The sequence below is a fragment of the Hemiscyllium ocellatum genome, chromosome 13, assembly GCF_020745735.1.
Source record: "Hemiscyllium ocellatum isolate sHemOce1 chromosome 13, sHemOce1.pat.X.cur, whole genome shotgun sequence".
NCBI classification, from domain to species: Eukaryota; Metazoa; Chordata; class Chondrichthyes; order Orectolobiformes; family Hemiscylliidae; genus Hemiscyllium; species Hemiscyllium ocellatum.
Window position 1 is genome coordinate 16,151,946 of NC_083413.1, and position 576,716 is coordinate 16,728,661.

Here is a 576,716-nt window from a genome sequence, read left to right on the forward strand (position 1 = left end):
TCAATTGAAATGCCTACAGTGCTGTCATGGATTGATAAGGTTGGCATCTTATTTTCATGTATACATGATGTTTCCCCTGTCATGGTCGAGTACAGTCCTCCTTTAACCAGGTTTGGCCCCAGACATGATGATAAAGGCAGAGTGGAGGACTTGCTGGGCTAGGAGGTTATGGTCTTTGGTAGATTTCAATTCTGCTGAGCAGGCTGACTACATCCCATGAAAGTCAAGATTCCTGATGAAAGGCTTATGCCTGAAATGCGATTCTCCTGCTCCTCGGATGCTGCCTGATCTGCTGTGCTTTTCCAGCACCACACTCGATTCTGATCTCCAGCATCTGCAGTCCTCACTTTCTCCTATGCATCCCAAGAAAGCCTAGATTTGAGCTGATAGATCTGTTCTGAATTTATTCCTGTTGTCACAGTTAGCACCACTCAACATAGTGGAGGGTAATGTCTGTATGTTAGGTGAAATATTTCAGTCTTGCTGGTGGTGAGCATGTTGGTGGGGACAGTCTCTAATTGGTGTTGAACCTGAATCCTTCATATTTTCCAATCTTCACTGGAATTAAGTTCTAGATGGGAAAGCTCATGATTGTTACCACTAGCTACCTGATGAAGGAGCAGTGCTCTGAAAGCTTGTACTTCCAAATAAATCTTTTGGACTATAACCTGTTGTGCGATTTTTAACTTTGACCTCCCCAGTCCTATACTGGCACTTCCACATCATGATTCGCTGTTGTCAATTAAGTGCTACTCATTCCTCATCATTGGGACAATTGCAACCTGCAAGCAATCTTGTCACCATGCACATCGAATTATGTAGGCATTATTTCAATTGGAATACAGGGTGTCTATCATAAAAGACAATCGTTGCTTGATTGAGGAAGTGCTCCCCAATGAGACCCACCCCACCACCCTCGCTGTTGGTACTCTTGTGACCATAATGCCCTATAACACTCCCACCCTCAAATTTCATCCCCCATCAGATTACTTCCATTAGACCTGGATTATCCATGACCCTGAGATGCTAACGTTCTTCCAGCACCAACCATCCCCTCAGCACAGTTACTGAAGGCTGGAACTGTTGGCCTCTGATTGTCTTGATCCTCTCATGAGGCAGAATGTCTTGGGTCTTGATTCTAACCATGCCATTTCAGAGGGTCATTAGGAACTAACCATACTGCAGTGATCTACAGTCACATGCAGATCAGACCCAGTAAGTTTGACAGATTTCCTTCCCTAAAGGTTAGATCTCATGGAATACAGGGAGAACTAGCCATTTGGATACAGACTTGGCTCAAAGGTCAAAGACAGAGGATGGTGGTGGAGGATTGTTTTTAAGATTGGAGGCCTGTGACCAGTGGAGTGCCACAAGGATTGGTGCTGGGTCCACCACTTTGTGTCATTTATATAAATGATTTGGACGTGAGCTTAAGAGGTATAGTTAGCATCCGGAGAAAACCAACCCAGACATGAAAGGGTTCAGAAACGATTTACAAGGATGTTGCCAGGGTTGGAGGATTTGAGCTATAGGGAGAGGCTGAATAAGCTGGGCTGTTTTCCCTGGAGTGTCGGAGGCTGAGGGGTGACCTTATAGAGGTTTATAAACTCTTGAGGGGCATGGATAGTGTTAATAAACAAGGTATTTTCCCTGGTGTGGGGGAGTCCAGAATTAGAGAGCATAGGATTAGGCTGAGAGGGGAAAGATATAATGGAGACCTAAGGGGCAATGTTTTTATGCAGAGGATGGTGCGTGTGTGGAATGGGCTGCCAGAGGAAGTGATGGAGGCTGGTACATTGAAAAGGCATTTGGATGGGTATATGAATAGGAAAGGTTTGGAGGGATATGGGCTGAGTGCTGGCAGGTGGGACTACATTAGATTGGGATATCTGGTCGGCATGGACAAGTTGAACCAAAGGGTCTATTTCAATGCTGTACATCTCTATGACTCTATGACTCTGAGGGCATAATGAGGCAGATGGACTTTTCAGCAATCCACAGTCTCCATTAAAATCAATTGTTTTTCCTTTCAGATCTGTCCATGCCTAGATACTCCAGATTACTGTTGTAGTGTGATTTGAACACATGGAATGAATTTTCCAGGTATGATGGTGAAGGTGTCTTTGCGGAGTTGCATTCCAAGAAAACAAAGGAACGGCAACTAGCTGCGTCTCCACCAGCAACAACTTCCCTGGGTTGGGAAATTACCGGAACAGATGACTTCCTTGAAGTCAACTGGAGAGCCATCAGACCTGGAGGCTCCATGCAGTTATGGAATTATGGTCAATGTGAATCCCAATAAAGTGCTTTCCCCGTCTCAGTTGCCTGAATCCAGGGTTTTCTTATACTCTGTAAGCCAGCAAGAATATTACATCCACGATGAGGCACCGTTGCAGTCTCTCCCACTCCACCCCACCTCACCCAGCTCTCTCAGCCATGACCTCAGTGATGCCCACCTCACCCAGCACTACCTCAGGTCTAGGGTTGGCAGGCCTTTGATTGGGCTGGCATCACTGGGAGGGCAACTCTTTCTTTAATAGGACAATGAGTCACATATTTAGAAAGTCTTCTGGAGAAGGATTGTCCAGCTAGTCCCATTCCCTACTCAGGCAGGCTTGGTCTCAACATTGACATCCAGCTGAAATTCACCCATCCTCTGGAACACCCATAAGATAAGCAATCCACCCCTCCCCCGACATTGCTCCCCTGACATGGATAGGTTAAATACACAAGGTCTTTTCCCTGGGGTGATGGAGTCCAGAAGTAGAGAGCATAGGTTTTGGGTGAGAGGAAAAAGATTTAAGAGGGACCTAAGGACTCCCCCACACCAGGGAAAATACCTTGTTTATTAACACTATCCATGCCCCTCAAGAGGTTATAAACCTCTATAAGGTCACCCCTCAGCCTCCGAGAGTGGTGCGTGTATGGAATGGGCTGCCAGAGGAAATGATGGAGGCTGGTACAATTACAGCATTTAAAAGGCATGTGGATGGGTATATGAATAGGAAGGGTTTAGTGGGATGTAGTCCAAGTGCTGGCAAATGGGACTAGTCTAATTTACAATATTTGGTCAGCATGGACAAGGTGGACTAAAGGATCTGTTTCTATGCTGTACAACTCTGACTCTATGCTCATTGAGGAACTGAATGAAAGATAATTGGTCTGGTTTTGCAATTTTATCACAAAGTTTAAACTTGCTGCATAACTTTCTTTCATTCATTCACAGGATTTGGTTGCCACTGGTCACGCCAGTGTTTGTTACCCATCCTTCATTGCCCAGAGAGCATTTAGAGTCAACCATATTGCTGTGGATCTGGAGTTACATTTAGGAATCAGATGGGGTTTTCCTAACAATTGTTTCATGGTTACTATTTGATTCTTGCTTCTACATTTTTATTTGGATTTAAATTCCACCATTTGCCCTGGAAAGATTCAAACCCAGGTGCCCACTGGGTCTCTGCATTAATACCACTAGGCCATCACCTCTGCTCACTATCAACAGCACATCTGTAAGTACCTCACACACAGACTATCAATAAGAAATGGAGGAGAGAAGTAAAGTGAGCAGTTTATCAACTAGTTTTGTTTGAGGGAAGAATGCTGCCAGGGAATTATTCAGTGCCTTGGTTTTAATAGCACAAAAAATGTGTCTGCCTCATCCAGCAGAATAGGTTCTGGGTACTCCAACTGTGTAGCTTTTCCTCATTAATTCACTCAGAGCCCTTGAGTTTTGTGGTATAGTCTGAACTCATAATCTTTTATCTCAGCGATCAGTGTGATACTCACTGAGGTAAACTACAACAACACTTAGTCACTCCACTCCAGATATTTGTGATCTTTGGTGGAATGTGGACATTGCTGGCTGACCAGCATTAATTATCTATCTCTGATTGCCCCTTGAGAAGATGATGGCAAGATGTTTGAACTGCTGTAGTTCTTGGGGTATAAGAACACTTCGTGTTACTAGCGAGGGAGTTGCAGGATATTTTTCATGGTTACAGTGCACAAATGGTGATATGCTTCCACAGCACAATTGTGAGTGATAGTTTTAGCCTTTATACTCTAGTAGTGATCCCAATTCTACTGAATTCTTGGAGGGAGAACAGAGGTAACATCTGAGGAAGGGTCACTAGACCTGAAACATTAACTCCGATTTCTCTCCAGACACGCTGCCAAACCTGCTGAGCTTTTCCAGCAATTTCTGATTTACAACATCCACAGATCTTTCAGTTTTTATCTACTGTATCCTTGTCTAATCCACCATGACTGCAGTCATATTATAGCTATTTATTTAAGACAGAAAGCTGTGAGGGGCTAACAGATCTAAATTATAGTGCTAGCTCTGTGTTAATCCCTGGCCAATGGACTAGAGTTCTGTTACTTTTGTGAAAAAATCCAGCTTACTGACATTTGAACCTTGGTTAAGTCTTGATGCCAACAGAAATCTAGAAGGTCAGGAAAAAGCACACCGAAAAGGTTAGGAATAAAATGCAGGAAGTTTCCAAGTGGTCCACAGGACTTTCCAAATCTTTGCTTTGCTCTGGTTGAAGCTGATGTGAAGCTGAAATAGTGTTAGATTACCTCCTGGAGGTCACTTGGGCAGCTTTGCACTTGAATCATACAACACAGCTTTCAGAATTGTTTAGCTCTGATCTAAACTGTGTAAGATCATGGTGTTTTCATTAAATACAGAAAACTATGAGGGGTTAACAGATCTAAATTATGGTGCTGGTTCTATGTTAATCCCTGGCGAATGGACTAGAGTTCTATTACTTTGTGAAAAAAATCCAGCTCACTGATATTTTAACCTTGGATATCAATGCTAATATCCAAGGCACTGGATAGTCATGCTATGCTTGTCCTCAGAGGTGGTAGAAATCATGTATTTGAGGTGAAGGAGGTAGCAGTCAAGGAGAGGTGATGGTCTTGTGGTATTATCATTAGACTATATACCCATGTCATGTTCTCAGGATCTGGGTTCAAATGCTCCCATGGCAGATTTGCCTCCGTTAAGAAATCCAGTATTAACATCAAATGATGACCATGGAATAATTATTGGGAAAAACCCCACCTGGATGATTAATGTCCTTTTAGGAAGGGGACTGCTGGCCTATATGTGACTCCAATCTCTCTGGGCAATTAGAAATGGACAATCAACACTGGTCAAAGCAATGATGTCTACATTTGTGAATGTGTAAAAAAAATGCTGTTAAAAGAGCCTTGGTGAGTTGTTGCTGTGCGTTCTGTAAATGGTACACATTATAGCCACTGTTTATTGGCAGTGGAGCGAGTACGTATTGCCCAACCTCCTGAATTGACTGAGTTGTGGAGTGGATGAGATAAATGATTAAGTAATCCATTCTGAGGTGGAATTGGTTCAGGAAGGTATCGGGATGCAGTAAGAGTGGGATCCTTCACTTCCAACTGCACAGACAGCCAGCATTTCACATTTATTGCCTCATCTGAAAGGCAGCTGAAAGAAGATTATCTCAGAGTGCAACTGGACCTTGATCAGATGGGCCGATGGACTGAGGAGTGGCAGGTGGAGCTCTGATGAAGGGTCATCTAGACTCAAAACAGTAGCTTGTTCTCTCCCTATGGATGCTGCCTGATCCACTGTAATTTCCAGCATTTTTTTGTTTTCAGAGTGGCAGATGGAGTTTAATTTGAATAAATGTGAGATGTTGCATTTTGGGAAGGTAAATCAGGGCAAGTCTTGTACACTTAATGGTAAAGTCCTGTGGAATGTTGCTGAACAAAGAGACGTTTGGGTGAAGGTTAACAATTCCTTGAATGTGGAGTCGCAGGTAGATAAGGTGGTGAAGAAGGTGTTAGAATGCTTGCCTTTATTGCTCAGAGCAGTGAGTTTAGGAGTTGGAAAGTCATGGTGCAGCTGTACAGGAAATTGGTTTGGCCAATTTTGGAATATTGCAGTCAATTCTGGTCTCTCTCCTCAAGGAAAGATGTCGTTAAACTTGAAAGGGTTCAGAAAAGATTTAAAGGGATGTTGCCAGGATTGTTAGGTTTGAGCTATAGAGAGAGGCTGAATAGGCTGGGGCTGTTTTCCCAGGAGCATTGGAGGCTGAGAGGTGACCTGATAGAGGTTTGTGAAAAATCCCATGATACTACTTAAAGAAGACCAGGGAATTTCTCCTGGTCTCTGAATCAATGTTTCCAATGCTTGGTCATTTCTTTCATTGTTATTAGTGGGTCCATACTGTGCACCAATTGATTGCTGAATTCCCACAGGTTATAACAGTAATGCCACCTCAAATGTAATTTACTGGCTAATATAATGTTTAATTGTTCAAAATTTGATGGTGTGTCTGTCGACCACTGATGCACATTGGGTTTGATCAGTTCTGACTGGATTTGGATTCCAAGAAAAGTAAATGAATTTATATAAATGGATATGATTGAATCATCATTACAGAAACCTGGCCGGATGATGAGAACATGGATATTTGACATTCAGGAAAGATAGACGAGAAGGGAAAAGAAGCAGTGATGCATTGATTTAAAAAATCGAGAAGGAAGAATATCTGATCAGAAGAACAACGAGTGGAATATGTTTAGGTGTGGCCAAGAAACAGCAAGCATTGGTTGGATTTATTTATAGACCACTAAATAGCAGGGGTTGAGTGGAGAATGGTGTTAAACAGGAATTGAGAGGAGTATGATTCATGAGGAATAAAATTATCACAGGTGATATCAGCCTGCATATAGACTGGGCAATCCAACTGAGCACTAAAGCTGTGGAGGATGAGTTTCTGGGGTGTCATCAGGATGATCATGTTGCGTACTATGTTGATGTGCTGACTGGAGAAAGTGCTATTTTACATATACCATCATGCAATTTTTTAAAAAAGGGCTAATTAATAATCCAGGTGTAATAGAAGCTTGAGAGATGAGTGACCACAATGTCATAAAATTTAACCTTTTGTTTGAAAGTGAGGTAGTTCAATCTGAACATTATCCCAGTCCCAAGGCTCCAACTCGGCACTGCCCTCCTGACCTGTCCATCACCTTTCCCATCTATCTGCTCCACCCTCCTCTCCGACCTATCACCTTCTCCCTCACCTTCATCTACCCATGGCATTCTCAGCCTCATTCCTGATGAAGGGCTTATGCCTGAAACATCGATTCTCCTGCTCCTCGAATGCTGGCTGACCTGCTGTGCTTTTCCAGCACCACAAATCTCAACTAGTTCAATCTGAAGCAAGAATGTTAAATTTGAATTGGGAAATTATGAACAGATGAGACTCAGGTTGACTGAGGGAAAATACAGTAATAAGGAGTGACTGTGCATAAGCAACAGATAGTCTTCAAATAAGTATTACCTGACTCACAGAAGCCATACATTCATTTGAGATGCAAAAACTCAAAAAAATGTCATTTAATGCGAGCTGACAAAGGAGGTTAATGATTCATAGAATTACACAACACAGAGTAGGCCTCTCACCCCATGCAACAACAGAAAGGATATCATAAGATGATTAGGAAATGCTTATAGTTTTGGCAGAAATGGTAAATCTGAGGATTGGGATGTTTTTTAGAATATGACAAAGGAATACCATGAAAGTGATAAGGAAAGGGAGAATGGAATATGAATGCAATCCAGCAGAAGAACGTAAAAATGGGCGTCATAAGCTTCCGCAATTATGTGCAAAGGAAACGTTTGTCGAAGACAGATGTGCACCCATGGCAGGAGAGTGAGGAGAGTTTATAATGGAGAATAGAGAAATGGCACAGAACCTAAATGATAACTTTGCACCTGTTTTCACCAAGGAAGATACAAGAAATCTGCCAGAGTTAGCGACCCAAGTGACAAGAGAGAATGAACAGTTGAAGGAAAATAATGCATATAAGAAACTCAGCAGGTCTGGCAGCACTTGTGGAAAGAAAACAGAGTTAACGTTTTGAGTCTGTTTCTGATAAAGAGTCACTAGACCCAAAACATTAATTCTGCCTTCTTCCCAGGAATGATGCTAGATCTGCTAGATTTCGACACCAATTTCTGCCTTTGTTTCATATTTCCAGAATCCACAGTTCTTTATTTTGTAATGCAAGTATGAAGATTTATTGCAAAATCAATGGAGCTTAAAGTTGTTAAGTTCCCAGGACCTGATTACCTACAGGTAGATATGGTGACATAGTGGTTAACACTGCTGCCTCACAGACCCACAAACCTGCCTTTGATTCCAGTCATGGGCGATTGTCTGTGTGGAGTTTGCAGGTTCTTCCTGTGTCAACGTGGGTTCCCTTCCACAATCCAAAGATGTGCAAGTTGGGTGGATTGGCTATGCTAAAAGTTGCTCCACAGAGTCCAGGATAGGTGGGTTGGCCATGTTAAAATCTCCATGTAAGGGGGTTAATCTGTTAGGGATTGCTCTTTGGACAGTCAGTATAGACTTGATGGGACAAATGGCCTCTTTCTACACTGTAGGGATTTGATTATCCCAGAGTGTTGAAGAAGGTGATTTTAGGATTAGTTGAGGCTTTGGTAATCATCTTCCAAAATTCCATTGATTCTGGAATGAATCCTGCAGATTGGAAACTATCAAATGCCTCCCCATTATTTTCAACGAGAGTGAGAGAGAAAACAGGGAACTGCAATCTGACCACAGTGGTCAGGAAAATGCTTGAATCTTTTGAAAGGATGTGAAAAAGGAACACCTGGATAAAAATGATCTGATTGGGTATAGTCAGCATGGACGTCTTGGAGTTTTATTTTGAATGCTACAAACAAAATTGATAAAGGGGAAGTGATGGATGTGGTATATTTAGATTTTCAGAAATTCTTTTGATAAGGTCTCTGACAGATTAATGCAAGGCCAATAGACAGGAAACAGAGATTAGGAATAAATAGGTCATTCTTATGGTAAGTGGAGTACTGTAAGGATCAGTTCTTGGGCCCTTGCTGTTCACAATATATACCAGTGATTTACAGTTGGGGACCAAGAGTAATATTTCTAATTCTGTCGATGATACAGTGCTAAGTGGGAATGTGTTTTGTGAGAAAGATACAGAGTTGCTTCAGGAGGATTGAGATACACTTAGTGAATGGGCATCATTTTTGCAAATGGTATACAATGTGGAAAAATGTGAGGTTATCCATTTTGGTAAGATGTGCAAAATATTTCTTAAATGATAAGAAAACGCTAAGATTTTGGAAAGTGTGGATACACAAAGAGACGTAAGTATCCTTGTCAGTAAGTCACTGAAGGCGAACATGACGGGAAGGCGAGTCGAATGTTACACTTTATGGCAAAAGAATTTGAATACAGAAGGTTCATAGTTCTTTGAAAGTGGAGTCGCAGGTAGATAAGATAGTGAAGAAGGCATTTGGTACACTACCTTTATTGATCACTGCATTGAGTATAAGAGTTGGGATGTCATGTTGCAGCTGTACAGGAGATTGGTGGGGTTACTATTGGAATACTGCATGCAATTCTGGTCTCCCTGCCACAGAAACTTGAAAGGGTTCAGGAGCGATTTGCAAGGATGTTGCCAGGGTTGGAGTGTTTGAGCTACAGGGAGAGACTGAACAGACTCTAGAGTATCAAAGGCTGAGGGGTGATCTTATTGAGGTGTATAAATCACGAGGGGCATGGATAAGGTAAATAGATAAGGTCTTTTCTCTGGGGAGGGAGAGTCCAAAACTAGAGGGCATAGGTTTAAGCTGAGTGCAGAAAGATTTAAAAGAGATCTAAAGGACAACCTTTCCATGCATGTATGGAATGAGCTGCCAGAAGAAAGAGGCTGCTACAATTATAACATTTAAAAGACATCTGGACGGGTATATAAGTAGGAATGGTTTAGAGGGATATGGGCCAAATGCTTGCAAATAGGACTAGATTTATTCAGGATATTTGATCGTCATGGACAAGTTGGACCGAAGGATCTGTTTCTATGCTGTACATCTCCATGACTTTATGAGTAATGGAGACTTGCTTCAATTATACGGGCTTTGGTGTTGGAGTCTGGAGTACTATTGCAGGTTTTGATCTCCTTACCTCAAGAAAAATATTATTTCCACAGAGGCAGTGCGAAGAGGATTGTTCAGACTTGGTCCCAGGATGGCAAGAGAGATTGAGCAAACTGGGCTTCTATTCTCTCAAGTTTCAAAAGATAAGAGGTGATCTAGCTGAAACCTACAAAATTCTTAAAGAGGTAGACTGGTTCGATGCAAATAAGATATTTCCTCTGTGGGGGAATTTAAAACTGCTGCACACAATTTAAAAAATAAAGGGGAATTCCATTTAGAGCCAAGAGGAGGAGAGTTTTCTTTAGATTGTGAATCTTTGACATTTTCTACCTCAGAGGGCATTCAATCTTGTGGTATGGTTAAAGTAGAGATTGTTAAATTTCTGATTACTAGTGGTGTAAAAGATTATGGAGGTAGCATGGGTAAAAGACAGTGTATTGTTCAATCAATTATGGTATTGGAGCAGACTCATTGGGTTGAATGGCCTTGCGTTGTTACTCTGTTCTTAAATTGTACGTGTTACTTAAAGTTTGAACTGATGAATGGGTAGGCATATACTGTGAGTCATTTCTGTTACACACACAAAGACTAGTGTCATCTCCGTATAGTTCTGAAATATAAAATATACAACAGCTGAAAATATATGTCTTTAAATTGTAAAAGGTATTGCAAAAATTACGTTTTTTCCTTGTTTTTATTTTCTTGTCTTTTCGGTTTCTTAACATTCTCCTTATGGGATGTGTAATTTGTAAACTATTAAACTGCACTTTTGGAATTCCTCTCTGTTTTATTATTTTGGCTGTTGGTCATGAGTCAGTGATAGAATTCTTTGCCCTGTGCCAGATGGTTGTGGTTCAATACCCTGTCTGGTGACTTGAGCACACAATGTAGGTTCATGCTTCACTGCAGTATTGATCAAGTACTAACACTGTGGGCTGCACTGTGGCTCAGTGGTTAATACTACTGCCTCACAGCACCAGGGTCCCAGGTTTGATACCTGCCTTGGGCTACTGTCTGTGTGGAGTTTGCACATTCTCTCTGTGTCTGTGTGGGTTTCCTCCCGGTGCTCCGGTTTCCTCCCACAATCCAAAGATGTGCAGGCCAGGTGAATTGGCCATGCTAAATTGCCCATAGTGTTAGGTGCATTAGTCAGGGGTAAATGTAGGGGAATGGGTCTGGGTGGGTTACTCTTTGGAGGGTCAGTCTGAACTTGTTGGGCAGATGGGGTAAAAACAATGACTGCAGATGTTGGAAACCAGATTTTGGATTAGTGGTGCTGGAAGAGCAGAGTAGTTCAGGTAGCATCCGAGGAGCAGTACAATCGACGTTGCGGGCAAAAGCCCTTCATCAGGAAATTGTTGGGCAGACGGGCCTATTTCCATACTGTAGGGAATCTAATCATTCTACTGTCAGAGACGCTGGTGTTCGAATCAGGGTAGGGCCCTGTCTGACCTCACACGTGAAGAAAAAAGGACCCCATTGGCACTATTGAAAGAACAGCAAGGGGAGCTGTTTGCAACCCTGGGCCAATATTTATGCTTTAACCAACACAACTGAAGTTGTCCTTATCTTCTTTCTTTTGTGGCGTCGAATATGTTTGCTATTTGACAACATTTAGATAATGACTACTCTCCTAAGTTACTTAATCAGCAATAAAGGGTTTGAGATGCCTTGCAGTTGTGAAAGGTGCTATATAAATTTGGGGGGAGGCAATGGCCTAGTGGTATTATTGCTGCACTGCTAATCCAGAGATCAAGGAGGCCTGGGGACCTGGATTCAAATCCGGCAGTGGCAGATGGTGTAATTTGAATTCAATAAGAATCTCGAATGAAGAGTCTAACGAAGACCATAAATCCATTGTTGATTGTCAGAAAATACCCATCTGGTTCATGAATGTCCTTGAGGGACGGAAACTGCCATCCCTTCCTGGTCTGGCCTACATGTGACTCCAGAGTTGAAAAGAGTGATGCTGGAATGATGAAGTGCTTATTCCCAAAACGTTGACTCTGCTGTTCCTTAGATGCTGCCTGACTTGCTGTGCTTTTCCAGTGCCACCCTTTTCGACTCTGACCTCCAGCATCTGCAGTCCTCACTTTCTCCTAATACATGACTCCAGACCCACAGCAATGTGGTTGAGTCTTAACTTAGAGATTGGCAATAAGTACTGGCCTAACTAGCAACACCTGTCAATGAATTCAAATAAATACAAGAGTTATTTATTTTCTTCAAGTGAAAAGAATAACGGGAAAGCTGTGATATTGACAGTGTCTTTGTTTTTCAGTACAGAACCAAACTGTGCTTGATGAGATTAGGTTCCCTACAATATGGAGACATGCCCTTTTGTCCAACAAGTCCACACCAACCTCCTGAAGAGCAACCCACCCAGACCCATTCCCCATATTTACCCTGAACTAATGCTCCTAACACCATGGGCAATTTAGCATGGCCAATTCACCTGACCTGCACATTTTTGGATTGTGGGAGGAAACCAGAGCAAACCCACACAAACACGGGGAGAATGTGTAAACTCCACACAGACAGTTGCCCGAGGCTGAAATCAAACCCGGGTCCCTGGCGCTGTGATACAGCAGTGCTAACCACTGAGCCACCATGCTGCCCAAATACGTAGACCAACGTTAACTACAAGCAAATTATATCTACTTTAAAATCTCCTTATCTGCCATCAGTCTCTCAGAAACTTGCCATCAGTTAATGTTTCTGAGGGTTGCTCAGCTGATCACACAGAGGACACTCTAAAATAGCCGTACCAACCAGTACCCTTCCTCTGACACCCTCCTTCGACTGACTGAACTGGTCCTCACCCTGAACAACTTCTCTTTCCAGTCCTCCCACTTCCTCCAAACCAAAGGAGTAACCATGGGCACCCGCATGGGCCCCAGCAATGCCTGCCTCTTCATAGGATATGTGGAACAGTCCATCTTCCACAACTACACTGGCACCACCCCCCACCTTTTCCTCCGCTACATCGATGACTGTATCGGCGCTGCCTCGTGCTCCCACGAGGAGGTTGAACAGTTCATCCACTTAACCAACACATTCCACCCCGACCTCAAATTTACCTGGACTGTCTCAGACTCCTCCCTCCCCTTCCTAGATCTTTCCATTTCTATCTCTGGTGACCGAATCAACAAGGACATTCACTATAAACTGATCGACTCCCACAGCTATCTAGACTACACCTCCTCCCACTCTGCCCCCTGTAAAAATGCCATCCCATATTCCCAATTCCTTCATCTCCGCTGCATCTGCTCCCAGGAGGACCAGTTTCAATACCGTACAACCCAGATGGCCTCCTTCTTCAAAGACCGCAATTTCCCCCCAGATGTGATCGACGATGCCCTCCACCGCATCTCCTCCACTTCCCACTCCTCTGCCCTTGAGCCCCGCCCCTCCAATCGCCACCAGGACAGAACCCCACTGGTCCTCACTTACCACCCCACCAACCTCCATATACATCGTATCATCCGTCGTCATTTCCGCCAACTCCAAACGGACCGCACCACCAGAGATATATTTCCCTCCCCTCCCCTGTCAGCATTCTGAAAAGACCACTCTCTCCATGACTTCCTCGTCAGGTCCACACCCCCCACCAACCCAACCTCCACTCCCGGCACCTTCCCCTGCAACCACAAGAAATGCAAAACTTGCACCCCCTTACTTCCCTCCAAGGCCCCAAGGGATCCTTCCATATCCACCACAAGTTCATCTGCACATCCACACGCATCATTTACTGCATCCACAGCACCCAATGTGGCCTCCTCTATATTGGGGAAACAGGCCGCCTACTTGCAGAACGTTTCAGAGAACACCTCTGGGACACCCGGACCAACCAACCCAACCACCCCGTGGCTCAACACTTCAACCCCCCTCCCACTCCACCAAGGACATGTAGATCTTTGGACTCCTCCATCGCCAGACCATAGCAACATGACGGTTGGAGGAAGAGCGCCTCATCTTCCGCCTAGGAATCCTCCAACCACAAGGGATGAACTCAGATTTCTCCAGTTTCCTCATTTCCCCTTCCCCCCACCTTGTCTCAGTCAAATCCCTCTAACTCAGCACCGCCCTCCTAACCTGCAATCTTCTTCCTGACCTCTCCGCCCCCACCCCCACTCCGGCCTATCACCCTCACCTTGACCTTCTTCCACCTATCGCATTTCCAACGCCCCTCACCCATGTCCCTCCTCCCTACCTTTTATCTTAGCCTGCTGGACACACTTCCCTCATTCCTGAAGAAGGGCTCATGCCCGAAACATCGATTCTCCTGCTCCTTGGATGCTGCCTGACCTGCTGCACTTTTCCAGCAACACATTTTCAGCTCTGATCTCCAGCATCTGCAGTTCTCACTTTCTATTCTAAAATAGCAGGCAGCTCTTCACTGACCTACAGTGTATTCTGAGCAGCCTGTTCCTTTCAGTATTTCTTGCAAAGGAGCTAATGTGTGCGTGCAGTTCTTCAGCAAAGTTGAATTTCTTTTGAAAGTAAAGTTTTTCTAGAGCCAGGGAAGGATGTAGAGATAAATAGCACCTGCTCAGAATGTTGGACAGTATATTGAAGGTGAGTGGGTTGAAAGCTGCACTTAAGTCATTAGGTGTCAAGGAACATAAGGCACTTTGAGAAATATGAAAAACCATTAGTCCCAGCAGACTGGCTCCTTCCCACCATTTTGTTCAAGATTCTTTCTCCAGGAATACATCTAATCCCTGGTGAAATCTCTTTCCCTAGCAGCTCATTCCATGATTACAAAAGCATTTGGCTGGAATTGTTTGCTGTCATTTCCTATTTGCTAATTTAAGTGTGCATTTTGTTTTATATGCTGCTTATCATCTACTTTATAAGACGACCACAATGAATGGCTAGAAGTGTCTTTCATTCAATGTAGGACTGCAGAAGGACCTTACATTTGCACAGTATCTTCCACGACCTCAGTCTAACTCAAAGCACTTGACAATCAACTTGTTACATCTTTAGGAAGTGTCATCACTCTTTTAATATGGGCAACATGGCAGCCCAATTATGCACAGCAAGATCCCACAAATAGCAATCGGTATTGAACGGAGAACCTGTTCAAAGTGAACCTGACAAAGAAGCAGTGCTGCAAAAGCTTGTGATTTTAAAAAAAACTTGTTGGACTATAATCTGGGCGACTTCTGGCTTTGACTAAAATAAGTCTCGATTGCTTCCATTGGCTTTGCAATGTAACATTCAGCAACCCTAGTGCGGGGATTTACTCAAATGATGCACAAATGAGAGATGGGGTTGAAGTGGTCAGACTGCAACTTTCAATGTTCTGTTGTGGCACCTCACAGCACACTCCAGTGTGTCGTGTCATGGAGAGTCTTGTTCAGTGAATCGTAAACTCATACAGACCATGGCACAGCAATAAAGAAAGGAGAACTGGGCTTCTCAAAAGGAGTGACATGTTGAAGAAAGTTTGCAGATGCCATCCTGTAAATCTCTCATCAACCAGCTCTGTCCATCCACCTGACCACTAGCTTGCCTATAAATGTGTTATCTTAAAGTTTAAAGAAAGGAGATTCAGTCAAAGCACTTAAAATAAATCTTAAATATTTCATAACAAATAATTCAGGTTCCATGGAATTTTGAGCAATTTATTTAATAATTGCTTCTGGCAACTTCTGCGACAAAACTATTTTGGATTCAGAAATGTAATTTTGCATCTGACTTTGAAAATTTCACTGTATTGTTCACATTTTAGCTCAAATTAACCTGTGGCTGAGATTTAGAAATTTGAAGGAACAATGAATTCAAATGTACAGGAGCATATGGTGAAGATTAAGCTGGAACTAAATACAAATGATGTTTACTTTTAACTACCAATGGTGTTAAAGCATTTCATAGAATCACTACTGTGTGGAAACAAGCCCACACTAGCCCTCTGGAGAGTGTCCAGCCCAAATCCACACCCCTCACCCTATCCCATGGTTAATCCACCTAGCCTGCACATCCCTGGATACTATGGAAAATCTAGCATGGCCAATCCATCTAAGTTACACGTCTTCAGACTGTGGAGGAAACTGGAGCACCTGGAAGAAACCCACGCAGACCCGGAGTGAATGTAGAAACTGCACATTGACAGTCGCTTGAGGGTGGAATTGAACCCAGTTCTTTGGCGCAAGATAACACATTTAACCACTGAGCCACCATGCTGCCCTATTTAGTCCATTTCTTCACCGTTAATAATATAGAATCACTTGGACAACTTTTGGTCATTTATATCTTCCTCAAGCTGCTTCATGGGTTCTCCATCTAAATCATAGTTTACAGAGAAAAACAAACACAAAATAAGAGATTGTTGGTAAAAAGTAGAGAGACAACATTGTGGAGTGTTTTGATCCTCCATATTACCCTGAAACACATTTGAATAAATAAACACAGTGTAGGAAAAGTTGAATGGGAATTCACAGTGAACCATTTGTTCAAGGTGTTCCTATCATTGTTTTGTGTAAGGTACGGTATCACTGAATGCGTTGAAGGATGTTAATTGTCTTCTTATTCCAAAGGTGTACAAAGCACTGCTGTTTTCATGGCGATGCTGTTTAGCTTATACTCAATACACATTTCAACAATGAAAGACGTTCGAACCAGGATTTTTATTTCAAACAATTTTCAAAATAGATAGAAGTCTAAACTGCCTTGATCTGTGTCTGTCAGACATGACAAATTCTGCACTGACATAGAGTCACAGACCCATAGAGATCTACAGAATGGAAACAGGTCCTTCAGCCCAAGTTGCCATGCTACCCAGTTTTCACAATTTAAACTATTCCCATTTGCCTGCAGTTTGGTCTTTTTCCCTCCATACCTATCCCATTCATGTACCTGTCTAAATGCTTCTTAAATGGTGAAACAGCACTCACCACCACCTCTATCTCTGGCAGCCTGTTCCAGACATTGGCCATTCCCTCTACGTAGAAAAGATTGGCCCTCTGGAGTCTTTTATATCTTTCCCCTCTCACCCTAAACCGATGCCCTCTAGTTCTGCCCCCCACCCCAGGGAAAGGACTTTGTCTATTTATCCTATCCATGCCCCTCATGATTTTATAAACTCTATAAAGTCAACCCTCAACCTCTGACGATCCAGGGAAACAGCCCCAGCCTATTCAACCTCTCCCTATAGCTCAAATCCTCCAACACTGGCACAATTCTCGTAAATCTTTTCTGAAACCTTTCAAGTTTCACAACACCTTTCTGATAGAAAGGAGACCAGAACTGCACTTTGAAGTCTAGCTATTTGAGCTATATGCTCAAAGCAAGAAATTTGAGCCACCAGAAGTTAACACTCGAAATTTGGACATGAAGATGAGTTAGCAATAGTATGCCCATATTTCCAATGCATGCTTTTGGAGGACAGTTTAAAGACAGAAATTTGCACTTAAGCAGCTTTGAAACAATTTAGTCACAAAGTTTTGATCATTAATACTGGTGTTGACCCTTCGAAACCAGTATTCAGCCTCATCGTATAGAGAGAACTGGGTGTAAGCTTTTCATGATATTTCATTATGCAATTCGAGAAAATGCTTTGTGCTTCCACATTATTCTCCCATCCTTTATTTGGAGAATTACCTGCCCTGAAGCCAAGGCAGAATATTGCTGCAGACACTGAAATAAAAAGGACATTTGCTTCTCAGTGAGGAACTTCTGCAAAGAGTTACGAGATGGCTTCCTATCTAATCACAACTTAAAATGTGGGTAATCAAAGCATCAAATTTCAGATGTCTTACTTCTTGATGGACTGAACTGAACTTTACACAATGTATAAGGGGAATTTCTACTTGATGTCGCAAGGAATTAAGGGCTACGGGGAGAATGCAGATAAGTGGAGTTGAAATGCCCATCAGGCATGATTGAATGGCGGAGTGGAGTCGATGGGCCAAATGGCCTTACTTCTCATCCTATGTCTTATGGTCTTATGGTAATTAGATCTGGTCATGGTACAATCTTAAAAATTCTTTCATAGTTATGTAGTCCTTGGCAAGGCCACCCATTTGTTCTCCATCCTGAAATACACTTGAACTGAATGGCTTCCTGGGCCATTTCAGAATGTAATCATGAATCAACTGCGTTGTTGTAAATCTGACATTATGTGTAACCTATAGCCAGTAAGTATGGCAAATTTCCTTCCCAAAAGTACTTTGGTGAACCAAATGAGTTTTTAATGACAATTGGTCCACAATCATCATTAGACATGCCTTTAATTCCAGGTTGCATCAACTGAATTCAAATTTCACCACCTTCCGTCATGGGATTTGAATATGTATTAACTAGTGACAACACCACTGCATGACCACCTTCCCTTCTATGACCAAGTTAGAATACCGCACAGTCAATCCCTGCACAAGCCTGCAATCCAAGCTGACGGTTCAATGCCATACCCCAGAAATACTGCATTGTGAAAGGTGCTGACTTTCAGATGAGGTGTTAAAGCAAGTCCTGTCTTCCCATTTTGCCATATATACAGGATTCTATGACGTTAGTTTGACATAGAACAGGGACAATTTCCCTGGTGCCATGTCTGTTATTGATCCATCAATCACTATCGGTAATATCGATTTTCTGCTTATTTATTCCATTGCTATTTGGTTGGCTGTTGGTTTTCTACATTTGACACTTCAATAGACTTTCAATTGGCTGAAATGTGTTTGGTGATATCCCGGAATTAGATTAGATTAGATTACTTACAGTGTGGAAACAGGCCCTTCGGCCCAACAAGTCCACACCGACCCGCCGAAGCGCAACCCACCCATACCCCTACATATACCCCTTACCTAACACTATGGGCAATTTAGCATGGCCAATTCCCTGACCCGCACATCTTTGGACTGTGGGAGGAAACCGGAGCACCCGGAGGAAACCCACGCAGACACGGGGAGAACGTGCAAACTCCACACAGTCTTGTGAGAGGTCTTTCATAATTCTCTACTCCTTCTATCGCACACAGCACATAGCTGAACAGGTTAGTCTAAATCATTCCATCATCCCTCAAAAAATGTTTGCAGTGAACTGCGTACTGCGGAAGCCCAGAGTTGCTTACTAGGAAATGAGAATGCTCAGAGCTACGGTTGACTGGAACAGAACAGCAACTGTTATTTCCTCTAACTTCAAGAAACAATGACACATTTCAGGACACACAAAATAAACTGTTAATTATTACCAGCACAAGATGCCGCACATGGAATTTAATTTGCCGTACTTGGCTTGCTTCCATGTTATCGTTGTGTTTGATTCATGTCATCTGCTAGATAAGATAAATATTTATCATGCATTTGTGTTCTCAAATGCTTGAGCAGAGCTTCCTGAGTGCACCTGGTAATCGTGGGGCAAAATCTTACGTTTCACTTGCTAGGGTTGAGTTGCATCAAGTTTGTTTTAAAAAAGATTTTTTTCAATGCAAGGCCTAACAGAGTGCCAGGCTGGATCATACCAAACTCTCCGCAATAACTGTCTCCTCTCTCCCCCACAACTCTGTCTGATTGCAGCACCATCTGACCATTCCCTGAACAACTCGCTGCCGCCGCAATATGCCAGAACTCATTGGCATTTCCTCAGTTTTGAAAGTCTGTTTGGCAGTCAGACGGGTCTTGCCAGTTTGCAACAGCCCTGCACAGTTCCTCACCTTTTCCCTGGACATGACAGAGAGGGGGCAAATGATGCCTCGCTTCGCAGGCTGGGACCTGAAGGAACCTGAAGGCTGGGTGAAGGTGGATATTGTCCCTCTATCCCAGCAGTCGTGGCATCGGTATGAGACATGCAATCCAGTCTGAGGCTGCCCCTTGGGTCAGTGTAGTCTCAGCCACCTGCAGGACTGCCCAGCTCTACAGTAAGAAGGTCACTGACCTCCTCCACCACCTCCTCTCTGCACCCACCTCCTACCAAGGCTTATGCTCTATCACTCTCATTATTAACTGTAACATCTTCCCTCACCCGCTCTCACCCATCCCAAAACCCTCTGCAGTGCTGCCTATTCACTTAACTGGACAAACCTCCCAACCTGTGCCCAAACGTCCATCTCTCTCTCTCTCTCTCTCTCTCTCTCTCTGTCTAGCAGGAAAATAGGGCAGAAAGAGTCAAGATGGGTGGTGGGCTTCCTTATGTAGGGAGCATCTTGACTTTGCCCCAAATGGCTGGATGACTGTGTCCAAGCCCTTGGACTGGGGTCAGAGAGTACCCTTGATTATTCTTCTGGGAGCCCGTGAGCAAAGACTATCCCTGTCCCTGACTTGATGGGGTCCAGTTACATCCATGACAATCTGACTGGCTTTTTGTCTGCACTACACATTACATTCAGACTGAAGTGAGATGAGTCTGGTATCTCAAAAAAGCGTGGAAAGACAGGGATGCTAAGAGCATCCAGGTAAGTTCAGAGTGAGTGAGAGCTATGAGAATAAGTGAAAAAAGCCTGGAGGTGTAGCCTGGAGAAAGTGAGGACTGCAGATGTGGAGCTCTGAGTCGAAACTGTGCCCACACCTAACCCCCTCACCTCCATTCTCTGCAGACTCTTTTTCCCAACCAGCAGAGACTTTCCTTCACAACCAAACTCCTTATCGACTGTGTCTGTTGCTCTCGATGTGGTCTCCTCTACATTGGGGAGACAGGACGCCAACTCGTGGAATGTTTCAGGGAACATCTCTGGGACGCAGATTTTAAACAACCTCACTGCCCTGTGGCCAACCACTTTAGCTCCCCCTCCCACTCCACCAAGGGCATGCAAGTCCTGGGCATCCTCCAACACCATATCAAAGCCACCAGACTACTGGAGGAAGAACGTCTCATCTCCTGCCTTTGGACCCTTCAATCATATGACATCAATGTTGACCACTAGTTTCCAAATCTCCCCTCCCCTCATCTCATTCCCGATCCAACTCTCCAACTCAGCACTATCCTGTTGATATGCCCTACCTGTCCATTTTCCTTTCCATCTATCCACTTCACTCTCTCCTCTGATCAATCACCATTATGCCCCACCTCTATCTTCCTATCGCCTTCCCAGCTACCTTACCCCAGCCCCATCCCTCGTCTATCTCTCAGCCCCATTCTCCCCACCATCATCTCCCCCCACCACCAACCTTCCTGATGAAGGCTTATGCCCAAAACGTCGATTCTCCTGTTCTTCGGATGCTGCCTAACCTGCTGTGCTTTTCCAGCACAACACTTTTCGAGTCTGTCCATAGCACCCAGTGTCCTTGCCACTGCATTGCTGTTATAGTTATCAGAAACATCATGTAAGTGAATCAGAGATGTGTCATGAGGGTTCCTGGAGGCTGACATGTTATAAACCAGTGGTCATTGACTGGTGCCCATGGAGCATGCTCTGAGATGTTGCTGCCCAGTGTCCAACATTGGGAGGACCTTTGGAGCAAGTTGTAGAGTCCTGCAGCACAGAGACAGGCCCTATGGCCAAAACAGGTCCGTGCTGACCAAAACATCCATCCACTCTAACCCCATTTCCCTACACTTGGCCCATGTCTTTCTAAACCTTTCCTATTCATGTATTTGTCCAAATGCTTTTTAAATGTCGTTAGTATACCAGCCTCAACCACTTTCACTGGCAGCTTATTCCATACACATACCACCCTCTGCATAAGAGAGTTCCCCTCAGGTTCCTATTTATTCTTTCCCCTCTAAACTTAAGCTGATGCACTCTAGTCCTTGATTCCCAACCCTGGGAAAAGACTGAGTGTGTTCACCGTATCCATGCCTCTCAAAATCTTTTATACTTCTATAACGTCCCCCCTTAGTCTCCTCCACTCTAAAGAAAACTCCTAGTTTGTCCAATCTCTCCCTGTAACTCAGACGCTTGAGTTCTGGTAACGTCCTTGTCAGTGGTGAGCTGAATTGCCAGGTACCGATTCTGATTTTCGACAAGATGATTGTTACTGTCCCCACATCTGCGTGGGTTTCCTCCGGATGCTCTGGTTTCCTCCCACAGTTCAAAAATGTGCAGGTTAGGCGAATTGGCAATGCTAAATTGCCCGTAATTCCTGGCAATTTAGTTGAAGGGGTAAATGTAGGGTAATGGGTCTGGGTGGGTTGCTCTTCGGAGGGTTGGTGTGAACTTGTTGGGCCGAAGGGCCTGTTTCCACTAATCTAATCTAATCAATGAGAAGCTGAATACTGGAGAGATGAGTTTGGTCATCAACAAGGGAGTTTCAGAGGAAATAACCACCTTAAATGACAGCTTGCTGCTACTAGTGAGAAATTTGCCATGCTGCTTATCAAAAACAGAAAAGATACAACGATACCTTCCTGGCATGGAGATTTGTGTGTCCCGAGCTTGCACATGATTCTGATAGAAGTCACCCATGGCCCATGTCACTCAAAGCCATTAAGATTCCACCCATTGTCACTTAATGGTGGTATCGGGCAACAGGGCTGACACCTCAATCAAATGATTTTATCTCAATGTCAAGCTTAGAGGAACAACATAATAAAATATGCTTTCCTGGACACAGATCTTATCTAGTATCACTGCTATAATTGAACAAAAAATCATGAACAACCTCCCCAGAATCCTCCATTCCCTCATCAATATGGTTTCGTACATAGAACATAGAAGTGCAAACACAGGAACAGACCCTTTGACCCATGATGTTGTGCCGAACATGATGTCAAATTAAACTAATCCCTTCTGCCTGCCCATGGTCCACTTCCCTCCATTCCTTGCTTATTCATGTGCTTATCTAAAAGTCCATTAAACAGTTCTCAGTATGCATTGGTCAGTTGTGACATGCTGTGATATTCACATGTAAGCTTTATCTTACACGAAGCCTAGAAGGTCATGTTGATTATTATTTATTCTTGAGATGTGGACGTCGCTCATTGGGCCAACATTTATTGCCCGCCACTAACTGCCCTTGAGGTGATGAGCCGCCTTCTTGAATTACTTACATCTGCTGGTGTAGGTACAAGTTTGGCATTTATTTCTGGATTGGATTTGTGCAGCAAAATGACTTGCTCGGCCATTTCAGAGAGCAATTAAGAGCCAGCCACATTGCCAGGAATTCGGAGTCACATATAAGAGAAACTGAGTAAGGACTATAGTGTCCCTTCTCAGCACGGTGGCTCAGTGGTTAGCACTACTGCCTCATAGCACCAGGAACCCAGGTTCAATTCCTGCCTTGGTTGACTGCCTGTGTGGAGTTTGCATATTCTCCCTGTGTCAGTGTGAGTTTGCTTTGGTTTCCTCCCATAGTCCAAAGACCTACACGCTAGGTGAATTGGCCCAGGGTGTGCAGATTAGGTGTGTTAGTCCTGGGAAGTGTAGAGTAATAGGGTAGGGGAATCGGTTACTCTTCAGAGGGTCAGTGTGAACTTGTTGGGCAAAATGGCATGTTTCCACACTGTATGGATTCTATAGTTCTCACTTAAAGGACAATTTGATAGCTTTACAAGAATGGATGGGATTAGATTTAATTCTAGACTTATCAACTAATTGTGTTTATAGTCTTCCAACTAACTGGGATTTGCATGCAGGTTTCTAGACCAATCGTTTGAACATCCTGAGTACTAGCTCAGTAACACTGCCTTTATACCCACAACAATAGATTAGGTTACTTACAGCGTGGAAATAGGCCCTTCGGCCCAACAAGTCCACACCGACCCGCCAAAGCGCAACCCACCCATTCCCCTACGTTTACCCATTTACCTAACACTACGGGCAATTTAGCATGGCCAATTCACCTGACCCGCATATCTTTGGACTGTGGGAGGAAACCGGAGCAAACCCACGCAGACACGGGGAGAATGTGCAAACTCCACACAGTCAGTCGCCTGAGTCGGGAATTGAGCCCTGGTCTCTGGCGCTGTGAGGCAGCAGTGCTAACCACTGTGCCACCGTGCCACCCACAAATAATTAAATAATTTGCATTTAAAAGCAAAAATGGGCTCACAAGAGAGTTAACAGATTAAATTTGATACATTGACACATAAACAGAGGGCAGGTGACTTAAAGCTTGATAACCGGTATAGGGTATCAGGAGTTAGATAGAGAGAGGTTTAGGGATGAAATTCCTGAACTTTGAACATAAAAATTGAAATCATGGCCACCAATGTCGATGTGATCAAATCAGGAATCTGCAGAGCCTAGAACTGGAAGAGCATAAATGTCTCAAAAGGTTGATAGCTGGAAAAGGCTGCAGAGCTGGGGAGGAGCAAAGTCCCGGGGGGATTTGAAAGCATGAATTTTGACATTGCGGTTTTGCAGGAACCAGGAGATAGTCCGGATCAGTCAGCACAGCAGGGATAGCTGAACAGGATGTTGTGGCAGTGAGAGAACAGACAGCCAAGTAGAGTGAACATGACAACTTCGGTAAGGTGCGAGTGGGCTGCTGGTGTGAGGTGAACTGCACTTCAGCAAAAATCCACATACCGAAGAACCCGGGGAATGAAAGGCTTGAAGAGTTGGGTGGGGGAGGGAGTTTTGTCAGATAAATGGGTGGCGGAAAATCCCGAGGAGTTGATATGTAACATGACACCTAATAGCCATCAGTAAACTCACTAAACGATATGACTTAGATGTTTGCTGAATGTACTGTCAAGTATAAAGTGAACGATCTCTTCCTCTGTAAGTTATGCTGATCTAAAATCTCTATTTGCTTGAGATAAGGAATGACTAGGAAGCTTCAATATATTCCATACTAATGTAGCATTGGTACCTTTTCTTCCTTTTTTATTCAGTAATGGGAAGTAGGTATCTCTCGAAGGACCAGCATTTATTGCCTGTCCTAATTGTCCTTTAATCTAAATGGTTTGTGAGGGCCATTAAGGATGTAATAGCACAAGAGCCGGTACAGAGGATGTTTGCCAGGATGTTCCCTAGGATGGGGATTTTGAGCTGTCAGGAGGGACTAGCTCGGCTTGGATTGTTTTCTTTAGAGCAGAGAAGATTAAAGGGGAAAATGTTTGAGGTGTATAAGATGATGAGGGATATGGACAGGGTGAACAGAGAGCTGTTGCTCCCCTTGGATATGGGACAAGTGCAGGAAATCAGGTTTTGTGCATTTTTAGTGGTAGTTATGTTCCTGCAGGTTTGATGGGCCAAAGGGCCTTTTCTGCATTGCATGAATCCATGAATCGTAGAATCCCATTAGGGTGGAAGCAGTCCAATCAGCCCAACAAGCCCACACCGATGCTCTGAAGATCCATTCCCCTACCACTCTACATTTACCAGTAGAAAGTGAGGACTGCAGATGCTGGAGTCAGAGTCGAGAGTGTGGTGCTGGAAAAGCACAACAGATCAGGCAGCATCTGAGGAGCAAGACAATCGACGTTTCGGGCATAAGACTTTGGCTTGAAGGGCTTATACCTGAAATGGCGATTCTCCTGCTTCTCGGATGCAGCCTGCCCTGCTGTGCTTTTCCAGCGCCACACTCTCCACTCCACATTTACCCCTGACTAATGCATCTAATCTACACATCCCTGAACTCTATGAGCAATTTAGCTTAGCTATTTCACCTAACCTGCAGTGTTGATCTACTAAGAGTATTCACATTGCTGTGGGTCCGGAGTCACACATAGATCAGACCAAGTAAGGATGACAAATTTCCCTTCCAAAAGGAAATTACTGAATTGGATTTTTTTTAACAAAAGCAAGTTGTCACCATTTCACTTTAACTTTATATTTTTATTGAATTCAAATTTGCATGTCACCAAAGACTCTTACAAGGTTTTATTGTTACACCATAGAAAACATCCTGTCCAGGTGCATCATTGCTTTGTCATAAAATCATAGACTCATAGAGATGTACAGCATGGAAACAGACCCTTCAGTCCAACCCGTCCATGCTGACCAGATATCCCAACCCAATCTAGTCCCACCTGCCAGCATCTGGCCCATATCCCTCCAAACCCTTCCTATTCATATACCCATCCAAATGCCTCTTAGATGTTGCAATTGTACCACATCCTCTGGCAGCTCATTCCATACATGTACCACCCTCTGCATGAAAAAGTTGCCCCTTAGGCCTCTTTTATATCTTTCCCCTCTCACCCTAAACCTATGCCCTCTAGTTCTGGACTCTCCGACCCCAGGGAAAAGATTTTGTCTATTTATCCTATTCAAGCCCCTCATAATTTTGTAAACCTCTATAAGGTCACCCCACAGCCTCTGACACTCCAGGGAAAACAACTGCTCTGCCCAAGACCACATGATAATTAAGAGAATTGTAAATGCAGCCCAGTCCATCACACAAACCAGCCGTCCATCCATTGACTCCGTCTACACTTACCACTGCCTCGGGAAAGCAACAACATAGTCAAAGACCTCTCCCACCCTAGTTGTACTCTCTTCCAACCTCTTCCATTGGGCAGCAGATACAAAAGTTTGAAAACATCTATTAATAGTTTAAGAACAGCTTCTTCCCCACTGTTTACAGCTTAATCAACAGACCTCTCATATATTAGAGTTGAACATTCTCTGCGCCTTCTCTATAGCCGTAACACTATGTCTTACATTCTCTTCTATTACATTGATGTTCTTATGTAAGGTATGGTTTGCCTGGTTGGCATGCAAAACAATACTTCTCACTGTACCTTGGTATATGTGACAATAACAAATTAAATCACACGTCTGGCATGGTGGGAGTTGAAACTACGCTCCAGGGCCACAATCTAGAGATTCTGGATTACTTATCCAGGGACAATACCACCACACCACTGAATACGGTCATAGCTGTATTCTGAAATGGAGTTGCCATCTTCTTAAAAGGAGCCCTCCACCTATAGTCACCAGGTTCATAGAATCCCTACAGTGTGGAAGCAGGCCCTTAGGCCTAAAAGTCCACAGTGACCCTCTGAAGAGTAACCCACCCAGATCCATTCTCCTACATTTACCCCTGACTAATGCACCCCCCCGAGCACTCTGGGCAATTCCACTTAATCTTCACATCTTTGGGGGGGAACCGGAGCAAACTCATGGATAATGTGCAAACTCCATACAGTCGGCCAAGGCTGGAATTGAACCCAAGTCCCTCGTGCTGTGAAGCAGCAGTGCTAGCCACTGAGCCACCCACTAAGTTCTGGATATTCGCTGCTTGAATCCTAGCAACGGTTTGGTAGAGCAAAACAATGACTAACAATGCTGAGTTTATGGAAATGCACCCTATGTCCATTTGGCCCATCACTAAGTGGCAGCTCTGAGAAAATCAATTCAGCAAACAGTATCTCACAGGAACAAACCAATTGCTTACCACCTCATGGTACTGTGTTACCAACATGTCGATGTCTCTGCACCACCTACATTCACAGAGTTTTGACGACTACACAAACTCATTAATGATTTGGATGAGGGGATTGAAGGATGGGTCATCAAGTTTGTAGATGGCACAAAGATTGGAGGTGTCTTTGACAGTATAGAGGGCTGTTATAGGCTGCAGAGGGACATTGACAGGATGCAGAGATGGGCTGAGAGGTGGCAGATGGAGTTCAACCTGGATAAATGCGAGGTGATGCATTTTGGAAGGTTGAATTTGAAAGCTGAGTACAGGATTAAGGATAGGATTCTTGGCACTGTGGAGGAACAGAGGGATCTTGGTGTGCAGATACACAGATCCCTTAAAATGGCCACCCAAGTGGACAGGGTTGTTAAGAAAGCATATGGTGTTTTGGCTTTCATTAACAGGGGGATTGAGTTTAAGAATCGTGAGATCTTGTTGCAGCTCTATAAAACTTTGCTCTTGGAATACTGCATCCAGTTCTGGTCGCCCTATTATAGAAAAGATGTGGATGCTTTGGAGAGGGTTCAGAGGAGGTTTACCAGGCTGCTGCCTGGACTGGAGGGCTTACCTTATGAAGAGAGGTTGACTGAGCTCGGACTTTTTTTCATTGGAGAAAAGGAGGTGTACGAGATAATGAGAGGCATAGAAAGAGTCGATAGCCAGTGACTACTTCCCAGGACATAAATGGCTAACACGAGGGGTCATAGTTTTAAGTTGGTTGGAGGAAAGTATAGAGGGGATGTCAGAGGTGGATTCTTTACACAGAGAGTCGTGGGAGCATGGAATGCGTTGCCAGCAGCAGTTGTGGAAGCGAGGTCATTGGGGACATTTAAGAGACTGCTGGACATGCATATGGGCACAGAAATCTGAGGGTGCATACATGAGGATCAATGGTCGGCACAACATCGTGGGCTGAAGGGCCTGTTCTGTGCTGTACTGTTCTGTGTTCTATGTTTATTTTATTTTAGTTTTATCAGAATACATAACAGTTACTAAATATTTAGTTTCCATTTACTTGAGTAAAAATTTGATGATGAACATTCCATACACCAAAAGTTAAATCACATCACGTCAAGTATTGTCCCATGGGATTATAAGCTTCTGGGGTGGCACAGTGGTTCAGTGGTTAGCACTGCTACCTCACAGCACCAGGGACCTGGGCTTTAATTCTCACCCTTGGGCAACTGTCTATGTGGTGTTTGTACATTCTCCCCGTGTCTGCATGGGTTTCTTCTGGGTGCTCTGGTTTCCTCCCACAGTCCAAAGATGTGCATGTGAGGATGGATTAGTCATGAGAAATGCAGAGATAAGATAGGGAGTATGAATCTGGGTGTGATGCTCTTTGGAGGCTCAGTGTGGACTCAATGGGCTGAGTGGCCTGCTTCCACACTGTAAGGATTCTGTGATTCTGGGCCTGGAGGCAGTAATTCAATTTGATTAATTGAGATCATAGGAGAGTTCTGAATGGGAAGGCCCAAACTCTACCTTTTCATCCTGATGTGCATTGAGGTGCCTAGGTGAACCTTAATGGCCACTGTAAGACCAATCCTAAAATTACTTCAGCTCGAAGAGGGAGGAGAAAGGGGTGGCTTACCAACTGTTTCACCAGGCTGTGTGTTTATGGGGTCAGTAGGATCCCTGAATGGATGTAAGTTTGCTTGCTGAACTAGAAGGTTCATTTTCAGACGTTTCATCATCACACTAGGTTACATCATCAGTGAGCTCCCGGTGAAGTACTAGTGGAAGTAACCCACTTTCTGTTTATGTGTTTAGGTTTTCTTGAGCTGGTGGTGTCATTTCCTGTGGTGATGTCATTTCCTGTTCTTTTTCTCAGAGGATCCTGTAATCTTCACTAACTTGTGGGCAACTTAAGGACTGGACTGAGCTGGACTGCTGAGAGCTGTCTCCCTGCTCTCATCTCAGATCCATCCACAATCACCTCAGTCTCTCCACACTGCACAGCCCAGAAGTTGCCTTAAACAGCATTGACCTTGCATGTGAGTGGTCTTCTGTCTCCAGGGTCTGGGTCTGTTTTCAAGGCAACAGCCTGCGTTGGGGGTGCTAAATATCAGAGGCAGGTTTTATCACTTTTGTAGGTCATGTGTTTCCCATTCTCTCATGATGGGAAAATCAGAATGCTAGAGTTAGTGGAATATCAAAGAGAAGACAACCTTGACATAATAGGTAGACAGTCACCAAATCAAAAGTGAAATGGGAATGGTGGATAATTAGCTTCTTAATCACTAAAGGAATTGTAAAGTGTCAGACTGTCAGGGAAATCATGGGCAAATAGTTACCGGACTCTCACATAGTGGATGTATAGCCAGAAAAAGAGGTCACCGCATTCCATTAGACTTCTGCAGAAATCAGTCTTCACAGAAGTACAATTACTAAATTGCCCAAAAGAGTGGATGCCACAGACAAATAGGCCAAAGGGAATTTGCTTCTGGATTACTGAGGAATTCAGGATAAGAGATGATGAGAGAATCTGTACGTAATGACCAGATAACAGCTAAGCTGACTGGACATATTGGTCAGATATTTACTGGGCTTTCAGGAAAGTATACTAAGGAAATTAGCTGATTTTTACTGTCCATCAGACACAATCCCATTTTGTTGCCAACATTGACCCTGGGCACTTACTGTCCTCTTTCTTATGTGAACCAATTAGATCCACCTTTTACTTGTATTAAATGAAGGTTCCTTCTGCCTGGATTAGTAGCTCATTGAGAAATTGAAAACTGCACAGGAATATTTGCAAGAAGGAGAAGGATTTTGGCCAAAGTTTGAGACAAATGTTCTCTTTCAGTGAACTTTAAAACTCTGTTAACAAATCATTCATCACACACATCGACAACATTTCAAAGTAAACTGTTGCATTGAGAGAATAAGGTGCAATATTTTACTCTGCTAACTTCAAATGACATATTACGGAGTATTTTAAGCACAGAAATGTACTAAGCTGACCAATCATTCCATGCCTTTATATAGGCTTAAAGAACCTCCTCCTCAATCCATTTTTATCTAACCCTATCACTTTCATTCTTCTCTCACGTATATATATATTTGATTCCCCTTAAATGTATATGGTAATAAAGCTGTTCCACTATAAACACAGCAATTGTTGGAAAAGCTCAGCAAGTCTGGCAGCAACTGTGGAGAGAAATCAGTTAACGCTTTGGGTTAAGTGACCCTTATCAGAAATTCTGCTGAGAAAGGGTCACTCGAGCCGAAATGTTAACTCTGATTTCTCTCCACAGCTGCCACCAGACCTGCTGTGCTTTTCCAACAATTTCTGGTCTTGTTTTCTGATTTACAGCATCCGCAGTTCTTTTGTTTTTTTTTCCAAATTTAGTATTGCTCAACGACTCCTTGAGTTAGTAAGTTACACATTCTGACTAAAGGATTTACTCCCTGTTTCACTGTGGGATTGTTAGTGAGTATCAAATACTCATGAATTTCATCCGGTTTCAACAACAATAGGGCAGGAGTTAGTGAAGGTGATGCAGGTTCGGGTTATTGATGGGAGAATGGGTTGGGCTGGGGGAAAATCCATTACCACCCTCACAGGAACACCTGAATCAACCAGGCGCTGAAGTGGGCAGTGTCAGGTCTCCAACTGAATATAAACATACAAACAAGGAATGGGAGTAGGCCATTCAGCCCTTCAAGCCCACTTTGCCATCCATTAAGACCATGGCTGATCTGATTTGGACCTCAGTTCTGCAGTCCCGCATACCCTTGATAGTTTTTGGTCATCAAGAATCCGCTTAACTCTGCCTGAAAACTGCCTTTTGAGGAAAGGAATTCCAAAGACTCGCAAAGCTCTGAAATTTAAGGTCTTTCCTTACCTCTGTCTAAAATGGGCGACCTCTTATTTTTAAACTTTGACAAAAACACGGCAGACGTTTTGAGGCTCAAGTAAGGTAGTATAGGCAGCTGCCAGCAAATCTGAATCAGAAGGGATCAGCACCAGAAAAACTGTACATCCAATTGCATTCCTGGACGCAAGGTGGGCTGTGGGTTGTGGGAAGGGGTTCACTGGCAAGGGATGGATAGAAGCTTGGCTTTCACATTATTGGGCCACAGAGAAAAGCCCTTTAGCCCATCAAGTCTGCCTAACAACCAACTAACTGTTCTAATCCCATTTTCCAGATATATGCCAGGCATGGTGGCTCTGTGGTTAGCACTGTGGCCTTACAGCATCAGAGACCCAGGTTCGATTCCAGCCTCGGGCAACTGTCTATGTGGAGTTTGCACATTCTCCCTGTGTCTGTGAGGGTTCCCTCTGGGTGCTCCACTTTCATCCTACTGTTGAAAGATGTGCAGGTCAGGTGAATTGGCCTTGATAAATTACCCATAGTGTTAGGTACATTAGTCGGGGGAAATGAGTCTGGGTGGGTTACTCTTCGGAGGGTCGAGGTTGACTTGTTGGGCCGAAGGGACTGTTTCTACACTGTAGGTAATCTAATCACAAGTGCACATCCAGACACTGTGCCACCTCACAAGTTATTGTGAGAAATAAAACCTCATGCTATAGTGGGTAGCATAAAGAATGTTGCCATTGGAAGATTTGGCTGGTTAATCTGATGAAGGGCTTATGCCCGAAACGTCGATTCTCCTGCTCCTTGGATGCTGCCTGACCTGCTGTGCTTTTCCAGCACCATGCTCGTGACTCTAAATGAAGCTGCACTAGAGTCAATAACTGTTCATGTGTGAATAAGAAGTGACAGACACCAGCCTCTGCAGCATTATTTCAGGGAGGTTATGCTTCAAATGTACAGAGCATTGGTGAGACTCTGTCTGGAGTACTGTGCACCATATTATTGAAGGAAGGATGTAAATGTATTAGAAGAAGCTCAGAAAGTGTCGACCAGATTAATACCTAGAATATAGTGAGCTATTAGGAAAATAGATGGCCTTCATTGCAAAAGGATTTGAGTTCACAAGTAGGGTGCTCCAGCCCGAAACGTCGATTTTCCTGCTCCTCGGATGCTCCCTGGCCTGCTATGCTTTTCCAGTGCCACACTTTCAACTTCACAAGTAGGGATGTCTTACAACAGTTTTCAGGGCCATGGTGAGACCACTCTTGAAGAATTGCTCTCCCTACCTAAGAAAGGATATACTTTCTGAGGGAGTGTAGTGGGGATTCAAATGGCTGATAGCAGGGATGGCACGACTGTCTTATGAGGAGAGATGGGTCAACTGGCCTTGTTCATTTGACTTAAGAAGGATGAGAGGAGACCTGACTGAAACATTTATAGGTAAAAACAATGACTGCAGATGCTGGAAACCAGATTCTGGATCAGTGGTGCTGGTAGAGCACAGCAGTTCAGGCAGCATCCAACGAGCAGCGAAATCAACATTTCGGGCAAAAGAATTAAGGTGAACAAAAGATTTAGGATCAGGATTAATACCAGGGTTAATATTAAGGTTAGGATCAGGGTTAGAGTTATGGTAATCAGAGTTAGGATCAGGATTAATATCAGGGTCAAGGTGAGGGTTAGGGTCAGGGTTAGAGTCAGGATTAAGGCCAGGGTCAGGATCAGGATTAAAGTCAGGATCAAGGTTAAGGTCAGGGTTAAGGTTACACTTCGGATTAGGGTCAGGGTATTGGTGAAGGTCAGGGTCAAGTTTAGGGTCAGGTTCAGTGTTAGGGTCTGGTTAGGGGTCAGGATCAGGGTTATGGTTAAGGTCAGGGTCAGGGCAATGTAAGAACAAAGAAAATTACAGCTCAGGAACAGGCCCTTCTTCCCCTCAAGCATACACCAATCCAAATGCTCTACCTAAACCTGTCACTTATTTTCTAAGGATCGGTAGCCCTCTGCTTCCTGGCCATTAATGTAGCTGTCTAGATACGTCATAAATAATACTATCGTGCCCAGCTCTACCACCTCCATTAGCCACATATTCCAGGCATCCAGCAGCCTCTGCATAAAGAACGTTACACACATAACTCCCCTAAACTTTTCCCCACTCAGTTTGAATTTTTGACCCCTAATAATTGAGTCCCCCACTCTGGGAAAAAGCTTCTTGCTATCCACCTTATCTTACCACTCGCGATTTTGTAGACCTCAGTCAGGTTCCCCAACAACCTCCATCTTTCTAAGGAAATTAATCCTAATCTACTCACTCCTCTTCATAGCTAGCACCCTCCATACCAGACAGCATCCTGGTGAACCTCCCTTGCACCTTCTCCAAAGCATCCACATCCTTTTGGTAATGTGGCGAACAGAGGTGTACTCAGAATTCCAAATGTGGCCAAACCAAAGTCCTATACAACTGTAACATAACCTGCCAACTCTTGTACTCAACGCCCTGTCCGATGAAGGAAAGCAAGCTGTATTGACCACTCTATTGACCTGTGTTGCCACCTTCTGGGTACTATGGATCTGAACACCCAGATCTCTCTGTACATTAATTTTCCCCAGAGCTTTTCCATTTACTGTATAGTTTGCTCCTGAATTGGATCATTTCGCATGTCGCATTTACCCAGATTGAATTCCATCTGCCATTTCTCTGCCCAACTCTCCAATTTATCCATATTCTGCTGCAGTCTCTGACAGTCCCCTTCACTATCTGCTACTCCACCAATCTTATGTCATCTGCAAATTTGCTATCCAGACCACCTATACCTCCCTCCAGGTCATTCATGTATATCACAAACAACAGTGGTCCCAGCACACTCCCTGTGGAACACCACTGTTCACAGCTTTCCATTTTGAGAAACTCCCTTCCACTACTACTCTCTGTCTCCCAGCCAGTTTTTGATCCATCTAGCTAGTACATCCTGGATCCTATGTGACTTCATGTTCTCCATCAGCCTACCATGGATAACCTTATCAAACACCTTACTAAAGTTCATTTACATCCCTTTCCTCATCAATCAACTTTGTCATTTCCTCAAAAAATTCTATTAAGTTGGTAAGGCATGACCTTCCCTGCACAAGCCATGTTGCCTATCACTGATAAGCCCATTTTCTTCCAAATATAAATAAATCCTATCCCTCAGAATCTTCTCCAGCAGCTTCCCTACCACTGACGTCAGGCTCACCGGTCTGTAATTACCTGGATCATCCCTGCATCCTTTCTTTAACAAGGGGTCAACATTAGCAATTCCCTAAACCTCCAGGACCTCGCCTGTATTCAAGGATGCTGCAAAAATCTCTGTTAAGGCCCCAGCTATTTCCTCTCCCTCAGTAACCTGGAATAGATCCCATTTGGACCTGGCACTTTTCCACCATGATACTTTTTAGAATACCCAACACTTCCTTCCTCCTTATACTGACTTGAGCTAAAGTAATGAAACACCTATCCCTACCCTTAATATCCGTCATGTCCCTCTTCTCGTTGAATACTGATGCAAAATACTCATTAAGAATCTCACCCATTTTCTCTGACTCCATGCATAACATCCCTCCTTTGTCCTTGAGTGGGCCAACACTTTCTCTAGTTATCTTCTTGCTCATTATATACGATGTAAAAGATTTGGGATTTTCCTTAACCCTGTTTGCTGAAGATATTTTATGTCCCCTTTTAACCCTCTTAATTCCTCATTTCAGATTGGAGCTACTTTCTTGATATTCTTCCAAAGCTTCATCTGTTTTCAGTTGCCTAGACCTCATATATGCTTCCTTTTTTCTCTTAGCTAGTCTCACATTTTCACTTCTCATCCATGGTTCCCTAATGTTGGCATTTCTATCCCTCATTGTCACAGGGACACATCTGTCCTACACTCTAATCAACCTCTCTTTAAAATCCTCCCACATATCAAATGTGGATTCACCTTCAATCAGCTGCTCCCACTCCACATTCTCCAGCTCCTGCCAAATTTTGCTATCGTTGCCCGATATTTATCACTTTTCCTTTAGGACCACAGACAACTTTGTCCATGAGTATTCTAAAAATTAGATTAGATTAGATTAGATTACTTACAGTGTGGAAACAGGCCCTTCAAGCCAACAAGTCCACACCGACCCGCCGAAGCGCAACCCACCCATACCCCTACATTTACCCCTTACCTAACACTATGGGCAATTTAGCATGGCCAATTCACCTGACCCGCACATCTTTGGACTGTGGGAGGAAACCGGAGCACCCGGAGAAAACCCACGCAGACACGGGGAGAACGTGCAAACTCCACACAGTCAGTCGCCTGAGGTGGGAATTGAACCCGGGTCTCAGGTGTTGTGAGGCAGCAGTGCTAACCACTGATCTCTATTCCCAAAGTAATTCCCGACCGAAACTTCAACCACCTTGCTGGGCTCATTCCCGAACACCAGGTCCAGTGTGGCGCCTTCCTGAGTTGGACTGTTTACATACTGCTCTACAAAACCCTCCTGGATGCTCCTTACAAATTCTGTTCTATCCAGACCACTAATACAAAGTGAATCCCAATCAATGTTTGGAAAATTAAAATCTCCCATCATCACCACCTGTTGCTCCGACACCTTTCTATATTCAGTTTCCATATTTGTCCCTCTATCTCATGCTCACTGTTGAGAGGCCTGTGGTACAGCCCCAACATTGTTATCACACCCTTCCTATTTCTGAGTTCTGTTGCCACACTGCTCCAGTCCTCCATAGTGCCCTCCTTCAGCACAGCTGTGATACCTTCTCTGATCAGTAATGCAATTCCTCCACCCCTTTTGCCTCCCTCTATATCCTGTCTGGAACATCTATATCCTGAGATACTTAGTTGCCAATCATGCCTGTCTCTCAACCAAGTCTCAGTAACATCAATAACATCATACTCCCAGGTGCTAATCCAAGCTCTACGTTCATGTGCCTTACCTACTACACTTTTCGCATTAAAACAAATGCACCTCAGACCACTAGTCCCTTTGCGTTCATCCTCTGCTCCCTGCCCACTCTTCCCCTTAGTCTCGCTGACTTCATTATCGAGTTCCTTACAAGTTTAAGTTACTACTTCCTTCCTGTCCACCAATCTCTTCATTTAGTTCCCACCCCCCTGCCGCATTGGTTTAAACCCTCCCCAACAGCATTAGCAAAAGCAACCCCAAGACATTGGTTCCAGTCCTGTCCAGGTGTAGACCATCCAATCTGTAATAGTCCCACCTCCCCCCAGAACCGGTCCAAATATCCCAAAAATCTGAACCCCTCCCACCTGCACAATCTCTCAAGCCACACATTCATCCTACCTATTCTTTCATTTCTACTCTGGTATTGGTGGCACGTGGCACTGGTAGCAATCCTGAGATTACTACCTCTAAGGACCTACTTTTGAACTTGGCTCCTTACTCCCTAAATTCTTCTTGTAGGACCTCATCCCACTTTTTACCTATATCATTAGTACCTACATGTAGCACGAGGACAGCTGGCCGGATTAGGATTTGGGTCAGGGTTGGGATTAAGATCAGTGTCAGGGTCAGAGTCAGAGTTAAGATTAAGGTGAGGATCAGGGTTAGAGTCAGAGGAAGGATCAGGCTTAGGGTCAAGGTCAGGGTTGAGGTTTACAAAAGGAGTGAAAGCATTAGAAAGATGACAGGAAAATTCACAAGAATGATTCCAGGGATGACGGACCTGAGTTATGTGAGTAGACTGGAGAAGTCAGCAACATTGTTCTTGGAGAATGAATGTTTGAGATGAAATTTGATAAAGGTTTTCAAATTTGTGTGAGGCTCAGACAGACTAGATAGGGAAGAACTATTCCTACTGATGGCAGAATGAAGCACAAGAGGGCACATTTTAAAGGCAAAAGAAAAGATGACGAGGGAGAGATGGAGTGTCTGAAAAGAATGAATGTATGAAGCTGTGAGGAGAAAGTAGGGAATAGTCCAAGCTGAAAATATTCCATTTCATCCAGGTCTCGGGTGAAAATGCAGATTGATCCCAATGTCATAACTTAAAGACACTGCCTTCCTGTAGGTAGGTGGGTGATTCCCAAACTCTGACCTGCTGTTGTCACCAATGTTTATATGGCTAGTTCAGCTTCTGGTCAATAGGACCCCCCCCCCCCAATTCCTATCCTGTTGAGAACTGCAGGTTAAGACCAGGATGAGGTTATATACGGGCAGCAATCACAGGTGGATAGAATGAGGAATGGTCTCAATTAACAACTCCTCACCCAGTTTCTGCCAGGAAGCAGCAGTTAAAATTGATGACATCATGGGATGAGTATTAACCCCAAAATTTGCAGGTTAAGTTCAGTGGAGAGGGTAAAAGTCCCTAACCTCAATTCTCAAGCCATACTGATGATGAATTGATCAGGTCAGATTTGGTGGAGCCCAGCAACTAGGAGGTGGATTGAATTATAGAACCCCCACAGGATGGAAGCAGGCCATTCGGCCCATTAAGTCCACACTAACCCTCCTAAAAGCATCCCACCCAGACCTAACCCCTATGCAATCTTTCTATCACCCCATGGCCAATCCACCGAGCCTACACATCTTTGAACTGTGGGAGGAAACCCTCACAGCCAAAATGGAGAACATGCTAACTCCACACAGGCAGTTGGCCAAGGCAGGAATCAAACCCAGGTCCCTGGTACCGTGAGCCACCATGCAACTTGAATATTTTAATAAGGCTGCTAAGCATTGATCTAACTAGATTTGCATATTCAAACCAAGTTAGCTGGGTTTTCCATGCCTCAAGAAATCTGACAACTGAAGGGAAGTGAAGGGGTTGCACATTTAAGACAGAGATGAGGAGAGATTTCTTCACTGAGAGGGTAATGAATTTGTAGAATTCTTTACTGTAGAGGCCTGTCCAGGCTGGGTCATTAAGTCCATTCAAGGCTGAGGCAGTCAGATATTCAATCAGGAAGAGAATGAAGGGTTGTGGGGAAGAGGCAGGAAAGTGGAGTTGAAGAATATTAGAAATTGCAAGAGAAATGTTTTGGTGTTCCGAAGGAGAGTCAGATTCAACTCCAAAAATTAACTCGGTTTCTTTCTCCATTGAGCCTGCCAGACTGGCAGAGTTTCTCTAGCACTTCCTGTTTTGATTCTAGATTTCCAGCATCAGCAGTGCATTGCTTTCATCCGGTGTCATGGCAACTGTATTGTTGTCTTCCTACATAAAATTTGGAGATTTGTAATGTAACTTTCAGACAATGGGCATTTGAATACATTGAGCATTTTGCAAAAAACAAGTCTGTAAATCATTGATGAAGAACTCTGTTTGGGAGTTATTTTATGATAAATTGAGTGCCAGCAAGTCATTATCCTAATTTAATCCCAACCTTTCATCTGCTACCATTTTACACCGTGGCACAAAGTCTAAAAGCCCTTCTCCCTCCTTGTGTCTCACTTGTTGCTTTGTGAGTCTCCATGAGACAGTGAGTCTGACATATCTCAGGAAGATTTACACCACTTATATATCTTAGAGATGAAGGGACTCGATATCTTGTGAATGAGACCCAAATCAACTGCTTCCATCTCCAGTAGCTAATCTTAAATATTTCCATGTGTGGGTTTCTATTTCTTGTGTTTAAGAGCAAAGTGATTTTGATTCCCAGCTAATTTGAAATTAGCTATTTGCAGTAATGAATCTACAGCTTTGTTCACTTGACAATCTTGTTAATCTCTTCATGTCTCTCTGTCTGTCTCTGTCCCTCACAATCTCTAAGAGCTCCACATCTGATAGTAAGATAACTGCATGGCACAAACACAGTTACTGACAAGTGAGAATTACCTTTAAAGTAGTGGTTGATTTATCAGACCCATACTGTGCATGGCTTTCTACAACATGTAAACTAGATGGTTATCAAGAGCTCTGTTTATACATTTAAGATGCACTGAACCGCTTGTGCTTTATATTATTTCAAAGAGGAGGCTAACAGACTGATGACCTGTAATCACAATGTGGTGCAGCAGTTAGCAGGTAGAGGTGATTTAGGAGTGTTGCACACTATGAACCTGAACCAAAAACTAGCACTCATGTCTGATCATATAGGATCTGTACAGCACGAATACCGACAAAGTTAAGTGGTGTCTTACTTTGAAACCAATGTGAAGGCAAAAGTTACCTGCTGAATGTTTCTGGCATTTTCTGTTTTTATTCGGGGTGGAAGAGTGAGCCATCAACATGCCTTATTGTGAAGGTAGACATAAGTCACAAAAATGAAAATAAAAAAACAAACTGTGGATGCTGGAAATCTGAAACAATAACAGAAAGTGCTGGAGAGACTCAGCTGGTCTGGCAGCATCTGAGAACAGAGTTAACATTCGAGTAAGGTATCCCATTCTGATTTTGTTTCAGATGTAGGCCGTAGCTTGAATCTGCGGTTCCTGAGATCCTCCTTTCACTTGTGGTTTCAGTATTACCTACAAAAAGGAATACATCCCAAAAAAAGGAAAGGGAGATTTTGCTTCCTCATTTTTGGACAAGTTCAGTTCAAAAGCCTGATAAGGAGTGCACAAAGATTTTGTTGTATTCACGTGTGGCTCATAGGCAATGTTGGCTGGGCCAGCACGTATTGCCTGTCCCTAGTGGCCCTTAAGAAGCTGGTGGCAAGCTGCCTTGTTGACCCCGCTGCAGTCCATGTGCTGTAGGATGACCCACAATGCTGTGGGGGGAGAATTCCAGAAATTTTGACCCGAGGCCAAAGAAGTCATGGCAAAATATTCGTAAGACAGGATGGCAAGTGACTTGGGTGTGAACTTGGAGATGGTGCTGTTCCCATGTATCTGTTACACTTGTTCTTCTAGATGGAAATATTGAAGGGTTTGGAAGGTGCTGTAAAATTGTGTTTGGTGAATTTCTGCAGTGCATCTTGTAAATGGTACTAACGTTGCTACGGAGCATTGGTGGCAGAGGGAGTGGATGCTTGTGGATGTGGTGCCAATCAAGTGGGCTGCTTTTTGTGGATGGTGTCAAGTTTCTTGAGTGTTATTGGAGCTTCATCTATCCAGGCAAGTGGGAAATATATCGTCACACTCCTGACCAGTGCCTTATAGGTGGTGGACAGGCTTTGGTTGGGAGGGGGGGCGTTGGTCAAGAGATGAGTTACTCATTGCAGCATTCTTAGCCTGTGACCTGTTCTTGTCATTGTGTTTATGTGGCAACAAGAGTTTGAGTTTTTGGTGGATGGTAACACCTGTGATGTTGATAGTGGGGGATTCAATGATGGTAACACCATTGAATGTCAAGGGGTGGGGGTTGGATTGTCTCTTATTGGAAATGGTCATATGTTACTTGCCACTTGTCAGCCCAAGCCTGGATATTGTCCAGGTCATATTGCATTTGAACATTTTCTTTTTAAATTCACCCATGGCACATGCTCATTGCTGGCTGGCCAGCATTTCATTGCCTGTCCCAAGTTTAGATTAGATTCCCTACAGTATGGAAACAGGCCCTTCAGCCCAAAATGTCCACACTGACGCTCTGAAGAGTAACCCACCTGGACCCATTCCCCTAGCCTATATTTACCCCTGACTAATGCACCTATCACTACAGGCAATTTAGCATGGCCAATTCACCTGACCTACACATCTTTGGATTGTGGGAGGAAACTGGACCACCCAGTGGAAACCCACACAAACATGGGGAGAATGTGCAAACATAACACAGACAGTCGCCCGAGGTGGGAATCAAACCCGGGTCCCTGGCACTGTGAGGCAGCAGTGCTAGCCACTGATCCACCGTGCCACCCCAAGTTGCTCCTTGAGAAGGTGGTGGTGAGCTGCCTTCTTGAACTGCTGCAGTCCTCCTGCTGTGGGTTGACCCATAATGTTCTTGGGGAGGGAATTCCAGGATTTTGACCGAGTGACACTAAAGTTACGGTGATGTATTTCCAAGTCAGGATGGTGAGTGGCTTGGAAAGGAAATTGCAAGTGCTGGTGTTCCCCTCTATCTGCTGCTCTTGTCTTTCGGGATGAAAGTGGTTAAGGGTTTGGAAGATGCTATTTAAGATCTTTAGTGAATTTCTGCAGTGCATCATGTAGATAGTACACACTGATGCTACCGAGCATCTGAGGTGGAGGGAGCAGATGCTTGTACATATGGTGCCATCAAGTGGGCTGCTTTGTCCTGCATGGTGTTGAAATGTTTAAGTGTTGTTGGAGCTTCACCCATCCAGGCAAGTGGGGAGTATTCCATCACATTCAAGACATCTGTCTACTAGATGGTGGACAGGCTTTTAGAGAGGTCAGGATGTTGCAGTAGCCACTGTAATTGTATAGCAAGTCCAGTTGAATTTCTGTTCAATTGTAACCTCCAAAATGTGGATAGTGGGGGTATTCGGTGATGGTAACACCACTGAATGTCAAGGTGCAGTGGTTAGATAGTTTTTTTATTGTTGATGGTCATAGCCTGGCATTTGTGTGGCACAGTGTTACTTGCCACTTTTCAGTCCAAGCCTGGATATTGTCCAGATCTTGTTGCATTTGAACATGGATTGCTCCAGTATCTGAGGAGTCGCGAATGGTGTTGAACATTGTGTAATCATCGGCGAACATCCCTACTTCTGACCTTATGATGGAGAGAAAGTGGAGAAAGGCACAGTAAAAAGCAGCAGAGGAGGTACAACCCTAAATAAAGGGTGAAAACTCGTCAGTGCTAAAGCCAGGGCAGGATGTTTTTTTGAGGATTAGGAAGTCAGAAGGGTATGTCATCTCTAAACACATAAACCATGATCTTAAATTGCCAGAATGCCTGAAGATATGTTCAGGAGGAATAGGAAGACATTGATTTACTTGAGCCAAGAAGTGAGACTCAGTATGATTCTGACAGTACTTGGGACAGCCATAAGTCTACACAATTAGACAGGGTCCAGACGGCTACAATTATTTAAGATATAGCACAACAGCGACACCCTAACATTGCCTTCAAGTGAACAAGATTGAGATATCCACTCAGAGGTGCAGATCATCTCAACATGTGAGATTTGGAATTTTGGCAGGGGTGCTGTTGGAAGATGGTGATAACTGTGATGATGGAAGCAGAGGTAGTCTCGATTGCAAATCATGGGGTCAAGCGGACCAGATTATTTGAAGTACATGTTCCAATAAGTAAATGTTTAGATTATGTTCTCAGAACAACAAACAAATACAGAATACAAGCACAAAGTGAATATTTAATACTGAAACAGACTGAAAAATAAGCAAAAAGAAAATCTCTTCATGTTTCTTGACTCATATACGGATTGTTTATCTGGAGGTGGGAGGCTGTGGATCATCAATTGGAACATCTACAACTCTACTTTTGAAAGTGGAGGATAATCAAATTTCTCTTCCACTCTTTGGTGCTGAAGGGTTAAGTATCCTTGAGGATTGTTTTAAAAATCAAACCAGGTCTGCTTTGAAACAGGCAATGGCCTTAATGAGTTGAATAAACAGGAGTTTGCCAAGAGGGTTGAATTTTGCCCTGTTAATTCCTCCGTACTGCTGGAGGTTGGGTAAGACCATAGCGAGAGAGGTGCAGGCTATTGGAATCTTGGGTGGTAAAGTAAAAACCATGTTTTGGTGAAGCCACAGTAAGTGCACATTGCTGCCATTACTAGCTATAATGATCCTCATACTGACATTAATGATACAAACACCTCATAAGTAAATCAAAGTAAAAAATTTGAAATAATGTAGACCAAGTAGAAAGAGTCTTTGGGAGAGATGTGGGATAATCAGATTTATAGAAGGTAGAATATAGAACACTACAGCGCAATACAGGCCCTTCGGCCCTTAATATTGCGCCGACCTGTGAAACCAATCTGAAACCCACCTAACCTACACTATTCAATTTTCATTCATATGTCCTTCCAATGACCATTTAAATGCTCTTGAAGTTGCCGAGTCAACTACTGTTGCAGGCAGGATGGTCCACACCCCTACTACTTTCTGAGTAAAGAAACTACCTCTGATATCTGTCCTATATCTATCACCCCTCAATTTAAAGCAGTGCCAACTCATGCTAGCCATCACCATCAGAGGAAAAAGGCTCTCACTGTCCACCCTATCTAACCCTCTGATTATCTTACATGTCTCAATTGAGTCACCTCTCAAGCTTCTTCTCTTCAACGAAAACAGCCTCAAGTCCCTCAGCATTTCCTCATAAGAGATTCCCTCCATACCAGGCAACATCCAAAGTAAATCTCCTCTGAACCCTTTCCAAAGCTTCCACATCCTTCCTATAGTGCGGTGACCAGAACTGTATGCAATACTCCAACTGCAGCCGCACTAGAGTTTTGTACAGCTGCAGCATGACTTCATGCCTCTGAAACCCAATCCCTCCACTAATAAAAACCAACACACCGTACGCCTTCTTAACAACTCTATCAACCTGGGTCACAACTTTCAGGGATCTATGTACATGGACACCAAGATCTCTCTGCTCATCTATCCTACCAAGAATCTTACCATTAGCCCAGTACTCTGTATTCCTGTTTCCCTTCCAAAGTGAATCACCTCACACTTTCCACACTAAACTCTGTTTGCCACCTCTCAGCCCAGCTTTGCAGCTTATCTATGTCCCTCTGTAACCTACAACATCCTTCTGCAATATCCACAACTCCACTGACCTTAGTGTCATCCACAAATTTATTAACCCATCCTTCTACTCCCTCATTCAGGTCATTTATAAAGAGTTATGTAAATCATAATGATGTAACTGATCACACTACTGTGATATCAGTAATAAATGTGGAGGAGCTGGTGTTGGACTGACATGGACAAAGTTAGGCTGAGAAGTGGCAGATGGAGTTTAATTTAGATAAAAGTGAGGCTGCATTTTGAGAAAGCAAATCTTAGCAGGACTTATACACTTAATGGTAAGGTCCTAGGGAGTGTTGCTGAACAAAGAGACCTTGGAGTGCAGGTTCATAGCTCCTCGAAAGTAGAGTCACAGGTAGATAGGATAGTGAAGGAGGCGTTTGGTATGCCTTCCTTTATTGGTCAGAATATTGTGTACAGGTGTTGGGAGGTCATGTTGCAGCTGTACAGGACATTGGTTAGGCCACTATTGGAATATTGTGTGCAATTATGGTCTCCTTCCCATCGGAAAGATGTTGTGAAACTTGAAAGGGTTCAGAAAAGATTTACAAGGATATTGCCAAGGTTGGAGGATCTGAGCTATAGGGAGAGGCTGAACAGGCTGGGGCTGTTTTCCCTGGAACATCAGAGGCTGAGGAGTGACCTTATAGACGTCTATGAAATCGTGAGGGGCATGGATAGGATAAATAAACAAAGTCTCTTCCCTGGGGCGGGGGAGTCCAGAACTAGAGGGCATAGGTTTAGGGTGAGAGGGGAAAGATATAAAAGAGACCTAAGGGGCAACATTCTCATGCAGAGGGTGGTACGTGTATCAAATGAGCTGCTAGAGGAAGTGGTGGAAGCTAGTACAATTACAACATTTAAAAGGCATTTGGATGGGTATATGAATAGGAAGGGTTTGGGGGGATATGGAGCAAATGCTGGCAGGTAGGATGAGATTGTGTTGGGATATTTAGTCGGCACGGACAAGTTGGAACGAAGGGTCTGTTTCCATGCTCTACATCTCTATGACTCTATGACCAAGTGATAGTCCAGCAGGTTTATTTGGAAGCACTAGCGTTTTGAGCGCTGCAACTACTGGATGAAGGAGCAGCACTCTGAAAGCTAATGCTTCCAAATGAAGGTGTTGGACTATAACCTGGTGTTGTGTGATTTTTTAAAATCAGTAACAGAGATAGTAACAGTGCAGAATGAGCATGTGGACAGAGCAAGGTCTGAGACAAGATGTTAGAGAGCTGTATTTGATAAGCTGCTGGGAACAGATGTAAAGAAAGAATGTTGCAGTACATGGGCTGAAGAGTGTTACTTTGTGATAAGGAGCATGTAGCGTCAGGGGCAGTATACGTGCAGCTACCTACTGCCCCGGTTACTCAAGACTGATAGCTTCATGTGTAGGCAGCAGTACTGGCTTAAAACACAAGATAAAGTTCACAGAGGGTAGGCAGGAAGGTAGAGTTGATGCTACCAGAAGACCAGCCCCTGTCAAATGGCAGAACAGACTTAAGCGACAATATGGCCTTTTCCTGCTCCTATTTTGTATGTTCATATCGCGACTGAGGAAGGAAATTCTGGTTGATTTTTCTTGCCATTTGTTCCAGAATGGGGGGCCAATGGCAGCTCTTCGAGGGAAACCAAACTGAGGTCACGTAAATACTAAAGTCCAAAATCTGAAATTGATGTTGATGTCTCAATAACATGCTTGACAGTTCCCTTACGTAGAGCTACAGTATGGGAAGTCTATGAAATAAAAAACAAGTTGATTTTCCACATCTGATTTTGAAAGCACCTTTTAATTGACTGTAAGACAAGGAAAGCCTGAAATGCCAAGTTAAAATTTGTAACAGTTGAAGACATTATTAACTGAAACCAATTGTGAAAGGTCATTGATCAGAAACATTCACTCCATTCCCCTTTCCACAGACAATAGCTGACCTGCTGTGTATTTTTGGCATTTATATTTTGATTTCAGGTCTGAAAGCTCCAGAGTATTTCTCTCTTGTCCAGGTTATTCCTGTTTGTGAATAGTTGGAGCAGGAATGATCCTCTCCTCACTTCACATCGCACAGTGTTTGTTTCCCAGTTGAGAAAGGAAACATAAGACAAAACTATTTCCAATGCCAGGAAAGTCAGTAACTCAAGGTTACAGATATATGGTCACTATCTGAACAACCAGAAGCAATGGTAGGAATTTGCACAGTGTAGGTAGTTATGATCTGGATTTAGTTCATAGAATCCCTACAGTGTGGAGACAGGCCCTTCAGCCCAACAAGTCCACACTAACCCTCCAAAGAGTATCACACCCAAACCCCTTACCATAAGACCATAACACATAGGAGTGGAAGTAAGGCCATTCGGTCCATTGAGTCCACTCCGCCATTCAATCTTGGCTGATGGGCATTTCAACTCCACTTACCTGCATTGTCCCCATAGCCCTTAATTCCTTGCGACATCAAGAATTTATCAATCTCTGCCTTGAAGACATTTAGCGTCCCGGCCTCCACTGCACTCTGCGGCAATGAATTCCACAGGCCCACCACTCTCTGGCTGAAGAAATGTCTCCGCATTTCTGTTCTGAATTTACCCCCTCTAATTCTAAGGCTGTATCCACGGGTCCTAGTCTCCTCACCTAACGGAAACAATTTCCTAGCGTCCACCCTTTCCAAGCCATGTATTATCTTGTAAGTTTCTATTAGATCTCCCCTTAATCTTCTAAACTCCAATGAATACAATCCCAGGATCCTCAGCTGTTCCTCGTATGTTAGACCTACCATTCCAGGGATCATCCATGTGAATCTCCAAATGGGGCCTAACTAGAGATTTATAAAGTCTCAGTAGCACAACGGTGCTTTTATATTCCAACTCTCTTGAGATAAATGACAACATTGCATTCGCTTTCTTAATCACGGACTCAACCTGCATGTTTACCTTTAGAGAATCCTCGACTCGCACTCCCAGATCCCTTTGTACTTTGGCTTTATGAATTTTCTCACCGTTTAGAAAGTAGTCTATGCTTGTATTCTTTTTTCCAAAGTGCAAGACCTCGCATTTGCTCACATTACCCTACCCTATTACTCCACACTTACCCCTGACCTACACATGCCTGAATGTAAAATGAGCAATTTAGCATGGCCAATTCACCTAACCTGCACATCTTTGGATTGTTGGAGGAAACCCGCGCAGACGTAGGGAGAATGTGCAAACTCCACACAGACAGTCACCTGAGGCTGGAATCAAACATGGGTCTCTGGTGCCGTGAGGTAACAGTGCTAACTACTGGGCCTGAAACGATGAAGTAAACAGATTCAAAAGTGGTATTCAACTGAGAATTTGATAAATACTTGAATGAACAATCATTTGCAAAGCAATGGATAATGAAAAGGGGGAATGAATAGCTCTAATAAACACCCAACATTGGGCTGATGGACCAAATGGCCTCCTGTATGCTGTATCATTCTGATTCTATGATTACTGGATAGCAGTCAGGAGCAGGAATCCACTACAGCATCAAACTGTTGCTCCAACTGAGATCCATTACCCCAACTCTAACTGAGAGGGCCAGCTGATGGAGGCTCCACACTGAATGAAGACATTGACCATAAAGTCTTTAGAAAAGCTAGGCCTAGCCTCAATTTTCCAGACTGCTTCTTGCAGCATCATTGTACTCAAGAGGGAATTGAGTTTGATACCTCATCAACAAATAATGTCCTCAACAATACAGCCAGCATTGTGGCTCAGTTCTGAGGAAGGGTCACTGGACCGGAAACATTAACTCTTCTCTCCACAGATGCTGCCAGACCCGCTGAGCTTTTCCAGCAATTCCTGCTTGAGACCGACTGTTTCAGAGAAGTAATCCAGAATTCAGTTCCTTTGCAGAGTTTACTGGATTGTATTGGATGGTGGTGGACGTTTTAAGAATTATCCAACTTGTATGTCTTTTTATTTTGAGGCTCACACCTACCTGGGTTCCACTGAGTCTGTTGCAACATTGAATGATACAATAGCATAGAAAGAGGCCATTCAGCTCATTGAATCTGTGCTGACTACCTCGAAAGTGACATCAAATTCATTTCGCTCCATAAATTCTCCATAAATGCATTTTCCTTTCTTGGTCTTTTCCCAATAACCTTTCATCTGTGACCTTTCTATACTCCTTGATAGTGACCAGTGTGTGATGGATCTTGGGATTTAATGTCAACCCAATGCCCCAAAATGCACGAATGCACCAATAGTTAGACTGTCTAGCAAGAGGGCCAACTCTCTTTTATGAGGGAGTGTGTTCTTCTGCCTGTAAAGTTTATCCCTGGTTCCAATGAATCAAAAAATGTGTTACATTTATTTTATGAGGTCCAGTATTTATTAAGACATTGAGGGGAACTTATGGAAATGTAAAACATGTAACAACAAAACCACACAACACACACAAAGGCAAAGAACGCCTTGCGATAATAATAGAGGCAGGTGATTTATTTTACAAGCAGATGGTCGGAAAGTATTCTGGAATTTCCATGTAATGATGCAAAACTTCAATCTTAAACTCTCAGTTTACATAAAACAAACCATGGGATACCATGCAGATGCTGATTGAAGTGCAGCATGACATGGAAATATATTCAATCTGTAATAAGACATATAAATTAAACAACAAACATAGAGTTTCTATAAATGATGGTCACAGTGCAAAGGGGGAATCCAAGACTAAAGTTAATCCCAATGTGTTCTTAAAAATTCTGGAGCTAATGATAGTTGATCTCTTTAAAGTTAGTTGACTATCTAGTAAGTTTTCTGAATGGTTTGGACAATTCAAGACCTGTGTTCTGTTACAGAAAAGCTCAATATCCCCACTCCAATTTTCTGATTATATTCTAGGATTTTCATGTGATGACTGGCCTTTGGCTAGATTTTACCTGGAGTCAGTGGTACTGCCAACTGGCTGGAAAGTGGGAATGAAAGGCAGCATCGGGTTATCTGTGCTACAGACTTCCTGGAAGCTGTCTGCAATGGCCCAGAAATCATAGAATTTCTACAGTGTGGAAACAGGCCTTTTGGCTCAACAAGTCCACACTGACTACACCGAAGAGTAATCCACCCAGACCCATTCCCCTACCCTATTAGTCTACATTTTCCCCTGACTAATGCACCTAACCTACACATCCTTGAACACAATGGGCAATTTAGCATGGCCAACTCACCTAACGTGCACATTTTTGGACTGTGGGAGGAAACCGGAGCGCCCGGAGGAAACCCACGCAGACACGGGGAGAACGTGCAAACTTCACACAGACTGAGGCTGGAATCAAACCTAGTCCCTGTCGCTGTGAGGCAGCAGTGCTAACCACTGAGCCACTGTGCCACCCTAAATTTTCAGACAATTGCTGGAGGTCATGACATTAACCATATGGTAGAATATCTGAGCTCCAGTGCTGCCATTCCCTGGAATGGCCGGTGAGCACTGCAGTTCCCCTGGAAGCAATGGTGACTGCCGGGACTGCAGCATTCCCCAGCCAGGCTGGAGTGGATTAGCCTTTTAAGGGTGGCTTTCTTTTTAACTCTGAGACCCTTTTGTTGGACACAACCTTCCTAAAAATGAAGGATAGCTCCTCCAAACTCCCACCACTCAAGGTTTCCAAAGTGGTTTAGCTGGTAGCTGTGGTGTGCAATGTGAGTTGTCTGCTCCAGGAATAAATGGTGGGTTACCCTCACTCCTGTGATTCCGCTTAAATTAAACAAAGAACTGGCGAGGCCAGAGGTCAGAAACAAAATGAACGTTGTTGGGAAATCTCAGCAGGTCTGGCACTATCTGTGGGGAGAAAACAGAGTTAATGTTTTGAGTCTGGTGTCTCAAAAGCAGCCAGGAAAAAGTGGGATTTATGCAGAAGACAAATTTGGGGGAGGGAGGTTTTGGGGGGCGGTGGGGGAAGAGGTGAGCAGATAAGTGAAGGTGAAGCCCAGAGAGAGAGAGAGATACGAAAAGGGGTAAGTAAACAAGGAGATTATGAATAGGAAGCCAGGACAGAAGGAAAACTGATTAAGAGATAATAAGAGTTAAGTGTTGGAGAGAATGGGGAGCTGTACTGAATGTCATTCTGTGAGAATGGCCCTAGGAGTAAGTGTGAATGGGGGCCTGTGCTCAAAGCAGCCCATGTCATAACTGGGTGTGGGGTGGGTCAAAAATGTGGAAGGATGGAGACAGGCTCAAAAGTTGTCGAATTCAATGTTGAATCCTAGAGGCTGCAGGGTCCCCACACGGAAAACAAGATATTGTTCTTTGAGCTTGTGCTGAGGCTCCCTGGAGCACTGCAGCACGCCCGAGAGAGAAATGCTGGTGTGGGAACACTGTGGGCTGTTGAAGGGCAGGTAACTGGAGGTTTAGGGTCATTTTTGAGGACAGAATATCGGTGTTCTGCAAAGCAGTTCTCCAGTCTGCAATTTATCTCCCCAGTGAAGAGTCCACATTATGAGCAGCGAATACAGCAGACTAGATTGAAGTACAAGTAAATCACCACTTCACCTGGAAGGCGTGTCTGGGACCCTGGATGGTGAGGAGGGAGGAGGGAGAAGGTAAACAGCAGTGGTTACACCTTCTGTGATTGCATAAGATGGTGCCTTGAGGGTGTGAGGAGATGTGGGCCAGTGTGCCCCAGAGAGAACAGTCCCTGCAGAATGCTGACAAGGGAAGTGTGGGAATATTGTAGAATCATAGAATCCCTACTGTGTGGAACAGGCCATTCAGCCCAACAAATCCACACCAGCTCTCTTAAGAGCATCCCACTGAGACTCACCCTCCCTCGCCCTATCCTTGTAACCCTGCATTTCACCATGGCCAACCCTAACCTGCACATCTTTTGGACTGTGGGAGAAATCCGCAACACTCAGAGGAAACCCACGCAGACACGGGAAGAATGTGCAAACTCCACACAGACAGTCACCTGAGGCTAGAATTGAACCCAGGGCCCTGGCGTTGTGAGGCAGCAGTGCTAACCACTGAACTGCCATATGAATCCAGTCATCTCACCCTGATGGAGATGCAGGAAGTGGCAGCTCACAATCCTTTGGTATGGAGGCTGGTGGGGTGTTACGTAAGGCCCAGGGGATCCTATCATTGCTGCAGGAAGGAGTGAGGGCAGAAATGCAATCTCGGCCAGTTTTATTCTCCAACCTCAAATGTTAGCTCATACATGGAGGGGAATAGTGTACTGGGAAGTCCCACCTTAGCTTTTAGTATTGCTGAAATAAGACTCATTTTGTCCAAACATTTTTTGGTGTTTTGCACTCATCAGGATGTTTTGCAAGAATACCAACCAACATTTGCATTGCATGAGGAGATAATACTGATTGGTGCATTCTCCATGGCAACAGAAGGTGGGGAAAGCTGATTCCTTGAATATTTTAGAAAGAAGGTATAAGAATATACTGAGTTTACAGGTTTACAGACAATAACAAAAAAGATGAAGCATGATTGCTCCTACAAGACACCAAAACAGGCACAAAAGGCCAAATGTTATTTTTCTGTGATGTCAGACTCTGAGAATTCTGATTGGATTTTATTGGGGAACTATATTTATGCTCATGAGCTTTGTTGAGATGCTGCCCTTTAATCATTCCCATGTACCCAGTATTGTACAAGAACTAGTTCTCTTGTGATATTATTCAGAGCAAATTGGCTGAAACATCAAAGAATGAGCAAAAACACTGTGTTACGTGATGCACAATATTTTGTACTGGCACTGTATGAAATTTGTCTAGTTATTTTAAGTCAAAGACGTCCAATTGTTCTAAACAGTCAGCAACTGAGACATAATGGTAACATTACTGGACTAGCAATCCGGAACTCCAGATTAATGCTCTGAATATATCAGACAACTAATCAAGCTCAAATATAAAGTTGATCTCATTAATAGCAACCATGAAACTTCCTTCAATTTTTGAAAAAAGTCGATCTGGTTCACAATTCTGCATTGGGGGAAAAATAACCATACCAGTGACCTCTGATACATGGAAAGGCAAGGGCAGCAGATGGTTGGCAGCATCACCAACTGTGTGTGCCACTGGCAAAGTTTTTGTCTATTGCCAATCCATAATTTGTTTTGAGAAAGTGGTAGTGATTCTGTTCACCGAGCTGGGAATTTGTGTTGCAGACGTTTCGTCCCCTGTCTAGGTGACATCCTCAGTGCTTGGGAGCCTCCCATGAAGCGCTTCTGTGATCTTTCCTCCGACATTTGGAGTGGTTTGAATCTGCCGTTTCCAACTGGCCACGAAACGACATGACCAGCTATCCTTAGTAGCCACACACGCAGATGACAAGCAACACCAATTCGACTGGGACAACACTGCTATTATAGGACAAGCCAAACAGAGAACAGCCAGGGAATTCCTAGAGGCATGGCACTCATCCACAGATTCAATCAATAAGCACATCGACCTGGACCCAATATACTGACCACTGCAGCGGACAGCTGGAACTGACAACCGGAAGCGGCAGATTCAAACCACTACAAATGCCAGAGGAAAGATCACTGAAGCGCTTCACAGGAGGCTCCCAAGCACTGAGGGTGTCACCTAGACAGGGGACGAAACGTCTGCAACACAAATTCCCAGCTCGGCGAACAGAACCACAACAATGAGCACCCGAGCTACAAATCTTCTCACAGACTTTAAAGTGGTGGTGAGCTGCCTTCTTGGACTGCTGCAGTCTGTGAGTCTAGGTAAGCCTAAAGTGCTATTACAAAAGGCGGCCCAGAGATTTGACCCAGGCAATACCATTCCAAATTTGGATAGTTGGCAATTAAGTTTGAGGAGGTGATGTTCCAATATTGCGGCTCCCTTATTCTTCTGGCTGATAATGATCATGGGTTTGGAAGGTGCTGTTGTTCGATAAGTGACACTCTACTCTTACAAATGATGCTCCCTACTTCCACAGAAATCAATGGTGGATTGAGTGAATGTTCCAGTTTGTAAATGGGCTGCCAATCAAGCAGGTGTCTTTATTCTTGGCTGGTGTTAAGCTTCTTGAGAGTTCTTCAGTCCACACTCATCCATGTTAGCAGCAAATAATCCATCACTGATGGTCAGTTTGTCATAAGAAGAGAGGCTGGTCAAGTAGTGCCGTATTCACTGGAGTTTAGAAAAATGAGGGGGGTCACTTGGAAACATATAAAATTCTGGCACATCTAGACAGACTGGATGCAGGAATGATGATCCCTTGCCTGGAGGACTCTGGAAGAAGAGGACATGGTCTCAGGTTATAAGGTTGACCATTTCAGACTGACATGATGAGAAATCTCTTCATTCAGTGATTGGTCTACCTGTGGCATTCTCTACCACAAGGGATCCAGGTGAGTGCAGGTGTAAGGTGTTGAGAGAGAGGATCAACTATAATCATATTGAATTATGAGCAGGTCTGGTGGTCCAAATAATCTCTTCCTGCTCCTATTCTCTGTGTTTTCAGGTTTCTTTCAGGCTCCTGACTTATGCCATGAGGGCGCTGGACAGTCAGTAGGTGAATTACTCACCATCGTATTTCCCAGTCTCTGACCTGCTCTTGTAGCCACAGTGTTTATATGGTTAGTCCAGTTTAGTGTCTGATCAATGATAATCCATAGGATATTGATAGTGTGGGGATACAATGGCAATTCCATTAATGTCAAGGGGAGATGTTTAGAGTCTCTGTTATTGGAGATTCCTTTAGCTGACATTTGTGAGACTTGAGCCATACTTGCCACTTTCACCAGCCCAAGCCAGAACACTACTCAGGTCTTGCTGCAAGCAGGTAGCTTTCATATGTGAGGACAAAAGCAAATTACTGCGGATGCTGGAATCTGAAACCAAAAGAGAAAATGCTGGAAAATCTCAGCAGGTCTGGCAGCATCTGTAAGGAGAGAAGAGAGCTAACATTTCGAGTCCAACTGGCCCTTTGTCAAAGCTAAAAAAAGGGGAGAAGTGGGGAGGTATTTATATTAGGCTGAGAGAAGGTGAGTCATGGCTCCAGAAGCAAAGGTAGCAATAAAGAGATGATAATGACAGTGCATAGAGAGATTACAGGGAGATTAGGAGCTGTGAATGACCAAGGCTGAAGCCAGTGCTATGTGACAAAATATGTGGGGGATGGGGGGGGGAAGGGTGAAGCAGGGGCAAAATGGAAAACAGGGGAGAAGGGTAGCAAAGGGGGAAGAGGAGAGGGAAAAGGTGATGAGAGAGTGGGGAGCGAGAGAAAGAGAGACAATCAAGAAATAAAAGGTACAGAACAGTGAAGAAAATATTTTTAAAAAGTAAATACAATAAATGGAATAAAATTACGGAGCAGAATGAAAACAGAAGGGTCGAGATGGGATAATCATCTGAAGTTGTTGATTTCTCAACAGGAGTGAGAGAGGAAGGGAAGACCTACTGTGATTTTCCAGCATTTTCTTCATATGTGAGGAATTGTGAATGGTTCTGAACATTGTGTAATCCCCAATTCTGACCTTGTGATGGGGGAAGGTCAGCTGATGAAGCAACTGAAGATCGTTGGGCCCATGACACGACCCTGAGGAACTCCTGCAGAGATATCCTGGAGCTGAGGAGACTGACCTTCACCAGCCAGAACCATCTTCCTCTATATAAGGTACGAATCACCAGTAGACGAACTCCTCACTCATTATTTATCTCAAGAGGGTTGGAATATAAAAGCACCGCTGTGCTGCTGAGACTTTATAAAGCTCTGGTTAGGCCCCTTTTGAAGTACTGTGTCCAGTTTTGGTCCCCACACCTCAGGAAGAACATACTGCATTGGAGCTTGTCCAGTGGAGATTCACACGGATGATCCCTGGAATGGTTAGTCGAGCATACGAGGAACAGCTGAGGATCCTGGGATTGTATTCATTGGAGTTTAGAAGATTACGGGGAGATTTAATAGAAACTTACAAGATAATACATGGCTTGGAAAGGGTGGACACTAGGAAATTGTTTCTGTTAGGCGAGGAGACCAGGACCCGTGGACTAGGACACAGCCTTAGAATTAGAGGGGATCAATTCAGAACATAAATGCAGAGACATTTCTTCAGCCAGAGAGTGGTGGGCCTGTGGAATTCATTGCCGCGGAGTGCAGTGGAGGCCGGGAGGCTAAATGTCTTCAAGGCAGAGATTGATAACTTCTTGATGTCACAAGGAATTAAGGGCTATGGGGAGAATGCGAATAAGTGGAGTTGAAATGCCCATCAGCCATGATTGAATAGTGGAGTGGACTCGATGGGTCGAATGGCCTTACTTCCACTCCTATGTTTAATGGTATTATGGCTCATTGCGTGCCTCATTTGATCAAAAGGTGCATTGATGTCAAGGGTTCTCACTCTCCTCTCAAGTTCAGAATTCCAGTTCATATTTGGATTAAAGTAATAATAAGTTTAGGTGTCAAGCGGCCCTGCCGGAACCCAAACATAGTACTGAGGGCAGGTTATTCCTCTGTAAGGACTGCTTGATAGTGCTGTTAACAGTATCTTCTGTCTATTTGCTGATAATTGTGTGTAACTTGATAGGGCGATAGTTGCTGAAAATGTGTTGCTGGTTAAAGCACAGCAGGTTAGGCAGCATCCAAGGAACAGGAAATTCGACGTTTCGGGCCAGAGCCCTTCATCAGGAAACTGATGATAGTTGGTCTGGTTTGATTTGTCCTGGTTTCTTTGAACAGGATGTACCCAGGCAATTTTTTACTTTGTCAGATAGGTACTGGTATTGTGCTGTACTGAAACCCTTATCCACCTTGCCACCAATTCTCATCCTTTTTTTATTTACTGTTTTGATCAATCTCTTCATCATTCGATCATTGCATCTTGTAACACAGATGCAAGTCGCTCAGCCTATCATGCCCGAGCTGGCTTTTTGAAAGCGACATCCCATTTTGTCCCACAATCTGTGGTTGTAACCTGATGCTCCAAATGTTTGTTTTCCAAGTATATGTCCAATTTGCCATTGAAAGTTCCCAATGGAATCTGACTCCACCAGCATCTCAGACAGGACATTCAAGATCTTTACAACATTGTATTGAAAGAAAATGTTCTCATTGCCCCACCTAGTTCTTTTGCCAGTTATTTTCTGGCTGTGATATTGGGGACATATTTTCTACCATAATGGCGAGTGTCAATATTGTGGTGAAAATGCCAGAAGAATTCAAGACGCAAACTTGGCTCTCCTCTTTTTCAATGAAGTGTATTATACTTAATGCATCCTTAATGTTTTTTAATTAATAATTTAATTATTTTATTCCATTATTTATTTTCTCTTCCTGCATATTTTGTTAACCCAAAGAGTAATTCCCTTACTATAAACTTACAGAATAGACCTTAACCACTTAACAGGTGCTCACCAGACAACTAACTCCTTCCAATCTAGTAGAGTAGGAACCAATTCTCAGAAGGTAACAAGTTTAGGAAAAGCAAAGGAGCACGCTCATGTATTTTTTTAATCAACCTCCCAGTACATCGTTCAAAATCAAACTCAGTGTGAATTCTGAGTGGTTAGCACTGCTGCATCACAGTGCCAGGGATTAGGGTTCGATCCCAGCCTCCGGCAACTGTCTATGTGGAGTTTGCACATTCTCCCCTTGTCTGCGTGGGTTTCCTCCAGACGCTCCGATCTCCTCCCACAATCCAAAGATATGCAGGTTCGGCGAATTGGCCATGCTAAATTGCCCATAATGTTCAGGGATGTGTAGGTATTGTGCATTAGTCAGGGGTAAATGTAGAGTAATAGGGTAGCAGGAATGGGTCTGGATGGGTTACTTTTCAGAGTGTCCGTGTGGACTTGTTGGGCTGAATGATCTGTTTCCATACTGTAGGCATTCTATGATTCTATGAAGTTGCACTGGAATGTTTGTATTTACATGCTCTGGGTGAGGCAAACTGCAACTACAAAATAAACTCGCTTCTTTAGCAACTGAGTTGGGCTGCCTTCCACTGGAATTTCTGAGCTTATCTTTTAACAATGGTGTCACATTTGCAATTTTCCTGTTCTCTTCAGTACTCTCTGCTTGCCTGATGAGTGCAGTTCTATTGTGTCGTGTCTCACAGCAGATATGCAATACAGTATAGAAGTAGGCCATTCAACCCATTGCGCCCACATTGATCCTCCAAAGAACATCACATCCAGACCCATCCCCCTACCCTATCTCTGTAATGCTACATTTCCCATGCCTCAAACACCTAACCTACACGTCCCTAAATTTAGCACAGCCAACTGATCTAACCTGCAGATCTCTGGACTGTGGGAGGAAACCGGAGCACCCGGCAGAAATCCATGCAGACATGGGGAGAACGTGCAAACTCCATGCAGTCACCCTGGGGTGGAATTGAACCCGTTTCCCTGGTGCTGTGAGGCAACAGTGCTAACCACTGAGCCACAATCAAAAGGAATTGTAGAGTGGTACGGTATAGAAGAGATCCTTCAGTCCATCAACACTGTAATGCCAAAGCTGCATTGCTCCCACTTCCCAGCATTAGGCCCATAGCCTTGAAAGTTATGACAATGTTATGATTCTTCTTATCATTTTCCAGACTTCATCTGGGTTCAAAACCTTCCTTCCATTCACAATCTCTTTATCTTCACAACCATTCAATATTCCCATCTTGCCATGTTCAAGGAAGGTGGTAAAGCTAGCATTGTTGATCTAACAGATTTACCTACCTCAGAGATAGATCGTTTATAGATCATTATAGATCATTTAGTGATCTATCTATTAGCAAGTGCTAAAAGGCTCACTAATTTGATAAAATGGATTCCTATTTGCTGAAGTTTGCAGGTGTAGCAGATGACTTTAAAGATTTATTCAAATCATTCTCTGTAACACAGTGCCAAACACTTCTTCAGAATCAGTAAGTTGCCACAGTCACAGGTTCCAATCCTAGCCTTTCTGACTACAATGATCCAACCCAGATGACAACAACTTTTACTGATATTTATCACACAGAGCGCACCATAAACTCTCCCTGATCCAATCTAAGAAAAAAAAACCCCAAAATTTGTGGATACTGGAAATCTGAACTAAAAACAGAAAAATGGACCAAGACTATTTCCAAGTGAACTATTATTTGTTAGTTAGCTCAGTTGGCTGGATGACTGGTTTGTGCTGTAGAGCATGTGAACTGTCTGGGTTGAATTCCCACACTGGCTATTGTTACTATGAAGGACTGTCCTTCTCAACATCTCCGTTTGCCTGAGGCGTGGTGACCCTGAGGTTTAATCCCCCACCAGTTGTCTCCTTAATGAGAGCAGCCCTGTGACCTGGTAGAACTGTGGTGACTTTACGTGTTATCTGTACAACTGATTATGTTGCCTGCTCAATAACTACATTTGTATTCAGCTGCTAGTAGAGTCATACAGTATGGAATCAGACCCTTTGGTCCTACCAGTCCGTGCTGACGATAATTACTAAACCAGTAATTTTGTTTTCTCCCCATTATTCATTCACGGATGAGGGGTCACTGGTTAGGCAGCATTTATTGACCATCTCTAATAGTCCAGAGGGCAGTTAACAGTCAACCACATTGCTGTAGGCCTGGAGTCACATGTAGACCAGGTCAGGATGACAGACTTCCTTCAATGACATTAGTGAACCAGGTGAGTTTTTCTAACAATCGACAATGGGTTTATAGTCGTCATTAGATGCTTAATTCCAGATGGTTGTTGAATTCAAATTTCATCATCTGCTATCTCAGGATTCAAACCTGAGTACCTGGAATATTACCTGGATCTCTGGATTAACAGTCTCGCGATAATACCACTAGGCCACTGACTCCCCTTAATGTGATGATATTCTCTGCATGTGCTATTTGGAAATTCCATCTCTCAGTACGCATTGGAAAGCTCTGCCAGTGTTTTTTTGTGTTAAGCTCTGGATGTTTTGTCAGTGCAGTGAGCCCACACCCAACCTGCACCCTTGATTAATTCATTCCTTGCCCTCCCCAAACTCCTTGCCCATCTGTATCTACCTCTCTCATTGTCATATACCGTGCAATGTATGGTCAGGTCACTGCTGACCATGCACAGCATTGTTGGGGAGGTTAGATGTTATCTGTGGGCCATTAGGTAGCTGCCTTCTCTGAGTTAGAAGGCTATAGCTATAGGATCAATTCTCACACCAAAGATTTGTGTACAAAGTGTATCCTAACTCTCTATGCAGTACTGAGGGATTGCTGCATTGTTGGAGATGCTGCGGTTAATATATATTGAAACAAAGCCTCATCTGCTCCCTCAGGTGAATATTATTAAAGACGAGCAAAAGGCCTTTCTGGGTGTTCTGGTCAAGATCTATTCCGCAGCCATTAAGAAAAAAACACACTATCGTTGGGAATGGTTGAAAGAAATTGTACAGTTGCATTCGAGAGGAAGTGTGGCAAGTATTTGTGAGAGCCTTGATTAGATGGCTGAAAGGATAGATTTCAGTGAAAAAATGTGGGAGGAAACTCGGGTGGAGCATGAACGCTGGCATGGGCAGGATGAGTCGAATGGCCTGTTATTGGCCATATGTCATATGTATCCCGATGGGATAGAAAGGAAAGTTCTTCCTTCGTGTAAGAACTTCAGACACAACTGCCAGAAACCCATCCAATAGTTTTATGCCCAACCCTATCGTGGATGGTTGTATCATGTGCCCCCTTCTCCTGAATTCCTTCAATATATTCTTCAGTCTCCAAGGGTATGGATGAGATTCGCATGCCCTTTGACGCTACTAATGACTTGGGTTTGCAGCCCTACCTGAGCTGAGCCCCAGGCCCCAGTTATTGGGCCCTGATGTAACCCCCTCGCTCAGTCACCAATTCATCAAAGGTTCAGGGCCAGGCAAGTCAACATGTACTAGCTGCTCTTCGACGAGAACAAGAGAGGAGAGAAAGATTGCCTCCGAGACAATGGAATTCATATTGCTCTTATCTCTCTGACTCCAGCTACTTGGAAGCTGACAACAGCAACCACCACAATACTTTTTCTCACATGTCTCTTGGAAAATGGATTTACATGGTTTGAGTTTAGAAAGAAGACATTGAGAAATGGAGTAATCCTTGATGACATGAGGTGACCATTAGTGTTCAGGCTGATGAATTTAGAATGGCTGCAAATTTAGATGCCTGCATAATTATTTCACTAGCTGCATCAATATATCAGTGGCAGTGAATAATATTTTCAGTCTGCTGGGGTTTTGATTTGTTGCAGGTGAGTGTAAGATAGAGTACAGAGCACTGTTTTAATAAATCATTTCAGGTTTGGCTTTAAAGCAGACTTGATGATGCACCATATTAGGTATGACAGGGGGCGACATGAGCTTGGCCTGACATTTTCTGAAGGCTGCACGTCTACACTTTCTTGCCTGGTCTGGCCTACAAGTGACTCCAGGCCCACAGCAATGTGGTTAGCTCTGAAATGGCTAAAAGAGAAACTCAGTTCAAGAGCAATTAGAATGGGAAACAAATCAGGCCTTGCCAGGGACTCTCACATCCTATTTAATTCAAAAATTCGACAAGTGGCTATTTGAGGTGGTTCAACATTTGTTGAGGGGGAAATAATAGCTTTCCTGAAGATGAGGTTCTGATGCTTGGATTGGTCTGTGGAGGCAAATGCCAGAAAGCATCATCCTGACATGTTGAGCTTGGCACATTTGGAGCAGGTAAAGATGGAATGGAAGCTTGAGAAAAGCAGTGGTCTCTCTTTGGTCTCAACTTTTATTTTGAAGGCACTAATGGCCATTGCATTTGAACTATATCATACTCTGCTTTAGTTCAGTTGAAATAGAATAATACCTGCATATACCCTAATAACGTTTTGTAAATGTAAAACCTTACCTCCCGTGTTACCTCCCATGAGCGAGCCAAGATCTATCTAGATTGCTAAGTTGACTACACTGGTCAAAGGTTAGAGAGGATAATGTGTCACAAGGCATAATCTGATGCCTCATGTGATGGTGCCAAAAGCTCGAGTTATGGTCTCATCACTTTATGACTGAACCTGATCCCTATCAATGGGCAGAGCATGAGAAATCTCTGCCAACTAACATGCTGCTTTCTATTTGTACTGCTCTGAAAACCCCGGAGAAACCAAGTATTCAGATCATCATAACATCCAGTGAAATTGCCTTCACATGATTGAAAGACATTGTTGATTTAGAGCAATATATTTTCTTGATTTGGAGTTTTAATTTTATGCCATAACATATTACAAGTGCAGTGGCTCAAAGCTGATAGTCTCGGGATAGAGTCCGTCCTGGATTTTGGATCTTTCTCAGATTTTGGACTGGGCTGTGGAGGGTTTTGGCCTGGCCGGATTAGTTAGGGTCAGGGACAGCTCAGAGCATGAGAATTGACCAACCAATCCAGCACCAGTCTGTGTTAGTGCAATGTCTGGCTGGATCAGCCAGCTGAGTTATTTGTACGAGATCATTTAACTTAACAAATGGTATAGTATACTCCAAACTTGTTCAGCTTTTGGACAATTCTGAATTTTGCACAGCCAGATTCGAGACTTTACCTGTTTATAATCCTTGACTGTGCTTGAGAAGGGGTGTCAATCATGCAGGTTTGAGCAATAACATTTTTAACCCCTTTGAGGTCAATACTGGAGGCAGATATGATGCCAGCTGTGTCGGGATGTATCCCGATGACTGATGAACCTTAGCAAACTACAGATCTCTTCTGCTGTCCGTCACGAGCAGAGTACTGACTGTACTCCACAAGAACATTCTTGCACAACTTAGAGCATAGGGCTATCTCTAACTGGCAATCGGCTAGTTGTCAATTGTGGCGTGTTTAATGGAGAGTGTTTCTCTCTGTGATCTCTGTGACACTCCTCACGTTATTCGCTGTAACCCGCCTCAAAAGCTGTGCACCACACGTCAATGACTCCCCACTCATCGTGCGTTCCATCTCAACAGAGGCAGGATTACTCGTCACTCCTGGCACCTCCCAGGATGCCTAGCACCAATGCCATAATTAAAGCCAAGTTGTACACCAGATCAAATGTTGCCAGCAAGGAGTTTCCCTTAAATGTGGGAAGAGAACAAAAAAGAAAAGGGCACATGTGCAGCACAAATGAATCTTTCATTGTAAATGCAGGTACGCAGTCATATTTTGCTATTTAAGAACCAAGCTACACAGGTTACTTGTTACTGGAGTACTCTGTCATGCAGAAGGTGATATATCACTTGCTTAATCTTCCTCTTCAGAAGACCACTGCTTCTCTCAAGCTTCCAGACCACCTGCTCCAAATGTGCAGAGCTCGACATGTTGGGATGATGCTTTCTGACATTAACCTCCCCCCACCCCCTGCAGACCAAGCCAAGCATCAGAACCTCATCTTCAGGAAATCTGCATTATCGAACCCCTAGAGTACGGAAAGAGGCCATTTGGCCAATTAAGTCTGCAATGATCTTCTGAAGGGCATCCCACACAAACCCAGACATTTCCTGATAAAGGGCTTATGCCCGAAACGTCGAATTTCCTGCTCCTTGGATGCTGCCTGACCTGCTGCACTTTTCCAGCAACACATTTTCAGCCCAGACTCCATCTTATCCCTGTACTCCTGCATTTCCCATGCTTGTCCACCTAACCTGCTCATCTTCGGAAAGTGGGAGGAAACCGGAACACCTGGAGAAAACCCACACAGACACATGTATACTTCACACAGAAAATCATCTGAAGCTGGAATCAGACCAGAGTCCTTGGTGCTGTGAGGCAGCAGTGCCAACCAATGAGCCACCGTGCTGCCCATAATAAGAATTGACTTCATTGTAGGTGGTATATGTGCTGAAAACAGAGGGTGGAAGGGGAAAGGAACACATAATTGGTGAAGATGGAGCCCAGAGAGAGAGAGCAGAAGTTGGGAAAACAAAGGGATGAATAGTGGTGAACCAGTCGGAAAGAAAAGAGGATAAAATAGTGGCTATCAGTGAATGAAAATGGGTTGGCTGTGATGAGAGCGGGTCATGTCATAACAGGGAGAAAGTGAGGACTGCAGATGCTGGAGATTAGAGTCGAGAGTGTGGTGCTGGAAAAGCACAACAGATCAGGCAGCATCCGAGGAGCAGGAGAATCGCATTTCGGGCATAAGTCCTTCATCAGGAATGAGACTTGTGGGTCTGGGCTGAGAGATAAGTGGGAGTTTTTGGGGGAAGGTGGCTGGGAAAGCGATAGGTAAATGAAGGTGAGGGAGAAGGTGTTAGGTCAGAGAGGGGGAGTGATGGACAGGTCCAGAAGGCGGTGCCAAGTTGGAGGCTTGGGACTGGGATAATGTGAGAGGAGGGGAAATAAGGAAGCTGAAACTAAAGATGTTGCTATTTGGACCACATCTGGAATACAGTAATGGTTTTGGTCACCTAATCAAAGGAGGAATATGTTGGTATTTGAGGTAATCCATTGACGGTTTACAAGGTTGATTCTAGGTATGGGGGCCGGGGTGGAGGGGGGCGGTACATTTCATGAGAAGCTGAGTAGGTTGGGCCTGTAATCATTGGAGTGTAAAAGAATGAAAGGTGACCTGATTGAAACATACACGATCCTTAGAGGACTTGACAGGATAGCTGCAGCAAAGTTGAATCTAGGACTAGAGGACATAAACTTAGAATAAGGGATCACCAATTTAAAACAGAGATAAGGAATTTTATTTTCTCTCTGGAGGTATGGAATCTATGGAATCCTTTACCAAAGAGAGCTGTTGATGCCAGGCCATTAATACATTCAAAGCTGAAATAGACACAACTTTATTCAGTAAAATAACAAAGGATTATGAGGAATGGGGTCATGTGAAATTGAGGATTATCAGATTGGCCATGATTTCATTGAATGATGGTGTAAACTTGATCGGCTAAATGATGGTGTAAACTTGATCGGCTAAATGGCCTACTTCTGCTCCTGCATCTTATGGACTTGTCATCTCATGATATCCAGTCCTTGAAATGATGCAGGATCATGAGACTTCTCAAGGATATATGTCTTGTGGTAGCTTACCGGATTTCTGGCACAGAATTGTAAGATATGATACTGATGCTAATAGGTCCATTTTTGATTAAATGGAATCATACAAACACAAAATCATAGAACTTTACAGTACAGGAGGTGACCATTCAGCCCATTGTCTCTGCACAAGCTCCTGCAAGAGCTAACCAGCTAGTCCCACACTCAGACCCTATCTCTGTGACCCACTAAATTCATCCCTTCCAAGTATATATCTAGCTCTCTTTTGTAAACTCCTTTAGAATCCAGCTTCACCACTTTTCCAGGCAATCCTAATAACTCTCTGTTTCAGCAACTTTCTCCTCATCTCATTCCTACCTTTCTTGCTGATAATCTTGAAATTGTGACCCTCTAGTTTCTGACATACTAACTGCTGCAAACGGAACATACTTCTTTACTGTGTCCAAATTGTTCATAACCTTGAACACTTCAATAAGGGCAGCTCTTAATCTGCTCTGCTCCAAGGAGAATAAGCCCAGTCACCTCAATCTTTCCTTTTATCTAAAATCCCTCAATTCTGGTATCATTTCAAAAAATCTCCTTTGCACTCTCTCCAGGGCTTTAACATGCTTTCTTAAATGAGATCTCCAGATATGAACACAATACTCCAAATGTGGACTGACCATTGATTTGGAGAGATGTGGCATCACTTCCTTGCTTTTATACTCTATGCCTTGATTTATAAACCCAAGGATATTATAAGTCTTCTGAACAACTCTTTCAAACCACTTTCAGAGAGTTAAGCACTTGAACCCCAAAGTCCACTGTTCCTGTATTCTCTTCAAATTTTGACGATTGAGCTTAGATTGTCTCTCCATACATCTGTTAGTTATCTGCCCATTTGGCTAACTTATCAATGTCACTCTGAAAGTTGCACAGCTCCAGCATCACAATTCGATATACTCCTTCACTTGATAAAATCTGCAAATTGAGAGACTTTGCCCTCAACACCCATCTCCACATCACTAGATATATAAGATATATGAATATATAAATAACATAGCAGAAAAAGCAAGGGTCCCAACAGCGATCCCTGGGAACATACTTTCAATTCGTCTCCAATCTGACAAATGGCCATCTGTACTTACCCTCTATTTCCCATCTTTTAGCCAATTTCTAATCCAGGATGACAAGGTCCCATCAATCCCAAATATTTCTAATTTGCTGACCAAACTGCCATGTGGCATCATATCAAATTCTTTCTGCAAGTCCAAATAAACAACGTCTATAGCACTACCCTCATCCATTGCCTTTGTCACCTCATCAGAGGACTCAATTAAATTTGAAAGACATGACCTTGACAAAATCGTGTTGAATATCTATTATTGACTTGTTTACTTTTGGTGTATACTTACCGTATTCCATGTTATGGTCTCTATGAGTCTTCCCACTATTGATGTTGAGCTGGCAGGATTATCCTTTGCTCCTTTCTGAAGCAACGACATCACGTTTGCAATCATTGAGACTAATCCCATGTTCGGCGAGGTCTGGAACATTCCTGTCAATGGTCTTGCGATGTGCTCCTTTATCTCTCTCAGCAAGTGATGATCCATCCCATTCAGGCCTGGCTCCCTTTCTCCATGGAGTTCTGTCAACCTTTTTAGCATGGCTTCTTTATCTATCACTATACTGTTCATTTGCTTAACATCCACATTTTCAACTGGGCCATAGTCATTATTTTCTAACTTAGCAAAGACAAAAATAATGTATTTGTTTAGTAGCTCTAACGTACCCTGTGCTTCACTGAGCAACCTGCCCTGCTTGATTTTTATATACCCAACCTTCACCAATCTTCATTGTTAATATGTGTGAAGAAAATCTTACCATTTGTTTTTTAGATCAGATTCTCTACAGTGTGGAAACAGGTCCTTCGGACCAACCAGTCCACACCAACCCTCCGAAGAGAAACCCACTTCCCTCTGACTTATACCCCTAACAATATGGACAATTTAGCATGGCCAATTCACCTGACCTGCACACCTTTGGACTGTGGAAGGAAACGAGAGCACCCCCACACAGACACGGGGAGAATGTGTAAACTCCACACAGTTGCCCAAGGCTGGAATCGAACCCAGGTCCCTAGCGCTGGGAGACAGCAGTGCTAACCACTGAGCCAACGTGTTATCTTTTCCTTATTCCAACTTTAACCTCTCTCCTGCATTTGAAATACTCCAGATTTCTATTGCAATTGTTATTGCAGTGGGCATCATCTGTCTCCTTTTCTTCCTTATTTTCTCATCAGTGTTCTAAGTCATTCAGCCTACTCTAGCTTTGGTCACCCTGTATTTATTTCTCACAAGTACGTACCTGGCTTGCACCCTATTCTCTTTTCATTTGAAAGTCTCCCATTTCTTATCTACTGCTTTATCTGCCAAAATGTGTTTCCAATCAACCTGATCCAGTTCAACTTTTAGTACCTTAAAATCTGACTTTTTCCAGTCTTGCATCTTAATTCGCTTCCAAGTTAACATTCAACCTTATATTGTGAATATTATTTCCCAATGCTCCACCTCTCTGACATTTTCCCCTTGACCTACCCAATTTTCCATGAATAGGTACAGCACAGCTTCCTCCCTGGTAGGACTGGAAATGTAGCATTCCAGATAGTTCTCCTGCACACATTGTAGGAATTTCTTCCCTTCTGTGCCTTTCACTCTACCTAACTGAAATTTATAACTATCAAAACTCCACCTGTCCTACAGGTTTCCATTAACTGCAAAAAACAAAGAACACAGAAAATTACAGTACAGGAGCAGGCCCTTTGGCCCTCCAAGCCTGCAATGATCTAGATTTAGATAGATGATCCTTCATTTTCTAAGGGTCTGTATCCCTCTGCTCCCTGCCTATTCATGTGTCTGTCTAGATGCATCTTAAATGATGCTTTAGTGCCTGACCCTACCACTACCACTGGCAACGCATTCCAGGCACCCACCACCCTCTGTGTAAAGAACTTTCCTTGCATATCTCCCCTAAACCTTTCCCCTCTCACCTTGAACCTGTGATCCCTAGTAATTGAGTCCCCCATTCTGGGAAATAGCTTCTTGCTATCCACCCTGTCTATACCTCTCATGATTTTGTAGACGTCAATCAGGTTCCCCCCTCAACCTCTGTCTTTCTAATGAAAACATTCCTAATCTACTCAAGCTCTCTTCATAGCTAGCGCCCTCCATACCAGGCAACATCCTGGTAAATCTCCTCTCCACCCTCTCCAAAGATTCCACATCCCTTTGGTAATGTGATGACCAGAACTGCATGCAGTATTCCAAATGTGGCTGAACCAAAGTCTTATACAACTATAACATGACCTGCCAACTCTTGTACTCAATACCCCATCCGATGAAGGAAAGGATGCCGTATTCTTTCCTGACCACTCTATTGATCTACATTGCCACCTTCAGGGAGCAATGGACCGGAACGTCCAGATCTCTCTGTATATCAATTTTCCCCAGGACTTTTGCAATTCCTGTATAGTTCGCTCTGGAATTGGATCTTCCAAAATGCATCACCTTGCATTTCCTTGGATTGAACTCCATCTGTCATTTCTCTGCCCAACTCCCCAAACTATCTGTATTCTACTGTATTCTCTTCTTAGCGTCATCTGCCTAAGCGTTGTCATCTGTGTCCTCTACTACTCGTGGGTCGATAATAAATACACAACAGCGTTATAATATCCTTCCAGTTTTTCACCTCCAACCATCTTGATTCTAATTCAGGAATTACATCTTGTTCAAGAACTATGGTGCTGTATTTGACCTCTTGCATCTTTTACCCATCCTGTTTCAATAAAAACCTTATAAGCCAGGATGTTGAGTACGAGAAAGTGAGGACTGCAGATGCTGGAGATCAGAGTCGAGATTGTAGTGCTGGAAGAGCACAGCAGGTCAGGCAGCATCCGAGGAGCAGGAGAATCGACATTTCAGGCAGAAGCCCTTCATCAGGCTGTTGAGTACCCAGTCCTGTTCTGGCTCAAGCCACACTTCCATCAATATTTCTTTTCTAGTGATGGAGTCAGCCACATTACGATATAACCCTCTCAATTCATTGTGTTTGCAATCTACCATAATGTCCAATTGGCTGGATCCAACCATGTTGATGAAACCTATAGTCGGGGTTGCGGCCCTGACCCCCTCCCCCCCACCAACTCCCCACACCTCTCCACTCAACCATCCCCCCCGACCTCATCAGGAACTGATGTGAACTGACAAAATTTATATCAGTGACAGACTTAATAATTTTGTGGATTGGGTGATAAGTGATCCTACACAGATTCTCAGTCTGTCCTTGCAAGCTGCACAAAAATTTCAAACAATAGTCACCATCAGGACAGGATAGCCACTCACCCTGACTGGTCCTTTCCTAACACTTAGTGTCACTGTGTAATGTATGCTGGGACATCTTCAGTCTGGACAGTCAATGCACCTTGCACATCTGGAGGGAATGGCATCCAGGAAAACTGGCTCAGGGCCTTCTCGAACCCCGCCAGTTGTGAGTTCTTCTGGTTGATGCTGGAATTGCTGCTGTCACAGACTTGCTGTCATGGACATCTGCCCTCCTCAATTTCCCTGCGCATTCATTGTGTTGCAATAAAAGCGATGATAACCCTTGCTGTAGCTGGATCCATTGAATGTAATTCCAATGGACCACTGTGGGAAATATCAGAATCAGAACAGCTCTTTAGCAACGTGAGCATTGTGAAAACCATGTCTTGTTATTCATGTGCATTTTAAAACTGAAATGAGATAGCTAGGGATTTACAAAGATAGCTGTGTGAATTGAAAGCAAGGAATGTGATACCTTTTGCAAACCCTGTTTGCCTAGATGTCATTTCCAACAATGTACAGATGAACTAAAGTTGAAGGGTTGTTTACAAGTGAAACTGATTGGCTTGTGGACGAGGGACTGATGTCAAAGGTTCTTCTGCCCACAAACAATGAGGTGATTTGTTGTCAGGCAGCTGAGCAGCTCGTCAGACCAGATGAGAAACTAGCAGCCACAAAGAAAAATTCTGTCTCTCAGTCCTCTGCACTCTGCCACTTTATATCAGAAGAAAACCAGCTTATCCTTCCTTCAATAGCTACAGCGAGTTGTGACTTTGGGTTAGATAAATCGTAGAACTTTCTGAGTGAAACAGCCACCCTTTGCATTTTGCCAATCAGGAGAAGCACTCAGAACAAATGAAGGTCAAAAAGAAACCTTTTCATCAGCAAAGACCAATCCAACAGATCCTTTGCATAAAGGTTACAGACCGTTTTCTAATTTTCCATCTGCATGCACTTTTTTTTCTTATTTATGTTTATCTGGGTGTCTATCTGTGTGAGGGGTGGAGGAGATGTTTATTAAGTGTTTAGAGACCAATTAACTAGATCACAACAACTCCACTACACTTGACTGTTTCTCTGATATCCCTAAATGCTTGTCTTAACACCATTACAATTTCAGCTTTTTTATTATCCCTAGTTAAACCCAATTTTAGCCTGTTTCCTAATTCTACAAGTGTCACCTTTTTTCTGTCTTTCTAAACTTTCTTGACAAATTTGGGAAGCATCTTCAAATCCCCCAGCGATGTTAAGAGCCGTATCCCCACTTTTGATTTTACCAACAACAAGCAATCGAAATGAAACAGATTCTCCACTTCTCACTTAAGTTTTATTTAAAGATCTAGGACATATTAGTCCTCAAGTCTGTTTAAGTCTGCTGGGACCTTTCGTATCCGAAATCTGTTCAAATCTGTTGTGGTTCTGTTCGCCGAGCTGGAAGTTTTTGCTGCAAACGTTTCGTTCCCTGGCTAGGGAACATCATCAGTGCTATTGGAGCCTCCTGTGAAGCGCTGCTTTGATGTTTCTTCCGGTATTTATAGTGGTTTGTTCTTGTCGCTTTGCAGCAAAAACTTCCAGCTCGGCGAACAGAACCACAACAACGGACACCCGAGCTACAAATCTTCAACCAGACTCTGTTCAAATCTGTCCAAATTCGCCCAAAGACTGACAAGAGCTCCCAATCTGTTATAAAGTGGAGGTTGACCCCACTTTGTGAACTAAGACTAAAATACCCACAGAGGGGCACCTTGCCTTTAATCTGTAAAAGAAGTGGGAAAAGTAGTGTAACCTGCTTTTCAACAACTTCTAATGGTTAAATAAAACATATCCCTGACACTCACTTTAAAACCAACAAGTAACAATTTCATTTATCTAACTCTAACAATGAACCAACTAGCTGAACTATTAACAAACGAAATAAATCCCTTCTAACTTTTAACTATTCCTGAATAAAGCAAGATTGTAATGGTGTGCTGTTCCAATAAATACAAATCCCACACATCTTAAAAAAATATAATTTAGAACTACAGACCAGGGAGCCTAATGTCAGTGGTGGGCAAGTTGTTGGAGAGAATCCTGAGGGACAGGATGTACATGTATTTGGAAAGGCAAGGACTGATTAGGGATAGTCAACATGGTTTTGTGCGTGGAAAATCATGTCTCACAAACTTGATTGAGTTTTTTGAAGAAGTAATAAAGAGGATTGATGAGGGCAGAGCGGTAGATGTGATCTATATGGACTTCAGTAAGGTGTTCAACAAGGTTCTCCGTGGGAGACTGATTAGCAAGGTTAGATCTCATGGAATACAGGGAGAACTAGCCATTTGGATACAGAACTGGCTCAAAGGTAGAAGACAGAGGGTGCTGGTGGAGGGTTGTTTTTCAGATTGGAGGCGTGTGACCAGTGGAGTGCCACAAGGATCAGTGCTGGGTCCTCTACTTTTTGTCATTTACATAAATGATTTGGATGCGAGTATAAGAGGTACAGTTAGGAAGTTTGCAGATGACACCAAAATTGGAGGTGTAGTGGACAGCGAAGAGGGATACTTCAGATTACAACAGGATCTTGACCAAATGGGCCAATGGGCTGAGAAGTGGCAGATGGAGTTTAATTCAGATAAATATGAGGTGCTGCATTTTGGGAAAGCAAATCTTAGCAGGACTTACACACTTAATGGTAAAGTCTTGGGGAGTGTTGCTGAACAAAGAGACCTTGGAGTGCAGATTCATAGCTCCTTGAAAGTGGTGTCGCAGGTAGATAAGATAGTGAAGAAGGCAGTCGGTATGCTTTTCTTTATCAGTCAGAGTATTGAGTACAGGAGTTGGGAGGTCATGTTGCGGCTGTACAGGACATTGGTTAGGCCACTGTTGGAATACTGCGTGCAATTCTAGTCTCCTTCCTATCGGAAAGATGTTGTGAAACTTGAAAGGGTTCAGAAAGGATTTACAAGGATGTTGCCAGGATTGGAGGATTTGACCTATTGGGAGACATTGAACAGGCTGGGGCTGTTTTCCCTAGATCGTCAGAAGCTGAGGGGTGACTTTATAGAGGTTTACAAAATTATGAGGGGCATGGATAGGGTAAATAAACAAAATCTTTTCCCTGGGGTCGTGGAGTCCAGAACTAGAGGACATAGGTTTAGGGTGAGGGGGAAAGATATAAAAGAGACCTAAGGGGCAACGTTTTCACACAGAGGGTGGTACGTGTATGGAATGAGCTGCCAGAGGATGTGGTGGAGGCTGGTAAATTTGCAACATTTACGAGCCATTTGGATGGGTATATCAATAGGAAGGGTTTGGAGGGATATGGGCTGGGTGCTAACACATTTTTAAGCTCTGATCCCCAGCATCTGCAGTCCTCACTTTCTCCTTGCTAGCAGGTGAGATTAGATTGGGTTGGGTTATCTGATTGGCATGGATGGGTTGGACCAAAGAGTCTGTTTCCATGCTGTACATCTCTCTGACTCTATGACTCTAGTCTCTGAAAATTACAGCTCGGTCACATGTCTTCTGGAATGTTTCGTGCCTTCTCTTCTGTCAGGAATATTAATGCCTTGTGCTGTTGGTACCATTGCTATTTAGGTGGTGCTTTCTCTAAGGCATAAAAGAGGCTGTAAGAGCCAATATTTCTCTCTTGAGAGCTGAGGGCCGTTACCTCTGGTGGATGTCAGCTTGCTCTGGTGCCTTTGTTCGACCGCCCCCTTCCTTTTCTGCCAGTGAGGACATATCAATATTTCCTACAGTAGGATTGGTGCTACATTGTCAAAACAATCAGATTTAAATTTAATGGGTTTTTGGCATCCAAGTGCCTGATTCAAATTGATTGGCTCAGTTCAAAAGTCTGTTGTCTGGGTAGAAACTGCAGCTTGGTCTGTTAACTGTACAACCTTTTGAAATAAATGTTTCAGTTCGGGTTCTCTGTGTACTTGCAAACTTTCAAACTGTTGCTCACAGACATCCATTTCAAATCTCTAGGCACAGAAAAAGCACATAATCTGTTAAAAGGACCACACAGTGCGTCCCCCCCAGCACTTCACAAACACCAAATTCTAACCTCCTACTTCTCAAACTGCAAATACTCTCTGCAAACTCACAACATTATACTTTTTTAAAAAAATGAACTTTACCTTCTGTGATAATTCTGAAAATAGAGGATGCTTAAACTAGCACAAAGCTAATTGTGACATAGGTTAACATTCTCACCAGTCAGATATGATGGATTTAGCAGAATTTTCCAAACAGTGGGACATGGAAGGTTCTGGTAAGCAGGGCCATGAAAGCTCTCTACCTGGACCATTAATATGGGGACCAAATTGCCATAAATTCAGTGCAGGCCATGTCATGTACATTTTGTAGAAAATTGTAAGGGCAGGAGGATTACTGATTCCTTCCTCCCACTTCCTCCAGACCAAAGGGGTAGCCATGGGCACCCGTATGGGCCCCAGCTATGCCTGTCTCTTTGTTGGCTACGTAAAACAGTCAATCTTCCGTAATTACACCGGCACCACTCCCCACCTCTTCCTCCGCTACATTGATGACTGCATTGGCGCCACCTCGTGCTCCCACAAGGAGGTTGAGCAATTCATCAACTTCACCAACACATTCCACCCTGATGTTAAATTTACCTGGACCATCTCTGACACCTCCCTCCCCTTCCTGGACCTCTCCATCTCCATTAATGATGACCGACTTGACACTGATATTTTTTACAAACCCACCGACTCCCACAGCTACCTGGATTACACCGCTTCCGACCCTACCTCTTGCAAAAATACCATCCCGTATTCCCAATTCCTCCGCCTCCGCCATATCTGCTCCCAGGAGGACCAGCTCCACCACAGAACACACCAGATGGCCTCCTTCTTTAGAGACCGCAATTTTCCCTCCCCACATGGTTAAAGATACCCTCCAACGCATCTCGTCCACATCCCTCACCTCTGCCCTCAGACCCCACCCCTCCAACCATAACAAGGACAGAATGCCCCTGGTGCTCACCTTCCACCCTACCAACCTTTGCATAAACCAAATCATCTGCCGACATTTCCGCCACCTCCAAACAGACCCCACCACCAGTGATATATTTCCCTCCCCACCCCTTTCCGCCTTCCACAAAGACCCTTCCCTCCGTGACTACCTTGTCAGGTCCACGCCCCCCTACAACCCACCCTCCCATCTTGGCACCTTCCCCTGCCACCGTTGGAATTGCAAAACCTGCACCCACACCTCCTCCCTCACCTCCATCCAAGGCCCTAAAGGAGCCTTCCACATCCATCAAAGTTCTACCTGCACATCCACCAATATTATTTATTGTATCCGTTGCTCCCGACGCGGTCTCCTCTACATTGGGGAGACTGGACGCCTCCTAGCAGAGCACTTTAGGGAACATCTCCGGAACACCCGCACCAATCAACCACACCGCCCTGTGGCCCAACACTTCAACTCTCCCTCCCACTCTGCCGAGGACATGGAGGTCCTGGGCCTCCTTCACTGCCGCTCCCTCACCACCAGGTGCCTGGAGGAAGAACGCCTCATCTTCCGCCTCGGAACACTTCAACCCCAGGGCATCAATGTGGACTTCAACAGTTTCCTCATTTCTCCTTCCCCCACCTCACCCCAGTTCCAAACTTCCAGCTCAGCACTGTCCCCATGACTTGTCCTACCTGCCTATCTTCTTTTCCACCTATCCACTCCACCCTCCTCCCGACCTATCACCTTCATCCCCTCCCCCACTCACCTATTGTACTCTATGCTACTTTCTCCCCACCCTCACCCTCCTCTAGCTTATCTCTCCACCCTTCAGGCTCTCTGCCTGTATTCCTGATGAAGGGCTTTTGCCCGAAACGTCGATTTTACTGCTCTTCAGATGCTGCCTGAACTGCTGTGCTCTTCCAGCACCACTAATCCAGAATCTGGTTTCGAGCACTTGCAGTCATTGTTTTTACCTTACTGATTCCTTGTCTCCCCAGTATCACATCGCCCATGAAAGGCAGCATTGCATTTGGAGCATGTTGATAAATGCTTACAGTTCAAGGTGAATGAAAATCAGCTCCATGCCCTTGTGCAGCCTATGAGATCTTGGATTGTTTTTGTAAATTGGGGTGAGTAGGTTATATTTTTAAGGTTGCCTGTGATTACTTCTGTTTCAGAGCGATTAGATTAGATTACTTACAGTGTGGAAACTGTCTTCAATCTGTAATGACTTGTAATCTGTAAAATGGTCAAGACTGCTTGTGACTAGGATTTGGGTAGTGCACAGTTGGACACTGTATGCACCTCACGTGCAGGGTTCTGTGACTGCAACCTGTATTGTCTAAGTGCCTGATTAATGTCATTGCCCCTTAAAGCTCTCACTGTGCTCAGAGGCCACAGGTTCAGTTAGAAAAAAATCTCTGCCCACAATGACTGTGGTTGTAGCATTTTCCACTTCCAGTGGGCGTTTATTGTACTCTTGAGGACAAAAGGCACCGTAGGTCACAGCTGGCCTAGAGTGTCAGGCTCAGCCTCGTTTCAAAGTGCTCCCCTGAACTTTGAGATCCTTTCTTCTAATCACTCCCGGTCAAACCAATTGAGACTGAGCTTTCACATTTTGCCACCCAATTGGCTTATTTCCAACTTCATCTCTCAAGAAGTTGTTGTTGAAAAGAGCAAATGTTGAAGGTGGTGGATGGAATTACCGAGCATTACAGCCTGGCCTGCAGGGACCGACTAGACCTCCCAGTCACCGCACATTCCAATTCCCCTAACCACTCCCTTTCCAACATGGCCATCCTCGGCCTCCTCCATTGCCACAATGGACCACACCGCAAATTGGAGGAACAACACCTCATCTTCCACCTGGTCAGCCAAAGGATTCAGCACTGAATTCACCTATCTTCACCTATCTCCACTTCACCACCTTTCCCTTGCCCCCTCTTTTATCTGCAGCTCCCCACACACCCACCTCCAATCCTGAAGAAGGGTTACACCCAAAACATCGACTTCTCTACCTCCTGATGATGCCTGGCTTGCTGTGTTCTTCCAGCCTCCTGCCTGTCTAATTTGGATTCCAGCATCTGCAGTTTCTCTTTTGACTCTAATCAAGTAGGCTGCTTCATCCTGGATGGTCACAAGCTTCTTGATGCTGCATTCATCAAAGAAGCTGAACACATCAAAGCAAGTTGCGAATATTTCATCATATTCATGACTTCTACCACTCAGGTTGTGAACAGGAGGTATATTACTCACTCAGAGTTCTCAGGCTCCGACCTGTTTTTGTAGCCACAATATTAACATGGCTACAACGTGACCTTGATATCAAGGGTAGTTGCTTCTGGAGTTCAGCTCGTTTGTCCAGTTCATTTTCTGGTCAATAATAATGCCCAGGATGTTTTCAGAATTTGGTGATAGTAATGTCAAGTGTGATGGTTCGACCCTCTTTTGAAGGAAATGGTCTTTAACTGGCACTTGTGCGACGCAAAATGCTACAAACCACTTATCGTCCCAAGCCTGGATGTTGTTTCAGTCTTGCTGCATGTGAACACAATCTGAGAAGTCACAAATTACACTGAACATTAATCATCCCCAAATCTGACCTTATGATCAAGGGAAGGTCATTGATGAAGCAGCTGCAGATATGCTTAGGACACATGCCTGAGGAATTACTGCAGTGATGGCCTGAGCTGAGATAGTGTCATGGAGTCGTAGAGATGTACAACACGGAAACGAATCCTTCAGTCCAATTTACCCATGCCAGTCAGATATCCTAACCTAATCTAGTCCCATTTGCCAGCCCTTGGCGCATATCCCTCTAAACCCTTCCTATTCATATACCCATCCAGATGCCTTTTAATTGCTGTAATTGTACCAGCCTCTACCACTTCTTCTGGCTCATTCCATTTACACACCATCCTCTGTGTAATGTTGCCCGTTAGGTCTCTTTTAAATCTTTCCCCTCTCACCCTAAACCTATGTCCTATAGTTCGGGACTCTCCCACCCCAGAGAAAATACCTTATCTATTTACCCTATCCATGCACCCTCATGATTTTATAAACCTCAATAAGGCCACCCCTCAGCTTCCAAAGCTCCTGGGAAAACAGCCCTAGTCTATTCAACCTCTCCCTGTAGCTCAAATCCTCCAACCCGGGCAACATCCTTGTAAATCTTTTCTGAACTCTTTCAAGTTTCACAAGATTCTTCTGATAGGAAGGGGACCAGAATTGCACGCAATATTCCAAAAGTGGCCGAATCAATATCTTGTACAGCTGCAACATGACCTCCCAACTCTTATACTCAATGCTCTGACCATGAAAGGATAACTGACCTTCAAAAACCACAGCCATCTTCTTTTGTGATGCATATGAGTTATTTTTAATTGGTACACTGTAGAAAGGCACCCCGGCTAAGTAAGTATTTATTGACCATTCCTAATTGCCCAGAGGGCAGTTAAAAGTCAACCATATTTTTGTGAATATGGAGTTACATCAAATCCTTACGGTGTGGAAACAGGCCATTAGGCCCAACAAGTCCACACCGACCATCTGAACAGTAACCTACTCAGACCCATTCCCCTACTTTATTACTCTACATCTACCCCTGACTAATGCACCTAATTCACACATCCCTGAACACAATGGGTAATTTAGCATAGTCAGTTCACCAAACCTGCACACCTTTGGACTGTGGGAGGAAGCCAGAGCACCCGGAGGAAACTCATACTTTGACTCCGTCTCCTTGATCTCACACTCCAGCAAATGTGGCCTCAATATCAAGTGCTTTCCTTATCACGTCTGTCTGAAGTTCAACCGTTATGGAACCATGGTTGTAATGACGTTAGATGCGGGGTTGACCTGGCAGAATCCAAACTGAGCATCAGTGAGGAGGTTATTCTTTTGCAAGTGCTACTTGATAACACGGTAGATAACGCCCTCACTTTGATAAACAGTCCTGACTGTATGCAAAGAGTTACACTAACAAACAATTTAAGGTTCTCAGTTGGGGTCACACGTGATTTGTGTGCACATGCCAGAGGTTTCCAATATTCCCAGGTAGGCCCTGTCCTTTGCAAACAGAAAACGCGTGCATGTGCATTGCAGCTTTTCAACTAAGCAAAAGCTTGGGTGTAGTTTGTTGTGATCTACCTGCACTGGACGTAAAACAAAGCTTTTCACTATACTTAGGTACCTGTGAGAATAACAAATCAAATCTCAATCATTCCCTGGTGCAAGTCTTTCACCACTGCGAGTCAACCTGCCTGGTTTAAATTTAAACAAAATCTTGGCAGTTAACTATTTTCCCATCCATTCTCAATGGTAATCGATTCACCTGTCAAAATCTACTTGCAAATCAACTCTTTTCATGCAATGTAACATACGTCATTCCTCTGAGATTTAATATTCATGCAATTATGCCCTGATGACTGTGAAATGCGAAATTTTGACAGCATGTCACTTTTTTCCGTTATACTAAAGATTAAGTCCCACATGATTACTGTATTATTCTGTTTAAAGTATAAATATTTAAAGTTATATTCTGGAGTATTAGTCAAATATTTTGTGATGTATTGTAAATCAATATACTAATTGCTGCTGTCTGTAAAATTTTATCTATGCTTAATATTGACCGATCTGATCTGAGTAAAACATGACAGCATGAACTATATTCAACCAATAAGAAGAATACTGAACAAACTTTATCATTAATCTCTAAACTAGGGATCTCTGCCAGGGCAGATTATTGCTGAAATAATCTTATTAAACTACAGAAATTGAGGCTTAGTGGGTAGCCCTCTTGTATACAGCTTATAAAGGCTGTGAGTTCAAGTTTCATTCAGGTGTTCATGTGAAGGGATTTTTTTCTGCCTTTCAGATGGAGGTTTATGGCTCTATTTATCCATTCAGCTATAGCAGTGGCTTAGTGGCAATGTAATTCATGAACCTGAGTCAGATTTTCTGCAGACACATGTTTGAATCCCGTTGTGGTAAATGGTGACATTGGAACTCAAGGAATTAAAAAGCTCATCTAATGGTGACGCAGTTGTTGTAAAAATCCATCTGGTTCATTAATGTCATTTAAGGGGGGAAATCTGCCATCCTTATCTGGTCTGACCTACATACAACTTCCAATCCATAACAATGTGCTTGACTTTTAACTACAAGCCACTCAGTTCAAAGGCCAAATGGGAATGGGCAGCAAATGCTGCCCAGACAGTGATGCTAATATCTTATGAATGAATGAACAACTTTGTGCAGAGTAACTCCCTGGTGGGTTAACCCAATATTTGTCCTGCAATTAACATCACTAAAGCATATTACCTGACTTTTATTCAGTCACGGGATGAGGACATCACTAGCTAGTAAAAAGTGAGGTCTGCAGATGCTGGAGATCAGAGCTGAAAATGTGTTGCTGGTTAAAGCACAGCAGGTCAGGCCGCATCCAAGGAACAGGAAATTTGACGTTTCGGGCCAGATTCCTGATGAAGGGCTCTGGCCCGAAACATCACTAGCTAGACCAGCATTTACTACCCATCCTTAACTGTTCAGGGTCAACCACGTTGCTGTGGGTCTGGAGTCATATGCAGGCCAGAACAGAGAAGGACAGCAGTTTCCTTCCCTAAAGGGCATTAGTAAACCAGATGAGTTTTTTCCCCAACAATCCACAAAGGATTCATGATAACATTAGATTCATAATTTCAAATTACACAATCTGCCATGGGGGGGTGGGGGGGTGGGATGGTGGTGGTTCCAACCAGGGTCCTCAGAACATTACCTGAGTCTCTGGGTTAATAATATAGCGATGATGCCATTAGGCCTCATCTCTCCTTCTCACATAAATGCCAAATTCCCCATCATTACAAGTATGACCACAATTTAATAAGTACTTCCTTGACTCTGAAACAGTTTGGACACTTCTAGAGGCTAGCAAAGGTGCTAAATAAATGGAACAATTGATAGAAAAGATATTGGCCCAGAATTTTATATAATTCTTTGCAAGAACCTTTCAGTGTTTGCTGCTATTAGCTGTCAGCAACTAGTTATGTCTTTACGAGATAACCCAAGATCAGATTAATGTGAGTATCCTGAAATAGCCAGCCCTCATTCAATACCCAATAAAAGATTGCACAGTGAATCCCTGGCAAAACCCATGTAGCGCCGATCAGTGAAATCAACTGACCATATGAGATGCTCTTTCCTGAGGCTTTGAGTACTTTGAAAACAGCGATTATTATCCACTCAGGATCAAATTGCTGATTGCTGGATATTTCAGTATACAATGGGGTGGAACGGTGGCTCATCGCACCAGGGGCCCGGGTTCGATTCCTGCCTCGGGTGACTGTTTATGTGGAACTCGCACATTTTACCCATGTCTGCGTGGTTTCCTCCAACAGTCCAACAATGTGCTGGTCAGGTGAATTGGCCATGATAAGTTGCCCATAGTGTTAAGTGCATTAGTCAGTTTTAAATATAGGGTGCAGGAATGGGTCTGGGAGGGTCAGTTTGGACATGCTGGGCCGAAGGGCCTGTTTCCATACTGTAGGGAATCTAATCTATATACAACATGGCTCCTGTGATTCCCATATTGTGCTGACTTCACTTCAGAGATACTTCATTCGCTTTGAGACTCTCTGTAGTCACAATGTGGGCTGAATAAATGGAAGCCTTCTTTGAGGTTGGCAACGTGCTCTTGTTCTACTACTGACTGACATCTGGGCCATAAATCAACAAACTAGTGCTGCTGGAGTTGGATGGTCGGGTGAGTCAGAGTGAAGATGAGAAAACCATAACTTCTGCTCCCGGTCCAACGAGATTCCATTCCAGAAGCACGGTCATGAAACTTGCTTTGTAGGAAAAAGAAACAGATGGTGTGAGCAAAGTATTTATTATCAGCATCATGACAACATACTCATTTGACCAGGGTGTTTTGGAAAACAATGTATTTTTCCCAAACTGCCGAACACACATTTTTCTCAACGAGCTGAACGTGGAGACTGAAATGGACTGAAGTTGATTCAGTAACAAATTCAGCCCTTTCTCCATTGTCAAGTTGAATTTTAAACTCAGCAGTGCATTTGCCAACTGACTCATTGAAGGAAACTTGGAATGACTATTTAGCACATGCTTACAGGAACTGTTATAAAACCCACGGTCAATTACTCTATTTTAACATGACCTTTTGCATCAGCTGTGTGAAAGTTAGGCTAATTCTGCCTCCTTAATAGGATTCCTATGTAAGGGAGCTCCATGGAATCCCAGCTTGGCTCAAGTTACATGACTGGACAGGCTAGGATAGGAGCTCAGGGTAGTCATCTCCGGGTTTGATATATTTTTGGAGGTGTGGTGACTTAACCCTCCCACTACCGTTAACCTATCCAGAGCTCAGTTTCCGAGTGAACACCCACATAAGTATCTTTAACATACTGGCGCTCTCTCTGGCTGAGGTTAGTGTAATTTGGGCTTTGGATTGAAGGCAGATTGATTGAACACTTTCCTAGCTACTCTGTATGTTATCTCCCTTCTCTTGGGTAATGTTTTGGAGGTGAGGTGTATATTGCAATGAGGGAAATGGCAATCAGATGGTGTAGTGACATAACCTATTGTGCGTGAATATGGGAATACTAAATGTAAGGAAAGTTTTACTAATATTTTTAAGCAAACAAGTATCAGTTGCATGGGTGTGATTGATTTGCACTGCACAACATGTCGTAGAGTGATAGAATCATGGAGTCATACAGCATGGAAACAGATCCTTCGGTCCAAACCGGTCCATGCCGCCCATGTTCCCAAACTAAACTAGTCCCACCTGCTTACTTGGCCCATATCCCACCAAACACTTTTTTTTTATTCATGGACTTATCTAAATGTCTTTGAAATGATGTAACTAGGTAAAAACAATGATGCAGATGCTGGAAACCAGATTCTGGATTAATGGTGCTGGAAGAGCACATTGGGGAGACTGGGCGCCTCCTAGCAGAGCGCTTTAGGGAACATCTCCAGGACACCGGCACCAATCAACCACACTGCCCCGTGGCCCAACATTTCAACTCCCCCTCCCACTCTGCTGAGGATATGGAGGTCCTGGGCCTCCTTCACCGCCGCTCCCTCACCATCAGATGCCTGGAAGAAGAACGTTTCATCTTCCGCCTTGGAATACTTCAACCCTAGGGCATCAATGTGGACTTCAACAGTTTCCTCGTTTCTCCTTCCCCCACCTCATCCTAGTTCCTAACTTCCAGCTCAGCACTGTCCCCATGACTTGTCCGGACTTGCCCTACCTGCCTGTCTCCTTTTCCACCTATCCACTCCACCCTCTCCTCCCTGACCTATCACCTTCATCCCCTCCCCCACTCACCCATTGTACTCTATGCTACTTTCTCCCCACCCCCACCCTTCTCTAGCTTATCTCTCCATGCTTCAGTACACTGCCTTTATTCCTGAGGAAGGGCTTTTGCCCGAAACGTCAATTTCGCTGCACTGTGGATGCTGCCTGAACAGCTGTGCTCTTCCAGCACCACTAATCCAGAATGATGTAACTATATCTACCACTTCCACTGGTAGCTCATTCCACACACGAACGACTCTTTGTGTAGAGAAGTTACCCCTCATGTCCTTTTTAACTCTTTCCCCTCTTAAAATTGTGCCTCCTGGTCTTGAAATCCCCTACCTTAGGAAAAAGACACATTTTCACCTTTCAGCTTTTCACCTTTCAGCCATTCGCCTTTTCTATACCACTTGTGATTTTATGGTCACGTGGATATTTTAAAAACTCTCTTGAACAAGGTTGAACGTTCCTGATATCCACTTTGTTACCTATAGGTCTATCTTGTAATCCTGTGTACATCTCTGTCAATGTTCCTCTTTTCAGTGTGACAGCCAGCCAACTCTGCTCCACACACGTGATGACCAAACAACATTCCAACCCCCGGCTCACATGGAATCTGTCATTCATTCATTTGCTGTTCAAATATTTCATTGAAAATCCCTTACTCCCCCTGCAACCCAAGAAATTTCAATCTTCCTCAGCTTGAGAATCACCGATCTAGGAGACGGTTAGGTTTTTCCTTCTCAGGTCTCGAGGACAGTAGGAGAAAGAGAGCACTGCAGATGCTGGAGATCAGAGTCGAAGAGTGTGGTGCTGGAAAAGCACAGCAGGGCAGGCAGCATCCGAGGAGCAGGAGAATTGATGTTTCGGGCATAAGCCCTTCATCAGGAATTCTCTAGGATAATACTGTTTTGTTTGTAACTGAGACCAAGATGAGGTGACTTTTGGAGGAACACTGATAATAAATAATTGTAACCTCTCATACTTTTAGAGGACAATGATTAGATTACCTACAGTGTGGAAACAGGCCCTTTGGCCCAACAGATCCACACTTACCCTCCAAAGAGCAACCCACCCCCTTCTGACTAATGTATCTAACACTATGGACAATTTAACATGGCCAATTCACCTGGCCTGCACATCTTTGTGACTGTGGGAGGAAACTGGAGCACCCAGAGGGTGGATGCACATGCAGAAATGGGGCAAATGTGCAAACTCCACACAGACAGTCGCCCGAGGCTGGAATCGAACCTGGGACCCGTGAGACAGCAGTGCTAACCACTGTGCGACCATGCCACCCTTAATAGGCAAGATTATTGACTTTACTTCTGAAGACTGCTCGCTTTTGTTTTTGCATGGAATGTGAGCATCACAGTCAAAGCCAAAATTTGATGCCCATCATCATCTTTCATTCATTCACAGAACATGGGCATCACTCTCTGGCCAGCATTCATAAGCCCAGAGGGCAGGTCAGATTGCTGTGGGTCTGGAGTCGTGTGCAGACCAAGTGAAGATAGCAGTTTCCCTCCCAAAAAGATATGAGTGAACTGGATGGGTTTTCCCAGTCCACAAATAGCACCATCTGCCAGGGTACAATTCAAATCCTGGTCCCCTGAACATTACCTGATAATGTCACTGGGCCAGCACTCCTGAGCCAAATGGCTTGCTTGGTCAATTAAAAGGCAACCCCATTGCAGTAGATGTGCAGCCAGATTAGGTAAGGATGGTGGATTTCCTTCTTTAAAAGATATTGGCAAAGCAGATATGTTTTTAGACCAATAAATGATTGCTCATGGTCACTGTCAATGACACCAGCTTTACAGGCTATAATCTGGCAGAATGGTGGTTCAGTGGCTAGCACGATAGCCTCACAGTACCAGAGTCCTGGGTTTGATTCCACCTTTAGGCGACTGTCTGTGTGGAGTCACATTCTCCCCATGTCTGCGCAGGTCCTTTCCAGGTGCTCTGGTTTCCTCCCACCGTCCAAAGATGTGCAGGTGACGTGGATTAGCCATGGGAAATGCACGGTTACAGAAATCGAGTAGGCAGTGGGTTTGGGTGGGATGGTCTTCAGAGGGTCAGTGTGCATTTGATGGGCCGAATGGCCTGCTTCCACGATGTAGGGATTCTGTGATTTCAATCAACTCGAACAAAAATGGTATTACACATCTCTGGAGCAGGTGGAACTTGAACCCATGTCTCCACTGGCTCAGAGACAGGGACACTACCGTTATGCCACAGGAGGCATGAGACTGGCTTTGCATTCCAGAGTTCTTAATTGAATACAAGTTGAAATTCCACCTACTGTTTGGGCCTCTGGATTACTGCTCTGTGGCATTCCCACGAAACTACCTTTTCTTCATTACCGGAGATGATAAAGTAACACCGATGTGGTGCAATATTAGATCAAAGCTTGGTTATAGGTGTAATGGGAGGAAACAGGTCTAAAAGTGATTGGCGTGGCAAGGAAAGAAGGATTTAAGTTAATCTGGCGTTGTAGAACCAATGAGGTTTCTATTGTGTATAACCAGCGTTGCAATATGGGAAACATAATGACCAATTTTCACACATCAAGATCATCTTCACAGGGGAAGAGCTTTCATGCTTTTCTATTGAGTTCATGGTTTGAAAGGAATGAGTTGACAACATTGAAGATACCACAGTAATAATCTTGCAGGATTCTCTTAATTCAAGAAATGTCCACTCGATTAGAAAATTGTGTATGTCACTGTCCCGTTTAAAAGTTGAAGATGGCAAACCATGGCATTGAGGGGCAGATTGCCTCAGAGCTGGAAATGATGAGAATCCACTGTTAAAAATACTTTGGAAATCTTCAACTGATTGGAGACATTCAGTGTGGTTTTGCACAGGGTAGGTAGGTCACGCTGAACAAACTTGAATACTTTTGGAATGGCTGACTAAATGAGTGGACAGGGGAATATCTGTGGGATTCCACAGGGCTATTGACTTCCACAAGGCATTTGATGAAATTCCATACAAGAGACTGTCAACTGAAATTGAAGTGAATACAATTGAAGGCAAATTGGAGGATTGGAAGGAGACAGAGAGCAGATATGTTGGGCATGCAATTTGCAGAAAGGAACTTGTGATTCATCACAAGACTGTACTTTGGGGCCTTAACTTCCCATTGCATTTATTAATGACCTATTTGGAAAACATGTCCAAATTATCAAGACATAATGATATGCAACATGTAAGAGGAGTGAATGGAGACACAATTTTAATAGAGATATTGGCAAATTCTAATCTAGGGAAATGGGAGGCCGTTCACTTTGAACTAAACAAAGAATAAGGCAGGGTAGCTACTCAATAGTGTGAAAACTAGGAACAGTGTCATCTGAAAGGAGTTGTGGACCCAGCTACATAGTGTTGTGAACAGGTATTGAAAATAATCAAATACATTAATGAAATTCCAGTCTCTGTATCCAAAGGACCAAAATACAAGAGGTTTGAAATCAGTTAAGCCACACGGCACCCCAGTTAAATCACATCTCAAAGTCTGGGCACAACACATCATGAAGGCTATCAGGACGTTGGAGGGCGTGCAATGTATTTATTCCTAAGCGACCTGCTTGGACATAGCTGGGTAGCTGGGATTTTAATCTGTACCTTCTAGCTCAAAGGTAGTAACACTACCATTGTGCCACAAGACACTTAATGCATGCTTGCATGAATTATACCAGGGCTTCAAGGGTTAAATCCTGACGATCAGTTGTATAAAATTCGGATTGTTTCCCTTGGAATTTGGAAGAGTTGTAAGATGGTGGGTATGGGATGAGGGGGGAGGGGAGAGAGGTTTGGGTGTTGAATTTGATGAATGTTTTCAAGTTATTCAGGATAGATACATTTAAACTAATGTTGCTTTATGGGAAACCTGGGGATAAGTGACTTAGGAAACACCTCTACATTAAAGCTTGGAACTTTCTTCCACAAACAGATATTGAAGCTACAATTGCTAATGGGATGATGGCTTATCATTTATCAAAGGTATTAAGGGACACACAGCAAAAACAGACATAAGTGAACTGACAGAACAGTCATAATCTCAGTAACTGGCAGAAGGGAGTCAGAGATGTAAATGGTCTATTCCTATCCCATAATGCCCTGGAATCTTTCACATTCATGCAAGAGGAGAGGTAGGGCCTTGCTTTGATGCCTCAACCAAAAGATAGCACCACCTACAGTTCATTACACTCGTGTGTAGTGACTGGAATGAGGGCCCGTTGAATCTCATTAACTATGAGATCCTTGATCTGACAGATATCAACAGAAGAGTCAGAAGGTCTCTTTAGTTCAGGGACTGGCTTTCAACTGATTGCTTAGAGACGGTGTACAGTGCACATGTAAATAAAGGGTGACTTGGTAACAGCCTGTGAGCAGTTATTTCATCCCACCTTACTACAGTACAGGAAGTGTAACACGACATACTTCTGCTCATGAGACTGCAGTGTGGAACATTCAATCTACAAATGTCTGACTCAGTCGAGAGTGCTAACCATTGAGCCAGGCTACAAGGTGACACGACAGCATTGGAATACTGTGTGGTTCAGAAGCTCTAAAAACAGATCATTTCTTTGTGATCAATGCGTACAATCATACATGTGTAAGAGAGAGAGAGAGATTAACTCTCAATATTACTTCCACACATTAACAGTAGTGTGTTAGTATATCTGCACCTGTTCTGTAGGGTGTATGCATTGTGTGTGCATGAAGAGATAGGAGGCAGATAAGGACTGTGTCCGTTCCTTTTTTGCACAACCTTATCTCACAGTAACATACTGAGCAACTCGAAGAAGGAAACAGCTTGGGAGACTGTGGGTAAAAACCGCTGCCCATATTCCAGGAAGAAGTGTCAGGTTTATTTTTCTCTTGCAAGACCAGATGCAGCAATCAGATTAGCAATAAGGTCACACGCAATGTGCTACTTCATTGGTTAAATTGGTGTGGTATGTTCAGCTTGGTTTAGAAAAGAAGTTGCAGTAAAAATCCACTGGTGTTTTAGGTTTCGAACCTTCTCTATGCCTCATATCCATTGGCGCTGCTAAGTGGTTTGCACATTTTATGATCTCCTACAAATGCATAGGTTGCCCAAGTGTAACAGGCTGTAAAATATTTTAAAATACATTTGAAATGGCAGGGTTGTCACAGCAATCAATAAGAAGTTTTCTGAATGGCTAATTTGTTGATTGTAAACCCACAGGGTTGGAAAAACGATTAACTCACATTTAGCACTTTCTCCTTTTCTAGCTTCACCACTCTTCTCCTTAGACTCCAAAGGAAGTTATTACTCCAGTGAGCAGGCGACTATCACAGAACTGAAAGGCTTCAGGGCCATTCAATGTTATTCAGCTAAGAAACATTCACATCACAAAAAAGACAAAATAGGTAAGAGTTAAGTTACATTAGCCTGCCTTGCTTGCAAAGTTTTGTAACATGGCAGTATATATTTTTCATTTTAATTGAAGCAACACTGATTGATGTACCTGCACTAACACCAGTTGTCGCATTAATAATTCAAAGCAAGCTTTTGTTATGGGCTCAGTCTCCCAGTCGTTGGAAAGGTTAACCACTACCTGTGTTGATTAACTTGCGCTGTCCTCTAATTACTCGAGTCTGCTGCAGATTGATCAGAGGGAGGGTTGTTTACTCTCTGCTCAATCTTCCTATCCAGGGTTAAAGGATCAATATTGTCTGCTTCTGTTCAAGGTCATGTGACCGAGCTTAGTTTGGAGTGAACGCCTTCACACAAAGCATAGTTGGTGAATTTATTGTGGCGTGTCGGTGCTTTAGTGAGGTGAATGGTAATTGACACCTAACTCTTCGGGGTGACACTGGCCCATTCAAAGATGGCCATGATCCTGTATAAAGAAAGAACCAACCTTTTGCAAGGTCAGGAAGAGCCAGTCATCTGAAAACGGTACAACTATCAACCACTGTCACCTTTTGAGATACTGAATGTTACACTGAACATTCAAGTCACCGCATTTTATGTTAGTGATGCTCATGAGATGTTTCTGACTAATCAGGAAGCCTTTTCAGCAGGGCTTGTGGGTGGAACTGCTAGCCGCACTCAGGGTGTGGGTACTGGTGAGTTGCGAGCAATGTGGCACTGAGGTGGCACCATTAGCAGGGTGGGAGCAAGGCAACATTAGGACACTGACATCATTACCACCTACCAGCCAAATAGTGACTCTTCTGCCATTCTTTATTTTACTTTGAACTTTCACTGCATCTGCTGCAAGAAAAGAGAATGTCATAGATACTCCGAGTTACCTCAAAAAAAAATTTCAGTAGAAATGCTGTTTCCGCTTTTCTAGTTCCCTATTGCTGGCTTCTGTCATTTTACAAAAATATTCTCTGAAAAAGACCCTGCAATTCATCGACACCACTGGTGGTGCAGCGAAACCCCAACTCAGTGACAACGTGATTGCTTCATCTGTGCCAGAAGTGGGATTAGGTAATCACTTACCAAACAAAAAAAAGAAATAAAAATAGTCTTCTTCTAGTAAGGAGGTTTGCAATATTTAAATTAACTTCATTGAGAGACCACTTGACCTGAATATGCTGCACTCCGCACAGGGGTTTTTGGGAGGCGGGTGGGGGTGAAACCTATGATAGAAATGCCCAGTTAGCTCCACAACACGTTCCTGCCTCTGTCCACTCTTCCCACAGTCTGTGGTGATATCCCCAGTTGCCAAGTTGATGTCTTCGGGAGGGCCAGCAAGGCAAAGGAGACAGCTTCACAGTGGGGAGGGCAATTGGAGGTAATTTACAGCATCTCCCAAAGAGCAAGGTATGCCATTGGACCCTTTTCAGGGTGCATGATGCCTCTGCTAATGCAGCCTTGCTGCCATCCTGCTGAGGGTACCTCTCCTCAGTGCCATGTTGATGCCAACTCACCAGCACCCACATTGTCAGTGAAGCCAGTAGTCAACTCACAAGCCACACTGAAAATATCTCCTGTGTTGGTACTTGGCTGCTGTCCTTTTATAATTGGCCACTTTCAGGAAGGTACTGACGAAGATGGTCATAATGCCATCTGGTCAATGAACAGACAGGTGGCTCAGTGGTTAGCACTGCTACCTTACAGTGCTGAGGATGTCCATTCGATTCCAGTCTTGGGGCACTGTCTGTGTGCTGATTTCACATTCTCCCCGCATCTGCGTGGGTTTCCCCTGGGTTCACACCAAAGATGCACATTTTAGATGGATAGGCCATGATAAATGTCAGTTTATGGGGATAATATGTGAATGGAATGCTCTTTGGAGGATTTGACCAGATGTGATGGGCCAAATGGCCTCTTTCTGCACTGGAGGGAATCCATGATTCAGTTCAGCTAAGGTTCTGAGTTCAAAACCCACTGGTGGGATTTCAATTGCATTAATTGGGTACAACTGAAAGCTTCTCTCAGTATTAGTAGTCATGACAACCATAATGAAGCATTGACTATTGTCAAAGTCCTCAGATTCATTAATGTGAGAGAAGGACATCATCTGTCCTTACCTGGTCTGGCCTATAAGTGACTCCAGATCCACAGTGATTGACTCTTAACTGCCCACTGAAACAGTTTAGAAGATATTCAATTCGTTAGCAATTAACAGATGGTGGGCATCTCAGAACAAGGGTGAACTAACCAGCCACAACCTGGCAGTAAGATATACATCAGGATTGAAACATTTCAGTCCTTTATCCCTGCGGTTTACTCTTTGAATATTGCTATGCTACATGTTAACAGACAATAGACAATAGGTGCAGAAGTAGGCCATTCTGCCCTTCGAGCCTGCACCACCATTCATTATGATCACGGTTGATCATCCTCAATCAGTTATTTTGCAAGTGCGCATCTGTTGGAATTCATGACTATGAAATGCTGATTTGACATCAATGTTGACATTTTGGAGTTCAACCTTTCAGGTAATATCTTTTTGAACATCTAAAAGCTGAACATGCTCCTTAATATCAAACACAGACCTTGTAGCTGCTTTAACTGCATCTGATGTTATGTCTGGATAAGTTAGATCCCAGAATTAAATCTGGCTTGATAGATCATTTTTTAAAAAAATGAATGTGGTGACCTTTCACAGAAGCACAAGCACATCAGGTTGCAGATTTGATTTTATTACTAAAGCAGACATTCAATATGTAAAATAAAAATAAAACAAACCAAGTTATCAACATATAATGATTTCAAACACATAGCAAAACAAAATCCCATCTATTAGATTAGATTAGACTTACAGTGTGGAAACAGGCCCTTCGGCCCAACAAGTCCACACCGACCCGCCGAAGCGCAACCCACCCATACCCCTACATTTACCCCTTACCTAACACTACGGGCAATTTAGCTTGGCCAATTCACCTGACCCGCACATCTTTGGACTGTGGGAGGAAACCGGAGCACCCGGAGGAAACCCACGCAGACACGGGGAGAACGTGCAAACTCCACACAGTCAGTCGCCTGAGTCGGGAATTGAACCCGGGTCTACAGGCGCTGTGAGGCAGCAGTGCTAACCACTGTGCCACCGTGCCGCCCACAAAGCCATCCAAACCCATTCTCCAAATGGGTTTCTCCAAACCCATCCCTTTAGAATGAGTAAAAATTCAGAGAATTGTTTCTTCCATATCCAATCTGTGGGTTGACTTCTTTGTTTTTGTTTTCAGTTTTGTTCTTCTGAGCAGCTTTTTATTTCACTCCCACAACTGTAGCATAGACATTCTCAGCTTCGAAATCTCCTGGGTTTGGGTTCATAAAATGAAATCCTTAGACTGAGGTAGCTTATTCCATCAATGGCTGTGAGCAAACTCCTTTGTTTAAAGAGACTATTCTTCCACCTGAATTCATTCAAGTCTCTTTCAACAATTTTTAGCAATTTGCCCCTCCTACTCTTCCAGTAGTGGGAATTCTTTTTATTATCTTTTTGATTTGGGGTTACAGGGTGTGGCATGGAGGCAAGGAAAGGAATGTGGCTCCGAGGTGACACACCTTTGCTTTTCCTCCATACCCCTGATTGGGGCAATTAGACATCCTCCTAATTGGGCCCAGCAGGCAAATGGGTCTGGTTTCCCAAGTGAGAGGAGTTGCTATACTTCTGTCCTGCCAGGAAGGTAAATAGTCACAATGAGGCAAGTAGGAGATTGTAGGTAAAAACAATGACTGCAGATGCTGGAAACCAGATTCTGGATTAGTGGTGCTGGAAAAGCACAGCAGTTCAGGCAGCATCCGAGGAGCAGTAAAATCGATGTTTCGGAGATTGTATGTGCCCATCAGTTTAAGCATTGAGGGATTTTACTTGGTGGCACATCCAGATGGTAGTCTCACTCAGAACCTAATTAGTGCCATAGTGAGAAGATGGTGAGTTTCTCCCCAGGGCCCACTCACCCCATTATTTCCCCCAATGCCATCTCCAAGGGAGAGAGAACTCACACCCTACTTCCATCATCCTGTGCCCTTCTCCTGCCAACTAGGTGCTACTACCCTCCTGTTGTGTGCCAGCAAGAAACAGAGCAGCTAATGCAAGCTGGTGAGATGTGGTTGTGAGGCTTGGAGCAGAGCTTACTGTGTGAGATGGAGGTAAAACACATTCACACAAGCACTGTAGGTGAGTCGTGATTGATAAAGGTCAACTGAAGAGGTTTCGTGCATGAAGTAGCTTGTGAGGCTGCTGGTGAAACAGCCTCAGGATATGAGAAGGTTCATTCACTGACCCTGACCATTCATGGGAGGTCATTGAACCTCTTGAGACCCAGCTTCCAAATCCTTGGAGCTGGATTTCTGGTGTTGATTGCCAGACTGTCCTACCACAATCTGACTGAAAATGCATTGTGGCATTTTGTGGATGCAGGAGATTACGCTTCCTGCCCACCTCCTGCACTCCTACATCCAGCTGTTTCTCCTGCTGTGCCATTATTCAATCTTCTTGCATTATGCTGCCATCAGTTTCACCAATATCTCCAGCTAGAACAGAACCTATATTTAATAGGTGAACTGGCGCAATTTACACAAACACAAAGTGAGGTCTGCTGAAGCTTGCAGTGCAATTGGGTGAGACCAGATTGCGTGTAGCTTTTATGCAACTTAGCACATAGCACCATGTTTTCCACCTTGCCTACACAACAAAAGGGAGGTTCACATTGTGATACCCACACCCTGACCAATTGTGTGTCGATAGAACTCCATGTTGTCCTGTTGGACATGAATAATCCTTTACCGCATTAAGATGTGTCAGAGCACTTTACAGTGAAGGAAATTGTGTCCAAGTGTTAGAAAGTCGGAAACAACCAAATTGTCCGCAGCTAGTTCCTGTGAATGGGGATGTTAGAAATATCTGACATTTTTTCCAAATAAATGTAGGTGTAGGTGTACGTTCCTGCTCTTTTTGAAATGGTACCTTTCACTGAGAGAATCTTTCATCCCAACACATGGAAGTAGTTGACAGTGAATGTGTGTGCAGAGAGTGAAGATCGATTGATCGATGATCCTACAATCAGAATTGGAAGATTTTGAGATGAACAGACTTTAAGAAAGTCCTGATGAAGGGCTTTTGCCCGAAACGTCGATTTTCCTGCTCCTTGGATGATGCAGCACCACTCTAATCTAGACTCTGATTTCCAGCATCTGCAGTCCTCCCTTTTGCCTAGACTTTAAGAAATTGCCCATTGTCCAACCAACTCACATGAACATCCCCCTGGCCTGATACCCAATTTGTCTTGACTCTACCTTACTGAAAAGCTGTTATCTTTGATGACAGCTTCAGGACAAGCCAGTGCCTGAGCGTAACCAATCTCCTGCACTGGGGCCTCAGCACAAACACTTTATTCACATGTGGAGAGACACTGATAATGTCGCTCATTGCTCTACAGGCAGAGGGTTGTTTAAATTTAGCAAACAAAGATACATTGCTTCCCATTCACTAAATAAAATAAAATCTCTTAATGCTTTCCAGTACTGAAAGCTTGTCATTTCCCTCTCCACAGTTGCTGCCATGACCCACTGAGATTTCCCAGCTTTCTTTATTTTTGCTTCTTCAAATTCAGCTTTTGTAGAATTGCACTTTTAACTTGGGAATAAATATGTTTGTCCCTTTTCTTAAACTGCTTGTATTTGAGAAGAGGCTGATCAATTTAAAAGTGCTCAGTTAAACAGAGAACACAAGAAATTTAATTTACGTTCCAATCAACAGAACTCTGACAAGAAACAAAATTAGAAACAACACTGGTTTAGTGCTTTGTTAGGCTTTATCTTGCCTTTGGTTTTGTCAAGTACAAGTATAGGGGAACACACTTGTATAGGCCATCAATACAGAGCGCCATATCCTCAGGAAGTTGGTGATTAAACTTGCCAGAAATAATTATGTATGTATGAAAAGAACTGCTTGTGACATACAGAGGGTACAATAACTGGGGGAAACTGCTTTAATGCAAGGAGTAGGAGGTTTAAAGGGTATTTGAGGAACCAAATTTTCACCCAGAGTGTGGAATTCACTACCTAAAAGGGTGCTAGAGGCAGGAAACCTCGAGATGTGTAAGAACTATTTAGATGGGCACTTGAAATGCTACAGCATGCAAGACAGTGGGCCAAGTACGGGAAAATGGAATTAGAATTGATCAGTGCTTGATGACTGGTGTGGACATAATGGGGGAAAGGCCTTTACTATATTGTAAAAACTCTGTGACTCTCTCGTTTAAGTTCAAATCAAACTTATCCAATTTTAGTTGGCACTCTGACTTAAGTTTCATTTTTACCAGTTTAAATCGGATTGAAATAATTTTAATCATAAAACTTTCACTTACATTGTTGTTTAATTTGCTTGCTGATTTATGGGGACACATAGCTGTGAAGTTTTACAAAGCGAATAGAGGCTCTTCAGCCCATCATCAAACACCTACATACTCAGAACCATCACTTCTGAAGAAGGGTCACTGGACCCAAAATGTTACTCTGCTTTCTCTCCACAGATGCTGCGTTTTTCCAGCGATTGTTGTTTTTGGCAACTATCTACTCTCGTTTCATTTTCCAGCGAGTGGCTCATATTAATATTTGTTTCAAATATATCTGAAGAATTTTAAATACTTAATTTCCTTAAGATAATATTTTTAAGAAAACTCCCCAGTGTTTCAGGTCTTTAGGTTGTGACAGCCCCTAGTCATAGAATCATAGGAACATGACAGTGTTCAAGCAGGCCATTCAGTCCATTGAGTCCACACCAACCCTCCAAAGATCCTCCCACTCAGACCTAACCCCTACCCTTTCCCTGCATTTCCCAGCCAACCTGACCCATTTTATTTCAGACTAGCCAATGACGTTAGAGTTGTCAAGTCCGGTTTGGTGTGTGCCTGGATGTTTAACCACATGGCGTACTGCTTTGCATGACTCCCCATCCCCCACAACCTGTAATGTTTATTTGACACATCCGTCTTCACAGGTTTTGCTTCACTAATCAGATGGTGGACAGATTATCTAACTGGCTGATGTTTCACTCTCAATCCACCTTCTATTTCTGCGCTTGGACAATACACCAAGGTGAAATTTATCTGCCTGGTTGACCCTCAGAATGAGGGTGACATTTAGTCACGGCGAGAATACGCAAGTAGAGACTTTTTAACATAGGGAGGCTGTTGCACCACCCAGTTCGGACTGGCCAGGAAGCTTTCCATCTTTTACCACTCACATAGGTGGATTAGAACGATTGACAGAATGGTAATCAACTTATTTTCCCACAACGTGGCACTTTCTGTTGCTGACAGCTCCTGGCGTGAAACCTGAACCTGAAGCTCTTGTCCCATTCTAGTGTTGCTATCTCTCTGTCACCGAATATTCTTGAGGTGGAGGCAACAGCTTTTGAGTGTGGTGGACAAGGTCAGATGTCACATGACTCCAAGTTATAGTCCAACAGGTTTATTTGAAATCACAAGCTTTTGGAGCGCTGCTCCTTTGTCAGGTGCAGTGAGGGAGAAGAGGCACAGAGTTTATATGATTTGGAGATACCGGTGTTGGACTGGGGTGTACAAAGTTAAAGGATCACTTGAACATACTTAATTTCCCTTAAGATAATATTTTCAAGAAAACTCTGGTGCTTCATGTCTTTGGGTTGTTAGAGCCCATAGTCTTAGAATCATTGAAACCCTACAGTGTGTAAGCAGGCCATTTGCCCATTGAGTCCACACCAACCCTCCAAAGATTCTCCCACTCAGACCCAACCTCTACCCTTGACTCACTTTAATCACTTTACTCACACCGCCTAATTCTCTTGGTCACCTGCAAAGACTTATTATCTGATACTTCACTCACAGCAGTTGGCTGATCTTTTGATCTCTCTGCCTTTGAATTCTCTGTCTGTGTGCTTCTCTCTCACTTCACCTGATGAAGGGGCAGCACTCTGAAAGCTTGTGGCTTCAAATAAACCTGTTGGACTATAATCTGGTGTCATGTGATTTCTGACCAAATATCCTCTCCATCGAGAGAAGAGGGTTGGCCGTACTCATGGTGTCATAGAGTCAGAGAGTCATAGAGATATACAGCACAGAAACAGACCCTTCGATCCAACCTGTCCATACCAACCAGATATCCTAACCCAATCTAGTCCCACCTGCCAGCACCCGGCCCATATCCCTCCAAACCCTTTCTATTCATATACCCATCCAAATGCCTTTTAAATGTTGCAATTGTACCAGCCTCCACCACTTCCTCTGGCAGCACATTCCATACACCTACAATACCCTGCATGAAAAAGTTGCCCCTTAGGTCTCTTTTATATCTTTCCCCTCTCACTCTGAACCTATGTCCTCTAGTTCTGGACTCCCCCACCCCAGGGAAGAGACTTTGTCTATTTTTCCTATCCATGTCCCTCATATTTGTTGACCTCTATAATATTCCAAGACTCTGTTTCCATCACCTTTTCAGAAAGAGCACGCCAAAGACACAGAGAATAAAGAAGGATCACCAGACCCAACACAATATCTCTGTCTCTCCACAGATGCTGCCAGACCTGCTGAGTTTCTCCAGCACTTTCCATTTTTGTTTGACAGAAAGAATAGAAGCCAAAAACGCCAGGCTTGATCCTCAGCTGTGTTGAGATAATGTCTGCATTTCCACAATTGGAGAAACAGAATTTTTTTCTCTCTTCACACACTGGAGGTCATCATTGCTGGTGAGGCCAACATTTATTGCCCAAGGGGTAGTTAGGAACTAAACACATTGTTATGGGTCTGGTGACGCCAGTAGGTAGGGCAAGGTAAGGACAAAGATTTTCTTCAGTAAATGCCATGAATGAAACAGATGGGTCTTTCCCAACCAACAACTGAGGCTTAATGGTCATCATTAAACTCTTAATTCCAAATATTTATTGGACTGAAATTTAACCTGCTGTCATTTGGAGTTGGGTGCGGTGAATTTGAACCCAGGTCCCCAGAATATTGCTGCGTCTCTGAATTAATGTGCAATGATTTGGGCAACATGGTGGCTCAATGGCTAGCACTGCTGCCTCAGGAACCCGGGTTCAATTCCAGTCTCAGGCGACTGTCTGTATGAAGTTTGAATGTTCTCCCTGAATCTGTGTAAGTTTCCTCTGGGTGCTCCTGTTACCTCCCACAGTCCAAATGCGTGAAGACTAGGTGGGAATGCAGGGTTACAAGGATGGGGTAGGGGGTCTGGGTATAGGTGGGTGCTCTTCAGAGCGTCCATATTGTCTTGATGGGCTGAATGGCCAGCTTCCACAAAGAAGGGATGCTATGGTTCTATGATAATACCACTAGACCAATATTTTGGACATTATTCAATGGTGCTTCTGAAAAAATTGTGTGTATTCACATTGACTAGTTCCTGCCCATAATATGAGCACAGGATCAGGCAGAGGTTGCAATTTTCTCTGGAGTCAGTAACATTCTAAAATAGGCCTTATCTTCCCTTCGCAAGAAATTATGTGTCCTCCATGAATTTGAAAATATGAGACTGAGAATGAAGGCCCTTGTTAGAGATAATATGGGGTCAGTCTGAAACTCAGGTGGTCTTGTTGGGGTGGCAAGTTGGACCAGGTGACCCAAGAAGAGACTTACTGGTGGTCAGTCTCTGAGGTGGACTGAGGGAGAGCCTGTTTCAGGGTTCTGGCTCTTGGGTTGAAGTGTAACAATAAAAATAAAAATTGTTAAAGACCTCTTCTGCTCATTCCTTCACACACTCCCCTTGGTCCATGCATGCTACCTCTGCCCCAGTTCCCATCCCATTGGCTGCTTATCCTGCCTATGCCACTCTATTCCCATGACCCTTTACAGACTCTGTCACTCAATGCCCATCACCAATGGCCCTTCAAGCCCTATGCTACCTTATTTTAATCTATCCAGCTCCCATAGCCCCTTCATAGTCACCCTGTGTTCTCAAGGATCACCATAGCCCCCTGGAACATCAAGTGAACATGCCAACTCACAACCCTCTCCATTTCCCTTCTGTCTCCGTACTAACTCATCTGGGACTCACCGATGGGTACGTTTCAGGAGGCATGCTATCAGTGTCCATTGACCATGACAATGATGACAAAAAACACTCATTGGTACCAGTAACTTACCTGCACCAAAGGGTCCCTGATCTCTTTCAAAGGGTCCTTTAATTCTATCAAAAGCATCCTTGAACCAAATGCAAAGGACTATCTCACCTCTCCAAAAGATGGAAAAATATACAACGTTCCTCATGATTTTACCCATCACTGCCCCTTGTTCTCACATGCTCCCCAATTCCCACCCTTACAAACCCCTGCAACCTAATGCTCTCTCCAATTGTCCCTATGCCAACATAATGCCTACTTCCACCACCACCATGTCCTCCTTAATCCACCATGACAACTCATTAAATATTCACAAGTACAATGCACAGAGAATAAAAAGGAACAGTTTTCCAAATGACCATTTAAGAGTGCAGAATTTTTGTATGGCAAAATAAGACCATGGCAAAAACTGCAGCAGCTTCTCTTGATGCAGGCAAGATGATTTCTCCAACAAGGTGCAAAGGGTGGAGGATAGTTACATTACGCAGCCCTTTATGCAGCCCTGACATGAGGCATGTTGAATATATTTTCTTCTGAACTTCTGTGTTATATTGATTGAAACATGCAAACTTCCACATCAGTACACACTGAAAAGAACCCAGTCACTGGGGAATGACAGTGGTTTTGTATGAACACCATTGGTTAGTAAACTAGAGTATCTGGCTACTGCGCTGAGACGTATCAGTTCAAATCTCACCGGAGGAGCTATAATATAAAGCTATTCTTGACCATTATAACTACCATCAGTTGTTGTTCAAAACCTGTCAATGTGCTTGACTCTTAACTGACTGCTGCAATGACGATAAAGCACAGGGTTGAAGGGTCAATGGGGATGACACAATTGTTGGCTTTGTCAGCAATGACCATATAATATTTTTTTAAAAATACATCACCATCAGACCATACATAAGAGGCACAGCTAGAGGTTGAACCAGTCCATTGAGCTTGTGCATTCAGAAACCAAGAAAAACAATACAGCACAAGACCAGGGCCTTCAGTCTACCAAGACTGTGCCCACACATGATGTCTTTCTAAACTAAAGATCTCTATGCAATCCATATCCTTCTATTCCCTGAATATCCACATATCTGTCAAAATGACTCTTAAGTATTGATATGATATTCGCCTCCACCACTTCCTCTGACAGAGCATTCCAGACGCTACCATCCTCTGTGTAAAGAACATGCTTCTCACATCTCTTTTTAACTTACTTTCTTTACCCTCCTTAAACCTCTGCTTCAAGTAATTGAAATTTCTACCCTGGGATAATGACTATCCATTCTATCCATGGTTAAGAATCACACAACACCAGGTTATAGTCCAACTGGTTTAATTGGAAGTACACTAGCTTTCGGAGCGACGCTCCTTCATCGCTCCGAAAGCTAGTGTCCTTCCAGTTAAACCTGTTGGACTATAACCTGGTGTTGTGTGATTTTTAACTTTGTACACCCCAGTCCAACACCAGCATCTCCAAATCATGACATTCTATCCATGCTCTTCATAATTTTGTGAAGTTCAATCAGGTCTCCCCTCATCCTTCGACACGCAAGTGAAAACAATCCATGTTCATCTGATCTCTCCTCATTGCTAATATCCTCCAAAGCAGGTAACATTCTGGAAAACTGAAGGAACTGCAGATGCTGTAAATCAGAAACAAAAGCAGAAATTGCTGGAAAAGCTCAGCAGGTTTTGCAGCACTTGTGGCGAGAAATCAGAGCTAACGTTTCAGGTCCAGTGACAGGTTGAAACAGTCAACCTGAAATGTTAACTCTGATTTCTCTCCACAGATGCTGCCAGACCAGTTGAGCTTTCCCAGCAACTTTTGCTTTTTTAACATTCTGGAAAACTATTTCTGTACCGTCTCCAAAATCTCACGTCCTTCTGGTAGTGTGGCAACCAGAACTGTACGCTTTCCTGATGAAGGGCTTTTGCCTGAAACGTCGACTTTCCAGCTCCTTGGATGCTGTCTGACCTGCTGTGCTTTTCCAGCACCACACTGATCTAAACTGTACACAATTCTCCAAGTGTGGCCAAACTAAAGTTCTACATTGCTACACATAACTTGCAAATTTTTATAGCCTATGTCCCAATCGTTGAAGGCAAGCATACCATATGTCTTCTTGACCACCCTATCCACACGTTGTTGCTACTTTTGAGGAACTATGGACCTAAATTCAACTGTTTATACATTAGAAAATCATTAGCTTTTTCAAGTACCTCACACCTTCAATTACAGCTTAATAACATTGCAAGTGACATCTGATATTTGTTTTTTTATAGAATCATGTCATCATACAGTTCAGATAGATGCCTTTTAGCCCATCACCCTGTGCTAGCCCATTGAGTAAAATATCTAATTGGCCCCACTTCTTTCTTCTGCAAATGTTTCCCTTATTTGTTAAGGCACTTTTTGATTTTGCTTTCAAAAATTCTTTCCACTAATAGCTACAATGATAGCAAAAGAGAAACATAAAAAGAAACAAGAATTGAGGCAATTCATTTAAAATGTTCTTGGCAACGAAGGGCAAAATTGTTGGTGGTTCAGAATAAGGTCATTTCCAGATTCTTTCGAGAGGATTTAATTAGGTTTTGTGCGTACGTCTCTTCTGGGACAAGAATCCATTAATGGAAATGTTGAACATGTTTTAAAGAATGTAGCAGTTTCCACATGTCATGAGTATCCTGACCTTACTCGAAGTGGCACATGTGCAGTGACAGGCTTCGTATGAAGTGATTGTTGTGTAGGCCACATCTCTGTTGTCGATCTTCAGAGCACAAACATGATAAATGAGTCAAGTTCTTGGCAGTGCGTTTACCAAAAGTGTGCTTTCAATCATATCCAAAGCATCCTTTTCTGGGCATCCCACTTTAGAAAGACAGCCAAGATCTTGCAGAAGGTGCTGTAGAATTGTACAAAGAATAAAGGACTTCAAGTTATGTGAAGTGGCTGCAGACTCTTGGATTGTTCTCCTTCAAATACGGAAGGCTAACAGGAGATTTCATTGAGATAGTTCGAAATTATGAGGCACTTCGGTAGAATGGATAGGATGGACGAAGGGTCACAGAGATCCGAAATGTTAACTTTGCATTTTTTAATATAATTTGTGATGTGTGAGTGATGCAGGAAGACCAATGTTTGTTTCCCTTCCCTAATTGCCTTTGGACTGAAAGACTCACCCAGCCATTTCAAAGAGTCGCTGAAAGTCAGCCAGATTGCTGTCAGTTCGGAGCAACATTTCAGCCAGATCCCATAAGGACAACAGATATCTGTCCCTAATGAACATAAGTGAATAATTATGACAGCTGTATTAGTCACTATAACTGAGACTACTTTGCACCCCATGTTTGTTTGATGAATTTAAATTCTACCTATTACTATTGATGATTTAGGAACCCCTGTCCCAAAGCATCAAGCAAGCCTATTGATTACTAGCCCAGTGACACTACAACAACGTCATTTCTCTCCACTGGGGTTTCTTGACTTCCTGAGTGTTTCTAGTTTTTTATGTTAAAAATCACACAACACCAGGTTACGGTCCAACAGGTTCATTTGGAGGCACTAGCTTTTAAAGCACTGTTTCATCAGGTGGTTATGGAGCAGAATTCTGCTTCACAGCCATCTGATGAAGAAGGAGGGCTTTGAAAGCTAGTACCTCCAATTGAATCTGTTGGATGTAGGTTTGCTCACTGAGCTGGAAGGTTAATTTTCAGACGTTTCATCACCGTATTAGGCAACATCTTCCGTGACCCTCCAGACAAAGCTCTGCTGTTGTTTCCTGCTTTCTATTTATATGTTTGGGTTTCCTTGGGTTTCTAGAAAGTGGGGAACACCAGCAGTGCTTCGTCTGGAGGCTCACTGAAGATGTTACCTAGTATGGTGACGAAACGTCTGAAAATGAACCATCCAGCTCAGTGAAGAAACCTACATTTAGAACCTCAACCTGAGCTACAAATCTTCTCAAAACTCGCTAAAACCTGTTGGACTTTTTCTTTATGATATTTGACTTTGTCCACCACAGTCCAACACTAGCACCTCTAAATCATAGCTTTTTATGTCTTCCTTTCAGATAGGAAGAAACAACAGTTGTTTACCAGAGAACTTGGCATCTAGGAAAGTATGAATTGTAGGATGCAAGTAAGAATAAAGAGCATGTTGGTTGTCAAGTTGAGAATTCACAAGAAACAAGTGAAAAAGATTTAGCATTGAGAGCAGTCATCAATTGATGATAATTGTTTGATAAAAATGTAATAACCAGGAGAAAGACTAACCAATTCATGCCTTGAGCCTGCTCAGCCATTTAATACAATCATGGCTGATCTCATCTCAGCCTCAATTCTATTTTCATAGAACATAGAACATAGAAAAATACAGCGCAGTACAGGCCCTTCGGCCCTCGATGTTGTGCCAACCAAAGTCTACCTAACCTACACTAGCCCAATGACCTCCATATGCTTATCCAATGCCCGCTTAAATGACCATAAAGAGGGAGAGTTCACCACTGCTGCTGGCAGGGCATTCCATGAACTCACAACCCGCTGAGTAAAGAATCTACCCCTAACATCTGTCCTATACCTACCACCCCATAATTTAAAGCTGTGTCCCCTAGTAACAGCTGACTCCATTAACAGAAAAAGGTTCTCAGTGTCTACCCTATCTAAACCCCTAATCATCTTGTACACCTCTATCAAATCTCCCCTAAACCTTCTTTTCTCCAATGAGAACAGCCCCAAGTGCCTCAGCCTTTCCTCATACGATCTTCCTACCATGCCAGGCAACATCCTGGTAAACCTCTTCTGCACTCGTTCCAATGCCTCCACATCCTTTCTATAGTATGGCGACCAAAACTGCACACAATACTCCAGATGAGGCTGCACCAGAGTCTTATACAACTGCAACATGACCTCAGGACTCTGGAACTCAATTCCTCTACCAATAAAGCCCAGTACACCATATGCCTTCTTCACAGCTCTATTTACCTGGGTGGCAACTTTCAGAGATAAACTTTCCTGCACACTTCCTACGACTCTCCAACCCTTTACTAATTAAAAACCTATTTATTTCCTTCTTTAATGTAGTCAGTGTCCTGACATTCTCTGAAGCTTGGGGTAGTGAATTCCATGGATTCACGACACTTTGATGACTGGCACTGGAATTTCAAAGCTAAAACAAGGCGTGAGGTGGGAACAAATGCCTGAGAAGAGATAGGGAAGTAAATGAGCATGAGAAACTGGGGCATGCGTTCAACAAATGCCGTACAGATGAATAGCACATCCATCCATATTAATCATTTTATCAGTCAATTGGGATCATGCATCTGTCCTATATACAGCATGATGCTTATTCAAAATACATGAGAAAACCTGCCTCAGAATCAATGTTTATAGGTGCCCATAAGGGCCAGAAGAATAGCTGTCATGATGTATCAGCGTGATTGTGTTTGATAAGCATATCCTGCGATGTGCATTGAATTAGAGATATCTACAGTTGTGTCTCTTTAGAGCTGTAGAAAGTGGATCACATTTGCAAACACTCCACCGTTTTGATTGGTCTTGTTCCACTTAAGTGTCATACGTACTCAGTGTTTAACATGAAGCATTTTGAACATAAATTTAAGTTTGTGTCAGCTAGCTTGTTGCCAGGTGCTGAAGGCATAACTGTAGATGAATGGCTAAGTTTTGCAATTCCGCTGAGTGACAATGAGAAGCTAAATTTCCACAGTCCGCTGTTATGTCACAATCTCTCTGTTTCTGGCCAGAATGAGGCATCCACATATGCAACATATGCGATAAAGGACTTCAAGCTAGTTCATCATTTAACTTTGTGGTTGACCTTATCTCTCTGCCCCCAAGCTCAATGTGATCCACATTTGACTGTCAAGAGGATACTAATTATTCAAATCTCCCTGTCCCTGAAGATGTTGTAATGGGTGCAACAAAGAGCATTAGGAATGGTTAACACAAAGTTAACATTTCGTTTGAAACACAGGCTAAAGTCTCAGTCAAATCTGCATCATGAATTTGTCGCTGAGTCTCCAAATCTCTCAGCATCAGGATATTGTGCAACAAATCTGTTGGGATACAACATTGTTGTCAGACCATTCCAGATAGTGAGCCACATTTCAATCCTTCTCTCACTCAGTGGGTCGAGTGAGAAAATTTCAGAAAGGTAAAGTTTGCCACGGCACTAAACATGAACTTCAGAAAACAACTCCAAGTAATAAATTATGTTAACAAGTGTGGTGATGGAGAAGCACAGTCGATCAGGCAGCATCCAAGGAGCAGGAGAGTCAACGTTTCGAGCATTATGCTCCTCAGATGCTGCCTGACCGGCTGTGCTTTTCCAACACCACACTTTTTGACTCTGATCTCCAGCATCTACACTCCTCACTTACTCCTGACTAATAAAAATGAAAAATAAAACCTTCATTTTCAGTTAAGAAATAAATCTCCAAGATCCTGTTCACCAGGGAAGGAGGTAGGGAACCGGGGCCAAGCTAAGGATTAGATTTAATGAACACTGACCTTGTTCCACCTCTTGTAGGCATGATCTGAGCTAGCTTCAACAGAATTCACCTGACATTGGAGGTTAGTGGTGCTTGCTTTTCAGCCTAGCTTTTCTCCTGTCTCAGACTGCTTTCTATGTCGTGTTGTCTTCACAGGAGAGAAGGAGGATGAAAATAAGTGGGTGACTACAAGGCTCATTCTCACTCACTTACTCGCCAGTTCGTGAGTCACTTATCCACCACCAGCTCCCCCTTCTCGCTCCCTCCTCAAACGTCCACATACCTATCCAAAACCCATGCTGGTCCTCACACATTCACTCACATGACAGGATTGTTCTGAAAGGTACCAACATGTGCTACCTCCCACCCAGTTTAACGCCTCACCTTTCCTTGGTGGTGCTGTTGTTGATCCTTTGCCTCCTCATGAGTGCTCTGTCTCCCCTTCCCCCCTCCTCCAAAGGCCAGAGTCTCATCACCATGAATAGGAAGGGGTTAGAGGGATATGATGAAGGGCTTTTGCCCAAAACGTCAATTTTCCTGCTCCTAGGATGCTGCCTGATTGGCTGTGCTTTTCCAACACTATTCTAATTCAGAGGGATATGGGCCAAATGCTGGCAAATGGGACTAGATTAATTTAGGATATCTAGTCAGAAGGGACAAGTTGGAGCAAAGGGTCTGTTCTTGTGCTGTACATCTCTATGTCTCAATGGCAGTCCCCCCCCCCGATCAATGTCCGTATTCTCACTATCTCGTCTTCTCCCTTTCCCCAATGGCCAGTATCTGACCACTTCCTTCACACTATCTCCATGTCCTCTCAGTCTCCCTGCTGTCACTTCCCCCTGTCCCCAAGTTAGTATCTATCCGATGGCCTCCCAGTCCCCATCCTGTTGACTCTCCCCTCCCCATTGGCTCCAGACCTCAGGCTGAGCAAAATTACTCACATCGTTCTGCGTAAAACTTCCCCAGTTCCAGACTGCTTCTCTCTCGCTATTGAGCCTCACACAACAAAAGGCAGGAGGGAAACAGCCTCTGAACAGAGGAGCAGTTCCTTGCAAAGTCTTGCAGTTTTTCACGGCTGCATTTTATAGAGTCATAGAGATGTGCAGCATGGAAACAGACCCTTCGGTCCAACCCGTCCATGCCGACCAGATATCCCAACCCCAATCTAGTCCCACCTGCCAGCACCCGGACCATATCCCTCCAAACCCTTCCTATTCATATACCCATCCAAATGCCTCTTAAATGTTGCAATTATGCCAGCCTCCACCACATTCTCTGGCAGCTCATTCCATACATGTACTACCCTCTGCATGAAAAAGTTGTCCCTTAGGTCACTTTTATATCTTTTCCCTCTCACCCTAAACCTATATCTTCTAGTTCTGGACTCCCCGACCTCAGGGAAAAGACTTCGCCTATTTATCCTATCCATGCCCCTCATAATTTTGTAAACCTCTATAAGGTCAGCCCTCAGCCTCCGATGCTTCAGGGAAAACAGCCCCAGCCTGTTCAGCCTCTCCCTGTAGCTCAGATCCTCCAACCCTGGCAACATCCTTGTAAATCTTTTCTGAACCCTTTCAAGTTTCACAACATCTTTCCGATAGGAAGGAGACCAGAATTGCACGCAATATTCCAACAGTGGCCTAACCAATGTCCTGTACAGCCGCAACATGACTCCCAACTCCTGTATTCAATACTCTGACCAATAAAGGAAAGCATACCAAACGCCTTTTTCACTATCCTATCTACCTGCGACTCCATTTTCAAGGAGCTATGAACCTGCACTCCAAGGTCTCTTTGTTCAGCAACACTCCCCAGGACCTTACCATTAAGTGTACAAGTCCTGCTAAGATTTGCTTTCCCAAAATGCAGCACCTCACTTTTATCTGAATTAAACTCCAACTGCCACTTCTCAGCCCATTGGCCCATCTGGTCCAGATCCTGTTGTAATCTGAGGTAACCTTCTTCGCTGTCCACTACACCTCCAATTTTGGTGTCATCTGCAAACTTACTAACTGTGCCTCTTATGCTCGCATCCAAATCATTTATGTAAATGACAAAAAGTAGAGGGTCCAGCACCGATTCTTGTGGCACTCCACTGGTCACAGGCCTCCAGTCTGAAAAACAACCCTCCACCACCACCCTCTGTCTTCTACCTTTGAGCCAATTCTGTAGGCATCACAGTAACCTCGGACCCCTGTGCTTTTGGACAGGCCTGCAGTTTGCCTGGATTTCAGTTAGTAGTGGTGTACCACAGGATCTGTTTTGGGGCCACTGCTGTTTGTCATTTTCATAAATGACCTGGAAGAGGGTGTAGAAGGATGGATTAGGAAATTTGCGGATGACACTAACGTTGGTGTGGACAGTGCAGAAGGATGTTGCAGGTTACAGAGGGACATAGATAAGCTGCTGAGTTGGACTAAGATGTGGCAAATGGAGTTTAATGCGGAAAAGTGTGAGGTGATTCACTTTGGAAGGAGTAACAGAAATACAGAGTACTGGGCTAATGGTAAAATTCTTGGTAGTGTGGATGAGCAGAGAAATCTCGGTGTCCAAGTGCATGGATCCCTCAAATTTGCCACCTATGTTGATAGGGTTGTTAAGAAGGTGTACGGTATGTTAGCTTTTATCTGTAGAGGGATTGAGTTTTGGAGCCATGAGATCTTGTCGCAGCTGTACAGAACTCTGATGCTGCCACACTTGGAGTATTGTGTACAGTTCTGGTCACCACATTATAGAAAGGATGTGGAAGTACCGGAAAAGCTGCAGAGGAGATTTTCCAGGGTGTTGCCTGGTATGGAGGGAACGTCTTGTGAGGAAAGGCTGAGGGACTTGAGGCTGTTTTCATTAGGGAGAAGAGGTTAAGAGATGACTTATTAGAGGCGTACAAGATGATCAGAGGATTTGATTGGGTGGACAGTGAGAGCCTTTTTCCTTGGATGGTGATGGCTAGCATGAGGGGACAATAGCTTTAAATTGAAGGGTGATAGATATAGGACAGATGGCAGAGGTGGGTTCTTTACTCAGAGAGTAATAGGGGTGTGGAATGCCCCGCCTGCAACAGTAGTGGACTTGCCAATGTTAAGGGCATTTAAATGGTCATTGGATACACAAATAGATGATAATGGAATAGTGTAGGATAGATATGCTTCAGATTGGTTTCACAGCTCAGCGCATCATCAATGGCCAAAGGGCCTGTCTTGCGCTGTAATGTCCTATAATGTTCTATAATCTTGTGACTTGTCCAGTAGAACCAGACCACTTGGAGCTGAGTGTGGATAAGTGGTGTTTGTTAGTGGATTAACACTTGCCAGCAAAACAGGAAAACAGCACCCAATGGATCATAATGTTTGATTTGACAACTCAGAAATAGATCAGTCCACAAAAGCCTCCTTCTATCAATCTTCATCTACACCAGCTCATGTACCCTGTAACTTCCTCCTTCATGTGTTTAGCTAGCTTTCCCTTAATCTATGCTCTTTGCCTCATGTTGTCCCAGTCCTCCCTAATTCAGCTATTGAAGTTTTCACCCATGCCGCTGTTAACTCTAGCTTAAACTATAACAGCACAATGTGTGTAATGGAATACTCCCCACGTGCCTGATGGTTGCATCTCCAACAACACGCAAGCAGCCTGGCACCATCCGGAACAAAGCAGCTTCATTGACTGGGACCACAACAGCTCACTCTCTCCACCACCAATACTCAGTCACAGCAGTGTATACTATCTACAAGATGTCTTGCAGAATTTCAATAAAGGACCCTACACAGCACCTTCCAAACCAACAACCATGACTATCTAGAAGGACAAGGGCAGCAGGGACATGGAAACACTACCAAGCCACTCACCGTCTTGAAATAATCTGGTGTCCCTTCCATGCCACTGAGTCAAAATCCTGGAATTCCCTCCCAAAGGACATTGTGGGTCAGTCCACCAACTACAGTGGTTCAAGAAGGCAGCTCAGTAACATCTTCTCAAGGGCAACTATGGGTAGACAATGAATTCTGCCTTAATCAGCAATGCTGAAATCCTAGGAGTGAATAAAGAAATCTATTGGCAAGCCATCAACTTCCACCCTCACTAAACCAAAACTTACCCATGTCTCTGCTGCCTTATCCATAACTCTTAATGGTAGAGTTTAGTGTTACTGAAACGGGTGAATCACTGATACAGAAACCGCATTGTTCCTTTTAACCACCATCACCTCCAAATCACAAACCATCCTGATTTAGAAATATAAAGCCTATTGTTTTATTGTTAGAGACAAAAAAACTGCAAATGCTGGAATCCAGAATAGACAGGCAGGAGGCTGGAAGAACACAGCAAGCCGGGCAACATCAGGAGGTAGAGAAGTCGACATTGCGGGTCTAACCCTTCTTCAGGACTGAATAGTATGGTTTCTCTATTGGACTGAAAAAGGGTTGTACCTACAATGTTGACTTCTCCACCTCCTGATACTGCCTGGCCTGCTGTGTTCTTCCAGCCTCCTGCTTGTCTACCTTGTGTTATTGTTGCCAGGCTAAAATCCTGGAATCTCTCCTTAACAGCAGTCTAGGTGTATTCTGTCAGCAATAATTCCCCACTGTAGCTTTCCACCACTTTCTCAAGGACAGTTAGGCTTTGCCAAAGATGTTTACATTCTGTGAATTCATTACTTTTTTTACACTTTTTAAGAAAGCTGAATCACTGAGTCCGAGTGCAGACTGACAATGAATGGCAGGTAACCTAGTGACTGGCAGCAATGATTAGATTCCCTACAGTGTGGAAACAGGCCCTTCAGCCCAACCAGTCCACACCAACCCTCTGAAGAGTAACCCACCCAGACCCATTGCCCTCTGACTAATGCACCTAACACTATGGACAATTTAGCATGGCCAATTCACCTGAACTGCACATCTTTGGACTGTGGGAGGAAACCCAAGCACCCAGAGGAAACCCACACAGACAAAGGGAGAATGTACAAACTCCACACAGACAGTTGCCCGAGGCTGGAATCGAACCTGGGAGGCTGGTGCCATGAGGTAACAGTGCTAACCACTGAGCCACCATGCCGCCCTCTTTCAAAACTACCAGTGAAATTGGGTCAAACAGAAAGATACTAACTTGCTTCCAATTGTGAGGGAAGACCAAAACTCGGAGACATATTGTAAGTTACCTTCCAAGAACTATCATGTTAAATTTAAAAGAAACCTCTTTCCTGAGAAATGGGAAGAACGTGAAATTTGCTAAAATTATCAGAATGATTGAATTATTGCACAACAGAAGAAGGTCATTCGGCCCATCGAGTCTGTATTGTCTATTAGAATAGAAACTTTGACACAGCCATTCCCATGCTCTTTCTCCACAACTCCTCTCACTTATCTCTCCACCCTTCGGGCTCTCTGCCTGTATTCCTGATGAAGGGCTTTTGCCCGAAACATCGATTTTACTGCTCTTTGGATGCTGCCTGAACTGCTGTGCTTTTCCAGCACCTCTCTAATCTGGACATTGGAAAGAAACTGCCAGACAAAAAGCATTTATTAAGCTTTTGGTCCAGAAGAGACCTTTTCACATTCAGCTTTTAGAATCCACAAACAGCCATACATTTGGCAATGATAATTAAGTTAATTGGTTCAATAGTTGTCCATGATAAATCTTCAAGCAACCAATTGTCTCTTTCTGATTTTTCACCAAAGGTCACTGTCATAGATCAATGAAGCCCATTTAAGTGTATCATTGTGTCAGTTACAAGATAATAATTGTTAATATTAATGATCGGAATACAAGAGCTAGCTTATCTTTATTTACTCCGTATTTTCAGAAGGAAAGTCTACAATGAAAACATCTTTGCATTATACATGACCATTTTCCTGTACAATTTAAGAACATTGAGGTTAGACTTGTATCACTCATCTTGCTTTTAGCATTTGCAGCTAATTTCCGTTCCTATCAATGCTCCGGCATGGCTTTATCTCCCAGGGGTATCCTTCACTTCCAAAGCTGATTAGGAAGTGTGGGAATAGAGATAGACAATTCCAGTTCAGTGGAAGAGCGAAACTAGAGGTCATCAATTTAAAATAGTTGTCAAGACATCAAGTAAGGAATGCAGGACAAACCTCTTTGTCCACAGAGTGGTGTGAGTATGGGCTTCACCCCCTAGGAATAGTGAAAAAGTGAATAGTATAGTGGCATTCAAGGGGAAATTATATCAGCATATTCGGGATACATTCTGATCGACTCAGATGAGGAAGGGTGAAGTAGTTGGAACTGACTGGGCCTAATGGCCTTACGTTGAGCAGTGTACTTCAGAGAGAAATTGGGTTGTACGGAGACATTACTCAACATGCCTTCACTCTGAGGTCTGAGTTCAACTCCAGAATCAGACTGAATGTTTGCCTATGATACACAAAATGCTCAGGCAGCTGTCACTTGAAATTGGGCCAAGGCTATCCAAGCTTGGCTTTCATTGGCACTTCATTTGATTGATGCCACAAAGGTATCTTACAGAAAATGTTCACCTACCTTGGAGAAGCTTTATCTTGCATCTAACCAGAATTCTAGCTAACATTCAGAGTTGTAGATCCCTGATAGACATTACTGACACATTGATAGTTGTGCCTTCAGCTGTTCTGGAACTCCCTCCCACATGTAAAGCAATTTGAGATGGTTAGCCATGCGAAAGGTGCGATATAAAATGAGGCCAGATACTGAAAGCAGAAAAATATTCTGTTTACTGACATTATCAACACTTTGTTCATGAACAGAAGAATCACTAAAATTGTCACTAATGCGTACCATTCTTGCTCATGAGTTTGTGCGCTGAAGAGTAATCATGTTGCCCTTCCAGGTAATTTTCACGGAAAATGTCCTATCTCTTATCGAAGAGGTATTGTTGCTTTTCCATGATTGTGGTTATTTTCATATTGTCTAACAAAAATATCCTACAATTAATTTGGAGCGTTATCCACCTCTGCCCATCAAGCAGAAATATGACAGCTGGTGTTGGGTTTGATTAAAATTTGGAAACATTCTTGGCTGGGCAGATGCATTAGCACACACTACCTCATTAAATTTATTTTTGGAGTCTGGGAGACGGTAACAAAACAGCACTTATTGCCTATCCTTGTCTCCCTGAGGGCATTGAAAGGCAAACACAGAGATCAAGGCATGATTACCAGTTGGGATTTTATAGCAACCAGCATTTCAAATTTAGTATTCCTGGCATCTGCCCACAAGTTATCAGATTTGTCGAACTAAACTACATTAATTGCCAATGTGGGACTGGAACATCAAGTCTCTGGTGGTGTAATTCTGTCTCCATACCTGTTAGGTATTGCAACCTCTGGAGCTGGGCTATTAATCCAAACTGAAATGGTGAGAAAGAGTCCTGCTTCGTTGCATTGTAATACTCCCCCGACCAGGGAAAACTGTATGTGCAGAGGCAATGGTGCATTGGTAATGTCAGTGCACTAGCAATCCAGAGTCTCAGACTAATGGTTTGTTTGAATCCTGCTACACCGGATGGTGAAATTTAAATTCTGTAAAAATCAGGAGCTGTAAAAACCAGGCTAATAGCAGCGGCCGATGTCAAACCCCATCTTATTTGCTCTTGGCCTTTTGGGAAGACAATCTGTCAGCATTACCTGGTCTAAACCACAGGTGGGTCCAGACCCATGGCAATACAGTTGTCTCCTAACCACCCTCTGAACTGGCCATGCAAGGTATTCAGTTCCAGGGCATTTAGGAATGAATGATGAATGTTGGTTCAGTCACTGATACCTATATCTAATGAATGCGTTAGAACTCCATTTTGGCTCAGTGGTTAGCACTGCTACCTCACAGCACCAGGGACCCAATTTCAGCCTCAGGCGACTGTTTGTGTGGAGTTTGCACATTCTCCCTGTGACAGCGGGGGTCTCCTCCACGTGCTCCAGTTTCCTCCCACAATCCAAAGCTATGCAGGTTAGGTGGATTGGCCATGCTACATCACCCATAGAGCTCAGGGATGTGTAGGTTAGGTGCATCAGTCAGGGGTAAATATAGAGAAGGGGAATAGGTCCGGGTGGGTTACTCTTTGGCGGGTTGGTGTGGACTTGTTGGGCTGAAGGGCCTGTTTCCACATTGTAGGGATTCTATGATTCTACGAACAAAGCAGTCCTTCTGACTGGGCCTGCAAGTGCGATGACTATTATCCTCATCCTATTTCTGTTCTTTCACACAAAGAGATAAGACGTTCGCTCCTGAACTTCGTGCCGCTAGTCACCTGCAGTGACATTCTGCCCAGTCTGTACTGAAGTAATTAAATCTTATTTCATTCTTTCCTTCAGGTTTCAGTGCTGAAATCGTAATTCAGGGATTTATAGTTGTGTAAAGCGAGCTCTATCTATCAATAATCGCCTTGAAATCTTAACCATTTTAATAAACGCTTCCCCTCAGCTACCTTTGATCCACTGTGGACATAATTGGCTTCCTTAAATGCTCCTTGTTCCCAACCTCCAACATAAGCTCTGCTGTTCTTTTCTGTACAGCTTCAGCAGCCACGATGGAGTCACTATCTCGACACAAAGGTTTGGTTGCTGCGTCATTGGGTCTTTTTAGCTTCCTCGAAATTATTCCTTGTTTTTTGTTTTGCCCCCACTTAAGTTCTCACCTTCCCAACTGGTTAATCACAAGAGGACACAGTTTTTAGGTAATTGACTGACAAAAGGACTATAAGTGACTTGGGAAGAATCTATTTTTACTGCAGCAAGAAGTTGTGAAATTCAATAGCAATGTTCAAAAGGAAATTGAATAAATATTTAAAAGGAGAAAATGTGAATGGCTATGGGGAAGGGCAGTGAAGTGGGACTAATTGGGCAGTTAATTACAAGAGCTGACACGGACACAATGGCCTTTTATGCTGAATAATTCTATAGTTCTGTCTCTCCTTTTCCTTTCCTGAAGGTTTTGACATTATTGCCATCAGGTGCTCCTGGGGCCATTTGTCCTTTATTTCTCTCAGATACCTTAACAAATGTACAGTTTTGAAGATCAATTTTCTCCAGTTTTACTTCACGTTGAATGCCATTGAATCACAGATCAATACCATATGGAGGGAGGCCGTTGGGCCCTACATGCCTCTGTTATCTCCTTGACAGAGTTAAAAATCACACAACACCAGGTTATAGTCCAACAGGTTTAATTGGAACCTGTCGGACTATAACCTGGTGTTGTGTGATTTTTAACTTTGTACACCCCAGTTCAACACTGGCATCTTCAAATCATGACTCCTTGACAGGGTTATCAATTTCGTCTCACTCCCCAACACTTTCCTCCAATTTTATCCCCTTGGAGTAAAGATGAAATTCCTTTTGACAGTGATTATTGATTCCACTTCCTCTGCCCTTTCAGGCAGTGCATTCCACTTAGAACTTGTTGTGTGATGCATAATAACATCTCCTCATCTTTTACCTGTTTATTTTTCCAAATATCTGAAATCCATGCCCTTTAGTTTCCCATTATCTCATTAGTGGAAACCACTTTTCCTTACTCACATTAGGAAAGGGCCCTTGATGATTTTAAACACCTCTAATCTTTGACACGAATCTGTTCCCTCGGTCTTCTTGCTGCTGTCGTCCATTTTGAATACATGACCAGTTTGGGAGAAAGGAAGTGTATAAATGTTTGGCTCAAGACCAATGCCATACACTGAAAGCTTTACTGTCAGCAAAGATTTGAAGATACACACAGCTTTGTCACGAGTGTCCAAACGTTTGGTCGGGTTAGGGTTCGGGGAGGGAGATATTGATAGTTAAATCTATCTTGTTGGCAGGCTCTCAATGCGTAGAGTGCCGTAGACCAAGCAAGTTCAGCTCTGAAACTGCTAATATGGAGATTAGTAAGGGTGAGCAGTATAACTAATGCAAGATGAAAGCTTAACCAACACTCAAGGAAGGCAACAGTAAGGACTGATGGATTGATGGGTTTCAATGAAGAGGGACAATTGGAGGCTTTATGCAGCACAGGATTTAGCATCAACTATCAAGTTGAATGGCCAGTTTGTGTACTGTACCTTCCCTATATTTGAATGTTGCACTAAGGGCAAATAAGTTCTCCAGCATTGCTTTTGACAAATAGAAGATAGCAGCTTTCAAAGTTATTATAGTCTCTGAGGTGAAGTCATAAATGAAGTAATAACAGGAACCAGTTGGAGAAGTGTGTTCTACATAGAGGCTTGGCATTGGGAATTTCCCTTCAAGTATCTGGAGACATTTTGAGACTCCATGTATAAAAATGAAACTTTGTAAATAAAATAGAAGACATTTAACTATTAGAGATTCCCAGAAATTGAACCTTCAGGTCTCAGTGACTGGGAACTTGTAGCATGTTTATCAGCTTCTGAAAGTGAATAAAAGATTGACATACACAAGGGTCGTCTCATCCCATTCTCCAAGACTTGCCTCTTAACAACTTCCTATTTGATATCCACCTGGACAGCTAGATGAGACTTGGATCAAGCTCCTCATAGGAAGACTGACACTTCTGACAATGCATCATTGCCTCAGAAATGGAATGTTAGCCTTGACAGCAATATCAAGGCTTCAGCTAGCTCCTAACTCCGAGATAAGAATGCTACAAACCCAGTTAAGTTGACACCACCGGTGTCCCAGCTGGAAATGAAATGTTGATAGCATTTCTTCTCCCTGTCAGTTATCATACCTTCCCAGCATTCACTGTTCAAATGCCAATTATTTGCTCTTTCTGTCTTTCGGTGCATCTTAAGTTTTAATTCTGGAGCCTGGTGAGAGACATCAAGAGGATGTACTGCCCTGCCACCGAGCAGTTGTTGCATTTTGAGATTGTGTTAGCTGCCTTACTTTTATCATTGATTGAAAAGAGCTCAACGTCAATGTGTAGGCGGATGGTTGGTGTTTAAATATCAGACAGCACACAAGCTCGAGTGTGTAACAGGGTAGCAGCATACTGAGGGGAATCAAGGCAATGCATTTCAAATTACTTGCCTCTTATAGACCTCAAAGCATCTCTCACCAGACTTCAATATGTTTTATCTTCACCTTGACTTACTGTATTTTTAAATTACTGTATCTATTATCCATTTCTCTCTATTTAACTGTCCTCTCTGTCTATCAAATGCACTGACCATACAAAGTCCTTCATGCATTTTGAGTCTCCTGGCCCTTGTTCTCAGCTATTGCGTTGTTGTCTCATTCTATTTTGTGCACTGCTCCCTGTAATAATCTTGTTCCCACAAAGAGAAGCCTTTCAAGAAATGTTTGTGGCTGGGAGATTTAACTGAAAATATATTTCACATGTAAGGATTTGATTAAGTTCAGAAACTGAGGAGAGGAATTTTGATCTTTTGAAAGAAACAGGGGTGTATGTCAAGTGGAGGAATTAAACCTGAGATCTCCATTTTCCCTCCCAGCGATATTGCCATATCTGACTTCAACTGAGGTCAGAAAGTGAGAGGCTGCCCCATCGTTAACAATGAGTATATTCAATTCCCTACAGTGTGGAAACAGGCCCTTCTGCCCACACTGACCCTCTGAAGAGTAACCCACCCAGACTGTTTCTCACTGACTCATGCACATAACACTGTGGCCAATTTTGCACATCTTTGGATTGTGGGAGGAAACCGGAGCACCTGGAGGAAACCCATGCAGACACAGGGAGAACATGCAAACTCCACACAGACAGTTGCCTGAGGCTGGAATCGAACCCAGGTCCCTGGCGCTGTGAGGCAGTAGTGCTAACCACTGAGCCACCGTGTCACCCCTAAGTAGGGGCTTTAAATCTGATCACATCACTGCCAGCCTCTCTGAAGCTGTTTAAGAGAAGTGAACCCGACGCGGCAAGATGACTTGATGTTGAGATGGGGCCTGTTGAACATGGTGTCCAAATCTCCAGCTTATCTAGCTCTGAGTGATGTGGGTTATGGCAAGATAAGCTGGAGATTTGGACACCATGTTCAACAAGCCCCATCTCAACATCAAGTCATCTTGCCGCGTCGGGTTCACTTCTCTTAAACAGCTTCAGAGCATCACACGGCATGGAAACATTGCTTTGGTCCAATCAGTCCACACTGACCATCTTCCCAAACTAAACTGGTCCCACCTGCCTGTGCTTGGCCCATATCCCTCCAAACCTTTCCTGTTCACAAACTTATTCAAAAGTCTTTTAAACATTGTAACCGTACCTGCACCCACCACTTTCTGTGACAGCTGATTCCACACACGAACCACTCTCTGTGTAAAAAGGTTGCCTCTCATGTCCATTTTAAAGTTTTTCTTTCCTCACTGCTCGCTAGTTTTTAACTCCCCAATCTAGAGAAAAGACTCCTGCCATTCCTATCCATGCCCCTCATGACTTTTTAAAACTCACTAAGGTCACCCTTCAACCTCCTACACTCCAGTGAAAGAGATCCCAATCTTTCCAATCTAGTTTTATATCTCAAACCCTTCATTCCCAGCAACATGTAGGTAAACCTTTCTGAATCCTCTCCAGTTAATAATATCCTTCCTATAACAGGGTGACCAGAATTGCACGCAGGATTCCAGAGGAGGCCTCACTAACATCCTGTACAACCTCAACTTGCTATACCAACTCCTATACTCAATGGTCTGAACAATGAAGTGTGGGGAGATGTCACCAGGCTGTGTGTTCCCAAGTGACACTCATTGTTGTTAAAAAGCCTTGTTAATCCCCAACTCCCCAATGGGTTGCGATCTTAGCAAACCCTGCCACGCAAACTAGCCATTGGGAAAACGAGACAGGAAAACCAAAGTGGCATCATGGGTCACTGCAATCTTTCCACAGAGGCTGCCAGGCATGCTGACTTTCTCTCTGTTTCTGTTTCAGGTTCTTGGTAGGTTCCACTCACTGCTTGCTCCAAAAGACCTTCACCTGGACACTGGGCACCAACATCTCAGGGCACACTCCAAGGACAACAGCCATGCACACCCGACAGCCACACACATTGGCATTGGACATGCTCCAGCCTCTCAGAACCCTCATGGCACATCTTGGAACCCCTTACCGGATTCTCTCACACTTCAGTATTGCAGCAGTAACTCTGATCATAATGCTGCAGCAAAGATACTGTGCACCCAGGGACAATGCAGTAAGCTCATGCACTGGGCCAGGCTGCATCTCGGGGCTCCTCATTTTCTATCGTAGCACTAACTCACTCACTCACTCTGAGCTTCCCTGGATGCTCAAAGTATTCCTACCTTGCCTATCCCTTTTTGCACAATGCCTCCTCAACCAGAGATACCAGGCTCATATTACAGCTGCCTTGCTGTGGCATTTAGCTCAGACACATAGCTAGGAAGTTTGCCACAGTTGTCAGCAAGCCTCAGTCCAGGCAAGTGGGATAATCTTCACTCAGGCATTGCCAACACCATGAGACAAGGGCACCCTCCAATACCAGCCCAGCCCTAGCTCAGAGTAGTCAGAGTCAGGGTCCTCTCCTCATAAAGGGTGAAAAACCGAATAATGGGCAGAACACCATCTTTCCAGATACTCTGCACCAATCTGGGCTATTTTGCTCATGGCATAGGAGAGGAGCAAGAATTAGGGTGAAGAAAGTGGCTGGCACAGCTATTACCATTAGTGCGGGTGGCTCCACTGAGTGAGTGGGCATTGCAGAGGGCATGAAGGTTTAATGTTGCCCGGTCAGGGTGGGTGAGGGCGAGTGGGAGAACATGTTGCATGTGTCAGCAAGTTCGGTAGAACATGATCCTTGGTGAGTGGTGGGTACTTTGCTGGGCATTCCTCCGGGCAACTGAGCCTGCTCCAATCTGCTTGGCAACCTCAGAGGAGGCTGGCATGGTCTCATATCATGGCCTCCGCTACTGGTCATGGGGGAAGAGGAGGTCCTGCCTGGGCACCACCCCCATCCAACAGCAACTCTAGAACCATGCCTATACAGTAGGGCATCAATTTCCCCGACAGACCAGCATCCAGCTGCAGTCTTTTGGTAACATATTTGCCACAAACTCAGATGTTTCTGGGTCGAAATCCCATTCCAGGACTATCGCACAAAAACCAAGGCTGGCACTCCAGTGGGTTGGAGGGTGCTGCACTTCTGGGGATGGTGTCTTTTGGATAAAATGTTAAGCTGAGCCCTCTGTCTGCCCTCTAAGATAGATGGTAAAGGTCCTGTGGCACTATGTCAAACAAGACCAAGGGTGATATCGTTTATGTAATGGCCAACCCTTCAATTAAGTTCATGCAAGCAGGATTATCACATTGCTCTTTGTGAAATCCTACATTTAACTGATGTGTTCCCTACATTTGTAGCAGTGACAACACTTGAAAAGGATTTCATCGGCTGCTTTTGAGATGACTAGTGCTCATGGATGCTTCTTGAATGAACGTTTTTAATACAACCACTCATTTTCTTGAAAATGTGGATTGCAAAGAAGTGACTAGCAACCGACTAACATTCTCTGTGCTCTTTTTTATCTCATCAAAATGTGGTTTGAATTTTCTGATGAATGGCCCATTTTCACTTTCAGAATTAAGCGAAAGTCAGTTTGGGTCAATTGTCGCACAGTTTGCTGGAGACCGAAATCCCCTTTGTCCCAAACCTTCAAGTCACAACGTCAACATTTCCAGTAGAATACTTTCCTGTTCTTACAGACTCTCACAGGGAGTGATGTTTGGTCTTTGGTGACACCAAGTTTGCAAAGCCACGGCACAAATTCATTTCACATCCTGCACAGTAATGACCATTTTGGGTTTTTCTGCAAATGCGTTAAATTTGCACTGCTTCAAATTCAGGCCACTTTTGTGCTCTAGGATCAGCCTGTGACTGAGAACAATTGCAAGCATTGAATCGTGGAACAGGAGGACATTTAACCAGTTATGTCTGTGTTACCTGATAAGTAACTCTCTGCTGAGTGCCACTTTCCAGCTCTTGTTTTCTCAGTTATGGTATGTCCGATGCATATGCAAATAACATTGTGAATGTCATGAGGCTTTGTCTTGACCAGCCTTTCAGACAGTGAGCTCAAAATCCCCACCACCCTCTGTGTGAACAAACCTCCTACCCTCAATCTACGTCTCCTGATTATGAATCCCTCAAACAAGGGGAACTTCATTTTATATATTGTACTTAGATCTCCCTCAGCATCCTGAGTTCCAAAGAGAAAAGCCTAGTCCATTCAAGCATCCCTTGTGATTAAATTTCTCCAGTCCAGTCAAGATCCTTGCAGGCATTCTCTGTACCTTCTCAAATGTAATCACTTTCTTCCTGTTTTGCTGCGATCAAAATCTGTGTTGCAAAGGTCAAAAGGCTAACAGAGTCCATCATAGGTTCTCCTTCACAAACTGACCAGTATCGAGTGGGTGGAGGCAGGAATCTCTGGGCCGGGGTGGCAAACCTCAGGGTGACATGGTGGCGTGACCTCTTCCTAACTTCCTGTTCAGAGGTAAGTAAAGTGCAAATGTTTCTGATGCACATGTTATCTTGCGCTGGTTTTCCTGAGTGCAATCAGTGGCAAAGGTTATTTCAAGTCAAACCAACATCACTGCAAGGAACTCAAGTAGGCCTTAAGCCTCTTACTTGCATGTGTAAAGGCCTTAATGCCTGCTACAAACCTGGCTGCATGATGACAATTTGCTCTCACCCAATATGGCAGACAGGGAACCTCCAATCAAAAAGAAACAAGTACTTCCTGTCCTTTGGCAACAGCTGAAAAACTGAGCACGTGGCCCACTTCCTAGGCCTGTGTTCCATGATTCCCTTCCAGTTTCATTCCTTGACCAGTTTTAAAATGAGATCGCAATGATTCAAGATCTCTTTCACAGTCATGAGCTGAATGAGTCCCAGTGCTGAAAAAACACAACAGACACACGGTGGAAGGTAAGTGTTCCACATTTTCCCCTCTTTAGCTGCCCAGAGAAGGGAAACCACCATGCCCTGGTGGTGATGACCCTCCTACAGTGCTATTCGGCAATGCTTGAAGATTGTTCCACACATGATTAAAGGTAGCACATGGCTTAGTGAGACCTCTGCTTGGGTATGGAAAGCTTTTGTGGGATTGAGGTTTTCAGTTGATGCTGAGCACACTCTCACACCCTTCAGATGCAAATGTCTTATTAAAATTGTGTGGTTTCCTGTGCTGGCTTTGCTATTCTTAAAATTACTCAAGAGTGTGAATTTCCGTTGATTGAGTATGTCGAAGCAGAGGCAAGTTTTAGTCAATGTGTTTCTTATTGAAGCCCGGACTGAAATAATCGGAACATTTTTAAAGTAAAACACCAGTCATTTGGAGGTTTTATGCATGCACTCTATTATCTTGCTCGTTTTAACATAGCTTCGGACAGTGCGGTACAGCAACATATCAAGCTTTTTTGAGAAAGCACAGTTGCAGAACAATGTGGAAAATTGCTTAAACGTGCAGCATAAAAATAGGCCTTTCAGCCCAACTGCACTGTGCCTGTACTGCTTTCCAAATGGGCCTGTGCAAGGAATCCCATCAGCCCTAGCTTCTCTGTCTCAAATGTGTATCGGGCTTCCCCTTATCTACTTGACTCAGCTGCTCAATTTGTTCATAAGTTCCACATTCTAACAAGTCACTGGGTGAAAAAGTTTCTGCTGAATTCTTTACTGAATTTTAATCCCAATTTGCAAAGATGCAATTTATGTGTCTTCTTTAAAACTAAAGCTGGTGGTCAATACCCCATACATCAAAAGGTAAACATGACACTCTGCATGTCGCATTAAAGGAAGGAAGCAGAATTTACACAGTGCCTTATCACATCTTCACACAGAATTAATTACTTTGAAATAGGGAGATAGTTGTCATATTGGCAAACACCCAGTAATACCATGCTAACAGCATGCAAATGAATGATCAGCTAATTTTACTGTTGATCCTGTTGGTTACTCAAGAAGCTGTGGAGAGCCACATTCTGTTTTTTTTAACCTGCCCTGAGGTCTTTAATGGGGGAATTGTAGCTTCATGTCTTAACTGAGACGCGGCACTTTGACGTTGCAGTACGCCCTCAGTACTGAGGGACTGCTGCACTGGAGTGTCTTTTTAGATTCAGGTGTAGTGTGAACCCATACACCTCTGACTCAGAGGCAAGCTATCTGCCAACGGCATTAAGTCGATGCTAGCTGAGTAGAACGTACTTGCTCCTGTTAACCAAAGTAGATTTTTTAATCTGTTTCCAAAATGAGCAAGATCAAATTTTCCCCTCTTTAGTTGCCCAGAGAAGGGAAACCACCATGCCCCAGTGGTGATGACCCTCCTGCAGTGCTATTCAGCAATGCTTGAATATTGACCCATACGTGATTAAAGAACATGTTATGCATCTCGGTGAGGATGCTGTATGTGCCCTGAAAGGGCATTTCAAGGTACGCTGGCTACAAACGCAAGTCAGTAGCTAAAAATGCGGAAGTAACTCACTGCAGACTCCTCAAAGCCTGTCCACCATCTCCAAGGTGCAAGTCAGGAGTGTGATGGAATATGCTCCATGTGCCTGGATGAGTGCAATTCCAATAATACTCAAGAACCATCCAGGACAGAGCAGCTCATTTGATTGGTAGTTTGTCCACAAACATCCACTCCCTCCACCCATGATGCTCGGTAGCAGTAGTGTGTACCATTAACAAGGTACACAAAGATCCTTAGTCAGAACTTTCCAAACCCACGATCACTACCATCTAAAAGGAAAAGGCAGTCAATACAAGGGAACATGAAAATCTGCAAGTTCCCCTCCAAGCCAATGATTATTCTGACTTGTAAATATATCACAGTTCATTCAGTGTCTTTGAGTCAAAATTCTGGCATTCCCTTCATAATTGGCATTTTGGATCTACCTATTCACCTACTATTTACTCCTCCCCCCTCCCCTCACCCCATCTTTAGTGTATACACCCACCTTTTCCAAGCTACCTTCAGTTCTGAAGAAGGGACACTTGACCCGAAATGTTAACTCTGCTTTCTCTCCACAGATGCTGCAAGACTTGCTGAGGCTTTTCCAGCAACTTCTGTTATTTTTTTTTACTCGTTTTATGTTTTCCTGTCTTTAAACCTTAACTAAAAAACGAAACTTCAAAAAAAAAGTTTCATTTCACATTTCTGTCTTTGCCCTGAGCGCTTGCATTTAACAATGTTCTGGAGATTAATCTTCAATTCCTGGAGTCGTGGGGCAACAAAGGACTAGTTCCTTCAGTTAGGAGTGTTTCAGAAGCATGGGAGCAGGAACCATCAAGGGTTCTTTTTGTTAGCCAAAGATAATGTCAGTGGGAGAGTCACAAAATCTCTGGAAATCCCAAGCAAACGCTGTAAATTTGTTGACACCAGTTCTCTGGGATTTTTTAAGATTTAACTTGGAAGCTGCAGTCTTAAGAAAAATCACTCTGCAGATATTAAATCTGCCATCCTTATATGGCAGCTCCTGTCAACTTCTGGACAATGGTGTTTCCCAAGCTATTCATTGACTCCCCACAGCATGGAAACAGGCCCTTTAGCCCAACAAGAACACACCGACCCTCTGAAGAGTGACCCACCCAGACCCATTCCCCTTACCCTATATTTACCCCTGACTAATGCACCTAACCTACACATCCCTGAACACTATGGGCAATTTATTAAGGCACCTAACCTGCACATCTTTGGATGATGGGAAGAAACCCACACAGACATGGGGAGAATGTCTCCACAGAGACAGTCACCTGAGGCTGGAATCGAGCCCGGTGCTGTGAGGCAGCAGTGCGAAACACTGGATTCTGGATTAGTGGTGCTGGAAGAGCACAGCAGTTCAGGCAGCATCCAAGGTGCAGTGAAATCGATGTTTCGGGCAAAAGCCAAAAGCCCGAAACGTCGATTTCGCTGCACCTTGGATGCTGCCTGAACTGCTGTGCTCTTCCAGCACCACTGATCCAGAATCTGGCTTCCAGCATCTGCAGTCATTGCTTTTACCTCTGTGCTAACCACTGAGCCACTGTGCCGCCGTTCCTGTTGAGGGAATGTCAGTAGCACTGCAATTGGAGATCAAGGGGGAAAGGATTCACTTTATTGACATCAATAACTCTTGAATATTAATCTGTTTTTATTTGAAAAGGACTAATGAATGCAGCACTTACAACAGAGTTATGGCCACTCCTTGTGTTATATGCCTCAACCTTCTTTTTATCACGGTGTTGTACAGACTATCTCTGCAGGGTGGCATAATGGTTAGCGCAGATGCCTCACAGCACCAGGAATTTAATTGCAGCCTTGGGTGGCTGTCTGTGTGGAATTTGCACTTTCTCTGTGTAGGTTTCTGCCAGGTGCTCCAGTTTCCTCCCACAGTCCAAAGATGTGCGGGTGAGGCGGATTGGCCATGCTAAAATGTCCTGTGGTGTGGAGGAATGTGCAGTCTAGGTGGGCTAGCCATGGTATATGTGGGGTTATGTGGATGGATGGGATGCTGTTTGGAGGGTCGGTGCAGACTTGATGGGCCAAATGGCCTCTTTCTGCACTTTAGGGATTCAATGATTCAATCCACCCAGATTCTGAGCATTTCTTCCTCTCTTGAAATGACTGCTTTATTGAGAACTTTGGAACAGAAGGTTAACATTTTCAGACATTCTGACAGGCCACATTGATATTGCTTACAAGTGGCAAGTAACATTCGCACCACACACATGCCAAGCAATGGCCACCTCCAACAAGAGAGAATCTGCCCACCTCCCCTTAACAGTCAATCGTGTTCCCATTACTCTAATACCAACATGCTGAGCGTTATCATTGACTAGGAAGCTGAACTAGACCAGTCTTATACAAATACTGTGGTGATAGGAACAAATCAAAAGCTGGGAATTCTGTAGTGACAAAAGCCTTGGCTCCCAAAGCCTGCCCACCACCTGCCAGTCACAATTTAAGAGTAGGATGGAGCATTCTCCCTTTGACTGGACAAATGCAACTCTAGAAACTCTTAAGATTCTTGATGCCTTCCAGGATGGATTTCCTCGATTATCCCAGAATCTCCAACTGGCCTCTGGAGCCACTCAGATGCCATTACCCATGCAGGGCTCCAGCTACCACCACTGCAGCAAACGATGGCGTCACTTCTGCCCCCGCCGGCCCACAGACTGCAGCCACCACTGACTGTACCACCTCCGCAATTGCCGCAAGAATCACTACCGCTGAAACCACTGTGGAGTCTACCTGGCACATCGCCCCCCGTAGTTGCCGTTGCCTCAGCGACTTCCACCCCCACCAATGTCACTCACTGAAACACCACCGACAAGCATATAGCTACCGCCTCTTCAAAGGATGGATTGTCCACTTCCTCAACAAATCTCCACCAATCACTTCCTCCATCACTCGGTCACAGCAGTGTGTACTGTATCCAAGATGCATTACAATTGTTCACAAAGACTCCTTCAATAGAGCTTTTCAAACTCCTCCTGGAAAACCAGGGGCTGCAGCTGCATGGGAACACCATCGTATGCAAATTTCTCCTCATACTGCACACTAAACTGCCTTGGAGCTGTATCATTGCCCCTTCATTCTCACTGAGTCAAACCCTAGAACTCCCTTTCCATCAGTGCTGTGCGACTACTTCCACCACTTGGACTAGAGCTCACACCTCCTGCTCAGTGCCAATTAGGGATGAGCCTGATAGTTTGGGTTCCTCGCCAACAATGACTGTGTCTCATGAGCAAATGATTAAACTAGTCAGGGTGTTGTTGGTAACTGGTCCAGAGTTTACCTAAAGGATGAAAGAGTCCTCCAAGTTCCATGCCAACCAAACTGGGGCAGCCATGTTGTTCCTTGGAGATAGTGAGGACTGCAGATGCTGGAATGTCAGAGTTGATAAAATGTGGAGCTGGAAATAGCACAACAGGTCAGGCAGCATCAGAGGTGCAGGAGAGTCGGGCAAGAGCCTTTAGCAGGACTGATAAATTCGGCTTTTATCCGAATTGATAAAGGGTTCTGCCCGAAGCATCAACTCTTCTGATGCTGCTTGACCTGCTGTGCTTTTTCCAGCTTCGCATTTTATCAGCCAGATTATTTCAACTTTCTCAGCTCCATATTAAAGAAGTATCTTTTAGTCTGGAACTATGCAGTCACCTCATCTTCCGTTACTTGAGTAGAAATGGAAAGTATAGAATGGTAAAAGTGCTTTTGGGATGGTGAGATTGGGGGAGCGCAGGGTGGAGTGGGATGTGTTGTTGGGATGTGGGGGGATGGCATTGATGAGGTGAGGGTGTACGAGTATTTGCTGAGAAGCATTTATTTTAACAGTATGAGTTGCTAATGGCCTGAGAAGATTGTGGAATCAAGTTTGGTTACAACATTTGGAAGGGAACTGGATAAAAGAATTGTAAAAGGAAATGGTTTACTACACGTTGAGAAAAGATCAGTTTAATGGGACTAATTAGATTGCTCTTTCAAAAAGCTTACATGGACTGAATTATCTCCTCCTGTAAGATTCAAAAATGTTACCTTGACAGGGTCTACTGTGTATCTGCTGTGGAATATTTCTGTCTGTCAGCCGACTAGTTATGACTAGTTCTCAAAGTTTTGAGGGTGTTTTGGATAACATATTTATGAAGTAGCCTGGTCCTGCATATGTTTCCAGCAAAGCTTCGATTTACATTAAAAACGATCATTGATGACCTGTCTCAGTCCTGAAGACGTGATGGACCTGAAACGTCAACTTCTTCACCTCCTGGTGCTGCCTGGTGGCTTGCTGTGTTCTTCTAGACTCCTGCCTGTGTTTTTCTGTCTAAGTAACCAACACTCTGAACCACTTTCAAATGCCACAGCTTATCAAACCCATTAAGGGTGGCACATTGGTTAGCACTGCTGCCTCACAGCACCAGAGCCCCAGATTCAATTCCAGCCTCAGGCGACAGTCTGTGTGGAGTTTGCACATTCTCCCCGTGTCTGCGTGGTTTCTTCTGGGTGCTCTGGTTTTCTCCCAAGTCAAAAGATGTGCAGGTTAGGTGAATTGGCCATGTTAAATTGTCTTTAGTGTTAGGTGCATTAGTCAGAGGGAAATGGGTGTCGGTGGATTACTCTTCAGAGGGTCGGTGTGGACTGGTTGGACCAAAAGGCCTGTTTCCACACTGTAGAAAATATAATCTAAACTGCTTCTTTGTAAAAGTTGTGGCAAATTAAGCTTTTATCCCTCATCTGTGTCCTGACCTGACCTGACCTAATAGAAAGGGACTTTCCTGACTTCATATTTTCTGACGAATGGTTGCACATTGAGTGTTAATCCACCTTTTGCTGAAATGTTATGCATTTCTAGAGTTGGGTGAATAAATTTCAGATGAGCAGCATTTGTAGCTTTTCTTAAAAACAAAATTCCCTTGATTTTTCAGTGAACTATAACCTTTAGTTTATGTTGTGGTGTGTTCTGTCCTTTGTCTGTGTGCTTAAAGAAATACATGCAGCAGGACCTTGCTCAGCTGGGGAAGTGGATCAAGAAATGGCAAATGGAGTTTAATATTGATAAGTGTGAGGTCTTGCATTTTGGAAAGTCAAACCAATTTAGGAGTTTCATGGTGAACAGTAGACCCTGGAGTATAGTGGAACAGAAGAACCTTGGAATCCAGGTGCACAGTTCTCTGAAAGGTAGACAGGGCAGTAAAGAAGGCTTTTGGTGCACTGGCCTTTATCAGTCAGGGCATTATGTAGAGAAATTGACATGTTATATTGCAGTTGTATAGGATGTTGGTGAGGCAGCATTTAGAGTATTGTGTTCAGTTTTGGTCACCTTGCTATGAGAAGGATAGTATTTAACTAAGAAGAGAGAAGAAATTTGAAAGGATGTTGCCAGGTCTCAAGGGTCTAAGTTACTGGGAGAGATTGAACAAGCTAGGACTTCTTTCTTTAGAGCATAGGAGACTGAGGGGGATCTTATAGAATTATATAAGATCATGAGAGGCATGGATAGGGTGAATGCACTCAGTCTTTTTCCCAGGGTGGGGATTCGAGGACTACAGGGCATCAATTTAAGGTTACAGGGGAAAGAATAAAATGGAACCTGAGGGGCAATATTTTTACACAGAGGGTGATACACATATGGAATGAGCTGCCAGTGGAAGTGGTTGAGGTGAGTACGTTAACAACATTGAAAAGACATTGGGACAAATACGTCGATAGGAGAGGTTTAGAAGGATATGGGCCAAGTGCAGGGAAATAGTTAGAATGGGTGGACATTTTGGTCAGCACAGACCAGTTTGGGCCAAAGGGCCTGTCTTTGTGCTGTCGGACTCTATGACTCTAAATCGAGAGTGTGGTACTGGAAAAGCGCAGGAGGTCAAGCAACATCCAAGAAGCAGGAGTATTGACGTTTCGGGCATAAGCCCTTCATCAGGCTTTCCTTGGATGCAGCCTGACCTGCTGTACTTTTCCAGCACCACATTCTCGACTCTGATCTCCAGCATCTGCAGTCCCCACTTTCTCCTCTATGACTCTAAGTCTTGACTTCAAGAATCATTAAAGCCACTCTGGCAGCTTAATTCTAAGGTTATTGACCAACATCTTTATTGTTTCATCCAACACCTGAGATAAGGGATTGTCACAGATGTGCTGAATAGTTCATGAGTTTGAAGTGAAGAAAGCTTCATCTCTTCACATGATGACACAGCAATTTCCTGAAGGGAAAACCTTATTGGAAGCGATGAGGCTGGTCTATTAGTCAATAGGTGAATCTCAAACTTCATTGTGCTCAAACCATCATTCAGTTCTAAAGTATCTTAATAGAGTCTGAAATCTTGAAAGGTGCAATCTCTGAGTAAAGAACCTATCTCAGATGTCTGTCCTATATCTATTACTCATCAGTTTGAAGCTATGCCCCCTTGTGCTAGCCATCACCATCTGAGGAAAAAGGCTCTCCCTGTCCACCCTGTCTAACCCTCTGATTATCTTATATGTCTCAATTAAGTCACTTCTCAACCTTCTTCTCTCTAACAAAAACAACTTCAAGTCCCTCAACATTTCTTCATCAGACCTTCCCTCCATGCCACGCAACATCCTAGTCAATCTCCTCTGAACGCTTTCCAAAGCTTCCACATCCTTCCTATAATGCGGTAACCAGGACTATACACAATACTTCAAGTACGGTTGCACCAGAGGTTTGTACAACTGCAGTATGACCTAATGGCTCCAAAACTCAAACCCTGTACTAATAAAAGCTAACACACAATGTGCCTTCTTAACAGTCCTATCAAACTGTGTGGTAACTTTGAGGAATCTATATATATGGACACCTTGATCTCTCTGCTCATCTATACCACCAAGAATCTTACCATTAGCCCAGTACTCTGCATTCCTGTTGCTCCTTCCAAAGTGAATCACCTCTCACTTTTCTGCATTAAACTCCATTTGCCACCTCTCAGCCCAGCTCTGCAGCTTATCTATGTCCCTCTGTTATAACCTACAGCATCCTTCAACACTATCCGCAACTGTACTGACTTTAGTGTCATCCACAAATTTACTAACCCATCCTCCAATGCCCTCATCCAGGTCATTTATAAAAATGACAAATAGCAGTGAACCCAAACAGATTCTTGTGGTACACCACTCCAGGATGAATATTTCCCATCAACCACCATCCTCTGTCTTCTTTCAGCGAGCCAATTTCTGATCCAAACCGCTAAATCGCCCTCAATCCTATGCCTCCATATTTTGTATAGTAGCCTACCATGGGGAACCTCATCAGAGGCCTTACTGAAATCCATATATACCACATCAACCACTTTACCCTCATCTTGTTGTATGTTCAAAACTGTGAGATCTTGTGACTTCATTCACTTGTTAAGTCCACCATGTCTTACTTTGTGTTGACTGTAGAAACAAAGGGGTAACCAAACTGTAACATAATTTGGTGGTCTGTTCTGGGATCATAACAGGTTTTGTACACTTGAATCACATCACCCCACTAACCTGCAATATTCAAAAGAATAACGCAAACCATCCCTACACTGTAACTCTCTGGGCTCCGCTGATAAACAATAATGGAGTTGGGGGATGTGTAAAATAGAAACAGATTTTCAACTTGTTCAGAAATTTCTGAAAAGAAACATTGCATGTTCTTATAACAGGTGACCTATCTATAATGTCAGTTTTATGTCCAGGGAAATGTTGCAAATCTTAATGTTTGTTCATTTGTATAACAATAAGCTATGTTAGGGAATTGGTAGCAAAAGTTATTGTTTTAAATAGCTGAAACAACAGTCTTATTTGCTTCTTTACAAGCTGACTGCCATCTGTGCTCTCAGACCTGTTGTCATCATCCTGTCTCATCAATTAACAAACAACTCTTTATAATGGGGATAAAAACAGAAATTGCTAGAGAAACTCAGCAGGTCTGGCATCATCTGTCAGAAAAAAACGAGTAAACATTTGAAATCCTGTGACTCTTCATCTGAATTGGACATGAAATGTTAACTGTTTTCTTCCCAAGATGCTGCCACATGTGCTGATTAGATTAGGTTCCCTACAGTGCAGAAACAGGCCCAATAAATCCACACTGACCCTCCGAAGAGTAACCCACCCAGACCCATTTCCCTCTGACTAATGCACCTGACACTACGGGCAATTTAGCACGGCAATTTGACCTGCACATCTTTGGACTGTGGGAGGAAACCGAAGTACCCGGAGGAAACCCGCACAGAGAGTCACCCAAGGCTGGAATCAAACCTGGGCCCCTGGTGCTGTGAGGCAGCAGTGCTAACCACTGAGCCACCATGCCACCCACAAATTTGCTGAGTTTCTCCAGCATTTTCTGCTTTTGTTTCAGATCTCTGACATCCACATTTCTTTGTTTAATCTTCAAAATTGGGCTTTGATCCAGATCAAAACAGGATTGATTTATATTGTCTCATTTAATGAATATAAAATTATAATCATGTTTTCCAAAGAGATTGGATTGAATCAAGTGTACACGCTACACAAGAAAACCATTCCGTCCACTGTGATTCTGTTGGCCTATTGCGATACCTATCAAATAAACTCCAGGCCTCTGTTTTTATCTTATAATCCCACTCACCTGTTTTTGTCTTATAACCTTGGAAGTAATTGTGCATTGTACATGCTGATTTCATTCAGTAACCAGATGGCAGAACAACAGTTGGGATACCAATCGTACCAATGATCATATCAGTGGATGAGCCTGATGTATGTGGTATTTGTTCAGGCCTTCCTTAGACCCAAGCTGCTTATGATGAAAAATGTGGCGCTGGAAAAACACAGCAGGCCAGGTAGCATCCGAGGAGCAGGAGAATTGACGTTTTAGGCATAAGCCCTTCTTCAGCTGCTTATGCCCATTTATGCCAAATTATGTTAGGGCACATTCTCATGAGGCTGGAAGGATGCTTGGAGATAATTTGGCATTGGCAACCATTTCTGGAATGAGCACAAGAAGAATGTCTGTAAGTGCAGAAAGTTTAGGGACAGGACTTATTCACATTTGGAAAAGTATGGGCTTATTTGTGACAGGCCACATGTCTTTGTGTGGGAGCGGTCATGTCTCACAAACTTGATTGAGTTTTTTTAAGGAAGTGACAATGGTGGTAGATGTTCTCTATACAGACTTTCACAAGCCGTTTGACAAAGTCCCTCATGGCAGACTAACACAAAAGGTAAAGTCACATGGAATCTGTGGTGAGCTGGTAAGATGGATACAGAACTGGTTTGGTCATGGAAGACAGGGAGTAGAGGTGGAACAGTGTTTTTCTGACTGGAAATCTGTGACCAGTGGTGTTTCACAGGGATCAGTGCTGGGACCTCTGTTGTTTGTAATATTCAGAGGAGAATGTAAGTGGCCTGACTTGTAAGCTTGTGGATGACACTAAGATTGGGGGAAGTGCGGATAGTGAAGAAGATTACCAGAGGATACAGCAGGTTATAGATAGGCTGCAGACTTGGGTAGAGAAATGGCAGATGGCAATTAATCCAGACAAATGTGAGGTGATGCATTTTGGAAGGTCTAATGCAGGAAGGAAGTGGACTAGTAAATGGCAGAACCCTTAGTAGCATCAAGATATAGAGGGATCAAAGTGTACATGTCCATAGTTCCCTGAAAGTGGCAATCCATGTGGATAAAGTGGTCAAGGATGCATATGGCATGCTTGCTTTCATTGGTTAGGGCAGAGTATTAAAAATTAGCAAGCTTTGTTGCAGCTGTATGGAACTACAGTTAGGCCATGTTTGGAATATTGTGGAAAATTCTTAGCACAACAGCTGGATGTGAAGGTTTTGGAAAGGGTACAGAAATGGTTTACCAGGATGTTGCCTGGTTTGGAGGGTATTAGCTATGACGCAAGATCGGACAAACTTGGTTTGTTTTCACTTGAACAATGGAAGCTTGGGGTTATATGATAGAAGTTTACAAAACTATGAAAGGCGTGGATAGAATGGATAGTCAGAGTCTTTTTCCCAGAGTAGAAATGTCAGTTACTAGAAACATGGGTTTAAGGTAAAAGGGGGTAAATTTAAAGGAGATGTGAGAGGCACGCTTTTTACACAGAGGGTGGTAAATGCGCTGTCAGGGGAGGTGGTGGAGGCCGATAAAATAGCACCGTTTAAGAGGCACCTTGACAGATACATGATTAGAGTTGAAAGTGTGTGTGAAAGAGGGAACGGTCTTTATGAAAAGTAGATAGGGGTGGGGAGGGAAATGTATCTCTGGTGGTGGGGTCCATTTGTAGGTGGTGGAATGGCGGAGAATGATACGATGTATATGGAGGTTGGTGGGGTGGAAGATGTGGACCAGAGGTGTTCTGTCCTTGTTGTATTTAGAGGGATAGGGTTCGAGGGGAAAGGTGGGGGAAGTGGATGAGATGTGCTGGAAGGCATCATCAACCACATGGGAGGGGAAATTGCAGTCTTTAAAGAAGGAGGCCAACTGGTGTGTTCTGTGGTGGGACTGGTCCTCTTGGGAGCAGATGCGGCAGAGGGGGAGGAATTGGGAGTAAGGGATAGCATTTTTACAGGAGGCAGGGTGGGAGGTGGTGTAATCCAGGTCACTGTGGGAATCGGTGGGTTTGTAAAAAATGTCAGTGTTGAGTCGATCACCGTTGATGGAAATGGAGAGATCCAGGAAGGGGAGGGAGGTGTCAGAGATGGTCCAGGTGAACTTAAGGTTGGGGTGGAATGTGTTGGCAAAGTTGACGAACTGTTCAACCCTCTCCTGGGAGCACAGTGTTACAAGTCCTTATTTATCAGGATGATGTTTGACTCAGAGAAGCAATCGGACCAAGCAGTTGTTTCCACAATATAGCTGCTCTTGTTTTTCTTAGTAGTGAAATTTGCAGTGGACCAGGAAACCATTAAAGTTAATTTAGTGAGATATAACTATTGCACCTTGTTTGTTTTGCTGCCACAATATTTCGGTGGTGAAGAGATCAGATACTGATCCAGTGGCAGGGACAGAATGGCAGGATGTTTCCACTAGTAGATGAGACAAGGACCCAAGGGCGCACCATCAGAGTGAAGGGACGACCCTTTAGAACTGCGATGAGGAGGAATTTCTTCAGCCAGAAGGTGGTGAAGCTGTGGAACTCACTGCCACAGAAGGCTGCAGAGGTCAAGTCATTGAGTGTCTTTAAGACAGAGATAAATATATTCTTGATTAATAACGAGATCAGGGGTTGCAGGGATAGGGCTAGAGAATGGGGTTGAGAAACATGAGCCATGAACAATAGTAGAGTAAGCATGATTGGACGAATGGCCTAATTGTGCTCCTATGTTTTGCGATCTTATGGATAGGATGTTGTTCAGATTTGTGAGTGTTGTTGTGGCTCCACTTGTCCAGGGAAGTAATGATCACAAATAATCACATTCCTAGCAAAGTTTGCACATGTTGGAAAGCTTCTGAGTTACAACATTCACATGCTGTACACTGTCCTAATACTGGTGTGAATGAAGATTTTAAAAATTCATTTTGTGGACCTGGGCATCGCTGGCTGGCTGGCATTTGTTGTCCGTCCCTGTCCGCCCTTCAGAAGGCAGCAGTGAGCAATTCACCTGCTGCGGTTGACTCGCGGTGCCATTGGGCGGGGAGTTCCCGGATTTTAATCCAGTGACAGTGAAGGAATGGCGATATGTTTACAGGTCGGGATGTTGGGTGGCTTGTGGGGGGAGCTCGGGGGTGGTGGTGTTCCCAATTATCTGCTGCCCTTGTCCTTCTAGTCGGAGGTGGTCGTGGGTTGGAGGGGTGCAATCTGAGGATCTTTGCTGAATTTCTGCAGTAAACCTTGTAAATAATACACACTGCTGCTACTGAGCGTTGATGGTGGATGGAATGAATGCTTATGGATGTGGTGCTAATCAAGTGGGTTGCTTTGTCCTGGATGGGGTCAAGCTTCTTGTGTGTTGTTGGGGTTGCACTTATCCGGGCAAGTGGGGAGTATAATACATTGAAAAAAATTCTTGAACTAAATGGCAAAGAAGAGGCGGCACGGTGGCACAGTGGTTGGCACTGCTGTCTCACAGCGCCAGAGTCCCGGGTTCGATTCCCGTCTCAGGCTACTGACTGTGTGGAGTTTGCACATTCTCCTCGGGTCTGCATGGGTTTCCTGCAGGTGCTCCAATTTCCTCTCACAGTCCAAAAATGTGCAGGTTAGGTGAATTGGCCGTGCTAAATTGCCCAGAGTGTTAGCTGTAGGGGAATGGGTCTGGGTGGGTTGCGCTTCAGCGGGTCGGTGTGGACTTGTTGGGCTGAAGGGCCTGTTTCCACACTGTAAGTAATCTAATCTAAGTAATCTAATCACGAGGTGGTGCCGATGCAGTCATCAATGTAGTGGAGGAAGAGGTGGGGAGTGGTGCCGGTGTAACTGCGGAAGATAGACTGTTCCATGTACCCGACAAAGAGATAGGCAAAGCTAGGGCCCATACGGGTTCCCATGGCTACCCCTTTGGTCTGGAGGAAGTGGGAGAATTCAAAGGAGAAAGTATTGAAGGTGAGGACCAGTTCAGCCAAACGAATGAGAGTATCAGTGGAAGGGTACTGTTGGGTATGTCAGGAGAGGAAGAAACGGAGGGCTTGAAGGCCCTGGTCATGGTGGATGAAGGTGTATTGAGACTGGATGTCCATGGTGAAGATGAGGTGTTCGGGTCCAGGGAAACAAAAGTCTTGGAGGAAGTGGAGGGCGTGGGTGATGTCTTGAACGTATGTGGTGAGTTCCTGGACCCACATTTGCTTAGATACATGAATAGGCAGAATACAGAGGGATAGAGACCACACAGAAGGAAAAGATTTTGAGTTTGGAAAAGCATCATGTATCATGCAGTCTTGGAGGGCCAAAGGGACTGTTCTTGTGTTGCACTGTTCTTTGATCTTTTGAGGTTAACCCACTAAAGCCAAATCTTCCTTTACTTTTGTCGCACTTCTAAGAAGGAACCAGGCATTAATATCACACACATGCTTGATCCAGTTTTCACCCAGGGAGGGAAATATGAGTTCTCAGGAGAAAGTGCATTTTGAACATTGGCATTCCCACTGGATATCTACGGTATAATGTCTCGAGGCTGATATGCTTGCAGTCTATATTTTAGTGAGTTCTATCCTCTCGCGGCATGACTTACTGAGGGAAGTGGAATAGTTAAGCAGGGAGATTGTTTCCACTGGCGGGTGAAATGAGAACAAGGGGGCATTGCCTCAAAATAAGGGTGAACAGATTCTGAATTATGTTAAGGAGGAACTTCTTCACCCAGAGGCTTCTCAATCTGAGGAAATTTCCTGCCCAGTAAAGCAGTTGAGGCTACTTTGTTGAATGTTTTCCAGCAAAAAGCATAGATTTTGGAAGTAAAGGAATTAAGGGTTATCATGAGCGGGCAGGTTAGTGGAGATGAATTAACAAAAAGATCAGCCATGATCTTATTGGATGGTGGAGAAGGCTCAAGGAACCAGGTGGCTTACTCTTGCTCCTAGCCCTTATGTTGTTATGTTCTTAAATGTGTGCATTATAGCACATCTGAATTACTTAACTTGAGCTTGGACGAATTGAAAAAGAAATAATGAACTTTTAATATCACCCATGTCTGGGCTCAGTCTAAGCAATTCGAGATGCACTGCAGCATATCTCCCATAGCAGGTCATTAGAGCTCAGTAAGATGAAGCATGTGAGCTTTATGCCATTAGGTCACATACCACGATACAGTGATGAAAACCATCACCGTGTTCTCTAAAAGGTTTGTCCATATCTCGTAAAGACATGACACAACACATCTGGGGAAGTTCTGAGGAACGGTCACCGGACCCGAAACATTAACTCTGATTTCTCTGCACAGATGCTGCCAGACTTGTTGAGCTTTTTCAGCAACTTCTGTTAATATCTAGGAAAGGTTTTTCCACACCATTCGCTGATAGGCTCCCAGGAGAATCAATCACCAGAAGGAGGGGCACTGAAGGACCGAAGGATATCTGTCAGTGAAGGGAGGGGTACTGGATTGGAATGTGGCGACATGTCTCAGTGTAACTATGCTGCTGCCAGATGAAATGCCTCTATTTACCAAGCATGCTCTTAGTACAGCTCAAAGCTTGAAGCCCTCTATAACTCACTGACATCGATACTAATTATCCAAAGAGACCTTGGAAAATTTCACATTTCTTCATCTTTCTCAGATACTTCGAAACATTTTCTGGTTGAGTCAAAAGATATTTGCTGAAAGAAGAATTTTAGAATTGCATTATGAACAACGGGGTTTCTTGTGCCATAGCAAAACGTCATGTGCAATTCATATAAAAGTTCGTTGCTGCATGTGGTTGGTCATTTTACTTCAGCAAAAGGTACATTTGCAACCTCATCTCAGTGTGTCCCTGGGACATACTGTTTTCCTTATGATAAAATGCTGCTTCCTTTATCTGCAACACTACACATTCTTGTAACACTAACATTTACCAAGAGGAACGGTAATGTGTGGGCCGAATTCTGCAGTCACATCCCTCTCTAAAAGGGAAGACAGAATTACAAAATTTTAACCATAGTCCTGTCCTCTCATTGACTGCAGCAGTGGTCAGTTCACTAAACTTCCCAAATTGTCCACATTTCTGAAGAACAGACCACAGTGCTTAGGTAGCTGTCATTGGGTTCAATCAGAGGTGGGTTTCCAATCTCCCCTTTAGAGATTTGAGGAGAAAATCTAGACTTCAGTACAGTGAAACTTCACTAGTTACATAAACACGGACTTCCCTTACCTGCATGATTGCCAATTTTGAAAAGGTGGAGTGCTAAATTAATGATATTATAGTTTTCATATGAGGCAGTAAACATTGGACATAGAACAGCACAGTACAGAAAGGGGCCCTTCAGCCCATGATGTTGTGCTGAATGTGACGCTGAATTGAACTAATCCCTTCTGCCTGCCCTTGGTCCATATCCCTCCATTCATTGCTTATTCATATGCTTACCTAAATGTCCCTTAAATATCCCTATTCTATCTACCTCCACCACCACCCCTGGCATCACATTCCAGACTCTTAGCCCTCTCCGTGTAAAATACCTGCCCCTCACATCTCCTTTGAACTTCCCCCCCCCCCTCACCTTAAATGCATAACCCCAGCAGTAGACATTTCAACTCTGGGAAAAAGATTCTGACTGTCAACTCTATCTGTGCATCTCATAATCTTATAGACTTTTGTCAAGTCTTCTCCATCATTCCAGAGAAAACAACCCGAGTTTTTCGAGCCTCTCCTTATAGCTCATACCCTCTAATCCAGGCAATATCCTGGTAGACCTCTTCTACATCCTCTCCAAAGCCTCCACATCCTTCCTGTAATATGACAACCAGAATTGAATGCAATACTCTAAGTGTGGCTTAACCAAACTTTTGTAAAGCTACAACATGATATTCTGACTCTTGTACTCAATTCCTTGACCAATAGAGGCAAGCATGGCATATGCTTTCTTTACCACTCTATCTATTTATGTGGCTACTTTCAGGGAGCTACAGACTTGAATCCCAATATCCCTCTGTCCATTAATGCTGTTCAGCGTCCTGCTGCTGTAAACCGCATACTTTTCCTGAACATTTGATCTTCCAAAGTGCAGCACCTCATACTTAGGTGGATTAAACTCCATCTGCCATTTCTCTGCCCTTATCTTCAAGTGACCTATATCTCGCTATATTTTTTGACAACCTTCTGCACTATGCACAGCTCCATTGATCTTTGTATCGTCTGCAAACTTATTAAATGATCCATCTACGTTTTCATCCAAGTCATTTACATATGTCACAAACAGCAGAGGTCCCATTTCGGATCCCTGTGGAACACCACTAGCCATGGACATCCAGCCTGAAAAACACCCTTCCACCACTACCCTCTGCCTTTTATGAGCAAGCCAATTCTAAATCCCCCAACAGGTCATCATAGATTCCCTGCATCTTAATCTTCTGAATGAGCATACCATAAGGACCTTGTCAACAGCCTTTCTAAAATCCATGTTAACAATATCCATTAAGATTAAGATCCAGATTAAGATGCAGGGGATCTACGGTGACGTGCTCTATCCTCTGGATGTAAGATTGCTCGCTGAGCTGGAAGGTTTATTTCCAGATGTTTCGTCACCCTACTAGGTAACATTTTCAGTGGGCCTCAGGTGAAGCACTGTTGATAATTCCTGCTTTCTATTTATATGTTTGGGTTTCTTTGGGTTGGTGATGCCATTTCCTGTGGTGACATCATTTTCTGTGGTGAGGTAATTTAATGTTCTTTTTCTCAGGGGGTGGAACATGGGGTCTAACTTGATGTGTTTGTTGATAGAGTTCCAGTTGGAATGTCATAGTCCTAGGAGTTCTCGTGCATGTCTCTGTTTGGCTTGTCCTAGGATGGATGTGTTGTCCCAATCAAGTGGTGTCCTTCCTTACCTGTATGTAAGGATACTAGTGAGAGAGGGTCATGTCATCTTGTGGCTCATTGATATTCATGTATCCTAGTGGCTAGTTTTCTGCCTGTTTATCCAATGTAGTGTTTGTTACAGTCCTTGCACAGTATTTTGTAAATGACATTAGTTTTGCTTGTTGTCTGTATAGGGTCTTTCAAGTTCATTAGCTGCTGTTTTAGTGTGTTGGTGGGTTTGTGGGCCACCATGATGGCAAGGGGTCTGAGTAGTCTGGCAGTCATTTCCGAGATGTCTTCGATGAAGGGGAGAGTGGCTAGGGTTTCTGGACATGCATCCACAACGTCAACCTGAGCTACAAATCTTCTCAAAACTTGCTATGCTCTACCCTCATTGATCACCTTTGTACCCTCATTGAAACCTCTCAAGTGAATGTGCATATTTTTATTTAATTCATTCCATGAGATTCCGGGCATTTCTGGAAAGGCTAGTGGCTATTGCCCTTCCCTAATTGCTATTGAGAAGATATTGGAAGGCTGTTTTCGTGTCATCTGTATGGCAATCTTATTCCTGTGATGCTGTTGGGTCAAGAATTTCATAATTACTAACCTAGTGATGGTGAATGAGTCATGCTGGTATGCAATTTGAAGAGAAACGTGCAGAGGGTGTTCTTCCCACTTGTTGTTCTAAGTGGTTGACATTGTGTATTTGCAAGGAGCCTTGGTGTGTAGCTGCAGTGCATCTTTAATTTGGGACACGATACTGCGATGGTGGTAGAGAAAGTGGATATAGGTGAGATATCAATCAAGTGGGCTGCTTTGTCCTGAATGGTGTCATCCTTTGAGCACTGGTTGAGTTGCACTCATTGAGGCAAATGGAGAGTATTCAATCACAAGTTTTGAGAAAATTTGTAGCTCAGGTTGAGATTCTGGATGTAGGTTTGCTCACTGAGCTGGAAGGTTCATTTCCAGATGTTTCATCACCATACTCGGTAACATCTTCAGTGGGCCTCTGGGCGAAGCACTGCTGATAATTCCTGCTTTCTGTTTATGTTTGGGTTTCTTTGGGTTGGTGATGACATCACTCACCTCAGAATTCCCAGTCCCTCACCTGGTCATGTAGCTGCAGTATTTACACAGCTGCTCCAGTTTATTTCCTTCTCAATGGTAACCCTGGATATTGTTTTTCTTGTGGACGTACCTGAGTAATTTTCTATACTCTCAATTTTGCAGCTGTATGTATTGGAATAACTTGGCTGGAGATATAGCTATTTATGAAGCATACGTATTCAAACTACTGCCAGATTTTTGTCAGCATCCATTGTATTCAGGGCCTTCAACCATGTCTTGATATCATGTCATGTGAACCAAAGTTGCTGAAACTATTATCTGTAATGCTGAGGACCTAGAGGGAACATACAGTTGGATTACCCACTTTGTGCTTCTGGCTGAAGATGGTTGTAAGTATTTAGTCTTGTCTTTGGTGTTGGCTTTCTGGATGATCCCTTACTGAAGATGGGAATGCTCATGGAATCTTATCATCAGTTGTATTATTCCGCATCACTTTTCATGACTGGATGTGGTCAGACCACAAAACATTGAGGTGATACATTAGTTGTGGGGTCATTTAGCTCTGTCTATCAGATACTGCTGCCTTTATTTAGAATACATGGACTCCTGTGTTGTAGTTTCAACATGTAATGCATTTTTAGTAACGCCTAGTGCTGCTCCTGGCATGCTCTCCTATACTTCTTGTGCAACCAGGATTCATTCCTTGCTTAATGGCAATGGTAGGGTGAGGTCAGGCAGGATTTTTGACTGAACCTCTCAGTACGTGCCGCAGGAATGTTTAGCAGTTATGTCCGCTGGGACTTAACCCTCTCAGTCGAGCCTGAACTGCTATTGATGATGGACCTTTACGTTCCCATGCGCAGAATATATTTCTTGCCATTATTATCCTGAGTTCTTCCACCGAATGGTGTTCAACATGCAGAGGAAATGAATCATTAGCTGAGGGAGGGCAATTGGTAACAATCAGCAGAAGGTTTCTTTCTCCATGCTTGAACTGATGCCATGAGAAATCAACAGTTCAACAATCAATGCTGAGGAACCTAAGGCATGTGCTGTCATGTCAGATGGAGCTGGATATACTCAGGATAATGATATCTGGGATATTACCTGGAAGATATTATTTAATTTAGACCATAAGACCATAAGACATAGGAGTGGAAGTAAGGCCATTCGGCCCATCGAATCCACTCCGCCATTCAATCATGGCTGATGAGCATTTCAACTTCACTTACCAGCGTTCTCCCTGTAGCCCTTAATTCCTCAAGACAATTTGAATGAATATCCCCACTTTTACCTTGAAACGATTGGCTTGCAAGGCCATTATAGACAGCAGTTGAGAATCAAATGCACATTGCTGTGGGGCTGGAGTCATATGCATGCTAGACCAGCTTCTTCTTCCCTCAAGGGCATTTGTGAAGCAGATGAGTGTTTACCAACAATTGCCAATGGATTAACATTTAATTCCAAATTTTTATGGAATTCAAATTTCACCATTTACAAATATTCTCCCAGACCATTAGCCTGAGCTTTTGAATTGCCACTCCAATGACATTATCAGTGACACCACTGTATTCCCAATTTTGTCAAAATTCCCCAGATAATGGTAAAGAGGAATTCAAAGGGTTGGCAGAATGTGAATGCCTTTCTCATGTCATTGTCCAGCATTTACTTTCATTCCGTGCCAACTGCATGATTTTCTTCTCATTCTAGTTTTTATGATGTTTTGGCATAGCTGAAGGCAATTTAAAGTCAACCACAGTTCTAGGACAGATTTATTTCTTTAAAGGAAATCAGTGACAATCCAATGGTATCATGGTCACCATTTACTGTACCTCATGAGTTCTTCCAATACATTTAATTCACTAAATTTCTCAAAGTGCCCATGGTGGGATTGGAACTTGGATCTCCAGATCATTGGTTGGATCTGTGATTTCCTCACCTAATAAGAGAAGCACTATGTAACTGTAGATATTTTCTAATCAACCTGAACAAGGATGTTATTACAATCTTCTGGAGCATTACCACTGCACTTCAAGTGCTCCTTTAGTGGCATTTCTGTCCATTTTGCGTAATATTTAGATATCTTTCTAATCAATCTGTTTAGAGATGCTATTACAAACACCTGGAGCAAGTGAAGCTTGAATCCAAGCCTCCAAGTTGAGAAGTACAGATACGACTACAGTGGTCCAAGAACCCAGCTCACTATGTGCCTTAGTGATTAACAACTTTTAGTTAGACATTCATTTCATTGACAGGATCATAAGCTAACCTGATACAACCAAATGGGTATTGAGCCAGTTTACCATCCTCATTATGATCTTTCATCTGAGATGCTGAGGCAAGTCCCTGTTCTCCCACCCTACTGAGCATTAAGGAATGTTCTCAGATGACCTGTTCCGGTGATAATGGATGTTCCCGATGAGTCCAGAACCAGGGGGCAAGGATGGTGTCGGAGGATATGTGGTAGTTCGTGTAGGATTGAGATGCGGGGAAATTTCTTCACATTGACAGTGCCGAGCCTGTACAATTCTCTAACATAAAAAGCAGTTGAAGCCAAAGTATTTAATGTTTTCAAGAACATATTATATATAGTTCTTTGGGTAAAGGAATCAAAGGGTATGGGGAGAAGGTAAGAACAGGGTACTGAGTTGGATGATCATCTGTCGTCATATTGAATGGCAACAGTTCAAAGGGCTTAATGGCTCACTCTTGCTCATATTTTGTATGTTTCTGTCTGCTGTAAGCATGTTGAGAGGATTTAGAATCATAGAATCCCTACAGTGTGGAAGCAGGCCATTCAGCCATTGAGTCCACACAGACCCTCCCAAAGCATCCCACCCCATTCTATCCCTGTAACCCTGCATTTCCCACAGCTAATTCACCTAATCTACATGCCCCTGGACACATGGGCTATTGAGCATGGCCAATCCATCTAACCTGCACATCTTTGGACTGTAGGAGGAAACCGAATCACCTGGAGGAAACACGAGGAGAATGCGCAAACTCCGCACGGACAGTCACCCAAGGGTGGAATCAAACCCGGGTCCCTGCCGTGTGAGGCGGTGGTGCTGACCGCTGAGCCACCATGCCACCCCATGGGTTTGCGGGTTGGTAACCAGTGTTTTTGCCCTTGTTATAAATGTGCTTTCATTCGCCATGAAGTCTTGGTATGCAATGGGCCTTCTGGTTCGAAGGCAGGAACACTACCTACAGGGCTCATAAAACGTCATGGCACATTGCGAAAGAGGAGCAGGGCAGCAATGGTAATCCTGCAATCATCACCAATAAAAGCCAAGTTTCTAGGCAAAGTTTCCTTGCACTCCGTGGAATCTGATTGGCTTCAATATATCCAACATTACAACAGTGAAATAGTTTGGATTTAAAATGTTTTTGTACATCCGAATCCTCTGAACCATGCTACAGAACGTCAAGGTCTTCCTTTCCTTTCCTTTTACAGTGAAAATATCTCCATGCTATTTTTTTATATATTGCATTGCCTCCTGAAGCAATGCTCTCCTGAGTCATGTCGATGTGTCAGGTGCTGGAATCTGTGCTGAATTCGCTCTTGGCAGCCACAGCAAGGGTGTTGCAATTGACAGTAACATTCTTGTCTCAGGAGGGCAGGAAAACCAGCTTCATTCGATTCACTTTCTGTCAAGCCCTGCAAGACGGAACTATAAAATTTGTTTTTGAATTCTCATCTCTTAAGTTCAAGTCCCTTGAGAGCCTCAACCCTCCACGGCCTCAATCTTCCCCTATTGTTGAGTTCTGCGATCTTCTGAGATCGACACACACATCCAAACCTCCTTCGCATCCTTAATTTTAATCCTCCCCTTGTTGTTGGTCATATCTTCAGCTGTTTTGGTCCTCTTTGGGAGCCATTCAACTTTTCTAATTTCCTCTGCTTTAAGAACTTGCACTTTTGCTTTTCAGACCAAGCTCATGGCAGCAATCCTCATTTCTGGTCATGCGGTTCGGTGTCAATTTTTATGGGAAAGGAAACGCTTTTTGCTTGTTCGGTGGAGGTGCTATATAAATGCACGTAGCGCAGGTGTTCTTCCAGCAGGCTGAAATCAGTCCCCAATTAGATTGGGCTAAGAGCTGAAGGAGCATTGACCTTGCTGTACCCACCCCCATTATGGACCAGATTGTCTTCATGATAGCCACACTGCGGACTCGTCACATCATGTAGTGGCCAACCATTGCAATTTATAGAGGGTATTCTGGATGTTGTTAGAGAACACCTGCCTCTCTCCACAGAGAATGGGCCATTACCCTGTAGTCTCGATGAGACTGATTCTGACTCCAATCAGAATTCTTTTTAGGGATTCCCAGCATCATGTAGCTACTGACATTATCTATCACGAGCAAACATTGCAAAGGCTAATCAGAAGTGACGCTTACTTCATTACAGGATTTACAATAAGTGGAATAAATAAACTGTTTGAGACAGGGGGACAACACAAAACCTTCAGGGTCCCAAGACAAATTCCAACCCCATTTGCCATGTTTCTCCAGAGCTGGCCAATACATTATTATCTTCCTGTTGTTTGCAGCCTTCGTCCTCACTGTCAGACACACAGAGAATGTTTTGTTGCATCAACAGATTTCTTAACCAGGTCCCCAAGATTTAAGCACAATGGGAACCCCCAGAGGAAACAACAGAAAACCATCATTCTTCCCCTTTTTAGATACAAATGCCCACATTAGAATCTCTACAGTGCAGAAAGAACCCATTGGTTCCGCACCAACCCTCCCAAACGCATCCCATCCCGCAATGCTGTCCCTAATCCTGCATTTCCCATGGCTAATCCACCCAACTTGAATATTTGTGGACATGATGGGCAATTTCACATTGCCAATCCACCTAACCTGCACATCCTTGGACTATGGGAGGAAACCGACACACACTGGGAGAATATGATTTTCCTGCTCCTTGGATGCTGCCTGACCTGCTGTGTTTTTCCAGCAACACATTCATCTCAACTCTGATCTCCAGACAGTCATCCAACAGTGGAATTGATCCTGGGACCCTGGTACTGCGGGGCAGTAATGCTGACCACTGAGCCACCATCCCTCCCTGCTGCATTGGAACCCACAGGTTTTTACTCTCCTGAACAGCAAGCCATGTGGGACCTTGCTGATATTAATGCTGATTCGATATTACTGCTGTCCTCACCAGCCCTCCTTGCCACCTGCTCAAACAATGCAATCAAAGCTGGTAAAATAAGCCGTTACCTGAACAAATCTGCACTGACTGTCTTTCACCAATCCCTACATTCCTGAATGACAAGACATCCAGTGTCTCAGAATTTTTTCCAGTAATCAGCCCACCACTGAGCTTAGTCTGGACATATCCTGTAATTATGTGGATGTTCCTTGCTTCCTTTTTTAAACAATGGTACAATACTCTAGTTCTCTAAAACCATGTGTGTAGCCAGGGAGGACTGGAAATCCTAGCCAGAGCTCCTGCTCTTCATTCCACTGCTTCTTGTAGCCACCTGGGATACATTTCAGCAAGGCTTGGCAATGATTGACGATTTGACTATTTTACAAGTTCAATCTTGTTCTAGTTAGCAAAGAGCAGATGACTGAAAACAGTCCTGGATTAGGAATCCAAAAGCCTGGGCTGATGACCCAGGATGGCTTGATTTCAAATCCTGCCATGGAGATTTCAGAATTTGAATTTAGTTTGAAATATTCCAGATTGTAAAAAAAGTCATGACACCAATAAAGTAAGACCATGAAGCTGTCAAACTATTGTGAAAAAGCAATTAGTTTACCAATGTACCTTTTGGGGAGGGAATCTGCCATCATTATCTGTCTGGCCTACATGCGACTCCTCAATCACTGCAATGCAGGTCACTCTGAACATCCCTCCAGATTACGGAGTCTCTCAGTTGAATCAAAACAGTTTAAATTATGTTGCACCAATTAAAAACATTCAGGAAGAAAGTTCCACTTTCCAAAAACAATTGAAAGTACAAACAAGGCTCATTTTGCCAGTGATTCCCCACTGAGAGAACAAACAATAGCAAAGATGGATATTACAGCAGAGCTTGTAATGTTGTGTTCTGAGGAAGGGCCACTGGTCCCGAATCATTAACTCCGACTTCTCTCCATAGATACTGCCAGACCTGCTGAGTGTTTCCAGCAATTTCTGTTTTTGTTTGTGAGCTTAGTTTAAAGTTGATTCTCAATCACATCACTCCATTCACTTGCACTGACAACTTGTGAGCGTGAATGATGGAGATATTTGCCTCCATGAAGCCTGTCTCTTTCTTCTTAAAGGCTCAGCTAATACTTTGCTGCATGTGGCAAAGAATTCCATTTGGGAATAAATCCTTGTAATCGCCTTGCCTTTCAAATACAGGAGTGGGTTGGACAGTCCTGTTTATTTTTTACTACTGACCAGTGTGTGGCTCATATTCCTGCATAGATGTGGTACCTGTTTCAAAGAACACAGCCTTATGACAGGCTGGATCAAACCTTTTAGTATTCTTGTCTAAACTGTGCTGAATTAATCATGAATCTTTTATTGATTGATGGATTTATCATAGAATCCTGACAGTATGGAGGCAGGCCATTTGGTCCATTGAGTCCACACTGGCCCTCCAAACAGCATCCCACCCAGACCTATACCCTATCCTTGTAACCCTGCATTTCCTATGGATAATCCACCTAACCTACCTAGCCCTGGGCACTGTGGGCAATTTTTGCATGACCAATCCACCTCACCTGCACATCTTTGGACAGTGAGAGGAAGCCAGACCACCCAGAGGAAACCCACGCAGACACGGGGAGAATGTGCAAACTCCACACAGACAGTCACCCGAGTTGAATCTGGGTCGCTGGTGCAGGACAGCAGTCGTGCTAGCCACTGAGCTGCTCTGTTGCTTATTGTTGTCATGCACTGGGATACAGTGAAAAGTGTTGTTTTGTGTGCTATAGAGTCAGATTGTATCACACAAAGCACATCAGGATAGCAGAACAAAGTGCAGAATACAGTGTTACAGCCGCAGAGAAGGTGTAAAGAGAGAGACCAGAATTAACATTCGAAACGTCTGTTCAAAAGTCTGAGAACAGTGGGAAGAAGCTGTTCTTGAATCTGTTTGTATGTGTTTTCAAAATTTTATATCTTCTGCTTGATGGGAGAGGGTGGAAGAGAATATAACCGGGGTGGGAGAAGTCTTTGATTATGTTGGTTGTTTTCCTGAGGCTGCAGGAAATATAGATAGAGTCAATGGGGAATTGTTATGAAGAATATTCTGTGATAGCTTTAATGCTTGTGCTTTAAAAAAAACCTATCTCTGTTTTGCTATAATAATAAATTAAAACAGCCCTTGGGGCGAGGGTTATTTTTCAGCCTTTGGCCTTTTCTTTCCTCACCTTGGTGTTGTCTTTAACTCCCTCAATGGAGGAGGGGGAGGGTTTGAGGGGGCAGGGCAGGAGGGAAGGGTGCGATGGTGATGGACCGGTGGCATTATTGGACTACTAATCCAGAAATTTCGGTAATATTCTGGGAGACTGGGGAGGGGTGGGGAAGAGGATGGCTGGCGGAGAGACCATGTAGGGGGACCTGACTTTGCGACCTATCATAGCAGATGGTGGAATTCACTCTGAATAAACAATTCTGGAATGAAAAGTCTGTTGCCAACCATGAATGCATTGTCAATGATTGGAAAAGGAATCCCAGCTGGTTTACTAATGTCCTTTGTGGAAGGAAATCTGATATCCTGACATGGTCCGGCCTACTTGTTACTCTGACACAAAGCATTGTGGGTGACCCCAAACCACACCCCCAAGGCCATCTAGGGATGGAAAGCAAAGGCGGATCTTGCTGGTGATGCTACATTACCTAATGAATACAACTTTTAAAATTTGTGCCTCAGGGAACATTCAACATTAAGAGACCCTTTAGGGTGGCACAATGGCTCAGTGGTTAGCACTGCTGCCTCACTGCGCCAGGGACCTGGGTTCATTCCTAGCCTTGGGCGACTGTCTGTGTGGGTTTCCTCCCACAACCCAAAGATGTGCTGGTTAGATGAATTTGCCATGCTAAATTGCCCATAGAGTAGGTTATTAGTCAGGGGTAAATGCAGGGGAATGGGTCTGGGTGGGTTATCCTCTGGAGAGCTGTTGTGGACTTGTTGGGCCAGAGGGCCTGTTTCCACACTGTCAGAATTCTAATTTTTTTCCTCACATTACAGCAGTGACCACTGTTCAGGTGATGTCTTCCATTAACAGTACTGCAAGAAATGATCAAGACGAGGTCAAGAAGGGATGAAGAAAATTTATAGACCACATGAGTGGGCAGGGAGTAGTGGAGATGGACGATTTTGGGTGAGGTTTTTGTCTGAATCCCTATATGTGCAACTGGTGTATCCTTGCGTACCAGGCCAAGTGTTAACATGTTGGTCTCCTCTTCAGCATGAATGCTATTTGTCCTGAGAGGCGTTAGTAACACCAGTAATGGTACCATTAAATTAATTGCCCATTGACCTTCTGTGTTTTCAGAGACAAAACGTGTGTGACACTGGAAAAGCACAGCCGGTCAGGCAGCTTCCGAGGAGCAGGAGAGTCCCATTCCTGGTGAAGAGCTTATGTTCGAAACATCAACTCTCCTGCTCTATGGATGCTGCCTGACCAGCTGTGTTTTTCTAGCGCCACACTTTTCAACTCTGATCTCCGTATCTGCAGTCTCCACTTTCTCTTTCTGTGTTTTCACCAAGGATGGTACAACATTTGATGATTGCTACAGAGGAAATATTCAGTGGTTGATCCAACATTAGTGTCATTTGACGCCGATCGGAAAACTTCAGTGATTGTGGCCAGTTCAGGACTTGTGAGATTTGGTTTCTTGATTGTTGCCCTTTCTGTACAGCACAGCTCCCAACACTCTCTGTGGTGAACACAACCTGTGGTGCTTTGTCCAGCTGAATACTAACAACAAGAAACAGGAAGTTTTGGATCCTTTTTTTGAGACAGAAAGCAGCATTGAAAACCTGTTCCAGTACTGTCAATGAGGGAACCAGGCTATGATGCTTCCTCCTGAGCTGTGATTCTTGGTCATTGCACCTTCAAATGCATTGGAAAATTGCAACTAATGTGGACATGATTTTCTGATGCTCACTAGCATTAACCAAAATAAATAGCATTCATGCTGAAGAGGAGACCAACACATTAACACTTGGCCTGGAACGCAAGGCTCAGCCTCAAGGTCAGGCTCATGCCCAGGCCCAGGCTTAGGCTCAGGCTCAGTCTCAGGCTCAGGCCCAGGCCCAGGCTCAGGCTCAGGCTCAGGCTCAGGTCCAGTCTCAGGCTCAGGTTCAGGCTCAGGCCCAGGCTCAGGCTCAGGCCCAGGCTCAGGTCCAGGCTCAGGCTCAGGCCCAGGCTCAGGTCCAGGCTCAGGCTCAGGCCCAGGCTCAGGCCCAGGCTCATGCCAGTGCCCAGGCTTAGGCTCAGGCTCAGGCTCAGGCTCAGGCTCAGGCTCAGGCCCAGGCTCAGGCTCAGGTCCAGGCTCAGGCTCAGGCTCAGGCCCAGGCTCAGGCTCAGGCCCAGGCTCAGGCTCAGGTCCAGACTCAGGCTCATGCCCAGGCCCAGGCTGAGGCTCAGGCCCAGGCTCAGGCTCAGGCTCAGGCTCAGGCTGTGGGTAAGTTTCAGGCTCGTGCCCAGGCTCATGGCCAGGCTCAGGCTCAGGCCCAGGCTCAGGCTCAGGTCCAAGCTCAGGCTCAGGCTAAGGCCCAGGCTCAGGTTCAGGCTCAGGCTCAGGCCCAGGCTCAGGTTCAGGCTCAGGCCCAGGCTCAGGCTCAGGCTCAGGCTCAGACTCAGGCTGTGGGTAAGTTTCAGGCTTGTGCCCAGGCTCATGTTCAGGCTCAGGCCCTGCCCAGGCTCAGGCCTGGGCTCAGGCTCAGGCTCAGGCTCAGGCCCAGGCCCAGCCCAGGCTCAGGCCCGGGCTCAGGCTCAGGCACATGTTCAGGCTCAGGCTCATGCCCAGGACTGGCTTTCGTTCATCCCAGGCTTAACCTCATGCCCAGGTTCAGGCCCAGGCTCATGCCCAGGTCCAGGCACAGGCTCATGCCCAAGTCCAGGCCCAGGCTCATGCCCAGGTCCAGGCACAGGCTCATGCCCAGGTCCAGGCCCAGGCTCATGCCCAGGTTCAGGCCCAGGCTCATGCCCAGGTCCAGGCTCAGGCTCATGCCCAGGTCCAGGTCCAGGCTCTTGCCCAGGCTCAGGCTCAGGCTCAGTCTCATAGCCAGGTCTATGGAGTTCAATGCAGCTAAATGTGAGGTGATGCAATTTGAGAAGAATAAGAGGAAGGCAGAATACTGGGTCAATGGAAAGATTCTTGGTAGTGTGGAGGGAGTTGGGAGTCTATGTACATGGATCCCTGAAAGTTGCCACCCAAGTAGATAATACTGTTAAGAAGGCATACGGTGTGTTAGGTTTCATTGGTAGAGGGACTGAGTTCAGGAGCCACAATATCATGCAAAAACTATATAAAACGCTGGTGCGGCCACAGTTGGAATATTGTGTACAGTTCTGGTCACCATATTTCGGGAAGGATGTGGAAGCATTGGAAAAGGTGCAGAGGAGATTTACTAGGATGTTGCCTGGTCTGGAGGGAAGGTCTTCTGAGGAAAGGCTGAGAGACTTGGACCTGTTATCATTGGAAAGAAGAAGGCTAAGAGGGGATTTGGTGGAGACATACAAGATGATCAGAGGATTAGATAGGGTAGACAGTGAAAGTCTTTTTTCCTGGGATGATGACATCAGTGTGTACAAGAAGGCGTAACTACAAATTGAGGGGTGATAGATTTAAGACAGATGTCAGAGACAGGTTCTTTATTCAGAGAGTGGTAAGGGCGTGGAATGCCCTACCAGCCAATGCAGTTAATGCAGCCATATTAGGGAGGTTTAAACAATCCTTGGATAAGCACATGGATGACTTTGCGATAGTGTAGGGGGACAAGCTGAGAATAGTTCACAGGTCGGTGCAACATCGAGGGCCAAAGGGCCTGTTCCGCGCTGGATTGTTCTATGTTCTATGTTCTATCTTCAGGCTCAGGCTCAGCTCAAGCCCAGGTACAGGTTCAAGCTCAGGCTCAGGCTCATGCCCAGGCCCAGGCTCAGGCTCAGGCTTAGGTCCAGGGCCAGGATAAGGCTCAGACTCAGGCCTAGGTTCAGGCACAGGTCCAGGTCTAAGCTCAGGTTCAGGCTTAGGTTCAGGGCCTGGCACAAGTCAAGGCTCATGTTTAGGCTCATGCTCAAGCCAAGGCTGAGGCCCAGGTCCAGGCTGAAGCTTAGGCTCAGGCCCAGGCTCAGGCTCAGGACCAGGCTTAAGCTTAGGCCAAGACTCAGATTCATGCTCATGCTCAGGCACAGGCTTAGGCCCAGGCTCAAGCTTAGGCTCAGGCTCAGGACCAGGCTTCAGCTTAGGCCAAGACTCAGATTCATGCTCAGGCCCAGGCTCAGGCCCAGGCTTAGGCTCAGGCTCAGGCCCAGGCTCAGGCTCAGGCTCAGGTCCAGGCTCAGGTTCAGGCCCAGGTTCAGGCTCAGGCTTAGGTTCAGGCTTAGGTTCAGGCCCAGGCTCAGGCTCAGGACCAGGCTTCAGCTTAGGCCAAGACTCAGATTGATGCTCAGGCCCGGGCTCAGGTCCGGGCCCAGGCTCAGGCCCAGGCTCAGGCTTAGGCCCAGGCACAGGCCCAGGCACAGGCCCAGGCTCAGGCCCAGGCTCAGGCCCAGGCCCAGGTATATGCATCGGCTGAATAGTCAAGGTATTTTCCCCAGGGTTTGGGAGTCCAAAACTTGTGGGTGTAGGTTTAAGGTGAGAGGGGAAAGATTTAAAAGGGATCTGAGGGTCAACCTTTTCACAGAGGGGTTGTGGTAAATGGAATAACAGCCAGAGGCAGTAGTGGAGTCTGGTACAATAACAATATTTAAAAGGCATCTGGGTGGGTATATGAATAGGAAGGGTTTAGAGGGATATGGACCAAATGCTGGAAAATGAGACTAAGTCAGTTTAGGATAAATGGTTGGCATAGACAAGTTGGACTGAAAGGTCTGTTTCCGTGCTGTACAACTGTATGACTCTATGCTTAGTTTGGGGATGAGGAGTATTATATCTCTAGGTGTAATATGAGATGGCTTCAAACTAAAGGCCGGTCTAATCGGTGGAGTGATTGTGTTGGGGAGATTTGAAAACTAGGTAGTGGAGCAGGGTAATTGTGAGCAATGTGTGACAGGACGGAACAGTACTGCACTAACACATAAGCTAATGCTTGCAAAAAATGTTAAAAATACAGAGTTAAAGGCTCTGTATCTGCACATTCACAGCATTCCCAACAAAGTAGATAAATTGTTAGCACAGATTGAAATAAAGATGTCTAAAATAAATATGATTTGGAGGTGCCGGTGTTGGCATGGGGTCTACGAAGCTAAAAGTCACACAACACCAGGTTATATTCCGACATGTTTATGTGGAAGTGCTAGTTTTCAGAGCACTGCTCCTTCATCAGGTGGTGAAGGAGCAGCGCTCCGAAACTTAATGCTTCCAAATCAACCTGTTGGACTACAACTTGATGTTGTGTGATTTCTAACTGAAATAAATATGATAGCAATAGCTGATACACAGGATCTGAATATTGAAGGTTATTTGACACTTCAAAAATATGGATGTTATGGCTGATTGATATTATTACTGGACTATTAATCCAGAGAAGGTAAAAATTTGGGGACCTGGGTTGAAATCCCTCTATGATAGATGTTGGAATATACATTCATTTCTTAAAAATCTTGAATTGTGAGTCTAATGATGACCATGCTGATTGCTAGGGAAAACCCATCTAGTTCACTACTGCCCTTGAGGGGTATAAACTGCTGTCCTTCGCCAGTCGGGCCTACATGTGGCTCCAGGCCCACAACAATGTGGTTAACTTTTAACTGGCCTCCAGGTGAGTAAGGGTAGGCAGTGCTGGGATAGCCAGTGCCACCCACATCCAGTGAACGAAAGAGAAAAGGAAGCTAGGAAAGGATGGTGGTATAGCTCTGTTAATTAAGGATGTCTGTCATGTAGAAGTGAGAAATATCTTGAGCTCAAAAGAGCAAGATGTAGAAGCAGCAGGGTTGAGATACAAAGCCGGAAAGATTAGTTTTGTCAGTAGTTTATAGGTCGATTAACAGTAATGACACTGCAGGATAGAGTGCACACAGAGAAATAAATGGGCTGTGTAGGTAAGGTACCCTAATAATCATAGATGGCATTAATCAACATGTAGATAAGCAGGATATCCCAGACTGGCAATAACTGAGAATATGAGTTCAAAAATACTATTTGGGATAATTACTGAGAGCAGTGTGTTCTAGCATCAACCAGGGAGAAGTCTGTTCTGGCTTTTGTAATGCATTCTGTGACAGCAAAGATCAATAAACTCATTGTGAAGGAGCCTCAAGGTGACAGTGATTTTAACATGATGTGTGCTATATCGAGTTTTATTATGAAAATTGCAGGTGTTATAAATCAAAAAAAGTAAGGCTGTGAAGGCAATATTGGCTAAAATGAACTGGGAAAGGAGGTTGAAAAGAAAGGCAGTAGATATTCAGCAGCAGACTATTAAGAAGATATTTAATAATTTTTAGAAAAATATTTAGTTCGGGGTAAATGCAGGGCAATGGGTCTGGGTGGGTTACTCTTCGGAGGTTCAGTGTGGACCTGTTGGGCCAAGCGACCTGTTTCCACACTGTAAGGCTTATAATCTAATCTATTTATTCTAATGAGAAAGAATCTTTGAGCAAGGAAAATTAAAACATAGCTTCAAATTGAAATAAACATTATATAATTTCGCAAATGTTAGTGGCAGGTCTCAACATTGGACAGATTTTAAGAACTAGCAAAAATAAGTTAAAAAAAGGAAGAGCTTAGAGTATGAGAGAAAGCTAGCTAGAAAGGAAATAGGGAAGAGTTTCTCCACATATCTAAAAAAGGAGAGTAAAATAAGAACATAAGAACTAGCTAAGAAAGTAAATTATCAAGTGGAGTTGGGAAATTTAGAAAGGAATCCAGACAGATTAAGTATTGGGGCAAATATTTGGCAGATAGAGTTTAATAAGAGTTAGTGTGAACTTGTCCACTTTAGTAGGAAGAATAGAAAAGGGGAATATTGTTAAAGTGAAGGAGAGATGGCAGAATGTGTTGGTACAGAGGGTGTCCCAGGATGTGAATCATGCAAAGTCAATGGTGGCATGGTGGCTCAGTGGTTAGCAGCACCAGGGTCCCAGGTTCAATTCCAGCCTCGGGTGACTGTCTGTGTGGAGTTGCACATTCTCCCCGTGTCTGTGTGGGTTTCCTCCCACAGTCACAAAAATGTGCAGGTCAGGTGAACTGGCCATGCTAAATTGCCCGTAGTGTTAGGTGCATTGGTCAGAGGGAAATGGATCTGGGTGGTTTACTCTTTGGAGGGTCGGTGTGGACTGGTTGGGCCGAAGGGCCTGTTTCCACACTGTAGGGAATCTAACCTAATATGTAGGTAATGCGAGTGATGAGGAAGACATGTGGAATACTAGCCTTTATTGAGAGATGGAAGACTATAAAAATAGAGACATTTTGCTGCAGGTATTGGTAAGACCACCTCAGGAGCATTGTATACAATTTAAGTTCCTTACTTGAAAGAAAAGGATGTAATTGGAGAAGATTCATTTAATTCACTTCTGGGATGAAGGGTTGATCAGGTTGAGTCTTTACCCATTGGAATTGAGAAGGATGACAGGGAATCACCCTAAAATATATAAGATACAGAGGGAACTTGAGAAGATGCTTCCTTCTGTGGGACAGATGGGACCTGAGGGACAAAGTTTAAAAATAAGAAATCTTCTTTTTAAGACGGAGATGAAGATTTTTTTTTCTGAAAGGATTATTAAGCTGTGGGATTATCTTCCCCAGAAAACAATGGAGGCCTGCTTATTGAATTTCTTCAAGACTGAGTTAGAATTTCAGTAGACAAGGGAGTCATGGGTTATTGGAGTGGGGGAGGCAGTGTGGGTGGGCTGTCATAGACGGGAAAGTGGAGACAAGATCACTCCAACCACATCAACCATGAACGTATTGAAAGTTGTTCTGGATATAATCAAATTCTCAAAAAGCGCTCCAGAGTCAGGAAAGCTCTGGCAGTCAAGAAGCTCAACAGGGGAGAACTAGAGGGCACAGGTTTAGGGTGAGAGGGGTAGGATATGAAAGAGACCTAAGGGGCAACCTTTTCACTCAGAGGGTGATACATGTATGGAGTGAGATGCCAGAGGAAGTGGTGGAGGAGGCTGGTACAATTGCAACACTTAAAAGGCATCTGGATGGGTATATGAATAGGAAGGGTTTGGAGAGATATGGGCCAGGTGCTGGCAGGTGGGACTAGATTGGATTGGGATATCTGGTCGGAATGGACGGGTTAGACTGAAAGGTCCATTTCCGTGCTGTATATAGCTATGACTCTATGTCTAGAACAAAGTAATTCACTTGAAAGGCGTCCGATCCATATCCTTAAACATTCAGTTCTCCCACCACCAACACCACAGTAGCCATAAAGTGCACTGTTAATGTCTGGCCAATCACTTTGTTAAACTTATTAATATATTTAATTAAGGTTAACAAGAAACAGATTGGGGCTGTTAATTTTTTGAGCATAAATATATGGATGGAGCATCTGTAACATCAGGTCTCAAATAAAAGGATTAAGCCTGTGGAAGTCATTAAACTCTCTCCGCAGAAGAAAATATATACACATTTTAACTTCAATTTCTTGAGCTCACTTGTCATCTATTATCATCTACAACATGCACTGCAGCAACCCACCAAGTCTCCTTCTCTTGAGCCTCCAAATGCATGACCTCTACCAGCCAAAAGAACAAGCGTGGGAAACAGCTGAAAGTTCCCCTCCGAGACATGCAGCAGCCTACATGTGAAACCACATCACCATATCTTTACGGTCACTGGAATTTCCTCTTCTAACATTATTCTGATATCCCTCCTATAGGAAGGATGTTGTGAAACTTGAAAGGGTTCAGCAAAGATTTAAAAGGATGTTGTCAGGGTTAGAGGGTATGAGCTAAAGGGAGAGACTGAATACATTGGGGTTGTTTTCTCTGGAGCATCAGAAGCTGAGGGGTGACCTTATGGAGGTTTATAAAATGATGAGGGGCATGGATAGGGTAAATGGACAAGGTCTTTTCCCTAGGGTAGGGGAATCCAGAACAAGAGGGCATATGTTTAGGATGAGAGGGGAAACATTCAAAAGGTATCTAAGAGGCAACTTTTTCATGTAAAGGGTGGTGCGTGTATGGCATAAGCTGCCAAAGGAAGTGGTGGAGGCTGGTACAATTGCAACATTTAAAAGGCATCAGGATAGGTATATGAATAGGAAGGGTTTGGAGGGATATGGGCCAAGTGCTGGCAAATGGGACTAGACTAATTTAAGATATGTGGTCAGCATGGACTAGTTGGACCGATGGGTCTGTTTCTGTGCTGTACATCTCTATGACTCTATTGTATATCTACCTACTATCCCCTGAAACTGAATGGTTCAAGTTGGCAGCTCACCACCACCTCCTCATCATTAATCAGGAAGGGGCAAACACAGCTGGCCTTTGCCAATGACGCCCACTTCCCATGTGGAGAACAATTTTAAAATACACCTCTTCATAGAACCTTTCCCAGCAGTTTCCACACCAACAATCTGAAAAGGGGTGGCCCAGCTCCTGGAGAATCGACATTGGTTCTGTTCCAAAGGTTGTCCTCTTATGTATTTTCAAAGTGAAAAGCGACTGCCTTTGATGCAGTAAAACCAACAGTCAACAGAGTAAAAGAAGATTGTATAGTTCTATAGCTCTCTATTACTTTATTAAACCAACTTAAAACCCTTTACACCAATAGATTACTGTTAAAGAAGAGTCAATATTGTTCGTCAGGCAATTATTTTTATGTACAGCAAGATTCCTCTAATCACAAAATCACTTAACAGTCAGGTAACACTCGACTTGGTTGAGGGAGGTGTGAGGGAGGGATTCTTGCAGAGTCCTTTGCTTGTTTATAATCAAGTGGATCATCAACATCCACCTAAATCGCCAAAATGGAGAAAGCTAACCTGTGTGACAATGTTGCTCCTTTAAAAAAAGTGATGTTGTCCTTCATTTAATTTTTCAGAGGGGTCTTAAAAGGCCAACACTCCAAAAAGTCTAAGTTGAAGAGTTTTAAGGCCAGTTTGATTATAGCTAACAGATACTGCCTCAGGCAAAAAGCTTTTCAGTTTAAATAAAACACTTGTACAATGAAAGGAGAGTAGCCAGCCCCCTCAGTTCAGCTTTTCTCTGGTTTGGTTTGGTTTTAGCAGTTGAAAAAGCTGCTGGATCCTAAAGAAGCAGTTCCAGGCTGATATTCCTCCTCTCTCTTTGGCTTCTCCCCTGTAAGACCCTGGGTTTGATTTTCCCTTTCGGGCCAAGGGGTGTTTATGGGGATTGTTGCAAGTATTGGGAGCAGCATCGTTAAGTTGGAAAAGTCTGATGGGTTTTCGGATAGGTTGTTATTCGGTATCTTGTTCTCTTTTGTTCCTGTTTCATTCCATGATCTTGTAAATAAATTGTTCTGTTTAAAACCAAGTGATTTGACCAGCTGCGTCTCCCCTGGAACAACCACTGTACGCCTCTTAAAACAACTTGCAAAGTTAGGGTCTGGGCTACTATCTTGAAATGGTTTGTCGGGAGGTGCTTTGGATGGGTGTGAAACAGGTGTTATTTCTGGTTCACAACGCCTGTTTCACACCCATCCAAAGCACCTCCCGACACAATTGCACTGCGAGGTTCAGCCCTGAAGGGGGCTTACATACTTTCTGGTGATTATGTTCTTCACCCAGCCACGTGTAATCAAACCTGTTACAATAGCTGGATGTTACACACTGCATGGCACAGGCAATCTTTGGCTGCTTTGAATTTGGATGGAAAGATTTTAATACATTGCCAATTTGCTCAATCATGTCTTATGTGACTATTACTATTCAGGCTAGTGTCTGATTTTCAAAGTAATGTAATCCAGATATGCATCCCCTCAACTCCTGAGATTCTTCTGAAGTGTGATGATGTGAGGGAATGCACAATGCTGCACTATTGCAGAATTTTTATCTGTTCTGATGTTTTGCCTTCAATTCATTTCAACTGTTTTGGTTGACCTAATGAAATTAGGTCATTAACCTAATGACCTAATCCAGAGAGCCAGGTAATGTTCCTAGGACCTGGGGTCAAATCCGGCCAAAGATGGTGGAATTTGAATTTGACATAATCTGGAATTAAGAGTTTAATGATGACCATAAAACATCGGTATATTGGATTGTCAATTCACTAGATGTCCTTGAGGGAAGGAAGCTGTCATCCTTACCTGGTCTGGCCTACATGTAACTCCAGACTCACAGTAATATGTTGACTCTTAACTGCCGTCTAGGTGATTAGGGATGGGCAATATATGTTGACCGAGCCAGTGATACCTACATCCCATGAGTGAATCATTAATGAAAAGCGACTGTGTATTGGTTACAATGAAAAAAGGTAAAGAGTTTCTGTTACATTATTTTCAATGTCTGGATGCTTTTTGGAACTTGTACCTTTAAAAATGCAGCCATAACGTGAAGGTGCCAGTGTTGGACTGGGATGGACAAAGTCAGAAGTCACATGACACCAAGTTATAGTCCGACAGGTTTACTTGAAATTACAAGCTTTTGGAGTTTGTCACTTTACCTGACAAAGCTTATGATTTCAAATTAACCTGTTGGACTATAACCTGGTGTCATGTGATTTCTGACCTTAAGAGTGTCGTCACTGCTGTTGTGGAAGATACAACAGCATATTTGTCTGTAACAAATAGCAATGCAATCTATCAAATAATCTCTTTTTGTTTTGTGGTGTTGATTATGGGATAAAGTATGATGAAAACCCTGGAGATAACTCCCTCTGCTCATCTTTGAAATATATTCACAGTGGCTTTGTGTTGACCTAAAGGCTTGAAGTGAGGACTGCAGATGCTGGAGATCAGAGTCAAGATTAGAGTGGTGCTGGAATTCCTGATGAAGTGCTTTTGCCTGAAACATCGATTTTCCTGCTCCTTGGATGCTGCCTGACCTGCTGTGTTTTTCCAGCACCACTGTAATCTTGACAGGTGATTTAGCATCTCATCTGTGAAATGGCACCTACAGTAGTCTTACATTCCCTTTGTACTGCATTGGAATGGCACCCCAAATTTTTGGGCACAGTCTCTCTTGAACATGGACCCACAACTGTTTGAGTCAGAGACAACTATGTTACACATGTATCCATGAGATAAGAGCCTAACTATTTTTTAGGGAAATTGCTTGAGGGATATTGTTTAGTCTAGACTCTAGTCAAAGTGTATTTCTGAAATCTTGATTCTGTGAATTTTTCCCTTCCTCAATGTGTATTTAAGGCATGAAACAGCAAGGTTAGAGACTGAATGATGATCCTTCATCAGAGATCTGACAATGTATCACAGCCACATGGGATCAAACTCTGAAAGGTTCCACCATATTGTCCTGCTGAGGCACTTTCCATTACATTCCCCATGATTGTGACCTCTCTGAATGAAAGTTCATAATTCAGCACTAATTAATGTCAAATTAGTGGTGGATTTTCTGCAGTGGGCGTCTGCACTCTAGGAACTGCCCAAGTGAATTCCAATTAGACTCCACGGAGTTTGAAGACAGAAGAGATATTCAAATATCCTTTGGAGCTGAGTTCAAATCTAAGTTTCAGAGGTGAAAGGGTCAGCCGTTATGTGGGAACTCAAACCACATGAAAGATGAAATCGACACTGATGTAAGGCCTTGTTGAACTAATGGTTTATCTTTAACACCCCTTCCTAATTCTTCCTTTGTGTTAGTCTTGTTTAGAATTTTTTTTATAGACAAGCGTTCCAAAACTGTGCAATTGTTCTGAAAGTAAGTATTTTTTCAAATTTCGTTTGGGTTTATTCACAAATACATGAGACCAAAGAAAATTAGGTTTAAATTTAGCTTTACGTTTGTTGTCACCTGCATCTAAAAATACAGCGAAAAGTGTCTTCTCGCGTGTTATATACAAATTGTTGCCATGCTCCAGCACCATCTTGAAACATTGAATAGATGCACGAATTTACTGCAATAGAGTTCATCTTTCTCTCTTCTTCTGGTTCCTTCTCTGTTGCTCCTCCAGTGGCCGCTTTCATCAGCTGGGGTCTCTGTTACAGGCTCTGAGTCTCTGTTACAGGCTCTGAGTCTCTGTTACGGGCTCTAGGTCTCTGTTACAGGCCCTGGCGGTGTCTGTTACAGGCTGTGAGTCTCTGTTTCAGGTTCTGGGTCTCGGTTACAAGTTCTGGGGTCTCTGTAACAGGCTCTGGCGGTGCCTGTTACAGGCTCTGGGGTGCCTGTTACAGGCTCTGGCAATATCTGTTACAGGCTCTGAGTCTCTGGTACAGATTGTGGGTCTCGGTTACAAGTTCTGGGGTCTCTGTTACAGGCTCTGGCTGTGTCTGTTACAGGCTGTGAGCCTCTGTTACAGGTTCTGGGTCTCGGTTACAAGTTCTGGGGTCTCTGTTACAGGCTCTGGCGGTGCCTGTTACAGGCTCTGGGGTGCCTGTTACAGGCTCTGGCAATATCTGTTACAGGCTCTGAGTCTCTGGTACAGATTGTGGGTCTCGGTTACAAGTTCTGGGGTCTCTGTTACAGGCTCTGGCTGTGTCTGTTACAGGCTGTGAGCCTCTGTTACAGGTTCTGGGTCTCGGTTACAAGTTCTGGGGTCTCTGTTACAGGCTCTGGCGGTATTTGTTACAGGCTCTGGGGGTGCCTGTTACAGGCTCTGGGTCTCTGTTACAGGCTCCGGGGTCTCTGTTACAGGCTCTTGCAGTATCTGTTACAGGCTCTGGGGTCTCTGTTACAGGCTCTGGGGTTTCTGTTACAGGCTCTGTGGTCTCTGTTACAGGCTCTGGGTCTCTATTACAGGCTCTGGGGTTTCTGTTACAGGCTCTGGCGGCGTTTGTTACAAGCTCTGGGGTGTCTGTTACTGGCTCTGGGTCTCAGTTACAGTGTCTGGGGTCTCTGTAACAGGCTCTGGGTTTCTGTTACAGGCTCTGGCTCTCTATTAAAGGCTCTGGGATCTCTGTAACAGGCTCTGGGTCTCGGTTACAGTCTCTGGGGTCTGTGTTACAAGTTCCGGGGTCCCTGTAACAGGCTCTAGGTCTCTGTTACAGGCTCTGGGTTTCTGTTACAAGTTCCAGGGTCTCTGTTATGGGCTCTGGGTCTCAGTTACAGTCTCTGTGGTCTCTGTTACAGACTCTGGGGTCTCTGTAACAGCCCCAGAGCTGCTCCTCGCTCACTTAGAGACCCTGGGCTGGGGTGGAACCATGTCCAGCTCATCCTGGTGTTGCAGCCTCTGGAGGCAAAAAGCAGTGGAACAAGATCACGGCAGTGTAGAGTGAGGTCATTGGGCCCATTGTTGTCTGCACCATCTTGTTAAATGAGCATCATTACCTCATGTCAATCTCCTGCTTTTGCGCCATTTCCTTACACATTGCTGTTGAATGCTTGAATTGAACCTGCCTCCACTACACTTCCATATCCTATCAACGCACTGAATGAAAAGGGTTTTCTTCAAATTAGCCTTGCTTCTTTTGCAGAGCATTTTAAAGTTATGCCCTTTCATTCCTGGTCCTTTTAAGAGTTCTGACTCAATCTGCTCTATCTAGCCTGCTCATGATTTTGGAAACCACCACCAGATCTCCTCTTAGCCTTCTCTATCCAAAGAGAACCGTCTCAACTTCTTCCACCTCTCCCCCTAACTGATCCCTGCAGCTATTCTTGTAAACCGCTTCTGCAGTATCTCCGGTATGTTCACATCCTTTTTATAATGTGGTGCCCAGCAATTGTATACAATACTCCAGTCGAGGTCTAACAGGCATCATACACGTGTTCAAAATCACCCTCTTGTAAGAGAGACACAGAACAACATAATTTCAATGATGCAAGATATTAACTCCTCTATTTAATTAAAATAGCATTGGACTTCTTGTGTTAAACATAAGGCTCTGCTTTCCCACTCAGATGAATATAAAAGATCCCTGATATTATGTTAAAGATGAGTAGGGGAAACCCCTAACTTTATGGACAATGTTCACCACTTAACCAACATCATTAACATAGATCATCTCGCTATCATATAGCCATTATCACATTGCATTTATGTATCTTGCTGTGTGCTAATTAATGCTTCTTACACTACAACAATGACAGTGTTTCTCAATTTATTCACTCAAAGGGACTTTGGGACATTCAGAGGACACGACGGGTGTCCACTGATCCAGCCCACATTGCCATCAGCACTATAGAGCAAAGCTTGATGCCAAGATGAGCAGGATCAGTCACCACATCAGCATTGATAGCACAAGTCGAACTGGGCATATATTCTGTCATCGGATGAAACCAGCACTCCTTCCTTGAGTTTTGATGACTTGCCAATACTCACCAGCTTACATTTTCCTTCCACCTACAGACTGTAACAAATCATGATTTGAATAACACAGGGATCCAGGGTACTAATGGTGTTGTAGTGATGCCACAGGACTGGTAATTCAGACGCGCAGACCAATACCCTGAGGACTTGGATTCAAATCCCACCACAGCATCTAGTGAGATTTGAATTCAGTGAACGAGATCTGGAACAGCAAAGCTTGTCTTAGTGATGGTGTCCATGACAACAAGCATTCATTGTTGTAAAATAAATGTCTGGTTCACTAATGTCCTTCAGAGAAGAAACCTACCAGCCTGATTGTGACTGTGGACTCACAGAAGTGTGTTTGACTCTTAACTATCTGCTGAAATGGTCTGGAAAAACACTTCATTCAAGCACCAATAGAGATGGGGAATAAATGCCGGACTTACCAGAGATGCTGACATCACATGAAAGGATAAACAGGTCTCCTCTGCATTGGGGAAACAACATGTAGACTGGGTGACTGCTTCACAGAGCACTTACATTCTGCCCATAACAAAGACCCTGAGCTTCCAGTTGCCTGCCACTTTAACACAGCACCTTGGTCCCTGGCCAACATCTCTGTCTCAGGCTTGCCGTAGTGCTCCAGCGCAGCTCACCTCAAGCCGGAAGAACAGCACCTCATTTTCCGCTTGGGGATCTGCGGCCTTCTGGACTCAGCATCGTGTTCAAAAACTTTAGGGTATGAGCTCTCCCATGTCCTTATCCCAATCTCCAAACACCAGGCCTTGTTATCACATAGGCTGCTCTTACGTACGACTCATTGTTAGCCACTAACAGTTTCCATCATAGCTATCCACCCTCCTCACCAAGTGGTTATCCACTCTTTATTTGTCTAACTGTTCTTCTCTGTCCCCACCTTTCGTTTACTCCTTCGCCCCTCCCTATCTTCTGCATTTAAACTGACATTTTCCGAGCTATCATCAGTTCTGAGGAAGGGTCACGGGACCCGAAATGTTAAATATGATTTCTTTCCACAGATGGTGCTGGACACCCTGTGCTTTTCTAGCAATTTCTGCTTTTGTTATTGTTAAGAAAAAACGGAGGTTGGCTATTCAGACTTGAACTCTGTGTTAACGTTGCAGTTGACTCTCGTAATTCTATCACTCTTAGTCCCAATACATCAACTCTATTAATATCCTTACTTCCTCAATATGTACTTCCCTTTAATATATCTCAGTTGACTATGCAGCAACAACATTCCATTATCTCACACAACCGTCTGCATAACATAACTTTTTTTCTGGATTTGCTTTTAATTACTTGCTTTTCATATAGATTCCTTTTCAGTGAGTCACTGACAGTCAAATCTTGTTCACTCCATTCATTATGTCCAGGCACTTCAATTGGATTGTCTCTTTACCTCCTCATCTCCTGGGAAGGTTTGCTCAGCCCTTTATCTTTCAGTAAATCCTACTTCTTAAACTTCTAAACTTTGAAGCATATCCTTAAAAGAAAAAAAATGAAAGAACTGCAAACACAGAGCCGACAATGGAAATTGCTGGAAAAGCTCAGCAGGTCTGGCAGCATCTGTGGACACAGTTCTGAGGAAGGGTGACTCTACTTCAAACATTAAATTTGATTTCTCTCCATAGATGCTGCCAGACTGGCTGAACTTTTCCAGCAATTTCTACGTCCTTCAAAGAGTATGTTTTCCCCAAATTGATTGTGATGCTGCAACTGAGGACTTGACCTCTAACTACAGGATCACTTCTCTTTTCATAGAATTATAGAATCCCTGCAGTGTGAAAGCAGGCCGTTAGGCCCACCGAGTTCACACCGACCCTCCAAAGTGCATCCTACCCAGAACCACCCTATCCTGTATCCCTATTATTCCCATAGTTAATCCGTCTAACCTGCAATTCCCTGCATGCTATGGAAAGTTTTGCATGGTCAATCCACCTATCCTGCACATCTTTGGACTGTAGGGAGGAAACTGGAGTACCCACGCAGACACGGGGAAAACATGCAAACTCCACACAGACAGTTGCCTGAGGCTGGAATCAAACCCGGGGCCCTGGCGCTGTGAGGTAGCAGTGCTAACCACTGAGCCACTGTGTCCCCCAACTATTCTAATATTTTACATTCCAAGTCTGTAGTAAAAACAGTTTAGCAGTTAATTTTTTTTTTGTACTTGCAAACTAGTTTATAGCTACCAGGAATCCGAGATCCCTTTATTTCTGCGCCTACCCAATACCATTCTCATGTAGATTATATTCCAACTCAGTATGCTTCTGATCAAGTTGTACACCATAACCCTTACATCTTCTATCCCTCACACATCACAACTTCATTGTTGCAGTTAGTGTGAGAACAAAGCATAAAGCCCATTGTGATTCCCTGGAGAGAATTATTATTTCAAATTTGTTCTTTCATGGCATGTTGCCATCACTGGCAAGGCCAAGATTTATGGTCCATTCCTCATTGTCTTTTGGACTTCATGGCTTTCAAGGCCATTTCACCACGAGAGTACGGCATGAAGTCACACGTAGGCCAAATCAGCTAAGGATGACAGGTTTCCTTCTCGACAGGACATGTGTGAGCCAGATGGGTTTTTACAACCATCAATTATAGTTGACATTCGTTTCAACATTAGTTCCTCCCACAATCCAAAGATGTGCAAGTTAGGTGAATTCTCCATGCTGAATTGTCCCATAGTGTTCAGGGATGTGTAGGTTAGGTGCTTTAAGTCAGGGGTAAATGTGGAGTAAGAGGATAGAGGAATCCATCTGGGTTGACTACTCTTCAGAGGGTCAGTGTGGACTTGTTGGGCTGAAGGGCCAGCTTCTTCAATATAGGGATTCTATGGAAAGATAGGGAAGGAGGCCATTTAGCCAAATACGACTGTACTAGCCCCTTAAATGTTACCAGGTACCAATTTTTCCCCAATGCAAATAATCATCCAATGTCTTCTTGAATACCACAATTAATGAATGAGCAGTTATGGTTTAGATTTCAGATTTATTAATTAGGTAGCTACTGTGGTGGGATTTGAACTCATGTTTCCAATGGTAGTAATCTGGATGCCTGGATTATGAGACCAGTGGCATTGCCGTTACCCAAACATTTCCTCCGCATGATGTTTTGGAATCTGTTTTACTTATTTCTGTTCTGGGTTCAAGCCCCATTCCTAAGTCATATAGTCATAGAAATGTACAGTACAGAAACAGACCCTTCAGTCCAACCTGTCCATGCTGACCAGGTATCGTAAATTAATCTTGTCCCATTTGCAAGCATTTAGCCCATAATCCCTCTAACCCCTTCCATCCAGATACCTTTTAAATGTTTTAATTGTACCAGCCTCCACACTTCTTCTGGCAGCTCATTTCATTCACGCACTACCCTCTGCATGAAAAAGTTCCCCCTGAGGTCCTTCTAATATCTTTCCCCTCTCACCTAAAACCTATGCCCTCTAGTTTTGGACTCCCCTACCCTGAAGCTTGATTACAAAAACTTAAGGTGAGGTGACACTCCGGGACAGAGAGCAGCACTCTTGAAGATGTTGCCTTTCAAATTAGACATTAAACTGAGGCCACTTCTGTTGAATGGATGCAAGTAGCAATGTTTCAAATAAGGGTAGGGGGTTATTCCATCTTGAGCTGGTCAATGAACCCACAATGAACATCAATAGAACAGAATATCCGGTCATAAATCCATTGCTGCTTGTGGGAGCTTACTGTGTGTAAATTGGCTGCTAAATTTCCTCCATTCCGAAAGTACATTTGAAAAGTAGTGAATTGGTTGTTATAAAATGCAAGTCCTCTTTCATCCAAGCATGCAACAGCACCATTGGCACATCGAGACAAGAGAATGCTTGTTCAAAATGGCCAAAACAAGAACGTGATAATGACCAATCAGTCTTAATGACGTTGATTGACAGATAAATATTGGCCAGTCACCCAACTCCTTGTTTTTTTCTTCAAAATGTTACCATGGAATATCCTTCCTAAAAAAGTGTCATTTGGGTCAAAGGTTTTGCTGTTTTTCTGTTTTTCTTTCTCTCCCCAGATGCTTGACCTGCCGAGTATTTCCAGCACGGTTTTAATTTCAGATTATCAGTATTTTGCTTAATGATTTAAGCAGTGGTGGAGTTGAGTAAAGGGGTTTGAATAACCTACTTCTATACCTAAAGCTCCCAGGTAAAAAAAAAATATAATCCTTCAGTTGTCCAAGAAACAACATGGGGGATGTGGAAGATGGGTACCGTTGTCCCAGATGGATTGAGTGACCTTTTTTGTCTTGTGGAGTCGAAAATTCATTTGGACATTTTACGCTGAATGTTAGAGTTTGGAAACCGAGTGACAACTCAATGTTGCAGTGCCTTAACTGTGCAACACTCAGATATTATATAGGATTTTGGTAACGTCATCCGATTTGAAGTCAAATCTAATTCAAAACAACACAGTTGTTGAGGTTTACAACTCTAAACAGTTGAGGAATGCTAATACGGTCATTGATTGAAAAGTGTAAGTCACAGCTGTAAACCTGTCATTACTAATGATTGGGCTGTCTTGTAACGATAAGCAGTTCTTTTGAGGTTGATCTGTCAAGATGAAAAAAAAACCATCACTGCATGAATTCATAAGGAAAGTAAAGCCTCTTATTTATCCTTAAAGGGCTTTTATTTTTATTCCTGAACTCATTTGTTCAGGTCAAAGGGTAGTTTGAAGGGGGGCGCGGGGGTGGGGAGGATCTGTTTGGGGGTCAGGAATGAACATGACAGTTTCCCACCAGATCCTTGTCAGCAGCCTGTTGTTTATCAGAACGTAATGGTAAATAATGATAGCTTGTCGTCTGGCATTTTTTTTCCCTCTCTTTCTCACAGAGTTGAACTCCACTGACACACACATGCTGTCACTTTTTCAGACCAAGCCTGTACTTGTCAATACCTGAAGCTAAGTCAAGGCTGTAGCAACTACATTGCAGGTTTCTTCCACAGCTAAGGGTCCAGCGAGGGTGACAGGGCGCTGAACAAAAGCTCCAATGATGCAGACACATTGTTGCATAATGCCCTTCATGAAAGCAGCTACAATTCCAAACTGTGCCTGGTGTGTCAGCCTTAATAGGAGTAGACCAGAGAGAGACAGAGGAATGTACGTAGCAAACGCTTTGGTGCATGTTCCGAATAGCTGGGGTGAAGGGCCAAGACTCAAAGGGCCAGGATTGAGAAGGGCAGACCATCCATCAAAGATCAAAGTCCAGCAAGAAAAGTGGGGTTCAAAAGGTCATGAACAATAGGAGCAAAAGTGTTAATGGAGCTGTTCTAGATCATGAAGGATTTTGGTAAAATAAATTTAAATGAACTTCCAATGGAAGGATAGCCAGTATTCAATGGATACAGATCTCAGCTGATTATTAAAGAGCCAGGAAGAAGATGAGAATGTTTTACACAGCAAGTAGTTATAATCTGGAGTGCGTTTCTTTCTTAATTCTTTCCTGTAGGGTGGCACGGTGGCACAGTGGTTAGCACTGCTGCCTCACAGCGCCAGAGACCTGGGTTCAATTCCCGCCTCAGGTGACTGACTGTGTGGAGTTTGCACATTCTCCCCGTGTCTGCGTGGGTTTCCTCCGGGTGCTCTGGTTTCCTCCCACAGTCCAAAATGTGCAGGTCAGGTGAATTGGCCAGGCTAAATTGCCCATAGTGTTAGGTAAGGGGCAGATGCAAGGGTAGGGGTATGGGTGGGTTTCGCTTCGGCGGGTCGGTGTGGACTTGTTGGGCCGAAGGGCCTGTTTCCACACTGTAAGCAATCTAATCTGTAATGTGGGAATTCCTGGCAAAGCCAGCATTTAAAAGATTCATGCACAGAATGTGGGTGTCACTGGCTAGATCAATAGTTTTTGCACATTCATAATATTTCTTGAGGAATGGCTGGAGAGTCAACTTATTGCACCCGGGGAAAAAGTCTATGACTGTCTACATTATGTATTCCCCTGATCAACTTACAAAACCTCTATCAAGTCACCCCTCATCCTTCGCCGTTCCAATGAGAAAAGGCCTAGCACTCTCAACCTATCCTCGTACGACCTATTCTCCATTCCAGGCAACATCCTGGTAAATCTCCTCTGCACCCTCTCCAAAGCTTCCACATCTTTCCTAAAATGAGGCGATCAGAACTGCACACAGTACTCCAAATGTGGGCTTACCAAGGTCCTATACAGCAGCAACATTACCTCACGACTCTTGAATTCAATCCCTCTGCTAATGAAAGCTAATACACCATAGGCCTTCTTACAAGCTCTATCCACCTGAGTGGCAACTTTCAAAGATCTATGAACATAGACCCCAAGATCCCTCTGCTCCTCCACCTTACTAAGAACCCTACCGTTAACCCTGTATTCCGCATTCTTATTTGTCCTTCTAAAATGGACAACCTCATACTTGGCAGGGTTGAACTCCATCTGCCACTCCTCAGCCCAGCTCTGCATCATATCTAAGTCCCTTTGCAGCCGACAACAGCCCTCCTCACTATCCACAACTCCACCAATCTTCGTATCATCTGCAAATTTACTGACCCACCCTTCGACTCCCTCTTCCAAGTCATTAATAAAAATTACAAACAGCAGAGGAACCAGAACTGGTCCCTGCGAAACTCCACTTGTAACTAAGCTCCAGGCTGAATGTTTGTCATCTACCACCACTCTCTGACTTCGACCAGTTAGCCAGTTCTCTATCCAACTGGCCAAATTTCCCACTTTTCCATGCCTCCTGACTTTCCACATAAGCCTACCATGGGGAACCTTATCAAATGTCTTACTAAAATCCATGTACACTACATCCACTGCTCTACCCTCATCCACAAGCTTGGTCACCTCCTCAAAGAATTCAATAAGACTTGTAAGGCAAGACTTACCCCTTACAAATCCATGCTGGCTGTCCCTAATCAAGCAGTGTCTTTCCAGATACTCGTAAATCCTATCCCTCGGCCTGTAATTCCCGGGGTTATCTCTATTCCCTTTTTTGAACAGGGGCACAACATTCGCCACTCTCCAGTCCCCTGGTACCACCCCCGTTGACAGTGAAGATGAAAAGATCATTGCCAACAGCTCTGCAATTTCCTCTCTTGCTTCCCACATAATCCTAGGATATATCCCGTCAGGCCTGGGTGACTTGTCTGTCCTCAAGTTTTTCAAAATTCCCAATACATCCTCTTCACTAACAAGTATCTCCTGTAGCTTACCAGTCCGTTTCATACTCTCCTCTTCAACAATACAGTCCCTCTCATTTGTCAATACTCATTCAAGACCTTTCCTATCTCTTCCGGCTCAATACACAATCTTCCACTACTGTCCTTGATCGGACCTACCCTCGTTCTGGTCATTCTCATGTTTCTCACATACGCATAAAAAGCCTTGGGGTTATCCTTGATCCTACCCGCCAAAGATTTTTCATGCCCTCTCTTAGCTCTCCTAATCCTTTCCTTCAGCTCCCTCCTGGCTATCCTGTATCCCTCCAATGATCTGTCTGAACCTTGTTTCCTCAACCTTATGTAAACCTCCTTCTTCCTCCTTACAAGACATTCAACCTCACTCATCAACCAAGGTTCCCTCACATGACCATCTCTTTCCTGCCTGACAGGTACATACATATCAAGGACACGTCATATCTGTTCCTTGAAAAAGTTCCACATTTCAACGACATCCTTCCCTGACAGCCTGTGCTCCCAATTTATGCTCCTCAGATCCTATCTTGCAGCATCATATTTACCCTTCCCCCAATTGTAAAACCTGCCCTGTTGCATGCACCTATCTCTCTCCATAACCAAGGTGACAGTCACAGAATTGTGGTCACCATCACCAAAATGCTCACCCACTAACAAGCCCATCACTTGTCCCGGTTCGTTACCAAGTACCAAATCCAATATGGCCTCCCCTCTGGTCGGACAATCTACATACTGACTTAGAAAAGCTTCCTGGACACACTGCACAAACACCGCCCCGTCCAATCTACTTGATCTAAAGAGCTTCCAATTAATATTTGGGAAGTTGAAATCGCCCATGACTACTACCCTGTGGCTTCTGCACCTTTCCAAAATCTGTTTCCCAATCTGTTTCTCCACATCTCTGCTGCTATTGGGGGGCCGAGAGTAAACACCCAACTAGGTGACTGCTCCTTTCCTATTTCTGACTTCAGCCCATACTACCTCCAAAGGCAGATCCCCCTCGAACTGCCTTTCTGCAGCCGTTATATACCATTTCTAATTAGCAACGCCACCCCCCCTCCTTTTTTACCACCCCCCCCTAATCTTACTGAAACATCTGTAATCAGGAACCTCCAACAACCATTCCTGTCCCTCATCTATCCACAACATCGTAGTCCCAAGTACCGATCCACGCCTTAAGTTCACCTACCTTATTTCTGATAGTACTTGCGTTGAAGTATACACATTTGAGCCCATCTCTGTGTCTGCAAGTTTTCCCTGTCAGTGCTACCTTCTCCACAGCCTCCTTACATTCTTGGACATCCTGAAAAACAGCTAACCTACTTGCTGGACTACAAATCCAGATTTAAACCCCCCCAAAGAGTGCTAGCAAACCTACCTCCCAGGATATTGGTGCCCTTCAGGTTCAGGTGCAACCCGTCCTGCTTGTACAGGTCCCACCTTCCCCAGAATGCAGTCCAATTGTCCAAATACCTGAAGCCCTCCCTCCTACACCATCCTTGCAGCCACGTGTTCAACTGCACTCTCTCCCTATTCCTTGCCTCACTGTCACATGACACTGGCAACAACCCAGAGATGACGACTCTGTCCGTCCTAGCTTTTAGCTTCCAGCCTAACTCCCTGAACTCCTGAATGACCTCCCCACCCCTCTTCCTACCTATGTCGTTGGTGCCAATGTGCACACCCTCCCCCTTAAGGATTCTGAAGACACGGTCCGAGACGTCTCGGACCCTGGCACCCGGGAGGCAACAAACCATCCAAGAGTTTTGCCCATGTCTACAGAACCGCCTGTCTGTCCCTCTAACTATAGAGTCTCCTATAATTAGCGCTCTCCACCTCTCCCCCTTTCCCTTCTGGGCCTCAGAGCCAGACCCCGTGCCAGAGACCTGCAGCTTAGGCTGTCCCCCCCAACAGTATCCAAAGAGGTATATTATTGTTGAGGGGAACGACCACAGGGGATCCCTGCACTGCCTGCTTCCTCCCCTTCCCACCTCTAACTGTTACCCAGCTACCTCTGTTCTCTGGCGTAACTATATCCCTGTAGCTTCTATCTATCACCCTCTCAGCCTCTCGAATAATCCTCAGTTCATCCAACTCCAGCTCCAGTTCCCTAACGCGGTCTGTGAGGAGCTGGAGCTGGCTGCACTTCCTGCAGGTGAAGTCGGCAGGAGCATCAGTGGTCTCCCCTACCTCAAACATCCTGCAGGAGGAACATTCCACTGCCTGCACTGCCATAACTCTACACTTAGTCTCCAAAACAAGAACACTAAGTAGCTTACCTGTTCAGCCGACTGAGTCCTTTTTTTTAGGTTAGAGGGGGAGGGAGGGTGGGAGACACTACACGTGTAGTGTCTCGGGTTCCGTCTCCACTCAAAGTTTGAGTAAGGTGTGGCAAGTTCTGGAGCACATGTCTTCAGCACATTGCCAGAATGTTGTCAGGCCCACAATCCAATGCCTTCAAACTTTTCTTGACATTACAGGAATCATATTGGCTGAAGATTGGGATCTGTGATGCTGTTGACCTCAGGTGAAGTCTGAGATCAATCATTCCCTTGACAATTCTGGTTGAAAATTGTTGCAAGTGCTTCAACCTGATCTTTTCCGTTGATGTGCTGGGCTCTCCCATCATTGAGGATCGCCACATTTGTGGACCCTCTACCTCCAACTAGTTGTCCAATTGTCTACCACTATTCATGACTCGATGTGGCATGACTGTTGAGCTTGCAGCTGATTCATTGGTTGGGAGATAGCCTTACTCTGTCTATCTCTTGCAGCTTATGCTGTTTGACTCTAAAGTAATCCTGGTTTGTTGCTTCACCTCATTTATAGGGATGCCTGATGCTGCTCCTGGCATTTCCTCCTGTATACTTCATTCAACCAGCATTGATCTGGTAATGACAGAGTGGGCAATGTGCCAGGCCCTGAAGATTGTGACTAAATACAATTATGCTCGTGTAGTCATCCACTGGACCTCTTGGATATCCAATCTTGTGTTGCTAGATCTGTTTGACATCTATCTCATTTAACATGATTATAGTGCCACACAACACAATGAAGGGTCTAGTCAATGTGAAGGCAGGATTTCATCTCCATAATGATTGTGCAGTGGTTGCTTAGAGTCATACAGTCACAGCACGGAAAGAGATCCTTCGGTCCAACTTGTCCATGCCGACCAGATAGCCACAATTAATCTATTCCCATTTGACAGCATTTGGCCCATATCCCTCTAAACCCTTCCAATTCATATACCCATCCAGATGCCTTTTAAATACTATAATTGTACCAGTCTCCACCATTTCCTCTGGCAGCTCATTCCGTACATGCACCACCCTTTGCATGAAAATATTGCCCCTTAGGTCCCTTTTAAATCTCTCCTCTTTCACCTTAAACCTGTACTCTCTAGTTTTGGACTCCGTTATCCTGGAGAAAAGACCTTGGCTCTTCACCCTAACCATGCCCTTCATGTCTACTCATGTTATCGTGGACAGTTGCACCATTGGGGAGGACAAGCTCAGGTATAATTTTCCCTCTTGTTGATTCCCTCACCTCATGCTGGACATCCACAGTAGCAACCATATACTTCAAGACACAGCCAGCTCAGTCTATAATGGTATCACTGAGTAAGTCTTGCTGACAGACAATGAAGTCCTCTATCCAGAGTAAACCTGCACCCCTGTTGCCCTCAGTGATCCAGCTTGGAATAGTTGTGTGTTCAACTTGGAGAGGTTACAAGTTCATCAGCTGGGATGGGGAGCCAGGCAGGGGTGGCAGGGAAATTGATGTGGGCAGTGACAGTGCAGTAGGTAATAAACATCAGGAAGTTTTCTTACTCATATTTGACTTGATGCCATGACACTTCATAGAATCATTATTGAGGATTCCTAGAGCAAAACCTTCCAAACTTTAAGGCAGTGTGACACCATGTTTGAGATGGTGATGGTGATGTGAAGCATGATTCCATAAGTATGACTACATTGACTAGTTTGTGGGAGAGCTCTCCTAATATTTGCCCAAGATCCCAGATATTTGTAGTGAGGACTTTGCAGGATTTAGAAACAGTTTTGTTTCCAGTGTCGTGGCTGATATTGGGTCATTTGTCCTGTTTCTTACATGCAGTTGGTTGTAACTGAGTGCTTTTTTTGGTCACTTCAGAGGCCATTTAAGAATTAGCCACATTGGTTTTTGGAGTCAAATGTAGGCTAGACCGGGTAAGATCAGCATTTTCTTTCTTCCCTAAGGGACATTAGTGAGCAAAGTGAGTATTTTTCATACCTTATGACAATGGTTTCATCATTGTCTATCATTTAATTCCAAGTTTATGCCATTGTGAGATTTGAACCATATCCTCTGAGTATCGGCTTGGATTAGCATTTGACATGACAATACCAAGTGACAATACCACTATGCCACCAGTTCCAGCACTTATGTTCCCCATCTCTCATTGTCCTTGAAACTGATTGGCCTTCTCGTCCATTCTAGGGGACAGTTAAGAGTCAAATATGTTGGGTCTGGGAGTCACATGTTGGCAAGACTGTGTAAGAATGGCAGATTGCCTTCCTGAAAGGACACTGATGAACCAGATGGGGTTTTACAACATTCGTTTGGAGTTCTTATTTACCGTAAATGAGACTAGCCTTATTCTACAGTTATTTTAATTACATTTCAATTCCACCAGCCACCATGGAGGAATTTATGGTTGAAAGAACTGAAAGAGTAGTACAAGTAGAAGGAAATTAAAAAGGGTAATGAGATAGATACAATGGGAAAGTAACGTGTGGGCTTCTGGGAAATGATTTTCCCTCTAATTTCTTCTGGTGCCACGCTGACCTATGAGGTCCATAGCAATAGCTGGAGAAATCGGAAGTGAAAGAGTCTCCATGCATGGATCTTCGAAGTGGTGAATGCACAGCTTGGAAGGAATGTTGTTGGGGAAGGATTCATTGGGCAGTTCTTCCAAACAGTGAACATTGCTATGATGGGCAGAATTGCCTCTTGCCATTCTGTTGCATTCTATGCTTGTATGTTTCTGCAATTCTACGAAAAGAGACTGTGTGAATTAAGAAAGTCTATAATATCAAGGCCAGGGGAAGAATGGATTGGGGAGGAGACAAGGCTATGGGTCCTTACCTTTGGCAGAGTGAGGGTGCAATAGGAGTTGGGGGTTGCATATGCCAATGCACATTGTGTGGGAACAGCATGAAAGTAGAGTTCACGGGAGCAGTGACCAGAAAAGGTTACTGACAAAATATAAAGTGAAGGAGAAAGTGAGGTCTGCAGATGCTGGAGATCAGAGCTGAAAATGTGTTGCTGGAAAAGCGCAGCAAAATATAAAGCGAGCCAAGAAAAACGGAAACAGAAAATGAGGGAAGATCTTCCGTAATAGTATATTGCAATCACTTAGAAAATATTACATGTGCTACAGTAAAAGATATGCAAAGAGGAAAGAAGAAATAATGTTCAGCAAAAAGACTTTGGGGGAACAGACCCAGGGCAATGGGCCAAAGGTGTCATTCAGTGCTGTATCATTCTCTAATGCTACGAAGTCAGAAATGACCAGGGCTGAAAGTTATATTTCTGTTTACTCAGGAACTGTGGTGTGTGTCCTCTCTGAGGCTCCACCCTTGTATGCTGGCTCGGTTTGCTTTACACGACTTGGAGCATTAGAGAATGTCATGAACTCTATTTTCACAATTTATTTTTATCTCTGGCTAGAGCATTGTGCTAAGGATCTCACTAACAGCTGCACCAGGAACCCTTGGCCGTAGATGTCACAGACCCTAAGATATGTGAGTGGACCCTACAAGAATAGAATAGAGAGAATATTCACACTTGGAGCCAATTCCTCAGATCACTAGAAGCTAGAAAATAATATGACATGAAACTGTGGACAGATTTTTATCAGATGTGCGGACTGAGTTGCAAAAATCTGAAGTTCTATTTTTCTGAGGTACAAAGAACTTGACTATGCCTTCCCGTTGCCACACTATTAACCTTTCACAGCTTGGACAGACAGAGGTGCAAATCCATATGTATCTCTTCCAGAATTGGTGCCCCCCTTTTGGGAATTGCACATAAAAATTTGCCTCTTCACACGATGTTTGCTTGCTGGTGTGAGTGTTGTGGAGCCCCTAAAAATATTCTTTCTTGGAGAACTTGCGACCTCTGAAAACAAAGCCAACTGAAACGTCGCCAACATTTAGAAAGGTCAGTGTAAAATATTTTGACATGTTAAAATGTCTGTATTAGAAGCTGCATTGTATTGTAGATGTGGCCCTACAACAGTAAATTGATATTTACAGTGCCCAGCATTGTGTAAATGTTGTCATGCATTACAGTGCTTTTTCCACTGGAGGAAGTGCCATGATGCATTTACAAATGTAAATGAATGTCCCACCAGTCTCTCTTGTCATGTTTTATGTTGTGATCTAAATTGATAGCTCTGATCTGAAAGCATGAAACTGTGCTTTTGGAGATTGAAGACGTCTTTGCATATATGGCCCTGTAATTAATTAGCACAGGCTATAAATTGGTAGACATTCTGTTTTGAAATGGAAATAGAACACCATTCCATGCTGTCAGTTTTGGGAAGTGTAACTGAAAGACTTTGCTATAACACTGAAGTCATTATCAATGCATGGCTGAGCTTCAAAAGCTAATATTGGCTTCAACTCAGCTGGTGGTCTGTTGTTCCAATAATTAGTGGAATTTTTATAAGACCTTAATAACAGAGTATGCCTTTAATGTGGTTCATTGCTTTTCTTTAACAAAATGAAGAAGCACTTAGATTAAATTCCCTACACTGTGGAAACAGGCCCTTCAGCCCAACAAGTCCACACTGATCCTCCAAAGAGCAACCCACCCAGCCCCATTCCCCTACATTTACGCCTGACTAGTGTACCTAACACTATGGGCAATTTAGCATGACCAATTCACTTGACCCCACATCTTTGGACTGTGGGAGGAAGCCAGAGCATCCGGAGGAAACCTACACAGACACAGGGAGAATGTGCAAACTCCACACAGACAGTCACCCGAGGCTGGAAATTGATCCCTGTAGCTGTGAGGCAGCAGTGCTAACCACTGAGCCACGGTGCAGCCCCAAAATGCATGGGTGAACCAGATGTGTTTTCCCACAAACAATTGGCAGCAAATTTATGGTTATTATTATATTTTTAATTCCAGATTTTCATTGAATTCAAATCCTGCCATCTGCTGTGGTGGGATTTGAACCTGGGTCCCCAGGACATTACTTGGGTCTCAGGGTTAACAGTCCAACGATTTATACCACTCGGCCACTCCCTCCATGACAATAGTACTTAACGTATTATGACTTATTTTGCACAGGAGAAAGTTTTGTTTTTGGATATCAAGTGCAGCAGGTTGCATTTAAGGCTTCATTCAGTAGTATGAGATTTTGCTTTATCCCCATGATTTTAAACCTATTCCCCTTTCCATTGCCTGGCTCCTGAACACTGAACATAGTACACACTGGGTGAGTAATTCTTCACAACTGCCATTGGACAGAACTTAATTCCACTGATCAACACAGGGAGCATGGTGGCCAGACCCATTTACCCACAGGGTAGATGGCACTCAAGGGTAGAATATCCATCTGCTCAGCACACCACAAACCTACCTTTGTCCTGAGTTTCAAATCCTTGAGAAGGACCAATGCAGGAGTCTGACAGAAACTCAACTTGGTCATGCCTAACCCATGAAAGTAATAGAGTTCGCACTGGATCTCTAACGAGTAGGCGACACGGTGGCTCAGTGGTTAGCACTGCTGCCTCACAGTACCTGGGTTCGATTCCTGCCTGTCTGTGTGGAGTTTGTACATTCTCCCTGTCGTCTGCATGGGTTTTCTCCCACAATCCAAAGATGTGCATGTCAGGTGAATTGGCCATGCTAAATTGCCCACAGTGTTAGGTACGTTAGTCAGAGGTAAATATAGGGAATGGGTTTCTCTTCGGAGGGACAGTGTGGCCTTGTTGGGCCAAAGGGCCTGTTTCCACACTGTAGAGAATCTAATCCAGTGGCCAAGTGCCCTGGCACTCACATTAAATCCCAGCAAATTCTTATTGCTCAACATATCTATTACCAGTTAGTATTGGTGGTATTTGTCTTGACCAGGACACGAGGAGATCTTCCTGCTTTTCCTCATCTAATGTCGTGGGACATCTTAACATCCACTTGCCAAGTCAGGCGGGGTCTTGACATAACCAAAGGTCCAGCAATCTCCAACTGAAGTCTCAGTCTAGTTACTATCCTCAGCACAGTCCTGATGAAGGGCTTTTGCCCAAAACATCGATTTTCCTGCTCCTCGGATGCTGCCTGACCTGCTGTGCTTTTCCAGCACCACTCTAACCTAGTCAACGCTCAGCTTCTGGCATGGAGTACGATTGACCACACAGGTGGTCGAAAGGTGACTGGGTTAGACTGGAGCTGACTCTGAATCTGGCTCTGATACAGGCCCTCTGGGACCCCTTCACACCGACAATGGGTGCCCACATGGGAACAGTCTCATTTGGTAATACTCAGCATTCCCACTGCTTCAGAATTAACCTTGGAATCTCCAAGAATGAACCATTAATCGCCATAATACGGCATTGAGAAAAATCAATGGGTGGCTGCTGTTTTGGTTTTCATTGAAACACAATCACTGTTCGTTGAGAGAAAAATATCTATGTGTCTGATATTGAAAGATTGTTGGGTAATTGGGAGCTTGTTTGCTCTGTAATTGGCAGGACATTGTGGAGGTGGATGTACTGGAGTGAACACATGCATTGGTAGTCATAGGAAGGAGGTTATGCAATGAAGGAGGTTGCAACCTTACCTGGTAATAACATCCCTCAATGTGATCAGCACAAAATAAATCAAGAACGATCAGTTTGTACTGTATGGTTTGAGGGTCAAAATTGCAATTAATTAATTATGCATTTAGTTAGTGCCTGTAACTCCTCAAAGCCAAGCAATAACCTCCCAAATTGCTGAATTTAAGTTCCATTACTCAGTCTGCAGAGGGAACTCTCCTCGATAATATGCAGCATAGTTTGTACCTTTCCACAAGCAGAGAAGGGGTTTGTATTGAGGCTGCAGCAGTAGGGTTTGTGTAGTGCGGGGTCAAGATTAGAGTGATGCTGGAAAAGCACATCAGGTCAGGCAGTATCCGAGGAGCAGGAAAATCGACGTTTCAGGCAAAAGCACTTCATCAAGAACCTCACCATTCCTGATGAAGGGCTTTTGCACAAAACGTTGATTTTCCTGCTGCTCGGATGCTGCCTGACCTGCTGTGCTTTTCCAGCACCACTCTAATCTTGATTCTAATCTCCAGCATCTGCAGTACCCACTTCTGACTTGTGTATTGCAGGGGTCTGATTTGTTCCAAATCTGTTCAGTGAGGACCACATGCATTGCTGTAGATCTCAAGCTTCCCATTCGACGGATGGTGTTTAACACAATAGACTTGATTGTGTTCTCATGTTTCCATTCTCATGTTTCCATTCTCATATTTGTTAGGGGACATTGCTCAGGGGTTGCTCCTTGTAGAGCACCGAGATGGAAAGTGGGATGTCGGTGGATTGCACAGGTCGTTATGGGGTTTGACAGTAGGTACAGTGCAGATGATTTCAATCAGCTCATGGTTTTTAATTAGTCAGTGGAAATGTGGGGGAGTGAGGTTTGTGAAGAGAGGAAGCCAGGGGGACGGTGTATTGAGCAGAAAGTTGCACATTGTTCCATTTAATTAGGTCATAGAGTCATAGATGTCTCCAGCTCAAAAAAAGGGCCCTTCAGCCCATCACATCTGGTCAAAACCAACCACCCACTCCCATTTTCCAGCACTTGACCACTTGTATGCTTTGGCATCGCAAATGCACTTCTAAGTATTTCTTCAATGTTAGGAGGGCTTCTGCCTCCAACACCCTTACGGGCAATGAATTCCTGATTTTCACCACTTTCTGGGTGAAAACAAGCTTTCCTTTCATTGCCTCTCAACCTCGTGCCACTTCCCTTCAATCTATGCCAAATGATCCCTCCACCAAAAGGAAATATTTCTTCTTGTCTATGCTCCTCATCATTTTACACACCTCAATCATGTCCCCCCTCAGTGTCCTCTGCTCGAAGGAAAACAACCCTAGTCTGTCCCATCTCCTGTTAGAACTAAACTCTCCATCCCAGGCAATATCCTGGTAAATCTCCTTTGTACCCTCTCCAGTGCAATCATATCCCTCCTGTAATGTGGATTCCAGAACTGCACACAATACTCTCGCTGTAGCCTAAGCAACTTTTCCTAGAGTTCCAGCATCATCTCCCTGCCCTTAACCTCTATGCTCTGGTTATTGAGGTGCACTGAAAAGATTTGAATCAATATGTTAGAAGACGTAATATAAAATCTTTTGCATTGACTGTCATGTGTGCACTTTGTACCTTGGATATGCACAGACATGCTGGGGCTCCCAATAATTGGTCATATTGTGGCTGTATGTCAATCCTTCAGGTGTGCTCTGCAACTGGCATGTTTAGACCAGTCAAAGCACTTGAACAGAGCACACCTATTTCAAATTTCTGCTTAAATAATTCAAACCAAGCCAACTTTCCCTGTCATCGCCCTTTCATTGATAGTTGGAGATAATATGAGTCAACTCTTTGTTAATTGAATGTTCTGAGTCGAGTGGGTACTATCTAAATACCTGATAATCAATGGTAGCTTCAGAGGGAGAGCAAGAAGATTTACTGCTCTGTAACTCTTGTGTATGCCTCAAGTTGACACAGCATTTATTTATAATTTTTCTTTGAAGTATGATGCGTATGGAATGCATTGGACAATGTTTTATGCAAACGTGGGCAGTGGCACAGTGGTTAGCACCGTTGCCTCACAGCGCCAGAGACCCGGGTTCAATTCCTGCCTCAGGCAACTATTTGTGTGGAGTTTGCACATTCTCCCCGTGTCTGTATGCGTTTCCTCCCCCAGTCCAAAAATGTGCAGGTTAGGTGAATTGGCCGTGCTAAATTGCCTGTAGTGTTAGGTGTAGGGGAATGGGACGGGTGGGTTGCTCTTCAGAGGGTTGATGTGGACTTGTTGGGTCGAAGGGCCTGTTTCCACACTGTAAGTAATCTAATCTAATCAAAAGACGATTAGCAAAAAGAAGGGCACATGTAATTGGAGGTAACCCTGGCACATGGGTTAGAAATTATTGAGGGGTCATTGAAAATTAAGTGCAGGCATGAAGGGGGTGAAATTTGACATAATGCATTTTCCATCAATGATACAGAGCAGAAGGACATTATGTTGTGCAATGGTTAGTATCCCAGGGTCAAGTCCTTCTCAAGGTCTTGTTGGCCAAGGAACATGCTTTTCTTCAGCCTAACAGGTTAGGCATCATCATGTAAATCCAACCAACACTTGCTAATGACAATCAGGAAAATCAGAAGACATTCCTGCTCATCATAGATTAGAGTGGTGCTGGAAAACCACAGCAGGTCAGGCAGCATCCGAGGAGCAGGAAAATCGACGTTTCGGGCAAAAGCCCTTCATTAGGAATGGAGGCAGGAAGCCTCCGGGGGGAGAGATAAATGGGGTGTGTGGGGTTGCTGGGGAGAAGGCAGCAACGAGTAGAATAGGTGAATGGGGGTGGGGATGGAGGTGATAGGTCAGAGGGGAGGGTGGGGGAAGACAGAAAAGAGTACAATAGGTGGATGGAGGTGGGACTGGAGGTGATAGGTCAGAGGGGAGGGTGGAATGGATAGGTGAGGAGGGAGATTGGGAGGTAGGACAGGTCATGGGGACAGTGCTGAGCTGGAAGTTAGGAACTGGGGTAAGGTGGGGGAAGGGGAAAATGAGAAAACTGGTGAAATCTACATTGATGCCCTTTTTTTGAATCAGTAGTCTGTACTGGTTCTCCTGTTCGGTTCTAAACTGTGCTGGTTTAAAAGTAGTCCGGAGTCCATGTGGGATCCTGTTCAGCCACATGATTCAAGTAAACTGCAGCCTTGAGCATTAGTGTGTAGCTATAATTCTAGATACAATGGCTCAAGGCTCCAATTTACTTGAATGTAAATGCAATGTTGGTTGGTATCAACAGTGTAGGTCTTGATGCTCTGATTTGGGTGCTTTTGGGACCTGCTTTCTAGCTCTATTCATGGTGCATGACATGGAGCTGTGGGTGGAACCTACCTTTGAACAGACAACTCAAGATGAAGTTTGATGTCTTGGATGAAGGAAAAGAGAGCTATATATCTCAGTTCTGCTTCTCCTTCAATTGTGTTCACATCAAAGAATAGTAACCATATTCCACCAAAGTTTATAGGTACAGTGTATTTGTTGATGGCCGAAGAGCAGGTACAATGGTATTATGATAGCCTCAGTGAAAATGAGGACTGCAGATGCTGGAGATCAAAGTGGAGAGTGTGGCGCTGGAAAAGCACAGCAGGTCAGGCAGCATCCGAAGAGCAGGAGAATCAACATTTCGGGCATATGAGCTCCCATGATGAAACGTCTGCCTGAAACGTCAACTGTCCTGTTCCTCGGATGCTGCCTGACCTGCTGTGCTTTTCCAGCGCCACACTCTCCACTCTGATCTCCAGCATCTGCAGTCCTCACTTTCTCCCATTTATGCAGAGATGCCTGGCAGGTCAGAGGATTGTTCAGAATATAAAGGATGGCAGAGAATGACGAAAACTTTAATGAGGAGAAAGAGTTTGGAATATGAGAGGAAGCTAACTAGAAGCATAAAAGGATTGTGAGAGTTTCTCCAGGTATCTAAAAAGGAGAAAAAGACGGAAACTGAGTATTGTTCCTCTACAGGATTAGAATTGGAAATTAAGAGTAAATAATAAGAATATGAGGTAGCAGATGTACTGGGAGGAGATTCAAAGAAGTTGTACAATACCAGAAATTGGTTTTGTTTGATTAAATGAGGAGAGACTGCTTCCATTGGCAGAAGAGTCAGCAACCACAGGACCCAGGTTTAAGGCAAATGGCAAAAGAATCAGAGATAAGCTGAAGAGACAATTTTTCGGGCAATACATGACCAATATTAGAACTATTTAATGGATAATGGAAGCAGATTCCCTCATTTATGAATGGGAGGTCAATCCATTTTTCAGGGCAGAGAATTTGCTGTCTTAATGGGATTCGGATTAATTGATTAATTTTTCCAAAGAATTGGCCTGGATGCCATGGCTGAATGGCCTCCTCCTAGATTTTCTATACTCATTCTACAAGTTATAAAATGTAATAGAAAGGCAAATGGAGTAGTGGTTCTTATTTCAAGGGAACTGGATTCTAAAGGGAACGAGTAACGCTTCAGTCGTGGAGAGTCAGACTGTATTACAGCAGGCAGATAATTGGGTAATTTTATAGGCTGATCTTCATAGGTGTATGTTTTCTGACTTGTGACTCTAAAGGTCTAGGTAGCTGTGGGGAAACAGAGACTTCAATATTTTTAAAAACAATTCTCAATGGGAGATAGGTGTCAAGAGTAAGACCAACATTCATTTCCCTTCCCTGATAGCAATTCAGAGCCAATTACATTGCTGTGTGTCTGGAGTAAAATGTAAGCCAAATCAACTGAAGATGGTAGATTTCCTTTCCTAAAGGGCATTAGGGAGCTAGGTTGGTTTGTTACAACAATCAGTGAGAGTTATCAGTGTCACCATCACTGAGACTGGCTTTCAACTCCAGATTTTATTAATTGAATTTAAATTCCACCAGCTGCCATGTCCCCTGAGCATTACTCTGGGCCTCTGGATTCCTGCTCACAATGTCATTAACTCATCACTGCCCTCTGCTATGGCCTAGCCTACAATTCAATTCATAAGCAACTAGAGATGGGCTACACAATGGCCTCACTTGTGATTGTCCACCTGAAAGAATAAGTAAAGAGAAAAGAGTGCATCAGTTCCAGATTCACATCCCCTATTTCAAAAGGCAGAAACCTGGTGGCAGAGTAGTGAGAAATTAATATTGACTGCTGCACTGACTAAACTAAATTCTCTCAGTTTTTCATCTATTCTGAAAAACAGTCATACCGGCCTCAAAATGTTAAGTCTGTTTCTCTCTTCCTACAGATGCTGCCAGACCCGTTGGGTTTTTCCAGGATGCTGTTTTAACTCCCGTGGAAAGATAGAAAGAAATTGCATTCATATAGTACCTTTAATATTGCCAAGATGTCCCAAAGTCAGTCACAGCCAATGAATGGCTTTCAAAATGTGGGCATAGTTGCTTTGCAGACAAACTGTGCAATCCTAAGATAAAAATCTGCAATGTCATCATCAAATCGTATATTTAAAATAGCAAATTCTGTATGAGATGAGATGAGGAAGATTTCTTAAATTCTGCATGTTCTTTACTATGTTTTCTTTCAACTGATCACCTCCCCTTTTGATGTTTGGGTGACACCTCACCCAATCCATTATCCTTCCTGCTTTTCTTGTTAGGAAAGATAGAGTCATAGAGATGTACAGCATGGAAACAGACCCTTCGGTCCAACCCATCCTTGCCAACCAGATATCCCAACCCAATCTGGTCCCACCTGCCAGCACCCGGCCCATATCCCTCCAAACCCTTCCTATTCATATACCCATCCAAATGCCTCTTAAATGTTGCAATTGTACCAGCCTCCACCACTTCCGCTGGCAGCTCATTCCATACACATACCACCCTCTGAGTGAAAAAGTTGCCCCTTAGGTCTCTTTTATATCTTTCCCCACTCACCCTAAACCTATGCCCTCCCCCTTCCCAGGGAAAAGACTTTGCCTATTTATCCTATCCATGCCCCTCTATAAGGTCACCCCTCAGCCTCCGATGCTCCAGGGAAAACAGCCCCAGCCTGTTCAGCCTCTCCCGAAAGCTCAAATCCTCCAACCCTGGCAACATCCTTGTAAATCTGTTCTGAACCCTTTCAAGTTTCACAACACCTTTCTGATAGGAAGGAGACCAGAATTGTACGCAATGTACCAACAGTGGCCTAACTGCTGCCTCACAGCACCAGAGATCCGGGTTCAATTCCCGCCTCAAGCGACTGACTGTGTGGAGTTTGCACATTCTCCCCATGTCTGCGTGGGTTTCCTCCGGGTGCTCCGGTTTCCTCCCACAGTCCAAAGATGTGCAGGTTAGGTAAATTGGCCATGCTGAATTGCCCGTAGTGTTAGGTGAAGGGGTAAATGTAGGGGAATGGGTCTGGGTGGTTGCGCTTCGGCGGGTCAGTGTGGATTTGTTGAGCCGAAGGGCCTGTTTCTACGATGCAACTAATCTAAACTAATCTAACCAATGTCCTGTACAGCCGCAACATGACCTCCCAACTCCTGTACTCAATACTCTGACCGATAAAGGACAGCATAGCAAACGCCTTCTTCACTATCCTATCTATCTGCGACTCCACTTTCAAGGAGCTATGAACCTGCACTTCAAGATCTCCTTGTTCAGCAACATTCCCCAGGACCTTACCATTTAGTGTATAAGTCCTGCTGGGATTTTCTTTCCCAAAAATGTTTTGAAACTTCAAGATTTACATGAATGTTGACAGTTCGAGGCTTTGAGCTAATGGGAGAGGCTAAATAGGCTGGGGCTATTTTCCCTGGAATGTTGGAGGCTGAGGGAAGACCTTTTAGAAGTTTATAAAATCATATGGATAGGGTGAATAGCCAAGGTTTTTTTTCCCCAGGGTAGCAGAGTCCAAAACTTGAGGACATAAGTTTAAGATGAGTGGGGAATAATTTAAAAGGCCAGAGCCCTTCATCATTTCCTGATGAAGGGCTCTGGCCCGAAACGTCGAATTTCCTGTTCCTTGGATGCTGCCTGACCTGCTGTGCTTTGACCAGCAACACATTTTCAGCAATAATTTAAAAGGGCCAACTTTTTCATGCAGAGAGTGGTGTGTGTATGGAATGAGCTGCCAAAAGAGGGGTGGAGGCTGGTACAATTACAACATTTAAAAGGCATCTCGATGGGCATATGAATAGGAAGGATTGAGAGGGATATGGGCCAAGCATTGACAAATGGGACTATGTTAATTCAGGAAATCTGGTCAGCATGGATGAGTTGGCCCGAAGGGTCTGTTTCCGTGTTGTACAGTTTGAGGATAAAGAGTGATTTTCTTTTAGCTGCAGTATTAAACTCTCAAGCAGGCAATATCAAAATCAAATGTTGTACTGCTCACTATATTCATCCATGCACATCATATCTAATCAGATCATTGCATAGTGATCGGGGGTAAAAGAAACTGACTCATTCCCTCTTTTAAGCCTTTAATGTTAAATTAGAACTTCACATTGCTATCTCAGGAGATGATCGATAACAGGGTTGGGATAAAGGGGCATGTACAGGATGGCAATCTATAACTATTGGAGTACCCACAGAGATTAGTGCTGAGGACAGAACTGTTTATAATACTTATGAATGACTTGGATGACAGAAGACAATGTATTATTGCCAAGTTAGTGGATGACACAAAAATGGGTGGGAAGGCAAGTGGTGAGGATTACACAGGGGGTCCACAGAAGGATATAGACAGGTTAAATGAGTGTGTTAAATATTTTACAGATGAAAATAATGTGGGAGAATATGTATTTTGTCAGGAAAATTAGAAGAGTTAAATTTTATTTATTTGGCAGTACAGATCAGGTAAGCTGAAAGGCCTCTTCTATACTGTATGATTCTTTTTAAATGGAAAAAGACTACAGAAGCTGTAGGACCAGAATAGGGCAACTGAAAGAGCCCCCTATGCCCATCCCAACTTCTGAAGAAGGGTTACACTTGAAACGTTGACTTGTCCACCTCCTGACGCTGTCTGGCGTGCTGTGTTCCCTCCAGGCCTGCCTGTCTACTTTGGATTCCAGCATCTGCAGTTTCTTTTTGTCTCTATGCCAGACGGGTTACCCTGATCTCCACGTTAGGAAACTCACCACTTTCTTGCCACTGGGCAGGCAGGTAATCAGGGAGATGGTGAAGGTTGAGGACCAAAGTGGCCACCAGTTGATCCGAACTCAGAAGAAGGGTCACTGGACCTGAAATGTTTACTCTGCTCTCACTCCACAGATACCTGCTGAGTTTCTCCAGCAACTTCTGTTCTTGTTTCACCCAATTGCTTCCCTTTCCTGCCACCTCCATGGAAATGGTATTGGTTCCCTTAAAGTTTTGTTGTCTGACTTGCAAACCCTAGTTTGGCAGGGTCAAAGGCATTACACGGCCTCCTTCACATGTAGCCCTCAGTAGATTTTGCCTCCTGAGTCCAGGTGTCCAGTCATGCTTCCCCGAACTTTGGGTCGGGGGGAAAACTGGGAATTCTCTCTGTTTTTCTTACTTTTCCTTATACCCAGAAGGGAGGGCTATTAAGGAAAAGGACAATTCAATCTTCAAAGAACCCAATTAATGGAGAGAATAATTATTAAAAGAGAATTATTCAGTAGGGTTTACTGGTCCTGCAGTGATTCCCCACTCTTCCTGTGAGAGACCTTTGGCCTCCATGTAAAGAGGAGAAAGTGAGGTCTGCAGATGCTGGAGATCAGAGCTGAAAATGTGTTGCTGGAAAAGTGCAGCAGGTCAGGCAGCATCCAAGGAACAGGAAATTCGCCGTTTCGGGCATAAGTTTATGCCGAAACGTCGAATTTCCTGTTCCTTGGATGCTGCCTGACCTGCTGCGCTTTTTCAGTAACACATTTTCACCTCTATGTAAAGAACATAGTTTTGTGATTGAATTCAGGGGTTACCTGTGGAGGGAATTACTAAAATAGCAATAATTGCTTGCATTTATATCACACACTTAATAAAATGTTTCAAGTTCCTTTACAAGAACACACTCAAAAAGAAATTGTCCACGAGTCACATAAAGAGATCTTAGAATGAAGATAGACTGGGTGGTTAAAAAAGCATTTGGCACATTTGCCCAGTCCTTTGAGTATAGGAGTTGGGACATTTTAAGGTTGTCCAGGATATTGATGAGGCCTCTTCTGGAATACAATGTCCAATTCTGGTCATCCAGTAATAGGAAGGATATTACTAAACTGGAGAGGGTTCAGAAGGGATTTACCAGGATGTTGCTGGTATGGAAGGAATGAGTTAGAAACAAGGGCTGGATAGGCTGGGACTTTTTTCACTGGAGTGTCGGAGTTTGAGAGGTGATCTGATAGAAGTTCATCAAATAATGAGGAGTACACATAGTGTTAATGATAGTTGCCTTTTCCCTACAATGCGGGTTTTCAAGACAATGGAGCACATTTTTAAGGTGAGGGCAAAAAGATTTAAAAAAATACGAGTGGCAATTTTTTTACACAGAGGGTGGTTTGCATGTGGAATGAACTTCCTGAGGAAGTGGTGAATGTGTGTACAATTACAATGTTTAAAAGACATTTGAAAAGTACATAACTAGGAAAGTTAAAAATCACACAACACCAGGTTATAGTCCAGCAGGTTTATTTGGAAGCACTAGCTTCCAGAGCACTGCTCCTTCATTGGGTGGTAGGAGCATGCTCAAAAGGCTAGTGCTTCCAGTTAAACCTGTTGGACTATAACCTGGTGTTGTGTGATTTTTAACTTTGTCCACCCCAGTTCAACATCGGCACCTCCAAATCATGACTAGGAAAGGTTTGGAGGGATATGGGCCAGGAGTAGGCGAGTGGGACTAGTTTACTTTGGGATGGTGTTCGGCATGGACTGGTTGGACCAAAGGGTCTGTTTCCATGCTGTATGACCCTGTGACTGTAAAGATTTTTTGGAGTACGTTAGAACAGGAGAGGTAAAGAGACAGGGAGACAATTCTGGGCCTAACAAAACACAACTTGTAAAGGAGACGGGGGCTGCTGAAGAAACTAGAATTAGAGAAATAGAGATCTCAAAGGCTTAGAGAAATGCAGGAGCTTACAAGTAGGAGGAGGGGTGAGGTCACAGAAGGATTTGAGTACTGGTGGTTAGCAACAATCCTTGACATTTACCCTTCAACAAGATTAAGTTTGGAGATGTGGTTCTAGGCAGAGGGTTACTAAATTAGCCCTGATCTTACAGAATGAGTCGAAATGGGCTGCCAATCAACCATGTGACTGAGCAGCCTATTGCCTTCAGGACCAGTACACTTGCTGTTTCGTTGTCCCTTCTGCCTCTCTGGGTAGGCTTGATATGTATCTTCAGGTAAAAAATGAGGTCTGCAGATGCTGGAGATCACAGTTGAACATGTGTTGCTGGTTAAAGCACAGCAGGTCAGGCAGCATCCAAGGAATAGGAAATTCGACGTTTCGGGCATAAGCCCTTCATCAGGAACCGTATCTTTCTCAGTGAAAGAGAAACTCACTCAACCAAATCCTCAGGCTCATAATTCCCTGTGACTCACCAGCGTCAGGACTGGAGCAGACTTGCTGGTGGGCATGCTCCCATCAAATAGGTTGCCAGGGAAATAGGGTCAGAGGGTATGGTGTAGGAGCACTCCGTCATAGCTTACCGTGCTGACTTAGATCTAAGCTGGTAGGTGTGTTATATATGGTTAGGCATATGGTTATATACCATTATATACCATTATATATGGTTGGATACTTGGGATTTTTCTTCAGTGAGATAGATTGAGCAGTGTGAACTGAGCAAATATCCCCTTGCCTATGTTCTAAAATCATTTGGGATAAAATTGCAATATGACAGATTATATTGTTAATGTCTGAATCCTGTCATAAGAATTTCCTTGTTATCAGTTAAATAGATAAGTAAAATAAACCGATGGTTGGTAAAAATATAAATTTTAACCCTTTGAGTACTGAAGTATCTTACTGCAGTTTTTGGAATTCAGTTTATTTGTTGAGCTTGTCATTTGTTTCAGTATTGGGATATCTTCCACTGGATTAATTGTCTCAACATTGAGCATTATCTCTGATCTACCATCATTAATAATCATATTCTCAGGCCCAACTGGACATCACCAAAAACATTGCATAGATTTCATGCTAAATAGTATCACCCTGAAGCTTGTTTCTCTGTACTCTGAAAATAAACTCTCATTCTCCATTTACACAAAGTCCACAACAGAGGAGCGATGAGTCTGGCCTGGATGTTAAAAGCAAAATGTAGACAACACAGAGAGCTTCAAGAAATGAAGACCAACAGAATGAATGAATGAAGGGTCTAGTAGGTGTCTAGAACTCACCTGTTCATTGGAGAGCTTGCTTTTTTAGTCTTTAATTGTCTGCTACAATTTGACAATCTATGAAGTAGCAGGAAATATTATATGTAATTTAGTAAATGTGCACATTTCTTTTTGTATGTGTACATATATTTTATAAAACAGAGAAATAAACTAAACAAATTGGAAAGGTCATTTAGTTCCAGAAGACCAAGGATTCAGACTCATCCTTCCATTCTGTATATTACTGTGTGCCAGAGTGATCTATAGCTGGTGTGTGGTACATCCTGAGTGTTGTGTACACTGAGTACTGTATAACCTGAATGCTGTGTACACAGAATATGGTATACACTGAATGCTGTGTGCCCACATTGTGCCCAGAGTATAGAGTCTGCTGTGCATAGTTATCATACATACAATGTCCCTGAGTACAGTGTATCCTGAGTACAGTATATCCTGAGTAGTGTTTTCTCACTACAGTGTCCCTTGATTTCAGTGTATCCTGAGTACAGTGTCCACTGGTTACAGTGTATCCCTAGAACAATGTATCCTCAGTACATTGTCCCCTGAGTGCAGTGCATCCTGAGTACAATGTATCCTCAATACGGTGTATCCTCAGTACAATGTCCCTGAGGGCAATGTATCCTCAGTACAATGTCCCTGTGTACAACATATCCTCAGTACAGTGTATCCTCAGTACAATGTCCCTGTGTACAATGTATCCTCAGTATAGTGTATCCTCAGTACAATGTGCCTGTGTACAATGTATCCTCAGTACAGTGTATCCTCATTACAATGTCCCTGAGGGCAATGTATCCTCAGTACAATGTCCCTGAGTATAATGTATCCTCAGTACAGCGTATCCTCAGTACAATGTCCCTGAGTACAATGTATACTCAGTACAGTGTATCCTCAGTACAATGACCCTGAGTACAATGTATCCTCAGTACAGTGTATCTTCAGTACAATGTCCCTGAGTACAATGTATACTCAGTACAGTGTATCCTCAGTACAATGTCCCTGAGTATAGCACATCCTGAGTACAATGTATCCTCAATAAAGTATTCCCCTGAGTACAGTGTACCCTGAGTACAGCGACCCTGAGTACAGTATATCCTGAGTACAATGTATAATCAGTACAGTGTCTCGGGTCTCTGGCACTGTGAGGCAGCAGTGCTAACCACTGTGCCACCGTGCTGCCTACAATTATCTGTACCCTCAATGCTGTGTCCCCAGTATAGTTCACCCACAGTGCTGTGTCCACAGTAAAGTATACCCTCAGCGCTGTGTCCACAGTACAGTTTACACCGAGTGTTGTGTCTCCAGTAGAGTGTACCGTCAGTGCTGTGTCCCCAGTAGCGTAGCCTCAGTGCTGTGTCTGAAGTACAGAGTAACCTCAGTGCTGTGTCCCCCGTAGAGTGTACCATCAGTGCTGTGTCTGCAGTACAGAATACCCTCAGTACTGTGTCGCCATAGAGTCTACCATCAGTGCAATGTCTCCAACACAGTGTGCCCTCAGTGATGTGTCCCCAGTACAGTCTACCCACAGTACAGGGTCTCCAGTATGGTGTACCCTCAGTGTTGTGTCCCCAGTATAGTGAACCCTGATTGCTATGTCCAGAGTACAGTGTACCCTCAGTGTTGAGTCTGCAGTACAGTGTTCCCTCAGTGCTGTGTCCGCAGTATAGTGTATCCTCAGTGTTGTGACCCCCTACAGTGTACCCTCTATGCTGTGTCTAAGTACAGTGTAGCATCAGTGCTGTGTCCCCGGTAGAGTGCACTGTCAGTGCTGTGTCCCCGGTAGAGTGTACTGTCAGTGCTGTGTCCCCAGTACAGTGTACCGTCAGTGCTGTGTCCCCAGTACAGTGAACCTTCAGTGCTGTGTCCCCAGTACAGTGTACCGTCAGTGCTGTGTCCCCAGTACAGTGAACCTTCAGTGCTGTGTCCCCAGTAGACTGTACCGTCAGAGCTGAGTCCCCAATAGAGTGTACCCACAATGCTGTGTACCCACAGTGCTGTGTCTGCAGTTCAGAGTCTCCTCAGTGCTGTGTCCCCAGTACAGTCTACCCTCAGTGCTGTGTCCCCAGAAGAGTGTAAACTTAGTAGTGTGTCTGTAGTACAGTGTACCCTCAGTACTGTGTCTCCAGTAGAGTGTACGTTCAGTGCTGTGTCCCCAGTACAGTGTTTCCTCAGTGCTGTGTCCCCAGTGGCGTGTACCCTCAATGCTGTGCCACCAGTACAGTCTACCCTCAGTGCAGTGTCTCCAGCACAGTGTGCCCTCTGTGCTATGTCTCCAGTACAGTGTACCCTCAGTTCTGTGTCCCCAGTATAGTGTATGCTCAATGCTGTGTCCCCAGTACATTGTACCCTCAGTGCTGTGTCCACAGTACAGTGTACCCTCAGTGCAGTGTCCCCAGCACAGTGTGCACTCAGTGCTGTGTCCCCAATACAGTCTAACCTCAGTGCTGTGTCCCCAGTAGAGTGTACTCTCAGTGCTTTGTCTGCAGTACAGTGCACCCTGAGTACTGTGTCACCAATATACTGTATGCTCAGTGCAGTGTCCCCAGTAGAGTGTGCCCTCAGTGCTGTGTCTGCAGTACAGTGTACACTCAGTGCTGTGTCCCCAATACAGTGTACACTCAGTCCTGTGTCTTCAGTGTAGTGCACCCACAGTGCTGTGTCCCCAATACAGTGTACCCACAGTGCTGTGTCTACAGTACAGTGTATCCTCAGTGCTGTGTCCCCAGTACAATGTATCCTCAGTGCTGTGTCCCCAGTACAGAGGTCACTCAGTGCTGTGTCCCCAATACAGTGTACACTCAGTGCTGTGTCCCCAGTATAATGCACCCACAGTGCTGTGTCACTAGTACAGAGGTCACTCAGTGCTGTGTCCCCAATACAGTGTACACTCAGTGCTGTGTCCCCAGTATAATGCACCCACAGTGCTGTGTCACTAGTACAATGTACCCACAGTACAGTGTCTCCAGTATAGTGTACCCTCAGTGCTGTGTCTCCAGTACAGTTGACATTCAGTGCTGTGTCCCCAGTATAGTGTACCCTCAATGAGTGTACTCTCAGTGCTGTGTCTGCAGTACAGTGTACCCTCAGTACTGTGTCATCAGTATAGTGTATACTCAGTGCTGTGTCCCCAGTAGAGTGTAGGCTCTGTGCTATGTCCCCAATACAGTGTACCCACAGTACTGTGTCTCCTGTATAGTGTACCGTCAGTGCTGTGTCCTCAGTATAGTGTACCCTCAGTGCGGTGACTCCAGTACAGTGAAGCCTCAGTGCTGTTTCCACAGTATAGTGTACCCTGAATGCTGTGTCCAGAGTACAGTGTACGTGCAGTGCTGTGTCTGCAGTACAGTGTACCATCAGTGCTGTGTTCCTGGTTGAGTGTACCGGCAGTGCTGTGTCCCCAGTACAGTGTACCCTCAGTGCTGTATCTGTAGTATAGAGTACCCTCAGTGTTGTATTCCCAATACAGAGGACACTCAGTGCTGTGTCCCCAGTACAGTCTCCCGTCAGTGCTGTGTCCCCAGTAGAGTGTAAACTTAGTACTGTGTCTGCAGGACAGTGTATCCTCAGTACTGTGTCCCCAGTACAGTTTACACTCAGTATTGTGTCTCCAGTAGAGTGTACGCTCAGTGCTGTGTCCGCAGTACAGTGTACCTTTAGTGCTGTGTCTGCCGTACAGTGTACCCTCAGTACTGTGTCTCCAGTACAGTGTGCGCTCAGTGCTGTGTCACCAGTAGAGTGTACCCACAGTACAGTGTACCCACAGTACTGTGTCGCCAGTTATAGTGTACCGTCAGTAGTGTGTCCCCAGTACAGTGTTCCCTCAGTTCTGTATATTCAGTACAGTGTACCCTCAGTGCTGTGTCCCCAGTATAGTGTACCCTGAATGCTGTGTACAGAGTACAGAGTATCCTCAGTGCTGTGTCTGCAGTACAGTGTATCCTCAGTGCTGTGTCCCCCTACAGTGTATGGTCAGTGCTGTGTCCCCAGTACAGTGTACCCTCAGTGCTGTGTCCCCAGTATAGTGAACCTTCAGTGCTGTGTCCCCAGTCGAGTATACCGTCAGTGCTATGTCTGCAGTACAGTGTTCCCTCAGTGCTGTGTCTGCAGTACAGTGTATCCTCAGTGCTGTGTCTGCCATACATTGTAACCCTCAGTACTGTGTCTCCCGTGGAGTGTACGCTCAGTGCTGTGTCCCCAGTACAGTGTACCCTCACTGCTGTGTCTGCAGTACAGTGTACCTTTAGTGCTGTGTCTGCCGTACATTGTAACCCTCAGTACTGTGTCTCCAGTGGAGTGTAACCTCAGTGCTGTGTCCCAGTACAGTGTACCCACAGTACTGTGTCTCCAGTATAGTATACCGTCAGTGCTGTGCCCCCAGTCCAATGTACCCTCAGTGCTGTGTCCCCAGTATAGTGTATCCTGAATGCTGTGTACAGAGTACAGGGTACCCTCAGTGCAGTGTCTGCAGTACAGTGTACCCTCAGTGCTGTGTCCCCAGTAGAGGTTACCCTCAGTGCTGTGTCTGCAGTACAGAATACCCTCAGTGCTGTGTCTGCAGTACAGTGTACCCTCAGTGCTGTGTCTGCAGTATAGAGTATCCTCAGCGCTGTGTCTCCAGTACAGTGGACACTCACTGCTTTGTGGAGAAAGTGAGGACTGCAGATGCTGGAGATCAGAGCTGAAAATGTGTTGCAGGAAAAGCGCAGCAGGTCAGGCAGCATCCAAGGAGCAGGAGAATCGACGTTTCGGGCATGAGCCCGAAAGAAGAAGGGCTGAAGAAGGGCTCATGACCGAAATGCCGATTCTCCTGCCCCTTGGATGCTGACTGATGTGTTGCGCTTTTCCAGCAACACATTTTCACCTCAGTGCTTTGTCCCCAGTACAGTCTACCCTCAGTGCTGTAAACTCAGTCCAGTCTACCCTCAGTGCTGTGTCTCCAGTAGAATGTACACTCAGTGCTGTGTCCCCAGTAGAGTGTACCCTCAATGCTGTGACCCCCTACAATATACCCTCAGTGCAGTGTCTGCAGTACAGTGTACCCTCAGTGCTGTGTCCCCAGTAGAGGTTACCCTCAGTGCTGTGTCTGCAGTACAGAATACCCTCAGTGCTGTGTCTGCAGTACAGTGTACCCTTAGTGCTGTATCTCTGGTAGAGTGTACGCTCAGTACTGTGTCCTCAGTACAGTGTACCCTCCGTACTATGTCTGCAGTACAGTGTACCCCCAGTGCTGTGTCCATGGTGGAGTGTAGCCTCAGTGCTGTGTCCCCAGTACAGTGTACCGTCAGTACAGGGTCTCCAGTACAGTGTACCCTCAGTGCAGTGTGACAGGAAATTTGGAACTAGGGTGAGGTGGGGGAAGAGGAAATGAGGAAATGAAGTCCACATTGATGCCGTGTGGTTGAAGTGTTCCGAGGTGGAAGATGAGGCGTTCTTCCTCCAGGCGTCTGGTGGTGAGGGAGCGGTGGTGAAGGAGGCCCAGGACCTCCATATCCTCGGCAGAGTGGGAGGGGGATTTGAAATGTTGGGCCACAGTGCGGTGGGGTTGATTGGTGCGGGTGTCCCGGAGATGTTCCCTAAAGCGCTTTGCTAGGAGGCGTCCAGTCTCCCCAATGTAGAGGAGACCGCATCGGGGACAACGGATACAATAAATGATATTAGTGGATGGGCAGGTAAAACTTTGATGGATGTGGAAGGCTCCTTTAGGGCCTTGGATAGAGGTGAGGGAGGAGGTGTGGGCGCAGGTTTTACAGTTCCTGCGGTGGCAGGGGAAAGTGCTATACTATACTGGGGACACAGCATGGAGGGTACACTGTACTGGGGACACAGCACTGAGGGTAGACTGCATTGGGGACACAGCGCTGAGTGTACACTGCATTGGGGACACAGCACTGTGGGTGCACTATACTGGGACACAGCACTGACTGTACACTGTATTGGGGACACAGCACTGAGTGTACACTGTACTGTGGACACAGTACTGAGGGTACCCTGTACTGGGGACACTGCACTGAGGGCACTCTGTACTGCAGACTCAGCACTGAGGGTACACTGTACTGGGGACACAGCACTGAAGGCACACTATACTGGAGACACTGTACTGTGGCTACACTGTATGGGGGACACACGCACTGAGGGTACACTATACTGTGGACACAGTACTGAGGGTACCCTGTACTGGGGACACTGCATTGAGGGCACTCTGTACTGCAGACTCAGCACTGAGGGTACACTGTACTGGGGACACAGCACTGAAGGCACACTATACTGGAGACACTGTACTGTGGCTACACTGTATGGGGGACACACGCACTGAGGGTACACTGTACTGGAGAAACAGCACTGAGGGTACACTGTACTGGGGACACAGCACTGAGGGCACACTATACTGGGGACACAGCATTGAGCGCACACTACACTGGGGACACAGCACTAAGAGTACACTGTACTGGAGACATAGCACAGAGGATACACTGTACTGGGGGCACAGCACTGAGGGCACACTATACTGGAGACACTGTAATGTGGCTACACTGTAAGGGGCACACAACACTGAGGGTATACTGTGCTGGAGACATTGCACTGTGGGTACAATGTACTGAGGCTACAGCACTGAGGGAACACTGTACTGGGAACACAGCATTGAGGGGACACTATACTAGAGACACAGCACTGAGGGTGCACATTCTGGGGACACAGCACTGAGGGTATGCTCTGCTGGGGACACAGCACTGAGTGTGCACTGTACTGGGGACACATCACTGAGGGTAGGTTGACATATTTCCCTCCCCTCCCCTATCAGCGTTCCGAAAAGGCCACTCCCTCCGTGGCTCCCTTGTGAGGTCCACACCCCCCACCAACCCAACCTCCGCTCCCGGCACCTTCCCCTGCAACCGCAGGAAATGCAAAACTTGCGGCCACACCTCGTCCCTTTCCTCTCTCCAAGGCCCCAAGGGATCCTTCCATATACGCCACAAATTCACCTGCACCTCCACACACATCATCTATTGCATCCGCTGCACCCAATGTGGCCTCCTCTATTTTGGGGAGACGGGCCGCCTACTTGCGGAACGCTTCAGGGAACACCTCTGGGACGCCCGGACCAACCAACCCAGCCACCCCGTGGGTCAACACTTTAACTCCCCCTCCCACTCCACCGAGGACATGCAGGTCCTTGGACTCCTCCATCGCCAGAACATAACAACACGACGGTTGGAGGAAGAGCGCCTCATCTGCCGCCTGTGAACCCTCCAACCACAAGGGATGAACTCAGATTTCTCCAGTTTCCTCATTTCCCCTCCCCCCACCTTGTCTCAGTCAATTCCCTCGAACTCAGCACCGCCCTCCTAACCTGCAATCTTCTTCCTGACCTCTCCGCCCCCACCCCACTCCAGCCTATCACCCTCACCTTGACCTCCTTCCACTTATCACATCTCCATCGCCCCTCCCCCAAGTCCCTCCTCCCTACCTTTTATCTTAGCCTGCTGGACCCACTTTCCTCATTCCTGATGAAGGGCATATGCCCTAAACGTCGAATTTCCTGTTCCTTGGATGCTGCCTGACCTGCTGTGCTTTAACCAGCAACACATTTTCAGCTCTGATCTCCGGCATCTGCAGACCTCACTTTTTACCCTCAGTGCTGTGTCCCCAGTATGGTGTACCCTCAGTGATGTGTGCTGAAAATGTGTTGCTGGTTAAAGCGCAGCAGGTCAGGCAGCATCCAAGGAACAGGAAATTCGACGTTTCGGGCATATGCCCTTCATCAGGAATGAGGAAAGTGGGTCCAGCAGGCTAAGATAAAAGGTAGGGAGGAGGGACTTGGGGGAGGGGCGATGGAGATGTGATAAGTGGAAGGAGGTCAAGGTGTGGGTGATAGGCTGGAGTGGGGTGGGGGCGGAGAGGTCAGGAAGAAGATTGCAGGTTAGGAGGGCGGTGCTGAGTTCGAGGGAATTGACTGAGACAAGGTGGGGGGAGGGGAAATGAGGAAACTGGAGAAATCTGAGTTCATCCCTTGTGGTTGGAGGGTTCACAGGCGGCAGATGAGGCGCTCTTCCTCCAACCGTCGTGTTGTTATGTTCTGGCGATGGAGGAGTCCAAGGACCTGCATGTCCTCGGTGGAGTGGGAGGGGGAGTTAAAGTGTTGACCCACGGGGTGTCTGGGTTGGTTGGTCCGGGCGTCCCAGAGGTGTTCCCTGAAGCGTTCCGCAAGTAGGCGGCCCGTCTCCCCAAAATAGAGGAGGCCACATTGGGTGCAGCGGATGCAATAGATGATGTGTGTGGAGGTGCAGGTGAATTTGTGGCGTATATGGAAGGATCCCTTGGGGCCTTGGAGAGAGGAAAGGGACGAGGTGTGGCCGCAAGTTTTGCATTTCCTGCGGTTGCAGGGGAAGGTGCCGGGAGCGGAGGTTGGGTTGGTGGGGGGTGTGGACCTCACAAGGGAGCCACGGAGGGAGTGGCCTTTTCGGAACGCTGATAGGGGAGGGGAGGGAAATATGTCAACCTACCCTCAGTGATGTGTCCCCAGTACAGTGCACACTCAGTGCTGTGTCCCCAGAATGTGCACCCTCAGTGCTGTGTCTCTAGTATAGTGTCCCCTCAATGCTGTGTCCCCAGTACAGTGTTCCCTCAGTGCTGTAGCATCAGTACATTGTACCCACAGTGCAATGTCTCCAGCACAGTATACCCTCAGTGTTGTGTGCCCCGTACAGTGTAGCCACATTACAGTGTCTCCAGTATAGTGTGCCCTCAGTGCTGTGCCCCCAGTACAGTGTATCCTCTGTGCTATGTCTCCAGTACAGTGTACTCTTAGTGCTGTGTCCCCAGTGTAGTGTGCGCTCAATGCTGTGTCCCCAGTATAGTGTGCCCTCAGTGCTGTGTCCCCAGTACAGTGTGCCCTCGGTGCTAAGTCTGCAGTACAGAGTACCCTCTGTGCTATGTCCCCAGTATAGGGCACCCACAGTGCGGTGTCCACAGTACAGTGTACCCTCAGTGCTGTTTCTTCAGTACAGTGTACCCTCAGTGCGTGTGTCCCCCATACAGTGTAGCCACAGTACAGTGTCTCCAGTATAGTGTGCCTTCAGTGCTGTGTCCCCAGTACAGTGTACCCTCAGTGCTGAGTTTGCAGTACAGAGTGCCCTCAGTGCAGTGTCCCCAGTACAGGGTACCCTCAGTACTGTGTCCACAGTACAGTGTACACTCAGTGCTGTGTCCCCAATACAGTGTACACTCAGCGCTGTGTCCCCAATGCAGTCTACCCTCAGTGCTGTGTCCCCAGTATAGTATACTCTCACTGCTGTGTCCTCAGTACAGTCTACCCTCAGTGCTATGTCCCCAGTAGAGTGTAAACTTAGTACTGTGTCTGCAGTGCAGTGTACCCTTAGTACTGCGTCTCCAGTATAGTGTACCCGCAGGACTGTGTCCCTTGTACAGTGTACCTTCAGTGCTGTGTCCCCAGTACAGTGTACCCTCCGTGCTAAGTCCCCAGTATAGTTTATCTTCAGTGCTGAGTCCCTACAGTGTAGCCTAAGTGCTGTGACTGCAGTACAGTGTACCCTCAGTGTTGTGTCCCCAGTAGAGTGTAGCCTCAGTGCTGTGTCCCTGGTACAGTCTACCCTCAGTGCTGTGTCCCCAGTAGAGTGTAAACTTAGAACTATGTCTGCAGTACAGTGTACCCTCAGCACTGTGTCTCTGGTAGAGTGTACACTTAATGCTGTGTCCCGAGTACAGTGTACCCTTAGTGCTGTGTCTGCCGTACAGTGTACCCTCAGTACTGTGTCTCCAGTACAGTGTATCCTCAGTACTTTGTCCCCAGGATAGTGTACCCTCAGTGCTGCGTCCCCAGTAGAGTGTATCATCAGTGCTGAGTCTGCAGTACAGAGTACCCTTAGTGCTGTGTACCCAGTATAGTGTACCCACAGTGCTGTGTCCCCATAGAGTGTACCCTCAGTACTGTGTCTCCAGTACAGTGTACCTTCAGTGCTTTGCCTGCAGTATAGTGTACCCTCGGTGCTGTGTCCCCAGTGTAGTGTACCCTCAGTGCTGTGGCCCAAACAGTGTACCCTCAGTACTGTGTCTCCAGTACAGTGTACGCTTAGTGCAGTGTCACCAGTACAGTGTACCCTCAGTGCTGTGTCTGCAGTACAGTGTACCCTCAGTGCTGTGTCCCCAGTATAGTGTATCCTCAGGGCTGTGTCCCCATACAGTGTACCCTCAGTACTGTGTCTGCAGTACAGTGTACGTTCAGTGCAGTGTCCCCAGTGAGGTAAAAACAATGACTGCAGATGCTGGTAACCAGATTCTGGATTAGTGGTGCTGGAAGAGCACAGCAGATCAAGCAGCATACAAAGTGCAGCGAAATCAATGTTTTGGGCAAAAGCCCTTCATCAGGAAAGTGTCCCCAGTACAGTGTCCCTAGTACAGTGTACCCTCCGTACTGTGTCTCTAGTATAGTGTACCCTCAGTGCTGTGTCCCCAGAATAGTGTACCCTCATTGCGGTGTCCCTAGTACAGTGTACTCTCAGTGCTGCGTCCCCAGTATACTGTGCCCTCAGTGCTGTGTCCTGAATATAGTATACCCTCAGTGCTGTGTCTCCAGTATAGTGTACACTCAGTGCGGTGTCCCCAGTGGAGTATACCCTCTGTGCTGTGTCTCCAGTACAGTTTACCCTTAGTGCTGTGTCCCTGGTAGAGTGTACCCTCAGTTCTGTGTCTCCAGTACAGTGTACTCTCAGTGCTGTGTCCCCAGTATAGTGTGCCCTCAGTGCTGTGTCCCCAGTACCAGTGCACACTCAGTGCTGTGCCTGCACTACAGTGTAACCTCTGTGCTGTTTCCCCAGTACAGTGTACCCTCAGTGCTGAGTCCCCGTAGAGCATACCGTCAGTGCTGTGTCCCCAGAATATGCACCCTCAGTGCTGTGTCCCCATAGAGCGTACCCTCAGTGCTGTTTCCCCAGAATATGCATCCACAGTGCTGTGTCACCAGTATAGTGTCCCCTCAATGCTGTGTTCCCTCAGTGCTGTGGCCTCAGTACATTGTACCCGCAGTGCTATGTCTCCAGCACAGTATACCCTCAGTGCTGTGTCTCCAGCACAGTGTACCCACAGTGCTGTGTCCGCCGTACAGTGTAGCCACAGTACAGTGTCTCCAGTATAGTGTGCCCTCAGTGCTGTGTCTCCAGTACAGTGTACCCTCTGTGCTGTGTCTGCAGTACAGTGTACTCTTAGTGTTGTGTCCCCAGTACAGTGTATGCTCAATTCTGTGTCCCCAGTATAGTGTACCCTCAGTGCTGTGTCCCCAGTAGAGTGTACCCTCAGTGCTGAGTCTGCAGTGCTCTTAGTGCTGTGTCCTCAGTATAGTGTACTCTCTGTGCTATGTCCCCAGTATAGTGCACCCACAGTGCTGTGTCCACAGTATACTGTACCCTCAGTGCTGTGCCCCCAATACAGTGTACACTCAGTGCTGTGTCTCCAATACAGTCTACACTCAGTGCTGTGTCCCCAGTACAGTGTACCCTTCATGCTGTGTCTGCAGTACAGTGTATACTCAGTACTGCGTCTCCAGAACAGTGTACCCTCAGTGTGGTGTCTCCAGCACAGTGTAGCCTCAGTGCTGTGTCCCCAGTATAGTGTATCCTCAGTGCTGTGTCTGCAGTGCAGTTTACACTCAGTGCAGTGTCCCCATACAGTGTACCCTCAGTACGGTATCTGCAGTACAGTGTACGCTCAGTGCAGTGTCCCCAGTACAGTGTACCCTCCATATTGTGTCTCTAGTACAGTGTACCCTCAGTGCTGTTTCCCCAGTATAGTGTACCCTCATTGCAGTGTCCCCAGTACAGTGTACCCTCCGTATTGTGTCCCCAGTACAGTATACCCTCAGTGCTGTGTCTCCAGTATAGAGTGCCCTCAGTGCGGTGTCCTGAGTACAGGTTACCCTCAGTACTGTGTCTCCAGTACAGTGTACCCTCAGTGCTGTGTCTCCAGTACAGTGTGCCCTCAGTGCGGTGTCCCCAGTACTGTGTACCCTCAGTGCTGTGTCTCCAGTATAGAGTGCCCTCAGTGCGGTGTCCCCAGTACAGGTTACCCTCAGTACTATGTCTCCAGTACAGTGTACTCTCAGTGCTGTGTTCCCAGTACAGTGTACTCTCAGTGCTGTGTCCCTAATATAGTGTACCCTCAGTGCTGTGTCCCCAGTACAATGTACCCTTAGTATTGCGAACCCAGTATAGTGCACCCTATGTGCTGTGTCCCCAGTATAGTGTACCCTCAGTGCTTTGTCCCCAGTATAGTGTACCCTCAGTGATGCATCCCCAGTACAGTGTACCCTCTGTGCTATGTCCCCAATATAGCGTACCCTCAGTGCTGTGTCTGCAGTATAGTGTACCCTCAGTGATGTGTCCCCAGTACAGTGCACAGTCAGTGCTGTGTCTGCAGTACAGTGTAACCTCAGTGCTGTTTCCCCAGTAGAGCGTACCCTCAGTACTGTGTCCCCAGAATGTACACCCTCAGTGCTGTGTCTCCAGTATGGTGTCCCCTCAATCCTGTGTTCCCAGTACAGTGTTCCCTCAGTGCTGTGTTCCCAGTACAGTGTACCCTCAGTGCTGTGTCCCCAATATAGTGTACCCTCAGTGCTGTTTCTCCAGTACATTGTACCCTCAGTGCTGTGCCCCCTGTACAGTGTACCCTCAGTACTGTGTGTGTAGTACAGTGTACCCTCAGTACTGTGCCTCCAGTTCAGTGTACCCTTAATGGTGTGTGTGCAGTGTATTGTACTGTCACTGCTGTTTGTCCAGTACAGTGTACCCTCAGTGCTATGTATGTCATATAGTGTACCCTGAGTGCTGGGTTTGCAGTACAGTGTTCCCTCAGTGCTGTATCCCCAGTGGAGCGTATCCTCAGTGCTGTATCTGCAGTATAGTTTACCCTCAGTGCTGTATCCCCAGTACTGTGTACCCTCAGTCCTGCATCCCCAGCATAGTGTATCCTCAGTGCTGTGTCCCCAGTGTAACGTACCCTCAGTGCTGTGTCTGCAGTATCGTGCACCCTCAGTGTGTATCCCCATAACAGTGTGTTCCCAGTATAGAGTACCCGACTCCAGTTTCCCTTGAGTACATTGTCTCCTGAGTAGTGTGTGATGTGTTCCCTTGCGCTGTTTAACTGTTTACCCAAAGTGCTGAGCATGCTTTCTTTTATTTATGTTTGTGAGGGCTTGCTCTGCAATTCACTGGTATGTTTCTCACAATTTGAGAAAGCACTTTCATCTTCTGGGTCAGCCTGTGTTTGGGAAAAGGCTCTACACAAATGTAAGCTGTTTCTGTGTTCATGCCGTGTAGAGCACAGTGTTCATTCAACAGCCTTCCTCATGTCTTTACCTTTGGGAATTCTGTTGTATATTGATATGCTCAGAAGCCGTATTGGTTGTATTAGCGGACCAAGGATGTCTCTCGCTCTTGCTATTCAGCATTGCTGCATTGATAGCTTGATAAGAAGGCTGGTAGATAATTATATCAATCAATAAATCCCAAAGTGGGACTTCAAACTGGAACTTCTAGCTCAGGACAGATGTAACTCCCACTGTGCCATTACACCTCTTTTATAAACAAAAACAGAAATTGCTGGTCAAACTCAGCAGGTGGGGAGAGAAATCAAAGATAACATTCCAGGTCCTATGATCCTTCCTCAGAACACATTGAACCTCTTGCTTGCTTTACACCCAATTCTATAGTTACTGAGTGTATTCAACCAATTCATTTTAGTTTGTGGAGCAGATCAATAGCTCTGATTCTGGATCTGTGGTGCTGGAAGACCACAGCAGTTCAGGCAGCATCCAACGAGCAGCAAAATCGACGTTTCGGGCAAAAGCCCTTCATCAGGATCCCAGTGGTACCATTCTGACCATGACATTGCACACAGTCAGTGAAAGCTTCATAGTTAGTTGTGTTGTTCCAATGCTCTTCAGGTGGTGAAGAGTTAACTTGGAAATTTGCTAAAGGCCTGAATTTTGCAAGCAAGCCTCCCGGACTTCCCCGACTGGTGAGCAACATTGGTAAAGACTATTAAAAACATGCACATAAATCCATCTCTTCTCAGTAACCTCACTCCCCCTTTGACTCTCCCAAATCTAGCCCCTGACAACAGCTTGCTTATATCTCACTTGTGGCTCTGTAGTTCAGAGGTTATTATATGCTTTACATATCAGATGGAAGCTACCAATTACAGCACTTTGTAAGGGGGAACGAGGAGGCTGTTCCTGTCTACTGACAACTTCCTCTGTACTTAGTTCTGATTTAAGTCTGTCTCTTCCCCCTTTCAGTAAAGAGGCCCTTATGTCTAAGATCCCAGACTTTTTCAGCTCTCCTGTGTGCAGTATGTGTGTGTATATAAGCGAGACTGCTACATTTTAGAAAGAGAGCAGGGATAGAAACATCTAGAAGACACCTAAGTGCTTTTTTTTCACTCCATGCTGGAGAATTTAGCAGGTACAACCCAGTGCTTCCTGATCGAGTTTGTGCAGCCTCTGGGAGGAGAGGGGTGGTGAGTTGGAGGAGGGGCATTGCGGGCAGATAGCACCACACGGACTGAGCAGAGCGCAAGGTTCCACCCAGTTTCACTCCACAGCCCTGTTTGTAAGCTGCGGCTCTAAGTTCAGCCAGCCGTCATGCTGCTCTGACAAGCGGGAGGGGAGCTGGCCCAACTGCCTAAGTTAACACATCTTTGGAATAGAGAGGGAGAGAGACAGTGAAAAAAATATTAAGATGAATCCCACAGTGCCTTGAACATTTTGTCCTCTGTTCCAGTGCATTGGGGACAAAAAATGTGAGGTAAGGTTCTTGAGTGTGTGTATGTATGTGCATGTATATACATATGTGTGTATATAGACATTTGTCTGTATATGCCTATACATGTACGTGTATATATGTATATACGGATTTGTGTATGTAGGTATATACAGGTGTGCGTATATACGCTTATGTATGCATACATGTATCTATAGACGTGTGCGTATGTAGATATTCATATGTATACAGTATGTGTGTTTGTTGCGATTTGGTCACAGTGGGAGTTAGGTGGGAACGACTGGACTATCAACGGGTGAACAGAATTGGAGAAGGAGGGAGGGAAGGGTGGAGGGCGGAGGGGTGTTCTTGTAGCCGCGGTCTACGGTTTCATATCACACATCATCTTCGTCTGGGAGTCGAAGTCAGAAGGTCGCAGCTGCAGGCAGAGCAGATCGGAGCCCCGCCACAGAGCAGCTTCTTCCTGTCTGCAAGGACAGCGTCACACTCTCCCTCTCATACAGCAGCGACAGCAAGGCAAGGAGAAACGTCTACCCTCTCTCTGTCTGTCTCTCTGTCTGTCCAACACATCAGCAAAGGCAAGGAAAAACAGGTGGATCCCAGCAACTGCCCGCTCCTTCAATTGCCTCAGTTTCCAGGGAATGATTAATAAGTGTCAATTGCCACCAACCGTTTGACATGTGCAGGTAGCTGTTTACTGTCGTGCTCTCTGGTTGGGGAGGGTCTGTAAGGAGTTATTCATTTATTTTTTTAAAAAAAGGAAAGGGGGTCTGTTAGCATGTACTGCATGTGGTCCTGGTGTGTGCAGCGAAAGGTTAACTCTCTGCCTACTGTCTATAAATTATGCGTGATATGTTTAGCCGTGCTTCCTTATATGGCCAGTGCTGTATTTCAGTACAGTATGAGGCCTGCCAAGTTTAACTGGGTGGAAGACGGCCCTACATGAGTGGGTTTTCTCTCCCCCCCCCCCCCCCCCCCGCTCCACTATTTGCTGTGCGTCACCCACTAACTGTTGGAAAAGTAAGTGCACGCAGTGTTACCGATTGCCTTGTGTTCGTTTCAAGCAGTCCCTTCTCGCTAAGGTAGTAATTCTAAAATGCAGGAGCCATGATTGTGGATTGTAACGTGCGCTTAACACACACACACAAAAAGAATCGCTTGAGGGATCGAAGCCTTACCCCCCCCCCCCCCCCATGTGTGTTTGTTTATTTTCTGATTTCATTTCTCGAATTTTGAAGCAGCGAAGGGATTTGTCAAGGTGAGTCTTCAAAAGGCATCATTCGTAAATGTTACTGTGTTGAACTTTCTGGTAACAGACGTGGGCCATTTGATTAGGTTGCTGTGTGCCTGCGACTGGGCCACTCCCCTGGACCCACCTTTAGGGTCTCACCCCTTGCTCTGTCTCACCAATTCTCTGGCTCCATTGTCGACCTCTTATTTTTTTTCTTCTTCTGTCTTGGCTCAGAAACGTACCCAGGGTTGAAAGCGGGTGGCGATAGGGTAGACCTTGGTGGGAGAGGGGTGACAAAGCCACCCCCCACCCCCACCCCCACACACCCAACACCAGCTTTTGTTTTGCCCACTGGTGGGATTGTGGGACTATTGAAAGGGGGAAATGAAAATGAATGAGTTAGACAGAGTGGGGTGGGGTGGTGGTGGGAAGACTGGGGATGGGGGGGATGAATCTAAAATCATCCAGATGTTTGAATGTTTTCCAATGGCATCGATTCAGTGGATCAGTTACCACAGATTGTATGTGTGTGTGTGTGAGAGAGAGTGAGCAAGGGAGGGACAGAGATATGGAATAGACAGAGTTAAGGAAGGCCTGCACTGAAAATCAGAAAGACTTCAACTCTCTTGCTGCCACTTGTGCATCCCGCGTTCGGTCTGAGCTGCGCCCACTGTTCTGTATCACAGAAGGTTCAGTGTTGGTGGATTCTGTCTGCTTTAAAATGGCTACCTTTGCAACATGGGGTTAATCAGGATTGAATGTTGGCGCCTTGGTCGTTGCCTCCCCTCCTTTCTTTGCTCTCCCATCAGGAAAACAGAACCTCGTGCCGATTAGTAGACATGCTTGTGATTCCTGAATAATCTGTTTATCCCCCTCCCTGCTTCCCTCTCATTACTGATATTCAAAATTATAACAAAATCAATGATTTATCGATGCAAATTCAGCATTGGGTCACTAGACAAGCAACGTTCGGGGCCTATTAAAAATGGAATATGGCACAGTCCAAATGTTGTGGAAGAGAGGGAGGCCTACTTTAGCTTTTAGAATTCCCACTAGCAGTTTTTATCGGTGGACTGAGAGAGTTAGCATCATGTGGCTTACCAATCCAAGTAATGCACAGACAGTGCTCGTGAAAGGGGCATAATGTTTCTTTTAATTCCAAGCAAACAAATAGAAGAGCCTTCGCCAAATAATTTTGAATTCATAGCGTCATAGCTACGATCGAATTTTACAGTCCAAAAGGAGGCCATTTTACCCATTGTGTCTGTACTGGCTCCTGAAAGAGCTACCTAGCTCGTCCCATTCTCCAGCCTTAGCTCGGTAGCCCTCAATAAGTTCATCACTTTTAAATATATATCCAACTGGTAACCAGTTCAAAACACCAGAAGTCCTCCTCGATTAATTTGCTGATAATATTGATTGTATAACCATTGGATGTAGCTTTGACATGAAATTGCTTTTGCTGAAAAGTCATCAAAGTTGAGTCCTTTGCCTGCAATTTGACAAACTCAAAAATGCTCACTGTATTCAACTTTTTTTGCAGGATCATTTTTAAAAAGTGTCTGTTTGTTATCACTAAGACTCAGATTGACCTTTTTTTTAAAACAACAATCACTGTCACTTAGGCGAATGCATGATTTGTATAGCATTGCTATCTTGTGATGTTGTGATAAGTTCAGCACTGGTAATCCTAGTGCTTGAGACTTGTCCCCAGTGTGTCAGATTCCCGAGATCATAAGCGACCAGATTCATTCTTGCCCACATTCCCTGCTTAAGTGACAACAAAAATAAATGCAACTGGGACATGCACGTGCAGTGGATGCCTAGATGTCCCTATGCAGATACAGAGACCATGTGCAGTCAATCCAGAAAGGAGATTGACATATTTCCCATTCGAACCTTTGTTGCAACCAGACACTTTTATCTTATTCTGGGTGTAGTGTTGGTAATGAACTGAGAGCCTGGGTTTCAGCCCCCCATTCTGGGAATAATAGTGTGATCCAGCTTGCATGTTTCAGGTTGTGCCATTGAGCAAGGGTGAGGCATCAAACAGAGACCTCCCGTGTCTTTTCCATTAGCACAGGTGTCAAGGAACCTGGGACGTAGTGTAAGGAGGAGTAGGGACATCTCTTAATGTGCTATGGCCCATTAATATTCCTCAATCAGTTTACCTGGTTGTTTATTTTCACTGGTGTAAGTAGAAGCTTACTAAATAGCTATCCCTGCATTGCAGGGATATGCAGGGACATTGATAATGTCACTGTTCAAAAACGAGAGGGTCATCCATTTAGTACACAGATGAAGCAAAGTCTTTTAACACAGAGGATTGTGAGTTTAGAAGAAAGAGAGAATAAAATTCATACGGGGTGGACGGACTGGATGCAGGCAGAGGATAGTCGAAATAAGTGATCACCGTCTCGTTCTACACACTAAGCCATTTTGGATTAAGATAAGGAGAACTGTCTTCCCTCCAAAAGTGGCAAACCCATGGAATTTATGTTGAAGAAGGAAACAGCTTTCTAGAGGCAGAAGGCAATGTGGGGAGAAAAACACACACATCCTTCTTATTCATTCACAGGATGAGGGCATCGCTGGCTAGGCCAGCATTTATTGCCCATCCCTAATTGCCCAAAGGCAGCTAAGAATCAACCACATTGCTGTGGATGTGGAGTCACATGTAAACGTATATGTTGTTGAGGCTAAACATTAGAAAATGGCTTGCAATTGCAGTTGCAATTTCTTTCCTGAAAGGGCACGAGTGAACCAGACGGGTTTTGCCCCCAACAATTGGCAGCAGATTTATGGTCATCATTATGTTTTTAATTCCAGATTTTCATTGAATTCAGATTACACCATCTGCTGTGGTGGGATTTGAACCTGGGTCCCCAGAACATTACTTAGGTCTCAGGATTAACAGTCCAGCGATTTACACCACTCGGCCCTCCCTCCATGTCCATTGAGATAGAGGTTGACCATAATAGTTTTGAAGAGAAAGTGAGGTCTGCAGATGCTGGAGATCAGAGCTGAAAATGTGTTGCTGGAAAAGCGCAGCAGGTCAGGCAGCATCCAAGGAACAGGAAATGAGGAAAGTGTGTCCAGCAGGCTAGGATAAAAGGGAGGAGGGACTTGGGGGAGGGGCGATGGAGATGTGATAGGTGGAAGGAGGTCAAGGTGAGGGTGATAGGCCGGAGTGGGGTGGGGGCGGAGAGGTCAGGAAGAAGATTGCAGGTTAGGAAGGCGGTGCTGAGTTCGAGGGATTCGACTGAGACAAGGTGGGGGGAGGGGAATTGAGGAAACTGGAGAAATCTGAGTTCATCCCTTGTGGTTGGAGGGTTCCCAGGCGGAAGATGAGGCGCTCTTCCTCCAACCGTCGTGTTGTTATGTTCTGGCGATGGAGGAGTCCAAGGACCTGCATGTTTGGGCTAAGTGGCCTCTTGCTGCTCCTATTCTTCCTATCAAACAAAAACTGAAAGTGCTGGAGAAACCCAGCAGGTCTGGCAGCATCTGTGGGGAGACCGAGATAATGTTTTGGGTCTGGTGACTCTTCTTTATTCTGTGCCTTTGGCGCGCTCTTTCTGAAAAGGCAGTGGAAAGAGTCTTGGAATATTTTAAATTTAGAGGTAGCTAGGTTCTTGATGAGAAAGGGGAGGAGGTTAAAAGGTTATCAGGGGAAGGCAGGAATCCAGAGGAATCAGATCAGCCATGGTCTTATGGAATGGCAGAGCAGGCTCCAGGGGTTGAGTGCCCTACTTCTGCTTCTCATTCACATGATCTTAGGTCTACACAGAATTTGCAAAACAGAACCAGGTCATTTAGACCATTAGTCTCTGATGGTGTATACACACTATTCAAGCCATTTTCTAATGTTTAGCCTCAACAACATATACTTTTATTTGTCAATCTCTAATTTTTTGATCTAACTTTCACTTAAGTACCTGTATAATATTCACTGCAACTGCCCTTTATGATAGCAAATCTTGCATTCCAACCACACTCTGGATGAAGATATTTCTCCTAAATTCTTTATTGGTTTTTTAGGTAGCTGTCTTATATTGGAGTTGTCTAGTTGCTAGGCATTGGCAAATGGGACGAGATTACGTTAGGGTGTCTGGTTGGCATGGACGAGTTAGACCAAAGGGTCTGTTTCCATGCTGTACATCTCTATGACTCTGACTCTAGTTTATGGTTCTCCTTTAAAGGTTAAACATCCCTTTCAAAACTCTTCTTTCATGTTAAAGATCTTCATTAATCAGGTTGCTCTTTACTCTGTCTATGAAAAGCTACTCCTTTTATAGTTATGCACACACACAGACATATGTGGATGCTAATTGGATTGCCAATAAAATGTTCACAGACTTAGCAATATTAGCTAAAGTCTTCTATGCATTTGCTGAAAAGGCAATAATAGGCCAATAAACTATTAGCCATACTACTCAGTAACAGTGGGATTCACGTTAATTCTGTGGGTGTGGCTTCACACTGCCCTTGCATCCTTCCTTCCCATTTCTATGCCTCTTGAACAAGCACCAGGATAGCATCCAGTGAGATGTGTCCCTGTCCACCATCTATCCTTATTGCCCTTGTACTGGAGCATCCAAGATCAATTATCCTCTCACTATTGCTTTAGTTCAACTGATGGGAGTCGGTGGCTCAAGCCATTCATCTCAGCAGTTTACCATGAAACAGAGAAGAAGACTCGTGTTTCCCTTATGGCTAAGATAATGGGTGAATGTTATGGGAAGTGCATGTAGACCCATAGAATCATAGAATTCTACAGTACAGAAGGAGGCCATTTGGCCCATAGTGACTAGTTCCTGAAAGAGCTACTCCGTTCCAATCCTCCAACCTTATGTCTGTAACCATCTAAATTCATCACTTTCAAGTATACCTCCAGCCCTCTTTTGTAACATCCAATGGAATCTGCCTCCACCACTCTCCCAGGTAGCGTGTTCAAAATCCTAACAGCAGTGTAAAGAAGGTTCTCCTCATCTCACTCCCAACTCTCTTACAGTCTTGAAATTGTGACCCCTAGTTACTGACGTATGATCCTGCTTTGCCGTAAAAGTTTCGCCTAACCCTTTTGCGGGATTGATCCATCGCATGCTGCAGTTATCTGAAGTCAGGAAATATTTTGTCACATTAGAGGGTAGTTGTGATCTGAAACTCTTCACAAACTTCTAAAACGGTTCTGGATGCTCGGGGGCAGATGGAGCTTTTAGGATTGAGATCAGTAGGTTTTTTGCTCCGGTAGGGGATGTGGAGCAAAGGAGCATAAATCGAGTTGATGGGCAGGTCATTCATGATGAAACTGGATGGTGGACCATGCCATAGACTCTGAATGGTTGCCTGTAAGGAACAACCTTTGAATTCACTGGCACTCATCGTGTCTTATCTATCATTGCCACAGGACGCCAACATTGTTACAAATAGGCCTTCTTATCATGTTTCTCCTGAGGAAGTTAAAAAGGTGGAAGTGCTTCTTTTCTATTTCATTCACAGGATGTGGTGTCACTGGTTAGGCCAGCAATGTATTGTCCTTCCCTAATTGCTCAGGGGATAGTTAAGAGTCAGCTGCATTACTGTGGCTCTAGAGACAAATGGAGTCCAGACCAGGTTAGGATGACAAAGTTCTTTTCAGTAGGACGTTGGTGAACCTGTTGTTTATCATTATGCCTGCCTTGTATTCCAGATTTTTACTGAAATCCAATTTCACCCTCTAGCATGGTGGAGATGCAAAGCCACGTCCCCAGAACATTATCGTGGGATCCTGGATTCTGATTCCAGCAATATTACTCTATGCCATCTATCAATCTTTGTGGACAGACTTACTTTGTATTTGTCACCATTACCAATGTAGAAAGTTTCACATTTCTGCAGAGAATCAGGGTAGGGGCTTACCGGAAGGGAGTGTGACTATTCAGAAAGAACTCTGTCTTTGACTTGTGATCGTGAAAGTGAAACAGATTGGTTGGCACGTAAGGTATTAGAATGTTGGTAGCTTGCTGTTACAATTTAATGAAAGGTAGCAGTATTAGAAGAGAACCCAGTAATTAAGGGATGTTATTTGCATTCTTTATTGCTAAAATTGCCCTTGATTGTTAGTTTGAAGTGCACAAGAAAACCATCAGCAGTTGCTTGATGGATCGGTCAGGGCTTTGTAGACTGTAGCCAACAGTACTGTCTGTTAACAAGAGTAAGGTTTTTGTATATTTTACATTTAAGAAATATAATTTTTTTTTCACCCCCATCCCTTTTGGTCAGTGGGGTTCTTAAACTGTTCAGAGGTTTATGTTTTGTGCATGTTTACATTCCTGGATCTTTTTGGACAGGTTGGAGGAAAATTTATTGAATGGCCCTTAACTCCAACTGCCACCTCTCTCTTTCTCCGAGTCTCTCTTGAAATCATCTTTGTCTTCCAAACTGAAATCTACTAGAATTATGTTAGTAATTTGCTCTGCTATTGGAACTCTGACAGTGGGCAGGATAGAAATGGTTGCTGGGAAAAAGTAGTTTTCCTCAGTTGTTAAAGGTCCCAACCGTGACGCATCCAAAACTAGGGTGATTTTTATTAGAATTTTGAATGCTATCTAGCCCCATGGACTGCAGAGTTTCATTAAGGCAGCCCAGTACCATCTGTGGAGTGATAGATCTAGAGTTATATGTTGGCCAGACTGGGTAAAGATGGTAGATTTTCTTGCTTAAAGGATGTAAGTGAGCCATTTGTTGGTTTTTTTTTAATAACACTCAGTGATAGTTGGTGTGGCTGCCTTTATGGAGATTAGCTTTATATTTCAAGTTTTTTAATTGAATTTAAATTCTGAGTTGGAATTTCAACTCATGTCCCCAGAACATTAGTCTGGGCCTCTATTATAAGCCCAGTCATATTGTGACTACTCAGATGGTAATATTTCAAAAAAAGGATTTGTGATGGCCAGTGCATAATAATCTAATTTTCATGTGAGGATATCATTTTTGGGAAATAGACATGAATCATTCAAATATCTGTGAGGTTCTTTATCACAAAGGGTAGTTGAGGCTGGGTCACAAGTACATAAGACCAAGAAAGACAGATTTTTAACTAGTAAATGAATCAAGAGTCACAGGGAAAAGGCAGGAAAGTGGAGTTGAGGATTATCAGATCAACCATGATTTCATTGAATGGCGGAGCAGACTCGCTGGGCTGAATGGTTGGTTGTATTTTATGTTCTTATGAAGCATTATCCCACAAATTGAAGTTAATATTGAACTCTCAGAAAGACTTTCTGATATATTCCCATAAACCTGAGGTCATTCAAAATTCTGCCGCCCCTTTCCTCAGTTGCATCAAGTTAGGCTCACCATTGAGAGAGAGCTGGATTCTGATGGGTTTTGATGTAGTGATTTCTCTATTTTAAAGTTCGCTTCACTGATTTCAAATGTCTGCTCCAGCCCTGCAATTCTCCAAGGTCTATGCATCCCTTCAATTCTGGTAACAAATGTATTGTTAGCTTTGCCAATGGCGGTCATGCCTTCAACTGCTTCCGTACTAATATTTGTGTTTGGTACCTGAAACTCATACTACATAGCCTTTATTTCCTGCTTTATGAAGCTCCATAAAGTTTAACTCTTCAATCGAGCTTTTGGTCAACTTCCTTGATGTCGTCTTATGTTGCTTGGTTTGTTGGGTGACGGTTCTGTTAAATCCCCTGGGCCTTCTCGATCTTTCAAAGGTGTTACATTGTAATGTATGTTGTTGTTGCTGATCTTGACCTATTCATCATAGTACCTTGGGCGAATAAAATCACACTAAAATGCTAAGTTTCTTTTTGGTGTGTTGAATACAAATGCTGCATTGGAAAAATAATTAGTTCTCTTCGTTATGCCATCTGTTCCTCATGGACAGATCTATCGAAGTATTAAAGAGTAGGTCTTAAAATGCCATGGTCAAGAAAAGGCAGCGATTTGACTGAGGCAGGAAGGACTGAGGGCTTAGACCTCCAGGTGTTGACCATTTTGGGCAAGTGGGTTATGCAGAGTGAAGGAAAAATTCTGAGGGGAAAGTGTTGATAATCTCGCGAAGGAAGAGCAAGGTTATGTTGAATTAAAAGGTTGCAAGCTGGAGGATTGAAAAGGATAGAGAGCTTTTAGCAACATCCATTTTTCTCATCAGTTCCGCAAGTTAGTGCCAGAAGGATATCAATCAGAACAGGATAAGGACCGGGGAAAAGGGCTGCAGTTTGCTCCTTTTGTCCATTCGTGAATGACCAGACTGTCTCCCACATTAGGTTTATGGAGCTGTACTTTTATACAGGGCCTTTCATAATCTCAGGACTTCCCAAACCATTTCCTAGCTAACGAAGCAGGTTTGAAGAGTTGTAACAAGCACAGCAGCTTTGGGGAGGTGGTGGTGTAGAGGTAGTTTGGTTTGATTTATTGTCATCACATGTACCGAGGTACAGTGAAAAGCTTTGTTTTGTAAGCAGTACTGCAGATCATAGCAAACAAGGACATACAGGTCATCGGGTGCTTAGACAGAGTGAGGCGGAAAGGTTTCACTACACAAGTGGTGTGCAAAGCAAAATCAGTATTATTTGAAGTCAGAGGTCCATTCTGCAGTCTCTTAATGGCCAGGAAGAACCTTTTCCTTGACCCTGTTGATGCGTCTGTCCAAGCTTATTGGAGCTATTACCTAGACCCATGTTCTTAAGGAATGGGTCTAAATCATACCATGACAGATGGTGAGATTTTGAATCAATTAAAAGCTGGATCAATGGTGTCTATTAACTGTTGATTGTTGTTGGAAAAAATCCCACCTGGTTCGCTGATGTGCTTTTAGGAAATTTGCTAGCCCTCCTGGCCTGGCCTACGTTTGACTACAGACTCACCGCAGCGTAACTGACTTTTATCGGTAATAAGTGCAGGCCCAGCTAGCGATTAATGACTTGCATAAAATCTTATTTTCACACAGCAAGATCACACAAACAGTGTGATAATGAACAGCTGGTCTGTTTTCAGTGATACTGGTTGAGGAACAAATATTAGTTAGGAGCTCCCTGCTCAATTGCCATTATCTTTTATGTCTTGTTGAGAAGGCAGAGACAGCCTCAGTTTAAATTCTACCCTCAGTGGAGTGCTCCCTTCAATACTGCTATCATGTGGATTATCATTTTATGCTTGACTCTCAGGAGTGTGCATTTGAACCCACAATATTCTGATCTGAGGCAAGTTGCTCCCCACTAAGATGTAGTGAGGAACATTGAAAATATAAGCAGAAAACTGTTGATGTTGTTTTCAACAAAGTAATATGCTGTTGTATAACTAAGTCTGACCATAAATAATTTCACGTGGTTTTCTTATTCATAGACCTCCTGTGAAAGCAGGCATTGACAGAGCTATACTGATATCAGCAGTGCAGCCTTGATATGGATTTTGCATGGATACGGATGTAGAAGTAATGTTTTACTAGCAGAGTTCCTTGAGCAAAATAAAAGTGCACAAATCTACTAATCTTGACTAATGCAATTGTGAGCATGAGGTGTGCACAAAGTTAAGAATGAAATAGGGTGTAGGACTAACTTTCTTAACTCCTAGCAGTTGCTGACTGGGACAGAAGGTGAGGACATCTTGAGAAAGAAGGGTCATGGGTTGTATTTGATGGAGGTTAATGCTGTATCAATGTATGATCCCTCCCAAAAACATCAATGATACATTTGGTTACATTTTCCCACTTATTGCCAGGGAATGATCTTACGAAGGACATTGATGACGTTTGGACAAGTAGCAGGCAATGATTGTAATTTGTATTCTAGGACAGAAGACAGCCTCTTAACTTTGGAAACATTCTTATATCATTTTGGGTGTGACGCAAATTGTCACGAGGCTATTGTCCTTCATGAATACCCTACACAACAGAGCTTTTACATTGCATGTTTCATATGACAGAATATCTCCAGGAACTTTTGAGGCGAGATCAGAGAATCCCTACAGTATGGAAACAACAGGCAGTTCGGCCCAACAAGTTGGCAGTGGCTGTCTGCAGAGAATCCCACCTAGACTCATCCCCACCCTATCCCTGTAACCCTGCATTTCCCATGGCTAATCCACTTAATGTATACATCCTTGGACACTATGGGCTATTTAGCATGGCCAGTCCATGCACAACTTTGGATCATAGGAGGAAATCAGAGCACCTGCAGGAAAACCACAAGACTTCAGGAAGAATGTCCACATAGACAATTGGCCCAAGGCTGCAATTGAAACCAGGTCTGAGATGCTAAGAGGCCTTAGGACTAACCACTGAGCCACCAAGCAGGGAGTAGCAAAGCAAAAAGAAGAGCTCTTGGGAAGCATGATTTCGTTTTCAGCAAGTTTTTCTTTGGTGGAATGGCGAACGGTAAACAGGGTGGAAAGTGGCTTCCGAGTCACTTAGACAAGTGAAGTGTCACAATGGTTGAGCCAACAATTGTATATAACATACGTTAATGACTTGGATGAGGAAAGTGAATACAGATTTGTGGATGACACAAAATTAGGTGGAAAGGCAAGTGGTGAGGATGACAGAGTCCTTGGGGGCATCTGGACAGGTTCAGTGAGTTGACAGAAACTTGACAGCTGGAATATAATGTGGGAAAATGTGAGGTTATGTATGTGAACATGAAAAATAGAGGAACTAAATATTTTTTTAAATAGAAAGGACTGCAGAAAGCTACAGAACACCAGGTGTTTGGGGGTCTCATAAAATTCCAGCATCTAAGCTTAATGGATAATAGGGAAAGGAAATGAAACGTCGGCCTATATTTCAAAGGCACTGGTATATAAACGTAGGGAAGCCTTGCTAAAACTATATAAGGCGCTAAGCAAAAGTGAGGACTGCAGATGCTGGAAATCAGAGTGCAGATTAGACAGCTGCTGGGAAAGCACAGCAGGTCAGGCAGCATCCGAGGAGCAGGAAAATCGATGCTTCGGGCAATATAAGATGCTGTATAAGGATCCCATCACAATACGCAGACTATATAAAGGTGCTATTTAGACCACCACTGGACATCTGTGAATATTTTTGCTCCCTTATCTAAAACGATGTATTGGCACTGGATGCAGTCCAGAGAAGGTTCACTAAGCTAACACTGAGTATGGAGGGATTGACTTATCAGGAGATTTGATACAATGACAGGTGGCCTTATTGAAATATGAGATTCTGAGGGGGCTTGACAGAATTGATGTGGAGACATTGTTTCCCCTTATTGGAGAATCCAGGATCAGAGGCCCTGATCTCCAATAAAAGGGGTGACCCATTTAAGATAGAGATAAGGAAGAATCTCTTCTCTAAGGGTAGTGATTCTATGGAATTTTTGAGGACTCCTTCAGTATGGGAATTGTCGCATCAGAATGTGGAGCACATTCAGTGGACTGAATGGTCTCCTTTTTTTTTCTTATGATCTCATGGCAGATTAAGTATCATGTGGATAAGTGGGTGGTTGACCACTTGGTAGGATAAGCAGAATGGCAGAACATTACTTAACTAGTATAAGCCAGGAAATACCGATAGAAAGTGGGAGCTTGCTGTTCTTGTACATCGATCACTAAAGCAAGCCTGTCAGTGTAGTAAGTGAGGATCGTACATTAAAGTGGTCGTATCATTATCTCTTGAGCCAGAGATAATGGTCCAAGACTCAACGGCCCTGAAGATATGTCGTATCATGATGAAGAAGTTGATTAAAAATAACTGCAAGTGCAGCAAGCAGTTAGGGATGCAAAAAGCTACCTTGGTCTTTATGGAGAGAGTATTTGAGTTCAGAAGCAATGAAGTCTTAATGCAGCTATACAGGACCTTGGTGAGATCATACCTGGAGTGCTGTGTGTAAGTTTGGTCTCCTTCCTGAGAAAAGATTACTTGTTGTAAGGGGAGCACTGTAATGTTTTACCAGACTGAGATTCCCGAGATCACCGGTTCATCTGAGCGATGTTGGGTTGACTGGCCCAGTATTGACTAGTGTTCAGAAGAATGGGAGGGGATCTGATTCAAACTTATGACACGCTGACAGAGCTGGACAGATTGGAGGCAAGAATGATGTTTCCCCAGGACAAGGTTGGGGGTGGAGTGTCCAGAACAAGGAGCCATCATTTCAGGAAATGTGGTAGTCCATTTTGAACTTAGACATGGAGAAATTTCTTTACTTAGAGCTCAGTGTTGTTGTGGATCTCTTATGGAGGTCAAGTCATTGAATATATTTAAGAAAAAAAAATAGGTTTATAAAGGCCACAGGGGGTAAACTGTATTGGGCTAGTGAGAGAATATGGCATTGAGAGACAATTTAGCCATAATCCTGTTGACTGGCTAAGTGGGTTCAATGCTGAATGGCTTATTGTTGCTCCTGTTCTCAAAGTTTGAAATTAGGATCAAAATGCTGAAATTTCAAAAGAGAATCCGAGAGAACTGTTCCCTGGCAGCTGAAGACTTTGTGTGAAGAATTATAATGTTTGGCAAAATCTCCTCCTTTTAATATTCTTCTGTGCTGCCCAAGGGTACCTTTCACAACCAGTGTCCGACAGTTTTTTCCAAACATTGGAATACGTATTAAGTGAGTCATTGTTGTCATGACTGTGTGTAATTGGACACAGCTAACCCCTACAGCCAGGAATGAGAATAGTCATCACATAATCGAACTTAATGATGTTGATTGAAGGATGAATGTTCGTCAGAACGCCAGAGAGAATGTTAGGTGTTTTTTCTCAGCCAGAGCCAGATGATCCTTTAATTCCACCTGGTGTGGCAGGCAGGGCCTCTGGAATCATTAGCTTAGCTGGAATCAGTACCTCTGATAGAGCAGCACTCCCTCAGTACGAACCGGTGCACACCTTTTGCGTTTGAGTCTTTGACGTGGTCATCTGACTTAGAGACTCAGAGCTTTGGTTGTTGATATAGGATATCACAACTTCAAGCAGATTGATAATCAGTAAGACTGTCCACTAACATCTGCCCCTTTCTCCCACTACATCCCATCAACTTATTCACCACAAATCAACAAGGAATTAATGTCAAAATTGAGTGACTACTGCCAGGTATCACTAAATGTGGCAATGACTTTTTTCCCATTGCTTTGCATTGCTGTTATTGAAGAAGAGTTGATGATTTGTGTTTTATATTCCTCTCATGCTATTTTTAATTTCCAAAGTATAGTGAGTCTGTGCTACATGTCTTGTGCTGATTGTCAAAATAGGTGTAAGTGAATTGGAAGAAATAGCTTTTACCCCTGCCTCATTAGGTGAGCTATTTTTCAAATGATGAAAATGGCTGATAACTGACTGTACAACTCTCAAAACTGTTTTGTGTCTCTGTCTCAGGAGTTTGAAACTTCTGTAAACATGACCGCTTGAAAGTGCCTGGATAGTTTAGCTCCAATTACACACCTGCATCACATGCCTTTCTTTGAGTATAAAATTTCAAATGAATGGTGCTGAATCACCCCAAAGTAGCCTTAATTCTTCTTCTCTGCCTACAGATCGCTAAATGTTAAGTAAATTAAAGAGACTGTTGTTGACTTGGAAAGTTTGGCACATGCAGACAAGTCTTCCCATGTGATGCTGGCGCATTCGCTGCTAATCTTGGGCTCAAGCAGCAATATGCTGTTTCGCTTTGAAACGCTATATTCCAGATGCCTGAATTCGCCACTGTTTGTTTTCAGTTTACAGCAATACGTTAGATAGTGGAGAAGGTGGTCATTGTAGCCATTTTAATCAGCCTGTTATGGTGGGGCAAGAAACCAGACCTCCTGGCCCAAAGGTACAGTCACTGCCACTGCACCAAAAGAGCTCTGAATTTCGTTTGTTGCAAAGTTACAAAGATTTCATGGTCACATTTTATCACCTTTCCAAAAAGTTCAGAACAAATCTCTTGTGAATTTTTCTTTCCTAACCCAGGTGCATGGATTGCATGATATAGCGCAGAATCTACAAACTAGGTGTATGCCATTCAGCTCAGTGGATCTGTGCAAGCGGTTAGGCTTCACATTATCCTTCTGTAAACTCTGCTTCATCGAATTCCATCAGCATTTTCTATATTGATCCTATCCTCCCACTGGCACATTCTTAAGCTGTCTGTTTCTGTTTTGAAACTTGATCCAAAATCCATTTGGAACTGAAGCTCAGTGATAAACTCTTCCTCTCTGCACTGGGTGCACACTGAGAATGGGGATAATGTTAGATTTGGCAGAAAAGGGGTCCTTCATCCTGGAGAACAGCCTCAGCCCACACCGTAAAATGCAGCCTCAGAACTACACCTTCGAGCCACTTCATTGTTTTTAAAACTTTTCATCTGTTCCCCTCTCAGTTGAGAAAGAGCTCCAGAATTAGAACTGAATTTGAATCCCCAAAGTGTGGAAACAGGCCCTTCAGCCAAACACATTCACACCAACTCTCCAAAGAGTAACCCACCCAGACCTGTTCCCTTATCTTATATTTACGACTGACTAATGCATCTAGCCTACACATCACTGAACGTTTATCAGCAATTTGAGCATGGCCAATTCACCGAACCTGCACATCTTTGGATTGTGGAAGGAAACTGGAGCACCTGGAGGAAACCCATACAGACCCAAGGAGAATGTGCAAACTCCACATAGACAGTTGTCCTAGGCTGGAATTGAACCCAGGTCCCTGGCGCTGTGAGGAAGCAGTGCTAACCACTGAACCACTGTGCTGCCCTCCAATTTGTTGAATCTCCCATGACTGTTGCACCTTCTCCGTTCAAGTCATATCATTTCTTGCACTCTGGACTTTTCAGACAGGAGTACACAGCACACAGTAACATCCCACAGCAGCTTGTGTTTGTGTAGTGCCCTTTAAAACCATATGAGCCAAAACCATAAACATGAGAGTGTGAAAGAGCAATGCTTGACCCACATTTAGGAGCGATAAACCAAGCCTGAGTCAGTGTGGTAGGTTTTAAGGAGCATTGTAGAAAAAGAGAAACATGGTACAGTTTCGGGAAAGAATTTGAGTTTCAGTCCAAGGCAATGTCAGGCGCAGGTGCCAATGACGGAATGCTTAAAAGCTGTGATCAGAATGAGGGAGGAACGCAAGTGTCTTGGAGGACAAAAGGGTTAAAGAAAGCTTACAAAAATAGGGAGGGATTAGGCCATGACAGGGCTTGAAAGTGAGAATGAGGATTTTATAATGAGAGTAACATAAACACAGAGAAAATAAGAACAAGAGTAGACCATTTGGCTCTTTTGAGTCTACTCTGGCACTCCTGATGATCATTGATCATCCAACTCAATAGTTTGTTCCCACTTTTCTTCATACTCTATGATCCCTTTAGCCACAAGTTTATTTGCAACTCCTCCTTGAAATCCTACAATCTTACAATCAATGGGTGGCTGAACCAGGACTTTGTATACCTCAGAGTACAGGAGGCGAGAGGTGAATAGAATTCATTGCGAGGTAGCACACAGTGTCTTGGAACGATCCCAAGTTTACGGAGAGTAGGATGTATGAGATTGACCCAGGGGTAGGTTGGAAGAGTGCATAGCTGAGGGTATATGTCATGATAAGCTGATTCAGGAGTGAAGCCAAACAATGTTATGGACGTGAAGATAGTGACGGCGCACATTTCTGGCTAGAAGTCCATCTCTGGTTCAATTATGACACCAAGGTGATAACTCAAAACCTTCTGAAACAAAGAAAATTCTCCTTGTTAATGCGTTGCTGCTATGATCGAAGACCAATTTCACCCCTGTGTTTTCACAAATAGTGGGGACTGGAAAGCAAATGCACACCCTCTTCTCGAGTACCCCAATAATAACCCACTTTATGCTGTATCTCCTAGCCAGTTTACTGTCTTTTAAGTTAGAAAGTGCCAGTCTCCATCTATTGCAGCTCAGGGATAGAGCTCAGATCTGTTTCCTATTAAGGTGTTTCTTCAGTGAAGTATAACAGCTGCAGTTAATAAATCACAGATTTAAGGTGATTGGCGAAAAGAACCAGATGAGGTATGAGAAAAACATTTTTGCGCAGTGAATTGTTAAACTGGAAAACACTTCCTACACGAGAGGGAAGCAGTGACATTCAAAATGGAATTGGACAGCACTTGAAAGTTAGTTTGTGGCTAATCAGTGAATGGCTAAAAGACCACCTTCCTCACTGTCACTTTCGGAATTGTTCATATATAAGATTACGGAAATGTGCACCTCTCTTCCTTTTGAGAATGAGGCTCAATTGAAAATTCCAGTGGTAGGAAAGTTGTATTTTTGATGGGCGAGGTTATTTAGGTGTGTGAAACCAAGACCATTAATTAAGCCCCTCGTCCACTGGATATTAGAAGCATGAGAGGTGATTGTATTGAAGTAGGTAAGATTCTGAGGGGTGGAGACCAAAAGCATGTTTCCTTTGTGAGAAATGCAGTCTAAGGGACACTGCTTAAGGATAAGCAGGTCCCATTTAAAATTAAATTTAGAAGAATGTCTGTCCCTGAGTGCATCATTATATATTTCTAATGGAGAGAGAGATTCTGGGCCCACTGGGGAGTCCGAGGGTATTAGAGGTAGACAAGAAAGTGGGGTTGAGGACACAGGTGGTTTAGATTTGATCCTATCAGATGACCGGGTTGGATAGCTCTGCCCATGCACCTAATTTATACAGTTCACTCCTGGTTTATTACATTTTGCTCACAAGTTTTCCATTTCAGAGTGAAATCCTAGTGTCAACGTTGCAAAACAAGTCCTTCAACACAATTTCCATGACCTCTAGTATGAAGCCTGAGTGAGATTTTCCAATCAACTTTGTTTATATGTATTGTTCCACATTTCTGGCACTGGTGGCACTCTAGCCTGAGCTCCCCTGTCTCAGAGCTAGGGAAACTACTGCTGCACCACAAGGACCCTTCTGGGAACTGACTGACTACCATGTTAGAGCGGTCATTATGAGTACAACTTGTTATTCCCTCAAGTAGTGTGTGTGCACTTGGGCATCATGGATGGACAATGGGTCACTTTAAACTCCAAACTAACAGCGGAAAGGGAAGTTTTCTTCAGAGAGGATTCTTTTACGGCAACATAATTTGCACAAAAAGTCCTCTGTCTACAGTCTGCCTTTTGATTTTGTTTGGCTTTATATTTTGGTTTGTTTCACTTTTGTTGCTAAGTGTTTTGAACTCAGTAGTTCACCAGGAGACAGCACCTTGCATCAGTATTGCACCTTTAATGTAGTCAACTGACCCAAGAGGGGTGTCTGACTAAATTTGACACTGAACTGTATGGAGAGGACCTTAACCAAAAACTTTGAGAGGCTAGTTTCCAGGAGCTTCTTAAAAGTGGATAAAGAGATCAAGAATTTGAAGGAGGCAGTTCCAGAAGTTAGCTTAAAGCAATGGCCACTAGAGGTGGAGGGCTGAAAACTGAATGTAGCTAGAATCCCAGTAAGCGGTAAAGTTCGGAGGGTTTTCGATTTGAAGAAGTCTTATTGAAGATATTTCTATGTTTCAGTTGTGACTCTGCTTTCTGGAATGGATCTGACCCACAGAAGACAGGCTAGTTCCAGGGTGGATTGATCTAGGCACCTCCAGAATCTAAAATTGCCCTCAGGCCTCATGTTCAGGCAGAGTGAGATTCAACCAGTGGCTTTGTGTGTGACTATGAGAAAAGACCACTTGTGTATGGTTCTGGGGGAGGGTCAAGGACTGTACAAGTATATATGGGAACATGATTAGCTGATTAGGGGAGGTGTTTGAAATGTCATACTAGTTTACTAATCCAGAGACCTGATGTTCTGCCCACCAGGGTTTATATCCTACTTTGGCAGATGGTAGGGTCTGAATTCCGGTAAACTCGGAATTGAAAGTCTAATAATGACCATGAAATAGTTATTGCGTAAAAGTCATCAGCTTTAGTCATGAAACTGTTCACCTGCATGTGACTCCAGGTCCACAAGCCATCTATGTGATTGGTTCTTAACTCCCCTCTGACAGGACCGAGCAAGTCATTCAGCTCTATCCATCACTGAGGCCTCAAAAGAAAACAAAACTGGACGGAGTAAAACTGTACAGAACAACTGGTGTCAACATAGCCTTGCTGAGTCATTGTCACATCTGGGGTTCATAACAAAATTGGGAGAGCTGTCTCACAGACTAGTCGAGCAATAGGCTGATGTAGTCATACTTATGGAATCATACCTTCCAGACTTAGATTACTTACTTAGATTACTTAGTGTGGAAACAGGCCCTTCGGCCCAACAAGTCCACACCGACCCGCCAAAGCGCAACCCACCCATACCCCTACATATACCCCTTACCTAACACTACGGGCAATTTAGCATGGCCAATTCACCTCACCCGCACATCTTTGGACTGTGGGAGGAAACCGGAGCACCCGGAGGAAACCCACGCAGACACGGGGAGAACGTGCAACCTCCACACAGTCAGTCGCCTGAGTTGGGAATTGAACCCAGGTCCCTGGCGCTGTGAGGCAGCAGTGCTAACCACTGTGCCACCCAACAATGTCCTAGAGAGCACCATCACCAGGTGCTGAGGTGGCATCGCAAAAGGATATAGCTGGGAGGAAGCTACCCTGTGTATCCTCAATTTCCCAACCAGTGAGATATTTTCTCTTGACCACATCAGTCTCTTGAAAACTTCAATTCAGTTTGTTTGAATATAATCATAAAATGCTGAGTGCACTGAAGAGTAGGGAGGGTGGGGGAAGAATGTTTGCTTTAATTCTTTTTAACAATTATATCATCTCATTTTTAAAAATTTGCTCTTTTTGCTATCCAGTCGAGTCATCAATGGGTCAGAATACTTTAAGCTCTGCCAGTTATTACTTTTATTGTACGTACATTCCAATTATGTTAATAAAATAATGCGTCAAATTTTCACCTTCATCGCCAGAATTCACATGTCCTTGGTGGTTTCCCATAGCAACCAATTTTTTTGTGAATGGCATTAGGTGAGTACAGTTGCTTAGGAGACTGTGTGATAATGCTGAGGCCCAATGATTATTTACAAATGTTTTCTTTCTCCTTTTTGTTTACATGTGAGAAAATAAACAAGATGCTTTTGTTGGTGAAGGCTAGGTCAACTATGTAGTCAAGCAGGAGTTGACTCATTCTACACCGGGAAAGCAAGCTAAGTTAATGGGTCTTGTTAGTTAGTAATTGTTAGTTAAGTGATGCCTTTGCGTCAGCATTTACAGTATTTTTTAACTTCCTAGATGAAGGGGATAAATTACACCTTGATAAGGAGTGGAAGTATAGTTTGGGGAGGCATTGGGGTCCATTCCAACTCCTGGACAATGGATTCACAGTAATGGGAGAGGTCTGTTCTAGTCGTGTGTGTGTGTGTGTGTGTGTGTGTGTGTGTGTTAGCAAGTAGGATCAGTTGAAGTAGAGGTTAGCCACAATCTGGTTTACCAAGGAGGCACTGGCTTTATGGTATTATTGCTGGACTATTAATCCAGGCTTCTAGGTTGGATTCCCATCACGGCACATGATGGAATTTGAATTGAATATCCAAAAAAAAATCCAGGAATTCAGAGTCTAATGATGACCATGAATCGATTTTTGGAAAATCCCTTCTGGTTCACTAATGTGCTCAGAGAAGGGAGTCTACAATCCTGACCTGGTCCACGTGTGACTCCAGACACACAGCAATGTGATTGACTTTTAACTACCCCTCCGGGCAATTAGGGATGGACTATAAATGATGCCTAGCCAGTGATACACTCATCCTGTGAATGAATAAGTAAAAAAAATTAAAAAGCAGCAGAATGGTTTGAGTAATGTGTGGCCTGCACTGCTTTAGTGTCTCCTAGAATCCCGACAGTGTGGAAGCAGGCCATTTGGCCCATTAAGTCCACATCGACACTCTGAAGTGCATCACACCCAAATCCATCCCCACCCCCACCCCCACCTTATCCTATCCATGTAACCCTGCATTTCCCATGGCAAATCCAACTAGCTGGCACATCCCTGGATACTATGCACAAATTAGCATGGCCAATCCACCTGACCCACACAACTTTGCACTGTGGGAGGAAGTTGGAGCACCAGAAGGAAACCCACACGGGCAATGCCCTCTTCACACTGCCCCATTCAACAATCACTCACACACCTTAACTTTTATGGGAGCACCCCTCCCAAAGTAGTATTGGTCAGAGTTTGGATTTCTCCCCTTCACTTTGCCTGCCTCATTCCCCACCTAATTCACCCCATTTCCTACATCATGTCCTAATTGCTTCCTTCATAAACTGAGGTGATCTTCGAACACAGGAGCTATTATATTTAAATATTTTTCTGATGTACATCCAACATTCTTCTGCTGCCATTCTTTGTCATAAAACTTTGCATCATGGTCAAAATGTTTTAAACAAGAGGGAAAAGCCGGTCATTTCTGATTGCATTCCTTTTGATTTTCTGTTGAAGTTAGGGATATCTGTGACCAATTCATCTTGAATTGACCTAAGAAAACTGCACAAGGATTTAACTTGTGGTACAAGGAGATGTACCTACTTCCCAACCACCATACTTCAGGAAAATAGATTGTCCATGACATGGTGTAATGGTCCTATACATTATATGAAAAAAGCACTGTCCAATTTGTTCAAGACAATAGGTGACACAGTGCAGTCTGAGCATTCTATTGTGAGTAGATGTCAGAGTAATTGGAGAGTGAAGGCCTTGATTGACTGGAATTGTTCAACAAGTGAGAGGGATATAAATCTGTTCAGAAAGATATAAAACCATTGTTGTTTTTTTGCCAAATCCATCACAATTAAAGAGGCATCCAAAGGAGATTGTCAAAACCTCAAAGGTTTTGAAACGGTAAACTGGTTTCCATTGATTCAAAACAAGGAGAACAATTGGCTTGACTGGCTATGTTGATGGCAAAAAAAAACTAAGGGGGTAAATATTTCTTACATAAAGTTATTAGGAAAATGGTTAAAAATCATCTTAAACAGGATCCTAAAATTGTTGCATATTTATTAAGAAACCATCTTGAAACAGTAGCCTAAAATTGTCACATTGAAGTCACCATTGTCCCACAGGGCAGTCATTACAGTTTGACTTTTTCCATTCATTGTTCTGCATTTTAGGGGGTCCTTGAATTGACAACCCCCTGAGTCTCTGTGAAAGTAGCCACTTGATCTAATCACACCTGGGCAAGTTTCTGCTTTTGCCAGTCTCTTCATAAACAAATTACACTCTCAGCTCTGATGGATATGCAGTTAATACTGGCCTAGCCAGCAGCACTTGAATACCATGAAGATATGAAAAACCAACCATTTTTGAAAAAGGAATTCAAATCTTGTCATCTGATATGGTCATGTCCCCAGAGCATTACCATAGGGTTCTGTATTATGGGTCCAGAGTCATTAGCATTACACAGCTCCCTTTCCCAGAAAATGTGCAGCACAGAACCAGGCCATTTAGCTCAAACCAGTGTTTCCACTTGATGTACCTGCAATCCCCCTCCAATGGTCTCTTTCTAACTGATGCCCACCTCCTTACTTCCTCACGCATAGTTAACCTTTCAGTTAATTCCTCAGTGTTTGAAGGAGAAAACCAGGAGAGTGAAGTGGAAGTAATTAGATGTCGCATTCAAAGGGTTGGCTGCTGTGGAAAATCGGGCTTTCGGTGTTTTGGGACTTAAAAGGAAACTGTTTCTATAAAATGACCTTGTCCCTCCACTCATTCTCCATGCCATATTTTTTGACAACTCATGCCCCCCCACCCACCCCTGTGGCCCCTCATGCTCTCTCTTAGAGCCAACAAACGCCTTTGCCTTCAGCCTCCACGCTAACTCACCCAATATCCACTATGGTCATCTTAGGGGGGCAGATGGTAATTAAATAAACAAATGTTTGACATGTCCGTTGGTGACCTCCCCATTTTAAAAAAAATGATTAATTTAAACCAATTCAGTCAATTTGACATTTCTCCACATGACAGTGCAGTGGCATAATGGTATTGTCACTGATGCAGTAATCCTAGTCTAATGCTTTGAAAACATGGGTTCAAATCTCCACCATGGTCAATGGGGTGAAATTTGAATTCAGTATAATTCTGGAGCTAAAAGTATTAGACTGACCATACAACCATTGTTGATTAGTAAACCAAATGAGTTTTTACAATAATTCCCCTTTAGAGAAGGAAATCTACTATCCTTCCCTGAGTCACCTGTGACAATGTGGTTATGTCTTATAAAAGCAAAGTGCTGGAGATCGAAAGTGCTGCAGGAAGCCCAGGGGTCTGACAGCATTTGTGGAGAGTGGAACACAGTTAGCTTTGAGTCTGATATGGATATTGGACTTAATCTGTTAACTCTGCTGGTTGACGGTTAATAGCGCTCTCAGCTCTGAGGGATAGGCAGTTAAGACTGGCCTAGTAGGCAGCACACAAATACCATGAATATAATAAAAGACAACCATTGTTTTGAAAAAGAAATTCAATTTTCGCTATCTGATGTAGTCATGACCCCAGAACGTTACCATTGGGTTCTATATTACCGGTCAGAAGTGGGTACTGCAGTTGCTGGAGATTAGAGTCAGGATTAGAGTGATGCTGAAAAAGCACAGCAGGTCAGGCAGCATCCCAAGAGCAGGAAAAGTCAACGTTTCAGGCAAAAGCCCTTCATCAGGAATTTCTGATGAAGGGCTTTTGCTTGAAACATTGATTTTTTATTTCCCCTGCTCCTCGGATGCTGCCTGACTTGCTGTGCTTTTTCAGCACCACTCTAATCCTGACTCAATATTACCGGTCCAGAGCCATGAGCATGGCATAGATGCCTGCCCCAAAGAGAAGAGATACATTCCATTTCTTCCTCAGAGTGCTGACATTGTTATGATGGGCTCCAATGGACTCCTACATTCTATTGCTTCACCTGAGCAGAGCACTGTCCGAGGTGTGGGGATGGCTCACAATGAGATTGGGTCTTGTAAAGAAGACACTGACTGGCTTAAACCAGTAGCACGTATAGTGGTACACCAATGTACATGAGCATATCGATCCTCCTGTGATTAGAACATTCATCTGCAAGTTCTTCTGAGATGGGTCTGTGGAATCCAGGCCAGCCAGCCACTTGAGTCGATTATTCAGGTAGATATCAAAAAGGAGCACTCCTTTTACAAACACTGCTGAGGTCAGTTGAACATTTTCAAACCTGAGTTTTTGTTCAACAAGACTATCAGAGTCTAAAGAGTCAAGGCATAGATCAAGTTAAGGTGTGGAACGCATGGTCATAACCCTTGATTCAAGATAAGAGTAATGGGAAAGTGGAGTTGAGGAGGATTGGATTATCCATGATCTCATTGAATGGTGGCAGATCAGACTCGATGGGCTGAATGGCTGACATCTACTCTTATATTTTATGATCTTAATTTGTTGGGGACTTTGATATGCTGATAGGATTGGGTACAATACTGGTGAAGGAGTTTCTGGTCAGACAACAACCCTGTCTGATTCACTCAGTGATAGATTTCCATAACAGATGTTGGGGACTGAATGGCTGCCTCTTATTTCCTTATGTTAAAGGTAGCAGTTGAACCAGTATCAGTGCCCTCCTCTGGGAGAATGTCCTACATGTACCTTGATATCCTGGATTTTGTTTCTCACCCAGAAACTGTGCGCTTGCTTGTTTCAAACAAACAGGCAACAGACAGAGAAATCAGACCAGTACAAATTATCCACGGCTTGTTAGGAGGAACAGTCTCCATAGATCTTCCTTCACTTGTGTCATTGTGCTCATTTCTGTGCTGGAACCTCTTGACCTGTACAACAAGAGTGACTGTTTTGGTTTGGTAGATGAGATGGTGGGATACAGATGCATTGTGTAACTGCGTTGTCTGGCCTGGCTTTGCTTGATTGATTTGAGAGAGAGAGAGAGAGAGAAGGGATTTGTTTCTTTAAGTTTAGGTTACTGGTTGTGTTTTGGTCAATTGAATAGTTTCTCACAGTATTTTACAGGACGCTTCTTAAAGAGGAGCCTTCCCACTACTAAGGAAAAGCAAAGGCTGACGAACCTGGGTCACCGTTTTGCAGGATGCTGGTTTAAACTGTAATTTAAATCTATTCCTAGAGGCTTTATCACATGACTTAACCCACACTTTAACCATTATTTGGCCAATGCATCCATCCTTGTGACACATTGGCTTCCTGTACCAAGTGAAAAGGTTCATTATGCTTTTTTTCTGATTTTCAATATTTTTATATTTGCTGGAAAAAAAAGTGATGAGAAAGAAACAATATTTTTTCAATGATCCACATGGTTGTTCCCCAGTATTACAGGCAGCAGGAACCTGAGGGTTGGGATTTTAATCCATAGAAGTTCAGGCCAATCGAGCGCAGTTGACAGTGCTACTGGAGGCCATTTCTTTTTTAGTTTACCTTACCAATACCAGATCTTCTCCTAACTTGCTTCATCTCACCCCCAACAACATATCTATTCATTTTTCCCTTGTGTATTGATCCCACTTTTCCTTGAGTGCATCTCATCTCAATCCATCCATAGGCTAGATCTTTCCACCTCCCAGCCAAATACTGGGGAACCCAAATTAGCTTAAAAGTGAACGACAGTCCTGTCTTCAGTGATGCTGCTCCTCCTGACTCTGTTGGGAGGTTGTTCAACCAGTGAAGAAGGAATGGTTAGAAGCAAATACAGAAACTGCTGGAAAAGCTGAACAGGTCTGGCAGCCCTCTGTGGAGTGAAATCAGTTAACGTTTTGGGTCCAGTGACCCTTTTTTCAGAAGTTCTGAAGTTTTTGTAAACCTGGAATCACGTGGCTTTGAGAGAAATTTCCAACCCCATCATGCCACATCTAAGACCATCCGTTTCTACCTCTGTAACATCACCTGACCAAAAAAAACTCAGTTCATCTGCTGCTGAAATCTTCATCATGTCTTTCTTATGCCAAATCTTGATTATACAACATACTCCTTGCTGGTGATCCACATCATACCTTCCTTAATCAGAAGGTCATCTAAAACTCTACTGCCCATATCTTAACTCGCAGCAAGACATGTTCATCAATCACCCAGTGTTCCTGACCTGCACTGGCCCCCAGTCAAGCATTGTCTTGAGTTTAAAATTCTCGCCCTTGTTTGTAGATTTCTTCATGGCCAAGCTCATTCCTGCATCTCCGTGATCTCCTTCAAACCTATGAAACAACTGTGCACCTTACTTTCTGGCCTCTTTGTGTAACTTGAGTTTTAACAGTTCCACCATTGATGTCCACGCCTTCAGTTACCCAGACCCTAAGCTCTGGAATACCCTTCCTCCACCTCTCCACCACTCATCTTAACCACCTTCCCACCTTTTTTAAGATGCTCCTTAAATCCTATCCTTTTGGCCAAACCTTCTTTCCTTGAACTTGATGTCTCCTGTACGGTTCAACATCATACTTTGTTTTATCATGCTCCTGTGACGTATCTTGGGAACATTTCGTTATGTTAAAGGCACACAATAAATCTAAAGTGTGCTACTGAGACTCCCTTTGTAGTACTGGTGGAATGCTGCACTGACTTTTTGGTAAGAAGTGTGCACTATTAAATGAATGTCAAAAATTCTATCTCAGTACTTGAGGAGACCTGGCGATTTTTCTCCCTGGTGTGGTGGACAATATTGACGCTTCAACAAAGCTGTTGGACTTCAAATTAAAAAAAAATAAAATGGCTGCATGCGCATTGGGACATACTGAGGTTGTGAAAGGCGCTCTATAAATGTAAACTCTTTCCATCCGTTCAATCAGCACAGATCGAATCTGTGAACTTCCTGTTTATTTTGGTTTCATTTCACAACTTGGCTGTGTCTGTTTTGCAACTGAATTATCTTGGGACGGAGGGTGTGTGCCCTTAATTGCAATAAATTTAAAATGAGTAAGTGTTTTGGTCTGGCAGCTGGCCAGACAGCTACCTCAAAACTAAATGTTCAGAAACAAAAGGAACATCGAACCAATTGAAATATCGGGACGCTGCTGATCAGTGTTACGGTTGACTTAGTGCCGTCTTGCACAATCAGCTCTGTGTGTTCAGATTCAATCCTCTTGCTTCTCTGGCCTAACATTTAAAAGCACATAGTGTGGCTGGTGCCATTTTGTCATGCGCAGGACCAGCGTTGCTTCCACATGTATTCTTGCCTGCTGTGTCTGAGGGGAATCAGAACACAGTTCTTGGCTGGGAGCGACAGAGCCATTCACCGCCCCTCCCTCTCTCCCTCCCCGATATTACCAGCCACGCAGTCTGTAATTGTGATGTTTGTTGCTCGCTCTGATTCTGTTACAAGGCTCTGAGCTAGGAACTGGAAGTCTTCAGATTCAGCCAAGTTAAATAAAACCGATTCAGTTCCCCTCCAGTCTGGGTAAACAGATGGAAGTAATAGTCAGAGGTATGTGCACTCTGCAGCCAGCGTCTCTGAAGTTCCCTTTCATTTTTACTTTTAGTTGCATGTTGTAGTGGGAAGGAACTGAAGTGGTGCAAATGGAGGGCCATTGGAAAAGTTAAGAGGAAGTCCGGGCCGGAGAGGAAGAGCAAGAAAGTTTGGGAGCAGTGGGGGAAAAGGAGGGGACGGTGTAACAATAGAGGAACCATTTCTTTGTCGCTGCAAACGAGCAGAGACAAATCCATGCCACCTCTCCCTCCCAACGGGCACCATATTCTATTCTGCTGCCATGCCTGTGCCTACTCACCTAGTGTGACTTGGAGCCTGCCAAAGCCTTGCTGCAAAATCTCTGACCTCTCCTTTCAGTTTCCATTGGGGCTTCACCTCCTCTTCCCTTTGTCATCTCCTCCAGCCCCACAAGGTACTCTGGCTTCTCCAATGTTAATCTCTTCAACATTCCTGGCTTTAATTGCTTCACCATTGGCTGTTGCATTTCCAGCTGGCCGGCTCCAGAGGTCAGGAATTCCATCCTTAGTTTCATTTGCCCAGCTTTCCTTTTTCATGACACTTCTCAAAACCTGACCCTTTGACCAAGCTGTTCGGCACCTATCCTTGTTTCTGTTGGGTGACTGTGTGAAAAAGATTCCAGGCTGTTCCTAACCCTTTTATTTTCACCCAGTTCTCCAGTCTAAAATGTGAACTCTCAACTATCTGACATTGACATAAGTGTGTAGCTCACTAAAGGATAGCTCTTGCTGAGTTTTCTGGTGTATGTAATTATTATTTAGTCTGTATGGGGAAAAGGAGGAATACTATCCTATGGTCCGCACTTTTTGCCACTGTGCACTGTTGAAGGTGTTGCATGGCATGCCAATTGTGACAACATATTTCGTCAGCTATCGCTTGCCGGACTAACTTGTGTAACTATTGTAAGTGGAGTTGAGACTTGAAAGCGTTATCCAGGCTGGCATTTTATTGAGGTGCTGCCCTGTCAGAGATGCTGATTTTCAAATGACATGTTAAATACACACCCAATCGTCAATCCAAGGCAGGAGAGTTCTTTCTGGTGTCCAAGCTCATTTTATCTCTCATCCAACAAAAAAATACAGATAATTTGTTTCACTTCTGTTTGGCAGCATTTAGCTGTCACATTTCTTCCATTATAGACCATGACTACATTCAAAAGTACTTGATTGGCTGTGAAGCTATATAGGACATTCTGATATTGTGAAAGGGATTGTAGAAATGGAAATCCAATCTTCCAGGGTCTCACACAACACTTTATTCATGCGGTTGTTAGTTCATTTTTGATACGTGAGCATTGCTGGCTGGGCCAGTATTTATTGTCTGATTACAGTAGAGTGGCTGGTGGTGAGCTGTCTCCTTTGAACTGCTCCAGTGTAGGTGGGCCCACAAGCTGTTAAGAAGGAATTCCAGCGTTGTGTCCAGTGGCGGTGAAGGAACAGATGTATATTTTGAAGACTGCATGGTGTGTAGCTTAGGAAGGAGCCTGCAGGATATGTTTTCTTTTCACTTGATTTCCTGCTCTTGACTCTCTGGATAGAAGAGCTGATGGGTTTGGAAGGCTTAAGGTAGCTTGGTGAGTTGTGGTAGTGCATCTTGTAGATAAAACAAACCGATTCCACTGTGTCTGAGGTATTAAAGGTGTTAGATGGAGTCAAAAAAGTGTGGGGCTGGAAAAGCGCAGCATCTGAGGAACAGGAGAGTCGACGGATTCCTGATGAAGGGCTAATGCTCAAATTGTTCACTCTCCTGCTCCTTGGATGCTGCATGATCGTTTGTGCTTTTCTAGTGTCACACTTTATTTTTCAACTCTGATCTCCAGCATCTGAAGTCCCCACTTTCTCCCATGCTAGATGAGGTGCCAATCATGAGACTGTTTTGACCTGGATGGTGTCAAGCTTCTGGAGTGCCATTGGAGCTGCACCCATCCCGGCAGTATTCCACCAGTACTCCTGATTTGTGCTTTGTAGACAGTGGCCAGGCTTTGAGAAAACAAAGTGAGTTGCTCACCTCCGAGTTCACAGTTGCTCTTGTCATCACAGTATTTATGTTACTGTTCCAGTTCAATTTCTGGTCAAAGGTAGCTGATCATGGAATATTCCATCTCCATGTATGGAGAATAGTAATTTTAAACAAGTATTTGATGTTGCTTTGGGACCCAGCAGCCTCCTGGATTCAATAACTTGAGTTCAATAACTTCAGCTCTCCCATGTCCTCACCCCAAACCCTCTCACACACAGCCTTGTTATCACTCAGTTTGCTACTACACAACCCATTGTTAGCTATTAACAGTCCCCATTCCTGATGTAGGGCTTTTGCCTGAAACATGGATTTTCCTGCTCCTTGGATGCTGCCTGACCTGCTGTGCTTTTCCAGCAACACTTTGATCTAAACTCTGGTTTCCAGCATCTGCAGTCCTCACTTTTGCCTGGTCCCCATTAACAGCTATTCACCTTCTTAACCCAATCATTATGCATTCCTTTGTCAGTCCAATGGTTCTTCTCTCTCTTTAGATTCTATTCCCACCTATCACTTACTCCTTACCCTCTCCCCCCACTCTAACTTCTGCATATAAACCAACATTTTCCCATCTATCATCAGTTCTGAGGAAGGGTCACTTGACCCAAAACATTCATTGAGTTTTCCCCACAGATGCTGCCAGACCTGCTGAGCTTTTCCAGCAATTTCTGTTTTTGTTTGAGTTTGATGCCTCATTTGGTCAAATTTGGCCTTGATTTTAAGGGTAGTCATCCTCCATTTCCCTTTTGTCCAAGTTTGGACCAAGCCTTCATGAGGTCAGGAGTTGAGTGGCTCTGGTAGAATCTAAACCAAGCATCAATGAGCATATTATTGCATAGGTGCTGTTGATAGCACCGACACTTCCAATACCTTGCTGATGATTTGAGAGTACACTGATGGGCCAGTAATTAGGTGGATTAGATTTGTCCTGCTTTTTGTGGTGAGGACCTACCTGCGAATTTTCCACACTGTTGACTGGATGACGTTGTTGCATTGGAGAATCCATTCACTCCCTTCATGTGTGCTGAGAACTTTAATATTGCGAATTTTATGCTATATTTTGTCAAAACAGATGTTCCCTCCAACAGTCAGTCCAAAAGATGATAAGACATAGGAGCAGAAATGAGATCATTCAGCCCATCGAGTCTGCTCTGTCATTCAATCATGGCTGATAAGTTTCTCAACCCCATTCTCTTGCTTTCTCCCCATACCCTTGATTTCTTTGAGTATATTTAAGATGGGGATAGGTATCAATGATCTGGCCTCCTCCACAGCTATTTTAATTACTTCTCTCTGCTTTCTTTTTGCTGGTCAGGTCTGCCCACAGTGTCCAGTGACCAAAAAGATGGCTGCCTGTCAGTCCTGTGTCCAGGCAGCTTGAGGTCATGTACTGGAGGTGTCATTTCACCCCCTACAGTTATCCTAATGAAACATATCCAGAACTGGCATTAGGGGCTGTCAAACTCCCTAGGAGTGGTCTTGCGATGAAGTGGGTAGCAACCCTGTCACTAAGTCAAAAAGTTCTGTGTTTGAGTCTTTCGAAATCCCTTCCCTCAAAAGGCAGTGGATGCAATATTTTTGGAAATGATTAAGATGAAGCTCGATAGCTGCTTGATTTTCAAGAGGATGGAAGATTACCAGGAATATAGAGTTGAGGTTGAAGCCCAATCAGTCATGATCTTATTGAGTAGGTTCAAAGGATCAAGCTTGTCCCTTGTCCATTCTTTGTCCACCCTGCAGATGCTAGCCAAGGAAAGTTCATTCATCAAGCAGGTTGAGGATTTAACCAGCCAATCATCCCAATATTCAAGCTAACGGTCGGTGACCGGGCAGGGGGTGTTCTTGATCAACTATGTGATAGAAAGAATACTGGAGCCTTGGCCGTAACTAAATGTAATCCCAGACTGCACTGTCATGGCAACTCAGATTTACCTCAGTCAGTTGCAACCAACCATCACTACTTCCTTTCTTGATCCTGTACCGTGTGGCATGTTGATGGAGATCATAAATCATAGGAGTGGAAGTAAGGCCATTCGACCCATCGAGTCCACTCCGCCATTCAATCATGGCTGATGGGCATTTCAACTCCACTTACCCACGTTCTCCCCGTAGTCCTTAATTCCTTGTGACATCAAGGAGATGTTCTCCTCTGAGCAGAGAAGGCCAGGCGAAGGTTCAGAAATTTTCACAATCTGTTTTATTGGAGTGAACTGTGTGAAACTGTTTGCAGTGTGCGTATTTAAATAATTAACCAGGAAGGGTTTTCTGTGTAAAGGTACAGGTCACCATAATCCGTAATAAAATGTGGTGGAACGGGACTCCAAAAAGGAAATTGGATAAATGCTTGAAAAAGAATAAGTTTGCAGGATTATGGGAGCAACAGGAACAGTTGGACTAATCTGACCGCTTTGTTTTTTGAAGAGCTGGGTGCAGAAATGATGGACTCAATGGGTATGTTTGGTGCGGTTTCATTCTACAGAGTCAGTGAACCTCCACTCCACATCTGTTTAATGTAAATTTCTGTCAGGAGTCTCTCTCACTCACTCTCTCTCTCTCTCTCACTCTCTCTCTCACTCTCGGTGTTCTCTACTACGTTGTGCAGTTTCCCCAGTTTTATTTTGGACCATTCAATCAGCAGATGATTCTAATCAATAGGGTGTCACTGCTGAAGCCTGATTCTGTCCACTTACTCATTCTAGCACCGTGCATCCCAGATAACGGGAGACTAGCAATATGACAAAAGGCCTCTGATAGAGTTGGAGTAGAGAATATGTTTACACTCTTGAAGAAACCTCAAGCAAAATGCCATCGACAAAACATAGCCATCATTAATCTATTAGGGGATTCAAGAGAATTGTCTTTATTGAGCGAGTGGTGAGAATGCGGAACTTGCTACCAGAAGAAACAGTCAAAGTGGATGGTGCAGATGCTTTTAAGGGGAAGCAAGATAAGCAGAGGCGGAAGAAATATGTAAAAGACATGCTGATAGAATGAAATGAACTCTAGGGGGATGGAAAGAAAGAACTTACATTTGTATAGCAGCTTTTAGGATTTCCCCAGTGTGCTTTGCAATCAGCTAACTTCTTTTGAAGTGTTGAAGTGTAGTACAAATGCACTATGATATGATCAGCAATTTATTTCTGCACAGCAAGCTGCCACAAGTGTCACAATGAGCAGATAATGTGTTAATTTTAGCAGCGCTTACTGAAGTGTAAGCGCGAAGATTGAGGCTTGTGTGGAACACTAACACTTCCACTGGCCAGTTGGGCTAAATTAACTGTCTCAGCAATAGTGTGTGCTATAAATTATACTGTTTGTAAAAGAAAATAATCCTGATACCAGTTTCACATCAAGTCTTTTTTCTCTTTAAAACTGGAAAAAAACCCACATTTTCCAAGACTTTTTTTTTTAAAAAGAAAAGTCAGGTTGAAATTTGCCAAATGTTTGCAGAATGCTGCAACTCGCCAAATGATTACTCTAGGTATCTAGTAGGCAATACTTTCTGCCCAGCCTCTAATTAGGCTGCTGACTCAGCTAATCAACACGTTTTTCAATTTAGACACTTGCTGTTACGGGCAGCTTATTTTGATTGCAAAATTACAAGATTGGTTGAAAGCAGCAAAACACACAAGAGTCTTGCATCAGCAATCAGAATACTCCAATCTCCCTCACACCCTAAAATTACACAGGAAGCTTAAATATGTTGTGGGAACAGTATGCAGCGAGTCCCATCCCAGCTTATAGAATGTGGAGAAATGTCTTGTGTGCTGAGATTTCACCATAACACAGTGACACACCAGCACCTTGACTGAAAGATCTCCCTCACACATTGTTTTGAGCAAATGCACTGAGGAAGACTTGCATTCATATAGCACCTCTGGATGTCCCCCTCAGCCTTGATTTTAAAAAGTGCAGTCCCTGTCAGGAAATGCAGCAGCCATCGGGCCACACATCCCCAAAAAAAGGCTCTTCAGCCCATTATGTTTGCACTGACTCTGACTCTAACCCAACTCTCCAGAGTGTAGCTTTCAATGTTATGACATTTCAGGTGCGCATCCTTTTTCAAGGTTGGGAGGTATCCTGCCTCAACTACCCACCCAGGCAGTGGATTCCAGATTGTCACTATCCTTTAGATGGAACACTTGTTACTCCAGTCCCCTCTAAGCCTCTTGCCCTTCACTTTAAAACTATGCCGCCTTGTTATTGACCTTTCAAATAAGGGGAACTGCTGCTTTGCAGCTATTGTGTCGCCTCATAATCTTACACACGTCAGTCAGGTTCCCCCCTCCACCTTCTCTGCTCTTAAGTAAACAACTGTCCAGTCTCTCTTCAACGCGAAGATGCTCCATCCCATAGAGATGCTGTATCTCCACAGGGATTCTGTGATGCCAGGCAACATACATAGGTGTGTATTTAAGACTGAGATAAATAGGTTATTGATTATCAAGGGTTACAGGGAGAAAGCAGGAGAATGGGATTGAGAAGCTTATCAGCCTTGATTGAATGGCGGAGCAGACACCGATGGCCTATGTAATATGGACTTCTGGTCAAATATCCCAGTCAATCTCATGCACTGTAATCATATCATTACTCCAATGCAGACACCATTCTAATAATGAACAGATGATTGATTTAGATTAGATAACTTAGCGTGAAAACAGGCCCTTCGGTCCAACAAGTCAAGCCCGACCCACTGAAGCGCAACCCACCCAGACCCATTCCCCTACATTTATCCCTTCATCTAACACTATGGGCAATTTAGCATAGCCAGTTCACCTAACCTGCACATCTTTGGACTGTGGGAGGAAACCGGAGCACCTGGAGGAAACCCACGCAGACACTAGGAAAACATGTAAACTCCACACAGTCGGTCGCCTGAGGCTGGAATTGAACCTGGGTCTCTGGCGCTGTGAGGATTTAGAATGACATTGGTTGGGGGCCAAATGTTGGCTTTAAAATAAAGCAGTGTTTTTGTTTAACCACCTCCTCCTCAGAGGGCAAACAAATGTCATGGTTTCATGTCCAACAAGGTGGCACTTCTGACTGTGCAGCACCACACTTTGTACTGGACTGTTAAACTAGATTTTGGCCTTGAGAGTAGGATTTGAACCCACAATCCAGACCAGGGACGCAAGTTAACTGTTGAGCACCATTTGCAATACAATGCATTAATATCCCTGATATGTGTGGCTTTTCAGGGAAAATTAAATATAAAAGTATTTGTACATCAGTTTTGCACAATATAATTTCAAGTTCCAGGTCACTTTGCCTGCATTAAAAAAAAAGTTGTGCTGTTAACTATCAGTCACACTTTTCAGCAGATATTGCTCAGTTTTCAGGCTCTCCTTCAGAATTGTCACTGATCATGAATCATCGAGCATTTCTGGGACACTGCTTCACATCTTCATTTTGGGCAGTGTGGGAATTCATGGACAACAGAGGTCCATCCAATTCTCCTACTGTCTTGCTAATCGCACAATGTATATGTACATAACAGCAATCCATCTCTAACAATTGGTCTGTGGTTAATTCAACATGGGACAAGGAAAAACCATTCGCTGAAGAACTATGTGAAACATAGGTTCCAAAATGAACTTACACTCAAACATAGCACAAGTCACATGCTTCTGCTAATCTTTAGGGTTGTGGAAAAAAAAGCACCTTTCACTGTTTGAGTAGCTTTTAGAAAGAATGCCAGTGTGACTGGTCATGTGATCATGTTATCTGACTGGCAGAGGAAACTCCACGCAAACTGGTGATGCACCATGCAGACAACGTTAAACAGCATTGAGTTAGTGGAAACTTAGAAACATAGAAAATAGGAGCAGGAGGAGGCCATTTGGCCTTTCAAGCCTGCTCTACCATTCATTGTGATCATGGCTGATCATCCAACTCCATAACCTGTCCCTGCCTTTTTCCCCCCAATATCTTTTGATCCCTTTAGCCCCAAGTGTGATAAGCAACTCCTTGAAATTGTACAATGTGTTGGCTCTCAACTCTTCTCTATGGTGGTGTCACAGTTTTCTGAACAAAACCAGTTTTCTGTCACTCGCAAGCTGGTTTGGTTCAATTCTAGGTTAAAAAAAAATCAAGAGGAAAAAGTAATTATTTAAAAAATGTAATCCTGAAACTTTTGTTTTAACTTCAAGATGCTTTGAACTGCCTTGCACCCCGTGATGTATTTCTTGGAAATGTAGTTGCTAGTTATGATGTGGGGAATGCAGCTGCTCAGGGAATAGCTAGCCAGGCCTGGACAGAAATGCATCTTCTGGCCTTTACACAAAAAGTAAGGAACTCTGAGTCAAACTGGCTCTTCCAGTTGCTCGATGACACCCACAACCTGCTACTAGATTGGAAAGTCAAGGGTTCAATTCTTTAGAAATTGTGGATCTTTTTATTATGAGTCGTGACTCTCCAGCTAGCACAGACAATCCTGCCAGCGCTGACTGGGTCTAGACTAAAATGGGTCAAGTATTGGGGGCATACGGTCTCTGAAGTCCAACTTTTAACAAAAGAAATGAAGAAAATATATAGTTGGCACACTCTCTTCCTGAAAAGGTAGCAGAAGGAGTCCTCGAATAATTTTTAAGGCAGAGGTAAATAGGGAACCTGGATTATCCAAATTTTGTGTTATCCGAACAACCACGCAAGGTCCCGATGCTTGGCGAAACAGTTTTGTCCGGCGTTCGATTTATCTGATCATTCGGTTATCCGAGCAAAATAATCTCCGCCCGTGTCATTCGAGTAATCAAAGTTCTTCTGTATTAAGCAAGTGAGTAAGAGATGATCAGTGGTTGACAGGAATGTGGATTTGAAGCTACAATAAGGTGATCCTATTGAGAAGCAGAGCGGGCTCAAGGAGTTGAATAATTTTGTACGTTCACCTCAGCTCGGATGAAGAGCCATCCAGATTCAAAATGTTAGCTTGCTTTCTCTCTGTAGATTCTGCCTGATCCACTGTGATCTCCAACGCCTTTGTTTTCACTTGTACATTTGCATTTGGCAAGACTTGAGTCAAGTATTTGTAAGCGCAGTAATGACATACCTGAGTGAAGGAAGCAGGACAGGTTCGATAAAACGCTGTCACAATGATAAAGGCACCACTCTCTTCCTGCTCATTTTCCCCATTTCATAATTAACCAGGTTAAATGATGAGGAGAGGTTGCACAGACAAAGCCCTTTGAATACAGGAGATTAAGGTGTGATCTAATTACAGTGTTTAAAGTGATTAGAGGATTTGAAGAGGCATTTAGATGCTAAATCCTCAGGTGGGTGAGTGTAGAACATGGCGGCATTGTGTGTGTGGAGTTAAAAATAGCAAGAACTTTCTTAAACAAAAAATGACTAAAATCTTCAATGCTCTGCCCCAGACAGTTGTGGTGGTTTGGTTGGCGGAGGGGTGGGTGGGTCGTCAATTGAACACTGAACACTGTAAAAGCAGGATTGATAATTTTGTTTTTTTTTGTTCCACAAAATTCTTAGCATTTTTTTTAAACCAAAACAGGTACAAGGCATTAAGGAAAAGCTCAACCACAATTCTAAACGGATGACAGAACAGAATGCAGGAGTGGGCTGAATGGCCTCCACCCATTGTTAAGTTTCTGGGAGAGTACTGTGTGACTGGTCCCATGTGGCTGCACAAAAGCATCACCTAATAGTTCTTAACCAACTTTGCTTTTTGCCCGTGGTAATCTGGCTGTCAGCCAAGAGCAGAGCAAATGTGATCCTAATAGTTTAAAAATGAGCAGCCTAGCTGTCAATAGCAGATATATTTGTAACATGATACTTGTAGAGTCGTCTGCGGCTTATCTCTACTCCATGAGATGGGTGGGGGGACAGTGAGAAGCACTCAGTGTAGCTTTTGTGCTTTTCAAATGTCTCTCTCTTTATAAATGGCTAGGAGAGGTATTGGGTATCTGAACATAATCAGGTCAAGCAGCAATGGATGGAATATTTCTAGCAGCTAACTGTGGTCTGGCAGGCCTCCTGTTGAGTAAAAGGCAAAGATGAGTCATTTTAATTGAAATATCTGCAATGAGCCCTACAAGCCAACATCTATGTCCTCCCTCAGTGTCAGGGAGTACACGAACAGATTTATTGCGCTAATATTTTTGTGTTGGGGAGGCTAGAGGAAAGGTTAGGATGGAGAATGATTCTTTCCTCATCTCGTTCACAGGTTAGGCAGTAACTCAGAAGCCTGATGAGGCAGGGGAAAGTCCCTGTTTACAGGTCAAAATGAGAAAGAGTTTGTGAATATCTACAAAATGGCAACACAGAGACCTAAACCCTTTTTCCTTGCAAGAAAACAAATAGAGTTGATGAGCATTTTTCTTAACTCAGATGGCAAATTTGCCCCCAAACGTTTTTTGACAAATGCAGTGCTCTTTCAAAACCCCAGGGGACTTCGCGTTATGCTTGGGATAATGATGAAGCGGTTTATTGGAGTTTTCCTATTTTATTTAGGAATTGCCCAGGGGATTACAGTAGTGAGATCAGAATTGGGAAAAAAATAAGTGTCTGCTTTTGAATTGTCACATGGGCTGGCAGGCAGTGGGGAATGTGGTTGGTGTACTCGCTTGGATTCTGGCTTGAGTTTGAATCCAGCACGTAGACTTGCCTTCGGGCTGTAAATATTGTGTCTGAAATGAGTTTGGGGAGTGTCAGTTTAGAACTGAAAAACTGTTGCTCATCAACACGTTCCTGATAAGAGATGGCATGGGTATTCTTTCTTTTTCTAGAGGCTGGATTTGCTGGAAGTGCTTAATATAAATGAAACGCTGCACGTTGAAGGTGTTGCAGGAGCAGATAGCCCTGGGGTTGGTAATGGGTGGTGGGTGGCTTGAGTGCTTATAGAACATCCTTGAAGGTGACAGGACAAGTTGCCATGGCTGTTAAAAAGAATGAGAGATCCTTAGCTTTACAGCAAGAGAACACAAGAAGAAAATTATGCTCAGCCTTTACAAAACTCTGGCTCCCAGCTGCAGCTGTGAGCATCATATTTTAGGAAGGATGTCAAGATTGTTATTAGAGTATTAACAGGGATGGTGAACTTGTCAAGACTAGAGGAGCTGGGATAATTGTCCTTGGAGGAGAGAAAGCTGAGAGACCATGTTATAACGGTATTCAAAAATAATAAAACAAAGAACTGTGGATACTTCAGTTCTGAAACAAAAACAGAATTTGCTGAAGAAACACGGCATCTGAGGAGAGAAAGGCTAAAGTAGGTTCTGCGGATGCTGGAGATTAGAGTGGTGCTGGAAAAGCACAGCAGGTCAGGCAGCATCCGAGGAGCAGGAAAATCGACGTTTCGGCACCTGATGAAGGGCTTTTGCCCGAAAAGTCAATTTTTTTTTTCCCTGCTCTTCGGATGCTGCCTGACCATCTGTGGGGAGAAAGCAGAGTTAACGTTTCAACTTTATCATTAGAATTCCCACAGTGCGGAAGCAGGCCATTTTGGCCCACCAGTTCCACAGCGACACTTCAAAGAACGTCCCACCCAGACCCAGTCCCCACCCTGTCCCAGTAAGACTGCATTCCTCAAGGCCAATCCACCTCGCCTACATATCTTTGGTCTGTGGGAGGAAACCTGAACACTCAAAGGAAACCTCTGCAGATGCAGGGAGAGCATGCAAACTCCATGGAGAACTGGACTATCCAGGTCTACTGAAAATGTAAACTCTGCTTTCTTACTGCTGCCAGAGTTAGAGTTTCACCAATAACTTCTGCTTAGAAATAATAGATGAGGTAGAATAAATGAAGTGGCCTGTTTAAGGGATTCAGGGGAATTAATTAAAGAACCAGAGGAGTGATTAGGAGAAATTTATGTACACATTCCAGTGAAACTGTAGGACCCAAACTGCTAACTCCTGATTCCTGAATGTGCTGTTCAATGTTAAACACATTATTGTGTCTGAGATCATGTAAAGATTGCATTGGGTTCAATATTTCTTGAATCTATTATACAAGTTCATGCCCTCCTTGGTTCTCAGACAGTTGTTTGAGTTGTGGTGCTCTGTCACCTTTAGACTAATTCATTTATCGAAGCGGTTCCTTTACCCCATCATAATATCAGTCAATTTGTTTTCAACTGTTTCAGCATTCGCCACTACTCTGATATTCTTCCTCATTGTGAAATATTGAGACCAAGTAGTTGTTAATGACTGTTCAGCTATTTGGAATGATCACATTGGATATGCCTTGCCTTGCAGGATTCCCAGGTAAAAACAAGGACTGCAGATGCTGGAAACCAGAGTCTAGATTAGAGTGGTACTGGAAAAGCACAGCAGGTCAGGCAGCATCGGAGGAGCAGGAAAATCGACATTTCGGGCAAAAGCTCTTCATCAGGAATAGAACCTCTCCTGCATATTAGTTCTATTCCTGATGAAGGGCTTTTGCCTGAAACGTCAATTTTCTTGCTCCTCTGATGCTGCCTGACCTGCTGTGCTTTTCCAGCACCACTCTGATCTAGCCCCGTGCAGGATTCCCACCTAACTCATTAAAATTTTATTTTTACTGATCTAACTGTAAAATACTTCAGTGTGCCTGAGGACTCCTAATTCTTGTATTCCATTTTAGCTTTCATTGCTTCTCTTCGTAAAACACTCGTCAAACTCTCCCCTTTTTCAGTTATTTTTCATTTTTATTAACACTTATCATCCTGACAAATGATTAGTTGTTTCTTAGTGGTACCTCTGTCAATTCCAAAAAGTCATCGAGTCATGGAAACAGACGCTTCAGTCCAATTCGTCCATACCGATCAGATATTCTAAATTAATCTAGTCCCATCTGCCATAACTTGGCCCATATCCCCCTCAACCCTTCGTATTTGTACACCATCCAGATGCTTTTTAAATGTTGTTGTCATTGTACCAGCCTCCACCACTTCTTCTGGCAGCTCATTCCATACACACACCACTCTTTGCGTGAAAAAGTTGCCCCTTCGATCGTTTTAAAATCTTTCCCCTTAAACCTAGACCCTCTAGTTTTGGACTCCCCTACCATGGGGGAAGGAACTTGACGATTCATGCTCCTCATGATTTTGTAAACCTCTAAGGTTCAGCCTCCAGTGTTCCAGGGAAAATAGCCTCATGCACAAAATCAAGGATGGGGCTCCAGGCCAGTATTGAGACTGCTCCACAGTTGCAGGTGCGATCTTCCCAGTGAGACATTGAACCAGGACAGTGACTGTTGTCTTGCAGCTTAATGGTCCTCCATCTCAGTATTTGGAGAAAGTCCTCCCCTGATCTGGCCAATAATTGTCCCTCAACCATGCCATTGATGAAGGCTAGCTGTCGTTTATTTCGTTGTTGCCTGTGGGATTTTGCAGTGTGCAGACTGATACCTGCGTTTTTTACATCATCATGGCAAATACATTTCAAAAGCTACATTGGGCATGCTGCTAACATGCCAGTTGCTACATAAATGCAAACCATTTTTCTCCTGAATTTCATTTGGTTTTATTGTCCGCATCCTTCTGTAGTCACGGAACGTTTTCTTTCTGTTTTCAAAGGCATCTGACTGCTGCTCTGCCTTGTCTAATCATTTCTCATTTCACCTCACCTCAGGAAATGACTCCCAATCCCAATATCTGCCTTAACCCAAGCTGACTGCTCTAGTTAAAAACTGAACAAATTGCAGATGCTGTAGCTCAGAAACAAAAACAGAAGTTGCTGGAAAAGCTTAGCAGGTCTGGCAGGATTTCTCTCCACAGATGCTGCCAGAACTGCTGATTTGTGCCGAGGTACGTGTACCTAAGATGGCATCATTAAATGGCAGCCATTGTAAACATTGCAGTGCATGTGACAATAAAAGAATATTCTATTCTATACTTCTTTCCAGCAATGTCTGTTTGAGTTTCTGATTAATCTAGTTTTCTCCTCCTCCTCTCTTTCTCCCCCCACCCGAGTTTGGAACCTCGAGTATTGTGGACAGTATTCTCAAGATCACTTAGCTCACAAAACTGATGTGTTTTGTTACTCCTGAGCAGCATTAACAGGACCTCCACCCTGAAAGTTCCATTGCTTGAGGGATGTCGATACAAATTTTAAGAATTCCACTCCCTTTACTCCCTCTCTGACCCAATTGGTAAGTGGATAATTAAATTTCCCAGAACAATAATAACTTGTTGTTCTGACTCATCTCTCTAATCAGAGTGCAGCTTTCCTTTTCCACTTCCTTCCCACCGTTTGGAAGTCTTTGGCACTAATGGAACAAACATTTTTTATCTTGAGCTCTAGCTCTATTGACCGTGTCTCCAATCCATCATCAATGTGACCACACTGCCCAACATTCCTATCTTTTGAATCCTTCCTCCTTCTCAAAGCCACTCCTGCTCCCTTGCTAAAAATCCGGAGAATTTTGCTGCCTTTATTTGACGTTTATTTTCCATTTTTGCCAGGTTCCTGTTGATACCATTGTCGTGGGGTTGCAATAGCTTGGTCAGTGTTTACTCACTATAAATAGATCGTCTGCTCATTATTAAGTTGCCGTATGTTGACATTGGCTGGGTATAAATTGATTGCTGAATTACTGACCTCACAACAGTGACTACACTTCAAAAGCACTTTGACACTTACTAAAGATATGACAGGCACTCTGCAAATACAAGTTGTATCTTCCTTTAGTCCACAATTATAGGGTCACTAAAACAATATGGTCACCAATAAATCCAACAGGGATTTAAGGAAAGACCTCTTTATCTAGAGAATGGTCATAACATGGAGTTTGAGTAAGGTCATCTCTTGTTCTTAGCTACCAACATATGAACTAGGAGTGGAAGTAGGCCATTCAGCCCTTCAAGCCTGCCCTACCAGTCAATAAAAATATGGCTGATCTGATTATCCCACATTCCTACCTACTCCCATTAACCTTTTACCTCCTTGCTTATCAAGATTCTATCAGCCTCCGTCTTAAAAATATTTAAGGACTGTGCTTCCACTTCCTCCTTTTCATGAAGAGACTTGCAAAGTCTCAACTCTCTGGGAGAAAAGATTTCATCTCCTCTCTGATCTAAATAAGTGCCACTGATATTTAAGTGTCCCCTAGTTCTAGATTCTTCCGCCAGAGGAAATATCCCCTCCAGATCCACCAGGTCAAGTCTCCTCGGGATCGTATATGTTTAATTTAAGTCACCTCTGACTCTTCTAAACTCCAGAGGATTCAGGCTTAGCCTGCCTAACCTTTCCTCATAAGACAATCCACTCCTTATAGTCGATGAGCTGGAGTCCAAGCTTCAAACATTGTGACACTTCAGGGAGTGGAAAGAGTTGCCTGGGTGCGGTGTTCCAAGACGCAGTCACACTAATTAGATGAACTAACTCTAATTCGGCCAGTGGCCAGGGAAAAGAAGGTGCAACTGTCAGGCAGGTAGAGGGATCCAGGAGAACAAGTTGCCTGAGCCTCAGCCCCTGTCATTGCTCAACAGGTTCAAGAGGATTGCTCCCAGTGTGAACGGGTTTGGGAACTGCAGGGAGGGTGAGCCGACTGACGACAGCACCGTGGTTGCATGGAACCATTCAAGAAGAGAAATGTTGTAATTGGTGTTAGTGTAGTTTGAGGCATAGACACTGTTCCCTGTGACCAGGATTGAGAGTCCCAAAGGTTTGGTTGCTTGCCTGGTGCTCGGGGTCCGGGATATCTCGTCTGGGCTGCAGAGGAACTTGGAGAGGGAGGTTAAAGGCCCAGTGGTCGCGGTCCACGTAGGTACCAATGACATCGATAAAACTAGGGCGGAGGTTGTGTGAACTGAAAATGAACAGCTGGGAGCTAAATTAAAAAGCAAAACCAAAAAAGTGGTAATGTCTGGATTTCTACCTGAGCCATGAACTAATTGGCACAGGGTCAATAAGATTAAGCAGGTAAATGCATGGCTCAGAGATTGGTGTGGGAGAAATGGGTTCAAATTCATGGGACATTGGCATCAGTACTGGGGAAGAAGAGACTTCTTCCGATGGGATGGTCTGAACTGTGCTGGGACCAGCGTCCTAGTGAATTGCATGACTAGGGCTGTAGACTGGGCTCTAAACTAAATAGGTGGGGGTTGGAGAGGGAGGCAGGGAAGAAGAGTGTTCAGTTATCGGGGAATTAGAAAACCCAAATTAAAAGAGGAGGTAAAAGTGCAGGAGAGGTTATTAAAATCTCCAGCACATACACTGAATATCTGGAAAGAGTTAGCGATCAAACTTCAAGCAGACTCGATGAACGAATGACAATGTGAAGAGGGAGGGTTGATACAGGATTGAAGGGGTTATATCTGAATGCAGCCAGTGTAAGGAATAAGGTAAATGAGCTTGTGCTGCAGATCGAAATTGGCAGATATGACGTGATGGGTGTCACAGGGATGTGGCTGCAAGGGGATCAGGATTGGGAGCGGAACATTCAAAGATATACATCCTATCGAAAAGATAGGCAGGAGGTGGGTTTGCCTTATTCGTAAGAAATGAAATTAAATCAATAGTAAGAAACAAAATAGGGTCAGGTGGTGTGGAATCTGTGTGGGTAGAATTGAGGAACCACAAAGGTTTTAAAAAAAAAACCATAGTTGGAGTTATGTACAGGCCTCTAAACAGTAGTCAGGAACTGAAACGCAAGATACACCAGGAGATGGAAAATATGTGTATGAAAGGCAAAGGTACAGTGATCATGGGGTATTTCAATATGCAGCTGAATTGGAAAAATCAGGTTCATGGTGGTTCACAAGAAAAGGAATTTGTGGAATGTCTGTGAGATGGCTCTTTGGAGCAGCTTGTGATGGAGCCCACTCGGGAACAGGCAATACTGGATTTAGTGTTGTACAGTGAGGCAGACTTGATAAGGGATCTTAAGGTGAAGGAACCCTTGGGAAGCAGTGATCATAACATGGTTGAATTTACTCTGCAATTTGAGAAGATAGAATCAGAGGTAACTATATTTCAGCTGAATAAAGGCAACGATAGAGGGAGGAGCTGGTTAGAATTGACTGGGAGAGGAGCCTAGCAGGAAAGATAGTGGAACAGCAATGGCAGGAGTTTCTGGGAGACACAGCAGAGATTCATCCTGAGGATAAGGAAGCATGGTACAGGGAGGGTGAGGGAACCAAGGCCGACTGTGGGAGTCAGGGATACATGAAAGCAAAAGAGAAAGTACGTAATGTGATGAAGGGCCATGGGAAACCAGAGGATTGAGAAGTTTACAAAGACCAACAAAGGGCAACAAAAAAAAGGAGGGAGAAGATTAAATATGAGGGTAAAGTATCCAGTAACATAAAGGAAGATTTAAGAGTTTATTTAGGCAGATAAAAAGCAAAAGTGGGCATTGGGCTGCTGGAAAATGACACTGGAGAGGTAAAAGTGGGGAACAAGGAAATGGTTGATGAACTGAATAATAACTTTGTGTCAGTCTTCACACTGGAAGACACGAGTAATTTCCCAAACATTCAAGCGAGTCAGGGGGCAGAGCTGAGGACGATGGCCATCACCAAGGGGGTGCTAGAAAAACTGAATGGCTTGAAGGTGGATAATCACCTGGACGAGATGGGCTGCAGCCAAGAGTAATAAGGAAGGTAGCTGAAGAGCAGTGAGGCATTAGTGATAATCTTTCGGGAATTGCTAGAATCAGGGAGGGTCCCAGAGGATTGGAAAATCGCTATCATAATGTCCTATTTTAAAAAAATGGAAAAATACAGACTGACTAGCCCAACCTTGGTTGTGGCCAAGATCTTGGAATCCATTGTGAAGGATGAGATTCCTGAATACTTGAAATGTGTGGTAAAATAGGGTAAAGTCAGCATGGTTTCATAAGGGGAGGAGGTCATGTCTGACAAATCTGCTAGAATTCTTTGAGGAAGTAATGAGCAGGTTAGACCAATGAGAGCCAATAGATGTTATCTACTTGGACTTCCAGAAGGCCTTTGACAAGGTGCCAGACAGGAAGTGACTGAGTAAAGTAAGGGCCCATGGTGTTAGAGGCAAGCTGTCTGGCAGAAAGTAGAGAGTGGGGATAAAAAAGATCCTTCTCAGGATGGCAGCCGGTGACAAGTGGTGTTCCACAAGGCTCAGTGTTGGCACACAATTTTTCACTTTATACATCAATGATCCCAATGAGGGAAATGAAGGCATTCTGGTTAAGTTTGCAGATGATATGAAGATAGGTAGAGGGACAGATAGCTTTGAGGAGGTGGGGAGGCTGCAGAAGAATTTGGACAGGTTAGAAGAGTGGGCAAGGAAGTGGCAGATGGAGTATAAGGTGGGAAAGTGTGAGATCATTCACCTTTGATAGGAAAAATAGAGGTATGGACTATTTCCTAAATGGGGAGAAAATGCAGAAGTCTGAAGGGTAAAGAGACTTGGGAGTTCTAATCCAGGATTCTCTCAGGGTAAACTTGCAGTAGTTAGGAAGGCAAATGCAATGATGGCATTTATTTTGAGAGAACTTGAATATAAAAACAGGGAATGTGCTTCAGAAGGGTCTGGTCAGACTGCATGTGGAGTATTGTGCGCAGTTTTGGGCTCCATATCTTATGAAGGATGTACTGGCCCTGGACCGCGTTCAGAGGCTATTCACAAGACTGATCCCAAGAATAAAAAGCTTCACATACACAGAATATTTAAGGACTCTGGGTCTATACGCAATGGCATTTAGAAGGATGAGGAGGGATCTAATTGAAACTTAGAATACTGAACAGCCTGGACAGAGTGGATGTTGTGAAGATGTTTCTATTGGTACGAGAGACGAGGACCCGAGGGAACAACCTTTAGAGTAGAGGGAAGACCTTTTAGAACAGAGATAAGGAGAAACTTCTTCGGCCAGAGAGCGGTGTCTCTATGGAATTCACTGCCACAGAAGGCTGTGGAGGCTGGGTCATTGAGTATATTTGAGGAACTAGATAAGTTTTTGATTGTAAAAGGGATCAAGCATTATGAGGAGAAAGCGTGAGAATGGGGTTGAGAAATTTATTAGCTGTGATTGAATGATGGAGTAGATTTGATGGGCTGAATGGCCTAATTTCTGCTCGTGTGTCTTATGGTCTTATAGGTATTAGTATCGTAAACCTTCTCTGAACTGCTTCCAATGTATTAACATCCTTCCTGTAAGTAAGATGACCAGTACCGTACTTCAGATGCATACTCATCAATGCCCTGCATAACTGAAGCATAATCTTTTTACTGATGTATTCAATTCCCCTCACAATGAGTGATAATGGCAATGTGTATCTACCCACTAATGTGTGTTTCGTTAACGTGAATTCGCTGTAATGCGGTTGACGAATTTGGGACGCTGTTTATAAAGTACAAACTTTTAAAGCGTATGTTGGCTGTAACACGATTGTATCGCCAACACTACAAGCGCTGTTTTTGAAATGTGATTTTTCTTTATTGCGGGGTTTGCGCAAGAACGTGACCATCATGCTATAGAAGAGCTACCTGTACTGCCCAGGTTCAAAAAGACAGTTACCCACTACCACCTCAAGGGGCAATTAGGGATGGGTCATAAATGTCTGGTCCAGCAAGTTACTCACCTGATCCACAAACAAATTAAATAAAAACAAGAGATTCATGAGAATGATTCACCAAGGGAGCAGTTCAGGTGGAATGACACCAAAGGACTTTAGGGGAGACGAGACAGGTTTTGTAAAGGGGTGATATGAATAGAAGGTTATGCTGAAAGAGTGAGATGATAAAGAGCTTTGGAGGGAGGTTAGTGTAGCACATAAATTACCAGTTTCAGGCTGTTGGGCTGAGTGGTCTGTTTCTGAGCTGTAATATCCTATGTAATTCTATTTATACCTCGATCATCTTGTAAAATAACCCAAGTCAATGGCACTGTTTTTGAAGAAGAATCGAAGAATTCTAACTTTTTTTTTAAATCATTATCACCTCCCCATTTTTTCTTCAGTCTTAACCCTGCCTGCCCCTCTGCCTTACATTAACTCATTGAGGATTATTTGCCCGGTGTTTAGGCATTGTTGTTATAATGGTCTAGTTCATACTGACCCCTCTACCAAGATGGCTGAAACTCATCACCCAGTTATGGACATGTTGCTTTTGTGGGAGTTTGCTGTGCACGTGTGGGATGCCGAGTTTCTTAACCTTGCATAAAATTTCAAAAGCACCTCATCGCTGTATCCTTTTTTGCTAAATTGCTGAGCGGCTAATCTGGAGCGGGGAGAAAATGGTCTCATTGAACAGAATCATCGAGTCGTGAGATTGCATCTCCCTGAACAGACCGAAAGAAGCCTACGGCTTAACGTTTCACCTGGAAGGTGGCACCTCTTACAATACAGCACTGAAACATGATCCTGTGTTACGTGCCTTGGTTCTTGGAGCAGGATTTGAACCTGCGACCTTTTATTTCAGAGGCTGAGCCGAGCTGATTCCTACAGATATGTGCTTTCAAAGCATCCGTGCACTTGCAGTATTTCAGTGAATCTAATTCTTGCCCTTTAAGTCATTGTAATGAAGCATGTCGACACTGATACACTAAAGACCATTTAAAGTGACAGTTTCTAGTGCATTAGAAACACATTTAGGTTCAATGGAGCGGAGCTGAAGTTAGTTCTCACAGTGTGGTGCTAAATAGACTTTGGCTACAGCGGTCTCAGAAAGTCTGTTTAAGCAAGAGATCAATATTGATGATTGACTTTCTGCACAAGGCTAACCTGCCCTTCAAAAAGACTGAAAAGCCTGCCCAGAGCTATGGCTTTACAAGGATTGTCAACAATATGCAAGGTTCCCTCTCTAATTTATTCAGTTCCCAAGGAGTAGCAACTTTCTAATCCCAAAATAGGTTTGGCTGAAGGAAGGCTTGTTCCATTTTTAGGACATCTCTTGTGACCAGCAGCAAATATCTCAAGCGGCTGAACGATTCCCTTTTGATGCTGTGAATTTTGTCTGTTTCTCTCACTTGTTCAGGCCCCTAGGTTACTCCCTGTGAGCTGAAATACTCATGTATGGGGCTCAATGTTTATAAAGCTGTGCTGCTTCAGGGCTGTAACCAGAATCCTTGACGTAACTTTCTCCCTTAAGCCCTTTTGGCTCAACAATTAGCAGGAAGAAAACTCCTCATTTAGGAACGTAGGACTTAGGAACAGGAGTAGGCCATCAGCCCTTCCAGTCGGCTCTACCGTTCGAGAGGATCATGGCTGATTTTAGTTGTGGTCTCGACTTTTGACTACCTTGTAACAAAAACCTGAATATTTAATGGAAAATAAATGAAACAGTTGTACACCCCATTTCACTTGATTGCAGAACTTTTAACTTGCATCACTTTACACCACAAAGATTATGAAAGGCACAATGTTTAGCAGTATTGAACCAGGGCCAGAGTCCATAGTACAAAACCGTATATACGTGATTTAGCCGTACCCCGGGGAGGCTGGTCTCAATATGATATGTAGTTGAGTGAAACAGGAAGAGGTGCTGGACTGAGTGAAGGCTTTCACACATGCACTGCAAATAGACAGCTACTGTCTGAAAAGCTGTTTGTCAGTGTAAGCTTCAAAGATGTCTGTGCTTTACCTCCTTAGAGACCCGTCTCCAGTTTTCTCATTTCTTGCTTTGAAGAACAAACTGAGGCAGAAGGCAATCCAAAAGGTGGTTTACCCAAAGCTTGTAGGCACCATCAGTTTAAAATATTAAAAACTTATCTCTTGGAAGTTGTTTCCACCTAAGTAATATGGCAAGCAAGCAGTCTACTGGATTCAGTTGGCTGATGTAGCTGGTTGTAGGGAATGACTTGGTGAGCATATTAAAACTATAAATATAAGCAAAATACTGTGGATGTTGGAAATCTGATATGAAAAGAGAATAAGTTGAAGAAACTTAACAGATCTAGCAGCCTCTGTGAAGAGAGAAACAGTTAACATTTTGAGTTAACGGTTTAAGTCCAGTATGACTGTACTTTCCATATATGTTGCCAGACTTGCTGGGTGTCTCTAGAACTTTTCATATTGTATTAAGGCGACCTTGACTCATTGATGAAATCCAGAAGCAGAGTCATTGAATTAAGTCCACTCCTTTTGGTTAATGAACGCATCACCCTCAAAATTCATACTCCCTGGACTAATACTCTGAAGAAAGCAAGTTCACATCTTGCTTTGACAGTTTAAGCATTTGAATTCTTTTTTTTTAATTGAATCTAGAACAAAAGCCTTGTATTTGTAAAAAAAATAAGTAGGAATAAGTCTTTTAGAAGATGTTGTATCCCATGAAAGTTTTTGGAAAATTATCTCAAGTTTTGTTTCTGCTCATTGGTCAGTGTCGGGACGTGGTAGTCACTGGCAAGTTTGTCACCCATCCTGGGAAGATAGCTAGTAGACATTGCCATTTACTGTAATGCTTTGATACAAGGAAGTAGCTTGCTAGGCTACACCAGAGAGCAGTTAAGAGGCAACCATGTTGTTGTGGGACAAGAGTCACAAGTAAGCTCAGAGTAAATGATGTTAGGTTTCCTTCTACAAATGACATGAGTCAATAAAACAACCTGCATCTGGCACCAAGTTTGATTTTGATGCGTAAGCCATAATTATACAGTTAACCATGTTGATGCCACTTCCTAAACTTCATTCAGGACCAAAGTCCTGACATTTTAAGTTGGACCAAAGGGCCTGTTTCCGTGTTGCATGACTCTATGACTTTGCCATTTTAGAATCTGAATTCTGATTGATCCTTTTTCCCTAATTCTGGTTTGGGATGTGAGCATTGCTAGCAAGGCCAGCATTTGTTGCCCATCTCTAGTTGCCTTAGATTCAAATAGAACATAGATTCAAATAGAACATAGATTCAAATAGAACATAGATTCAAATAGAACATAGATTCAAATAGAACATAGATTCAAATAGAACATAGATTCAAATAGAACATAGATTCAAATAGAACATAGATTCAAATAGAACATAGATTCAAATAGAACATAGATTCAAATAGAACATAGATTCAAATAGAACATTGAATCTATGTTCTATTTGAATCTTTGTTCTATTAGGCATATGGACGAAAATGGAATAGTGTAGGTTAGGTGGGCTTCCGATTGGTTCCACAGGTCGGTGCAACATCGAGGGCTGAAGGGCCTGTACTGTGCTGTCATGTTCTATGTTCTGTGAATACATTGGCTTTTACAGAGAGCTGTTAAGAGACAACCACGCCATTGTGGGTCTGATTCACCTGTTGGTCAGATCACATAAGGATGGCAAATTTTGTTCCTTAAAAGACAATGAACCAGATTAATTTATAAATAAAAATGTGACTGCCATCACACCAGCTTGCAACTCCATATTCTATTGAGCTCATGTTTCTGCAGCTGCTATGGTGGGACTAGAACCTGGAAAACCCTGGAATACTAGCACTACGATTTTACCACTATGCCAGAACCTCTGCAGTGTATGTGCCCTGTCCCTCGACTATCTTATAGTTCTTTCCTTGGTCAAATAAAGCGCAACTAAGAAAATAAAAGTCACGTCAGATTAGTCACGGCAGTCCCTTGGTTCCATTGCTTGTCTCACTAAGAGTTTGGAATCCTTCTTGACAGCGTTTAAGCTTGTCTGGAGGTCGCAGAGCTGCTGATCTTGCAAATGAAGCAATCAGGAGCCCAAAGAATTGCTTTTCAGGCAATTTGGCACCGAGACAGGTTGCAACAAGATTTCAGATGAGTTGACATTTTGTCGCAGAGATCATAATGCCCAGTCTACTTCTGAACCATGGATAAATTCATTGTTACCACTGTCATCAGCTGCTGATCAGCAGTACTGGAGAACGTGAACATTTCACCATTTCTTTTTTTTCCAATTGGGCTCCGTTTTCCTGAATTACTGTATCCTAGCCAAGGCTTAGGAATTGGGTGACAGGTCTAGACAGTAGATTTGGATCGGCTCGGGCTTGGAGGAGACTGAAGGGCCTATTCCTGGGCTGTAAATTTTCTTTGTTTCTTTTAAGGGATAGACAGTAATGGAGAACATTTGGACGTCATTTTTTTTGCCCCAAAATTTGCTGCATTGGATAAACAAAACACATTTAGGAACTTCAGAATGAAATAGTTCATATTGGTTAAATTTCCATCTGTCTATTACAGAGCAGACTCTCTCGCAGCTCTTCCTTCTCCTGATCAGTGGGAGGGGCAGGGGTGTGCTATGACGAGGGTAATTAGGACATTGAGTGGTTTTGTGGGATAAGTTATAATGGTCACCTTCTTTTGGGCAAAGTCTCTTTACTGTAAAACCAGTTTTTATTTGTCAAGTAAACTTTTCAGAGTCATTCAATCCATTTGACCTCTAGACATCCACCTATTATTGCTTAAGTATATTCAGTAACTCATCTTCCGCAGTTTTCTAATGCCCCAGGCTCCCCAGCCTCTGAGTGAACAAGTTTCTCCTCATTTCATTCTGTAAATCTTGATACAGTGACTCCATTTTCTGAAACTTCCCAGCCTAAATCCCCTGGTAGGGGAATTACCATTCCTGCGTTGAGTCAGTCCCATCTTCTCAGCATTTTATACATTTGTGTAAAAGTTTATTTTTGATAAAGTGTCATGAGTGGTTGGAGTGATATTAGCCATTTTCTGGTAAAGTTTTACCCTATGCCCTTGTATTTTTTTTTCCCTCCAAGTATTTGTCTAATTTCCTTTTAACAGCTCCCTACTGAACTTGCTCCCTCCATGTCTTCAAAGCAGTGCTTTGTAAACTGCAACTCACTTCATACTTAATAATAAAAATATTGCTCCTGATGAGCATCATGATTCTGTTGCTCATTAACTTCTGGTGCTGGACAGTTTCTCCCCCTTCACCCATAGATCCATTGTTTTGGTCCCCTTTGTGGATTCTCCCATTAAACTCCGTGTCTTTTCAACAAATGTGATGCCTCCTACTCACAGATCAGTCACTATTCAGCAGGAAGTACACTCCTGTTTGGAGGTGACATTGCAGTGATCTGTTTGAGGAGACTCTTCAGTAGCCTCTTTTCCACTGTGAGTTAAAGGTTACAAAGTGCAGAAATGAGATTTCAGTCCATCAAAGCATTATTTAAATGGGTGGAACAATCAAATCAATAGCGAAGGCAAATTAAGGCTTGAGCAGTGCATTATCAGCAGTGCCAGAGTAAAGCATTGCATAGAACATTTCAACTTGGCCTTCCAGCTCAAGAGACTGGAAACCAGGGACTACCTTGTGTTGAATGGCAAGTTAATGACATATAATTCACAGGGAGGGGGAAAAGAGAGCTTTTTGCTTTTTGTGATTTCCTTGGGTGGTCGAACATAGTTAATTGGATAATTAGATCCTTTCTTTCTTTAACATAATGTCTGCCCTTTTCAGTTACAATCATATGGTGGTCTCTCTCGGGCTTTTTTCTTTCAGTCTGTTTGCACTTGACATGTTCTTGCTCGTTCAGCTTTTATTTTACTCTCTTCATATTTCACTTGTCTGGTTTTCTTAAAAGTCTTACTACAATCATTTTGGAGAGACATCAGACTGATGTATAGGGGCTAATTGGGCCCTGAGGCTGAACTGAGGCCTAATCAGCAGTGAACCACTGGAGAAAGTGCCGTAAAGATAGGTACAGATTATACCGTGAGTGGGCAGGACAACAGTTAGGAAGGATTGAACAACCTGAAACGCATACCTCGAAGGATGTGACCTGAGAGGACTTTAAGATTAGGAAGGGATTCAGTTTGCGAAGTCATAAATGAAAGTGTAATTAATAAATTCAGCTCAAGCTTGTCCAACCAGACAGTGTTTGGAAAGCAAATCCACATGGAACTTTCAAAGCGAATAGTATAAATGTATTTAAGGATAAATCTAGATGGTACTTTTTTCATTGGAGTGTAGGAGGTTGAGAAGTGACCTTCTAGAGGATTATGAAATCATAAGGGGTGTAGACAAGATAGGTGTCTCTTCCCTAGGTTGAGGGATTTCAAGTCTAGGGGGTGCATATTTTAAGGGGAGAGATTTAAATAAGGCATGAAGGGCAAATTCTTTACAGTGAGGGTGGTTCATGTGTGGAAAGAACTTGGAGGAAGTGATGGATGTGAGCACAGTTAGTGTTTAAAAGACACTTTGCTAAGTACATGAATAGAGAAGGTTTGGAGGGATATGGGCCGGGAACAGACTGGTGGGACTAGTTTAGTTTGAAATTAAGTTCATGGACTGGTTGGATCAAAGGGTCTGTTTTCCATGCTGTCAGACTCTGAGCACATGGGACAGAAAGAAATAAGAAAGGGTAATAATTAACATGATATCCCAGTCAACAAATCCAAAAGAAAAATATATAGTATATATCAGGAAAGAAACCTGGTCAATTAGCAATTAACATCGATCACAAAATCCCCATTTTGAAATCCTCCGTCATAATGAAATGTGATGTAATCTGAGTGAAATAACACCACAGAGGCTGGTATCCCATCACCAACTTCCCCTTTATTTACACATGATCAGTTCTTGATTATAGTCCTGCCTCGTACAGAGTCGAAGAGCGTGGTGCTGGAAAATCCCAGCCAGTCGGGCAGCATCCGTGCAGCAGGAGAGTTGATGTTTTGGGCATACACCCTTCATCAGGAATTTCCTGATGAAGGGCTTCTGCCTGAAAAGTCAACTCTCCTGCTCCTCAGATGCTGCCAGACCAACCGTACTTTTCCAGCACCACACTCTTCGACTCTGATCTCCAGCATCTGCAGTCCTCATTTTCTCCTGCCTCATCGAGCCAGGCACCAGTGTGTCAGTATCTTTGACACTCTCCCTATTTATCAGCCAGCACTTCCCGATTGGACCAGATTAGCATCTCAGTGAATATGGGTTTCCTGACGGAGGTCTAGCTGGCTGACTTCATGATAGTCACTACACTGTGCATCTTCCATAAGCCACTTGTCGACTTGCCTGGACGCCCAGTTTTAACTGAACAAGTAATGTGTGACAAAAGTGAGGAAAGCATTAGCTTCATTCTGACTTGGACAGAAATGACTATTCCTTCGTTGCCTGTGTCATCATCATCAAATATCTTTGTGGGAAAGCTGACACCACAAGTATTGCAACAAGATGGCCTTCCACTGCTTTCTCAACGACAGCAAGGACTGACGAAATGGAGCTTTGCAACATCGTCCACGTCTAACGACACATCCTAAACGAAGGGTTTGCAACACCATTCTTCTTGGGTTCCACCCAGTATTATAGATCATGGTAAAAGCCGTTGTCATGTCTACTGTCGCCAGGGTTGTGAAGGTAGGGTTAGCCACCAACACTGTTCACCCTAGACCGTGTTTTGCTACCTTGGAAACAGAAAGATGTGTTCATGTCTCATTCCAAAGATTTGAGTGTATAATTAAAGCTGACATTCCAGAGTAGAACTGCGATGTGGACTTTCAGATCTGTATCAAGCCAAAGACCATATGACTCCTTAGTAATTCCCGTGGTAAAGGAACAAAATTGTCTCTAGTAACCTGGGCCACATTTGTCTCCCAACCATTGTCACCAAAAGACCTAATTTTTTATTTATTATTAATTTGGAGAAAATGGAATTCACTGTTTGAAGTAGCTTTTATTGCCCTAGAGAAGGTGATGGTGAGCTGGTGATTGCTCTCATTGCAGTTTGAAAGTGCTTGCTAGTGTACACATTAGCTTCTGCTTTTTCCTTCATTAGAACAGTAATTGCAATGGCTGTAGGCAGGGCTCTGGGAGGTTATGTAAATACAGGTTTGCTCCAGGTGTAGAATAGAACTGGCAAAAAAAAGTATTTTACAGAAAGAGGTAGGTGGTACTGTATGCTCAGTTACTCACCAAGGGCATATTAGAGCAGAAATTGCTGTTCAGCTACCTCTGCAAAAAATGTTGCATTTTCAGCAGATACAGCAACACAGCTTTGCAGTAGGAGTGCCAGAGTTACAGGGAACAGGGTAATGCAATGACAGTCGTGATCTCCTCTTTCACCTCCTGGCTTTGAGTTCCGATCACAGTAGTGGAAAAGGAGTCTCGCTGCATGAATGAGACCAGGTTGTGGAAATTCTCAACTCTACTTCTGTAAACATGCACCATCTAATCACCGCCCACAGAGCATTCTGATGTTTTCTGTTAAAGTAGCTGCAAAGTTTGCTTTTGTCACTACTCTCGTGTCCTTGTCAATATTTACCCCTCCAGTGCCAACACTAATACAGAAAATCAGATTATCTGGCCACTGTTGCATTGCTGTTTCTAGGATCTCACGATGTTCAGAATTGCCTAATGTATTTCCTGCGCAGTAACAGTCATTGTACCTCAAAGAGCATTTCGTTGGCTGTAGATTACTTCATGAAGTCCTGCAGTTATGAATACTGCTGCATATCTGAGTTTATAATTTCTGTACCACTGTGTGCAAGGATCTATTGTTTTCATTTAAGGTATGCTTCTGTGGGGTGTGAGCATCACCGACTGAGCCAGTAATTATGGCTGATCCATCATTGCCTTTGAGAAAACCCTTGCCCTTGAGCAGTAGTTCAGTCGTTAGCACTGCTACCTTACAGCGTCAAGGACCCAGGTTCGATTCCAGTCTCAGGCGACTGTCTGTGTGGAGTTTGCACATTCTCCCTGTGTCTGCGTGGGTTTCTTCCCACAGTCCAAAGATGTGCAGTTAGGTGAATTGGCATTCAGAGATTGGTTGGTTAGGTGCATTAGTCAGGGATACACGTGGAGTAATAGGGTAGGGGAGAATGGGTCTGTGTGGGTTACTCTTTGGAGGGTCAGTGTGGACTTGGGCTAAATGGTCTGCTTCCATACTGGAGGGATTCTATGAAAATTGCAGCCCATGTGGTTTAAATACTCCATAATCTTGTTTGCAAGGGGGTTTCTTAACTGCACAACACTGAACAATAATGCCCACTAACTTTGAAAAACATTGGTCAAGGAAAAAAAAAAACTGCAGCTTCAATGAATCCTTTCCGCACATTATTGGGGTTAACACGAGCAACCATATGTACTGGACCACATCGAAGGACATTTGTTGAACTAGAGAATTTAAAGGTATTAATCTTATATTGGTGCATCATAATGAGAAGCCTCTTACTGGTACAACAGACAACAAACAAATTGCATTAATGTGGCATCTTGGGAGTTGGTGGTGTCATGGTAATGTCACTGCACTAGCAATCTAGAACTTCAGGCTAAATGTTTTGCCACAGAAAGCAGTTGGGGGCCGAAGCATTAAATGTTTTCAAGAAGGAGTTAGATATAATTCTTAGGACTAAAGAGACCAAAAGGTATGGGGATAAAATGGGACCAGTACTAAATTGGATGATCAGCCATGACCGTATTGAATGGTGGGGCAGGCTCAAAGGGCCGAATGGCTCTCACCTGCTCCTGATTTCCTCGGAAAGATGCAGAGGCTTTGGAGAGGATGCAACAAAGGTTTTTCAGGATGCTGCCTGGACTGGAGGGCTTGCCTTATGAAGAAAGGTTGAATAAGCTCAGACTTTTCTCTCTGTAGAGAAGGAGGAAGAGAGGTGACCTGATAGAGGTATACAAAGTAATGAGAGGCATGGATAGAGTCAATAGCCAGAGACTTTTCCCCAGGGCAGCATTGAGTGGTACAAGTTGTCATAGTTTGAAGGTATTAGGAGGAAGGTATAGTGGGGACGTCAGAGGTAGGTTCTTTATGCAGAGAGTTGTGAATGCATTGTCAGCTGTGGTGATGAAAGAGTCATTGGGGACATTGTAAGCAACTGCTGGACATGCACATGGATAACAGTGAGTTGAGGGTTGCCTAAGATGTTATTTTATTTTACATTAGGATTAAACCTCGGCACAACATCGTGGGCCAAAAGGGCCTGTTCTGTGCTGTACTTTTCAACTTTCTATGCTCTATGTTTCTCTCTTTAGGGTGGGGAGAGATTCTAAGCTGCTTCGCAGAAAGGGACTCTGATAATGCAAAGCCGGAGTTTGAAGTGTTGGAAAGGCTGACGAGATGTTGGTCTCAAAGGCTGTCTGTTGTAGGGGGTTTAAAAAGGGACAGAGAGCTAGAAGGGTTTAAGATTTTCTCCTGAGCATGGAGCTGGGTTGATTAAAGGCAAGGACACACTGGTGGGATGGATAGAGGTTAGATTCACAAGTAGCTAGACTTCTGAGGAAGAGGGGGTTCTGGGTCAGCATGTAGATATGGACGAAGGTACAGGTTTAAGGAGTTAAACACAGGGATGAAGATGATGCAGTTAGAGGTCAGAACGGAGTCAGAGGTATCAGCAGGACTTATGGTGAAAGGTTATTGATCAGAGATATAATTTAATTACAAGCCATAAATCATAAATCTTACATTGTAAATGTATAAGAAACAAGAAAAGTTACAGCCTCCACCATCTCCTGACTGGAACTTTCATTTTCCAATCCAGGCGCTATAGGAAATATTCATGAAATAGTGAAAACCTTCATTGTCAACTTTCTAAATCCTGTAGATGCTGGAATGGTCTCAGTAGATTGATGAGTGCCAAATGTACCCCCACTTATTTAAAAAAAGGTGAGAGAAAACAGGAAAGTATAGACTGGTTAGGTAGACACTATTATTAGGGAACATTTTGGTCTTTGTTGTAAAGAACACGCTAATGGACAGTTAGAAAATATCAATAGTTTCACACAAAGTCAACATGGATTCATGAAAGGGAGGTAATGTGTGCCAAACCTACTGGTATTTTAAGAGGATGTAAGTGCAGAATAGAAAGGAAAACCGTAGTGTATTTGGATTTTTAGGAAGTGATAGATTTTCATGAGAGATCAATGTGCCCAATTAAAGCACGTGGATTAGCAGTAATATATTAGCATGGATTGAGAATTGGTCTGTAGACCACAAACAGTAGGAATAAATGGATCTTTTTCAAAAGCGGAAGGCAGTGACAAGTGAAGGTACAACAGTGTCCAGGACTTGGAACGCACCTATTCACAATGTATCTATCAGTGATTCACATGAAGGAATCAAGTGTAATATTTCCAAGCCTGAGAGTCAGGCAGAATGTGGGTATTTGTGAGTGGTAAGGAGGGTGCAAAGAAATTTGGACGAGTTGAAGTGAATGGGCAAATACGTGGCTGTTGCAGTGTGATGTAGAATAGTTAGAAATGGCAGAGTATTATTTAAATAATGATCAGTTGGAAGCTGTTGATGTATAGAGAGACCGGGCTGTCCTTGTACATCAGTCACTGAGAAAGCATATGAATGCATCAAGCAAACCAGAAGGTAAATGGTATGTTGGGCCTTCAATGGAACTAGGCTGAGAATTGGAACAGGAATGTCTTGCTGCAATTGTGCAGGGACTTGGTGAGACATACCTAGAGCATTGCTTGCAGTTTTGACCACCTTACTGAAGAAAAGATTTACTGGCTGTAAAGTCAGTGCAGTGGGGGTTTGCCAGACTGATTGCTGGAAAGGTTTGTCAGATGAAGTGAGCTTCGTTTAACTGGGACTATGTCCACAGGAGTTGAGAAGAATGAGAGAGGATATCATTGAAAGGTTGTAAAATTCTGACAGAACAAGACAGATCGATACAAGGAGGATGTATTGTCTGGCTAATGCAATCCAGTGCACAAGGATATGGGATAGGTCACTTTGGACTGAGATGAGAGGGTTTGTAAACCTGTGGAATTCTCAACCACAGAAGGTGATGTCACTGAATATGTTTGAGAGAAATAGCTTTCTAAACGCTAAAGTGGGGTATGGGAGAGAGCAGGTTTGTTGTGGATAAAACGTGGAGCTGGAAAAAGCACAGCAGGTCAAGCAGCATCAGCAGGACTAAGTTTAGCAAGCACTATGGCTGAGGTTATCAAGGGTGATCTGTTGTGACAGAGACCAACTGCAATCTCATTTTAGCAGAGCTCCTGTTCCTACGTTACTTAAAGTAAATGGTGTACTGCCCACAGTTGGTCATCTGATGATTGAGTGCAATGCCCTACATATGAACATAGGGAATTAAGATGAGGAATAAGCCTTTCAGCCTGCCTCACCATTTCACATGATCACAGAATTGTTATGGCGCAGAAGGAGCTCATTTGACCCATCCTCCCTGTTCTATTAAATATATCGCCATATTCCTGACACCACTTCTGTCCAAATCATCCAACCCCTCTTCAGTGCTTTAGTTAATCCTGTTTCCAGCACACTTGCTAGCACTCCTTTCCAAATCCTAACCACACAAATTACCCTTGCTCCTTTTGTACATCACTTTAAATGGATGCCCTCATCTTCCTTATTCTGTTTTACATGGAAACAGCTTCTCCCTTTGCAGCCCATTTTGAAAACCTCAATCAAATCTCCTGTCCCCCTTGTATACTCTAAGGGGAATAATCCCAATCACTTCAAGTTATCCTCCTAACTGAAGTTTCTTATAACTGAAGATTTTTGTGCTTGGAATCATTCTTGGAGTTGCATGATTTCTGTCCATACCCCAGATCTAAGCCCCTTGATTGCTTCTCGAACCTGCTAGAATCAACAATGCTTCAGATTGCTAACATGTTTTGTCATGCTGGGTTTGTAGCAGCCCTTCAGTGAACAGCTGTCTTGGGGATGATGGACCAAATGGCCTCTTGCTGTGGTGCAAAATTCTTTCAGATGTAATTAGATAGTAAACAGAAGGAGGAGCCCTGAAGGTATTTTTGGCTCTTCCTTGCACTCTGACTCAGGCTCAGTGGAATGCTCTTACAGCAACTCAGCCTGTGAGCTATTAACTCAACACAAATGGAGATCTATCTGAGATTTGCTGCTGTGTTTAAAACCAGGCAGAAGGCAGCATGCCAAGCTAGTCATTGGGTAATTCAGTCATTCCACATGAAGCTGTTCTGCACACCCTGACACTACTTTAAATGAGTGGGTTGCATTGTCTTTGTCATTTTTATTTGTCTCGGAGATATGTAAATCACTGGCAAGTCTGGCACTCGATGCCCTTTCCTGGTCACTGTTGAGAAGGTGGCAATGAACCACCCTCCTGAAGATCTGCCACCCATATGGTGTCCTGTCCCCCCCAACCCCAAACACTGCCTCTTGGAAGGGAGTTTCCATGATTTTAACCTAGTCACAGTGAAGGAGCAGAGATCTAATTCCCTGTCAAGGTGGAAAGCTTAGAGTTGGTGATGGTCCCACACACTTGTTCTCTTGAGGTGTTGGTGGTCATGACTTTGGGACCTGGATCACGGCAGCTGTCTTCTTACAGAGTTGATAGTTGACAAAGGGGTCTTTACATAAGCAGTCTCTCAAAATGACTGACTTCAATCTCCGACATTGAGGGTGAGGAAATACTGTTGCCTTCAAGCGACGGCTCCATCTTCATGAACGTCATCTGAAGATAAAATGAGTCACTATTAAGCATTGTTTTCTTTAATTTCTAGATGCTGCAGCCTCAACAAAGCAAAGAACCAGCTTAAAACCTGAAAAGCTGTGAGGAGATTGGGGAAAGCGGAACTGAAGTCCAAGATCAGCCATGATCTTGTCACTTGGCAGAAATCTCCAGAGTCTAAGAGAGTGCTGTCGGAAAAGCCCAGCCAGTCAGGCAGCATCCAAGGAGCAGGAGAATCGGGCTGAAACCCTGATGAAGGGCTTTTGCCTGAAACATTGATGCTCCTGTTCCTTGCATGCTACCTGACTGGCTCTGCTTTTCCAGCACCTCACACCCGACTCTGATCCCCAGATTCTGCAGTCCTCACTTTCTCCTAGAAGTCTCCAGGGACCATACTTTTCACTCCTACCCTTTATTTCTAAAGAGTTTGTGCATACTCTTCCTCTTAAATCCAGAGCAAAGTTGACCCTGGTCACTTTGATAAAGGCACTGGACAATGTGACTGTGCTGTTTGAGGACAAAATTGTGTGGCTGCAGTGAGCACAGTGCCAAACAGGTCGCGACAAGTGATTTTAATTTTCTTTCCAAATTGTGTGTGATGTGTTAACAGAATCCACAAAATACCTTAATACGCCATTTGCACAGGTAGCTCAGCCCTTTGTCAGTATCGTGTATGTAACACTCTATTCCTAAGAAGTGATGGCATGGTCAGAGTGTGATGTTTAGACTCAGACAAGGCTAAGTGGGCAATGAGTTTGGAATTATGTTGCAGGCTGATAGCAGAGACTCAGTGAGCACATTCTTTGGAAGCCCTTTCTGTACCCGTGTGTCTGTGAGCATTAAATCATGTTGGAACAAGGTAAGGCTTTTCTCCGGGCCCCTGAGCTTTTTTTGCATCATTCAGTAAGCAGTTTATAGAGTCATTGAGATGAACGGCATTGAAGCATATCCATTGGTCCAACTCATCCATTCTGACCGATTATTCTAAATTAATCTGTACATTAAATCTCTTTCCTCTTTGCTTCATATTTCTTGACTCAACAAATCCCCAATCGTTTCATTTTTATTCGTTCCAGCATCCATAACCTTTTTTGGGAGAGTTTGAAACGCCTCTGAGTATAAGCCTGTGTTCCACTGTCCTGGATTCTCTCACCAGAATTACAGAATGGTCCACACTGCAGAAGGCCTTCAGCTTATTGTAGTAACATCTGATCTCCAAATGAGCAAAGCACTTATTTTTATTCCCCCAACTTCTCCCCATAACCCCACACATTTTCCTTTGTGAGATAGCAGTCTAATGCTGAGTTTTGCATGGCTTAATTGAATCTGCCTCTGCCACGCTCTAGAGCAGTATACTCTGCATCCTAACCACTCTGTGTAAGAGAGTTTCTTTTCTGCCACTCGTGCTTCTTTTACCAATCACTTTAGACCTGTGCTATCTCGTTCTTCTAACCTCACCCATCAGTACGAGCACTTTCTCCCCATGGACTGTGTTGGACCTCTCATGATTTTGAAGACTTGCGTCAAATTTCCTTTCAGGCTCTTTTCTCCACAGGAAGACTGCCCCAAGTTCTCCAATCTATCTCATTCCTGCAACTGTGAGCATGAATATCTTCTACACACACTCTGGTGTATTCTCTTTCTTACTAAAAGTAAGACAGTGGACACCATACTACAGCTGAAGTCAAACTAGTCTTTTCTCACAATATCCACCCTACTGCATCCCTTCGAAATCCCTCCATCAAATTCCACTTTGTTCTTCCATATTGAAAGGAATACAAGCCAAGTTCATATGTCCTGTTCTTACAATCATAGAAGAATTGTAGAATTCCCATAGTGTGTAAAAAGGTCATTTGGCCCATTGAGTCTGCATTGACCCTCCAAAGAGGATCCCAGCTCCCCACCCTATGGCGTCACACTTATCATGACTAATCCAGAGAATACATCCTATACTGGTCAATTTAGCATGGCCATTCCGCATAATCTGCATATTTTTGGACTATGGGAGGAAACCCATGCAGGCACAGGGAGAATGTGCAAACTCCACACAGTCATCCAAGGCTGGGATTGAACCTAGGTTTGTGATGCTGTGAGGAGCAGTGCTTTTGGTGCAGTGGTCAGGCTGCCCATTCCAAGTTATGATGTTATACCAGAGAACTGCACCTCTGTCAAGTCAATATTTCTTTTTGGTGTGGTGGGCTGTCCAGCACTAACTGATGTACTTCATCTGTGGTCTGGCAATGACAGCACAATTTTAACATTTACATAACCCAGCCTCCTGAAAAGAATGGCCAATGTCCTGTTAGCCTCAAATGTCCGATAACTCCTTTAATGCGTTTAGCAAAAGGACCTGAACCAAATTTATCAGGTCACTGATGTATTACGCCTCAGATTTATGTTTACATTTTTGGGGAGAATAAAACTTGAGGTGACACAACAGTCCTACATAAATCCAGTTTGAAATTCATGAGAAATAAGGTCCAGTTGTCAGTTGAGAAGGCCAATGCAATGTTAGCAGTCATTTCAAGAGAACCAGAATATAAGAGCAGAGATGTACTCCAAAGTTGTATAAGGTCAGACTGCATTTGGAATATTGTGAGCAGTGCAGTGTCTCAGGAAGGACGTGCTGATGTTGGAGGGGGTCCAAATGAGGTTTACAAGAATGATCCCAAGGATGAAGGAGTTGTCATGCGAGGAGAGATTGAGAACTCTAAATCTGTCCTTGATGGAATTGACAAAGGATGAGGGGCGATATTTTTGAAAATTCAGAATGGAGAGAGCCCTGAATAGAATGGACATTGAGAAGATGTTTCCGTGAGTAGGAGAGACTAGAACCCAAGGGCACAATCTCAATGGAGAGACTACCCTTTAGAACTGAGATGAGGAGGAGTTTCTTCAGCCAGAGTGTGGTGAATCTGTGGAAGTCATTGCCATGGAAGGCTGTGGAGGGCAAGTCATTCGGTCTATTTAAGACCGAGATAGATAGGCTCTTGACTGGTAAGATCTCTCCGGTTACAGGGATAAAGCAGGAGAATGGGGTTGAGAAACATATCAACCATGATTGAATGGTGGAGCAGACTGTGGGCTGAATGGCTTAATTCTGTTCCTGGATCTTATGGTGTTATGATCAGTCAGCACCCTTTTCTCTTACAGTACAAATTATGGTGGTGCTTTGAAGTTTGGCATTCTTGCGTTTGTCCTAATGAATGCAAGATAAAATGTTTTGACAATGTCTCTTTTTTTCAGTGGTAATCCAGTTCTGGATTGTTAAGCAGCTGTTCACGGGAGTGAAATTTTAACTTAGCTTACCAAACGGATTCTCAAGGGATCAGATGGAGTTCTGCCTTTACAGGTCGACTTAATTTTACTCGCTGCTACTTCCAAGGGTTAGGAAAGGCTTATATTACTACAATGTATTTGCTGCCCATTTGCTTTATAGCCAATTAGCTATTTTTTGACAATGCAATCATTGGTGTGTCGTAGGAAAATGTCAGCTAATCTACATAAGTCAGACAAAAATACGATGATGGTTAACTAGGCTCATTTTGCAATGTTTATTGAGATTCTCTTGCCTACCGTGAAAGAGCACCGTGAAATCTTTTAGCTTATCCTGAGAGAGTAGTTGAGTCCTCAGTTTAATGTCTGACTTGAAAAAGTGTGTGCAGAACCTCAGACAGTGGAGCACTTTGTCAGTATGACACTAGAGGGTCAATTGAGAGTAAATTAACTGGGCTATAAAACCAGTATTGCATTCAGTCCAGTCTGTTGTCTGACTGGTTAATTTATTTTAAAACTACTCCCAAAACTTCAACATTTGTCATGTTCCATTTGCGATTTAAATTAGCCTCATTTGTCTGATAAAATTGTATTTTTCAAATTACTTTTCAAATAGTTTGTTGTGTGTCTGGCAAACTGTGTGTGTGGACTGTTTATATCAGCACTTTATGAATTCACATCCTCGCTCCCAAGGATTAAGTCAGTTTACCATCAGATAAGTGAACTGAGTTACCGCTGGGGCAGAGAATGAGATGCTGCTTGTACAGTTTAGGCCTTGATTTGGGACAGAGTCTGAAGACCCTGATTGATTTACACACCAAGTCCCTGATTTCCCTCATGCATTCACAATAGCCGGTTGATTGGTAAGGCTGATGGCAGAAGGTACATCCGTAACACTTGGAACTTTCTTATTATGAGTCTGAATAGAGTCATCAACTCTGTCAGGGCACAGTACTGAAAGTTTGGTAACATAATCACCAGTATCACATAATGGTAAAGCCTTTGGGCTTGTAACATAGATCTGGCCAGTGGGAATATGAGTTCAAATCCCAACAAAGCAACTGGTGGAATTTAGATGTAACTAAATAGGAATTCTTGAATTCAATACCAGCCACAGTTATGATGACCATAGAGTTCTAGAGATATACAGCATGGAAACAGAACCCTTTGATCCAACTGGTCCATGCCAGATACCCTAACTTAATCAAGTCCCATTTGCCAGCATAAACTGGTGTAAAAATCTCTTATTCACTAATGCCTTGAGAGAAAGAAATCTGCTGTCCTTAACCTGTCTGGTTTCAACTTTCAGCTCTCCTCTGTGATAGACTCACAAGCCACTCCCTCAATGAACATTTAGTGCTGAGTAATGAATGTTAACCTCACCACTCAAATCCATGTCCCATCCAAGAAATTTATTTTAAAATAGTCACATGACCCAATCACTGTCACAGCTTCTGCCTTCCTTTAGCCAATCAGAAAGGGAATGGACTCGTGAGTGGGAACAGGAGTGAGGGTGTGAAACCGGTGAGGTCATGAGGCATATGAATGGGTGCATCACCTCGAAGAGAAATATTGCATGGATGCATTGTTCTGTTTCTGTCATTTTTTGCCTTTATGTTCAACCCTCTTTTTGCCCCAAATGTAGAACCAATCATTGCTTGGAAATGGGAAATGTAGGTAGAAACTCAGCACTGAAGCCAGACGTTAAAAGACACAGTGCTCATTGTAGCAATTGGGAAATGCAGAATAATTTTGAACTCTGGCTAATTGCTGCAATAATCTTGCAGCATAACTTTGCAGGTCCCTAGTTAAGTACCAACTTGCATTGATTTCAATCTACTCCTCACCACATGAGAGCGTTGATGTTGCTCATCAGTCAAAATGTAGTGTTTTTAATTCAGTTCATTTCAGGGGTGTAATTGGAGTCTGGCTGTGCATTGTTTTGATAAATGTTTAGCGCCTGGGATGCACTTTACTGGGAAGGTAATGAGATTGGAGTGGCCCAATCATGCATTCAAGTTGGGCCAGGAGGGGATCACGAATCAGACTTTCTACTCTCAATTATTGTCCATTGACTTCTCTCTCCCTTGCTGCTTCCCTCCAAAGTAACTTGCTCACAGATATTGACTGTCCCAGACTTGCAATGAGCCCGTGGTAATAAGGCAACACTAAAAAATTGAGTACCCCTCAAACCCCACCCATTGCATTGGTCGACCTGTCGAGGAGACAGAGGACGCAACTGCGGGGCAGGCGTCTAGAAATATTTTTAAAAACGGAAATGAGATATCTGAGAGAGGAGAGGTGGGAGCGAATTGCATCGCTTTGCAATTGAAGGTAATTCTCATTTCATCAGTGGGCAGTTGTATTTCTGTTCTTCCCTTTGCAGCCCATCACTCATTCACTCTTGGAATGAATGGCTTGTTTAGCCATCAGAAGGGGGATAGTTAAGCGTCAGCCCAACATTGCAGTGGCTCTGGAGTCACATGTAGGCCCAGACAAGGAAAGGAAGGCAGATTTCTATTGGACATTTGAGAAAGGAGATGGGTTTTCAACGTAATGGTCATGACCGAGACATATTGATAACTTCAGGCTTACACAATGCTGCACTGAGGCTTGAACCTAAGTCCCCAGAATATTAGCCAGAGTTTCAGCATTACTTAAACTCTTGTTTACACGACACTATGGTCTGCCTTTGTGTTACATTCACCAAAGGGGGAATGGTAGAGAAGGTAAGCTTCCCAACATAGATCGGTGGTGAGTTAGGTTGTTGAAGGGATGTGTGGTGAATGATTGTTTGCAATTGGTCCCAGCATGCCACTACCTACAATGCTGGGAATGCAGGGATGACACACGGGCTTGCGAAAAAAACCAATTGCCTTGCTGGATATTTAATGCTGGTGTCATGGAATTGCATCTTGGCAGAGCTCTCTCGGTCTGCCAGGCATCGAGGCTGCACTGTGATCACTCTGTTCCCCATCGAACATGGATCTTGACTGTGGCGAAGGGAAAGGTCACCACACAGGCAGCTTTTGTTAATGACTGACTTGGCTATGATATACTGAGAAAGTGGTTGCTGGCTGAATGAAATAGTTTCATACCAAGACAGAGCTCCACTTGGAGTAGGGACCTCGTTTGGTTTCAGGGAGTGGGGGTGTGGTTGGCTGTGGGTGAGGGGTGGGGAACGGGAGAAGGGAATGTACTTTTCACAGCAACCTCCTTCTCTCTCTCTCCTCGACGTTCCTGGCAGAGTAAAGCAATACTCCAGCTTATGCCTTGGTTGGTGCCCAGTTTACTCGAGTCTGCGGGACTAAGCTTGACTCCTGTGCATTTTGCTTGGGAGCCCAGCAGTGTGTGCGAGGTGAGCTTGCACAAGTGTGATGGCGAGAGTACCAGCATGTGTGAGAGAGTGTGCAAGTCTGAGTGTGCGCATATCAACACGTGTGCTGCTGTGTGAGATGCAGGAGTGTGTGGACATGAGTGGTGTGCATGTGTGAGTGTGCGCATGTTTGCACGTGAGTGACCACATGAGCGTACATGTGAATTGCATGTGTGAATGTGTGTACATGTATGCAAATGTAAGTTGCACATCTGCCTGAGTGAGTGTGCACGTGTGTGCGCGAGTATGCGTGTGTGAGACCCTGCAGGAGCTTTGACCATTGCTGGTAGCTGGTGAAAAGCTAACCTGGATTAATCCACTAACTGCATGTTGGATAATGATCTGAGGCACAAGGACAACAGGCAGATGGGTTGGCGCATCCGATGGGCGTGTTTCTGTGCTTCTTGCATAGCAGTGAATGTCTGACAGGTGCGACCTTTTCATGAGACAGTCGAAACGATTGGCTCTCTGCCCAGAATATTGCTGCAACACTGTCCTTGATTGGTTGTCTTCCTGTCATGCATTGCTTCACAAGGGGAGAAACTGCCTTCCTTTCCCAAAGTAATGTACAATGGCTGGCTGCATCACGCTGCACTGTAAGTATTTTTGTAAACGCAGGTAGACTGTTGCCTTTGCATGTTACTTCCAGCTTGACACAGGAAGATTTTATTTTTTAATTTTCTGTTTATTTCTTTTTTTTTAAATTGGGATGGGAGTTAAATGCTGGTTGGTAAAATGTTGATGTATCTGTTTCTCCTACAGGTTGGTACTGAGAAGTGCCTTTCCTGGAATCTCTGCTGCTTCGAAAAGCTTCTAGAGCAGTCTCTGCTTAATTGTCTTGCTTGCTGCCAGCTAGGACTGCAACAACTGCACATCCAACCCCTTCGGCTTTAGTACAATCACCCATTTCCCCACCCCCCCCCCCCTCCCCTTACCCCCACCTCCTCCTACCCCCACCTCCTCCCCTTACCCCCAACTCCCTCCTTCCTCCTCTTCCCCTTTTGTCCACCCCCTCCCTTTCATTCCCACCTAGGTCTGAAAGAGAGAGAGAGAGAAAGAGGGAGAGAGGGAGAGAGAGAAAGAAAGAACAAACTTTTTGCAGTATATCAGCCTGGCATTGCTCTCTTGCTATTTCACTATATCGAACAAAGAATTTTCATATAGACAGAGAAAAAAAACACAACTCTACCGAAACAGTTACCTTCTGCCTGAAACAATCGAAGGGATTAAAACAAATTTTTTTAAAAAAGTCTGATCCTGGAAAGTCTGATCTCTGCAATCAGCTGGGCAGAGTTGATCAATATTAGTTGCCCACCTTTGAAACTGCTTGCCATATCAGAGGGCTGGATGTTACCTTTCGAATAACTGGTACTCTACAACAACTGCGATCCTCACTGAGAGCTAAGTGCTAACCCATTTCCAAGCTTCAAACCAGGCTTCAGTTTGGGAACACGTTATGGGTCACAGAGTACAATTGCCCTACGTTTGATGTACAACTCCATACTGACACTGTTACTTTTTCAACCAAAATAGAGAGAAATAAAAAGAAGAAAAGTAAAGTCTTTATTCTTTCTGAAATTCTTTTTTAAAAAAAAACGAATCCTCACCAATCTAATGCCAGGGGCTTTCTCTGAAGGGAAACTTCCTTGTGGTGATCTTTCTGTTGAGAAAGCTTTTAATACGCTCAAAACGAGAAAAAAACAAAGGGTATCTTTTATCACCCCCAAAAAACGTCAAGGTTTTCTTTAATCAGTCTTCACGGCTCCACAATCGACGTGTTTGGCTCTACACTGTTCCGGAACAATCTCGCCTGCTTGTTAACTCTCAAACATGGCCGTTAGTGTGACACAGATACGGGACACAAAATGGCTGACGTTGGAAGTGTGCAGAGAATTTCAAAGAGGCACTTGCTCAAGACCAGACACGGAATGTAAATTTGCACACCCTTCCAAAAGTTGCCAAGTTGAAAATGGACGAGTAATTGCCTGCTTTGATTCGTTGAAAGTGAGTACAGAAATGAACTACACGCGGGTGTGTTTTACTGACAATGCTCAGCTGAAATAATATGTGCGCGCGCGTGTGATGTTTTGTATTCTGTGCAAGTGATGATGATGGACTACCCAGTGTGTGAAAATGCTTAAAAGAAGAGGGGGAGGAAAAAAGAAGCAACATTGTAACCAAGTGTTTATTTGTAAGGTTTACACACTGATGCCATTGCAAAAATTGCAGGGAATGAGAAAGCAGCTTCTAAGTTAACCAGACACTAGCGATGCTTACTCTCATGCATGTGTTCACTGAAATGTGTTGTGTTCCTTGAAAAACATATATGCTTGGGCATGAATAATTTTCTAGCCTGCGGGTGATGACTTTCCTTTTTCCTGTGTTGTGTAAGCCCCACACTGGCTTCCAAGGAGCGGAATCAAGAGATTTGTGTTCGGGCCTGGTGTCAGTCAGAGCTGTCCACTGAGAAGAATGGTGGCAGTCAATGTGCCTCAGAGTTCAAGCTCGCCAATGAATATGGCCTGTGTAGTTTGCTGCCTATTTTTAGACCAGCTACTCTGATAGAGCAAAGACTTGGAAGTTGGGTGGGGAGCAATATCCCACAATGAAATGTCTTGACCCTCATTTCAGCTGTTCAGACATCGATTGGCAATAGGCCAGGCTGTCACTTCAGCTGAGGGGACTAATGTGCTTTTGGGTAATACAGGAGGCAAAAAGGATTGGACCTAACCTGCACGATACATGAAGCCAGGTCCTGAGTTGGAGCATTGCTTAGGCTTTCCTGAGGTCGATAGCCAGGGCCTGTGGTCGCGTGTTCACTGTTAGCCGTTCTTCATTTGTTCACAAACTCAAGAAATGAAGGCATTTGCTATGACACGTGGTTGTTGTGACAGAGACAAAATTGCTCTTCTCCCTCTCCCCAAGTAGAGTTCATTGCGCTGTCATTTTAATTCTTCCTTGCAGTATGTAATGTAATGTAATGAATGCTTGACTAAGAAAGAAGCCCCATAATCCACAGTACATAGCTTCACTCGCCTGACTTGGTGAAGTGATATTGTTAAAGTAGGTTGAGCAAGGCAGATGGCCAGCGTGAGATGGTTGGAGCTAAAGTTGTTATAAGTAACTTTTCAGGAGAGATTTCTTGTGTAGCTTGATGGTGAGAGTGTGTGGTTTAATCCTTCATGACATTGTATTTTGATTAGATTAGATAGCTGCACTACTAGGAGCAGCAGAATGAGACACCCACCCGCTGTCCCCATTAAGGCCTTCCTAGTGACCAACAAATAAGAAATATGGCCTTGGTTCCAGCTCTCCTTTGTAAATAAGAAACTCAGTGCAGGCTGGTTTGACCTCCTTTCTGGAGGTTTTACTATACTTACCCCGCATGGTCACTAACTGCTAACTTCACTCTTACACCTACAGACACACATTTGTGCACACACATGCACACAGAAACATAAATGCATACGTGCACATACAAACATTCTCATTCTCACTCACTCACTCACTCGCACCATCCTTGCCTTCTGATGTTGGTTGGAGAGTGAACAATGTCTTCATTACCTTGGACAATGGGATAAAACCAAGGTTTGGGCATGAAAATAACAAAGATGATGCTATATTGGTGGAACTACGTTGATAATACGAATGGCTTCCATTTAGTTCTGATGTAAGACCAGAGCTGTTTAAGCCATAGAAGGAAGTGACTGAGAGGATTTCATGGAATTGCATAAAGACAGGAAAGACAAATGCAGAACCAGTTCAGAGTAGGCAATTGATGGTAGTGGAATCAAGACAGTTTGAATAGTCCCAGTAGGTTGTTGCTGTGAATAAGGGTAGGCAAGGACCTGGTTTAATGGCACTGCTTTCTCAATGAAACATTGCCTCAGTGCTGAACTGGAGTGTATAGGGTTGATATCGGAATACTTTACACCCAAAAGAATGTCTATTTGGTAGCCTACTAAAAAGAAAAGCTTCAAATCATTCAAGAAACAGTTATGGAACTGTAAGATTTTCTTGACACGTGAAGTAGGATTAGCCAGTTGACTGTCCCTGCCCCTGCTCCTACTCCTACTCCTATGCCTAAATCCATCTCGTGGTTGTGAGCTATACACACTGTGTGCTTTGAACCCTCAAAAGTTTCCAACGAAATGACATTAGGAATGCTCCGATCATAAAGACCAGCTTTTGCCTGGGTATAAAATGTCCTTTTGTGGGAAACCAAATAGTATAGAGGTGATCATATCATCACAGTGTTGTGAGCATAACTGTGATTGGACACAGGCTCATGGTTGATCCCCTGTACAGAAGAGACTTTCTGAACATTAGGAAAGGGCCGAGGGCATTCGCTGATTATGAGAAATGAAAAATCGTTACTTTTTTTTTTGGACACCATTGGTGCAGCCACATTTGGAGTACTATGTAAATTCATCCTATTATAGGAAGGATGTTATTAAACTGGAAAGGGTGCAAAACAGCTTTATAAGGATGTTACCAAGCCTGAAGGGTTTGAGTTATCGGGAGAGGCTGGATAGACTGTGTTTCCCTGGAGTGTAGGAGGTCGAGGGGTGACTTTATAGAGGGTTATAAAATTGAGGTGTATGGATGAGGTAAATAGACCAGGTCTTTTCCCCGGGGTAGAAGAGTCCAAACTCGAGGGCATAGATTGAAGGTGAGAGGGGAAATATTTAAAAGGGATCTGAGGGGCACTTTTTCATACAGACAGTGGTTTGAATGTGGAATGAGCTGTCAGAGAAAGTGGGAGTACAATTCCAACATTTGAATGGGCACATGGATAGTATTGGTTGAGAGTGATATGGGCCAGACACAGGCAAATGGGATCAGTTCAGTTGAGGAAACTGGGTCGACATGGCCAAGCTGGGCCAAAGGGTCTGTTTCCGTGCCGTGTGACTCTAAATCTGTGTCTGTCTGATAACAGTGGTCAGCAACCTCGGGGTTTGTGAATGTCACTTTGGTCACAGTTTCCCTGCAGTTACCAAGTCGGGGGATGGACAAAACCTCATCCAGGAAAAGCTGCCATCTCCGGTTCAATATATTCCTTAAGGCTTTACTATGCGCCCCTCTGATAGGTAGCACGGTGTCTCATTAGTTGGCCTCACAGCGCCAGGGATCCAGGTTCGATTCCAGCCTTGGGTGACTGCACGTTCTCCCTGTATCTGCGTGGGTTTCCTCCAGGTGCTCTGGTTTCCTCCGTCAATCCAAAGATGTGCAGACTGAGTGGATTGATGAAACTAAATTACTCTTCGTATCCAGGGATGTGCCGGCTAGGTGGAGTAGCCATGGGAAATGCAGGGATATGGCAATGGGATGCTCTTTGGAGGGTCAGTATGGGCTCGATGCACCCGAACGTTCTGCTACCACACTGTTAGGATTCTATGATTCCAAGCATCTTCTCATTGAGCATCCCTCCTGACATTTTGTCCAAGGCACACCTTTCCAATAGTTTCTAATCAGTACTCTAGGAAATCCAGCAGACATTAATCTTTCAAATTTGAGGGTCTTAGATTGCTGAGACAGACTGGAAAATTGAATTCCCAGTTCCAACTCTAGCTGTGTTGGAACCTTTTTGAGCTTAGGGAGAGGAGAAAGTGAATGTTCTTTGCAAAAATTACAGCTGACTTGATAAAGCTGAGGCAACATATGCTACTGCCTGGAGCTTTGTACACCATCTAATACATGAGGAAGACACGTGGTTGGAGTTCACTCGGTATCCAAGGGCTTCCAGTGTTGTCTATAAATTCCACTGCCACATATTTGCACTTACTGAACCTCCAGACTGTCTTTAGTATTTTCAATGACTCACCCTCTGTGAGAAAGGGATTAGATGTGGAGGACATAAACCTGTCACACGCTATATCCACATCCTCGTTTCTCAACTAACTGTTAGGAGGTATTATGAGAGAGAGAGAGAGGTGTTGAATAAATTCAGGAGTTGTAATCTATACCTTTTTTTTTTGGAGAGAAAACAATTTGAAAAAGTCATTAATTTATTCACATTGACTGTGTAAAGAGGACTGCCTTTTTTTGGTCCCTTTATTAAGCAGGTTTGTCTGTTTTGGGTGCTAATATTTTTCCCTCGACAAATCCCCAACATTTCCCCAAAATAAGGCAAAGGTGCTACAGTGGGAATGAGGAGGCTTTTTTTAAATGCACAAAGTTTTTGTTTACTAGAACATAGTGTCTGAATGAAACAAATTCAATCATAATTTTCCAAAGGGAATTCAATGCTTTGGGGATATAAAAGTGCACGGTTCAGAGGAAAAAGAAGATGCATACAGGATGAATTGCAGTGGTTTCTCAACAAGATCTATGTGTGTGTGCTGTAAGATTCTCAGATTCCATATTTTAATATAAAGTCCTAATCTTTTATTCTGAAATGTTTCACTCTTTTCTTCCCCCTCCACTGAGACTGAATTCTGATTTGAATTTCGGATCCCGTGATAGCAAAGCCAACGTCTTGTATTTGTCAAAAACAAAAACTTGCTGGAGATCAGTGAGTCAGGCAGTATCCATGGAGAGAGAGTAAGCTAACGTTTCAAATTTAGGTGATTGTTGTATTGATTAAACACTTCTCTCTTACAATAGTCATGAATGCTCCATTTTTAAAAAAAAATAATTCAGTCGAAGTATCTGGGTGTCACTGGCTAAGCCAGCATTTATTGCCCATCCCTATTTGCCGTGGAGGAGGTGGTAGTAAACTGCCTAATGGGACTCCTGAGGTCCTAAGGGTGTAGGGAAACCCGCAATGTTGTTAGGAAGGGAATTCCGGGATTTTTGCCCAGTGACCATGAAGAAATGCCGATACACTTCAAGTCGAGATGACATGGCACTTGGAGGGGAACTTGCAGACGATGATATCCCAAGGATCTGCTACCCTTGTCCTTCCTGCACAGTGTCCTGCTTTCAAATGGAAAGCCTGTGCTCATGAGGTTCAGGATGTAGCTGAGTGGGTACCACTTGGGTGTTCTACTCTAGAGATTTCAGTGTGAAATCTAGGTTTGGACATCTCACTCTGCTGTTGAGAGAGTACTGTACTTTCTTAGGCAAATTATAGAATCAAAGTATCCCTACAGTGTGGGAGCAGGCCATTTAGCCCATTGGGTCCATACAGACCATTCTAAGAGCATTCCATCTAGATCCACCTCCCTGTTCTATCTCTATAGCCCTACATTTCCCATGATTCCTGATGAAGGGCTCCTACCTGAAACATCAATTTTCCTGTTCCTTGAATGCTGCCTGACTTGCTGCATATTTCCAGCACCACTCTAATCTTGACTGTAATCTCCAGCACCTGCAGTCCTCACTTTCTCCTATATTTCCCATGGTTAACCCACCTATCCTGTACATCCCAAGATACTATAGGTAAGGTAGCTGGCAATAGCCAATCCACTAACCTGGACATACGAGGCTCCATCCATGCTCAGCTTTAAATAAAAAGCCTCATTGTTCTAGTTTGAACAAGAGGAGGAGAGTTATTCTCTGTCTCCTGGTCAATATTTATCACTCAATCAGGTGATTTGATTATTGTCGTATTATTGTTTGACAGAGCTCACTGTGCACCAGTTAGCTGCTTCACTTCATACATTACACGGCATCTACAGTTCAAAAGTACTTTGTTAGCCCTAAAGTAGGTTGTGATTCTTCTGAGGTTGTGCAAGATGCTCTATCAATGCAAGCCTTTCTTTCAGGGAAGGGCAGTCAGCTAATGTAAGATAAGATGTTCTACGTATTTCAAGAATGCTGGTTGAGGGAGGAATTCTGGGTAAGAAACCAGAAGAAATACCCACTCTTCTTTGAGTATAGTCAGAAGATCCTCAGTGCTCATTTTCTTGCTTTTTTAAGAGATTCAATAGTATCCAATTAACAGCTTATAAGAGCAATGGCACCTCCAGCAGTGTGACACGCCCTCAACACTGGATTGATTTGTCAGCGTAGTTAGATGTTCAAGTCTTTTATTAGAACTGATTTCCATAGCTAATTGACTCAGTTCAATGTAGCTCTACAGACTAGACAATGTACCTAAACTGAGTATTCTTGTAGTGGCTCAGTGGTTAGCTCTGCTGCCTCACAGCCCCAGGGACCAGAGTTCAGTTCCACCCTCCGGCGACTGTCTGTGTGAAGTTTGCACATTCTCCCTGTCTGAGTGGGCTTCCTCCCACAGTCCAAAGATGTGTTGGTTAGGTGATTTGGCCATGTTACATTGACCATAGTGTCCAAGAATATGCAGGCTAGTTGGGTTAGGCATGGGAAATGCAGAGTTGCAGGGACAGGGTAGGTCTGGGTGGGATGCTTTTTGGAGGGACAATGTGTGGACTTGATAGGCTACACGGCCTGCTTCCACATTGTAGAGATTCTGTGAAGTACTACCACTGCTAGATGCCAGAGTGAACACCACTATATTAAAATGAATCCTTTAATTGCTGGCTTTCACTCACACTAGATTGAAAGAAACACCATGAACTCTGATCTGAACATCTCCATTCAGATCAATTGATTGAGGCCTGCTTGTTATGATAGCAAGGAGAGTCTGTTCCATGGCTGAAATTTTACTTTAGTCCTCCTATTTTCCAAAACAGAATGTGTCATAAAAACCTCCTTAGATTTTGTTTTAGTTAAGACCAAAAGATTCTGCGACTACTCCATGAAGTGGTGTGGCTTTGCTTTCAAGAATGGCTGTAATGTGTCTTGACACTTGTGAGAAACTCGACTGTAGTTTGAACATGAGTTACATGTTGCAGAAGTAACATGCAGCCATTCTGTGGTCTAACAGTCAGCCGAGCATTTATTTCCTCCTTTCTATTTTAGCAATTGCTGCAGTTTAAGACTTATGTGGAGGGCAACCTGTTACCTTCCTCATGCCTTCGATTATAAACAGTGACACTTCGAGGTGAGAATTCATTCAGGTGGAAATTTTGATGCTTTACAATGAGGGCTTGTCTTTATTCTACTGGCCCCCTGTATGTTTTCCTGACATTCCATTCAGTATAATCAGTAACAGATTTGTTCAACAAATGGCTTGCAGAGTCTAGGCGGAAAGCATAGGCCTTTGGCTGGCAGCTATGGCCAGGATGTTACGATTGTGTGATTGCGGGAAATGAGTAGACTGACTCAGGCAGTTAAACAAATTCTTGGCATTCACTTTCACCTTCTGTGGATAAAATAGTAGTTCCAGAGCCAATTCTTCATTTTCGGCCTCATGATGATCTGGAATGAAATTTGGATTTTTTTTTCAGTACGCAGGGACATCCAGTTTAAGGCCTAAAAATCTGATTTGTTGACAGCAACTAAAATTAATACAGATCCTTTTGTGGTCGCAAAACACCAAATACTCTTCACAGGAAGCTGATATTTACCGCAAGAGGAGATATTAGAATTAATAACCAAAAGCTAAATTCATTTTTTAGTGGTATGTGGCCAATGCAAACTGGGTGGCATTTATCGCCTATCCCTGGTTGGCCTTGTGGAGGTGAGCTATAGAGTCATAGAGATGTACAGCATGGAACAGACCCTTCGGTCCAACCTGTCCATGCCGACCAGATATCCCAACCCAATCCAGTCCCACCTGCCAGCACCTGGCCCATATCCCTCCAAACCCTTCCTATTCATATATCCATCCAAATGCCTCTCAGAGAGGTTTATTTGCTCTATAGGAGGAGGAGAGAGATGGAGAAGTTTAAGGAGTGAATTCTAGACTTTTACCCTCCATCATTGGAATACATGGCTACCAACATTGGAATATTTAAAATCAGGGATGCATTGGGATTTAGACTTAGATTTTATTGTCACGTACTCCAGTACAGAAGGGTACAGTGAAAAGTGTACAATGTTACCACACCACACCATCTTCGGTATCAAGGTGCAAAAAAAACCTACAAAGTAGTTAGAGAAACAAAGTTTAAAAAGTGAAGTGTTTCTTCATAGCATAAGTAGAAACAGAACAAATTAAGGCAGTAGTTCAGTGGCTAGATCACAAAGGAGTGTTAGGACTAGGGAAAATTGTAGAGATAAGGAGAGATGAGACCATGGAGCGATTTGGAAATAAAGATAAGAATTTATAAGCCTTGCCAGTGTGGATCAATGCAACACCTGATGAGACTGAGGTATTGTTACAACCCAGTAACTGGGCAAACTCCCCCAATGTCAATATGTCGTCATGCCAACAAGCAGGCACCAGAATTTTGGATGGAGACAGTCGAAGTGTTCTCTTTTGGCTTTGGAGATAGATTTTTAAAATCTGAGACAAATGTCTGCACAGAATGACTAAACACATAGAGGAAACATGGATGTGAAAAGATAATAAGGTCCATTAGACCTATTCCGTCCATGAATATTCCATCACATAGCAGTTGCTCCCATGTATGAATGGACACTGGGACATGGGTGGAACACAGTAGAATTCTAGCATTGAATGATGTTTGAATGCTGCTTTGACAGTGGTATGATCCACAGTGGAAGAAGGAATTTTGAACAAAAGGGTCATGGCACTTTAGTCATTACTGACTCCTGAAGAGGATCAACTGGGATTTGATTTTTTTCTTCCTTCTTTATTTCTTTGGATATGGGCATCACTGGCAAGTTTGTTGACCATAACTAATTGGCATTAAACTTCCCCATGACATTTTGAAAGATAATGAAGAGTAGCCCGTTTACTGTGGATTTGTACTGATATACTGTGGATATACGGAAAAAACTCTTACTTGAGTAAATACGAAGGAAAAAGAACAGTACAGCGCAGGAAGATGTCCTTCAGTCCACCAAATCTATGCCAACATGTGATTCCTTTCTAAACTAAAAACCATTTGCTTCCACATGGTCTGTATGCCTGTATTCCCTGCCTATTCTTACATCTGTCAAGGTGTCTCTTAAAGTTGCTGTTGTGTCCACCACCTCTGGCAGCACATTCCAGGCATTTACTGCCCTCTGTATAAAAACAAAAACAACTTGCCTCTCACATCTCCCTGAAATTTTCCTCCTTTTACCTGAAATCTCTGTTCCCTTTAGAAGTGACATTTCTATCCAGGAGAAAAAAACTTTGACTATCCATTCTATTCATGCTTCTCATAATTTTGTACATCTCTAACAGATCGACCTTCAGCTTCTGAGATTCTAGTGAACACAAACCAACTTTGTCCAATCTCTCATCGTAGCTAATAACCTCTGAACCATCCTGGTAAATTGCTTCTGGACCCTCTCCAAAGCCTCCACATCCTTCTGATGGTGTGGCGATCAGAAATGTACACCGTATTCCAATTGTGGCCTAACTAAAGTTCTATACAGATGCAACATGACTTGCCCATTTCTATACTCTGTGCCCCAACTGATGAATGTAAGCATGCTATATGCATTCTTGATCACCTTATCCACTTGTGTTGCCACTTTCAGGGAATTGTGGACCTGTACACCTAGATCTCTCTGTGTTGATACTTTAAATTTTTTTAAAAATCCGATATCAATCTAGTTGATTCATCATTCCAGCATTTTGGATGATTTGTTTTTAAGGTGTGGGTAGCGCGGACGAGACAGAATTTGCCTTACTATCCTAAAGGCTATTAAGTTTAATCATAGCGTGTGGAGCTGGAATCACATGTTGATCAGATAAGAAGAACAACTTACAACTCCCAACCCTCAAGGCCAATAGTGTACCAGGTGAATCTCGCAGCAATCTATTTTCAATCGCTGTCTTTTCCCCTAGAGCTCACTCAAAGTCACTAACTTCATTAAATGCAATGCCGCAAAGATTTGCATTGGGTTGGAACCCAGTGACACAGCCGGAACCTGAGCTAAACTGTCACATCAGGCCCTTTCCCTGAGATGGTCTTAATGTGGGGATTTTGTTGTTCTCTGACCAAACTCAAGGCTTCCGTCCTGATGAAGGAGTCACTGGACTCGAAACGTTAACTCTGCTTTCCTCCCACAGATGCTGCCTGACCTGCTGAGTTTTGCCAGCAATGTTTGTTTTTGTTGCAGATCTCCAGCAGCCCTTTTGTTTTGTTTCCAAACACTTGGGTTTTGCGCCAGAAGTGCTGTCGAACCGACGGACAGAAGGATTGTTAAATCACAAACAAAAACAAAATGAGAGTTTCTCATTCTCCAAAGTGTGACCATTGCCATTGGATGACTGCTTCCTCTCATCAGTCCTTGACTCTGCTTTGCTGAGGGTCCTCAGTGGAGTTGTTACACAAAGAGTATCGATGGTTAAAGGTGATTAAATTGATCTGTGGTGGAGAACTTCAATTATAGAACCATAAAACGTAGGAGCAAATTAGACCACTCGCCCCATCATGCCTGTTCCACCATTGAATGAGATCATGACCAATCTGATCATTCTCCACTCCACTTTCCTGCCTTATAGCCATGACCCTTGATCCTTTACTGATTTAAAAATCTGTCCATTTCAGCCTTGAATATATGTAATGACCCAGCCTCAACTGCCCTCTGTCGCAGAATTCTGCAGATTTTTGATATCTTCTGAGAGGGGACAAACAACTTCCTCATCTCTGTCCTAACTGGATAACTGCTTATCCTGCGTTTTTGGCATCTGCTCTTAGACTCTACACAAGGCGAAACAAGCTCTGTGTGGTTATCCTGTCAAGTCACCTAAGATTCTTGTATTTTTTCACTGAGATTTGCCTGTCAGTTTTCTTATTAATTGATAAGGCAGATAGTGTCAAATTATTTCTTTCTATTTTTTGGGGAATTCAAGAAGAACTGGTGCAACCTTATAATGAGAACTAGTCATTCAAAGTTTGATGTTAAAAAATAGTTCTTCACACAAAAGAGTGGGGCAAGTCAGGAGCTCACACTCACACACACACTCTCTCTCTCACACACTCTCTCTCTCTCACACACACACACTCTCTCTCTCTCTCTCTCTCTCTCTCTCTCACACACACACTCACACACACACACACTCTCTCTCTCTCTCTCTCTCTCTCTCTCACTCTCACCTTCAGCTGAGGGTGATAGTCAGCCAATTCGTGATGAAGATAGATAAGGAGAACTATAAAGCGATTGAAGAATATAAACCATTATTTGTAGAATATGAACATTTCTTGCCTATGTTGGCTATAACGTGATTCTGGCGCCATTGATTTGACTGGTGTTGCTATTATGCAATTTTCTTATGACACTGGGTCACACGGGAGTGGAACTGTTGCTGTCTCATGATAATGCCACTTGACTAGTGATCCAGCCACCAGAGTAAGTCTCTGCAGATGTGCGTTCAAATCCCATAGCAACCACTGGTGAAAAAAATTCAATTCAATTTTTTTTTAACCAGTATCTGCAATGAAAACTAGTCTTGGGCATCGTGCCACAAACCAAAACTGATTGTCAACACAAACCCACCTGGCTTAGTAATGTCCTTCAGCAGAACAAATCTACTGTCAGTTCATGGTCTGGCCTTGCGTGTCTTTCCAGATCCATCTCCAGTCTCCTCTGCAAAGCACCAGGAAGCTGCATTTTCTTTTTCGGACTACAGATGCTACACTTGCCTGTGATGCACATAGACTATAAAAAATTAAAAGGATTTTTTTTTGTTCATCAAGGACATTAAGTGTGACAAAGCCAATGTTGGTTTGACACAGTTAAGATACAAATGTGCAATGGTCATAGAGTTATACAACATGGAAACAGGCCCTTTGGCCTAACTTGTCCTCACTGACCTGCTTTCCTAAACTGAACTGTTCCCATTTACCTGATGTTGGCCTATGTCCTCTAAACTTTATCGAGCTAAATGTCTTTTAAAAGTTGTAACTGTACCCACTTCCTACACTTCATCTGGCAGAAAGTTCGATATTTGCACCATCCAGTCTGAGAAAAAGTTACCCCTTAGGTCACTTTTAAAACAGTAGTGTAATGGAGTGGTTCAACAGGCTGTACATGACATATGTCAAATATGACATATTTTACACATTTGAAGATTTGTTGAAACTGTCTTTGCTGTTTTATTCCCCTTTCTGCTTCCTCCTTTTGAGCAGCTAACTCACGCTTGTGTTTGACAATATGGATAGCAGCTTCTCTCCAAGTCTTCAGCCCAATATTCCATCTCCTGCTTATTGTCCCATTACTAGGAGTTTCCCAGCTAAGGCAATGCCTTAAGAAGGGCGGGGGGGGTGAAAATGCTGGAATAACACATGATCATCAGAATAAAATAGCAAAACAAACACACACACACACACACACACACACACACACACACTGTCAACATGATAACGTTAGGAAAATACTGTACTGGTCTTTGACTATTGATTTATTCAGTGCATTTCTGTCAAAGTAAACTACTGTTATTTTTGACTCCATGGTGTCTGTCCTCAGATTTTCCAACTATGATCAAAAGGTACTTAACAAATCTCTGTCACCCCCTCCAGCCATTAAACCCTTGAAGATATCCACTTAGTTTGGTCCGTCTTTTGTCTTGGCAGCTGAGGTATAAAGACAAAAGTGGCGTGATGGGGCAGTGGTTAGTGGAGCTGCCTCGCAGCACCAGTGACCTGGGTTTGATTCCTGACCCTCGATGTGGGTTTCCTCCAGGTGGTCCGGTTTCTTCCCACAGTCCGAAGATGTGTAGACTAGGTGGGTTAGTTGTACTAAACATTGTCCTGCAATGTTCAGGGAGGTGTAGGCTGAGTGGATGAGCCAAGGGGAACATGGGGCTATGGGGATAGTATGGGATGATCTTTGGAGGGCTAGTGCAGACATGATGGGCCAAATGGCCTCTATCTACTCTGTAGGCATTCTATAATAACTCCCAAGTTACTATCCAAAATGTCTCCATGTCCATAGTGCTCCCTAATCCTCAAAGATATTCCTTAAAATTTCTCTGACCAAGGTTTTGCTCACCTGGTCCAACGATTCACCCTTCCCCTACCCTAGGCATGGTGAAAGTTTATTTTTGTAGCATTCCTGTGAAGCACTTTGAGATGTTTTGCAATTTTGAATAAATGCAAGTTATTTGTTGTTGAGCTCACCATGGGATGTTGGTTCAGTGATAACTTCTTCTCTGACTGATTACTCTCTCCCATTTACACACCCAACAAATTGCGAAGAAGCTTTCTAACCCACAGTTCCTTGATCTTGTCAGCTTGTAAACGTATCTACAACCCTCACAACCTCTCCGCTATCACTTTGTAGAAACACCGGAACCATTCTGTCCTGTGAAACAAGAAATGGTGGAAAGTATAAATGACCCACAAGTTTGACTTGCTCAGAGAATCTGAAATCCATGCTTAGAGAAGTGGCAAACACCTTGCTCTGCTTGGACCACACATCTAAGCTATAAATAAAATCAGGAAAGTACCAGATATTTCTGATGTCTGTAAATTTGAAAAAAAAACTTAACACGCAGGTGATATCTCGCCTTTTAAGTTTTCTAACTCTAATAAATGAAGATCATAGAACGTAGAACAGTACAGTACAGAACAGGCCCTTCAGCCCACGATATTGTGCCAACCATTGATCCTCATGTATGCACCTTCAAATTTCTGTGACCATATGCATGTCCAGCAGTCTCTTAAATGTCCCCAATGACCTTGCTTCCACAACTGCTGCTGGCAACGCATTCCATGCTCTCTCAATTCTCTAGTAAAGAACCCGCTTCTGATATCCCCTCTATACTTCCTCCAACCAGCTTAAAACTATGACCCCTTGTGTTAGCCATTTTTGCCCTGGGGAATAGTTTCTGGCTATTGACTCTATCTATGCCTCTCATTATCTTGTATACCTCAATTAGGTCTCCTTTCCTCCTCCTTTTCTCCAATGAATAAAGGCCGAGCTCAGTCAACCTCTCTTCATAAGATAAGTCCTTCAGTCCAGGCAGCATCCTGGTAAACCTCCTCTGAACCCTCTCCAAAGCATCCACATCTTTCCTATAATAGGGTGACCAGAACTGGACAAAAGAAAGAAAGTTATGTATTACCTGCAAGTTTTTACAAATATTCTAACTTAGCTTCACAAAAAAAGGAGTGATGGGATTGTTGGATATCTGCTTCTCTCAAAATTTCCACTTGAATTGCCCCCAGGGTATAGTTACTCATGCACTTTCCCCCTCAAACTATCCCTGTTGCTAAGCCAACCAGTTGTGCTTTGGGCTTGATGATAACTCTTTCTCCAGTATGTCCCTCCCTTGGTATCCACCCTCTTCTTGACAGCTGCAGACACCAGACCGAGATGAGACATAACAGCGACAGCGATTCCTGAATTTGACGTGCCAAATGCTGCGACAAGGGCCTTGATCCTTCTGTCATTCCACCAACTCAAATCCTGGTCTCATTTCCAATAAAACAAAGGGTAGAGAATTGTTTCTGTTTGTGGTGGGGAACAGTGGCTCAGTTGTACAACCTTTGACTTGTGCAAGATTGGATTGGGGCAACAGTGTTCTTCAGTGGGTTGACGTAAAATCATTTAGGTATCCGTGTGTGCCAAACAATTGTGAAAGCAAACCGTTGCACCAGCTAATGCAACAGATAGTAATACGCTGAATGTATCAATTTGCAGTCTGACTGCGAGTAAATGGGAAAGGTTGTGAATTACATTTTCTGCGGAGTCTGTCATTCTTAGTGATAAAGCATTAATGATGCCAGTTCCTATACCCTCATGCCAATCCCATCCAGAACTTTGACCGTTTCTCTTGAACAACTGATGGCATCCAACAACAACTTGAAGTTCTGTAAAACAACCACTTGGTAAGAGACATGCAAATTCTTCAGATGCCTTCACCACCCTAAGAGTGTAGATGGTGCATGATCTGAAAACAAGATGCCATTACGTTTCAAATTTTTTACTTTCTGAAAAGCAAGTCTGAATTTAAAATGCTACAACAGAAACATTTTTTTTAAAAAAATAAAAGAAAATTATGAAAGGATGCAGTATCCTAATTTGAGCTCATGTTTTTATTCCCTGATGGAAAGTCACCAAATACCCAACAAGGCAACCCCTCTGGAAATGATTCACAGCAGACACATTTCTGAGCTGCAAATATGGTAAAGTATGTGATCCAGGCAAAGATATTTCCTTAAGAAGAATTTGCAATGAAAAACGCTCAGTTTACTGGAATGAAGACAGTAGAGAATTTTGCAATGTTTTCCCGTGTAATCAGCAATTTGTTTACGTAAAGCCGCATTTACTTAAAGGGAATATTTCTATAACGTGGTTTCATATCTATTCTTCAGAGTTAATTGAACACCATTCAAAAGGTTGTAACATCTTTCACTACATCTGGAATCAGCTAGATTAGAGATCTTATCTCTAGCAATCTCTGTTAGAGATAATGAAACAAAATTTGATAAACACTTCGGAAAAAACCTTTCTGTATTTGCAGTCAATTTTCGTTGATTATCCTACAAAGACTGCAAATGTGGTTTGCTGCGGTACACCCCCTGAAGTATAGGAACCATCCACTCCAATCAAATAAAAAGAGAGAGAATATGAAAAGCTCTGAACAATTTGATTTGTGAACATGAAAAAAACAAATTGGAATTCACTTTTAAGATCGCTCTTTATAGACCTCATATCAGGTCAGGAATATCACTTTGATTTTCACTTCCATTGGCTGTAGATCCCACCAGCCCCTCACCAGTTTTGGCTGATGTTGGGGTGGTTATGTGAGGGGGTAGGGGTGGCGTGTGCTGGCTCAAAAGCCCTCCTCGAACAGCACCCCCAAGTGGTGGGTTGTAAGGAGGGAACTTAACAACAAAAGTGAACTTGACTTCACCTGACATCATGTGGACAAACTTTCCAGCAGGGAAGTGAACAGGAGACTAAAAGTGTATGATGGAAATCGCAAATTGAAAATGAGAAGATGATGGAGAAACTCAACAAGGTCAGACAGCATCTGTGTGGAGAGGGGGAAAGAGAGACAGACATAATCCTTTGAGTCGGTTACTCTGCTTCTCTCCCCAGCCTGGTTCATTTCACCAAACCCTAGCTGTTCTTAGCCCTGGAATATACCTTCCTCAATTGACTCCAAAAGCTGAGGACATTATTTCCCCCGGTTTAGATTGGACAACTTAGCCAAGCGAAGGGATCGCTCTAACCACTTAGTTTTATTTTGTTATGGCGGTGACATGAATGACAAGTTGCACTTATAGCATGATTAATGTTGTAAAACACCCCAAGCACTTTACAGGAAGGTGATGAAACAGAATTTGATAACACTCTGGAAAAATACCTTTCTGTCCATTGAGTCAACCTTTGCCGAATGTCATCCAACTGCAAATCTGACTAACTCCAATCCGCCCCTTGTAGTATAGGAACCATCCAGTTCAATGAAAAATAAAAACTTAGGGTGTGAAAAGCTCCAATCAGTTTGATTTGCCAACATGAAAAAGAGCGTTTGGGATTTACTTTTAATGGAGGGACCTCTCGGTATAATGTCTGAAACTGTCCAGTCACTGTTCAACCTATAACGGAAGGAGAATGATAACCATCCATTTCCTGTTTCGTTCTGAGCTTGACAGCCTGGTCTGTCTGTAAGGACAGGATCTATGTGACTTAAGGGAAGTTTATCTTAACAATTCCCCTTCAATTGATCTTAGGCTGTACCTATTTAGACTATTTCCCCACCGGCAAAGGGGAAGCCATGATAAGCACAGGGGCCATTTCAGTAACTAAACAGCTAGCAGGAACACACTCTCAGAGCACTTTAAATGTCAAGGAAGTCTTTTGTTTTGTCCCCGTGCTTAATTAGTAAATAAATATCAAAGCACTGATTATGTATAAAGGATTGGTTAATACAGAAATCATTTCATTCTTTTTAATCAGGGTTTTGAGGATAGTATTACCCGGTTGGAGAACTTGAACAAAATAAAAAAAAACTGCTGCATTTGGAGGCTCATTGGAGATGTTACCTAGTATGGTGATGAAACATCTGAAAATGAATTCAGTTCTGCAAGCAAACCTACATCCACTTGGTACCATTATCAAATTGATAGCTTCTTCAAATGAAGTGAGAGTATAATCTGAATCACGTGATCCATTGCAACTCGACACGAATTGAAATATATGCACCGACGTTTTGCATCGGCTGGATTTAACAGGGTATGCAAAGTGTGATGTTGGTAGGCAAATATATGAGACTTGGCACAGCCAGGAGTTTTAGCTTTGGATGGAGACAATAAAATGAGCTGAAATGTATCAGTCATTACAGTCAAGGACAACAAAGGTCAGTTACCTCCCAAAGGCTGTTGCTCCATTTTCAATGCATCCCCGCTCATTAGAAGCTTGATGTCGATAATGTTTCTCTAAAATGGCCTTTCCTTGCCAGCGATAGAAATGGAGATAGCAGAAATCAAAGTCTGAGTGCTGACTGATAGAATTACAATTTCTATGTTGCTATTTTGCATGTCACCAGCCTGTACCACACACCGACGAGTGAAAAATTTACTCTTTAAAACAGTTTTATTCTGATTTGAACATACCATTGAAGTTCTTTTTGATGCCCCATCTGTCCTTCACATTTTGCCATTTGCCATAACAGCTATCCCAGGGGAAAGGAAGGCTGTGTTCTTTCTCTTTCTAGCACAAAATAAAAGCAGAATCTATTGAAATCCATTTTGTTTCTAATGCACTTACTTTTGTTATCACAGATATGTGATCTGAGCAGAACAGCTCTCATTTGTTAGCAATCCAATTTTGTGCACCTTTTAAGATTTTTGTTATTACCCCAGGGGTTTAATATAAAATGGGTAATTAGATAACTGTGATTGATTGCAATGTTGTAATGAAACTGGAGGCCACAAATTTTACATGAAGACAGGAATAGGCCATTCAGCCATCTTATTAGTAGCACCCTCGACTTTGACTCAGGTTCTGACTTCCCACTGCCAGTGCAGGGAATGGTGGGAAGCAGGAGAAAGTATAATTGAGGTAAAAGGAATGGCTGGGAGTCCAAGGAGCATGGCACCTCTTCCCTCAGATACTGGTATTTTGCACACATGCAGGGAGAAGGGTCGGGGTGCTTTCTGATTGGTCACTTTGAGAACCTCAAAGGAGCAGTGGCTGTTCCACACGATTCTTCCGAAGCCATCTCCTTCCTGATGAAATCAAGTCTGTGGAGGGAAGAACAGTAGCTCGGAGTGCACTGGGGCAGTCTGGTTGTGAAGCAACAAAACAAGGATGGGGATTTCACCAGCAAAAGAACTGCGATAAATACAGAGATCGGTTGCATTACCGAGGTGGAATTCACATTCATAAACATTTTCAAACTTCCAAATAAATTGTTTCAAATCACTGACTTTGATGAAAAAGTTGTGCCTTTTAAATCTTTTTAATACAGTTTGATATACTTTATTGCTAAGTCCCCAGTAATAACTGTTACTTAACATGTAATTCCATCCAGCTGGTTAAGACAGCTCAGCATTAAGTGGCAGGAAAGGTTAAGTCATGGTAACGAGAACCTGAATGAGAATGTTGTGAATCAGCAGCAATTTTCTAATCCTCACGTTTTACCCCCATGAATTTCACAATTTTCACAGACTGGCCTGATTAGTGAGCTGAGATGTTAAGCATTACATAGTGTTTCACACTTTGCACACTTCACTGCGTGTGATTCTTGCTAGGAATGAAATGTACAAGGAAGTCTTAACTCAGTTTAGACTCTGCACATGAGCCCGTTTGTACATTAACTATTAGTACATGAGCTATTGGTGTGGTTGTGCCACACAGCTCACCAGTCATTGGTATTAATAACCTAGATATCCAGATGGGTACATAGATATTGGGCACAGCTATTGGCATTACTGCACATGGAATAGTCATTAATATGCCAAATACTGGTAACTGTACGCCAAATTCTGGTAGTGATGGTTATATCGGGTATTGGACATGAACTATTGGTATTAGTCTTCCATTTATTGGTTTTGGCATTGTGCAGCAGGTGTTGTACATATGGTGCTGCACACCACCTATTGGTACACATGATAATATTTACTAGGCATTCTTATTTGTACGTCAGATTCTCGTATTTGTATATCAGGTTTTGTATACCAGATGTTGGTGTTTACACATCTTATTTGGTAGTGTTTGGAAAAGTGTTGACATTTTCTTGACTCGCCTCGAGGTGAAAGTTGACAGATCATGGTAGTAAAAAGAAGTGATAGGGAGTCCATCAAGCTGATGTCTGTGCTATTTTACCTCACCCCAGAATATGAACTCTCAGAATATCTCATAATGGGGAGACAATGGCCTAGCGGTATTATCCCTGGACAATTAATCCAAAAACCCAGGTAATGTTCTGGGGATCTGGGTTTGAATCCTGCCATGACACACGGTGGAGTTTGAATTCAATTTTTTAAAAACCTGGAATTATGAGTCCAGCGATGACCATGAATTCATTGTCGATTGTCAGGAAAAACCTATCTGAGTTACTAATGTCCTTTAGGGAAGGAAACTGTCATCCTTCCCTGGTCTGACATACATGTGACTCCAGACCCACAGCTTGACTCTTAACTGCCCTCTGGGATAGGCAATAAATGTTGGCCCATCCTGTGAATGAATAAAGGAAAAATAAGTCTCAAATTAATTCAACTTGCCTGTTTAATAGTTCCAAATGATATTGTCCTTTTAATGTAGAGGATGTTTCCTCATTAATTTATATGTTTGACTTGTCCTATTTGTTCCAGGCTAATTTTGAAGTGACACTATAGTTTCCTTTAATGCTTTACATAACTCCTTAAAAAGACTTCTTTATGCAATTTAGCCTCAACTAATCTTTCTTCATCTTCTTTGCTTTTTGGATTTTCTTGTTATTTTGCTCAAAAACCTTTGAAAGGTTGGGAATGGAATTGCACAGAGTGATGCTGAGAGTAGGGGGATATTTATGTGGAGACTTTAGACTGGCATACAGTATTGTCTGAATAATTTGTGGTTATCCATTAAATTCACTGTAATTCTATGTAGTGAAATAGTAAGCAACAGTTTAAAAAATCATAAAGACAAAGTTTTTTACACCACAGAAAGAGGCCCTTCGGCCCATCATGGTCATAATGGTCATCAAACACCCATCTATTCTAATCCTATTTTCAGCTCATAGTCTTCTATGTGTGGCATTTCAAGCTCCCATCTAAATAATTCTTGAATGCTTTGAGGGTTTCTGTCTCAACCAGCCTTCTACAGCGTGAGTTCCAGGTATCCACAAGGTGAACACTTCTTGCTCAAATGCCATTTAAATCTTCTTACCTTAAAACAGTGTATTCTAATCATTGACCATTCTAGATTATACTATTGGGAAAGGGATTTTCACATCCACCCTGTCTGTGCCCCTTAGAACTTTTTACACCTCAATCAGGTCCCTCTTTCAGCCTTTTTTGTTCTGAGGAAAACAACCTCAGTCTATCTACACTCTCTTTGTAGCTGAAGCACTCCAGCCCAGGTAACATTCTGCTAAATCTCTTCTGCACCCTCTCTAGTGCAGTTATGTTCTTCAGTTTCATTGTAACACCCTTGCTTCTTTAGTCAATGCCTTAACTAATTAAGGAATGTATCCCATAAGTCACCTTAACCATCTTATCTACCTGTGCTATCGGGCAGTCGAAGGTTTAGTGAGGGCACTAGCTGGGTGTTTCATAGTCTGAGGTCTGAATCCTTCACTATTACACATCAGAATGGCTGGACACCCATTGTGAGCAAATTAGCAAAGGGTTTGTTCATGTTAATTATCAACAGTTTAATGTAGACCGAAGTCAGCTTGGGCATCTACATAATGAATGTTCCTGTTTAGCGTGGGAAGGGACAACCTTTTCAGGGACCAGCTGCAATAATGGAGAAAATAGTTACTTTACAAAATGTTTAAACGGAACAGCAGTGGACGTGCATTTGGTGTTTCCAGAAGCCTCCATTGCTCATCATCTAATACCAGCATTTCTGTGTGTGTGAGAGAGATAAGATGCAAGAAATAGTTATTTATATCTATTGGCACTTGTTACACATGTCTTAATTACCCAGTAGGGCAGATCTGTCTGAATGCTTTGTCACCATGAAATATTGATTTGTTCCAGTGTAATACCCATGCGTAGAAACCTGGCACCAATTGTCCAGGTTTTTCCTTCAGAGTAACTTTTGGCATCTTTTTGTTTCTTTTATGAGTGCAGCTTTTGAAGCAATCTTCTTCAAATATACACACATCCAAATACATTTATTGGATTCTGTGAACTCAGGCAGATCCTCTTGTGGTGTTTAATGGAACAGCTTTCTGCCCAGTTTTCCATCCCATCTCTTTCACTTTGCCTTCTCAAATTACTATTGATTTCTTGCTTTTTATATTTTGCACAATACAACTGCACAGAGAGGAAAGATGACAGCGTGAAAGGGAGAGTTCCAAATGGCTAAGTGCTGCTGGATTTTAACTGATGATCTTTCTACATTGAATAGAATGTAATAGGGCGATTGAAGTAGTTCCTTCCAACAACACATCGTTGCTGTCTTTGCCATGCCTCCGATAGGCTACCGCTGAACTTGCTTCATTAGATCTGAACCCAGTTTTCCCGAAGCTCTTCTGGCTGGTCTCCTTTGGTTTGCACCTTTCTGCAAATGTTAGATGGCTGGCACCAGGTTTATCCGTCTTCTCTGTGTGCTGTCTTTGGCCGATACACCTTATAATGGATTCATTTTGCAATGGTTTCTGAAATGCTCATTTTACGAGGTATAGAAGTGTCAAGCAATTCAGTTTACTGACCCGTTTTAAATATATTCGAAGTTAATCTTTTTGTTATACATCATTATGATATTATAAGGCAGAATGATTTTCACACAAGTGTGTTGGAGGTCGATTTCCCTCAGTTGGCCGAATGCTTGGGTTTGTGAAACAGTGTGGGTTCAATTTCTGCACAAACTGAGGTTACCATGAAGGACTGTCCTTCTCAGCCTCTCCTCTCGCCTGAGGCATAGTAACCTTTTGGTTAAACCAACACCAATTGTCTCTCTAATGAGCGAGCAGGCTCACGGTCTGGTGAGACCATGGTGACTTGACTTGACAAATGGTCAAACTGGATAAGTTGCTTGTTTTACCGTTAGTTTTGATCCCAGTCAATGGAATGATCAGTTTCAGAGTATAATGGGAAATGGTTACAATGCCACCTGTTTTGTGCCATCATTCAAATGGAATTTCCAAGCCATGATCTATTATTACATAGAAGGAGACGGTTTAGTTTATCATGCCAACTTCCACTTAACTCTGCTCTCCATGAGGGTCCCTGCTGTTCGTACCCATTCATTGTATGTGATGTATCTGAGAGACATGAGGAAATGCTACATATTAATAGGAATGAGAGACCAAGAGTTGGCCTTTCAACTATATGATCCTTCACCGCAGTTGAATTAGTTAAGACCATAAAAGCAAAAGTAGGCCAGTGAAACCATTCCACCATTCGATGGAATTATGGCTAATCTAATAATTCTCAAATTCACTTTCCTGCATTTTCCCCTCGCCCTTCATTCCCTTGCTGATTAAAATCTGTTTATCTCAGCCTTGAACAACCCAGCCTCAGCAGTCCTCTGCAGTAATGAATTCCACAGATTCAGTACCTGTTGAGGGAAGAAATTTCTCCTCAGCTCTGATTTAAATGGGGGGGGGCACATTCTGAGATTATGCCCTCCAGTCCGAGACACTCCCACAGGTGGGGGGAAAGTCTCCACATCTAGCCTGCAACTTCTTTAAGGAATTTGTATGTTTCAGTAAGGTCACCTGTCATTCTTCTATATTCCAATGAGTACATGCCCACTTCCACAACCGTTCCTTGTGAAACAATCCCTCCTGATCTGGGATCAACCCAGTAAACCTCCTTTGGTTTACCTCTGAAAACTCTATTCTAGTCAATGCCAGTTTATCTTTCGTTTTATTAAGAGGATCAAAGCTGTTCATGGTGTTCCAGGCATGCACTGACTATTGCCTTTGAACAAACTTCTCTATTTATAAGCTCTACTTCCTTTGAAATAAAGATTTGACTTGCCTTCCCTGTTACTTACTGAACTTGTAGCTGTTTGTCAATCCAAAATCCTTCTGTGCTTTAGATTTCTGGAGCCTTTCTCTAATTAGACAATATTCTGCTCCAATATTAGACAATACTCTCTTCCTGATCAACCTGAACAGAAATGTTATATCGCTCAGACACAGGTTTGACTTGAATCCAAGCCTTCCGATCCAGAGGTAAGGATGCTACCACTGCACCACAAGAGCTCTCTGTACTTCTCACCTAAGTGTATAGCCTCACGTTTCCCCACATTATATTTTATCTGCCAATTTCTTGCCTACTGAGGCATGGTGACCCTCAGGTTAAATCACCACCAATTGTCTCTAATGAGAGAACTGTCCGATGGTCAAGTAAGATTGTGGCAACTTGACAAATGTGGTCAAATTGGATCAGTTGCTTGTTGTACCTTTTAATTCCATTGGCTGGGATTGAAACTGACTATCAGTTTCTGAGTATAATAGGAAATGGTTACAGTGTCACCTGTTTTGTGCCATTATTCAAATAGATCATGACTTGGAAATTCTATCATGACATAGAAGGAGACCTTTTGGTTTATCAGAGACCTTTCAAAGTTTTATTCCCTTAACTCTACTCTCCATGAGAATTCCTGCTCTTCAGAGCCATCATTGTATGTGATGGACTTCGAATGTATCTGAGAGGCAGGAGAAAATGCTACATAGGAGTAGGAATGTGAGACTTGCTCAACCTGTCTATCTCCCTCTGTAGACTCCTTGTCGACTCCTCACCACTTGCATTCCCACTTAATTTTATGTCTTCCACAAACTTGGCTGGAGTACATTCAATTTTGTCATCCATCATTAATGTAAATAGTAAATAATTGTGATACAAACACTGATCCATGTGGCACTGTGTTAGATAGAGATTGCCATCCTAAAAATGTACTTTCCCCCTCATGATCCTAACTCTGTTGCCACTTTGTTAAGGTCAGAGGTCACACAACACCAGGTTATAGTCCAACAGATTTATTTGAAATCACAAGCTTTCAGAGTGCAGCTCCTTCGTCAAGTGACTTTATATGACTTCTGATCTTGTCCATCCCAGTCCAACACCGGCACCTCCACACCATCTTTGTTAGACAATTCTCTGACTGTCTAATGTCTGACCAAAACACATGGAGTCTAAAGTAGCCTAATGTGTGGTACCTTATCAAACACGTTCTAGAATGCCAAATAGATTACATATATTGTTTTCAATTTATCCTGTTAGTTGCTTCCTCAAAACATTATAATAAATTTGACAGGCATGATGAATCCTTGCTGTCTCTGCTTGGTTATATTATGTATTTGTAAATTCTCTCCTATTACATCTTTGATGATAGACTCCAACATTTTCCCAATGACCGATATTAAGCTAACTAGCCTTCAATTACTGAAATTTTGTTTTCTTCCCTTTTTGAATAAAGGTGTTACATTGGCAGTTTTCCACACATCTGGGAGTCTAAGGATTCTTGAAGGATTACTTATCAGTGCATCCACTATTTCCATATTTTAACATTAAGAATGCATCCCTTCAAGTCCAGGGGACTTACTGGTCTTGAGCCCCATTTGTTTCCCTTGCACCTTTTCTCTTGTGATAACTATTGTACTTATTTCACTAACCATTTTTTGCCTCTTGATTATTTAGGAATTTAGTGCCTTTGATTATGAACACTAATTCAGAGTATGTATTTCCTGGTTCCCCATTATTATTTCCCAAACCTCATTCTCTGAGGGACCTAAGTTCACTTTGCCCTCTCTCTCTTTGTTTTGTTATATTTAAATAACCTCTTCTTGTCAGATTGATATGACGTCTGTTTATGCTCAAAGTTTAGTTTCCCCCTCTTTATTATTACTTTGGTCATCTTCCTTGGTGTTTAAAACTTTCCCAAACCTCTGGCTTACCACTAGTCTTTGCCACGTTGTATGTTTTTGTTATTTCAGTTTGATGCTATCCTTAATTTTCTTGGTTAACTATAATTGGTTTATCCCCTTCTTTTATTCCTTGTTCTCACTGGGGGTTTTTTTTTATATATGTCTTTGTTGTGAGCCATTAACTATTTTCTTTAATGTCAGCCATTGTTCCTCAACCAACTTTGTTGTGGATGCCTTACCCAGTCCACTCATCCAGCGTTGCCCTCGTCCCTTTGTCATCAGTCTCATTAAAGTTCAACTCAGTTATTTCTGACCCATGTTTCTCTAGCTCAAACTGTTCAGGTTTTACTGTGAGGGAATTAAACCTACCTCACCTACCTCCGAAACAATCTGATCCTTGCTTCGATCCACATATTGTTCTGGGATACTGTCCCAAATATAGTCTATGAATTAGCGAGTTTTGAGAAGATAGGTAGCTCAGATAGAGGTTTTGGATGTAGGTTTACTCACTGAGCTGAAAGGTTCATTTCCACAAGTTTCGTTACCTTACTAGGTAACATCTTCAGTGGACCTCATTCGAAGTAATGCTGAAAATTCCTGCTTTCTATTTATATTCTTTGGGTTGGTGATGTCATTTCCTATGATGAAGTCACCTCCTGTTCCTTTTCTCAAGGAGTGGTAGATGGGATCTAACTTGATGTATTTGGTGACAGAGTTCCGGTTGGAATGCCATGCTTCTAGGAATTCTCATGCGTTTCTTTATTTGACACATTTACCCAACAAAAATCTTATTTTGACCACCCATAATCGTTCAGGAGAAACAATTCCAGGAATAGGCAATTCAGTCCATCAAAGGTGGCCCATCAATCAATACAGTTGGGCCTAATCAAACATTTCAATGCCTTTTATCTATCCATCCCCATCACGGTGTATGGCACTTATAATCAGATATCTATCCGCCTCTACCTTTATCACACTCAAAGACTGAGGCTCCACAACCCACTGGAGTAGTGAATTCCAAAGTTTCACAACCCCGAGTTTAAAAAAAAACATTTTTCCCCTTGAGGAACCAAGTGGCATCGCCCTCATTCTTAAACTCTGCCCCTGGTTCGAGACACTGCAACTGGAGGAAACATCATAAGTGGATCTACCCTCTCTATTCCTTTTGATAATTTGTTGATCTCAATGAGATCTCTTTTCTTTTCTTTGAAACTGAAGAGAATATAGGCCTAGTTTATCCAATTTCTCTTCAGAAGACACTGCCACCAGCCTGACTGTTTGTTTATGAAGACCTCTTTTTTTTTTCTGAATTCAGTTCTGAAGGACTTGAGCCCTGACGTTAAAATTTTGTTGCTTGTGCTTAAATTCAACAAAGTTCCTCAGACATCACTTTCCAAACCCGAGACCGCTTCTATCTAGAAGGATGAGGGCAGCAGATACATGGGAACACCACGTTCGAGTTCCCCTCTAAACCACTCACCATCCTGACTTGGAAATATATCACCGTTCCTTCACTGTTGTTGGGTCAAAATCCTGGAATTCCCTTCCCATTGTGGGTCAACCCACAGCAGGTGGACTGCAGCGGTTCAAGAAGGCAGCTCACCCCCACCTTCTCAAGGGCAACTAGGGACGGGCAATAAATGCTGGCCCAGCCAGCGATGCTCCCATCCCACAAAATTAATGAATGTGAAAAAAGTTGACCTATCAGTCTGTGCCTTTTTGATTTAGTTAATAACTTTAAATATCTCAACTACGTCACCCATTGGTTTTCTCAGCTCTAGTGAATACTCGTCAAATATCTGCAACCCACTGACATAACTTAATCTTTCAGCATAAAGGTCGATAAGTCTTTCTGTTTTCATTCCTTGCCATTTCTATGAATGGAATATTTGGGGGAGGGGGTGTTGGTATACTTGAAGGGCGGGTCCAGCAGATAGCCCAGCACCTGAGAAGTCACAGTGGGCAGGCGCGTCTAAATGATCATGCTGGTCACGTTGAGATGAATGGTGTGCAGTCAGCCAGCTCAGTCTGACTGTCAACTGCTGTGTTTGCTAATGAAGGGACAGAGAGGAGCTATGTGATGTGTCAGCAGATGTAATAATCCATAGAATCTTTTGACCAGTTTGCAGTCAGTCACCACTGGCCCATTATTAACCACTTGGAAATTGCCCCCCTGCTGCATTGGAGAATCTGTTCAGGAATCCCCGGATTAACTCACCCAGTAGTATTGACATTCCCCCTCTTTAATATTAACTGCTAACCCCAAGCCAAAGCCCAGGCAATGTACCTCCAAGGTCCTGCTGAAGCTACGGAGTTAAGATCAGTCAGTACTGGAATAACTGCACTCTGAGGGATTAAAATTGATGGAGTTCGCACAGAAATATTCAGGAGGGCCTCTGCTCCCTTTACAGAGCTGGGATTGTGGCCAATTCTCCCAGTTGACTTCCTCGATGACCTCACCTCTTTTTTTTTTCCCTCTCTTCCAAATGGGCGATTTGTCCTGTTTGCTCGAGATCACTCCACCGCTCTCAAAAGACATGGATCGTGTTTGTGTCTGCCCACGTTGGTCCGCCGTAGGACCAATTTACTGTTGAGCTGTTAACAATCCATTCATCGCAGGCTGCAGACTGAGTTTGTTGCTAAAACCAGTCCACTGTATTGCCGGCAGCTGGCCCACCCTGGCACAGTGGCTCTTTGTTCATGATCCGTGCTGTAACTGGGCTTGTATGTGTGATAGATGAATTAATTACTTCATGTGTATTGCTATGATCCCCAGTCTAAACAATGGCTGCATAGGGTGAAGAAGGGTCTGAATTGCTTTAGCAGCACAGAGACCTAAACATTTTATTTTAGATTGGCTGACAAAGCAGAAAGAGCGAAACCATGTGCTGAAGACAAATTCGTGCTTTCAGAAGAGAACTGGCTACTTACGGAGTCATAAGTGTCATACAGATGTACAGCACGGGAACAGACCCTTCGGTCCAACTCGTCCATGCTGACTCGATATCCTGGATTAATCTAGTACCATTTGCCAGCACATGGCCCATATCCTTCTAAATCCTTCTTATTCACTTCCCCTTCCTGATGCCTTTTAAATGTTGTAATCAAGGCTAAGGGAATATGTTTAAGTTCATATTTTGCTCCCAGCTTGTATCAGTGTAGAAGTTTAGTTGATCTATATCACTATACAGCTTGTGGAATCTTGCTGTGCACAAACTGAATGCCCATTTTCCTGCATTACAACACCGATAACCCGCTTCACAGATACTTTGAGTGCTTTGGGATATTGAGGTGCTGAGAGCTTCTAGAGAAATGTGAGTCTTCTGTTAAACGTTGGGGTGATAATTATGTGCATAAAAGATGCGAATCCCAGAGGTGTTTGGGTGATTTTAGGTGATCAATCTCATCTTTCAGTGACACATTCCCATGTCTGCTATTTCTGCCTACTGTAAGTGAACAAGGCAAAGGCTGAAGTAACACAGCAAACAGCAGAATGTTCAAGGAATTAATTGAATTCTTGGTCTCTAATGACAGTGACAGTGATTTCTAGATTGAAGTGTTTCATGTGGGCATCATGAGATGGAATGGCTGCACAGTTTGTGTGTGTTTTTAAGTGTGTGGGCATAAAGGGGGCATTGTCCAGCCAGGAACCAAAGCAGCCTTCACAGGTGCAGACTCTGAACAAGATTATTTACATAAAGTAACCAAAAGCCTGGAGTTAGTTATTGAGACGAGGAGTGTTATTGCCTGAAAAATATCAGGAAAGTAATGCCGCCCCAGTCTTGCCACCCAAAGCCACAGACGCATCCCTACAGAGAGAGACACACACACACACCCATACAGAGAGACACACACACACACACCCCCATACAGAGAGACACACACATACACCCCCATACAGAGCGACACACACACACACCCCCATACACAGAGACACACACACACACACCCCCATACAGAGAGACACACACATACACCCCCATACAGAGAGACACACACATACACCCATAGAGGAGGGAGAGAGAGAGAAGACACACACACACACACACCCATACAGAGAGACACACACATACACCCCCATACAGAGAGACACACACACACACCCCCATACAGAGAGACACACACACACACCCCCATACAGAGAAACATACACACGCACGCATTCACACCTATACAGAGACAGACAGACACATACAGAGACAGGCGCAGAACACACACACACACACGCACACAGACGCACCCACACACACAGGCAGACACACAGGTTCTTTACTCAGAGAGTGGTAAGGGCGTGGAATGCCCTACCTGCCAATGTAGTTAACTCAGCCACATTAGGGAGATTTAAACGATCCTTGGATAAGCACATGGATGACAATGGGGTAGTGTAGTGGGACAAGCTGAGAATAGTTCAAAGGTTGGCGCAACATCGAGGGCCGAAGGGCCTGTTCTGCACTGTATTGTTCTATAACATGCAAACAGACATACACAGGCACACACGAGTCACACAGAGAGACACACCCACACACACACACATGCATAGAGAGACTCACATGCACAAAAACACACCCACACTGACAGACAGACACACACACACACACACACACAGACATGCCCACACAGATACACAGACAGACACGTCACAAACAGACACATGCACAGAAACACCTACACAAACAGACACACACACATACACATAGACATGCACACAGGCACGTGTGTGCACACACTCAGAAGCATGGAGACGCTCACATACACACATGTACATGCACATGACACATGCGCACTCAGACTTGCGGGCACGCACATATGCATGACACACATACACTCGAAGGCATATACACGCAGACACATACAGAGGCATGCACAGGCACATATCCATTCACACGCGTATGCATATATACACACATGACGTGACACACACACATGACGTGACACGCACACACTCAGAAACATGCAGTCACACATGCATACAAAGTAAAAAACAGACATATAGACAGAAACGCAAGAAATAACTCAGGCAGTCATTTTCTTTTCTTTTAGCTACAAGGCTCATATTCATGATGGAAAGGCAATAAATCAGAATTCCCAAATACCGTGTTTGACCTGAAAACACAGTCCTGTTCAACTTTCTTGGAAACTGACTATAAATAGAAAAAAAACTAATAAAAGGAGAGGACTGTGAAGAGGAAAGCTCACACAGAGAGAGTTAAAAATATAGTTTCCTCACTGCTTTCCATTTCTCTCAATGGTAAAGTCTGTAGTTAATGACTTTTGTTGGATCAACACAGGAATCAAAATGCACAAATTTTTTTGGGTCATGCAGGTCCCTTCTGAGCCGCTGCAAAGACCTGTGTATGTCCAAAAAGCTTGTGCCTTTTAATAGTGCCTGACTCGCTTGTGATACTCAGCATTTCCAGTCAATACTGGGATGAAAAGAGCTGCATCAGTTAACTCCAGAGATCAAGTCCTGTGTATTTTAATGGCCCTCTCAAATTTGATTTGAGAAAGATTTTCTTCTGGGGGGTGGGGAAAAAAAAAGCTTTTATAACTCCTTCACTGATCGTAAACAGAGGGAATCTGGATCAGTGGTGCTGGAAGAGCACAGCAGTTCAGGCAGCATCCAAGGTGCAGTGAAATCGACGTTTCGGGCAAAAGCCAAAAGCCCGAAAAGTCGATTTCGCTGCACTTTGGATGCTGCCTGAACTGCTGTGCTCTTCCAGCACCACTGATCCAGAATCTGGTTTCCAGCATCTGCAGTCATTGTTTTTACCTCGTAAACAGAGAGAATATCAGTGTAAAGTGGTCTAAAGCCAACAGCGACAATAATGTCTTAGGAAAGCGTGGTAAGGATTTCTGAGACCCTTTACATAACCATACAATAACTGATAACACACAATATACTGGGGAGGCAATCCAAAACCTTCATCAGAGAGGTTGGTTTTAAGCAGAATATGGACGGAGGTGAGGCTTGAGGAGAGAATGTAAGAGCTTTAGGCTTTCCAGGCATGGCCACAAACCTTAGCGTGCAGAAAGTGGAGAATGCTCAGAATGTTAGAGGACAAAATACTTGTATTTCCCAGAGGATTTCCGGACTAATGGAGGTTACAAAGATTGAGAGGGAGGATGAGGCTTTGGAACTGTTTGTGCGGGTACCTTATTTTTATATTACTTTTTTTTTAGATTACTTACAGTGTGGAAACAGGCCCTTCGGCCCAACAAGTCCACACCGACCCGCCGAAGCGCAACCCACCCATACCCAGGCCGCCTATTTGCGGAACGTTTCAGAGAACACCTCTGGGACACTCGCACCAACCAACCCAACTGCCCTGTGGCGGAACACTTTAACCCCCCCTCCTACTCCGCCAAGGACATGAAGGTCCTTGGCCTCCTCCATCGCCAGACCATGGCACCACGACGCCTGGAGGAAGAACGCATCATCTTCCGTCTAGCAACCCTCCAACCACAAGGGATGAATGCAGATTTCTCCAGCTTCCTCATTTCCCTTCCCCCCCACCTTATCTCAGTCCCAACCCTTGGACTCAGCACCACCTTCCTAACCTGCAATCTTCTTCCCGATCTCTCCGCCCCCACCCCCACTCCGGCCTATCACCCTCACCTTAACGTCCTTCCACCTATCACATCTCTATCGCCCCTCCCCCAAGTCCCTCCTCCGTACCTTTTATCTTAGCCTGCTTGGCACGCCTTCCTCATTCCTGAAGAAGGGCTTATGCCCGAAACATCGAATTTCCTGTTCCTTGGATGCTGCCTGACCTGCTGTGCTTTAACCAGCAACACATTTTCACCCCTACGTTTACCCCTTACCTAACACTACGGGCAATTTAGCATGGCCAATTCACCTGACCCACACATCTTTGGGCTGTGGGAGGAAACCGGAGCACCCGGAGGAAATCCACGCAGACACGGGGAGAACGTGCAAACTCCACACAGTCAGTCGCCTGAGTCGGGAATTGAGCCCAGGTCTCAGGCGCTGTGAGGCAGCAGTGCTAACCACTGTGCACTAGGGCACCAAAAAAGGGTCTCTTCCACACAGCGAATGTGTTGCTGGCCATCCTTCTTTACAGCAGCGAGACACAGGAGTGAGTTTTCACATCTGCAGCCAAAGGACTACGGGGTTCAATGATGAAGATCGTTAGATCGTGGGATAAAGCAATGGGCAAAGGGTAAAAGTGACAATTCACCCATTGTCTGCACAGTAAATCACTTGATTCCTGAAGCTCTCTTACAGGAACCTTGAAAGTCATTTGCTGTAGATGCATTTGGCACGATCGACAAAGTTCCCACTTTATAAAGATATTTAAATCCGTTAACTACATCAGCATCTTTTATTGCAACATCATGTACCATTTGGTCACCAGCAGTTTGTACCCAGTCAAGTAGAATTTCAGCCAGAACATTAGTGCAAAGCTGGCATTTAAGTTCCAACTAGATATTATTATGCCTTGTCAATAGTTGTATTGTAGCCAACACCACTAAATACTGCGTAGGCTGTATGATAGGTGCTGGATATGAGAGCACCAATCTGATCCCATTGCTCAGAAGGAATGTCTACCACAACCTTGTGTGGGAGTTGCCATGGAGTATACCAAAAGCCTCACCTCTTGGGATCTTCAGTTGCAGTGAAATCGGAAGGGGGTTTGGCATGGCTTGGAGAGAGCGCACTTAATCTCCCCTGACCATGAAACGCAACATGACTTCCAAAGAAGGAAGCCATGGCAAACCCATTCATCTCCGAATAATGGCCCGGTAAATTCCTCGAGGAGCTTGTTAATGGGCTCAGGAGGGCAAAAAAGGTAACTTTAAAATGCATTAAATTGACAAACCCAAGCAATGACCTTAGTGCGTGCAAAGCTGTTGGTTTCGAAGAGAGCAGAAGTGAAAACTTTGTGTGTTGCACATTCTGAAGGAGCTGGGCAAATATTGTGCCATTTGGCTGCTTCACCACATCTGTGTTCGGTGAGGCTTCTGGCTCTTGAAGGTGTTGCCATCATAATAATGGCAAGCTCCAGTCTGACTGCTACCAACCTTGGCTACTCTAGGCATCTCCAGGCAATTCCTGACTGCTGGTAAGACCATAAACTATCAGCCAAGCTCACTGTTGCTCTTGTCCTCAGATCAGTGAGGGTATTTAATTTTCATGTGACACACTTGTAAGTGCAGGCTCAAAACCTGGGAATTACCGCTCAGTTCCTTGTGCTAACTTGGAAGTTTTAGCTTCACAGAATCCTGACGCACAGAAAGTGGCCATTCAAACCATTGTGAGACAAAAAACTTGGTTAAAATCCAGAAGAAGGGTTAATACCTGAAACGTTGACTTCTCCACCTTCTGATGCTGCCTGGCTTGCTATGTTCTTCCAGCCTCCTGTTTCTCTACTTTTAATTCCAACCATCGAATCTGCACCAAGCCTCTGAAGAGCATTCCACTTAGACCGAGCCCCTCACCCTATCCTCGTAGAATCATAGAATCCCTACAGTATGGAATCAGAGTCTAGATTAGAGTGGTCCTGGAAAAGCACAGCAGGTCATGCAGCATCCAAGGAGCAGGAAAATCGATGCTTTGGGCAAAAGCTCTTCATCAAGACCGATGAAGGGCTTTTGCCCAAAACGTCAATTTTCCTGCTCCTCGGATGCTGCCTGACCTGCTGTGCTTTTCCAGGACCACTCTAATCTAGGCTCTGATTTCTAGCATCTGCAGTCCTCACTTTTGCCACAGTATGGAAGCAGGCCATGCAACCCATTGAGTTCACACTGACCCTCCAAAGAGCATCCCACCCAGACCCAACCCGCTACCATTTCCCTGTAACCCTGCATTTCCTGTGACTAATCCACCTTGCCTGCACATCCCTGGACACTATGGGGCAACTGAGCATAGCTAATCCACCTAACCAATTGAACCTATTGTCTCTCACACTTGATTAGCAGAACTTGAGTGAAGGTGACATTGGTTAAGATATATGAAGGTTTAAGTGCAGAAATGAACCATATAGGCACTAGGAAGGCATCAATTCAGGCTTGTGACTTTGGCAGTTTAATTAATTTCCAGTCTGCTACGGCAGTCTTGCATTTGGAAAGTCATTTGAGATACTTGAAGCTGTCCTGTAGAAATCAGCTGAACAAGTACATCACTAGGTTCCAGGCCATTGGACAGCTCAGAGCAATAATGGGCTAAGTCAAAAGATAGAAGAGTGACTACATTGTTGGGAAGAAGAGCTTATGCCCGAAACGTTGATTCTCCTGTTCCTTTGATGCTTCCTGACCTGCTGCGCTTTTCCAGCAACACATTTTTCAATACTGACCCTATCTCTACTCCTAATTTTATTAAATGCATTTTCCCACCACCTTCCAAAGTGGAATGTGTTCTAATGGTCTTAGCACCTTGATCCGGCCCTCTGGACTGGGTGGCATTACCAGTTCACCACCAAACTTAGTGACCTTACCCAAGCAAAGTTCAGAACCATCAAAAGAGATGGGTCACATTATAAGGGTTCTGAAAACCTTCTTCATTAGAGGTGTGCAGTAAAAACACCACAAATGTAGATTTGATGAAAAAATATTGAAAGTTTGTATCCATACTCATAAAATGTCAACCTTTTGAAGCACAGTTTGTTCAATACAACTGGCAGCCAGGTATTCATAATTGTTCAACAATGCAGCCCAGTACAGAGCATCTCAAAGGATTGACTGCTCTTGAAGAGATGCAGCGAAACGGAGAATTGGCAGTATTATTGCAAAGGACTATCAGGAAGGAGAAGATAAGCTAAGACTCTTTGGAGTGTAGAGTTACTTACACATTAAGATTAACCTGGGATTTAAACATTTAAAGATTAAACTTCTGAGCAATAACCAGCGACATTATCACACCCCCATTGTAAATTGTGTTTGTTTAAGGACTTCCTTTGAATATTACTACTTATTAATTTTAAATATGTCGAGTGTGAGATAGTTAATTGGATAATGGAGAATGTTCTCAGTTTGAAATTAGCGTGGGAACATAGGCACCATGAGATAGTACAAATCAAATGACCAACAGTGATGAAATATATCACTGTTCCTTCAGTGTCGCTGGGTCACAATCCTGGAATTCCCTCCCTCAGGGCATTGTGGGTCTACCTATATCAAATGACCAGTCTTCTGAAAGGTAACTAGGGATGGACAATGAATGCCAACCCCAGCAATGCCCATAACCCCTAGATGATTTTTGCGAAGGTGTGGGACATGCAGATTGAGCAGGAGGTCATAGTGATAAGCCCAAGCAGAGTCGGCAAGCATCAAAGCATTTTATGACCGATGTTAGTGTTGCTGGCTAGATCAGCGTTAATTGTCCATCTCTAATTGTCCTTGAGAAGATGTGAGTAAACGGCCTTCTTGAACCACTGACATCCACAGGAGTAAGTACATCAACAGTTCCCAGTGGCGGTGAAGGAAGACAATATGGTTCAGGGTGGTGTGCGAATCATTATGGCGATAAAAGATCAAACTGCTCCATGTGTGGACTAAGGTCTCAGAGCTCAGCTATTTTTCTTCACAAAGAAATGCAGTTGATGGCTAGAAAGGATTGTAAGAATTGAAGCTGTGCAAATTCTGCCCTTGCCCAAGTCCCACAGAAAAATGGATTTTAAAAATCCCAGCAGTACAGTCACTCTTCCATTTTTTGACGAGAGTTATTCAAAAGTGAAATAGATGATCTAATTGTCCCCTAGTAGAAGAAAATAAAATTTACCAAAGGAAATCCTTAATCTTTTGAGAATGTTTGAATGTAGAAAGATACAACTTCTTATCAACAAGTTGACTAAATAACGATCTCATCTAATTTCCTGAACTTAAACATCTTCAGCAGCAGGTTTGCTTGAATGGAACTGTTTTCTCCAATATTTGGCTAGAATCAATTGTGGTTAGCTTAATCCTTCTCAGAATGTAAATGTCCTTTACAAATGGGGTGTAAAAGGTTATTTAAACAATCATTATGCACTTAATGATTTGTAGCTGATGCTAAACGGCTTTTGTACACGATGCTCATTAGACATTTTGTTAAATTTGCATTACGGCTTGAACCACCTAACAAACACATTTGTGTAAAGCTGAAAATGTGTTGCTGGTTAAAGCACAGTAGGTTAGGCAGCATCCAAGGAACAGGAAATTCGACGTTTCGGGCCAGACCCCATCATTTCCAAAGGAGATAGTGAAACATTTTTAAGTGAAGGCAGTTTTAAAGCTATAATGCATAGAGTGATGGATGGTCAAGTCTTGGATCCTCCCTACTATAGGAAAGGTGTTGTTAAATTTGAGAGGGTGCAGAGTGATCAGGTTGGTCATTTTGGAATGTTGTATGATGTCCCAACAGGAGGTGTACAACATAAACATAATTCTGTGGTTTAGCACATGCGATGCATTACCAGGTTTTCAACATTCCGTCTCCACACCTCTGTTGGTTGAGATATGTAAGATATGAATGTAGAAAGAAGGTGCAGAGTGAATGTTTCTTCTTGTGGGGCAGTCCAGATTGAGACGTCATAGTCTTAGGATAAGGGGTAGCAGATCTAAAGCAGAGATGAAGGGAAATTACTTATTTCAAAAGGTCATTACTCCAAAGTGCTGTGGATGCCTGGACATTAAGTAAATGAAAGGAGGAGATGGACACATTTTAAATTAGGAATGGGTTGAAGAATCATAAGAAGCAGGCAAGAAGATGGAGTTGAGGGTGAGGTTGATATGAATGAAGATTGTTGAAGGCAGAGCAGTGGACATTGTCTGTATGTACTTCAGAGCATTCAAAAAAGATTTCCATGGTAGACTGGTTAGTAAGGACAAATGACATGGGATCCAGGGGAGCTCCCAATTGCATACAAAATTGGCTTGAACATAGGAGACCAAAGTTGGTGATGGAGGGTCTTTTTGGACTAGAGGCCTGTGACCAGCAGTGTGCCACAAGGATCAGTGTTGGGTCCATTGCTTTTTGTCATTTATATAAATGATTTGGATATGAATGGAGGAGGAATGACTAGTAAGTTTGCAAATTACGTCAAAATAGGTGGTGTGGTGGGCAGTGAAGATTTTCTCAGAGTACAGTGGGACCTTGATCAAATGGGTCAATGGGTGGCAGATGGAGTTGGATTTAGATAAATGTGTGGTGTCGCATTTTGGAAAGGCAAACTAGGGCAGGACTTTTACATTTAATGGGAAGATCCTGGGGGGTATGGTTGAACATAGAGGCCTAGAGGTGCAGGTGCGCAATTCCTTGAATGGGAGTTGCAGGTAGACAGGGTGGTGTTTGGCACACTTGCCTTTATTGGTCAGAGCATTAAATACATGAGTTGGGAGGTCATGTTACTGCTGTACAGGACATTGGTTCGGCTACTTTTGAAATACTGTATCCAGTTCTGGTCTCCCTGCTATAGGAAAGGTGTTGTTAAATTTGAGAAGGTGCAGAAAAGATTTACAAGGATATTGCCAGGATTGGAAGGTTTGAGTTATTGGGAGAGGCTGTTTTCGCTAGACTGTTGGAAGCTGAGGGGTGACCATGTAAAAGTATTTAAAATCAAGAGGGGCGTGGATGGAATGAATCGTCAAGGACTTTTCTCCCAGGTTGGAGGGGTGGGGGGGGGGGAGTCCAGAACTAGAGGGCATAGGTTTAGGGTGCGAGCGGAAAGATTTAAAAATGACCTGAGGGGTAAGTTTTTCACGCAGAGGGCGGTGTGTGTATGGAACAAGCTGCGAGAGGAACTGGTGGATGCTGGTAGAATTACAACATTTAAAAGGCATCTGGATGGTTAGATGAATAGGAAGGATCTGGAGGAATATGGGCCAGGTGCTGGCAAATGGGACCAGGTCAGGTTGATATGTCGACACAGAAGAGTTTGATGGAAGGGTGTGTATCTGTACAATCTGAATATGAGTCTACTGAGGATCTAAAACCTGAATACAGGCTGAGGTAACTAGTTGTTGTCACAAACAACCACTTAACAGATGCTCTTAATAACTTTGGTAGCAATATAATGGCTTCTCAATGCAAATAACATGACAAAATGGCTTCTAGGCTGCAAATTGACAATTCTGCTATAGCTGCATAATTGACTAACCACAGCATGTTTCAATAGAGATTAGCAGATAATGCTCCCTTTACAGCATAGAAATAACTCGACTAGATAAGACATTACTGGCCATCCTAACTGACCTTCAGATGCAGGTGCAATGGCTCTGTTAGTGAGATAAGGGTGGCCTGAGTATTGGAAAACAAAGTTGGTTCCCAGGAAATATCATTGGACCAAGTAACTGTCAAATAAAGCAGTATCATTTATTGATTGAATGTACTATGCAATCATAGCCTGAACCTTTCTTTAAGAAGTCTATAAAAATGTCTGTTTAAAGCTATGTGTGCAGCTCCTCTGAGGAACACAGAAGTGTACAACCTCTGTGTTTCCAGATGCTGTGTACCCAGCTTTATGAAGAAATAAAGAATAAATCTTAAAGGATCAGACCGATTGTGAGTGCTTATTGACCGATCATGTTATAGAACTACCTGTAAACCACAGTTAATAAATTTGGAATTGAAAGTTAGTTTCTGTTCAGAAAATAATCATTGACTGTGGTAAAAACTTATTCAGTTCACTCCTGTCATGGTACATATATGACCTCAGACTCTCAGCAACACAGTTGACTCTTGTATTTATAAAATAAAGAATTGCAGATGCTGGAACTCTGAAACAAAAGCAGAAATAACTGGAGAAGCTCAGCAGATTCAGTAACATCGGTGGAGAGGGAATTAAAGTTAATATTCAGTGATCCTTCGTCAGTTGACGGTGCTGTGAGATGATCAAACAGACGTTCAGGTTAACAGCAAGTCTGAGCCAATCAATGAAATCCACTTGCCCGGAAAGAATTTAAAAAGAAATTATGTAAAAATCAGTGTTCAATTTATTGAACTGATCAGTGAGTAGAACCTCAAACTTACCAGCAATTTTAAATTTAAATGTACTACCTCAGTCATGCTGTTCGAGAGTGCAGGGAAATTAACAGTGCAGGTACAACAGAAAAGGAAAAGTTGCATTTATAGTGCACCTGTTGCATCCTCAGGATACCACAACCGATAAAATCCTTTTGAAATGCAATCTCTCTACTGTGCAGCAATCAATTTTCACGCTGCATAAATTATCTCAAGGAACAATGTGACCATAACCAGATTCTTTGTTATACTCAAGGGCTGAATGTTGACCAAGACTTTGGAGATAACTGTTATGGCCATCTAAAAGGGCTTTCTGAGTGTGTATAGAAATGAGAACCTTCCTTTTGTAATGTGTGAAACTTTTAATAAAAGGGATGTACTGGGAGAAACAGCTTCAATGTTTGAGATCATTTCCCAGCAAACTTCCATTTTCAGGTGTAAAGTCAGATCAAGCCACACTACCTGCTGTGCAATCTAATTAACAGCAAGTGCTGCAGTCTGGTGACTCCGTAGGAGATCTTCACTGCAATGGGCACTGTCACCTAATTTGTTGGGATTGTTTTAATCCACCCAAGGCTTGTCTGATGCCAAATAGGTGCAGGTTTTCTAAACTGGCAAACCTGAAGTCAGATCCAACTCATCGCCCTAGCTTCTATCCCACCAGCACCTTTAGCAGAGGCAATTGTGGAAAACAGTTTTGCTGGGGTGGGGCGGAGAGAGAAAGAGAGCCATAGATATCTACATTATTCCAGCTCACTGATCTTTACTATGGACAGTAGCCGTGTTCAGACTGCAGGATAGGTCATTAATGAGCATCCCCAGTCCTCCAGCATTCTGGTAACATTGTTGTGGTTCTGTTCGCCGAGCTGGAAGTTTTTGCTGCAAACGTTTCGTTCCCTGGCTAGGGAACATCATCAGTGCTATTGGAGCCTCCTGTGAAGCACTGCTTTGATGTTTCTTTCGGTATTTATAGTGGTTTGTTCTTGCCGCTTCCGGGTGTCAGTTTCAGCTGTAGTAGTTTGTATGTGGGGTCCAGGTTGATGTGTCTGTTAATGGAGTTTGTGGATGAATGCCATGCCTCTAGGAGCATGGTAATTCTGGTAACATTAGCTACTTTCAGCTTTTGTTTGATATCAAAAACATTGAAGCAGAAAGCATCTTCTCCTCTGACCTGTTTGGTTCTATTTCAGTACATCCTTGACATGTCAATTGTCCGTGCCTGAGTTGTTAGCTTTCGTTCCTATTTTCTAAACTTCCAAGGGATGACAGTTTGCTTCTGTATAACACAGCAAATGTGCCAGACTGCTTCACAGAAGCACAGTCAAATGAAACACGGCAGTCAACCGCAAAATGGAATAACAAGGATGGAAGGTCAAATGCGAAGTTGAAGACATAGTTTTTGAAGGGTTCTCGCAAAGGGGGGAAAGTGTAGTAGAGGGGTTTTAGGAGGGAACACCAAAGCCTAAGGCCTAGATAGCTGATGGCCTGGCAACAGAAAGTGTAGCCATTATGGTCAGGAGTGCATAGGAACCTGAATTGGAGGAGCACAGAGATTTCAGAAGGTTGTAGGGCTACAGTGGGGAAGGATTTTAAAACATGCATAAGAATTTTCAGCATCAAGTCAGCTTCCAGGTCTTATAATTATGCTGCCAGTTTTCATCCTGGCCTGCAATTTCGCATATTCTCCCCAGGACCCAATGATTCATCTGACAAAGGGATATGTTGGTTTGATGGGCCTTAAATGACCTACATTGGCTCAGGAACATTAGTGTTGTGAGCTTTGTAGATATTTCCACAAGTCAGAAGTGATGAACATGATAATTTGATTGAGATAATTCCATCCTTGTCCAATTTTCCTGTAATCAATTCTCTCTTCGCTATGATACACTTTGTGTTTCCAAGGTTCAGGAAGACATGAGTTTACTTCCCTCACTCCCTTCTTTTCTCTGTCTCTTCTGTCCTCTTCTCCCATCCTTGGTCTTTGCATTTTAAGCCCTGGGTTAGCCAACACTAGGTGGTGATATTCCAAGAGGTATTTCACATGACCTTCTGCCATTGGCTACCCAACTAGACCATTGCCATAGTGTCCTACCTTCTCACAGCCAATTGGAAATACACCAGATAAAGTATGCAAAAGAAATCAAAAAGAAAAGTCTATCCTTTAAATTTGATTGCCACGTATTGATTCCTTGGACATGTCCTTGTAGAGTAATCTTCACTATCTCGAAACCCCAGAACAAGGATGGAAGGTTGGCATGGTTATTGACTCAAGGGAAGTTGACAGATATTCCTACTGGCTGCATCAGCCCCATTATGAGTTACAGAAGGGTGGAAAAAATATTGGAGAAGGAAAAGGCATTTTCCGATAAATGTATGGAGGAAACAAGAATCAGATCATTGCATCCGTGGACAGGATTTTCGTTACAATATGGGGAAGGGAATGGGGTGTTGGACTACTGGGTCAATTGGCTTTATGGTCTTTCAGCACCATCCTAAACCCAGTTACCCCTGTTTGGTGGTGACTGCACAGCAGTTCTTGGAGGGGGTGGGGGGGTGGCCTCCGTGTGATAGACTGAGGGAGGCCAGGGCACCTGGGATGGCCCACCTATGTGGATGCAGCAATGGAAAGGTTACTCCATTCTTTTCCATCAGATGTCTTGAGTTGCTGAAATGATGCTGCAAAGTGAGGTCTGCCCTTTTGCCTTTAACAGTCATTTACAGCTCCTTCCTTCCTTGCTGTAGGGCTTCCCATTGAGAAGATCTTAGAGTCCCTATAATACAGAAAGAGGCCATCTGGCCCATAGAATCTCCATTGACCTTCCAAAGAGCATCCAATTTTTCCCTGTAACCCCATATTTCTCATAGCTAATTCACCTGGCCTGCACATCCCTTGATGCTACCAGCTATATAGCATGGCCAATCTACCTAACTTGCACATCTTGGGCTGTGGAAGGAAACCAGAACAACTGGAAGAAGCCCGCACAGACATGGGGTGAATGTGCAAACTCCATACAGCTAGTTACCCAAGGCTGGACTCGAACCCAGGTCCCTGGTGCTGTGAGCCACAGTGCCAGCCTCTAATTGGACTGTGAATATGCCCACTTACTGTAAATTTGCTTTTTGTTTGTTGGGTCATGGGCATTGCTTGTCACCCATCCCCAATTGCCCTTGAACTGAATGAACGTTTCACAGGACAGTTCAAAGTCAGCCATATTGTATGGATCTGAAGTCACTCAGTCAGGGTGGTAGATCTTGTCCCTTTAAAGAAGCTGATAAGATTTTTTAAATGACAGTTGATAATTATTGATAATTTCATTGTCACAATTACTGAAACTGTCCTTCAATTCCAGATTTATTGATTATTAAAGCATATTGGATCCTGGGGGCAGTTGATAGGGTAGGGTGTGGAGATGATGTTTCCTGTTAATAGAAGAATTTAGAGCTGGACATTGCTGTTTGACAAGAAGAGGATCTTTGAAAACAAGGGTGAGGTGAACTTGTTTCTCTCAGAGAGTGATGTCTTTGGAACTCTCTTCCTGAAGAGGCAGTAGAAGCAGAGCCTTTGAACATTTTTAAGGTAAAGGTGGATAGATTCTTGGTGTACAAGGGAATAAAAGATTACTAGGAGTAGGCAAAAATGTGCACATGAGGTTGCAGCCAGATCAATCATAATTTCATTAAATAGCAGAGCCATCTAATGAACGGCTCTGTACCTTTGTTCATATTTGAATTGCAGGACATTTGGAGTTGAGCCATTATCACTATGCACCATCTCCCAATAAGCAAGGTCCTCTCTCTCTGTTGGATGATTTTACCCAACAGCGTGGGATTCGACAGTTGACGTTGATCTCACAGTCTGAACCCAAAATGCAAGATACTACCCACAAAGCCATACATGTGGAAGATTGCCATTTGGCCCATCATTCATATACCAGCTGTGCAAATAGTACACATTTTTAGCTTGTTCAACGTGCAATTTTGTTTTTCCTTTGTAAGTACACATTCCAGTCTCTTGTGAAAGTTTACAATTGATTCTGTTGTGAACACTCTTTCATGCAGCACATTCCAAATGACAACAGGTAAAGGACAACTGGACCCATGGATAGTTAATGAGATGCCAACTGAAAGTCCAAGTAGGCTTTGAATTAGAATCCCTACAGTGTGGAAACACACCCTTCGGCCCAACGAGTCCACACTGACCCTATGAAGAGTAACCCACCCAGGCACATTCCCCTCCCCTATATTTACCCGTGATTAATGCACCTAGCCTACATGTCCTTGAACACTATGGGTAATTTAACATGGCCCATTCACCCTAACCAGCACATCTTTGGATTGTAGGAGGAAACTGGAGCACTCGGTGGAAACCTACACAGACACGGGGAGAATGCACAAACTCCACCCAGACAGTCGCCTGAGGCTGGAATCGAGCCCAGGTCTCTGGCGCTGTGAGGCAGCAGTGCTAACCACTGAGCCACTGTGCCACCCTATGAATAAAACCTATCTTTGCCATTCAGCATTTGGAATATCATGTTCCATGAGGATGGATTATTTGAATTTCTCTCTCACAAAGCCAGTAAGAACTTTGCATTAACCTTTTGTATTTTCAGTACCTGCACAAATGGAAATACAAAGCATTATGCAAAGCTCTTATTTGCGTTGGAAGAAAAATGTATTAAAATCAGTACAGGTATGACATTGGACCTGCTGTTCATCCAGCTGCCTATTTGCCTTTGTTTTCATTGTTCTGTCTTTCAGTACGTTCCTGCTCATGTTTACCTCTTGTTGAAGCCAACAGCATTGGTTTGGAAAACTAAATGCACGGTTTTGCTGTATTCGTTCCAGCAGTAAACTTGAATGGTTTTTCCAGAGTCCCATCTTAATCCTTTACAAGACAAAGACACTTTTGTATACTTGATCATCAAATTATTAGTCTATCTCTAGACCTTTCCAGGACTCAGGAGGACAGGAAAGTATCTCCTATGATGAAGATGTTTGTGCCACTAACACATTGCAAATAACAATGGGAGGTTTGTTTTAAAGTGCAGAGCAGCTGGGTCTTGGATTTGCTGACTGAACTGATCACAGGTGGAGGAACAGTATTAAGAGTCAATTATTATTGGGCAAAGAGAACTTTGTCGTGAGTAACTGTCATGAATAATTCCTTCTCAAACTTTGCATTTTAAAGTCGGAAACTCACACAGGGCTCAGTACTCTGATCTAGCCCAGGGTCCAGGTCTGTCCTCTGTACCACGGTCAAGTGGAAAGCAGGGCATGGGCTTGGTTTTGCCATATTTCCATCCCATTCAGACAAAATGTCTAAATGTGAGGCGATGCACTTTGGGGAGAATAACAGGAAGGCAGAGTACTGGGTCAATGGAAAGATTCTTGGTAGTGTGGATGTGCAGAGGGATCTTGGAGTCCATGGACATAGATCCCTGAAAGTTGCCACCCAGGTTGAAAATGCTGTTAAGAAGGAATATGTTGTGTTAGGTTTCACTGATAGAGGGATTGAGTTCGGAAGCCGCAATATCATGCTGCAACTAGACAAAACGCTAGTGCGGTCGCACTTGGGATATTGTGTACAGTTCTGGTCACCATATTTTAGGAAGGATGTGGAAGCATTGGAAAAGGCACAGAGGAGATTTCCCAGGATGTTGCCTGGTCTGGAGGGAATGTCTTATGAGGACAAGCTGAGAGACTTGGATCTGTTCTCATTGGAAAGAAGGCAGCTAAGAGGGGATTTGGTAGAGACATATAAGATGATCAGAGGATTAGATAGGGTAGATGGTGAAAATCTTTTTCCTAGGATGATGACATCAGCCTACACAGGGGGGTGTAACTACAAATTGAGGGTGATAGATTTAAGACAGATGTCAGAGGCAGGTTCTTTACTCAGAGAGTGGTAAGGGTGTGGAATGCCGTACCTGCTAATGTCATTAATTCAGCCACATTAGGGAGATTTAAACAATCCTTGGATAAGCACATGGATGATGATGGGATAGTGTAGGAGAAATAGTTCACAGGTCAGCGCAACATTGAGGGCCGATAGGGCCTGTTCTGCGCTGCATTGTTCTATGTCCTAAAGCCTTAAAAATGCCACTTAAATCAAATCAGAGAGGTCAGAACCAAAGAGCTTTGTGGAAGCATTGGCTTCCATTAAGTGAAGGCCACCAAGATTGGAGCAATAAAAATCAGGAGAGTGCAAGAGCTAGAGTTGGAGAGCTGGAGAGAATGTGGCAAGCTGCAGAATTGGAGGACGTTACAGAGATAATGATGGGTGAGGACATGGAGAGGATTGAAAGTGATTTTGAAATTTTAAAATCAGACTGCAAGCTAGTATAGATCTTCAGGCGTAGTGATGGCATTGTGGAGAGCTCCTACATTCCTGTTTGAAGATTGAGGCCTTTCGATGTCCACCTGTGAGTCCAGAACAAACCTTTTGTCTAACATTTCATGTGAAAATTAGATTTCAGTATCTTACTCCTGCTGAACTGTCCAGATAACCTGTGTCTAGATGATCAGTCAACATTATGGTCAACAACACAGTGTCAGACTCAAAGCTGTTTGGATACTTTTACCAGCAGGAAGAGATTGCTCAGTCCTTCAGGTGCCTGTTTTAATATAATTTAGTGGTAGCATCTTCATGTAGAGATTAGTAAGTCTTTACAGCAGAAGAAGTCGTTGGAACTGAAGTCGGCCATTTGGTCCATTGAACATGCCCTGCAATTAAATAAGATACGGGGGTAGAAACAGGCCATTCAGTCTGTCGATTCTGGTCCACCAGTCAGTGAGATCATGGGGAACCATTAATCCAGTGCTCCACTTTCCTATCATTCCCTATAAATCTGGATTCTTTTATGAATTAAAAATCTATCCAAGCCATGAACATGTTGAAAGATGCAGCTTAGACAGCCCTCTGCACTGACAAGGTCCACAGACTCACTATTCTCAGAGAGGAGAAATTCTTCCACATTCATGTCTTAAACATCAACCTGTATACTGTGATTTTACCCCCTAGTCCTAGACTCTCACACAAGGGGACACAACCTTTGCACACCTTCCTCATCAGGTCCTGTAAGAAAGTTGTAGCTGTATGTCAACTCCATAGTTCCATCTGACTCTCATATCCCTTCATTTCCTTATTACCTTAAAAGAAAACCTTATAGGTCTCTTCTGCATATCCTTGATTTTCTCTCTGGTGTCATTGGGGACAATAGCAGGGATGTAGTTAAGGGAACATAAAGGGGTGATAGACAAAGGTCTAGATGATGAGATGAAAGACAGAGGGATGAATGGCTGGTCATCTACAGAACAAACACCAGTGTGGAGCAGTTGGAGAAGATGTGCTGCTCCTATGCTGTAAATACTTGTTGAAGGAAACGACAAGTGTTTGGGGACGGAACACAACACGATCACGGCAACAATGAACCACCGCGTCACAAGATTAATTGAACCTCTAACAAGACAGAACGACATTACTTGTCACTCCTAGCCATCTGTAAAGGATAGCCTCCTTCATCAACAGCGCACACGCTCTCTTGCTTGCAGCAAAACCACACAAGCTGAGCCATTGTGTCTCTGCACAAACCAAGAGAAAATAAAAGAGTAAAGAGTGCCACAGCCCATAACATGACAGCAGACCAGGCTAAGCTAATGAGTGCATTGCCGAAAGAATGACAGCTTTGATTTTCTGCTCCCCTCCTTCAAGCACGGGAAGCCTAGTTCTGGTTATTCAGCATTCTAATCCAGCGGTTAGCTAGCCAGCTCACTGGCCCATTGTGTTCCTTTGAAAGCTTTTACAAACACACGGCAAGTGCAGCGTTTTGTTCAGCAATCGGCAGCTTGTCACCCAATGATTGGCCCCCATTGCTTATGCTAATTCCTATTGAAACTGCTTGCCTGTCCCCCTCAGTCGCACACACTTCAAACTGAACTACAAAAGCGTGACATCTCCAAACAGGTTAATTCGGAAATATCCACACCAATTGCCTGGTGCCCCACAGATCAAACTTTGAGCAAACTTTGTTTGTGGGGTGACGTCTTTGTCTTCGAGTCAGGTTGTGGGTTAAGTGTCGCTCCAGATGCGTACCAAACAGTAATGTGATATTGTTCGGGGTTTTGCTAATGTTAGCCACAGTGAGAACAATCTTTGCTGCACATTTTCAAAAACAGAACCTCAAAGTGTTGCATTTCATCTGAATGACTGTGCCTGACACAGCTGCAGCACTCCCTCAGTACCTCACTCGAGTCTTAGGATGGTTGAACTCAAAATTGCAGAATTGTTCCAGTGCAGCCCATTCTGCTGATGGTGTCTGCACCAGCTCTCCAAATGAGCATCATGACTTTGAGCCATTCTCTCTTTTCCCTATTACCCCATATATTTATTCTGGTCATCACCAATGTCCTCAAAGATGCCTCAATTGAACTGACTCCATTAGCCTTCCAGCCAGGATATTCTGGACCTCAACTGCTTGTCGTATGAAGAGTATTTTCTGTGACAACACGTTTGCCAAGTTTGCAAATCACTTTAAGTCTTTGTCCTTTCATTCTCAATCCTTTCATGCACAGGAACGGTTTCTCCCGATTTACTCTACCCTGATCTAGCTTTTGATTTTTCTTCTCAGCCATTGGACATGATCCAGTCCTTGGTAGTGGGGCAGGCACCATTGTATACCATTGGCTGGTTTGTGACACATGAAATGAGCAGAAAATGATGCTCGTCTTAACTTTGTCTAATATTTTTATATATTACTTATGGAATTAAATGGCACTGATTTTGTGAGGACTTGTATATACTTGATTGTATTTTCACAAACATAAGTAACAATAAATTTCTATCTTTCTATAATAAATATGTAAGTTAGCTCGCTGAGCTGGCTGGTTTGTTTTCAGATGTTTTGTTAACACCATCAGTGAGGGTCTTTGGTGAAATGCTGGTGGTATGTCCCACCTCTCTATTTACCGGGTTTGGTTTCTTAAGGTGGGTGAAGTCATTTCCGGAATACCAACCCTTCATCAGGTACACTCACTGAAGATGTTACCTAGTATGGTGTCTGAAAACAAACCTTCCAGCTCAGCGAGCTAACTTACATACTTATCATCAAATCTTCTCAAAAATCACTATCGACAATAAATTTCTCTTTATCTATCCAAGGAAAACAGACACAATACATGAATCTACCTCCACAACTGAAGTTCCTCATCCCTGGAACTGTCCTTGTAAATGTCTTTTGCGTTGTCTTCAGTGTGTTCTCATCTTCTTGTAGCGCAGTGCTAGAACTGCACACCATGCTCCAGCTGAGGTCTTGTATGTCAAGTTCGGCTATTTGCCCCTGCATTGTGCTCAGTCATTCACCCAAGCTTCAAACTGTATTCTTTCCTACCCACTAAAATTGTGGCAACATCCTGCAAGCCATTGTGTATAGTCTGACCCATGAGCCTTCTCATCGTAGTCTTGCCTTGATACCAAATCATTATCCAGCAAAATTATATTTTAATAGCTGTCGTGTAATAGCTATTTCCTTTCATAATATGCTCTTTACATGAATATAGCAATGCTTCAAATTGCAGTGCACAAAAATTGTTCCCACATTGCTACAATTAAAATTAAAAGCTACTGCAGTATTTAAGTGTTTGACTACTAAATGCAAAACCTAGGGCACTGTGAGATAAAAAAAAGAGGATTTCTCATATAAGTGCTGCTCCTTTTTAAAAATAAAGTTTGGAACTAAATTAAGCCCAATTTCCATGCTAAAGAGATTTCGAAACATTATTCCCCAGTCTATAGTGAGTTATTTGAAGCCAACTGGGATACTGGTATTGTTGTCCTAACTACCAATAAGGGAAAGGAGAACTGGTTAGAATTCCTGTTTCCATTGTTTGTACAGCTCCTCTCTGGAAAGCTTATGCATTACTTTCAAAATAAGAATAGGATTGAGCTCTTCTATGATAAGCTCCGTCGAGTTGGGCAGCTTGCTGGCACTCCGCTGGGGTGGCACAGTGGTTAGCCACTGCTAACCCTTGCAAATATGTTTTCAGCTATTAAAATATAATTTTGAAAGAAAAGTAGTATTTTCCAAAACCTCCAGATGCCCCGACACCTGAAAAGCACTTGAGAATTTTTGAAGGACTGTTATATTTTAGAAAATGTGGCGGCCAAATTGACCACAGCAAAGTCCCACAAATACAACATGATAATCTTTCCAGTTCAAATATATTTTAATGAGTTAATGGATTCTTTATAAACCAAGATGGCCGTAGTTTCACATGTTGACTGTAAGCCGGTTACACTAGATTTATCCTGAGATGGGGTTATACCATGTGGATTCTGTGGCAGAATATTTTTGCTTCTTTGAATGGCACAGGCAATGGGCAAAAATGTGGAAAAATGCAGCAAACTTTTAAAAATCAGAAACTTAGTATTGAGCAAAATATTTTTGTACGAGTTCCTTCCCAAAGGTGAATTGAACTTAAAATAAAAACAATCAAGTAGTGGCTTAACTTGTGGTGTGTGATCTTTGATAGTGTATGTGCAGCATACACAGGTCAGTGTGGGTGTGAGTCTGTGTGACGGGGTACACACATAAGGCTGAGATATTGTTTCAGTCAGTAATGGCTGTGGGAGAAAAGGCAGGAAAGTGCAATTGAGGATTATCTGGTCAACCTTGACCTAATTGAATGGCAGTGCAGACCTCATGGGCTGAATGGCCTACTTCCTCTCCAGTGTCTTCTGGTCTTATGGCTGTGTGAAGGATTGTAGGCAATTCAGTAACCATTCTATTTCATTCCTGATTTGTCAGAGGAAATAATTGTTGGACTGACATCTGTTTTATTTCACTGGGAAAAGATCTGATCTAAACAGGCTGTGGGCAGTTGGGCGTTATCACTAAATGCCATTTTGATTCACCTTACAGTTTCACAGAGATAGCTGAATCAGGTGAAAGAATAGGGTCTGCACAGTGACAGCCAGATCTAGTTGCATTTCTAGTTCTCCTGCGAGTTAATGTATCTTGTCTGAATAGGAGGTTGGAATTGTGCAAAGGGTTTATTATTTGAGTTGATTCGTTGTTGGGATATAGATGTCACTGGCAAGCTGAGGAGTTACTATCAGTCTTTGGTTGCCTTCTCAAATCCACTGCAGTCTGGGTAAATTTTCTTAACTCAAGCAGTTTGGGAAGACACCTGAATTTCTTGCCCTAGCCACCTCAAAAGGCGGCTGAGATTCAGCAGGCTGTCTGAATTGTACGTATATTGAGGGATGTTGAATTTGTCTGATCCATGGGAGGTTATCGTTACTGACTGCAAAGCCTGGAGGCAGGCAGCTAGGAAGATGTGGAAAGTGCCAGGGACCAAAGAAATGACCAAATGGTCGTTAAAAGCATCTACTGGTAGGAGTCACAGAATCAAAGTCAAGGCCAAAACATTCAAGTAAAACATGTGGATGCTGGAGAACTGAAACAAAAACAGAAGCTTGATGAAGAGTCACTGGACTCTCACAGATGCTGCCAGACCTGCTGAGTTCACCAGCAAATGCTGTTTGTCTTTGAGGTCAAACCTTTGCATGGAGGAGTTGGACGTAGCAACAGGGGCTAAAGAAATCAAAGGAGATGGGGAAAAAAGCAGGAAAGGCGATTGGGTTGGATAATCAGCCATGGTCATAATGAATGGCGGAACAGGCTCAAAGGGCTGAATGGCAGATTCCTGCTCCAGGTTTCTATACGTCTATGAACAGATATCAATTGGTCAATGCCGTTCATTCATGCCAGCTCCAGTAGGACTGTCATTCACAAACGGGCCACTACACCCTGGGCTCAATCCATTCTCTCCAGAGGCAAGGAGCTGCCATCAATTTGCATCACATCACATGAATTTGCAAGAGCAGAAACAGGCCATTTGGCCCAACTGGTCTATGCTAGAATTTATGCTGCACACAAACCTCCTCCCACCAGGAAGCCATCATTGATGCCCTGCCCTGCGTGACATGAAGCTGCTGACCATCAGAGACCAGCCTCCAGAGGGAGCTGGAGAGCTTCTCTGACTGTGCAGCCATGAGGTGCTGTAACAGCGAGCAGGTCAGCACGTTCTTGAGCAAGGGTGTGATCATTGGATTGGGGGTCATGGGAGAGGGGTGTCAGCAGGGATTGGAGGCAAGGGTGGGGGAGGGATGGATTTCAGTGGGCACACCTCTGCCTGCTCATAGGAGCCCTCAAAAGCCCTTAAATTGGGCCAGAGGGACAGGACACCTTGGCTTCCCTGTTGTGAAAGCAAACACTCTGTCTGCTAAGAAAGCAGATGGAACAGGCTTATGGCAAGTTCGGTGATTTCAAGGAGCTTATTGGCAACAAGTGAAGAAGGTTGTCAGTGGACTGTATCACTCTGAACTTAACTGCTGAGGTGGTGAGAAGGGGCTGAGTGTCTTTCTAATGCTAGCCCACCCAGTTATTAGTCCTCTTTGCTACCTTTCTTGTTACCTCCAGCAAGGGGTATATTGCACCCAAAGAGTCTGAAAAGAGACATAGATAGATTACATGAGTTAGCAGAAAATTGGCGGATGGATGGTGCTGTGATAAAATGTGTGCTTGTACACTTTGGCAGGAAGAATAGAAAAACAAGGTAGTATTTAAATACAGAGGGTTTGAGGAATGCTATGACACAGAGGTTCAGGTTGACCTTGTACTTGAATCATCAAAATAACATGAAGGCAATTAAGAAAGTAATTAGAAAGTTGGCATTATTTCAATGGGTTTGAAGTATAAATCTAGGGAGGTTTAGCTACAGCGTTATGGGACTTTGGGGAGTCTATTCTGACAGTAATGTGCACAGACTTAGTCTGAGTTAAAGAAGGGTTTAAGATCTCAGATGTAGTTCAGGGAATGGTCATTAGGCTGAATATATTTAATCTTGTCATGAAAGAAATATCTTATGTGGAAAGGTTGAGTAGGTTGGGCTTGTACTCTTTGGCATTTAGAAGAATGAGAGTTGATCTTTTTAAATCCAGAACTTTGTGGGGGTTTCACAGCATGGATGCTGAGAGGGTACTCTTCCTCTTGAGGGTGTCTAAGACTAAAACGGGAAAGAGTGTACAATTTCAGAATAATGAGTCACCCATTTTCAACTGAGATGAGGAGAGGTGGGAGGGTTTGAAATTCACCCCAGACAGCATCAGAGATTAGGTCAGTGAATAAAACCAAGGCTGAGTGTGATGGATTTTTTGACTGACAAGGGAGCCAGAGGTTGTGAGAGGCAGGATGGTGTATTGGGTTGATGAGGCAATCAGGAAAACCACAATCATGCGGCTATGATCTTATTAAATGGCCGAACAGGCCTGAGGGGTTGAATGGTCTACTGCCGCTGCACTTTCTGATCACCTTATGATCCTTTTGTCAGCCCTCTTATCTATAATATGGAATTCTGCATCTTGTACATGATGAAGGACAAAGAGCTGAAGCAGAGCCAAGAACTGCAGAGAAGGCAATTTCTTTCAGGTAGTCATTGGTTCTTGTGTTGCTAAAATTAGACAAAATGGAAGCTAGCCTCCACCTCCATCTGACTTTTTCCACAAATCAATTAGACCTCAATTCGCATAGACGTAGCTCAGTGCCAGAAATGGAAGTTTGACATATGGAGGTCTTGGCAGATGCCGTCTTTGTGTCACTTCTTGTAGATTTGTAAACACAATGTTGAATGTTCCTTTTGGGTTCAGATAACCTATTATCTCATTCAGTTGTGGTTTAATTACAAATAATGAGCAAACAGTTGAAGACTAAGCTTCCTTTGCCAGAATAAGGAGTTGGTGGGGGTGGGGGTGAGAATTTTTGAGGTAAATGAGATTGACTGGTGGGACTTCTGTCAGTGAGCGAAAACAAGTTGCCAGAAAGCTTGTCCCTCCTGGCCTGCTTTCCTGACGGGCAAAACTCAGCTGAAATTGTCACTGGATTGAAACTGAATTGGACCACCTGCATAAGGGTTAATGTGTCTGCTGTAAAGGATGGGATTAATGCAGAAATTTCATTACATGCTGCCCAATCCAATGATCTCACACAACCTTTGGATGGGGAATTGGGCCATCTAGCATGAGGTTCTGGTAGTGGCAGACATGTCATTGCTAACTCTAATTGTTAATTAGTTATACCTTTAACAATAAACTGACACTTGTTTTGTTAGACAAGTGCCTCATCCTGTTAAAACTCAACAATAGTCTAGCCTCTGCCACTGACAATTAGACAGGCCTCAGGCTTTCACTTATCTTTTTTACATTTCCATTTGTGGGGTTTTTTTGTTCCAGTTCCCCACCAGGGGCTGTTTAACTTGATCTCAGGTTTGCTTTACAAGAGCAGAAAATGAGATTGGAGCCAGCACAATACTCCCAACGGCAAGCTCCCTGTCATTGGTAACTTAACATGGGCAAAATGTGCTCTTCCAACCTGGTCCCTTTATTCTGGGTGTGACTAATAGGTGTCTGAATGAAAGATATGGACTTGATACTAGCTCTCCAACCTCTGAGGATGGCTAGGGCATCTGTTAATTGTCACATTGTTGTTAGTGGGATCTTGCTATGCTAATGACTTAATTTTGAAAAGTCCCCACTGGCAGTAAATTGCATTGGGGCATCCTGAGATTGTGAAGCATTCCATCAAGTTGAAAATAGTTCGTACCTTTATTTCAGGCTTAAGAAATGGGCAGAGGGGCAAATTACTGCAGATGCTGGAATCTGTCCTTAAAGCAAAAAATGCTGGAAATCACAGCAAGTCAGGCAGCATTTATGGAGAGAGAGAGAGAAAGAGCTAATGTTTCAAGTCTAGATGACTCTTCGTCAGTGCTAATGTGAAGTGGACAGTGTGACCCAATTTAAAATGTTTATTTTACATCAGAGAAAGATTTAAGAGTGTACTTGACCCTGTTAGAAGAAGCGACACTCCTCAAGTTGACCCTGTTCCCTGTGTACTCCTCGCTGCTGCTAATTTGGCATTGTTTTTACCTCGTTGATTTTAACCCTATTGCGAATCCTCTTGCAAGGATGCCTGCCTTGAAGAAGTTTTCCTCCTCTCTATACAAGAATTACAGGGAGTCCATCTCCCACTGCAACTCCCAGGTCATTTCCTCTGCCCTGAAGCTCTTCAACCATGTCGTGAAACAAACTCGCAATGTGGACTTCAACAGTTTCCTCATTTCCCTTTCCCCCACCCCATCCTAGTTCCTAACTGTCCCCATGACTTGTCCAGACTTGTCCTACCTGCCTGTCTCCTTTTCCACCTATCCACTTCACCCTCTCCTCCCTAACCTATCACCTTCATCCCCTCCCCCACTCACCCATTGTACTCTATGCTACTTTCTCCCCACCCCCACCCTCCTCTAGCTTATCTCTCCACACTTCAGGCTCTCTGCCTTTATTCCTGATGAATGGCTTTTGCCCGAAACGTTGATTTCGCTGCACTTTGGATGCTGCCTGAACTGCTGTGCTCTTCCAGCACCACTAATCCAGAATCTAGTTTCCAGCATCTGCAGTCATTGTTTTTACCTAATTTAGCCAATGGATTTATCAGGAAAAGCAAGAGGGCTGGAAAAGCTTGGGGTGTTGTTGAGAATGCCAAGGCTGCAAGTCAAGACAGAACTTTTTAAAATTCACCCTCACATTGTGCAAGGGCAAGATTTGTCAGGAAGCTAGTTTTCATAATCTTTAAAGAAAAGGAAACATTTTATTTAAAAAATGAATTAACTATAAGTGGATATTCTTTTGACAATAGTACAGGATGTTAGAGCATAAAATAGCTTAGCTCGCAGCATCTCTTGAGGACCATAGATGGTGTATTGTAAAAAAAAAATCATGTACAACACAGGATACAACAGTCATTTACTGTTCAGTTTCCACAGTTTATCTAATAATGTCCCTTTTGCATTGGTGCCCTGAGCAATTCTGGTATGACATATTCCCATTAATGCTTTGATAGTAATCTGTGCTGTCTGTGTCCAACCCAGGCAATGTACAATGTTTGACTTGAGCGGGCAGTTGCTACGTAGATTGTGCATAAGTGCTATACACACCTGAAAGGAAGCACTTCTGAATGCCACAGTAATACTGGTGTGTCAGCTCAGTGTGCAGTACTTGCATCTCAGTCAGATGATGGTGGGTTTCAGAGGTGTGAGTGCAAAGATCTAGGCTGACATTCCGAGTGCTGTGCTGAGGAACTGCTGCACTGCTCCTGAATGCAACATTGTCATTAACATCCCATCCTCTGTCATGAGGATATCAGTGATTTCCCAGAACGAATTGCAATGGGGAATTTGCCCAGCATCCTGTCCAATAATCCTTCAGTCAACATCTTTAGATGCAAAATAGCTGGTTAATCCACTGTGCCGCGCCTTACTGTGTGCACATTGGCTGTTGCATTGCTGCTGATAAGTGCTTTGGAACTTCCTGTGATTGTAGCTGTAGGCATTGTATGAATGCAAATTTTATGAGTCATTGCTTTGGTTGGAAAACGCTAAAGGCTGCTACACTTGTTGATGCAGTTCTGTAGTGAGGTGGTGAATGAGACTACCATCTTCCTGCCATTAATCCAGCACCAACAATAACATCCAATAAGTGATGCTTTCCCACATGTCAACTTCTCCTTTCTATAGGATCTTGCTGTTAGACAATCCACTGCTACCAAAATTGCCATTCTCCATGGGACCATCTACGTGGTAAAACGTAAACTTTCCAAATGCTTTTATTTTACTATTGGTTTAACTAAATTAACAGCAACAAGGACTAGACGGGGTAAATGCAGGAAAAGTGTTCCCGATGACTAGGGATTCTAGAAATAAGGACACAGGATAAGCCAATTATGACTGATATGAGGAGAAGTGTCTCCACACAGTGAGTGATGAGTCACTGGAATTCTTGTCTACAGAAAGCAGTTGAGGCCAAACATTTGAACGTTTTCAGGAAAGATTTAGATATAGTTGTTTGGGCTACGGGATTAAAAGCTATGAGGAGCAAGTGGGACAATGTTGAGTTGGATTTGAGAGTGTGGTGCTAGCAAAGCACAGTAGGTCAGGCAGCAACCGAGGAGCAGGAGAATTGATGTTTCGGGAATGATGAAGGGCTCTTGCCCAAAACAACGATTCTCCTGCTTCTGGGATGCTGCCTGACCTGCTGTGTGTTTTCAGCTGTACATTCTTAATTCTGATCTCCAGCATCTGCAGTCCTCACTTTCTCCCGATGTTGAGTTGGATGATCAGTCTTGAACATACTGAATCGCAGAGCAGGCAGGAAAGCTGAATGGCTTACTTTTGCTCCTATTTTCTATACTTCTCTACCAGATTATCCTTAATAGCTTTGAAATTACACTTATCAAACACAGTGGCTCTTGGTCACACGGATGAAAGTCTGTCAAGAGAGTAAGATTGGAAGGAAGGAGGAAAATCAAATATGATTACATCTTGCCCATCACAGCCTTACCTCGAACTTCTCTGCCATTAAGATGTGCTTTCAGTAGGGCTTTGTAGGATTACTCAAGAAGTGTGTACTTGAAACAAATATCCTGTATGAGCAATTTTCCAAGTATTACTGTTTTGCTACATGGTGTTCCCCTTGAGCACACTCAATTGTGGAATATTTTCCACACAAAACAAGACTGAGGGATGCCAATGGTCCCAAAGTTCAATTAAATCATGAGGTGACAAAGGAAATGAAACGTTGATACAGTGCATTCGAAGCTTAGGAAATAGCAATTATCATAAGAGTGATCCAAAAGATAAGAAAGGTTGTTGATGACTGTACGTAGAACAGCACATGATCAATGACAAAACAATGACCTCCCAAAAGAGACATCAAGCAAAAAATTGTTTACCATCTCATTAGATGAAGGTGAAAGCTTCCTCTGGTTTGCTGCGATAAACGAATAGATTCCCCATCTTCATTTTTCTTCTTTGAACCCCATACCTTCACATCGACTGTTTAAAGGACCACTTCCCTCACAACCACCTGATGAAGGAGCAGCGCTCTGAAAGCTAGTGTTTACAAATAAACCTGTTGGGTCAATAACCTGGTGTTGTATGATTTGTAACTATTATGTTACTGACAACCAATTCATACAGAGCAAGATTTTTTTTTAAATGACAAGTTTCTTGATCATTATTTTACTACTTGAATTCATAACCACCTGATGAAGAAGCAGCGATTCAAAAGCTAATGTTTCCAAATAAACCTGTTGGACTATAACCTGAATGTTGTGTGATTTTTTAAGTGAATTCACAAAGATAATTTTAAAAATGTAATCACAGGACATGGGTATCTGTCTAATTTCCTCAATGGCATGTAGACTAGATAAGGTTGGCTGATTTCCTTTCCTAACGGATATTGGTGAAGATGGAGTATTGATAGCAATTGACAATAGTTGCTATTAAGTTAACTCTTTGAACCCAGATATTTATTCCATTCATATTTCACCATCTGCTTTAGTAGGATTTGAACCCACATCCTAACAGAGTGTTAGACATTGCATATGCAGTGACAATGCCACTGTGCCACCACCAGTCTGTTTAATGCCTTGAATTTAAATTCCCCACCTGCTGTGATGGGATTTGAACCTGAGTGTCCAAGATCAGTAGTTCAAGCTGCAGGATTATTAACCCAGTAACCTAGTCGCTACGCTATAGCATTCAACATGCCTATTATCATTCTGAATAGGTTTATGGGCATTCCACAGAGTCACTAGGATACAGTAGCAAGCCCATGAGTGAGTGAGTGTGTGTGTGTGTCCACCTGCCACTGGCCACAGCTGGTTGAGTTTATGAGGCACATTTCAGGTTTCTGTACAGTGAGGTTTTAGTGCACTTGACTTAGCTACAGGCTGTTTGACCAAATGGAAGGCAGTGTGTGCACGCCCTCTGTATCCTTGTCTGTGACAGACCCCAGTGCAGTATTCAACAACCACAATCCATTTCTCGACCAAAACCCACTTAATTTCACCAATGGCAATGCCTGTTTTGAGGGCCAGAATCTGTTTAACATTGGGATATCGTAGGTAAGCAGCACTGAGAAAGCGATTCTTGTGGTAATGACCTTTCCTCTGGACCAGGTTACCTAGGCTCCAATCTCAATCTCCAATATGCTCCTGAGGCGTATGTTGACACCTCTGAATGAATGGATCAAAAAACTATATCGGAACCATAGAGAGAGATAAATGGGCACACAATGGTAACAGGCACGCATTTATCAGTTACTCCACTGAAGCATGATTCCTTTATGATCAGATAAATAAAAGGAATTCAAAAGACATTCCACTGCAGTTAACAACTGGTCAGTTCTCCTTTTGTTTTTCATGTGATAGAGGATGTCAGTGTCAAGGCCAGCATTTCCTGAATTACCCCTGTTTTTCCTTTAACCAAGTGATTTCTCACCCAAAGTCAGAGAGCAGTTAACAGTCAGTCACATGGCTAACAGTCTGGAGTCATGTTTCAGCCTGTTAAGGTTGGTAGCTTTCTTTCTGTAACGGGCATTCAGCAGTCTGGTGGGTTCTACAACAATTGACAATGGTGACACTGTCTTCATTAGATTCACTTTCAATACCAGGATATTTTTTATTCACTCATGGGACATGGGCACCATTGCCTGGTCCAGCATTTATGCTACAAATAGTATCAGTCCAAGTTGAGCATGAGAAGGTGTGAGTGAGCTACCTGCTTGAACTGCTGCAGTCCATGTGTTGTAGGTAGAATCACAATGCCCTTAGGGAGGGAATTCTAGGATTTTTGACCCAGTGACATGCACGGAACAGTGATATGTCTCCCAAGTCAGGAACGTGAGTGGCATGTAGAGGAACTTGCAGGTGTTCCCACCGTATCTGCTGCCCTTGTCCTTCTAGATGGCAGTGGGTTTGGAAGATGTTGTCTGAGGATATTGGTGCATTTCTGCAGTGCATCTTGGAGATAGTATGCACTACTGGTACTGACTGTTGGCGGTGGAGGGAATAGATGGGGTGTCATTCATTTGGCTGGATGGTGACAAGCTTCTGGGAGCTGAGTCCAACTAGACAAGTGGGAAGCATTCCATCATATACCAGACCTATACCTTGTAAATAGTGAACAGTCTTTGGCGAGTCAGAAAGGTGAGTTCCTCTTTGCATATCTACTCTTGAAGCTACGATATATTTATTGGATTTGAATTTTGTCACACACTATGGTGGGATTTAAACTATGTCTCCTTAGCCTGGCGCTTAGAAATAATCCATTCATAACACCAGTACACCACCACATAAATAAACTCCTATCCTGCAGAATTCAAGGCAAGAGCTTCTGGACGTGAATAGCTTAAGCAAGTTGGAACTGAGCTAAGCAGAAATCATCTTGTGCCAAATGCTAGTAGCCTGTGAATGGTACCTACCAAGTGTGTTGTTTTAAATTGAATTAAAAATACTCTTTCAATTCTCTCTTATGGGTGGCACGGTGGCTCAGTGGTTAGCACTGGTGCCTCACAGCGCCAGGGACCCAGGTTCAATTCCCATCTTGGTCAACTGTCTATGTGGAGTTTGCACATTCTCCCTGTGTCTGTGTGGGTTTCCTCTGGGTGCTCCAGTTTCCTTCCACAATCCAAAGATGTGCAGGTCAGGTGAATTAGCCATGCTAAATTGCTCATAGGTTAGGTGCAGTAGTCAGGGGTAAATATAAAGTGGTGGAATGGGTCTGGGTGGGTTACTCTTCAGAGGTTGGTGTAAACTTGTTGGGCCAAATGGCCTGTTTCCACACTATAGGTAATTCATTGCTCATTGGGCTTTTGATATCAAAGCGTCTGTTATTCATTATAATTTTTTCAGTATTCTGACCAGTTGAAAATCCTTGATTGTGAACCTAACCACTTTTGGAGACCATGCTGGGCTCCAAACTCTAAAATACTCTCTCAAAACCTCTATATTTGTTCACTTGTTTTTCCTCCTTTAAATATGCTGTATAAAACTTATTCATCACCTGAAGTGGCTCAGTATCAGAATCGGTTTCACAATGTTTCCATGAAGTACTTGCACATAGGTCAGAGGTGCTATATAAATGCTGTATCAATGGAAAGCATCAGAATTGAAAGCATCCCCAGTGTCAGTCCTGATTTACCTCATGATTGGTGATGACACTGACGTGGGATAGATACACTGGTGCAGTATTTTGTTTTTGTCTGTTGTACACATTGTATCTGTGAATGAGAAACAATGTCCAATGGGAAAATGACAATCAAAATGTTTTCAAAAATCACTCACATCAGCAAAGACAGTGAAAGAATCGGCAATTCTTTCCCATTTCCATTACCAATTAATGAATGCCAGATTGTTCTATAATGTGCACCATGTATCATTTTAATTGATTTGTCCATATAATGAATATCCATTTAAATGCAATTTAAAGACCCTAACTAGCCACATTCTGAGGGGAATTAAAGTCTGACACAGTCTTCGCTCAATTTAATGTGGTGCTGCAACTGTGTCACCTTTGTTTACAATGCATATAAAATGTGAGCATTTATCTATGTACTGTTACCTCATGAGGATTGGACTATAAGGAGGAGTAAGTGATTCTTCAGTTTTACAGAGTCTTGGTCAGCCCCCATCTGGCACACTGCTGCTGTGGGCGGATATACTGAACTAGAGGGAGAGCAACACAGACTCGCACCCCTTCACAGAATAATATCAAGCATAAAAGCTTAACATTATGAGGACCGATGCATAATCTTGGCTCGTGTTCCATTGAGCATAGAAGACTGAGTTGTGAATTGAACAAAGGTGATTAGTGTTAAGATAATTCAGTTGGGTGCACATTAATTCTGATGGGGGAATGAGGAACATGTGGATGTAATATTACAGTTAGAGTTCAGCCATTCAGAACAAATGTTTTCAAAGAAAGGATACTAGAATTCAGGAACTTTCTCCCACAGTAGGTTGTACTGGGAACAATCTGGAGCTTTCATGCTTGGAATTGAAAGGGTTTTGTGAGGTAAAGTGTCGAAATGGTGGAAAAAAGATGCTTAAATGGAGTTGAGGGACAGATATTTCTGTATTTTCATCTATCTTTCTATCTGGAGTTCACTTTTTTGAGTGCAATATGACTTTTTTCCAGTTCCAATCAGAATTCAAACTTTGCCTCTATTTCTCTCCCCACGGATGCTGTAAGAACCATTGAGTTTCTACAACATTGAAGTAATTTGCTTTAACTTGAATGTGTAGCTACCTAACCGCAAAGGTTGTTTATTGTATCTTTGTTGTTTATTGTATCTTGCTGTACATAAAGTGATTACCATGTCCACCTATGTAATCACAGCCACCACTCTCCAGTTGTAAAGCTGTAGATTTGAAGAGCTTGGGAACATCCTGGGAATGAGCTGAGGTGTTTATGTAAATTTTGTTCTGTGTTTTAAAATTCATCTCAGATAAAAGCCATATGTCTTTGTCCTGAGCCCCATGATAGAATATGCAAATCCAAACCATCTTAACTGACCAGAGCTTTTGAACTCTGAAGCCAGGTTGAACTATTGCAAAGTACAATTTGTAAATTATATGTAACTATAGTTCTCTACTGTTAATGCAGTTGAAAAATAAACAGAACTATTTTCCTACCTCATAATATCTAGTAATAGTAAAGTCCCTAGTTGTGTCTGTCATTGAAAGGATAGCATTTAGTTACAAAACAATGGGGCAATTTTTTTTTATTTGTGTGCTTATAATCACGAAAATGCAAAATATTATAGAACATGCTTTTGAGCTTGCCAATTGATGTTAATTTGGGACTTTTTCTATACTTCCACATTCCTTTTGTGGTGTGACTTGGCTCAATGAGTATCTTGGTAAAAACAAGGACTGCAGATGCTGGAAACCAGAGTCTAGATTAAAGTGGTGTTGGAAAAGCACAGCAGGTCAGGCAGCATCCGAGGAGCAGGAGCAAAAGCCCTTCATCAGGAATCATGTGCTCAATGAGTATCTCACCTATGCTCAATCAAAAATTGAGGGATCCAGAAATGAGCACGGTATCTATTGAGGCATTCAAGAGAGCATTGAATGGTTATTTAGATAAAAATGGTGTGCTGGGATATGGGGAAGAGGCAGGAGACTGGCACTAGGTGATAGAATCAGTGCAGGCACGATGGGACAAAAAGCCTTCTTTTACATTTTAATTTCAAGGGTGGACCAACTCCAATAGCCGTAGAAGTTGGTAAAGAGTAACCAGTCCCTGTCCTTCTCTCTTCATTAGTTTGGGTAGCTTTATGTTGACAGTAATGTCAACTGGAAGCTTAAACAGAGAAACCTAACTTCTTTCATTACAGTCAGAAGAGATGACTAGCAAAGCAGCTTATATCCCACAACTGCGAGCCTCGACATTGGAAAATGTTCACAGCTCTCATTAATTGTGTACAACATTCTAATAGTGCTGGAAAGACTAGAGGCAGAGGGAAATGTTTCACAATCTAAAGTATGGAGTCGGTCCTTTAGGGTGGAGATTTCTTTGGCTTGGCCAGCATTTATTGCTTGTCCCTGATTGCCCTGAGGATAGTTAAGAGTCAACCTCATTGTTGTATGCCTGGATTCACATTTGGGCCACATGAAATAAGGATTAGAGATACTGCAGATGCTGAAATCCAAAGTAGACAGGCAGAAGGCTGGAAGAACACAATGAGTCAGGCAGCATCAGGAGGTGATGTCTGTACATTCTCCACGGGAAATATGAGTTTACGGGGATAGGGCTGGGTGCTGTGCGGGATGTCCTTTGGAAGGTCAGTGCAGACTTGATGGGCCACATAGCCTCTTCCTGCCCTGTAGGGTTTCTACGATTATTGCATGGGCCTGGCAGTTCACTGAGCTGCTGTTCTTGATGAAGGTTGCTATGGCCATGCTCTTTAAGTGTAAGAAACTACAGGGCATGTTTGACCTTGTGTGGTAAAGGAAAACCACTTCCAGGTCTAACTAGAAAAGTAGGAACCAATAAGGAGATACTGGAAGTCAGAATCGATAGATGTGAAACTGGAAGAGCGCAGCAGGTCAGACAGCATCTGAAGAGCAGGAAATGCAATGTTTTTGGCCAATTCTTTAATGTGAAAGCAAAGAACTGTGGATGCCAGGGATCTGAAATAAAAACAGAATGCTGGAAAAATGCAACAGGTCTGGCAGCATCTGTGGAGAGAGGTGCAGAGTTAATATTTCAAATCCCGTATAACTGGTCTTTGGCAGTCTTTACTGAACTTCACTGAAGGTGGATAACCTGAAATCACCTCAAATCATGAAGTGTTATATATGAGCCGGTGTTGGACTGAGGTGGAGGCATTTTGAGAGGGTTGATTAAAGTTGCTAGGCACTTGATCCTGCCAGTGGGCTGGATCACTCTCTCAGGTTCCAATCTTTTCAGTGAGAATTATGCATTAGTTGTGTTTTTTGGCATTGTTGAATGTAGGACGTTTTAACATGAGCTGGGAGGAAGTTTTCAAGGGTGAATCTTTGGCGGATGCATTTAATATACAAAAGCACACAGGCAGCATCACTTGCAAACACAATGTGCTGTTCCCCTCAAATTGCCACAAAAATAAAGAATTGCTTTCACATTCTCTAACCTACTAGTGGAGGCCATGGCCTAATGTACTATTGTTGCATTGCTAATCCAGAGCCCAGATAAGGTTTTGGGGACCTGAATTCAAATCCTGCCACAGTATGTATTTGAATTCTACAAAAATATGGAATTAAGAGTCTAATGATGATCATGAATCTGTTCGATTAGACTTACAGTGTGGAAACAGGCCCTTTGGCCCAACAAGTCCACACCGACCCGCCGAAGCGCAACCCACCCATACCCCTACATTTACGCCTTACCTAACACTACGGGCAATTTAGCATGGCCAATTCACCTGACCCGCACATCTTTGGACTGTGGGAGGAAACCGGAGATGTTATTAGATGTTGAAAAAACCATCTGGTCCACGAAAGTCCTTTAGGGAAGGAAACTGCCATCCTTACCTGGTCTGGCCTACATGTGACTCCAGACCCACAGCAATGTGATTCTTAACTGGCCTCTGGGTAATTAGGGATGGGCAATAAATGCTGGTCAAGCTGGAGACTCTGACATCTCATGAATGAATATAAAAAAAAGTGAGTTTTTGACTTACTGGCTTTATCTAATTGCCATCGGGGAATTGAAGCTACTCTGAATATGGTCCATCACGTATTCTTCTCCCTGATTCAGATCATTAGTCTCAGTACTTTATTGCGTGGGTGTTATTAAGACTGTGATAATGAGCTGTGATGAATATGAGTGATTGACTGAAGTTGATCACTGCCTAAAGGCCTGTGCCGAACACAAAATGTGTTTAATAGTGATTCTTGTATTATACGGTAATACTGTTTTGATGAGTGTGACTGTCAGTCGCTCACTTGAGCTTACATTCTTTGTGCTATGTAGGTCTGGATTCTACATTTACATCACAGCATTACAATCCTGACTGCTTCCAGAAGTAATCAATTCTGCCATTTCCCCCTATAATATGGTGCTTGGCCTCCTGTTGAGTCAGACATCATGAAGTTGATATACAACACTAACTGTTTACAGAGCAATCTCCATTATCCGACATTCAGTTATCCGAACAAAATTGCAAGGTCCTGATGCTTGGCTAAACTGTGTTACCTGGCATTCGATTGTCCGAGTGAAATACTCCCCGCCTGTGTCCTTTGGATAATAGAGGTTGCTTTGTACAAGGCTACAATATAACAGACTGACACATTTATTCTGAATTCTCTGGTTAATGATGTCACTATATATGGAATGCACAAAACTGATGGACTACACGGATGTTGTGACATAGAGTGAGTAACTGAGGGAAAGGGTTCTGTAGCCTTAGAGGTCATAATGTTATGTCTTAAAGATACACTATCTGAATATTCTGAAATCTATACTATAAGACATTACATCCCTCCTCCAGCTTCTCTTTCCACCTCTTGCCCTTCCTGTCTTCACTCCTCTTCCTCTTCTTTTGCCTTCAATCTTTGTTGTCATACCGCTTTAGCTGCTGCTTCTGTCTCTCCACGTTTCCTCCTCCTCTCCTTTCCCTGTCTACTGCTTCTTTATCGCCTTCTTCCTAAATCCACCTCCTTCTGTCTTCCTGCCCATACATAATGGGCCGGTAGGCTGTTTCTGGAGCGTGTCCTGGGTGAGTATACAATAGCATTTGCTGATCATGATGAGTGATGTTACTCTGGAGCAGAATGAGTGTGCAAACAGTGTCTGCCATATTAGACTGTTCGGTCTGATCCAATTCTTGGGCCTATTGTGCTGTAAACTCATTTGCAATGGATTCCCAATATCTATAAAATGAAGATATCCATTATTAACTCTGAGGCGGACAGCAAGTTCAGGGACACTAATTGTAGTGTAAAGAGTTAATGTTAAATTTGTAAATAGCCAGTCTACATTAGTTGTAATGCAAAAGATCACATGGCAACAGAGAGATGGTACTGTGTTAAGCCTCGTGATTAACACAAAATAGTTTAAAGATTGTTTAATAAAAAGCGAAGTTATCAGCGATGTACCTTCCAACAATCTCAATTGATTCTGACCATGATCACAACCTCCCCCAAGATCCACCATGATGATAACAAATTATTGCCTCCTTGGGCGAAAGGCATATACTTGAACTCAGTCAACAGCTAGTGAAAACAGCAGCACTTGTGATATTTGAAAAGCTGTTGTTCATAACCTGCATCATCCTTACAGCTACACAATTCCCTCCCTAAGCCGTTCCACTGCTCCCTCTGGCTCCTGTTCCTATGTTCTGTAAAGCCAACTCTTTTGACCAGGCTTTTTGGGTCTTGTATCTAAGTGTCTCTTCATGTGGCTTGGTCTCTGAATCCCTACAGTGCGGAAAGAGGCCATTAAGTCCATCAAATTCGCACTGACCCTCTGAAGAGCATCCCATCCAGACCTACCCACCCCCATTCCCATACTTCCCACATTGACCATGGCTAACCCACCCAACCTGCACATCCTTGGACACTATGGGGCAATTTATCATGGCCAATCCACCTAACCTGCACATCTTTGGACTGTGGGAGGAAACAGGAGCACCTGGTGGAAACCCACACAGACACAGGGAGAATGCGCAAACTCCACACAGAGAGTCACCTGAAGGTGAAATCAAACCCAGGTCCCTGGCGCTGTGAGGCAGCACTGCTAACCACTGAGCCACCGTGCTGTCCCGGTGACATATTTTGTTAAACTGTAACTCCAGTGAAGCACCTTGGGGACATCAGTAACGCATCAAAGGTACTACAGAAATGCAAGTCATCACAACCCGGAAACAGTCCCTCGGACAAAGTTGTGTATGTGCTGGGCACCCGAAAATCCGAAAGTAAAAGGTTTCTGTTGATGATACATTAAACACTTCCCCACCTCCTCTCCCACCCAAATACAAAATCACCCGAGGCAGGGCTGCTGTGGAAAAGCTTTATTGTTAATGAGGAAGGATGTTTGAAATTCTGCCTCTGCTCTGAGATCTGGTTTGGAATTCAATGTCACAGACGCTTGATGTGTGCTGAAGCAAAGTGAGCAGGAGACTGAGTCCCAGGCCTCAGCTCTCAGGGGACTACGGTGACATTGTCTGCCTCCACACTTTAAAAGACACCAAATCTCCATGCAGCCAATGAATTGAAGCAAGCTTGAACTAAGGCCAAAATGGAACTGCAATTAGGCAGCATCTCTTATAACAGGCAGAACGTGCTGAGAATGTACAACAGGCCAGTCAGTGTCCAAAAGAGCACAGCATTCAGCAGTAGAGTAGAAAAAGGAGGGAGGCCATTGAATCCAATATGTCTGTCCTGTCTCTTTGAAAGAGCTATTGAATCAGCCTGATTCTCAAGATAAGGTGAATAGCCGAGGTCTTTTGTCTAAGGTGAGGGAGTTCAAAACTCGGGGGCGTTTTTTAAGGTGAGAGGAGAAAGGGACCAGAGAGGCAAAAACTTCACACAGAGGGTGTTTGAACATGGAATAAACTGCCAGAGGAACTGGTGGATGCAGGTACAGTTACAACATTTAAAATATATTTAGACAGCTAAATGAATAGGAAAGGTTCAGAGCAATATGGGCCAAACGCAGGCAAGTGGGACGAGTTGAGTTGGGAAACTTGGCCAGCATGGTTGAGTTGGACCCATGGGTCTGTTTCAGTGCTGCATGCCTTGTACTGTTTGCTCATAGCCCTGAAAACTAGTGATTCTTAAGTAGAAAGATCTAATTTTCTCATGCACATTGTTGTTAAATCTGTTTCCACCGCCTAGCACAGCAGGGTCTCTCAGACCTGAACAGCTTGCTGCGCAATAAGGATTCTCCTAAGCTCCCTTCAGTTTAAATCTTTAATTTGTGTTGTCTGGCTACTGACCCTCCTGTGATTGGAATTAGTCTCATGATCATGAGGAAGCAGTTTTCACAAAATTGAAAAGTTTGCACCTGAAAGACAAGCCTGTATTCCCATTCCAGATCCAGACTAATGTTTCTTATATTCTAGACTTACAGCATTTATGTGTTTTGTTTTTATTCAGGTAGAATCGGGATAGCTCTAATACTGCTGGACATAACTTGAGGCAAGGATTTGTAAGCCAGATTCACATGCTTTTACTGTGCAGTGCAATTCTCTTTCTCAGTGCAAGCGTGGAATTAATTAAATGTTCTGTAATTACACACAGATCCCTCACTGTAATAACCACCCCCGCCAAAGAAAAATACTCACGTTAATTCTACACACACCATGTGCCAGAAATTACCTCTTCTGCAATTGGAAAAGTGCAGAGGTGTTTAGCATTTGATCAGTTAAGGTCTGTCACTCATTATCACTCATTATGAGAACTGAAGTCAAAACAATCTCAAAACAAGTGATCGCCTTAATGGTGATTCATTAAGCTGTTTGAATAATTGTGTTTATACTGTATAGCAAAAGGGAGTGCACACATCGCTCATTTTAAATACCAGCACTGTAGCAATCTGTCTTCCTTCTAATCTTTTCACAAATCAGTTCCAGTGCTGCATGCGCAGCTTTTTAATTAAAAATTCATTCATGCGATGTGCGCACCTGTTGACCAACAGTTAATGCCCACCCCTAATTGCCCTGAGGAAGTGCCAGGGACTGCTGTGATGTGGCGAACCCAAATTGAGTTCCAGGGATTTGACCCACAGGGCCAGAGGAAGTGATCGAGGCTGGTACAATTAAAACATTTAAAAGGCATCTGGATGGGTATATGAATAGAAAGGGTTCAGAGGGATATGGGCCAAGTGCTGGCAAATGGGACTAGATTAATTTAGGATATCTGGTCGGCATGGATGAGTTGGACCAAAGGGTCTGTTTGTGTGCTGTACCTCTCTATGACTCTGTAACAGCAAAGGAATGAAGATATATTTCCAAGCCAGGATGAAGTGTGAATCAGAGGAGCCTTTGCGTCTACTGTCCTATCCTTCAAGGTTCACAGAGGTCGTGGATTTGGAAGGTGCTATGCAAGAATGCTCGGCAAGCTGCTGCTGTGCATCTTGTAGGTTTTTATTCCTGATGAAGGGCTTTTGCCCGAAACATCGATTTTCCTGCTCCTCGGATGCTGCCTGAACTGCTGTGCTCTTCCAGCATCACTAATCCAGAATCTGGTTTCCAGCATCTGCAGTCATTCTTTTTACCTAGCGACATGCAGCTGCCCACTGTGTGTCACTGGTGGAGGGAGCAAATGTTTAAGGTTTTAGCTGGGTTCCAGTCAACCAGCCTGCTTATTCCTAACCAGGGAACAATTAACTTTTGGGTTAAGTGGAAATTTTTGCAAACTCTTAAAGTAGACCATCTTGACACCAAAACTGGCTTGTAGTCTTGATGCTTCACCGGTAGGATTGGCCAAGGATTTTCAGGCATTGATGGCTCGTGTATGGACACAAGTGGAAAAACGCCCAGAACAATTATCATGTAGTCATGGAGTTCCACAGCACAGGAAAAGGCCCTTCGGCCCATCACGAATGTGCTTTTAAAACACTTCTAATCCCATTTATCAGCACTTGGCCGATAGTCTTAGCATCGCAACTGCATATCGTAATTCTTCTTAAGTGTTATGAAACTGTGAATCTACCAAGTTAGAATGTTATGATGGTTTCTGCCTGTACCACTCTTATAGGCAGTGAACTCCTATTTCCCATCATCCTCTGGGTGGAAATGATTTTCCACATATCTGCCCTAAATCTTCTGTCTCTTGCCTTAAATCTATGCCCCCAGTCATTGATCTCTCCACCAAGGGGAAAAGTTCCTTCCTTTCTCCACTGTCTATGCCCCTCATAATTTTATACCTCTCAATCCTGTGCCCTCTCAGTCTCCTCTCCTCTAGGGTAAACAACCCCAGGCTGTCCAATCTCACTTCATAACTGAAATTCTCCAGCCCAGGCAATGTCCTGGTAAATCTCCTCTGCACCCTCTCCTGTGCTATCACATCGCTTCTACAGTGTGGATTCCAGAGCTGCACACAACAGTGCACACATCGTAGAAGCTTCTGTCTTAGAAGGAGGCCATTTGGCCTATCACCTTCAAGCTGATTGACAAAGATTCTCCCCACTTTTTCACTCCAAGTCCATTAAGTTACAGTATCTCAAGAGCATGTCCAAGTACTTCCTCAATGTGTACTGCCTCAGTCTGCATTTTCGATAGTGAATTCCAAACCCTCACAGGCCTTTGTATGAAAATAAGGTCTCCTCAAAATCCTGCAGCCAATTTGACCAATTATTTTTAATCCCTTGGTAAAGACTCTCTGCTCAGGGAAATAAGTCTGTCGTACCCACTCTGTCTTCTCACCTCACACTTCTACACACCTGAAGCCTTTTCTCAGATTTTGCAGATCTGAGGTAGAGAACCACATCCTGTCCAAGCTTTCTTCAGGTTGGCTAAAAATCTCCAGTTCTTGCAACTCCGTTGTAAATCTCCTCTGTATTCTCTCTAGTGTGCTTCCACGCTTCCTGTCCATGATTACCAGAACAGCACTCTGTGCTGTCTGTTTAGACGAATGTTTTATACAGTACTGGCATACTCTCCCTGCTCTGATCTATTACGTATTGCTACATAACGCGAAGTGATTTCTTAATCACTTCATCCATTTGTGGACAGGCACCAAGAGCATCTGCTCCTCCACAATTCTTAGCATCTGATTATTTATTATGTATTCCCTTTCCTTGTTTATCCTCCCAAATGAATGCCCTCAATTTCTCTGGATCATTTGCCAGTTGTTTTTTTAAAATATTCATTCAGGTGTTCCTGGATTATTTACAAATAGTGACAGTATTATTGGCTAGAGGTTAGTTAAGAGTTGACAGTTTTTCTGTGGGTCTGGAGTCGCATGTAGGCCAGGACTAAGGGTTGGAAGTGACCTTACTTAAAGAGCATCAGTGAACCAGATTTTTTTTTCCTGACAGTCATTAGACTCTTAATTCCAGATTTTTAGAGAATTTAAATTCCACCATCTACCCCCGGGACAGGATTCGAGCCCAGGTCCTCAGAACATTACCTGGGTCTCTGGATTAACAGTCCAGTGATAATACCGCTAGGCCAACTTATACCCCTGAACATCTGCCCAGATCCATTGATATCTACCTGTAGTCCACAGCCTCCTTTCCCATTGCTGAGAACTTGACATTTATTGAGCAAGAGTTGCAGAAGTGGGTTGGTGATCAGTGATCCCAGTCTGTAGACAACACAACCCTGCTAATCAGAGCCACCCCCATTACATTGTAAGCATTGGGCACCCTGCAATGAGTTCCAGTTGATCAATGGCAACATATCTGCAAAGTGGTTAAACACCGAAAACTTCCTTCAGTGTTACCTGATAGTTTTACACATTTGGCCATAGCCTTTAATTGTGTGGGCTTTACTCTCTGCCCATGTCAGCAGCCTGGGCAACACTGATTGTCACTGAAAGGGCGTTAATGCTCATGGCATGGACAAAATGGTTTGAATAATTTAGATCCCGCTGTTAAGTACTTGGGCTATAAATTAGGAAACAAGTGCCAATTGGTGCTGATCTGACATTTGTGACTCTTCAGCAAAAGGATGGCAGCTCCCGTTACATATCCCATTTAGATGGTGCTCCGTGTCAGATTATTGCCGTCCGATCTCAGCAAAGATCTTTAACTTTTCGGGAAGAAAAATTGCAACAAAGCCAATGGAACGAAAATTGACAGACAAGGATTCATTTTTGAAACCTTTACTGTAACAAACCAATTAGCAGCAACATAATTCAAACATTAATTAACCAAGAGAAGGATATTTTCAAACAAGGAAGTGATTGTCACTTTAAATAGATGATGTAACATGTAGCAACAAGCATTTGCAGCGCTCCCTGCACAAATATGACACCAAGAATGTTCTTGCATCCTATCCATCTTAGCTCCATTATGTAGAATCTTTCACTTCCCACTCCCATGAGTCATTTTGACCAGTAAGCATACTCCATTCTATTTTTCCAGGCATGGTTAACACCAACAAGGTGCACACCTATGAGCTGAATTTCACTCAGGGCTCATGATAGACTTGATGGCATAAAAGCCTCAGAGACTCCCTTCATAGAACCATTTATACAGCCGGGTGGGTTCTTGCAAAACTGAAGCGGCAGCAATAAGTCTTGTTCAATCCCTTGCTCTTCCTATCTTCAGTCCTCTGTCCTTTCTAGTTATGTGACATGCACACTAACCTTAGTCTCTGTTGGATTCCCAGAAACCTGTTTCAACACAAGTGTTACGTTCTGAATTGCAAAACAGAACATGTCCCATTCAAAGGAAGGCTTTACCTAATTCCTATTATACAAGTCATTGGTTTGATTTAAGCTGCCCATCACACAGTCAGGAGAAAGTGAGGACTGCAGATGCTGGAGATCAGAGCTGAAAAATGTGTTGCTGGAAAAGCGCAGCAGGTCAGGCAGCATCCAAAGAGCAGGAGAATCGGCGTTTCGGGCGTGAGCCCTTCTTCAGGAAACTTCATCACAAAGTCAGGCTGAGATCTGACACCACTGCCATTACTTTGTCGTTTATCCTTTGCTTCTTGGCATTTCAAACCAATAGCAGCCTCAGCCCACTTGTGTATTTGTTTGGAACCTAACGACTTAATAAGAAGGGTTCTGAGGAAGGGACAATGGACCTGAAATGTTTGCTCTGCATTTCTCCACAGACATTGTCAGATCTGCTGAAATTTCTGATTTGTTGCTGATTTCATAGTCAGGAAACCTCCTCCTCTTCTGTTCATCTTTGTCTTAAATAGAGTCATAGAGTCATACAGCACAGAAACAGACCCTTCAGACCAATTCATCCATGCTGACCAGGTTTTCTAACCTGATCTAGTCCACTTGGCCTACATTTGGCCCATATTCCTCTGAAACATTCTCCATTCATTTACCTGTCCAAATGTCTTTTAAATGTTGTAATTGTACCAGCCTCTACCACTTCCTCTGGCAGTTCATTCCATATGCACTACTCTCTGTGTGAAAAAATTGCTCCTCAGGTGCCTTTTAAAACTTTCCCCTTTCCCCTTAAACCTATGCCCTCTAGTTTTGAACTCTCCTACACTGAGGGAAAAGACCTTGAGTATTCACCTGATTTATATGGAATGCGCTGCCAGAGGGAGTGGTGGAGGTTGGTACGATTGCAACATTTAAAAAGCGTCTGGATTGGTATATGAATAGGAAGGGTTTGGAGGGATATGGGCCGGGTACTGGCAGGTGGGACTAGATTGTGTTGGGATATCTGGTCGGCATGAACGAGTTGGACCAAAAGGGTCTGTTTCTGTGCTGTACACCTCTATGACTCTACTTATGCCCTCCACAATTTTATAAACCTCTATCAGGTCACCCCTAAGCCCCCCATACTCCAGGGAAAAAAGTCCCAGCCTATCCAGCCTCTCGAATAACTCAGACCCTCCAGTCTTGGTAACATCCTTGTAAATCTTTGCACCCTTTCCAGTATAATAAAATCCTTCCGACAGCAGAATTGTACGCAGTATTCCAAAAGTGGCCTCACCAATGTCTTGTACAGCTGCAACACCTGTACTCAATACTTTGACCAATGACATCAAGCGCGCCAAATGCTTTAACTTTTAGATGTAGAACAGAGGCCTGACTCAGGTAGATCTCCAAATTGTCATGGTTTCCATTGGGCAGGATTGCCCAACCTTTTCCTTTCCACAGTCCACAACAAAATTAGATTATCCCTCTCACTTCTGTCTGAGAGATCCTCCTGTGTGTAAAATAACTGTTGCCATTAATTGATTAAAGTGAAGAGATTTGATCCAGTTGTTTAAAACCATGAAGGAATGGGACAGAGTAAACTAAACAGAATAAGACTCCAGCAGTTGAACTGTCAATAAGTAGACTTAAAGCAAAAGTACTGAAAAAGACACGAGCATGAACATTTTCGACACACAAAGTGGTAAGGATTTAGAATTCTCTGCCTGATAGGATGAAGAATACCAATTCAGTCATTTTCACCTTCCCTGGAACAACAGTCTGACCACTGGGAGGCTTCCTGCCTGGTCTGAGGTTAATCAGCAAGATCAGATTGGCAGGTAGCAGATCCAACTGTATCTCCATGGTGGAAAGTCTCCAACGTGCCATTGTCAGTCCATCTTCTTTAATTGGACAGGAACTAATTGACCACCTGAGGAATTGTCACTGCCAAGTGAATGCTACTGACACAATGAGTTCTCATGATCCCCAATTGACCCCGATTTCAAGACCCCCAACACCAAATTCCCCCACCCCTTCACCTCCTAGCACCATATCCATTTTTACCCTTTGCCTCAGAATGAGGTTCTGGTGTGAATAGGGTTAACCTGAGCCAGACCAGCTACGTAGAACATTCTAGGCTTGTGAACTTGTTGATGCTCTGGTTGAGGAAAACATCATGTGGTGTCTGTCTCTTACCCGTCTCACTTTCACATTCCAAATCCGTTACCTCCATCACTAACTTTACCAGTTCAAGATTCACAGACCACAGGCGGCTATTTGATTCAGATTCCTCATGTTATTCACTAGCCTGAAGTAAACCAACAACACTTCCAACAGAATTGACTGGCGTCAAGGAGACTGCAGGTTGTAACCTTCATCATCAATATAGTGCTATTTAACAGTCATTCCCAGAAATTAAAAAGACGTCAACTTGTTTTATAGTTCATCAGATTGGAAGATCTGGAATTGAAACCGGCTCTTGCACCATCAAACAGATTCTGTTTGGCTTGCAGACTGGAAATGCTTGCAGTAGAGATGATTCAGGGGAAGTTTAATAAAGGCCTTCAAAATTAGGAAAGGTTTTGATAGAGCAAAAGAAGAAGAAACTGCTTCCACTGGCTGGAGGGTGAGCACCCATCTAAAATCGTAGAATCCCTACATTGTGGAAAGAGACCAAGTGGCCATTCACATTTGCACTGACCCTCCAAAAAGCATTTCACCCAATAATCCCACACTTACCCTGGCTAGCTGACCTAGCCTGCCCATCCCAGGACACTGTGGGCAATTTAGCTTGGCTACTCCACCCAAAACGTGCACATCTTTCGACTGTGGAGGAGACATGGGGAGAATGTGCAAGCTCCACACAGACTTTTGCCTGAGGGTGGAATTGAACCCAGGTTCCTGGTGCTATGAGGCAGCATTGCTAACCACTGAGCCACTGTAAAGTGACCAACAAGCGAGTTGAGGTAGAGTGGTATAGCGGGTGGGGGAGATGTGGGGATGGGAGAATGAGAAATTTCTTTTGCAGTGAGTTGTTATGACCTGGAATGTGCAGCCAAAAAGGATTGAAACTGAATTCAAGTGATTAAATGGTACCTTATGAAAGATATATACTGTATACGTAGTCAAGGAAAAAAAACAGGTTGCGGGATGTGATGAAAAGATGGAGCATGGGATGAATTGGAGAGCTTCTTAATGGAACTGCACATATAGAGTGGGCCAATGCTACCTCGCTGTGCTGCAACATTCGGTATTTTGATCCACATGTTTGTCTCTTTTCACTGAACTCTTAGTGGGAGAGTTGCCATCATTTTGTTTTTCTCTGGTTTTCCTCAGGCTTCTGTTAGTTGACAGGACCTGCCGAGACATGCATTCCTTACAGACATTCCATACACAATCACATACCTAAGACACCGTGGTCAGAATTCTCCCCTGTCGAGAAGGAGGTGTAATTGTACGAATTAGGCTTGGAGTGATACTCATCTCCTTCTCAGCAGCTCTCCCATTAAGGTGTGGGCAAGAATTCCCATAGGGGACTTCCTTGACCAATGAACAATTATGACTCTCAAATGGTTGATTACTGGTTATGCAAGGACCTCAGCAGCCAAGTCCCTGAGTACTTGCATTTCTAGCAGGTAGGAATGGTGACTAGTTTCCTGGTCAGAGGCATGGATAGCATAGCAACCTCTGAGAATCACATCCTTGCCCTTGCCTCTGACTCCTACCCAACGCCCCTCTCTCCACAACCTCAGTGCTCGACAAGAAGAAAAGATGCTTACCTTCTTGTCACTGGATCCTCTAAAGTTTTAGGCCTGGATAGACAGTCCCTAAGAGGCAGGGATCTCAGTGTTAAAACCTGTAATAAGCTAAGAAGCTTGCATTAAGCTCTGGCTCTTCACTCTGAACGAGCTGATTGGAGCACAGTAGGTCAGCTAAATTCGACAGGAGGGCTGGCGTGTTTGCCTCAACCCCCATACTTAGAGAAAATGGGAAACCACACCCCTGTATCTTTTAAACACTCTCCACTCTCCCAAACTACTATCCAGTACATCAAAATCTGTCATGGTAGATCACAGTCTCTCAAGTGTATTTACTGTGATGATATCGAGCAATCTCTTACTTTCTAGCACTGGTGGCCAAGAGAAGGAAAAGACTATAATGGAGGCATTGCTATCCCAGAATTCATCGCAATAATGAAGTCCTCCTACTAAATCTGTTGAGTCACTCAAGGCCTCCTGTTTCAATCAGGAATCCTGGGCTCGATTCAGGCTCTTTCAGAAATCTTAGTCTCCTGCAGAATACATTGGCAAATTCTGTTGGCTGGCAGTCTGAAAACAAAGAAAAGGGAAGAAAAAGAGAGCAACAAAGCATGCCACTTTAGGTTTAGAATTAGATTGAGGTTTTATTGTCATCTGTGGCCAGGGAGGGCGGAGGTGGGTGGTGTCAAGGAGAACCGTGAAAAGTGTACAACGTTGGCATTTCCAGTGCTATCTTAGGTAAAAAAGTGCAAAATCTTAGATGCAAAAATAGAAAAATACAGAAATAAGTTAAAAAGTTCAACATTACAATTCTTCTTAGTATAAAAGAGAAAAATGAGAAAAATAAAGTTAAAAGTTAAACATTACAGTCCTTTCCTAAGCCATGGGGCCTGCAGATCCTGCACGCTAGGTTTTCCCCATGAGGGCTCACATTTCCCCTGCACTGGGCAAAGTCCCACCCGGGTTCACCAGGCACTACGCTGCTGACCGCCACTTTGCGCCAACCTCCATCGGGGATTGCCACGCTTTGCCGCCAACCCAACGTGACTGACCTGGCTGCGGTCCTTGTGGCCAAGATGCGGCTGACCATTTTCAGTTTTTAAAAGTGCTCACATAGATGACACACACAAATCCCAGGGTAAGGCTAAAGGCACAGCCATCTGATGACATGTTGATTACTAGCTGATTAATCCTGAAGAATTTAAGTGATGTTGGAGTATTGAGTAGAGATTTGGACTGATGATCAGGATCACATGTTATCTCCAATTCATCTATCCAGTCTATTCTGCAGTCTTGACACTGAGCCCACATAACGGAATGAGCTAGCAATGACCCAGCAGACCGATGACATTGGGTTTGGCATCCTAGTTCTTGCTGCAAGGTCAGAGTGCAGACTGATACCTACAGTTCCTGGAGAAACTGTCTCAGTAAGCAAGACTTTCAATCTAGGAGTGGCAAGGTTCCCTGGGAGCCAGACTGGAAGACCCAGATGAGAGCAGAGACTGAGAGCTGTGAATGCATGGCCTATCTCTATACACTGATCCAGTATGGCAGGTCAACAAACAAAACCAATCAAAGCAAAAACCGACCTCCATCCCTCACCCATCTTACCCTTCCTCCCTCGTATACTTGCGCTCAATGCCTCATTCATACTAAATCATGTTCATCCATACCTTTTTGTGCCAATCGATAGCTCAACTCATTCTCATGGCCCTTTATAGCTACTATATTGACTTATTCCAACTTGTCTCCCTACCACAGTTTATGCTCCCTATTCCTTGCCAGCTCAACTAGTCTCCACCATTGGCAAATCTCAAGAGCCATACTAATAAGAAGTAAATGCCTATGTCTATTGACAATGGCATTGCAAAAAAGAAAACTCCCGTTCAAGAATATGTTTAATCCTTGAACCCCCTTACCACTGATTCTAAGGTATCTGACTCTCCTAAGGGCATCTGGCCCTCTGCCCATTGGTGTCCTGAGATCACGCCCACCTCAGCTCTCCAAAGGGGGTATCTTGGCTATCACGATAACTCACCTGATTTGGCCTGGTCTGCTCGGCGCACTCCAGGTTTGAGATAACTGAGTTGTCAAAATGGGATTGAAATGGAGGCTGCTGGTTGTCTAAGTGACCATCAGTTTCTGTCAATCACGCACCCATGAAACACAAGTGTTACCAAACCCCAAACCTTCCCAGACTACGAGAACCGGAAGCGGCAGGCTCAGAAGCAGAATTTGGGATTTTTCAGGGATTTTCACCATTCTCACCACAACAAGAGCCTTGGCTCTCAAACTTTGCACTTCATTTGATCCTCCATTACAGCTGATTGATTTCCATTGTTGAGAATTACACAAGCCTTTCCAGCATCTCATAGGATCCCCAGTGGATCGTGTAGCGTTCCAGCTGTGAGAATGAGGTTAAGGTGACCCACCAGCAAGCCACACCTTGAATGTGATGGGAAATAGCCCTTTGGAATTATCTTTATTTTATGCTTGCAATGTTGGCATTGTATTTAAGGAAGGGAAGATTTATAGGGGGTGGGAGGAGAGAAATTGCAGTGTCAAGTTGCAGGGTATGCTTGATATCGATTCTAAGTGATCATTTTCTCGAGGGTATGTTGTGAAATGTCAGGAGCTGAGTCATGGAAACTGGAAATGTGTGGTCATTGTGTTTAACACCTATTAGGGCCTCCAGTGTAATTGCATTCCTGCATGACTCAGATTGCTGCAGTTGGAAATGGAGTCCATAGAGGTGAAGGGCTATCAAGTGGATTATTTGCTGGGAATCCATCTAAAGAAATACACATTTATGGAACAGAATGATTTTCAAAGGAAAAGGACTTTAAATAGAGCTCATGAAAGCTATGCATATTCAATATTAAAGGGTCAACAATAGACAACAAGCTTTTTGTCATGTCCTGTAATGGTGTTCTTCTCTAATGCATACTTCAGGACAGTGTAAGTTATATTGGAGCAATTTGATTTCAGTGGGAAGAGTGCATGTTGAGATGAGCTGTGCAGAGGTGTTCAAATGTTCTGCCATCATCCACTTCCATCTGGAAGGACAAGGGCACCAAATACGTGGGAACCTGCAAGTTTCCCTTCAAGCCACTCACCATCCTGACTTGGAAATATATTTCCATTGCTTCACTGTCACTGGGTCAAAATTCTGGAATCCCCTCCCGAACAGCATTGTGGATGTATTGCACTGCAGGGACAGCAGCATTTCTAGGAGGCAGTTCACCACCACATTCTTAAAGAGCAGTTATGGATTGACTACAGATGCCGGCGTAGCCAGCATTGTCCACATTACATCAATGAATGTAAACAAGAAAGGTTGCTAAGTCAACCAACATATTAGCTCTCTGAAGGTTATGCATTTCAACCCTCACCAAATTTTGGCATTGTCTCCGTGTCCAAGTGGTGTTAAGACCCAGCAGTGTAAATCAGAAGTTAAGTCAGGCTTTAGAACCCGTCATTGTGTTACTGTCACAGCTGAGTCTTGTAAGTCCAGGTCCAGATCTTTGAGAACAGAGTCTAGGCTGAGATTCACATGCAGGACTGAGAGTTGCACTGTGAACCCTCTCAGGTAGCTGTGAAGGATTCCATGGTACTACTTTGAAAAAAGGTGTGAGAGATCTTCCTAGGCCAATATTTAGCCCTCAGCTGAACACATTGGGCTGGCTGATACAGCACGCCCATTGGGGGTGGGGATATTGGGAAGTAGGGGGTAGTTGGTAAACTATATTAGATGGATCACCCACTGCCTTCCTGACCAACTCTGACCAGGGCTGCCCACTTCCTGGCCTAACGACTATTGCCCTCTGATGACTTTCAATTCACCTCCCGTGACAGAGTAGTCCGGGTATAACAGACAGGTAACAGTGGGAAGACCTTTAATTCACAACTTTGTTGAAAAGGCAGAGACACACACGTACAAGTGCACATTCAAGAGGTTACCTTGCCTTTGAGCCTCTCTGCTTGCCCTCCAAAGCCACACCTCCACATCCACCCCTCCTGCCAATGCTGATTCCTCCCCACCCTAAAATCTTTGGGACTGCAATCTATACCTGGTATTCAGGAACATCCTTGTAGTCCTAGCACTGTGCACTATGGAGTTCTTTCTCTGCAGGGAATGCCAGCGATTGAAATGTCTGAACAGTACTAGTTTGCATTCAGAGGAGAGTGAACAGTTAAATGTTGCAGTTGATTATCTAAAACTGGATCAGATCAATGCAGAAAAGGAGCAGTCTTTATCCAAGTAATTCACATTGAAAGAACTTCAGAGGAGAAGACCTCCATCTTGCTGAGGGGAAATTGGAGCTTTGGGGAAAGGTTGGTTAGTAAATACCAGTACAGGTCACTTGGGCTGAATGGCCTGTTTGAGTGAGCTGCAAAGAAGAAGGGATTTCAGTTCTAATTGGTTGCTCAGAGAAACTGAGGGACTTCTTGACTGTAAGTGTTGAGAATTATATCCAATACAAAACAAGGCCTCATAGATTGCTCAATTCTAAAGGATCATGGATATGGTGACCAAAGTTTGGACTGTACCAGTGGCTTCATATTTGGAATTCTAGTGAAAGTCCACAATCAGATCCATCATTGAGTGGTCAAGAGTGGAGCAATCCAGGGTCGGTAAGAGTGCTGATCCTCATCATTTACCTTTACAAGCTTCATTCTTGCTGGCTGGGAGTGAGGTAGGGACTCAATGTTTAATGTGATGGCCAGCCACTGGAAATAAAACGTTGCCATTATTGTCGTGTGGCTCGGCTGCACGTTTGGGTTCAGATGTCATTCGCCCACCCTTGACCATGTTGTTCTCCTTTTGTCTCCCTCAGGGTCGCTGCTCCAGAGAAAACTGCAAGTACCTTCACCCTCCACCCCACTTAAAAACGCAGCTGGAGATAAATGGACGCAATAACCTGATACAGCAGAAAAACATGGCCATGTTGGCTCAACAGATGCAGTTAGCCAATGCTATGATGCCTGGGACCCCATTGCAACCAGTGGTGAGCATGCCAGCTTAGTGTTACTATATTGCAGGTGGCTAAGAAGTTGAGATTATATTCCTCATTGCTTCTCGGGGTAAAAATCACTTTGCTATCAATTAGTCACAGCATTAGATGATCTGGGTATTTCTTTTTGTCAGTGTCTATCCCACTCCATCTAGTTTTGTCTTAAATCTCCAACCATTGTTCAGTATCCCCAAGTTTGGTTAGGTTTAGAAGCTTAATTTTTGTTTCTCACCAACAAGAGTCCAAATTCTGAAACCCACCCAGAACCCAACAAGAGCAGAGTTGTCGCAAATAAAAGCAGAAGTTGCTGGAAAAGCCCTGTTCTGAGGCTTTCATAACCCTGAAACACTGACTCTGCTGCAGGAAAAGCTCAGCAGGACTGGCAGCGTCTGTGGAGAGAAATCAGAGTCAGTGTTTCAGGGTCAAGTGACTCGTCCTTAGAACTGGGCTTTTCCAGCAATTTCTGTTTTTGTTTCTAATTTACAGCATCTGCATTCTTTCGGTCTTTATCAAGAGCTGAGTTGTGTCACATTCCATTGAGGGTGATCTTGTCAAGGTTGGAACTGTTGTTCTATCAGTCCCAAACTCATTGACATCTTCGAGCTGGACATGTCAAACTTATCAACACACCCAACCAATAGATTTCTAATACAACTAATAGATTATAGGCCCGATCAACCAATAGGTTTATGAAGCAACCCACCAACTGACTTTTAATTGAAATAGCCAGTAGGACCAAGACAGCAACTTGTTGCTGATTGATTTCCTCCTTTTCATCTTTCCTATCCCTGCTCTGCTGCCTTCATCTTGCAATCTCGTTCTTGTCCTCTCCCTAACATCTCATCAGAAATGGAGAGTTCAACACAGCATGTGGGGGATCTAAAAGTGGATCTCTTTGCCCTGTAACGCCCAATTCCTTCTGGGTTATGGATGGTTGCAGTAATATCTTCAGAACTGGCAAGCATGGATTCAGTTTCAAGACTAAGCATGCAATAAAAAAAAGAGTATGTTTCTCAATGAATACAACTTTACCCATAAAACATACCTCCAAATGATATCCATCAGGATAAACAAAAACAGACTGAATGCTGGCATCTAAACTGATTCTTTGTTTGAGTCCAAGCCTTTTGATCACTTGTCCAGTAACTACTGCACCAAGATATCCTTAGACATGTTATTCTTCAATATTAGGGAGGGTTTCTTGCAGTTTGACTAAAATGCACAGGCTTCTTTACTCAGTGTTGGCAAACTCCAGTGGCCTTTATAAAATGATAGTCATGAACAAGATGGAAACTCATTTGGAATCTCCCTCAATTTGTCAAAATATGGTAGTCAGTTGTCAGTGAATTAGCTGCTCCATGAATCAGAGCTCTGTAATCGAAAGTGTAGAACATTGCAAAAGCTTTGACAGCCAAGTTAATTGTCGATACACTACTATGACATACATTTGCGAGACTGTTAGCCTCTGTATTAACCAGAGAATGCTGCAGTACAGAGGGATCTGGATGTCCTTGTACATGAATCACAACATGTCAACATGTGAGCAAAGCAAGCAATTAAAAGGATAGACTGAAGGTTGGCCTCTAATACAAGGGTGAACGGACTCTCACCTGGTCCATTAGCCATGTTAATATGTCGTGTCATAAATTTTTACAGCATGGAGAAAGACGTTTAGTCCAACTCATCAATGCTGATCAGATATTCTTAATTAATCTCGTCTCATTTGCCAGCATTTGGCCAATATCCCTTTAAAACCCTCCTTATTCATGTACTATATATATATATATATATATATATATATATATATATGTAGTATAACTGTTACCCTAACACTGAAAGTATGGGAGTCTTGCTGCAACTATACAGAGTATTAGTGAGACCTCATCTGGAGGACTGAGTACAGTTCTGGTCTCCTTAGTTAAGTAGGAATATATTTATATGGAAGCAATTCAGAGAAGGTTCATTCGAATGAAGGGGCTTTCCTATGAGGAAACATTGAACAGATTGGGCTGATGATCATTGGAGTTTAGAAGAATGAGTGCAGATCTTATGGCCTTATGTAAAATTCTGAAGGGGCTTGACAGAATAGATGCTGAGAGTATATTTCCTGTCTTTGCGGGGGAAGTCTAGAGCTAAGAGGCACAGTCTAAAAATAAGGGATAATCTATTTAAAACAGAAGTAAAGAAGGATTATTTTTTTCACAAGATTGCTACTGTTCGGAAGCTGGATTATTGAAATATTTGAGATTGAGTGAGTCAGTTTTTTGCTCAACAAAGGAATCAACGATTACAATGGTTAAAGCCACAAGTGAGCCAATTGAGTGGTGAAGCAGGCTTGAGGGGTCAAGAGACTGCCTCCTGTTTCTGTTTCTCCTGTTCTTATGTTTACTGGAAATCAGAGATGGGGAAATAGTTAAATGTTCGCTTTTCCTCTTTAATGAACTTATTCTGCCCTTCTAAGTTTTTTAATTCCTAGACTAAGGGTGTCGCTGGCTAGGCCAGCACCTATTGCCCATCCCTCATTGCCCACAAGGTACAGGTAGCTCTGCTATTATGTGATAGTTGTGTTCTTTTGTGACCCTGCGCTACAAAAAAATTGTACAAATGCACTTGAGTGTTGCCAATGTAATCGTATTATAGCCAACATACACTTTAAAAGTTCATGTTTTAGAAACAATGTTCCCTATTCAACCAATCATGTTACAGCCAATTTGCCTCAACAAAAGAGGCGTTGTAGCAGATCTGCCTGTCATTAAGAGTCAATCACATGGCGATGGGTCTGGTGTCATATGTAGGCCAGACCAGATAAGGATGACAGGTTTCTTCCCTAAAGGACATCAGTGAACCAGATGGGCTTTTCCGACAATCGACAATGATTTCAATGTCATCATTAGACTCTTAGTTCCAGACTTTTTTTTATTGAATTCAAATTCCGCCATCTGACGTGTGGGGATTTGAATCAGGTCCCGAGATCTCTGGATTAACAGTCCAACGATTATACCACTCGTCTGTCACCTCCCCTTCATTAAATTCAAGACTCCTGTAGCTCAGAGAAAAGAGTCCTAGCGACTGAGTCGTGGCCAGTCCCTCCTCTCCGGATCGACCTGAACCTGCTGAAATTGGTGGAAGAGAAGCTACAGCATGCCTCAATGTTACACCATGAGAGGGGTGAAGATATCAGCCGAAGCCATGGTGCCTGATCCCTGGTGTTGAAAAATACTCATCCAGTTGGGTAAATGAGCAGAGAATGGAATTGGTTGTTTCCATTTGAATGATCACCAGTGTAGCCTCACATATAAATAACAAGGACTCAACCAGAATTGTTGAATGGGTCACTGTTGCAGGGATGGAGAGGGACAGAGTGTTGGAACAATGAAGATGACTTCAGTTAGCGCTCATGGAATCTCAATTTTGCTGACCTGTTGTAATTTACACCAAATCCCGCATGGTTCCTTTTTGTGTATGAAATATCTCTATGGCGTCAACCTTCACTGTCTTCCTAGCCAGCACTAACCACTACCTCCTGGCCCCCAACCCCACCAATTTGTCCACTGCACCAGTACATTACTGGTCTTATGTGTATTTCATGTTTATTTGCTTCTGCATTGTTGGCTTCAGATGCCTGGACCGAATTGCTCTAATTTCTTCCGTAACTCTTTCCCTTCAATATTTCCGGTTCCTCCTTTGAGGGGAAATGGCAGCATGGTAGTTATGTGAGAAACATGAGAATGACCAGAATGAGGGTAGGTCCGATCAAGGACAGTAGTGAGAGACTGTGTATTGAGTTGGAAGAGATAGGAGAGGTCTTTAATGAGTACTTTTCTTCAGTATTTACGAACGAGAGGGACCGTATTGTTGAAGAGGAGAGTATGAAACGGACTGGTAAGCTAGAAGAGATACTTGTTAGGAAGGAAGATGTGTTGGGCATTTTGAAAAACTTGAGGATAGACAAGTCCCCCGGGCCTAAGGGGATATATTCTAGGATTATGTGGGAAGCAAGAGAGGAAATTGCAGAGCCGTTGGCAATGATCTTTTCGTCTTCACTGTCAACGGGGGTGGTACCAGGGACAGGAGAGTGGCGAATGTTGTGCGCCGTTCAAAAAAGGGAATAGGGATAACCCTGGGAATTATAGGCCAGTTAGTCTTACTTCGGTGGTAGGCAAAGTAATGGAAAGGGTACTGAGGGATAGAATTTATGAGTATCTGGAAAGATACTGCTTGATTAGGGACAGCCAGCACGGATTTGTGAGGGGTAGTTCATGCCTTACAAGTCTTATTGAATTCTTTGAGGAGGTGACCAAGCATGTGGATGAGGGTAGAGCAGTGGATGTAGTGTACATGGATTTTAGTAAGGCATTTGATAAGGTTCCCCATGGTAGGCTTATGCGGAAAGTCAGGAGACATGGGAGAGTGGGAAGTTTGGCCAGTTGGATAGAGAACTGGCTAACCGGTCAAAGTCAGAGAGTGGTAGAAGATGGTAAATATTCAGCCTGGAGCCCAGTTACAGTGGAGTTCCGCAGGGATCAGTTCTGGTTCCTCTGCTGTTTGTAATTTTTATTAATGACTTGGAAAAGGGAGTCGAAGGGTGGGTCAGTAAATTTGCAGACGATACGAAGATTGGTGGAGTTGTGGATAGTGAGGAGAGCTGTTGTCGGCTGCAAAGGGACTTAGATATGATGCAGAGCTGAGCTGAGGAGTGGCAGATGGAGTTCAACCCTGTCAAGTGTGAGGTTGTCCATTTTGGAAGGACAAATAAGAATGCAGAATACAGGGTTAACGGTAGGGTTCTTAGTAAGGTGGAGGAGCAGAGGGATCTTGGGGTCTATGTTCATAGATCTTTGAAAGTTGCCACTCAGGTGGATAGAGCTTGTAAGAAGGCCTATGGTGTATTAGTGTTCATTAGCAGAGGGATTGAATTCCAGAGTCGTGAGGTGATCTTGCTGCTGTATAGGACCTTGGTAAGGCTACATTTGGAGTCCTGTGTGCAGTTCTGATCGCCTCATTTTAGGAAAGATGTGGAAGCTTTGGAGAGGGTGCAGAGGAGATTTACCAGGATGTTGCCTGGAATGGAGAATAGGTCGTACGAGGATAGGTTGAGAGTGCTAGGCTTTTTCTCATTGGAACGGCGAAGGATGAGGGGTGACTTGATAGAGGTTTATAAGATGATCAGGGGAATAGATAGAGTAGACAGTCAGAGACTTTTTCCCCTGTTACAAGGGGACATAAAGTTAAGGTGAAGGGTGGAAGGTATAGAGGGGATGTCAGGGGTAGGTTCTTTACCCAGAGAGTGGTGGGGCATGGAATGCGTTACCTGTGGGAGTGGTAGAGTCAGAATCATTGGTGACCTTTAAGCGGCAATTGGATAGGTACATGGATAGGTACTTAAGCTGGGACAAATGTTCGGCACAACATCGTGGGCCGAAGGGCCTGTTCTGTGCTATATTGTTCTAAGTTCTAATGCAGCTGGATCTAGAAATGCAGTAGCCCAGGATAATGGGTTTCAGCCCTAAAGTGGCAGGTGGAGCTTGAATTCAGATGAAAAATCTGAATTAGAAAACTAATCTCACTGATGGACGACCATGAAGTTGACATTGATTTTTGTAAATATCCTTCTGGCTCACTCACATCTTTTAAGGAGGGAAATCTGCATCCTTCCTTGGTCTGGCCTACATAAGGTTCCAGGCCCACAGCCCTGTAGTCATCTCTGAAAGGAGAAAGTGAGGACTGCAGATGCTGGAGATCAGGGTCGAGAGAGTGTGTTGCTGGGAAAGCACAGCCGGTCAGGCACCATCCGAGGAGCACGAGAATCAACGTTTTGGGCAAAATCCCTTAATCAGAAATTCCTCGGATGCTTCCTAACCCGCTGCGCTTTCCCAGCAACACACCCTTGACGTCATCTCTGAAAGTTCAAGGTTAGTTTAGGATGGGAAACAATCACTTGCCTTGACAACATTGCTGACATCCCATTGAAAGAAAAGATCAATTTTCTAAGTTCCTCTCTGACTAACCTGGCCTTATTCCCCTTTACATCGCTGGCTATTGAAGCTTGTTTGATAACGATTGTGGACTGTTTCACCATGTTAACGAAATGATACACATGCAAGTTGTTTTTGTTATCATTAATGTTGAGGTGAAGTCGGACCCCACAGGGAGGAATGGATGGAAGAACTGGATTTAGGAATGGGAGCCTGGATTTACCTCTGGTGCAGTGGAAGGAGACTTTTTCCCATTTGGGTTCCTGCAGAAACCAGAGGGAGCCAGAAGTTAGTAGAATTCAGTCAAAACCGAACACCACCATCAAACATAGTCCGCAAAATTGGCTGGATCCCAACAGGAAAGCACGTTTATGAAACTGATTAGAAAGTGGATCTAAAAAAGTGGATTCGTTGAGTCAGCCAAGTTTCATTTTTAAACGCCGGACAGAATTTCTATGCACTGATATCCCACCACCACCAGCTGACCATTGGACTTGTGCCTGAGAATTGTTCTCATTGGGAGTGGAAAATGGCTGTATGAACACTGGAAAACATCACTCAAACTTTATCATTTAGTTAAAATTAGTTAAGAAAGAAATAGCAAGATCTGCATTTGTACAGCAGTTTTCATACGCTCAGGACACCTTAGTGTTCATTGTTATGCTCTCAATCTGGACCACTACATTCATCTTTGAAATGAAATTCGAAACCTCCATTCTTTCCTGAGGAAATGAATCCATAAGATCCTACAGTTTAAACCATTTTCTTATCATGCAAGAGTCAAATAAAGCAAATACTAAGTTATATCTTAATTAACCCTTTAAACTTAAAATGCAAAATCAAAACAATCCAAACATGAATTAACAGGGTAACTATGATTGATTTATCAATCAACTTCACCTCTACAGCGCAGTGCAACAGAATCAATGCAGTGTTTAATCAGACTGGGAGGCGTAGTGTAACAGTAAAGTCATGTAGATATAGTATATGTAAGCACAAAACCCAGACAATGTAGAAGTCTGAGATTTTAGAATCATGTAAATGGCTAAGGTTGTTAATAAACTTGAAGATATCTGTCTCAAGAAGAACCTAGTCTTTGGCTGACATAGACTAGCATATAAGGAAGCCTATATTATACAAGCAGTGGTATTTTACCAAGAAGACACATCAGCACACAACCTTTGAGGTCCCCCTGAATAACACTTCTCTGTCTGTGGGTTGTTCTTATCCTGGGAGCCTGGGGTGTTGGGGGCATTACCCCAGTAACAGCCACAACCTCCATGGTGGATCAGCTGATTTCTGATGTTGCTATCCTCTGGTTGGCTGCCCTTGCAGCTGGCAATTCTTTTCCTAGGTCCTAAGTTTGGCAGAAAGCCCACTGACTATCAGTTATCTGATTGCTGGAAATCTGGCAGGTTTTCATGTCGTAGGGTGTGGGTTTCTCTCCTTTCAAACTTGGTGTGAGACAAAGAAACTTCTGCTCTACATCTTAGTTTGTTCTCAGCTTCTTATTCCAGCCCATACCTTCCTCAACCTGCCTGTACTGCACCACTGGATTATTATTTGTCTTATGATCTATGATGGCTCTGTCTCCTTTTACACAGAGATGACCAAAGGTTTCCTTAGAAAATGAGAGAGGTGTTTACTTCCTCAGTTTCTCAAGGATCTGGCTGAAAAGAAATGCAAGCTACCTGAATAGAAAGAGTTTAAAGGGATATACTCCAAATGTTGGCAGATGGAACTAGATCAGATCGGGGTGTCTTGTCAGCATGGATGCATTGGACCGAAGGGTCTGTTTCAGTGCTGTATGACTCTGTAACTTTATAACTCTGACACTACAGATTCCATCACACAATGCAGTACTCTACTTCATACAGAAAGTGTGGCATCCAACGTACACACTGTGTAACATGATGGTGACCAGCTAATTGCTTTTATACAGATATTGTTTCTCAGGGAGAAATGGGGAAATTCCAATTCACTTTCTCCAATATAGTGCAGTGAGACTTTTTACAGTGTTGAGCCCTCTACAACATTGCAGTTAAGGGATAATAATGACAGTTTTCTAGGTGGACATTTAAGTCCACTTGGAATTTTGCAAACTCTTCACTACTCCAACTCCCTATCTTGCTTCAAAGCCTGCTTCAAACCTTTCTCTTTGACCAATATTTTGATTGCCAATCTTAATGTCTTAGTTCACTGTTAATAATTTGTTTGACAACGCTTCTGTAAAGGGCCTTACGATGTTACAGGATTTCGAAACACAATATCAATGCCAGTTATGGGTGCTGTTGCATTCCAACTTTGGTTTTCAAAAATGCTCATATGATGTTTGCTTTGTGACATTTCAATCACTAGAAGGGGGAGGGAATTGAAATCTGTTCCCTCCGTCACCTTCCACTCTCTGCTTATTTAGGCATGTTTCTTTGTCAGAAGGATCACAAGGGAACTCCAGTCAGGAGCTGCGGGTCATTGGAAAACCGTGGAAAGGGAGATGAGTCACGTCCTTTCTGAAGGATTTCTCATCAGAGTCTATTGGGAGCTCCAATGTAGATCTTGGCTTACGCCTGACTTCCAGCAATTGTCCCCAGCACTGTGGAATAGAATTCTTGACTTACCAGTTGTAAACAGAAAATGAACTTGCTTTTACGCAGTACCTTTCACTCTGCTCAAAGCACTTCTGAAATACAAATGCTGTTCAATTGTAAGAAGGACTACACACAGTACACCGTCACATGTAGCAAATTGATCATGGCCCCACAACCTGTTTTAACGAAAAGTATTGTCCCGGGGACTGGAGCGAACTTAGGAGAAAGTGAGGACTGCAGGTGCTGGAGATCAGAGTCGAGAGTGTGGTGCTGGAAAAGCGCAGCAGGTCAGGCAGCATCGGTAACCTGGTGAAGAGCTTATGCTCAAAATGTCGGTTCTCCTGCTCCTCGGATGCTGCCTGACCAGCTGTGCTTTTCCAGCGCCACACTCTCGACTGGAGAGATCATCTCTGTTTTTACTTTGTATAATGCTGCTGGATCATTAAAATACACCTGAAAGAAAAACAAGTCTTCGTTTAATATCTCAACAAGAAAAAGTGCATCCAGCAATGCTGCAGTGAGGTGCCATCCCAGACTGTTTTGTGCTCTCTCCTCTGATGTGGGACTTGAATCCACAACATTCCAGACTTAGAGTTAAGAGTCCGAACACTGAATGACAGCTGACAATAAGACTGCCAGAACAATCCCAGCTAAGAACTGATACCCCATCACAGACCTTCAAAGTCAGCGCGAATTATCATCAGTATTAAATTCAAGTTGCTGACTGCATCATTGTTATTCCAAAATCAGTGATAAGCTGCTAAAACTCTCCAGGTTTTCCTTAGCTTGAGATCAGTTAGATATTTTCCAACGAGAATCTATTACATATACCTCTGCAACAGGTAGAACTTGAACCTGAGACTCCTGGCTTAGAGATAGGGACACTACCACTAACTATGTCACAAGAGCCTTTCGCAAGTATGTTTAAGCTTGGGGTCAATGTGTGTTCATCTACAATTGATTGCACAAGACTAATAAGCTGATTACAAGGCTTGGGCATCCATAAGTTGGGAAATCTGCAGAATCTTTGTGATGTTTTAGAATCGTGAAATGTTTTGCACTGGTTTAGGAGGCCACACTGTCATTTGAAGTTATTGATGAGTATATCATCACTATAAATTGCTGAATGTGAGATTGAGAATGAATAGCCAGATCTCCGAGTAACCGAGGGAAGTTGAGAATTAGATTTATTTGTTTAAAGTCACTTACGAATGCCCTCCATTATTGTGATGCCAGTCAGGGAAATGGAATGATGCTATCTGAGTTGTAAATTTTGAACTTGGTTAAACTGCCAATGTTTCTGTGAATTGAATAGAAGTTTCGATCACCACTGCAGGCCACTTTTCTTGTTCATCTTTTCACTTGTCCAAAGGTTGGTGCACAGTTAACATCCTGGGGATTACCATTGATCAAAAACTGAACCATACTAACCACATACACACTGCAACAAGTAACTCACCTCCTGACTCCACAACATCTGTCCAACAAATCAGTGTGGACTTGTTGGGCCAAAGGGCCTGTTTCCACACAGTAGGGATTCTATGACTCTACTTCTTCTGCCTATTGAGGAAAATCTGCAAAGATTTATGATCCTCTCAGATAAAAAAAAGATTGCCTCATATCTGTCCAAAATGGGCAACTCGTATTTTTAAGTGGCAACTTTGGGTTCTGGAACTTGATGTTCAGTAATCAATATCTGTTATCTCGCCCTGGATACTATTAACAGTGATTAATGGTAGATTCACCAAATTGCGAGTCAAAGTTGCCAAACATGACATCCACGCTGGCACCTTTCCAGCGGGTATCATTTGGGTATCATATGATCAAGACTGAGTTTTGTGGATAATTTACCTTTCTTTAACTGCAGGGAACTGTAGCCAATTTTAAAAATTAGTTAACTCATCAAATATCCTGTGGTTGTGAATGACTCAGTATAAGGACAAGTTTCTTCTTTGTTTACTGGATAAGTACAATTATCCCTGGCTGTAGGAAGGCTTTTGCCTGAAACAACGGTTCTCCTACTCCTCGGATGCTGCCTGACTTGCTGTGTTTTTTCAGCACCACACTCTCGACTCTAATCTCCAGCATCTGTAGTCCTCACTTTCCACTAATCCCTGGCTGGAACTGAGTCAAGTTTTGGAATCAAATGAGATCCACACCTTGGGGAGCGTCGTGCCATTGAATGGTCAAACCATCTGATATTTATGAGATGAGGACATAAAGCATGAGAATACAGAAGTGTATTTTATGCTTATTGTGGACACGGAATGTGAGCATCATAGGCACTGCCAATGTTTTCCACCCTGTTCTCAATTATCCTCGAGCGTGTGATGTTGAGCCATCTCCTTAAACCACTGCAGTCTGTGTGTCGCAAGTATCAAATGAGACAATCTTCGGATGGAGCGTCATTAGACTCAAAGCGTTTCTCTCTCCACAGATGCTGCCAGTTCTTCTGAGTTTCTCTGGCACTTTGTGCCTTGCTTCCATGCAGGTACCTGTGTAAGAAGGAAAGTTGGAGATTTTTCAGAAACTATTCAGACTGCTGTGATGTCCACTCATCGTAGCCAGCGTTCCCCCAAGGCAATGTATCAGTGGGGCTACTTGAGTTCAGGTTCCTCTCTGAGTGAGCTGGAAGCTCAGTCTCTATCAGGCGTATCACACAGGCTCCCTCTTCTTTGCCAGTCAGTGGGGGAGGTTGCACTGATATCTGAGGTTCTCACAAATGCACTCCCTCCTCCTCTGCCTGGGATCTGCATGATTACCCCAGGGTGAGTTTGTGCGAGGAAGTTCCAGGTGCAGGAGTAAAGGAACAAGAGCATAAAAGCACAAAACGGGAATGCAACTGCCCGTGTTTAAGGGGGTAAATATTGCTTGTGGAAGGCTGCTGGGAATGGCACAGTGGGAAACTACATCAACTTCCCTGAGCCAGACAGGGAAATGGGTCTCTACCTGCATGACCCAAACAGCATTCACCATTGACAACAGCTTTGGGTTCCTTCCCTAATGGTCTCCCACTTTGATGTGGGTTTTTGTCTCGAGTAGGTTATTTTTACCTGATAGGACAACACAGGGCAACCTCGATTATCTGAACGACACGGGCAGGAGTATTTTGTTCGGATAATCAAATCTTCAGATAACATTGTTTACCCAGGCACTGGAACCTTGAGATCTTATTTGGATAATCCGAAATAGTATTCAGACAATCGAGGTCGTACGGTACTTGAGTTATTTCCCAGAACAAAAGAATTATGTCGTACTGAAAGGTTCAACAGACAGTCATTACAGCACCTGATATATACGCATATCACAGCCAAACACATTTCAGTACCTGGGCTAATACTAACTAATATTGCTTCTACTCGCAGCATCCTTCTATCAGCATGTCATGCTTTATGTGGCTGCAGTTGAGATGGAGTCTGAGACCTTTAAACTCTCCGGTCACATACTATAATATGATACAGTGGTAGTAAAAGCATGTTTCTTAAAGGTATAGTGCATACTAGTTGTGGGACGTAAGAGCTAAACCTCTCTGGCCCTCCTGTCAAATTACTCCTTATAAATTACTTCCCTCATCTGCGCTTGTAGTCACTTTTTCTAAAACACAAGAGTTCAAATTTTACTTGATCACATTCCATGAAGTGTTTTGAGATGTAAAAAGGGAATAGGAGTTACATATTGCCTCAAATTTCCATGACAGAAAACAATTTGCAATGGTTATTAGATTAGATTAGACTAGATTAGACTTACAGTGTGGAAACAGGCCCTTCGGCCCAACAAGTCCACACCGACCCGCCGAAGCGCAACCCACCCATTCCCCTACATTTACCCCTTACCTAACACTACGGGCAATTTAGCATGGCCAATTCACCTGACCCGCACATCTTTGGACTGTGGGAGGAAACCGGAGCACCCGGAGGAAACCCACGCAGACACGGGGAGAACGTGCAAACTCCACATAGCTCATGTGGGTCTGGGCTGCGCATTTTGTGGCACTGGGCTCACCAGACATCGAAGAGACATGATCAATCCAGAGGGCAGAATGCACGATGACGGAATTGGGAAACTTTAATTATTTTCTTCTGCTTAACTCACCCATTACACTGCTAATGCCACCTTAGAATAGACCAGAGGCCTTTCCATCAGCTCCAATGCTAATTGGGATTAATTAGATAACTTGCTGCCTCTGAGTCTATTGGACATGTGTTTAAATCCCATTTAGCAACTTGAGCACGAAGCCTAGGCTAATACTCCAAATGGAGCACTGAGAGAAAGCATTTTTCACATAAGTCAAGGCCTCATCTGCGCTTGCAGGTGAATGTAAAAGACATTGTGATATCATTTGAAGTAGAATATCGGGGTCTTTACTTGATATCTTGAAGCTCTTTGAAATTTCAGTAATGCAGATGATGCCAGTGAGGTTGTCCACCTTTTGTCTGTTTTGAACCTGAGAGGGTCCAAGACTTGATAATGCTGGTCATAGAAGTCTACCAGCAATCTCGATGACCTCAATAATTAATAGTTTCATGTCACAGTGGGGAGAGGATTATTCAGTCCTGCATTCCTGTGCCGGTACTTCTAATTGAGCTTTTTAATTAGTCCCACGGCTCTGCTCTTCCTCATAATATTTTTCTTTTTCATAAACTTATCCTTTGCCCATTTGGAAGTTATTAAGAACTCTGGTTCCAGTGCCCTTTCAGATGGCGCATTCCAAATCATTACAACACATAAACATTTTTTAAAAGCTCACATTTTAGCTTCCTTAATCACTTAACACTGCGTATTCCCATTATTGTATCTCCTGACAGGAGAAACTGTGCCTGCATAGAGTGCCTCACTGGAACCAGTGTCCTTGTACAGTGACCCTCACTGGAAGCAGTGTTCATGTGCAGTGACCCTCACTGGAAGCAGTGTTCATGTGCAGGGACCCTCACTGGAAGCAGTATTCATGTACAGTGACCCTCACTGGAACCAGTGTCCATGTGCAGTGACCCTCACTGGAACCAGTGTCCTTGTGCGGGGACCCTCACTGGAACCAGTGTCCATGTGCAGTGACCCTCACTGGAACCAGTGTCCATATGCAGGGACCCTCACTGGAACCAGTGTCCATGTGTAGTGACCCTCACTGGAACCTGTTCCATGTGCAGGGACCCTCACTGGAACCAGTTCCATGTTCAGTGATCCTCACTGGAACCAGTGTCCATGTACAGGGATTTACACGGGAAACACAGACAGCTGTGTTGAGTAATCCTCACTGTAATCTGGTATACTTTATTCATACATAGAATGGGAGCCCAAATTTATTTTCCATTTCTGATTGTCCTTAGAAATGTGATTGTGCATTGCCTTCCTGACTCATTGCAGCCCATGTGGTATAAGGTATTCCCAGAATTCCATCAGAAAGAAGTTCTGCAACGGTACACTGACGAAGCAGCGATATAGTTCCGAAGTGTACAACTACTACAGGGAGCTGTTGTTCTCAGGCTCCCGCTGCCCTTCGATTACCACATGGTTGAGCTTGTAGGTTTGGAAGGTGCTGTGGAAGGAAGCTTAATGATTTGCTGAAACTTACTCATCCTACCCAGGGTTACTTACACAGGGTACAAGTGGTGAAAAGAGTGAAGTTTAAGGTGGTAATTGTGGTGCTAGTCAAGCGGGCAGCTTTATCATGGATGGTGTCAACCTTCTTGAGTGTTGTATGAACTGTACCCCTTCCAGGCACGTGGAAAGTATTCCATTACACTCCTGACCTACGCCTTGTGGACAGGCTTTAGGCAGCACTTGGATCCTTCATTACAGAATACCCAGCCTCTAACCTGTTCTCTGAGCCACAGTATTTATGTTGTTAGTCCATTTAAGTTTCTGTCCAATAAAGACCCATAAATAATGGATTCATGGATGGTAATATCATTGATTGTCAAGAAGATGTGATTAGATTCTCTCTTGTTGGAGGTTACCATTGCCTGAGTTTTATTTTCATTCATGTCTTGCGTGCATTTCTGGCTAAACCAACATTTATTGCCCACCCTCATTGCCCTTGAGGAGGTGGAGATGAGCTGTCTTCTTGAATTGCTATAGTCTTTGCAGTTAGACAAGAAGGGAATTCCAGGATTTTCACTCTGTGTTATTTGACCCTTTACAGCCCAAGCCTGAATGTTACTCATGTTGCATTCCTTATTGACAAAGACCCTTTCAGTACTTAAAGAGTTGCAAATGGTACTGACCATCAATGAACAACCTTGCTTCTGGCCTTGTGATGGGAGGAAAGGCATTTAGGAAGCAGTAGATAATGGTTGGGCCTAGGACACACCCCTGAGGAACTCCAACAGTGATGCTGTAAAGACTGAGATGAAACGCCTCCTGATTTGGGTATGACTCCAAGCAGCAGAGAGTTTTCTCTCTGATCTTCATTTAATTCAGTTTTATTGGTATCCATCATGCCATCTATGGCCAAATGCTGAGAGCCGAAGGGCTCCTGGCTGTGATGTCATCTGCAGTCTGATACTGTCCGGACCAAGAGCAGGATTCACTGTTTCTGAAAGTCCACTTCGATTTTATTGCAGCAAAACTCAACACCTTCTGGCGTTGAAAATGACATAAACTGAAAAGCGATAATTGCTGCCACTTATAGTTTATGACATAATGTTAGTCTGCATATCGCACATAGTCAGATTCTCTGAGTCAGGTATATTGGTTTATTTACAACACAAACTATAAACAAAGCTAAAGTAAGAAGCTAGAGGACAAGGAGATAGGGCTGGAAAGTGAGACTAGCTGGGTAGCTCTTTTAGGAGCCGTTGCAGACACGATGGATTGAATGGCCTCCTGTACTGTAAAATTCTGTTATTCGATATGACAGACCTACACATACAATCTGGTCTTACTTATGTTAGTGTATATTATGAAGTTTGCATGTTCTCCCATTGTCTTCCTGGGTTTCCTCTGGATATGCCGTTTTTCTCCCACAGTCCAAGCTTGTGCAGGTTACGGTGGATTGGCTGTGGGAAATGCAGGGTTACAGGGATAGACTAGGGGGGTGGTTCTGGGTGAGATGCTCTCCGGTGGGTCAGAGTAGACTGAAAGGGTCGAATGGCCTGCAACCACACTGTAGGGATTCTGAGGTTCTGTTTTATGATAATTACATAATCAGCTCGCTACAGTGATTCCATTGTACAGAGTGAGTGAACGTGAGGCGGGTACCTTTATACAAGATCACCACAAGTTGTGACGTTATGAGAGGCCTGTTTGGTTTGGAATCTGTATCACAACGGCATTGAAGATGGCAGCCGCTAGTGATTTTTCAGGTTCAGATGACGCTGGAAGGACCAGTAACCAAACTCTTATCGAGTGTGTCGATATGTTCATTATTGGCAATCTGTAGGCACGGCAGTGTTAACTCCATTTCTACAGTGTCAGCAGCACCCCCACCCTCCCCTGCATCCCTCTGTCCAATTCGAAGATACTTGGACAGGTGCAGATTGAGAGTTGTAAAGTGAACTGGTGATATGATGCCTGTAAGCAGGGTGAGGAGATGTCAACTGTGAAGCTTATCAGAGGAAAATTTGCATTTGTGCAGTTATTCATTAGACAGGCAAGGATTATTTAAAAACTGCCTCACTGATATTACTCAAAGCATCTGTCATGCAATCTGATCTGGATTCTCTACTCATGTGTAGCTAATGTTAACTGCTGCAGACTAATATAAACGCAGCTTCTGCATTACGTGTGACACTAATTTGTATTTCCTCTTTACCCTCTCTTTGAGGGTATCCAGGCTCTGTAATATGTCACATTTAGTGGCTATTTTGAAAATAGTGTTTCCTCATCTAAATTTAGAGGGAGGTCCTGTATTGCAATGGGTAGCATGTTTGACTGATCCGGAAATTCTAGGTCAAGACCTGCTCCAGGACTTAAAAAAGAACTATGGAGGCTGGAAATCAGAAACAAAATTAGAAACTGTTGGGAAAATTTAGCAGGTCTGACAACATCTGTGCTGATAGAACAGAGCTAACCTTTTAGGTCCAGTGACCCTTCACAACTTGATGGTCAAGGACCAAGTGTCTGTGAAGTTGAGTATAGACCTGAAAAATCCTTTCCAGAAAGCACCAGTAGCAGGCAGTAAGAGCAGGAGAGATTCCGGTCAGCCAGGTGATTGGATCCTCAGTCATCGCTCTCTATAGCTCCATGCTTATGAAATTGCATGTTGTCTTAGCAACTAGTAATCCTTGAGGAAAAAGAATTGTAGCATCCCACCACCATCTAATGTATCGCTTGTTCCTCCTGGATATTGTTCACCCAGTTGTGGAGGTGACAAGGATGGTGAAGACCTCGAACATAGAAACAGGAGCAGGCCATTCAGCCCCTTGGGGCTGCTCCACCGTTGAGTAAAGTCAAGGCTGGTCTACAGGTTAACTTTGCACACCCAACTTAGCTCGCAAGACTTCGAGACCCTCCTCGGGTAAAAAAACAATCTCAGGATTGTTATGGCACTGAATCAGGGCCGTTCGGTGTCACATTTATTGATGTCTGATTCAAAATGATGAAGTGAACTAGCAGCTGCAGTTTGTTTTTGTGAAGTAGAGAGTTCTTCATTTCTGCACCTTGTCTAGAAGTGGTTGCTGTTCAATGCTCTGGTTCTGAGAGCACACTCACTTGCCCCAAATGGCTGCTCTTTATGCCTACATCCAGACAGTGTTAGAGGGTGGCACGATGGCTCAGTGGTTAGCACTGCTGCTTCAAAGCACTAGGAACCTGGGTTTGATTCCAATCTCTGTGTGGAGTTTGCACATTCTCCCATTTCCTCCGGGTGCTCCGGTTTCCTCCCATTGTCCAGAGTTGTGCAGGTTAGGTGAATTGGCCATGTTAAATTGTGCATAGTGTTCAGGGATGTGTAGGTTAGGTGGGTTAGCCATGAGAAATGCAGGATTACAGGATAGGATAGGGGGTGTGTCTGGGTGGGATGCTCATTGGCAGGTCAGGATGCCTGGCTTCCACACTGTAGGGATTCGATGATATGATAGCTACTTAATTACGGGAGGAGGGATCAGAGACAACTCCCAACATTCCTTGAAGAAAAACATACTTGCCATTAATTAGGACTCCTCATGCCCTTGGTACGTCTCAATTCAACCATCAACCCATAGACTACATTTTTATTGTAACCCTTGATGCTATTGGCAGTCAGCACTGTTTGAATAAAATGGTCGTACCAGCAATATGGCCAGTGGATTTCAGAAGAACCAGTCACTAGGGTCTTGCACTTTAGATTGTTTGTGTATGTTTTTTTAAAACATATTGCAAGCTTTTGTGCCATCTCTTGTTGTCCCCAGTACAGAACCTTTCAGAATCTGACTGATGTCCCAGGCTGTGCCCAACAGCTGGACTCTCTGGCTCAACACCAACACGACTTATTTCAGAAGAACAGCACCAAACAAAATTTGTCATGCGTATTACGGCACTAGTCACTCATTTACCGAAGCCGGGGGCAGGAACTGGTTTACCTTCTGCAACAGTTTATCTGCATTTTCTAGTTCTCTACAAACTCCAGTCAGCTCACTCTCCCCTTTCCTAAACATCTCTCCTTACTAGGACCAGCCAGTCTAATTTTTGTCAGCAACCTATTCAGACATGTTACGACCCGCATTCTCCTAGCTCGGAGGTGTGGACACACCCACTGTACCCCAAGAGTCCAAACCAAAGGTCCTTGATACTTTCTAGTCACCCTGTTCAGTGATGTTACAACACACCTCTGGAGCTATTGGGGCTGGAACTCAAGCCTCTGGCTCAGAGTATGGACAGTCTCTGATCCACAAAACTCCAAAGCAAAGCCCGTCCTTAGATATCCATTGCAATGAGCAACACTTAATCTCTGATACCTCTGGAACACATCAAGAATCATCCTTAAAGGGACCATCACAGAACTCGTAGAGTCCCTACAGTGTGGAAACAGGCCATTCAGCCCAACAAGTCCACACTGACTCTCTGAAGAGCATCCCACCCAGACATGCTCCCCTACCCTATCCCTGAAACCCTGCATTTCCCATGGCTGATTCACCTAGCCTACACATCCCTGGACACTACATGCAATTTAGCATGGCCAGTCCACCTAATCTGCACATCTTTTGACATTATTTACAACATTGTCAACGACGAGTTATTGGGAAGGATGATCAAAAGTTTGGGCAAAGACATAGGTTTTTAAAGGAACATGGTTTAAAAAGAGACAGAGGAAGGGATGTGGAGAGGTTCGAGAGGAATATCCAGCATAATAGCACCAACCAACTGCAAGAACAGGCACCAGCGGAGGGTTGAAGGAGGGAGATGTGCAAGAGGCCAGAATTGGAGGAATGTAGAGTTTTCAGCTCAGAGAGAGTTCAAGGGTGAGGGATTGATGTCAGTGATCAGCTGATGGAACATTGGCTGCTCCACATCGTTAACCTGACCTGGATCAAGAAGGTTGAAGACAATTGAGTTATCCAGGCCAAGTGAGTCTCAGAAACAAAACCTGAACTTTCTGGCAAAGCTCAGCAGGTCTGGCAGCAAAGACAGATACAAGACTGAATGTTTCGAATCCAGTGATCCTTCATCAGAAATGTGATGGTTTTACTTAGAGGTTTACTTAGAGGTTTACTTAGTGGTTTTACTTAGACACTGTGTGGGTTCAGGTGATTCAGCCAGTTTGGGAAGGAGTAGGTAGATGATGGTTACCAATCATATTACTAAGGAGAGAGGAAAAGGCTGGTTGGGAGGAAAAGGGGTGATCTTCAGCTTGAGCTCCCTTTCCTAAACATTAACAACAGCTGGAAAATGTGCATGTTTAGACAGTGGGTCAGAAGATTTGATTTGTGGTGACCCTGGTATTCATGTAATCTCACCAGCTAGCCCTTTCCTGGCTCAGCACAACTTTGCTAGACAAGGCAAGTCTGACCAGGGAGCCATGTACCAGTGGGAATCAGTGAGGATGGAAGGGAGAAAGAACATGGAATACTTAATACAAGTTGAGGAAACATGGCTCAGTAAATGCAGCATGAGCCACAATTGTTTTATTTTCTAAACTTGAAACACATTTGATATTCATACAAAGGAACAAATATTTCTGAATAGAGTCATAGAGATGTACAGCACGGAAACAGACCCTCGGTCCAACCGTCCATGCTGACCAGATATCCTAAATTAATCTAGTACCCTTTGCCAGCACTTGGCCCATATCCCTCCAAACCCTTCATATTCAAATACCCATCCAGATGCCTTTTAAATGCTATAATTGTATCAGCCTCCACCATTTCTCTGGCAGCTCATTCCATACACGCACCACCTTCTGTATATTTTCCCCCTCACCTTAAGCCAATACCTTCTAGTTTTGGACTCACCTAAAGACTTTGACTATTTACCCCTCAATCATTTTAAAACCTCTGTAAGGTCACCCTCAGCCTCCAACACGCTAGGGAAAATAGCCTCGGCCTGTTTATTCTCTCCCTATAGCTCAAGCCCTCCAACCCTGGCAACTTCCTTGTAAATCTTTTTCTGAACCATTCCAAGTTTAACAACATCTTTCCTATAGCAGTATTGAACACAGTATTCCAGAAGTGGCCAAATCCATGTATTGTTCAGACCTTACGTGACATGGTGGCTCAGTGGTTAGCACTGCTGCCTCACAGCACCAGATACCCAGGTTTGATTCCACCTTCGGGCAACTGTCTGTGTGGAGTTGCACATTCTCCCTGTGTCTGCGTGGGTTTCCTCCTACAGTCCAAAGATGTTCAGGTTAGGTGATTTGTCCATGCTAAATTGCCCATAGTATTCAGGGATGTGTAGGTTAGGTGCATTAGTCAGAGGTAAGTATAGGGGAATGGGTCTGATTGGGTTAGTGTTTGGAGAGTTAGTGTGGACTAGTTGGGCTGAAGGGCCTGTTTCCACACTGTAGGGATATTTAAGTGTAATTAAGTAGTCTCCAATAATGTGGTTTATGCAATAGCTGTACCACGCAGTGGTATGAATCCTGTTTTTGTAGATATATATATATAGGGGTTTTTTGTCTCTTTATATTGGCTTCTTTCATCCCTGTGATTTACCTGTTATTTTGTCCCCCCCATCTCAGTCAGCAGAGCCATGCACAGTTTTAAATGACATGCTCCCAATGTCCTGCCCTCAAGCTTGACCACTGACTTAGCCGCTCTCCTCCCCTCTCATTGGGCATGAGCAGTATGGGGTGACTAGGGCAAACAAAACCTGGCTCGAGTCAGCCCCTGCCCGTGGAGACCATCACCAAGTGCGGGGGTTTCTATGGCCCTTAGTCTTGGATTTCTGGTGGTGCTACAGACTTCAGGGGGCCCCAAGGCGTGGCCGAGCGGTGCCCCTCCTCGGAACTGGCCTCTTGTGGCTTCAGATGGCAGTCACATGTCAGCGTGATGTCCTGTCAGATACCACCTTCCTTCACCCTGCATCCAGCTCACGTTCATCAGTAGCAGAACAGGATGGGCACCCGATCATAATGCTGTCCGTGAAAACAGGAACAGGAGTAGGCCATTTGGCCCCACTGCGCCATTTGGTGCGATCCTACTAACTCACTGGCATGTGGGTTCTCACCGAGCACACGGTAGGGGTGGGAAGGTGGTCCCTCTTTCTGTCAATCGATAGTCATTGAGGAAGATTCAATAAATTGCCGCACCTTGGCACTAAAATTACAATCACACTCAGCAAAATGTGTGTCCTACACAGGTTCTCCGAGTTGAGATGCGTTCGTTTGGACAGAGTGAGAGGAGTAGAGCTCTGTGTCTGATCAATGCCCTAACTCGTCTGAGAGTGTACTGCTAGGGGGTAACAGTTTGTAAATACAAGTTCTAACTGCCCTGGTGCTGAGGTCCGTCCTGTTGAGTGAGATTACAACCGCGTAATGTTACAGTGAACATGTAGAGATTGGTGTGCTGTTGTAACCAGGGAAAACTCACTTTCAGCAATGCCTATTTGTTCTTCTGATGTGTTGGCAGATGGCGGATGGTGGACAGCGAGGGTGGTGGTTTAACGAGGTAAATACGCTGGGAAGGAAATCTGTTTCTCCCCATTATTTTTGTACTGATATAGAGGTTGGGTGGGCAATGGAAACTGAGGCAAAATTCAGCAGGAGAGCGTTCATTCATGTCACAACTCCACATTTTCACAGCAACTCAAACTTAGTCTCATTGGAAAATATTGTGCAATCTTTGGCCCCTCATGCTCGAAGCAGCTCTTTGAAAGGACTATCAACATAATCTTCCTCGTTAACCCTGTATCATTTCCTTTGTCTTAAGTATTTATCTATCCTCATCCCTTTTAAGCAATACTATTGAATCCACTTCCATCAAACTCCAGATCTGAATAAAAATAATTCTTGCTGTCTCCCTCTGGTCCTTTTGCCAAGTATCTTAAATCTGCGTTCCCTAGTTACCAACCCTCCCACATGTGGGAACAGTTTCTGCCTATCTCCTCAATCAAAATTCCTAACAATCTGGAACACAAGTATATCTTAATTCTGATATCAAGGGCAGAACAAACATCGGAGTTTCTCATTAATTATTACTTGTGATTAACTAAGTCAAGCATTTAGAGGATTTAAAACAAATTAGCATCACTTTTGTCACACATGGTTTTATCTGATCTATAAACTGTATGATTGATAGATTGGTGGCATTAGGGGGCAGATTTCTGAGAATTTTGCAGCTGCTGTTGCAATAAAGTGGATGTTAGCAATTAGTATTCCTGTGTGCTGCTATGAATAATAATTGAAATAAAAACAAATTTGCAGTAGATGGGTGTTGCAATTAATTGCAACGGCTCACTATATCCCCATGATGATGTAATTTATCCTGTAAGAATGCAGGGACATTTGGCCAATTGATCTTGGTTCAGTGACAGCATTGCTGATCTTCTATTTCCAACTCCATATCCCCAGACTGACCGCATATAAGACCATAGGGTATAGCAGCAGAATTAGGATATTCGGCCCATCAACTCTACTGCCCCATTGAATGATGGCTGCTATGTATCTCAACCCCATTCACCCACCTTCTCCCCATCACCATGGGTCCCCTTACCAAATGTCTTCATTTCCACAGTATCCAAATATCTTAAATATACACGATGAAGTCAAAAGTCACACAACACCAGGTTGTTTGACTTTGTTCACCCCAGTCCAACACCGGCATCTCCATGTAATACTCAGTGAATACACTCCTGCCTTTTCGAGTGAGGAATTTCAAATGGTTCACAGTTCTCAGTGAAGAAATTTCTCCTCATCTTAGTCTAAATTGTCACTTAATTACTCCGAGGTTGTGACCCTGTGATTCAGGTTCCCCACTTCAGAGGAAGATCCTTTCAGCATCAACCATATCAAGCCACTTGAGTATTGTATATGCTGCAATGAGATGAAATCTCTTTCTCGAATCCACTCGATCTCCACTCTTAGGATAAACCGATAAACTGCTGAATGAAACAATTGAATGTTTGGAGTAATTACTGTACGTTGCACAGTTGCATATTTACATAAGTTGCACACTATTCACTCCCTACCTGCTGCACCCTTTCTCTTACGCTCCCGTCTGTTTGCAATTCCTTGCCTTAGAGGCAGTTACTGATTCATACTGGCAGTATGTTTGCCTCACACTAGGGACCAGAAACTCTCCCACCTTTCATTTTGAGTGATCACCTCTCAGCTTGGGTTGAGAATTTGCCAATTACGCGGGCATTGCGTGAGGCACCACAAGTGTCCTCACCTGACCTCCTTGCGTGGAAACTGCTTGGTGAGTCTTGCCCCACAGTAACTGGGGCAGGAAACAGGAAAGTTCGTTGTGCTGCCCTCATTGTTGCCCCAGTAACCAACACAGACTAGGAACTAAACCATTGTTTCTGCTTGTGCAAACAGTGGGATTTACCCATTGAGATATGTTCATTTGAAAGCAGTTGCTGTTCGCTCACAATGTTTTGATTCCACCCAACAAGTTTAGATCACATGTTGATGATTCACATTGACCCTCAGCTTCACCCTCATTTCTTTGTTCTTTATTTGAAAGCGCTCAGTCTCTCTGCCTGGCCTTGATAAGCTGAGTACGATAGGGATTGGAATAAGTTATTCAGTCCATCAAGCCTGCCCACCCCATTCAGTATGGCCGTGGCTGATCAAACACTTTAATGCCCTTTACCCACACTATCCCCATTACCCTCAATGCCAATGGCAATCCGAAATCTATCTGTCTTTACCTTAGATAAAGTCTGAGTTTCCACAGCCCCTCTGTGGTAGACAATTCCAAAGATTCACAAATCTCTCAGTAAAATAAATTTTCCTCATCACGGACCTAAATTTCCAATGGTGTTCCCCCATCAATCCCTTTTAAGTATTTTGTATGTTTCCATGAGATCGTCTCTTGTTCTTCGAAATTCTAGAGAATGCTGGCCCAGTATGCCCAATCTGTCTTCATCGGACATCCCCACCCTCCAGGGAACCTTCATCGCAGTCCATCTGTGGCAGTTACATCTTTCCAGAGATAAGGGAACCAAAACTGCACAACACTACTCCAGATGCCCAGAGCCTGAATTCAGTAATAGATTACTTGCTTAGAGTAGAGAATCACACTAAGCTCCTCGACCATCCAATAGATCGTGGCACATCAGAATAAGATATAATCCAGCGCTCATTACCTTGTACACCTCTATCAAGTTACCTGTCTTCCCCATTCTCTCCAGTGTGAAAAGTGAGCACTCAACCTCTCTTCATAAGACAAGATACCTCATTATTATAATCAAACATAAATTCAATTAGAGTCCAGATAAGAGTGGTGCTGGAGAAGCACAGCAGGTCAGGCAGCATCCGAGGAGCAGGAAAATCGACGTTTCGGGCAAAAGCCCTTCATCAGGAATGAGGAAAGGGAGCCTCCAGGGTGGAGAGAGAAATTCAATTAGCCCAATGTGAGCATTCTTTTTTAGTCTGGGGCCTCGTAAACACAGCATTTGATCAACTTGATGCCCTTTGCTCCTTTTCACGGCACCCCTCTCTTTCAGGATCCTCAGGGAGGTTCTTAAAAATTGGTCAGACTTTGAGGCAGGCCAAATAAACTCATCACTTCTTCCAGATAGCCACAGAGTGGCAGAGCCAAACAGGAGGCCACTCAACCATATTTCTCTGGGCCGGTCATTTTAACTTTGTTACTCTCACTTCTATGCTCTTCTACCACAGCCCACAATGTCTTTACATGTCCTGAATCACATACCCTGCACAGAAAGTTTGGAATTATTTAGTATGGAAAATTGTTATTTGTACACAAGACCTCCAGTCAATTTCACTCCCCTTGCATCTTTCCCTGTAGCACAGGAAATTTTCTCAATTGACGTATTTAGTTTTCAAAGCTGTTTATCAATTATATCCATGTCCTCTGGCTACCAGTCCTACCACTGTACTCAGTTTCTGCTTGTCTGCTCCAACAAAACCGTTCCCGGCTCCAGGGAGAACCTGTTTCTTCAGTCAGTCCACGTCCTTAAAGTTCTGTATCCCCAGTAACATTTTGGAATACCTCCACTACACTGTGTCTAAAGCCTTCCTAAAGTATGGTGACCAGAATTGCAGCTGAGGTCCATCCTTTCAAATCCTCAACTTCTCTCAAATACGCTGCTAATGTTTGGGGGACAATGCCACGAGTTAGTGATGAGGAAGTGATGGCCATTTGGCCAGTTAGCCTTGACTGATTGACGATTAACCCCTTGCTTCTACTGTTTTCTGTCTTCCAGCCGATGTTTTCCGTCACCCCAGGCCTCGCGACTAATCCCAATGCAGCTTTCAACCCTTACCTGGGACCCGTCTCCCCCAACCTGGTCCCCGCTGAGATCTTACCCAGCGCACCGATGCTGGTCACGGGGAATCACGCCGTTCCAGTCCACACTGCAGCTGCTGCACAGAAGCTGATGCGAACGGACCGTCTCGAGGTGAGCCTGAAACTTCAGATGAAATTCTTTCCTCAAGTGCCAAGAAGTCTTGGTGTTTTACGCTGCGAGAATCAACTGTCAATGTGCAATGGCCGAAAATGCAATTGGAAGCAGAAATTGGCATCACCAGAATCAATGAGTTATCACTAAAAGACCCGATCGTCTTATGAGCCAGTTTGGGCTGTCTCTTCTGAAAAATGGCACTGGGGTCACCAAGGGATCAGCAAAACTAGCATCCTTCTTGGTTCATTGATTGGCTTGGTGATGTCAATTAGGCAGCTCTGTGCTTTAATCCATGCTTGGTGCAAGTTGGTTAAGGCTCATCAAGCTCACTTCAGCTAGGCATATTTGTAATGGACCAAAGAACTGACAATTGGGTTGCCGCAGGTAACAGAACAAAAACCACTGCCAGTGATACCCTTTTGGGTAAACAGGTAAGAAATCAACCAAGATGAAAGAAGCTCAGCACGAGCAGAAGAAAAGTCTCAGCAAGAGCAGAGGGGACCTGGCCAAATGGAATCAGTGTTGTCGTCAGTGTTTCTAAGGTGGCTTCTGCTCCACGCTGCCCACTGGTGGTGAAAGGCTTGCAGTGTAACTTTGCATTCCTCACGCTTCCTTATTGGGTGACCTGCACACACCTGCACACAGGCAATGCCATAGAAGAGAGGCAGCTGATTAGGGAGGACGTCACTTGCCCCATTCATGTGCCACATTCGCCCAGGACCAGTATGTAGACTTGGATTGGCTAACCCATTTTTGTCACAGTTCTCACGATTTGGATTTTGTATAAGATGTAAAGTGGCAGTTGATTTGTCAGGCTGGACATTGTTTGTGGGAACTGTAAAATATATTGCGCGATAGCAATGGTAAATCCATTAATCCTTGAAGGAATCGTTTTGTTTTACTCGCACTCAGTGGCAATGATAGGAAGATGAATTTTGTGCAAGTACGTTAGTTCTTTTCTTAACATGGTCATCACGTTAACACACCAATGCCTCGGTTGTCTGTCGGCAGTGATCCGTGTACCTGACCAGTATTAGCTCTGCCTTGATCCATAGAGCTACTGTCCTGGAATTAGATAGTTATAAGTTCTTATCCAGTGAGAAGACTTGAATACAAAACTTGAGACTGAAGGCTTGCTGTAATGTTGGTCAGATAAAATTTTCAGCAAAGGCCCTGCCTCCTCTCCCAGGTGGTTATAAAAGGACTGCTGATTTTATTTCCAACGTAAAGTGACAACAATCTCCTCAGTAATCTGACCAAGGTTTATCCCTCAAACAACAATGAGATTTTTATTATCACATTGCTATCGTAGATACGTGTTGAGTTCTTTTTTATATTCATTCATGGGGCATGTGTTGCTGGCTGGAGCAGCATTTATTACCCGTATGTAATTGTCCTTCAGAATTTGGTGTTGAGTTGCATTTTTGAAACAGTGTGGTCTGTTTAAGTAGATGGACCTGCATTGAGGGGAACCTGCAGATGGTGGTAGTGTTCCCATGTTCCTGCCTCCTTTGTCCTTCTAGATGGAAACGTTCATGAATTTCTGAAGTGAATTTTCTAGATGGTGCACACTTGCTGCCCCTGAGCATTGTTGGTAGCAGGAGTAGACGCAATGCCAAACAATAGACTGTTTTATCCTAGATTTTAGGGTGACGTTTGATCTGCATTCATCCAGTGCAAATTGATTGCTGCATTTCTTGCATTATGACAGTGATTACTCTTTAAATATACATGATACTCTGTAAAGTGCTTTGGGACAATCCAACGTCAAGAAGGGCGCTATAGAAATGTAAACTTTCTAACATGTCAACTAATTAGCAACTTTGAAGGTTTTAATATATGGAAGTTTCTTCTAACACATTGTAATAAATCTCAATTAGATCACAGCACGTCTAAGTAGATTTAATTGCCGCACCTTTCTGAGAGAGCAACATATTGTACCGGGGGAACTGTAGGCTCTGTATCCACTCTCAGTCATGATGTTTTCTGGAACTGACACAGTGAGTAGACTTTTCTTGGAGTGAGTTGTCAAAATCTGGAATGTTTGGCCTAATGGAAGCACACTGAACAGTAATTTCCGAAAGGCAACCGGATTAAAATTTTAAAAGAATCAAAAATGTTTGCAGGGCTATGGGAAGAGAAAACACAAACAAACTGGAAGAGCCGGCACAGCGGGGGGGGGACTAAAATGCCTCATTTTGTGCTGTAATTTGTTTTAGTTCTGTCTAACTTCAGCATGAGGTCACATGGTTGGAGTGTCAGCCTTTTCTGTTGAACTGGGCTTGCCTCAAATCCTGTGATTCCGCTTTGCATTAGACCTGGCGATCAGAATCGGTGCACTCAGTTTTAACTCTGTGTAGGTTGATCAATTTTGAAGGAGTTAAATATCGCCTGGATTATGGAAGCAGGGCTAGCGTTTTGAGTCAGGAGATCAAAATTTTTTTTTGGAGTGTAGGGGCGATACAACTTTAAGAGTGACCTGCAGAGCTAACACTGTCCAACAGCCAGGTCAGAGATTGTTATCCAGGGTTTTCTCTGCTTCTGTTAAGAGGATCTGCTGACTCACTGGAGAGTCATGTAACAGACAGAGAAAGAGAGAGAGAGAGAGAGAAAACAGCAAAGCAGAATTTGTTGGGAGTTTTTCAGAGCCATAGCATTACGACATATATTTCATAGCAGAAAAAGACATATTTCCTTTCTGAACAGTGAGGTAAATTTAAAAGTAAACATTGTGGCAGCTTCTGATTGTTTAAAAATTCCACAGAGGCAATTATGTAATAGCTGGAACATAACGCTTGGGAGAGTCATGGAGTTGCAATTAAAAATAAGGTGGTGCTGGAGACAAACCGAATGACTGGAATAACATGGAACACAAACAGAAGCTTCTGGAAAAGCCCAGCAGGGCGGGCAGCATCTATGAAGATGGTTTCTCTTCAATTGGTTTGTCTCCAGCACTACCTTATTTTTGTAATTAACTCTCTGCCTTATTTAATCAGATTTTAGGGCTATTGACATTTTACTCTCACTGTCTAATATGCATGGTCACCTGCAGAGACTTACTATCTGACACTCCCCTCACACCGTTTGAATGATACCTTGATCTCTCTGCCTATAAATTCAGTGCCTGTGTGCTTCTCCCTCACCACCTGATGAAGGAGCAACGCTCAAAAAGCATGTGATTTCAAGTAAACCCTTTTGGACTATAACCCGGTGTCGTCTGACTTCTGACTTGGTCCACTTCAGTCCAACACTGGCACCTCCACATCAGAGGGAGACCAGATCTGGACACATTACCCCAGAAGAGACCTCAGTTGAGTTGAAAACTAGGATGCAATTTGTAAAGTTGATGTTTCTGAACTGGAAGGCAGTGCACAACTGAATAGGGCTTGGGTTGACATCACAACTATTTGCTCATGGTTATAGACTCCAAGTGAAGATACAAACCAGTTGAATTTGGTACTTGAGGAATCCAGATTCACGTTATAGTAGAGACATTGTGATTTATATCATTCCTCTTCTTTGACCTATGCTAAACTAAACACAGCTGTGTTAAGCCCCACCATAAACATGAACCTTTGCATTAAAGGGGTGTATGGTGGCTCAGTGGTCAGCACTGCTGTCTCACAGCGCCAGGAACCCAGGTTCAATTCCCGACTCGGGTGACTGTGTGTGTGTCAACTGCCCATCATGTTCAGGGGTGTGTGTTGGCTAGGTGCATTAGTCAGGGCTAAATTCTGAGTAGGAGTGGAATAGGTTACTCTTTGGAGTAGACTTGTTGGGCCGAAGGGCCTGTTTCTGCACAGTAGGAATTCCAAAGATGGAAAGCGCATCATTCTTCCCTCGGATACACTTAACAATAAACACGGTTAATTAGGCAGTGACACACTCATTGTAAATGTAAATTATGTCCTGTTTCTGTAGCTTTATTGAGAATGGATTTTGTATGCAGTCAGCACAGATGTAATGCACAATATCAGCACGCACTCACAGAGCAACTTAGCTGCCATAACAACTTGCAACCTTCCTGAACATCGTAAAACATTCTCAAGACACGTCACAAGAATATTATTTTAGATTAGATTACTTTAGATTAGATTAGATTACTTACAGTGTGGAAACAGGCCCTTCGGCCCAACAAGTCCACACCGACCCGCCGAAGCGCAACCCACCCATACCCCTACATTTACCCCTTACCTAACACTATGGGCAATTTAGCATGGCCAATTCACCTGACCCGCACATCTTTGGACTGTGGGAGGAAACCGGAGCACCCGGAGGAAACCCACGCAGACACGGGGAGAACATGCAAACTCCACACAGTCAGTCGCCTGAGTCGGGAATTGAACCCGGGTCTCGCGCGCTGTGAGACAGCAGTGCTAACCACTGCTGCCACCGTGCCGCCCCAAATATCAAATATAATTTAACGCTGTTCCACATCTGGAAATTTGCCAAAGTTTATCAGACAGTGGTTCTAAGATGTGTCTTGGAGGACAGACTCACAATCCTAGAATTCCCTCCCTAGTGGAATAATGGGTCAACCCTGCAGCGGTTCGAGGTGGCAGCTCACCATCACCTTCTCAAAGGGTAACTAGGGATGGGCAATAAATTCTGGCCAGCCAATGGTGCCTAATCTAACAAATGAATAAATAATTTAAAAATAGGGAGGCGCAGAGGTTTAGGGAGGCTAAGACCTGAGCAGCTAAAGGCCAGTGCAGCGACAGATTCCACCATGCTTCACCATAATGGGAAGATACAGAGAGCCAGCAGGAATTATGAGAAGGATGTTGTCAATGGGAGAATGGAGAAACAGAAAAAACATTTTCGAAGATCCTGATGGTTGAAGAGTCTGTCAGTAAAAGCCATCGACTAGAGAGGGTAGAACATGGACCAGGTAGAAACGATATGAGGGTGAAAATATTTTTCAAACTGATGGTTGTTTCTGCAAGATATTTGCGAGCAAAACTAGTATTCATTGTTCATCTCCAGCTGCTGTTGAGAAGATAATGATGGGTTGCCTTCTTGAACCTCTGTAGCCTCCCTGGTGAAACTGATATTAGATGGGAGTTATAAGATGTTGTGTTGATCAGATCCAAAAGCCAATCTGTTGCAGTAACAGCGTTGTGAACATTGTTGCTTCTGGTGCCATCCCCTACTCTGTGTTGCTGTTCAGTTCCAGTTGGAAACTTGACTTGTTTAGTCGGCGTTTTTCCGGTCAATTTGAACCATTTGAGAAATGAACTGGAAAAGCACATTGTTCAAAAAAAAAAGGTCTAATCTCCAGTTTTAGCAATTAACCAGGACAGGAATAAAGTACAGTTTGGAGAGGGAGAGTTGATCCCTATTTGGTATGAAAAGGTAAAAGAAAAGAAAGAAGAATTGGCAGATCATGTTTGCAGAGGTGGTGGCCCAGTGGTATTATTGCTAGACTGTTAATCCAGAAACCCAGGTAATGTTCCAGGGATCCATCTGCCATTACTCAGGAACCAAGAGTCCAATGATGACCATGAAACCATTGTTAGTTGTTGGAAAACCCATCTGCATTCAAGAATGTACTTCAGGGAATGAAACTGCTATTCTTACCTAGTCTGGCCTACATGTGACTCCAGAGGCATTGGATGGGTATATGAATAGGAAGGGTTTGGAGGGATATGGGTCTGGTGCTGGCAGGTGGGACTAGATTGGGTTGGGATATCTGGTCACCATGGACAGGTTGAACCGAAGGGCCTGTTTCCATGCAGTACATCTCTATGACCCACAGCAATTTACTTTCTGTTCATTTGTGGGATGTGAATACTGAATGGCCTGGACAGAGTGGATGTTGGGAAGATGTTTCCATTGGTAGGAGAGCGAGGACCCGAGGGCATAGCCTTAGAGTAAAGGGAAGACCCTTCAGAACAGAGATAAGGAGAAACTTCTTCAGCCAGAGAATGGGGAACCTATGGAATTCATTGCCACAAAGGCTGTGGAGGCCAGGATTTGACTATATTTTAAGACTGAGATAGATATGTTCTTGATTATCAAAGGGATCAAGGGTTACAAGGAGGAAGTGAGAGAATGGGGTTGAAAAACTTATCAGCCGTGATTGAATGGCGGAATAGACTCAATGGGCTGAATAGCCTAATTTCTGCTCCTATGTCTTATGTTGAGCATCGCTGACTGAGCAGCGTTTATTGCCCATCCCTAATTGCCCTTGAGAAGGTGTTGGTGCGGCCACCTGCTGTAGGTTGACCCACATGCCCTGAGGGAGGCAATTCCAAGATATTGTCCCAGTGACAGTGAAGGACATACTTCCAAGTCAGGATGGTGAGTGGCTTGGAGGGGAACTCAAAGGTGGAGGTGTTCCCATGTCTTGTCATTCTAGATGATGGCGGTCATGTGTTTGGAAGGTGCTGTCTGAGGACCTTTGGCCGATTTCCAATTTGGAATTTCCATTTTCAATCAATTGGGTTGACTCTTGGGGATGGGCAATAAACATTGGCCTGGCCAGTAACACCTAAATCCTGTGAATGAATCATCTCCATTGACTTCACTCATTGTGTACCATTGTACAAAGTCCCAATTATGCTGCTGGTTTATCCATGTAGAAGGCTGTAAATGATATGAACGTTAAGAATTAGGCATAAGAATGGGTCAAACTCAGCCCCTCAAATCCATTCTGCCATTCAATAAGGTCATATTTGATCTAATTACTCTGCATTTCCACCTGTCCCCAATGACCTTTCACCCCCACTTTTCTTGTCAAGAATCTGTCTGCTCAAGGGCAAATATTGCAGATGCTGGCTATCTGAAACAAAACCGGAAATTACTGGAGAAACTCAGCGGGTCTGGCAGCATCTGTGGAGAGAGCACAGGGTTAATTATGAGTCTCATTTTATTCTCCCTTAGAAATAAAAGGAGCAGGGAAGTGGTGTTTCTTATGCTGTTGTCAGAGGAGGAGGAGAAAGTGGAACAGATTGTGATGGGCTTTTTTATTCATTCATGGATTGTGGGTGCTGCTGGCTGGGCCAGGAAATACTGCCCATCCCTAATTGCCCAGAGGGCAGTTAAGAGTCAACCACATGGCTGTAGGCCAGACCAGGTGAGGATCCCAGTTTCCTTCCCTAATAGTGAACCAGATGGGTTTTCCCCAGTGATTGGCAATGGATTCATAGTCGTCATTCGACTCTTAATTCCACGTTTTACTGGTAGACTGGTATAAGACAAAAGGAGTGTTAATGGGGCTGAGGGAGAAGTAAAATGGGTGTAAATGAAGGAATGAAAAGGAGAAAATCAACTCACTCTGCTGATAGCAAAGTTGACAAGACCTGGGCAGGGGGCTGTGGGGGAGGTGTTGGGGTGGGAGGAGTAAAAAGACAGAAGTCGTCCTTGAAGTTGAGGAACCTAATATTGAGTCTTAGAGGCTATAACCTGCCAAAGTGGAGAATGAGGTGTTGTTCCTCCAGCAAGGTGCTTAATCGAAAAGGCACAAATATATCAACCTCCACTTTAAAAATATTTAAAGATTCTGATCCCATTGCCTTTGAGAAAGAGAGTTCCAAAAACTCACGACCCTTCAGCAGGAAGGGCTCTGGCCCGAAACGTCGAATTTCCTGTTCCTTGGATGCTGCCTGACCTGCTGTGCTTTAACCAGCAACACATTTTCAGCTCTGATCTCCAGCATCTGCAGACCTCACTTTTTACTCGAAGAATAAAAGTTGACCTCATTGAAATATGGAACATTCTTCAAGAAGGTAGAATCTGGAAGGATGTTTCTGCTGACTGGGGAGTCCAGAATAGGTGCCGTGATCTCAGATGAGTGAGTTTCGTTCTTTGGGACTGAGATCCCAAAAGGAGAAATCTTTTCCACTCAAGGGGTTGGTGAATATTATGGAATTTTCTACCACAGATGACTGTCACTGAATATATCAAGACACATATTGATAGAATGTTGGAACTCAAATAATTGAAGTTATTACGGATGGAATTGAGCTGGAAAATCAGCCTGAGTGGATTCAAAGTGTCAGTTGACCTACTCCCTTCTCTATTTCATACATTCTGTGCTACCAAGGCTATGGAGGTCAATTAGCTCAGTTGGCTGGACAGCTGGTTGACAATGCAGAGTGATGCTAACCTTGTGGGTTTAGTTCCTGTATCAGCTGAGGTTACCATCAAAGTCTCTCCTTCTCAACCTTGCCCCTTCCTTGAGGTGTGGTGACCCTCAGATTAAGTCACCCCTAATCATCTCCCTCTAATGAGAGAGCAGCCCTCTGGGGACATTTATAGCTGCCCTACTCCATCCTCATCCAGCATATATTTTTGAATATTGATGAAAATTCACTTGTTCCCTACATTTCCCACAATCACATGCTTCCTTTGGTGTTCTGTTCAAGAGAAATGGCTAAATGTTCACGTTAAAAGGTGTTCCTTAAGCTGCCTAAATCCCACGACACAGACTTAAACATATCACAGACATTTTTCTCTTTTGGTCTGGTATCAAATGAAGCAAATACATGTTAGCCTTTGTGACTATTCATGGCGAGGAATAAATTGTAATATCTAGGCAACTCATGCATAGATCCTTGATGGTCATGACATCTTCAATATTTATCTGAGGCTAAAACAGATGTAATAACAATATTTTCATTGAAGGGTAGTGTGTTAAAGTTTTTGGATCACAAGTTTCTGCCTCCAAGCGCTTCAAACTACTGCTGTGTCTATGATATCTCCATGTTGATCAGCTGAACTCAGGTGCAAACTTAAATATTGCGCCTCATCCTTTCTCACCTGTTGAATGGCTCTTTCTGAATGTAAATCTTCCAAGTGACTTGCTCTGGAATGTTGTAACATACCTCTGGAGCAGGTGAGACTTGAACTCATCACACCTGCCTTTGAGATAGGGTCACTCCCTCAAAAGCTCCTACTCATTCTGGACCTTCTGTCAACATGTTGAGAAACATGAAAGGCAATTTCATAAATTGATCCACTAAGGGGTTAACACTGCTGCTTCTCAGCGCCAGGGACGGGGGTTCGAGTCCACCCTCAGGCAACTGTCTGTGTGGAGTTTGCACGTTTTCCCCGTGTCTGTGCGGGTTTCTTCCGGGTGCTCCAGTTTCCTCCCACATTCCAAAAGATGTGCAGGTCAGGTGATTTGGCCATGCTAAATTGCCCATGGTGTTAGGTGTATTAGTCAGAGGGAATTGAGTCTGGGTGGGTTACTCTTCAGAGGGTCGGTGTGGACTTGTTGGGCTGAAGGGCCTGTTTCCATGCGGTACGGAAGCTAATCTGACCGAACCAGAGATCAGACATGTGTTCAGTTAGCAACTGTAACTATAGTAACAATAAGGGCACACATATTAGATTCAGTTCCCCATAAAGTACAAAGAAAATTTACAGCCCAGGAACAGGACCTTCGGCCCTCCAAGCCTGAACCGATCCAAATCTAGTGTCTAAACTTGTCAGTCAATTCCTAAGCATTTGTAACGCTCTGCTCCCCACCTACTCATGCATCTGTCCAGACGCATCTTAAATGAATCTACCGTGCCTACCTCTACCACCTCTGCTGGCAACGCATTCCAATTGCCCACCGCCCTCTGTGTGAAGGACTTGTTGCGTGTATCCCCCTTAAACTTTCCACTTCTCACCTTGAAAGCATGACCTCTCGTTATTGAATCCTTCACCCTGGGAAAAAGCTTGTCTCTATCCATCCTGTTTGTACCTATCATGAGTTTGTGAACCTCAATCAGGTCCCCCCTCAATCTCCTTTTTTCTAGTGAAAATAAACCTAACCTACTCAACCTCTCTTCATAGCTCACACCTTCCATACCAGGCAACATCCTCGTAAACCTTCCCTGCACCCTCTCCAAAGCGTCCACATCCTTTTGGTAATGTGGTGACCAGAACTGTACACAGTATTCTAAGTGCAGCCGAACCAATGTCTTGTACAATTTTAACATGACTTGCCAGCTCTTATGAAGGCAAGCATACTATATGCCTTCTTGACCACTCTAACCACCTGTGCAGCAATCTTCAGGGTATAATGGGCCTGCACTCCCAGATCTTTCTGCCCATGTTTAAAAGGTCAAATCCTTTAGTCATGTTCACCAGATAGTTCAGGAAGTGCATGTATGTAGATGTGGAATGGGAACAGTTTTGTTTTGGTTGCTACATCCCTCCCCATAACTAAATAAACTGTTGCTTCTTAATTTTTCTAATTTAAACTATTTTTGCCAAATCAGTCTGGTCAGAGATATCATTACACATCTCTGGAATGGGTGAGAGTTGAACCTGGGGAAGGGGTGTTGTAACTGTGCCAAAGGAGGGCTCTTTATGATGTTAAGTGAGGGATAGTCACTGGTCAGAGCTTCTGAGTTATTGCTGTTGTATTAATGGCTATTTCAGGCACACAGCGAGTTTGATGGGAGGAAGTTTGAATTCATCACTGGACTAAGAGTTAGAATAAAAGAGAAATGTCATAAAAGCCAGAGGCCAGTTACAAGTACCTTCTTATATGCAGCAAGGGATGATGGAATATGCTGCTGGAAAGGGTTATAACAGGAACAAATTAACTAGCAACTTACCAAATGAAGTTGGAAATTACCTAAACAAAATAAAAACCTAAAGATGCTCAAAATTGGAAACAGGAACAGAAATTGCTGGTAAAACTCATCAGGTCTAGCAGCTTCTGTAGAGAGAAAACAGAGTTACCGTTTTGAGTCCAGAACCTGAGGACTACATTCTGGCAAAGGGTGGCTGGACTTGGAGATGTCAAATCTATTTCCTTTCCGCAGGTGATGCTGAGTTTTTCCCAGTAATTTCTGTGTCCGTTTTGGAAAATTACCTGTAAGGGAATGGGATTAATTTGGTAGCTTTTTCAAAGGAACAGTACAAGCACGTTAGGGGGTGACTGGCCTCCTTCTGTACTCTGAAAGGCCTAGATTGTTGAAGGAGAGGACTTGTGGTATGAATTTCCTTCATCCAGCAAATACGTGTCACGATCAGCTCTTTCAGACAATTGTAACTTGTCCAAAGAAAAGGGAATTTTGTGCGAAGTGGGTGACTGCAGACACCTGTAAACATTTCCAGTGCCGTGTTTCTCAGTGCTGACAGACTGCTGCCACCTTGTGTCAGGGATGAGAATTACTGGCAAGGAAGCCTCCATTTGGCAACCCTTTAAAAATTATCAGCTGCCTCCTGCTGGTGGTCATCCCAGGGTCAGGAGACACGGCAGGTTCCACTTGGTAAATGTTAGTAGCGTGTTTTTTATGAGATGGAGTACCGAATAGTAAATAGCATGGTGGAAGTATCGATAGATGATTAACCGGGGTTCCACGCAGTCAATTATTTGCCAGTGCTGCTGTCAAGTCTGCAAACTTTCAGCATTTGTCTCTACTTTCCCCTCATCAATACTGCCCTTCCATTTGTTCATATTCTTTCTATCTCTGTTTCACTGTCATACAGTGATTTTGCAGGATCATTGCAGTATGACTGAAGATGTTTCACATGAGTGCACCATTTGAATTCTCTCTCGCTTTCCCTATTCTTCTGGGCATTTTGTATTTGCTGTGGTTTCAATCTCATAAAGAGATTTATATAAGTACCTTGAGTATTAGCACAAGCTCTGTAAAGGTGATCCAGCTACCGCATTTTACCCTCACGCTCAACCTTTATTCCCATTTGAGTCAACTGGAAAATAATTCGAGCAAAGTCTAATATTGACAGTCAATGAAAGCCACTTTTGCGTCCAAGAAAGTACCAGTTATTCTCTAACAATGGCAGACGGAAGAGGTCAGGCTGATCCACCCAGCCTGTCCCACACGATTGTGATCCCTTGTGACAGTAGGGGATGGAATCCAGGGGAGGCCACATTGAGGTCTCAGTGGCTAGTTGGAGAGCCGCCAATACCCCTGGTCTGGCTTGTTTATGGGGCAGACCATGCTACCTGTGCCATTTGGCTCAAGGATCAAGGGCCGAGAGCAGCCAACAACTCCAGTGTATGCAGCACCGCCACCAAGTGGCTGCTACAGGCACTACATACACCCAAGGCCTCAGAACCAGGAGGGATCCTGTCATGGGGCAGTAATGGCAGAGGTGGTGTCACCTGTGGTTTTGTTGGGGGGAAGGGGGTGGTAGGCAGCTAGAGAGGCAGGGTTTCTGTGCTCTTCCCTCTTTCTGATACTGGATCCCTTTGTTAGGAGTTGAGGACTTTTGTACAAAGGGCAATCCCCTCCCTTCCCACCCACTCCTCTCAATGCCCATAAATAAAAGTCAGACTTTGCCTGTCATGACCTCCCTGTGGTAAATTTCCCACTGAAGGTGCGATGAAATGTGCCGGGGCTTGTGTGAGATTGACTTCCTCCAGCACCACAACCTCTCCCATATTCCAACTCTAACCTCTTGCTCATTTCTCCCTTCCTTCACCCCTCCGAAAGGTGAAATCTCTCTGTTCCTCTCTCCTCAGTCAAGACCTGACTTAAAACTTTACCACCTTGACTAAACCTTGCTTCAGCGTCACTTTATGTCGAGTAACTCCTTCCATGAAGCACCTTATGGAAATTCTACAATGTTCACCATACTGCAAGTTGTTGTAGCTTCCATTTGTTGAAGTTGGTTCATACATACATAAAGGAATAAGCGTAGGCCACTTAGTCCACTGCCATATTCAATACGATCACGAGTGCTCTGATCTTAACTTCAACTCTACATGCCTATATCTCCCCCACAATCTTTCATCCCCTGGGATGCCAGCCTGGCACTGTGCATCTACTGGTGTCTTTGATTTGAAACCAGTTAAATTCCTGGGTCTGTATGGAGGAATCTGATCTCAGGCAAGGTGACAATAGATTGTCTACAGTTCAGACTCCAGTCTCTATCCAGTTACCCCCCTGCATGAGGCCATGTCTGTGTGGACAATGGGTGAGGACTGCAAGCCATTCAACCATGAGCGAGCAGCATGAGGAGACACTACCCAGACCCACAAGTAAAGAGTCACCATTTGTGTGAGGTCCACCCGCAAGATTCAGCTGCCCATGAAGAGATGAGATTGAGTCACCATGAGAGGAACAGGACAAGGGACAGATTTTGTGGGCTGTATAACCATTCTACTCTTAAAAACACAAATATTCTCCAAGGGGCTTAAAGGTTATGGGGAGAAAGTGGGAAATGGCATTGAAAAACCTATCATACATGTTTGAATGGCAGAGCAGACTCAATGGGCTGAATGGTCTAATTTCTGCTCCGGTGTCATGTACGGATTGACCGAATATGCAAGCTGGAGGCTTGCTGCCTCTTACAGACATAGAATGTTTTATTGAGTTTTGCACTTTGGCCGATACGATTAGCATGTGCAGCACTGAGCACGTTTCTCCTGCAGAACCAGTCTTCAATCTCTGTGCTGCAGTATTCCCTCTCCGGGGACGCCACTCATTCAAGTGGAACACGCGACTCATGGCTTTAAGCTGCAATTAATGTCATTCAAATAATACACGTACAACACGTGACTGCGCACACACACACACACAAATACACGCACACTTACAAATGCATGCACGCACGCACATACGGATAACAACTGCTGTTTATATAGCAGTATGACAGAATGAAACACTAAGAGATGTTTCACAGGAGCGTTCTAAAACAAAATATGACACTGAAACATGTAGAGGACAGCATAAATTTCAATGTCAGAAAGGTGGAGGTCCATTTTAAGTCGGAAAGTGAGCTGGAGTGTTAGCATGAGTGATAGACAGCAGTACCATCAATGGGGGGAGGGTTAAATCCAGGGATACACCAGAGGCACATGTTAGCAGACCACAGATCCCATGAGAGTTGTAGGGCTGAAGGCGATTCCTGGCATAAGGAGGGCCGAGCCCATGGCGGGGGTTTATACACACGAACGGGAATCTTAAAATCAAGATCTTGTTTCACTCGGGAGCCAGTGTCGGTCTGGAATTGTATCAGTGATATAATACTACGGTGTGTGAAATAAAATCAGAAACTGCGGGAGAAACACAGCAGGTTTGGCAGCACCTGTGGGGAGAGAAACAGAGTAAGCATTTGCTGTCCAGTGCCCCTTCATCAGAACTCAGTGTTGGGTGAACAAGGACTGACTATTGGTTATGACAGAGTCAAGAGTGTGGTGCTGGAAAAGCACAGCAGGTCAGGCAGCATTCGAGGAGCAGGAGAATCGACATTTCTGGCAAAAGTTACGACAGGCAGAGAGATTTGGATGATCTAAGATTAGATTAGATTCCCTACAGTTTGGAAACAGGCCCTTCAGCCCAACAAGTCCACACTGATCATCTGAAGAGCAACTCACCCAGACCCATTCCCCTACATTCACCCCTGACTAATGCACCTAACACTATGTGTAATTTAGCGTGGCCAATTCACCTAACCTGCACATCTTTGAACTGTGGGAGGAAACCGGAGCACCTGGAGGAAACCCACACAGACACGGGGAGAATGTGCAAACTCCACACAGACAGTTGCCTGAGGTGGGAATTGAACCTGGCGCTGTGAGGCAGCAGTGCTAACCACTGTGCCATCCTGGGTTTAAGAAGAATATAGTGTGGGAGAACCTGGGATGAGTGGCGTCTACAGCTAACTAAAGCATAAACAGCCTGAGATAGCATTGAAATCAGACCATGTTCTGGGATTGTGGGAGCAGTAAGAGGTGCACTTGGTGATGATGAAATTCAGAAGCTCATTTCCTGGTCAGTGAGAGGTCAGAATTGTAAATGGATGAACTTAATAACAGACTGTTGCCTGGGGGAGGGCCAAAGTCAGCAGTTGTAATCAGAACCATCAAACTCAATGACTTTCGCCCTCCTGATACTTAATTAGACAGAGACTTCCACTTATCTGGGTACACAGTGTGATAAATCCGCAGTAGTGGAGAGAGATTACGATAAAGCTGAGCTGGGTTCTGTCAGTGTACACCAGTTTTTGCCATCAAGGTGTCATCATCCAAGTACACACAGGCCACACACATTAAACACACTGAGAGATCCCATCTGAGTACCAACATCAAAAACAAAATCTTTCTTACTGTGTAATATTGTCAAAATGTTGGAGCGTTTACCACAAGCCGAGTTCCTTTATGAAGCTACGACCTCTGACCTGTAACTATAGAGGGGTATTGCAACATGTCTTACTGAGAATGCTGATTCCTAAGGTGCTGGTTAAAATAAGGTTTACTGCATTCCCAGTCCCATACCCATTGGGACCTCGAGCTGAGCAATTAATGCAGAAAGTCAACAGCCACTGTACTGCCACTCACCAAGGGAACTGAAGTTCTCTTCAGAAGCAGTCAGACATGAAAGGTTAGTCTGGCAACAGGAACTAGCTCTTCACTGACCTTTATCGACAGCAATATTTAGTCAGTCCATCTTCTCATCCCTCTCAAGTCAAGGTGACACAATACAGGACTAATTCTCCAGCGTACCTTTCAGAAAAACATCAGGCATTGTTGCAATGCTTTTATTTATTCATAAATGTGATGCTGGCATCCCTAGTGTTATCATTTCATCAGACTGTTGATCTGCAAAATAATAGGACTTTTCAAACATGAGAAAGTTATTGTGACGTTATTAAGATTAAGAAACAGGGGGTGAGTAGTCTTAAGTGTAGATTACTTTTGATCTAATTGCATGGTGCTGTGTTTGCTCTTCGATAACCACTGAGGGTTCAGGGATGAAGTGGGGGATTCAGCAATGAAGGGATGGTAGATCCTCTCTGATTGAATTGCCAGGTATTTGTGTGATATCTATAGTCCTTGCCATTTACTAGCCCAGGCTGGGCTGTGATCTAAATCTGGCTGTCACTAGGAATGGACAGCTTTGTTATCGAGTTAACGCTATGCTTCCCGACCTCCTGTCAATCTTCCATCCCTTTCGTCAGCAAATGACATTCCGAAAGTGTGAACGCAATGGGCAAAATATTCCCAGTTCCATAGTTGGGGATGGTCGAAGAGGATGGAGTGGTGGAAATGGTCAGGAGAATAGGGAAGGTGCTGCATCAGGATGACTTCCAGGGGTATTCCCACCATCAGGAATGTTTATGAGGAGAATCTGGGACCTGGATCAGCTGTTACATTCAGAGGAGACGGTGCTGGGTACGGTATTATCACAGCCAGAGAGGGGACGGTGCTGGGTACGGTGTTATCACAGCCAGAGAGGGGACGGTGCTGGGTACGGTGTTATCACGGTCAGAGAGGGGACGGTGCTGGGTACGGTGTTATCACGGTCAGAGAGGGGACGGTGCTGGGTACGGTGTTATCACGGTCAGAGAGGGGACGGTGCTGGGTACGGTGTTATCACAGTCAGAGAGGGGACGGTGCTGGGTACGGTATTATCACAGTCAGAGAGGGGACGGTGCTGGGTACGGTGTTATCACGGTCAGAGAGGGGACGGTGCTGGGTACGGTGTTATCACAGTCAGAGAGGGGACGGTGCTGGGTACGGTATTATCACAGTCAGAGAGGGGACGGTGCTGGGTACGGTATTATCATGGTCAGAGAGGGGACGGTGCTGGGTACGGTGTTATCACAGTCAGAGAGGGGACGGTGCTGGGTACGGTGTTATCACGGTCAGAGAGGGGGCGGTGCTGGGTACGGTGTTATCACGGTCAGAGAGGGGACGGTGCTGGGTACGGTGTTATCACGGTCAGAGAGGGGACGGTGCTGGGTACGGTGTTATCACAGTCAGAGAGGGGGCGGTGTTATCACAGCCAGAGAGGGGACGGTGCTGGGTACGGTGTTATCACAGTCAGAGAGGGGACGGTGCTGGGTACGGTGTTATCACAGTCAGAGAGGGGACGGTGCTGGGTACGGTGTTATCACAGTCAGAGAGGGGACGGTGCTGGGTACGGTGTTATCACGGTCAGAGAGGGGGCGGTGCTGGGTACGGTGTTATCACGGTCAGAGAGGGGACGGTGCTGGGTACGGTGTTATCACAGTGAGAGAGGGGACGGTGCTGGGTACGGTGTTATCACAGTCAGAGAGGGGACGGTGCTGGGTACGGTGTTATCACGGTCAGAGAGGGGACGGTGCTGGGTACGGTGTTATCACGGTCAGAGAGGGGACGGTGCTGGGTACGGTGTTATCACAGTCAGAGAGGGGACGGTGCTGGGTACGGTGTTATCACAGCCAGAGAGGGGGCGGTGTTATCACAGTCAGAGAGGGGACGGTGCTGGGTACGGTGTTATCACGGTCAGAGAGGGGACGGTGCTGGGTACGGTGTTATCACGGCCAGAGAGGGGACGGTGCTGGGTACGGTGTTATCACGGTCAGAGAGGGGACGGTGCTGGGTACGGTGTTATCACGGCCAGAGAGGGAACGGTGCTGGGTACGGTGTTATCATGGTCAGAGAGGGGACGGTGCTGGGTACGGTGTTATCACGGTCAGAGAGGGGACGGTGCTAGGTACGGTGTTATCACGATCAGAGAGGGGACGGTGCTGGGTACGGTGTTATCACGATCAGAGAGGGGACGGTGCTGGGTACGGTGTTATCACAGCCAGAGAGGGGACGGTGCTGGGTACGGAGATATCACAGCCAGAGAGGGGACGGTGCTGGGTACGGAGATATCACAGTCAGAGAGGGGACGGTGCTGGGTACGGTGATATCACGGTCAGAGAGGGGACGGTGCTGGGTACGGTGTTATCACGGTCAGAGAGGGGACGGTGCTGGGTACGGTGTTATCACAGCCAGAGAGGGGACGGTGTTGGGTACGGTGTTATCACGGTCAGAGAGGGGACGGTGCTGGCTACGGTGTTATCACAGCCAGAGAGGGGACGGTGCTGGGTACGGTGTTATCATGATCAGAGAGGGGACGGTGCTGGGTACGGTGTTATCACAGCCAGAGGGGACGGTGCTGGGTACGGAGATATCACAGTCAGAGAGGGGACGGTGCTGGGTACGGTGTTATCACAGCCAGAGGGGACGGTGCTGGGTACGGAGATATCACAGCCAGAGAGGGGACGGTGCTGGGTACGGTGTTATCACAGCCAGAGGGGACGGTGCTGGGTACGGAGATATCACAGTCAGAGAGGGGACGGTGCTGGGTACGGTGTTATCACGGCCAGAGAGGGGACGGTGCTGGGTACGGTGTTATCACGGCCAGAGAGGGGACGGTGCTGGGTACGGTGTTATCACGGCCAGAGAGGGGATGGTGCTGGGTACGGTGTTATCACGGTCAGAGAGGGGACGGTGCTGGGTACGGTGTTATCACGGTCAGAGAGGGGACGGTGCTGGGTACGGTGTTATCATAGCCAGAGAGGGGACGGTGCTGGGTACGGTGATATCACGGCCAGAGAGGGGACGGTGCTGGGTACGGTGATATCACAGCCAGAGAGGGGACGGTGTTATCACAGTGAGAGAGGGGACGGTGGTGGGTACGGTGTTATCACAGTGAGAGAGGGGACAGTGCTGGGTACGGTGTTATCGCAGCCAGAGAGCGGACGGTGATGGGTACGGTGTTATCGCAGCCAGAGGATTCTTGCGGTCAGGAAGTGGTTGTGTCAGCTGTTGGCACTTCCCATATCCCCAGCTGTGACCATCAACCATGGATAGAGGTGACTTCACACTCGCCTATGTACCTCAGTAATGTCTAGATGGTGTGACTCTCAGTGCACAGACTGGGGACATTGGCCACGCTGAACTTTTCAGCCATGTGTATGCTTGGTGGACTATCCATGATTAAAAGCTGGGTGAGGATTGGCTGGGGTGGTTTGAGGTGGGATGCTCTTCGGAGTGTCGGTGCTGACTCAATGGGTCAAATGGCCTCAATCTCCACTGGAGAGATTCCATGATCTTTTGGTGCAGGGTGGCCGACAGTGTGTCCTCCAGCGATGGCTTCCTTGATTGTTTGGCGAAGGTGGAGGCAGCCAATTGTGAGAGCACCTTGTGGAAAATAGCTCCACAGGTCTGACTGGGAGGGGTGCCCCAAACCTGGAGTCAGGAACCCAAGGCCTCTGCTCTCCCTGCCTCCCTGTTCAACATATTAAGACACTGCACCATCAGGAGCCCAGAACGTTCCATCACCACACAGTGGATATGAATAACGGCCCCACTTGTGGTAAATTTATTTCCCATCGAGTGACCTGACATACAGCATAAGGAAAAGATTTGAAAGGAGGAGCTCACTGTTTGAGGAACTGTGGGTAATTTTCATATTCCTCAAATTGAGATCCTGCGGAATCCAAGATACTGGCCTGTGACTTGGGACGTAATGTTAATGAGATTACCCTACACCTTCACTTTGCCTTTCAAACTTTACTCAGGCACGTGGTGTTTACACTTCAACTAGTTTTATTTTGTTAAACTTTTCTAGCTTATATTTTGCGAGGTAGGTGAAAAGGTGCTGAACATGTCGTAGGAAAAGCACACACCTCATTAACCGCAGTTTAGAAAGTGGCAGTCTGCTGTGCGTATCAAAGAGAGGGATGTTAATGCTGCAGAACGAGGAGGATATTAGCGAGTGTCGCCAAAACCTAGGAGAGAGTTTCTTAAGATAGGATGTGTTAAAGAATAAGGAGTGGGCGGACAGTAAGACAAGGAAAGAAACTCCAGAGAAAACACCTAATTAAAGGCTCAATGATAATGGGTCAGGTGAATGGGTAATGAACTAGAGTCCAGAGTGAAAGAAACTGAGAATTCAAGCAACAAGAGAGAAGTAGAGAGAAAGATAATTAGACGCTGATAGATGGATAGAAAGATAGATCAAGAGACAGACAAATAGACACACACATAGATAGACAGATAGATAAATAAATAGTCAGATAGATAAACAGACAGTCACATAGATAGATAGACAGGTCCAAATTAGGTTGATGATAGAAATCAAACAGCCATCGATATTCAAAACATACCCATAAACAATTGTTAAAATAAAAATAAGGTAAAAATTAATATAAGAATTGCAGAATTATAAACATTTCAGCGAACAAATAGTTACAATGTGTTGCAAAATACAGGTCTCCTTAATTTATAGAAGAAACATGAAAGGCCTGACTGCCCTCACAGGTTTGTATTAATGTTCCTACATCATATTATCAGATTGCATTCATTAAATTCTTGACCATTTACAGTTATTTATGACTTCTATAAAGTAGAGAATAGGACTGACACAGACTATTCGTTCTATACCTTACTTGCAGAAAGCTGTATTTTTCTCCTGAATTCCAGCCTATCTTAATTTTTGTATGGTCATGGAAAGGAATAGTGGCAGTTGAGATTGAGGGGCTTAGTATTGAAGTCCAGACAGAGTTTATTGTCAGTCCTTCAGCAAGGTAACAATGTCCAATGGTTCTAACACTGAAGGAGACACAGAGACATGGGTGATGCTGTGGAGATGTTTCAAAATTAGGGTGAGAAAGTAAACTTGAAAGTAAAGAAAATTGGGTGTACAGGAGACAATGTAGGTCATTGAGGACAGGGGTGATTGTTAGATGCCAGGTCTTGGTCCAAGGGAGGATGGGGCTCTGGAGCTTCAGATGAACAGAGATGTATGGACAATGGACTCTCGGTCTCTTTGCCAACCAAACCTCCACCACCCTTGGTGTGTAGAAGTGCTTGCTAACATCTCTCCTTAAGAATCTGGCCATAATTTTTAGACTGTGCTCTCCAGTTCTGGAATCCCCAACCAGTGAAAACCGTTCATCTTTACCTACCCAGTCTCTTACTGTCAATATTACGAAAACTTCAATCATGTCTCCCCATCACCTTCAGAATTCCCAGAAAACAGACCAATTTGTACAATCTCTCCCCATAGCACTGCCAGAGAACAGCATGCAGATGAGGAAGTGACAGAGTACAATGTTGGAATCCTGTGGTGATGGCATTTTGTCACTGAACTGCTGAGCATTATAATTGATACAAGTGCTCACTTCCTCCAAACTTCCATTGAGCACATAAACAGGGAAACTAGAGTTTTAATTAATTAATTTAAATTGATTAACTAAAAGATTAAATCAAACACACACCACCCACAGATAAAGACACATAATCAGACAGGCAGACACGCGTGCGCGCACACACAAGAAATACATACCACACAGAGACACAAACACGAATACAAACACACACACATGGAAACACTACCACACGGAGACACAAACATTGATACAAACATCTCTCTCTCTCTCACCCACACACAGACATGAAAACACATGTATACAGACACAAACACACACAGACACAAAATCACACACACATGCACATACATCCAGACACACAAACTGCACACATTGAGATTGATAAGAAGCAGTGTTTTAAAACTATAGTGTACAAAGACATTGTGCCTAATGAAAATGGACTTTCAGGTCAAGAAGACAGGAGGACCAGTGGGACAAAGGCCATGTCTCTGAAAGATAAATGTTAAATGTTATTGTGGGTTTTTTTTTGTGGAATTCAGCAGCCGGAATGGATTATCAGGCTGATATTTGAAACTGAGAGAATGGACACATTTATAAACTAATCTGGAGATGTTGCATTGGTAAGAGGAGTAAGTGAGTATTCTGAGGAATGACATCAGATGAGCTGAAGGGCCTTTATGAGCCAACATTGGTTTGCTGGGACAATATTGGAAAGCTGCATTCTTAACCAGTCCTGAAGAAGCAGGAGAGTAGAAATCCCCACCCTTTACAGAATTGCAATTGTGACATAGAGCTGTGCTATAAGGTGATGAACTATCTTCACTGTATCAGAGACAGCTGATAGACTGACTGAAGGACAGAGCATCTTGGCTAATGAGTTGGGTTCAAATTTGAAGACAGGCACCTGCCCTCAAATCTTTGAACACTTGAGTTAATGCCACCAGTATAAGGTCCATTTTGCAAAGCAAGGGTCCAACTGACTCACCACAAATACTCAAGCAGCAGTGATTAAAGGGCGTTGGAGAACGATAGTCTAATGATATATTCAATGTGTTCAATTCTGGCCTCCCTGCTACAGGAAGGATGTTGTTAAACTTGAAGTGGTTCAGAAAAGATTTACAAGGATGTTGCCAGGGTTGCAGGATTTGAGCTACAGAGAGAGGATGAATAGGCTGGGGCTGTTTTCCCTGGAGCGTCAGAGGCTGAGGGGTGACCATATAGAAGTTTATAAAATCATAGGAGGCATGTGTAGGCTAAATAGACAAGGTATTTTCCCTGGGACGGATGAGTTCAGAATGAAAGGGCATAGATTTAGGGTGAGAGGGGAAAGATTTAAAATGGACCTAAGGGGCAACTTGTTCACGCAGCTGATGGGGCCTGTATGGAATGAGCTACCAGAGAAACTGGTGGATTTGGGTACATTTACAGCATTGTAAAGGCATCTGGATGGGTATATCTATAGGAAGTGTTTAGAGGGATTTGACCAAATGCTGGTAAATGGGGCTACATTAATATAGGAGATCTGGTTGGCATGGTCGAGTTTGGAGTAAAGAGTTTGTTTCCATGCTGTATAGCTCTATGACTCTGAGCATTAACAAGAAGACAGAAATGTACCTTACCTGATGGGATGTACTTCTGTCTTGATTCTGCACACATAATGTACTCCTGGCATTAATGGTTTTTGGCAATGAGACTGGATTCAATGTTTCTCATAGTGCAGTTATAATTACTTGATCTGAAGCATTACAAATAATTACTTAATTGCAGCTCAGATACTCTCTAAAACATTCAGTGGAATGGTCTGTTGGCTGGCGGTTTTGATCGCAACTGATGTGGTAACGCTGTACCAATTAGCAGTTTGTGAAAGCTTACTTTAATCAAAAACCAAAGAAATGGTTTCACTACTACTCAAAATCCCTTCAGTTTTGGGAATGGAAGTGTACAAATGGGAAGTGAAGCCTTCCTAATTTGAATACTCAATGTCTTAAATATGATTTGATTTGATTTATTATTTTCATATGTACCAAGATAAAGCTGAAAGTATTGTTTTGCATGCTAACCAGACAAATCATACGTCACATAAATATGGACCAAATGCAGAATATACTGTTACAGCTACAGAGAAGGTGCAAAGAAAGGTCAACTCGAAAGTATGAGAGGTCTGTTCAAAAGTCTGATAATGGCAGGGAAGAATCTGATCTTAAATCTGTCGGTGCGCGTTCTGCTTAACAGAAGAGGGTGGAAAAGATATAACTCGGGTGGGAGGGTTTGGTTGCTTTCCCGAGGCAGTGGGAAGTGTAGGCAGAGTCAATGGATGGAAGGCTGGTTTTCGTGATTTTATTTACCTGATAAAGGACAAACTCTGTTCCCATAGTGACACAACCCCCGACTGAAACCCGGAGCATCTTGCAACGTTTCAGTGGTTTTCCAGGGGATCAGTTGACTCCGGTCATTTCCCTGAAGCTGTGAAAGCAAAGATTTTGTGAGCTCGCAAATCACTTGCAGCCAACATAATACTTTTGAAATTGAGTCACTGCCGGAGGACAGCAAACATGGCAGCCATTTTGTGCACAGCATGCTCCCAGATCCAGCAATGAGATAATGTCCAGATCATCTCTTTTTGTGACGTTGAGTGAGGGATAAGTATTGTCCGGCGCACTTTAAAACTCCCCTCTTCTTTTTTGAAAAATGCCATGTACCCTCCTGGCAGAGCAGGTGAAGTCTTTGTTTAATGTACTGTTGGAAAGAAAGGGAGATAATTTAATGCTGAGAACTTCACCCTTCAATCAAACATTTGGCAGCCATTTACAATGCAGCTTACACTATAAATATTCCTGTATCCACTAATTGTTTTCCAAATCTTGCAACAAGATAGTTTTATTGCACATGAGCAAAAAGAGTGACTATTGGGTTTGCACATGTGACAAATTTAAGAAATTAGCCACGGCAGCATAAACTTAGATTTATCTGGAATCCAGTAAGAAGTAAAATATCAGAAGGATGTAAGATGTTAAGTTAGGCAACTAAAAGAGTCAGGAATAGCTGAAAACAGAAGAACGAGATGGAGTGACCTAAAGGTTTAAGGATGGAAAATGGGAACACAGACTTAAAAAGGTGGAGTCAGGCAGACAGAGTGTCACTTCTATGACAGAGGCATTGTGCCATGCTTTTTTGTAACTAGTGGAATGTTGGTGCCACTGGCAAGGCTAGTAATTGTTGCCCCTTCCTAATTGCCCTGGAACGGAGTGGTTCGTTAGGCTGTCGTTTCAGAGGGCACACGTTGCTGTGGGTCATGGTAACTATTACTACGACTGGCTTCCCTTTTCTGGAATTATGAAGTGAATTAAAATTTGCATTGACTGCTCCATTCAGATTGAAACCCAGAGTGGAAGCCAGGGCCTTGGGGTTACCGGTATTGAAAACATAAACTCTGTGCAGGTGCTGTCGGACCTGCTGAGTTTCTCCAGCACTCTCTGATTGATTTCAGGGCTCCAGGAGCCGCAGTATTTTGCCTTTATTTTCCTTCAGGTTACTAGTCCAGTGATATTACTGCTCTGCCCCGCCTCTCCTGACATTGAGGTGTTTCGGCTCATGTCACCTGAGCAGAATATAATTCTTCAATTGGAGCTTCTTGTTCATGGCGAATTTCTGTTGTTTGACTGGAAAACAGAGCATGCAGAGGAAGCTTAAGCTAGGTCTTCAAACTGAGCTTTGAGGGATTTAGCTGTTTTGCAATGCAGAGTGAGACCAGTTCAGTTCCCACACTGGCTGAAGTCACCATGAACAGCCTGACTCCTCAACCTTGGGTGTGGTGATGCTCAGATTAAACCACTACTGGTCGCCTCTCTTGACAGAGAGAATGGGATTATGGTGACTCAACTTTTACTGAGCTTTTAACGAATCAAGAATTGCTGGAAGAAAGGAGACAATTTTCTGACTCCTCAGTCAGGAATTTGTCAATCTGGTCATGGCTCTAACAGGGTAGTTTTGAGGTGGTTTGGAGGATGCTACGTTGGGTAAGCTCTTGTGAAAGCAAGATAAGGGGAAGGAACTGGTGATGGGAAAACCGTAACAGTTGATACTCCCATATCTGGATTTTGGAAAACTTGGTCTTTTCATATTAGACAGTAGTGATCATTTGTGCATTTTATATGCGAAAACTGCTTTTCTTTATCATTTTCTTGAGATATGGGTGTTTCTGGCAAAACCAGCATTTGTTGAACGTACCTCTTTGTTTTTAAACCAAACTGCTTACTTGGGCCATTTGAGAGAGCAGATAAGGTTGGATTCACATGTAGGCCAGACCAGGTAAAGGTGTCAGATTTCCATTCCTAAAGGGAACTAGATGGGTTGTTAATAACAGGTTTTGATGGCAATTTTGTCGTAGTCATTCCCCTTTGCTGAAGCCAGTTTTCAATTCCTGATTGGATTTAACTTCAACTCGCAACTTTCCCAAAGCCTGTCCACCATCTACAAGGTATAATTCAGTAGTGTGACAGAATACAGTTCACTTACTTGGAGCTCCAACAAGATCAAAGAAGCTCGACATCATCCAGGGCAAAGCAGTCCACTTGGTTGGCAACCCATTGGCCACATTAAGCATTTAACCCCCTCCACCATCAGTGCATAGTTGCAGCAGTGTGTACCATCTCCTGGAAGCATTGTGGCAACTCAATAAGTCTTTGTTGACAGCATCTTCCAAACCCTCAGCCTTTTCCATCCAAAATGGACAAGGACAGACTATATAAGTGGGAACACCCCCACTAATAAAGCAGTTCTCCTCCACCTGCTTAAAGGCAATCAGAGATGGGCAGTAGGCGATGGCCTGGCCTGGCCAGGAATGCCCACGTCGCACGAATGAAAATGAAAAATCCCTATGGGAAAACAACAGTCATGTTCTGCTAATTCTTGTAACTACCCACTGTCTTTATTTTGCCTCTCACTCAACCATTTACAAGTCAGGTCATTTGCCTTGAACTTCATTTGGTCCAATTTGTGTCAACAATCTCCGTGAGGCCTCAGTGTCATCTCTTACCGCCATTTTTAAAGCTTGCAATATTTCCTTTTTGTTTTGACTGGATCGTGTACATCAAGTTAACAATACAGAAACAAACCATTGAGCCCGAACAGTTTATGTTTTGCCTTGTGCATGAGCTTCCTTCCAGCCTAGTGCATCCCAACCTATCAATAAAATCTCCCATCACTTTCTCCCTTGTATTTATTTGATTCCATCACCCCCCCCACCCACACCCTTCAATGGGTCGATGATATTCTTCTGAGCTACTCCATTTGGTAGTGGGTTCTACAGATGCCAACTCCACATTGATTCATTCCTTGTTCGACTTGTGATTAACTATCTTCAGTTAATGGATATCCTGTGGTGCACTGGTTGGTATCTTTACCACCGAGCTGAAGTTGCCCCACTCCAGGATTTGACGGCCAAAGGAAGCTGCAGTCATACATGGTCAAACAGGTTTGGTATGTGTCAATCAACCCACGCTTGGCGATGGCGGGCCATAATGGAAAGAGGCATTCCTGGTCAGTCATACAGTGGAAAGAAAATTGAAGCATTGACCATCATTATCCTTAGCTCCAGTCCAGTGTAGTTGCCCCAATCCCACAAAGCTGCCCTCTCATTAGAGAGCGAGGCAACTGGTGGTGAGTTTGACACCAGGCAATACTGACAAAGCACAGACTTCATAGCAACCTTAGCCAGTGCCTGGGTTGAACCCCCGCTGTTGGCATCTCTCTGCATCCCAGACCAGCCTCGCCGCCAACTGAACTAACTAAGCCCCAGTGCAACAGTGAATGTTACCATAGCAATCCAGATTCCTTGAACGAACGATAACCCACTACTGCCTTACATTTATGCCTCCGAGTTTAGGAACGTTCTACAAGAGGCAACAGCTTCTTCACAACTGTCCTTCGAAACACTTGTTTGCAGTTTTGGGAAATCGCTTAGCATATTCAGCTGTCCCTTTTCACAGGGCAAGAGCCCTGCCCTGTTCAATCAGTCCTGTTAAATTACAGTCTCCCAGGTCTAAGTTCGTCCTCATAGCTGAGCTATTTTACCCTTTCTCCAGCTCTTGCGCTGGTCAGCTGGCCGTGGGGTTTGGAGCCATTTGTGTTTCCTTTGTTGCTGTTGGTTGTTTTTGTTTTGTTCTGATTGGACGGGTTGAAAGTTTGCAGCGGATTGAAGGAGGATTTACATGGATGCGGTTGACTTCTTTGCTGCAGGTGTGCAGGGAGTTCCAGCGTGGAAACTGCACCCGGGGCGAAAACGACTGTCGCTTCGCCCACCCGGCAGACATCACGATGGTGGACACCAACGACAACACGGTCACCGTGTGCATGGATTACATCAAGGGCCGCTGCTCCCGGGAAAAGTGCAAGTATTTCCACCCCCCGGCCCACCTGCAGGCCAAGATAAAGGCGGCGCAGCACCAAGTGAACCAGGCAGCGGCTGCCCAGGCCGCCGCCACCGCAGCCGCCATGGTGAGTGGGGCAAGCGCGCTCCAAACCAAGTGTGCGCGGCCGGCAGGCGATGTTAAAGGAGCCGGTCACCACACTGGCGCGGGGTTGGGCTGGGTGAGGTTCGATGGTCTCTTCATAGCTCAGCGCAGTCAGAAACGTGATTTGGCGACGTGATTTGCAGTCGTGTTTTTTTTTGTGTGTGTGCTGCACCCTTTAAATTCATTGTTTGCGCTCTCCCCTCTGTCGTCGAGTGAAGGACTGGTAAAGGCAGGAGTGTTACTGAGGCGACTGCTCATCGTTGCTTTTAACTCGGTCACCCCTTTCTTTGCTTAAGGCTAAATTTGTGTATTTCCCTCAATGCGTTAATGTTGAAAATAATATGTAAGCATAAGCATGTATACTGTGGACGGGGGTTGGGTGGGTCTTGTGGTGCAGTGGTAGTATCCCTATCTCTCGGCCAGGAGGTCCAGGTTCAAGTCCCACCTGCCCTTGGTGGTGGATGTCCAAACCAGTTGATTAAATAAATAACTACAGTGTCTACTCGGCTGCAATGGAACCTTGTTGTGTGATATCTGTACCAGTACGTAACACGATTAACGTGATGGGGGTGGGGGTGGGTCTGGTGCTATGTTCAAGCCTGTACAGACGCCCAGACTAGGAGTACCAGAGGACACAGCAGACAGGCTCTGTCTCATTTCAATGGGATAGTGTTCTTGTAATTAATGATACATGTGTAAAAGCCCTTAGCCTCACAATAACTACTCAGTAGTGCCTTTATTGTGCATGCCTAGTCTTGTTATTTGTTGTATATGGCATTCCGATGATTTGTTTTTTTTTATTTGTTTTCTCCTCACCCCCTCCCAATGCACTGCTGCCCCCATGATGCACCTCTGCTTGCTGTTTATGTTAATGCGCTTGAACCCCATTGGCCCATTGCCATCCATGTGCTCGCTGCCTGCTAATTAAGACTCAGTCGGCTGTCAAATCACTGAAGCGACCCCTCGAGGCAACCTTTGACCTGGTACTATGACCTTTCACCTTTTAGCTTGGCATGTAGCTTTAATAGGGTTACAAGTTATGACTTAAAACATTTATTTAAGGGGAAACGAGAAAAGAAAATCAGTATTGATGTGTTATTTTCTGTTGCAAAACGGTAAAGGGCGGTGATAAATTGACTGTGGCACCATCTGCTTTGAGAAGTTCACACGGGAATAAAGTTCCATCAAGAAAATAACGTCATTCACTCAAAATTTCAAAGTGGCCAAAGTGAAGCCAGGGTAATTTGTGACAAAATTTCTCACCCCAACCCCCCCCTCCCCCCAAAAATAAATTGGTTTTTGCAACCATAGTGTTAACTGAAGTACCACACTCAGTTCATCACCTGTGGATTGCCCAGACCTCTGACATAACATTGGGAGATGTTAAATCGATGTATTCATAATAATTCTGTACTTATTTGGTTGGCATGGCTTTTATTTTTGTTTAAAAAGTTTGTAACGCGTAAACGTTTGTTACTCAATGTTTCGGTACCTGCATGAGTTGCATGTCAAGTTTTTTGCTTTGGGGGTTAAAGTTGTGGGTTTATCATTTCATTTTCTAGATATTCATTTTATTAATCGCTCTGAAAGATTGTAGTTAACATTGCTTTAAATGTTGAACGTCATGGAGCTGGCAGTGCTGCTTTCTGCCTCTGTATCGCATCTCTTATTGTAAGTTTTGTGAAGTGTAAGACACATAGTAATATACAGTAGTTATTTTCAAATATTTCTGTTGATTTTCTTTTAAAATAATTTATGTAGTAATGCTTGCTATCAAATATTGTTTCTTTTTTTTATTTTTACCGTCTTGTCTCAGGTAGTAATCTTGTTGCTTGCTTGCTAGACGGCTAGAATTGTGTAAATGATGGCATTGTATTTCGCACTCTGTACTGATCGTGTGTTGTTTTCTTTCTGTTTGTTGTTTTCTCTCTCATTTTTCTCTTCCTTCGCTCTTTTTGTTTTACCCAATTTTCTCTTACTTCGCCTCTCATTTCCAGGGTCTTCCTCCTGGTGTCCTCCCTCCTTTACCAAAGAGACCTGCACTAGAAAAAGCCAATGGTGCCACGACTGTCTTTAATGCTGGTGTGTTCCAATACCAACAGGCCCTTGCAAACATGCAGTTACACCAACAAACAGCCTTCATCCCACCAGGTAAGGAGAGGGAAGCCTGTTAGCTTGATCCTGACTGGCAACAGGAAAAGTAAATGACTTGCTGGTGTTGTGTAATAAGAAAAACATGCTAACAATTTGCGGTCCAATAACTCAGTCCTGCATAATTTGATTTTTCTGGGTACCTTTCTTGTTTCTTTATTTGTTCTTGATGGTTAATCATACTTCTGATTTGTGTAAAAAAAAAATGCTTTTGTTTTCTCACTTCATATGGCCTAAGGAAATAGGAGAAAACGTTAAAATCTTGGTGCGGGGGTTTTCTGATCGATGTATTTCATTCTTTTGTGGAGTTATTCTCTGCTTTCATGGAATATTGCCCATCAGCCAAGGGCCATTTCAAAGCATTGCTGTGTCAGCCACATGACTTTGGGTCCAGAATCATGAATAGACCTAATCGGTAAGGAAACAGATTTTCCTTCATAAAGGAAATCAATAAAATACTTACGGCTGTCATTTGTGCTAAGACAACCTTTACAATCTGGATTTAGATGTCAGATTTAAATTCCAGCAGCTGCTGGATCTGAACCCATAACCCTGGGGCCTAGTGAATAACAAGTCCAGTGCCATTGCCATTAACCACCATGTCAATCAGAGGTGAGGGATAGTGATTCATCTTCCAGAATCTTGAAGAACCTTAATCTCGAGAGCCAAGCCACTAGACTACTGAATGGAAGGAGAAGATGGGACAGATCAAATGGAAGCTCCCTTCAGCTAAAGTCACCCTTGAGGTTACAAAAGGCTCTTGCTATTGATTTCCCGTGTTGGCTGGAGTCAGAGGCAGGCGGGCTGGGAGAGGGAAAGGTTCATCCTGCTGAATGACCCATGAGATGCCATTTCCAGGAAATTTGTCCAGATCCTTGTGGCCAAGTGGGGGGAATTCTGAACTGAGAAATAAGGAACGATAGCAGCCCATTCAGTCCCTCAAGCCACCTCCATTATTCAATGAGATCATGTACTGTTTGCATTATGATCTCCATATCCCCGTCAAACCCCACTAAAATCTAAGGTGAATGGAGTGACGCAGGGAGCTGCCATAGAATTCTTGTCAAGGGATGGTTTTATCCTAAGGGCCCCATTCAAATTGGGTACAATACTGGATTTACACAGGAGCACTTCAACAATGGGATATCAAGTGGTTGCATTTATTATACCCAATCCTACCAGCTTCACAAAGAGCGGGTTAAATTAAAATTGTACCCCGAGTGCTGCTGTTCGCATCAAAGGACTTGCAGTAAATGATGAAGTATAGTTGTCGTGATTTATAGCTGTTGTGTCAGTCTGTACCTGGGAGTGAGAACGTCCTGCCTTCTGCACACATCCTCCAAATATTGAATTCATCCACTGAACAAGGATGATGTGACTCAAGGAAACCCCCTTCCCCACTCCATTCCCATTGTCTTTTACTCATTGTCTGTCTCCTCCACTATTCAAACTAGTTGATCTCCTCACTCCACCTACTTCTGATCTTGCACTTCCTTGCTTATCAATAATTTATCTGCCTCAGAAATATTTAACAATCATAGAAACATAGAATCCCTACAGTGTGGAAACAGGCCCTTCGGCTCAACAAGTCCACACCGACCCTCCGAAGAGCAACCCACCCAGACCCATCCCCCCACCAGCATCTGCAGTCATTGTTTTTACCTATATTTACCCCTGACTGATGGACCTAACCTACACATTTGATCATCCTGGCTCAGAGACATGGAGACTGCCACTGCACTATAAAAGAACTTACATCGTCCCCACTCCAACTTCATTCCAAATGTAGCCAATATTTTCAGATGAACCTGTTCAGTGATATCATTATGCATGGGACTTGATAGGATATGAACCCATGCTTCCTAATTAAAATGTAGCAATGGTTCCATTACCACAGGAGCTCTTCACTTGCCTAAGTTATATATTTAAACCTCTGTAATGAGGGTTTGTACCTACGAACTTCTGACTGATGAGTCAATTTGTCCGGCAAGTCAGGGCTGATTGTTACATGCCAAGAGATATTTCTTCTTGTTCTGGGATTTGTATGTTCCTGCTGTAACCAAGTCTAGCAAAGTCAGTGATAGCACAGTCATACCTCCATGGATAAAGGAATATCAAAGTGTCAAATTCCGCTCTAAAGGTTTGACTAATTACAAAGGAAACCAATCAGTTCATTGGTCCCAATTATAATTACTGGCACAGGGCTGCACCATTCTCCTGTTTCTTTATGTCACTGGTTTAATGTTTTGTCCCTGTATCTTGATTCAAAAAGTCTGGACTTATAAAGCGTTTGCTGTGGGTCCCTGTACACACTTCTCCCTTAGAAAGACAAAAGTCCTTCGCTTTCACCATTCGCTTTTACTTGGGACAGACATGTTAAAAAAGACGTTTTCACCAAAAACCTTTTGATGAACCTTTCGAGTGCAATTGGCAGGACAAAGGGGGAGTATCATGTTGAAGATTTGTCAGGAGCATTCTTGTCTAACAAGGACCCACAGCATTCAGTCACAAGTGTTTGTGAGTTAATGCAACTGAGCTGATAATATTATCACTGCTGCTTTATGTTCCATTTGCTTCACATTATGCTCAAGGCTATTATGTGTGCTGGTATGAACAGTGCCTTCCATTTGGTGTTCTCCATTTCCATTTCCTGTAAATTATTTAAATGTTATGCGGTTGTACTTTTAAGGATTTGGCTGTCATTGCATTTTGATGCCCCCAACTCTGTTGAATGCACTTCTGAAAAGTTAAGACAGTGATCATCACCTATAGTTGAAACCTTTTCACTGCCACCACTGGGTTAGCGTGATTTGGGATTTAAAAGGAGGGGGTCACTTCTGACCCCTTTTAAAATTCAAATAAAAGTGAAAGAATTTAGTATTTACTCAGTGCCTTTCATAACCATGGACTGGCTAAAGGTGCTTCATAATTCATGAAGTACGTTTGAAACAAAGTCACACTCAGTGTAGGAAATGACTGAACCAATTGGTAAAGAGCAAGTGTCCAGAAGCAGCTGAGACTTAGTGACTAGTTAATGACATAGGTCAAAGGGTAAATGTGGGCCAGGCCAAAAATTATTTACAACTTCCACTTACAAAGGGGGGCAATGACCTTGTGGTATTATCACTAGACTATAAAACCGTGGGCGGCACAGTGGCATGTGGGTGGCACGGTGGCATGTGGGCGGCACGGTGGCACAGTGGTTAGCACTGCTGCCTCACAGCGCCAGAGACCCAGGTTCAATTCCCGACTCAGGCGACTGACTGTGTGGAGTTTGCACATTCTCCCTGTGTCTGTGTGGGTTTCTTTCAGGTGCTCCGGTTTCCTCCCATAGTCCAAAAATGTGTGCATGTTAGGTGAATTGGCCATAGTGGTATCTACCATGACAGATGGTAGTATTTGAATCCAATAAAAATCTGGAATTAAGAGTCTCATGATGACCAGGAGTCCACTGGCAATTATTGGAAATACCCATCTGCTTCACTAATATCCTTTAAGGAAGGAAACTGCCATCCTTACCTGGCCTGGCCTACATGTGACTCCAGATCTACAGCAATGTGGGTGACTCTGAACTGCCCTCTGGGGAATTAGGGGCAGGCAATAAATGCTAGGCAGTGATGCCCTCATCCCATGAATGAAATTTAAAGAAAACTGAACTGAGTTTAAAGCGTGTTTGCTGATCTTGATGATGTGATAAGCTAAATTAAGATCAATGGACAATTATTAAGAAAGAATTTGGATTGACATATCACCTCATCACATGCTCACAGCATCCCTAAAGTGCTTTACAGCCAATGAAGTCCTTTTGAGGAGAGTCATTGTAGAAATGTGAGAAAATGCAGCAGGATACTATATACAGAATCAGGTGTGCTGTTAGTTAAGGAGAAGGGTTATTCAGATCACTGCCCTCCCACAAAGTCATGGGACTTCTAAATCCAGCTCAACAAACAAGCGGAACTTGAATAAGACCATAAGACATAGGAGTGGAAGTAAGGCCATTCGGCCCATCGAGTCCACTCCGCCATTCAATCATGACTGATGGGCATTTCAACTCCATTTGCCAGCATTCTCCCCGTAGCCCTTAATTCATTGTGCCGTCAAGAATTTATCAATCTCTGCCTTGAAGACATTAGCGTCCCGGCCTCCACTGCACTCTGCGGCAATGAATTCCACAGGCCCACCACTCTCTGGCTGAAGAAATGTCTCCACGTTTCTGTTCTGAATTGATCCCCTCTAATTCTAAGGCTGTGTCCACGGGTCCTAGTCCCCATCCAGAAAATGATTCCTGCCCAAGTATTTGGCACCCTTAGTACTGGACGGAAGTGCCAACCTGGTTGTCATGCCCAACCCCTAGGACCTTCAGACTGGAATGAGAGTGCCACCAATCAATTCCAGACAGCATAGGCACATCAGCAAGGCTGGTCTGAATAGGGAGTACGACACAGATTCGCTAAACTGAGACTGCCCACGGTAAGGTTTACATGAATGAGGACAGTTTCCACAAATTTAACTGTTAGCCCCTTGAGTTTAGATGTTTGAAGAGGCATTGAGACACTTTGGATGATATAAAGATGGATAGAAAGAATACACGCTAAAGGGGACACAATCTTACATTTGGAGCAGGAGACAGAAATGAAATTGGGGAGCAGTTTTGCTCTCAAACAAAGGGCAGTGGAAATCTGGAATTCTTGTCTCTGAAAGGTCTGAGGCAATTGAAAACCACCAGGAGAACATAGAGAGGAGCTCATTGAAGTCATAGCCTTTGGATTCTCCATGTGCTGCCCTTGTGCACCTCCTAGTGACCAGCTACTTGTATAGCAATGACAACTGGCCTGGGACCCCTCAGTCACAATTAAGTTTTGTTGCGTTTTATCAGAAGTGACACAGAGAGAAAGAGTAGCAATTAAATTTATTGTAAAGAACAAGAACTTGGATTTTCATCATGTCACAAAGTACACAGCTGTTTGCAAAAAAAATCAATGCGGCATTAATTTCAGAAAACCACAAGGAAGCTGTTTCCATTGTAATGTAGAAAGTAGCAACTCCAAATTGCACATGAGCAGCATTCCAGTTGCAGCATTGAGACAAATGGCGGATTATCTATTTTATTGATGTTAGAGGGAAGATGAATATTGACGAAGAGAGCAGGAGAGGAAACTCTGAAAGTTTTCTTTGAAATAGTGCCACTAGATATCTCACATCTGTCTGGGAGGGGATTAATATCTCCTAAGTGGATTGAGTGGGGCATATGCAGAGTTACCTCAGTATGGCCTCAGCACTGTCAGCCTGGGTGATACGCTCGAGAGTTGGGCTTGAATCCATCCAACTTTCACTCACACCCAGGGCTGACTCACAAAGGCAGACGAAGCCAGGATTGTAGGAGGAAGCCTCACTCATAAAGTATTTTTGTGGCTGGCAGTGCAAAAGGAATCAAAACTAATGTTTCAAAGAAGCAAAGTTAGCTACCAGCACACATGTGTAAACATGTGTTCCTCACAAAGCGCACTGTTTTCTGGTAAATCAGAATGTTGTATGATTTGATTGTGCTGACACAGCACAAGCCTCTGTTCCCTCTATAACAAGTTTTTTTTCCTCTTTGTGATAATGATTTCTAATTACACATGTGATGGGTTGTTTTAATTCTTTTCCCCTTTCAAATCCACCTTCCTGTTGCAATGCATGATGGGCAGGCTCAATATTGTGCATGACACCCGCTACAAGTGTTGGTAGGTGCCAGCTATGTTTTTCGATTATCTGTACCAGTAGAATTTTTATCCACAGACCCTTCAAAGTCCACTGGTGAAATCAGCTCATTAATGTGTCCACGGTTTTTGTAAAGTGACGCAGCACAGAAGGATGTCATTAGGCAGATCGTGTTCATGCTAGTTATTTGATACAGCTATCCTCTTGGTCCCCCTCCATTTATGCCCCATAGCCCTATAAATTCTCTTCTTTCCCAAGTCTTTGTCTTACTACCTTTTGAAAACGGCTACCAAAACTATCTCTGCTACCCTTTTCAAGCAGTGCGTAACAAGCTAAGGAAATTGGGCATGTCCGCAAGGACTCTTACCAATTCTTATAGCTAACCCACGGAAAGCATCCTATCCAGATGCATCACAGTGTGGTTTGGCAACTGTTCTGTCCAGGGGAGCAAGAAACAATGGAGAATAGTGAATCCAGCCCAGCCTTCCCTCCACTGACTCCATCTACACTTCCCGCTGCCTCAGGAAAGGAGCCAGCATAATCAAAGACCCCTCCCAACCCGGTTATACTCTCTTCTACCCTCTTCCGTCAGGCAGAGATATAAATAGATTCAAGAACAGCGTCTTCCCTATTGTTATCAGTCTTCTGAATGGACCTCTCAAATTTTAAATTTAACGCTCACTGTTCCCTGCAGCTGTAACATTGTGTTCTTCACTCTGTTCTTTTACTTTAATGCACTTTGTAAGGTATGGTCTGCCTGTACTGCACTCAAAGCAAAACGTTTCACTGTGCATGTGACAATAATAAATTCAATCAAATCAGAGCCACACACTGTATCAAAACAAGGAAATTCCTAAAGGTGCCCAGGCTAAAAGTGTGACAAAAGTAGTATCCTCATAAATGCTTACAGGGTCATACAGCACAGAAGAGGCCCTTCGGCCCATCAAGTTTACACTGTCCTATTCATGGAGAAAGTGAGAACTGCAGATGCTGGAGATCAGAGCTGAAAATGTGTTGTTGGAAAAGCGCAGCAGGAATTCCTGAAGAAGGGCTCATGCCTGAAACATTGATTCTCCTGCTCTTTGGATGCTGCCTAACCTGCTGCGCTTTTCCAGCAACACATTTTCAGCACTGTCCTATTCATGCCAATCTCACTTTCCTGCACTTGGTCCATGGCCTGAAATCTTATGACACTTCAAGTGCTCAGCCCCACCCTTTTTTAAAGGTTGTGGGGTTTCCCGCCTCTCCTACCCTCCAAGACAGTACATTCCAGATCACCCCCATCCTCTGGGTAAAAGGTTTTTCCTCAAACTCCCTCTAAACCTCCTTGCCCTTCACCTGAAAATTATGCCTTCTTGTTCCTGACCCTTCAACCAAGCTCATCATAACTCTCCTTCAGAAATGGAATAGTGTAAGACCATGGGATCTTACCCTGTAGAAGGAGACAACTCTTCCCGTTCTACCTCTTTGAAAGAGACCCCCAATTTGCCCCACTTCCTCACTCTTAATTGAGCTTGCGTTTCACACGTCGAGCCAATTTCCTTTTACAAGTGGATTTTGAATCTGACCCCAGCAGCTTTTCAAGCCACACATTCCAGATCCGATTTTCCTCGTCATCCTCTTGCACCATTTTGGAATGCTTCATGTTCCATTGCTATCTGTTTTGGGGCAACCTCAGTTGCTCATTAATTCTTTGAACATCCCTCAGTTCCAGGACCTGTCTGAACCCAAAAACCACATTTTGGAATTGCAACCTTGACCTGAGAAAGGGATGTGTTTTGTGCGACAATGTTTGTTTTCCCAAGACATTGTCAAAATGTATTTACCATAGATTTACAGAGACCTTCCCAATAATCTTGAAGTTTCCATCGCACAAATGCAGCAACACCGGGCTAGTATCCAGGTTCAGGCTGATGAGTGACATGTACCATTCATGCCAGAAGTGTCAGTCACTGACCCATCTCCTGTAAGAGTCAAAAAGTGTGACGCTGGAAAAGCACATCAGGTCAGGCAGCATCAAAGGAGCAGGAGAGTCGATGTTTCGGGCCTAAACCCTTCATCAGGAATGTTGATGAAGGGCTTATGCCCAATACATTGATTCTCCTGCTCCTCGGATGCTGCCTGACCTGCTGCGCTTTTCCAGCGTCACACTTTTTGACTCTGATCTGCAGTCCTCAGTTTCTCCATCTCCAATAATAGACAATCTAACCACTGCCCATTATCATTCAATGGCATTATCATTGCAGAATCCCTCGCTATCAATATCCTGCAGCTTACTATTACATTGAAACTGAACCAGATGAGCCATTTAAATACAATGGCTACAGCAATAGGTGAGAGGCTAGGCTAGGAATGCTACAATGAGTAACTCACCTCCTGACTCCCCACATCCTGCCCAATATTAGAAGGCACAAGCCAGGATTGTAAATGGAATACTCTCCACTTGCATGGAGGAGTGCAGTTCTAACAACACTCAACAAGCTTCACAGCCTTCAGATCAAAGAATTCCACTTGAATAGCCCCCTATCCTCTGCCTTTAACATTCACTCCCTTCACCCATCTTGCACAGCAGCAGTAGCGTGTACCATCTTCAAGTTGCACTGCAGCAACTCCCCAAGCCTCCTCTGACAGCACCATCAAACATGTGACCTCCACCACCTAGAAGAACGAGAGCTGAGATACACAAAACCACAGACCTTCTTACCTGTATCTGCCCTGTACTTCCCCTTAAATATTTTGTCGGTGTCTTGACCCGTAACTACATAAAATGCCATTACTTCACTATTGAGTCAAAACCCAAAACTCACTTCCTGAAAGCTCTGTGGGTGTACCTGTACCCCAAGAAGGCAGTTCACCACGACTTTCTCCAGCGCAGGTGAGGATGGCCTAATAAATGATGTCTGAGCCACCGATGCCCATATTGCACATCAACACAGAACCTCGCCTTTAATGGTTGAGGCATTCCTTTAAAAAAATATGGAGTTTATTTTCTTTCTCCACCATCACCTCAACACTTATCTCTACCAATGCTCTCTACACCCAAGATGTGTTGATATTTCTGAAGATAATAGCTAAAGTTGATAAGTGACCAATTGACCAGCACTTGTGTGCAATTTCTGGACCACATATGAGTGAGTGGACTTGGAAGGGACTGTGTTTCTCACTGCTAAGTTCTTTCGAATTATTAAAGCTCATGTTGCAATAATTTTAGCTTTTTAAAATTATTCAATTAATGATTATGAAGCAGTAAAAAGTTTACAAATGTTGCTTTGCAATAATGGATAGTTTTGGATTTCTTTTAATGACTGTTGTTGTGTAATTAAGAGTATTTTGATTAAAGCATGACTCAACTTCTTTGATATTATGTAATATAACCCAAATTGTTACTTCTTTTTGAGAGGTGCATAATATTAATTGTTTTTATAAGCTTGTTGCATTGATTTATCTCAACGTTGTTCTTAATAAGCAATTTCCCCTTCTCTTCCTTTTTCGTTTTAAACTCATTGTATTTGTTCTTCACTCCCACTTGCTTTGTCGCTCTTCCTTATTCCACTCAACCTTCTACTTTTACCCAATTTACCCCAACACACCCCTTCTTTCATTTTCCTCCCCTTGTTCTGCGTCTCAATTTCCCCCTCTCTTCCTTGCTTTATCTTGCTCTTAAAATACATGTCAACTGCTGCGATTCGTGACCCGGTTTGCTACTGTGTTACCTCACTCTGCGTGTTACCATGGATTTATTTCACCCCATCCTTTCCTCATCAACACTTCTCCTTCCCCCAATGCTTGCTCCATAATTCTTCTCCATTGCTCTGCCTCTTTACTTTCCCTCCAATAAAAACAGTACCCATGATGCATGGTGCCAATCCTGCGGCGGTATCTGCAGCAACGACATCAGCCACAAGTGTTCCCTTTGCGGCTACAGCCAACGCCAACCAGGTTTGCACATTTGGTTGCACTTCTGTCAGTAGCAGTGCAGTAGATATAATATCTTTTGAGAAAAGGTCCTTGACAAAAACTCAAGGTTAAAATGTCTGACCTTTGGCTCTCGTGGTGCAATGGTAGTGTCCCTACCTCTGGACCAAGAGGCCATATTGAAGTCCGACCTGTGCCAGAGGCGTGTAATGACATCTCTGAATTGTTGCAGAGGTAATGCCCCTACCACTGATCCAGGAGGCCCAGGTTCAAATCCCACCTGTACCAGAGGTGTATAATGGTATCTCTGAATAGTTTGATTAGCAAATATCAAAGATGTCCAGCCTATTTGTTTTGAGATTGGAGTAAATAGCTTCAGAATGTATCAGTTGTTGCTATACAGTAAACTTTCCAAAGTATTGCTTTTGATTAAGGATTTAACCTTTGAGTAACGGTGTGAGGTCAATGTGACCACACTTATGTACCTCAATCAAAACTGGCAAAGATTAAAATTACCTCAGTGTGCCATAGGGTAGGTATACAATGTGCTGCTGAGGTGAGTGTGCTGGGTAATACTAGAGAAGAACTAGCGCCATATTACATAGGAACAGATGCAGAAGAAGTATGAAAAGTGCAAAAACAGGTTTATAATGTAGTTAGACAAAGAGCTGGTCAGTATTGGTTAGGGAACAAAACATGCAAATAACCTTTCAGGCATGTGATAGCCTGGCAATATTTTTTGGTCAGAGTATTGAGTACAGGAGTTGGGAGGTCAGGTTGCGGCTGTACAGGACATTGGTTAGGCCACTGTTGAAATATTGTGTGCAATTCTGGCCTCACAGAATATTGAAAAGATGTTGTGAAACTTGAAAGGGTTCATAAAGGATTTACAAGGATGTTGCCAGGGTTGGATGATTTGAGCTACAGGGAGAGGCTGAACAGGCTGGAGCTGTTTTCCCTGGAGCATCGGAGGCTGAGGGGTGACCTTATAGAGGTTTACAAAATTATGAGGGGCATGGATAGGATAAATAGGCAGTCTTTTCCCTGGAGTGGGGGAGTCCAGAACTAGAGGGCAGAGGTTTAGGATGAGAGGGGAAAGATATAAAAGAGACCTAAGGGGCAACTTTTTCACACAGGGTTGTACATGTATGGAATGTGCTGTCAGAGGAATTGGTGGAGGCTGGTACAATTGCAACATTTAAGAGGCATTTGGATGGGTATATGAATAGGAAGGGTTTGGAGGGATATGGGCCAGGTGCTGGCAGGTGGGACTAGATTGGGTTGGGATATCTGGTCGGTATGGACCGATTGGACCGAAGGGTCTGTTGCCAGTCAAGGGAAAGGGAGGGCATGAATTTATGGAATGTGTTCAGAATTCACATAGAAAGGAGGTATTGGTGGATCTGACGTTGGCAAATGAGGTGGGCCAAACTGACCAAGAGATGAATTACATGTTGGGGATTTGGGGGGGGGGAGAGAGATGTTGATTGTGGTAATAGGGAGAAGGAGATAGCCCAGCAGTGCCAACCCTACCCCACCACCATCCCACCAAGCCTGAAGGTTGGCTCTCATCTCAGCAACATGAGATCTGGCCTCACTACAGGGTGGTTACACTGGACAAGGGCATGCAAGTTAATTGTTGTGCAGTGAGACTGCTGGTGTAAAAGGGCTGGAAGTCCTGCCTGAAATAGCTTATGGCCAATCAGCTCTGTAGTCCCGTCAAAGAGCCTCCGGCCAGCTTTCCTCCACAGCTAAGTGACTCCTGACACAGAATAGTGCCTATTCAACTATTCAGATGAGAAGGACATGCCCGAAACTAACCTGTCCTTACATCCAGTTTGCACACAGTCTCTTGTGGAGTAACTGGTTGGTGACCAAGGCATCGTTCTCTCATCTAGGGGAACAATAATAAGATCCTTCTTTGCTCGCTGCAAGTGACTATCTGAATGCAGACCAAACAAACTGAATCAAAAACCAACTTGGTCCGTGTCGTTTAGTCTCACAAGGCGCAAAGCAGCATTGACAGAATGACTTGAAAAAAATGTCTATAAAGCGATTCTAAAACCCCAAATGACAGAGCAAAACACAGAACCAATAATTCTGTTCCTGGAAGTACATGTTTCATAATGGCCTGTCTAAGAAGAAGTTTGTTATTGCTACTTTTAAAATGCTCACGGTCAGAGACGTTGTTTACTCTGCAATGCAGCTCATAAATCTGTGAATAATGAATAAACAAATGTGAGCTGTTAACATCTACTTAAAGTTGCGCAGTCATAAATCTGCTGATTTAGTTTTGACCAGATTCCAATCTAAACACTAATTCAGACAACAGTGACTCTGTTAGTCTTGCACATATTGGTCATTGCTCAGCAACTGGAGGACATCAATCGCCTTGAAGCATGACCACAGCACAGTATACTTTTTTTGTATGACCTCCCCTTTAAACAGGTTTATTGAATGTCTTGACTGAACCATGATACTAACCTGGGTTGCTGTTTCCTTTCATGCAGATGCCCATAATATCTGTAGATCATCTGACTAGCCATAAGTACGTTACTCAGATGTAGAAAATCTTCGGGTCGAACAGTGAGTATCTGATTTCGTTTTCTTTTGAACAAATGTGTACACTAATACATTGGGATATCATTAAGAATATTAACTCTGGTGATGAAATTATTCCAATAATTATAGAAGCGGCAATAGGTCTCTCAGCCCATCGACTCTGCTCTGTCATTCAGGGAGATCATATCTCACTTGATAATCCTCAATTCCATTTTCCTGTCTTTTCATTGTAACCCTTGATTGCGTAACTGATTAGAAATCTATCTCAGCTTTGAATATACTTAATGTTACAGTTGAACTATAGTAAAGAATTCCACAGACTAACTACCTTCTGAGAGACAAAGTTCCTCATCTGTCTTAAATATGCGATCCCTTACTCCTAGATTATGCCCTCTTGTCCTAGAATTTCCCTTAAGGGAAAACCACCTTTCCACATCTACCCTTTAAAGTGCTCTAAGAATCTTGTATATTTCAATGAGGTTGCCTCTCATTCTGCTGAATTTCAAAGAATACATTGGAATTTACTCAATCTCACCTCATAAGACAGTCCCTCCATACTTGGTATCAGCCCAGTGAACCTTCTCTGGACTGTCTCCGATGGCAGTAGATCTTTCCTTAGATAAGGAAACTAAAACTGTTCATAATATTCCAGCTGTGGTCTGACTAGTGCCTTGTAAAGACTGAGCAAACCTCCCTAATTTTATGCTCCATTCTATTTGAAATAAAGGCCTACATTGCCTTCCTGATTATCCCCTGAACTAACTTGCCAACTTTTTTGTTATTCACAGACAAATGCTCTAAAACCTTCTGCACTGTAGCTTTGTGCAGTCCTTGTCCTTTTCCTCATTTTGGGAAAGCAAATCTTAGCAGGACTTATGCACTTAATGGGAGGTTCTGGCGAGCGTTGCTGAACAAAGAGACCTTGAAGTGCAGTTCATACCTCCTTTAAATTAGAGTTGCAGGTAGATAGGATAGTGAAGAAGGCATTTAGTATACGTATTTTTATTGGTCAGAACATTGGGTATAGGAATCAGGAAGTCATGTTGTGGCTATACAGGACATTGGTTAGGCCACTTTTGGAATATTGTGTGCAATTCCGGTCTCTCTCTTGTAGGAAGGATGTTGTGAAACTTGGAAGGGTTAGATTTACAAGGATGTTGCCAGGGTTGGAATGCTTGAGCTATAGGGAGGGGCTGTTTTCCCTGGAGCATCGGAGACCGAGTGGTGACCTTAGAGAGATTTATAAAATCATGAGGGGCATGGTTAGGATAAATAGACAAAGTCTTTTCCTTGGGTTGGGGGGAGTCCAGAACTAGAGAGCATAGGTTTAATGTGAGAGGAGAAAGATATAAAAGGAACCTAAGGGGCAACTTTTTCATGCAAAGGGTGGTGCATGTCTAGAATGTGCTGCCAGAGGAAGTGATGGAGGCTGATACAAATACAACATTTAAAAAGCATCTGGATGGGTATATGAATAGGAAGGGTTTAGAAAGAATATGATCCAAATGCTGGCAAATGAGACCGAAGGGTCTGTTTTTGTGCCGTACATCTCTACAACTAATATTTAGCTATTTTATTTTCCCTACCAAAGGATACAACCTCACACATACCCAGTTAGCTCTCTAAGTTATTTCTGGGTTTTGGAATGTTCTGGATGGTTAGGGGAGCTTACATGGAATTGATTTATACACACAGAATCTGAAGTTTGGAAAGAAACCATTCAGCCCATCGAGTCTGCACCAACCTTCTGAATAGCATCCCACCCAGACCCCCCACCCTATTCCCTTAATCCCAAATGTACCATGACTAATCCACCTAACATCCCAGGACAGCAGGGGGCAATTTAGCATGGCCAATCCACCTAACCTGCACATCTTTTGACTGTGGGGCGAAACCAAAGAACCTGGAGAAAACTCATGCAGACACGGGGAGAATGTGCAAACTCCACACAGACAGTCACCCGAGGCTGGGAACGAACCCAGGTCCCTAACGCTGTGAGGCAGCAGTGCTAACTTGACACACTTTCAAAAATAAAAGACTACGGAATGATCCAATACAGTTTTGGTGTCAGGACACTTTACTTCACACGAAGAGAGAGGAGAGTAGGTTACATGGTATTAATGTCACTGGAATAATAATACAGGGGCCCTGACAAAGGTTTGGGTGACATGGGTTCAAATCCCACCCTGGCAGCAGTTGGAATTGTCATTCAATTAATAATTCTGGTGTTAAAAGCTTTTCTAATGCTGATGATGATGAACCTGTTATAGATGCTGCCTAACCTGCTGTGCTTTAACCAGCAACACATTTTCAACTGTTATAGATTGTTGCTAACAACCCATTGGGTTCACTCAGGCAAGGAATTCTGCCATCTTTACCTGATCTGACTTTCATGTGACCCTAAACCTACAGCGATGGGGTTGATGCATAAATGTTCCCTGAATTGGCCAAGCAAGTCCCTCAGTGCTGTCTAACACGTAACAAAATCAAAAAAAAACAAAGGATCGTGGACCTCAGTCTCCAAAAAGCTACTGAGGCTGGAGGCTTATTAAAATTTCCCAATTGTGACTGATAAATGTTTGCTGGTGATAGGTATTGAGATCTACGGAAGTAGGCATGCGTTGACAGAGATAAGACACACATAAATCAGAATTCACTTGAATGCCAATTGAGTCTCCAGGTAGTCAAATTCCTGTTTCTCGGTATTCCTGTTTACTTACACAATCTAGACCTCCTTCCTGCTCACCAATTTCTCAGAACCCACCCCTGAATGTTATTATGGAAACTCCTGTGCTTGTATATGCTGTTAGATAAGATCCACATGAATATGCATCACACAAACTCACTCAAATCCTTGAGATTCCATAACATTTGTATCTGAGACATATGGGATTCTTAAAGGGCTTGACAGGGGATATTTCCCCGCGTGAGATTTTCGGACCAGAGGGCATTGTCTCAGAATTAAGTGACACCTATTAAAAACTCTTCTCTCAGAGGGTTGTGAGTGTTTGGAACTCCTTGCCACAGAGAGCCGTTGGGCAGAGTGCTTGGGTGTGTTTTAAGGCTGAGATAGATTCAGTAGGAGAATAAAGGATTATGGGGATACGGCAGGAAAGTTGTTGTGAGATATGTCAGCCAACAACTTATTGAATGGAAAAAGGACTGAATGTCCAACTGCTCTTCTGTTTCTTATGGTCTTGTAGTGTCTGTGATCTGCCATCTTGCAACCACAGTGCAGACTGGAAAGTTGAATTGAAGAGCCTGGTTTGAACAAAGTGGTTGAGTTGTTTTTTGACCATCTCAGCCTGGGATCAGAATATCTCTCCTGTCTTTAAACAATGTCTGATATTATTCATTTATTGGAAGTTCATGCAACTTTCATTTCACTTCAACCTCTTTGGCGTAATAGAAGCTTAGTTTTTAAAATTATAACTGGATTTGATCGGGTAGACGTTGGGAAGATATTTTTTATTTCCCAGAATGTAGGATGGCTAACAGCACAGAAGAATGCTGCTCTGCAATTCAGCTAACATTCTTTCTCACGGTGTCTTCCCGTAGCCCTGCACATCACTTCCTTTTCAAATAAGTTTAATTCCCTCTTGTATTCCTCATTTGAGCCTGCCTCCACTCTTTCTGGAAGCAATGTATTCCAGATCCTAACCTCTCACTGTCCCAAACACCACTTGCTAATATCACCTTTGCTTCTTTGTTCTCAAATATGTGATCTCTTGATCTTGAACCTTCAACTAAAGAGGAATGTGTCTCCTTGTCTTTGCTGTCTAAAGCCTAAATGGTTTTGATTATTACTCTCAACATTCTCTTCTCCAAGCACTACTGCCTCACAGTGCCAGAGTTCGATTCCAGCCTCGAGCGACTGTCCGTGTGGAGTTTGCTCATTCTTGCCATGTCCGCATGGCTTTCCTCCCACAGTCCAAAGAAGTATACATTAGGTGGATTGGCAATGGGAAATTACCTGTAACATCCAGGGATGTGCAGGCTAGGTGGATTAGCCATGGGAAATGAGAGTTACAAGGATAGGGTAGGGGGCTGAGTCTGCTAGGGTCACTGTTTGAAGGGTCAGTGTGGACTCGATGAGCTGAATGAACTGCTTTCACGCAGTAGGGAATTCCATGATTCTCTGCTAACTTCTTCAAACTTTGCTGATGTTCCTCAATGTTGAAGATGGCCAGATTAAACAGGGGTAAATTTAGGGGAATGGGTCTTGGTGGTGTACTTTTCGAAGGGTAAGTGTGGACTTGTTGAGCCAAATGGCCTGTTTCCACAATGTAGGGAATCTAATCTAGATGAGTGAGAAATCTCCAGTGGCTGTAAGGCTGGAGAAAGTCATGTGGATGGGATGGAGGGGGAGATACTGATACTAATGAGGCTCCAGATGGACTTGAAGACCAGGATTTTAAAATTCAGGTGTCGCAGGACTGAGGATGATTCAGGTTTCTTGCACTAATCATTGTCCAGTGATTGATGACGCCAAGGTGATGTCACAGAGGTTTGTGTTCAGCTTTAACCTTCTCCAAGATTGATCTTAACGCTGACTGAGTGAAACAAAGAAGGAATTCACAAATATATTACCTCATCCCTCCTCCAGCAAGCAGTCATTCATATGCCTATTCATTAACAACCCACATAAGAGTCTCAATTTGATGACTCGTGAGCCAGGTCTTTGCTCTGGGGAAATGCCATGCAGGTAATCAGTGACCAAGTCACCTGCTGGGTAAGCAAAACCTAATTAATTCCGGTACAGTTCTGATGAAGGGTACCCGGACCCAAAATGTTAACTCTGATTTGTCTTCATAGATGCTGCCAGACCTGCTAAGCTTTTTCAGCAACCTCTGTTTTTGTTTCTAATCACAATATATGACTGGTCATTACACTTAGTTTATAACATGTCAAATGTTATCCCTCAATATAACCTTACGCACAAACAAACAAAATCCCACACCAGGAAATGGGAAAAAAATGCATTTCTCTCTGCACTTCAGTAAAAACAAAAAGCATCTTTGTCCAGTAAGTCTTACTTCTTGAATGCTAAGAAAAGGGTATAGTGTGGAACGCTGGTCTGACATTCAATGCACCACAACAGATGCCATCAAAGACCAGCAGATGTCTCTGAGATCTTTGTCAATGCAGCTTGCTCAGGGAGCAGAGTGTTGAGGATCCTTTGGGATCTTCTTCAGGAGCAGAATTGGCATTGTGGACCGAAATAGACTGCAATGGTTCATGATTCATCGCCACCTTGTCAAGGGTGACTATGGCTGGGTAATAAATGCCAGGCCACTCCAGTATCTTGTAAAGCAATAAAAAAGAAAACAATATCAGGATTCAGACTAGACCAGGGCTGAAGGTACACAATAAGAGATTTATTTTTCAGAAACAGGAAAGCTGAGCTGGGAAGCTGTTTCCCTTCCCAGGCTGGCTGCTAACTAAAAAAATCCCAAACAATCTCCAAAGGTAAGGCTGACACTGAACAATTATACACCAAGCAAGAGGGTGGGAAACAGACAGTTTGCCGCAGAGTGCAGTGGAGGCCAGGACGCTAAATGTCTTCAAGGCAGAGATTGATAGATTCTTGATGTCTCGAGGAATTAAGAGCTACGGGGAGAACGCTGGTAAGTGGAGTTGAAATGCCCATCAGCCATGATTGAATGGCGGAGTGGACTCGATGGGCCGAATGGCCTTACTTCCACTCCTATGTCTTATGGTCTTATAGTTATCACAAGACATTTGAGAAATGCATTGCTTCAAAAAAAATGTGACCATCCTTTTAAAAAATAAAATTCAGATCTGTACGACAGTTCAAACTCAAGTCTGCAACACAGCAGTGAGATCAGGGATCAGATTATCCGTAGTTAAAAACCACACAACACCAGGTTATAGTCCAACAGGTTTAATTGGAAGCACACTAGCTTGCGGAGCGACGCTCCTTTATCAGGTGATTGTCCAACACCGGGCATCTCCAAATCAGATTATCCATGGTGGTGATGTTTGGTTAGGGATTAATATTGACTAGGAAATTGGGCTTAACTAATTCCCTTTAAGGCATAATTGTGTGTCACTTCCAGTGAAAAACGAAGTGCCAAGAGGAGCAAAGGTTATGGGGAGAAAGCGGGAAAATGGGGTTGAGAAACTTATCAGCCATGATCGAATGGCAGAGCAGACTCGATGGGCCAAATTTCTGCTCCCATGGTCTTAAGTATACTTATATGTATTTAAATATAATTTATCCTTGTCTAAGAAAGAAATTAAGGGTAGAAAACCCTAAGAACTACAGATGCTGGAAATCAAAAACAAAAATAGAAATTGCTGGAGAAACTCAGCAGGTCTGGCAACATCTGTGGAGAGAAAGGAGAGTTAATGTTTCGAGCCCAGTCATTCTTCGTTAGCAGGCGATGTAAATGAAGATATACTTTCCATCCAGGGGTTGCCTTGATTGTCAATGAGGAGATTTGGGAAGATTTTCCCAGTCTTGTTCCTCAGTGATTATCAGGAGAAATCCATGGAGAAGGACCTCAGCTTCTCAACCAGGCCAAACCTGGCTGACCTCATGGCCCAGGGAAACGTCTTCCAAGTTGAAGCCAGACAGGAACTAATCTGCCGCCTCCTTTCTCTTCCCTCTTTAGATCAGCGTGAAGAGATGACAGTGTGCTGGAACACCATTACAGGGCAAGGGTCAACAGCCATTCTGTAAATAATACCATCTTCTACCAACCCCTCCCTCACTCCCTCAGCCGGAAGCCTTTCCACCTTTTGCATGCTAACGAAATGGAAGTATGGTTCTCCGGAAGGAAGTGTCGAAAAGATCACCGCACACTGAGACTTGCGTACCCTGTATATTCCACCAAGAGTAAAGCTGAGGGAAAGTAATCTACTGTTCAGCGTGCAACATCATCTGCCTTTACTCAGTACTGTGTTATGCATAGGATCCGAGATATATGCATAAATGACTCCCCCATTTCCTTCACTCGTCTTGTCTCTCTTTCTCCCTCCAAACCTACCCCCTCCACCCTTCTTCTCAGTGGAAAGGTAAACTTGTTCACTTTAGTATGCAGTATGTACTGGTACGCCTACGAACCATGCAGATCATTTTGATGTTAGGTTTAAATGGTTTTCCTTCAAGTTTACAAAAAAAAGGAGAAAATAAGAAAAAAAAACACAAAAATGGTGCACCTTGTATTTAAAAAAAGTACTATTCTACCATTTTCATCAAGAGTTAGTTGTGCATGCACAGTGTTCTGTGTTGAGGTTATATTCTAGTGGAATGTGAGAAAGATTTAAAGGGGCAATGGACAGAGATGAATGTGCTGGGCAAAACCTAACACTTCTGTTTAAAGCGTATTGTGGCTTTAAATAATGTGTCATAAATGTCTGGGGGGGTACACGTTAGGTGCCATACAAGACTGTACATCTAACCTTAAAGTATTATTTTTACAGTGTTAAAGAAGTTATCTGATTCCAAATGTTTCAAACTTGCTAAAGCTCAGTAAAATTGGACAGTGCCACAGATTTTATTACCATATATGCCAAAGCTGTCTCCAAAATGGCATCTTAACTCCAGAGCAAATAAAATACCACACAGTCAATAAGATTAGAATTTTGTTTTGGAAAGAATGGGAAATCTTGCAGACTGATGTTCCACTGAGACTTATTATTAAGATCTATCATATTAATACCTACCATATTAATCAATATAAGTGAAAATTAATCTCATAACCACACATGGCCAAAATGGATTCTCATTGATGCCATTTGGTCACGCAGATTGGCAACAAGTCAACTCTTGGGAGAAAGAAACCTCTTTGCATTAATTGCCAAGCAAAGTGCCATGTTTCAGGGATTTGGAAAGGCGAGTCATGTTTGTGCAGTTTTAATTTGCCCCAGTTTTTTTTATTTTATCCTCTGTCCAAGAAAACAGAACCAAAAGTCAATAAAGACTATAAAAAAAATCGACGGAGATGGAAACTCGTTTTATGCTGAATGTCTCACTGCAGTCACACATGTACATAAACAGGTGAACTAAAGAAAAGTGACTCTAAGCTAGATACCGAACAAAGCACTGTCATTAAGATGCATGTTAAAACCAAAATATTAATGAAAATCAAGATATTTGTTAAAAGTAGCACCAGGGTGGGATATGTATCTGGGTGAATTTTATATGTGATTTTTTTCAAATTATTGCATTTAGCCTTAGAAAGCCTTCAAGAAATAAAAAATACAAAAAAACAAAAAAAATTATTAGTTGTGTACTTTTAATGGGTTCATCCAAAGGAATTCCTTATTTTTATTTTCCCGATAGGAATATTTTCTCTTTTTCTTTTCTGCAGCTTGTTAAAGAGGTAGTTCAGCAACAGGTGGATCAACTGCTGTAGTGGGGCCAGGTTACTAAAGGTATCCTCATCACAATGGAAGAAGTGAAGGTTCAATTTTAGAACCTGTCCATACTTCCAGACTCACTGCAAGAGTTTTGTTTTCAGTTAAAGTTTGAAAGGTGCAGTGGTAGTTTTAAAAGGGGCGGTTGCATTGATTTTATTGATTGTACTGTACATCTATTAAAGCCTTAGATTATATATTACGGGTTGAAACCCATTTTAAATGTTACTTCAAACCTGTTAAGAACACATAGCTGATAGATTTCAATTTTTATTCAAGTTAACATGCTAAAACATTGCTGACTTTTTCCTCCTTTGTTTAAATTTGTAGTTTCTTACATATGTTAAGATTAGAATCATCTTTATTTTTTATTCTGTTAAAATGTCGGATATTGTTTTCATATTTTAGTTGGTAGGATTTTTTTTCTGTTTATCAGAATTCACTGTTTAAAAATTTCCAGATGTTAATGATGATAAAGATATTCCCCTCTGTTCTCCTTCATAACATACGCATAACTTTGAATTAAGTGTAGTGTCGTTTAATTATTCATATTAGCATAACGACTTAAAGATTGATTTATATTGTACTGACTCGTGATTACAAGCATCCGTCACCGTTACTTCAGTCTTGTTTGCATTCAGAGAACAATGACCTTTTGTACGGAAATCTTACAATGATATGTTTCATTGTGTAGTATGAAGTTAAGTTGTTGCTATGGCAACAATCCTGGCAGACAATTGTGTAATATTTTAATGATTTACTTTGTTTGTAATTAGTCATTACAGAAATCTCTAGTTCCTAGATATTAGAACTGAAAATTATTTTCTACTGTAACCATTTGAGGATAGTAAGATATTGTTTTCTGAGTATACTTTGATCTCCTCGTCTGAATATCCAAACCTTCTTTAAATAGAAGCTGCATAATCAATAGATCAAGGGATTTTTTAATGTCATGAATTCAAATATTAATCAAAGCTTACTTATAAGAAAAGAGAATTAATCTGAGTTGTGTGTGCAAACACTTGAGGGTTGATTATGCTGCAGTTTTAGAGAAAAAAAAGTGATCGGGCTACGGGAAGAACGTTGACTTTTTGCACTTCTGTACATAGTCAAGAGAGGGAAACCTGTAAAATAGTAAGATCTTATTTTGAATAAAAAAAAATGTCTATAATAACAAGGAATTTTGTTAAGGTAATTAAAACGACAGGCTGAACAAAAATTTAAAAATTTAAAAAAAAGCTTGCAAAAATATAAAAAAAACTGATAATGGGCACAGAGTAAGCACCTCATAACCCTCTACCCCTAAACCTTGACCTCCCAACCCTAACCCCACCCCCCCAAAAAAAGGCAAAATATTGCTTTGCTTTAATGTGAACAGCTTGTAGTTTGCCAGGATTTTTTTTGGCTGGAATGATAGACATCCCGCTGAGATCTCTGGGTAAGGGTGATGCCCAATTTTAACCCAGTTCTGCCCATTGTGGAATAGGTGGGATTGAAGTGCAGTAGGTGGTCTTGACCTGCCCAACCCCTGCTTTGTATTTGACATCAAGTGTCTGATGGGACTGCGGGGAGGACACAGCAGAATGGACACACGCAGCTTCAATCGCACCCAATCCCATGGTGATTCCCACCAGGGCCGGATCGGGTTAAAATTTTACCTCCCTGGCAATGCCACCCCGCCCTTTCCTCCTCTGCTCATGACTGACAAAATGTTGAACAGGTTCAAAGCCCGGCTACAGATCATTAGGACCAGGGCAGGCACATCAATTACCAAGGTTCATACCATCGGAAAACAAAATTATTTTCACATCACTATACAACAACAAAAAAAAGTTAAAACTGTTTGAAAAAAAAAGTACTGCATGTTTAGAAGCTTTTGTAAAAAAAAAGAGAAATGAGAGTTAAAAATGTATTTTAGACTTTAACAGAACAGGTTCTGTAAACTGAATTTGATGGTGTATTTCTCACGGAAGATAAAAATGCATACATACGTATATAAATATATAAATATATATTAAACTGGCTCCACACTTTCATTCAAATAATTAAGAAACAACAACGTCAGTTTAATCACAGACAGGTCAACCAAACAGCAGGTGCCCACATGATTTTACTGCTCTTGCAATTCCTGTTCCTTTTTGCAGTTGAGTGTAAGCCTTTCAAAATGATTCAAAGCACTTTTTTTTTTATTTTTCTGTTTGAACAACAACAGAATACTGTTTGTAATCGGAGGCACTTAGAAGCGACCAGTTAAAACTTTTGCCCAGCTTTTTAAGGTCAATCAGTTTTCGATAGAGAATGATTCCCTCTTCTGAAAAGAGAGGTGGGGAAAGGTCCTTGGCAGGGTAGAGGAGGAGTGAGCACTGTGGGTGGGGAGGAGGAAATGCGAACAAAAATTCAGTTTTAAACTCCACTCTTTTAACTGCACCACTTCACCACCCTCGCCTTGCCTCCGCTTCCCCCACCCAAAATTGAATTTCCTTTTGTTCAGATGAAACAACCACTCAGATGTTGAGAGGGATTGTGTCCAATTTGCAAGGCTGTAGCTACAACTGCTAAAAGGACAGAGGCTTGGTTTTACTATTGTGTAATCACAGACTTTTTATTTTGTTTTTCTGCTTGTAGTTGGCAAGATAATGTACTCTGTCCTTGGCTGCCAATTGTTTTTTCTGGCTTATTTTATTATTACTGCTATAACTTTGATTCTTGCTGTATGGAATTAAAAAAAAACAAATAAAGATGAAATTGACCAAAAAAAAAGCAAAATGACTGATGTGTTTTCCCTTTTTAATGGAAGTCTTTGAAAATAAAAAGCTTTTGTGCCCACAAAATGAGATGTTTAGAGGTTTACCATCTCTCCAGCAGTACACTGAAGTCTCCAGGAAATGGTGATCACTACTGCAAACACAGCTCTGTAGAAAAGTTGTATAGCTATCCAATCCATAGAGAGACATTTCAATTTTGTCCCAAAAGTTAAGAGCAGTATCCTCAGCCTATTATACCTGTGGTGTCCCTTTGAATTAACTCTCCAATTGCCCCCACTCTTTACACAAACCTTCCTTTGAAAATCACATCCTTTCAGGCAATGTACCCCAGGTTCAACAAAATTCCATGTGTAAAAGAAATTCCCTACCATTTAGATTTTTTGCCAGTCAAATATGTATCTTTGGTTTCTGATCTATCTACATTTGGAAACAACCGTTGATTGATTATTTTTTTGGATCCTTGAATGATTTGAACACCTCTATTAAATCTGTCATTAAATTCTCAGGGCCAAGAATGTTCAAGAAGTTCAACATATCCTGATCAGTAACCCATTCCATGTCCTTAAACATTCACTCCCACCACCACCCCCCTCTTCATTGTAAACCATGGCAGCAGTGTATAACATCTACTATATACACAGCAACAGCTCTCCATCTTCTGGTCACCATTTCCTGATGAAGGGCTTATGCCCAAAACATCAATTCTCCTGCTCATCGGATGCTGTCTGACCTGCTGTGCTTTACCAGTGCCACACGTTTTGACCCCGAGATCTTCTGTTAAAACTGTGATTCAGTGTCCAGATGGCCCCATAATGAATGCCTGGCTGAGCTCCAATACCATTGTGTTTATTTTATTCATTTGTGGGATGTGAGCTTCATTAGCTATCCAGCATTTACTTCCCGCCCCTTGTTGCCATTGAGAAGGTGGTGGGGCGTTGCCTTGAACTGCTGCAGTTCACCTGTCGTGGATTGTCCCACAATTCCAGGATTCTGAACCAGTGACAGTGAAGGAACTGAGATATATTTCCAAGTCAGAATGGCGAGTGGCTTGGAGAGGAGCTTGCAGGTGGAGGTTCCATTATCTACAGCCCTTGTCCTTCTAGATGAAAGTGGTTATGTGTTTGGAAAATGCTGTCTGAGGATCTTTGATGAGTTTCTGCAGTGTGTCTTGTAGATAATACACTGCGGCTACTGAATGTCAGTGGTGAAGGAAATGGAAGTTTGTGGGTGTGGTGCCAATGTAGAGGGCTGCTTTGTCCTGAATGATATTAAGCTTCTTGAGTGTAATCAGATGATACATTTCGAACTTTTCCAGCCACAGATGAGAAGGTCAAAGCTAGCTGACTGACAACCCTTAATTTGTGATAATCTGCCATCCCTTTGAATAATCCCTTTTTCACTGCATTGTGTTTATTTACACAAGATCTTAAGTAGAAAAAAAAGCATTGGTCATTAAGACTGCTTATTGTTGGTTGACATTTTTATATTTGGGTATGCTGCACCATTATGTTCAAAGAACCCTTTCCAAGTCTCTGCTAATTGTATCATTTTTCAGAATCAATGATTTGTCTGATTTCATCATGGTGAGTGCTGGGAAAGGGCCACTACAGGAGATATGAGGGAACCTAGAATGCACATGGGATTCCATAGAATTCCAACAGTGTGGAAAGAGGCTGCTAGGCCAACAATTCCACATCGATCCTCCAAAGAGTATCCGACCTAGCTTCCCCCCCTCCCTTTAACCCTGCATTTCCTATGGCTAAGCCACCTAACTTACATCCTTTGGACACTGTGGGCAATTTCTCATGGCCAATCAACCCTAACCAGCACATCCTTGGACTGTGGGAGGAAACTGGAGCACCCAGAAATAACCCACGCAGACACGGAGAGAATGTGCAACTCCACACAGTCACCTGAGGCTAGAATAGAACCCAGGTTCCTGGCGCTTTGAGGCAGCAGTGCTAACCACTGAGCCAGTGTGCTGTCCAACCATGATTGAGAAAAGCTGAATTTGACTGGATTGGGGTACCCTTTTCCACTTAGAAAAGCATCTGAAGCCTTTTGCTTTGGAAATCATGATAAGTGAAATGTTTACAGCGTTGTTAAACTGAGTTAAAAAATCACACAACAGCAGGTTGTAGTCCAATAGTTTCATGTGGAAACACCAGCTTTTGGAGCGCTACTCCTTCATCAGTATTTCCAAATAAACCTTTTGGAATATAACCTGGTGTTGTGTGATCTTTAACTTAGTGCACCCCAGTTCAATGCTGGCATCTCCAAATCATTGCTGAACTGAATGATGCATTTGTCTGACTTATAGCATGAATATCTGGAAACAGCTATCTGTATTGGATGATGTGCACTCTCCTTGTCCCATTTTCTTTCCAATCTATTTCCATCTGTTCTCACTCCTTCCTTGAGCACAACTTGCTTCAACCAGATGTCTATGTCAGCAGTACTGTGCTTGGCATTCGAATGAGTCATCATGAGGCACATTTCAGCTTCCACAATAGCAGATGGATAGTATATGCATCAGATGGCTTCATTCCAAGTCACAAGGTGCCCCAGGGAACTCCACCTCCTCATTTTCTCCTGTCAGTGACAGAGTGCAGGCCAGAAACTGAATCCAGAAGGGTAAAGTGTGGACAAAAGATCAGTTGTTCATTCTGGCTGACACTCCTCAAGTTAAATTTTCAGACCATCCCACATTTGATGTTCCCAACACGACGAACCCAGTGAGAAATCACTTAGTATAGTATAATCAAACAAAGAACTTGTTCTGAAACTGTGCTCAGCTGGAGATCTGAAAGTCAATTCTGATGAAAAGTCACCAGATTCAAAAACCTTAACTTTGCTCTCTCCCCACAGATGCTGCCAGACCTGATGAGTTTCAACAGCAAATTCTGTTTGTTGTTAAGTTTACTGTGTCCAATTTATAAATGAGTGGATTAATGAGATCTCTCATATTTCCTTCACAGAAACTGTCGGCAATCAAAAATGAGTATTTCGTATTAATCCATTTGAATGTTAATTCAGTTGAAATTTTCGAGATAAAAATCAATAGGCTTTTAAAAGCATCAATCAAATGCAGACAAATGGAGTTAAAATGCATCTGATTTTTTTTATTCGGTTACAGAATGATCACATTGCTGGCTAGATCAGCATTTATTTCCTGTCCCTAATTGCCCAGAGAGAGTTTAAGAGTGAACCACGTTGTGGATCTGAGATCACATGTAGGCCAGACCAGGTAAGTATGGCAAATTTCCTTACATAAAGGGCATCAATGAAGCAAATAGGTTTTCTAATTACCGACAATGGACTTCTGGTCATCACTAGACTCTTAATTCCAGATTTTTATTGAAGTTAAATTCCATATTTGCCATGATGGGATTCGAGCCCATGTCCCCAGAACATTACCTGGCTCTCTAGAGTAATAATCTACCACTAGGCTAGCACCTCCCCATAACAGGATGGTACAGATTTGAGGGGCTGAATGGGCCAATCTGTGGCCAATTGCTGTGTTTAAAGATATGATTATTAGGGAAGGGCTTGCTCGCAATTGCAAATTGCTGATATTATGTTGAAACTTATTAACGATTCAAAGAGTCAATATAGGATTCGTTATTGTAGGATTAACATTAGGATCCTTGATATCTTATTCAGCATACAGCAAGGCCCAACCTGACCTGAGAGATTGTGGTTTTTGGTGTTTTTTATTTCTCTTTGTGTAAGCAATATGTGGTGCAAGTGTGCAGTTTCATCTTGCTTTCATTTCAGGTAAGGTCAGACTGACTTTCCTTGAACATTACTGAATAAGTCAGAATTTTTGGTCCACCTTGTCCATGCTGAACAGATATCCTAAATTAATCTAGTCCCATTTGCCAGCACTTGGCCCATATCCCTTCAAACCCTTCCTATTCATATACCCATCCAGATGCCGTTTTAAATGTTGTAATTGTACCAGCCTCCACCACTTCCTCTGGCAGCTCATTCCATACATGCACCACGCTCTGTGTGAAAAAGTTGCTCCTTAGGTCCCTTTTAAATCTTTTCCCTCTCACCTTAAACCTATGCCCTCTAGTTCTGGACTCCCCTACCGTAGGGAAAAGATCTTGACAAATCACCCTATCCATGCCCCTCGTGATCTTATAAACCTTCATAAGGTGACCCCTCAGCCTCTGACGTTCCAGGGAACACAGCCCCAGCCTATACAGCCTCTTTCTATAGCTCAAAACCTCCAAAGTGAAACAGAACATGCACTGGAACAAGAAATTAGCTACATTTTATGTCTGGACCATTCTGTTCTAGGAGGTGAAATTGGACCAAATGTGGGTCTTACAGTCAAGAAAAGAATGTGCAGGGCTGAGTGGGAAGCAGAGACAGATTTAAGTTTGTGCTCAGTGAACCCTGACCTGATGTTACCGTGGCTGCAGTTGAGAATGAAGGAAGGACATAGTCATCACAACAGGAGAATTATAGAATCTATACTGTGCAGAAAGAGGCCATTTAGCCAATTGAGTCAGCACTGACCCTCAGACAAAAATCTCATCCAGACAACCTCCCAATCCTATCCTCATATATACCATGACTACTCCACCTAGCCTACACACCCCAGGGCAATTTAACAAGTCCAATCCACCTCACCTGCACATCTTTGGACTGTGGGAAGAAACCCACGCAGACGTGGGGAGAATGTGGACACCAGACAGTCACCTAAGCATAAAATCAAACCCAGTCGCCTGACGCTGTGAGGCAACTGTGCTAAACACTGAGCTACTGTGCCACCCTCGCACAAAAGTGAACTGATTACCCAGTTGTCTGTATCTCAATGAGACCAACAATGACGGCACAGAGTGAGCATTGTATCCCATGTCTGATGTGTTATCAGACTGTGTGTGCATTAAATGAGCAGTCAGTAAAGAAATTGGGCATATTCAGAGCTTTGAGTCATTGATGCAGTGCGTAAACCTTCAAATCAGACAGAAAGTATGTTATCAATTCCTAAACGTTAGATTGCATTTGCTCTGAAACTTCACATCACCCATAATTTCACCACAAACCTGTAGAGTAAGCAATGTTTTATCCACAATAAGCATGCTGGCAGTAATGTTTTAATCTTATTGTACAGTTGAGATTGGGTTGAAGGTGGAATGCTCCCCAGATTATGCTTCTGAGATTTAGCATCAGGCTTTAGGACAATTCCCTCCTACTCTTCCTGTGCCTTTTCTTCATTGCTGTTCCTGTCAGCAGTAATAGCCTTGAAGCTCCTTAGGTTTCCATCCAATCCTCAAATGTAAGCAAAATACCATGAGTGCTGGTGATATAACGTAAAAACAGAAAATGCTGGAGAAAATCAGCATTTGTGGAGAGAGAAATTGAGCTAGCATTTTGAGTCGCAGTATTTAAATTGAAGCAGCTGCCATTATGGGATTTGAGTCCACCTCATTGGTTGGGAGTATCTGGATGATTATTCCAACAGTATCACCACCACATTACTGAGCCATATTGAGTTGCAGCAACAGAAATATAACACTTATAACATGACACACTGCAAGTGCATTCTACGCAATACATAAACACATAGAGACCAGGAGAGACCATCCCCACATTTCTTATTTTGTAAAGAGACATTCTTAATGAAAAACAAAGCTATGCCAGGTAAGGATTGTTTCCAAAAAGAATCGAAAATCACGTCTTGATACTCAAAGAACATTACTGTCACTGAATCCCCCACTATCATCATGCTTACCATTGACCAGAAACTCAACTGGACTACTCATATAAATATAGTGGCTTCAACAGCAAGCCACAGACTAGGAATCCTGCATCAAGTAACTCATTTACTGACTTCCCACAGCCTCTCCACCATCTGTAAGACACCAGTCAGGAGTGTGATGGAATACTGCCAACTTACCTGGCTGAGTGTAGTTCCAACAACACTCAAAAAAACTTGACGTAATCAAGGACAAAGCAGCTCACTTGATTGGCACCACATTCCCAAACATCCATTCCATCCACCACCATTGCTCAGTTGCAGCAGTGTGTACAATCTGCAAAATGAATTACAGAAATTCACCAAGGCTCCTTTGACAGCACCTTCCAAATCCATGATCACTTCCATCATAGGAGCTTCCACATGCATAAGAACACCACCCCCTGCAAGTTCCCCTCCAAGCCTCTCTCCATCCTGACTTGGGAATATATCGCAGTTCCTTCAAAGTTGCTGGGTTGAAATTCTAGAATTCCCTCCCAAAGGGCATTGGGGGTCTACCTGCCACACGTGGACTGCAGCAGTTCAAGAAGACAGCTCACCACCACCTTCTCAAATGCAACTAGGGACAGACAATAAAATGCTACATCTTAAAAAGATCCATGGATAGTGTAGGAAATGATGTTGATGTAAAAGATCAGGTGTGATGGGAGAGATAGTAAAGGATTCATACAGAACAACTACTGATTGTAATGAGGCCATTCAGCCCATGGTGTCATAAATGGCACTGATGTACTGGTGACGCCATTAGATGACTAATCCAGAGTCCCAGGCTAATGGTCTGGTTTTCACATCTCACCATGGCAGAAGGTGAAATTTAAATTCTGTAAAAATCTGGAATTAAAAGTCAACCTCATGATGACCATATAACTATTATCAACAGGTCTAAAAGCTGTTTCAGAGAGGAAATCTATAGTCTGTACACGATCCTTACACGTGACCCTAGAACCACAACAAAGTGGTTGATTCTTAACTGCCCTCTGATATGGGCAGCAGAGTCAAGGTTTCGGGCATAAAACTTTCATCGGGCTTATGCCCGAAGCATCGACTCTCCTGCTCCTTGGATGCTGCCTGACCTGCTGTGCTTTTCCAGTGCCACACTTTTCGACTCTTGACTCTCCAGCATCTGCAGTCCTCAATCTCTCCTCCTGCCCTCTGAAATGGACAAGAAAGCCAATAATTACAAGGGCAGATGGGATGGGCAACAAATGCTGTCCTTGCCAGCAAGAATTTTTTAAAAATTGTGAGCCAAATGGGCTACCCTTTCCTTCTAATGATGTTCACACGTGACCTTCTATATCAGACCACAAACGTGTTACATATCAAACATGAAATGACTGGCAGGACATAGCCATCAGAACCCAACCTGATGCAGAAATGTCATTGAAAATTTCAATATATCTCTGTTTAGAATCCCGTAAAAGAAGGGGAGATAAGAATTTGACTGTTTCTGGTTAAAAAAAACAAGATGCTGTTCCAAAATTATTTGATTAGCTCAAAGTTGGCATTTATTTATTTTGTTTTTTTTTGTGTGTGAAAAACATTTTGAGCTCTCTGCACTGGGAGTGTTTAATGGGATTCACATTCCTGCACATTGTTTTGTCACATGAATCGTGCCCAGCACCTCGAGAACCTTTTCTAATTATAGTTCAGCCATTGCTTACTGTAAAACAGCCAGCTGCTCAGTTGGAGTCTTAGAGGGCAGCAATTACCGTCTGTTCCACAAACTGTCTCCTCGCATGATAGCTGCTTCATGAATCCTGAAAGATAAACAGAAGCAGGGCGATGGTTTTTGATTTAGAAAATTGGAATTTTTAATTCTGTGGTGATGAATGTGCCGAACTATAAGATAATGAGAAATCGGAACAGAAGCAGGTATTCGGCCCCTCGAGCCCTACTCCACCATCCATTGTTATCAGCATCCCACACAGATGAGGATGGTTCTGTTGCACTCTCAGGGTGAGTCTGTAGGTGGCTGTACAGACCAATATGGCTACCGCAGGCTCTGTTACATTTGGGGTAGGTGGTTTTTCACTGGAAGGTATGGGTGGGGCAATGGTGTGGCTCCACCATCCAATAAGATTATGGCTGATCGAACATTCCTCATGTCCACTTTCCTGCCCTTTTCCCTCTAATCCTTGATTTCTCTCCTGATGACGCATCTAACTCAACCTTTATTGCATCCCTCTAACACCATCGTCCCCTACTTTGAATCTCTAAGATGGACTTATAATGTTCTGGCAATCTCTCCGGGAACAGTGGATTCATATACAATATGTACAGTTTTGTAGATGTTACTGTTGCGGGTAAGGCTATCCTTTAGTGCCTCTGTTTTGAATTGAGAACTTCTGCACTCTGAGAGGTTTAGGGATAGCTACAGTGATGCTAGAGAGGGAATGCAAGGATTTTGACCTCCTGACAGTGAAGGACTGAAGTATAATGAGAAAATATATGTTGACATGATGATGAATAAGATGGTGTAACACTGACATCATCACTCACATGCTCTTGAGACTCTGAGAACAGAGGGTAGAATTGCCTATGCTAGAGAGCTGGATTACAAAGATAATTATGTTGTACAATAGAGTATTCATAAATGTTTATTGGAATTTCCAAAAGTCAGGTCGTGTCATTCTAGGTAAGGTAGAGACTCGAACCTCACGTCAGCCTAACCCATGAGGATTGAACAGCTACAGCTTATGTCAGTAAAGGCAGAACTAATCAGAAACGGCAATACAATTCCAAGCCAGGATGTTGTGTGATTTGGAGAAAAACTTATAAGCCACAGTGTTCTCATGCATCTGTTAACAGACCCCACCCTTGTTTATTTAGGTGGTTGTGTTTGTGGGTCTGGAGGGCATTGTTGGGGGTGTGTTTTACTGTAGAGTCGACAGAACACATTGTTGCCTCTATGCGTCAGTGGTGGAGGGCACGGCTATTTAAGGAGGTGGGTATGGTGCCAGTCAAGCTGGTGGCTTTGTCTTAGATGATGTCTGGCCTCCTGAGTGTTGTTGGAACTGCACTTAACAATGCAAGTGTGGTGCATTCCATCACAAGCAGGACCAGCATACCCCATAATTTTTATTTCTTCCCAAGGTTTGGGTAAAGATTTGTAGCTTGGGTACCAGTTGTCATAGTTGTGGGTGTGTTTGTCAAACTGAGAAGTTGATTTGCAGATGTTTCATTCCCTGTCCAGGTGACATCTTCAGTTCTGGAGCCTCCTTGAAGCGCTGCAGTACTGTGTCTTCTGGAATTTATTTGGTTCCGTTCCTGCTATTTCCGGTTGCCAGTTCCAGTTGTTCGGTGTAGTGGCCGGTATATTGGGTCCAGGTCTGCATGTTTGTTAATGGAGTCCACATTTGAGTGCCATGCTTCTAGAAATTCTCTGACTGTCCTCTGTTTAGCTTATCCTATGGTGGCTGCATTATCCCATACAAATTTATGGACCTTGTCATCTGTGTTTGTGGCTACTAGGGACAGCTGGTCATGGCATTTAGTGGATAGTTGGTGTTTGTGGACGTGAAATGCCAGTTGTCTGCCAGTTTGCCCTGTGTAGTGTTTCATGCAATCTTTATATTGATCTTGCACATGACAGGTAGAGAGTCTTTGATCCTGGTGAGTTGTTGTCTGAGCGTGACAGCGTGTGGGCTGTCATGAATCCTAGTGGTTGGAGAGGTCTGACTGTCAGTTCTGAGACATTTTTTATGTAAGGTAGCGTGGCTAGTGAGTTAGGTTGTGGCATGCTCTCATCGCATTGTCTGTCTGTTAGGCATCTGCCAATGAAGTTGGGGAGTGTCCATTCTTGGCAAAGACTCTGTAGAGGTGTTCTTCTTCCTTTTGCAGGTCGGGAGTGCTGCAGTGTGTTGTAGCTCTTTTGAACAGGATCGTGTGTGTTTGGGTGGTTGTTGTTGTTATTCAAAACATGGTAAATGTGTGTGGCTTCCCTGTACACGTTTGTGGTGCATTCACTGTCCTGTGTTCTTTATACCATCACATCTAGGAATGGGAGTTGATAGTTGGTTTCCTTCTATCTCATTAATCTGATCCCTGTGAGCACGGTATTGATAATCAGGTGTGTATTCTCGATTTCTGGTCTCTTGATAATAACAAAAGTGTCATCCACATTTCTGATCCAGAGTTTGGGTTGGATTTGTGGGAGGGCTGTTTGTTCCAGTGCATTACTGCTTCTGCCATGAGCCCAGAGTTGGGTGAGCCCATAGGCGTTCCACTGATCTGTTCATATATTTGTTTGTCGAATGTGAATTGTGTTGTCAAGCACAGTTCTAGTAGTTTGAGTATGCAGTCTTTTTTGAAGGGTTTCCCGTTGTGTCACCTATTCTGTTTGTCCAAGAGGTTAGCTATTGTTGCTTTGGCTAGAGTTTTGTCAATTGAAATGAATGGTGCCGTTACATCAAATGAGACCATTGCTTCATCCATGTACATATTTATGTTCTTGATGTTGTCTAGGAATTCTTGTGATGATTGTATGGAGTGTTTGGATCTGCTGATAAGATGTTTTAGTTTTTGTTGAAGTTCTTCTGCCAGTTTATGCGATGCAGGTCCTGGGAGTCCACAATGGATCTAAGTGTATCTGACTTGTGTACCTTGGGAAATCCATAAAATCTTAAGGTGTTGTTGCTTTCTGGTTTCATCCTGTGTAGGTCAGTCCTGGTTATCAATCCATTTTTTTGTAGGTTCCATAGTGTGTTGTTTATTCTATTGGTTAGCTGTGGCATGGAGATCACCCTCCCTCTGTAGGTAGATGTTGGTAACTACAAGTAGTTTCTCTGCTTTCTGAATATATTCATTCTTTGTCCATTATAACTGTCATTTAGCCTTTATCAGCTGGTACCATGATTATATTCTTGACATTGTTGAGTGTTTTTAGTGATTCTCTTTCTTTAGTGTTGAGGTTGTTTGTTTGTCTTTTCTTTGTAGTGAGGGTACGGTGGTTTGGTTCACTGCTTGCTGTGTCTCTTCGGTTAGTCTGTTAGTTCTGAGTGTATACTCTAGTGCAGCTAGGAAGTCTGTTGTTTTTGCATCCCCGTGGTTGTGGTTGAGTCCCTTGGCTAGTACAGCTTTTTCTGTTTCTGTAGGCTGTCTGTAGGAAAGGTTTCTAACCCAAGTATCTGCCATGTTGTTTTCTCTGCTGTTGGTTAGCTTAATCATTTTGTCTTGTAGTGCCATTCTCTTTCTGTATGTGGATCTGTTCTATCCTATGGTGACGGCCTGTTCAATTATCGCAGTCCACTTCTGATTGGCTGTTTTTGAAATTAACAATTTTTGACATGCAATTTCTTGTCTGTAACTGTGTAGTCTGTTGCGTGCGGCCGTAATCATAACCTGGATCACCCTGAGACCATTTTGACGGACTGTTTCTCTGGCTTGTGGGTTTCTTTTGCGTGGAGCTCTGAGCCACACAGTTTAGAAGGAACATTACCCCCCAGACTTGTGCCTTGTAAATAATGGACAAGCTTTGGTGAGTTCTGGAGGGCTGTTACTCACCAAATGATTCTTAGCCTCTGACTAACTAATAAAGTCAGTGTATCTACATGGTGAGTCCAATTAGGTTCCTGGTTAACGGTATCCCCAGGCTGTTGGTTGCGAAGTTTCAGTGACAGTAATGCCATTGAATGTCAAATGCAGGTTGGTAGTGTTCTGTTTTGTCAGGGATGATCATCACCTGGGATTGGTGTGATGGGGATGTTTCTTCAAAGGAAAAGACCCATTAATTTCCCAATTCGATCCCAGATTCAGGACAGTCAGAGTATGATTGACTAAGCACCTCTGTTACTCACACACCCACCTGCCTTACCCTTGTCCCCACTCACAACACAGCATGAGATCTCCTGGGACAGTCAAAAGAAGCCAGGAAATCAAATTCCATAAAATTTCTTTATAACAACCTCAGGCACTCGCAGTCAGACCTGGCGATTACAAAGACGAAGTGTTACCAACAGTTAGTACAACAGATCGTGCCCTACAATGGTGTTTGGAGCTAAGCAACATGGGGTCTCCCCTCAGCCTCTCTGATTCCCATGTCGATCTTTCTCGATGTCCAGCTTATTTTGCATGTTTGGCAAAATAGGAATTTAAATATTGATGAGGCAAGCTGTGACATGAATAAAGTGTTTAATAAGCTACAATCCCCTAATTGGCAACTCACCAAGTGAGAAACACACCTTACTGCTTAGCAATTACATATAAGATTCAACTGGTTGGCCCCAGTTCTGAGAAAAAAAATCACTGGACACGCAGCGAGTCATCGAGTCATAGATTCACACAGCAAGGAAACAGACCCTTCGGCCCAATCAGTCCATGCCAACCATAATCCGAAACTAGACTAGTCCCAACTGCCTGCGTTTGGTCAACATCCTTCCAAACACTTATTCATTTATTTATCTTAATGTCTTTTAAACATTGTAACTGTACCTACATCCACCACTTCCCCTGGAAGTTCGTTCCATGCATGAAGCAGTCCCTGTGTAAAAGAATTGCCCTTCATGTCTTTTAAATATCTTTCACCACTCACCTTAAAAATATGCCCCTAAGTTTTGAAATCTTCCATCCTCGGGGAAGAAAAGCCGAGACCAGGACTGCAGATATATGGAAACACCACCTCCATAGCAGATCCCCCTCCAACCATTCATCATCCATCTTGGAAATCCCTCATCATTCCTTCAAAATCATTGGGTTCAAATCCTCCAACTCCCATCTAACAGTGTTGTGGGTTTATGGCCTACAGCAAGTGGACCACCTTTTTAAGGGCATTTACCCAAATTATGCCCCTCATTATTTTACAAACCTCTATAAGGTCATATTTCAACATCCTAACCTCCAGTGAAAAAAGTCCCAACCTTATAACCCAATCCTTCCATACTAGGCAACATCCTTTTAAATCTGTTCTGAACCTTCTCCAGATTAATGGTATTCCCCCCTACAACAGGGAAACTAGAACTGCACACGGAATTCCAGAAAATGCCTCACTAACATCCTGTACAACCTCAACATCATGTCCCAACTCCAATACTAAAGGTCTGTGCAATGGAGGCAAGCTTGCTAAATAGGTAAAAACAATGACTGCAGATGCTGGAAACCAGATTCTGGATCAGTGGTGCTGGAAGAGCACAGCAGTTCAGGCAGCATCCAACGAGCAGGATCAGGAAAAAAGGATGAAGGGCGTTTGCCCGAAACGTTGATTTCGCTGCTCATTGGATGCTGCCTGAACTGCTGTGCTCTTCCAGCACCACTGATCCAGAATCCAAGCTTGCTAAATACCTACTTAACCACGCTATCTATATATGATGCAAACTTCAAAGAATAATGTACCTGGCCCCTAGGTGTCTCTGTTCTACATGGGAGACTGCTTAACAAGGTTAGATCTCATGGAATACAGGGAGAACTAGCCATTTGGATGCAGAACTGGCTCGAAGGGAGAAGGCAGAGGGTGGTGGTGGAGGGTTGCTTTTCAGATTGGAGGCCTGTGACCAGTGGAGTGCCACAAGGATCGGTGCTGATCCACTGCTTTTTATCATTTATATAAATGATTTGAATGTGAGCATAGGAGGTATGATTGGTAAGTTTGTAGATGACACCAAAATTGGAGGTGTAGTGGACAGTGAAGAAGGTTACCTCAGAGTACAACAGGATCTTGATCAGATGGGCCAATGGGCTGAGAAGTGGCAGATGGAATTTAATTTAGATAAATGTGAGGAGTTGCATTTTGGAAAAGCAAATCTGAGCAGGACTTATACACTTAAAGGTAAATGTGTGGGGAGTGTTGCTGAACAAAGAGACCTTCAAGCGGAGGTTCATAGCTCCTTGAAAGTAGAGTCGCAGGTAGATAGGATAGTGAAGAAGGCATTTGGTATGCTTTCCTTTATTGGTCAGAGGATTGAATATAGGAGTTGGGAGGTCATGTTGTGGCTGTACTTTTGGAATCCTGTGTGCAATTCTAGTCTCCGTCCTATTGGAAGAGTGCTGTGAAACTTGAATCTTGATGTCATCCACAAAGGTACTAATGATCTTCAACAGCCACCATCCTGAGAGACAAGGACTGCAGATATATGGAAACACCACCTTCATAGCAGATCCCCCTCCAACCATTCATCATCCATCTTGGAAATGCCTCATCATCATTCCTTCAAAATCATTGGGTTCAAATCCTCCAACTCCCATCTAACAGTGTTGTGGATTTATGGACCACCTTTTCAAGGGCAACTAGGGATGAGCTATAAAAGCCAACGACACTCACATTCCATGAAAGAATACAGAAGTAAATTGGATCAAGGGGTTGAATGACCTAATTCTACTCTTCATTTATACTTTTCTCTTAAAGAACTGGAAAGAACTGATCTTTTCTCATCCCAAACTTTGTATATTCTGATGGGAAGGCACAGAGAGAAGAAATAATTTCATTAATCAGCAACTTTCCTGACACAATGTGGAAATTTAAACTTCCCAGTTATGTAGGAGCATAGTGTCATGAAAAAGGTTTTATATTAAAAAAGTGACATCTTAATGCAGACAATGCATTAAAAGTGAGGAGAGAGTCTAATCTCACGTCTTTAATTCATTGTCTGAGCTGAGATGTCAGCCTTTTCTATAAAACCTTAAGTTGTCTCGGGAATGTGACTTGAAAGAAGTTCTGGGGTTGACATATTAATTAATTGAAACCTGCAATCCATTCTGAAAGATGAAAGACTTATCAGCAATCTAGGTTTGTTCAACATATCACATCAGTTGTGGGGTCTGTTTCCATGCTGTATGGCTCTATGATTCTATAACCCATATTAGAATATCAGATCTGATGTTCTCACCAATGTAGTGAGAACTTTTCCATCAGCTCTTTGATTGGGTCAGTCCATGTTTTTGCGAAATGTAAACTCTCCTCAGGAAATCCTTACTTGCATTGGAAGCAGTTTACAGAAAGTTCTACAGTATGTGTACTAAAGCAGGTGGACCACCACCATCTTCTCAAGGGCAACCAGGAATGGGCAATAAATGTTGGCCCGGCAGTGACACCCATGATCTATGAATGAATATAGAAAAACGTTGCATTGACAACTGTATTCTGTGACATGTGTATCTCCTTGACTAAGTAAAAAATATTTCAGTATTGAAGAGAGAGAGAGAGATCCTCACCCCAGAATATGGATGCCCTTGGGATACTAACAACTAGTGGGTGGCACAGTGGTTAGCACTGCTGCCTCACAGCGCCTGTAGACCCGGGTTCAATTCCCGACTCAGGCGACTGACTGTGTGGAGTTTGCACGTTCTCCCCGTGTCTGCGTGGGTTTCCTCCGGGTGCTCCGGTTTCCTCCCACAGTCACAAAGATGTGCGGGTCAGGTGAATTGGCCAAGCTAAATTGCCCGTAGTGTTAGGTAAGGGGTAAATGTAGGGGTATGGGTGGGTTGCGCTTCGGCGGGTCGGTGTGGACTTGTTGGGCCGAAGGGCCTGTTTCCACACTGTAAGTCTAATCTAACTAAGATTAGCATCAGTGTAGCAAAAATCAGAGAAACCTCAATGATTATGGGTGCAGAAATGCAGTGTCTAGATACCCAAGACATTGTAGATCCATGGAGGATGCAGTACCTCGAAGCAGAGTAATAACACTGTACATTTAAGGTGTGCTGGTAAAAGTAGTCTGTTAAAACATAGTGGCAGTGAGCAAGATTGCAAATTTGTTGAATTAAAGTCTGATCTGAGTCCATGAAATTCAAGGTAGAAAAGGAGTGCTCCAAATGGACAGGATAAAAGTGCAGAACACTTTGAAAACAAATGAGTGCATTTGTGACGATTCCTAATAATGAATAGAGTTGGTCCGAAAACTTCAAAAAGAGAGGAAAAATATTTACAGAACTTACTCAGGTCAATGCAGGTCAGTAACTGATTGGAATGGAAGTTCCTCTTTATTATGTCACTGAGGGTTAAAATGAGGGCAGAAGGGGGTGCACCGGAAACAGAAGTTCTAGGGATAGAGAATTACATCAGATTTGCGTGCAAAGGAACAAAAGAATTAGGTCAGTGCATTTCTTAACAGGGCTGAACTTATAGTTGATAATGTCCTCTTGAGGTAGGGTGAACAAGTAAGTAATACTGACTCAAATCAAGGTACTCAACAGATGCATTAACCAAAAGAGGAATGTGGTCATGAGAAGAGTGAGTTTTATTCCATGGTCCCAGTCACAAAAAGAACTGATTGAACCTCATTAAACAGATTTTTATAGATTAGCAAGGTGCTGTGGATGCAGAGTGCTAATTTGAGTGTTATGAAGATGTGGGGGTACTGTATCTTTAAGACTATAAAAGCTAGCAGTGACAGCACCAAGTGTTCTCAATAAGACACAATGTAACATGTGCTCCAGCTACTGGAGTAGCTAGTTGCCTGGAAATGACAAAACAGATTTGAATCAGGCTAATCAGTTTGAATTATACCCCAGAAAATACCAAATTCCAATCAAGTTTGAATTGAATACATTGACAATCTTAAAGGCCAATGACATAATCCGATGATTTGGGGCAGAAGACCAGGGAAAATTGAACAATTGGGAGGAGAACTGCCACAAGACTGAGCGGTACCTGTCTAGAAAAGGAGTTTGCACAGAGAAAAACCTCAACACTGACCTGGGGAGCCAATCTACTGATGAAGATAAAGAAAAGATGCAATCACTGGCTGGTTTTAAAATTTGAACTTTCTGTAAATCTTATTGGGAGTTTTATTGAACTAGTATTAAAGAAGGGAAAGATAGGTTTGAGGAAGGAGTTGTAAATTGTTGTTAATTATTCTCTATTAGAAATAAATTTGTTAATTTTTACTTTAAATAGCTCTTGGCCACTTAAATTTTTACAGATTACTGGAAGAGATAAATCCTTTCTGTGTTGCTGGTTTTAAGTTAAGCGGAGGGTTTAGCCCATGTCATAATAGTTTGGAGGCTCGGGTCCATGATTTGAACTGGTTTAGACAGATTTGAATAGATTTGGGGGTATTAAAAATCCCAGCAGATTTAAACACTAGCAGGCTAGTTTCCTAGATTTTTAAATAAAATGTAGATGAGGCAATTTTTTTTTAATTTCAGTGATTTGTGATTGATTAAATTAAAAGTGAGAGAAATGGCTCTTAAAATCGCTAAAGAGGTTCTGGGATGTGAAGATAATTCTTAAATTTGCCAAATAAGTTTAGAAGGAAAGTGAAAGGCCATACTTTTAGAATTAGCAAATTTGGGTTTAACTAAGGACAAAAGTAAAGCTGAAATTGTAAGGGAGTTACTCAAACACTTAGGTGCGTCAGAGAAACAGACAAGTGCAGTAGAGGTAGAAAAACTTAAATTACAATTGAGGAAAATGGAGTTAGAAGATAAACAAAGATAGAGAGAGAGAGAGAGGAAAAGGAGAGATAGAGAAGGTTCTTGGCTGAGCAAAGAAAGAGAGAAGAAAGAAGTTGCGATGCGACCTAATCTGCAAAGTCAAGTTAACAGAATGGAGATTAAAAGAGAAGGTAATGATACATATAATTATGTCAAAACTCTGCCACACTTTGATGAGAAAGATGTGGTCAGCAGAGCTAGTGAGGTATTTGCCGCACTGTCCGATGAGGGGTCAAGAGATTATGAAGAGGTTAAACAGGCTGTTTTAAGTGCTTATGAATTGGTACCAGAAGCATATAGACAGCGGTTCAGAAACATACAGAAGGAACTAGGTCAGATTTATGTTGAGTCCGAAAGAATTAAACATAGTCATTTTGATCATGAGTGTGTGCTTTGAAAATAGATAGGACATTTGAGGCTCTAAGAGAGATTATTCTGCTGGAGGAGTTTAAAAACTCACTTCCAGAGATGGTAAGAATTCACATGGAGGAACAGAAAGTTCAGGCAATGAGAAGGGCAGCAGAATTAGCAGATGAGTACATGTTGGTGCATAAGACAAGCTTCCGGCCAGAATTTCTTCCTGTGAGGGATAGAAGGTGGGAGAAGGGGAGATCCTACACTATGAAACTAAAAGTACAGAGCACTGATAAGAATTTACCACAGGATAAAAAAAAAATCCAAGAGGGTGGAAAGGAGATGAAAGGCCTCAGGTGTTTCCACTGTGGTAAAGTGGGACACAGAAAATCACAGTGCTGGGCATTAAAGAAAGGCACTGTTGGAAAAGATGTGGTAAAACAAGCAAAGCCAATGGCATTAGTGAAGGTAGTAAAGGAGACCCCAAGAAGAGCTGAGGAGCTGCAGGAGAGTGCACAGTCTAGGCAGGGGTTGGGTATGGAGTTAGTACTTGATCTCTACAAAGAATTCACCTCTGTAGATAAAGGCTACTCAGAAAGAATAGGGGGTGAAGAACAAGAAGTTGTAATTTTGAGAGATACAGGATCTAACCAGTTGCTGATATTAAGGGATGCGAACATGCACTCTTTCTGATCTGGTACCTGAAAGTGTGGTAATTTGTGGGATAGATGGACAGAAATTTTGTGTTCTCCTAAGTGAGATCACATTGAAGTACCATGTTAAGACTGGGGAAGTAACAGTGGGAGTGATTGACAGAGTGTCAGTTCTACGAATTCAGTTTGTTTTTGGGAATCATTTGGCAGGGTCCAAGGTGGAAGTGACACCTCTTATTGTGGAGAAGCCCAAGGAAGACCAAGAAACTGAGGAGTTAAAACAGAAATATCCTGGTATTTTCCCAGACTGTGTAATAACCAGATCCCCCTCTCATAAGTCATTGCACAAAACTAAGAAGCAGGAGTTGAGGTTCAGTTCGCAGATTCCCTGTTTGATGTAATGGTGCAGGAAAAACCTGAACAGGCAGAGGGTCAGAGAGAGGTGTTTAGTCCTGAAAGGCTATGAGACTTGCAACAGCAAGACAAGACAATAAAAGATCTATATGTGGATGTGTGCTCTGAAAAGGAAGCAGAGAATATTCTGGAGGGTTATTATCTGAAACATAGAACCCTAAGGCAGAAATGGAATCCACGGCAGTTTAATGCAGAGGAGTAAGGGGCCAAAGTGCACCAGATTGTGTTGCCGGTAGCATACAGACAGGAAGTGTTACAAGTAGCATATGGACTACCTGTAGGAGGTCACCTAAGGGTACGAAAGACTCAGGCTAAAGTACAAAAACATTTTCATTGGCCTGGAAAGCACAAAGATGTGGTTAACTTTTGCTGTATGTGTCATACATGCCAAATGATAGGCAAGCCACAGGTGATCATAAAACAAGCCCCTTTGTTGCCAATTCCTGCATTTGCATAGAACATAGAACATTACAGCGCAGTACAGGCCCTTCGGCCCTCGATGTTGCACCGACCTGTCATACTAATCTGAAGCCTATCTAACTTACACTATTCCATGTATGTCCATATGCCTGTCCAATGACAACTTAAATGTACTTAAAGTTGGCGAATCTACTACCATTGCAGGCAAAGCATTCCATACCCTTACTACTATCTGAAAAAAGAAATTACCTCTGACATCTGTCCTATATCTGTCACCCCTCAATTTAAAGCTATGCCCCCTCATGCTCGCCGTCACCATATTTGGAAAAAGGCTCTCCCCGTCCACCCTATCTAACCCCCTGATTATCTTATATTAAATCACCTCTCAACCTTCTTCTCTCCAACGAAAACAGCCTCAAGTCCCTCAGCCTTTCCTTGTAAGACCTTCCCTCCATACCAGCCAACATCCTAGTCAATCTCCTCTACACCCTTTCCAAAGCTTCCACATTCTTCTTATAATGCGGTGACCAGAACTGTACACAATACTCCAAGTTGTACCAGAGCTTTGTACAGCTGCAGCATAACCTCATGGTTCCGGAACACAATCCCACTATTAATAGAAACTAAAACACTGTAAGCCTTCTTAACAACCCTGTCAATCTAGGTGGCAACTTTCAAGGATCTGTGTACATGGACACCCAGATCTCTCTGCTCATCTACACTGCCAAGAATCTTATCATTAGCCCAGTACTTGTCATTCCGGTTACTCAGACCAAAGTGAATCATCTCACACTTGTCCACATTAAACTCCATTTGCCACCTCTCAGCCCAGCTCTGCAGCTTATCTATGTCTCTCTGTAACCTACAACAGCCTTCGTCACTATCCACAACTCCACCGACCTTAGTGTCATCTGCAAATTTATTAACCCACCCTTCTATGTCCTCATCCAGGTCGTTTATAAAAATGACAAACAGCAGTGGACCCAACACTGACCCTCGTGGTACACCACTAGTAACTGGACTCTTGGATGAACATTTCCCATCAACCACCACCCTCTGTCTTCTTTCAGCAAGCCAATTACTGATCCAAACTGCTATATCTCCCATAATCCCATTCCTCCGCATGTTGTAAAATAGCCTCCTATGGGGAACCTTATCGAACGCCTTGCTGAAATCCATTTACACCACATCAACCGGTTTAACCTCATTTACCTATTTGGTCACCTTCTCAAAGAACCCTTCACAAAACCGTGCTGACTATCCCGAATCAAATTATTCTTTTCTAAATGATTATAAATCCTATCTCTTATAATCTTTTCCAACACTTTACCGACAACTGAAGTAAGGCTCAATGATCTACAATTACCAGGATTGTCTCTACTCACCTTCTTGAACAGGGGAACCACATTTGCTATCCTCCAGTCTTCTGGCACTATTCCTGTAGACAATGATGATTTAAAGATTAATGCCAAAGGCTCAGCAATCTCCTCCCTGGCTTCCCAGAGGATCCTAGGATAAATCCCATCTGGCCCAGGGGACTTATCTATTTTCACCCTCTGCGTGATTTCTAATACCTCTTCCTTGTGAACCTCAATCCCACCTAGTTTGAAGAACCTTTCACACTGGTTATATTGATTGTGTAGGTCCCCTCCAGAGAATTAAAAGTGGGAACCAATGCTTGTTAACCACAGTGGATTTATCTACCAGATTTCTGGAGGCAATTCCATTACAGAATATCAAGGCAAAAAAGGTGGTAGAGGAGTTAAGAGCTTTCTTCACATGGTTTGGGCTACCCAGAGAGATTCAGTTGGACCAAGGGTCAAATTTTATGGCTAGGCTGTTGAAGGAGGATATAGATAGCTTACATATACAGCACATTAAATCCAGTGCATGTCATCCTGAATCCCAGGGAGCTTTAGAAAGATGGCATCAAACCCTGAAGACTACGTTCAGAGTGTACTGTCAGGATTACCCAAATGATGAGGATAACGGTAGCCCATTTGTATTGTTTGCCATTAGAGGTGCCCCAAATGAATCTACTAAGTTTACTCCCTTTGAGTTAATATTCAGTCATGAAGTGAGAGGCACTTTGAAATTATTTAAAGAAAAATTTGCAGGACCAAAGTCGGAGATCTCACAATTAGATTATATATCGAAGGTGAGGGAGAGATTAAGCCATGTAGGAGAGTTAGCTAAACAGCACCTAAAGTGGGCACAGTATAGAATGAATTAGGTGGCAGATAAAAGTTCTGAGACTTGAATGTTTTCCTGAGGGGATAGCATGTTAGTACTGTTACCAATGATAGGAGACTCCTTCAAAGCTAGGTTTAGTGGTCCCTATCAAATTGAAAAAAGGTTGAGTCAGGTGAACTATCTAGTAAAGATGCTAGATAGAAAAGAAAGGTATTGAGTATGTCATGTGAACATGTTGAAACCGTATTATACTGGCGGGAAAGAACTAGAGAACCAGGTGTTAGCTACTGCCCCGCAGAGTGAGGAATCAAATCCGGATGATGTAGATTTTGATGTGCCTCAAAATAGATTAAAAAATGAAGAAGTCCTTGAGGAGTGGGATAGGTCAGTGAGCTATCTGTCTCAGGAGTGTTGAACACTGTTGAAAGATTTGTTACTGCAGTGTAAGAACATATGTAAGAATGTCAGATGGGGAGGACTAATGCTATTGTACATGAAGTAGATATGGGTAATACTGCTCCAATAAAACAACATCCCTATTGGCTTAATCCTTTCAAAGTCAAACAGGTCCAGATGGAGGTGGAGGCCATGCTCGACGAGGACATCATTGATCAAAATCGGACTCATATCCAATCCCAAGCTTGGAGAACTGTATCGAGAAAATTAGACAAGCCAGTTACATCACCAAGTTGGACTTAATGCACGGTTACTGGCAAGTACCTTTATCAGAGTCAGTGAAAGAAATTTCTGCATTTGTAATCCCAAATGGGCTACATCAGTTTAAAGTGATGCCCTTTAGAATGAAGAACACGCCCACCACATTCCAAAGACTCATGAACAGAGTTGAGGATGAGTTAACAAACTGTACAATCTATTTGGATGATATCTTTAGTATGTCCTGGAAAGATTACATGGTGTAGTTGGCAGAGTTCTTTGAATGACTACAAGAAGCAAAACTGGTGACAAACTTCAATAAAACGGAATTCACAAAAGCAGAGGTGACGTTCTTGGGGCATAACATCAGTCATGAAAGACTGATTCCATGGAACGCAAAGATGAAGGCTATCGAGAAATTTCCACAATCAACCTTAAAGAAAGAGATGCTTCAACTCTTAGGACTCAGCAGATTCTATCGGACACTCAGCAGGTAGTGGCACTGTTAACTGATTTGCTGAAGAAGAACACAACGTTTCAGTGGACAGAACCATGCCAGGAGGCATTCAACCATTTGAAATTGATATTAACCACCAAACCAGTTTTAGCTACACCAAACTTTTCAAAACCTTTTAAAGTCACCAACGATTCTAGTGACATAGGAGTTGGAGCTGTATTCTCACAAGAAGATGTGGATAAGATTGAACTGCCAGTTGGATATGTTTCGAAGAAGCTCAACATTTACCAGAGGAAATACTCCACAATTGAAAAGGAACTATTGAGCATTATATGTACAATATTTTAATGAGCATGTCACGAACAATGTGTCGGAGATGGTTGTGTACACAGACCACAATCTGCTTACATTCTTAGAATGCTTTAAAGTCAAGAAGATGAGACTATTTCGGTGGAACCTTATGTTACCATATTTTAATTTAAAAATTGTACATGCTGCGGGTCGGAAGAATGTAATCACAGATGCATTATCACAGATTTCACACACATAGAGCTATATGGGAAGAAGGTATGGTGAACTTATAGTTATCTGTATGTTAGGGTAATGTGTTTAAAAAGAGAAAAAATTGAAGTCATCTTTTCGTTGCGCTGGTTCATGTTTTAAGGGAAAGGTATTATGAAAGTGTGGGTATACTGTACCTTTAAGAGAGTAAAATCTAGCAGTGACAGCACCAAATGGTCTCAATAAAACGTAATGTAACATGTGCTCCAGCTACTGGGGGAGCTAGTTGCCTGGAAATAACAAAACAGATTCAAATTAGGACAATCAGTTTAAATTATACCCTGAAAAATACCAAATTCCAATCAAGTTTGAATTGAATATATTGACAATCTTAAAAGACAATAGACACAATCCGATGCTTTGGGTTATAAGACTGGGGAAAATTGAACAGTTGGGAAAAGACCAACAGTTGTAGATGGCTAGTCAGAACTCTCCGAGAGGTACCTGTCTAGAGAAGGAGCTTACTCAGAGAAAAACTTCAACACTGACCTGGGGAGCCAATCTACCAACAAAGATAAAGAGAAGATTTGAACACTGGCTGGTTTTAAAATTTGAATTTTCTGTAGATCTTAATTGGGAGTTTTATTAGACTAGTGTTATAGAAGGGAAGGTAAAAGATAGGTTAGAGGAAGGAGTTGTAAATGGTTGTTAATTAATTATTCTCTGTTATACTTAAGAAATAAAGTTGTTAATTTTTACTTTAAATAGGTTTTGGCCATTTGAATTTTTACAGATTACTGGATGGGATAACTCTTTTCTGTGTTGCTGGTTTTAAATTAAGCAGGAGGGTTTACCCCGTGTCGTAACATGAGCAAATAAGAGTTTAGAGTGTAGTATACACAGGGATGAAACTTCGATTGGTCCTGAATAGTAATCCACAAAGATTAACTACCTTTTCAAATAAAACAATTATCAGCCTTCATCAGGCCTGTCTGGAGGTTTTAAATGCATTAATGGCTCTGGTGCCCATGTATGACATGACAAGATAAAATGTGTTACTTCTGACAAAATTCCTCATCACTAATCAGAACATTGAGCCTTAGCTCTATATTTTGTGATTCTTAATTGTTCAATTTATCGCTGTTTTAGGTTTTCTTGACTCGTTGTCATCACTCTGTGGTCACACACCAATAGGTTTTCCACAGCTATTAAATGTTGTTCCTGTTCATGATACCTCTTCAGAACCTGACCTGCTGGACAATATCTGGACCACTCTTGCTGACAGACAGCATTTCTTATGCATGGTGAAATAAGTTTTTAACCTATGTAGACTCGTACAACGAGAGCTTTGGAAGACGCGCCAAAAATAATTCTGGAGTAAGGAAGTTCAGCTGAAAGAGTTAACAATCTTTGTTAACTCCTCATCTGCTTTCTGTTAGTGTATTGGAAACTTCAATGAAGATTAAGTTTACTTTGTTAGCTTGATCCGTGGTTACTCTATTTAGTGTATTAGCTATAATCTGTGAGTTTGCCTGGGACATGGATTGTCTCATAGCCTTATCTCATCAGTCTGAGCCTGAATGGCTGTCTTAACAGTAGAAATTTTGCTATTTCCTTTGACGCAAGTAATGTGACTCATGCAATATGGCCTGTTCTGACCTGAAATCTCAGCCTCTGAGATAATCTATAAACCATGCACATCCTCATGTAAGAATTAAAGTTTCTTTTGAAATTTGATTGCTTGCTGTCAGTGCTCTTGATGTGAAGTATTCATGCTTCCTAATTCTATCATTCACTACTTAGACCCATGGATGATAGCTATTATGGTAAGTAAGACCGATCGAAAGTAAGGACGTATGTCTGAGAGTAGTCTCTACTTAATCTTCTGGAAAGGTTTTGTTTCTTCCTGACTCGAGAACTTTTATTTAGGTTCTTTTTTTTACTTCTTCCAAAGCTTTTGGGCAGCATGGTGCTCAGTGGTTAGCACGGCTGCCTCATAGCACCAGGGACCCGAGTTCAATTCCATCCCCAGGTGACTGTCTGTGTGGAGTTTGCACATTCTCCCCGTGTCTGTGTGGTTTTCCTCCAGGTGCTTTGGTTTCCTCCCACAATCCAAAGACGTGCAGGTCAGGTGAATTGGCCATGCTAAATTGCCCATAGTGTTAGGTGCATTAGTCAGGGATAAATGTAGGGGAATGGGTCTGGGTGGGTTACTCTTCGGAGGGTCAGTGTGGACTTGTTGGGCCAAATGGCCTGTTTCTACACTGTAGGGAATCCAATCTAATCTAATTGCTCTTACAGACTGTGTGAGTCAAGCTATTTTGAACTTATTTCACCATTCATAAGAAATGTTTTATGTCATTTATACATACAGATTATGAAAATTCCCTTCTGGCCCTCATCTTTCTGGGATACAATGTGATACCTTTCACCTGCATTAAGTGCCCTAACAGTCTGATTTTAACTTTGAGAATTGATGCTTTTCATTGAGTGTGAGGCCTGCACCCTGTAGTGCTATTAAACTTGTCTGACTCTGTGGCCCTTCTCCTTTTTGATCTGATCCCTACCAGAAAAGTGTCCTCACGAGAGATAATACCTCGTTTGCCTTCACGAACCCTTGGCTTCTGTCTCTCCAGAAGACATCTGGTGTGAATGAAGTTCTAATAGTGAGACGATTTAGAAGAATGAGGAAGGATCTCATAGAAGCATACAAAATCCTGATGGGACTGGACAGGCTAGATGTGGGAAGAATGTTCCTGATGTTGGGAAGTCTAGAACTATGGGTCACAGTATAAGAATAAGGGGTAAGCCATCAAGGACTGAGATGAGGAAGAATTTTTTCACTCAAAGTTTTGTGAACCTGTAGGATTCTCTCCCACAGGAAGCTTTTGGGCCAATTGATTAGATAGATTCAAGAGGGAGCTGGACGTGGCCCTTGTGGCTAAAGGGATCGTGGGGTATTGGGAGAGGATGGGAGTGGGATACAGACATTGCCATTGAATGGTGGTGCAGGCTCGAAGGGCCAAAAGGCCTACTCCTGCACTTAATTTCTATGTTCCTATGTTAAAACAGACTCATCCAAATGGCATGTTGAACATAATCAGAAGTCATGACTTGAGGTCCAGGGCCAGCTGCCAAAATCCGATGTACGTTTAGTTAAAATTTTGCTGCTGGCTAATTTGGCTACACTTTTATCAACTGACAAAATTTGATCAACTTTCCTTTTAACCCCTTTCTTTATTTGAGTGCAAACCGCACGCCAACTTAGTTCTCCATTGCGTTTGAGAATTGTTATCAGTCCTGATATCATTGTGTTGGTTCTGTTGCTGGTGATTTGACCCCACCTTTTGCCACACTGAGATTTAATGTTTTCTAATGCTGGGTAAGGTACTCTTCTAGGAATACAGAGGACAGATGGGCTCAGCAGTTTACTGCAAAGAAATGTGTTAAACCAGTTTTAACTTGCCTAAGCATCTAATAACCTTGGAAATTCTTGAAAAAATTCTCTTCTATTTTCCTCTTGTAGTATTCCAAGAGACCTCACTGAATACCTGCGTTACTGCTTAGCAGTGTTATAGTCTGGTTCCTTACTCTGACGAGCCCCATTGACCTGTCACCCTTTATGACTGAGATTTGTGTTAAACTGACCCTGCACCTGAAGGTCAGTGCCCCTGGACCTTGTGGTTTGATGTTTGTAGATTAAACATCCATCTTTAACCGTGAAAAACTGTCGGTCAATATTGCAACAACGGCACTAAATTGAATTTAAATTTGCAGTAAATCCTTTCACTTGTCAGGTGATGGCATGGAACCTCTATTGGCACTATTTCACTTCACCTAAAAATGTAGACAATCTGTGCATGGTGCTGGAAGACACAGTTGAAAATGCGTTGCTGGTTAAAGCACAGCAGGTCAGGCAGCATCCAAGGAATAGGAAATTTGACGTTTCGGGCATAAGCCCTTCATCAGGAAGACACAGCTGAGGTTTTTTGCTGGAAGACACAGCTGAGGTTTTAAAGACAGTCATAAAGTCATTCGGCAAAAATACAGCCGCTTCAGCCAATTGTGTCTATTACACCCAACAGAACTGCTGTGCTCTTTCAGCACCACTAATCCAGAATTTGGTTTCCAGCATCTGCAGTCATTGTTTTTACAACATCAAAGTATATCAATCCCATTTACCTGCCCTTGGTCCACAGCTTATGATACCATGGTATTTTAAGTGCTCATCCACATGGTTCTTAAATGTTGCGGGAGTACCTGCCTCCACCAGCCCCTCAGGTAACACAATCCACTTTTCCTCAGAACCCCTCTTAACCACTTACTCCTCATCCTAATATTGTGCCTTCTGGTCTTAAGCACTTAGACTCCCTCTGGAGAAAAGATTGTATATCAATCAGATTGTGTCCCTCATCCTCATTTGCTCCAATGACAGCAGGCCCAGCCTATCCAGTCTGTCTTAATGACTGAGACTTTACATCCAGGGCACATCCTGGTGAATCTCCTCTGTGCTCTCTCCAATGCAATCACATCCTTCTGATTGTGCGGTGATCAGTACTATACACAGTATCCATCTATGGCCTAATGTTTTTAAAAAATGTACAAGACTTCCATGTTCCTACATTCTATGCCTCAGTTAATGAAGGCAAGCATCCCATATGCCTTCTTTACCATCCTGTCTCCTTATCCTGATGCCTGTTGGAGTCTTTAGACTTGTATGCCAAGGTCTCTTTGTTTCTCAGTACTCCCGACCTTCCTACTTCTCATTGTGAATATTCTTCCCTTTTTAGACCTCCAAAAATGCATCACTGCACAATTGTCAGAATAAAGTTCCATCGGCCATTACTCTGCCCAATTTACCTGTTGATCGATGTCAGACTCTAGCCTAAGACAATTCTCCTTGCAATCAGCAACACCACCAATTTTCATCTGCAACCTCCTCATTATACCTTCTACATTCACATCCAAATTGTTAATGTACATAACAGAGAGCAAAGGTTCTAGATGTAGGTTTGCTCACTGAGCTGGAAGTTTGTTTTCAGGCGTTTCATCATCATATAGGTAACATCTTCAGTGAGCTGCCGAATGAAGCCTTTTTCGGGCCAGTTCTAGCGTATTGCGTCCATAGGTGTTCGCAAACTTTGAGATTTGTTGCTCAGGTGGAGGTTCTGGATGTAGGTTTGTTCATTGAGCTGGAAGGTTCATTTTCAGACGTTTCGTCACCATACTAGGTAACATCTTTAGTGAGCCACCAAATGAAGCCTTTTTCGGGCCAGTTTAGCATATTGCACCCATAGGTGTCCGTGAACTTTGAGAAGATTTGTTTCTCAGGTTAAGGTTCTCGATGTAGGTTTGCTCATTGAGCTAGAAGGTTCATTTTCAGACATTTCATCACCATACTAGGTAACATCTTCAGTGAGCTGCCAAATGAAGCCACATGAGACCAAAGCTCCCAGCACCTATCCCTGGAGAATGTCACCGATTACAGGCTTCCAGTTACAAAACCAAACTTCCACCATTTGCCTTCTATTTGTAAGTCAATTTTGGATCCAGTTTGCCAACTTACCTTGGTTCCCATGAGATCTTCCCTTTTGGACCAGTTTTCCTTGTGGGGCCTTGTCAAAGGCCTTGCTGAAGCCCACATAAATCATACCCAATTGCACTACCCTCTAAAATATATTTAGCCACCTTTATAAAAAAACTCGACTAAATTAGTCAGAACAAATCTCCCTCTAACAAATCTGTGTTGACTATTCCTGCCTTTCCAAGTGTTGCTTAATCCTGTCCCTCAAAAGTTTTCCCAATAATTTCCCTGCCGCTAATGTCAGACTAACTGGTCTGTAATTACCCCATCCATACCTGCTACCTTCTTGAACAAAGGAACCACATTAGCTATCCTGCAGTCATCTGACGCTTCCCCTGTGGCCACTGAAGTATTAACTTTCTTTGCCACAGGCCCAGTAATCTCCTCCCTCGCCTCCCATTGCAACCTGGGATACATCTCATCAGGCCCTGAGAATTTATGCTAGCTTACGCTCCTCCTTATTAATCTTGATGTTCATCATCCCAACTGAAAGCCCCAGCTACAGTAGAGGAGGCAATGGGCTAGTGATATTTTTTGCTGGACTGTTGACCCAGAGACTCAAGTAATGTTCTGAGGACCTAGGTTCAAATCCCACTGTGCTAGATGGTGGAATTTGAATTCAATACAAATCTTGAATTAAGAGTCTAATGATGACTATTAATCCACTGGTGATTGTCAGAAGAACCCATTTGGATCACTACTGTCCTTTAGCGAAGGAAACTGCTGTCCTTACTGGTCTGGCCTACATGTGACTTCAGACTCACAACAATGTGGTTAACTTTTACCCGCCATCTGGGTGATTAGGGATGGCCCATAAATACTATCCTAGCCAAAATACCCTGTTCCCATAAATGCACTTTAAAAATGTCTTTCTCCTTTTAGAATACAGTTGAGAAATATTCATGTAAGACCTGGATTTGGATCTGAATTCACAATAAAGAATGATGATATGAGTCTCAAAATCAGGGAGAGGGGCTGAGATAACTTGAACAAATTGAGAGGGAGAAGGTTTTAGCAGTTTCGCCGGCTTAAAAATGGATAAATCCCCAGGCCGAGGTGAAGCATATCCAAAGATGCTGTGGGATGTCAGGGAGGGGATTGTAGGGCAAAAGCGCAAATTGCTAGAATCACCAGGTCTGACAGCATCTGTGGAGAGAAAGCAGAATTAATACTCTGGGTCCAGTGGCCCTTCTTCAGAACTGATTGTAGCTTGGGAAAGGTCAGTGTAGTTGCTAAAGAAGGGGTGGGGGACGGGGGAAGGAATAAACAATAAGTAGAGATGGAACTCAAGGAGAGAGAAACAGTTGGTGTGGAAAACCTGGGAAAGTGGGAAATCAGGAATGGGTAAAGCTCAGCCTGGGAGAATGAATTGCTGCTAATGGGGACAGCTATTGGCTGACAAGGATTAATCAAGAATAGTCAGCATGGCTTTGTAAGTCAGAGATCATGCTAACAAATTTGATTAAACTTTTCTGGGGAGGTGACTAGGTAAATAGAAGCTGGTACAGGTGAGAGAGCCTATGTGGACTGCAGTAAGGTTATTAATAAGGTCTTAATTGGCATACTGAGAAAGAAGTTACAACCCTAAGGGAACTTAAACCGAGAGTGCCAGAGAAACACATCTGTTGTGAGAAACACTTTCAGCTCAATGTCATTTCAGACAACAATTATCTCCACATCAACTCCACTGCTTTGTAAGTTAAGTACCTTAGGGAATTTTGGTGCCAAACATGAAGGAATGGATTTGAAACAAATGGTATGATTTGTTCCATCATAAGTAATTCCTGAAATTGCTTGTTGAATTCTTCTGCTAACTTACTCAGGTATGCACAAAAGTTTCCTGAGTGGAACCATGTTTCTATGTCTTTGATGTATTTCTAGCACTTCCTCAGACTTGGGATGTAATGTAGCATTTTATGTTTTCATTGGGAGAACTGCAGACCCTGTTTCAATTTGCATGCATTGACAGGACTGATCATGTGTGCTAAGTCCCTGTCCTTTCCTGCAGTTCAGCTCGTATCGTTTTGGGGTTATGTCTATGAGGAACTTAAAGTCAAGCCACCACACATTGTCTGACCATCTCATTATGTACTCCATTCCTTGTTGAACAGAAGTGATGATTTCAGGCATCAGATCTGAAAATCTTTGCAGGACTTTCCCCCCACATAAACCACCTCACATCAGCATGGAGGGTTAATCCAGCATAAGTAGTGTTGAGTTCATCCAGTAAGAGTTTAAACAAGCGGTGCTGATGGATTCTTGTTTTAATCGAGTTTTCAACTTTAACAACTTTAATTAAAATCCATAATTTTAATCACTGGTACTTGGCAGATTATACAATGGCAATAGACAAAAGAGGGGTGCAGCAGAAGCTGCGGGGACACTTGATAGAAGTCTATAAAATTATGAGATGCATGAGACGTTGAAGGTCAGAATCCTTTTCTGAGCATCGAAATAGCTATTACTAAGAGGAATGTATTTAAGGTGAGATGGGGAAAGTTCAAAGGAGATTTGAGGAGTAAGGAGTAACACAGAATGCTAAGAATGCTGCCAGGGGTGGTAGTAGAGGTAGATGTGATGGGCGGCATTTAAGGGACTTTTAGATAAGCGCATGAATATGCAAAGAATGGAGGGATATGGGCCAAGGGCGGACAGAAAGGATTAGTTTAATTTGTGTCATGTTCAGCCCAACATCTTGAGCCGAAGGGCCCATTCCTGTGCTGTACTGTTCAATGTCCTTTTGTTCAATGTTCTAATTCCTATGTTCTATGTTCAATGTTCCATGTTCAATGTTCTAACTTCTATGTTCTATGTTTAATGTTCCATGTTCAATGTTCTAACTTCTATGTTCTATGTTCAATGTTCCATGTTCAATGTTCTAAGTTCTATGCTCAATGTTCTATGCTTCTGGCCTCCTGCTGACCTGGGTTCCATCCAGTCTGCATAACATCCTTCTAACAAATCAGGTTCACAGGAGATGTAAACAATGGCTCATTCTGAGAGAATGTGGCCATTTGCCCCTGGCCAGGCAGCTCCAGGCTTGTCTGGTTTCGACAGGTAATTGATTGTCCAAGGCCTGGCTGGGTGAATATTGTCTGTCCCAGCTCTGCACCTTGAACATTGCAGAGTGCAGCTTCTACATTTCGAGTGGTTATCCATGCTCATGAAATATACTAATCCTGGCAGTCCTGGGCCACCTGATCATATTCCCTCCTGTTGATTTGGTGAGCATCAAGTGAGTTGGATCACAGCCCACACATTGCACAGGTTTCCAGGCAAAGGATCAAATACTTAGCACTAACCTCCTGTATCTTTCAATAACGCTGTTAATAATAAAAAGAACAGAATTAACTAAAGCATTCATTAGTCAATTCTTAAATGTTGGATGAATAATTAAATGCATGGTAAAGTAGAGTTTGTAGAGCAGTGATCAAATTATTTACCGGTTTTCTAGGATCTTATACACGATAAATTACAGTACCCAATGTTAGCTGAGCAGACCGCACTATTCATGCCTGTTTAACATCATTGCTATATTAAGGAATTCATCAAGTTCTCGTTTCCACGTAAAATCTTTAACTAAAAAAAACAGAAAAACTGTGGTTGCTGGAAATCAGAAACAAAAACAGAAGTTGCTGAAAAATCTCAGCAGGTTTTCGAAACTTTTAACTGCTAGGATGGTTATATGTGTTAAAGCAAATACAATGAACAATACAGTGAGGTGTGATAAGAGGTGAATCCAAGGGCGGATTTATGGATTTGTACACCAATTCCAAAAGTCATCCCACAAACTGGTGACTTCAATTTCTTTACTGTCTTTATGTATTTGCTCTGTCAGCTGGTCTACAGAAGCAAATGGTTTGTGCATGTTGTGTCTGAACCTGTTGTAAGTTTTCTGGAGGTGTTCAATAGAAGCACCGTATTTTTTCAAATAATCGCCTAAAATCTGTCGGAGTTTGTCACTGACATTAACAAAGATCTCTTTTCTCCTGTGTATGTCTATGAGTTCAATGAGGTCAGTTTTTTTGGGAACTAATGCAGAAAGTGGATGTCACAGGTGAAGGTTATGTATTGAGAATATTGTGATGTTGTACTCTTCCTCCTCGTTGTACAGTACTCATGTGATTTCAGTGTCCAGCCTCCAGATTGCTACAGTACTGTTTAAAGTGCAGTTTGACTAAACTAAACACACAAGGAACGTAAATTTGAAATCACAGTATAGGGGCATGCTATGGCTTGTTTGTGACATTTATCTCAAACGGTACCTAAAGCTTTGCTCCCGTTGTCAAAAGCATGCAGCAGGGTGCCATCTTATCCTTACCACATTCTCTCCTGGTAAAAACTGAGAATTTCAGCCCTAAGCCTTTTAACCATTTTTGTTTGACATACCATCTAAGCCTCTCCTGGGTCTCTGTTGCAATCATCATCAACCTGGAGCTGATGGTAAGTTGTTGTGGCCATTCAAAATGTTCTCTGCATGGGTTTCCTCCCACAATCCAAAGATGTATAAGTTAGGTGAGTTGGTCATAGGAAATTGCCCATATTGTTCAGGGATGTGTAAGTTAGGTGTATTAGGCAGGGGAAATGTCGAGTAATAGCGTCTGAGTGGGTCACTCTTTGAAGGGTCAGTGCGGACTTCTTGGGCCAAATGGCCTATTCCTGCACTGTCGGTATTCTGTTCTATGATCTAAATATTGGAGAGTCTTTTCCCTTGGAACAAGTGCTCTGTTTATCCGTTACTGATCCAGGCATTGGCTAGTTTGCTCGAGGTTCTTCCTTAATTTTATTCCATCACCCACTGGCCAAAGATAACACACAGGCTTTGCAGTCTGCTGTCATCACCTGGTTTTCCTTGGATGAAATCATTTATTGTCCTATTATGCCCTTCTAGGGTCAATACCAAGGTGAATCAGGCTGGCAAATATTTGGAAATGCTGACTGTCTTGATCAATTTTATCCAAGGCCTGTTTAATTTGTTGGGTCAAAATCTGGAGACTGTTTTCCAAATTAGCCAAATCAAGAGAATTGACTGTGGGCATCCCTGCTCCATAAGCTATTACAGAGTCACAGAGTTATAGAGATGTACAGCAAGGAAACAGACCCTTCGGTCCAACTTGTCCATGCTGACCAGATATCCCAACCTAATCTAGTCCCACCTGCCAGCACCCGGCCCATATCCCTCCAAACTCTTCCTATTCATATACCCATCCAGATGCCTTTTAAATGTTGCAATTATACCAGCCTCCACCACACCCTCTGGCAGCTCATTCCATACACGTACCACCCTCAGTGTGAAAAAGTTGCCCCTGAGGTCTCTTTTATATTTTTCCCCTCTCACCCTAAACCTTTGCCTCTAGTTCTGGACTCCCCACCCCAGGGAAAAGACCTTGTCTATTTATCCTATCCATGTGCCTCATAATTTTATAAACCTCTATAAGGTCACCCCTTAGCCTAATACGCTCCAGGGAAAACAACCCCAGCCTGTTCAGCGTCTCCCTGTAGCTCAAATCCTAATCATTAATTCTATCTCTTTTATTGTACCACACTGGTATAACGCCTGATCTTCCCTGTATCAATTCCCACTTTTTGCCCCAGTAATCTACGTGTTAAAAGTGGGGATGGTTTCTGAATTCGGGGAAGGCATCACTCTGGCAGCTGAGTTCAAAATGTGTCGAATGTCACAGGTACCAATTCATAGTGGATGTTATCATAGAGGAATTTGCCTGTGTCTTGTAAAACCAATCCATTTTGAGGTCCTGCGGGGGTAGTTCCCAGACCGGCACAGAGGGGTGCCTTTATGGTTAGTTTTATTGTGTTCCTTATTTTAAATGCCAAATGTATGTTACATATGTTGTCCGGGGCATCTTCAAGCTAGCTCCAATCCTTCGTCTGGACCAATGGTTAAACATCCCAATGCAGTACACCCTTTATTGGGGAATCTTATCAGAGCTGAAAATGTGCTGCTGGAAAAGTGCAGCAGGTCAGGCAGCATCCAAAGAGCAGGAGAATCGACGTTTCGGGCATAAGCCCTTCGAAGGGCTTATGCCCGAAACGTCGATTCTCCTGCTTTTTGGATGCTGCCTGACCTGCTGCGCTTTTCCAGCAACACATTTTCAGCTCTGATCTCCAGCATCTGCAGCCCTCACTTTCTCCCTGGGGAATCCTATCAGTTTGGAATTAATATAACAATGCTCTAGATTCCTATCAGCTCCAGAGGCGAACACCCCTCACTGTTAGTAAGCCTCTGGAGCCATATCAATGTCCAGTTGACTGAGGCTCCTTGATCAAATCTTTTCTCCACTCTTTTCCTTTTGTTTTGTAAGAAGTTGTTCCTCCCAGTTCACCTCCTTATTCTAAAATTGCCAACTTTAATCAAATACCAATTTCTCCTGACCAGTATTTTGAGGAAATCAATCAAAGTTTGGAGTTGGAGTGGCTTGTTGTGCGAACACTTCTGATAAATGTTTAATAAATGGGAAAGGATTTTGTGTTCACATGCAATGGAGCATTGCCATGGGAATGATGATGAGAATGGTGTAAAGACAAAAAGTGGACGAAATTTTATAAGTTCAATGAATCCTCTGGACATGGAGACTTGTGTCGTGAAGTTAACACATATGAAAGGTGACGACAGAGGGATGCAGATTTTGGAAGAGTGCAGGGTAATGACAGTTACCGTGGTATTGTACTATGGTGTGACCTGCTAATAATTGATTCCAGTCATAGAGACACCATGTACAAAGACCAGTGCAATGGGGGAGAAAACACTCCCAATGCCACCCTCACCCTGATGGCCACCTTTGTGTGTGGCTGCATCAAGCTGTGCGTGGATCCCCGGTGCGCAAACACCAAGTGTCACTACGTACTGAGGTTCTACCTGTCCCCGGTGTTGCGAAGGATGGGCCTGGCCTCGCTGCCGCGGAACACTCCGAGTAGTTGGACCGTTCCGTACCACCTGTCCTTCGTGGAGAAATTTCTGAAGAAAAACACCTTTGACCACAAGTCCATCAAGAAGTGGTCAGCATGTAGCGTCCTTGAGACCCTTCGGGAAAAGGAGAGGGTGGATCCTGTTGAGTGGTTCCCTGAGCAGACTGTCAAAGCAATTTAGCAGAATGCTTCATCGCCAGAACTTTCCAACAAGCACCAAGACATGGCTTGGCTGGTGGTGAGAAGGGCTCTGCCTGTGAGATCCTTTATGCACGCCCGGACTCTCAGCCGCACCGCACGCTGCCCTCGAAGCGGCTGCGGGGGGGACGAGACTGTCACACACCTCCTTCTGGAATGTGCCTATGCAGAAGAAGTCTGGAGAGGGATGCAGTGGTGTTTGTCGAGGTTCATCCCGAGCAGCGCCGTGATGCGGGACTCCATGCTCTAGGGTCTGTTCGCCGGGACGCACACCGAGACGAAAATCAACTGCGCCTGGAGGATCATCACCTCGGTGAAGGACGCTCTCTGGGCGGTCCGAAACCTGTTGATCTTCCAGCTGAAGGTGTTCACCCCGACTGAGTGTTGCAGACTGGCACATTCCAAGGTCCAGGACTATCTGTTGAGGGACACGCTGAAGCTTGGGGCAGCTGCCGCCAAGGCACAGTGGGGAAAGACCACCGTGTAACATCTGCCTGCCTAAGAAGTACAGGGGGCCCACCCAGTCATTTGGGCTCTGCTGACGCCTCAGCTGAAGAGCTGGATAGTAAATGTACAGACTTGTATATAGGAAAAATAAATTTTGATGTCTGTATGTAAAGCAATGTAATGTGTGCACAAGAATGGCATGACCGATTGTATAGAGATCCAAATAATTTTAAGAATAAAGTATATTTACGAAATATATATAAAAAAATTGATTCCAGTCATACTTGGGTGGTATGATGGGGGTGGTGCAATAGCAGGAGCCCAAGTCCTGTCTAGGCATTATGGCTACAAATAACAATGCTAAAAGACTACTAGTCACCACAGCATCTGGGCAAGTGTGCAAGAAAGCGGACATGAAATCAAGGGTAGTTGAGGGTGCGTTGACTTCAGTACCAGCCCAGGCTGAGTGTCTGAATTGAGCTCACTGTGCTGTACATTCACAGAGGTTGGCTCCCTGTCTAAGTAGGAGGGCTCATGTTAACGGTGATTGGTTCCTGCATGATATCTCAGCTGGATTGAATGACTCAGCAAGGGAAGTGTCTCTGTCATGGTCTCTGGGCTAGAGCACCCACTCGACCATCCCTCTAGAAGACAACTTTGTCCACCTCTTCCTCTTCAGGCCTACTGCACACTGAGGCCTTACTATCCTGGCCGGCTGGGCAGGGCCATCTATGAGCCAGGCTCTGAGGCCAAGATTACAGGAGGGGCATGGCTCAAGGTAAAGGCCCTGGATCAGTCATTGGTACGGGATCGGGAACAGGATTACGATCAGTGACAGGGATTGGTCCGGAAGCACGATAGGGTTCAGTCACTGGCACTGGTTTGCAAACAGGTTTGGGAATAGTGACTGGGATTGGCCTGGGATCATGACTGGGATCAGTGACTGGGATTAGCTCAGAATAAGGCTCGGGTACAGTGACTGGGACATGCCCAGAATCAGGATTAGGAATACTGACTGGGATTAGCTAGGGATCAGGATTGGGAACAGTGACTGAGACATGCCCAGGATGAGGATCGGAATCAATAACAGGGACTTTCACTGGATCAGGATTTGGAAAAGAGACAGGGGCATACCCAGGATAGAGAACAGTGACTGCGATCAGGATTGGGATCAGTGACTGGAACTGATCCCAGATCAGGATCAAGAACAGTGAATGGGATTGGCATTGAATCAGGATTCAGAATAGTGAGGGCACTGGCCTCGGATTCAGGATCAGGAACAATGAATGGGATTGGCCCGGATTCAGGATGGGAACAATCATTGGAACATGTCCAGGATCAAAATCAAGAACAGTATGTGGGAGCTACACTGGATCAGGACCAGGATCAGTGAGTGGGAGCTACACTGGATCAGGACCGGGATCAGTGAGTGGGACCTGCACTGGATCAGGACCGGGATCAGTGAGTGGGACCTGCACTGGATCAGGACCAGGATCAGTGACAGGGACCTGCACTGGATCAGGACCAGGATCAGTGAGTGGGACCTGCACTGGATCAGGACCGGGATCAGTGAGTGGGACCTGCACTGGATCAGGACCGGGATCAGTGACAGGGACCTGCACTGGATCAGGACCAGGATCAGTGAGTGGGACCTGCACTGGATCAGGACCGGGATCAGTGAGTGGGACCTACACTGGATCAGGACCGGGATCAGTGACAGGGACCTGCACTGGATCAGGACCGGGATCAGTGACAGGGACCTGCACTGGATCAGGACCAGGATCAGTGACAGGGACCTGCACTGGATCAGGACCGGGATCAGTGACAGGCACCTGCACTGGATCAGGACCGGGATCAATGACAGGGACCTGCACTGGATCAGGACCGGGATCAGTGACAGGGACCTGCACTGGATCAGGACCAGGAACTGTGACAGGGACCTGCACTGGATCAGGACCAGGAACTGTGACAGGGCATACCCGAGCTAATCATTGGCATGTGTGACTGGGACTCGCACTGGGCCAAGTTCAGGAACAGTGAGTGGGGCATGCCCCGGGATCTGGATCAGGACCAGTGAGTGGGACTGACACTGGATCTGGATTGCAAACTGTGATTAGCACTGGCCCTGGATTAGCATTGGGATCTGTGACTGGGATTTGCACTGGATCAGGATTAAGATCAGTGACTGGGACTGGCACTGGATTAGCACGAGCCAGATGAATAAGATCGGGGTCTGTCTCCTTCAGTTCCTCTTAAACCAAGTGGAACTGGTGGCTTTTGCTCTGGGCTGTGCCTTCCATTGGTTCACCTTTTACCATCCAGTCTTCCCAGAGTCCAGTACAATTGTAGTCCTAATGATCTTGCCTTATCCACAATAGAATACCTGGGGAGACTGGAATGTTCCGACTGAAAGACCTGCAGCATGACCTGCTGCCCTCATGCATATGCTACCAGCTTCGAATAAAATGCTCCTTCCTTCTCACTGTTCTGGTGGCTGCTGTCTCCAGTGCAGCCTGTTCATTGCTGAGTCAGGATTTTCTCTTGGCGAAGGGGCTGTGATGAGTCATGACCGAGATGGGATTGGATACTGCTGGGGGGTGTTTTCAGGGATTCAGGCCAATGGTGTGGACCAAATGGTTTAATGCTCAGAACATGGCGAACTAGTGCTCCTGACATACAGAGAAACCATACTCCACTGAGGAAAGGAGCTGAGAGGCATAGGCTCCCAGTCTGAGTCTGTAATGACACTCTTGGGGGAGCATGGCTGTGTGTGGCATTCAGGACTACAACTTCTATGGCAAATGCCTTCACCAGGTCCTGCCTCAAGTCCAGACAGATTTTGTTAACTGCTCAGTTCATGATTTTTGAACAGGTCAGACAGATGGGGGTGCTTTTTGTGGTAAAACTATCAATGTGTTTTCAGTAATATTCCACTAAGTCCAGAAAAGAACGCAGCGAGCCTATGTCTCTGGGGAGGGGCAAATGGACGATGGTCTTGAAGTGCCTCTTTTCTAACTTGTGTTCCCCCTGGGCTATTACGGTTCCCTAGTATGAGTTCTGGAACTTCCTGGTTTGTGCTTCCTTGGGTTGACTTTTATTCCCAGGATGGTCAGGAGGGTTAACAGTTCCTTCAGCAATTCCAGCTGTTCAGCTTCGTCAGTCTGTAAGAGGCATTAATCTCTATATTGTATTAAACAGTCCTGTTAGGAAAATTTAACTGGCCAGATTGATGAATTATTAGTGGACACCATATGTTGCAGGGCGCCCTGTTTGGACAACATGGCAGCTCAGTGGTTAGCACTGCTGCCTCACAGCGCCAGGGACCTGGGTTTGATTCCAGTGTCAGGCGACTGTCTGTGTGGAGTTTTCATATTCTCCCTGTGGCTGTGTGGACTTCCTTTTATGCTTTGGTTTTTCTCCCACAGTCCACAAATGTGCAGGTTATGTAAATTGGCCATGGTGGCCAGGGATGTGCAGGCTAGGTGGATTAGCCATGGGGAATGCGGGGATATGGAGATAGGGTGGGTCTGGATGGAATGTTATTCAGAGGGTCAGTGCAGACTTGATGGGCTGACAGGCCTCTTTTTTCACTGTCGGGATTCTATGATTCTGTTGATGAGCTGGCGAAAGAGGTTATGCTCAAAATGTCGATTCTCCTGCTCCTCGGATGCTGCCTGACCTGCTGTGTTTTTTCTCACTTTCACCCCCTACCTCTCCCCTCTGCCTGCTTCACCAAGGTGTACTGTCTGTGTGGTTATGGGTCCTGTCCATCAACTAGTATGTCACCAGTCATGTGACCGTAGTCGGGTTTGTGGCTGGTGAATACTTTTGTGCACTTTGCCAGAATTGCCTGTACTACCAGGTCACCTGACACCTCTGCGTGTTAATCCATAAATCCCCCATGGTACATACTCTTTCTAAATACGAGCCCGTGGCAACTTCTGCTGGGGCCTTATTGGTTCTGTGTAGCTGTCAAATGCAGTGGTGGGCTGGGTGGAATGGGAAATGACACATTCATAGAAGATCCGAGCCCAGAATGTGTTCAGCGTCTGGGTAGAGACTCACTGGCACTGCTGTGTTTGTGAGAAATCCCACACCTCAATTTAAATTCTAAACCGTTCGCCTCTACCCCTCCTGTAGATGCCCTGTCAAACCACAAAGGATAGTCTTCCCATGGGATGTATTAGGGTAGTTCTTGGTCTCCCTGTGTCCCACAGGAACATTGGGGTGCGTGGGCTTACACGGTTGGGGTACACGGGGCTCGGTGTTGTATTTCCCACAATCCCCTGATTGATCTTGCCTCTCTTGCTCTGTTCAAGGTGCTCTCACTCCTGGGCCTCACTCTCCCAGGCCTGGGTCACCATTCTAAGTACCCAAGCCTCAATGTGGGTGGCCTTACCTTCCACCTTACTGATGTATGGTTTCCATTAGCCCTTTGTGAAACTGTTGGTACGGCTGTCCACATCGCCAAAGACCCCTGTGAACTGTGCCTCCAGGTGCCTGGCAAATGCACTTGGGTGCTCTCTTTTCCTCTGCCTGCATTTATTCAATCCTTTCACTTGCTCCCCCCATTGGTAACCGACCATGGTCAGGATTGGCTCCTTCATGTCTGCCCATGCATCTCCCTGACATTTTGGCAGCTGGATAAAATGAAATGGACAGCTGGACTCAGATGTTGGATGCTCTTCAGAGGGTTGGTGTGACCAGCTAGGCTGAATGGCCTGTTTCCACACTGTAGATATTCTATGCTAATTTCACCACTTCAGTGTCAGCTAGCCCATGCAGAATTCCTTGGTGATATATGTGATCAAAGAACACCTGGGGGTCTGCCAACTGCTCGAATATAGGGACTTTCTGAGCAATCTCTGTTGTGATGGAGAAAGGGCTGGTATACATGATAGAGGATCCAAGATGGAGGATGGGAAAGATTTCTGGCTGTAAGAGCTGCTCCTTTTTTTGAGGTATTTTAGGTGCTGGAGGTGATTTCCTCGAATTCCAGGAGCAGCAATTACTGTTTTATATGCTGTTGCATTGTTTTGGAACTTTGGGAAAAAAACAGTCAAAACAACAGCAGTTTTAAAAGGGAGAAGAGCAGACAAAGGAAGCACATGGTGAGGACAGTGCAGGAGAGAGAGAGAGAGAGAGAGAGAGAGAGAATCTGCACAGTTACTGCCTTTGCTGTTTTTGAATTCATGTATCGCTGGACATCGGCATGCATCTGGGAAAATTAATAAACAGTGAAATTCACAAATGATCTTGGAGGAACTGTTTGAGCGAAGTTCACAGCACCGAAGCAGATAAGTGTATTGCTTTTAAGTGGGACTACAGAAAGTCTGCAATAGTGATTACAGTGGGTTCTTTCTTGATTATATGTTTTTTGAGATATGTCTTTTGATTAAACTTAAAACATAAGCCGTTACTATTAATTTAACCTGGGGCAGTGTTTTAAAGAGGACTAAGGTGATGTTAAATTCTGGGTCTGTAGATTGTGAAGGAGCAAAAATGGCCTTTAGTAGAGTTAAATGCACTTCTTGTCAGATGTGGTAGTTTAAAGAGAGTTTAAGGGTTACTGTGGATTATATCTGCAATAAATGCGGTTGGTTGTGAATCTTATCAGATCGAATGGATTGGTTGAGAGACAGTTAGAAGCAACAACAACAGTATGTGATGGATAGCTGTTATAGGAAGGGGGGAAAGTCTCAGATAAAGTCACATAGACGGGTTAATTCCAAGAAAGGTAAGAGAGATAGGCAGCTAGTGTAGGAGCCTTCTGTGGCTATACCCATTTCAAACAGGTATGCTGTTATGGAAAATGTAGGGGGTGATGGATTCTCAGGGCAATGTAGCACAAATAGCCAAGTTTCTGGTATTGAGACTGGCTCTAATGCAAGAGGGGTATGTCGGAATTCCAAGAGATTAATTGTGTTAGGGGATTCTCTAGTCCGAGGTACAAACAGATGTTTCTGTGGCCAGCAGTGAAAAGAATGGTATGTTGTTTCCATGGTGCTAGGACCAAGGATGTCTCAGAGAGGGTGCAGAATGTTCTCAAGGGGGAGAGGGACCAGCAAGAGGTTATTGTCCACATTGGAACCAACGACATAGAAAGGGAAAAGGTTGAGATTCTAAAGGGAGATTACAGAGAGTTAGGCAGGGACTGAAAAAGGAGGTCCTCGAGAGTAGTAATATCTGGATTACTCCCGCTGCTACCGGCTAGTGAGGGCAGGAATAGGAGGATAGAGCAGATGAATGCATGGCTGAGGAGCTGGTGAATGAGAGTAGGATTCACATTTTCGGACTTTTGGAATCTGTTTTGAGGTAGAAGTGACCTATACAAGATGGATGGTTTGCATCTAAATTGGAAGGGGACTAATATACATGTAGGGAAATTTGCTCGAGCTTCTCGGGGTGGGAGGGGGTGCGGGGGGGAGGTGGTGGGTGGTGTGGGACCCAGGGAGATAGTGAGGAAAGAGATCAATCTGAGACTGGTACAGTTGAGAACAGAAGAGAGTCAAACAGTCAGGACAGGCAGGGACAAGGTAGGACTAATAAATTAAACTGCATTTATTTCAATATAAGGGGCCTAACAGGGAAGGCAGATGAACTCAGGGCATGGTTAGGAACATGAGATTGGGATATCATAGCAATTATGGAAACATGGCTCCAGGATGGGCAGGACTGTTCCAGGATACAAACGCTACAGGAAGGATAGAAAGGGAGGAAAGATTAGATTAGATTAGATTACTTACAGTGTGGAAACAGGCCCTTCGGCCCAACAAGTCCACACCGACCCGCCGAAGCGCAACCCACCCATACCCCTACATATACCCCTTACCTAACACTATGGGCAATTTAGCATGGCCAATTCACCTGACCCGCACATCTTTGGACTGTGGGAGGAAACCGGAGCACCCGGAGGAAACCCACGCAGACACGGGGAGAACGTGCAAACTCCACGCAGTCAGTCACCTGAGGCGGGAATTGAACCCAGGTCCCTGGCGCTGTGAGGCAGCAGTGCTAACCACTGTGCCACCGTGTTGCCCTAAGAGAGGAGGAGGAGTGGTATTTTTGATTCGGGATAGCATTACAGCTGTGCTGAGGGAGGATATTCCCGGAAATACATCCAGGGAAGTTATTTGTGTGGAACTGAGAAATAGGAAAGGGATGATCACCTTATTGGGATTGTATTTGTGGGCAGCACGGTAGCACAGTGGTTAGCGCTGCTGCCTCACAGCGCCTGAGACCCAGGTTCAATTCTCGACTCAGGCGACTGACTGTGTGGAGTTTGCACGTTCTCCCCATGTCTGCGTGGGTTTCCTCCGGGTGCTCCGGTTTCCTCCCACAGTCCAAAGATTTGCTGGTCAGGTGAATTGGCCATGCTAAATGTAGGGGGATGGGTGGGTTGCGCTTCGTCAGGGCAGTGTGGACTTGTTGGGCCGAAGGACCTGTTTCCACACTGTAAGTAATCTAATCTAAACTGTATTATAGACCCCCTAATAGTCAGAGGGAAATTGAGAAACAAACTTGTAAGGAGATCTCGGCTATCTGTAAGAATAATAGGGTGGTTATGGTCGGGGATTTTAACTTTCCGAACATAGACTGGGACTGCCATAGTATTAAGGGTTTAGATGGAGAGGAATTTATTAAGTGTGTAGAAGACAATTTTCTGATTCAGTATGTGGATGTACCTACAGGAGAAGGTGCAAAACTTGACCTACTCTTGAGAAATAAGGCAGGGCAGGTGACTGAGTTGTCAGTGGGGCCAGCGACTATGATTCTGTTAGATTTAAAATAGTGATGGAATAGGATAGACCAGATCTAAAAGTTGAAGTTCTAAATTGGAGAAAGCCCAATTTTGACGGTGTTAGGCAAGAATCCACCCCCATTCCCCCCACCATCACACCCACTCCAGTTATAGGTTCCGCTCCCACTCTCAGCTCCACACCCACACCAGATCCCAGCTCCCAGCCCTGCCGAGTTTTCACCAGACCTACCCCTCACTGAGGACAAACAATCAGTCCTCACCTTCATCCCCCTCTGTCCACTCATCAATGAATTTAATACACGCCGTGACGTTGAACAATTCTTCTGTCGCCTCCGCCTCCGAGCTTACTTTCACAATCAGAATTCCCGCCCACCTTCTGATAACCCCTTCGCCCACCTCCAACACACTGCATCCACCTGGACACCCCACGCTGGCCTATTACCTGCCCTCGACCTCTTCATTTCCAACTGCCACCGGGACATTAACCGCCTCAATCTGTCTTCTCCCCACCCCCACTCCAACCTCTCGCCCTCACAATGCGCAGCCCTCCAGTCCCTCTGCTCCAATCCCAACCTCACCATCAAGCCAGCGGATAAAGGTGACGCAGTGGTAGTCTGGCGCACTGACCTCTACATCGCTGAAGCCAAACGCCAACTCAAGAACACCTCTTCCTACTGCCCCCACGACCATGACCCCACCACCCATCACCAAACCATCATCTCTCAGACCATACAGAATGTCATCACCTCAGGAGATCTCCCACCCACAGCTTCCAATCTCATAGTCTGGGAACCCCACACCGCCCGGTTCTACCTCCTTCCTAAGATCCACAAGCCTGACCACCTTAGCCGACCCATTGTCTCAGCATGCTCCTGCCCCACTGAACTCATCTCTACCTACCTTGACACTGTCCTATCCCCCCTAGTCCAGGAACTCCCCACATATGTTCGAGACACCACCCACACCCTCCACCTCCTCCAAGACTTCCGTTTCCCCAGCCCCCAACATCTCATCTTCACCATGAATATCCAATTACTCTAAATCTCCATCCGCCATGACCAGGGCCTCCAAGCCCTCCATTTTTTTCCTCTCCAGACGTTCCCAATAGTACCCTTCCACCAACACTCTCATTTGTTTGGCCAAACAGGTCCTCACCCTTAACAATTTCTCCTTTGAATCCTCCCATTTCCTCCAGACCAAAGGGGTAGCCATGGGCACACGTATGGGCCCCAGCTATGCCTGTCTCTTTGTTGGCTACGTAGAACAGTTGATCTTCCATAATTACACCGGCACCACTCCCCACCTCTTCCTCCGTTACATTGATGACTGCATTGGCACACCTCGTGCTCCCGCGAGGAGGTTGAGCAATTCATCAACTTCACCAACACAGTCCACCCTGACCTTAAATTTACCTGGACCATCTCTGACATTTCCCTCCCCTTCCTGGACCTCTCCATCTCCATTAATGACGACCGACTTGACACTGACATTTTTTATAAACCCACCGACTCTCACAGCTACCTGGATTACACCTCTTCCCACCCTACCTCTTGCAAAAATGCCATCCCGTATTCCCAATTCCTCTGCCTCCGCCATATCTGTTCCCAGGAGGACCAGTTCCACCACAGAACACACCAGATGGCCTCCTTCTTTAGAGACCGCAATTTCCCTTCCCACATGGTTAAAGATGCATCTTGTCCAAATCCCGCACCTCCGCCCTCAGACCCCACCCCTCCAACCGTAACAAGGACAGAACGCCCCTGGTGCTCACCTTCCACCCTACAAGCCTTTGCATAAACCAAATCATCTGCTGACATTTCCGCCACCTCCAAAAAGACCCCACCACCAGGGATATATTTCCCTCCCCACTCCTTTCCACCTTCCGCAAAGACCGTTGCCTCCATGACTACCTCGTCATGTCCACGCCCCCCTACAACCCACCCTCCCATCCTGGCACTTTCCCCTGCCACCGCAGGAACTGTAAAACCTGCGTCCACACCTCCTCCCTCACCTCTATCCAACGCCCTAAAGGAGCCTTCCACATCCATCAAAGTTTTACCTGCACATCCACTAATATCATTTATTGTATCCGTTGCTCCCGGTGTGGTCTCCTCTACATTGGGGAGATTGGACGCCTCCTAGCAGAGCGCTTTAGGGAACATCTCCGAGATACCCACACCAATCAACCACACCACCCCGTGGCCCAACATTTCAACTCCCCCTCCCACTTTGCCGAGGACATGGAGGTCCTGGGCCTCCTTCACCGCGGCTCCCTCACCACCAGACGCCTGGAGGAAGAACGCCTCATCCTCCGCCTCAGAACACTTCAACCCCAGGGCATCAATGTGGACTTCAACAGTTTCCTCATTTCCCTTTCCCCCACCTCACCCTAGTTCCAAACTTCCAGCTCAGCACTGTCTCCATGACTTGTCCGGACTTGTCCTTCCTGCCTACCTCCTTTTCCACCTATCCACGCCACCCTCTCCTCCCTGACCTATCACCTTCATCCTCTCCCCCACTCACCCATTTTACTCTATGATACTTTCTCCTCACCCCCACCCTCCTCTAGCTTATCTCTCCACGCTTCAGGCTCTCTGCCTTTATTCCTGATGAAGGGCTTTTGCCTGAAACATTGATTTCACTGCTCCTTGGATGCTGCCTGAACTGCTGTGCTCTTCCAGCACCACTAATCCAAGAACTTTCAAACTCTGATTGGGGGTAGATGTTCGCAGGTAAAGGGACGGCTGGAAAATGGGAAGCCTTCAGAAATGAGATAACAAGAATCCAGAGAAAGTATATTCCTGTCAGGGTGAAAGGAAAGGCTGGTAGGTATATGGAATGCTGGATGACTAAAGAAATTGATGGTTTGGTTGAGAAAAAGAAGGAAGCATATGTCAGGTATAGACAGGATAGATTGAGTGAATCCTTCGAAGAGTATAAAGGCAGGAGGAGGGAAATCAGGAGGGCAAAAAGGGGACATGAGATAGCTTTGGCAAATAGACTTAAAGAGAATCCAAGCGGTTTTACAAATACATTAAGGACAAAAGGATAACTAGGGAGAAAATAGGTCACCTGAAAGATCAGCAAGGCAGCCTTTGTGTGAGCTGCAGAAAATGGGGAAGATACTAAATGAGTAATTTGCATCAGTATTTACTGTGAAAAAGGATATGGAAGATATAGACTGTAGGGAAATAAATGGTGACATCTTGCAAAATGTCCAGATTAGAGAGGAGGAAGTGCTGGATGTCTTGAAATGCATAAAGGTGGATAAATCCCCAGGACCTGATCAGGTGTAACCTAGAAATCTGTAGGAAGCTAGAGAAGTAATTGCTGGGCCTCTTGCTGAGATATTTGTATCATCGATAGTCACAGGTGAGGTGTCAGAATACTGGACGTTAGCTAACGTGGTGCCACTGTTTAAGAAGGGTAGTACGGACAAGCCAGGGAACCTGACCTCAGTGGTGGGCAAGTTGTTGGAGGGAATCCTGAGGGACAGGATGTGAATGTATTTGGAAAGGCAAGGACTGATTAGGGACAAGATGGCCCTTTACAACAATTGACAGTGATTTGACGGTCACCATTAAATTAGCTTTTAATTCCAGATTTCTCAACTGAACCATCTCAAGATGGTGACATCTTGAAAAATGTCCATATTATAGAGGAGGAAGTGCTGGATGTCTTAAAATGCATACAAGTGGATAAATCCCCAGGGTCTGATCAGGTGTACCCTAGAACTCTTTGGGAAGCTAGGGAAGTGATCGCTGGACTCCTTGCTGAGATGTTTGTATCATTGATAGTCACAGGTGAGGTGCCAGAAGACTGGAGGTTGGCTAACGTGGTGCCACTGTTCAAGAAAGGTGGTAAGGACAAGCCAGGGAAATATAGACCAGTGAGCCTGATGTTGGTGGTGTGTAAGTTGTTGGAGGGAATCCTGAGGGACAGATATACACGTATTTGGAAAGGCAAGGACTGATTAGGAACAGTCAACATGGCTTTGTGCGTGGGAAATCATGTCTCACAAACTTGATTGAGTTTTTTGAAAAAAGTAACAAAGAAGATTGATGAGGGCAGAGTGGTAAATGTGATCTATGCGGACTTCAGTAAGGCGTCTGACAAGGTTCCCCATGGGAGACTGATTAGCAAGGTTAGATCTCATGGAATGAAGGGAGAATTAGCCAATTGCATACAGAACTGGCTTAAAGGTAGAAGACATAGGGTGGTGGTGGAGGGTCGCTTTTCAGATTGGACGCCTGTGACCAGTGGAGTGCCACAAGGATCGGTGCTGGGTCCTCTACGTTTTGTCATTTACATAAGTTATTTGGATGCGAGTATAATAGGTACAGTTAGTAAGTGTGCAGATGTCACCAAAATTGGAGGTGTAGTAGACAGCGAAGAAGGTTAGCTCAGATTATAACAGGATATGGACAAGATGGGCCAATGGGCTGAGAAGTGGCAGATGGAGTTTAATTCAGATAAATGCGAGGTACTGCATTTTGTGAAAGCAAATCTTAGCAGGACTTATACACTTAATGGTAAGGTTCTAGGGAGTGTTGCTGAACAAAGAGACCTTGGAGTGCAGGTTCATAGCTCCTTGAAAGTGGAGTCGCAGGTAGATAGGACAGTGAAGAAGGCGTTTGGTATGCTTTCCTTTATTGGTCAGAGTATTGAGTACAGGAGTTGCGAGGTCATGTTGCAGCTGTACAGGACATTGGTTAGGCCACTGTTGAAATATTGCATGCAATTCTGGTCTCCTTCCTATCGGAAAGATGTTGTGAAACTTGAAAGGGTTCAGAAAAGATTTACAAGGATGTTGCCAGAGTTGGAGGATTTGAGCTATAGGGAGAGGCTAAACAGGCTGGGTCTGTTTTCTCTGGAGCATTGGAGGCTGAGGGGTGACCTTATAGAGGTTTACAAAATTATGAGGGGCATGGATAGGGATAAACAGACAACGTCTTTTCCCTGGGAACAGGGAGTCCAGAACTAAAGGGCATAGGTTTAGGATGAGAGGGGAAAGATATAAAAGTAATCTAAGGGGCTACTTTTTCATGCAGAGAATGGTACATGTATGGAATGAGCTGCCAGAGGATGTGGTGAAGGCTGGTACAATTGCAACAGTTGAAAGACATTTGGATGGGTATATGAACCGGAAGGGTTTGGAGGGATATGAGCCCGGTGCTGGCAGGTGGGACTAGATTGGGTTGGGATATCTGGTTGGCATGGACAGGTTGGACCGAAGGGTCGGTAGCCATGTTGTGCATCTCTATGACTCTATGATGGAGCCGTTTACTTGACCAATCCGGTGGCTTGTAGTCAGACAGTTCATTAGAGGGGGAACAAGAGCAGGAAGAGGAGGCTGTTGAACTGCAGGCACTGGGAAGGTTCAGGTTGCTTCAGGGTGACTGGTTCTCTCAGGGAAGGAGGCTACGCTGGAATAGTAGTGGGTGGTCGAGGTGCGATGGCTAAGGTTCTGGGAGTGTGGGGTGTTTGAGTTCTGAAAAAGGAGGTGAGGGTCTTCATTTACTATTCAGGGCGGCATAGCTGAGTCCCTCCTCCTCTATGTCCTCCCAGCCCACAATGTGAGCACTACCCACTGGGGTCCACAGTGCCGAAAGTGCACACCGTACCCTTCTGCATCAACAGAACATGGAGATGTTCAGCATGGAAACAGACCTATTGGTCCAACTTGTCCATGCTGACCAGCTATCCAATATTAATCTAGTCCCATTTACCAGCACTTGAACCATATCCCTCTCAACCCTTCCTATTCATATACCCATCCACCTTTTTAATGTTGTAATTGTAGCAGCCTCCAACATTTCCTATGGCAGCCCATTCCAAACACGCACCACACTCTGTGTGACAACGTTGCCCCTTAGGTTGCTTTAAAATCTTTCCCCAAACCTATGCTATCTACTTTTGGATTCCCCTAATTTGGGAACAAAACATCTTGGCTATTCACCTCATCCATGCCCCTCATGATTTTGTAAACCTCTATAAGGTCACCCCTCCACCTCGGATGCACCAGGGAAAGAGATCCTGACCAAGTGTTACACTCGACATGTCGACTTCTCCACCTCCTGATGTTGCCTGGCTTGCTGTGCTCTTCCAGCCTCCTGCTTGTCTACCAGGGGAAGAAGTTCCAGCCTATTCAGCCTCTCCCCTGTAGCTCAAACCACCCAAGCCCATCAACATCCTTGTGAGTCCTTTCAAGTTTCACAACACCTGTTGATCTCGCTCTGGTACTTTTTGTGATCGGCAGAGTAGTCTTTATTTTCTTGACCTGCTTGGTGCAGGTCCCTGATTACTACTTCCAGGTCTTTACACTGTCCTGCAAGCTAAGCTGTGTTTCTCTGGGCAGCAGTGATTGGTCTGTGCTGCTGCCAGTGGGCTTTCTGAAACTGGGTCTGAAACTGCCCCAGGAGGCTGCAGAGCTTCGACTTCAGAAACTTTAGATTAACTATTTCTAATTCTAACCTAATGCCCTCAAACTTCTCGTTAAGTTTGACAGTCTCAGTCTCTCTTTCCTCTAACTTCTTCTCATTTTCTCATGTGGTGTTAACTACCTCTTCTCTCTCGGTCCCTGTCTGCTTCTTTAAATTTCAACTCTCTGCTTCTTAACCGCGGAGCTGTTACATAGAACGAGCTGTGGCTATGGCTCTAACTACTTTGGAAATACACTTCTCTAAACAACAATACACTTCCTCTCAGCAATTCTGACCCTCAGATCTCAGACCGACCAGTTTGCAGTTATTCTTGTTAACTCAGGCACATTACATGGTGAAACAAAAAGGACAAGAGTCAGGGGAAGGTCCAATGTGACTTTATTGATCACTTCCTCAAGGGAAAAAACAACCTTTATCAGATTCTACACTTGTACTCTAATTAAACTCGATCAATGTCTTGACAGGATTCTTCAGTAAACAGTCTTAAAGCTCTAAGGAGACATTTTCAAATCTACACTAGCTATCTCCCTCTGATATGGGCTTCCGAGGATTCACTAAATCCTATTCACAGATCCCTACCGCTGTATTTGAACAGTTTTGTCTCAAAGGACTGTTAATACAGTAAGGTTGGGGCAGACTGTTCATTGACCTTTGTTTCAGGGTCTGCAGACATCAATTTGGGCTTTCTCTCTTGTCAAGGGCTGGGTCTGATCTTCAGGGCATCTCACCGCAGTGGTCCCACTGGAGACACTATTGGAGAAGGTGCAAAAAGCAAAGAGAGCTGGAGCTCCAAGTTTCACCCCCCCACCCGCCCCCACTTCTGGAAGATTCTGTGGCCTACGTCCAACACTAACATCAGGAGAGGACAAGAACATCCAATGAGGTGACTACCTTCCATATTTGGAGATCGCAAACCTTCAACGGTCGGGTGCTGGCCTTGTCACACTGTGCATCTGGCCTCTTCCTGAGCTGGGAGCCTCACAGTCTGTGTAACATCCTTCTAACGAAGCAGTTTCACTGGAGTTGGAAACAGCAGTTCATTCTGAAACAATGTGGTCATTAGCCTCTGGTCACGCAGTTCCAGGCCTGTCTAGTTTCGACAGGAAGTTTTTGTCCAAGACCTGACTGCATTAATTTGCAGAACCCCTGTTAGGTTTAAACTTGGCTTCCACATGTTGAAGTTTTATCCATGTTCATGAAAAAAATATGTTAATATTTCTGCAGCAGTCCTGGAGGTCATGGGTCACCTGACCGCGGTCCCAGCATGGTCTGAACCCCAGAGTGTTTTTATAGAAAGGGCTCACCTTGAGCAGCTTAGTTGGAGGTCACATTCTCCAGTAGCTTTAACAGACTAGCTATGCACATGTGCTCAAATGCCTGGGTAGGATCAATAAAGACAACACAAGTCTAAGTAACAGCGATGTGAAAACTAGCTCAAAGAGCGACTCCGCCTGTTCAGAGATGTTAGTGGACACCTCTGGAATAGGTCAGACCTGAATCCAGGTATCGTGACGTGAAGATAAGCACACTCTCATTGTGCCACACGAGCCTTTTGATGGCAATATGTAGAGGTCTACCTTTTTCAAGCCCATGCCATCTCTTGTCTGATAGGACAAAAGCAGCAGAAACATGGGAATGCTACAACCTGCAAGTTATTGGCCATACAAGACCTGACCTGGAACTATATCTCTGTTTATTCACTGTCACGGAATCAAAATTCTGAAAAATTCCGCTTCCTAACAGCATTGTGTGGGTACCAACACTGGATGGACTGCAGCAGTTCAAGAAGGCAACTCACCACCACCCTCTCAAAGGGTTGTTCGGGATGGTAATAAATGCTGCCTTGCCAGCGGTGCCCACATCCCAGGGATGAATGAACAAAGAAACAAATACGTACACGGCTAACTAATTTTCTTTTTGATAGTTAGCCATGCTAACTGAGAGCAAAGACCGGCACAACGATAAAACGTTATTGCTCGTTCTGTAGGAGTGCAAGTTGTTGTGACGTATTGATTCAATACTTGCCAACTCTTCAGCCTTTTGTTAAAGATTAGCTCAACCGGCTTTATTCTTAAGAATGTTTTGAGTCACTGTGCTGAGGCATACCATCGTCATCAGAGGGTGGGGCAGGAAGGCAGGTTCTGAACGTGGAACTGAGGCACAGAAACTAAAATCTCAGTGAGGGAACCTGATGGGCAAGTCTGTCAATCCTCCCATTTCATAATGCTTGCTCATTCCTGTCCCATCAAAATCAAGGCTGCAGGGCCTGTTGGCATATGTTTCTTGGACACACATAAAAGAAGAGTTCCTTTTGCAACCAATAACCTTTTGAACAATCATGATTTGATTTTTTTTTGTCCCCGTTCTTAAGTACCAGGCCCTCTTTCTCTGCTTTCCAAACCCCTAAACACATCTGCCCTGCTGCAAGGTGAGAGGCCTTCACACATCTGAGTTACTGTCACAGTTCAGACCCTTAGTAGCGAGACAGGAGGCTGGAAGTACACAGCAGCATCAGGAGGTGAGAAGTCAATGTTTCAGGTATAACCCTTCTTCAGGACAGTAAAAGACTTAGCTGGGTCCTATTTCACGTGTGAGTTGAAGGCACTTAAGAAAAGGTAAAGTCACCAAAGTTCCAGAAGAATATAGGGTGTAAATATATATATAGCTTACCGGTAGAATAGATTGTAGATTCCGAGTGGGCGTGTCCTCGGCGTTCGGAGGTCACGTGGTCCTCTGATGCGTGCGCAGAGGGTGATCACGTGATGCTCCGAGGCGCGGGCGTGATCACGTGGTCTCCCTGTTTCGCGCTCCGGAAAAGTGCCGGGAGGTCACGTGATCGGCCGTTTCGCACCCCGGAAGTGTGCGAGTCTGCCGTTTCGCGCCTGAAAGGAGGCCGCGTGGTGCTCCTTTTCTGAGACAAAGGAAGGTCACGTGGGATCAGACATCTGGGAATGCAAAGAGGTGGGGAATGGAGTTAGATCAACAGCCAATTAGAAGACAATCTCACTTGAGTGATAGTATGATGTCTTGTATGGTATAAAAGACTGGGTCAGGGCAGGAATGCGTCTTTGTTCTTTGTGAATTGACATACTTAGTAGTTTGTCAGGGACAGAAAGGTTTAGACCCAGAGCTCTGTATACTTTATCCACTTATTGTTAGAATAAAACTAAAAGTGTAAGATTGAATATCTTTTCCTATTGCTTTATTTAAAGAGCACGCAGGACTGGCCTCACACATGGAAGAAAGTAAGTTGGTAGATTGAGCCTAAGTCCAACAAGGGCTACTCTTTCATTATAGAGCAATGTCTGGTGGACTGTCTGCACCAACACATGCTGCCCTCGAAACAGCTGTGGCAGGGGGTAGAGACTATCGCACACCTCCTGATGGAATGTGCCTTTGAAAAGGAAGTCTGGAGAAAGCGATTTTTGTCGATATTCGTCCCCAGCAGCTCCTTGATGCAGGACTCTGTTTCCCAGGATGCACACCAAGACCAACATCAACTCCACCTGAAGGACCAACAAAACGGTGAAAAAAACACTTTTTAGTCTGCCCAAAACCTGTTGGTCTCCCAGAGCAAGGCGTTGACCCCAACCAAGTGCTGCAGACTTGCACTTTCCAAAGGTCTAGGATTATGTGCTGAGGGACGCACACAAGCTTGGTGCAGCTGCTCTCAAAACATAGTGGGGAAAGACAGCTGCCTGATGTCTTTCTGGGTTTGTTCAGTTATCAGACCTTCCTGGTGCCTCAAATATAATCTTGCATAAGTAAGAAATTCCTTTATTGGGTAGAGTCAAACTCCAATGTTTGCTTGCTTCTTCATATGCTACTGTACAGAACCGAACTGCTTTAATGACTATGCATGTACATAAAGATATTTTTAATAAATGAAGTATCTTTTTGAAATAGAAAAAAGTGATGGGTTTAACCTGAGGGTCACCATACTGCAGGCAATGAAAAGGTTGAGACGGAGAGCCCTTCATAACAATCTCAGCTGATGCAGGAATTGAACTGAGACTGTTGACACGATTCTTCACCACAAATCAGCTGTCCAGCCAACTGAGCTTTTAAATACCTGCCTCAGCAGGTAGTCTCCTGATGCAGTGGGTGTGGTGCATTGATTGTGTTCCTGTCTCTGGGCAAAATGATGCAGGTTCTAAGCTTCAGCTCAGAATGTGTTGATCATAGAAGTGTGCAATAATGGGTCCAACCAGATTGATCTTTCTTCTTTAAATACATAAAACAACAGTCTGCCTCAGCTCATCCCCTGCTGTGTGAACGGATTGGAAGGATATCGAGCAAAAACACAGACACAGGAAATTTAGGTCAAATAGCTCATTTCCATTCATTAAACTTCCATTGTTAAAAGATGTCAAAATGCTTCATTGAGTTCATGCCTCCTCTGAGCTCTAGACTGGCTGTACAAGAACTGTCCTTTGCAACATCATCATCATTGGTGGCCCCTCATGGATGAGGATGACTCTATTCCACTCGCAGGGTGAGTCCATAGGTGGCTGTACAGACTCCCATAGGCTCGGTTACACTAGGGGCAGAAGGTGATTCATGGGAAGGAGATGGGGCGTTGGTGTGGCAGCACACCTCTTATGCTGTTTCCCCTTGGCTTCTGCCTTTTACCAATGGCATGTCTCAAAGTGCTCAATGCCTTACCAGATGCTCCTCCTCCATTTTCACCCAGTGATTCCCAGGTGTCTGTGGGAATGTCGCACTTCATCAATGAGGCCTCAAGAGCTTCCCCTGTCCACCTGGGGCTCACCTGCCCTTTCGGAACCGGGAGTGGAAACAGGCCCTTTGGCCCAACAAGTCCACACCGACCCACCGAAGCGCAACCCACCCATAGCCCTACATTTACCCCTTACCTAACACTACAGGCAATTTAGCATGGCCAATTCACCTGACCCGCACATCTTTGGACTGTGGGAGAAAACCGGAGCAACCGAGGTAACCCATGCAGACACAGGGAGAATGTGCAAACTCCACACAGTCAGTCGCCTGAGGTGGGAATTGAACCCGGGTCTCTGGCGCTGTGAGGCAGCAGTGCTAACCACTGTGCCACTGTGCCGGCCACTAGTAGAGTAGAGCACCTGTTTGGGGTATCTCATGTGGGTCACGCGGGCCATGTGCCCAGCCCATTGCAGCCGATCAAGGCAGGGAAGGGAGGGAAGGGTTGGGGGGAGGGCGTGCGGAGAGTACTTTGATACTGGAGGTGTTGGCTTGGGCAAGGATGCTAGTGTTGGTGCATCTATCTTCCTGCTGATTTGCAGGATCTCGCACAGGTAGTGTTGGTGGGGTGCCTGCTGTAGACAGTCCATGTCTCAGAGCCAAACAGGAGCGTGGGAACCACCACAGCTCTGTAAACCATGATCTTGGTGTTGGACCTGATGTTGTTATTCTTGAACATCTTTCCCTCAGGTTTCTGAAGGCAGCTCTCGCACACTGGAGGCGATGCTGAATCTCTTCACCAATAGGTGCTTTGGCTGACAGGATACTCAGCAGTGAAATGGTCAAAGTTCTCTCAAGCTTCCCCCATGGACCCTGGTGATTAGCTCCACAATGCAGGGCCAAGTTGGTGCCTTTGCAACACTGCACTGTCACTAACATAGCAGGGCTGTTAATTCATAGCAGGTAGGTAAATGCCTATCCATATCAAATACCAATAATTGTTGACAACAGTCACAGGTATTTAGGTGAATTCTTTTCAGACATTTTCAGCAACAAATCTGTTCAAACAAAGGGAGGGATGAGTGTGTGGTTGAGTGAAAATAGATGCTATCAAGTTACCTTGAACTGCTGCACTCAATAAATAGCTGTGAGGGATGGAGCAATCCTTTATTTTGCATTCCAATGGCAACACAGAGTCAATCATAAATCGAATTTATTTTCAATCAAAATATTGGAAGCATGTTGTGAAACTTGAAAGGGTTCAGGAAAGATTTACATGGGTATTGGCAGGGTTGAAGAGTTTGAGTCATAGGGAAAGGCTGACTAGGCTGGGGCTGTTTTCCCTGAAGCATCAGAGGCTGGGGGGTGACCTTATAGAGGTTTACAAAATCATGAGGGGCATGGATAACGTAAATAGTCAAGGTCTTTTCCCAGGGGTGGAGGAATCCAGAACTAGAGGGGATAGGTTTAAGGTGAGGGGGGAAAAATTTAGAAGGGACCTAAGGGGTAACTTTTTCAGGCAGAGAGTAGAGCTGCCAGAGTAAGCGGTGGAGGCTGGTACAATCACAACATTCAAAAGGCATTTAGATGGGTATATGTATAGGAAGGGTTTAGAGGGATATGGGCCAAGTGCTGGCAAATGGGACTAGATTAGGTTAGGATATCTGGTCAGCATGGACGAGTTGGACTGAAGGGTCTGTTTCTGTGGTGTACATCTCTATGACCCTATGACTCTAAAAGGAAAATACTGTAGATGCTGGAAATCGTAAATAAAGCTGGAAAGTATTGGAGAAACTTTGCAGGGATGGCAACACCTGGGGAAAAGAAACAGTTAATGTATACAACAGCGGCATCTACCTGACGATGTGGAAAATTGCCCAAGTGTATTCTGTGCTCAAAAAGCGGGACAAATCCAAACTAACCCAACAGCCTACTCTTGATCATTAAGAAAGTGATTAAAGGGGTTACCAACAGTGCTGTCAAACAGCAGTTGCGGGGTAATAACCTATTCATTGTCACAGAGTTTATGGTCCATCACAGTCACTCAGCTTTTTGACCTCATTGTAGTCTTGGTTCAAACAAGGATAAAAGAGCTGACCTTCAGAGGTGAGGTGGGAATGACTGCCCTTGACATCAAGACTACATATGACTTGGTGTCATATCTAGGAGCCCAATTAAAACTGCAGTCAATAAAAATCAGGGGAAATCTCTCCACTTGTTGGAGTCATGTCTAGGCCAAAGGATCTGGTTGTTTGTAGTCAGTCATTTCAGCTCCAGGACATCTCTGCAGGAGTTCCTCAGAGCAAAATCCTAGGCCCAGCCATCTTCAGTTACTTCATCAATGACCTTCCTTGCATCATAAAGACAGAAGTGGGGATATTTGCTGATGATTACACCATGTTCGGCACTATTTGCATATCCTCAGATACTGAAGTAGTCCATGCCCAAATGTAGCAAGACCCGAACAATATCCAGCTTTGGGCTGACAAGTGGCAAGATAGCACTTGCTCCACATAAATGCCAGACAATGATCATCTCCAATAAGAGAGAATCTAAACCTTTCCCCTTGACATTCAATGATATTACGATCACTGAATCCCCCTCTATCAACATCCTAGGGATTACCATTGCCCAGAAACTTAACTGGACTAGCCATATTAGCCCTGTGGCTAAAAGAGCAGAACAAAAGCTAGGAATCCTGCAGTGTGTAAATGACCTCCTGTCTCCTCAAAGCCTGTCCAGCATTTGCAAGTCACAAGAATTGGATTAGTGCAGCTCCAGCAGAAACTCAACTGGACCCTCCACATAAACACAATGGCTACAAGAACAGGTCAGAGGCTAGGAATACTGCCACGAGTAACTCACTTGCTGACTCTCCTAAGCCTCCCCATCACCAGCAAGGCTCAAGTCAGTAGTGTGATGGAATACTCTGCATTTGTCTGGATAGGTGCAGCACCAACGGTGCAGCACCAACAATGCTCAAGAAGCTTGACACCATCCAGAACAAAGCAGCCCCCTTGATTGGCACTACCTCCACAAGCATCCATTCCCTCTGCCACTGATGCTCAATAGTAGCAGTGTGTACTATGTACAAGGTGAACTGCAGAAATTCACCAAAAGTGCTCAGACAGCACCTTCCAAATCGAATACCAATTCCAGCTAGAAGGACAAGAGCAGCAGATAAATGGGAATACTACCACCTGCAAGTTCCCCTCCAAGCCACTATCCAGGACAAAGCAGTCTGCTCGATTGGCACCACATCCACAAGCATTCACTCTCTCCACCACTGACAGTAGCAGCAGGGCATATGATCTAGAAGATGCAATGCAGAAATTCACCAAAGAGCCTCAGACGCTACCTTCCAGACCCATTATCTTTTCCATGTAGAATGACAAGGGCAGCAGACACATGGGAACACTACCATCTTCAAGCTCCCTTCCAAGCTACTCACCCTCCTAATATGGAAACTTATCACTGTTCCTTCACTGTTGCTGGGTCAAAATCCTGGATTTCTCTCCCTCATGCCATTGTGGGTCAACCCACAGCAGATGGACTGCAGCAGTTCAAGAAGGCAGCTCAAGGGGCAACTAAGGACGGGCAATAAATTCTGGCTCAGCCAGTGATGTCAACATTCCACAAAGGAATAAAAAAAAGTGTCAAAGACCTGGAACTCCCTCTGTAATGGCATTGTGGGTCTATCCAGACCAATGGACTGCATTGGCTCCAGAAGGTAACTCACCACCACCTTCTCCAGGGCAAATAAAAATGGGCAACTAATGTTGGTCAAACCACTAATGCCTATATCCATAGATAATTTTATAAAGTCCAATATAACTTTCTTTTTGAACGTATGTCAAACTCAAAACATTACTGACTTTCTCTCCTCACAGGTGCTGTCAGACCTGCTGAGTTTCTCCAACATTTTCGCCAATTGCATGCACTGAAAGTTCCCTTGACACCCCTGCCCCACTGATATTCCTGGATCTAGGTCCTTTACTCTTCTCGTCAAAGTGCTTAACCTCACATTTACCCACATTGTATTCCATCTGCCACTGCTTTGCCTGCTCTCCTAGCCTGTCCAAGTCCTTCTGCAGCTTCCCCACTTCCTCAACACTGCCTAGCCCTCCAGCTCTCACTTTGAATGTGATTGAAATTCAGCATTCAAGATGAGAGAAAGTCTTTTTATTTTTTCCATGTTTCATTTTGTCATGGTGTTGACTTGTGTCTGTCTGCTAGCCAACCAGGTTTAGCAGTCAGAATTTGAGGTCTTCAGCAGCAACAGAGGGGTGACTAGGGGATAGTTCTTTGACTGTCATCTTTCAAGCATGCTAGCCCTTTAACCAAGGCTGGTACACATGAGAACAGTAAAAAGTGAGGTCTGCAGATGCTGGAGATCAGAGCTGAGAATGTGTTGCTGGAAAAGCACAGCAGGTTAGGCAGCATCCAAGGAGCAGGAAATTCGACGTTTCGGGCCAGAGCCCTTCATCAGGAATGAGGAGAATGTGCCAGGCAGGCTAAGATAAAAGGTAGGGAGGAGGGACTTGGGGGAGGGGCGATGGAGATGTGATAGGTGGGAGGAGGTCAAGGTGAGGGTGATAGGTTGGAGTGGGGTGGGGGCGGAGAGGTCGGGAAGAAGATTGCAGGTTAGGAGGGTGGTGCTGAGAACATTCAGTCTCACCGCCACATGCCAGTAACGATGATACTGGCTTATTAGCCTCTGTCCTTCTGTATTGTACAAAGGGAACAAAATGCAAACCGTGTCTGCATTTTGGGACATAAAGCACAGGAGTAGCTTTCTACTGAGCAGGGTTTGTCAGTCCCTCATTATTTTTGTAATTATATGTGACTGTCGTCCAAATTGTTTTGGTGTGTCCCTTCTCCCTTTAAAAGGCTGTTGTTTGAAGTTCCCATCTATCAGTATTACATTCTAAGAGTCTCTCTCTTTCTCTCTTTCTCTCCCCAGGCAGCCACATAATTTGCACCCACATCTGGTTGTGGTGGTAACAGCCCTCTTTGAAAACACATTTTGGAGTTTGCATGTTAAAAATGTCCTCAATACCTAAGAGATCTGACCCTTGTCCTGAAACCATTTGGAACAATGTTGCCACTCCTTCAGTATCAATGGGTGGAAATTCTGCAACTCCCTTTCTAACAGCACTGTGAGTGTATGCCTGAAATGGTTCATGATCATGACTCTTTAACACCTTCTCAAAGGTGATTAATGGACGTCCCACAAATCTGGGAGCTTCCAATTCTTCTTGGAGTGATTTGGAAATTACTGCATGTAATAAAGATCACTCAGCCCAAGTGCAGTATTCTGGTTATGTTCAAAAGAAACAGCCTCACAGTGATCTTCAACCAACCTTGTCAGCAGAACTGTCTGCTGTATGCACTTATCTCGCTTCCCCTTTAAGGCAATGATTCTGTTTTCTTTGACTAGTCCTTGTGGTTGTAAGTTCCACATTCTCGCTACTCTCTGAGTGACTAATCTGAAACAATATGGTGAGTGCAATGTGCTTAGGAGAAACAGTCACCTTGGACTTTCAACTCTTAAGGCTATCCACACTGGGAATTTTCCTTATCTCATGTCTGGGGCAGTTGTAAACTCATTGATAAGGAATAAATCAATCAACAACTGCATTATCACGGTATCATATAATTACAGGATGTTAGGTGGACTTTGGTCATATTTTTAGCATCCAGCAATTCCTATGCTCCTATGATGTTGTACTAACTGTGCCTTTTGCTGTAATGGTACATTACAGCAATTCTGGTGTTGTGGTGATAAAGTAGGGGGGTTGGGAAGCTGCCTTTTCTTCAGGCTCTGCTGAAATATCCCTTTTTGGATATAACATTAACCTTGGAAATAAAATGTCAGTGTTTCAACTGCTTGACCAGAGTTGAAGGTAATCTTTTCAGCAGGGCTGGAGCAGAAAGCAGAGATTGACTCAGCTCCATGTAGCTGGATGAAAGATGCTGCAGATCATTTGCAGAGCTACAGTAGACGTGTGAAGATCAGCCAAGAGAAATGAACTTGGTATGCTGCCTGGTTACAGCAGCTGCAGCAATGCCTGCTCTCACCAGGGGGAGCTCTGGTGTTTAATTCTCTAATATACCTTGGCAAGACTGGAGACTGGTCTATTTAAGAGTTAGTAGAACAAGGGAGAGAGAGTTGAGGTTAAGAGGGAGGTTAGGAAGGGGAAACCTCTAGCAAATAATTATACTATCTGCTTTTGCAGCTGTAACTTTGTATTCTTCCCTCTGTTCTATCCCCTTATGATCTTTAACAGTCTGATCTGTCTGCACTTCATGCAGAACAAAACTTTTCACTGTACCTCGGTACATGTGACAATTTGGGGTGGTTCAGTGGTTAGCACAGCTGCCTCACAGTGCCAGGGATTGATTCCACCCTCGGGTGACTGTCTGTGTGGAATGTACATGTTCTCCCGGTGTCTGCTTGTTTTTCCTCCCACCATCTAAAGATGTGCAGGTTAGGTGAATTGGCTGCACTAAATTGTCCGGGGTGGGGAATGGGCAGGCTAGGTGGATCATGCAAAGGTGGGAACTGCAGATGCTGGAAACCAGAATCTAGATTCGAGTGTTGCTGGAAAAGCACATCAGGTCAGGCAGCATCCGAGGACCAGGAAACTCGACATTTCAGGCAAAAGCCCTTCATCAGGAATCGAGGTTAGGTGGATTAGCCATGGGAAATGCAGGGTTGCAGGGATGGGGTAGGTGCAGTGGGATACTCTCTGGAGGGTCCTTGGAAACTCGATGGGCCGAATGGCCTGCTTCCACACTGTAGACTAAAATTGGGCCCTTGAAGACAGAAATGGGTGAATTTATTACGGGGAACAAAGAAATGGCAGAAGAGTTGAATTGGTACTTTAGATCTGTCTTCACTGGGGAAGACACGAGCAATCTCCTGATGTAATAGTGGCTGAAGGACCTGAACTGAAGGGAGTTTATATTAGGCAGGAAATGGTGTTGGAGAGACTGTTAGGTCTGAAGGCTGGTAAGTGCCCGGGACCTGATGGTCTGCATCCCAGGGTACTGAAGGAGGTGGCTCTAGAAATCGTGGATGCATTGGTGATCATTTTCCCATGTTCTATAAATTCAGGATCAGTTCCTGCAGATTGGAGGGCGGCTAATGTTGTCCCACTTTTTTAAGAGAGGAGGGAGAGAGAAAACAGAGAATTATAGACCAGTTAGTCTGACCTCAGTGGTGGGAAAAATGCTGGAGTCAATTATAAAGGACGATATTACGACACATCTGGATAGCAGTAACAGGATAGGTCAGAGTCAGTATAGATTTATGAAGGGGAAATCATGCTTGACTAATCTTCTGGAATTTTTTGAGGATGTAACTCTGAAGATGGACAAGGGAGATCCAGTGGATGTAGTATACCTGGACTTTCAGAAAGCCTTTGATAAAGTCCCACATAGGAGGTTAGTGCACATGGTATTAGGGGCAAAATACTGACATGGATTGAAAGTTGGTTGGCTGACAGAAAACAAAGAGTAGTGATAAACGGCTCCCTTTCGAATGGCAGGTGGTGACCGGTGGTGTGCCGCAGGGATCAGTACTGGGACCACAGCTTTTTACAATGTACATTAATGATATAGATGAAGGTATTAAAAGTAATACTGGCAAATTTGCCGATGACACAAAGCTGGGTGGTAGGGTGAAATGTGAGGAGGATGTTAGGAGAATACAGGGTGACCTGGACAGGCTAGGTGAGTGGACGGATGCATGGGGGATGCAGTTTAATGTGTATAAATGTGTGGTTATCCACTTTGGTGGCAAGAACAGGAAGACAGATTACTACCTCAATGGAGTCAAGTTAGGTAAAGGGGTAGTACAATGAGATCTAGGTGTTCTTGTACATCAGTCAATGAAAGCAAGCATGCAGGTACTGCAGACAGTGAAGAAAGCTAATAGCATGCTGGCTTTCATAACAAGAGGAATTGAGTATAGAAGCAAAGAGGTCCTTCTGCAGCTGTAAAGGCCCTGGTGAGACTGCACCTGGAATATTGTGTGCAGCTTTGGTCTCCAAATTTGAGGAAAGACATTCTGGCTATTGACGGAGTGAAGTGTAGGTTCACAAGGTCAATTCCCGGAATGGCGGGACTACCTTATGTTGAAAGATTGGAGAGACTGGGCTTGTATACACTTGAGTTTAGAAAGCTGAGAGGGGATCTGATTGAGATGTATAAGATTATTAAAGGATTGGACACTCTGGAGGCAGGAAGCATGTTTCCGCTGATGGGTGAGTCCTGAACCAGAGGACACAGTTTAAAAATAAGGGGTAGGCCACTTAGAACAGAGTTGAGGAGAAACTTCTTCACCCAGAGAGTGGTGGGTGTATGGAATGCTCTGCCCCAGAGGGCTGTAGAGGCCAAGTCTCTGGATACTTTCAAGAAAGAGTTGGATAGAGCTCTTAAGGATAATGGAATCAAGGGTTATGGGGATAAGGCAGGAACAGGATACTGATTGAGGATGATCAGCCATGATCATAATGAATGGTGGTGCTGGCTCGAAGGGCAGAATGGCCTACTCCTGCACCTATTGTCTATTGTAGGGATTCTGTGATTCCATAATGAATCAAATCAATTTTTTAAAAAAAATACTTGTCACAAAAAAGCTGCATCTCTCTTTCCAACCAACAGCCATCACTACATGCATGAAAAACTTAACTTTTGAGCACTCCCTTTAGCATCTGTATCCTGGCTGCAACTAAAACCATCCTAACTGCTGAAAGTGCCTCAAAGGCCAGTGTTGTTGCTTCGGATGTGAGATGCCTGTTGAAGCAGGACCCACTAGTAAAAGCTCATTCCTCATCTAGCCTTTCCTCCCTCACTTCCGCGAGTATCAATGCAAGGTGTCTGAGGGGGACAAAGTCGACTGTGAAAGAAAGTAAACAATAAATGGAAGTTAAGGAACAGTCACCATTTCTGCTCGTGGGAATTTGGCTGAAATCCGCTTTGGGGACTGAAGACGGAATAACTCAGAACAGTTCCCCCCACCCCCTTCTCTCTGCTTTCGTTTCTGGTGATCAGTTTGGAGTGTTTCTTCGGCAAATGTGAGGTCGGGTGTGTGGCCGCGAGTGGAAGTCTTTGAACAATCACGGGGAAGGGCTGAGCGTAGACAGACAGAGAGAGTTTGCAGTTCAGGGGTGTTTCTGCTGGACTCCGGGGAGGGCAGTGTGCTGTGGAGGAGACGCATTCCGCTCTCCATCGAGATTCTCATTCCCCAGGGACTGGCTGGTGGAAGAAACAGCGCAGACACAGAGAGAGAGAGAGAGCTCTCTGCATCCCGCAGTAAGTAGAAGGGAAAGTTACTGTTGTTGAGGGGGGGACCTCGGGAGCGCTGCTGTGATTGTGGGAGATTCGATGAGGTTTCTAACTTGGACAACCCTCCCCGTTCTCAGCCGGGGACCAGGGGGTAACCGCGAGTCTGCTGGCATCCCACATTGTGTCCGCGTTCTGGTATTCAAGGCAAGTCTCACTCACACATGTCACCTGGACATTGCGACCTTTGGTCAAGTTGTACAGTCCCGCCACTCCCGAGTTTGGCTGCGATTGCTGAGTTGCACTGCCTTGCCCGAGTTATACTGACATTCCTGATTCACTCTGCCATTCCTGATTTATATTGCCATTCCCAATTCATTCTGCCATTCTGGATTTACTCTGCCATTCCTGACTTCGATTGTCATTCCCAATTCATTCTGCCATTCTGGATTTACTCTGCCATTCCTGACTTAGATTGTCATTCCCAATTCATTCTGCCATTCTGGATTTACTCTGCCATTCCTAATTTATACTCGTATTCCTGATTTGTTCTGTCATTCGAGTGATATATTGCCATTCTTAGGTTACACTGTCAATTCCTAGTTAGACTTCCATCCCCACATTATGCTATACTTCCCAGATTATACTGTCAACCCTGAGTTATATTGTCAGTTCTGAGTTCTCCTGTAATTCTTGAGTTATACAATCATTCCTGGTCTATACTGCCTTTCACGATGTTTTTTCCTGGTTCTGTTTCCATTCCTGAATTTCACTGTCATTTCCAAGTTATGATGTGCCAGTGTCAGACTGGACAATGTTAAAAATCACACGAGGTCTGCAGATGCTGGAGATTAGAGTCGAGAGTGTGGTGCTGGAAAAGCACAGCAGGTCAGGCAGCATCCGAGGAGCAGGAGAATCAACGTTTTGGGTAAAAAGCCCTTCATCAGGCACCATACTCTTAACTAAAAATCTCATAACACCAGGTTATAGTCCAACAGGTTTATTTGAAAGCACTAGCTTTCAGAACGCCGCTCTTTTATCAGGTATCTGTAACCTCACACTTTAATGCATTGTCTGAGCTGAGATGTCATCTATTTTTGTAAAACCTTAAGTTAGCTTGAGATTGTGACTTAAAGGAAGTTCTGGGATTTACATGTTAATGAACTGAAACCTGCAACCCGTTCTAAAAGATGAAAGACTTAACAGCAATGAAGGATTGTTCAATATATCATCAGTTGCATGATACTGTCATCTTTTGCTATAGATTCTATGTTCTATATAAATTTTATGATTCTGCTCTACTAGTTATCTGAAGAAGGAGCAGAGTTTAGATCAGAATGGTGCTGGAAAAGCACATCAGGTCAGGCAGCATCCGAGGAGCAGGAAAATTGACATTTCAGGCAAAGTCCCTTCATCAGGAATAGAGGCAGGAAGCCTCCAGGAGGGAGAGATAAATAGAGGGGGGCTGGGGGTGGGGAGGAAGTAGCAGAGAGTACAATAGGTGAATGGGGGTGGGGAGGGAGGTGATAGGTCAGAGAGGAGGTTGGGGGAAGGTAGCAAAGAGTACAATAGGTGACTGGGGGTGGGGAGGGAGGTGATAGGTCAGAGAGGAGGTTGGAGGAAGGTAGCAAAGAGTAAAAGCTTCAAGAAGGAGCAGCACTCTGAAAGCTCATTCTTCCAAAATACCTGTTGGACTATAACCTGTGTGTGATTTTTAACTTTGTCCATTCCCAACTTTTACTGCCATTCCCGAGTTATACTGTCATTTCCAAGTTTAATGCCAATTGTCAGTTACACTTCCCATGTTTTCCCATCAGTTTTCATTTGAGCGTATGATTGTGTAACATGGAAATCAAACATTCCCATTAAGTCTGTTGTCTCCCCAGCAGATGGGTGGCCTTACAGCTGTCCCACAATGGTTCTCTGATGTGTAACTGCAGTCTCAGTGAATTCTGCTGAATGTTGGACATGCAGTGTATCTGAGCACAGTGTATGCTCTCCTCCAAATGAGAGACATCCCTCCTAAATATTAATAGAAGAGGTGCAGAGATGTTCTTCCCTGTGGAAGGGGATCTAGAGTTACTGGGAGAAGGCAAGAGAATGGAGTTGAGAAATATATCAGCCATGATTGAATGGCAGAGCAGAATTGATGGAACAAATGATTTACTCCAGTTCCTATACCTTCAGACGTTATAGTGTCCTGGTAGATATCCATTACTCAACCATCATCAAAAAAGGAGGTGGTCAATACCACATTGGTTGATGTATGCATAGATTTAACTGCCCGAATATAACATTGATCAGGAGCACTGCGGAAAGCGAGGTCAGAGAGGAGGGTTTGTCTACAGAGTCAGTATGGGTGGAAGTTAGAAACAGGAAAGGAGCAGTCAATTTCTTGTGAGCTTTCCATAGGCCCCCAATAACAACAGAGACACGGAGGAGGAGATTGGGAGGCAGATTTTGGAAATGCATAGAAGTAACAGAGTTGTTGTCATGGGTGACTTTAACTTCCCTAATATTAATTGGAACCTCCTTAGTGCAAATTGTTTGGATGGGGCAGTTTTTGTCAGGTGTTTCTAGGAAGGATTCCTGATGCAATTTGTAGACGAACCGACTAGAGGGGAGGCCGTTTGGGATGTGATGCTTGACAATGAACCAGAACAGGTGTCAGGTCTCTCGGTGGGAGAGTATTTCGGTGAGAGTGATCACAACTCCCTGACCTTTACTCTCGTCATGGAGCGAGATAGGAGCAGATGGAATGGGAAAGTACTTAATCGGGGTGGGAGGGTGGGAGGAATTACAATGCTATTGGGCAGGAACTGGGGCGCCTAACTTGGGAACAGATGTTCTCAGGGAAAAGCATGACGAAAATGTGGAGATTGTTTAGGGAGCACTTGCTGATAGTGCTGGACAGGTTTGTCCCACTGAGGCAGGAAGGGATGGTTGGGTGAAGGAACCTTGGCTGTCGAGGGATGTGGAACATCTAGTCAAGAGGAAGAAGGAAGCTTACCCAAGGTTGAGGAGGCAAGGGTCAGACCGAGTTTTAGAGGGTTACAAGTAGCCAAGAAGGTACTGAAGAATAGACTTAAGAGAACTAGAAGGGGGCATGAAAAGGCTTTAGTGGGTGGGATTAAGGAAAACCCTAAGGCATTCTACAGTTATGTGAGGAATAAGAGGATGGCCAGAGTGAAGGTAGGTCCAATTAGAGATAATGGAGGGAACTTGTACCTGGAGTCAGGGGAAGTAGGAGAGGTCCTTAATGAATACTTTGCTTCAGTATTCACTACTGAGAGAGACATTGGTGTTTCTGAGGACAGTGTGAAACAGACTGGTATGCTAGAACAGATTGATGTTAAGAAGGAGGACGTGTTGAAAATTTTGAAAAACACAAGGATAGATAAGCTTCCCGGGCCAGATGGGATATACCGAAGGTTACTACAGGAAGCAAGGGAAGAGATTGCTGCACCTTTGGCGATGATCTTTAGATCTTCATTGTCCACTGGAGTAGTACCACATGATTTGAGGGAGGCAAATGTTATTCCCTTGTTCAAGAAAGGGAATAGGGATAATCCTGGGAATTACTCACTTATCCATCTTACATCAGTGGTGGGCAAAGTATTGGAGATAATTCTGAGAGACAGGATTTATGGTTACTTAGAAAACCATAGTTTGATTAGAGATAGTCAGCGTGGCCTAATGAGGGGCAGGTCATACATCACAAACCTTGCTGAATTCTTTGCGGATGTAACAAACACATAGTTGAAGGTAGAGCAGTGGATGTGTTGTACATGGATTTTAGCAAGGAGTTTGATAAGGTTCCGCATGGAAAGCTCATTCAGAAAGTAAGGAGGCAAGGGATACAGGGAAACCTGTCTGTCTGGATACAGAATTGATGGCCCATAGAAGACAGAGAGTGGTGTGAGATGGAAAGTATTCAGCCTGGAGCTCGGTGACCAGTGGTGTTCCAGGGATTGATTCTAGGACCTCTGCTGTTTGTGATTTTTATGAATGACTTGGATGAGGGAGTGTAAGGTTGATTAGTAAGTTTGCCGATGACACAAAGGTTGGTGGAGTTGTGGGAAGTGTGGAGGGCTGTTGTAGGTGACAGTGGGACATTGATGGGATGCAGAACTGGCAGATGGAGCTCAACTTGGAAAAGTGTGAAGTCATTCACTTTGGAAGGTCAAAATTGAATGCAGAAAAAAGGGTTAAAGGCAGTATTCTTGGCAGTGTTGAGGAACAGAGGGGCCTTGGTGTCCATGTCCAGAGATCCCTCAAAGTTGCCACCAAAGTTGATAGGGTTGTTAAGAAGGTATATGGTGTGTTGGCTATCAGTAGCAGATGGATTGAGTTTCAGAGCCATGAGGTTATGCTGCAGCTTTGTCGAGCAGTGGTTAGACCACACTTGGAATATTGTGTTCAGTTCTGATCGCCTCATTATAGGAAAGATGTGGAAGCTTTAGAGAGGATGCAGAAGAGATTTACTAGGATGCTGCCTGGGCTGGAAGGCATGTTTATGAAGAAAGGTTGAGGGAGCTAGGGCTTTTTTCATTGAAATGAAGAAGGATGAGAGGTGACTTGATAGAGATGTACAAGATTTGAGAGGCAAAGATAGAGTGAAGAGCCAGAGACTTTTTCCCATGGCGGAACTGTTTATCATGATGGGGCATAATTTTAAAATAAGGAAGATATCAGAGGTAGGTCTTTACACTGAGAGTGATGGGTGTGTGGATTGCACAGCCAGCAGTGGTAGCAGAGTCAGATATATTAGGGACATTTAAGCGACTCTTGGATAGGCGCATGGAAGATAGTTCAATGATGAGTATGTAGGTTAGTCTGATCTTAGAGTAGGATAAAAGGCTGGCATAACATAGAGGGACAAAGGGCCTGTATTGTGCTGTACTGTTCTATGTTCTACTTAATCAAACTAAAGTACTTTGAGATATCCTGCAGTCACAGAGTCATAGAGTCATAGCGATGTGCAGTACAGAAACAAACACTTTGGTCCAACTCATCTATGCCGACCAGGTATCCTAAATTAATCTAGTCCCATTTGCCAGCACTTGGTCCATATCCCTCTAATCTCTTCCTATTCATATATCCATACAGATGCCTTTTAAATTTCGTCATTGTACCAGCCTCCACCATTTCCTCTGGCAGCTCATTCCATACACACACCACCCTCTGCGAGGAAATGTTGACCCCAGTCTTGAGGCGTGCTCTATAAGTCATTTTTCTCATTTACAAATTATCTCACAGTAAAAAGCAATGATGCTATCAAATGGATTTAAAACATGGAGAAAAATAAACAAAGAACTAGGATGTTGGGATTCCAAAACTAAAACAGAAATTGCTGGAGAAACTCAGCAGGTCTGGCAGCCTCTGAGGAGAGAAAGTAGAATTAATGTTTTTCCAGCAATCTCTGTTTTTGTTGAAACAAGGAAGGGTCCAGTATTGGCAATGCTGTGTCCTGCAGTGGTAGTGTGCAGTCGTCGTCTCTTTGAAGACTGGAAGGCTCATTCATTTTCTGGAGTGGGTTTCAAGCAGTCTGAATCTACAATTTCCTTAAGCCTTGAATTCCCACTTAGTGTGCCGAACGAAGTGATCACTGTGGTAAGAGGAAGTCTACACTCTTGTGAATGACCATGACTACATACAAAGTATGGTAAGAGCTCTACAGACTTCAGGTTCCATCGAATCACAGAATCTCTGCAGTGTGGGAGCAGGCCACTCAGCTCATTGAGTCCACACTGACTGTCTGAACAGCATCCCACCCAGACCTATCCCCCCTACTCTATCCATGTAACCCAACATTTTCCATGACTAATCCACCCAGTGCACATCCCTGGATACTGCAGGCAATTTAGCATGGCCTATACACTGAACAGGCACATCTCTGGACTATGGGAGGAAACCCATACAGGGACGGGGAGAATGTGCAAACTCCACACGCACAGTCACTTGGGGCTGGAATTGAACCTGGGTGCTTTGAGGCAGCAGTGCTAAGCACTGAGCCACCGTGTCACCCATGTCTGAAATACAACCATAAGACCATATATGTAGGAGCATAATTAGGCCATTCATCCCATCAAGCCTGCCCTGCTTTTGATCATGGCTGATATGTTTCTCATCTGCTTGAAAATGTGTTCTTCAGGAATTATGCCCGAAACGTCGATTCTCCTGTTCCTTGGATGCTGCCTGACCTGCTGCGCTTTTCCAGCAACACATTTTCAGCTCTGATCTCCAGCATCTGCAGTCCTCACTTTCCCCTGATATGTTTCTCATCCCCATTTTCCTGCCTTCTTCCTGGAATATTTGATCCCCTTACTGATCAAAAATCTATCTATCTCTATCTTAAATGCATTAATTGATTTGACCTCCACAACGTTTTGCAGCAATACGTTCAACAGAGTCACCACCCTCTGGCTGAAGAAGTTCCTCCTTATCTCAGTTCAAAAGTGTCATCCCTTCACTCTGAGGCTGTGGCACTGGTCCTCGCCTGCCCTATTGGTGCTTGGCCTTTCTTCTTTCACTCACGGTCAGTTAGCTATACTTATAGTAAAGGCATTTATTTATTACCTGCCTACTGGGACTCCTGTAGCTAAAAGAATTGCCTGGCCTTATGAAAATAAGGAGCTTTTGCTACACTTAGACAAGGCACTGGTCAAACCACACTGTGAACAATTTTTGTCTCTTTGTCTAAGGGAAGGTTATTGGCAGTCCAGAGGAGGTTTACCAGGTTGATTACGGATATTGAGAGTTTCTTCTAAGAGGAGAGGCTGAGTAGGTTGATCTTGTACTCATTGGAGTTTAAAAGAATGAGCAGACTTCTTATTAAACATAAGATTATTAAGGAGCTTAACAGTACAGATGCTGAGAGGTTGTTTCCCCTTGTAGGAGAGTCTCTTACCAGAGGACATCATCTCAGATTGAAGAGACGTTCATTCAAAACAGAAATGAGGAGGAATTTCTTCTCCCAGAGAGCAGTGAATCTGTGGAATACTTTATGCAGAGACTTGTTGAGGCTGGGTCATTCAGTATATTCAGGGCTGAGACAGATAGACTTTTAATTAATAAAGAATCAAGGATAATGGGGATAAGGCAGGTAAATGGATTTGAGGGTTATCAGATCAGTTGTGATCTCATTGAACGGTGGAGCAGACTTAATAGGCTTAATGACCTCTATCTGTGCTCTAAACATCTACCTAGTTCCACTTCATTTATTGTTTGATGGGATGTGGATATAGTAAATCCCTAATTCCTCATGAACTCTTTGGTTCTCTTGGCCACTTCAGAGGACCGTTAAGAGGCAACTACATGCCCGCAGTCTGGAGTTACGTCTAGACTAGGCCAGGAAACAATTAATAATCATTAGTTATTTTGTAAAGGTTCCAGAGGTAGTAATCGAATTAAATTTTTACTATATGCCATGGTGTGATTCAAGCCCAGACCCGAGCACTTTAACCTGGGCCACGGGATTACTGGCCCAGTAAAAATATCCCAACGCCTTCTGCAAAATTAGATGCTGACAGGAAGGTGGTTTGTCTTTGGGGGTATCCACATCCTATCCAAAACAGCAGAGCAATTCTTATTAAAATAATCTGTCTCCATTGCCCCATTTCTTCGTCATTGTATTTAAGTGACATTGAGTGAGCTGGGTGAATGAGATGTATCAATAGCTCTTCACATATTCAGAAAACCATAAAGCGTTTCACAGGCAATTAAATACTTTTGCAGTGTAGTCACTGATGTAATGTGGAGACACTCAGAAGTTAATTTGTACACCTCAAGCCTCCACAAATAACATTGCAATAGCAACTAGATAACCTGTTCTGGAGCTGATTTGGAGACACTGATGTTGGACTGGGGTGTACAAAGTTAAAAATCACACATTACCAGGTTATAGTCCAGCAGGTTTATTGGGAAGCACTAGCTTTCAGAGTGCTGCTTCTTCATCGGGTGATTGTGGAGAATCTCCACAACCACCCAATGAAGGAGCAGTGCTGTAAAAGCTAGTGCTTCCAAATAAACCTGTTGGACTATAACTTGGTGTTGTGCAATTTTTAACTTTGTTCTAGAGCTGACAGTTGAGGGATAAATCCAGAAACTAGGAAGATCTCTTCATCCACAAGTGGTGCTGAACTTATGCACCACTTGGTGTTATGGTTTGAAATTTCATTGAAAAAATGGAAACTACAACAATGTGGCACTCCCTCTACACCTCACTGGGGTAACAAACTAGATTGTATCTTCAGATCTGCAGAATGTGACTGTGCTTTCTAATGCAGAGGTGAGAAGGCAACTTAGTAAAACCGACACTGTGTCAGCACTCAGACAATTCTACCTGTAGAATTATGCAACATTACAAGGAATCATTTTCAGAGAGAAAGGAGTGAAGAGGGTAACAGATGCAGAAGAAAAGTAATTTCAATTTAACTATTGTCCCTGGGGCATTGCTTTTGGAGGAGGTTTCAATACAACAAACACATTTACAACAACAATATGGCACATTGATATCACACCTTTAACATAGTGAAACCTAGCAAGGTTTTGGAGCATTATCATACTAACGTTGACATTACGTGATATCAAGCCAGATGACCAAAAGCTTGTTGAAAACAGTAGATTTTAATTAGGTGCTTCAGGGAGGGGAGAGAAAGGAGAAATTTAGGGAAGAAATTTCAGAGCTTAGGAGTGTGGCAATTGAAGAAATAACCACCATTGTTAGAGCTATTGAAATCAGGGACTCAAAAGAGGTGAGGTTTGGAACAGCACTGAGGTATTAGAAGGTTCTAAGTCTGAATGGAGATAGGGAATAATGAGACATCTGAACATAATGATGAGAGTTCCAGTTCCATTAGTTGTTAGACTGAGAGCCAATATAATAGAGAAAAATTCATAATATGTGTCAAATTTAAATCTCTCCTTGGTTACTCTTTCAGATATTCTCATATTCAGAGGAACATGAGCCACCTTGTTTATTGTGAATGAAAGGCCTTCAAGCAGATACAATGGCAAACCTGCCATCTAATAACTGCTCCATCAACAAAGAATTTGAATCTTGCTATCTGCCCATCATGTACATTATTGTGTTTGTCACTGGATTCATCGGAAACAGTGTTGCTCTCTGGATGTTCATCTTTCACATGAGGCCTTGGAGTAGCATCACCGTTTACATGTTTAACCTCGTCCTGGCTGACCTCTTCTACGTCTTCTCTCTGCCGGTTTTAATATTTTACTATTTCAAGGAAAGTGACTGGATCTTCGGGGAGGCCCTGTGCAAACTGCAGAGGTTCATCTTCCACGTTAACCTCTACGGGAGCATCTTGTTTCTGACCTGCATCAGCGTCCACAGGTACACGGGGGTGGTGCACCCCATGAGATCACTGGGCAGGTTGAAGAAAAAATCGGCCACCATTGTGTGCGTGTGCGTGTGGGTTGTGGTCATGGCTGGCATCTCCCCAATACTGTACTTCTCCCGAATACGACAGGACACCAATAAAGCAAACTTTTCTCGACCAGATGCAAATAAAACAATAAAAACCATTTGCTATGACACCACGTCTAAAGAGCTCTTGGACACTTATTTCATTTACAGCATGCTGACTACATTCTTTGGATTCTGCGTCCCCTTTGCCACCATCCTGGTCTGCTATGGATTTATTGTGAAGGCCTTAATATCTAACGACATGAGGATACCTCTTCGGGGCAAGTCTGTGCGTCTCGTCATCATCGTGTTGGCTGTCTTTGCCACCTCCTACCTCCCCTTCCATGTGATGAAGAATCTTAACCTCCAGTCCAGACTCTATTACCAAGGGCCAGAGACATGCGAGTGGAATAAGAGTGTCTACGCCACTTATCAAGTGACCCGCGGGCTTGCCAGCCTCAATAGCTGCGTGGACCCTATCTTGTACTTCCTGGCGGGAGACACTTTCAGGAGGAGATTCACTACCACTGCTTCAAAGTTTATCAATCGGAATGAGTCTATAGTCTAGGAGATTAAAGAATTCACTTTATGCCACAATAACCAAGTAATAAAATGATGATGATTCCTTCTAAACCAAAACAAGGTAACCTCAATTATCTGAACAACGTGGATGGGGAGTATTTTGTATGGATAATCAAATGTTCGGATAATAGTTTACCCAAGCATCGGGAACTTAGATCTTGTTCAGATAATCCGAAATCAGATAATCGATGTTTGGATAATCGAGGTTGCCCTGTACTGTACATTTACGTAAAACTTTTAATGTAGTTTAAATGCCCCAAGACACTTCCCTGGAGCATTATCAGAAAACTGTGACAAGTCAGTATTAAGGCAGGTGACCAGAAGTTTGATCAAACAGGCAGTATTTTAACGTAACGGAGAAATGTTGAGGAAGTTGGAAAGGATTGAGGAAGGAATTGCAGAGATTAGGTTGCAAGCTGGAATATATATATATATATATATATATGAGGTCAAGATTGCTTACAAAAAATTATTGTATGAGGTTTGGATGAGGTTACAATGAAAAGCTAATTAAAAGACTTGGACTCAAAAGTGAAAACATTGAGAACTGAACTGTTGCCTGATTAGGAACTAATCCAACTCAGCAAGTTTAGAGATATGGGTTAAAATGCAGTGAGCAGATAATTAGTGGAATTTTGGATGAGCTCAGCTATCAGAGAATGGCTGAATTGTAGATTCAATATCTTTTTGGGGTTTACAGTGCATTAAGGATTATATTTGAGAATAGAGGGAAAAGTATTAAATATTTTAATATAGGAAAGTCAGCTGAGTGAAGTAGCCCAATATTAAGCACTCTGTATTGTCTAACTTATTCTTTGGCCTAGACACTGTTGTTCATGCCACTGTTTTGAAGTTTGCAATTTTAGAATAGGAATAGTACACGTAATAAAATATGGACTTACCGTCAATGTAATTAAACCTCTAATAATAGGACCATATCTATGTTAATCCGGACAGGAAATATTGTGCCTTTTTCCTCCGTGTTTACAGGTTGCATAAAAGTCACAGCTTTACTGAAGACCAAAATAGAGCTCTGTGTACTTGAATAACTGATTAAATATTATTTTGTATATTTTCTTCAGTCTGAGAGTCTTCTCTATAATGAATTTCTATACTGCGCTGTCTGCTGCTGATAATTGCATTGTATCCTGTTATTGTTCAGCTTCACAGAATTATGGATGATTCATAACACAGAGGGAAACAGGCCACATTAGTGTCCCTATTCTGCACAAACCTCAATCCATCACATTTCACCTCCATGCAATCAGCATATTGTTTCAACTGTCATATGTGTACCAGCCTCCATGTAAATACATCAATGCTATTCCCCTTAACTACGACTTGTGGTAGCAAGTTCTACATTCTAATCAATCAGGAACAAAGAGGTGACTCCTGAACTCACTTGTTGGGCCCATCTCCCCACAGACAGAAACATCATCTCCTTGTGAACCTTGTCATGGGAAGACAGAAGCAGGACAAGGCTATTTAATCCTTTTAAGTCTAGTCCAGTATTTAATATGATCTGGTTAAGTCATGGAGCTGTACAACATGGAAATAGACCCTTCGGTCCAACTCATCCACATCGACCAGACATCCTAATTTGACTTAGTCCCATTTGCTAGCATTTGGCCCATAGCTCTCTAAACTTTTCCCATTCATATACCCATCCAGATGCCTTTTAAAAGTTGTAATTGAACCAGATCCCTCCACTTCCTCTGTCAGCTCATTCCATACATTCACCAAAAACCTTGCCCAAAGGTCCATTTAAGATATTTTCCTTCTCACCTTAAACCTTTTTCCTCAGTTTTGGACTTCCCTACCCTGGGGATAAAACATTGGCTTTTCATGATTTTATAAACTTCTATGGAGTCACCCCTCAGCCTCCGATGCTCCAGGGGTTTCAACTTCACTTTCTTCTCTGGCTCCCATTGCCCTTGATTCCCTCGTCTGTCAAGAATCTGTCTAACAGCCTCCTGTGTTCACCAGGGAAGAGAATTCCCCAAAATTGTCACCCTCTGAGCAAAAAAGATTCTCATTTTTAAAAGACCGCTCTGAGTCTCCTCTACAAGAGGAAACATTGATAGGATGGTGGAGTGAGCAGAAAAGTAGCAAATGGGTTTCAATCTGGAGAAGTTTGAAGTTATGCATTTGGAGAGAACAAAACTACAGAACTCACAGTAAACTGATGGTTATAGCAAGGGGATGAGGAAGTGAAAGAGTTTGGAGTTCATGTCTACAGGGCCCTGAAGGATGGGTAGATGAGATAGTAAGGATTAGAGTAGTGCTTGAAAAGCACAGCGGCTCAGGCTGGTGTATTCCCAATTCCTCCGCCTCTGCTACATCTGCTCCCAGGAGGACCAGTTCCACGACAGAACACACCAGATGGCCTCTTCTTTAAAGACCACAATTTCCACTCCCAAGTGGTTGACGACGCCCTCCAATGCATTTCATCCACGTCCTGTACCTCCGCCCTTGAACCCCGCCCATCCAATCGCAACAAGGACAGAACTACCACCGCCGCCCCCCAACCCGCCCCCGCTCCCCAACCCCAGTCTTCACCTTCCACCCCACCAACATCTGCATAGAGTCTTAGAGGCTTAGAAATGTACAGCATGGAAACAGAGTCTTCGGTCCAACCTGTCCATGCCGACCAGATATCCCAACCCAATCTAGTCCCACCTGCCAGCACCCAGCCCATATCCTTCCAAACCTTTCTTATTCATATACCCATCCAAATGCCTCTTAAATGTTGCAGCCTCCACCACATCCTCTGGCAGCTCATTCCATACACGTACCACCCTCTGCGTGAAAAAGTTGCCCCTTAGGTCTCTTTTATATCTTCCCCCTCTCATCCTAAACCTATGCCCTTTAGTTCTGGACTCCCTGTTCCCAGGGAAAAGACGTTGTCTGGTTATCCTATCCATGCCCCTCATAATTTTGTAAACCTCTATTAGGTCACCTCTCAGCCTCCAATGCTCCAGAGAAAACAGACCCAGCCTGTTTAGCCTCTCCCTATAGCTCAAATCCTCCAACTCTGGCAACATCCTTGTAAATCTTTTCTGAACCCTTTCAAGTTTCACAACATCTTTCCGATAGGAAGGAGACCAAAATTGCACGCAATATTCCAACAGTGGCCTAACCAATGTCCTGTACAGCCGCAACATGACCTCCCAACTCCTGTACTCAATACTCTGACCAATAAAGGAAAGCATACCAAACGCCTTCTTCACTATCCTATCTACCTGTGACTGCACTTTCAAGGAGCTATGAGCCTGCACTCCAAGGTCTCTTTGTTCAGCAACACTCCCTAGGACCTTACCATTAAGTGTATAAGTCCTGCTAAGATTTTCTTTCCCAGAATGCAGCACATCGCATTTATCTGAATTAAACTCCATCTGCCACTTCTCAGCCCATTGGCCCATCTGGTCCAGATCCTGTTGTAATCTGAGGTAATGATCTTCGCTGTCCACTACACCTCTAATTTTGGTGTCATCTGCAAACTTACTAACTGTACCTCTTATGCTCGCATCCAAATCATTTATGTAAGTGACAAAAAGTAGAGGGCCCAGCATCGATTCTTGTGTCACTCCACTGGTCACAGGCATCCAGTTTGAAAAGCAACCCTCCACCACCACCCTCTCTTCTACCTTTGAGCCAGTTCTGTACCCAAATGGCAAGTTCTCCCTTTATTCCATGAGATCTAACCTTATCATCCAACGATATTTCCGCCACCTACAAACAGACCTCACCACCAGGGGTATATTTCCCTCCCCACCCTGATCTGCTTTCCGCAAAGACTGTCCCCTCTGTGACTATCTGGTCAGGTCCATGCCGCCAACAACCTACCCTCCCCTCCTGGCATCTTCCCCTGCCACTACTGGAATTGCAAAACCTGTGCCTACATTTGCCCCCTCACCTCTGTCCCAGGCACCAAAGATCCTTCCATACCCATCAAAGTTTCACCTGCACTTAGAGCATAGAACAATACAGCGCAGAACAGACTCTTCAGCCCTCGATGTTGCGCCGATCCATGAACTATTCTCAGCTCATCCCCCTACACTATCCCATCATCATCCATGTGCTTATCCAAGGATTGTTTAAATCTCCCTAAAGTGGCTGAGTTAACTACATTGGCAGGTGGACCTTCCACACCCTTACCCTTCACTCACTTCTACACATGTTATTTATTGTATCTGTTGCTCCTGGTGCGGTCTCCTTTACATTGTGGAGACTGATGCCTTCTTGCAGAGCACTTCAGAGAACATCTCCAGGACATCCGCACCAATCAACCCCACCATCCTGTGGCCAAACATTTTAACTCCCCATCCCACTCTGCCGAGAACCTGCAGGACCTGGGTCTCCTCCATCACCACTCCCTTACCACCTGATGCCTGGAGGAAGAATGCCTCATCTTCTGCTTTGGGACCCTTCAACCCCAAGACATCAATGTGGATTTCACCAGTTTCCTCATTTTGCCTCCCCCAACCTTACCCCAGCTCCAACCTTCCAGCTCAGCACCACCCTCATGACCTGTCTCACCTGTCAATCTTCCTTCCCACCAATCCGCTCCACCCTCCTCTTCAACCTATCCCTTTAGCCCCACCTTCATTCACCTATTGCATTCTCGGCCACCTTCTCCCAGCCCCACCCCCTCTCGTTTATGTCTCCACCCCCAAGGTTCCTAGCCTCATTCCTAATGAAGGGCTTTTCCTGATACGTCAATTTTCCTGCTCCTGAGATGCTGCCTGACCTGCTGTGCTTTTCCAGCACCACTCTAATCTTGACCCTAACCTCCAGCATCTGCAGTACCCACTTCCACCTGAGATAGTAAGGAAAGCATATGGAACATTTCCCTTATTGGACAAGATATAGAATACAAAAGGAAGAATATAATGATGCAACTGCATTAAAGAGTCAGCCAGAATGGAAGCAGAGACCTTTAAATACAATTAATCCATGTAGGCCAACCACATTTCAAACTATAGCAGTCCTACTTGTCTGTGTTTGGTGTGGGTGGCACGGTGGCACAGCGGTGAGCACTGCTGCCTCCCAGCGCTAGAGACCTGGGTTCAATTCCCGACTCAGGTGACTGACTGCGTGGAGTTTGCACATTCTCCCCGTGTCTATGTGGGTTTCCTCCCACAGTCACAAAGATGTGCAGGTCAGGTGAATTGCCCGTAGTGTTAGGGGAATGGGTGGGTGGCGTTTTGGTGTGCACTTGTTGGGCCGAAGGGCCTGTTTCCACACTGTAAGTAAATGTTGTAACTGGACCTGCATCTACCACTTTCTCTGGCAGTTCATCACACAACACACGTTCTGTGAAGAAGTTACCTCTCAAACTCCTTTTAAAATCTTCCCCTCTTACAGCTAGAATTTTGCATGTAGTTCTGACTGCATTAGAGGAAGGACGTAATGAGCTGAACAGAGGAGATGTACAAGAAAGTTATTCAGGTTTAAAAAAAGTACAGCTCTGAGGAGAGATTAGACAGGCAGGGGTTGTTTTCCTTTGAACAGAGGAGGTGGAGGGGTGACATAATCACAGTGTACAAAATGATGAGAGGCCTAAAGAGAATAGTCAGGATAGACCTGTCTACCTGAGCAGAACGGTAATTTACAAGGGGGCAGGGGGGCACAGATTAAAGATGATTGGTAAAACAATTAGAGAAGAGATGAGGAAAAGACTTTTGACCCAGAGGGTGGTGGTGGGGTGGATTTTGCTGCCCAGTTTTGATGTTGGAGGCAGAACCTTTCAACTCATTTCCAAAAAGGCAGGATCCTCACCTGAGGTGCTGCAAGCAGCAAGTTAAAGAATCAAATCTTTCATGGTAGTATTCAAATTAATGACTAATTTTCTTTTGGCCAAGAAAGACATGGTAGGCCAAAGAGCCTTGTTCTGTGCTGTAACGTTTCTGTGGTTCTGACTTTTCTTCATCAGGCCAGTCCTTGAGCCGAGAAAAAAAGCCAAGGGAATATTTTCTAAACTGCTTCTAACACTATTATCAAAAAAGAGACAAAAAACTACGGATGCGAGAAATCAGAAATCAAAAACAAAATCAGAAATCAGCAGGTCTGGCAGCATACATGGAGAGACGAACAGAGTTAACGTATCAGGTCCAGTAAATCCTTCTTCTCCAGTTTTGAAGAAGAGTTGGGAGGATTTAAACTAGTAAGGTGGGGGTGAGGGGTCGGGGGGGGGTGGGGCGGGGTCTGTGGAGATGGAATGGTGGGGGTGTGTGGAGGGGACCCAGGGAGATAGTGAGGAAAGAGATCAATCTGAGACGGGTACACTTGAGAACAGAAGCAAGTGAAACAGTCAGGGCAGGCAGGAACATGGTAGGACTAATAAATTAAACTGCATTTATTTCAATGCAAGGGGCCTAACAGGGAAGGCAGATGAACTCAGGGCATGGTTAGGAACATGGGACTGGGATATCATAACAATTACAGAAACATGGCTCAGGGATGGGCAGGACTGGCAGCTTAATGTTCCAGGATACAAATGCTACAGGAAGGATAGAAAGGGAGGCAAGAGAGGAGGGGGAGTTGCATTTTTGATAAGGGACAGCATTACTGCTGTGCTGAGGGAGGGTATTCCCGGAAACACATTCATGGAAGCTATTTGGGTGGAACTGAGAAATAAGAAAGGGATGATAACCTTATTGGGGTTGTATTATTGGGGAGACAGGCCGCCTACTTGTGGAACGTTTCAGATAACACCTCTGGGACACCCGGACCAACCAACCCAACCACCCCATGGCTCAACACTTTAACTCCCCCTCCCAATCCACCAAGGACATGCAGGTCCTTGGACTCCTCCATTGCCAGAACATAACAACACGACGGTTGGAGGAAGAGCGCCTCATCTGCCGCCTGGGAACCCTCCAAGCACAAGGGTTGAACTCAGATTTCTCCAGTTTCCTCATTTCCCCTCCCCCCCCCCCCCCCCCCCCACCTTGTCTCAGTCAAATCCCTCGAACTCAGCACCACCTTCCTAACCTGCAATCTTCTTCCTGACCTCTCCGCCCCCACCCCCACTCCGGCCTATCACCCTCACCTTGACCTCCTCCCACCTATCGCATTTCCAACGCCCCTCCCCTAAGTCCCTCCTCCCTACCTTTTATCTTAGCCTGCTGGACACACTTTACTCATTCCTGAAGAAGGGCTCATGCTCGAAACGTCGACTCTCCTGCTCCTTGGATGCTGCCTGACCTGCTGTGTTTTTCCAGCAACACATTTTCAGCTCTGATTTCCAGCATCTGCAGTCCTCACTTTCTCCTTGTATTATTGACTGCCTAATAGTCAGAGGGTAATTGAGAAACAAATTTGTAAGGAGATCTCAGCTATCTGTAAGAATAATAGGGTGGTTATGGAAGGGGATTTTAACTTTCCAAACATAGACTGGCACTGCCATAATGTTAAAGGTTTAGATGGAGAGGAATTGGTTAAGTGTGTACATGACAATTTTGTGATTCAGTATGTGGATGTACCTACTAGAGGAGGTGCAAAACTTGACTTACTCTGGGGAAATAAGGCAGGGCAGGTGACTGAGGTGTCAGTAGGGGAGCACTTTGGGGCCAGCGACCATAATTCTATTAGATGAAAAATAGTGATGGAAAAGGAGAGACCAGATCTAAAAGTTGAAGTTCTAAATTGGAGAAAGGCCAATTTTGACCGTATTCAGCAAGAACTTTCAAAAGCTGCTTGGGGGTAGATGTTCGCAGGTAAAGGGACGGCTGGAAAATGGGAAGCCTTCAGAAATGAGATAATGAGAATCCAGAGAAAGTATATTCCTGTTAGGGTGAAAGGGAAGGCTGGTAGGTATAGGGAATGCTGGATGTCTAAAGAAATTGAGGGATTGGTTAAGAAAAAGAAGGAAGCATATGTCAGGAATAGACAGGATAGATCAAATGAATCCTTAGAAGAGTATAAAGGAACTAGGAGTATACTTAAGAGGGAAATCAGGAGGGCAAAAATGGGACATGAGATAGCTTTGGCAAATAGAGTTAAGGAGAATCCAAAGGGTTTTTACAAATACATTAAGGACAAAAGGGTAAATAGGGAGAGAATAGGGTCCCTCAGAGATCAGGAAGGCGGCCTTTGTGTGGAGCTGCAGAAAATGGAGGAGATACTAAACGAGTTTTTTGCATCAGTATTTACTTTGAAAAAGGACATAGAAGATATAGAATGTAGGGAAATAGATGGTGACATCTTGAAAAATGTCCATATTACAGAAGAGGAAGTGCTGGGTGTTTTGAAATTTATAAAGGTGGATAGATCCCCAGGACCTGATCAGGTGTACCTGAGAACTCTGTGGGGAGCTAGGGAAGTGATTGCTGGGCCTCTTGCTGAGATATTTGTACCATCAATAGTCACAGATGAGGTGCTGGAGACTGGAGGTTGGCTTACATGGTGCCACTATTTAAGAAGGGTGGTAAGGACAAGTCAGGGAGCTATAAACCGGTGATCCTGATGTTGGTGGTGGGCACGTTGTTGGAGGGAATCCTGAGGGACAGGATGTACATGTGTTTGGAAAGGCAAGGACTGATTAGGGACAGTCAACATGGCTTTGTGCATGGGAGTCATGTCTCACAAACTTGATTGAGTTTTTTTGAAGAAATAATAAAGATGATTGATGACCATGGGAGAATGATTAGCAAGATTAGATCTCACAGAATACAGGGAGAACTAGCCATTTCGATGCAGAACTGGCTCAAAGGTAGAAGACAGAGGGTGGTGGTGGAGGGTTGTTTTTCAGACTGGAGGCCTGTGACCAGTGGAATGCCACAAGGATCAGTGCTGGTTGACTACTTTTCGTCATTTATATAAATGATTTGGATGTGAGCATAAGAAGTATAGTTAGTAAGTTTGCAGATGACACCAAAATTGGAGGTAAGGAGGTTACCTCAGATTACAACAGGATCTTAATCAGATGGGCCAATGGGCTGAGAAGTGGCAGATGGAGTTTAATTCAGATAAATGTGAGGTGCTGCATTTTGGGAAAGCAAATCTTAGCAGGACCTATGCACTGAATGGTAAGGTCCTAGGGAGTGTTGCTGAACAAAGAGACCTTGGAGTGCAGGTTCATAGCTCCTTGAAAGTGGAGTTGCAGGTAGATAGTGAAGAAGGCATTTGGTATGTTTTCCTTTATTGGTCAGAGTATTGAGTACAGGAGTTGGAAGGTCATGTTGCGGCTGTACAGGACATTGATTAGGCCACTGTTGGAATATTGTATACAATTCTCATCTCTTTCCTGTCAGAAAGATTTTGAGAGCCTTGAAAAGATTCAGAAAAGATTTACAAGGATGTTGTCAGGGTTGGAGGATTTGAGCTATAGCGAGAGGCTGAACAGACTGGCGCTGTTTTCCCTGGAGCGTCGGAGGTTGAGGGGTGACCTTATAGAGTATATAAAATTATCAGGGGCCATGGATAGGATAAATAGACAAAGGCTTTTCCCTGGTGTGGGGGCATCCAGAACTAGAGGGCATAGGTTTAGGGTGAGAGGAGAAAGTTATAAAAGGGACCTAGGGTAACTTTTTCAAGCAGAGGGTGGGATGTGTATGGAATGAGTTGCCAGAGGAAGTGGTGGAGGCTGGTACAATTGTAACATTTAAAAAGTATTTGGATGGGTACATGACTAGGAATAGTTTGGAGGGATATGGGCCAGGTGCTGGCAAGTGGGACTAAATTAGGTTGGGATATCCGGTCGGCATGGATGAGTTGGACTGAAGGGTCTGTTTCCATGCTGTACATCTCTATGATCTATTACTCTAAGAGTCACTGGACCTGAAAGTTTAACTCTGCTTTCACTCCACAGATGCTGTCGGAAGTTACCTGACACCAGGTTATATTTCAGCAGATTTATTTAAAATCAGAAGCTTTCAGAGCGCTGCTACTTCCTCTGGGTGCTCCAGTTTCCTTTGATAGTCCAAAGGTATGCAGGTTAGGGTGGATTGGCCATGTTAATTTGCCCACAGAGTCCAGGGTAGACTACATAGGTTAGCTGTGGGAAATGTGGGATTATGGATGTAGTAGGAGACTGGGTCTGGGTGGAATGATCTTTGGACTGTCAGTGTAGACTCGATGGGCTGAATGCCCTCCTTCTACCCTGTAGGGACACTTCAGGGCCTGGTTTGGGTCTATATGTGATTGCAGTTCCAAGTTTTGAAGCCTCTTTGAAGTTATATTAAACCACTAGGCAACTCAGTGCCCCCTTCCTGAGGCAGTAAGTAGGTAGGTGATGATGGCAGGCTTGGCGGTGATACCAACATCCCAGAATGATTAAATCTACCAACTGGTTCAATAGTCAGAATTGAAGACTGCCCTGGCCCTGATTCACTAGGAGGCGCACTTCTCATTCCCAGATTGACAAACTCAAATGTTGAAAGACACTCACATTCCATACTGGCTCATGACTGACAAGAAGTTCAAAAAGCTCCGACAGCTCAAATGATCTCACGTTTCTGTTTGTAGAATCAAAATGGAAGCTACTCCAAGAGTGAGAACCAGAAAGTTGACTCAACACAGTTAAATGGCTAAAAACATAAATGGATGGCAGATATTATTGAAGGATCTCGTATAGGTAAGCAACTACTTGCAGAAATTGGTCAATCAGTAGCGTAAGGGTAAGAGGGTTTCAAAGGCATTTTGGTGTCAGAAACTATCTCTCTAATGGCTGTTTAATATGCTCCAACTACTTGTTTCATTGTAACATTCCTTTAAAATTGTCATGCGGCTGCTTTTTAGAACCTACCTGTCTGGACGTGTTAGTGGCACTCCTTTGTGGCAGGTAGGATTTGAATCTGGACTGTTGGGCGCAAAGGCGACTACTGTGATACAGATTCCAATCCTGCCCTCTCTGCATCCATTTTGAAAGTACTTTCATTCATCTTACATGGCCCCAACTCAGGCGACTGACTGTGTGGAGTTTGCACATTCTCCCCGTGTCTGCGTGGGTTTCCTCCGGGTGCTCCGGTTTCCTCCCACAGTCCAAAGATGTGCGGGTTAGGCCATGCTAAATTGCCCGTAGTGTTAGGTAAGGGGTATATGTAGGGGTACGGGTGGGTTGCGCTTCGGCGGGTCGGTGTGGACTTGTTGGGCCGAAGGGCTTGTTTCCACACTGTAAGTAATCTAAGTAATCTAATCTAATCTAATCATACCCAGTACAACTGAAGGGATGGTCATCTTCCACACATTTTAATATAACTTCAAACAAAACTGCACAGATGTTTGTAAAGTTAGAATATTAAAGGATCAAGGGAAAAAACAGGGAAATAGGATGCTGTTTGAAGGCCAGCCATAACACATAGGAGCAAAATTAGGCGTTTCTGTCCATTGAGTCTGCTCTGTCATTTGATTGATGTTTCTCGCAATCCCGTTCTCCCTGTAACCCTTAATTTCTCTGATCAACCAAGGGCAAAATGTGCAGGCTGGGAGGGTTGAAGGGCCTGTTCCTGTGCTGTATTGTTCTTCTTTAAGAACCTCAGCCTGAGATACTTGTCATAGTGACTTGGCCTCTATGACAATGGCTTCCACAGGTTGATCACCCTCTGGCTGAAGAAAGTAAATGCTGGGGCCCAGCATGGGGTTCAAACCCTCAGGTTAAGAGTCCCATGCTCCACTGACTGAGCTAACCAGACATCTCAGAGTGCAGGGCAGGCCGGTAATACATATAAACGTCCACATGTATACCTGTATAGAAACAGAGGTGGGTGGAGAGTCAGGATCATCTGAAATATTTTTTATTCTCTGGATTTATGGATGAGTCTGGATTCAACATAGACTGGTCGAGAAGAAGGCAAGGGCAAAAGGTGTCTTCTCACTTGGCCTTCTTTACAACGCTGTTTATTGCAGGTAAAGACTCAGTACATCATATTCCCAATGATACCAGGCTCTGATCTTACATATTAGAATCCCTACAGTGTGGAAACAGGCCCTTCAGCCCAACCAGTCGTCTGAAGAGTAACCCACCAAGACCCATTTCCCTCTGGCTAATGCACCTAACATTATGGATAATTTAACATGGCCAATTCACCATAACCTGCACATCTTTGGAGTGTGGGAGGAAACCCACGCAGACATGGGGAGAATGTGTAAACTCCACACAGCCCGAGGCTGGAATCGAACCTAGGACCCTGGTGCTGTGAGGCAGCAGTGCTAACTACTGAGTCACCATGCCACTGTGCCCTTTCGTGATATATATTGCAAGACTATTCCATAAGCTCTACCACATCGCACTATTCAATCTACTCCATGTGCTTCTCTGCACATCTTTCTTGCATTCACGTGGCTTGATTGGGTAAATATGGAAAGAATATTTCCTCTTATGAAAATACAAAAGATTATGAGTATAACTAAGGATTATAATTTAAAAATAAGGGATCACCAATGCTCCTAAGAGTCCTGCTATTTGCAGTATACGTCTCTCTCGCACTTAACCTCCCAAAATGCATCACCTTACACTTGTTCAGATTAAACTCCACTTGGTGTTTCTCTGCTCAGTTTTCCAACTGCATCCTTTGGCAATCTTCCTCACTGTGAGATGGAATGGAATCTTGCACCTTCAGACACTGCTGTAGTGCAATGTTGCAATTTTCACTCGGAGGGTTGTGAGTCTTGAGAATTCACTTTCTCAAAAGACATTGGATGCAAAATTATTAAATATGCTTAAGGCAGAGCTAGAGGTGCAGCTCTGTGACATCATCACAAGATTACTCCATGGTCCTAAAGTTCTTACACAGCAGCTCTCAAAGGTCAGTCAGCTGATACTCTCTTCAGATATTCACTGATTGAGCTCAGGAATAACACCATCAGAAAAAGGGATCCAGTTTCCATCCCAGTGATGTTTTATTGGACTAAAGCATGAAACAGAAAAGTAGAATAGCCTTTTAAATAATAAGAAGAGGTAAAGTTGTAATGCCCTTTTGAGATATATATTTTAATGCAGTTTTCCAATACAGTAGTGTTTCGACTTATGAACCCAATCCGTTCCAGGATCCAGTTTGCGAACCGAAATCTTCGTCAACTGAATCAATTTTTCCCATTGTTCAGATAGCGTAAGAATGCTTGGACGTAGCAACGAACGCTGTTCACAGCGCACACGCCAAAGACTAACTGAATGAGATCACATGGGACCCAAGAGCTTTCGTGTTCAACAAGCGCATAGCAAAACAAAACAATGAAACCACGTGGTCTCACATGGGCTTTTTACGTTCGTACCTTCATTCATACCTTGAATTTTGTACTTAGGCTGAAGCAAAGTTTTACATACAATCCTGTTTGTAAACCGATGTGTTCGTGAACGGGGTTGCTTGTATGTCGAGGCGCTACTGTGTGTGTGTGTGTGTATATATATATATATATGTTTGTTTGCAACTTATATTAGATTCGATTCCCTACAGTGTGGAAACAGGCCATTTGGCCCAACCAGTCCACTCTGACCCTCCAAAGAGTAACACACCCAGACCCATTCCCCTCTGACTAATGTATCTGACACTATGGACAATTTAGCATGGCCAATCCACCTGACCTGCATATCGTTGGATTGTGGGAGGAAACCAGCACACTCAGAGGAAGCCCACGCAGACATGGGAAGAATGTGCAAACTCCACACAGACAGTCACCCGCGGTTGGGATCAATCCTGGGTCCCTAGTGCTGTGAGACTGTAGGGCTAACCACTGAGCCACCATGCCATCCCAATATGAACTCATGGATGATTGATCTCATTACTGAAACATAATCCTGCCACCTGACTTTACACCAAATGACAACTCCGTTCATTTCTGTAATTAATCACAAGCAAACAAAATATGCTCCACTCTCTTCTACACAGGTGTGAATGTTTAAAAAAAGTAAACTAAACTCCAATCTTTCTTACAGTCTTAAGTTGGGCAGATATTAAATTGAAGTCTGTTCTAACTTTTTAGATTGATGCAAGGGATACCCAATGATAATGAAAACTGTGAGTGTGTTTTCCCTGATTATCTGGACAAAATAAATCCCTCAACTCATATCTAAACTCAGATTCACTTGTTAATTTATTTGGGTTTTAAATGTGTGGGGATCAGTTATCTAGAGTGAGGTGGAACATAGCATCAATGGTGTAGGTTCATTCATCATTGTCATATCTCTTGGGGGTGCTATTTCCTTACCTTTCCCTATTCTTACAAAGTGGTGTATCCCAAGCTATATCCAACTATCTTTGCCCAAGGAGAGGAATGTTTTCAATTCTTTGTGAAATATGGTTAAGTATCCTACTTTTATTAACCTGTTCATGGAATTGGGATGGCTCTGGCTCAGTGACAAGATGGAGAAAGTGAGGACTGCAGGAGCTGGAGATCAGAGTCAAGAGTGTGGTGCTGGAAAAGCACAGCAGGTTAGGCAGCATCCGAGGGCATAAGCCTGATGAAGGGCTTTTACCCAAAACGTCGATTCTCCTGCTCCTTGGGTGCTGTCTGACCTGCTGTGCTTTTCCAGTACCACACCCTTAACTCAGTGACAAGGCATTTATTACCCAGCCCCAGTTGCCTTCTTGAAGGGGCAGGATGGTGGCTCAGTGGTTAGCACTGCTGTCTCACATTGCCAGGGACCCACGTTCAATTCCTGCTTCGGGCAACTGTCTGTGTGGAGTTTGCACATTCTCCTCGTGTCTGCGTGGGATTCCTCCACGTGTTCCAGTTTCCTCCTGCAGTCCAAAGATGTGCGGGTTAGGTGAATTTGCCATGTTAAATTGCCCCTAGTGTTAGGTGCATTAGTCAGGGATAAATGTAGGGGAATGGGTCTGTCTGTGTTGCTAAGACGCTGTTTCTCTCATGGGTGAGTCTAGGACCAGACAACATACTCTCAGAATAAAGGGACGCCAATGACATGAAGAGGAGTCTTTACTGTCAGAGGGTTCTGTGTCTTTGGACCTCCTTGCCACAGAGGGCAGTAGGGACAGCATCAGGGCATCAATTTAAAGCTGAGATAGATAGATTCTTGATCAGTCGGGGAATCAAGAATAATGGAGAAAGGACAGGAAAGTGGAAGTGAGGTGTGTCAGATCAGGCATGATCCTACTGAGTGGTGGAGCAGGCTTGAGGGCCAATCCGTCTAATCTTGTTCCTATTTCTTATAATTTATGTTCTATTACAGCATAAATTGGGTAGCAATTTCCAGCATCTGTGCATGCACAGTTAAAGAGAGAAATCCTGAGGTTCCTGTCTGAGCTCATTATTCTCCCAAAGGCCAATGCAGTAATATTTTACTGAAGGACTCAGTATTGAAACAAGATAGAGCAATGCAAAATTGCTGCATTTTTATAATTGATATCCATCGGGACAGCAGAGAAATGTAAACAAAAGGGCTTGTCCTTGCATTCCAAGTAAATTTTTAATGACCTGATATATCTTAATTGCTATTAAACAGCTTTCTCTGCACTGAAACTAAACTTTAAAAGGTGTGGAATCTCAGTTCTTCAGCTTTAAATTATTGTTCAAGGTTTTACGAGAAAGTAACGAAGTTAGATTTTAAAAATCAGCATTTTCTTTCTGTCTTTTTATGCATTTGTAATTTTATCTTTTCACTCACTTCATCTAAATTTCTATGCCTAATTTAGTATTGAATTAAATATTCGGATATCCACTTCCTAGTAAAAGCTTCTGAATTGCTGAGTAAAAAATTGCTAATTGATTGCTTATGGAGGTACGCCACAGTTTGACCTCTTGACATACGTTCCAGGCACCCTGTAGAAGTTGCTGCAATAATTTTCCCAGCATTGTAACTTCCAGTTGAAGAACTGATAGGAAGTTCAAGAGCAGGTGTAAATGTAATGCAATATGAATACTATGAATTCACTAGAGACCACAAAGTCCAGGTTAATATACCATTGTTTGTGCATTTTGGTGCCTGCAATGTTGAACTGTGTCAATGTCTGAAGGTGTAAGATTCCATTCCATCTCACGTTCTCCCACTGGGTATAGTTGCTTCTCCCTGCTCCTCGATGTGCTGCCATTTTGTTTTTGAGTTAACACCAAAAAACCTTTGCTCCACAGCAATTTACCACAGTGTGCCATATTTCCCCAAACAATTAGGGAGGCACCTCCTTTTCTGTATGCTCGTTCAAAGAAGCTCTTTTCCCACTTTTCTTCAATTAATGGCAAATGGAGTTTAATATAGATAAGTGTAAGGTTTTGCATTTTGGAAAGTCAAATCAAGGAAGGAGTTTCATGGTGAATGGTAAGGCCTTAAGGAATGTAGTGGAACAGAAGGACCTAGGAGTTCAGGTGCATGGTTCTCTGGAATAGAGTCAGGTAGACAGGGCAGTGAGGAAGGCTTTTGGAACACTGGCCTTCATCAGTCAGGGCATTGAGTCTAAAAGTTGAAAAGTTATATTGCAGTTGTATAGGATGTTGGTGAGGCAGCACATGGAGTATTGTGTTTGATTGCCTTGCTTTAGGAAGGATGTTGTTAAACTGGAAAGAGTGCAGAAGAAATTTGCAAAGCTGTTGCCTGGACTCAAGGGACTGATATATAGGGAGAGATTGGACAAGCTAAGACCTTTTTCTTTAGAGTGTAGAAGACTGAGAGGGGACCTTATAGAAGTCTGTAAGATCATGAAAGGCAAGGAAAGGGTGAATGCTCCCGGTCTTTTTCCCAAGGTTGGGGAATCGAGGACTAGAGGGCATCAGTTTCAGGTTAGAGGGGAAAGAATAAAAGGGAACCTGAGGGGTAACATTTTACACAGAGGGTGATATGCATTAGGAATGGAATGCCAGCAGAAGTGGTTGAGATGGGTACATTGACAACATTTAAAAGGTGTTTGGGCAAATCCATGAACAGGAAAAGTTTAGAAGGATATAGGCCAAGTGCAGGGAAAGGGGGTTAGAGTGGATGGACATTTTACTCGGTATAGACCAGTATGGGCAGTAGGGGCTGTCTCTGTGCTGTAGGACTCTATGACTAAATATTCATTAGTCTTCTGGAAACTATGTCCAGCAGTCTTCCTGCCTTTGTGTTCAAAGTCAAACTTTTATCTCCAATGAGTATTGTACATTCTGCATCCCGTCAGATTCAGTTTATCAGTATGTTATTGTCAATGATTGCCAGAAAGCATCTTGAACTGGCAAATATATATTTAGCAACTGCTGACCTCTGTTTAATGTATTAGCCCATGCAATATCAGACTTTTGAACAAACACATCTCATTGTTCCATTTGTTACAAATACGTAAGATGTTTAATGTTGCAAATTTAGATATTTAAGTCAGGAGTCTGAAGATCAAAAAGCAGTGATTCATCCCAAAGTAATGTCTAACAGCTTCAATTCGATAGTTCACTGTTTTGTGCTAGCTATGTAAATGATCTAATCTATTTTAAAGAGCGATTATGACTTTTAAAATATTCTTTCATATGATGTGAGTATCGCCGGCATGACCAAAGCATGCTGCCATGCCTACTCGTCTTTCAGAAAGTACTAGTGAGCTGTGTTTTTGAGCTGCTGCAAGAAGGGAGTTTACAGGATTTTGTTTCTAAGACAGATAAAGATATCTCCTGAAACAAAAATGTCGAAGGAAGCAGTATCACACTTTAATTGTGCATGATAAAGTTGCGCTTGCCTCCAGCAACAAATGGCTCTTGCAGAGAGGGAAGCTGCTAAGCAGTAGCAGGAATCTGGACATTTATGTGCAAACACACGCTTTTGTCCTCAGGAGCTTGCGATCCTTGTACTTGAAATTAATATGAAAAGTCAGTTTTAGTCTTCAAAGTTTTGCAATGTTGTGTAACTCAAACCAAAATACAGAAAATAAGAAATGGTCTGGACATTGCCGTGGAAGCTAATAGCATTCAAGGTGTGAATTGGACAGCAAATTCTAGCAGCTATGCATTAACATTTAAATAAAGAAATCTTGAAGTTACACAGTGATTGATTTGTCATCCAGAAATCAATGCATCAATATCCTACCAAAGAACTCACCATTGTAACAAAATGGAGCAATGTGAAATTGCTGCTTTTTTCTGATTAATATCCAGCGGAAGTGGAAAGGAAGAGCTTGTCCATTTCAGTCCAAGTGAATTGTTACCTTTTTTAAATTCATTTCCAGGATGTCTGAATCACTTGGCTTGGTCAACATGTATTGTGCATTCTTAATTGCTCAGAGCGCAGCTAAGAGTCAACCACATTGTTGTAGATCTGGGGTCACAGATCAGGTAACAATAGCAGTTTCCTTCCCTAAAGGGCATTGGTAAACCAGATGGGTTTTTCCCAACAATCCACAATGGTTTCATAGTCGTCACTAGACTCGTAATCCCAATTTTTTAAAATTGAATTCAAACTTCACCATCTTCCACGACGGGATGCAGACTTCAGTTCCCAGAATATTGCCTGTACCTCTGGATGAATAGACTACTGATTATGCCTGAAGAAGGGCTCATGCCCGAAACGTCGATTCTCCTGCTCCTTGGATGCTGCCTGACCTGCTGCGCTTTTCCAGCAACACATTTTCAGCTCTGATCTCCAGCATCTGCAGTCCTCACTTTCTCCTACTGATTAGGCCACTAGGCTAACACCTCTCCCTAATGTTGTAATTCTTATAAAACAATCTACCTGGCACTGAAATATCCATTAGAATGTGCGGAAATTCATTCCTTAAGCTTTTGATTGTTTTCATAGATTGTAAGAACAAGTAACAAGTTTAAGTCTAAAAAAGTGTTTTTCTTTCTGCTCTTTTATGTTTCTTCTTGTAAAGTCTGTTTTTATATTTATTAACATTTTTACTTGTGTACTGTGCAAGTTAGATGGCTTTGCCATGCTAGATTGTCCATTGTGTTCAGAGATGTGTAGGTTTGGTACATTAGCCAGGGAAATGCAGGGTTACAGGGATAAAATAGGAGCATGAGTTTGGATGGGATGCTCTTTGGAGGGCCAATGTGGACTTGTTGGGCTGAATGGCCTGTTTCCACACTGTAGGAATTCTATGATTCAATGACTGAAATGAGATAAGGACTGTTTTAAAATCAAATATTGGCGTAGAATTGCTGCATGTTTTGAAAGCAAGCAACCTAGCTCTGATTGTAAGCAGCGTTCCCGTAGCTGCATGTTTGAGCAATAGCTAAAGTGTGGTTGCAGGTAATAGAATGCAACATTGTGTACTGAGGAAGGTCTAGTCACCTGAGAAGGCAGTCACTTAAGGCTGGAATCAAACCTGGGGCCCTGGTGCTATGAGGCAGCAATGCTAATCACTGAGCCATCATGCCACCCACAGTTGAGTCTAACTACTTGTAACAAATAATAACTTACTTGAGTACAAAAACCTGGTCCATGATTTCTGTCAACCTGGGTTGACAAGGCAGTAAATTGGAGAATCCTTACCTATCCTTTAAGATACTTAATTTTTATGACAACTTTGGAAACAGAACGACATAATTTATAACACATTATCCCAGTGAGATGTGACGCTTCCTTAATTCCACCTTTATCCTTTACTTTATTTCATTTTTCTATTCCTGATCTAACGTTGAAGTTAACAAGCATTGTTAGAAAGTTTGGCCATGTGGGAAGTTGTCTATGAACTTCCTTAGATCAGTCAGTGATTAAATACACCATTCAAATTATATTGGGATTCTGGGATTACATCTTTGTTTCAGAGGATGTAACTGGTGCTATGAGTTAAAATTGGTCCTTCTGCCTCCAATGTGTTCGTGCAGGTCTCCCTCTAGAAATTTAAATGTAAAATCTAGGCTGACAGTCTAGTGAACAAGGTAAAAACAATGACTGTAGATGCTGGAAGCCAGATTCTGGATCAGTGGTGCTGGAAGAGCACAGCAGTTCAGGCAGCATCCAACGAGCAGCGAAATCAGGAAGGGCTTTTGCCCGAAACGTCGATTTTGCTGCTCATTGGATGCTGCCTGAACTGCTGTGCTCTTCCAGCACCACAGATCCAGAGTCTAGTGAACAACCAAACAGGTTTTGCATTGTTGGTGTTTTATTTTACCTTCATTACTCTGCCAAAAGCTCTCATCCTTTTGAGACAACAGACGTTGAAAAGCTCGCAAACGATATTTGCTCGATGCAACAAGATTCGAGCTCGGAGTAAAAAGAGCCCTATGGTGGGATGAGCTCAATGAAACTGGATGGTAGCGCAGAGCTGGAGTTCCGCTTGTGAATGACGACTGGAGTTTAGTTACAGAGTCCGGGAGAGCTTATTCCTGGAAAGAAGGTGGATAAACCAGAATAGGTGGGTCGCTGAAACATCCTGAGAAGGAATTTCAAGGCCAGATTGCCAAAATAAAGAATCCGAATACCTTGTGAAGTTTAATGATATTTGTTGACTTGCTATCGTTAACATCCAGTGCCAGTTACTAAGAAATCCACGGGATCTGTCCAGATCATATTTGCTATTTGATGAGTGATTCATGATGTTTGATCACAATGAATTTCTCATATTTTCCATACTGAAATTGTGTGTGCTAGAAATATATTGTATGTGCATTGTCGATTATATTTCTCACTTTGTAGTAGAGATTATTGTTATTTGTTCAAATGTAGATAATCCTAGAGTTTTTTTTAGTTAGTCCCCCTGGATCTCACGCTTCGCCAGGTTTAAAAGTAAAAGTGATTGATCCTTAGCCAGATTGCAGTGTAAAGTTGGAAATCTGGTCTCGGACTGTAGCACCTCAGTGAGATGATAGATTTTTAACAGGTAAATAATTGATGCTGGAACCATGACATTCTACAATATTGACAAATGCTCCTGTGACATTAATTCTGACAATGCTAATCTTCTCTTCTCCAAAATTTTGGCACCCATAAAACAAATACACAGATGCTTGCCCGAGGAAATGGAACACTAAAGCTGTGTGGCTCGTTAAAACTTGAGCAAGCCATTGCGAAGATATTTCAGTCATAACTTAACACTTGCAGTCAATAATTGGAAGCTCAGCAGGCAGTCATCATTATTTCTGAAGCAAACTGAATCTTGTCAGCTGGATCACAGCTTTATACAAAATTTGCATCTTTTTTATTCTAAAGCTATTGATTTATAGAATTGGTGCACTGTGCACCTCAAGTGGCCATTCATTATGTATTAGCTGGAACGACGAATGCTACCAACCCAATCCATGTGCATTGCTACCTTTCCCATACCCTCACTCCACCTGTCTAGCTGAAGCACCCTGAACTTCTGAGTCATCACAACCTGCATTTATCACCATTCAGGTAGTTCAGTGCTGTGGGGGGCATTGATTCGTAGAATCAACAGTGAGGTAGAGTAGGGTAAACTGAAGTAGAGTGAGGTAGACAGGAAGAGAGTGGGGAGGGGTCACTGGGAAACACAGAAGAATAGACTTCTTTCAGGTGCAGCTGAATTTAGCAGCAGGGTTTAGTTAACAACATTACATTTCCATTTCCTGGCAATGACCAGACTGATTGAGAGTAGACAAGCAGGAGGCTGGAAGAACATAGCAAGCCAGGCAACATCAGAACTGGAAAAATGTGGAGTTTTATTTTTGTTTCTGACTAATTGAGAGGCTGACTGGCTTTTTGGTGGAAAGACATGAGGCACAAACTCACAACTAGGAAGAGGGAAGATCATGAGGGATAGATCAGAAAGACAATGGATGGAGCTAGATGTGGAAGGTGATTAGACAGGTTAAGTTGGCAGAGCATCAAGGAGCCCAAGCAACACTGGAATCAATGGGAATCAGTGGCCAACTCTCCACTGGTTGGAGTTATACCTGGCACATAGGAAGATAGTTATGGTTGTTAGAGGTTAGTCATCTCAGTTCCAGGACATCTCTTCAGGAGTTCTTCAGGGTAGTGTCCTAGGCCCAACTATCTTCAGCTGCTTCATTATTAATCCTCCCTCCATCATAAGGTGAAAATGGTCACTGAGGATTGCACAATGTTCAGCACCACTTGTAACTCCTCATATAATGTAGATATCAATGTTCAAATGCTACAAGACCTGGACAATATCCAGCTTGGGTTGACAAATGACAAGTAGCAGTCACACTACTCAAATGCCAGGCTATGACCATCTCCAGTAGCAGACTGGCACTTGGAATTCTCTGCTTACCAACATTGTAGGTCAACCCACAGCAGATGGACAGCATGCAGTTCAAGGAGGCAGCTCACCAAACCCTTTCAAGCACAGCTAGGAATGGGCAATATATGTTGCCAACATGTGATGCTGCCATCCCATGAATGAATTTAAATAACTCACCATCTGCGGGCAGGTTAAATATCATTCCCTTTTTGCACAGCCTCCTCACAAAATAGAGGGGGACAGATTTGTGTTCTGAATTGGAGATTTTAACTTTTTTTTGTGTGCTACTGGCATAAGCCCACCTTCTTTTGAGTTAAGATTCCAGGAAGACCGTTTCTAAATATATCGAACCTTCCATGAGTTGAGGGTATCCCCAGTGGCCAAGGAGGCACGTATGAAATGCAATAACGCTAATTGCTTTGCGAATGCTCTATGATCCGTATGTCCTTGCTTACCAAGATTGGCCTGTACCGCTCATAAACAAAGCTTTTCACTGTACTTCATTATACATGACAATAAATCAAATTGTCAAATCAAATGGCTGCAAGGCACTCAAATGTTTGCTATTTCTAGACAGCAAACTCTCACAAACAGCAATATGGTGTTGACCAGAGAACTTTATCTTTTTGGTGAATTTGCTGGAGGAGTATTAGCCAGGGCACAAGGGATAACACTTTTCCACTTCTTATTTTTTAATGTCAACTTGAAAGGGCAGGCGCAGACTCAGTTTGATGTCTTATCCAAAAAAGCAATGCTCCTATCTTATACATCTATTCATGAAGTACCCTTCTGAACTGTGGGATCTCTGGTGCATGTGTGTGTGTGTGATTTTTCTTTGTGCCCGTGGGAATAGTTCATTTGCTCCCAATCAGTGATGCTGTTTGAGAAGGGTGATTTTCCTGCATAATTCAGGAATTTCAATTCACATACAAACATACAAAATAGGAGCTGCAGTAAATCAATTGCTGCTTTAAGCCTTGATTTGGAGATGCTGGTGTTGGACTGGGGTGGACAAAGTTAAAAATCACACACCAGGTTATAGTTTAACAGGTTTAATTGGAAGCACACTAGCTTTCAGAGTGTCGCTCCTTCATCAGGTGATAGCGGAGGGATCAATCCTAACACACAGAATTTATAGCAAAAATTTAGTGTGATGTAACTGAAATTATACATTGAAAAATTAATTGTCTGTTGAGTCTTTCATCTGTTCGAATACCATGATAGTTTCACTTCTTTCATGTGTAAATCACAAAACCTTTTTTGAAAAAGTTGCATTCTCAGGTTAGCTGTTAATAATGGTGATAGCTAGACAATGTTAGCCTGTTGACCTTTCAATAAGACCTGTTTGTTCCAGTTACCCACCTATCCTCGATAATCTTTGATTCCTCAGCCAAGCAAGAAATTATCTACCTTTCTCTGAAAATTACTAAATGACCCCCATCTCCACCACTACCTGAGACAGAGTTCCAAGTTCACTGTAACTCTCTGAGAAAATAATTCCCTCATCTTTTTGCTAAGTAGTGCCCCCATTTCTGAATTCATCCACAAGACTTTACCTTGTCAAGATCATTCAGGAGCTTCTACATTTCAATCAAGTTCTCGACTTTAAGAGAAGAAGGCTTAGCCTGTCCAACCCATCCTCACTGATGCACAAAGGCTGCCATTATCATCAAAGATCCCTCCCACCCCAGAAATACTCTCCCACAGCCTCTTCCGTCAGGCAGAGTACAGGAGAAGCTTGATCTCATGCACCGACAGGTTCAAAAACAGCTTTTCCCTGCCATTATTAGACTGATGAATGGACCTCTGTAACTTCAAATAATATTGAACTTGTTAATGTTGATCTTGCTTAATGCACCACCTGTATAGAGTAACCTGTCTGCCTCATTCTGTCTAAGTACTCTATGATCTGTATACCCTTGCCAACTATGATCTGCCTGCAATGCTCACAAAACAACACTTTTCACTGTACGTAGGTATATGTGACTACAATAAATCAAATCAACATCAAAACCTTATAATGCATCCTACTTATTTCAGGTATCAGTCTAGCAAGCATCCTCTGAACTATTTCTTATACATTTAGACCTTTCCTGAAATAAGAAGACCAAAATCACACACAATATTTGCAATGTGCTGTCACCATTACTCTGTATAACTCAAGCAGAGCATCCTTCATTTTATATTCAGTGCTTCTTGAAATAAAGGATAATATTCCTTTACCTCTTAGTCACTTGCTGAACCTGCATAATGACCTTTCTTGACTCATTGACTTGAACACCTAAATCCTTCTGCACCTCAGAATTTGGCAGCTATTCTTTACTCATATAATACCCCTCTCCTGCCAAAATGAAACAACTTCACATTTTCCTACATTATACTCAATCTGTCAGACTTTTGCCTATTCACTCAATCTATCCGTATAAGTCTGTAAGTTCCATATGTCAAGAGTGAGGTGCTGGAAAAACACAGCAGGTCAGGCAGCATCCAAGGAGCAAGAGAATCGATGTTTTGGGGACAAGGCCTTCATCAGGAATGTTAAGTTCCATATGTCTTCCTCACAACAAGTGCTCTTACCTAGCTTTGCAATGCTTACAAAGGCAGTTAGCATGTCTTCACCAGGCTGCCCATCCATTCTGGGCTGCCAGTGACAAGTCATCCTGGCTACACAAAGCGCTATAATGATGCTGGGATCTGCAAAAAGGATGGCATCAGGGCAGTGTAGATAGTTAATGTAGTGAGTTTGACAAGATGTGGTGAGGGAACTCTCTCAAGCTTACAGAGAAAAGCTCCTCACTAAACTCAATGAAAATGATACTCAGCCAAAAAAAAGGTTCTGTTGTCCTTGATGCTTAAAGTTCATTTTCTTGAAACTTCTCGCATCATTTTCACATCATTATTGTCAGTGGAAACAGAAGTGTGGCCACATTTCAAATGATTAAAATCATGTACTTAATTTTCATCAGTGCAATTCAGAGATGACACCCAAAGAATGAAGGAACGTTTTATTACAATGTTTTATACAGTGCTTTAAAATGCTTCTTTTAACATACCAAGTTTCTACCTTCTGGTCGCAATTCTATTGTTAATTTACTTATTTTTGAGGTTTAAGCAACCCTGCACAGGGGTCATAGGTCAGTTACAACGTCATATGATTAAACAAACAACTATTGAAAGTGACAGTAAAATTCCTGGACGTGTTACAACCATCAGATATGTCCATCACATAGTTACTGAACAATGGATTAGTGTAGCTTCCTTTTAACCTGAAATGAATGCAGGTAACAGGACAGCATGGTGGTTCAGTGGCTAGCACTGCTGTACCAAGGACCCAGGTTTGGTTTGAACCTTTGGTGACTGCCTGTGTGGAGTTTGTACGTTCTCCCAGTGTTTTCCGGTGCTCTCATTTACCCCACAGTCCAAGGATGTGCATGTTAAGTGGATTGGCCATAGAAAATGCAGGACTATGGGGTGGATCTGGGTGGGATGCACTTCAGAGAATTGGCGTAGACTTAATTGGCTGAATGGCCTGCTTCCACACTGTAGAGATTGTATGGTTTGAAAGCAGATCAGTTGTCAAACTTTGATTTAAACAGGTTAATGTTTAATATTTTACAAATTATCACTGTAGCTTCCTTTGAAACAAAGAAATTAAATTAATAGCATGAAATTACCAATACCAAGGCTAAAACAAACACAGATAATCCAAAATAATACTTTTAATAGAAATTCCCAATAAGTATGCTTATTGCTGAAGTAAAGTGATTGAAAAAGAAACAGAATATTGGGGCTATAGGTTTGTTCGCTGAGCTGGTAGATTTGTTTACAGATGTTTCATCACCGTGCTAGGTAACATCATCAGTGAGCCTCTGGTGAAGTGCTGGTGTTCTGTCCCACTTGCTATTTATGTGTCTTTGTCTCTTAAGGTGGGTGATCTCATTTCCGGTTCTTTTTCTCAGAGGTTGGTAAATGAGGTCCTATTTGATGTGTTCATTGACGGAGTTCCAGGTTGAATGCCAGCCCTCTAAGAATTGCCATGCGTGATGTTACCTAGCATGGTGCTAGGTAAACAAACGTTCCAGCTCAGCTGAGCCTCAACCTGAGTTGCAAATCTTTGCAAAAGTCACGAAAACAGAAAGTGCTGGAGAAACTTAGCAGATCTGGAGGCATCTGTGGAGAGAGAAAAACAGAATTAATGTGTTTAGTCTGGCATTACTCATTGGTTCTTCTTCAGTTCCAAAGAAGAGTCATTTTGGAAATGTTAACCAATGCTCTGGCATTTGTAGCTGTTTGCATTTACTTTCAGAGATTAGCGCTACAATGGTTCTTGCCACTGAATAGTTGGTGTTTCCTTCTCCAAGAGAACAGCAGGTCAGTAGGTGTTGAGAGGGAGAGAAGATTCATTGGCCTTTACTAGTTCAATGGTTTTGGCACTTCCACAGCTATGGAACAGCTATGGTATAGTCTTGTACAGACTGGTACAGTCATCAGGACAATTGCAAGAAATGCCAAAGTAAAGGAAAACAACCCCTATACATAATACTGGGGATGTGAAGAATTATGCTGACAACCAACTTATAATTGTTGGTCAGGCTTGTATTGTGATGCACTTGTGATGAAGTATCACCTAGACTTGAAATGTTAGCTTGATCTCCTAGGATGCTGCCTGACCCGTTGTGATCTCCAGCATTTTTTTGTTTTCAATAAGTGTCAGCCTTGCTCTGGTGCATTTCCCAAACAATGCCTTCACTAATTAGAGCCAATGTAGTTTGCCTAGCTTTAATCAAAGCTTGGCAGTTAACTGTCTGTTGTCATTGACTGGTATATTCTCCATAGCAATGCCTCTATCAATCAAAGTCCACTTGCTATTCAAATCAGAAGTCACATGACACCGGGTTGTAGTCAAACAGGTTTATTTGAAGACGTAAGCTTTCAGAGTGCTGCACCTTTATCAGGTGAAGTCACTTAACCTGAAAAAGGGGCAGGGCTCTGAGAGCTTGTGATTTCAAATAAACCTGTTGGATTATAACCTGGTGCCATGTGACTTCTGACTTTATCCAGCCCAGTCCGACACCAGCACCTCCATATCACTTACTAATCAATCAGCAATCTTCTCTCATTCAATATAAACATTGTTATCCTTTTACTTTTGTGTTTCTTGAGAGTTGTCCTGATGAGTATAAGCTGAAAAGCTTTCATGAAGTGTGTCTTTTCTCAGCAATACTTGATTTCTGTACTACCAAACAATTGCTTTCATACTCCCTTGCATGTCTTCAATAGAATGGTAGTTGTTTACTGAACACCTTTTTCTCTTTGTCCTCTCTCAATCACAATTCCCCACTTAGGGCTGTCTCCAAAGCCCCTTTTTTGGAATTCTGGCTACTGCCTGTTCTTAACCACAGTTCTTCAGACATTTCAGAATCCTAAACCGTTAGGATGTCAACTTTGAGGAATCAAGGGTTCCAAAGAAATAATTGAGTGCCTTTGAAGTTCATCCTCTAGTCTGTTTTTTCTCTCTGAAGTTAGAACTCTCATACCTCGAATTTTTGTTTGCTAAGTTTTGATGTTTCAAGAGTCTTTGCACGTTTAGATCATCTTCCTGTAATCAATTTAAAGCTCATTGCTATACAGTCAGGCAACTTTCACCAGCCTTTTATTTGCATGTTATGCTTGGTTAGTCAGAATAGTTTTTGTTTCTAGAAATGTATAATGTCACATAACAAATCTGTTGTTCATGGCACATGAGCCATCTTCCACTCCTCTTTATTTAAATGCACATCCATTTATTTTCTTCTGTCCAGCACTTCCTTAAAAGCTCCAATTCTATCCACCTCAATACACTGTGTGGTAAATGGATCCACATTTAAATCAGTTCCTCTCAAGAAGTTAACTTGAATTCCATACTGGATTTATTAGTGACTTGCTTGTATAGATGCTTCTATGCTTTTGTGATGCTGTTTGTGACAAACCAGGAAATAAACATTTGTGATTTTGCCCTTGTTGGAATCTGAGAAACGTTGGAAATTAGGGGTCATTATTGGCAAATGTATTCCTATGTCTTGAGTGCTAATTTGCAAAAGCATGACCAAGTTTATGTATAAACAGACTTCCCATACAATATAAATATTGTGCACTCAGCCTATTTTACTGGAATTAAGGAGACAAACTTCAAGTAGCTGCTTATAAACTATAGAGGAGGTTAATTAAGATACTGACAGTGCTGCCACGAAAAATAAAGTTAATCTCCCTTCTTGTTCTTTCTAAGGTTTTGCAAATAGTTTGCCCTTTTGACATTTGAGAATTTCAATTCTTGGTTCATTCCACCAGCTTCAGCTACCCAGATGCATAAAGGTTTATTAGCTAGGTGAAAACATACTGTTTCCCTTAAAAGCACAGTTCTGACTGCAGCCCAAAGTCACTGTGCCTTTTTGAGGAAATTTGATCCTTAATCCTTTGATCCAATGGGGAATGCTTGTCGTATTGGTTCTTGAGATACCTAAAACGACCAAAGTTTGAGGTCTATACTTGAAGTCCAATGACGATGTTGAACCCAAGGTTCGAGCTAACTCCATGAGTGAATAACTTCATAGTTAACAAATATAATTGCTTTCTATGTAAAAGAATGAAGCGAATTTAGAAAGAAAAAAGCTGCAGCATCTTCAAAAAGGAAGGAAAGATTCTGATCAAACTGATGCAAAATATAACAATTTAGCATTAAACTCTTAATGGCATTTTCCCTTAGTGCCTTTGTGGGCACTTACTGGAAAGCCTTATGTATTATCCGACTGTATTCTGGACATCCTGGAAATAACTGAGATATCTGATCTGTCTTTGTCTGATGTTAAATTGTAGTGCAGCTTACATTAAGTTCCATCTAAAGTGAAATATTCTAATTAAAGTCATACCTAAGGGAGTTTCAGTTAAGATAACACAAGCTTTGCTTAACTGAGTTTTCATGATGATTATGGTTAATAAAGGGGTGACACAATTCTGAATGAATATAAATGTTAATGATAATTCTACTATGATCGCATGTCGAGAGGATACGTAAGGAAGGATGAGGATATATGCCAAAAAGGAAAGGAGATGAATCTGAAGCCTTTCACCTCAGCAATGAAAAGGGTGAAGAAGACAATGAGGAAAAACATTGCAATCAGGAACAAAGTAGTCTGTTGAGAAGCATAGAAGAGATCATGGGTCAAAACTCCCTCCCAAGGTAAAGTCACATTATCCCAGAGGATGCTAGCGTTGCTCCCTCATTAGAAAGATACATATGAGCCCTTCATGGTATAATCAACCGGTGCAGATGTTGAAGCCATGCTGTTGGCATCATCTGCATTGCAAATCAGCCATCCAACTAACTGAGCTAACCAATCTATGCCCTCTGGTTCTTCATTGTTTTAGGGGTGGGAACAATTTCTCCCTATCTACTCAATCAAGCCCTCTCATGACTTAGAAAACTTCTATCAGTTCTCCTCTCAGTCTACTTCTCTCCAAGGAAGTCAGTCTCAGCTTCTATCCATCTCCACAGCTGGAGTTTCTCACTCCTGGAAGCATTTTTATAAATCGCTTATGCATTGTCTTCAAAGCATTCATATCCTTCTTGCAATGTGGCACACAGAGCTATAGACAATACTTCAGCTGAGTTCTAACCAGTGTTTTAGACAAGTTCAACATGATCTCCTTGCACTTATATTCAATGTCCCTCTTAATAAAAGTGATAATGGTTTATGTTTTATTAATTGATTTCTCAACCTGTCCTGCCAGTGATCTGTTCAAATGTTCACCATGGTCCTTCTGCTCCTCCAAACCCCTTTTGTATCATCGCCCCTATTGTATATTGTCATTCAATGTTATTTGTACCAAAATGCATCACCTCTCATTTCTTTGCATTGAACCTCATTTGCCGCCGATCTGCCTACTCCACCAATGTGTCAATGTTCTTTTGAAGTTCTACACAATTGCCCTCACTGTATAAACTGCTTTCAAGTTTTACGGCATCTGTAAACTTTGAAGTTGAATCCTGCATCACAAGATTAAAGCATTAACAAAAATAGAGATTGCTAGAAAAGCTCAGCAGGTCTTACAGCGTCTGTGGAGTGAGATCAGTATTAATGCTTTGGGCCAAGTGACCCTTCCTCAGAACCATTATTTTGTGTTGACAAAAGGCAAGGGCCCCAAGACTGACCCCTGAGGATCTCCATGGCAAAATAAATCCATTGACTGTTACTGTATTTTCTATCTCTCACCCACTTTGTATCCACATTGCTACTGCCCAATTATTCCATGAGCTACAACTTTCCTCATATGTCTGTTTACTTTCCACTTTTGGAAGAATTGAGAGATTTGCTTTAGCAATGCTGCGAAGCAGAGATCCACAATGTAAACAGTTTTCATGCAGACAAGCTTTTTGTCAAAACGTCAACACCCTTTTCAACCGGAGGACAATTTGCTGAGATCATTTGCAATTTGGGACTCTTGGGTTTGGTCTGATGTTTGTATTACAAAAACATTTCACAAAACATCTCTTTAACACCATTCAGAATTAATTTTTTGCTCTAATTATTTTTTGTAATTAACTTAAATGACTCCCATTTTATTACTCTGATGATCATTAGAAACATGATGTTTGCCTTAGCATAACGCTTCATAATCAATAAGGAAAGGCGATCCTTGATTTCCAAATATTCAACTTACTAACTCATACATATGAATGAATGAGATCCCTATTTGTATTCGTTTCAAAGATTCGACATTCAAATGTTTGCTCATACCTCCAAACAGGTATTTTATGTTGTACTGTATTGTACTGTGTCCCGACTTGCATGTAATTCACAACTCCCTGGCATTTATGATTCTCATGGAGAGGGATAGGAGCAGACGATAGGGGAAAGTTTTTAACTGCGGGAGGGGGAGTTACAGCATTATTAGGCAGGAATTGGGGCACCTAAATTAGGAACAGATGTTCTCAGGAAATGTGGAGATTGTTTAGGGAGCACTTGCTGATAGTGCTGGACAGGTTTGTCCCACTGAGGCAGGAAGGGATGGTGGGATGAAGGAACCTTGGATGATAAGGGATGTGGAACATCTAGTCAAGAGGAAGAAGGAAGCTTACTTAAAGTTGAGGAGACAAAGATCAGAGAGGGCTCTGGAGTGTTACAAGGTAGCCAAGAAGGAAGTGAAAAATGGACTTAGGAAAGCTAGAAGAGGACATGAAAAGCTTTAGGATTAAGGAAAACCCAAGGTATTCTACACTTACGTCAGGAACAAGAGGATGGCCAGAGTGAGGGTAGGGCCGATCAGGGATAGTGGAGGGAACTTGTGCCTGGAGTGGAAGGAGGTAGGGAAGGTCATTAATGAATACTTTGCTTCAATATTCACTACTGAGAGGCATCTTGTTGTTTGCGAGGTCAGCATGAAACAGGCTGATATGCTCAAACAGGTTGATGTTAAGAAGGAGGATATGCTGAAAATTTTGAAAAACATAAGGGTAGGAAAGTCCCCTGGGTCTTACGGGATATACCCAAGGTTACCACAGGAAGCAAAGGAAGAGATTGCTGCGCCTTTGGCGATGATCTTTGCATCCTCACTCTCCACTGGAGTGGTGCCACACGATTGGAGGATGACAAATGTTATTCCCTTGTTCAAGAAAGGGAATAAGGATATTCCTGGAAATTACAGACCAGTCAGTCTTACATCTGTGGTGGGCAAAGTATTGGACAGGATTCTGAGAGACAGGATTTATGATTACTTGGAAAAGTATAGTTTGATTAAAGATAGTCAACACGGCTTTGTGAGGGGCAGGTCATGCCTCACAAACCTTATTGAATTCTTTGAGGATGTGACAAAGACTTTGATGAAGGTAGAGCAGTGGATGTACTGTATATGGATTTTACCAAGGCCTTCGATAAGATTCCCCATGGTAGGCTCATTCAGCAAGCAAGGAGGCATAGGATACAGGGAATTGATTGATCCCTAGAAGACAGAGGTTGGTGGTAGATGGAAAGTATTCAGCCTGGAGATCGGTGACCAGTGTTGTTCTACAGGGGTCTGTTCTGGGACCTCTGCTCTTTGTGACTTTTATAAATGACTTAGATGAGGAAGTGAAAGGTAGGTTAGTAAGTTTGTTAATGACACCAGTTTGGTAGAGTGGTAGATAGTGTGGAGGGCTGTTGTAGATTGCAATGAGACATTGATAGGATGCAGAACTGGGCTGACAAGTGTTAGATGGAGTTCAACTTGGAAATCGTGAAGTGATTCATTTTGGAAGGTTGAATTTGAATGCAGGATACAGGGTTAAAGGTGGGATTTTGGCAGTGTGGAGGAACAGAGGGATCTTGGGGTTCATGCCCATCGATCCCTCAAATTGCCACCTAAGTTCAAAGGATTGTTAAGAATGCGTATGGTGTGTTGGCTCTCATTAACAGAGGCATTGTGTTTAAGAGCTGTGAGGTTATGCTGCAGCTCCATGGAGTTCTGGTTAGACCATATTTGGAATATTGTGTTCTGTTCTGGTCACCTCATTATGGGAAGGATGTGGAAGTTCTAGAGAGGGCACAGAGGAGATTTACCAGGATGTTGCCTGGACTGGAGAGCATTTTTTTTTAAGAAAGGTTGATGGAGCTAAGGCTTTTCTCATTGGAGCGAGGAAGGGTGAGAGGTGACTTGATAAAGGTGTACAAAATGAGGAGAGGCATAGATAAAGAGAATAGTTAAAGAATTTTTCCCGTGGCAAAAATGACTATCACAAGGGGGCATAATTTTAAGGTGATTGGAGGAAGGTTTAAGGGAGATGTCAGAGTTCGGTTCTTTACACAGAGTCTGGTGGGTGCATTGAATGCACTTCCAGCAGTGATAATAGAGTCAGAGACATTAAGGACATTTAAGTGACTCTTTGGTAGGCAGATGGATGATAGTGGAAAAAGTGAGGTCTGCAGATGCTGGAGATCAGAACTGAAAATGTGTTGCTGGTTAAAGCGCAGCAGGTCAGGCAGCATCCAAGGAACAGGAAATTTGACGTTTCGGGCATAAGCCCTTCATCAGGAATGAGGAAAGTGTGTCCCTTTCCTCATTCCTCATTCCTGATGAAGGGCTTATGCCCGAAATGTCGAATTTCCTGTTCCTTGGATGCTGCCCGACCTGCTGCGCTTTAACCAGCAACACATTTTCAGCGCAGATGGATGATAGTAAAATGATAGGTATGTAGGTTAGTTTGATGTTAGAGTAGATAGGAAGTCTGCACAACATCAAGGACTGAATGTACTATGCTGTACTGTTTTATGTTCTAAATCAATTTACGAATGTACTCGAGAATGGAACTTGTTGGTAACCCAGGGATTGTCTGCAACTGCATTCATGTAACACCTTTCATGATCACTGGAAGTAATTTCAATTAATAAAGTATTTTGAAGCGAGGTCATTATTGTAATGTGTGAAATGCAACAATAAATTAGTGAACACCAATTTAATAAATAGTCTGATGGTCTATTTTCTCAGCTGGTTAAGAGGTAAAATGTTGACTGGAACACAAGGGAATGTTCCATGGTTCTGAGAAACAGTCATCAGCCTTCAATGTTATCTCCATTTTTCACCGTTCACAGATTCTGTTCAGCCTTCTGAGTATTGCCAGCATGTTCTGTTTTTATTTCTATCCTCTATGTGATTAGGTTAGATTCCTTACAGTGTAGAAATAAATCCACACCAACCCTCCGAAGAGTAACCCACCCAGACCCATTTCCCTCTGACTAATGCACCTAATACTATAGGAAATTTAGAACAGCTAATTCACCTAACTTGCACATCTTTGGATTGTGAGAAAATGTGCAAACTCCACACAGACAGTCACCCCAGGCTGGATTCGAACCTGGGCCCCTGGCTCTATGAGGCAGCAGTGCTAACCACTGAGCCACCGTGCCACAACCTTTGGACCACATACACTCCAGATAAAACAATGAGTGACTGATTAATTAGACTGCAGCTAAAATGTGTCACGTAAAAAATGCACACAGTATCACATCTCAAAGGTATAGTTCTTTCTTCATGATCAACGGTAACCTTGATAGTGAGCTTTGAACTTAAAATTTAAAAACAGTCACAGTATTTTGTGGTTTTGGTGACATACAACATAAACAGATGAAATTGCAGATTATTTTAATAGACTGAAACTAGAAACATCTATGACAGTAAAACTAATGAATAAAAGCTTTAAATTTCCCTGACTTTGTCCACGTGCTAGTAGGGGATGTGAATTGAGGTTAGATTAGATTCCCTTCAGTATGGAAAAAGGCCCTTTGGCCCAACAAGTCCACACCAACCTGCCAAAGAGTCACCCACCCACCCAGAGCCATTCCCCAACCCTATACTTGCCCTGATTAATGCAACTAACACTGCAGGCACTTGAGCATGGACAATCCACCTGACCTGCACATCTTTGGATTGCGGGAGGAAACCCACACAGACACGGGGAGAACATGCAAACTCCACATTCGAGGCAGGAATCAAATCTGAATTCCTGGTGCTGTGAGGCTGCAGTGCTAACCACAAAGCCACCATGCCACCTTGTTTCTGACTTATTCCTATTTGTATTGGATTGTCCAATATTTGATTAACTGGGTATTCCAAGATGGAGGACAGGAAAGATTTCTGGCTGTAAGAGCTGCTGCTTTTTTTTGAGGTATTTAAGGTATTGGAGGTGATTTCCTCGAATTCCAGGAGCAGCAATTATATGTTGTATATGCTGTTTTATATGCTGTTGCATTATTTTGGAACTTTGGGGGAAAAAATCAAAACAACAGCAACTTTAAAAGGGAGAAGAGCAGACAAAGGAAGCACATGGTGAGGACAGTGAGAGAGAGAGAGAGAGAGAGAGAGAGGGAGAGAGAGAGAGAGAGAGGGAGAGAGAGAGGGAGAGAGAGAGGGAGAGAGAGAGGGAGAGAGGGGGAGAGAGAGAGAGAGAGAGAGCGAGAGAGAGAGAGAGAGAGAGAGAGATCCTGCCTTTGCTGTTTGAATTCGTGTATCGCTGGACATTGGAGTGCATCTGGGAAAATTAACAAACAGTGAAATTCACAACTAATCTTGGAGGAACTGTTGGGCGAAGTTCACAGCACCGAATCAGATAAGTTAATTGTTGTTTTAAGTCTGTCCAAGAGAAAGGCTGCAGTAGTGAGTATAGTGGATTCTTTCTTGATTATATGTTTTTGGAGATAAGTCTCTTGATTAAACTTAAAATATAAGCCATAGCTATTAATTTAACCTGGAGCAGTGTTTGTAGAGGAATAAGACGGTGTTATTTTTCTGGGTCTGTAGATTGTGAAGGAGCAAAAATGGCCTTTGCAGTGATATGCAGATGTGGGAGTTTAAACAGAGTTTAAGGGTTACTGTGGATTATACCTGCCATAAATGCTGTTAGATGCGAATCTTATCTGATCGAGTGGATCGGTTGGAGAGACAGATAGAAGCAATGAGGAATTTGCAACAGCAACAGTATGTGATGGATGGCAGTTATAGGAAGGGGGAAAGTCTCAGATACAGTCACATAGATGGGTTAACTCCAGGAAGGGTATGAAAGGTAGGCAGCTAGTGCAGGAGTCTTTTGTGGATATACCCATTTCAAACTGGTATGCTGTTTTGGAAAATGTAGGGGGTGATGGAGTCTCAGAGGAATGTACCACGAACAGCCAAGTTTCTGGTATTGAGACTGGCTCGAATGCAATGAGGGGTACATCCACTTCCAAGAGATAAATTGTTTTAGGAGATTCTTTAGTCAGAGGTACAGACAGACGTTTCTGTGGCCAGCAGAGAAAAAGCAGAATGGTGTGTTGTTTCCCTGGTGCCAGGATCAAGGATGTCTCAGAGAGGGTGCAGAATGTTCTCACAGGGGAGAGGGGCCAGTAGGGGGTCATTGTCCACATTGGAACCAACAACATTGGAAGGGAAAAGGTTGAGACTCTGAAGGGAGTTTACAGAGAGTTAGGCAGAAATTTAAAAAGGAGGTCCTCAAGGGTAGTAATATCTGGATTACTCCCAGTGCCACAAGCTGGTGAGGGCAGGAATAGGATGATAGAGCAGATGAATGCATGGCTGAGGAACTGGTGTATGGGAGAAGGATTCACATTTTTGGATCTTTTGGGGTAGAAGTGACCTATACAAGAAGGATGGATTGCACCTAAATTGGAGGGGGACTAATATACTGGCAGGGAAATTTGCTACAACTGCTAGGGAGGATTTAAACTAGTAAGGTGGGTGGGGTGGGTGGGACCCAGCGAGAGAGTGAGGAAAGACATCGATCTGAGATGGGTACAGCTGAGAACAGAAGTGAGTCAAACAGTCAGGGCAGGCAGGGACAAGGTAGGACTAATAAATTGACCTGCATTTATTTCAATGTAAGGGGCCTAAGATGAACTCAGGGCATGGTTAGGAACATGGGACTGGGATATCGTAGCAATTATGGAAACATGGCTCAGGGATGGGCAGGACTGGCAGCTTAATGTTCCAGGAAAGAAATACTACAGGAAGGATAGAAAGGGAGGCAAGAGAGGAGGGGGAATAGCATTTTTGATAAGGGATAGCATTACAGCTGTGCTGAGGGAGGATATTCCTGGAAATACATTCAGGGAAGTTATTTGGGTGGAACTGAGAAATAAGAAAGGGATGATCGCCTTATTGGGATTGTATTATAGACACCCCCCAATAGTCAGAGGGAAATTGAGAAACAAACTTGTAGGGAGATCTTGGCTATCTGTAAGAATAATAGGGTAGTTATGGTCGGGGATTTTAACTTTACAAACATGGATTGGGACTGCCATAGTGTTAAGGGTTTAGATGGAGAGGAATTTCTTAAATGCGTACATGACAATTTTCTGATTCACTATGTGGATTTAGCTACTAGAGAAGGTGCAAAACTTGACCTACTCTTGGGAAATAAGGCAGGGCAGGTGACTGAGGTAAGAACAATGACTGCAGATGCTGGAAACCAGATTCTGGATTCGTGGTGCTGGAAGAGGACAGAGGTTCAGGCAGCATCCAACGAGCAGTGAAATCGACGTTTTGGGCAAAAGCCCTTCATCAGGAATAAAGGCAGAGAGCCTGAAGCATGGAGAGATAAGCCAGAGGAGAGTGTGGATGGGGAGAAAGTAGCATAGCCTATCACCTTCATCCCCCACCTCACCCTAGTTCCTAACTTCCAGCTCAGCACTGTCCCCATGACTTGCCCAGACTTGTCCTACCTGCCTATCTCCTTTTCCACCTATCCACCCCACCCTCTCCTCTCTGACCTATCACCTTCATCCCCTCCCCCACTCACCTATTGTACTCTATGCTACTTTCTCCCCACCCCCACCCTCCTCTAGATTATCTCTCTACACTTCAGGCTCTCTGCCTTTATTCCTGATGAAGGGCTTTTGCTCGAAATGTTGATTTCGCTGCTCCTTGGATGCTGCCAGGTGACTGAGGTGTCAGTAGGGGAGCACTTTGGGGCCAGCAACCATAATTCTATTCATTTTAAAATAGTGATGGAAAAGGATAGACCAGATCTAAAAATTGAAGGTCTAAATTGGAGAAAGGCCAATTTTGATGTTATTAGGCAAGAACTTTTGAAAGCTGATTGGAACCAGACGTTTGCAGGTAAAGGGACGGCTGGAAAATGGGAAGCCTTCAGAAGTGAGATGACAAGAATCCAGAGAAAGTATATTCCTGTCAGGGTGAAAGGGAAGGCTGGTAGGTATAGGGAATGCTGGATGACTAAAGAAATTGAGGGTTTGGTTAAGAAAAAGAAGGAAGCATATGTCAGGTATAGACAGGATAGATCGAGTGAATCCTTAGAAGAGTATAAAGAAAGTAGGAGTATACTTAAGAGGGAAATCAGGAGGAGAAAACGGGGACATGAGATAGCTTTGGCAAATAGAATTAAGGAGAATCCAAAGGGTTTTTACAAATATTTTAAGGACAAAAGGGTAACTAGGGAGAGAATAGGGCCCCTCAAAGATCAGCAAGGCGGCCTTTGTGTGGAGCCACAGAAAATGGGGGAGATACAAAATGAATATTTTGCATTAGTATTTACTCTGGAAAAGGTTATGGAAGATACAGACTGTAGGGAAATAGATGGTGATATCTTGCAAAATGTCCAGATTACAGAGGAGGAAGTGCTGGATACCTTGAAATGGCTGAAGGTGGATAAGTCCCCAGGACCTGATCAAATATACCTGAGGACTCTGTGGGGAGCTAGAGAAGTGATTGCTGGGCCTCTTGCTGAGATATTTGTATCATCGATAGTCACAGGTGAGGTGCCGGACGACTGGAGGTTAGCAAATGTGGTGCCACTGTTTAAGAAGGACGGTAAAGACAAGCCAGGGAACTATAGACTGGTGAGCCTGACCTCGGTGGTGGGCAAGTTGTTGGAGGGAATCCTGAGGGCCAGGATATACATGTATTTGGAAAGGCAAGGACTGATTTGGGATAGTCAACATGGCTTTGTGCGTGGGAAATCACGTCTCACAAACTTGATTGAGTTTTTTGAAGAAGTAACAAAGAAGATTGATTTGGGCAGAGCAGTGCATGTGTTCGACAAGGATCCCCATGGGAGACTGATTAGCAAAGTTAGATCTCATGGAATACAGGGAGAACTAGCCATTTGGATACAGAACTGGCTCAAAGGTAGAAGACAGAGGGTGGCGATGGAGGGTTGCATTTCAGACTGGAGGCCTGTGACCAGTGGAGTGCCACAAGGATCGGTGGTGGACCCTCTACATTTTGTCATTTCCATAAATGATTTGGATGCATGTATAAGAGGTACAGTTAGTAAGTTTGCAGATGACGCCAAAATTGGAGGTGTAGTGGACAGCGAAGAGGGTTACCTCAGATTACAACAGGATCTGGACCAGATCGGCCAATGGGCTGAGAAGTGGTAGATGGTGTTTAATTCAGATAAATGCGAGGTGCTGCATTTTGGGAAAACAAATCTTAGTAGGACTTACACACTTAATGGTAAGGTCCTAGGGAGTGTTGCTGAACAAAGAGACCTTGGAGTGCAGGTTCATAGCTCCTTGAAAGTGGAGTCGCAGGTAGATAGGGTAATGAAGAAGGCGTTTGGTATGCTTTCCTTTATTGGTCAGAGTATTGAGTACAGGAGTTGGGAGGTCATGTTGCAGCTGTACAGGGCATTGGTTAGGCCACTGTTGGAATATTGTGTGCAATTGTGGTCTCCTTCCTATCAGAAAGATGTTATGAAACTTGAAAAGGTTCAGAAAAGATTTACAAGGATGTTGCCAGGGTTGGAGGATCTGAACTACAGGGAGAGGCTGAACAAGCTGGGGCTGTTTTCCCTGGAGCGTCGGAGGCTGAGGGGTGACCTTATAGAGGTTTACAAAATTATGAGGGGCATAGATAGGATAAATAGACAAAGTCTTTTCCCTGGGGTCAGGGAGTCCAAAACTAGAGGGCATAGGTTTAGGATGAGAGGGGAAAGATATAAAAGAGACATAAGGGGCAACTTTTTCACGCAAAGTGTGGTACGTGTATGGAATGAGCTTCCAGAGGATGTGGTGGAGCTGGTACAATTGCAACATTTTAGAGGCATTTAGATGGGTATATGAATAGGAAGGGTTTGGAGGGATATGGGCCGGGTGCTGGCAGGTGGGACTAGATTGGATTGGGATATCTGATCAGCATGGACGGGTTGGACCAATGTGTCTGTTTCCATGCTATACATCTCTGTGACTCTATGCCTGCAGATCAGAATCTGGTGGGACTAAGTCTCATGCAATGACCTGCACTCATGATCTGAGAGAGCAATGCAGTACAGAGGGGTAATACACTGTTGGATATGCTGTCCTTCAGATAAAATAGCACTACTCCAGATTGTCAGCCAACAATCCTTCCTCAGATACAGCAATGCTAATAGAGCAGCTCGGCATTCCTATCTTTACTAATACCAGAGACCTTACCACATATCCTTCAATTCTTATTTTGCATTGTAGGTGCACTGTGCTGAATTAATTTTTAGGCAGTCCTGGAACATGTATTTACTATTACTTATGACATCAGCACAATACTTCACTTTTCTTGGTTCTGATCTGTTTCAAAAAATTTAAGCATCAGCACAATTCTATTGTCTCATTATTTTATTTAGTAACCTTATTAACAAATTATTGTGGTGTGACTGACAAAGGGTCAACACATATGTAATTTTAAATTGCACCATGGTGGATTTGAAATCCAAAATCTTTCTAGGAAAATGATCATAGGCTGGTTTTCTATGCACAATGTTTAGATATTAAACTGGAGAGGGTTCCGAAAAGATTTACCAGGATATTGCTGGGAATTGACCCAAGTCAACTCTGATTTCTCATTATGCTGGAAATGAACCTTGAATGTTCTCACACCATTAATAAGATAGTAGATTAGCTAATACTCAATTTGTTTTTGCTAGGAATAAATTTGTGAAACACCTCATTTTTGCCTAAATCCTTGCAGACAAAACATTGACATTATTCACAATCTTCAGTCAGAAGTGCCAGTTGGATGATCCATCTTGGCTTTCTCTAGTGGTCCCCAGCATTACAGATCCCCAGCATTACAGATCCCAGTCTTTAGCCAATTCAATTCACTCCACTTGATAAACAAGAAATGGTTGGAGACATCGGATACTGCAAAGGCCATGGGCCCTGTCAAAATTCCAGCAATAGTACTGCTCCAGAACCTACTATACCCCTAGCCAAGCTGTTCCAGTACAGTTACAACACTGGCATCTACCAGACAATGTGGAACATTGCCCAGGTATGTCCTGTACATAAAAAGTTGGACAAATCCAACCCAGCCAATTACTGCCCCATCAGTGTACTCTCGATCATCAGTAAAGTGATGGAAGGTGTCATCAGCAGTGCTATCAAGCAGCAAGTGCTCAGCAATAACCTGCTCACTGATGCTCAGATTGGGTTCTGCCAGTGCCACTTAGCTCCTGACCTCATTACAGCCTTTGTTCAAATATAAACAAAAGAACTGAATTCCAGAGGTGAGAGAAAGTGACAGCCCTTGACATCAAAAGCACATTCAACTGCATGTGGTATCGAGAAGCCGTAGCAAAACTGGAATAAATGAATATCGGGGGCAAACTCTTCACTGGTTAGAGTCATACCTCACACAAAGGAAGGAGGATGTTGGAGGTCAGTTATCTCAGCTCCAGGACATCTCTGCAGGGGTTCCCCAGGATAGTATCTTAGGCCAACCATCTTCAGCTCCTTCATCAATGAGCCTCCCTTAATGATAAGGTCAAAAGTGAGGATGTTTGCTAATAATTGCACAATGTTCCTCAGATACTGAAGCAGTCCAGTTCAAATGGAGCAAGAGGTGGATAATATCCAGGCTTGGGCTAACTAGTGGCAAGTAACATTCATGCCACACAAATGCCAGGCTATGACCATCACCAATAAGATGCAATCTAACCACCACCCTTTGACACTCAGTGCTGTTACCATCATTGAATCCCCCACTATCAACATTCTGGGGATTATCGTTGACCAGAAATTTAACATAATAGCTACAAGAGCAGGTCAGAGACTAGGAATACTGCAGGAAATAACTTACTTCCTGACACCCCAAAGCCTGTCCGCCATCTACAAGCCACAAGTCAGGAGTGTGTTGGAATATTCCACACTTGCCTGGATGAGTGCAGCCCCAACCACAATCAGGAAGCTTGACACCATTCAGAACAAACCAGCCCCCTTGATTCACACTACCTCCACAAGCATCTACTTCCTCTGCCACTGATGTTCAGTAGTAGCAGTGTGTTCTATGTACAAGATGCACTGCAGAAATTCACCAAAGATCTTCAGACAAAACCTTCCAAATCCAATACCACTTCTAGAAGGACATAGGCAGCAGGTCAATGGGCATACCACCACCTGCAAGTTCCCCTCCAAGCCACTCACCATTCTGACTTGTAAATAAATCACTGTTCCTTCACTCTCAATGGGGAAAGATCCTGAAATTTCCTCCCTAATGGCATTGTGGGTCAATGCACAGCAGGTGGACCACAGCGGTTCAAAATGGCAGCTCACCAGTACATTCTCAAGGGCAATTAAGGATAAGTAATAAATCCTGGCCAGCCAGTGACACCCATGTTCCACAAATAATTATATTCCAAGCATTTCCTCATCTATCCTTTCCTCTCCAATCCTCCTGCTTCCTTTATAATCGACTAAATTTATTACCTTTCCCTTGGGTGGGTTTGGAGGCAGAGCTAGAGGTAGGGAGTCTGTCACTTTCCACATCCAACCCAATGGAGTTTGAGGCGTGAAATACTCAGAGCTGGTCTTACCTGGTTATGGGAAATGACATAGCTGTGGAGTGAGTGTGTCTTGGAGGAAGGAGAGACTTTGACTATGGTGCGCTGGCTATCATGCTGTAAGGCAGTCTGATCTTTTGTTTACTGAGAAAGTTGTTCCTTTTTATGCTGTAACTCACTGATCAAGGATGAAAAACTGCACAGAGGCTGTTATCCTGTCATAAATCACCTTTCATTTACATGTGTGCATGAGTTCTCACCAGCCAGCTCCTTGACTTAGGAGACCTTCTAACACTCTTGTTTATATCTGTCAGCCAGGGCTCCCTGACTGGCCCAGGTGAACAACCCCAATGAAGAATCTCATAGTTAATGGGATCCAACTGGCCCTCTTTCCAATCATACAAGGAGCTCACACTTGAGTTTTTCTTAGGCTCAGTGGTAGCATTCCTATCCAAGTCCTAGCCCCAACAGAAGTCCAGATCACTACGGGGTAGTATGAATAGACTGCTGCATTGATGGAAGTGTCAGATCTCAGACACAACAATAAACTGAGGATTCAACCGCCCTTTTCGTGGGTGTAAATTTCATATCCTCTGGACATCTTTAAATAGATTTTCAGACAATAACAGGCTTTTGGAGTGTCGCCTCTATTATGATTGAAGGGAGGCTTGCGATCAATTTATGTGTAAGGTACTTGTGAACAGTATTGAGATAAATGACCGAATAATCAGCTTTAATGGTATCACTTTAAGGATGGACACTGACCAATACATTGTCTGCTTTTCTTCAAATTGCGCAATGGAAACTTTCATGTGCTGTCCATCTCAGACAACATCGAGACAGTACTCACTTCATTCTCGATTTCAATGGCACTGGAGTCCAGGTGCTGTGTTGGTAGATCTGCTTCTGACTGCAGAGCGAGAGTTCTATTGCTCTGCCAATGCTCAGTCAATTTGAAAATAAAGCTTGTCTATAGTTTTGTGATTAAACATCACCATGACTCTGACTACTGTGATTCATGGCATAAAAATTCTTTTTAATCTTCAGACTTCAAACACAGAACTATTTCAATGATGTATATTATCTGACTCCATTTGATCTTTAGTGAATTCTGTATAAAATCTCCCAGTGTCCAGCATTAGAAACACACATGGAATTCAGCCATACCTGGTTTAGTATGTCAATTGAAATTGAATTGAATTGAATTAACTTCATTGTAATGTTTGTCCAAAATAAAACCTCTAACTTCAATGAAATATACTGCCAAGAATCCTATCTTTAATCCTGTACTCAACTTTCAAGTTTGACCTTCCAAAATGCATCACCTCGCATTTATCCAGGTTGAACTCCATCTGCCACCTCTCAGCCCATCTCTGCATCCTGTCAATGTCACGCTGCAGCCTACAACAGTCCTCTATATTGTCAACGACACCTCCAACCTTTGTGTCATCTGCAAACTTGCTGACCCATCCTTCAATCTCCTCTTCCAAGTCATTAATAAAAATTACAAAGAGTAGAGGTCTAAGAACAGAGCCCTGTGGAACACCACTCACCACTGACTTCTATGCAGAATATTTTCCTTCCACTACCACTCACTGTCTTCTGTCAACCAGCCAATTCTGTATCCAGACAGCTAGACTTCCCTGTATTCTATTCCTCCTGACCTTCTGTATGAGCCTACCATGGGGAACCTTATTAAATGCCTTACTGAAGTCCATATACACAACATCCACTGTTCGACCCTCATTAACTTGTTTAGTAACATTCTCAAAGAACGCAATAAGATTTGTGAGGCATGACCTGCCCCTCACAAAGCCATGCTGACTGCCTTTAATCAAGCCATGCTCTTCCAGATGGTCATAAATCCTATCCCTCAGAATCCTTTCTAACACCTTGCCGATGACATATGTGAGACTGACTGGTCTGTAATTGCTGGGGATTTCCCTATTTCCTTTCTTGAAGAGAGGAATTACATTTGCCTCCCTCCAGTCCTCTGGTATGACTCCGGTGGAGAGCGAGGATGCAAAGATCTTCGCAAGCAGCGAAGCAATCACATTTCTCACTTCCCAAAGCAGCCGAGGACAAATCTGGTCTGGTCCTGGCAACTTGTCAATCTTAATGTTTGTCAAAGTTTTCAACACATCAGCTTCCTCAATCTCTATCTGTTCCAGCATGCTTACCTGCTCCTCAAGGTTTCATTCACTACAAGGTCATTTTCTTTAGTAAAGACAGAAGCAAAAAACTCATTTAGGACTTCCCCTACCTTCTCAGACTCTATACACAAGTTCCCTGTGCTATCCCTGATCGGCCCTTCTCTCTCTTTGATCATTCTTTTATTCCTTACATACGTGTAAAATGCCTTTGGATTCTTCCTAATCCTTCCTGCTAAGCCTTTTTCGTGCCCCCTCCTGGCTCTCCTCAGACCATTTTTGAGCTCCTTCCTCACCTGCCTGTAATCCTCGAGAGCTGAGCAAGACACTTGCTTCCTCCACCTTATGTAAGCAGCCTTCTTTCTTTTGACAAGAAACTCCTCTGCTCTCGTCATCCAAGGTTCCTTTATCTTACCCCTTCTTGCCTGTCTCAGAGGAACACATTTGTGCATCACTCGCAACAACCTTAAACAGTCTCCACATGCCTATAGTGCCATGCTTCCCAACTCACATCTGATAGCATCATAGTTTCCTTTTCCCCAATTAAATATCCTCCCATTGTGCCTGCTTCTCTCTTTCTCCATAGCTATGTAGAATGTGAGGCAGTTGTGGTCACTATCCCCAAAATGCTTTCCCACCTCAAGATCTGACACCTGCTCCGGCCCATTGCCGAGCACCAAATCCAAAACGGCCTCTCCCCTCATCGGCCTGTTAACGTACTGTGTTCACGTCCTGAACACACCTTACAAAAACAGTTCCTTCCAAACCATCTGCTTGAAGGAAGTTCCAATCAATATTGGGAAAGTTAAAGTAATCCATTACAACTACCCTACTACATTCACACTTTTCCAAAATCTGCCGACATATGCTTTCTTCAATCTCCCTGCTGCTATTGGGGGGCCTGTAGTATACCCCTAATGAGGTGACTGCTCCTTTACTGATCCTAATTTCCACCCAAACTGACTCAGTAGGCAGACCCTCCTCAACAATGTTAACTTCTGTAGCTGTGATACCCTCCCTGATTAGCAGTGCTACACCCCCTCCTCTTTTTCCCCCCTCCCTATTCTTTTTAAATGTTCTAAACCCTGGAACATCCAGCAACCATTCCTGCCCCTGAGAAACCATGTCTCTGTTATGGCCACAACATCATAGCCCCAGGTACTGATCCATGCTCTAAGCTCATCACTTTTATTCCTGATACCCCTTGCAATAAAGCAAACACACTTTAACCGATCCCTTGGTTCTTTTCCAGGAAATTCCTTCCCACTGGCTGTGCTACCTCTTGCTATTGCCTCATCTGCATCAACTCTCACCACCAGTATATAGCTTAGGTTCCCACCCCCCTGCCATACTAGTTTAAAACCTCCTGAACAACTCGAGCATACCTTCCACTCAGGACCTTGGTCCCTTTCCAGTTCAGGTGCAACCCATCCTTCATGTACCAGGTCCCACCTTCCCCAGAAGGCATCCCAATTATCTACATATCTGAAGCCCTCCCTCCTACACCAGCTGCGCAATCACGTGTTAAGCTGCGCCCGCTCCCTGTTCCTCGCCTCGCTATCTCGTGGCACCGGTAGTAAACCCGAGAACACTACTCTGTTCGTCCTGCTCTGCAGCTTCCACCCTAACTCCCTGAAATCACTTTTTATATCCTCGATCCTTTTCCTGGCTATATCATTGGTGCCAATATGTAACACGATTTCTGGCTGCTTGTCCTCCCCTTTCAGAATTTTATACACTCGATCAGAGACGTCCCGGACCCTGGCACCAAGGAGGCAACATACCTTCCGGGAATCCCGATCCTGACCACAAAATCTCCTGTCAATTCTCCTAACAATCGAGTCTCCTACCACTAGCGCTTTTCTATTCTGCCCCCATCCCTTCTGGACCACAGTGTCAGGCTCAGTGCCAGAGAACTGACCACTATGGCTTTCCTCTAGTAAGTCATCCCCCCCAACAGTAACCAAAACGATATACTTATTGCTGAGGGGAATGTCCACAGGGGATCTCTGCACGGTCTGTCTATCCCATTTCCTCCCCCGACTGTAACCCATCCATCCTTATCCTGAGCCTCAGGAGTGACCAACTGCCGGTAACTCCTCTCAATTACCCGTTCAGCCTCCCGAATGATCCGCAATTCATCCAGCTCCAGCTCCAATTCCCTAACACAGTTTTCAAGGAGCTGGAGTTGGGTGCACTTCCCGCAGATGTAGCCAGCGGAGAAATACTTTCAGGAAGAGGGTAAAAGTAGGGAATTGATTAAGTTCAACTCTCCACAGGCATTAGCTAGGTGCACAGTTCCTTCTTGAGCACTGGCACCCGACTTTCAGTGAGCCATCGTCTCCATCCTGGCATCCCTCCAGAGCGCTGATACTGTGCCATGCATTGCCTTTAGTCCTGACGGGCTGTGGCTGGGACACTGGCATGCAAGTGTCTGCCCCTATCCAGCAGAGCCTGAGTGCACTGGGCCTGGTTCTCCATGGTAGCTCCCAGCCTGGCCATAGGGTGTTTCTACCTTACCCATCTCTCAGACACTCTCTGTGCTGTGCTCAGCCTCTGAGATCACACTGAGCACGGCTGCGGACTCCCCCAGCTATCACCATCGGAGCTGGTGGTGGTGGGATGGGGAGAGGGGGAGGGGGTGGTATCAGAGGGAGCCTTGCTGAAGCTTCATCTGAGGAATCGTTTACTCCGGGTGGTTGGTTGTGCCCAGAAGCAGAGAAAAGACAGGAGGAATATTGCCAGTGGTTCACAAGGATGTTTCCTGCAGGGCATCCTGGTTAAAGTTAAAAATCACACAACACCAGGTCATAGTCCAACAGGTTCAGTTGGAAGCACTGGCTTTCAGAATATTGCTCCTTCATCAGGTAGTCATTGTGCTGGACCATAACACAGAATTTATAGCAAAACATTACAGCGTCATGCAACTGAAACGATATATTGAACAAATCCGGATTGCTGGTTAAATTCCCTACAGTACGGAAACAGGCCAGTCAGCCCAAAAAGTTCACACCATCCCATTCTCCTACATTTAGCCCTGACTAATGCGCCTATCATTATGGACAATTTAGCTTGGCCAATTCTCCTGACCTGCACATCTTTGGACTGTTGGATGAGACTTGAGCACCCAGAGGAAACCCACACAGACCCGGGGAGGACGTGCAAACTCCACACAGACAATCGCCCAAGGCAGGAATTGAAACCAGGTCCCAGTAGCGGTGAGGCAACCGTGCTAATCACTGAGCCACCATGCCACCCCATAAGTTAAGTCTTTCAACTTTTAGAATGGGTTGCAGGTTTCGGTTCATTAATATATAAATCCCAGAATTTCTTTTAAGTCACATTTTTGAGATAACTTAAAGTTTTATAAAAATAGATGACATCTCAGCTCAGACAATGCATTAAAGGTGTGAGGTTAGAGTCTATTTGTATCCCAATCTTGAGTCAGACTGGTTCTATTTCCAAATAGAATTTATACATTATTACATGGATTGACTGCCTGCATTGACTGCATTTTGAGCAAAATAGAATATATCCACAAGTGTAATTCTGTGTGGAATGCTCTGCCCCAGAGGGCAGTGAAGGCCCAGTCTCTGGATTCATTTTAGAAAGAGTTGGATAGAGCTCTCAAGGATTGTGGAATCAAGGGTTATGGAGATAAGGCAGGAACAGGATACTGGTTAAGGATGATCAGCCATGATCATATTGAATGGTGGTGCAGGCTCGAAGGGCAGAATGGCCTACCCCTGCACCTATTGTCTATTGTCTAAATACAAATGCACTCCATAGACTTATATATGTGTGTGTGTGTGTGTGTGTGTGTGCGCTTGTGTGTACGAGAGAGAGAGAGTGTATAGTGTAGTGGGGTCACCTACCTGAGCTGAGAGTCACCTTTTTTTAATAACCCCTTAAGTTATCGTGAGAATAAGTTCTGGGATTCACATATTAATGAACCGAAACCTGCAACCCATTCTAAAACATGAAAGATTTAATAATCCAGGTTTGTTCAATATATCATTTCAGTTTCATCACACTGTGATCTTTCGCTATAAGTTCTGTGTCTTTTGATCTTAAACTGGTGAAGGAGCAGTGCTCCGAAAGCCTGTGCTTCAAATACAGCTGTTGGACTATAACCTGGTGTTGTGTGATTTTTAACTTTGTCCATCCCAGTACAACACCGGCTCCTCCACATCATGGCTACCCTGGTTAGAGTTAGCATTGCAGTTCAACATTGAGTGGTACTTACCTGGACATAGATGTTTGAACAGCAACACCCCCCCCCCCCAAAAGGAATGGTCCCTGCGAGGGTGAGGATTCTGTCCTTGCAGGAGTTTGGATATGGATATATGGAAAGACCCCCATACCCTCCAACCTATCTTTCATCTCTCCATCTAGTTATAGGATATCTTCACCTTCAATGACAATAAGGATTCCAATGTGTAAGATGCAAGTGTTTGTTTGTTAGCACATATGGAAGCAATGTCTTGAGGTATGCTGAGGGAGGGATGGAGAAGTCAGGACATAGGGCACACAGGATTCATGGTGTGGGAAATTGGGGGTCAGGTGAGTGAGTGTGGGTAGGTGGTTTCATCAGTTCTGAGGAAGGGTCACTCGACCCAAAATGTGAACTCTGATTTCTCTCCACAGATACTGCAAGACCTGCTGAGCTTTTCCAGCAATTTCTATTTTTGTCTTTGATTTACAACATCAGCTGGTCTTTTGGTTTTTATTTAGGGTTTTTAAAATATTGTGTCATGGGATGTGAACATCGCTGGCTGGCCAGGATTTACTGCCGGTCCCTAGCTGCCCTTGTGAAGGTGGCGGTGAGCTATCTGTTTGAACCGTTACACTCCACGTCCTGTAGGAAGACCCACAAGAAGAGGGAAGGAATACCAGAATTTATGAACGAGTGACAGTGATGGCGTGTGGCTTGGAGAACTTGTGGGTGGTGGTGGTGGTATCTACTGCCCTCGTCTTTCTAGATGGAAGTGGCCATGGGTTTTGAAGGTGTCTGAGGATCTTTGGTGAATACCTACAATGCACCTTGCAGATAGTACACATTGCTGCTAGTGAGCGTTGCGGTTGGAGGAAATGAATGTTTGTGAATGTGATGTCAATTAACCATGCTGCTTTGTCCTGGATGGTAGCAAGCCTCTTGAATATTGTTGGAGATACACCCATCCAGGCAAGAGGGGGGTGTTATTGCATCACACTCCTGACTTGAACCTTGTAGATGATGGGTAGGGTCGAGAGTGTGGTGCGGGAAAAGGCAGTAATGAGGTAAGGAGCTGAGTGGCCCTGGTGGAACCCAAACTGGGCATCACTGAGCAGGTTATTGCTGAGCAGTTGCTGCTTGATAGCACTGTTGATGACACCTTCCATTACTTTACCTTCCGTTACTTGACTGATGGGGCTGTAATTGGCTAGGTTGGATTTGTCCTGCTTTTTATGTGCACGACATACCTGGGCAATTTTCCACATTATCAGGAAGATGCCAGTAACTTTAGTGGAACAGCTTGGCTAGGGGAGCGGAAAATTCTGGAGAACAAATCTTCCGTGCTATTGTTGGAATATTGTCAGGATCCCTAGCCTTCCCAGTACCCCATGTTTCCACCTATTTCTTGATATCATGTGGAGTTGAATTGAATTGACTGAAGACTGTGATCTGTTATGCTTTGGATCAATCGAAGAGGCTGAGATGGATGATCCAATTAGTACTTCTGGCTAAAGTTTGTTGTGAATGTTTTAGCCCTGTCTTTTGCAAGGATGATTGAATAGAAGGGGTCTCAGGGCCTGGACGTTGATGGCAGGTGGGTGGATTGGCAGAGAGAAGAGTGTGGCACTGACTCTGGAAGAGTGGAGAAGATCATGAACTTTGTTTCTGCATTGCAACCAAATCCTCCACTCCCTGGAGATTCTACTGACCCAGGCAGCATCATCTCATTGTGCAACCCTCTCTGATGATCCTCCAGGAAAAGAGCACCTCTTCACTGCTTCAGCCTGGCCACCATGATTTCCATATTCATCTCAGAGAAACATGGTGCCATCCTACTCCTCACCCTCGACTGTCCTCACTGCTTGCAGGACCAAGCAGGGCAGCTGCCACATGCCAGTGCTACTCCACGTGAGCAGCAGACATTCAACAATAGTGTGGACATTAGGAATGATGGTCTGTGGGTAGATATTGGGCAGCAAGGTGGCTCAGTGGTTAGCACTGTTGCCTCACAGCACCAGGATCCTAGGTTCAAGTCCAGCCTTGGGCAACTGTCTCCCCGTGTCTGCGTGGATTTCCTCCGGGTGCTTCGGTTTCCTCCCACAGTCCAAGGATGTACGGGTAAGATGAATTGGCCACGCTAAATTCCCCCTAGTGTTAGGTGCATTAGTGAGAGGGAAGTGGGACTGGGTGGGTTACTCTTCGGAGGGTCAGTGTGGACTTGTTGGGCTGAAGGGTCTGTTTCCACACTGTAGGGAATCTAATCTAATCTAATATCCATGATTCCTTCCAGTGCATGATAAAATCGTACATTAATGATTCCCTGAAAGGGCGTCTTCTGTCTGAGATACCCTGCCCCATTATCAATGATCTACTAGCCTGGTCATTGTCGTTGAGACCAACTACGTAACTATACGATCGTCATTCGGGGAGGTTAAACCAGCTGCTCAGGAAGTTGTAGGCAATGCAAATCCTGTACGGACATGTAAATGCAATGCTGCACATTCCCCCTTTATGTTGGTTGATTAATTAAATTGTACTGGAATCCAGGGCTAGGGAGTGATGTGAGTTGCTTCAACATAATTCTTTGAAATTTGCATAACAGGTCGACAGGGTGGTTAAGAAGGTGCCTAGCACACTTGCCTTCATTGTTCAGACCTTTGAGTATAGGAGTTGGGATGGCACATTGAGATTGTACAGGATGTTGGTGAGGCCTGTTTGAAGCACAGTGTGCACTTCTGGCCACCCTGTTATAAGAAAGATATTATTAAATCGAAGAAGGTGTAGGAAAGGTTTACAAGGTTGGTGCCAAGAATGGAGGGTTTGAGATGTAAATATAGGTTGGAAAGAATGGAACTTTTTCAATGGAGTGTATGAAGTTGCAGGGTGACCATATTGAGGCTTATAAAATCTTGGGAGGCACAGATAAAGTGATTAACAAGGGTCTTTTCCCTTGGGTGGGGGAATTCAAAACTAAGGGGCACACTTTTAAGGTGAGAAGAGAAAGATTTAAAAAGAACATGGAGGACCATGCTTCTACACAGAGAGATGTTCGTGTGTGGAATGAACTGCCAGAGAAACTGGTGGATGCAGGTACAGTTACAACATTTACAACACATTTGGATAAGTTCATGAATAGCAAAGGTTTGGGGGATAAGGGCTAAATGCAGGCAGGAGGAACTAGTTTAGTTTGGGAACATCGTTGGCATGGACTGTTTGAACCAAAGGGTCTGTTTCTACGCTGTATGACTCTATGTTGCTGTAAGAGTTGCAAGTTGAAAGAGTGATATTAGATGTTGTGGATAGGCTGGAGTGGTCTCCAAATGTGTGTTGAAAGTTGATGCAGCTGCTTGTAGAGACTATTTCATCATTGTGCCCTTTGTATGTTTGAAGCACATTCACCAAAGAGGAAAAAGTCTTAAATGCAGAAAATCGCTGAGTTTTAAGGTTTGAAAGAGAGGGTAAATCCAATGGCAATCTATCCACCCCCTACCTTTCCACTGCTTCCCCAGCGACTCACACAGCATTTGGTCAAGGTTAGAGTGGTGCTGGAAAACTCAGCAGGTCAGGTAACATCTGAGGAGCAGGAAAATCAATGTTTCGGGCAAAAGCCCTTCATCAGGCAACATTGGGTGACCCACCCACCATGGGGCAGGATTTAATGAGTCGAGGGAGAGCTTCAAATGAAGAGTTCTGCCTGGTAGGTGTCTTGCTGCATGGGTTGTTGTTGGCTCGGGTGAGGAGCCTTCCTTAACAAGTGCCCTTTGAGAGCCCCCAAGATGTTATCCCTTCCCTACCTTTGGTCTCCCAGGGTCGCCATGACCTTCCATGGCCCCTCCACAGTCCCACTCGGGAGCTCAGCAAGTGGTCTAGGTGCTTCACAAACCTCTATCCAGCGCTGAAAGCTTGTCAAGCCCTAAATGTAGGAGCCGGCTATGGCCAATCCCCTTGCAGTGCTGCTAGTACTGCAGAAATGCCCACCTTTGACTGGCTGTGTGTCTGTGTTCCTGGCCCTGAGGCAACTTGTAAACTTTGTTTTTTCTGTGCTCATGTCTGTACATGTGCCAATCAAGCTCACTCCAATTCTAATTCTAAGAAGACTCACCTCTGGTCTATTAAATGGCAATTGGCCCTGAAATGGGTGTGAGATAGCCATTCCTCTGCTAGCTGAGGTTCACACCTTACCAACATTTTAGCTGAAGGCTACAGTAAGGTGCGGATGTGGGGAGGCTGATAGAGACGTTGTCACAAACTCCAAACTTAATGAATGAGTAAATAACCACCAGCAACTTTTCTCATCCACAGTGTTTGCCTTCCACATTACACATTCTCTCCATTATTAGTTTACTTTTGCTTGCAATGTCAACAGTCCGATGTACATCAGATGTAAATTCGGTCAGAGGTTCATAAGAAGAATCTGCTTAGACAGGTCTGATTCGAGACAACATCATTCTTTTGGCACGTACATAGGTAACCTGTATCGTCTTGTTTGCCATGATTTTGAGTTAACTGCACCAACCAGTTTAGCTCTTTCCTATCTGGTTTGTTATATGCTCACAGCCCACCAGCTCACTGACATCCTGTTGACCCAGCTGCCCCCGCTCCACCCACAAAAAACCTCCACCACATTCACGCCTTTTTGCTTCTACTATGATAACGTCTTCACGCCCAACAGCACAGCCAGTGGGTTATAGACAGGTTAAATGAAAAGAGAAACATAGCAGATGTAACATAATCTGAGAAAATGTTAGGTTATACACTTTAGCAGGTATATGTAGAAAGATGGCGAAAGATGTAGAAAGCTGCAGCGCAGAGGAATTTGAGAGTCCTCGACAATAAAGCTTGCATCCAAGTGTGGCAAGAAATGGGAAACACAGATGGAATGCTTTATTTCAAAGGGAACAGTGTTTAAAAAGTAGGGAGGTTTTTGCTAAAACTATAGAACAGACAAAACAGACCACAACTGGCATGCTGTGAAGAGTTTTATCTAAGGGAAGATATAGTGCCATTGGAGGCAGTCTCGTGAAGTTTCATTAGACTAATGCCAGGTATGGAGGGACTGTCTTCTGAGGAGATGGTGAGTGGATTGGATCTGTACTCACTGGAATTTAGAAGGATGAATGGTGACCTTGTTGAAACATATAAGATTCTTAAAGGACTTGACAATGCAGACACGGAAAGGTTTGAAGGAGAGTCTAGATGAAGAGGCCATAATCTCACCATAAATAGTGACATATTTAAGACAGAGATGTGGAGGAATTTCTTATATTGGAAGGTTGTGAGTCTGTGGAATTGTTGCAATTGTACTAGCCTCCACAACTTCCTCTGGCAGCTCATTCCATACACGTACCACACTCTGCATGAAAAAGTTGCCCCTCAGGTCAATTTTATATCTTTCCCCTCTCAACCTAAACCTATGTCCTCTAGTTCTGGAATTCCCCACCCCAGGGAAAAGACTTTGCTTATTTTTCCTATCCATGCACCTCATAATTTTGTAAACCTCGATAAGGTCACCCTTCAGCCTCTGTCACTCCAGGGAAACCAGCCACAGCCTGTTCAGCCTCTCCCTATAGCTCAAATCCTCCAACCCTGGCAACATCCTTGTAAATCTTTTTTGAACCCTTTCAAATTTCACAACCTCTTTCCGATAGGAAGGAGACCAAAATTGCACGCAATATTCCAACAGTGGCCTAACCAATGTCCTGTACAGCCGCAACATGACCTCGCAACTCCTGTACTCAATACTCTGACCGATAGAGGAAAGCATGCCAAACGCCTTCTTCTCTATCTTATCTACCTGTGACTCCACTTTCAAGGAGCTATGAACCTGCACTCCAAGGTCTCTTTGTTCAGCAACACTCCCTAGGACCTTATCATTAAGTGTAAAAGTCCTGCTAAGATTTGCTTTCCCAAAATGCAGCACCTCACATTTATCTGAATTAAACTCCATCTGCCACTTCTCAGCCCATTGGCCCATCTGGTCCAGATCCTGTTGTAATCTGAGGTAACCTTCTTTGCTGTCCACTACACCTCCAATTTTGGTGTCATCTGCAAACTTACTAACTGTACCTCTTATGCTCACATCCAAATCATTATATAAATGACGAAAAGTAGTGGACCCAGCACTGATCCTTGTGGCACTCCACTGGTCACAGGCCTCCAGTCTGAAAAACAACCCTCCACCACCACCCTCTGCCTTTTACCTTTGAGCCAGTTCTGTAACCAAATGGCTAGTTATTCCCGTATTCCGTGAGATCTAACCTTGCTAATCAGTCTCCCATGGGGATCCTTGTTGAATGCCTTACTGAAGTGCATATAGATCACATCAACCGTTCTGTCCTCATCAATCCTCTTTTGTTACTTTTGCAACTTTCTCTTCTTAACATTAACTCTGAAATGAGTAGACTTACTAGGGGTATGCTTGTCATAAGGTGAAAATGAGGACTGCAGATGCTGGAGATCAGAGTCAAAAAGTGTGGTGCTGGAAAAGCACAGCAGGTCAGGCAGCATCGGTGGAACAGGAAAATCGACGTTTCAAGCATAAGCTCGTCATCAGGAAAGCTATTTCTGATGAAGAGCTAATGCCTGAAACATCGACTCTCCTGCTCCTCGGATGCTGCCTGACTGGCTGTGCTTTTCCAGGACCACTCTTCTTGACTCTGTGTACATGTCATAACCAAATTAAATAAATCAATATCAAAATGATTGAGTTCTTACTGCTTGTTTGCAGTATTTTATTTCACAACTAAATACAGCCACCTTTCCATCTCCTATTACATACTAGGATTGCCAACTCTTGTGACATTGTAACTTTAAGTGCAGACAGACCTTATGTTGGGTTACATTTAGAAAATAAATAATTAACCATTTTTTTAGACAGGCAGTGAACATACCAATGAACAGTCACTTAATCACAACTAAATATTCAGCTATTATTTGATGAACTATCCAAATTTTGCTCATTATTTTTCTTCATAGCTTCCACTGATATATCTCAGCCTAAAGGAAACCTTCCAATTAAACCTGTTGGACTATAATCTGGTGTTGTGTGATTTTTAACTTTGTACACCCCACTCCAACACCGGCATCTCCAAATCAAAGGAACCATTGGTTGTTTAGTAGTTTTTCTTCCTCTCTGTAGGCAGGGACCTCTATTGTACCCAAGGAGTTTGTCTTTTGCCATAGAAGATCATAAGACGTAGGAGCAGAATTTGGCCATTCGGTCCATTGGGTCTACATTGCATTCAAACATGGCTGATTTACTTCTCAATTCCATTCTCCTACCTACTCCCCATATCTGTTGACCCCGAACCAATAAAGAATCTATGTATTTCTAACTTAAATACATTCAATGACTTGGTCTCCACAGCCCTCTGCAGCAATGAGTTCCACAGATTCACTACTATCTTGTTGTAGAAATGTCTCCTCTTCGCAGTTCTAAAGGGTCATCCTTCACTTTGAGCCTGCACCCTCAGGTACTAGTCTCTCTTTTCAGTGGAAACATCTTCTCCACATCCACTTTATCCAGGCCTCTCAGTATTCAGTAAGTTTCAAACAGATCTCCTTTCATCCTTCTAAACCCTATAGAGTACACACCCAGAGTCCTCAACCACTCCTCATATGACAAGCCCTTACTCCCTGGGATCATTGTTGTTAATCTCAGCTGGACTCCCTCCAAGGCCAGCACGTCTTTCTTTAATGCGGTGCCCAATATAGCTCACAATATTCCAAATGCAGTCTGACAAGTGACTCAGAGTGACTTTCCTGCTCTTGCATTCTAATATCCTGATCAAGAAATACCTTCAAAAACATGGGACTGTTTATTAATCTATCTCACTGGCACATCACCAAGTTTAACACTGTACAGCTAAAATACTGCAGATACTGGAAATCTGAACCAAACACAGAGAATGCTGAGCAGATCTTGCAGCATCTGTGGAGAGAGAAAAACAGACTTAACATTTTGAGTCTAATGTGACTTTTCTTCAGGTTTGAGTAAATCAATCCAATTTGGCATTTTTCAGGTTCTTGAGATCTCACCAAATTCTGTGATTTTGCCCAAAAGCTACTTGTGTCCATGACATGACATCATGAGGAAGGAGAAGATCCATTTTGCATTTGTTCAGTGGGTCATGAGTGAAACTACCTCAGCTTTATTTTGCCATCTGATACCAAGCTAAACCTGGTTTCTGAGCATTTTCAGGGCCTTGAGATTCTGGACTACCGCATTGAGTAGCAAAGCCTGGAGCAGAGCAATGGAGACAGGTGTCCCATTGAGAATGTAGGTGTAAGAAGTGATGCAATGCAGTTTGTCAATCCAGACATTTGGAAACTTTAGGTACATACTGGGAATGTAGCCATACGTTGGAAGGTTCTGGAAGAACAAATGTGATTTCAGCTGGCTTTACCATGTCAAATCTTACGAGGATGTTTCATGTATTTTTGGTGCTTGCTGTTAGTATATTGGTTTCTACGAGCCTTAATAATCCTCCAAGTATTTGACTATCTGCTTCAAACTCATTACTGGCACACAGAATTGCTTCCTTTAACTAAATCTTATTGCACAACGATGATCGAGACAGCATCAGGTTTGGTACTGGCAAAGTGATGCTGCAAGGAGTCTGTGACATTCCATGACTGATAGGGGAGAAACCAAAATATCAGAGGGGAAGACTTTGCCATGTTTCCAATTCAGTGAAGCCATAAAGTCCCAACATGTTTAAGGCAGGCCGAATTGGAGGTGCCTCTTGTCTGCCCTATTGCAGTATTCAGATTAGCCCAAGGAAGGATATATTACTCTTTGGGAGGGTAAGACAATATAAGATTCACCAGATTAAGTGCTGATTGACCGAACAGTACTCTGAGGACAGATTAAGAAGTGCGCTGTGATGACATTTTGGCTTTAAGAGGTGCATTTTGTCCCGGTTTTCTTCTGAAGAGGTTGAGACAGAGATATAGACAGATCTGGTCTCAGCCAATAAGTTAAACAGCTTGTAAGGCCTTGGGGTTTTTTTAAGTAGGAACAATAGAAGTGGCCTGCATGGGTGGGGTCAAGCTCCCACAGAACCAGAAATTTTAGTTTTCTGCAGCTGCTTTGGTCATGAAGCTAGGTATGGAAGCTCCTATTTCTCTCTCTGTTACCACTAAAAGCTGGGGTTCTGTTCCTCCAACTGAAATTGCATCTGAGACAATCTATTTTACTGAACTTACCTTTGCCAAGGGTCTGTTTATGGGATGAAACTGTATTGGAACAGTTACTGTTTAGTAGTTAAATAATCTATTATTCTGTTAAATTTGCTAATAGAGATGAGTTATTCCAATTCTTCTTTCTTTTGTTTGGAATTTAATTAGAGTGTAAGAATAAAGTGTGTTTTGCTTTAAGCTTGGTAGTTTGACCAATTAAATTGTATCCAGAACACACGCCTCACACTTGGCTTTAAAAATAAGACAAAGTTGAGGTCTCGGCCATTTTCTTAAAATATTTTGAGGGGCTTTGGTCTGGCCCATAACTGTGTGACTATATTCTTTCAAAAATGAATATAGGCCTCATTGAAAAGCATATACTTTCTTGGATTCTTGGTGGGGCAATGCAGACAAGACTGTTGTCTCTGGATGGAGGATCTAGAACTCCAGCACATGTATCCAGGGTACGGAGTCAACCATTCAGAAATGCTGTGAAGAAACATTTTTCCCATGTAAAATCACAAATATTTAAATTGTTTACCCCAGAGGCAGGGCGGATGTTTATCAGTTGAGAACTGTCAAGACTAGGATTGATATATTATTGGATGTGTAGGGAAGCTGGGATGTGGAGATTGTGAGGGGAGGAGGGGGGACTGTGTGGGAAGAAAATGGAATTAAGGCAAAAGTTGAGTCATAGTTTTAAGGGCTTCAGGGCCTGAATGGTCTAATTTCTCAATCTGTGTCCTGGATTTGTACAGTAGAGGGGAGATGAAGGATTGGGTCAGGTGGAAAATCCCAGAGACAAAAGAGTCAGTTAAAGGGAAAAAAACAATGTCCAATTGCAGATGGCTGATTAAGAATTGGCCCATGCCCACGTCTGACATACTTAGAGCATCACAGGGCAACGTGACACTTGAGTGCAATCTCTGATGGAGAGCTCACTGTTTGGGCTGGGTTTGACAGTGGTGAAAATTAAACACTGTGTGCTGCTGCAGAATCTAAAGGTCTGTAGTCACCGAAACAGTGCCACTGTCAGAAATTCATGTCAGCAGCACTTGATGGACGGGAGGGTTGAAAGAATTTGCAGTTTAGCATCTGAGCAATGAATGTGCTTCACTGCAAAGCACAAAATAAACAATCTGCATTTACATAGCACTCTTTGTAATGTCCCTTAGTGCTTTACCATTGACAAAGCACTTGTAGTCACTGTTTGAAATGTCAGAAATACAGCATTTGAATTGCCAAGATCGGATAATCATTAATGTGATAATTGACCACAATCTTTGTTCCTTTGCAATCTTGGTGAAGCAGTTAATGCTGTCCACATACCTGTTCTTTTTTTGAATAGGAAGGAGGTTGTGAAACTTGAACAAGTTCAGAAAAGAATTTACAAGGATGTTGCCAGGGTTGGAGGAGTTGAGCTATAGGGAGAGGCTGAACAGGCTGGGGCTGTTTTCCCTGGAGCGTCGGAGGCTGAGGGGTGACCTTATAGAGGTTTATAAAATCATGAGGGGCATGGATAGGGTGAATAGTCAAGGTCTCTATCCCAGGGTAAGGGGGTTCAAAACTAGAGGGCATAGGTTTAAGGTGAGAGAGGAAAGATATAAAAGGAACCCTCAGGGGTAACTTCTTCACTCAAAGGGCAGTGCGTGTATGGAAATAGCTGCCAGAGGAAGCAGTGGAGGCTAATATAATTACAACTTTTAAAAGGCATCTGGATGGGTACATGAACAGGGAAGGGTTTAGAGGGATATGGGCCAAATATTGGTAAATGGGACTAGATTAGTTTAGGATATCTGATCAGCATGGACAAGTTGGACCAAAGGGTCTGTTTCCGTGCTGCACATCTCTATAACTTTAAAGTTTTGATGTAGATCTGAAAGAACTTTGATCCAATGTCTCATCTGAAGGACAGCGCCTCCAATGATACAACAACCAAGTGGACCCAGCATGGCATAGGGCACCTGGTTGATGCATTCAATAACCCTCCAGTGAAATGTGAACCTACAGCTTTATAAGACACAGAAAAGAGAATTCTAACCACTGAGACAAGGCTGCCACAGCCTAACCCTTTCCTCTAATGCCTTTGTTACTCCTTTCCTTCTCAGACACATATAAAATAAGAGATTCAATTGTTTCCAACCCAATGAAGAGCAGATGGCAATATAAACAAGGAATGCAAAACAAAACTTCATATGCAAATTCTGTCATGACTCACTTCGCAAACTCAGGTTGCATTTTGTGATTGTCTCTGATGCTGCTGCATGCTCCACTGTTCATTGAAAATTCCGACATAACAACATAATCTATGACAAATTTGTCACCCTGTCATCTATTCTGTAGCCAATAACTATTTGAACGCCAGCCATTTGTTCTTGAAAGCTCTTGCAGAGACAGCAGGCTTTAGAAAGGATAACTGGCACTATGGAGACGGGCAAATAATTGCACTGCGGTTGTTAGTTTCATGGTTGTTAATGTTTTATCTACTTCATGTTGTTTCGCAAGTATTGTTGGTTTGAGTCCAACACTGTGTCCTTTTATTCAGATTCCACAGATGAGATGGAGAGCTTTGATTTAAATATTAATAGAATAGAGTGACAAATGTTTATCATAAAAGAGAGACTTGCATTTATATGGCACCTTTTGTGAACACAGAGCAACTGGATGTACTTTACAGCTGCTAAAGTGTATTACTGCTGCAAAAGTAGGAAACACACAGTCCCAGTTTAATATTTCACCAATGTCTGTTCCATCAGAGCAACAGGGACACAGCAAGGCATTGCATCAAAATGCCAGCTTTGATCTGTATGCTCAAGTCTTGAAGTAAGAACTGAATCATAGCCATATGTTTCCAAGGCAAGAAAGTTGTTAAGTAACATCTCAACCTTTTACCACTGTTGCCATTATTTTGCATTGGGAAACATGGATAAAGAATCAAAGATGCTTAAGGTTATCAAAAAAAGGATTGAAATTAAAAAATATATTCTGGCAATAATCAGTGATGTATTATTGCACAGATCTCAGTAAAGAACTATACCATTAAGATAGCTAAATGGTATCACAATATGTGATACTGTAGTCTAAGAGATCTTCATCTTACTTTCCGTTAGTAGTGAAGTGGAAATCTCCTTAGTTGGTTCTCTTATTCAACAACGGACAGCTGGTGCATTGGTTAATCTGAGTGTCACCATGCCTCAGGTGAGGCTCACGTGTTGACTGTAGCTGGCACAGGAATTGAACCCACATTGTTGGCATCACTCGCCAGCCATCCAAGTCTGCTAGTCTCTCAGTTAATCAGCCAGTCAATTATGTACATGATGCAACAATCCAAGTAAGCATATAACTTTAGCCTCAGTTGTCAATGAGTGCACAGGATCAGTCTTTAATAAACTGATCGAATACAAAGCTGACTTTCTGCAGCATATGTTATGTAGGCTAAGATAAAAATAAAACACACAAGTGTCACATCATTGTGCCAGAATTGGCAGCAAGTGGATGTTAGAAAAAGTACACCAAAAAGAAGCAGGTAATAGCAAGTTGGCAGTGAAGGTTGGTAGGATGATTTCAAATCATGAAAAACTATTTTCCTAACAGTGCCCCATCACATGTTCAAATTCAGAGCCAAAATTACAATTCCAATCAAGACTGAAGGCTACAATTGTACTGCAGGGAAGAACAGTTTGCAAAAAGACACACTCTCTCTCCTTAGAAGAGAGGATGTTCACCCTGATTTGACCTGAAAGCAAGAGTCACTGAAAAGATCATTTCACAATATTAAAGTGTTCTTAAAGCAAAATATGATCAAAAGCACCAAATGAATCATAAGATAAAGCGCTGTACTATATCAAAAAGCCTAACCTGTGTCTAACCATGGGTTAAGTACGTCATCTAACTTCTCGAGACCAGTAGAAAACTTTCAGAAGGCTTATGTGAAATAATCAGGTGTTTTTGGTGTGAACACTATCTACTCGCTCAAGCTCGCTATTTTTAAAGCAGCTGCAATAAGGAAAAATGAAGAAAATAAAGAAGTTTCAGAACCAAAATCTAAGGGAACGATAAGGTGAGAGGAGAAACAAAAAGGAAGAGAGAAGCTAACAAGAACAAAAAAGAAACAAAGCTTTACACTGCAAGGCCAATGAAATCTCTTCAGGCAATTCAAAAGACGATGAAAAGGCATAGCAGATTTGGAAGGCAAACATCCAGACGTGGACTGGCATTTCAGTGATATTCTGTCAGAGTCCCAATTATTCAAAGCAAGGCATCTTCATGTCATAGATTCACAGATGACTGATAAAAAGAGTTAAATTTTTTTATTGCATTGGGAATGAATAGTCAAAGAGAATTAGGTCCAGCAGTATTTCAAGTCATGATCCAGACTAGATTAGCTAAATACTGAAAGATTAACTTTATGTCAGAGCTAACTCCTGGATTCACAGATTTGAGTTCATATCATTCTGCTAACACCCAGGTAGAAATGTCGAGCAGTTTGTAGGCAGATGTTGATGCAAAGTATAAAAATCTAATTTCTTAGAAACTAGCTCAGCTGCTGGATCCAGCCATTTCCTCTCTACCTATCAAACCTATTTTGATAGGAATTCTGAACCAACCAAAACACTGCACTATGGACACACTTTGAATAGAATGCAAATTCGAAGCAATCACAGGAGGCTCCCAGCATCTGCAGGTACTCTATTCTGGAACTACTATTGCAGCTACCAACAAGTAAATAGTCCAAATCTTGTACAAGGTGCAGATTGTTTCATTCACAAAATCAGTGTATAATATTTTGTGCCATAGGCAAGCTATGACCCACAAGAGGATATGGGCTAAAACGAACAAAAAGTCTAAATCTTCAGAGAAAAACAAAGTCAAACACAATTCTCCACCACGGGAAGAAAAGGCAATCAAGGAACAATGTCTTCCAAAGTTCTCTCCATGGCATGCATTTCAATGAAGTCCAAGAGGGAAATGCAATACTGCAGTTTTCAGACCCCAACCAGACACAATGCGTAGTGAAGTTGACATACCACAAAAGTGCTGAATCCTTGACCTCCATCCAAATGATAAATCCCAAAAGGAATGGAGAATATGAACCATTTGCCAAGTTTAACACTGATGAGTGTACAAATATATTCTTGAATGCAATTTACACAAAATGTACTCAGGTAACTGTCAAAACATTGTGCAGTTCACACTTGATAAACTGAACTCACAATGGATCTGGCATCCCATTTATTGGGATAATCCATCTTTAATATCAACACAACTCCTCATGTTGGATACCTGAAATCTTTCACATTGTTGATGCAGCAGGACTTTCTGTTATAAGTCTATTGGCATGCACAAATTCATGTATCATCATGATCCACAAGGTAATAGGTACATAAATTCCAACACCAAAAATTCCTGAATGCACCATCAAGTCTATCCTGATGAACCTTGACCTCGACCAATTTGATTCTATTGGTAAATTTAAAAGCAGTGTGGTGTATTACTTCAGAAAGGCATTACCTAGTAAAGCAACAACCTTTCGTGTGAATGTAGTATTCACATGCAGATAAGATCAGTTGGATTCCATTATAGAAAACAACATCATTTACAATGTTGACCATCACACTAACTGTCATGTTTCAATACTTGTTATTTGAAGAAAGGTGGTGCTCTATGTGCATGCTTACATCCAAAGCACTGCACTAAAAAGTCATCCAGACAGGATTCCTATCCTGGAAAATGTTAATCCCAATTTTTGTGGGTGCAAAGCATTCTTTTCAAACCTAATGCTCAGAATGGATATTGCTCCATACACCATTCCCAGAGTCACAGAAACGGACAATATTTGAAATATCATATCAGTGCACATTGTTGTTTATAAACATCCAGGAATCTGACTCAATAAGAATCTGACTCTCTGTGATATATGTTACTTGGACTCACAGATAACAAAAAGGGCACAAGAAGCACATGTCTCAGTGTATCGGGCAATATCCATGAGGAGAGAAACAATGTTAATGTTTCTGGATACATCAGCATTGAAGAGCAGTGGTTGAGTGTCAGTATCTTTGTGTTTTTCAAATCTAAAGAATGTAGAGAAAAGAAGTAAAGAATGACCTTTTTTTTGGTGGGGGTAGGGGGAGGTGTTTGGAGGTAGATTCACAGAGTTACAGAATCACACACCATGGAAATGGACCCTTCAGCCAAAAAAGTTGTCCATGCCAACCAAGTTTTCTAAACTGAACTAGTCCCATTTGCCTGTGTTTGGCCCATGTACCTCTAAACCATTCCTATCCATGTACCTCTCCAAATGTCTTTTAAATGTTGCAATTGCACTTGCCTCTATCACTTCCTCTGACAGCTTGTTCCATATGCTTACCACCCTCTATGTGAAAATGCTGTCCCTCAGGTCCCTTAGAAATTTTTCCCCTCTCACCTTGAACCAATGCCCTCCAGTTTTGAACTTCCCTACTCTGGGGAAAAGACCTTTGTTATTCACCTCAACTTTCCCTCTCATGATTTTATAAACCTCTCTCAGGGTTTCTCGACTCAGCCTCAGAGAAAAAAGTTCCAGCCTATCCAACCTCCCATTACAACTCAAGCCCTCCAGTCTAAGTAACATCACTGCAATTCTTTTTTTGTACCCTTTCTAGTTTAATAATATCTGTCCTATAGCAGGGTGACCAGAATTTTATGCAATACTCTGAATGTGGCTTTACCAATGTCTTTACACCCTTAACATCACATCCCAATTCCTGTACTTAATGCTCTGACTGATAAAGGAAGGCATTCCAAATGCCTTCTTCACCACCTTGTATACCTGGGGCACAACTTTCAAGGAGAAATGTACCTGCACCCCTAGATCACTCTGTTCGACAACTCTCCCCAAGGCCTTCCCATTAACTATGTACGTCTTGCCCTGATTTATCTTTCTAAAATGCAATGCCTCGCATTTATCTAAATTATCTCCATCTTCCATTCCTCAGTCCACAGGCCCAGTGATCAAGATCCTATTGTATCCTTAGATAACCTTCTTCACTGTCCACAATGTCACCAATTTTGGTGTCATCCATAAACTCACTAACTATACCTCCTATTTTCTCATCCAAATCATTTACATAAATGGTGAACAACAGGGCACCAAAGCACCAATCCTGGCGGCACACTGCTGGTCATAAGGTTCCAATCTGAACAACAACCCTCTCCCACCACTCTCTGTCTCCTACCTTCAGCTGTCTAGCTCTCCCTAGATCCAATGTGCTCTAACCTTACTTCCATGTGATACCTTGTCAAAGGTGTTGCTCAAGTCTGCGCAGTCAATGTCTACCACTCTGTCTTCATCTATCTTCTTGGTCACTTCTTCAAAAAACTAAATCAAGCTTGTGAGACACAATTTCCCAGCCACAAAGCCAGCCTAACTATCCTAATCCTTGCCTTTACAAATGCATATAAATCCTGTCTCTCAGAATCCCCTCTAACATCTTATACAGCACTGATGTCAGGCTCACTGTTGTGTAGTTCCCTGACTTTTCCCTGCATTATTTCTTAAATATGGCACAACATTCATGGCTTATTGCATGTAATGATAATTGCAATACCAATAGAATATTGACAAAAAATGTTGTGATGGAAGTAGAGAGGAGATAATCTGCCATGGAGTGCAAAGGACTTTTAGAAATCGTCCACGGGCATATTGAAGACAGATGAGCCTTCATGCTATAAAGCATTAACAGTTGCTGAAATCAACAAGTTGCATTACATAATGTTTTTCTTACCCTCAGGACACTTTAAAGAGCTTTGCAATCAATAGATTACATTTCAAATGGTATTGTTATGGAGGCACATGTGATAGCTGATTTGTAATTTATGGAATTTTACAAACATTGAATGGATGAAGCTAATTTTGGATACCAGGATTGACAAAAATGCAGGCAATAATTTAATATGGGCAATTTTCCAAACCCAATTCAAGGAAAAAGTGAATACTAATACTGCCAACTATAATCCTACAACCCAACTGTAACCCAACCATAAGAATGAAAACTGTCCCCACAGGTTTGAAGCTGTCAAGATGTTATCAGTACTCACCTTTAAATTGTTAAACTCATGAATGAGATCCTTTAGGCATCAGGTGCAATGTTATTGAGAAGCTTTGACAAACTTTGCATTGTAGATCACATTGTAATTATTTCATAAAAGACTGACAAGATTAGCATCACCACACCAGTACATTAACATCATTACACTGGAACATTAACATCATTACACCAGTACATTATCACCATTACACCGGAACATTAACATCATTACACCAGTAGATTAGCATCATCACACAGTAAATTAGCATCATCACACCAGTACATTAGCATCATTACACCAATACATTAACATCATTACACCAGTACAATGTCAGCATCATCACACAGTAAATTAGCATCATCACACCAGTACATTAGCATCATTACACCAATACATTAACATCATTACACCAGTACATTAACACCATTACACCAATACATTAACATTATTACACCAGTACAACGTATATAGGGTAGGAGAATGGATCTGGGTGGGTTGCTCTACAGATAGGTGGTGTGGACTTGTTGGGCCAAAGGGCCTGTTTCCACACCATTCTATGATTAGATTCTATAACCTTTACGTTCTCCTGAGCAAGTGGACAGGCACTTGGTTTAAAGCTTTATTCAGAGAAATGACACTTCTGATGGGAATAATACTACCTTAGATAGACTAGATTCCCCACAGTGTGGAAACAGGCCCTTCAGCCCAACCAGTCCACACCAATCCTCCAAAGAGCAACCCACCCCCCCCCCCCCCAACTAATGCATGCAATTTAGCATGACCAATTTAGCTAACCTGCACATCTTTGGACTGTGGGATGAAACCTGAGCACCCAGAGGAAACCCACACAGACACAGGGACAATCCACGCAGACAGTTGCCCAAGGCTGGAATTGAACTCGGGTCCCTGGTGCTGTGAGGCAGCAGTGCTAACCACTTAGCCACCATGCTGCCCATGTATTATGGTAAGTATATTATCTTGGATTAAGGGATGGCGTGTAATGAAGTTTAGTGGTGGGCATTTTCAGTCAAGTATTTTCTCCAATAATGGAGAAGCCTTGATTATAAAGACCAAATGAATGGCAAAGTCCATTCACTCATGTAACATAGGCATCATTGGCTGGCATGTATTCATTGCTGGGCCCTAGTTGCCCTTGTGGAGATGGCGGTGAGCTACTTTCTTGAACTGCTGCAGTCCGCATGCTATAAGTTGACCCACGATGCCATTAGGAAATTCTATGATATGACCAAGCGACAGCGAAGGAACAGCAATATATTTCCAAGTCAGTATGGTGCATGGCTTGGAGGGGAGCTTGCTGGTTTTGGTGCTCCCATGTATCTGCTGCACTTGTCTTTCTGGATGGACGAGGTCATGGTCGAGAGTGTGTGCTGGAAAAGCACAGCAGATCAGGCAGCATCTGAGGAACAGGAGAATCAACATTTCAGGCATAAGCCCTTCCTGATGAAGGATGTATGCCCAAAATGTCGATTCTCCTGCTCCTCGGATGCTGCCTGACCTGCTGTACTTTTCTAGCACTACACTCTCGACTCTAAGCTCCAGCATTTGCAGTCCTCACTTTCTCCCGGACGTGGTCATGGATTTGGAAGGTGCTGTCTGAGGCTCTTTGGTGAATTTCAGGCAGTGCATCTTGTAGGTTGTACACATTGTTACTACTCCGTATTTGTCGGGTATGTGTAACCCTCCACTCTTTCTCTGGTATATTGATGATATCATTGATACTGCTACCCTGGCTCATCCAGAATTGGAGATGTTCATCAATTTCACTTCTAATTTCCACCTCTCTCACACCTTCACCTGGTCCATCTCTGACTCTTCCCTTCCCTTCCTCAACATCTCTGCTTCCATTTTTTTGGGAAAGGCTGGCCATCAATACCTATTGCAAACCCATTGACTCCCACAGTTACCTTGCCCATGCATCCTCACAACCTACTCCCTGTAAAGACTCTATTCCCTTCTCCTAGTTCTTCCATCTCCATCATATACGTTCCAGTGAAACCAACTTCAACAGCGGGAGCTCCAAAATGTCCACCTTTTTCCTCAGCCTAAGTTCCCCATTTCTGTGGTTGACAGGGCTATCCGCTTGTCTGACCCATTAGCCACACTTTGGTGCACACTCCTTCCATTCCCTCCCACAACAGGGATAAGATCCCTTTCATAGAACATAGAACATAGAAAAATACAGCGCAGTACAGGCCCTTCGGCCCTCGATGTTGCGCCGACCAAAGCCTACCTAACCTACACTAGCCCAATAACCTCCATATGCTTATCCAATGCCCGCTTGAATGACCAGAAAGAGGGAGAGTCCACCACTGATACTGGCAGGGCATTCCATGAACTCACAACCCGCTGAGTAAAGAATCTACCCCTAACATCTGTCCTATACCAACCACCCCTTAATTTAAAGCTGTGTCCCCTAGTAACAGCTGACTCCATACACGGAAAAAGATTCTCACTGTCAACCCTATCTAAACCCCTAATCATCTTGTACACCTCTATCAAATCTCCCCAAACCTTCTTTTCTCCAATGAGAACAGCCCCAAGTGCCTCAGCCTTTCCTCATACGATCTTCCTGCCATGCCAGGCAACATCCTGGTAAACCTCCTCTGCACCCATTCCAGTGCCTCCACATCCTTCCTATAGTATGGCGACCAAAACTGCACACAATACTCCAGATAAGGCCGCACCAGAGTCTTATACAATTACAACATGAAGGCCGCACCAGAGTCTTATACAACTTTCATTCTCACTTACCATCCCACTAGCATTCACATTCCAAGGATTATAAACTGCCATTTCTGACACTGCCAGTGGGATGCCATCACTAGACGTATATCCCCCTCCCTCCCTTGCCAGCCTTTTGCTGGGACCGTTCCCTCTGGGACACATTGGTTCACTCTCTCTTCACTCCCAATACACTCCCACAACCTCACGGCACCTTCCAATGCTATCTCAGAAAATGCTACCTTCCACTGCTACCTCACCTGCCTGGTTAATTCCTCTCTTCTGGGAAAGAAATGGGAGAGGGTGCTTGGGTTCCACAATGATTGAACTCGAGATTGAGTCCTCAAGGCTGCAGGGTTTCCAAATGGAAAATGAGGTGTTGTTCTTCCCGATTGCTCGGAGCTTCAATAGTGCACTGCAACAAGCCTAAGATAAAGATGTTAGCCAGTGAAGACGGTGGTGTGTTGAAGTGGCGGGCAATTGGAAGCTTAAGGCCATTTTCTGGGATGGAATATGGGTGTTCTGTATAGCAGTCTGTGCTTGGTCTCCCTAATGATGAGGAAACCCCCACATTGTGAGTGTCAAATGCAGTGGACTACATTGAGGGAAGTGCAGGTAAATTGCTTCACCTCCTTCCAGGTGAAGCAATTTACCTGCACTTCCCTCAATGTAGTCCACTGCATTTGACACTCACAATGTGGGGGTTTCCTCATCATTAGGGAGACCAAGCACAGACTGCTATACAGAACACCCATATTCCATCCCAGAAAATGGCCTTAAGCTTCCAATTGCCCGCCACTTCAACACACCACCGTCTTCACTGGCTAACATCTTTATCTTAGGCTTGTTGCAGTGCACTATTGAAGCTCCGAGCAATCGGGAAGAACAACACCTCATTTTCCATTTGGAAACCCTGCAGCCTTGAGGACTCAATCTCGAGTTCAATCATTGTGGAACCCAAGCACCCTCTCCCATTTCTTTCCCACAAACCCCTCACATCAGGCCTTGTCACCACATAGACTGCTACCACAACCATCTCAGGTCAGCTACTAACCGCTCCCATTAGCAGTTACTGATTCCCCTAGGCTGACCTTTATCCATTCCTTTGTCGATCCAACTGTTGCTCTCTCGCTGCCTCTGGGCTCTGTCTCCTCCTATCATATATTCCTTTCCTTCTCTTTTCGGAGGCATTGGTCCCCTTCCCAGCATGTCAGAAACACTTCCTTCCTGGATTATCGGCAGTGGTGGGTTCCTTTGCTGAATTGTGGTCACAGGAGGTGGTAGCTGCAGCAATGTGAATGAAGTAGGTAAACCCCATTCATCCATTGTACTCTTTGCTACCTTCCCCCACCCTCCTCTCTGACCTATCACCTCCATCCCCACCCCCATTCACCTGTTGTACTCCATGCTACTTTCTCCCCACCCCACCTCCCTCTCATTTATCTCTCCACTCTGCAGGCACCCTGCCTCTATTCCTGATGAAGGGCTTTTGCCCGAAACGTCGATTTTCCTGCTCCTCAGATGCTGCCTGACCTGCTGTGCTTTTCCAGCACCACTCTAACGTAAATGAAGTGATTGGAATGAGAGCCGGTGGGTCTCGTTGACTATGAGATCCTCGATTGGGCTTGTTAACCTGGGCCAATCAGGTAGCCCTGACTGACAGAGATCAACAGGGGAAAGGGCGCTGCTTGTCACTGGCCACTCGGGTGTTTTCCTTCTTTTCCTGGTGGTGGATATTGAATAAAGATTTGTGCACTTTGCGTCTCTCACTGTGTCTCACAACTACACACACACACCATGGGTGCTGGGGAAAATAAGCACTACCGCAGTTAGGCGGTAGTGTGGGGTTAATTAGGAAAAAAAAAGAAAAAAAAAATCAACAGGGGAATCTGAGAGTCTCCTGACATCAGGGACTGGCTCTGAGCTGGCTGGTCAGAGCCCACATACTGTGTGCATGTAAATAAAGAGCGACTTGGTGTCGGACACCGGCTCCTGGGCAGTTATTTCAGAACAAAACGCCGGCTGCTTTGGTATCGCGTTTGAGCCCAGCGTGGAGTCACAGTGGCGACGATGTCGGTGGAGTCAAGATGGCAGTGAAGAATGGTGACAATCCCAGTGGTGGTGTGGTTCTAGGCCATGGCTGAGCCCAGGGTACCTGATGGCAGAGGCAAGGGCATTCCGACTGCGATGGTGTGTGAGGTCTTGGGGCTCCTGAATACTCATAAACTGTAAGTTATGGAGTTTGTGGATTTGCTTTTCAGGTGGTAAGGACTCATGATGGAGGTGGGGCTGGTGTTCTGGACATTTCTTTTCCATTTGGCTGTTTCTTTTATTTCTGCTTCAGTTTTTAATCCTGTCTCTTATGCTAAGATGGTGCTAGAGAATGGCTACTTTGTACACTTTTCACTGTACTACTGTATTCCCATACTCGAGTAGATGACACTAAAACCTAAGTTTGAATCTCAAATATAACTTTAAATCTAAACTCCACCCCTCCACCCCTCAATCTTCAGCATATATCACAGAATTTTAGAATCATACCACAACCTTTTCCTTGCTGCAATCAGTTCTGAAGAAGAGTCACTGGAAACATTAATACTGCTTTCTCTCCACAGTTATTAGGGTAGTAATTGCTATATTGGCTAATAGAGTAGCTACTTGTTTCATCAAAAGCTACACAGCAAGTGTTGCAAATGGATTGGCTCCTTAACTATTCTGATAATACCATAAAGTTATTAAACTTAGTTAAACAGGAAATGCATTAGTTTATTTCAGCACCATCTGCATTTAATATACAAACATCTCAATATTCTCCAGCCAAGTCAGGAATGTGCTTTTGTCTGGCTTTTCTATTTTTCATACAAGCTCAGTTCAGTCCACAAGGTTTCTTTTCAGCTATGCTTATTAATAAGACATGCAATAGGGCAGCAGACATCCCATGCTCTGAGCTGCACTTGTTTCAACCTTATGGCAGTTTCTCTCTCTCATAAGATGACTGA

The 576,716-nt window shown here is 43.6% G+C and overlaps 2 protein-coding genes across 14 annotated transcripts; both read left to right on the forward strand.

Annotated features, from left to right (window-relative positions):
- Positions 1-202,394: 202,394 nt before the first annotated feature.
- On the forward strand, positions 202,395-430,942 carry mbnl1 (muscleblind-like splicing regulator 1). Of its 13 annotated transcripts, none has more exons than XM_060834566.1 (12): positions 202,545-202,820; positions 271,056-272,297; positions 352,415-352,585; positions 374,138-374,176; positions 377,904-378,098; positions 405,186-405,443; positions 406,390-406,443; positions 407,458-407,611; positions 413,302-413,337; positions 417,159-417,253; positions 419,740-419,815; positions 426,430-430,942. In XM_060834566.1, the coding sequence occupies exons 2-11, from the start codon at positions 272,124-272,126 to the stop codon at positions 419,794-419,796; spliced, it is 1,233 nt and encodes a 410-aa protein (XP_060690549.1). In that variant the 5' UTR covers positions 202,545-202,820; positions 271,056-272,123; the 3' UTR covers positions 419,797-419,815; positions 426,430-430,942. The 13 variants fall into 13 exon arrangements, with proteins under 13 accessions (XP_060690552.1, XP_060690549.1, XP_060690560.1 ...); XM_060834567.1 differs by lacking the exon at positions 202,545-202,820 and adding an exon at positions 203,202-203,482; XM_060834568.1 differs by lacking the exon at positions 202,545-202,820 and adding an exon at positions 230,353-230,371.
- A 63,715-nt stretch (positions 430,943-494,657) lies between these two features.
- Positions 494,658-506,107, forward strand: LOC132821441 (P2Y purinoceptor 1-like). Its single transcript, XM_060834028.1, has 2 exons — positions 494,658-495,083; positions 503,996-506,107. The coding sequence occupies exon 2, from the start codon at positions 504,041-504,043 to the stop codon at positions 505,046-505,048; it is 1,008 nt and encodes a 335-aa protein (XP_060690011.1). The 5' UTR covers positions 494,658-495,083; positions 503,996-504,040; the 3' UTR covers positions 505,049-506,107.
- Positions 506,108-576,716: the final 70,609 nt, after the last annotated feature.

What these genes read in the sequence shown, in the direction of transcription:
- mbnl1 (XM_060834566.1), top strand. Translation starts at nt 272,124, where the DNA reads ATGGCCGTTAGTGTGACACAGATACGGGACACAAAATGGCTGACGTTG. An exon ending in TGCGAACGGACCGTCTCGAG is followed by an intron (nt 378,099 to 405,185) that starts GTGAGCCTGAAA and finishes TCTTTGCTGCAG; the next exon opens with GTGTGCAGGGAGTTCCAGCG. An exon ending in GACACCCGCTACAAGTGTTG is followed by an intron (nt 413,338 to 417,158) that starts GTAGGTGCCAGC and finishes CAATAAAAACAG; the next exon opens with TACCCATGATGCATGGTGCC.
- LOC132821441 (XM_060834028.1), top strand. Translation starts at nt 504,041, where the DNA reads ATGAAAGGCCTTCAAGCAGATACAATGGCAAACCTGCCATCTAATAAC.